General features: G+C 41.0%; 5 protein-coding genes and 2 long non-coding RNA genes across 23 annotated transcripts; 5 read left to right on the top strand and 2 right to left on the bottom strand.

Moving 5' to 3' along the window:
* The first annotated feature begins 10,058 nt into the window (after positions 1-10,058).
* Positions 10,059-20,708, top strand: MSRB2 (methionine sulfoxide reductase B2). The gene is made up of 6 exons (XM_020584653.2): positions 10,059-10,302; positions 10,395-10,559; positions 11,529-11,635; positions 12,619-12,695; positions 16,990-17,137; positions 19,646-20,708. The coding sequence occupies exons 1-6, from the start codon at positions 10,215-10,217 to the stop codon at positions 19,751-19,753; spliced, it is 693 nt and encodes a 230-aa protein (XP_020440242.2). The 5' UTR covers positions 10,059-10,214; the 3' UTR covers positions 19,754-20,708.
* Positions 20,709-42,521: 21,813 nt separating this feature from the next.
* On the bottom strand, positions 42,522-43,331 carry LOC120409744 (translation initiation factor IF-2-like). The gene has a single exon (XM_039549757.1). The coding sequence runs from the start codon at positions 43,329-43,331 to the stop codon at positions 42,522-42,524; it is 810 nt and encodes a 269-aa protein (XP_039405691.1).
* Positions 43,330-44,477, top strand: PTF1A (pancreas associated transcription factor 1a). Its single transcript, XM_039549912.1, has 2 exons — positions 43,330-43,954; positions 44,070-44,477. The coding sequence occupies exons 1-2, from the start codon at positions 43,330-43,332 to the stop codon at positions 44,270-44,272; spliced, it is 828 nt and encodes a 275-aa protein (XP_039405846.1). The 3' UTR covers positions 44,273-44,477.
* A 34,384-nt stretch (positions 44,478-78,861) lies between these two features.
* Positions 78,862-98,909, bottom strand: LOC109144461. The gene is made up of 3 exons (XR_002045256.1): positions 98,704-98,909; positions 98,085-98,178; positions 78,862-78,942 (listed from the first exon to the last, which is right to left on the bottom strand). It is a non-coding gene; the product is annotated as an uncharacterized LOC109144461 (long non-coding RNA).
* A 9,936-nt stretch (positions 98,910-108,845) lies between these two features.
* On the top strand, positions 108,846-114,927 carry OTUD1 (OTU deubiquitinase 1). The gene has a single exon (XM_019285408.3). The coding sequence runs from the start codon at positions 109,068-109,070 to the stop codon at positions 110,364-110,366; it is 1,299 nt and encodes a 432-aa protein (XP_019140953.2). The 5' UTR covers positions 108,846-109,067; the 3' UTR covers positions 110,367-114,927.
* Positions 114,928-188,745: 73,818 nt separating this feature from the next.
* On the top strand, positions 188,746-552,753 carry KIAA1217 (KIAA1217 ortholog). 17 transcript variants are annotated; one of them, XM_039548494.1, is made up of 22 exons: positions 188,746-188,826; positions 210,412-210,509; positions 381,034-381,320; positions 458,207-458,402; positions 474,557-474,755; positions 479,510-479,603; positions 502,823-503,655; positions 511,729-511,833; positions 512,257-512,309; positions 519,615-519,775; positions 526,187-526,362; positions 532,761-532,891; positions 533,130-533,277; positions 534,898-535,387; positions 536,206-536,386; positions 540,707-540,861; positions 541,471-541,617; positions 544,923-545,042; positions 547,969-548,046; positions 548,154-549,833; positions 550,290-550,412; positions 551,142-552,753. In XM_039548494.1, exons 2-22 carry the CDS (start codon positions 210,446-210,448, stop codon positions 551,634-551,636), a joined length of 5,916 nt encoding a protein of 1,971 aa, XP_039404428.1. In that variant the 5' UTR covers positions 188,746-188,826; positions 210,412-210,445; the 3' UTR covers positions 551,637-552,753. The 17 variants fall into 17 exon arrangements, with proteins under 17 accessions (XP_039404428.1, XP_019140979.1, XP_019140977.1 ...); XM_019285434.3 differs by lacking the exon at positions 188,746-188,826 and adding an exon at positions 189,043-189,130; XM_019285432.3 differs by lacking the exons at positions 188,746-188,826; positions 210,412-210,509 and adding an exon at positions 265,728-265,751.
* On the top strand, positions 270,320-276,373 carry LOC109144508. Its single transcript, XR_002045302.2, has 2 exons — positions 270,320-270,404; positions 275,503-276,373. It is a non-coding gene; the product is annotated as an uncharacterized LOC109144508 (long non-coding RNA).
* Positions 552,754-557,366: the final 4,613 nt, after the last annotated feature.

Raw genomic sequence — 557,366 nt, 5'->3', positions numbered from 1 at the left:
TGCTGATAAAAGGTCAGGTATTATTCCGACGTTTCTGATGAATGTGAGCTGGTAAAGCAGCAGACCAAGCCGATGGTGGTGTCAGTGGGATTGCAAGCTGCAGTAGAGGTTTTGGTATGAAAGAGTCTAATGCTTTGGCCCTGCATACCTCTGCTTTTGCTTGTTCTGTGTGTGCTGGGACCATTGTGGCTAAGGGAGTAATTCCAGGCTCTGCAGATGAGTTTTTGGCTGAGACCTGTTTCTGAGGGGTGCTCCTGGTAAACACCTCCCTGCAGAAGAGGACTCTTCCTCCCCCAGCAGGTGCCGAGGCAGTACAGATTGCTGGCAGCAGCACCACCAGCGCTTCCATGCCTCCCTTCTGTTGCCCTTGATCCCTGAGCAGTAGGAACACTGCGGTTAGCTTACATTTGTTTTATCTTTATGCTAGCAGAGAACAACTGCAGTATGATTTATAGGATTGGGACATTTCAAATAGTTTCTGATTACCCACCGCTAAACTAGAGCATTGATGGGACATCACTTCCTCAAACCATGCACTCCCATGCATGTAGAAATTAAAATGAGCTCTTCCTCCCGGAAATCTCTGTTGCTGATTAACTCTGGATCCTGAGAAGAATCCAGAGCTCTCAGAACAAAATAGGTATTTATTTTCAAATCCAAGAGGAACTTTTATTCTGTTACTTTTCTCACTAAACTTGTCTTCAGGGAAAAACAATTCTTTCATTAGTAAATGTGGGCTTTGAATGGTGACATTATTTTATCTACAGCTTCTTTGCATGAATCAGCACCTCTTCTACTACATGATTCATTTCTCTGTAAATCCAGCTTATTATTGACACAGAGTGTCAGAATGGAAACAGCAGAGGCAGTAGACATGTACTGGCCAGTGTGTCAACTTAGTCAAGATAGAAAAGTGCATTAAAACATTTATTATATTCATGGCCCTCTTGCTGGTTTAGACAAGAGTCTTCCTCCCAAGAACTCTTTGGCACTACCTACTTTCCTTCAAAGACTGGAAAAAAGAAAAAAAAACAAAAACAACCCATGTAATTAAAATCCCAAACACATTGCGACAAAGCATAGGAATTGACAGACAGGATCAAGCCAGGAGTCTATGAAGAAAGTAACTCATCTCCAGCAATGGTCAGTATGGGAAAGGTAAAGAGCATGGCCCAAATACATTTCTGTATTTTCAGAGTACTCTGCTAGGTTCAGCACTTCACAGCTGAGGGAATTTCTATTTGTCTAGGGATTTAATAACACATTTACGCAGAGATGAAAACACATAGCACAGATATGCCTGTACAACCACCCACTGGCACATCCAGTAACACAAACGCTCTAACTCTACAGCTGTGACACTGTACCTTCTCTCCTCCCAGGCAGCTGCACCTCTTCCCAAATGGCACAGAGGGAAACAACCAAAGGTTGTTGCTGTGGCCTTTGCAATACAGCTGTGTATACAGGACATGATTTTTTCAGTTCACCAGAACTGCTATTGCAGCAGATCTTTAAAGATAAATTAACAGCTCTTTAGCCCTCTTAATGAGCTTATTATTTTCCTTTTATACAAACAATGTCTCTGACACTAAAAGATATCAGAAATAGTGGAATAACTTTGTCTGGACTTCCTTGTCCACTATCACCCAGGCAGAATTTAGAATTCACATATAGGTAGAGTATGCACAGGCACGAGGGAAACTTAGGGTGGGAGAGACATACATACACATGCATATGTCTTTGACCTATAAAAATGTTATTTGTAGGACATGGAAGAAATTGGAGTATTGGAGACACAAGGAGCTTTTCTTTCATGAAGAGTGAGCTTATTTTCATGCTAATGAACCAGCTAGTTCTTCCAAGTCATTGATGTTTCACTGGCATGCTAAGATGCCATCTATGGGAACCTTGTACAAAGGATAATGAAGCCAGTTCTTGCCTGAGGTTGGATAGATATTGGGGGAAATACAGTAAGATGGGCAGCAGATCCTGTTGCTCGTGCAGCCCTTTGCCCAGGCTACACCCACCTATTCAAATGCTGTCCACAACCAGCTCTCCTCATGCTAGTCCTGCCTTGCATATGAGCACAGCAGAGGGTTTCTTTGACCCTGTCTTCCAGCAGACCAAATGCTTGGACTCCGCAGGATCTTTTTGCGTATTTTAGAATAAGAGACAAAAAAAGCCGTTCAGCAGGACCTGTTTGCTGCTGGTTTTCACTCCCTCATCCATGCTGCATAAAAGTAACAAAACTCTCCATAGGCTCCACAGTGTGTAACATCTTTCTTTTAGTGGTGCCAGTGTTGTGCAAGTTTGCTATAAAACATGGTGCCAAGTTCTTGTGAAGCAGAAACTGCTCCTAAGTCACCTCACCTTTTCGTTGCAAAAGAGGTTGAGGTAATCCCAACCAGAGACCTCAGTGCCTGCTGGTCCCACAGCCTGCAGTCTCACTGTTCCCCATTTCTTTGTTGCTTTCTCTTGCTGTTTCCCTAGATTGTCTCACTGTGTCTGATACTGATCTGTTGTGTTTTCTAATCTACATCCTGTCATGGTTTAACACCAGCTGTCAGCCCCACGCAGCCTTTCATGCACTCCCCCTCCTGTAAGATGGGGGACAGAATCAGAAAAGTGAGAAAAATCAGTTTAATAGGTAAAACAAAAGCTGCATATGCAAGCAAAGCAACACAAGGAATTCATTCACCACTTCCCATGGCCAGGCAGATATTCAGGCATCCCCAGGAGAGCAGGGCTCCATCGCATGTTAAAGGTGACTTGGTAAGACAAACAGAATCACAGAATCAATTAGGTTCAAAAAGACCTCTGAGATCATTGAATCCAACCTTTGACTAGGCACCACCAAGTCAATTAGACTATGGTTCTAAGTGCCATGTCCAGTCTTTTCTAAACACCTCCAGGGAGTGGACCTCCACCAACACTCCACCACCACCATAAAGGACATCACTCCGAATGTCCTCCCCCTTCCTTCTTCTGCCCCCAGTTTTATATGTGGAACACGATGCCGTATGCTATGGAATATCCTTCTGCTCACTTAGGGTCAGCGTCCTGGCTTTGTCCCCTCACAGGTTCTTGTGCAGCCCCAGCCCACTCGCAGGTGGAGTAAGGAGCAAAAAAGGCCTTGGTGCTGTATAAGAGCTGCTCAGCATTAACAAACACATCCCCATGTTATCAACACTCTTTCCAGCACAAATCCAAAACACGGCCCATACCGGCTACTGTGAAGTAAATTAACTCTATCCCATTCAAAATCAGCACACCTTTTCTACAGATCAGCAATGCTTCCTAGTAATAAGGATTTGAACAAAAACCCCCACACCATAGCATGTTTTTAATTCCTTTTTAGTATGAGCTTCTCTGAACAAGGTGCTTTTAGTGACACAGTCTGAAAGAAGATTCCTTAAAGGCCAGGTGTCAAAAAGATATTAAAGAGTCAAAAGGCTTTTCAAAATGTCAAGTCATTAGTTTTAATTGGCATTAGGGAACATATTATGAAAGACTGGAGGTCTGCTCAGTGTCTCAAGATATAACAGATGTTGGTAATGGTATCTAATTTCCAAAGTTGGAGAATTCTCTGACAAATGGGCACTCTTAAGACACAGCTTATCCATGGTAGATCATACAGAAGAATCACATGCTGTGAGTGCCAGCTTCTTTTCATTTCATACACTATTTTGCTGCAGACTTCTAATGTAAGTGGGTTTAATCCTAGATCCACCTGCTATTAATGGGAGCTGCATTACCAAAGAGAGAACTAGGTGACTAAAGGCTGGCTCCTAGGCATAAATATGTGCAAAAAAGTCAGGGACTGTAAGCCCAAACATTGGGCTATTCAGGTACTACCTTTCTTCAGGAACTCCCAATGACAAGACAGTATCAGGAATTGATGGGGACTGGGACTTGCAGCACTGGGACAAATTTAATGTTGGGTCTAAGTGTCTCACTGCAGTTTCCACAAGCTAAGAGCTGTGTGGCATGTGGTACAGGTCTGTAACAAAAATAACATGAATGAAATGCAGGGTGAACTCAGGATGCAGTGTTCCACATGCCAAGGATCACACTGATCCAATGCTCAGGGCACCTCCTTCAGAGCAAAACCTCTGGTCAGAAATCTGCAGTTATTTACGCAGGGATTAGTCTGTAGCATTTGTTAGCCTGGGGTAGAGGAGGGATGGGAGTCACAGAATCATAGAATGGTTTGAGTTGGGAGGGGTCCTAAAGATCCCCTCGTTCCAACCTCCACAGTGGGCAGGGACACCTTCCACTAGACCAAGTTGCCCCAAGCCCCATCCAACCTGACCTTGAACGCTTCCAGGCACAGGACATCCACAGCTTCTCTGGGGAACCTGTTCCAGTGTCTCATCCAGGGGCTGCCACTGATTCAGTGTGTCGTTGCCACTTGCTGTGTATTTGTTGACCACAGAAATTCAGTAGTAAAGAGCAGCACAGGTTTCAGTCAGGTCCGTGCTCAGTTTTGATACTGGAACACTGCTGAACATTAGGTATGGTGGGAAGGTATCTTTCCTTGGCACTCAGGAACTAAAGCAGTGCACTAACAAATGTGCTAGCTATACCTGACCTACCAGTATTTTTTCTTGCTAGATGAATGGCAGTATGGTAGAAATAAGAGGTCCATGTGAAACGTAGAGCCTGCTCTGATCCTTTCTACCCTCTTCCTCCATAGCAGATATGGACAAAAATATTTACCACAGCAGCACTGACTCAGTACACTCTGCCTTTTAAAAGGCTCCTCACCTAAGGTTCCCACATAAGTAGGTTGTCCCCGCAGATCTGGCCAGATTTTGTATCACATGAAGCTGGAGGAGAAAGTTTTGCTCAGCTCAGAGTTGCTCAGATAGGTCCTGGAAAGGAAACCCCAACTCCTGTTCCCTGTGGGAGCGGGGTGTGCTGGGCCAGACTGCCACCAGGCACTTCATTTTCATGAAGTGGAAAACCAGCTCATGCCTTGAGAACTGAATGCTAGTTTTTCCAACAGATAACTCCTGAGCATGCTGAAGACCAAGGATTATAACTGAATCTTGAAGTAGTGCTACAAGAATGAGTTTAAGGCAGGCAAAGCACACAGGTAGTGCAGAGCTGCACACTGTGCACCTGCACCTCCCTTAGGCAGTTTTTTGAACTAGTTTCTTATTTTTCAATTCAATCAAAATCTGGTTTTATATAACTGTGAAAATAAAACTCAAACAAAAAAGCCTCCAAAAACACAGATGTCAAATTATTTTTGAGATATTTTGTCCCCTCCACTGTCCATCTACTTTATTAACAGTCCTGCTCCTTACTCTGTAATTCTTTCCCTAGTGAAATCAAGAGGCGAGCCCAATCTCCCAGTCTGGCGACAAGGCAGGTGTCTCTTGCAAAGAGCCACAGAGTGTTTGAGAGCCCCATCAAACCCCCATGACCCAGGTCACAGCCTTTAGGGGTACTGAAAGCTCTGCCAAAGCTGCTGCAGACCCAGAGCACAGTGCTTCACACTGGTTAGAGGTGCTGGTGGCAGGAGCAAACACCACATAAAAAAACATAGGGCTAAGATGTTCTTGGCTTTTTAACTTGTTCAAATGCATCCATTTTTAGTAGAAGATTTCCAGAGGACAGATGTGCCAAGAGGTCTTACACAACACAAGTCAATCAGAACTAGAACTCCCAGCTAAAGCATTACCATCACTGGTGGCTGGGGCAGTGGCAGTACAAAAGAACGTAAGGTCATTTGTAGGAAGCGGGGAATGCACACTCAGCTCCCTGCTTTCTTTTCCTCTTTTCTAATCAAGAGCACTGCAGTGAAGGTGTTACCTGCACAAAACCTGTGGGTCACTCTACCAGATGGGCCCACATCTCAGCAAAGATGAGATGGAGAAAATGCAGTCTTTGGGGAATTTTTAAGGAGCATGATTTTGTGCTTTCCCAGATTAGAAAATACATTAAAAATAAAACTTTGGGGGCTCACTTAAGAGAGAAGGAAAGGAGATTCATAATTTCACTTACATGAGCCCCAAATTAAAAAATACATCTACGATGAATGAATGGGAATAAAACTTGTTCTTGTGAGCCCCATTCCTCAGTAATTCCCATTTGCTGGGAAAAAGGCAAACTCTGTTATCAGGGAAGTCAGTCTATTGGAGAGAGCCGTTTTCCCAATCAGAGTGTGAAACATGACACACCCTACTCCTAAATCATTTCTATTTTACTTTTTTATGATGCAATCATGAATTAGCTTTTTCTGCATTTGTAATGAGAGAATAGAACAGATGGTCAGGGCTTAGTTCAGGGTGATAAATCCATTAAGATAACCTACAGAAAGCTGCTGCTATGGCCATTGCTGCCAAATAGGTGTTCATTCAATGCTCTGTTCAGGCTTTGGTTACAGTCTGGAAGAACCATCTCAGTTCTTCACTACCTTGGGGTACAAGGGATAAGAAATCACACACAAGTTTGTAGAATGTATTATTACTGTCTATGTGACTTAAGAAATTTGGATGGTGTGGTACAGGGGATGCATAGGGCAATGCAGGGAAATAGCCTGGATTTGTTGCTTCCCAATAGCTGCCCCTGAAGATACGTGTACTCCATACCAAACTGCATGTCTGGGGCTCATTTGCAGAGTAGAGTTTTCTGTCAAGGAGTGATTGCAAACTATCCATTTAACTTTGAATTCATGCCTTAATTTGTTATGCAAGAGATTTCTCAAGGCATTTAGAATCCTAGAATAATTTATACTGGATGGGACTTGTGGAGGGCATTTGGTCTAATCCAATTCAAAGCATTTGTCACAGTGGACCAAACCGATAGGTCCCTTCCAACTGCAACTATTCTATTCCATTCTGTTCTGTCCTGTTCTGTTCAAATTCCAACCTTAGACTCCAACAGAAGGCTTCCACTTAAGCTAGTCCACAAATATGACCTATTACTTTCCAAAAACAAAGGTTAGAATAATCAGGTATCCTATAGCTTATGATTAGCAAAAAGAGGTATTAAACCATAAAGCAAACAAAGAGAGAAGTTGTGTGTTCATTATTTCTGATGATGTCTTTGACCTGAATCACATCAGGCTGCTCCATAAATTAATCTAAGCAGAATCCATAGATCAGCTTCAGGGAGTTTCAGATCTGCATTCAGTCTTTGTGTGTCTCTGGAAACCAGCAATACCCTTTTCCAAGGTACTTTGACACTTCTGCTTCTAATAAATTTTGCCCAAATCCCTTTCCATCACTGGAATCCAGCAACAGAGAATTACCACGTATCTTATGATAGTGTTTCCATGTGGAAACAGTATCTCCATATACCAAAAGCTCATAGTTTCATTGCACCCGAGTGTCTAGAGCCCGGCTGTGGAGCTGTATCAAGTCTATTAGAGGAGAGAGAAGACTCTGCTGAGGAAGGATGTGGAGTTCCTGCAGTATCTCCTACAAAAGCATTGAGGGTTTCTGTGGGGGAAGACGGAGCCCCCCACAGATACAACCTACCTCTGAAGGGCTTATGCCAGGCCCCTGTTCTTCACTCCCCAGGGGCCTCGGCGCACAGCATCACTACATATGGCACCTCCAAGACAAATTGTTGTGTGTTGTGCTCCCACATGTTTCAATGGAACCACCCCATAGGAGGGGGCATACATGAGGTATGACACAGTGAGCAGAAGAAAACCGATTGCATACAAATGCATACAAAATAAAACCACCACAATTTCAGTGTTTTTTTCCATACATAGTAATGTCGAGGGGCTTTATTAACAAACGCTGTGTGAGCAGAGGTTTGAATTTGAGCAGGGCTCATTTCACTTCTGCATCTCACTGCTTCCTGGCTGACTGCTCAGTATCTGCCAGTGTAGGCATTACATGGTGCTCTGCTCCCAAAGCTGTCAGTCAAGACAGAGCCTGAGCCAGGAAATGGTTGGAGCCCAAATAAATATTAGCAAGATAGTCTGGACTGTGACTGCTTCCTTCTTCCCTCCTGCTCTTGCCTTCACATGTGCTGCTGCTGCCTCAGCACAGAGCCACCCTATGGGAGGAGCTGAGGAGCTTCTCCCCAGCTACACGTGTCTAATGGGACACTGTGCTGTGGATGAGTGACCCTTCCCTGGATGCAGCTTGTGTACATGCTGGAGTCAGGTGACATTTTTAACAATAAATCTGCTGAATTACAACTCGGGGAGAATTTACATGAAAATTTACATAATGTAGCTAGGGGAGATTTTTAACTGCTTCCCCTTGTGTATAAGGGAGAAAAAAAATAGGACGAAAATGAAGTAACAGCTTAATTGGCTTTTAGAACAGTCTATGGGGAGAAAGGCAGGCTGGATGTCTGCCTAGCTACACGGCTTGGTGTGTGCTGTAACCATGGGAGGCAACATTACAGGCATGACAGGACAATGATTTGGTTTTTCAGCACTGAAGATCTGAAAAATGAATTACCTCCAGCTGGGAGGGGTTTGTTTTCCACTTGAGGAAAGCCTGTCATGCTGGTTTGGATGACTGCAGGTCAGGCTTCTGTTGGAGGGGAAAATGGAGGATCTGCTCCACCATGCACCACCTCAAATGTGGATCACAGCTGTTGGGATGAATGGGATCTGCCTCTTCCACCACCACCCTCATTTTAATAAAGGAGTGGCTTGCAGTGAACTGGGTAACTGAGAGGATGATGAGGCTTGGGCTGATGAGCCTGATGCCTTCTGCTCCCACTGCCCCTCAGGTGCCCACTTCCCTTGCCACAAACTAAGGAAAATGGCACAGCAGCAGACCTCTGTTGGTTCAGTTCCCACTGCCTCAAAACTGCTGCATTTTGGGATGGTACCAGTAACAGAGACCTGCAAGGAAGATACTGACAGTTCATTTTTTATTTTATTTTGTCTTTTAAAAAGGCACCAGTTAAATCTATGTCAATTACATGAAAACATGCAAGTTTAGGGACTAACCACTTTCTCTCATCCTCCTTCATTTCTCAGATAATTCAGGGAGAACTCTATTGATTACTTGACCTCCTCAGGAGCAAACACTGTCTGAGATTAAGAACAGGAATGTGAGGGAAATGCCTCTTTTCCACAATTGAGCTGGAGACAGAGGCCAGGAGTGACACCATCACCCCCTCCCACATTCCAGCCCTAAGCCAGTTGCAGAACTGGGGGAGTGTCAGATTGGGTCTTTCCTCTCCAAGGCTCCCTAACATGTTCCAACTCCCTTCTAAACCATGGCTAAATGACTGATGTAAGATGCCATAGGGGTAAGCTAGAAAATGTTTGGAAAGATCACAGGATCTCACTTCCCAAAATAGCTGAACATGGAAAAATGTTGTCCCTCTGCCTATAGCATGGGATGCTGCCTTCTGCCAGCACCAAAGTGGGCTGGCAAAGCCCTCTCCTCCCTGCCAGCAGCACTGCTCTCCCAACATCCTGAATCACAGTCCCGATTCACAGGTATCACATCTCCAGGATTTTTATCCAGGTACTCTGGCTTCACTCCACTGTGTCTTATTACACAGGACAAAGCCATAAATCAGCTGTGTGCCCCTCTCCCCCACCACTGCAGACAGTGAATGCACCATGTAGGAGCCTTGCTGATATCCAGCCTTGGGTGCAATACTCTGTGGATCTGAGCAGAGGCAGTGATTGCAGCCATGGTACTGATCAGATGCTGTGTTGGAACTACCATGCTGCCGTGGAGCTCACTGTGTTAGGCATAAGGATGGTTCAATACGTATGTGTATATACAGGACTGATCACACAAGACTATTTATAGCTTTGATTTTAGAATTAGGCTAGAAGAATTAGACTAAGGAGAAAGTAATTTTGCATTAAGCACCATTATTAGCTTTGCTATCCAATGTAATCAAAACACTTCCTTCCACATCCTTCAGAAATGATGAACTAATTCCAAATCAGAAATGTAACTATTGGAAGAAAAGCAGACAGTAGCACTAAGGCTTAACCTGGAAAACTAACTTGTGTTTAGGCCTACCTTTTAGGGACGGGCTGCCAAACTAACACACGTGTCCTGTTACAGGTATATTTATAGGCCAAGCCAAAGCAGCTGTGACTGCAAATCACTCCACGAAAACAGGAAACCCTCAGATGGCACAGCCCCTTCGCCATTCCTCGATCAATAGCACTGAGAGCAATGCCTGTAACATGCATCCAGGACAGCAAGAGAGCTTTTGCATGCAAGTACCAGACTTGTTCTCCTTAAAAACAACCTAGAATGGTTGCAAGTAAATGTCTCAACAAGATTTTGTTGTGTTTGCAGCTGCAGCGAGTGTTCATTTTTAAGCTGGTCTCTTTGCCTCTCGGTAAGAAGTGATTGAAACCTTTACCTGCAAATGCTGCATCGGCATTTAAGCGGGTGCTTTACTCATTGCCTTTGTGAGGTCTGATTCTTTAGGTGGAACGCAGAGATTACACACGGCCGGCGTCTTCCCCGGTCCCGCCCCGTCGCTATGGCGGCTCATCCGATCTGGAGGAATGCTCGGGAGCCGCCGCCTGCTCGTCCTGCTCCGCTCCCCGCTGCCGAGCGCCGGCCGCGCCCGCGCTGCGCACAGAGGCACAGGTACCCCCGGCCTGGAGCGTGGGGAGGGGGAAAGGGCATCCCTGTGCTCGCCGTCTTCTGGCCGCTCAGGAAGGGCTACGTTAGCATGCTGTAGGTTTTGGTCTTGAATTGGCAGGCTAAACTGTGGGGTTTTTGGTTAAACTATCATTTTAAAATTCATTTCTCCCTGCCCTCCCCGCCCAGTCTCACCTCTACCTTGCAAGAGATGAATGCAGGTAAGCGTTCATTCCTCAGGAGCTGATTGTTTTTCGAGGATTCCGTGCTGATGGGAGATAGGCTGGGAGGTAATTCCCCACCTCAGACTTTTTGATTTTTAAACTATTTTACTTGCTGTTTTTCAGACAGTCTATTAATTCTTTGCCAGTCCCATACCACCATAAGTGTTCTTGGTGTGTACAGACTCACGGGATGTGTTACTGGAGGTTTGCACCATGATGGGTGACTTCTGCTCTGCTGTTGTGTGTCCTTCACTTAACTATGGCCCCTCTTCTCTTGGGCTGCACGTGTTGCTTTCTTCCAGGGTTCCTTCAATGGGGCCTGTGGAAGTTGCTAGTGTTCCATAGCTGATAGATGAACATTACTTCTGGTTTCTGAGCATTTCCAAGAGGTTTGCCAAACCTTTTAGTGATACCCAGGGATGAAGAAGGAGCACCAGCAGACCAGCAGTTATCCTGAGCCAGGGCAGATACGGGCATGCACTGGGAGAGTGGATGGTATCTTGGGTCATAGGTGCCCATTTCCTTTACAAGCCTTCCCAAGCCTTCTGGTTTGCTGGAGCTGCTCTCTAGATGTAGCACACCAAACAGGAAGTAGATGCAAAGTCCTGCATTCACCCCTGCTCACTTCTCTGAACTGCCCTCTGTGCTCGGTCTGTACCCACAGAAACTTTGGGAGAACAGAGATGATAATGGAAAGCATTAATGGAATCTAAGTTATGTTACTAAATTATCTTTCTGTATCTAACTGAAGACACGGGCTCTCTCACTAAACAAGCTGAAGCAACTGTTGCTACAGACTGGAAAAAAAAATTAACTCCGGAACAATTCTATGTTACACGAGAAAAAGGAACTGAACCGGTGAGCAAAAGTGCTAATGCTGTCCAAGGGTGAGCCACCTCCTCTGCCTGCTGGGCACAGAAAAACCTGCCCTGGGGAGCTGTCACCACTCAGTTGCTTCACAGGATTTCCCCTGCCTTCCTGTGGATGAAAGTTAGACTCAACATACGGAACAGGGTGGATTTTGTTCTGACCCAGATTGTTTTGCAGATGAAAAAATATTCTGCATTCTTTTCATATTTTATTGTTTGGTTTTTTCTGGGATACTTTGCTGCCAAATCAACTGTTTGTGTGGTGGGAGTAGAGGCCCCTCCAGAGGAGGGGAAGATCATATTTTTATCCTGTAGTCTCCTTTTTTTTACCATATGTAGATTAGCCATGGAAATCTTAGACATAGCTCTCCCTTCAGGAGATGGGTTCTCCCTCATGTGCCAGATCACCCACCCACATGTCCCCACTTTTCCTCCTACTGTGGTGGAGACCATGTAGCATTGTGGGTGCAGAGCTGGTTGTCCCTAGCCCAGAGCCAGGACTCCTGCACACATGGAGCATGTGCCATGGGATTAAGTCATGTGAGCTGTGCCCAAATCCATATCTGTAAAATAAGGATCCTGGTACCGGACCATGCAGGAAGGAGGAGAGTTCCTTTGTAAAGCCACTTTAAAGTTGTGGCAGTACATAGCAGAGCCCTGGCCTTTGGGATCCTGCACATTTCACCAGTCTCTTGGAGGTCATGACTCCATCCTTGGTACCTGGATGATTTATGCATCTGACTAGTCTCAAGAGTTTGTGGGGGTAGGGGGTAGTCTTCACTACTAATCCAAAGGCATCCTCCCCGTCATTTCTTCAGGCTGCTAATGTTTGTTCTTCAAAGCCCCCCTGCGAAGCCTTCTTTTTATGGCTTTTCTCCTGTTTTGAATCTGATTCCTACATGCTTCTTCCAGATGGTGAGCTTTTAAAGACCTGCATTGTTAACTTGTCTTTTTTCCTTCCTATGTTAAAAGCCATTCAGTGGGATCTATCTGAATAACACAGAATCAGGAATATACTGCTGCGTGTGCTGCAATGCCCCACTCTTCAGGTAACGTCCTCTGGATTTCATGACATCTTTAACATGTACTAATTGTGGCAGGAGGGGCAATGTCTTTTCATGAATGGCATGGGAAGTGTTGGTCAGAAGAAAAATCCCTTGGTGCCCAAGTGCTGTGTGTAAGTCTTCCAAGATGCCTGTGGTGATACAGATACCTGGTACACCTTTTTCTTGAGCCCATGAGGATTGCCAGTGACCAGCATGCAGCTGCTGCATCAGGGTCTGCCTGTTTCTCCTGGCACACACTGTTCTTTTTGGTTAATAATAATTCTCTGTTTAAGAGGTCCTTAAGCCACAAGCTACCACAAAATATGCGTATTTATGCATGAGTATCACTGTGTGTTTGCTCTGTTCTTGTGCTCCTCCATACTCATCTTCTGCCACCCATGCTGCTTGGTCTGCCTTTGTCTACTGTTGTGATGTTCTTATTGCTGGGTCCCTCACACTGGAGCTGAGACCTTCTCTTCATCCACATTGCCTCTTCATTCCCTAAATTAAATTCCACTATTCTTGCCTTTTTGGTTACATCTACTTTTTAAAGCCTGGCTGCAAATGACTGCACAGTTAACCTCTGTGCTCTTTACAATACTATATATTTTGCAACTTCATTAATGTCTAAGTAAAAGGAAATAGAGTGCCTTGGAGTAGGATGTGCAGAGGGTGTTCTGTTCTCTGTAACTGAACCAGGAAAGACAGTTTCTCATATTTTTAGTCTAGAAAATAGCCCTTATTTATTCCCAACTGAGAATGGAATGAAATGTGGCTGATATGCCCAAGTTTACGAAGACTTAAAAGGATGAATCACAGATCAGAACTTCAAATTATACTGAAGATCAAGAGATCTGCTTAGTAAAAAAAGGACGAGAAAATGTAATGGATGTATTGAAAATAAACCGAAACCAAGCAATTTAATGATAATTGTGCACAAATAATTTTCCTTTGGCCAAGTGAAGAAAATTATTGTTATGTAAACATGCATTTGCTTAAATGTATAATTTTCTATAGAGGTTTGCTACTGAACACTACTAAATAAATTTATTTCTGATGTTAGCTCAGCATTACAAAATATTCTGAAGACTGATATAAAACCTAAAAATGCCTCTGGAAAATTCAGATAAATTAGAAAAATTGTAAATTACTAAGCTGTAGATGAGTTCCTTCAATTCCTTCAGATTTTTCTTCAATTTAGGCATCTTTTGTATTAGACAACTTATATTGACAGGCCAACATGGAGAGACAAACACTGGAGGGAATTGCTTCTGTTGTTAAACTAGTAACAAAACAGCAATATAACTGAACAGTCAGGCTGCCTTTTGCACTATCCAGCTCTCAGAGAGTATAAGCACTTTTCTTTGCAGCACAAGATAATGCTAAGCCTCACAGACAAAAAAACCCAAACTTTCAGGAAAAAAAACAAAGCCTTGTAAGAAAATTGGAAACTATTAAATGTGCAAAATGGTCTGAAAAGATCTTTTCTATGGAGGAATTATGCTGTGGAGAGCACTAGCAATGAGGGGGCGAAATGGTATTGGATGAGGGACTCATTCATCATATTTATTTCCTAGTCCATTAAAAATGTTCTTTCTTTTTCAAATGCATTAGATCATTAGCTACAGGTAAACATGAAGTATTTCTTCCTTCTTTGAAAAATGTGTGTATACATTTATACCAGAATTTATTACCTTCTGCTACCAAATATTCATTTGAATGAGTTGGAAATACATGGAACAAACCCCTAACCTTTTAAGACAGCAAATTGTGGTACTTTAATGAAATTTCAAACCTTCATCAAACCATAAACCTACAGCTGAGATTCATACAGCAGAAAGCACTTTTTAGAATTATCTGGATTCCATCCAGGACAACTGAAAGAGGGATCAAAGTAAATGACATGTGCTGGAGGAATGGCGTGTTGAAGGCTAATCTAATGCATATGTTTAGGGAAAGTCCATTTATCCATAAATTAAGTGGTGAAATACTTCAAAGGACAAATATGATCTTGAACAGCAATATTTTTGGGTACTAAAATGTTTCTATTAGGGAATCTAAGTGATATTACTGTTAATAAAACCACACAGAGAGACCATTTCTGTTGAGAGCTAGTTTAACAGCTCAAAAGATTGTTCCTTTACCAGTGGAAAACATCTACAATAAACTTAAGTATTGTGAGTGGCATGTAAGGAACAGGGTCAGAGTCAGATGCAGAATCTACACAGTGTTAAAGACCTTTTTTGGCTCTGTGGGTTTTCAAAGAGGATCTTTGTCTCTATGTGTGAATAAACATAAGGATCCCTGTGTCAAAAAATAAGGAGTTTTGATAAAAAAAGAAACAGAACAGATGTATGTAAGGGAAGCTCAGAAGTCATGCATGGATATGTGTCCCACAGGTTATTCTTGGGGACTCTGTGTCTGGTAGGCACAGTGTTCATGTGGTTTTGTGGCAGGGAAAGCAGGGAGCCCTCTTTGGCTGCAAAGAAACAGACCTGAAGCCCTAAGGACCTTGATGTACAGTGTCTGCAAACTGCATTTGCTTCAGAGCAGGCTGCTTCTGTGCTGTGTCCTATTTCTCTCCAGTTTTATGGAGAGGAGGGGAAGGAGAACTTTTCTCATGGCTGTTTGTGCATTGATGTAAAGGACTAAGCAACATCCCACACAAAAACTAGCCTTTGGTCATTCTGTGCTTGCAAATCTTTTATTTCCACAGCTGCATTACTCAATGACAGCACTGTACAGATGATTATAAAAATGCTGACTCACGCCCTGTTCTTTGGGTTGGATTTTTTATGCTTTTTTCCCAGTTTTTTTGCCTTATCTTTCTAAAAGGCACTGCAATGAAGATTTTCAGATTTTTTGCACTGTTAATAACCTACAAAAATATACATGCCATATACCACATACTTTGTTTATATTCTATCTTAACCAACGTTTTAATCCCCTTGATCAAGAGCTGTTACTGGTGTTGATGTCTCTGTCCACCACTAGATGCCGGTAAGAGCATTAGGTTTGCAAAACTGGAAAAAAACCATGGGAAATCGAGAGGAAATGGTTGTGGTGAATCTCCAGACTACTGATCTGAGAAGCATGTGAACCTATCTTCATTTCTTGTTCTGACTCACGCGAGGTCCCTCTTTGATAAGAGAAGGTTCATATTGCTGTCAAAGCTTGCACAAGTTTAAATAGGAGGGATTATCTATACCAAATCCCCAAAATATCTTCTGGTCATATTTGCCAATACACTCTAGGTTTTAATATGCAGCTAAACAGTGTTGGTCACCCTGGATGTTAACAGGAGGCACCCACAACCTGACAGTCTGTTGTGCTGTTTCTTATGGCTGCAATTATCTTGGGAAAAGCAGATCTTTGTGCTGTGAGGATTTGTCATTGGTTGATTGATGGTTTGAACAAGGCTCTGTTTGATTTTCCAAACCAGCTTGATGGCTGACTGCAAGACAAAGCCTCCATCATCATCAGGCACGAGCCTGGTCTGGTGGGCCAGCCTAGCCTTTGTCTATTCTTCATTTCTTCTTGTAAACCCTTTTTTTCTGAGATTGCTGGATTGGGCCAGGCTTCAAACTGCAACTCTGTAGGTGTAATTCAGCTGAACACTATAGCATTTTGGGGTTGTTTAGCCTGGAGAAAAGGACACTCAGAGGTGACCTTACCACTTTCTATAACTTCCTGAAAGGTGGTTGTGGTCAGGTGGGGGTAGGTCTCTTTCTCCAGGCAGCAACTGACAGAACGAGAGGACACAGGCTTAAGCTGCGCCAAGGGAAATATACGTTGGATATTAGGAAAAAGTTTTTCATGGAAAGAGTGGTGAAGTACTGGAATTGTCTGCCTGGGGAGGTGGTGGAGTCACCAACCCTGGCTGTGTTTAAAAAAAGATTTTATGTGGCACTTGATGCCGTGGTTTAGTTGAGGTGTTAGGGCATGGGTTGGACTTGATGATCTTAGAGGTCTCTTCCAACCTGGTGATTCTGTGAGCATAGTATTACTATAGCATAGTTGTCAGATAAAACCCTTTTCCAAGCTTTATAAAATACCAACCTGTCATTGAAATAGAAACAGTGAGGCAAAATCTCCTGTTGTGAGCTGATCAAGAATTCCCTTTGGAAAAGAGTTTCCAGCACAGCTTGATGCCAATGAGAAAACTTCTACCGTGCCAAATATTATTAATATTGGTACATCACAGGAATGAGGGGAAAAGCCAATGCTCTTAATAGAAGCAGACTCTTTTGTAACATCTCTGTCATTCATTAATAAGAAGATCTGGTTTCCACTATAGCTCAGAGAAGAAGTACAATTCTGGGACTGGATGGCCATCTTTTTCTGAGGCTTATGGTGCTTGTGGCAGAGATGAAAGCAATACCAATATCATGAGACGACCAGATAATTCACTGGGATCAACTAGAACTGAAGTTGTCTGCAAACAGGTATGTTTATTTTGGAGATGATACACAAAGACACAAATCTTAGCAGATAAGTTTTGTTTGTGCCCATGAATGAATCTACCTAAATACAGCAGTGAGAATTACAGTACTGCTGGAGCCATTCTGTCTCAGCCTGGGGTGAAGAAAAGTATGTGACTGGGGAAAGCAGTTGTGTATGTATAGCCAAAGGCTGGAGTTCAGACAGAAAATTTACTCAAGGTATGCTGCAAGGTGTGGCAAGAGACAGTAGAAGAGACTCTGAGGTAGGGTCCATGCATTTGGCCCATGACAGGGACAGTTCTTCCTCATTCAGTCTTGCTAAATATTTGCTGTAGATGTTCTTAAAATATGCAGAGATTGAGACACCAGCCACTGAAGCCATTTGCAGCTATTACTATCTGCCTTCCAGGGTGGTGACTGTGCCCTGCATCTCCATAGCTATTTTCTGTGGATTCTCTTGTTTCACAGAAGCCACCCTTCTATTTTTTCTAGCTATTTTGACTCCCTCAGTCATCTCCTTTCTGGACTAGAAAGGTCCAGTTCCTTCAACCATTCCTTTTTATGCAGTGCTTTTTAGTGTGCTGATCATCCTGTTGCTCTGTTTTGCATTCTTTCCGACTGACCCTTTTCCTTCTTGAAGTAGAGTGCGAGGCTGGACATAGCACTGCAGCTGGGCCCAGCATGCAGCAGGGTGTAGAGGCTGTTCAGGTGTGTTAGAAATGGTGTTCCTGTCCTTACACCTTTACGTTTCCACAGTCCATATTACACAGACACATTTATTTTGGAATCTGCTGTAACACCCAGGTTCTTTTTCTAAAGAACTGCCACCCCTAACCATTTCTTCCCAACCCTGAATCTGTTTCTTACTTTTGTTAAGGTATAAAAGTATGCAATTGAATCTAATGAACTGTATCTCAGATTTGGGGGGTTTTTTATGTCTGTGTGTGTCTGTTTTTCTAAACTGCTACGATAGTTAATGCTGTCCTTCAGTGTGCTTGCAGCAGGCTTTGGTACATCTGCAAATGTAACAAGTCCATTATCTTGGTAGTGTTCACATTTGCAGCCATATGCAGCAAGCACCTTCAAGAACTGCAGCTGAAGACCTTCCAATTTTATAATGTCACCAATAGCTGTACTGAGTCTAATTTATTCACCTCAGTAATTTGAGAGGGGAATCCTTAGTTGATCTGTGAGAATGACCTACAGTGACTTACTAATTAACTTGATATTTTCATGATATATTGAGATGTCTAGATCCTCTCATTTATTTCCTATACTTTCTGACATTAATACCTTTTGACTTGCTCTTCTGGGATCTGCTTGTTTGGGAGCAGATACTTGCCCACTGACCAGATGTGATTCCTTGTCACTCCCCAGGATGCTACCAGTCACACAACTCAACAGTAATTTAATCATAAAAGATTCTTAATTCAGGATAGATACATGAGGTAACAGCATAATATTGGTCCATAAGTGCAATGGTAATAACGCAATAACAATGGTTTCTGGTCACCAGTGCTGTTCCCCAGGGCTCGGTGCTGGGACCAATTCTGTTTAATATCTTCATCAGTGATCCAGATGGGGGGATCAAGGGCACCCTCAGTCAGTTTGCAGACACACTGAGCTGGGTGGGAGTGTTCATCTGCTGGAGGGCAGGAAGGCTCTGCACGGGGATCTGGACAGGCTGGATTGATGGGGAGAGGCCAGAGCTCTGAGGTTCAACAAGGCCAAGTGCCTGTGCCTGCCCTTGGGTCACAACAACCCCTGCAGTGCTACAGGCTGGGGACAGAGTGGATGGAAAGATGCAAGCTGGAAAAGGACCTGGGGGTGCTGGTCAACAGCAGCTGAACATGAGCCAGCGAGTGCCCAGGTGGCCGAGAGGCCAATGTCATCCTGGCCTGGATCAGCAACAGTGTGGCCAGCAGGACCAGGGCAGTGATCGTTCCCCTGTACTTGGCACTGGTGAGGCCACACCTCAAATCCTGGGTCCAGTTTTGGGCCCCTCAGTTTAGGAAGGACGTTGAGATGCTGGAGTGTATGCTGGATGCAGGAGAAGGGCAACAAAGCTGGGGAAGGGTTTGGAGCACAAGTCCAATGAGGAGCAGCTGAGGCACCTGGGGGTGTTTAGTCTGGAGAAGAGGAGGCTCAGGGGTGACCTTATCACTCTCTGTAACTGCCTGAAAGGAGGGTGCAGCCAGGTGGGGGTCAGCCTCTTCTCCCAGGCAACTGAACGAGAAGACATGGCCTCAAACTGTACTGGGGAGGTTCAGCCTGGACATCAGTGGGAATTTCTTCATGAAAAGGGTTGTTAAACATTGGAATGGACTGCCTGGGGAGGTGGTGAAGTCACCATCCCTGGAGGTGTTCAAGAAAAAACTGGACATGGCATTTAGTGCCATGGTAGTGATCAGTCAAAGACGGACTCTATGAACTGAGAGGTCTTTTCCAACCTAAATGATTCTGTCATTCTGTAACAATACAATAATAAAATAGCAATAATTTCTGTTGCAGTGTGACGCCCATCTAGGCCATGTGTTTGATGATGGACCCACACCTTCTGGGCAGAGGTTCTGTATCAACAGTGTTTCATTAAACTTCAAACCAGGTTCTGGTCAGTGAGAAGAAGCTCTCTCTGGCTTGCAGAACATTCTTTCTCTGCTCATACACGCTCATGCACGCTTGTGAAAAACTCTCATGCTTTTAATATATAACTCAAATTTTAGTATTTTTGCTGTAGTAGCTTTGTTTTCCAGCTGTTATCATTGTTGATAAAATACATATTTTTGTTTTAACTCTTTGGCAGTCTATCTTTTCATGGTTAATGTGATGTCTTGATCTGCTTATTGTATTTTTTGATTTAAAAAAAGTACCTGTGCAATAGTTCACATACACAGCTGTCATCATTAACTGTATTGAGGCTGCTGAAATGAGGTGCTCTCCTGAACCTGACTGCCTATTCTGAACAGTAGTTGTGGCCCTCAGGAACACAGATGTACATGGCTGATCATGGCAGAGCTTATACTTCTGTAAAATCATCGTATCCTTCTAAAGGGAAGCAAAAATAACATGAATCTTCAAATAAGGTCTGAGGGGGTTTTTTCCCCCTAATGTGAGAGACCTTTAGCTGAGCCAAGTGACTTTTCTATGAACCCATAAAAGCAAAGTCCTGAAGAAGGACCTAATTAAAACTATTTCAGGCAATGGAACCAGTGGAGACATGGAGTCTTTCTTCTTTTAAATCAATTATTTTCATTGTGTGTCCAATAGCAGAGCTGAAATAGGGTTTGCTCCAGAAACTTCTCTTACAGCAATTATATGATAATAATGTAATGATATGTGTCATATTTTCAGACTTCTGTTATCACTTGTGTATTTCAGAATCCAAAAATGAAAATGAAATTAACTGTATTTGGGGGAAATAAATCAGCATCAAAGACCAGGTTTGGTAAAGTGATGCTTTTGATGCCTTGTCTGTTCTTCCTTGTACAAGTTTGTAAATACTTCTGCATTCTCCCAAGCATTGTCATTATGGTTTGCCCTAACAGCAAAATAAATCCTACATCTGTTAAATTGAGCTTTCCTTCCTTCCGTATTTTTTCCAGAGAAAATAATCTGTGACTCAGAACATCAGCTTCACTAAACTGGCTGGGTTTAAATGCTTCCCTGCTGAGAGTTACTAGGCAACATCTCATTTGGCTTTACCTATAACAGCCTGTTTCCATTCTGCCCACTTTGGTTGCCTCAGCGATAAAAAGGGTGTGTTCATTTACTAGTGTAGTCTTAAAGCTGTTTAATGTCTTCAGAAAATGGACCTCTACTGCACTGAATTTACTTCTGCTCCTTCTGTCTTGCAGGTCTGTGGTTTTTCATTCTCCTGTGCTTTCTACAGGGCAACTCTACAATTCCATAACTTTTAAAAACATCATAGGGACAATGATCACTACAGCCAGCCTAAACCAGAATGGCACAAAGCGCACCAGAGGTGTGAAGCAGCATGAATGAAGCAGACACTTGGTGCTACTGATTTTATGTAGTGTCACAGCTGGTGCTAGTCCCGTTGCCATCAGAGGTGTCTGTTAACAGCACCAGCGCGCTGCTTGCTGTGCCTGTGCTGCATCATGCTCTGCCTTTCAGCATTGCCCTTGCATCACCCTCTCTATTTTCTGTCTGCTCTGACAAGGCTGTGAATGCCCAGCCTGCCCAGGTCTCTGCTTTCAAGAGCCTTCACAGAAATCACTGTCTTTGCACTATCTGAATTCATGTGCCCCCTATGCTGATACATTTTCATCCACTGTTTGTTTGTATGTTTTTTTGTTTGTCTTAAAATCTATTGCACAGCTACTGAAAAGGTTATTTGACCTTTAAAGGCATTCTTTAGTCAGGCAGCCTTCTCCATTCTCCTTGCCTTTCCCAACAGGAGAGGCTTCTCTCAGAAAGGGGGAAGGTGTTCCCGTGTGGACTCCTGTGTTCAGCCAAATGCTGGTGGGAGAAGCCAGCACCTGCCTTAGAACAGTGACTTTTGGCTGGGATACCAATGGAAATGTTCCTCATTTCTGCAAGTGGCCAAAAGGAGAACAGAACTGGCAAAATACCTAGTTTTTTTCCTGTCCCCAGAGATTCCAGGTCTCACTGACAACTTTTGCAGATGAAAGTGCCATACAAACAAAACAGACCATGAAGCTGCAAAACAAGTATCCACACAGGCCTATGTGCAAACCACGCTCATTTTAGTACCTGGGAGGGATAGACATGGTTGGTGGAGATCAATGCTTAGTAAACTGGCAAGTTAGTAGCTACTACTGATGGAGGGAGCTTGCCAGAGCAGAGAGTTCATTTATTTCACACCTACAAACATTATTGTATGCAACCAGATGTTTAGGGTGAGCAGCAGCTGGTACCTCCTCACTCATACAGCAGGATGACCTGAGGAAAGAGTCCTGGAAGGCCCCAGTTCAGCTTGTGCAGTGTTACTGATCCATAATCATATGAACAGATCTGTAGCTTTGAGAAGAGCACCTGACCTGCACTGCATTGATACATCACCAAGCAAACACAGGAAAGCCCCCAAGAAACCAGACACTGAGACAAGCAGCCTTGTTCTGCTTCATATGAAGCAGGGGGAAAGAGGAGAGTTTGACCACGCGTGTAAAATCAGGGTAATGACACATCACCTTTCAGTGGGATGTAAACTGTTGGACGTTTGGGACCTCTGACCAAAAGCTCTTTGGGGCAGTGCACTTCATTATCTTCTGCGTTTGTGGTACCAACCACACCAGGACAGATCCCAACTAAAGGCCCAAAGTGTTGTAAGATCATGAAAAATAAAGACCAATAATAATGGAAACCATTGTCAAAGGGTATCATAGGCTACAAGAATTTCCCCATGTGTTGGCAATTACTTTGTTCCACCATAGCGAATAAAGAGCAGTTGCTTTTCTGAGTGGAACATACTCTGCTAGGCAACTGTAGATTTATGTTCCATCCTTCGTATCTGAGGAGTTTTTTACCATGGTTATTTCATTAATTACATTCAATGATGATACTTTTTATCCCATTGTGTTTTTAAATAGCCTTTTTATAAATCCTAATTAAGGTTTCTACATAATTCTTAAGAGATTTTTACATCTTAAATAAACTATTTAATGACTTTCTTGGTCTTTATAGCATCTCTACAAGGCAAGCAACTATTCCCTCTTTTACTGAGGGAAGACTTGATGAGAAAAATTTAATTGACTTCCTCAAGACTTCAAATTAAATTTGTAGCCAAGCCAGAATTAGACTCTGCATGGCTCATGACAGCATCCCTATCTTCTGACCCTACTTTTTGAAAACTTGTCTTGGTATTTGATTGTTTAGGGGGGAGAGGGGTGTAAATTATCAAAAGAGAGGGGGTAAACTTAGCATACGTTTTTCCAGCTGTGGTATTAAAACCAAATCTAATCCAACACAGGCAGCTTGGCTCACAAAGAGCAATACTTGACCTCTTTCTCAGAGTAAATGTGGGAAGGGCTTGGTTAGAAATTAGAGAAAAAAAAGTGAGAAAACAGGAAAGAAGGAGCAGATTACTCCCATATTACTAGAAACTTCACTCAGAAGAAAAACAGAATGGGCAGAAATCATAATGCCCATTATTTTAGCCATGTATCCACAGAATTGTAGTGATGCTCTTTTCTGTTGCACCATGCTGCAAATAATTTGGGTTCTTTTCTGTGCTTGTGGACAGCTTAGTCTGATTTTGGTCAGAATATGAATAGAAGGTATAGGAGAAAGTTTCACGAAGGATGTCTGGACTTCAGGCGGCTCTCTTGAAAGCTGTTTATTGCATCGGCGAAGTTAGAGCATTTCAGGGAGTGGGTATCCAGAGCCAGCCCTACAGCTGCCAGCTCCAGCTGTAGGCATACCTGAAGCTTCTTTCTGTTCAAGTTACAAAGCATTAGATACTTTTCTTTGCAGAGTATCTTAATACATATCAACCAATAAGCACCATACACAATACCTTTACATTTGCCTATAGCCTATCATAGCTACTACCATCATCATATTACAGTCATTATTATCCAATCACAAGAGTAAGTAAGTTACAATTTAAGCTTACAATGGAAAATTCTCTGACCTCTCTTCTTCTTGCTACATTGACATTTCTTGTTTGCCTGCCATATCTCTCTTTTTGGTAAACACGTTTTCTACTCTTCTTGAGACTTATTTACTTGGTGAAAAACATGTCTTTGTTTGTAGTCACATACCTTTGTCCTATTCATAAAAATCTCCTTCCAACTCATCTCCAGCCTTTGCCTTCTCAGTTACTCAGTGGTCACTGTTTCAGCAAAACATCTTTTACTCTATATCAAAACTTGCTTTCATTTCTATCTCATCCTAAGTTTCTACATTCAGAGATCTTTCTGCCAAGCCTACATATCTGTGAAACTTTCTTACCAAACTTTGATCCTCTCCAACAGAAGGGACACTATTCTCAGTGCAAATACAGGATTTTTGCTGCTCCTAAACATCTCCAGCATAAGGTGGCTCAGGAGATAGTCTGCATGAGAAAGAACTGGAAAAGTCTCATCTTGCGTTTTGCTTTTTTTCTGAGTATTTAGCTAGTAATCCTAAGCACGTTTGTATTTTCTGGTCTTAAACCCTGGCCCTACTGTGTAGAAGAGGTAAGTCCTGTCACCACATGACTCCACTGCCTCCTCTTTCATTCACTTAATGACTTTTTGCACTGGGCAGTGAAGTGTTTTAAACCATACTCCTGTGCCTGCCCCACCTCCTGCCATACCCGAGTTGGTATGCTGATGGTAACACTACCCTCACAGCGTGTCCTGTACTGCTCAGCACCCAGTCACCCTCATGGATTTCACAGCTCTTCACACACAAATGATGCCTCGCCCCAGCCCTTTGAGGTAGTGGTGAGCCACACATCACAGAATTGGAAGCTGAGGGACAGCTGTGGGAAGTGACTCGCCCACAGTCCCCTGGGGCAGGGCAGGGAAATCTGATTACAGAAAGGGTTCTCAAAAGCTCTCCAAGTGTGAGTTGCTGCCAAAATTCACAAAGGCAGAGTAGTTTAAAAGCAAAGCTCTTTATTGAAGAAGTGCCCAGATTTTTTCAAGACTAAAAGAATTTGTCTCAAGGCAGGTGTGTCCATGGGGACTGGTTTTAGTAGCACTGAGGAATTTGTGTAGAAGAGATTGGCAGCTTGCCACGGGGCAGAAGAAAGAGAAATGCATGCCCATTATTGCACTCCCTTTTACTGTCTTCTCTTTTGTTGTGGTGTTATTTTTTTTCTGTTGCTCTTTGGTATCCTTCCTCGCTCCTCCTCCCTGGGCTCTGGCTTTCTTGACTGCACTCACCCTTACCTTGTGCCTGAACCCTCCTAGCTTCACACTCAGTTCACTCCCCTTGGTGCCCGAGAGACGAGCAAGCCCACGGTCCTGCAGCCACGTCCGAATCAGCAGCTCCCTGCCTGTGCCGGGCGTGACTGTGGGGATCCGGCCGGCAGGCTCTCGGGACCTTGGATCCCGGGCAGGCTCCGGGGGTTGGACACCCTGCCAGAGCAAACATCGGCTGTGCTCATCCTGCTCTCCTGCTTTGCACACACAGTTTTACAACATTTACAAAGTGACTTCCAGAAAAACTCATCGGGGCAGAGGAGTTGCCACATAAATCAGGAAAAAAACGGTAAAAAAGTCACAAGGGATTCTTGCATAACCTTCTTTGTTCAGGAAACAAAGGCTGTGCTGCCCTGCTGTATTACTGATGCATGAGATGTAGAAATGTGGACCACAGCCAGGTCATCTTTGCTCAGGTGTCATTTGTGGAAGAGCAAAAGATGGATTCAGACATCTTGTAATAGCAGGAAAAGGAACAGGAAAGAACAGCAACTGTTGCCCAATTACTAAGAAAGAGGCAAAGGCAACACAGAGGATGGTGCTGGAGTCAGGGACATCGAGAATTCATGTTTTCCTTTTCAGAGGAGTCAGCACTGAAGGATGATGACACAGCTGGTGGATGTCAGCTGAAGAACTGACTGAGCTCTCAGAAACGGGAGAGCTGAGATCAATCCTCCCTGGTGTGAAAGTCTCTTGGGGATAGTTCTGACAGAGGCATGGGATGCCTATGCATATTCTGGGATTACTGAAGGAGAGAGCCTTGTGAAGGGCTAGGATATGAGCAGTGCTAGAAGCAGGTGTTCACGCTTGGTAAATTCAGGAGATTGACCTCACTGTTAATCAGAATACCAGGTGCAAAATGAACCCGCATACGTTCACTGCCCCAGGAATGACCCTATCCCAATCCAGAAAATGTTCCCACCCTATTTCAGGCTTTACATTTTACTTTTTAGTCCTGGGCCTCTCCTGAATGCACTTGGGTATTCACGCTTGGATCCATTATGAACAAAGATCGTTAAACCTTGTAATGTACAATATGTCTCACTGGAGTTTCCTTAGGCCCCCAGAGAAGGAAAAAAGGGGCCTCCATGACACTTCTCCTCGGCAATAGCTCAAATAACCTCTGCCTCTGGGCTTAGTCTGTAAGACGGGCATTTTCCAAAACTGGATCACATGTAACTTTCTATGACCTTGTAGCCTTCACTTAAGTTTTATGAATGAATCTCTATTAAAAGCGGGGGGTAAATGTTTTTCCTTTGTCCCTCTTTCAGTTTACAAATTTGTCTTCTCCTATAGCCAGCTGTTAAAAGATTGGTTCTGCCCCTGCTTTCACCTTTCCTGTTTTATCAGCTGAGACGTCAAACTGCGGGCCTGACCACTTGGTGTTAAAGATCCATGGCTTTTTTTGTAAGGCAGTGGCCTGGCCAACTCTAGACTCTAAATGCTGCCTTGTCTTACAGTTTGGGTTAGCCTCTCACACCCTAAATCGTGAGGCATCGTTGCCTTGAGCAATGAACAGCTTCTCCATCCTAATTCAGGGGCGACAGCAGTTAAGAAATAGGTGAAAGAAAATGTGTGTTTCTGGTGTATGAGCACTGCTTGAGAGGCTTGATTCTTTTGGCTCTTGCAAATTGTTTGACACGCACAGATGAAAAGGGCTGTAGAAATGCTTATGATGGCTTATTATTTTGGTCCTGTTGCTATTTTTATTTCTATTACCCCTGTGCCAATTTATCTTTTCTGCAAGATTTCACCTTCTTGCTCTACAACTGCCTCAAGAATAGCCAGAAACAGCCAATTGATAAACATTGCCTAAATGGAGGCACCTCTCCACAGATAACTACAGCTGATTAGAGGTGTTCAGCTGTGCTTGTGATGACTTCCCAGCCTGTGGCAACCACTGCAAGGACCTATTCCTATCTGCCACCAGAACCATTCTTCTGGTTGGAGAAAGGAAACAAATCTATTTGATGGAACCATGGCAGGGTGAGAGAGGCAGTTTGTATACGCTGCAGAGATGTGATGCAGACAGGATGATGAGACTAGGCTACTCCACAGCAGGAAGACCTCACGGGGTGAGGTGTAGTAGAGGGAAGAGGTGGGAATATGAGGTGGAGGGTGTAGCATGAAGGAGGTGACATTCTGCCTGAGAAAGGTAACAGGGCAGAGTTTTGGGATCCTGCTCTATGGAGCTATGGCATATGGTTGGGTTGTTCTGGAGAGAGATGGACAATGACTACTCAGAGTCACCTCAAATCTAGTATTTCAAAGTGTTTTGATAATTTTCCCTCGAAACACATGGCGACTCAAATGACTGCTCTGCAGTGACCTCTAGGGTACGTTTGCTTTCAAACCTACTGCAACGTTCAATCACCTCGAAAAAACAGCTTCCCCTGAACATATTATATGGACCTACTTTCTCTTCTAAAAATGGCTTGTGCCATTGCCTGGCTCAAAGTCCTTCTTCACATAATGCCCTGCACAGGGCATGTACAGAGAAGACAGCCTTGTTATCTCCAGTTTGCTGGTGCATCAAAGGAAGTTGCAGATGGTCTGCATGAATCTGGTCCAATACTCTTTGAAGTCAATGAAACCCCTTCCCCTGACCCCTCATTCAGTTCTCCTCTCTCAGCTCCTTATGCAAATCATAGTCTATTTTGTGTGTCTCTCCAACAAAACCAACATGCTCCTCCCAAGCATATCCCTTTGTAGAACCTGATGGCAAACCCTTCAGAGTTCTTGGTGTTCTCTTTTTCTGATGAAGCGTGACTTGAAAGTAGATTGGTGTTGTCCAAAGCAGGGGGGAAGAAGTAAGCCCCAACCCTACAAACCTGTTTAAGTACTAATTACTGACAGCTGTTATCACTGACTGCAGCAGGACTGCTCACCTGGGTAACAGCCAGGACGAATAGGCCTCAGAGAGGAACCTGGTGAAAATCAGACACAATGCCAGTGAATGCAGGCCACTTGACACAGAAGGTTGTCAAGAAGCCAAACTGAAAAGTGCTGTCCAAGCCTCAAATGAAATTGCCTGTATTTGCTACAAACAAACAAACAAATTGATGGATGGAAGTTAACAAAGTGCATAACTCCTAGAAAACTCAGGAGGAAACTCTTGAAAAATTATGCCAAAATTCACAGTGGAAGCTAAAACCAAAAAACGAGAAGCCCTAATTGTGATGCCTCGGATACAATCCTAATGCTTTGTGCCTTATAAGATCGTTCTCATGTATTCATGTGCCAATTGCCCCCCCCTCCCCCCTTAACAATTAAAAATCCGGGATACGGATTAAAGCGATAGCAGGTGGCAATCTAATTACTATCAATCTTACATCTGAATCTCTCATTTGTCATATACGCCCAGCAACAGCTGGCTCTCAACCCTAGTTATCCTCGTGGCTGTTACAACAGGTTCAAAGAAGGTACGGAGGGATGGTCCCTCGTCTGCACGCTGCCAAGGGGCAAGGGAGGAGGGGGTGTCCAGGTGCCGTGACGAGATGGAGGGGACACCAGTAAAGCCCATTTTTCGTTCTCTTCACGGGAGTGGTTTGCAGCAGGACTCGGCACCGCTACCTGGTACCAGCCCCAGCCCTCACCCTGAATCAGTGCGGGCTGAACGGCATCCCCGTGCCTGGGCTGCGGCCGCAGACATGCACCTCCCGGGGCAGCAGCACAGCAAATGAAAGGCGCCCTTCTTAGCGACAACTACAGAGAAAGCACATTTCCAGTTTCCAGGACTGTTTCAGTCGTATCACTGTGTTCCAGGCGGCGGAGCCATCCCAGCGCCGCTCCCGGCCGGCTCCGAGCGGCGTCACGAGGTGGCGGCAGAGCCCCGAGGCTCCCGCTCCTTGCACGCTTTTCCCGTGGGGAATCTGGAGACCTGGCCTGGAAAAAGGTGGAATGAACTGTTGTGTTGTGAGTTTTGGGGATGTCTGTGTTCACACTTAACGGAAGCTTGGTCGATTTTTGCAGCCAGGTACATCGTAGTTTCCTTCTGAACAGGTCACACTCCCATCCCGGAGTGCAAGTCCAGGCACAAAATTGTTTGTGGTCTTGAAAGCTCTGTGTGGCATTTGCCTCTGGAGTTAAAAAGTGGGGGCTGGCTGTGCCATCAGTATCTTCTCTGCTGGAATTTGGTGAGAGACAGTAACATTTGAAATTGCAAATCTTGGGTAGGGAAGGAGAAGAAGGAGCAAAAGATGGTGACTCCAGGCACAGGGCAGTAGGGGGAGGGGGAGAAAGGGAATAAGGTATCCACTGAAGTGAGGTGGCATGGACAGGGGTTTCAGCAGGTAACTGGGATGAGTGAGGGGAAAGATCGGTGTCGCATCATAGAATGGTTTGGGTTGGAAGGGACCTAAAGGATCATCTAGTTCCAACCCTCCTGTCATGGGCAGGAACACCTTTCACTGCACCAGGTTGCTCTGAGTCCCATTCAACCTCGTACACTTCAAGAGATGGGGCATCCAAAATTTCTCTGGGCAATCTGTTCCAGTGTCTCACCACCATTGCAGTAAAGAATTTCTTCCTAAAGTCTAATCTAAACCTACTCTCAACTTAAAGCCATTCTCTCTTGTTCTATCATGACATGCCCTTGTAAATAGTTTCTCTCCATCTTTCTTGTAGGCTCCCATTAGGTACTGGAAAGTCACAGTTAAGTCAGCCTTCTCTTTCCCAGGCTGAGCAATCCCAATTTTCTTAGCCTTTCCTCATAGGAGAGGTGCTCCATCCCTCTAATAAACTTCATGGCCTCCTCTGGACTTGCTCCTACAGGTCAATGTCCTCCCTGCTGAAGACCCCAGAGCTGGATGCAGCACTGCAGGTGGGGTCTCAGCAGAGCAGGGACAGAATCCCCCCCTTGACCAGCTGCCCACGCTGCTTTTAGTGCAGCCCAGGACACATTTGGCTTTCTGGGCTGGGAGTGCACATGGCTGGGTCATGTCCAGCTTCTCATCCATCAGCACCCTCAAGCCCTTCTGGGCAGGGCCACTCTCACTCTGTCCATCCCCAGCCTGGATTGACACCGTGGATAACAGCATCTCTGAGGACTCATTAGAGTGTGTAACCTGGATGTGTCTTGTGGCTCAAGCTATCATTACTAGCATGACCCTTCAAGAAATGGGGATATGTTCACCAGGTAAACTCCATTTGCATCTGATAACAGCAAAGAAATGGCAAGGTTATAACCAAAAGTACAGCTGAAAATGTGTTATTGTCCCTCAGCTGCTATTCCTAAACAATTGCAGTACCCAGGGATCCAAACTAAAGGGAGGCAGCATCTCTGCCCTCTAAAGAGAGGACAATCTGGTGTGTGAAACACCAGGCAGAAGCCCTGGGAATGCAGGAGCTGAGCCGTGAAGACCTATGGAGGATTTGCAATGAATGCTGGCATGGCAAAAAGAGGGCACAGAATTCACACGCATTGCCCTAAGCCTTTGTGTGCCAGTGCACAGGGCCCGCTCTCGCTGCCCAGTCCCACAGCCGTAATTAAGGGATTCCCACTCGGCGTGAACAGGTGCAGCCCCACCCAAACAACAAGGCTGCAGACAAAAGATTATAAATATGGCCTAAATCCCTCTACTGTACATTGCAGTGGTGAGGGGGGACAGGTGGCCTAGGGTAATTCAGGTTCAGTCCCCATGTTGGGGTGGGAAATTGCAGCAGCTCATTTGGATGTGATAACTCCTTGTTGCCTCTGTTGATTGGCAAGCCAATGGCGGCATGGATTAAATCAAACAGCCTGTAAGATACTGGCAGTGGAACTTTTGCTACAGATTTCTGACAGCTTGTAAATAAAGGCACAGATGACAGAAAAGCTGCTTTCTCAAGCTATCCCTTTCTCACACATATTCTATGTCATTTATTCATTCATTCATTCAGCTATAATTGATCATAAAAATCTTGTACATCAGATGAGCCTGAGTGTATGCATGCAGGGCATTTGCAGTGTTCACACACCTTTGGGGCTTGCTATGTTCAGAAGAGCTCTTGAGAGTTTTAGTAACAAAAAAAATTGTCATCTGATGTGATATTTGCTGTTTTCCAAATTTATTGCACATGTGTATTGCACACTGTTGTGTTAGGCGTGTCTTGCCACTGCTGTCCTGTCTGTAGATTTGGAGGGAGGTCTTACCTCTGCTCATGTAAATTTACAGTTTCATAATCTGTACTACTTAATGTATCTTCCTTGGGTGCATGTGGCTCTGCTACCACAGATCAGAGTGCCCTGCAAGCTTTCTTCTGGTTATCCTCACCTGAGAGTGAGCAAAAGGCTGTTTTCTGCATTTAATAGGTAGAGCTGAGTTTTAAAACCCTGGATTCCTTTGAATCAACAAAAACACCCAAGCTAAAGTTTGAACACTGCAGGTTCTCTCAGTAATTGTTAGAGACCTATAAGCAGGTAAAGATTGTCCAGAAGTAATTTGAAGCAGTTAGCTTCCTACATGGCACATCTTCTGTAGTGCTGAAAAATCAGCCAGACTAAGCCTGGGCCAGACTGAGTGCAAGGTGCTTGAGTACTTAAAGCTCTTCTTAGGCTTTTGAATCATTTAAATGGCAGAATGCCTTGAGAAACATGTAGCTGCCTAAATATTAATACTTTAACTTGCAGGTAAATTGTTTCAGTTCCTTCTGTTGCCAGTGAACCAAGAGTGGCATCTTCAATTGCCACCAGACTCCACCTTTAAAAATTTCCCTTCTGAGGGTGGTTTGTTGTCCCCTTTTTCTCCCCCTTGACTATTGATGAGCACCTTACACTTAGGAGGGCAGTTACTTTAACATAGATGCAGATGCCCTATCCTGTTCTAGATGCTCTCAGGTGTCCCATATGGATAGCCTGCATGGAAGTTCCAGCTGAGCCTCCAGAAAGGTGCAGGTCTCCTGTTGATCCTGTGTCATATCTGCAAGCCCCAAGTGCTGCATAGTTTTGGGTACTGTGTAGTACTTAACATGGTATTAGACCATATATGTCATATTGCTCTGTGTAAGGGACTGAATCCCTCTCCTAATTAGTGTCCAACTCTTGACTGGATGAAGTTAATGAGGACTCACACCCTAAGTGACTTGCTTGAGGACATTGATGCCAGAGGCATGTGTTTACAAGCCTAAAAAAGAGCAAAGAAGAGGATCCTGGGAAGTATAAATCCATTAGCGTAACCATGATAATGAGAGTAAATTATTAATCAATTTGTAAGCACATAAGTGATAAGAAGGCAGTAAAACATATCAGCATGGATTAATCAAGAACATATCACTTCAAATTAATTCAGTGTCCTTATTTGAAGGACTAACTAGCCAAGTGTGTAAAGAGATAGATATAATATATGTCAACTTCGTTAGTGTCCAAAGCCTTTACTCTTCTTATAAACAAAACCATTTAATGAGATCTAAATAAAATAGGGATTAGAATGAGCATACAATGTTTGAATCATATAAAAGAGCTCATCCACAATTCGCTGTCAAAGCTGGGTGTGCCAACTGGAGTCCTGCAGGTGTCTGTTGCAGCCCCAATGTTTTCAACAATAAATAGGCTACTGGGAAAGAGAGTGCTTTATTCAACTCCAGAGAGCACTGCCTGGGAGAGGCTGGGAGAGTTTGATTTGGAGAACAGGATCAGGACTCACATTGATCTTCACAGATTGGAGAGCTTGCCTGAAATCAATAAGCTGCACCATAATAAGACAAATACAAAATGCAATCTTGGGAAAAAAGACAGATCAAATATGTGATTTGTGAAGAATAACTGATAAGGTAGCAGTAGTGCAGGGATGGATCAGCTGGCTGTTGTGATCTATGCACGAGGCAAAATGGGAGATGCAGAAAAACAAATGTCATTTGAGGGAACATTAACAGCAGTGTTTTGGGTAAAACACTGAGGTAATTATTCTGCTCTACTTGGCACTGGTGAGGCTTAGCCTAAGTACAGTGTCCGGTTTTGGACACTACACTTGAAATGCTACAAGGACATTAGCATCTAACAGCATCAAAATGTTAACATGTATAAAAAGTGCACACTTGAAGGGGTATGGATTTGCTTAGTCTCAGGAAGAGGTCACTGAGAGGAGACATGAAAACAATCCTCATTTTGAGAAAGTTTCTCATGGAGTGGAATGAACAATGTTTTCCCCTACTGGAAGGTGAGCCCTGGAGAAGGGCTACCAGGCTAGGTAAAACAGTACTTTTAATGTGTGGACAACTTCCAAAGGAAATGCAGCATCTCCTTGTGTAGATGTTTTTTGTGTCCCTGACTTGGTTAATAATTTGCCACAAAGATAAAAGCCTCAGGGCTAAATGGATGGAGAGATGTGGTTTTGCAATGCCTAAATTGTAGGTGCTGGGCACGCAGCCCCAAGGCTCCTGGTATAGTGAGAGGCAGGTGATAACAAAGAGTGTAGGAGAGACGAAGTGGGCTCACTAAGGAGCCAACAAATGTCTAACTCTGGGCCAGAGGAAAACATAACTGCACTTAGAAGTGGAGGTTGAGGGATCAGCAGTGGAAATCCTTTCCTGGAACTGAACAACCGTGGCAGGTCAGCTATTCTTGTTAGAAGTCATCAGGATAGTTTTACCATCATATTACAGCCAAGACTACTCAAGAAAACATCAACAATGTAGAGTATTTCCTTGTGAGAGACACTTGTGGGGCTAGATGGTAGCTGATGGGAGATTCCTGAGGAATGTGGACCCTTAAGGTGCTTTTAAGCCTTTGGTTTTTCCTGCATCTCTAAGTTTTGTCTCTTTCTGAGACAGGAATCATTGATTTTAAACTCAGCTCTACTTAATAGTACCTAATAGTTTTAATAAAATTACTCGAGTTTTAAAAGCCATTAGACAAGTTCATGGAAGGGATAGAGAGGGAAATGTATCGAGAGCTCTTAGACACATGGATCTATGCCGTGGCCCAGGATAGTAATCTCACTGCTCTTATGGACAAAACATAAAATTTTTCATGAGAATTGTAGAACAAAAGAAGGACTGAAAATAACATTTGTCAGTCATGGAACAGGAAAGGCATCCCAGCATGGAAGGGGCTTGAAAAATCATCAGAGGAAGCATAGGACTGTGAGTATCAAAGTGGCAAAGAAGGAAAGAAATCCAGTGTTAGGAGGTCACACTTTAGGGGCGTGTATTAAGAACATGTGCTATGGCTGTGTCTTGATAGTCCTTGCCAGGAAGAGGAAGAAAAAGACCTTGGGGCACTAGTTAATGACAAAGTGGTCATGAGCCACTGAAGGAACATGGCCATGAAAAAGGTAAATACAACCCTTGCAGTACAAAGTGAGGGATTTTGGCAGAAAGGCAAATGCTTACATCATTCTCCAAGGAGCTGTGAGAACTCTCCTGGACAGGTGTGTACCATTACGGTTCTGGTTATCCCAGAAGATTAACTTAAATGGAGAAAAGGGCAGGGAAAGGTGATAAAGAGGGAGTCCAATCCTGAACTTGCTTTGCTTTCCCTGGCAAAATGAGAGCTGAGAAGGAATGTGGTGACTGCATGTAGACCTAAGGGAAAACCCCATGGAGATTGAGATCTTTCATGGGAACCAACACCCACACCAGAACAGATGGGCATAGACCAGGAAGAAAGAATTCAAGGGAAGAAGATAGAAAATGAATGGAGTTTCTAACCAACAAAAAGGATCAACGTCTGGAAAGCTTCATTTCTATTTAATCTAGAGCTGGTTTCATTTATGGAAGAGACGATGTAACACGGGTTCTTAACAGAATGGAGAGGTGCCCTGTTACCCACTGGGTAGTCATTGGAAATTGTCAAGAATAAAAAATTAAAGCTAAATCGCAGCATCTCCTGCCAGCTGGTGTTAGGGAGCCTTCCTGCCCTCGTTACACCGTAAAGCAGTCACTAGCTTTCCATCAGCTGTGCCCTGCTCTGCTGTGTTTCAGCGAGCCCTTCTGCACTTGTGGGGACAGTCACAACTTGTGGAGTGTTTCAAATGAGCGACCCTGCGTCAGAGCGGTGTTGTCAGGACCTGGTCTCGAGGAACCATTTCCTCTTCCCATGAGTGTTCTTGTGTCTTGGAAGAGAAGACACTCCTTAGCAAACGTGCTTTTTACATACTGCTTTCCTCCAGTGGCCCTGTTTATACATTCCCCGGGAGGGAGCAGGAGGGACACCACGCAGCTCGTACCGCGGGATGCGGGGCAGGGGACACTGGGGAAAGTTCTGCGGCCAGGGGGCTCCGGGCAGCCCGGGGAGCCAGCCCCTGCTCCCAGGCTGCCCACGCCTTCTGGGGCTGTCACGGCCTCTTAGGAGAGCCCGTTCCGTGCGGGGACCAGTCGGGTTGGTTGCAGTCTCATTCCGCTGCGGTGCACTGAAGGAGTCACTGCTCCGTCCCCGTCCTGCAAAACCAGCACCCGCCCGACATCCCCCACCCTGCACCGTGGCTGCCTTTTCCTCCGGCCTCTCCGTGCCCGGGGCCTGGCCGGCCAGCTCCGGCTGGCCCCCGCAGGCTGGGCACGGCCGCCCCGCTCGCACCTGAACAGCTCCCGCAGGAGCAGCCGCGGCCCTGCCGCCTCCGCAGCCTGGAGCCTCGAGCCCGGCCATCTCCGTTGATGTAAATGATATTAACTTTAAGCCCTTCTATTGACGGGTCAGTTTAGAAGCTGATGAAACAGTAAATTGTTGGTGAAAACGTAGGCAGCTTTGTGCTTTGCCAAGCAGGTGCCTGGCGGTTTTAGTCAAGGACTGGTAAATTTACAAGAGCGCAGTGAACGTGCCCTTCCCGGGCTATTGTGAAATTGAGGGGCGAACAAAGGAGAACGTGAATATTCACACAGCCGCCTTTCAGCGTGTGGCATTGCTTCGCAATTTTAAAGCGCTGCGCTTTTTTTGGTTGTTGTTTTGTTTAGGAAAAAAACTACCAACAGTCCTCCCCCCAAATCAGAAAGTACCTGTTTGCGTTTTAAAAGACATGGAAATCATCCGTGAGCAACCATATAATTTGATTTGCTAAGCAATCTGCGAGGCGATTGCACATCATTTATAATGTTCATTGAGCATTTTGCTTAATTGTGTCTCTTTTTGTAAAGGAAGCACAGCCCCCTCCCGGCTGCGGCCGGCACAAGTGGCCAGATTCCCATGGACCCGCAGACAACCGCCGGCCCCGCGCGGGGTTTTTCCCAAGCGGAGCCGTCCCCCACGCACGTCTGGGGGGCGAGAAAAGGGCTCAGGTACGAGCTCGCTGTCTGAACCCCCTCTGCTCACAGCCCGCGGCTTCGGCAGGTGCTGCCCGTCCAGGCTGGCGGGTGCCCGGCTCGCGTCTCGCCAGGGCGGTGCGTCCCGCGGGCGGCGAGCGACGGGATCCACAGGTGCGGGACGGGCCCGGCAGCAGAGATGGCGGGAGGGGCTGATTCCCTTTGCCAGCCCCAGGCGCAGGAGAGGAGTTCGGAGAGACCTGAAGCCGTCACCAGAAGGGAAGGAAAGACCTCTCATGCACGACCTCGCTGCGGTCCGCTCCATCCCGTTCCCCCACACGTGCTTTGCCGTAGTCGGTCGCTCCTCCGCACGCCGGGGAACCTGCGCGCAGGCCGGAAGCGCGACCGAGAGGCCGTCGGGCCCCTCGGGCAGGGAGGTGCCGGTCGGGGAACGGCGTTTAGCGGGACCAGGGCCAGCCCCTGGCAGCCAGCGACCCCCGCCTTTCAGGCCCCTGCACGGAGCGGCAGGCGAAGCCGAGCGGGGCTCGGTGGGAGCGGAGCTGGGGCTGGCAGCCCCTCCGCTCTCCGGCGGAGGGAAGCCGGCAGCCTGCCCGCCGCCCATCCGCACCTTTTGCCGGCCGCGCCGCCCAGCCGCACCATATAATTTGATTTTCCCCCGTGCCCGCAGATCGATTGCAGCTCATTTGTTACATTCAGTGGTTCCTCGGGACGGGGAGGGGGGAGAAGGGCGGCCGGGGGAGCCGGCGGCACAAGTGTTGGGATTCCCATGGGCTGTGCCTGCTCTCCAGCTTGCCGCACTGGCACCCCGGCCCGAGCGGCCGAAGGAGGGGGGTTTGCAGACACGGTGACCTCCGCGATCTCGGTTTGAAAGACCCTGAAAGGCGGCCCGCTATGGTGCATTACCAGCCCAGCGCCCAGGTACCAGCTCGGAGGGGAGGGCGCGCAGCCGGGCCGACCCCGGCTGCAGGTGCCGCCTCCTCCGCCGGGCGGGCGAGGGCCCGGGGCCACCCCGCCGCCTTTGTGGGGCCGCCGTCCCGCCGCGCCGCGCTCGCCCCGGTAGCGGCGCCGAGGGGGGAGAGCTTTTCGCCGTCTTATTTATGGGCCTCACGTGGTGGAGGGGGAAGAGGTGGGCTCGCTGCGGGCTGCTCTGCTCCCTCCGCACCCCCCGAGCCAGTCCCTGCTCCGGGAAAGCCGCCCGGGTCCTGGGCACCTGCCTCCGGGATGCTTGGGCTACAGGGCCCGGAGGTGCTATGGGCTGGTGCGGTTCTGCTGGCCCGCGGGAAGCAAGAGAGCTCCCGCAGACGTCTCTGCAAGGTGGGTTTGGGTCTCCAGTACCTGGCAGCTCAGACCTACCTGCTGTCTGGCGTGCAGACCAGGAAAGTTGTGTAAAAGTTTATTACCATGAAACACACAATCCCCCAAGATTGCACTGAACAAAGTTTGATTTAAATTATGCTTTCAGTGGTAAAAAATTCCTAGAAGTTTCTCAATAAAGTGCCACTTTGTATCGTGAATTGCAATAGGACTTTTTTTCCCCCCCAAAACCTCTCCTGGTAAATATCATTTGCACAGATAGTGGGCAGACTCTGGTCCCGTCTTTTAAAATACTCCTGCTTCCTTTCTCCATCAAACATTGCATCTCTGAATGAGTGCAGCACGCCAAGGAGTCCCGACAGGTGAGCTGTTGAGTTTTATAATCTTGAGCAAAAAATGGTCACACTCAGAATTTGCTCCGCTGAGGATTTATGGACCCGAGACTTTTTGTTTAACCAGACACTGACAGGGTGGGTACGAAGATTTGAGAAGAATATTGCGTAGAGCCTGCATGGATGAAAGTGGAACTCTCCTGCCTTGTCTTCCCATGCCTGTGGTATGACACCCTTGAAGGGTATTGGATCAACAATAGGAGACAGGAAAATTATGCAGTTAATATAGGAATAAGAGTCGAATGGGAAGCCCAACACACCGGGGGACTTCTGGGGACCAGGATTCGTTATTCTGGAATCTCACATGCGTTTGGAGCTACTTCACAAGACTCCGGACTAAAAGGCAGGGCGCGGGCTGTGGATCTCGCCCCTCACCTGTGTCTCCCCTTCACCTCGGACCTCACTGCTGCCCTTTAACGCCACCTGTTATCCATTTTCCGTGTCCTAACTGCTGGGTGAAACATGGCAGAAAGTAGAAGCCGGGGCACCTGTGGGTTGGGGCGGCTCGGGGGCAGCGGGGGCCCGGCAGCTTCTTCCCGTCACGGGGGCTCGGGTGCGCAGTAAGGCAACGAGGACGAGCGCTGCCGCTTCTCGCCTTGCGGCTCATCCTCCGGCGGAGGGGCTGAGGAGCAACGCCCGGTCCCGTGTTCCTGCGTGGGTGTCCGAAGGGAGAAGCTCACCGCCACGCCCGCCGCTAAGACGGCCAGGCGCAGGGGTGTGCGAAGGTGTTCGTGGGGATCGGGGCAGACCCTTGGGAGGTGCAAAGCCCGCCAGGGTCCAAACCTTCGGGCACGGCCCACGTGCTCAGCGCGGCGGGCGCTGGGACAGTCAGTGAACCGGGACTGCCATCCTGTTGCGCTACGTGCAGAGCATCGCAGGGGGCCGTGCGCTTTGCAGCCCCTCCGGGGCGAGCGACTGCCCCCGCTTCCCGGGCCAGCTCCGGCCCCGAGAGACCTCGAGGGGAAACCTGTCGACGGGAAGTGATGGGTGGCGGTGGGCCAGGCGCGCTTCTTGCCTTAGAGAAGAAGAGCCTCTGTGGACCCTCAGTGGTGCAGGGGGCGGCCGGCCACGGAGGAGATCTTTATCGTCTTCTCGGGCCAGGGCCGAGCACCCCAGCAGAGTCAGGGCCGAGTGTGCTCCGGATCCCCTCCATGCAAGCTTCGCGCCCTCTCCTTATTCCCCCGGCGAGGGGCTTTGCGTGGTCCGCGGAGTGTCGGGAGTGGGTGCTGGTGGCCCAGGCTCCGTAGGCAGCCCTGCCCTGGCCCCGTGTCCCGCCCCATCTCTGGACCTCTGGTGAGTCCTGGTCCCCGTGGAGGTGGCTGCCAGCTAGACCTGTCGTGTGGTCATTGACTCTGAAGGAAGGGCAATGCCCCCCCCCCCCTTCTCCTCTCCCCTTAACACTTGTTTCTGCCCTCAGTGGATTGAAATAACGACGTGTCAAGTGCTGTTCATACATTTTCATTGCTGGAGAGTGGTGCAGGGAGGTGTCCTTCCCGAGAAAAAAAGGGGGCCAGGTGACGCATCCGTGTTGGACAAATATTGAAAAAAGGGAATTTGCGACACAGGCGGTGGTGGCCCAAGTGTGATGCCGCGGCCCAGGCTCTGCTTGTACAGGTTCCTGGTTTTTGTAGATTTTCTTTCGTAATATCTTAGGCAACCCAAGAGGAACCTTCCTGCACCTCAGGCCGTTCCTTCGGGGACGGTCGGTATTCATTTCCCAAAGGCAGATGTACAAAACTGGAATCATTCATCTTTAAAGCCATCACTGCCGCAGGGACGAGGGCTGAGTTGGGCACAGCGAGGGAATCGCTTCTGCCGGGCGTCGCATCGAGCGCTGAGGAGCTGGGGAGAGATATTTCGTTTCCTGCGCACCCCAGCGCACAGGTAGAGCGCCAGCCGTGCCCGTCGTGGAGTTCTCCCTGCATCGCTTTCCTCCCTGGGGCATTGCTCCCAAATTTTCCAACGATCTGCTAGGTCTGACCGGTTTCAATACAAGCTCCGAGTCTCCAACAGTCTGGAAACAGTGGGTTCTCACAATATCCCTCCGCTTCCCTTTGCAACTCTCTTCCTTCGCCATCGGTCCTGACGGAGCTGCCTCTCAGGGACAGACAGACCGCACAGACGGACTTCCCAGACTGCCTGCCTGAGTTCTGTGGCCTGGTGGTGTCGTGCCACCTCCACAGTGTGACATTGGCATCCTAATGCTGCAGGGCTCACCCCGGCTGCGCAGTGTTAACCGTGCGCCAGAGCTGAGCAGGCTCCGGCAGCCCTGGGAAAGGGGGAAAGACTGGCATGGTAAATGAATTGAGCTCCCCCGTCTCTCCGGGCATATGCTGTGCTTGGATCAATAGGACAGATCCTCTTCTCTTCTTTCTTACTCCCAAAGGCCTTGTTCAGGCTGTCGGGAAGATGCTTCACCACCGTGTTAACGAGAGGTGCCCTGGCGCCTTGTCACGCTCTCGAGGACAGGGACACACCGTGGTCAAAATGCTGTTCTGGGAGAAGGCTGGTGGCAGAGGTTTTGAGGGAAAGAGCCTATTTGGGGGTGTTACTCCCCCTCAGGGTCTGGCTGCACTTAGCCTGTCTGACCTGGGGGAAAGGTTGCAAAGTGGGCTATGAGTGCGTGTATGTGAGTCTGTGTGTCTCGACCGGGGGCAGTGGTGTCAGGTCGACATGGTTTGCTCATCGGCTTTCAAGTGTCCGGCTCCAGCCAGAATGCACCAGGAATAAGGACTCGCCACCCCACTCCAAGGACTCCTTGGGCATGCAAGGGAGGGAACAGAGCCAGCTCTGTGGCCAGGAAATTCCCCCGAAATCACCTCAGTGTTGCTAGGGTTTAGCTTTTTTCTTTTTCCGTGTGTTTTGCGGTAGGTGTGACGTGGATCCGAGAGGATGCATGGTATGTATTAGATTTATACTTGTACTTCTGGCTGTGGTGCTCCACCGGTAGCGATCATTCCCTGGCTTCACTCAAGCCCATTTGCTTTTGGAAAAGGAGATACTTCAACTTCAGGCACGGCCCGGCCCGCCCACGCTGCGCGGGGCCAAGGTGAGGAAGGACCAGGCTCACGTTCAGGTGTGTCCCACCAGACAAGAGAGACCGCGAGCTGAGCCCCTGTCCCTCGGGTCTGCACAGGCCTGGAGTCCGGGCTGCTGGCGGTGACACGAAACAGGGGTGCAGCACAGCTGTGGGACTGTGGATGAGCTGGCGGCTCCTGGCGGCCGTGGGGCTGCAGGGGTGGCCGTGGACTCCCCCGGACTACCCGGCCCCTCCACTCCCCACAGCAGCCTCAAGGGCTGGGCACGGCAGGTCCCTGCCGTCCCACCAGCGCATCACGCCCGGCTGCCGTGGGGTCGTCAAGCATTTATCCACCCAGCGATAGGAGCGCGAAGGAGGGACAGGGAGGCTCGCAGTGTAAGGGGGCAGCGTGGCCCCTCCGGGACCCCCGGGGCGGGGAAGGGAAAGCACCCCTGTTTTGTGCGGTGCAGAAGCTGTGTTCGCTCCCAGGTGGATCTTTCTGCTCAGCAGGACAGGGCTGCTCGGGAGGAGTGATTCGAGGGCGGGCGATGTCTCTGCCAAGCTACGGCTGAGAACGCCGAGGGGCTTCCTGGCCGCCGTGCTCAGCGCCATTCGGAGCAGTCCCGCCAGGCGCCGGTGGGCAGCGAGCTGAGCGGGAGCCAGCCGTGTGCCCCCGGCCACACGGAAAGCCGGCAGAGCTCTGAGCGGTATGAACACGGTCACCGCTCAGGAGACCGAGGGAATGGATTATTGCCCGCACTCGACGCTTGTGAGACCGCATCTAAGATGCGGGCGGTGTTGGGACAGCCAGTGCAGAAAACAGTCGTGAGGGGCGAAGGGCTGAAGAGGCAGAGGAAGCTGGAGCAGCTACCTGGGGCGGGAAGGCTCCCCTGGAGTGGGGCTGGCTCAGCCTGGGGCAGATGCAGTGTGGGGGGCACCCCGCAGCTCTGCGGGGGTGGGCGTCCAGAAGCCTGGCTCTTGACAGAGGCGCATGGTGAGTGGTTGAGGGACGGGGGGCGTGAGTGGAAACAGGAGTCCGGACACACTCATCCCAGTCTCCTCCGAGGTCCCCGGTCCCGCCCCGCGGGTGGACGTGAACGGGGAAACGCATTGCCCCTCTACGGGGACACTCTCTTAGTTTCCCCTTTCCGGGACGGTGGAAGCAGTCCCCCGGCCACGCGTGGGCGCGTTCCTGGCTTCGCGCAGAGGTCTCCGCCTTCTCGTTTTTTCGCGTGGTCCGTCTGCAGGCGGGACTTTCCAAGAAGTGGTTCTTGCAAAGCTCTTTGTTCCCTCCCGTGACTCACGCGTTTCCCTGCCGTTATCACGGCGATGTCAGCGGCTTTGAAGTCGAGTCATTTATTACCTTCCCGGAGCTGGCCCTGTCTTGCTGTGCTGATAGACCTGGGTACGTTTCCACGCGGAGTTTGATCTCTGCCCGCGCTGGTGGCACACTGGAAAGTCACTTTCGATAAACCTCGACAGACTCTGCCGGACAAACTATTGCAGCGCTAATGACAGAGATAATCCTCTCCTAATCTGGCGGGTAATCCATTTCACTCACAGTGAGAATTTTTAAGGCTTTAATCAGTGAGAGTCAGTTAGGGAATTATTAACAGAGCCTCCTCCGAGCGAGCTCGTCCGGAGAGGGGCAATGGGAGTGGGAAAAGAGAAAACGCAACGGGGCCCGATGAGGTCAAAATCGATGCACGGCCGGGCGCAAGAGCTGAAGTGATGTGTTCTGATGTTGCGATAGAATTGCCTTCAGTTCGAAAAAACCCGCGCCATCGATCCCCGCTATGTCCGCTCCGGCAGTGGCTCTGCTGGCGGCGGGGACTGGCGGTCCCGGCGGAGCGGGAAAAGCGCCGGGGGCAAGACGCGCAGGGGTGGCGCTTCCCGATAGGGAAGGCTGTGTCAAAGCCAAGAGGCGCGTTTCGGCAGCGGCTCGAGAGGCGGCCCGGGGCCCTCGCCCGGTCGCGGTGCGGGCGGCTGCAGCGGGGCCGGGCGGTGCCGGGCGGGGGCTCCGTCGGGTCCGCCCCCGGCCGCGCGCGGTGTCCCCGGCGGGCGGCCCGGCCCCCCCGGCGCGCGCTGATTGGCTGGCGGCGGCGGCCGGCGGCACGCGCCCGGGGATGTCGTTTATAAGACCCCTCGCGTGCCGGCCCCGGCCGCGCCAGCGGCTCCGGCCCTCCCCCGGAGAGCGGCGGCGCGGCCCGGCTCCCGCACACCGGGGCGGGCAGGGCGGGCGGGGGGCCGGCGGGCCCCCGCCACCGCCGGCGGGCGGCTCGGCAGGGCGGGGGGGGCAGGGCGCGGCCCCCCCCCCGGGGCGGCTCGGACAGCGGGCCGGCGACAGCAGCTGCGGGCGCGTCCCGGCGGGGGCTGCCCCCCTGCCCCGTCCGCGCCGGGAGCAGCATGGAGACGGTGCTGCTGGAGCACTTCCCCGGGGGGCTGGACTCCTTCTCCTCGCCCCCCTACTTCGACGAGGAGGACTTCTTCTCCGAGTCGCCCCCGCGGGACGTGCTGACCTCGGACGGGCTGCTGGAGCCGGACGTGGATTTCCTCAGCCGGCAGCTGCAGGAGTACTACCGCGACGGCGGCGACCCCGAGGGCAGCTACCGCTGCCCGGCGCCGCCCGCCGCCTTCCCGCCGTCTCCCGCCTCGCCCGGCTTCGCCTACGAATGCTGCGGGGCGGCGGGCGCGGCGCTGCTGTCCCCCGGGGGGCGGCTCCAGGCGCTGGGCTCGGCCAAGCGGCGGAGGCGGGTGCGCTCCGAGGCGGAGCTGCAGCAGCTCCGTCAGGCGGCCAACGTGCGGGAGCGGCGGCGGATGCAGTCCATCAACGACGCCTTCGAAGGGCTGCGCTCGCACATCCCCACTCTGCCCTACGAGAAGCGCCTCTCCAAGGTGGACACGCTGCGCCTGGCCATCGGCTACATCAACTTCCTCAGCGAACTGGTGCAGTCCGACCTGCCGCTGCGCAGCGCCAGCAGCGAGAGCCCCAGCCAGCCCAAGAAAATCATCATCTGCCACCGCGGCACAAGTAAGTGGCTGGCCGGCACGGCCCCGTACGTCCCGGCGCGGCCCGGCACCGCGCTCCGCAGGAATGCCAGCCCCAGCAATAACCCCCTGCCTTCCTTTTCCCCCCTGCCCTCCAGGATCTCCCTCCCCGAGCGACCCCGATTACGGACTCCCCCCTCTGGCCGGTCACTCGCTGTCGTGGACTGATGAAAAGCAGCTCAAGGAACAAAACATCATCCGGACAGCCAAAGTGTGGACCCCCGAGGACCCGCGGAAGGTGAACAACAAACCCTCCGTCAACGACATAGAGAATGAGCCCCCCTTCGACTACGTGGCGTGAGGCGCCGCGCGGGTGGTCCCCGCCCCCGCCCGCTCTGTACATGCTGTATGTAGAGACCTATATTGTAAATGTAATTTAAGATTCAGACTCTAAGGGCAATCAGCTTTATTTATCTATTTATTACGGCGTAGTGATAATGAGGTAGAATCGTCTGGTTTGAATATATAATTTATATAATTTATCTTGATTTTTAAAGATATGCAATAGTTTTATTCCACCAGCACCTTTTTTCTTTTTTCTTTCTTTCTTTCTTTCTTTTTTTTTTTTTAATGGGGGAAATATGACAGAACCTGTGAAAATAATTTATTGCCTTGTATTTGTTAATAATAAACCCGAATTGTACCTTGCGGAGCAGTGTATTTGTGGGAAGAGGCTGCCGAGAGCCTCACCGCATCCCGAGGAAGCCTTGCAATGAACGCCTGGACCGGTCTCCAGGAGGGGTGGGCCCCGAGACCCAGTGGCATGCTCGGCCCAGATGCTGGCCCCACTCTGCCCCGTCGCCGGCTCGGGCTGCTCTTATAGCGTCGGGGGGACGGGGACGGGCGGGGACGCGTTTTCGCCTTCTCTCCACCCCTTTTGACGTCCGCTCCTGAAGTGCTTCCAACTGATGTCTTTGTCTATCTCTAGAAGGTCCCCCTCCTTTCAGTGTCTCTGCACTGCTTGTGGTTTCCAGCTGGACGATCCGAGCCCCCAAACACAAACTTTGCGAGGGTGTGTGTCCCCCGCCTGGTACCCCCGGCCCTGACGCCATGAGAGTGGGCGCGCTATCTGGAGCCGCATAAAGCTGTTCCCTAAAGTGCCGGGGAGGGAAGGACGAGGCTGGGGGCCGAGCAAGCTTGGGGTTCTGACGGCTGCCCCTAGTCTTTCGCGGTTCTCCCACCGGCCGCGCCTGGGAAACAGCCCCCGCAGTCCTCGCCCTGGGGAGGGGGCAGGGGGATGGCAAAGCCATCGTGCAACTGGTGGTAGAATCGCTCTGGTAGCCCCAGCTCAGCGTGCCCGGCTGCGGAAGGGACGGCTGGGCTGCACCTGCCCGGGGGCGAGGGGTGGGGGCGGCAGTGGCCGGTCGGGCCGGGGGCTGCAAGTGCTCCCGGCGGGGGCGGGGGGGCCCCCGGGGCTGGGGCGGGGGGCTCGGCCCGACGCTGCAGGTGCTGATTTTCCCGTGGCACCCGCGGCTCAGCCCCGACGGCTCAGCCCCCGGCAGAGTCCCAGATGCCCAGCCCGGCCCGCGGCCGGAGCAGAGCTGTTCCCGCGCGGAGCCCAGGCGGATGGGAACGGCCCGGGTGAGCCAAGGTGTAATTATAACTCATCATATACTGTACATCTCTCCCTCTCCTTCCTTTTTTTTTTTTTTTTCCCAAATCTGCTGCAAAGTAGGAGCAATATGTTGCGTGCATGCTAATTGCATTAACCTAGTTAAACACATTTAGTTCCCTAGCGCGGATGGCATGGATCTATTCCAATAGCAATTAGAGGAGCTACTTACACACAAACACGCCGAGACTGGGCCGGGGCGGGGGTTGAGTGGGGGCGTCATTGCTTATTTATTTGCTCACTTTTCTTGCGATTCCGGGCTGCGGCGGGGCTGACCGGCCGCAAGCCTTGCCGCGTCCGGCGGCAGGCGGGCGGCACCGGTGTCATTGAACTTAAACGGGGCTCTTTGAGAGAGAAAATGAGCCGACCTATAATTCGATCTTGTCCTGTATTAGGACCTCATTAAACACAGAAAGTCGCTTTTTCACAAATGCTTTCATCAGGCATGTAATCTCATTACACTCATTAGAAAGTCAAATGTTAGTCGGACTTCAGCTTAATTATAAGTTATGGAAGTGTTGTACTGTTTCCTTCTGTGTATAGCCTCGTTCGTCTCAATTGGCTTTGGTGATGCGATCCCCCACAATTAAAACACTACAATCATTGTTATGTGGCACCTTTTCTTTGGCGTGCCACTTTTTGTGATTCAATGCTTCAACACATCCTTTAGTATGGTGCAGATGAAGCGGAAGAGCCGGCCTTCGCATGTAAAGCACCAGGGTCTCTATCTTGTCATTCTCCCGTCTTGAATTGGCAAGTCCCTTTAAACGCAATCTTCAAAGAGACTGACAGCTCCTTTTGACTGACTCATCATCCATTCACCCCAGCGTCGCGCTCCTGCAACAAAATCCGCCGCACAGGGCAGGAGGGAACCGCCTGTGCAGGTCCCCCGGCCCAGAAGGACCCGGCGGCTCCCGCAACGCCGGCTCGCAGCTTTTGCGGCAGCTTTGGGGGGTTTGCTGGTGGGGAACAAGGTTCGGAGCGGTACGGACCAGCGTGGAGAAGGCGTGACCGACAGCCACGCAACCCAGCACCCAGCCGCCTGTCCCCTCCTCCCCGCGGCCGTGAGCTGCACCTTCTAGCGCTGCCCCCGAGGCCCGTGGGCAGTGGCTCCCCGCCTCCCTGCCCCGCTCCCAGAGCCCCGCTCCCCGCCCGAAACCCCGCGCCGGCTCCCGTGGGGCCGCCCCTCCGCGCCCGCACTGCCCCGACGGCACCCCGGAGGGGCGGGGGAGGCCCGCCCGGGCGCCGGGACTGTCCCGCCTCCCTCCGCCGCTCCCCCAGCCCCGCATCCCCGCGGGAGCTGCAAAGCAGGGTAGGAGAGAACAAAAGGGGGCGGGGGGGGGGGAATCCTCAGTCCCGCTTGGGGTAGGAGGGAGTGTTAGAGGCACTTGCAGGCAGTTTGCTTCCCGCAGTCTCACAGGAGGGAGGTGCGGACTCTAGGTATGCGGGCTGATGCTGTGCTTCTGGAAGCAGCATCACTCGTGATGCCCCAGGTGTAAAGACAACTTAATTACCGAAATGGGCAATCCTCCATAAAAAACAAAACCAAACCAAAACAAAAACCCTAACCCCCAAACCCCAACAACAAAAAAGTTCCCCAACCCAAAAAACCAAAACAACAACAAAAACCAAAAACAACAAGCCCCCCACCCAAAGGACGGGAAGCATCAGACCGCTCGCCTGCACAGACAGCAAGGGGATAGGAAGGCGTGCGTGACTTCTCGGCAGAGCTGTGCGCAGGCAGAGGCTGCCGTGGGCACTGTGAACCCGTCCCGCCGCGGTTCCCAGGGCCTCTCATCTGCCGGCAGTCGGGTGAGCGCACTGCGAGGCGCGGGGCGTGAAGCCTCCCCAGCCCGGGATCTCATCCCTCTTTCATTCACGCATCTCTCGCTGGCACCGAGTACCAGCTGCGAGGTCGAACAAACACCAGTTGAGTGTCCCCTGGTAAACCTCCCGCTTTCCAAAGCATCCCGCAGCCGGTGGGAATGGTCCTAAATAACTCCACAACAAACCGTGCTGCCGAGACCTGGAAGCGTGGGCGGGAGGCGATTCCCACGACGGGGCCGGGGTCTGGCCAACAGGTGCTCGGGTTTGGCGGAGGGCGCCGGGGGAGCCCGGGGAGGCAGAGCCTCCGCTGCCAGAAAGCAGCCTGCTCCGGCGCCTCCGGCTTTACATGGCGTGGAAGCCGCAAACAATCGCAATGATATCTTTATTGCTAGGTTCATGTCCTGGGCTATAACATATCAATCCCTGTCGTGGTTCTCTCGGATGCACCTGGTATTTCAAACTTGTTCTTTTTGTGCTTCTGGGTCCTGGACTGCAGCTGCCTAAAGCGAGCAAAGAGAGAGGCCCTTACAATGTGTCCAAGACGTGTTGGCATGGTTTGCTTGTCTTTAATGTACCATTAACTATTGTCTTTACACAATATGGGAACTGTAAAGCATGACATGTGTTATAATAAAACACATTTTCAACGATACACTTGGACTCGGCGCTGGGATGCAAGCAAACAAACAGGCCCAAATCTTGTTTTGTCTCCCTCGCTAAGCCTACTGGCAATTAAACTTAAGACCACTGCTTTCCCCTGATCAGCCAATTAAATTTTATGTCTCCTAATTTTTCACATAGAAAAAAAGTCTCGGTGCCGGCCCCTAAAGACATTGATTTTCTTGCTATCACCTGGCGCTCAGACCTTAGTTCCATTTATCAAGAAGGGAAACGTCAGGCGTTACATAAAGTGACTCTGTTACCATAAGGCTCTCACCATCCTGCCCTATTGTTTTCCCTTGTTAATAACTCATTACCAGGATTTAACAAATCAACCATTACATATGTTTTGTGTCTCCATATTTTGATCCGTACGATTAAGCAGATGTTACGATTGAAAATTGAAAAGTCCAAGGCTACTCTCGTCTGAAAGAAAGAGGGCAGCCTCAAACAACGAGCTAACAATGAGATTCAGAAGATCTTCAGAAAAACATTTACGACCAATAAACAGACTCCAACCTGCTCCATTTCAACCATTGTGCGCCTTGGGGGAATAATTAAGTTGAATAGGAAGAGGTCCGCGGGGTTTTCAATGCCAAGCCCACAGGTGCGGGGTGGCACGATGAATGATCCGCCTGATTTTTGCCAGGCTCAAGGGCCCTTCTCCTGGCCGGGCGAGCAGATACGAAATATTGTCATTTCTTTTAATTCACAGCGTTACTCTCAGGGCGAACAAAGGGGCGGGGGATGAATGGCTCCGGCTGCAGGCAAGGCGCGCCCGGCCGCCGCTGGCCTCTCCGGAGACCGCCCGGCGGGGCCGAGCGCGCCGCCGCCGCCGCGCCCGGGGCCGGTCCCGCGAGCTCAGGGGGGTGCCCGTGCCCCCCGCGCCGCCGCGCGCCCCCGCGCCGCCCCCCGCGCGGCCGTCCCGGGCCCCCGCCGCCCCCGCGCCCCGCGCCGCCGCGCGCCTCGCCGCGGGCCGGACCCCGCGCGGGCGCACGTGCGCCCCGCCGCTCCCCGCCGCTCCCCGCGCCGCCGCCGCGGCCGGGAGGGGGCGGGCGGGGCGGCCCTGGGCCGGGGGCGGCTCCCAGCAGCAGCCCCCGGTGCGGACCCGCCGCCGTCGGGGCCCCGGCGAGCGGCAGCGGGCGGCGGCAGCGGGGCTCTCCCGCCCGCCGGCCTGCGTTGCGCATGGAGGTCTCCAAGAGGGGGCCCGTCTGCCGGGCGCGCCCCGCGGGCGAGGGCGGCGCCGCCCCTGTGCGGTGGCCGCGCCGGGGGGGCCCAGGAGGGGGCCCCGCGAGGAGCCGTCGCGTCGCGCCACGGGGCCACGTCTGGCGGCGGCCACGCCGGAAGGAGCGGGGCCCCCCGGACGGCCCCTGGGGCGGCGTCGCCGGCTCCGGAGGCAGCGCTCCACTCTCCGTCTGCGGGCGCAATTCCCGACCGGGCGGCCCGGAGCGGCCCCCAGGGACCCACGGGAGCGCCCGCCCCCTGCCTGCCCCGGTCCCCGCGTCCCCAGCCTCCGCCTGCCGCCCCGGATGGGCGCGGACCCCCGTTTTCCCGGTGCACCTGCTCTGCGCAACCTGGAACGCCGAGCGGCTTGGAGAAGGCAGGGGAGGCCCGGTCCCGCCGCGTCAGCCCCGCTGTGGCGCCCCGCAGGACAGCACCGGGGTGCCAAGAGGCTCTTCCCGGCCCAGCCCGGCCCCGCCCGGACGGACCACGGCTGTCCCGGGCCCTCTGATCCTCGCCGCCCCGGGATTTCCGGTTGGAACGGCGCGGCCCGAGCCTCCGGGTCCGCCTTCGGAGGGTGCCCGCTCCCCGAGGACTGGCAGCGTGGCGGGGTCGCACGGGGGGAGCATCCGCCGCTAGCGCCCCGCGCCCCGACGGGGCCTCGAGCCCTCTGCCGCCCCGGGCGCGGTGAGAGGACCGGGCGGAGGGGACTCCTCGTCGGAGGAGTTCCGCACTGCCCGGGCGGACGAAGGCGGCTTCCCGTACTGGGGAATGTCTCCGCCGAGCGCCCCGACGGCTGCACAGGTCCCCAAGTTCACCGGGGGCCGGGACAGATTCAGAGCGGCCGCTCATCGCCCCAGCCTCCCGCGCTCCGGCCCTGGGCAGAAAGATGTCTCGGGCAAGAGCCACGGCTGGGACCCGGGCAGACGGCTCCCCAGCGGATGGCGGGCAGGGACGCCCCCGGGGCGAGGTGGGCACCCCCGACGGCGCCGACCCCCACTCGGGCGAGACTACGGGGAACTGCCCCTTGCCGCTGAAGCGAGAAGTGGCCCGAGGCTCGTCGGGGCGAGTGGGGAGAGCCCCTGTGGTCTCAACTCGGCTCGGAGAGCCTCTCTGGTGCCTGATCGCCGCCGGTGGGCTCGGAAGGGTAGAGTTTTGGGAAAAGGGGGAAAACACGGTGCCTTCGGGACGTGTCTGGACCGATCGTGCCCTCCGGCGTGGGGAGCACGGAATCGGGGATGCGCGAAGCACTGTGGCCCCCCCCTCGGCGGAGCGCAGCCCGCGACACTGACCTTCCCGCGGGGGCGACCGGGACGCGCCTTTCACGGAATTAGCCGCACAGACGTCTCGCTATAACTTTTGTTCCCCGCCACCGCCCGGACACACCGCACCCGCTCCGCCGCCAGGCCGTCCCGTCCCGTCCCCGACGGCTCTCCCCGTGCCCTGCCCCGACAATGCGTGAAATGCATCACTGTCACCGGTCGCGGGTGACAGATGAGGCGAAGGCGCGGACCCCTCGCCAAGGTCAAGTTGAAGATGCCGGTGGCGGTGCGGCCGCCGCCGGTTGAAGCTGAACAAGGCCCTCGCGGGGCCCTTTCCGACGTTATATTTGCACCTCCCCCGCTTCCCCTTTGCCAGCCCTTTCTCCGGGGACCTGCGGGGCCGAGGCGCGGTCCGAGGGGCTCGGGTGCTGCTCGGTGCTGCGCGAGGGGGTGGTGGTGGCGCGGAATGCCGGAGCTCCGGGCCCTGCGGGTCCGGGTCGAGCCCAGCCGGGCCGTGCTGGACTGGGCCGGGGCGCGGAGCCCCGGTAGCCGTCACAAGCGCGGTCACCGCCTTGAAATAAACTGCAAAACGCTTCGGGGTGAGTTTTACCCCGCGTTCAGCAGAAGTTTTCCAAACGGAGTCTGGTTAAACAAACACTTCACCCTGCTCCCGGCTCCCTCTCTCCCTCGCCTTGTGATGATTGATATTTTTTATTCAGCCAACTTTTATTTACCTTGCAAAAATGTTAGGGACAAATGTGATAAATTACAGATATGCAAATTTCTTTGAATGGCGTTGTAAGTGTGTCTCGCTGGAGCTGAATAAGTCCTTGCAAGTCGGTCTGCGCGCACTCAGGACCCCAGGGAGCTGATCAAAGCACCCTTTCTCTTTCATCCCCAGTATTCTCCTCCAAACTATTTCGATACAATATGTTTCCATGATGCACTTAATGTGCTAGGGACACAGAACTCATTACAACCTAGCTAGTTCTGCCGACCCCTTTGTTCAGAGGCATAAAGTTAAAAAAAAAGGAGGGGTGGAGGGGGGGTAGCGCTGCTAGTTGCCAGCTTTCTGAAATGTTAAAGCATGCGTCATTTTTCACCAGGTCTCGTCTTGATATCCTCAAAAGACAAACTATGAAACCGGCCTCAGCCCTTTCTGGCATTAATTACGCTGCTGTCCAGCCGATCTGTTTTTCCTATTATATGCATTTCTCAGCAGGGATTTTTTTTTTTTTTTTTTTTTTTTTTTTTTTTTTTTTTGCAACACTAATGCAGCTGCAAGTCGAAGTATGAATACGTTGTATCGGTATAGAAAAAAAAATAAGTGGAAAGGCTGAAAAAGGTGTCAAAATCAATGCTGATGTTTTTCTTGCTTGCCCCACGTTTGAGACAGTGGCTTTGGAAAAGGGTTTTGAATCGCCCTGTAATGTTAACTGGTTTTGCCTCGAATTATAAGCTTCTTAGAAGGGAACAATCTCAGCCGAGGGCTGCTGAAAGCAGGTTACATGTTTACTGAATGCCGATGCGCCCAACAAATCTTTTTCGCTGGAGAAACGCTTCAAAATATTTGGGGAAATCGCTGGAAATTAGAAGCCCCGAGTTCAGGGCGATCCATTTCAAACCCATGGCGAGGTGGCGGCTGTTTGGGGAAATGACTCCAGCGGGATGACAGTAAGAAATAAACTCTATTTCAGCGGATGGCGCGTTTGTTTACGGGGTTGATTGGTTGACGGAAATGGCTGGCAGCCAGTTCTGGGAAAGATTCCAGACCTGACTCCGATTAACCCTCTCTGGTGAAACTCTGCTGGAAACCAACTCACCAGCAATTGCCATTAATCTACTTACTAATTAAGCCAATTCATTTCTAAAGGAGAAAAATTCCTTTCTTTGGCCAAACTGATGGGAGGAAATTTGAAAGAAGCGCCAAACTGTGTAACTGTAATTCAGCCAAGGACTGCTAAAACAAGGTGTTGATATATAGCTGGAGATTTAAAACAAGTTTCTAGGGCAACAATCCTTTGGAGACGGTGGTATATAGTGCATAGTAGATGAAGCTCGAATAATGGTGGACTGCAGTGTGCAATTGTACGGACATTGGTTGGAACCAGGACTGCTTTTCCCAATTAAGCCGCTCAAGGCTTTTACTCCTAATAATTTATCTGTCCCGTTCTAACGTTTCAGCCTTGGGTGACAGCTACAAAGAGCATGTGTGCCGGACCCAGAGAACATGGTCATAGAATCACAGAAAATACTGTACTGGAAGGGACCCACAAGGGTCATAGAAGTCCAGCTCCTGTCTCTGAACAGGGCAACCCCAAGAATCACACCATGTGCCTGACACCATTGTCCAAACGCTTTTTGAGCTCTGGCAGGCTTGGTGCCGTGACCACTTCCTTGGTTGCGGAACTTGACGTCCAGCGTTCGCGTGGCGTTGGCGAGGACACTCCATCTCCCCTCGTCCCAGGGTCCGGATCAGCCCAAGGAGACACAGGGACACCCTCTGCCCTCGCAGTACTCTGCGCCTGCGAGGGCCCGCCAGGGCTTCTCACGGCAACGTGGCGTCACGGCGGTGCCGCTCCGAGGCTCTCAGTGCTACTGAGGTATCACCTTTAGGCGAGCAAAGCTTAGCTCGGTCTGCGAGGGAAGAGAAGTCCCGGGGTGACTCGGCCGCTGGCCGCGGCCGCGGTGAGCTGGCTCGGGGGGCGGGGTGCTCTTTTCAGAGCAAGCCGCCAGCCCTTGCGCTGCTGGCAGCGGGGCACCTGCAAGGTGAGGGGGAGAGGTCATGAGGAGGAGCTTCACCCTTCGACTCGGCACCTGCAGGAGAAGGAGCAGCCCCCGGCTCCCTGTCCTGTTTGTCGGCCCTGCCGCCAGCATCCCTGCCCGCCCCCGCCCTCGGGGTCTGGCTCGACCACAGTCAAGGGCACCCGCCGTCCCGGGCAGACCCGGGGCCCCTTCATCCTTCGCTTTTGCCTCTCAAACAGCCGTGTCCCTCCGCTGTTCTCTCTCTTGCACCTTTCTCTGTCCCGCACCTCTCGCACAGCAGCTCCGCCACTGCCCCCCGTGTGGTCCCTTCTGTGCCCCCGGTGACGAGCAGCGCTGACATTCCCAAAGCAGTGCTGAGGGTGTGGGGCCTATGACGGGCACGCAGCGGGGAAGGGAAGGTGCCCAGCCCCAGGCCACGGCGCTCCTCCGGACCCGCGCCGCCGGCACCCCCAGCCGCCGGGCTGGGTGCATTAAGGGCGCAGCCCTCGGGGTGTATGGCGTAAGAGACGACACACTGAAGGAAGGATAGTTTAAAATCAGTGTAACCGATCCTTCCTTTTTCGTTGCTATTGTTGTTGGTTTGCTTTGGTTTTGTTTCTTTTCAGGTGCAGGTAATCGCATGAGGAACAAATTCGGCGTTCGGCGGAGCCGTCTCCGGACAAGGAGGCGGTGGCCAAAGAGCTCGGCGGGAAGTAGGAGGATGCTGAGCCCTGGACGTGAACAAACCACCCTCCCAGAAAGCAGTAGCTTCGTGTCATTGCACTAAAATGACAAGATCTCATGAAATACACGGTACCACCAAGTGATGACAGCAGAACTATGGATGCAAGCTGGAGACGAATGGGGAAACATTTCCTCCAGCAGCTGATGGCAAAACTTAGCAGGTGCTGTAGGTAGTGCGCTATGTCTTCGTATCTCAAGCAAACACTCAACTTCTTCATTTAAGTCTCTCTCTGAGATCATAAAAAATAGGATGCAATATCTTAAAAAGACTAATGACATTTCACAGGTAATGCAATTTAGAAAGAAACACTTCCATGTTTTCTTTTCCAACAATGTGCATTTTTGTAAACTGCTATAAATTGCAATTCAAAAGCCCTGATCTCGCCATCCCCAATCATTTTTTATACTGATCAAATGAATGCAGATACTCCCATTTGGGAGGGGCGACATGACATTTCACTTGGCAGTTCTAAACAGGTCACAGACCTTTCACAGACCCTAAGGCAGTGGGAGGGAGCTCTTTACGAAACCGTGTAACCAAATCAAACCAATGGTTACCCCTTTTCAATACCATTGGAATGGTTTGCACAATGCTATTCACATAGCAGCAGAGAAACTGAAAGGATGGTCATCCAATGGAAATTTCTTTTCTTTTGTTTAAACTTGTGGAGCTCCAAAAAAAAAACCAAAAAAACAAAAAAACCCCACCAAAACCCAAAACCAAACCCCAAAAACCCCCTGGAAAACAATTACTTTTTGTATGACAAAAAGCCAAACACTTCTACATACAGACGTACGTGTACACCAGGGCCTTCAGCGCGCCTGGATGTTTATACAGATATAGTCACGCATCTGTGTGTGGGGATGTACATTTATTGGAGATGTTGCTTTGTTTGAAGCCATAGGCACAAAGACACAACATGGCTGCCCTGGAGATGACCTATTGCTTTCAAGTTGCTTGAACACATCAGAATTTCTATTGTTGAGGTTGATTAATTGTAACTGATAAGTTACCATGAATAAAGATTGTTTTTCTGTTTAATGTGGTGGGCCTGATTTGGTAAATGCTTCATTCATGTAGCCTTGCAGTGCAGCATATGGGCAAGATTCATTCAGTATCGCAAACATATACAATTTATTATGCCTGTATGGTCACAACCAAAAGGCCTTTCTATTTTAATGACAAAGTTTGAATGAAAAATTCCATTTAAAGAGTCACTAACATTAAGTGCGGCTTCGTAATTTATTCCTGTTGCCGGCTGCCGGGGAATCGAGCCCTTGGAAAAGCGAAGGCGCAGCGGGCAGGGCCGGCTCCGGGGCCAAGCAGCCGCTCCTCGCAGGCCTCGGCCGCCCCACGCGTGTCCAGGCCGCTCCTCGCGTCACGCGCTGCTGATAAACTCATCGCCCCCGGCCTCCAGCGCCTCCTCTCCGGGCAAAACCGCCCACGGGCCCACGAACGCCTCTGCCTGAAGCAGGAGGTGTCAGTGCCCACCCGGCGCTGCCCACGCCGCCGGAGGAGTCTCACGCCGAGGGCCGCGGTGCCCTCCTGCGCTCGGTGTCCCGAACCACGGCACGGGCGGGCGGCCGGAGCTCACCGGGGGCTCTCCGCATCCCCGCGGAGCGCACCCCGGCCCCGTGGCGGCAGGGAGGGCGGCGGGATGCCCGTGCGTGCTGAGGGTCTCCCGCCGGGTGCCCTCCCCGGCCGTGGGTGCCACCCCGGGGGCGCTTACACGGCAAGGGCATGGGAGGAACAAAAGGCTCCGTCTCCAGTATTGGCTCACCCAGGGCCTTGTGTTGATACTCAAGTGAAGTTAAGCACCACTGTGGCGCAGGGGATCTTTGCACCCTAACCTTTCTCCTTCCCCGTCTCTTTCTGGCTAATCACTGGTCTAAAAGTTTTCAACATAGGCGACTTTCAGCATTGGCCTCGCGTCTACTTAAAAAGCCCCTGTCGTTTTCTGCATTATCTATTCCCAAGGAAACAGGTCAAAACAACAACACAGCCTCACCCAGCAGGGGAAAAAGATCAAACTTGAAATGGAGATGTGATGAAGACATGTCACATCTAGGAACTTGGGTGTGGTGCAAATCACTACATTTCAGTCTACAGGTAGGGGGTTAGGTCCTGTTCCTGTCTATTTGAGGGGATTTGTAAAACAACATTTCACAAAATCAGCATGTTTGACAGATAAAGTAGAGCTTCTGCAATATCACAAATAAACATTTAAATATGGGGGTGAAATTTACGAAAAATCCCTTGAAAGAGCCCTTTCAAGCGTTTTTTAAAAAAATATGACCTCTTAACCTCTTCCTCCTCGATTGACAGAGTAATTTGAAACAGAAACAATGTAATCTATCAAAATAAGTTGTGTTACTTCTGTAAATCAGATATTTATGTTTGAGCTTTCCCCTACTGGCAAGCTGTAAAGACCCACTGTTATTCCAAGGCTTTATCTCTGAGATTCTTGTCTTTTCTGCTCATTAAGAGTCTGTCTATAGATTACAAAGTCAATAGATGCAAACACCAGACTGTGAGAAAACTCTCCCTGGGTACATAAAAATCAACAGCACTGGATGCTATACAATGGAAAGCATAGATGTTTGTAGGTGTTCGGTTTTATCATCTTTAAACAAGAAGGAAAGTAAATATTGTGGCAAAACTTCACCTTCCAGTGTTGCACACTTCCTTCTGCCATTTCTAAAGGTGGATCTCTGCAGCATCATTTCGAACTGGCAGATGTAAGTTTAGTTGAAAGACAGTTTACAACTGTTTTGAGTTTTCTACCCCTATCTACAGTGCTAATTATGAATCCAAATAGCAGGTGGTGCACCTGGACGGGATGACTTTACAGCTACGTTTACGGATTATTCTGTAAAGGCATGACTGAACCTAGTGGAGCTCTTTCACATCATTAAAAGACTGAAGGATCCTGGGCCATGGACAGGCTCCTTCAGTTCTTTAGAGGTGCTTTGAGGTGCAGATTTTCAGTATTTCCTACAATATTGAGTCCAAGTTACTAGATGAACTTTTTTTTCTTTTTTTAATGCTGCAATGTGTGCATTCTCTATATTCTTCTGTGCTCGCATGCTAAAATGAGACTAAAGTAAAAAATATCCACAGACAAAACTCTCAGCTTCAACCCAATCCACACGAAGGGGAAATTATCTATGAGGAAGCTGATGCACACAGTCGGATGGATTTTGCCAAGGTTTTAATAATCGAGTATTACTGTCAATAACACTCTTTTAAATACCTACAAGTAGTGCTTGGGGTCACCTTTAAAAGCTGGCAAAAAAGCAAAGCGATTTCCCAAGCTTCCTGTGGGTACCAGGAGGTCTGCAGTGGGCGCTGCTGGAGAGGAGCCCGCCCGGCACTGCGGCTGCGGCACCGCCCGCGGGCGGGGGCGGCGGAGCGGGCTCCGCGGTGCTGAGCGGCCGTGCCGGGGGCGCGGGGCTGGCGGCCCGGAGTGCGGGGGCGGCGGCTGGAAGCGGGTTGGAGTGGGTCGCAGCCCACGAGTGTCTCCTTCCCCCTGCTGCCAAGGGCTCCCATGGTACCTTCACGCCAGCTCACTGTTTCGTGCTGAAAAGAGCAATTAAGTTTCAGACCTAGGCGCAATCAACATTCCCCGTTTCGCCCAGCAGCAGGGCAGACCCGGCATCTTCCCTCACGCGAAGTTAACTTTGGGATGGGAGGAAGGTAGGAAACTTTAAGTCAGTTTGTGTAACTGCCTAGGCCCGGTGCTTTACAGTTGGCACCTCATTTAATTCAGCTGAATTAACTTTTCCTGCCTACACTATTGTCATGCACTACCCACTCAGGTGCATGGTGCTTTTTCACTTCATGTGCTACACGGAGCAGTGACTGCCCAGAGCCCTGAAGGAGCCTCTTGCACAGCAGAAGCTTTACACCTGGGTACGTGTGGCCAGCAAGGCTGTGCTTACAGCTTATATTTGTAACTGCTTTACAAAAGTAGCAAAGAATTGAGAAAGGTCTATTTGAAAATAAGGAAAGTATATAGATGAGGTGGGGGCAGGTGTACAAGCTAGAACCTGTCCAAGATAAAGGGATTTAATATGTTTCCTAAGCATTTATAAAATATTTTTTTTTGCAGGATGTTAACCTAGCATAAGATTTCCTCCTTTACCTTTAAAAGGTTTAAGGTTCTACATACTACATTTTAGATAAAAATACATTTGTATGGGAATAAAGAACCTATATTGAAGCTGATAAAGTCACAATTATCTTTACTGTGAATCTATTGTATTATTAAACTTGTATGTGGAGGTAGACAAATGGGGGAAGTGATGCACCCATTGAATCCTAAATTCAGGAACTTCAGGAATAGATAAAAGAAACAGTTCACTTCCTAAGATGTACTTGATTTATATTATCATACATTCCTCAGCATCTGTTTTTTTCATGTCTTTGCTTAAGTAATTATTTATTTCATTAAACATCAGCAAACTTATTCACAGAAAAAACCTATGCATTTAAACATTATGTTATTTTCCTGTTTTAAGAATAATTTCCCAAGCTGAAAAAAATTCCAAGCAATTAACATACCTGAGATTTACTGCAATTAATTCTACCTCAGTATACAGAGTTTTCTGGATTTATCCATGGGATTTATCTGGATACAACCAAGAGATGATTTCACTGGTGCTTTGACAGGGAGCACCAAAACTGTTCTCACTTCCATACTGTTTGCAAGTATAACCAAAGTGATGCATTTCACCCTTTTAGAAAGGAAATTTCACAGTAATTGCACTAAGTGAAAATTTCTCAGTTGATGTTAATAATATTTCCATAAGCTGACAGCTTGCAATAAATCAATCATGGATATTTTAAAAAGGAATCATAAACCCGAAGCATTTCTTTATGTTTGCATCAGTTGTGAGGGCTTTGGTACCTTGAAAAGAAATTCTAGTTTGTCATTCTTGACATAAAACTGATAATTTTAAAATCAAGTATGTTTGTACCATTCCTTTCTGAAATGGGCTAGCAATGTTCTAAGTATATTTCTCTGGAAAGCTTGACCATGCCATTTTCAATTTGAAACTTTTCAGAGTTTTCTTCCCTGAGCATATGATCAGATGTTTTGAAGCAAATTCCTTCTGTTATTGGAAGAATAAATCCTTGCCTGTTTTTGGACCATCTACTGTGCTTAGTAGTTTAAAAATCTTATTTTAATAACCTCTATTTTCTGTCTGGTATTTATTTATTACTGCTGGTTTTTAGGGTAGGTTGTGTCTCTGTTACTGTAGGTACACAAACCCATGAATTCAAGACTGGAAATGCTGAGAAGCCTTTTCCTCATCCTCAGCTGACACTTATCACACACAGTTCCTGATAACTTGCTTCTTTTGGTGAGTGCTTATGTATACATTCATCTGGTGTGTGACTCCTAAACCTCCATGTCCCCAGGGAAAGCTCCTGCAGTCAATACTGAATTAAGGGCTCTGGGACTGTGTTCCCATATGCAGCATCACATGACAAGACATCAGCATTGACAGAGGTGGAAATGAGAGATTTTGCAAAGAAACCCCTTTGAGCACTTGAATTCTACCCATACATACTATTATAGCTGAATGTTCAAAATCTTCACAGAAAGCCTGTGGCAATAATCTCATGAGCGGGGAAAGGCAGAGTATTTTGCAAGTGTATCTTGTGATTAATGCTAGGTAGGTAAATACTTAAACTTGGGAAGAAGTGAGAAAGAGGGCTTTTTCTTCTTTAAAAATTGTTCATTTTCTTAGTATTTTTTGTTCATTCCATCATACATGACAAGAGGGTGTAGGGGTACAAAACAGAAAATCCATATGTCCAGATAGATTGGATGCCTTCTGATAATTTACTTGAATATGGAAGCAGGGATGAGGTTGGTTACTACAGAATATTCAAACCAGTTTATCAGCAGTTAAGAAGAGACTTTTCAGGGCAAAAGAGTTATTGAAAATATCAAGGATTCCTTCAAAATATCCCATATGCTCCTTGAGGAGAAACTGTAGGGCAGACATCAGCCAGTGGTACAGGTCTCTAACTGGAATGATGCTATATAGCACTGGTAATTAGATCAATTATTTCTGTACAGCTTCAATTATGCATGCAGACATTGTACTCTACAGCCTAATCAACTATTCATGAGAATGTTATCAATCCCTGTGCAGAAGCCAAAACATCACTATGTGTTGGTGGAGTCTTTTGCTGGGTCACAGTTTGCAATATACTCCTTCACATAGCTGAAATGATGAATTTTTTGTAGCTGCTTTTCAATAATATTAAAGTATCAAGGTTAGGCTGGCTTTAAAGGAAATTAATAATGAATTTATTTCTAAGAATTTTCTCTAGTTAGGGGAATGTTTTCCTTTCTGTTAGTGATAATGCAGTGAACACTCTTTTTTGCCTAACTAACACTTTTTTTTCTTTCCAAAGTTCTGAAAACAAGACATATTACACGTATGTACCCGACAAGCTGATCTTTCTATGGAAACAACTGCTGAAGTATTTCAGAAATAGTATTCCCACATTATTTTCCTTTGTGCTCCACATTGCCCCAGTGAAGGTAGTAAAAATTCTTTCAAATCATCAGAACAACATGACACTCTTGTTGCTGAAAGTGTAGTTTCTTTTTATTTTAACACAGTCTAACTGATAGTCTTTCAGTATCTAAAAAACGCCAAAACAAACAAAAAAAACCCCCAAACACAAAATTTTTCTTAATTCAGCCAATATTCAGTGTTCAGTAAGAGTGATAGGTATAAAGAAATAAAAGAAGTACATACAACTATTTTGTAATCTGAAATGTGCTTCTGGCTTGCTAAAAGAGAATGGAGAACATCTTCCACGCATTTTTGGTCATAGTGAAATGCAGTTGCATTTCAGTTTCTCTATGCTTTGTTTGGAGCCCTACAGCTTCTCTCTGCCCTTTGGACTTTGGTGAGCAGGACTCTGAAGAATGCTAAATGAAATTTGGCACCTAGATATGGGATGGAATCACAGATTGCACTTGGAAAACCAAGGAATCATAGGCTGTGTTATGCCTGGTTTTGTTCCATTCATCATCTGTGAAAAATTCCAGTGGAAATTACTGTAGACATGGTGGTAGAAAGAAGGCAATGGCCAGTCAAGACTCAATCCAGATCAGCCCCAAAAGATGAGCAGCTTGCTAAATGTATTAGAGGTTGATGAAGGGAGAAAAAGAAGGAAGACAGTTCAGAAATCCTTTCATATAGATGAGAGAACAAATGATACATTTGCCTCAAATTCCCAGAACCATTAGCAATTACCAAGACATGCTAGTGAAAGTGTCTTACTGGACAAGTTAGTACATAGCAGGTATTTGCAAGGCTTATGCATTTATTAGAGAGTCTTCGTAGAGTGAAGGAAACTAGTGTGAAACCTCCAGTCACTGAAGCAATCAGACTTTTGTGTATCACAAACAGAACCCACCTCATTCACAATGAGTCATAAACACTCACACATCCCAAGCATCCCTTCTTAGCTAGCCAAAATAAAATGGTCTCTGAGAGGCTACCTCCAAACCTTCTGATCCTGTGTCCTGAAGAACAGAATTTTGCCTGAGACAACTATTCTTTAACTCAAAATGTGGAATTAAAGAGCTCTTTCGCTTGCTCCCCAAAATCTCCTTTGCTTGGATTTTGGGTCAGATAAAATAGCCACTGACAGCACAAATGCCACCAGATGTAATAGATTCAAGTCCTTTTGAATGTAACCATCTCTTATCTTTTTAAAAACCACCATACCCATGCTATTTTTGCACTCCAAAATTGTATGACTGCAACATGCTAAAGTTAAAAATACTTCAACTTCAGAGTATGTTACTATGAATCAAAAATTTCAGATTGACTGTCCTCAAACACTGTCCATTTTTGTTGCACTTGGAAGTCTAAGAAATTAATCTTTGTCTTCTTTTTTTCTGCTCTTCTGTAGTCTGGATATTCTGTGGTAGACCTATGGCTAGAGGAGAAATATTTCTTTATCAAGGTTGATTAGAAATTATTGTTGGCAATAACAAAATAACAAAAAAAACCAAGTTATAGTAAAGTTTATCTGAAACTCAGGAAAAAGATGTAAAATTAAAACTGTTCTTAAAGAAAGACTAAAACACTTTAAAATACAGAAATGAGACTCACATGAACAATTCTCCTGCTTAGCTTAGTAATGTAACTAAGTAACTTAGCTGAATGCTTAAAGAAAACCTTCTGAGAAATAGTTGAACTATAAGCATGTAAGCCAAATTTAATTCTTGAGGGACTCTTCTAGGCCCTAACTCATCAAAATAAGCATAAATACTTTCACTGAGTTATGAGAACTGGAATTATTTCTTACATGCCTTTTTTCCAGGCTATAAAATGAAGAATTTAATATTTGCATTTCTGTATAAATATCTGAATCTATGTATGTAGCTATGTAACCTATATCTGTGTCTGTATCATCTATATTTATACTTACATTTATTTCTGACTGACAGCTTGTTATTACATGAATAAGGCACATTTCCATCATCTTGGTTAAGAACCCAGCTTTATCCAGTTCAATAATTTAAAGCAGGTCACTCACTCATAGATGCAGTGAATCAGACTACTGTTAGACACACCAGCGTACCATGTAGTCTGTTAATAGCCATAATTTTAAGCACTTAAGCAACTAATATTCCTTTTAAATAATTTCACTTCTCTTAAAGAATTGCTAAGATATTTTCATGTTCTCTTCTGAGAGAAGCACCTGAAAGTCAATTAATCCATTGCTATTTTGAGACTTGTTTAGAGAATTGAAAAGACACACTTCAAGATGATTTTCACTGAAAATTGTCCTTTTTTCACTTTATCTGAATTGATGGTTAAAATGGAAAGCTCATTATTTTTGTAACTTTGTAGCTTTTCTGTAATTACCTATAGCATCCTGAACAGTATCTTATTCCTCACTAGCCCTTACTTCAATGTAATTTTTTCCTACCTGAATATTTTCTGTCTCTATATTGACCCCTGGATCCCCATCACCTTCTGTCATAAATAATCATATCATAAAGGTCTTTACATTCACATTATATATCAGAATTTCAAACTCTCAGTTGAGTGACATGTATTTCTCACAAAAATTCTACCTGTGTTCACAAACTGGGTTTAGAACTTTCCATCCCCTCATGATCTACCCACTGAGATCAAGGTTTATGAGGTAGCAAGACAAATTAAATTCTCACTGGTTCGGCAACTGGTGGTATTCATAGCATTAGAAACTCACTCATTTCTCATTAAATAATTCTGGTCTTCCCATTTATTTTAGAACTGGAGGAATCAGGGTCACACTGGCCTTGCTACCCACTGAGACAATACTATTTCAGTTCATATGCAGATGGTTACAATTGCAGCCACATTTATTTAAAACAGAAGTTGGGAATTAATTGTTATTGTATACATTTGGAAAAAACCCCAAACCCTTAGAAAATCTGAATATGTTAAATATTTAAAAAATAAAAAGCAACACAAAATAACTGCAAGTAATGTTGCATATTGCAGAGAAAAGGGAAATCCCATTTATGTCCATAAACAAAAGATTTTTAAAAGGATGTAGCATTTTGTTGACTCTAATTGAATATGGGATCATCACTGTATAATCATTCTTAAATCAGGGGAATATGTTTTAACTTGACTGTTAAATTGAATTGTTTATCTTTTCCATTGAGTATGAATGTATTTGCAAGCAAATTTTAAATATTACTTTAATCAAGAAAAAAGTCAACGGCAAGTACTATTGTAATGCAACTCTGTGTTTGAACATTCACATGCTGGTGATGGTAAACTCAAAATGTTTCCAATTTGACAAGTTCCATCCTTGTTCATTTTCCCTGAAATTCTTACTATGATGTCAGAACAGCACTAAGGGGGACAAAAAACATACAACTCTGCATGAAGGACATGAAAGTAATTATTTTAAGATTGACTGTGATGCAATAAATGAATTTTAATCCATTTATACCTCCCAATTCTGTTTTGCCAAAATAATTTTCTTAAATCCCTCCAAGGCCAGTGTAGTGTATTTCTAACTGAACAGACAGGGACAATATGGATTTGTGCTGACCCATGGCCATCCAAAGGATTGACTGAAGAACCTTCTGAACTCTAGAGCATTTAAATCAAATCCCAAAGGGCTCAATCATTATGGATTCCTCTGCCCTGTTCCTGAGAGGAAACCAGACTGTGCTAATCCTGCATCTAGTTGAGAAAGTATCATCCTATATTTAACATCCCTGGAAAAAAACAGGCCCCTGATTTCAATCAGGTCTGCTGTGATGTATCCACCTGCAAAACAGAAGGACAGATGGCTTTTTAGGGGTGGCTCTCCCTGCTGTGTCAGGACTTGAAATGTGAGTAGCCAACAGAGAGTAACATGCCAAACCTCATAGTCCTGATCTCCCTACCTTCTGTCAGGTGGCTACAAGGGGCAACCTACAGTCTGAGTCTGAGTTCAGAAAGTGGCTGAAAGAGTTACCATTGTGGTTCACTGTGAAACCCCACCTGGGTGGGGTCTGGTCCTCAGCACAGGAGAACCATGGTCCTGTTAGGTTGGGTCCAGAGGAGGACTGTGAAGATGATCAGAGGGCTGGAGCTCCTCTCCTACAATGACTGGGTGAGAGAGGTGGGGTTGTTCAGCCTGGAGAGGAGAAGACTCTGGCCTTCTTCACTGCAGCCTTTCAAGTACACAGAGGGGGCTTTTAAAAAAGGGAGATTTACACAGGCAGATATAGGAAAAGGAAGGAATGGTTTTAAACTAAACCAGGGGAGATTAAATTAAATATTAGAAAGAAACTCTTTACTCAGAAAGTGGTGAGACACTGGAGCAGGTTGCCCAGAGAACCTGTGGCTGCCCTATTCCTGGAAGTGTTCAAGGCCAAGTTGGATTGGTCTTTGGGCAACCTGGGCTAGTGGAGGGTGTCCTTGCCCACGACAGGGTGGGTGGGTGGAACTAGATGATCTCTAAAGTCTGTTCCAAGACAAACCATTCTATGATTCATCCATATACTGCAGAAGGATGTCTTGTTTACACAGTCAAGGCACAATTCCTGTGCTATTTGTACACACAAATTATGTACACAATATTTCACTGCATGCAGCTGAGCATACCCAGCTTTGACAATCTGCCTTTGTTGGACTTACTGTTTTATAATTTCCACTGTCACATGGCATGAGCAGGCTTCTATGTCTTGATGTATTAGAAAGGTTTCTTTTGATAGAAATGAAGCATTAAATAAAATAAACCAGTTGCCTTGTCTTTACTTACTGTCTCACTGAGAGATGCACATTTAAGTGCTTAGTAACTGGCGTTGCAGTTTTTTTTCCAAGAAACCTGTCATCCTTAACCAATGCAGACAGAAAAGATTTTCATATTAAAGTAACCTATATAAGCTTGTTGTCATTCTTAAGATTTACAGTACATAATTAAAACCATACTGAAATAGAATTCCCAAAATATCAAAGTAACTGTAATGAAATGGACATTTGATTTTCTCTTGAGAGATCTAAATATAAGAGACTTTTAAATATAGATGGAGCATCTCAGTTCTGGGTAGCCACAACCTCTGTAATATGAGAAGTGACTCTGGTCAAAAAATTCTGCAGCTGAATTTCTCTTAGCGAAAGAAATCAGTTGGTGTATGAATTATTATCCACTGCTCTGCCCAATTAATATTTACATTCATTAAAATTTTGAAAATGAGAAACTTACCTAATTCCATCATTAATGAGTGTGAGGTTTGGCTTTTCCCCCTCCTCACTTTATTCACTAATATTTGTCTCGTCCCTGACATATTTTCTACAGACTCCTGCATATTTCCTCTGCATATAATTTCTATAGGGTATCAGGTACCAGAAGTCTTAAGTTCTGTTCATTCTACAGTGACTCTTGCCAAAGAGTTTCTTAAGAATTTATACAAAGGTTGCAGTGATAATAATGTATTATAGCAATGAACACCAGGTATGTTTGTGAATATGGTATTTCTTTTGCTATGTGAATGTACGCTACATTTCTTAGGTACAAAGTAACAGAGCAAGAATTTAAAAATACACTCAATTTTTAGTCTGGTTCCATACTACTAAAATGACTGTGATAGAAACAAAAAAAAATATTGGAAACCAGAAATTAAATGCCAGAATAAACCAGAAAAATACAAACAGATGCATTGACCGTTTGCATTTCTTGACCATAAATATAAATATACCTATGTAATAAATATATAATTGTACACAAGTACCATAAACACTGTGATACAGAAGAAGATTTAGGTATTGCAACCAATACTCTCCAGTAGAACTTTAAAACAGCCAGTTACAACAAACTGTTTTGGTCTCTTTTCAGGCCTCAGGAGAAATAACTAAGCAAATGCTATTGATCAGCAGAATTAAAACAAATAATCAGTAAACGTTCAGCAATCCACAAGACACATATACATAAAAATGACATTATTATATTGCATTAAATATTTGAATACAGTAACAGACCTTATGTAGTGGAAAAATCTGTGAGGAGTAGAACACAGAGCTTGAATTTAAAATACCATCCCTTTTCTCTCCTATAACTTTAATCACAGAGTGCTGATATTTTATCTAATCCATGAAAATTACTACCTAATTTCTCAAGGCCCAGCTCATGAATTAATTTGAACAGCTGTAAAATTTTTCCTCTTTCTTTTCAAAGAAATGCATGACACAGCAGAAACAGGTCTTTTTAATGAAAGGAAGCAAAATCCCCTCAAAAATATGAAAAATGTTGTATCAGGTGATAAGAATTTTTCTTTAAAAAGATTATGTAGTTTGGATGGTTTGGAATATTTTTTCTTGAATTCATGAGGGAAGAGTGATAAGTGGCAATGAAATAAACTCTCTTCCACCTCAGAATCACCTCAGAGCAGCTCCAGTTCAGTAATAACTAAAAGACAGCTCTGACTGATGGTCATATTTGGTCCTATATGATTGAAATAATTGATATATATAAAGACTTTAAAGTAAAAACATCTGTTACAAAACCAGAAGTTCCTGGACATTTTAGCTACAAATAGTAAATTAAGGAAAATATAAAAGAAAAATTAAATGGATTTCATTGTTATCAAAAATGAAAGAGGACTGACACTAGAAGTATTAACTAAAGAAATGTACACTTAGTGCTCTCTTGATAGTTTCCAGTAGTTACTTCACCAGGCCACATAGTTTTTGATGATTTCATAAGACACATAGAAGATATTCCGGCCACAAGAGGGCTCACATATTTTATAGATTTTTGGTGGTTTTTTTTTTTTTTTTTTTTTTTTAATGTGTATAATAAAATTATAACAATATACAAGCTAAATTCAAGGGGAATATCTGCTGCCCAGATAGTCACACTGTCAGGAAAAAAATAATTTGTCTGGTTCTTTAACAAACTATGGGAATAAAGTGAAGAAAAAATAAGGCAGTTCCTACAGGCTATTTATTAGTCTATTAATTGGCTTTTCATCAAAATTATTTTATTACATTACACGTTAGCTATGGTTAAAATGACACATTCATATTTTAATTAAACAAAAATTTTAATGGTCTGTGTTAAAAAATATCTTCCAGCACCTACCTATTCAGGTAAGTGTATACTCATTAAAGCAGACTTGGCAAGAATATTAGAACTTTATTTTTCTAAAGAGACCTGCATAGTTACTAAAAACACTGATAACATTGTCATTATATAATCAACAACATAGTGTATTCTCACCATTTTCAGATGAGAAGATAGCTTGGGGCCGATTTCAGTGAATACTGAATTTACTGAGAAACTATCCATTGATCTTAGAGATACTGGATCAAGCTAATTAAGCATGAAGTACAATACAGAGAGTTTGCTGTGCAATGGATGTGTCTTCATTGCAGTTCACCATTTGTAGAACAGGAATTGCTGCATTTCCATGCCTTTGGTTTGTGTTGTGGAAATAAAAAAATACAGGAAAGGAACTGTCTGAAAGACAGCAAAATGTGCAGTTCATGGGAAATATTGTTCAGTAAAGTTCAGTATCAGTCCAGATAAATTTGAAATGAACTTGAATTTCTGAAAAAAAGTAGTCTTGGAAAGAACAAAATGTGATGTTTACATGATTAAATAGATTTTTCAGGACTCCATAAATCTGAAGTTAATATTTGTCTGATTCATCCCTACAACAGTGGAAAAGACACCACCAAGAACATATTGAATTAACTAATTTGGTATTTACTCAGGTTCTCCTATTCTGCTATTCCCAACACCACTCACATGTAAACTACCTCTGGCTGTAAACCATACAACTTCCACATCTTGTCCCAGAGCTTTCAGACTCTAGTTCCTAAGTTCATAGTAGGGACCCTAGAAGCTCTGAGAGCCCTTGTTAGAATAGAGGCTCCTGAGCCTTTCCACCCTACTTTTGTGCTGCGGAGTTCTGTCTTAGTAAATCCTGCACATTTCACAGACAATAAAGATGCTGCATGCACTACATAAGACATACACCACTAAAATGCTTTGCTGCAGGGAGGAAATCATAGCTCTAAGATATGCCACATGACTTGTTAACCACACTGATGAGTACCAGTGACCTCCTGAGTGGACTGGTTGCATTCATACTGTGATAGGTTGGGTCCCATGGGACACACGTGTGGATTTCAGGTATTCTTAGTCTGTAGTTTCCCACCTAAGATTGCACTGGCTCAGTCATGTCCTGTGAGAGAGGTGTTTCTATAGCATGGTGCTAAACACATCCTTTGCATGTTCTGAGATGTGGCCTGATGTTACATGGGCTGTGTCTTGTCTGTTCTGACCATAGGGAGCAAACCAGCACTACGGTTTTGCCTTGAGAATCTGGCTGATCTATTCGAAAACAAAATACGAATGAAGCAATAGAGACACTCTGAGGCTGGCAGAGAACAAAGACCCAAGGATGAATGCAAGCATCCAAACCACTAAAAATTGATGGTATAGATGTAATCCTAGCCCACCTGACTGTCCAAGTGCTACTTGCCTAAGGAGTGGCATAAAGCTTTTTCAACAGGCAAGACTTACACTGGCACCAGTTTTAGACCAAGGGAATTCATGGCTGTACAAGGTTTTCAGTCTTCACAGCAAATCAGAGAGCTGTGTCCTCAGTAGTTGTGCTGGAGCTCTGTGACCTAGAAGCACTGCATTTCTCAATCAGTCTCTGCAATGATTAGAGGGAATTCCTGGGTTTTGACAACCAGCAATTTTCAGCCAAAATGTTTCACAACATAGGGAGTGAAGATTTTAGAGAGGCTGGATAGAGCAAAAGTGGTTGAGTAAAAAGTATGCAAATAGGAGAATAGTCATCACATGAAAAACAGAAGAAAGCACTGAGATTTGGGGAAAGAGAAAGTGCAGTGACAGAAAATGGTGATGTATGGAACAAGGGAGATGAAAAAGAATTCAATGAAAGAGAGCCATTAGAAGGAAAGACAAAGAGAAATAAATAAGGTAAAAAAGCATAATCAGATTAAAAGCTCATTCAAGACTGATATAAGAAAGACATAAAAAAGATGCAGTCTAACAGCACACAAAACAAGTTCTGTTTTTAAGAACTCTGAGTACTATTAGCACAGTCTACAGAATTACCCATCTGAAGTGCTTATCATTGTTAGAAGCAGTTTAACAGTATGCTATTCAGCACATTAATATTTAATTCCAATCTTTTAAAGCTAGCTATTGCATCCTCAAAAGCTAATGACTAGGTAACTGTATAATGTATATCATTACCTTAATTTTCACAAATATAATTTGTACAATCTATAGGCTTGAGGTATTTTATCAATGCAATTATGCAACAATACTAAACCTGTTCTATAAAATCTGGAATTTCTTTTTAATACTGTGTTATTTTGCTCAGATTCCTAAGATAGAAAAGTGCAAAGAGAAGAAGTTAAATCATCTCAGAGACTTCTTATATATCTTTGAAACACAGCTTAGACGTTTTGGCCACTACCTTTCTGTGGTTTGCCTTTCCTGACCTTTATGTTTCTTGAGTTTCTCTGTTTCAGCAGTCAGGCTTGTCTTACCAGCTTGCTGCTCAGGTACCATGCATGTTATCTGAAAGTAAGTAAAACACTGATTATTTTCTTTGCCAACTATGCAAAAACAAATAGGAAATTTTGTTCATATACAGTGCTATTCTTGGAAAAAGTATTCCCTTTTTGGGGTTGTTAGATTTTTCCAATATCCTGCTAAAAATTGAAAGGTTTTGTAACCTAAGTGAGTCGTTGGAAGTTGAAATTTTTTTTGTTTTTGTTTTTCTTTTCTTTTCTGTTTTGTTTTGTTTTTATGGATTTCAACAGGGAACATTTTGGCAACTATAAGAAAAACAGCGTTGTGGATAATTAAATGCAATCTTTTTACTGCTATCCATGGTAAGATTGCTATTGCTTTAAATGGATGAGAACTGAAGACCTATTGTTACAAATTCTCACTGGCAAAACCAGTACTTTGAGGAAGGTGTATGGCCATGTGAACCAAAGAAAGAAATGAACTCTTGACTCAGAGCTAACTCTGATTTTCACAATTATGTCTATACTTGGAGGCCATGAACCCTACCTAATCTTGGTTTTGTGGGGATGCTCTGACTCAGATCAGTCTCAAGTCAGAACTAGGAAAATCCAGGTCCACAGACTAGAAGGGAGCTGTGGCACATTTCCAGTCTGGGTGGTTAGATGGGCTGATGTCCACGGAACATCCTGTCATATAACTTACACACATCCTGTGTGACTTTGGATCTTCACTCTCCTTTCCTGGAAGCTGATTCCTATTTCAGAGAAATGGCATGAGGATTTCTGAAGGGTCCTGGGATAAAGCTGCTACGTAAATGACTACTACTACTTTAGCAATAAAAATGTTAAAGATGCCGTAGTTCTGTGAGATCCCTAGACTTTAGAAAGGTCCACATGTAAATGTATATAAAGTATATATCTAAACAGAATCACAGAAAGTTTGGGCTTGGAAGCAACCTCTGGAGCTACAGCAGTTTCACCTAGAACAGCTGCTCAGGATTGCATCCAGGTGGGTTTTGAATATCTCCAGTAAGGAAGACTCCACAACCTCTCTGGGAAACCTGTTCCTGTACTCTGCCACCCTCACAGTACAGCAGTTTTTCCTCACATGCAGATGGAACTTCCTGTGTTTCAATTTGTGACCACTGTCCCTTATCCTGTTGCTGGGCACCACTGAGAAAAGCCTGGCTCCATCCTCTTGGCAGCTCATCTTAGCTTGTAATAATTCGAAGATCACCTTGACAGTAAGTTTTTCCATCTATTTTTAAGGTATTTCAGTCTCACAAGGTGTTTCTTTTCCAATTTTCTTTTCTCCTTGGGCATTATAGTTTCAGTTTCACTTTGCATTGGCAAATTGGTCATTATAACTTACTTGCAGTGGTGAAAACTGACAAATAAGGCTTAATAAGCACAGAAACCTGTTTTAATTTCCTGTAGTATTTTTATTATTTGAGAAAAGAGAGGACCATTGATGAGGCACACTATCAAAAATCTTTATGCAACCAATCAATCTCAAATCTTCCATTTTCTCTCTGCAGGGTGTAATATATATTACTTTTCCAACTGAAAATTATGTTCTATACAGAACAGATAAAATCTGAAAAAAACTAAGTGAAATGCTTGTTCTGTCCTCTCCCCAGCTATCTCCTTCTTCACATCTCGCACAAACACACATTCCCTCCCCTGTTACATTTCCACAGGTCTCCACACATGAACATGGACATGAACCTGGTAAATCAAATACACCATGGACCCACCTGTTTGAACAGAACTTCCAAGTTTTCAGTCATGTTTTGTATGAAGCCCTAGTCCTATTCAGATCAGGTCCTCATTTTGTTTTTTCAGCTGTAGATGCATTCCACTTTCTCTCACATACACGTGCTGGTAGCTATGGGGCTCATTCAGAGGTGTAAACACCAGACTTAAAGAACAGATAATATTGCAGATACATTGCAGTATCAGGGCTTTTAAAATAAAAAAAGAAATCTGCAAATGAAATTCACTGTAAATATTCGTTATTACTAAATGACTGCAAAACCAATCACAGGGTCAAATTCTCCTTACAACAGAGGGATTTCATACTGATGTAGCACCCTGGATTTCAGTGTCAATATAGCTGGGTAAATGGAGAGTTTGCAAAAGCAGAATCAGGCCTATTGCAGCTGTACACAAAACGGGCTAGAATTCAAGCCACGCGATAACGGTCCAAAGCAGCTCCAAAGCCACAAGATTTGATTCCCACCTGCTTGAAATAGAAGCATAAAAGGGTTTCTGTAGCTCTTACTGGTATCCTCACTGACTGCTAAGACACAACAGAGTAGAAAAGACCATGTCTAGAGACTTTGCACAGTTTGAAGACCCGCAGCTCTTGGGATGGTTCTGTGAGGAAGCAGTGGCACTTCTGAACTCCAGCTCGCTATGACAGTCAATAGGAGTGAAGGAGAGTTGCACCTGTGCTTCGTATAATATTTATTGTGAAAAAATGGTAAAAAAGCCCACCTTTAAAACTAGTGCTAAGGACAGCTACATCAAATTTAAACATATAAATGTTTTAAATATATAATTCCCTCCACTATGTTTTTTCATTTCACTTCTTTTCCTCATTGCAAATCGTTATCATGTTTCTCATTAGATCACTTCAGTCACTCCTGCGTTTTGATATGCTTTCTACTCTGCTTTTGTTTACTCCTCTGAAGTCTCTGTCACCACATCTGTCTCTCAAAACTGTGCTTTGCCTGCCTGAAAAGAAGAGCAAATATCTTTGCAGATGTGGAAAGCAACTATAAACTGGATTAAAATTAAACTTTTGAAGACAAGTGAGACTCCTGCCCCTTTTCAAGGGTCTTCAGTGTATTCTTAATACAGAAGGAGCCTTGATCAATCTCTTGATCCAAAAACGCCTTGCTATTTAAACTGTATCCTTCAGCTTTAAAATCATAGTCAGGCCTAAATAAGATTTGATTCAAATTTATATATAAAAGTGAAAAGAAACACTAAACATCAATGTAAAAACCATTAGGGTATTCAAATTTTTTTTCAGAAGTTTGGAACGTATCATTCTAAATGTGTTTATTACTGTCACTCATTCTGCTCAGTGCAGAATGGTGAACTAAAATTTAGGCACTCCTGCAGCTGACTGAAGCTAACAAAACAGGTTTCTGCCTACTCCTGATGTATCAACAAACCTGGGTGAAGGGCTATGAAACTATTGCCTTCTTCCTTACATTTGATTTAAGCTCTGATGCCTTCGTTTTTTTTACATAATGCTGCTTAGAGTAGGACACCCCACAAGCACAAGCCTACTGAGTATTTTCCACTGTGAGCTTCAGCTCTCAGCAGCCACCCTTGGTACATGTGCATGGTCTTTGGGCTGCCTCAACACATGGCCATCTGTCAGGACTGCATGGTGCCTCCCCACAACTGGGTCGGACCCTTGCCTGAGGGCATTTGGTTCCAGACAATGCTGGTTTAGATGAACACTTTGGCTGACACTACAAGTGCCATCTGTTCTACAGGAAATCCTTTCTCTGTGTCATTAATGAAGTGTTTCCAGCACATAACTATATATTCTTCTCCTTATATAAGGTTTTATGTAGTAGGGATTATGAGAACATGTTACTTGCAAATGAATAGTTTGCAAAAATACCAAATTTCATTACATAAAGTTGCTTGATACACTCAGTACAGATGAGCCCTACCCACCTCTTTGGCAAAGGAAGCAATTGCTTAGATGGTGTTTCAGCGTGGTGACAGCACCTCAGAACCTCAGGCAATGTAAAAGAGCTGAACCTTGATCTAAACCTTGCTTCCTCAAAACCAAAATATGAATCCTGTTAGACAGATTCCAAAACTTAAGTAAGGAAGGTGAGCTCCTCTAGCATAAGTTAGGATGTTCTGTATTAGTATGATGATTATAAGAGTTATATTTCAGGGAAGATCTTTAATATATTTCAGATATATGATCAAATATGAAATTAAGTTTTGAAAAAATAAGTATGGCCAGAATCTAATAACTACAGCTTTTCATGTTCACTAAGCTTTTCATCCATTCAGATGCTGGAGCTTTAACTTTCTGGGTAGGAAAGGGCATTGGCAACCAGTCTTTTAGTAACATCTCCCCCTCCTTCCAAATTAATTTTCATCTTCAAAGGTGAAAGTTTGGAAAACAACATATGCTGCTTGACTCAGCACAAAAAGCTACTCATAGTTATGTAACAGAAATATTATTACTGCATTTCAAAAATATTAGATTTCCTTCTCAACAAGACTTCTAATTGCCTGAAGAGTTTTAAAGTGAAACCCTTTTGGCTGAAAGGCCACAAGGGCTGGAGAGGGGTGAAGATACCATGGCTTTATAGACAGGATCAGAGATAGACTTTCCCTTTACACCTAATGAAGAGGAGAGTCATAAATATCAGATGCAGTAACCTACTGGAAATCTTCAGTTTTGGGAAATTTCAGGAATATTCTTTCCTCTCTAGAGTCCTGGAAGTACAACTACTGAAAAAAAAAAAAAAAAGGAACACTTTTATAGGTCACTGTTCTCTTTTTTTGAAGTAGTTACAGTTTCTACTACTTGCAATTCAAATTCACTCATCTTAATCTACTTAAGTTCAGAAAGATTTGCAAACTTGTGCCAAACTATGAGCATCAACAGTATTATGACAAGATTTCAATAATAATAAATATTATTTTCCATTATTTATTGTATTATTATAAGGTTTTATGATGACAAAGAGAAAACCTTGAAGAATATAAATACTAAGGAAGGAAGCCATTCAGTATGTACTAAATATTAGGAGCTGAGGGTTGAATTTAAGGAAGTTAGAAAATAGAATGAAACCAAGAAATTGAACTACAAATATAACAAGTGAGCCTATGAAACAGATTTTGGGACAAATGTGGCAATTTCATTACTTGTGACACTATATCTGTTCTACTCTTACACCGTTCCCATCATTATATTGCTTGGATATGAACTGTTGCTCTAATGAAAACCCCACACTAAGAAAAGCCTTCCCTTTGATGGGACTAGCTAGAATAATCTAGTATATATTTCCATCTCTAGTCTCCTGGTTCTGTAATAAACACTATTTCTTATTGCTTATGTCTCCCTTTTTATCAACAGTACATTATGCAGTCATCAGTTACCACTGAAACAGAGGATAAACAGATATCCTATTATTTTCAAAATCTTAATCTATACCAAAATGGATTTTCCAGTGTAAATAAAATCCCTATCTAGATACATAAAAATGTATAGAGGTGAATGCAGGTGTCTCTATCTACAAAAAAAATTACACAACCAAACCTGCAACAGTACAAACACAGTGTAAAAGATCAGCTAACACTGGATGTGTACTTAATAGTAATTGAATAGTAATTGAAAAGTAGTTGCACGTTATTGAATGTGTTATTGTGTACTCCTTCAAACCCACATTCAAAAATTAAAACCCCCAAACTATAGAGCAAAACCTCACCATATCATTTAGTGTTTCACCCATTAAGAGCAGATTGTATCTTGAAAGCCCTTCAGGCCATGCCAAAGTGTACTCAGTGTCTGAGAGGCACCATCCCCCAGGACTGCAGGGCTGTGGGCAGGGAGTGGTGTATGGACACCCCCACATCCCCGTGTGATGGCCAGTCAGGAGTGGTCAGGTCTGGGCCTTTATCCTTTGCTAACAGCCTGAAGGGAATAATTATGCTTTGTACTTTTTAAAGGGTGTGTGGAGGATGAGGACTCATCTTCTCTCTTGAAGAACCACTGTTGTTGTTCAATGTCAATACAAAGCCATACAGCTTTAAAAAGAGCATCTGCAACCACAAAAATGATACCTAACAGAAAACTGGAAAAACTGTAATTCTTACTTCATCAAATTGCACTAGAATCAAAGTGGCCGTCTGAAGACCAGTCCTTAAAAAGGACTGAAAAACATTTTAGAGGTGGTGTGGGGGCTGATTTTTTGTCAAAATTTTGTGTTGTTTCTATTGAGATTGAAACATTATGTTTCTGCTGTGATTTTACTGTATGAATATAGCATTAGGGCAAGTAGAGGTCTGGGTAAGTGTCAAAGCAGTACTTAATTGATACTGAATCCATTAAATAAGAACATGAATTAATTTTTTTCAATAATGTGTATTTCACTGTGCCTATTTTGTGCCTGTTTTGAGCCACAAGTCTAAGTAACAAATAGATAATTACTAACAGTATACAAACTTTTTGTTTTAATATAATTAAGTACCACTTTCCAAGATCACACATACTTCAACTAACCTAGATGTGCTCTAGTTCAGTTTATCTCAGCATATGGCTTGTTCTCACCACATGCCATAGATTTCCAAATCTAACTGTAATTAATAGGTTATGTCAAATAACTATTGAAGGAAATCCAGCCTCAAAAAGTGAGGCTGATTAACACATTGATTGAGCAACTTCTAAGCATTGCCTTAGTTGGTTTTGTTCCTATTATTTGAAGTTTCAGGAAGATCGGGGATATTAATAACCCTTTACTCAAATAAAGGCATTGTGAAATATAAATTCAATGTAACTTTAAGGATAATACAAACAATTAAAAAACCTTTTGTTTTTATAATGGTTCACTACTTGTATTCTGATATAATAAAAATATTTTGAAACAGTTAGAAGAAGTCCACAAATATATCTATACACACACATATATGTATATATATATGTATATATACAAACACATTTCCAGGCAAATGCTTTCTAAAATGATTAAAATATAATTCATAGCAGAAGGGAGATCCAAACAGTTTCACTGTCCCCACACCTTTGGCAAATGACAGGATGTAGTAGTATGAATAGATGACAAATTATGTTTTTATTTGATTATAATCACATTGAGAAACCTCATAGTAGAGTGAGTTTTTAAATAGCTGAAATAATTAATGGAAGTCGTTATAGATCTGTCATTCTTACGAAGGGAGAAAGAGCATTTTTTAAAGGAAAACATACAAATGCTATTTAAATGGTACAAGATCTTTCCTTATTTCTTTCACATGTTCTTTACTTGAAGGATTCCAAAATTGGGAAGTGTACAGAAGGACTTATATGAGCAAGGATTTGGAAAGGGAATATGACTTATGTAAAGCAGATCACACTTTCTCTCAATAAAGCAAAGAAGTGTTTTTGATTATTCAGCATGAAAAAAAGGAAACCATAAATGGAGATTTAATCCCTAAATGTCAAGAATAACTCAAAGAGATATAATTTTATTATAAAACCCTTTAGACCACTGCTGCTGGGATTCCCTTCCATGCCATTTTAAATGAAACTAGAATGCAATACAGGACAAATGAATTTCCTAAATGAACTGCTCTGTGGGCATATTTTGAAGTGTTTCAGTGATAGATTATGATAGGCTTTTAAAAATTACACTAAACATTGCAACCACCTTAAAAACTAATTATGTATCCATGTAGACTTTACTTGCAGACTCTTCTGTATTCCAAAAACATTTCTTGCAATAATTTTGCAATAATCTTTATTTTCAAGAGAGTTCAATGATTTCTTAATATCCTGAATACTGACAGCCACAACATAGTAAGATCACTTTATATATATATATATCTGTTTGTCAGATTTCTTTCAGTTGTATATATTCATTACATATGTGTTATTGTGCCCTGAAGGCTAGAATACGTGAAGTGCAAGAGTAAGGAACCATACCTCACATCAGGTATAAAAACAGAGCAACTAGAGGACCTCCATGCAGGTATCCGTAATTCCTCAAGAACCTCCTGGCACCACTTAGGGCCCACACAGGTTTTTTTCTGGTAGTTACTCGCTCAGATGCCAGCTGTACCCAAATCCCCTAGCAGCATTTTAAATGCTGCTTCTTTCTCCATGGTCCCTACAGGATCTGTTCCTACTCAGTTAATCTCAATGAAGTAGAGGAAATATTTTTCACATGAGGACAAATATGATTCTCAGCTTAAGATTCAGAAGGAAAAAACTATTCAACACCTGGACTACTTTTTCCTAAAACTTGCTGTGTGAAGGCACTACTGCAGCTCTGTAAGCTGTTGGTCTTCTGCAATACTACGGCATTAAGGTAGGATTTGTGCTGCTTTTGGAAATACGTAGGTGTAATGGCAAACAGCAACCATCTTGGTTTTCTGTCTCTGTGATTCATGTAGTTGTGTATTTTTGGTAAAGCATTGTTTCTGGTGGAAAAGCCAGGATTTGAGGGCTGTTTAATATTTTCCAGTATTTTTAGCTATCTGTGAGGTACAGTGATAATAAAGGGATTTCTTCCATCAGACTCCTACCCTGTAAGTTGAACTGATTTCAGACAAACAACCCCAGAGTGACACTTACCCAATAACTGTAGCTGTCAAACACCATGACCATCACCAGACCACCACCCTGTGGTCTGCCATGCTCTTCTTCTCTCTAGATTGAAGAGCAAGGATCAGTGAGTACCTGTTCAAAGAGGTAGAAGGTAAGGACCTAGTTTAGTAGTGATGTTACTCAACTCCATTTGAGTTAAATGGAAAAAAAGGCTGTTTAAAAAAGCATAGTTGTAAAGAAAGCAGACTGCTTTAAAGAAAGTAGACTGCTTTTGGTGTAAGGAAAGTATTTAATTACTTACATAATACTCATACTCACATACTTACAAAACACAAACATAGGCTTAAGAGAAACTGGTGGAAAAAGAAAAACTGGACTAAGACAAATTTAAACAGAGGTATAACACAGTAACAGCACTTCACAATATTAAGTAATAAAATTTGTATTTGCCTTATGAGTTAATGGCATTCTTCTTTCTGCCACACCCAGGACACTTCACAGTTTTCTCTTGTTGTCTTCTCCTACTGCTGCTGAAAAAAAACACCAAGAAATACGAACAAGACTATGGCCAGAAATCTTTGCAAAAAATCTAATATTAACCAGTGTTATGGTTTATCTAATAATTACATTAAAATTAGTTACAAAGAAGTCATCTGTGAATAGTGTATTCAAAAGCCATAGAACTTTTTTTCAGATATAACGCTAATTGTATTAGCACTTTGATCTATGCCAGTGGAAAACTGTTTTTCAGTTCACCATCTGGGAACATAATAATAACTAGAGCAAAAATATGCATTCTTTTTCTTTGAAAATGCTGTTGAATATGAGCTGGGACTGTCAACAACATTAGAAAGTGACAGCAGCTCTAGCTTGTACTGAGTTGTAACAAAGCCAGCTATTTCTGTGTACTGCTCAGCATTGCTCATGGATTTGTACTACCCAGATGATGGGAAACCAATAATATTGTCTATAGGCAATTAAATGGAACAGAATATTGATAGAATCATTAAAGATGACAAAAGGGGAACATTTAATCAATTGATATTTTTCTCCATAAGATTTTCCCAGGATTTTACTACTGATTGAATATTCAGTACTTTGTTCCTGATTCTATTTTGTAATTGTTCATTTTTTAATGTTAGTCTAACATTGTTACATTTTCCAGGATTTAAGATAATGTCATTTAAATGACATTAGGGAATGTCATTTTCTAACATTTTTATTTGTTAAAATAAAGTAAAATATATGAAGAATTGTATAGTAATAAAGAAAACATTACATTTATGTAATAATCTTTATGAAATTTCTTTAAGAACATGTTAAAACTGAGAGCAGATCTTTTGAGAGCACAAATGCTTTATTCCAATCACACGTTTTAGGATTTATATTTCCAGATTCAGCCTTACTGACATTAATTTTTACATTCCAACTTCATCCCACACAAGCACTATGTACACTGAGAGTGTTTTTATTCTCTTTCTTGTCCATCTTTCTTTTCCACATTTGTATGCACTCAGAGTACCAATGAGAAGTCCCAGAGAGGAAAGCTTTTAAGTTCTCACTGAGTCTCCTCCTTCCTCGCTGCTTTCCAGAGGAGCAGCATTCCACGCTCAATGTTATTTCCCATCCACTGTGCACATTCCTGCTCTGAATTACTTGATTTAGCTGCATTACTGCTGTATTTCTTTTGTGCTTAATATTGACCTGTTTGATAATATGCAATGACAAGACAAGGTCCCAAAAACTTTCATGCTAAATAAGGTTAGGGGTTGCAATCAGTCAAGGTATGTTCATCACTTTTCACTACCAATTGTGAACGCTCTCCGTGTTTTGGAGACCTCAAAAGCAGACTCCAAAGTATGTCCTAGATATTTGACAACTGTGTGCTTGATTTTAGAATTAGGAGGAGAGAGAAAATTAGGAGGAGAGAAAAGAGTGAGACCAAAGCTCACTCAACAGCCTTTGCAAAGGCCGGACCCCTGCGCACTCAGACTATTGCTACACCTGTGCATGGAAAGGTTTGTCCAATTCATCCAAGAACATTCCCTTAGAAGAAGCATTTTTAGACAAAATTTTGAACTATCTCTGGATTAATAATAAACTAGAAGTATAGGTGTCTAATAATAAATATGTATTTTAAGAACCATTTTTATTCTGAGAACATATTTTTCTCCTGAGTTAATAAAAGCTTCCTAATATCTAGATTATATCAAATCTGACTGCTTAAGCTTTGATGTTAAAGGTCCCACTGTGATTTCTAGAATTATCACAACTCAATTTATGACTTAAAATTATTTTTCTAGGTGCCTCAGAGATGATCCAGAAATGTGTCTGAGCTGTTTTCATGTTACATACCACTTTCGAAACAGATGATGAAGCCAAATCAACCCTCAGTTACAGCATCTTACACCTTCCAGTGCTTTTGGTAAATATACCAGTCAGACTGTAATTTTTAGCACTAACTAGGATTCTATGTGGGCAGATTCTTATCCCAAAAGATTTTCCCTGAAAGAGCAAAGTCTATACTCTGGCCTGACTTTAGACAAAAAAAAAATTAAAATATTTTATTTATTATTTCCAATTTAATGCAGTCCTGCTTACACCTTCAAGTCAAAGAAATTTTCTTAAAATGTGATGAGAATTATAAACTAGTTTCATTTTGAAGGTGCTTACTAGAATTTATTTAATATGCAACTTATTTGGTAGGATTTTTTAACCTTCACAAATTGTTTTGAAAGACCTACTCTACATTATACTTTGGGTTTTTTCCCCCTAATTAAAAAAAAAAATGCAGTCCTACAGTACTTACCCAGACTCACTGAACTGAAAACTGAGTAAGTACTGCAGGATTGGTCCTCTATTAAAAAAGCCCAAGACACATGGTGGTGAGATTAACAAAACAAAGTAAAGCAGCTATGACTTGGCACAAAGTTTGACAAGCTGCAGAAAAGCAAATGTTTAAATAACTGAAGTGGTACTGTTTTTCTATTCACAACCTTTTCTCTTCTAAACAGTATCATATTCTTTTCCAGCACATTTAGATTGCAAGTCAAGCTGTGTTTTATTTTTTATTATAATAAACCCAGTCAGTTTACTGTAACAAAGACGTACTAGCAGTGATCAGTGTGAAAGCCAGTACGAAATCAGGCTGGGGAAAAAAAAAGTCAAATGGCAAAATAAAGGACCAGCCGTCTGGAAAGTTCCTGGATCATGTAAAAAGAAAATAAAAGGCAGTGTTCTTATGAGACTAATGCAGAATACAAAAATATTTTAAGACAAAACTCTGTATCATTCCCTATGACATTTGCAAACAGCAGCAGCAAATCTTTTCAAATAAGGTTGCATTTATTAAATATTTTCCAAGTCCTCATAAATCAAAATAGTAGTTTTTAAAAAAAAATATATTTCTAGTAACAATGTTTACCTCTGTTCCTTTCAAAATATAGTAAGAACAAAATAAAACAGTAACGTATGTTTGCTGTCTTTTTTCACATGTAAAATAACTTTCCTACTTTTAAAACAAAATTATTCAATCTATGGGCTACCAAAAGACTTTTGCATATTTTATTAGACTTGCAATAATAAATGATGGTTACAAACAACTGTGTACACACCAGTATCTCACCAGATTTTTAGCTGATGGTCTTTCATTGTCAAGTTCTGCCTTGAATTTTGATCAACTAAAATACATATCTGGGAGAAACAGAGTTGGATTTCTTACTACAAACAGGCATAAATTTCTAAAAACCCTTTCAAAGGGTCAGTCTCCCTGATAAAGAGACTACAGATACCTAGCTTCTGGCTGGGTTTAAACCTTGACACACATACATTCATTTGTGTGATAACTGCTAACAGATAGATATCTTCACTTAGAGCTACATACTTTAATGTGAAGTTTAAAACGTCACAAGAGCCACACATATAAAGCAGAGTAGAGTGTGATGTCACAGGAGGCAGGAAAAGGATGAAATCATCAGAAACAGAGACTTCAGTGACCTAAGCCCTCAGAAAAGTGGGTACTTGTGGAAACCTGTTCCAGGCAGACAGCAAGGGCAGTTTGGAACTGCAGGAGCAGTTCCACTGTTGTGTTGTACACGTGTAGAAAGATCAGCAGATGTCTGTATCATCTGCAGCAAGTTCTAACATGTCCCTGAGAGACAAACATTGTCAGGAAAATTACACATCTCTTCTCACCCAGGACAAAGGATTGTGCCAAAGGAGCAATTTAGGCAAAATTCTTTATGAATTCTTTAGAAGTTCCAGAATCAAACTCCTTTAAACAGTTACACCGCATGGCAAAGCTTCCTCAGTTCTGCTGGACTGGAGCTGTCTGTCAAAGCTACTGTCATTTGGGAGTTAAACATCTATATTTCCCAGTGTCACCAGGAGCATAGTTTGTTACTTACTGAATTTGCATTTTGAACATATTTAAAACTAGACAATGTTGAGTACAACACTGACATTCATTTTCTTTCATAAAAATGGAGAAATGCTCCCCTTCAGCATAATAACCTAGGAGCTAGAATGCTCGGCCACAAATCAGGGCAGCTGACATTGTATGCCACTGGGAGTTTTATGGGGCTTGATTACAATATCCCAAGTCATGGAAAAGTAGCCTAACTACCCCTCTATGATGAGAATAAGCCACCAGTTCTGTTCAAGCTGTGCCATTGGACACAAAGAATATGAAATTCATGAGACTAGATACAGAATACTCATGCATGAGCTTGATGACATACCAAAGCTGTGACTGCATGAGAAAGGGACAACCCTGTGTTTTGGCTTGATAGATTATTTATGCATTTTACGTTAGACTATGAATTACAAGAAGACAATATACAAAACATGCCCCCTTCCCCCACTCTGCAACCCAACCCAAGCAAAAATACTCAGCAAAAATACAAAGAAAGAAAAAACAGATCTATAGATATAAAGTCTCTTCCTCTATGCTGAGTATCCCCACCTGCATCCTAGAGATTATGGCTCTCCTGTGCTTGTTCCCCCTGTATTCAGTTTTAAGAGGCACGTGGTATAACCTAGAGTTAATTCATTGGTATATGGAGCTACAGGTTCAAAGGTCCTCAAGTTCAATGATCAGAGCCCTGGGCAAATGCTCCAGTCCTTGTGAGAAATTCAGTCCTTGCCATTTCTTATGATGCTCTTATGATGAGAGAAATAAGAGAGGCAGTGCTACCAGACAGTGCACAGCTCGGCTGCCTGGGCACAGGAGGAAGATCAAGACTCCAAGTCCCACCTACAAGAAATTTATCAGTAATTTCTAGTTAGTCCAAGTGCTTCCAACGGGTTTCATTGCCACTTATGACTGGCTGTGTCTGCTTGGATCCCATTTTTAAGTCTTATCTTTTCCTTATACTGTGTATACTGGATACTGGTGCCTGTATCAACTTTGTGAATTCCCTTTCTGGAGTAAAATATCCAACTGCTGGGTACTACAGCAGTGTGTGCCTTCATGCCCAGCTCCTCTTTTTTAAGATCAAAGCTTCATAACCAAAGAAGAATTTATGCACATTCTGGTTATCTGGAGGACATTGATCAAAGGATATGTAGTTGATCTCTAAGAATTGTGGTTTTCCTTTTAAGAATTGAAATATAATTAGATTCATTATCAGAATTATAATGAGGACTGCCCCAAAGATTTCTCACAGAACTTCACCTACCTGTCACCTGACAGACTGTGCCATGACTCTGAAGGGCCTCCCGTACAGGCAGCTGTGCTGGAGGCAATTGGGAGGAGGGTGTGTGGTCCAAATTTACACAGATATGTGCTTGCAGATCATATGAGTGGCACACAGAAAAGAGTACCTATGCTGCTGCTCAAACCCACAGACTGAGGTGACACCTATGGGAAGATACTAAATATTAGACAACACTCTCCTTTGTACGGACATGAAGGGAAGAGAAGGAAAACAGAGTAAGTTTCAGGAAAAATTTTCTGTGAGTGAAGGGGTGAAAAAATGTACTTTAAAAATACTCTTTGAACTTTACAAATGAACAAAGAAGGAACATTCAGTATAGGAACAGATGATTGGCCTTTTCTTCTGAGCATGAGTCTTCAAACCTAAGCTGGATTCCTGAGTACTGCCACAACTATAAAGAAGATAAAAGACAACAGTAGACACATCCCTCCCATAACAGACTATTGCATTAGATAGACCAATTAATACTCCAATTTTGATTTTGGATTTCATGTACAAAATCCTAATGAATTTATCCTTTCAATGCTACTGTAAAGATAAATAGGTATCACTATTATAGGAGTGGGAAATGTGGTCATAGAAGGGATATTCATCCAAAGCACAATAAAAGGCAACAAAAGGGATGATTTTAGAAATCCAGTGCCTCAATCACCACAAAAATATATCTATACTTTTAAAATATGAATTTGTATGAGAATTGAGTAATAGTGGGATTTGAATATAGAAGTACCACTATTTCCCTTATGTTTCATCACAGGGAAGTGAGTAATCTACAAAACATTTTGGAAATGTGTCACAGAAGAAATGTTTTTTATAGGAAGAAGTCCTGTGTCTATTTCTTAATTTTCAGAATGAGAACTATACACTGTAGAAAATAGTCCTTTGAGAAATATCACAAGATAGGAAGTCCACTGGGAAGATACCTAGATGTTATACCAGGAAAACACTGAGTGCTGTCAACCTTTTACTGATATCAATTGTTAATTAATAAATATTTATTAATAAATAAATAAATATTGGCATTGAAGGTTTTCTTTAAAAGTTGGCTTTTACATCTTGTTCAGATAGTGTTTTGGTCAGATATTATATAAATAATAATTCACATGTAGTAATAGATCTATTTAGGAATAGTGGAATATTTAACAAGTCAGAGGTTACAAAAACTATTAATTTTCTTTTTTGAAGTTTCTAGCTATTCACCTATACAAATCTTCTTTCCTTACCTTCAAAAACTTACTGAATGTGTTACTTTTTAAAATAAAGTGTTCAATCCTTTTACTGTAGTGTATTGAGGTTTAGAATATTCATAGTTTTTTCAAGTAATTTTCATTCAAGGAATACCAATTCATTATTACCCTACAATGAGTTACACTACCATAACCCAAAATGTAACATAACTTAAAGTCAGCTTTCTAACATTATTTGGACTGTACATTGCCTACACTCCAAGCTCGTTACTGTTCTACCAAGAGTGTAACTTACAGAAATTAAAATACTTTGAACCTTTTGAAGTGCTTGCACATCTCTTTCCATTTTTAATTGCACTGTTTGAACTTGCTTATCTGAAAACAAGAGGGGAAAGAGAAAACCCATAAATCACTTGCCTACGTTAATTTATTCAAAATGTTTGCTTCAGGTCAGTGTCCGAAGCCAGCAGAATGCACTGGGATGAGAGTCCTGGCAGAATTGTGACCTTCACCGCCGCCCTTGACATTCACAGCCTCCTCCCTGCTGTTCTGCTGGCTGGGCAGAGAGATAGGAAGAATGAAGTTCAAGTGTGACTGAGTGCCCACAGCTTTTCACTAATATTGGTTCTGGACATCCTTGCTGCTTGTCACACCCAATACAAAGTGTTTTAGCAGGTGGTTCTTTGTGTCTCATCTAAAACTACCAAAAGATAAGAGGTAAGATAGGATCAGATGATAAACAGGAATGAGGAATATTGTCTGTATCAAATAAATCTTGCCACTATTAAAGGTGATACTGGGTCTAACCTTTGTAGACGTAACAAAGCTAAACAGCCAAATTTGATTCTGTTGCCATAGTTTCTAGTCCTCCACTAAATGTTTCACTCTGGCAATATGTGAGAAGTACCCTGCAGGTAAGGACTGTACATTGCATCTGGAAAAACACCTTTTTTTAAAGAACTATAATAAAGCACAGGTATCAAAAGTAGCACCAGCTTATTTGAGAGAAAATGATTCTGTTATAAACTTTCCCAAAACCACAAAACTAATTATATGAAGAAATGTGCATTTTGCAGAAGCTCAAAAACTACTCTAGGGAGAGAGTAGATTTTAATATTTTTAAGATAAAATAGTAGGCCATTATTTAAAAACATAACTATCTACAAATGACACTTTTCTGTATCAGTAACTTCACAGTATATATCTGTCACAAAATAAGAAGTCTAGTCACATTGCTAGGCAATATTAGAAGTCTCAAAAGCCACAGCAAATATTCCTTTGTCATAAACTAAAAATATGTAAATATATGCATTAGAATTAGAATAAGTATGTATGAATTTTGCTGCAAATACATACAAAATTAGCATTTGATACCAGAAAAAGACAACAGTCCAGAAACAAGTTCTGAAGCATAAACAATTCCAACTTAATGACATTTCTTACACGTTTTTAAACTAATCATCTTGATCTGATATCAGTTTAAAGTTTTACCTAATAAATACTTTTCTTTTTCAGCATGTTCCAGAGCATTTTCGAGTTGAGAAGTCTCATTGTGCAATTTAAAAGCCTCATTCTCTTTTTCAAGCATTTTTTTTCATGGTCATCGTCTTCAAAGACAACCTGAAAGATTGTGACGCCTTGAATTTATAAGGAAGGAATCAGGGATTTAAATATGCTGCACTGGTGTAATATTATACAACACAGTATCATATAATTTCTGAATTCTATTACAGAGTCATAATATGAATAGAAAAAAGTCGAGACTCTAAATAGGTCCCTGCTAGAAGAAAGGCTGCAGTACATTATATACAAAGCCCATAACACATGGGGACATTTTATTGACAGGAATAATGCATATCATACTGTTTGTGTGCCCTCATCATTCAGGTCAATTTATTATGGAGGCTGTGTCCAGGAAGGCAGCTGGGGCCTATCCACCCACACTTCCCCCCGTGTTTATGAAGTGCTGTCCGTAACTAGGCAGGCAGGAGGGACTGTGGACAGGCAACACCAGGGGGTTGCAAAGTGCATGGCTAAGGAGGGGGGCTTGTTGCCTTTGTATCATTTCTCAGTGACAGTGCTGCCAGTGTCATGAGGAGCACATCACATGTCAAAGCGGTGAAGTTTTCAGGCTGGGAGCCGCATGGAGTCCATCAGGCCTTCTGATATCAACACAGTTGGTTTTCTACTTGGTGTCGGAGCCACCCAGAGGCAATTCATATTCTGAACATTAACATGGCTTTGCATGCCTGTCACACATAGACCGTGCAGGGGTTTAATGCTATTGAAGACTACGGTTTAAATCTCTATGCAAACAGTGATTACCTTGTAAGAAGGTTCCAGGATAACATGCAACAAAAGACTTTAAAGTTATAGTTTTAGTAAAGCAATCTCATTTACATTTTTATTATGCGTGTCCTTTGTTTAAATCTTGCCACGTCCATTATGGAAAAGACTTCTTATGCAACTGAAGCTTATTGGGACAGCTACTCTTTTTTTCTTGTTGGTTTCAAAGCTATTGAAAACATTTGAATATATTGTCTTATGGCTGTCTAGTTTTTACTGCCACATATTTCTTTTAAAATTATAGAAAAGCTTTCAGAGCTGGCACAGAACTTTATAGTAATACCAGAATATTAACTAACTCCTGAAACCATTTAAAATATTAACACAAAAGAGAAGACTCACACAACAGTTGCTTTGCTTGCTAAAAAAACCTCAGGATATTATTTGCATTGCTTGGTAAAAATATGAACTTTTTAAAAAAATTACTCCAAACAAAAAATCTTAAAGACCTTAAAAAATTAAATTTCAAGGTTTTGAAATGGCATGTAAACTTAAACTATAGTGTAATGAGTGATAAAATATAGTCCATAACGATTTGTTTTTCTTTGAAAAAGACATTTTTTGTCTCAAATTTACCAGAAGAAATTACTAACGTACATAAAGTTTTGGCTGCAAAGTTTTCATTGATTTTATAAGAAATTGTGTAAATAAAATGTCAAGTGCTTTGCACATTAATTCATATTAGTTTGTGGTTTCCCTTCCTGTACTGAAGAAACAGTAGCAGCTTACATAAAGACCACTTGTGAGTAACAAAAATGTTATTTTTAATAATGCAATATTTTAAATAAATTCTAGTGAAATATTTCATCAATATTTCATTTTAAACAGTGTTTATGCAGTATCAGATTTAAAATTATTCCTCTGAGATAACTGTGAGTGTGCATGCTTTCACTGAAAACTTTTACCAGATCTTGTAGACAGCCGAACACCCTGCAGGGAAAGCAGTAGTGTTAAGAAAACAGCACAAGAGACATTTAGGTAATTAGCTGACACTCTACTCTGGCAGTGGGCAGCTCTAAACCACCGCAAAACAACCTCAGAATTTCAAAAGACCTTTTAAGTAACTGTTACAGCTCTTAATAGGCTTAAGTATTTGTTCCTCTGCTCTGGCTGTGTTTAAGCATCAACAGCAGATGCTCGAAGAAGAACCTTCACACAAAATAAAGAAAAAAAGATTTAGATGACTCCTATGAGTAAGTCTGAAATGGCATCTCAGTGTAATCATGATCTTGTCCTGTTTTCAAAGAAAGGACACGAAAGGCTTTCCTGGCCGAGCTGCCCGCTGCTATTCCCGGACAGCCTTTAGCTCGAGCGCCACCGGCTGCCGCGGCCGAGAACTGCAGCTCATTAACTATTCCGTCTCCTGCTGCAATGAGGACACTCATTAGCAAAATGAACAAAGGGACAATTTTCTGTAGCTACAGTCATCTGTTACACTTTGAGTGGCAGGTTTTGTAGCAATGTTCTCCCTACCATCTGCCCGCAGCGGTAGCGTTTGGCTTGCTTAAACTGGGGAACTTTTAAGTTGTAAGAAAAAAGGGCTAGAGGTTGCATGGCTTATACAACATGGCTCAGACAGGAGACTTTCTAGATTTCCCACCTTTTCTGATGTACTGCCTTCATTCTAACAATTTATTACTTTAAATTAAAAAAAAATAAAAGAAAATCAGCATATTTCAGCCTTAATAATGCCACTCCATATTTGCTAAGGTTTTGTACAGTGAACTTACAATAGCTTTTCTAATAACACTAGACAGATATGCACACATAGTTGTGGAGCACAACGAGCTTCAACTAGATTCATTCACCTATACTTATAGTATTCTAGACAAACAGGTAAAGGGGAGAGAACATAGCTACTCACTATGCAATTGAGAAATATGCACTTCAGTTTTGGTGCCTGGCAGTATTTAACACACATCCAAAATAATAATTCGGCCTTTTGAATAACCGCTATGACTTTCGCACTCCTATTGCAAAGAAATGTGATGCAAATTACTGATGTTATCCTATGACATGAAAGAAGAATGTATTTGAATATATTCCAGTTAAAATTATAAACTAAAGTTGTTACTGTTGTAGATACATTGGTAATTTTCCTTGAAAACAAATCCATTCTCGAGAATCTGTCACCCAAATGATCATGCACCTCTGTTTCAAGCTCGACTTTAGGTATTTACAGGCCATGCTGTGTGCACACCAGAGGGTGCAATTGCCCAGGCTGTCATTAAAAACACTCCTTTACAAACACACCCAGTTCTGAGTTGCAAGGGAAATGATAATTTCACTATTAATTTTTATTTATTTTTATTATCCATAACATCTTACATTCCCATGATTATAATTTTAAATCTTTCACAATTTATAACTGTATATTTCAAAGAAATACAGTTTAAGGTTTAACATGGGAACGTGCAGTATGGGCATTGGTTGGATACAAGCCTTTACTTTACAGTCAGCCATCCTGTTACTAAATCCGTATCTTCAATTCAGCTAATGGATATATTTTATTAGGGCTTCCAAGGTCTTGAAGGAGATCAAAATGTCATAATTCCTTTGACAACATGCTCTAATCAGCAACCATTCTCATAGTGGTTTCATCTTGTAGCCACTGCATCCTGTCATCTATGGAGGCCTTTTAAATGAAACAAAACAGGCACTGCCCAGGGAAGGATTAACAAGTGGCTACTGGCCCAGACACCTCCATTTACCTCATCTATGGGGGCCTTTTAAATGAAACAAATCGCAGACACTGACCAGGGAGGGATTAACAAGTGGCTACTGGCCCAGATAGCTCTACTTACCTTCTAATGTCATGTCAGAGCTGGAAATACTAAAGACAGCATAGCTTGGGAGGGAAAATAGGGTTTTAGTTGCCAATTCTTTGACATAAGAAAATAGTGAACTTTTCTTGTTCCTGTTTTGTATGAGAATGCAGAATTCTCAGAGAAGCTGGTGATCACAAACGTTTGCTGTATGGATTAGCTAAAGATTCCATAGATCCTGAAGTAATCCTGACAGCTCCGCCTAAGGATGAGGAGTCGGCCATCCAATTTGACACTAAATGTTTACTGCAACCAACTGTTTTCATCCATTCAGAAGCTTGTTTGGGATGAAAATCAACTAGCAAAGTTTTGTAAACTGTTGTTAGAATACTGCATGTGACCTGGAGAGAAATTAAGCATTCTCTTAAGAGAGAGATTCCAAACACTATGCAAAGATCTCCAAGTCTTCTCTTTGGCAAGGTATTCAGATTCTGTAATCAAGTAATCTCGAACTATATGATAAACAGATTTAAGATGAGTTTTTCAACTTAGGGCACTTTCTCCAGTTTTGACTGGAGAAATGTTTTGACTTTTTCTTGTTCACTTCCCTATCTATGCAGGCTAGAACTAGTACTAGTTCTCAAAGACTTCAGAGATCTAGTACCTCTTTACACTTACCTGGCGCCTGTTCCAGTACCCAACCAGCCTTTGAGTGAAGCACATTTTTCTAATATCCAACCAAAACCTTCCCTGACACAGCTTTAGGCCATTCCCTGTCACTGGTCACTAGAGAGAAGAGATCAGTGCCTGCCACTCCACTTTCCCTCACAAGGAAGCTGCAGACTTCCCCTCAGTCTCCTCCAGGCTGAGCAGACCAAGTGACCTCAGAAGTTCCTCACACGGCTCCCCTCCAGGCCCTTCACCATTCTCGTAGCCCTCCTTTTGACATTCTCCAATAGCTTTTTGTATTTCTTATATTGTGACACCCAAAACTGCACACAGGACTCGAGGTGAAGCTGCACAGAATAGAGCAGGACAATCTCCTCCCTGGCCAGCTAGCTGTACTGTGCTTGTCCCAAGGATTTTCATTTTATTAACAATTCCACAATTTTTACTTAAGAGTAAAGCCATACAATTGCACTCATGTCCCTTGCTTCCAATAAATTGATTATTTTGTCCTTAATTGTGCCATTTATAGTTCTTTCATTGATATGTTGTCCATTTTATGGACAGGTCTTTAGTAAAAGCAGTTCTCTCCTTTAGTAAGGGCCTATGCCTTATTTGCCACATACTACTTCCTTTTTTAGGAATTTCAGCTTTTTTGTTCATATTATTGTGTTCAGATTTTAACTAGTTAGTCAGTTTTTCTCATCAATATATATCAAGCTTTGGAAATATTGCATGTATGTGCACCAAAACTCACTTGCATACATAGATGTGCTCATATATTTATGGCATAAATATATATTAGCATCTCATTCACCTTGGCCTCACCTTGAGCCCTGTGTCTGGTTCTGGGCCCCACAATTTCAGAAGGATGTGAAGATCCTTCAACATGCCCAGAGGAGGGCAACAAAGCTGGTGAAAGGGCTGGGAGGAAAGTCCTATGAAGAGCAGTGAGGACTTTGGGCTCATCTAGTTTGGAGAAAAGGAGAATGAGGGGTGACCTCATTGCTCTGTGCAGCTTCCCAAGGAGAGGAAGCGGAGAGGAAGGCGCTGATCTCTTCTCCCTGGTGTCCAGTGCTAGGACACATGGGGATGCTTCAAGGTAGTGCCAGGGAGGCTTAGACTAGATATTAGGAAGCATTTCTTTACTGAGAGTGCCATCATACACCTGAAGAGGTTTCCTAGAGAGATGGTCAATGCCCCCAGCCTGTGTCTTTACAGTGGGTTCACACGTATGACAGTGGTAATACAAGTGCCCTGGGGTTAAGAGGCAGAGTCCAAAAACGCTATCAAGATCCCTGATGATCCACTAAATAATGCAGCATTACAGCACTAAAATCTACAACTAACTGGCCTAGTACCACTAAAAGCTGTGAGGCAGTTCAGGTATTGCTGCCTAACTATTTTGAACCGTAATAGCAATGAAAGGTTTAACATCTGAATTCCAGTGAAGTTACAAACGTCTCTACAGGCTTTCTGATCCAGCTGGATGTTCTAATAGTACTCCCACCAACTCAGAACTTTTAAAAGATAGTGAGGAGATGATTTTTTACCCCTAGAATTTCACATACCGTCTACCTTAGGGGGCTGCCAGCACAGTTAGATGGCATTTTCAGATCTCGTTAGTACTACACATCTCAATGAAACATAAAGAGCAGGGATGAAAAAGCAATAGAGTTACAGGCTTAGCTGGCACTGTGGAACCTCTTTAGAGCCTGAGACTGCTTTTACCAGCCTAAAGCATATGTGAAGTTTTGAAAAAGTGTTACAGATTTGTCACATTTCAGTGAAATCCAGATGAATACAGTGAATTTGGATAGAAGGACATGTTTATGTTGCGGAAGGGATAAAAAGATGCATGGGCAAATGAGACAATCATGTCTTCCATTTGAAGACTACAGACTGAATAAGCAGGAGAGTTCTTTGCCTTTATAACTACCTATTTATGTCTGCATTTGCATGGGGGAAAAGATTAATAATTGAAAAGAGGTTCTCATATTTATGAATGGTTGTACCCAAGTAGCTGTCATACACCATGAACTCCTACTGCAGGTGTTAAGAAAACTCAAATGAGGGATTTTGTATTACATCTTTATATTTCAAATGAAGTTATATCTTCACTGTATATTTGAAATGCTGATTTAAATGATTAACAACCCAATTCTGAATGCAAAAAGAAAATACTTATTTTAGAATTCCCAGAAGCAGTGTTTCACTACCTAATTGTAAAAGGGAACATAGACTATTCTTCAAATTGTCTGTCTAGTCTACAGCTCTTTTAGATTATCTCTGCCTAAAACATTAAAAGTAATTGCTAGAAGATTCCTCAATGCTCACAAAAACCCCTATTTTAAACTCGGTTTTGGAGCAGAATTTCTTTTTTCAACTGATAGTGCTACAGACTATTACCCAGGAATGAAGAACAAAAGTAAAAAATGAACATCTTTACACTCTGTGAAGTTTTAAAAAATCTTGCAGTTTCTTTCTTTACACAAGCCACCATTTCCTTCACTGCTAAAGCCTTGGATTTGCTTTCTAATCACCCACTTTAAGCTATGCAACATTCTTGAACTGCGTATCATCTTCTGTCACTCGGCCAGTGTTTTCCGCATTCTGATTTCCTCTCACATCTTCTTAAAATTCCTCAGCCTCACAGCTCCCTGTATCTTTTCTGTGAACTTTTCTCCTTTGCTTCACATTTCTCTATCCTATTCTGTGAAACATCCACATGATTAATGCTGGCTTAAACCCATTCAGAAGTGCACCTGTTCTCCTGTCCCTGCACATGTCTAGGAGATCATTCATGCTGTAAAAACACATTCTTTTCTCCTTCCAGGATTCTCTATGATTTTTTAATATACTGTATTACACAGTAGATGCTGTTAATATACTGGACACACTTCCTGCTATATATCTCCACTTGACTGTGCTATGTACAAACAGGAGAGTAATTTTAGCTAAATATTTTACCCACTACGTATCCCAACTACCCACATAAGTGAAGTAATTTAATAATCCTTTTATTTAATACTGACTTTGTTTTGTCAAGAAGTACAACTGTGCATGCTCTGTTTGCATGCAGGGAAAGAAAGATTCCATACTTCCTAATGTGGATTCTTTTTGCTGTTCCAGTTATATGCTGAAATTAGTCACCATGAAGGTTTGTGCACAGACCCTAGAGGGCACTAGGAAGCCACCTGGAGTGCCCACGATTGGTCATCATGGGCTACTTGGGAGCCTAAGAGTTCAACTACCAAATTCATCAAAATATTTTTTTTTTTTTTTTTTTAATTGAACCAGTCTCCATTTTATATGGTTACTATGTTTCTGCCTCCTAACAGACCCAATCACAGACTGGCAATAAAGCAGGTTCCCTTCATTTGCTGTGAATTAAAGCATGCTCATCCTTCATGATTTGACTATCCTGAGCAACATGGAAAAGTAAGCACTGACTGCATATTTGGGTCTAATTCTACACTGCTTGAATATTTTGTGGTCAATCTTCACCAGTCAAGAAACTAAAATCTGCACTTTTTGCATTCTTCCACTGGTTTCTACTAACATACCTCATTCATGTTGTATTAACTATGATGTTACTCACCTAAAACTGTATTCAAGAATGCTAAACTGCCTAAGGAAAAACAATACTTGTAAAAGGAAATTTTGTGTTGATTTTTTTCTATTAAATATAGTTTAAATGCCTAGTGCTCACAAAAAAATCAAATACCTTCTCCAGGTTTTGAAGAGCAAAGTTATACTCTGTAACTAGTTTACGACACATTAATACTCAGATCAGCAGTCTACTATCACACTAATGACTAAAACCCACCTCAAAAATGGCCCTGAAAACAGCCAGTACATCACATACCTGTTGTTGATGTTTTGTTGAATTTGGACCTCTTTCTGTAATTCAATTTGTAATACATTACTGAGAATTTTGAGGTTCAGTAAAAGGACAGGAACAATTACAAAACTGAACCAACTACTTTTATTTGTTCTTCTTTTTTGTTTAAGAAAGTTAAATCCAAGATCTTCTACTTAATTAATAGGCTCATGTTCCTTTTCTGTAATTTTTTCTGCATTGGCTATTAAAATATTTTTTTATTAATGTTCGTATCAGAAACCTGAATCTGAGGCTTTATGTATATTTCTCTCTTGTAATGAGGGTTCACTGATTGCAACATGATAGCCAAGGAGTGTTAATGCTGGCATGGGCTGTGATTTACTACCTAACAGTCACTGACGGTATTTTGTCAAATAAATATGTGGGAAAAGAACTGTAAATAAATTATACACACAGAGAGTGTGGTACTTTTCTTGCCCATTAAAATACTGCTATAAAGTATTTTACCAGAAATACCACAAGAAAATTTAAGAATATTTTTCTAAATATGTCTGTTAATATGCCAAGTACATTGTAATTCATGTTCTGCTCATCGCAAATTTGCAAAAGGCACCTTACACAGTAATTTTCTAATCTATATTAGTACTATTCTTTGCTTCCTTATTTCCAGTACTTCCATGGATTATTTTTCATTAAGGAAAGTATTGTTTTATCTGCACAAAAAGGACACATGAATGAATCCCAGTATCTAGTGAAGATGAACATATAAGTAAAAAAGAATTTTTTCTTTACCCATTTATGTAAAAAGTCAATGTCTGTCAGTGGGTCATTTATGTATTTACAAAGGTTTGGAGCCTGCTCTTCAAAATTTTCTTCATATTGTGCTTGACTGATGCTTTTGCAAATGAACAAATCTGGCTAGAGGGAGCAACTGAGCTAAAAATCAAAACCTTAAAATTATTTATTTTTATATAGAAGGCAAGCTGGTCGAAAGAGAAGTATGGCTATTCCATTACTCTGTTCAAGATGCTGATGACTAGAGTCAGTCACCTAAACACATTTCTATGTCCTACTGTTCACCTGGGCAGGGTCTCTACACCTGTCAGAGCTCACAGCTTCATATGAACACTTTGGACATCTCAGGCTGCCAGCTGAAATGACATCTGCAGAACAAAAGACCTAAATTTAAGTGTCTACCTAAGAACTTGGGGAGTTTCAGCCACACGCATAAGGCAAATGAAACCTGACTCATGAACACATGGTTTAGTGTCAGAAGAAGTGAGGTATGAAAGACATCTCATGCAGGGCTGGCTGACAAGGCACAGGGCTGAAGGAAACCTCTCCCTTTCTGAAACCAAAGGCAGAGGCCAGGTAGAATATCTTTAGACATCTCCACTGAACAGAAAGATCTGCATTGACTATTTGGGAAGACGCTCTCATAAGACACCTAAATGTATGTTTCTTAATCTGTGAACTGATTCTCAACCCAAACTAACAAATTTGACTGTTAAATAAAGTATCAGGGAGCCTTCTGTAAAGAAAATAAGAAATATTGCACTGTAATGTTGTTTCATAAAATTAAAAAGTAATTACATGAAGAAAATTCTAGTTTGATTTTGCAGAATAAATTGTAAAAATGTGCCCAAATTAACATATATTGCCAAGTCAGAAGTATCAATGACACCTTTTTAACGCTTGTTGTAAGCATTGCTCCATTGCATCACTCCTGGGGATGTAAAATTTAAAACTAACACTAACATCAGGAAAACTGTAACTCATTAAATGGAAGATCTGAATATACAAAATTGAACACATATCTCATTAGTCCCATGCAAGGAAAGCACGAGACCTGACCCTCAATATAAATATACTTGGTATACTGGTGTACAAAGTGTTCTCTGTTAAACTAAAGACTCCCCCTCCAAACCTTCAGTACTGCATATTTGGAAGATACTTGGACTCACTATTTGACAGGCAGAGAATATTTATGCAGGAAGGATATTCAGCTTTCTCAAAAAATAACTAACTTAGGAACACTCAAGTATCTGCCAGATGGTAACTAGTCAGATTCTGCAAATGAGACCCACACACATGTATTAATACAGATATCAAAATGTAAGCCCAGTAAGTGGCCAAAGCTTGTTTATAAATCCTAATTCAACATCCTGCAAAGTATTTTTTTGATAAAAAGAATTGAAAAATCAGCATTTTAGCAAGTAACAGGCGAAGGGTTAAAGGAAATACATTCTGCTTGCCCCGGTTCAGATGAGCAAAATACGCTGGAGTCTTCCAGGGATTAGAGGCAGAATGAGATACTGCTTCTAAAAATAGTACCCGAAGCATTTAATTTTAGTACTTATCTCTGTATATCGAGAACTAAAAAGAAAAGCTTATTCTTTCTAAGAATTTTGTGCGCATAATTATTTTATAACCCTAAGCACCTTCCTCTGAAATTTCTTACACAGTAAAGGGACAGCTAGAAACCCCTCATTTTGGAGGAACACATCTCCCTCTGCAGGTCTCTAGAGGCAACTTCTTCCCGCACAAATTGCTAAGGCACTTATGTTAAGCAGACTGCACTGTGCCTCCTTTAGGACTGCACCCTCCCTCCCAAGTCTAAGCATTACATTCCAGTGACACACTGCTTAGGATATACGTAACTGCGCAAGACAAGAGTAGACTATATTATTTGGATCTTCTTCCCAGTTTGCTTTTGTATGTGATTTGCCAAAGCACTGCACTGTTTCATTTAATCTCCTTAGATGTGTGAGATCAGCTAAGCCAAACTTGTAACTCACACAGGGCAAGTGTCATGGGAACTGCCAGGGCCGCATTTATCTCCCTGCTCTTAGCCACTATTCTAAACTTTCAGAATTTTCACTTATCTTTTTTGTACCTAAAGCCATGTTAACCCCTGTGTAATTTTCTCTGATTCAGATAGCCGAGCCATCCAGTCTCTAATTAAGCTATTAATACTTGCATATTAATCTATTTTAAAAACAGAGATCTATATGATTTAGCTAAAATAGGTATATGAAAACAGAACAAAAGCCAAACCAGATTCCTTAAGGATTACACAATACAGAGATGACAGTGACAGAAGTATTTTTTATACCACAAGGAAAACTCTGACATTTTCCTAATTACCTTGACTAAAGCTTGCACAGCAATAGATAGCTCCTTTATTCTGGTATTTCTCTGACACCTGCTTGTGTCGCATGATGTGTCATTTTTAAGTCACCTGAAATGCAAGGGATACAAAACTTAAAAGGTTTGAAAAAAACCCACTTGCAATATTACAGTACTTGCATTATTAATCGATCCTCTGTTAGTAATGGAAAATCAGAGGCAGTGCCTGTATTTCTTGTATCATTTCACTTGAATCACTTTTTTAAGATAGACGGCGGTATTGGGTTTGCATGGCCAGGTTTCGGTAGCAGGGGGGCTGCAGGGGGACTGCTGTGGTAAATTGCCAGAGGCTTCCTCCATGTCCGACAGGGCCAATTCCAGCCAGCTCCAGGACTGACCCAACGCTGGCCAGGGCTGAGCCCATCACTAACGGTGGCAGCACCTCTCCGGTAAGAGATTTAAGAAGGAAAAAAAGTTATTGTGCAAATGTGATTGTGCTCGGACAGGAGTGAGAATATGGGAGAGCAGCAACTCTGCAGACACCAAGGTCAGTGATGAAGGAGGGGGAGGAGGTGCTCCAGCCGGAGCGGAGATTCCCCTGCAGCCCATGGAGAAATACAGGGATGTAGCGATCCACCAGCAGCCCGTGGAGGAGCCCCACGCCGGAGCAGGTGGATGCCTGACAGAAGGCTGTGACCAGAATCAGGAAAAAGAAGGCCGAGTCCCCTTAACAGCGTCACCCGTATCACGGGATGAGGGTCCGGGAGCCGCCCTCGGCCCTGGAGCTGTAGAGCCCGGCGGGACTGCCCCGGAGCGCAGCCGAACCCCGACAGTCCCGGCCCGGCAGCGCAGGAAGTGACGCGGGCCCGGTGCCGGGGCGGCGCTGGGCTCGGGCCGGGCCCGCTCCGCTCGCCCGGTGCCGCCGCTGAGGCCCCGCCCCGCCGGGCCCGCCCCGCGGCCTCCGCCGCTCCGCATGGGCCCTGCTGCCCCGGGCCGCCGAGCAGAGCCCGCCCCGTGGCTGGGCCGCCCTGCGAAGCCTTCCCGAGCGGGGAAAATCGCTGCAGCCCGACCGGCCCATCTCCCCGGAGGCGGAACGCGCTTCATGGGTTTCTCCTATTTGCTACCAGTCAGCTGTTGCTCCGCAAATACCCTCACTCCTTCTGCACGTTTTTCTCATCTGACACGTTTAAATCTCATTCCGTAGCCTCTTCCCCACCTTAAGCCAACCTCCTCGCTGTTGGAGCATCTGGTCAACTGGACACTTCCTATTTAAGCTGAAAGTGCTGTTAAGTTGTAAATATCAGTGGTTAGATCCTCACTGGAGAGCGTCTGATGAGAGTTCATGCACTCCAGGTAAACAAGGTCAAGAAACATTCTCCCCACATGATGGCATTTTTCAGACAATATTGCACATAACGTGGCACCAATGCAATGACTCCCACCACACACAGAACTTCTCACCTCTGTTTACAAACAGACTGGAGGAGGGACAGGTGAATGAAGTTTACATGGGTTTTTAAAGCTGCATAAGAAGGAGAAGAAAATGTGGAAGAAATACAGAATAGTGGCTTAGGTGTTGAAGGTAGAAGAAGAAGACGAAAAAATCTGGGCAGTTTATGGCTGCAGGCTAGAGGAAGGTGGTGTCAAACATGAGTATAAGCCATTATGAATGGCCAGTTTTCTTCCATTGTAATAACAAACGTAGACTTTGACATTCTAATTTTCATGTGGTTAGGAGACAATAGTGTGATGGCCCAGAGCTAGGCATAATTTTCTCCCTTGATAGAAGTCAGTCAGAAAGTAAGGGCTAGCTGAAAAAGCTATAAAGGTATTAATGTGAGTTTGAATACACTCTTGGATCTATAGTGCTCTTTGACCACAATAGCTATTAGCATCTGCATTAAAAATTCCTTAAACTTTCTTTGAACTCAAATTACATCTAAAGAGATATCAAATATTTAATATCAAACATCTCATTGATGCCTTAGGCATCATCATCAACATGGCACAACTATACAAATATAGAAGCAAATAATGACTTATAGATGATGCAAGGAGTTTTAAGCAGGATGATTTCTTCTAATGGAGTTGAATTTTGCAAGTTCAATGTGACACACAATCTTTATGGCTCATAACTCACCATGATCAAATGAATAAGACTATTTCAAATTCTTAAATTCCACAGAAGTGCCAGGGAATCATATGGCTTTTAGAAAAAATGTGCCTTTTTTTTTCAAGAATGAAAATAATTTTACTAATTGTACCTTTCCTGCAAGTGCCAGGCATTATCTCACATCGTCTACAGAAGAAAGATGGAAAGTGATACCAACTGCCAACATACAATTAAATGCTAGATTTTTTTCTCTGAGCTCAAGCTGAAAAAGGGATAAACAAGTGATCCCTATTGTAATAGTAAAAAAAGAGAAATTTAAGAAGTTACATATAGTACAGGAGGTAAGTCATGAGTACATTGACAAATGTTACTTAAATGAATATAAAGGAGGGAGATTTCATTATTAAGTCAGATGTGCTGAGTAATACTTTAAATTGATACTTGTAACTTAACTATTCTTCTCAGAGGTTTTCTTCCGGTTAGAAAAATAAAGATAACTGAGTGGCAGAAATTATTACTTGGCTTCAAAAGACCTTTTGTAAAGCCTGTCTTTTAGGTCACCTTTCAACACTAATAATATAGGGAAGAGTGCATTTTGATTTGGAAAAAGCCTCATGAGCCATTTGAAACAGATCAAAAATTTATTAAGAAAAAGCTGCTGAAAATTGCATCAAAGTTTTTATGACATGTAGGAATCAGGTCACAGATTAGGAAAACTTATTTCTTTATCCTATATATTGCTTTGATCCATATGAAAGGAGCAAGTTTTATCCATTAGAAGTTCTGATCAGAAAATTCACATGTATTTATGAACTGAAAAACTCAACACTTTGTTTATTATATATTTCATCCTCTGTTCGTTCTTTTCTTGTTTTTGATTACTGTTGGTCTTAACTATTCTAACTAATGTCTTTATGTTAAGTAACTCAATGCTGCACACCCTAATTACCTACTGCACTCATAATAATCTTGTTTATTTAGAAATGTCTTTGCTCTTTAGCCTGGGCAAGGACAGCTATTGATTCTCTTAGATAATAATCAAAAGCTGTTTGTTTATATTCTTCATTCTCCAAATTCCCTGAAATGAATTTTTATGATAATTTTAACCCAGTTAGAAGCTGCTGAAAATGGATTTGGAATGGTACTGATGCCAAATCTAAAAGAATAATACTTCTGGCATAATAAAACACTGCTTTTAACTTTGAAAAATGGGTTCAGTTGTAATCTTTGAAAATGAGATTCTACTTGCCTCTGGTTTGTGTCCCAGCCTGGCTAGGTATTCTGCTTTCTGTGCAGGGAACACTGTGGCACCACAAAAAAACCCAGGAAAAAAAAAGCAAACCAGGAAACAGAGAGAAATGGAACAAAGATGTGGCATAAGATTTGACTGCACATTAAGATCAAAGTCTTTACCAAGCTATAGTCTTCTGTTATAATTCAACTATAATGGTCCTCACATTCATAGGCCACCCTGGTTTCACCATGCTGCTGCAAGTATTTTGTTACCAGGATCCTTTCATAAAATTATTTGCAGTTATGTCATATCTGAAAACCAAGGCTGTGAGTCAGGACTAAATTTATTCATTGCCAGTTTGTATCCATTTCTTTTTGGCCAACATTACCTTTAACCTAAGGAGCTCTTCTTACTCCCTAGTATTTAATTTGTGATGTATTTGTAGGGATCCCTTCTCAAACTCTGTTAGGTAATGCAAGCCAAGAACAGTTGTCTCCTCTTGTTACACAGCCACCAGTGCCCTGATCATTCTAATTCCCCCTTGCTCTCCTGCCAGTCAACATCCTTAAGCAACAGTGAACAGAAATGTATACAGTATCCCAGATTAAGTTTCACAAGTCCTTTCTAAAAGAAATATTTATTTTGGATACGTACTCACCTGCTGTGTTCTAAGATACTATTTATCCTTTTGAAAGTTACATCACATCAGAAACTACAGTGATTCTGCCTCTAAATAGCATTTGTGCGTCTTCTGTCCTGATGGTTTCTCACAGCTGAGATTCTGCTAGTAACAGAAATACTGACCTGCCACCAGGTGGATGTCCTTTCATTTTGCACTGTTCAATTTCAGATAATCACATAAGAAATTCTGTCTCTAGTCTTCAGATGTTTCCCACATGACACTTAAAAAATCTTCTTTAAATGCTGCTCAGCTCTGAATCTTTAATTCAGTAGCACACCTAGTGCTGGTGTAATTAATGAAACTATTAAAGTCGGTCTCAAGATGGATCTTGGAAGAACTCCACTAGCAAGTTTCTTTCAGTATAACAGTTTCTTTAAATCATTTTCAGTTGTCTCTTCCCATCACCACCTTTTATTTCTTGTTCTAATCCTTGTCTTCATTGGGTTGGTAATGACTCATACCATGCAGTATCAGAAACTTTATGTAGATACTGCAAGATTAGGTGTACTAAATTTCCTATAGTGACTTTATATTCAGATAGACAGATATAAATTCAGATAGACATGAGCTAAACCCTCTATGTCCAGGTCTGATATAGTAATCTGACTGTATTCGGGATTCTATCTGTGAATTACTAATTGGTTAATGCTTAAGTGCTTACCTATAAATCACAACTTGAAGAATGTTTATTTTCATGTATGGATAATGTAGCTTTTACAATTAGTGCTTCTTTGTAACAATGTTAATGTTTCTGTTACACTTGAACAAATACTGAAACTCTCAAATTGCCAAAATCCTACTTTAAAGTCTTTGTAGATACTCACTGGAAGCCTCAGGAATATTAATTTATATTTCAGGCCAAATAAAGATTCCATCCTGATCGGAGTTACCAGTATAAATCTACTAACTGGAGAGTATCTGTCCCTGATTTCTTCCAGTGAAAAATATTTCAGATTCAGGCTCATTATATATGCTATATATATAGTTATAAATGCTTTTTTAAAATTGTCTCTTGTTATATTAGAACTTTTAAAATTCAGATCAGAAAAAATAATTCCATATTGTACACTTAGGTATGGTAAAGTGTGTTAAAGAAAGGTTTAATTATTTACGCAGAGTAGGACATCAGTCAGGATGAATTGATCTCATCCTCCCTCTCTAATGGCTCTACCTGTGTTATTTTGTCATGTTAAGACAGTGGAGTTAAATAGCTGTGATCCAACCTTGCCATAACAGTTAACTCTGTGCTACATAAATGGAAACAGAGCAGGTTTTTAATTGTGATGAGGTAAGCTTCTCCCTACATTTCATCAGGGATTTGACATGACTTGCTGAGCTGGTTATGTAGCACATAAGCACAGCCCTTTCCCACAGGAAGGACTTGGCAGTGGAACAACAAAGCTGGTTAATGTAATTACGTGCTACTCCGTGACTCTCAAAGCCTGAATGATGAAATGTGGTTTTCTGTGACACTCACTTCTCACTGATTCCTCCTTTTGCTGCTTATTGATGGCAGAAAGGCAGGGAAAAGTGTACGTTGCAAGGTTGTGGAGGATAGAGGGCATGACACTTGCCATGGAATCAGTCTGTTTCCAAAGTCTTTCGGTTGTGAGGCCACACATGGTAGTGCTGGCTGCTTGCTACTTCACTGGAGTATTTTTTCACTTCAAGAGTAGACAGTATTGCACCTTCTTTTCTACCACAGTTATTTTATGCTTCCAGTTTTTATCAAGATTAATCTATTAATAGTATTTCCTGTAATTGTGAGTGGTGATTTCCTGCTTCTGGTATTTCTGTATTGCCCATTTCCCCTACCTTCTTCACAGTCTGTCCTTGTCAGAACTGTGTTCTGCTCTTAGTCTTAGCCGAAGTATCTACTTTCCTTGACCCTAAATTGCCATTAACCAACATGACAGGGAGAGAAGGTGACTGACCTCCTGTAACTGACAAAAAAATAGACATTGTGAACACTTTTATATCTCATAAGGTTTATAAAAACAGAGAAGATAACCTTTCCAAACATCATACACATTATAAAGTTTGTCTATGTAACATTATTACCACATTATTATAATTTTTTTTTCAGAGGAAGCAGCATTGTAGATCTTCCGCCTTCCCCCCTTTTTTTTTTCCTGGTATCATCTTAAGGCCCTGTGCACAATGATCACTGCAAATGCCATTTACACTTCTGAGCAGAAATGTGAGGCTTGACCTGCGTCATCGCTCACATTTAGAGACTCAGTTATCGAGTGGGATACCAACTGAGCCCTTGAGACATGAGCAAATATCTATATTTATCACCAACAGCCCTTTTTCCACAAACTCTTGCCACATGATGTCATAGCACTGCATCTCTAATGCCTGGTGCATCCATACAGTGAATAAAATTTGAATATATGCAGTAGCTGAACAACAAATTGTGAGGCAAAGCTCTCTGAGACACAGTCCTTGTTTTATGCAACTTTTTCACACCTCAGTGTAAGTGTGGATACACTTTTCCTCCTTTTTATGTTAGCATTTAGGGTGATATGCAGTAGGTACACCAGTTAATACTAACACTTAGGCCATCACAAAGCAGCTGGCATCAGGAGTAGAAAAAAGAGATGGGGAATGGGAAAGAGCAGAACTGGTTCTTTTGGCAGTGCTGTTGCCTTGTGACAGCTTTATAGATTCACTGACTATACCCTGAATAAGTTACCTGTAACTGGTAATTTTATGAAAGATAAGATATGATATGATATGATATGATATGATAGATATGATCATCTGCAGGCAACAGAGGATAAAACTGATGTTTTGTCAGTATGTTCCTTCTAATTGAAGTGTATATGCATTTCTTCCCTGTATTGGAAGATCCTTGATACATTTTTCTATTTTCTATTATTTTCCACATTTTGTCCTTGGTATACTGCTTCAGATTATTAGTATAAATTCAACATTTCATTTTCCAGTTACATACAGAAAGTTATTAATTCATTAAATACATCAGTCAGAAATACCTTTGTCTGAAGGGCTGTTATTTCAGCACAAAAAAAAATCAAAACAAAAAACCAAGCAATGGAAATGCTCATTTAGTGTCATTCAATACATAATTTTAGCGAACTTCTTGTTTCTTCACTAGCAAATGTTCCTGGTGATGTAATTAATTTGTTTCTTCTATGTCAATCATGTATCTACTACATATTAAAGTTAAAAGTAGTTCTACTCTCATGCATTTTGGTTTACGTCAGTGAATACCACTGTTATTCCACAGCTGTTTTTGTGATTGTGGTTTGCCTTCCAAACAATCTAAACTATTCCTGGAATGTGCAGGGTAACCAGTGATAACAGTAATGTCAAGAGAAACTTTAACCACGGAAGATGTTTATGCTTTATTACTACAGAGCTTGTTTTGAGATCTATTTTGTAAGAGCAAAGGACTGTACATAACCCTGTAATGAGTGAACCAGAAGCTCAGGAACATTACTCTGTGGAAAACAGTGAAGGGCATATCCATGCTGTGTTGTCCTCACTTTCCAAATCCCTCTAGTGCTTGTGAGGCCACAACAGGTAGGCAAAAATGGATAGAAGTTGGAAATACAGGAGTATTCTGGAAGCAATCAATACATGCGTTGTGTTTTAGCCAGGTCATCTTAAAGAAAAATTTAGTTTTCCCTTGGAATTAACAGCAGTTCTATATGTAGCTGAAAGAAATGTTGAAGACCAATATTCTGGTAGTAAAAGGCACTAGAGGCAGAACCACATGCCCCTGGCTTTTATAGATACCATTGCATTAAAGGATTCAAATATTTCTTTGAAATTTCTATTTCACCAGAATTGTACTCATAGCATTTGATCATTCCAGGTCCTGCACCTGGTGGTGGTGGATGTCCCACCCATGGAAGTGTTCAAGGCCAGGTTGGATGGAGTTTTGTACAACCTGGTCTAGCAGAAGGTGACCAGGAGCTAGATGATTTTTAAGATTCCTGATTCCTTCCAATCCAGGCTGTTCTATGATTACTCCCTGGTGCAGGATGTTATTGTTAAAACCTGTCAGATATCTAAGAAAATTACCTTTAGGAAGTGGTGATTCCTGGTAACTCCTAGTATGATAGTTGAAAACTAAACATGAGATATCTTGTGTGGCAGAAGATCAATGGGATTTTTGTCATTGGTCATCCAAAGAGACTGGATTCCCCTCAGGCCAAGTATGTGTGACTAACTCTGGCTGCTCAGTTATGAAAAATGTTGGTTGCATTACATTGTCAGTATTTAATAACAACACAGGTAAAACACACCAAGGTGAGCTTCTCTTTCCATTTACTTCACACAGGACATAGTAAGGATATCAAAAGTAGTATACTATTAACACCAAGACAGTGGTTACAATGTTTGTTTTGTCTCTCAGTTAGCTAGCAACAGATTTTGATTATATTTTAACCTTTATTAGAGAGCTTATTATGTGCTTTTTAACTGAAAATATAGGAAAGACATTATATCTGCTTATAAGCAAAAAGAGAAAAAAAAGAACAATCTATCTGCTACCATTACAAAAACCTGCTGGCGTATTTAGCGTGTATTTCAGGATATTCACTGGATTTCTGTTCAGATAAACAAGTTTTCTTGTTGAGAATATGCTACATTAGAGCATTAGAATACTAGCACAAGGGTAATTTGGGCATACAAAAATCTGTTTCTCTCCTCAAATGAAGCACCACAAGCTTTAAGCTGTACTTCATTGTAACTAACAATCAGATATAAACAGCTGCCCATCCATTAATGTACCACTGTTCCAAATAATCTATGGTTTTGGAGAGGCAAAAAGTCATTAGCAGGAGTTTTTGTAATATCCTAGAAGAAAGAGATTTGCAGTACTGAGTATTCAAAATGCAGCACTTTCTCCTGCCAGAAGTGCTCTTATTCTGCTGCATCCATTTACTGTTCTCTAACAGAAAGAGCTGCCTCTCTCCCTCCCCTCTCTCTGTTACCAGACCTTTGAAGACTTTGAACTGCCATCCTGTACTCAGCTCTCACATTTACTAGTAGACAGAACATTCACTAAACCAAACCACAGATACCTGTGAAAAAAAGTAGCAGAAGAACTGGTGAGCTTTAAGTAACATAAGTAACATACATCTTTATAAATGACCAAAGCCACAATGAAGAGCAACTGGCATATTTTATACCCACTTGGAAGGGGAAATTTCCAGTAGTTTTACATTAAATCTCCTCTCAGTATATATATAAACATATACATGTTAACTTGGAAATAGACATCGTCAAGTTTTGACTAAGAAATAAAACTAGGCGGGAATCTTTTCTTTGCTCCAAGCAACCATTTCAAGGAGGGAAGGTTTCAATTTACTACTATTTGATCAATATATATTCCTCTCTAAGTAATGATTAGTCCAGAAATAAAGACTCACTGACTGGGCTCACAAGCTATATTTAAAACAAAGTTCTGAACATTCTGAAATACAAGAGTCACTCTGTAATTTCAGAGCAGTTGTAATATCTTACCCCCCTGTAACAGGCTGCCAGAAATTCTCCTGGATAAGGCCCTGATATCACCATTTGTTCTAAAGATATCAACTTTTTGGCTGGCTCTGGCAGGTAAGTGAGGACATTTGGGCTTTGATTCACATCTGATATACTTCTTACATTTCAGCTTCGAAGGCAAAAATTTTGGATATATGTTTAGTCTGTAAATTTTTATTGAAAGGCTCCCAATATTGCATGCAATAAACTGCTGTGTTTTATCCAGAATAAAAAAGATGGGAAAGCTTTTTCCATAAATATCCACATTACATTGTATGAAGGGTTTCAGCATTTTTTCTTAAACATGCAATTTAGTCAAGTGAATCATAGTATGTTTTCTGTGTGAAGAGAATGAAATTCCATATTGTTAATTATTCATACTGGTAGCCCTTGAATCAGCTGCAGAGACTGAAGATAGGAAGTATATCCCTAAACATGGATACAAAATACAACCAAGGCTCCAAAGAAACAATTATTTTTGACATTGCAGTATATTGCAAGTGATCCTCTTATTCTGTCTTTTTAATTAATGTAAGTGGAATGAGGAAAATAATTTCTTCAGAATATTCAAATAAAGAGTTTTCTGTTTGTTTGTCTGTTTGTTTTTAAAGTTCTGCAATCTGCTTGGGTTACTAAAACTTTCCTGAAGATATTTGAGGCTGTGGGATGGAATCCAGAATTGTTTTAAAATATCACTTTGAACTTGCCTATGTCAATACCTTTCCCCCCCATTTTTTAGGAACGACTGTCTGTGTTAATATTTGATCATAGTGTAAACTGGTGTTTCTCAGTCAGCATGCCTGTCAGAACGTAATCAAATCGAGTGTGTAGAGATCACATCGTCATCCATGGACAAAGGCTTAGGTATGACTTTATTTATACCGCACTGAGGCTAGAAGACATGGCTTAATTTCAAGGTGCTACAGGTATTAATAAACCAATTATCAATGATCTTGATGAGACCCCTATTTCAGACCGCATCTCTCCTGTTAATATGTGCTGGTTTATATCACACGTGTTTGTATGCATGCACTGCATTTCCCAGAGTGGGACTACCGATGGACACACACCAGCTTGTGCCTGCGACTGTCCAAAACCGAATGGATAAAATGATTATTATTCCTGCCCGAGCTGCAAGTTAGGAACCGTGACACCGATCACACGTAGGCAGGAGCTGGGCGGTGCTCGCTGACGTGCCGGGCAGCCCCGCCCCCCTCCCGCGCTCCCGCAGCTTCCAGAAGGGCCGGAGCCCGCGGGGGGGCAGGGCCGGTGGCGCAGTCGGAATTGCCGCGGCCGCGGGGCCCGGGCGGGGCGGGGCAGGCAGTGATGCCCTTGTTTATTTTTACCCAGGCGGTTCATCCTCCTCGGCAGCCCCAGCGCGGCCCCCGCTGCCGCTCCCCGCCCCAGCTCCGACGGCGGCGCCGCCTATAAAGCGCCGCCCGCGGGGAGCCGAGGATGCAGCTCTACAGCTCCGTGATCACCCACTACCCGGCGGGCGCGACCGCAGCAGCCGCCGCGGCCTCGCCGAGCTCCGCCGCCGTCTTCAAGGTCTCCTTGTCGCCGGGACCCTCCGCCGCGGAGGCACCGAGCGCCGCCGACGCCGCGGGCCCGAACGCGGCCGCTGAGAGCTCCGGCAAGGACAGCTTCGTTCCCGCGGGGGGCAGCAGCAGCAGCGCCGCCGCCATGCCCGCCTTCTCGTCCTGCCTGGAGGTGATGCCGAGCGGCCCCGCGGCGGGCCCGGCCGGGCGGCCGGCGGGCGGCCCGCAGTTCAGCTCCTGCGCGCAGGTCACCGTCAGCCGCCGGCGGCCGCTGGAGCGGATCGTGCCCATCCGCATCGTGCAGCGCGCCGAGGCCGCCGGAGAGCTGGTGCCGGGCTCGCCGCGCAGCCGCGCCTGGCTGGAGGGCATCCTGGAGAGCGTGCGGCAGGCCGGGGGCGACGGCGAGGTCGCCGCCGAGGAGCCCAGCAACCGTAGCCTGCGGCTCAGCGAGCACTGCCAGGCGCTGCAGGCGGCGGCCGCCGGCGCCCAGCCCGGGCTGGCCCCCGGCTGCGGCCCCGCGGAGCGGAGCGGGGGCCCCGCGCAGCCCAGCGGCCCCGCGCCCTGCGAGGAGGAGGAGGAGGCGGCGGGGCCCGACGTGCGGCGGGGGCCCGGCGGCAGAGCGGAGCGCAGCGAGAAGCTGGCGCTGTACCTGGCCGAGGTGGAGAAGCAGGACAAGTACCTGCGGCAGAAGGGCCGGTTCCGCTTCCACATCATCCCCGACGGGAACTGCCTGTACCGCGCCGTCTGCAAGGCGGTGTACGGGGACCAGCGGCTGCACGGCGAGCTCCGCGAGCAGACCGTGCACTACATCGCCGACCACCTGGACCACTTCAACCCCATCATCGAGGGCGACGTGGGAGAGTTCCTCATCGGCGCCGCCCAGGACGGGGCCTGGGCCGGCTACCCGGAGCTGCTGGCCATGGGGCAGATGCTGAACGTGAACATCCACCTCACCACGGGCGGCCGGCCCGAGAGCCCCACCGTTTCCACCATGGTTCACTACCTGGGGCCCGAGGACCCGACACGGCCCAGTATCTGGCTGAGCTGGCTTAGCAATGGGCACTACGATGCTGTGCTGGACCGCATGTGCCCCAACCCAGAGTACGAGGCGTGGTGCAGACAGACTCAGGTACAGCGCAGACGGGATGAGGAGCTGGCCAAGTCCATGGCAGTGTCCTTGTCCAAGATGTACATTGAGCAGAACGCCTGCTCGTGAGACTGCCTGGGCCGCAGGCTGGGAGCTTTGCTGCAGGGACTGACAGAGAGAAGGTGTGCTGGCTGTGATGGTGATGCCTTAATCCTTAATGAAGCAGCAGCACCACAGACTGAGAAGGACTGTAGATTGTGGGGGATAAATACAGACGTATTTGTAATATTCTGTTGTAAAAACTTAGCCTCGGGTTATTTGCAAGCAGATTTCTCTGTGTATGTTTGTGTCTTCCCCTCCCCACTGTCTATTTTCTATAAGAATGTATTTTTTGCACACTATTTTTAAACTGTTACCTCCATCTTCTACATCTTACATTAGTATCTGGCTTTCAGCTGTACAGCCAAAAACGTTTGTAAACAGTTTTTGTAAATACGGCTTATGATGTAACAGCTATTTTTTGCTGTGTTTTTTACCCATAAACCTTATATTTTTACCAAATGAGGTTGATGTCAAACTGACCCCCCTAGCTGATGAAACTGTTGTGGGTATTTTCTTGCAAAGTTAAAAGAATGGCTTTTGTAAGAGTGCAGCAAAGTAAGAACAGACTGCTTTTAGGAACAGTTGCTTTCTCTGCCTGGAGCACAGAACAGGTCCTTTGAGCCAGTTGGAGTGCAGCTTACAGCTACACATGAACAGTGCAGGGAGCAATTGACTCTTCTGTATTTAATTACTGTTTTGAGTAAACTGGCCTCTTGTTGCCTGGTTGGCTCACCCTCTGCTCCATTTTTATTATTTATCTATAATAACAGAACATTAACTTGCAATAGAATGTTGTGACTAGATAATAGTCTCCTGCTTTGGCAGTAATTGCCTGGGCTGCACCTCAGTGTTTGTGTTCGTGTTTCTGGGGTTTTGGTGTCTTTTGTATAAGCCCTGCTTCTTTTTTTGGCACTGGTGTTTCACCAACAAATCATTATCTGATCACAACATTTTATTCACTTGACTTTGTTTTCTAATCAATAAATCAGGAATGGTATTCTACATTATGGTTTAGAAGAAAAAATACTGAAATTGAGGTTTGTATGGTTTGCTGGGTCAAACATTTAAATGTTTCCAATATGAATTCTGTCTCTTCTACTTTCTGATTAACTTGTTAGATCTATTTATTAAGTAATGCAGTTTGTACTTTTTTATTTTGTAATATATTGTGATTTTGGAATTTCTACTGTATTTGTATAATAGGAATATTCACAGCTAAAATGGAATGAATAAAGAATATAATTTTACTTGTGCTCTTTTTTGCTATCCTGTGATTCCTGGTGTGGGAAAGAATTGCGAGTGGGTTCACAGGACCTTTTGTTTAGCTTCTCTGCCTTAGTCTCCCCTATTACGATGTGGGAAGAAGGGGCATAGTACTTTACAAATGTGAACCACTGATAGTTCTGGTGTCTGTCAATATGTGAAAGACAGAAATGCAAGCATATGAAGACAATTGAGTATCTGTAATTATATTCTTACTGCAAGAGATCTTAGTATATCTGTTTGCCAATGAGAAGTGATTTTTTGTATTAACATGCCTTAGAAGAGGTGTTCTCAAGCACAGTACATGAGCTGGTGACACCAGGGTTGGTGGTGAGCCAGCTCTCTGCTGGACTGTGCACATGTGGGCTTGGACATTGGTCTTTGGGAGCCTCCATTCTGCAGTTAGCCCCAAACTTGCCTGAGATTTGTTCTGTCACTGGTGATACTTTGGCACCCTCTTGTTACGTGAATAGAAGTAATGTCGTAAGGAAATACAGCTTTTTATTCCCCTCACAAGATGGAAATTCCTTGCAAGTTGCTAAAACATGTTTACAAATCAGTCCCTGATCTCAGAATAGTAGAAGGCCCCATCCTTAAACAACAGAAGGGTACTCAGTTAAAGTCAGGATTAAAAAGTAACTACGTAGTTGAAATGCATCAGTCTTAATTGAGCACATGTGATAAAGAGCTGCAGGACTGATTTTGTATGTATTTGTTACTGGTTTATGTGGTACAAAGAGCAGATTTAAATACTATGTTTTTTTCAAAATATTGGTAAATATAATATTTTTGCCCATTCTCTTTACACACAGTTATGCTTTTTCTTTGAAGTGCAAACAGTGGTGGAAAACCCCCAGTCTTTCTAGTCCGCTACTGCTTAACCACTGAATCTTTGGAAAGCTGAGTTTTGAGGTGACAGCAAGGCAAAGATGCAGTCGTGGATGTGTTCAGAAGGAACAGAGGTAGTTTGTGGGGAAAATGGCTACTCCCGTGACTCTAAACATGAAACTCTTGATACAGCATCAGTAACTACCAGTGATGTGTTGACTGATTAAAAACATTGTATCCAGGCTGCTTAGGTTTTGGGTTGGATATGATTAATTCATTCAAAATTGTGAATATCCCAAACTTTCAAAAAAACCCCAAACATACTTACTTTAGGTCTTCTAAAGTTACCATTTTCAGCTGTATCATGAATTGTGATCACAAATTTTGTTCTGTTTTGCAGCACAAACCTTAGAAATGCTCAGTAAGCTAAGTGGAAGGGATTGGTACAGCATAGTGTTCACTCTCTGTGATAAAAATGATATTAAAACATCACAAATAAATAGTGTTAAAAATGAACTGTGCAGGACCCTGGGATGGGTTCCCATGGAGTTTCTCAGCAATTTATCTACTGCATGAGTCATAGGGGCATGCAGATAACTTTAAGGAATTTGAAAAAACTGGGTTACTTGTTGAACTAGTTTGCAAAGACATTGAGGGTGTGTTGCTGAAGCGTGTAACAAGGCACTTGTTTTTTGCAGCTTGCATTATAAACCGTGTCTAAAAGGAAATTACAGAAATGGCACTTCAGATGTTTTGGGCACATTGAAAGTGATTTTTTTTTTTAATAGCTGTGGTGTTTAAAGTTCAGCTGAGACATTGGGTTCAGATGCAAGCTAGTGGTATCTTGCTTGAACAGGAGTAGAGGCAGTTTCATGGAATAATTTTATGGAAGCAGGGATCCTAATGTGGACACAGCTTTACAAAACTCCTTGTAACATTGTCACTTGCCACCAGCAAAAGCAGAGGTAGATGCAAGTTTTCCCTTACTGTCCTCTGTTCAACAATTCCATTAACAAGAGAAGGACAAATACTGTCCTGGATCGTAACTTCAGTGCCTCATTATTTTAACCTTGGCTAATCACTTGCATAACCCAGCTAATCCTTAGACCTGTCTGGGGACTTTGGTCAACAGACTTTTTATTATTGAAAATAAGTCAGAACAAGAGCTTGATTTTCACTATGCCGCTTGTATGGTTCTGTAAGTCAGGTAGAAAATGCTTTAATTCAAACCCGAGCAAATGGGAACTTTGGTCTGTGGGAGCAGAAGCTTTGTGATGCCATCTTTGCCTGTATTTTATAACACAATTGTGAATTAGTTGACATGTTGGATGCTTCATTTCAGGAGTTCCTTAGGTTGCCAAGACTATGACATTCTGTCACTAAATGTGTATGGGATATGTTAAAATTTTCACGTGTTTTGAACAGACTTTATTACACAAAGCAATGTTTGCAAGAGCTGAATTGGTTTGCAGTGAATGAATCCCAAAATAAGGGTGATGGGCAAGTAGGAGAGGGAAGATTTGTGTATCATTGTTTTCCATCTCAGTCAAGGGCTTGCTCTTCAGGAAAGGATGACACTTTGTACTTAGCAACTTTCTTAGGACACACAGAAGTTGTCTAACGCCAGCTACGGGGTTTTATCTGTCCTATTGTATTTGGCTGGTACATTACATGTGTGCAAAATAAATCTGTTGCATTAATGCCACTTGTAAATAAAGGTGTATTTCAGTACTCCTTATACATGTACAAAATCACCTGAATATAAGTACTTCTTCTGTCTGCTTTTGCTTTTATCATGTTGGAATTAGTTGATAGGATTTTTGAGGACAAAATTTCAATTTTGTTTTAGTGATTTGTCAGTGTGCTCATGCATAGATTCTAAATCCAAGCAGAAAATGATGACAAATATTTCACAACAGAGACAAGTACCTGTCATTACCTGTTTTTTGCCTATAATTTGCTTATACTCTTTCATATTTATCCAGCAGTTTATTGATATGCAATGATAAGTGTTCCTAGGATGTTGGTGCAAAATGATGTGAAATGAAAAAATTCCTGAGCCTCAGTGTTAAAAAGATTGTCCCATTCCAGAATTGCATGGTTGTGTGAAAATATGCAGCATGCAGTGAGATGGTGAGTAACTGTTTGAAAGGACATCAGCTCTGCCAAATGCAATTATGTAGTCATCAGAACTTTTTAAGAAGCAGAAAAATTTAAACTTTGAATTTTTACTAACATACAGGCCGATTTGTAACATTTATGTGTGTTTCAGTTGAAAAAAGTGTCTTTCATATTTCCTGTTCAGTTTTAATTTATAATCTGTCTTTTTTATAGCGAGTTTATAGTATTAATGGATAAAAAGATACAGCAATGCAGTAATACATTGTACTTCAGCCATTTTTTTCTGGAGTTAGTATTTAAAATCTGTTTATACAAGGAAACCCATACATGGTATTCAGACTGGAAATGAATGGAAATAAACCACTGTCAAGTTCCAGGTTTCTGTGGCATGAGTGGTTATTATTCCATCTTCTTATAAATTTGTCCTAATTACTGAGTAAGATCAGCCTTCTCTGGGGAAAAGGTGAGTGTGCATTTGTAGTAGCATGATGCATGTACATATGGATGAGTAGAACACATCTTTCTTGTGTGTTCTTAAAAAATGGCATTTCCTGCATTTTTAGTGTGCATTTTTAAACCATTATGCTTTTAATCCTTATTTTACTTCATAGGTTTCTACTGTAAGTTGTAGAAATAAAACCTACTGTGTTCTTCGTACGAGGCATGGTTAATAGTGTTTGAACCTTCAGTGCTGTAGCACAGTTAAGCTGTGTACAGAGTAGCATCTGCAGGGAAGAAGACAATTGTGGGAGGAAAGTTGGAACTGGGATCTGGTTGGGAAGGGGCCCAGGTCGCCTTCTATCCTTTCATCTCCCTTGTTCAACCACATCCCTGGCAGAGGGACCCTGACTCGCTGTGCCCTTGGGCTGGTGACAGCTTCAGGATCACTGCTGCTGCTTCTCCTTGGGGTCTAGTTATGGAGTTCTTGTACTGACAAGATTTTGGGGGCTGCGAATGAAGGAAGGGATGCAACACTCATTAAAGAATGGGAAGGATTTAATAGACAAAGACATGGCGTTTTTCTTGCCTGTGAACTTCTATTACTGAATTTCAAACACTTAAAGCATGGTTGAACATCAAAATGGTTTGGAAAGATCAATGTAATTTTAAAAATCACATAAAGCATGTTAACAGATTTTTGAGACTCAAATAATGCTGAAATATTCTGAAATACCTTTTTTTAAAAAAATTAATCCATAATTACATTAGCAAAACTATTATTTTCACAGGTACAAGGATTCATCATTTTTCCTGCAAAAAACTTCTATTTTTGCTGACAGCTAAACTTCATTTTCCAGCTGTTTAACTAACCAACATTTCTGGGCAAGAAAATAATGATTTCAGATCTCTGAGTGGGATTTGGAATTTGGTAAACTCTGTCAATTTAACCCAGTATCACTGAGTGCAATATTTCTTCCCATTGCTGATGCTGTACTCAAGTTTAGATGTCTGCTTTGAGAAATAACATGATCTTTGGAACCCCAACTGAGCTTCTTTTGACATTTTTTAGGGAGAGCCTGTGGTCAAAATGTACTCCCTTTGTAAATAAACAAACCAGTATGTTTTATGTCTAAATTGCCTGTCTTCCATATGACTTAAAGATTGAGATATGACCAAGCAATTAAGCAGCTAACTAATGTGTTTATATGATTTGTTTGCTTTCCTGACAAACTTCAGCTCCACTGGATTGGGTTACTCACAGGGACTGACCTTGCATTTTGTGGTTTAAGGTAGGAGCAATGATAAAATTATTGTCCCAATAATTACTAACACAATTCCTATTACTTCTGCAAACTCTATCTTCCATTTTAAAATTTCTTTTAATGGTAATTTTTGTTGATTGTCAATCATATGCCTATTCAGGATTAACCTTAGAAAGCAGTTATGCTGTAAACCCAAACCTAATTAAATAGAACATTTGAGTGAGTTTAGGAGTTGACAGCTGTTTTGCTGTTTTTGTATAATTGAGGGAAAGGTGGTGCCCAAAATGAAGTGGTTGTGAAAGGACTTGTTTTGCTCTGAAAGATGGTTATGTCAGCTTATAGATCAGCATTGTGACTGCTGATGTAAAAGCTTTAATGCACTTGAATTTTTTATTTCTAAATGAAGTAATAATGTTATCTTACAACAAGTTACATTTTTGCTACGCTCAGGATGGAGACACAAGAGACCAATACTGGTAGATTAAAAAGAAAATAATGTTTTTCTTTTAGAAGTAATTGCTTTTTTTTTCATTTATCTCCCACCTTTGTAATAGCCAGTGAAAGAGAGCTTTGGTTTTAGGTACAGAATGTTTGTGCATGTGGCCTGTGTTCTTCCTGAACTGATAAGTTGAATACATGTAAAATAAGTTTTTTTACTTCAGATTTATACCCATAAAAGTGGTGAATAAACAGTTGGCTAAAAAACTACCTGTTATACTGGAGAGCATTTGGCTCAGCAAAGCTGCAGTCCCACTGAGACTTGGATGGGAAGCAGCATTAAAGCAGCACATGCTTTATAGGTATTTGAAAACTTAATCTCCATTTATTTATTTTGCTTTTAGTTTTTAAATTTTTTTTCATGCACATTATCTTACGTATCAGGAAGTAAATATTCATGGATGTTTTGTCAATTAGGTAGCTGTCCTTTTGGATGTACTCATGATAATTCATGTGAACCATTCACGTGAATGTGATTCCTGGTAGATTTCCATTTTTAGTTAGTGTTTTACAGTGGTTGCCCTGAAGAGGCTATGTAACATCTGAAATTGCTAGAAATTATACCAAACAGTTAAAAAATTCAGCTATTTGATAGAATTTATGTAATCAGATTCTTTCTCTTGTCTAGCTCTGGCCAGAGAAAAACATGTTCCAAAATGGATAAATAAGACAACACTGGGCTCTGTTAGGTAAATTAAAGAGGCTTTTGCAGAGAAATAGTAACTGTGGAAAGCTTCACCAAACATTTTATTGCTAAGGGGGCTGTCGAGATACTGTAGTACATACGTTCTTCAAAACACTTTATTGTCACACTGAAATTGTGACAATTTCAAACAAACAAAACTTAAAAAAATCCAGACAAAAATGGCAAACAAAACCCCAAAAGAATGTAAACTTTTACAACCAAAACCCCAAGGGAAGCTGCTCTGAATAGGCTCTGTGTGTGAGGAGCCATCGTCACAGGGACAGGTTATATAACATGAACCTTGGCAGTGGCCTCAGCTCTAATATCTACAGGAAATCATTCTGCCAACCAGGCTTCTGCCCTGGGAGACCAAGTAGGTAATAGTAGATGCTCTACTTCAGTCAAGGGATTGAGTTAATCTCTGCTAAGACTTTTGGTGCTTCCTCAAGCCTTTGAGCTTTATCTCTGCTCTCTGGATTATACTCTTGCCAGCCTGCAGCTGTATCATTTCTCTTTGGGTCACTTGATATTGACAGACGAGGCAGACAAGAGGCAGGTGCTGTCTGTGTAGAGAAACCTGTGCTCCAGCATATCCCGTTGGTGTCTTGTATCACTCCTGCCTAGTATGAAGTGTGAGGAAAAAGAAATTGTACACCACTGGAACATGGAATCAGTTCTATCTCTTTGTTCACTCAGAAGTTCTCAAAGAAAAAAGTACAAATCTCTGCCAAGTCAGTTATACTTACTTTTAAAATTTATTTATTTTTTCTATGAACTATAAATATATCACAAGGAGTTTATAACTAGCCACTGAGGAATTTTACAGCTCTAAAAATGCTACAGACATTTGGTCACATGGAAGTTTTCAGTGGCATGCCACAGGTTTTCTACCAAATTCAGTTCTGGATTCAGATTTATCTTCTGCTTGAATATTTATTTCAGTCTGTTTACTATCACCATTATGTACTTATTCCCCTCATAAACTTTGAGTGTTTATTCCCATAGCATAGGGAGGAAATACTGGGAATTGTTTCCAGTGTTAAAGCTAGAAAGGAAAGGAGGGTAGCACCTTATGGTAGGGAATGTTCCATGACTGCTTAAAACCAAGAAAAAAACACCTGAAATCCTTGACATGGACATTTTAACTTCCTTTTTTTTTTTTTTTTTTTTTTTTTTCCTAAGGGAAACTGTGGGAACCTAGAATGCAGAGAATATTTCTCTGCCTGTTTTGAAAGGTTTTACCCCCCTGGACAGTACTGTTTTTGACCTTTGCCCATGGGAAAATTTGCCTAGCCTCTGAGAAGAATTTGAATCTACAATGGTGTGAATTAGGTGATAGAATACTATGTGATATTATCATAGGGTGAAAAATTTAGAGTTTTTAGGTCTAATTGCATGGTAAATAGATAGAAGTAGAAAACCTCAAAATGGAGGATAAGTTGTAGTTAAAATCTTCTTCTTCTTCACTAACTCCATATTTTGCAGCAACAGTGGTTTGGGATGATTGGATACAGAATTCCGCAGTTCCTGTCTACGTGATTTAGGAACTTGTTGGACATGGTAAAAAAGTGAAAATATCTTGCATTTTAAGTTTTCATTGGGTAATTTACCTTCAAAAAGGCTGTGAAATCTTGATAAGTTGTCTTCTTGCTGCATTCTCTGCTCTGTGCTGTGTCTAAGCCATGCCAGTGGCTTGTACTCCTTAGATAAGAATTAATAAACACCTATCTGGAGACTGAGAAGCATGAAGTCCCATTCGCCTCCTTTTTTCTCCTGGCAAAAGTCTACACGTCTTCCCCCATCAGGGAAGACAACAATTAATGACGTGGACAGCGTTAGGAAGCAGTCATTTAAGTCCAGGCCTTGCATATCGATTTCTTTTTGCATACAGATATCTGTAGGGATTGTGGATGAGAAAGAAAAAAATTCAATAAAATAAATAGACAAAAATGTTTGTATACACACCAAAAAGGTTAGGAATGGATTTCTGGTCTCTCACTACTAAAAGGACTAACACTTGGAAAAAATAGTTTCAGACTGAAAGCCTTCTTTAGAAAGCCTTATTCTGGTTAAGTATTTCTTGTATTGAGTACATGCTGATGCATTTGCTAAACACGCTGAAGAGAGGGCCAAGAAAAATGTGCCAGCAAAAGTGGAAGCGATGTGTCTGTCTCTGAGATGAAAGTGCAGCATGTGAGGCAGCTCTGCTTCCCATTGGCCTGACCCATGGGTTTTATATCTCAGTTACAACTTTGCCTTTGTTTCACTGGCATAAAAAATGCATTTTATATGTTTTTGCAACACATTTCCCACCTAGAGATTAAATATGAAGAGAGATCTTGTTTCTTGGGAGTCAAGTCCAAAATATATTTTAGAAATTTTCGTTTGATTGCACAACCTTTATGGTGTAATTCAAGCACAGAGCTGTGAAAAGTATGTTTGTAAAGGAGTATTAATTTCACCTTTATAGGCTTTTAAAGTAAGTGTTTATAGCTGGGTTAAGTTTGATAAATAGTAAGGGAATTCTGAATGGGAAATATGTGAGTAGGATGTTATAAAAATATGACATTTCTTGTTCTTATATGCTTTATTGTAAATTTCCAGATTTAATTTCTTTGGGGGAAAAAATAATTGAGAATGGAGCTTATTTGAGCTCTTTGCTGCTGCACTGCTGGGCAAGTTCATCCCAGCAAAACCCTGAACCTTGTCACCTTCCTGAAAGATCATCCCTTGCCTCTAGTTATTGCTGATGAGGAATTAAATGCAGAGTCTGTTTACACAGATTCCTGAAAGAAAATCTTTGAAAGGGAGAATGTAATAGCTACAGCTGTATGGAAGGTCAATCATCACCTGTAAAACGTTTGAAATACCATTTTTGACTTGTCTTCCTTCTATGCTGCCCAGTGAGATGAAGAAAGAAAATTATTGTGCTAGTCCTTTGGGGAATGTTTGCTCTGCAGAACACAGTGCTGTGCAGAGATGCTGTCGAGCTCAGCAGGGGCAGCAGCATCACAGAATGGTGCTCCTTAGGTAGAAGGAAAAGGCAGGTCTCTGAAGCAGGTGCGTAGGATCCTGAGTCCCAGAGCTGTTTTGCTCTCTCCCCGGTGCATGGACAGGGTCCTGGACACTGGCAAGGTTCATTGTCAACACTTGGGAGCATAGGTCAGTTTTTAGGGATTTAACTCTGTAGACCTGGTTTGAAGGTATTACTCTGTGCATAGCTGCCATGCAACAATCTTGCAATATCAAGCTGCAATAATTGTATGAGGAGAATGTAGCCCCGGGAAAGAGTTAAAGATACTATATTACATCTAAAACTTCCATATATAACCAAATTACTTTTTAATAGGAAGCCATGGTGACTACCAGCAGGAAAATGTTATAGCAGTTGTAAATAACATAAACCACTTCTCAGCAGTTCTGGTGGAGATGAGAGGGAATTACATAACAGCTGCTTTCCAGCCCCAAGCTAATATGACTTGCCCGCTTTGCCAGTTCTTGGAACTCAAAGATCTGAATCGTCACCTCCCACCTACACTACAACTGCTGAGCTCAGAAGGATGGTTTAAAATAATGGATGTTCTACAGTCATATTTCTGTGAAACATGCAAACTTGGTTCTGTTGAGGTGTTGGGGTTTTTTTGGGTGGTTCCCCCCCTGCCCTCCCTACCCCCCTGAAGGTTTAGGAGGAATTAGACTGTTCTCAAAGTCACGTGTAAACTCTAAGGTCAAAATGCAGCCCTAATGCACATGCAAAAATTGTTTTTTTTCTCTGGCTATTTGAAAAATGTGACTTTCACTCCCCACTGTCCCAGGCAGGCCTGTCACTGTCCCACCAGTATTCCCACCTCTCTCTGCTGCATTACCTTTAACTTTGCTCTTACTGTCTGTACTGCTTCTGGCTGGGGTAGAGTTAATTTTCTTCACAGTGACTAATATGGAGCTGTGTTTTAGGTTTGTACTGAAAAGAGTGTTGATAATAGATAGATATTTGTTACTGGAGAGCAGTGCTTGCACAGCGTCAAGGCCTTTTGTACTTCTTGTACTGCCATGCCAGGGAGGGGGCTGGGGGTGCTTGGAAAGCTGGGAGGAGACACAGCCAGGACAGGTGACCCCAACTGACCACAGGAATATCCTGTATTATAGAATGTCATGCTTAGTATATAAAGTGGGGGGAAGAAGGATGAAGGGGAGGATGTTTGGAGTGGTGGTGTTTGTTTTCCCAAGTCACCATTACATGTGATGGGGCCCTGATCTCCTGGAGATGGCTGAACACACCTGCCTGCCCATGGGAAACAGTGAATTAATTCCCTGTTTTGCTTTGCTTGCATGTATGGCTTCTGCTTTTCATATAAAACTGTCTTTATCTCAACCCACGAGTTTTCTCACTTTTACTCTTCCGATTCTCTCCCACATCCTGCTGGTGGGGGAGTGAGTGAATGGCTCTGTGGTACTTAGCTGCTGGCTGGTGCTAAACCACAACACCGTCTCAGCCCCTTCTCCCCATCCTTTTGCCAACCTGTCATTGTCCTCTGATCCCAATGCCTCTTCCCTCTCCCTTGCAGCATGCATCACTCCCAGTGGCAATTACCACTTTTCACAGCATGTGTCCCAGTAATGTTGGATCTAAAGCCCCTGAGTCACAGAGCGACTGCTGCTTTTCAAAAGGACATAGCAACACATCTTATTAACAGCAAGCCTTGTTTTTACTGGTGATATCCTAGTAGGAACTAGCGGTCATTTGGAACAAAGTTGTCTTCCTCTTGTTTTCATGAGCAGGTTAAACAAATTACAAGTTTGAATGCATACACAAACCTTCATAGCATTACAAATCCCAGTGCTGTTGGCAGAAAGGCTGTAGTGTAAGGCAGAGAGTAGGTAGATCAGAGAAGCTGCTGTGGCAGGGCTGGTTCTGCACAGGCCTGGCAAAGCTCAGCTCTGTCCTGACTCAGGGCCAAGGAGGCTTAGGCAGCAGCACAAAGGTCTGATGACTTTTTTATTATTTTAAGACCTGCTTTTTCTAAAACTCTACAGTTCTAAATTACTTTAGTTCATTGCATAGTCACTGGTAACTGCCAAAAGCTGTAACAAAGGTGATTTTAGCATCATGTTCTGCTTTGCTTGCGTTGCTAGAGAGATCAGAGCTGCAGACACTGCAGACAAATCAGCCCACCAACTATCCTGATGATCCAGAGCCTGCAGCTTGATCTGAAAGGAGGTGAGTGAGGCACCCGAGTGTATTGAGCAGTTGGTGAGCTTACTTGTGTCTTAGTTATCGCTCCCTGGAAACATGAGGTCTGACAGGCTATGATGCTTCTCCACCCTTTGGAAATGTGGCATTTTGTGAGGTGCATATTATTTTATGGTTTTGAAAAGCTGTGTTACACTGAAAATTCTTCTTCATTTGAATAATTTTGTAGACTACATGGCACCCTATAAAATTTTCATCCTTACTGGTAACTGTAACTTATGATTCCTGCAGTATCACAGCTTTATCCACAGCTTCATCAGTGGCTCATGGCTGTGACAGTCATGCAACTGCTCTTGCTCAATTAATGCGTATCAGAGAAGCAAGGAACAACTTTCTCACAGAATTAGCTTACATGAGGTGAGAACCACATGAAGTGCAACAAGGCTACATGCAAGGTACTGCACCTGGGTCAGAGCAATCCCAAGCACAAACACAGGCTGGACAAAGCAGCCCTGAGAAGGATTTGGGGATGTTGGTGGGTGAGAGGCTGGGCATAAGACAGCAATGGGCACTTGCAGCCCGGAAAGCCAAATGAGCTAAATGGGCTGTATCAAAAGGACCTGCATGGCTAGCAGTTTGGGGGAGGGGGTTCTGACCCTCTGCTCTCATGAGACCCCATCTCAGGTACTGCCTCCAGCTCTGGGGTCCTCAACATAAGAAGGATGTGGGCCTGCTGGAACGAATCTGGAAGATGGTGACAAAAGTGATCAGAGGGCTGGAATACCTCTCGTATGAGGGTGGGCTTAGAGAGTTGGGGCTGTTCAGTTTGGAGAAGAGAAGGCTCCTGGGAGATTGTATAGCAGCCTCCCAGTACCTAAAGGGGGCCCACAGGAAAGATGAAGAGCAACTTTTTACAAGGGCATGTAGTGACACGGCAAGAGGCAATGGCTTGAAACTGAAAGAGAATAGGTTTAGATTAAATATAAGGAATAAATTCTTATGAGGATGGTGAGACATGGAACAGGTTACCAAGAGAAGTTGTGGATGCCTCATCCCTGCAAAGCCAGGCTGGATGGGTCTGAGAAACCTGGTCTAGTGGAAGGTGTCCTTGCCCTTGGGGATGGGAGGTGTGGAACTAGGCGATCTTTAAGGCTCCTTCCAACCCAAATCATTCTATGAGTCTATGATTCTATGAGTTACAACTAACAGGCTTTATAAACAGCAGAAAGTACAATAGAGTTGCTGTGAGTCACGGTAGATATGATACATGCACTTTATTTTTCCTTATTTTTCTGTGCTTGTAAATTGCTAACTCATGATAGATGCGAATGAAACATTTGGCCTTTCTAGTTTTTCATTCTGTTAGGTTTCTTTTGCTGTTTTCCTTTAGGCTGTAACCCTTTTCTGTCAAACTTGCTTTGCATTTGTTTTTGAGTAGATACTTATGCATTTGTCTATTTATATACAAAAATATAGCATTCATTTTCAATAGTAACAGAGAAATATAGCATTTACTCATAGATCTTTGCAGATTAAAGAGAAAACATACAGAATAGATCCAGTTACTAACTGGATGAGGAAAAGACTTCATAAAAGCCAAAAGAAGTATATTATGTTTATATATGTAACAAATAAAATGCCTTAATGAACATAATACCACAAGAATAGTCTTGCATTTTAACAGAATGGTGTCTTTAACTCAATTTACATTAAAATTAATTCATATAATTATCATTAAACCCACATTTGTTTCAGTGAAGTTCTCAACTTTCAAAAAGACAGAGACTTGCCATCCATTTCTGGTAGGGCCAGTAATGCTGTTTGTACTTTGGCCAAGGCAGAAAAATGTGCCAGCTCTTTGATTAATAACAATAATTTGCAAAATAAATTCCCTCCTCTCAGGCTATTTCATATCACTAATTTGTTTTACTTTGCTGTATGAAAGATTCTATCTCCCAAACATTATTAGAGATAGAAACATGTTCACAAAGCTTTTTGTCCCTAAACTTGTGTTGTTTATTGTAGCATCTCTAATGCCTCTGAAAAATACAAGATTAAACCCCCTCAGTATGCTGGATTCCACTGACAGATGAGATTGAGTCTTTTTTATGTCACGTGACTGTGTAAACAATTTTGTAGGAAAACAGCAGTACCATCATATGTTGTTCTCTCAAGCAGTAGGTACATAATCTTCAACACAAATACCTTTAAAAATAGAAAGGGTGAGTTGTACTGTGTGCCTGTGACTTTTAGTTCTACCAGTACTGATATATATCAGATACTGTACTGCTGTGCTATTTCAACCCTGTGGAAAAATTGGTCCCCTGTAAATAAGTGTCACGCATAGGGCTGCATATCATTGTAATAACAATTCCTGCTTAGTTCTCTCATGTTCAGAACTTCTGTTCCTTACAGTGCTGAACCTGTAAATAAATGAATCAGACACCTAAATAATGGGAACGAGAATAATAGTTATGTTGTTCATGAACTGTCTTGTGTTTCATTACTCTTTGGAGTTCCTCACAGGTTTTCTAGTCAAGCAGAACTGCAGCTCAATCCTAACAGCTGTTGTGAGCTAAGTGTGCTTTTGGCTAATCTTTGTTACCTTCCATGTTTGTGGCCTTCAGTTAGTATGCCACAAAAGTCCACAATCTTAGACACCATCTTCATTTGTTACATATGTCACTACAAACAGATGTTTATGATAGAGGAATTCAGTAGCTTCTTAAAGTGATTAAGAGATTACATTACAGTTTGAGGGGAGCATTATTAAAGGATTAGGAACCTCTCAACAACTAAAAGCACAAGCAGTCTAAGGTGTTACATTGCTTGATTTGCAAAGCTATAGGTATATGGGTGTGCACTTTCTAACCTTATGAGTAGATGTGGTTTTGGCTGATGTGGAAAACATTATTGTTGCCAGAACTCCTAAACACACCCAGAACATGTATTATAAACACTCCGAGAGCACCTATTGTTACTGCTATAGAGGGGGAGAAACAAAGTTTGGATTTACAACACTGAAAAAAACACTGATGTGGTGGTTTTTATGTACAGTGTTAATTTCCACAAAAATTGGAATTTACATGGAAAACATTTTTGAAGTTATTTTCAATCACATGTTAATTAAAGAAGGCAATAGACTTTTCTGAACCGTGTGCTTTTAATGCCATATGTATGGTGTGGCTCTTAAAGGTCATGGATTTGCTCAAAGCTATTTGAAAGTGTGCTTTTTGTAATGTTTGTGTTGTAAAAATGACATTGTAATGTAAAACTGGTAATGTTTTTAAACTTCTTATTCATTTAGTTAAGACCAAGCAACTCCATCCTCTTGTGATGGATAAATGTGTTTGGATAATGGCAATCAATGTGGCAGTGCCTGCAAAATAGTTACTGCAACAGCAATCACTTCAAGGAAACCTAACAGGTTTGCAGGAAACAGCTGAACCCTTGGACCCAAGTGAATGGTATCTGAGCTTAACTTTTTCAATATTCAGTTCTACAATGTAAAATGTTTTATCCCAGTAACAACACTCCTTTGAAACGATTGTATTTTTCAGAGCTATGAATTCAATACCAAGCTATACCCCTAATAATTGTACATTCTTGGTAGCTTGGAATCTGTTCAGAAAGTAATTTAAGTTTTATAACCTATATCGGAAAAAAATCCATTCCAGGATTTTTTCCAGTCCTTCCAAGAATTGCCCTTTCAGCTTCAAACACCCCTGTGTCACTTAACTTGCCATTAGGAAAAAAAAGAAATATCTGCAGGGAACAGATCCAACTGTGCCTCAGCAGCAAAGAAAATAGCACAGAGGTGTGACAGTCTGGATCCTGTACTTACATTCTTCAGGGGAACGTAGAAGTAGCTTTATTGATTCAGAGGGGTCAGCAGCACCTGGTCTTCTCTTTCCTGTAGTAACTATAAGTAGACACCTGGATGGAGGACTAAGGACAGGCCAAGCATATGTGATATTCTCCCCAAAAATTTTCCCCACACATGATTACTCACAGCTAAGGGGTTTGTCTATTGGGTTGGTCTGTTTTGTAACCCTTTCTCTTGCAAGGTGTCCCAAGCAATGGGCAATCTCCCATGAGTTCCCTTGCATCTACAACTTCCTTTGGTCGTGCAGGGCACCCTTCCATGCCTTGCATCTCACCCCACACACCACATCCTCAGGGGAACTGCACAGATTAAGCAGAATCACTCCTGCACTCAGGCAGGAATTCCTGGCTGTCTGCTACCAGCATTTCTCACCATCAGCTACTGCCCCCTCAGACCTCTCAGTCCTGAGCAAGAAAACCTGTTAAAAAGATGAAGCTGAACCTTCAGGAGAACTACAACTGTCAGTGTAAATAGAGAAAAAGGTTTTCTATCAAGTTCCACAGGCAATAATGACCTGGAGTTCCTGTTTCCCTGTAGGAGATAAACATCTCACCTTCTGCCCTCATTAGCACTGTCCTGGAGACTCCAGTTACCTTTTCTCTCAGATGATTAGCATACCAGACTAAAATTGCAGGGATTTCTTCAACTTGCATTCAGCTTTGAATATCACTGCCCTGTTTGAAGAAAGGATTGACTGTCTGCAAGCTTTTTTTTCCCTTTGTACCGGGTGGTCTATCGAAGACCTTCCTCTTCCCACAAACTCTCCCTTTCTTGTGCCATTGAATGTTCATGGTGGTTACGGTTGCTTCTAAGAAAACAGCTGTTGAAGGAATGGTATTGTTTGAATTACTGCTCACTGTGTTCCATTTTCAGGTTGTATTTAGTGTCAGTAACAAAGACTTAAGATTTCCTAGCACTGGATCTTGAGGATAGCGGAAGTCAGGGCTGTGAGGTTAGGACAACTGGGTAAGTAGGCCAATAAGTAATTATGGTAAGAAGGTTAGGATAATTAGTAGCAGCAATAAGTGGCCAAAGTTATCCTGCTTGAGTTCTCTGTTCTATATTTTGTCAGTGATCATTTTATTAGGACAAATTAAGAGAAGCAGAAATACCTTGTTAAATACCGTTGCAATCATAGAAGTTAAAATTAAACTATATCAATGGGAAGGGATCACTGTTTTTTGATGTGAAAAGGATGAAGTAACTGGTGTTAGTAAAGTAGAATGTTATACAGTGAGTGATACTGATACAGTGAGTGAGCATGGAAAGCTCAAAACTGAAATTAATCAAATGGAAATATATGAAAAGCTTAAACAGCAATACATTCAAGCAATACATCCTGCAGCTGACTTGACTAAAAAGGGATTTTAAAGAAAAATTCGTAGTTAAACATGCAGTTTAGTGCATATATAATTTTTATTTGCACACAGACCATGCACAGCACTGGAGAAATTCCAGGTGAAATGTAGTTCTTGGCTTTCTTTCAATATGTTTTCATGTACTATTTCTAGGATTTATATCTCTTGTGCTTGGGCTTTTCACTCCATCTCCTCCTAGTACTGAAGTCTGGGTGACTTTGTGTCTAGGCCAGCCTATGTAGAATAGACTATCTGCTTCCAAGTAGGATGCAAGTAAGGTCATCCATAAGCTAATAATTCTCCTGAATCTTTCCTGTACTTTGTCTCAAAGTGGAAGATGTTCTTCTGTAAGTGTCCCTGTTTCCTGGTGGAGCATGTAAATGCAAAGAACCACAGACATGTGGGCTGGAAGTGTACTGACAATTACAAAAAAGGGCGCAGCTTTGCCATGAGGGGAACCATCAAAGAACACATCACAGCTGTATATTCTGCTTTCTTGCTACTGCTGATATTTTCTTTTTCTGACCACATTGTGCTAGAAATTAAAGTCAGAAGTGTCAGTAACAAAGGCTGTATCCTTGTCCCTGCGATTCCTGCTTGAAGAACTCACAGCTGGAATATTAGTCTCAGAGATGGCTGATATATGCCAGCTTTTGTGTTCATCTATGTTCATCATGTATCAACTCCTCTTCCTGCTGCCCCAATTGGATTGTGAGGGGGTTCTTTGATTTTAAATAATCAAGCTATGGAATGCTGCATGTCTACATCTGATCTTGTTAACAGCCTCTGAGGTTTCCTAGAACCATAAAAGGTGTTTGTCTTCAACCTGAAAACCAACACTGCATATGCTGGTTTGATTTCATTGGAATCTCTTCTTCTTTTTTACTCTCCTTTTCATAAACCAGAAACTGTGGGGTTCATCCAGTGCTCAAAGGGATAATATTTCCAAGTAAAAAAATATTCAAACCACTGGTCTTCCTTTTCTTTTGCAAGTGTATCTTTCTCTTTGAGAAGATAAATACAAACTCTTCAGGGTTGATCAGGACCTACAGGGTTGGTGTATGCCTAAACATGACCTCAAATAAATTAGTGGTTTACATGCCTATGCATATTATATATAGTAGTAACATACAGGAGCCCTGACAGAGATTGGTTTAAGCACTTTATAAATGGATAAACAAGTCGATTCTGTCTGTCAGAAAGCCTGAAAAAATGCAAAATAAGTTGTTGCAGATGAATAAAGTAAGCTAGATGATTTTTCCATATGCTGAGAAGATCAGTGTCGGGGTCTCCTCCCCCTGCCATGGAGCCCTGGGAGAGGGGCCCTGGGGGGAGACACGGGGTTTCCCTGCCCCTGCTCAGCCTCGTTCCCCATTGGTTGTTTTGTGTTCCCCTGCGCGGGCAGAAGGACCCTCAGGTCCCGGGATTGAGCAGTTCCTCGGCAGAGCCCCGGCCATGGGGCTGGAGAAATAAACATCTCTGAAACGTCTATCAAGAATCGGTCCATAGATATGTTTCTTTTCCACGGGCCTCGTTGTTTGATACACATGTTGCAGCTTCCCCACTGTAACAGATCAGAATTATGAATGAGTAGTTTAGTCAAAGTACCAGCTTGCTGCTTGGGGGTACACTTTATAGTTAAGGTTGTGGCATCCATCCTTTTGAAAACAAAACATTTAAAGTAATGCATACACATACACACACATATGCACAAACAGTTTATTATCATAGGTCAAAATAAGTTTGTGACAGTAATTACAGGTTCAGAAATAACATTGCATTTCTTTAACTCAGTAGAGCCATGGGCAAAATGGAGTAAAAGCTTTATATGATACTTCTTTTCAGCAGAGCTGACATTTTTCTAAAATTTCATCTTAAAAATTCTTCATGTCTGCTACTTTGTCATTAATTGAAATCTATCCTGCATGACTAGTAAGGCATGTTTCACCTGAATTTTTCATACCCTATGGAGTATAAAGGATTCAGCTTTTTTTTTTACCCAGCTAACCATTGCCTCTGAGGTTATGCAAGAGGCTGGTATGTTTCCAGCTAGGCTTGTAAGTTTGCAACATGAACTCCAAATGTGCATCAAACTGGGGTGGGCTCAGGGCTTCTGTCTCCTTTGTGCTGTCCTCGCTTCAAAAGTTGGGGTTGGGACCTTTTGCTTCTCTGCTGAAAGCTTCTCTTATGTTCTCCATTTAGAAATTTTTGAGGAAAAAAATGTTTTAAAGGAAATTTTTTCTTCCTTTAAAAGAAAACAGTATGGAAGTTAGATGTGCTAAATGCTATCACCCCTTTATGTGAAAAATAAGAATCATGGTGGTCATTCTGAACAGACTAGATGAGGTTTCCAAGAGGATTTGAGGCAGCTAGGGAGGTAAGGTAATTAATAAACCTAAGTACTGCTGGTGTCACTTGGACAGACTCTGCTTCTTACTAGGTGGCTCTGCATATCACTATGGAAATAAAGTGTTATCACAGTAGTCTTGTTTACGCTTTGGATGACTCCTCTTGCAGTGACTTGTAATCTCTAAGTAGTGCAATTCTACACTCTAACAGAAGAGAAACACACAGGGCAAGGCAGTGTGTGATTTTCTTCCACCACACAGTGAGGAAATCCAGACTCGTTTAGATTGTTGTACTTTTCTCTTGCAAAATAAAATTTTTAAATCTTCATTTCTCTGAATTGAGAAATGACACCTATCAGCTCTAATTCTTCCCTAATGTAATGTCAGCTTTATATTTTCCAAGCAGTGGGTTGCAAACAGTAACCTGTTTGTGCCTGGAACAGCTGCAGAAGTGAAACCACAGTGGCTCTGGGCAAGGCAGTAGGAAAGAGAAATGGATTCTTCAGGTCCAGTGCCCAGTGCAGTCATCCAAATCCTACTGAACACCAACCTGGGTGACTGTGGACAGTGCAAAGTGTTTGGGATGAGTAGCTGGGCATGGCATCCCCCTGTTTAGCTACCCCCTTGCATAGCAGGCAGACGGTCAATACAAGCACTGTTGCTGAGGTGAGGGAAAGGAAAGAAAGAAGAGCAGCAGCAAAGTCAGGAAAATGATGCAGCTTCTTCTCTCGTTTTGCTGCTCTCTTCTGCCTCTGTGATTGACAGTGCTCCTGGGAAATCCTTGACTGACTGAACCCATATGTTGGACATAGCAGATCAGCCACATCCAGCAGCTGGCCACTGTGCAAGGAGGATGCAATAGTAACTGATTTATGAATTAAACCTGCTTCTTTTCAAGTTTTTTCTCAATGTTGCCAGAAGGGAATGAATCATATTTACCATCCAAAAAGAGCTGGACATAAGCTATCCATAAAAAATTAATAGTTTCATTATTTTCTTTACTGTATTTACATATCAAGGGAGGCTAATCCTGATGGGATAAGTGAGTTTGTGGCATGTCTGTTCAATTTAGAGGTCTCTGAATTGAAGCCTGCACATATTTGCAGACTGAACAAGGATGAAATACTAATCTGGTAATAAAGCCTCTTATTCTAACGTGCACACAAGAGTCATAGTAAAGGTCTGATTACAGAAAGGAAAAATATTAAGGTAATGTATAATTTAAAATAAAGAAGCAGGTTGTTGTATTTAGTGGATTTTGAACAGGAAACAGAAAATACACAAAGCATATTGTATTTGAATCTTAATTTGAAAGAGAACGGTTTCAGGTTGTTCTCTTCAACATGGTCAAGTGTATTTCAGCATTTGGGCATCCCTAACTACCAAAGTTATGATTTGAAGTTTAAATTCAATAAGTATATGAGGAAATTGAAAGAGTGAGTCATAAAAGATCATATCCTTGCAAAATATTTGAATAATCAACTATATTGTGAGGGGAAATAATATGTATGACAGCTTCATGTGATTTTTGGTAACCAAATTACATTTTCAAAGTTTGCAGAATGCAGCAAGAGCTCTGCAATTGGCCTCTGCTCAGAAGGTTCCTCAACTCATTATCATCACCATTTTTTGAGTAATAGCAATAAAATATTTCTCTGCTACATACAAAGTGGTGGTGAAAATTGTTGCTACCAAGTGTATATGGAAATGAGATTCATTTGTTTTTATGTGGTTATGGGTATGAACAAAAATCTTGAACCATAAATGTCAGCATTAACCTTTAGCTTGAAGGTCCCTCTCAGCCTGGAGGCAATGCTGGATAAAGCAGAAGTAAAATTGAAATAGAATAGACATTCTTTATAAAATGTCATTTTGAATGCAATAGCATTATAATTGAAGACACTACCAAACCAACACAAATAAATTCGTATTAACATTAAAGGTCTCTCTAACTTAGCTGTTTGAACAAAAGGCCACCACAGACACACACAAGTGCTGCATAATGAGTTAGTATTAAGAAAACTAAGGTCAGTCTCAGATTCAGCTACCTGCTTTCCCCCTTTAAACAAAAACACGCATCAAGAACAAGAATCAAAATAAATCAGTAAATAGAGAGCTCAAACTGAGGAAGATATGAGGCACCTTTTTTTCCACAAAGAAACAATTCCATCTGCAAAGGAGCTAAATTGTTACATTTCCACCTTATTAGCTGTTCATCACTGCATTATCATAATTTTTAAGAATCCTGCTTCTAGAATTATTCAGATACCACAGAAACTTTATTTATGGACATTCTGAATAAGCTGAATAAATCATTAAGCACTGTATATAAAATTCACAGGACAAAAAAAGACTATTTAAGTTAATTTTTTAATGGAACATTCAAGGTCTATTAAAGTTACGAGCTTTTAAAGTAATGTAAAGAAGCTGCTGCACATTGTGACTCCTGCTTTCATCTGTAATACTTAATGGTTTTAGGTCTTGCTACCATTAGGCTAAATTGAACAAATGATTGGAAATGTTGTTAATTGGGAGAAAGGGGGGAAATGTCAATCATGAGTCATTAATCATTTTACTTTTCATATCTGCCTTTACAAAAGCATGGGCAGAATGTGCTGGGCATTAAGCATGCTTTAATTAGAACTGAGAGATAAACCCATAGCTTCACATGGAAAGAGAGGTGTTTTACCTGGTCTCTGGTGAACTTAGAGTAACAGGGCATTAAGACAATTTATTTCAGAAGGACCCTTCTAAAGCCATTATTCTTAAGGCTTCCAGATGATCAGCTGATCAATTCTCCTCCCCACTGTGTGGTACTTATTTGCCAGCTGGGTTAAACTTGCACAACATTTAAAGAAAACCTGCTTAAAACAAAGAAGGTAGCATTAAAAGCAAAAATACTACAAAGCTTAAAAACCTAAACCACTTGTCCTCCTTACAAAAAAACTGACAACAACAACAACAACAACAAAACAAACAAGCAAATAAACAAACAAAAAAACAAACAAAAGAAAAAGCAGCTGCAGTGTTTCTCCTCAACTGCTGAAATACCTGAAGCTTCCCAAGCTAATATAGTGGCGTTAGCTCATTGCAGGTGGTAGAAAACGTGGAGGTTTCAACACAGACAGTCAGGACTGTGAGAATTTGCAGCACAACCCCTGATACTTCAAGGACTGCTGTGTGTAGAATGGTATGCACACCAAAGTGTTATTGGGATCTGATTACAGGGATAAAAATCCCATCCCCAGTCCTGTCCTTTCATGTCTGTCTTTTAATGCCTCTCCCAGCAGTGGAGCTGTGCTTTGCCAACTTATGTGCAGACAATGACTGCTGTAGAAAGCAGAGCAAAGTTTTTGGTAGGAAATGAATGATGGGAAATAAATCTCTTCTTGTTCTTAATGACTGTTCTTTAGAGTGCCTTGATTTGGCAGCCTGCCTACTCATTGGTATTCCCCAAGAATGCAGTGGGCTCTTTGCGGTGGGATGGTACAGAGTGAGTTGGGATGGGGTAGGATGGGATATGGTGGGGTGAGTGGACTTTCTCATCCAGGAGTACTGGGTGCTCTTTTGCCCTGCTCTTCTGGTGGCTACTTCTTTCTACTGCTTGCCAATGTGAGAGGGCAGCTTGTGATGTCCAGTGGTATACTGTCATATTACTTGTTAGCGTAGTCATTTATTTTGCCTTGTTTAATATTTCAGTAATGAGTAAATACCAGAAAACTTGTGCAATAATCTCTGCCTGAGTATTTAGGCAGTGGTTTGAATACTGTTCCACTCTGGCAGATGGATCTGCAAATGACAAATGCTAAAATACATGTTTTTATTTGTGGCCACTTCCCTGAGAAATGTGCAGTTTGCATTTCTTTCTCAAGGAATACTGAGCCTGAGAAATCAGTTTAATGTTATTTTTAATAGAAAGGTCAGTGATGGCTGGCTGTATTTCAGAAATTCCTATGAGAAAGGACTCAGCTTGTCTCTTGACAGCGCTGCAGATGAGCAATGATCCCAGCACAAGAGAGGTCAGTTCAGCTGCCCAGGGGATCAAGATAGCTCAGATTGTAACAGGGATTTCTGAAAACTGAGCTATGGCTTTCTACAAACCAGTCAGCCAGGCCTCCTGTCTATGGAGAAAAGGAAAAAGCTTTGTTTAGAGTCTGAGATTCAGCACAGGGTTTTCTCTAATGATCATTATTCTTCAGCTACTCCTGAGCACCAGCTGCTGCAGTGGCCCTTCATCCCCACCTGTGTCTCTGCAAACATTGCTCCAGTCCAGGTCTGCTTCACCCCTTGGCCAGCAGCAAACTGAGTGCTCTCCACTTTGAGTTGGTTACAATTCACTCTGAGTTTGGTCTGATGCTGTTAATAAATTTTCTCTTCCAGGGAAACACCTTCATCTCAATCCATATTTTCAATGGTTAGGGACTTTTTTTCACTGGAATATGGAACTCTCCATGCAGTCATCTCTGATACCAGTGCTCATGGTACAAGCCGTAAAGACTGCTGCACCCATCCTTGCTGACACTGACCCTTTTTCACCAACTGAAATCAGAATCTCACTTGAGAGATGTCTCCTGTTGAAGAGTATTTTTATTCCACTTTTTTATTGCCTCCACTTAATAGAAGTATTTTCTCATCATTTCCTAGTTTTTCATTTGGGGAGCAGTCATCATATTGCCTTACCCCAGAAGGCAGGTAACAGATAGGTGGGAATCTCCTCCTGGGAGAAAGTCTTTGATTTACTGTGTTCAAATTAATCCTACCAACCTCCTACCTTCCCTGCTGTTGCAATATCCTGTTTTGGATTCTAGGCAATAAAGGAACAACATTAGTTTCAAATGTTTTATTCCCTGAAAGGTTTAAGATGAACACTAGGGCATGCAAGGTGATGACCTTTCTTGTGGTACTGACAGAAACTGATAGTTAAAGATGCCAAACTTCTGTGAGGAGAGGAGAAACCCAGTGGGTGTTTAGAGAAAAATCTTTCCAGGGGAAAATTGGTTCTTGGTGGGTAAGCAAGTGTTAATAAACTCATCTTTTTTTGTCGATTACTTTCTTTCCTCCCTTCTCAATTCCCCACCTCTAAAGAGATTTTCTTTATCTGATTCAGTGGTCATGGAATGCTGTAGGGCAATGGAGGATAAATATATTGTGCATTGAAAAGTAGCTAATACTGTATGTCAACCAAGGAGATGTTCTGTGGCATCAGTTTGTCTTATTTGATTTGACCCAGGGACACTTCAGTCAATCAAGCTGTGCATTATCATTTCAAGCTCAAGGAGAGATACACTATTAATCTAAGTGAGCTGTAGTCAGACTTGACGGGCAGGGGACAAATCCCTAATCAATCTTTTAATCACCCACCTGGGGTGATTTGAATGAAGTCAATTAAGGGATCTTTCATCAGCAAAAAAATCTGTACTCAGCTAGCTGAAGAAACATATGTAAGATCTCCTTTGTGAAGATATCTTTAGACTAAAACTCTCGAGTATCTTTCTCTTCCCTCATCCATTTAGTGGAGAGCAAGCTGGATGAGAAAGGAAAGATGTATGTAGGAGAACTGCATAAGATTTCAAAATAATATGATCACAGACATGTATTTGCAATAAATGTCCTTATTCTCCAGAAGTGTTGCAAATATTCCAGAAAATGCCAAACTGGAAAGAAACATAAATACTGAGTAATTCTTTTCATAAACCAGCTCTATAAAACATCATGATCAAATAATTGGTTGAGGTGTTAAAGGACTGCTTCTCCTACTGTAGATAGTGAAGAAACATATGGTGGAGACTTTTATAAATTCGTTTTCTTCTGTTGACTTTTCTGATACGGTTTGTGACTAATATTTTGTATTCAAAATTCTTGCCAGAGCTAGTGATGCACAGGATGGCCATAGAAAGCAAAACTTCGTTGTGATTTCTGAGGAGAGATATTTTATTTTAACTCATTGGAATATGCCTGTAACTTTTGAGAACAAGGTGGTTCTTTTCCACTGAAACTTGAATTGTGCGATTTGCTTACTGAGACTTAATATTTACAGATCTTTGAACATATGACCTGTTGTGCAATTTTATTTTATTCTGGAAAAGTTTGAGCTGAAGTGTCAAAACCTGTAGCATTTGTCATTCCTGTAAGTGACATAGATTTGGTGTTCAAAAGCAACTTAATCTTAAAACAACCTGACAATCTACCTGCAGCACGATCATGAAAATGTGACCGAAAACTAAAAGTACTTTCTCAGGGCATCTCAGATGGAGCTTCTATTTGTGGGGAATAAAATTACTGAAGGAATTTTCAGGATAAACATTAAGTAATCTGTTGTGGTTGCTAGACTTCTTATTCAGCCTTGTTTTTAAAGCTTTGTTGGGTTATTTCTGTTCTTTATCCTTGTTTGAAATGCATCCAGGTTTAAACTTCTATTGCATGTACATTGGGAGAGATCAAACCTTCAATTCTGTAATAATATTATTTTTTTCTTCCCTAATAGAGTCATATTAGTGCTGTATTAGGAACTTAAGCACTAAAGGTTGAGCTGACAAATAATCGACTTTTATTTTCCTCTCTACTTAGATCTTAAACTGAACAAAATCACCAGCTCCTGGTAATGTTGTCTCCCATTCTTATCTCTGTAGAAGACTGAGATAAATTTCAAAAGAAACAAACAAAACCTACTTGAGAGGGACCTGAGGGATGTGCAGGATTGCAGTGACATTTTCTGTAATCCTCTTTGGCACACTTTTGGTACTGCCTTGTGTGAGCAGCTGAAGCCACTTCCTTTTTGAATAGCAGGTGTTATTGCTAGCTGAAGCCCAGATTCATGGGGACTCTTGGGAATCTGAGCATACACTTGAAAATCTATTGTGTCACAGCTGATGGGGTCACACCCCTGGTTGACGTGAGCTGCCTTTACACATCTCTGAAAAAAGAAGCAAACCTCTCCTATGCAGTTGGACCTACATGCCTGCTCTTGAGGTGGTTGTTCTGGTTTCAAGGTTAATTTTGAAATAGGAGTTGAAATTCGCTGGTTGCTGCTCAAGGTCACTGGGACATTGGCTGTTGTTTCAGATTTTATTTTCCAAAGAAAGTCAGGAACCAGCACATAGGACTTCACTCTGCTTCTGTTGAAACAATAGGAGAAGACAGAGACCACCATGAAGGACAGCTCACAGAAAAACAACAACCAACAACACACAACAAAGCCCATGGGAGCCATTAGCTGCATGGAGGAAGGGTCAATTAAGGCTTATGAAGGAAAAGTCACTTTTCATTTCTTCTGGCTTATCCATTTCAGCTTTCACTGAATTCAGACAAATCACTTCATAGTTACACCAATGTGGTAAAAAAATCAGGAGAGTGGGTCATGCATGCAGAATTTATGGACCTGGCGGAACCCCAAAACCAGTGTCTCCTTACACAGGACCACTTTCAGCACAAGATCCCTGTGTGTCCTTGAGCTGCTGGGGTGACTCTGCCCTCCCTGCAGGGACAGGTACCTCATGCCTGGGGGCAGGATGGTGGATCAGATTTGGGCTCCTTTTCCTGTGTGCTGGGCAGGTGATGTTCCAGGCTGTGCTGTAGCTGTGTGACATGAAGTAGAGCAGCCCCAACCTATCTTTGATCCTGTGTTCACGTTAGGTCACAAGCATAGTACCTGAGAATGTCTTGCAGAATCTGGGACTACCTATATGCCTTAGTGTGTCCCAATGTTCCACTGAATGATGATCCAAGTGTGCACTGTCCCTCTGCAGGGTCTGAATTACTGCGGGAAGGTGATTGGGGCCTGTGGGCGAAAGGGGACCTGAGCTACAACTCACCCTCTGCCTGCTGGAGTCACCTGGGACACGAGGGCGTTGGAGTTCAGATACAGCCTCAGTCCCATGCTCCCTCCAGACTTGGGAGACGAGAATTGCCTCTTATCTTTCACAGGCATGGTTCTTAAGGTCAGAACCCCAAGAGGCAAAACTGAACAGCTCAACAGTTCACATTCTGCTGTAGGATGTTGCTACCCTCTATTTGTACAACAGCTCAGGTGGCCATTGTCTTCATGCACATTAGGAAATGAGTCACAGGAGTGAAAGGCAGGCCTCATCAAACCTTTTTTCTCTTTCAGTCCACAGCAAGCTTTTGTATGCTGAGGAGATGACAATTAATGAGCTCTTTAAATAGTTACTTGAGAGAAGCAATTCAGGTTGTGTGTAGTAGACACAACTTTCAGTAGTGTATGGAAAACAGATTTACTCTTTAGAAAGAGATTAAATTTCATTCTTAATAGTGTGTCTTTCTTTTCTATAACAATTTTTTAATTAAAATTCCTTAAGAATAAATATCCCATCAGGTTGAATAAAAAGGCTATGCCTAATTTATGCCATTTAAATTCAAATGATTATTATGGTGTTCAAATACCCAAAATCAAGTGGGAGCTAGGCAGACAATGAAGGCACAAAAGACAACATAAAATTTTTAAGGGAAAAAATGCTCAGGGCTCTGCTCCTCAAAGTCCTATCTCATGCTAGTCCATTGACTTCACTAGGATCCTCTGATAAGAGTCCATGCTGCTGGGGTCATTCCCATAAGAAGATATGTTTTCAAATTAGTGTAGCTTTTCTGTTCTTAAACAACAAAAATCTGAGATGATATGTGCAGCTGACAGGAATTTTGGAAAGCAGAACTGCAATGAATCAGTAGGATAGTACATAGGAAATCAGGGGATTAAATAAACCAGGAAAATGTGTGTGGGGACTGCTCCAGAACACCATTTTAGAAGCATGGAGTTAACGTGTACCACCTACCAGGGAAGAGTTTTTAAAGGACTGAAAGGAAAACAAAATGTTGTCATGATCAAACATCAAGGCAGTGGAAACTGCTAAATTAAATCAAAGGCATTTTTTAAAAGGTGGAAGTCTTATCTGAACAAAGAAAATGGAAAAGATCATAAACCTACCATACTGAGTGTCCCTCTTTAGTAAAGTAGGCCAGAGAAGATTTTTGAAGGGGAGCTAGTATAAAGGTGTGAAAGCTGCTATAAATCTGCATCAAAAACATCAAAGGAGAAAGTTGACCAGAAAGTCAACTGGACCAATGCATGATGAAGTGTAGAAAAAGCACCCTGTGAAGACAGGACCTTGCAGCAGAGCTAAATGATTTGTTTCTATTAGTGCTGTTTACAGGAGAGGTCAGCGAGGCTTCCGCTGGAGTCATTCTTTGCAGGAGATGAATATGAGAAACTGATTGGAATAAACCAGCAAACTGAATCTAACCTCTTCCCAGGACCAGAACAAATTAGTGCAGGAGCTTTAGGTAACTGCAATTGTCCTGTTTGAGGCACAGCTTCAAGCACTTAAAGACAAAATAATGGAAGGCTGCAAATGGGACACCAGTCTTCAAAAAAGGGATTGAAGAATAATCTGAAAGACTATGGATTAAGTCTAACATCCATAGCAAGACAGTTGGTAGAATTGAAAAGACAGTGGGAGATGGAAGGAGCAACTATCTCACTCATAAGGAGGATCTTTCCATGGATCCTTCTCTTCATCGATGGCCCAAGACAAAAACACAAGGACCTGATACCAAAGATATCCCTAAGGACAGAGACATAGGAACAGTCAGAATGAAGGGCTCCTCTCTCTTTCAAAGATGATGTGCAGCTGGCCTGGGTCAGCTTTGCCACTGTCGCCTCATGCTGCTGGTTGGAAGGGTCATGGGTGTAGTTTTAATGTGTTGGTGAGAGCTCTGGGCCCCAGCTCACCCCGCTGTGTCCCCCCGGTTTGCACCCCATGGCACCCAGGAGAAAGGAGGGTCTCAGCCTGTGAGAGGGCACATTGCAAAGGGCAGGGACACTGCACAGCGGGGAGGAGTGAGTAGGGCACAGGCTTTCGGAGGAGGACTCTGACTGAGCCTGCTTCATGTTCAGGTGTTCCATGGCTGTATGTTGGAGAAAATAGGAGGTTATTTGTGGATTATCACCTGATTTGGGCTTATGACTATGCCATTTAAGACATAAAGGATATGGTAAGAAGATTTGAAAGACGAAATGAGGGACAGCAATGCAGATGTTAAACCAGAATATTTTCTGAGAGTAGTCTGACCTGAAGTTACCTGAGCAGATTTGCAGAGATGACTGATTAATGAAATGGCACATGAAATTCAATGTCAATAATTATGAGGTAATGCATACATGAAAAAATAAGTATAAACATAGTCAGTAAGGGATTAATTCCCTAGTACCACTCAGGAAGGAGGCATAAGAGTTAATGTGGATAGTTTTCTAAAGGCATCAGTTCAATGGTTGTTCAGAGTCAAAGGCAGATTGAATCAGATATGCTTTTAGGAAAGGAACTTACAACAAACCAGAGCATATGATTATCGTCCAGAGCAAAACTGTGATGAATTGGCACTGGAGTGCTGCGGATGAGGCCCCAGGACTGACAATCCTGGTCTGCCAGACCTGGAGGAGGCTAAAGCCGAACCAGGAGGAGGGTGCCTGGCTGCGTGTAGGGAATGATTTGCAGGTTTGGTTTTAAATTTATGCCTTTGGTCTCTCTCTCTCTCTCTCTGGATATGGGGCTGGTTTCTGAATTGTTAAAATTTGTGGTGTGGATATGTGTGAGGCTCTGTCTTAGGAGAAATACTGTATGCAAAGTCCTGTGACCAGTATAACTGCAGGTGCTGTTACAGGAGGGAATACAGAGATAGTCCCCCTTCTGAATCGACAGCTCAGTTACATCCCCAAACCACAGCCAAGCCTTTGACATGCAATTGCGGCTGAGACCAAAGAAAGTGGCTTTTTGGTGAAACTTTCTCTCCTCTGTATGTGGTCTTCCGATCTCATGATAGGATGAAGTTTTTCTGATGTTTGTCTTGCCTTGGGGAGGCAAAGAAGGAGAACAAAGCAATCTGTCCATTGTATACTCACTTCCTTCTTCCATCAGGGTCAAAGTCCTGAGCTGTTTGACCTATGTCAAGAGGGATGAGCTGGGCTTCCAAATTCAAGTTAGCAATGACACTGAGGCACTTCTCTCACAGACTTCCTGCAGCAAAATTGTTTTTTCAATTTATTCTGCTGCCCAGTGCATATATCTTTCTATATTTGTTTTTATATAACTGTAACAGACTTTGCAGGGAATGTTTCTTTGGTTGCTATTGTACAGAAGATAAATTACAGTAAGTCTGTACTGTATACCCAATATAACACCAAATTTTTTAAATTTAGATATTATTTTATTATATTATTTTAGTATTTATATTATGAGACTATTAAATGATTTTTCTTTATCTAGAGGGCTGTGAGTGTGCTTAATTTTGGCATTAGAATCATGTTAACCTCTTGTAAAAGCATGATGAATTGAGAAATATTAGATTGCTAATAGTCCAAGTGGATTAACTGTGTGAGTGTAATGTAAAGTTCTTACATTAAGGTAAATCTGTATAGTATCTGATAATGTGCTGATTTACTGTTAGTGCTCTGTTGTCTGGTGCGGTGATTGGTACAGAAATAGAATACTAAGTTATGTTCTGTTAGACAAACATGTACTTTTAAAAAACGAAAAGCAAAAACTGTTACAAGTAAAGATATGGCCTGTTTTTTTCTACTAATATTGGAAAAGGCAGTTTCATCAGTTAGTTTGTCCTTTGTCCGTTCTTTAAAATTGTTGCTCATATTATGTTGCAGCAGGTTCGAATTTTGCAAGCAAGGGAGTTTTGTTGAGCCCTTCACCTTCAAAAAGTGCCCTTGAGTTGAGCTTTCAGCTAATCTCTCTTGAAACTCAGCTTTGATTACATTTTGAGAGATTAGGAGCTGTTTGTGGTGTCTTTGGGAATGACACCAGGCTGTAGCAGGGTGTAAGTGTGCTCTTCTTGAGTGTGCTGCTGTCTCTCCTTGCTGAGATAGCTGGGTTTTCTGAGCTTTGAATGTGTATAAAAGTAGAAGGGAGGCAGATCTTTGCTATCCCACCAAAGTGAGCAGATCTGCTTGGAGGATTAAGGACTGCACAGCCTGTTTTAGCAACCTTGCACAAACAAGGTTCAGTGATGCGACACTTCCATTAGACCTTTATCAATATCACCTTGCTACTAAATTATGAGCAAGAATGTATTTATTCTTCATAAAAATGTTAATAAATTCCTCTTGCATTCATTTAAGCACCAGCCAAATAGCTTTATGTTCTACAGTGACACTTAACATACCAAGGTAATTGTTTTACTGAAGTGTTTCTACACTCTTAGCAATCGGGTTTGCTTCTTACTTGCTCAGCATTTTGCTGTGCTGAATGAACAGGACGTCACTGAAAAACTTGGGAACCTCTAGAGTGTTTTAAAAGATTTTAGATGGAGAACCTTAAACTCACCTTTGTATCCTTTGGTATCTGCTTGTTCTCGTTTTATGCCTTGAAGCACCAACATTCATACTTTATTTACAGATCTCAACAGGCTTTGCCTTGTCAAATATTTTGAATTCCATAATGAGGTGTGTAATGTCTCTTATATAAGCTCTCATTTGTGCTCTCCTGGGGATGCCTTGCTTTTGTGCTGAAATGGATTTGCCTGTGTTTACTCTACTCATTTTACTTTTTACTGAGATATTAAGGGAGTAAGGTTTGGCTTATGTTCTCCCACCATGTCGTTTTTCCTCTCCTTGAAAAAAAAAACCAAAATCAAATGAAACTCAAGCAATCACCCTGCTTCAGATCATCAGTTTGGTTTAGAACTAATGTCAGTTCCAAGAAGCAAGTGGGCTGAGTTGAAGGTGGATGAATGTCTCCAGCAGGAAGTGGGTGCGCTCATTTTTCCTGGATGAGAACTTCATTAATACTGTGATGGACTGTATATACAATCTGAGCTACTTCTATTTATGGACTGGCTCTCCAATTCATGTTTTATGAGTTTCCTCCCAGGCAAAGCTGCTCTGTTTGCTTCATTAAAGTCCTGTCAGGAGAACAATCAGGAGGATATTAATCTGAAGCTCAAATACCATGTCAATTAACAGGCGAGGGTTTTGTACTGTGGAGTTCAGAATGTACTTGGCAGAATAAATGCAAATAAACCTTTTATCAATGAGAGAGCCTTAAAGCAGTAGATAGAGACATTTCAGTCCCTTTTCTAAATATGGTCTTAAAATAGTTTGTACCAGATGCCATCTATGAATGACACTTTGTTATTCTCATATTTTAGATAAAAATTTTAGAACAGAACTTCACTTTCATAGCAAATATGTGGATATTTTCATGACATATTTTGGAGACAAGCAAACAATAATCTGTTCTACTCTTTTTTATGGCACAGAGAAGCAAACAAAGAGAAAGGTCGCTCCTCTAGAAGATGATGATGGTTAGATGCACTTTTTAGGAGCCCCACCCTAAGTGTGGAACATTGGTAGTAATATACTGTGGGAAACTCCTTTTTTACTGGCAGGCAAAAAATCTTAGCTTTTTCATGTAATCATTGGTACAATCCATGTGAAGTAATTTCCTTACAACACAATGGGATAAAACATAAAATTGTGTTTGGGAAGCTGTGATGGGGACTGAAATACAGGGATTATGGACACACATTTGAGGCCATGTCCTCTGGTGCACTGACTCTCACTGTCAGGAGGAAACAACTGAGCCTTGGCAATATGTGCTGCATTTGGGTGAAGAGATTCCATTTCTAGGTTAATTTTCTAAATTATTTAAATTAAAATAAGTACTTCAGTGTTTCAGTCCATTAGAAGTTGGCTTTGATACAGTTACGTTAAGGTCTGAACTAACAGTGCCAGAAACCGTTTTCAACCGCTTATGCTGGGTAGTGTGGGCATAAAATGCTAGTAAATATAAGTCAGAGTATGTCACATTCATTTGAACATGAACACAGCTATGTTAGCTTCAAGGCAGGAGACAAGTAAGGCATGAATTTATTACCTAGAACAAACCCGCATGCATGAGGTTTGAAGTCACAGTCTCACTGGCCATGTGTGTACTGCTTTATCAGATTGCTCCAGGGGACAGACCCAGGAAGGCAGCCCAAGCTGGAGTTCACGTCCACATTTGGGGGTTTACCATACTTTCCACATGCCCCAGATGTGTCCACACAAAGCAGCACTGAGTGTCCTTGGGATCTCCTATCCTGCAGTGCTTTAGGCACTGTCAGCAGGAGAAGTGCTATCTATGTGACCTACCATCAGCTCTGCCTAACTGGCCTCTCTTGCCTCTGTTTGTGATTGCCAGTAGCAAAGACAGGTATAGAGCCTTTTTTATTTTCCTGGACCTCTGGATTCCCAGCTGGTCTCACTGCTTCCCCAGAGTTTGTCTTGAGTTGGAAGCAAACAAAGCCCTGCTGGCTGAGCCCCCAGGGGGTTCCCTGATGCCAGGACAGGTGCCTTCCCTCTTGCTCTGCTCATCTCAGGCTCATTCTCTCCCTGGGCCTTAGTTGCAGCAGTGGTCCCCAGCACCCACACTCGGCAGCATTGATCCCTTGGGAGATGCGGAAGGCGAGACCCTTCCCCTGTTCCTGCTGCAACTGGATTTTTACAGCTTCCTCATGGAACTGAGTCATGAGCTAGACTGTGCGTTGCCAAGTGACAAACACGTTGGGCAGGACTCAGCCTGGGACATTAAAATTAGTCATCCAATGTACTTGTAGATGAGATTTCTAAGCTCCCACTATTGATGGTGAAGATCCAGTCCCCAAATCTCAGGGGAGGGATATTCAGCAGAGATGGTGGGGTCTGGAGACTGAGTCTGCCCAGAGTGAGGTAGACACTGAGAAGTTCCATTTGGTTGCCCTTTTACTATCAGTGGTAAGTGGTAGCTCTGAGATGCCTGAGGCTACATTAGACATCAAGATGGGGCTTGCAGATGTGACACAGGATCTACAGGAGACATTAGGTCCACTGGAGCAGCAGCTGGAGGCCAGCCAAAAAACTCCAGGGCATCCTAATATTATCAGACACCAATGCTTTCCAGCTGAATCACGGCTGATCTCTACTGACTATAGTAGGAACTGAGATGCTCAGCTCACAATTAAAGGTTTGAGATTAGGCACTTAAATTTAGATACTTCAGTCTCTGACTGAACACCATCTTTGTTTCTGGCAAGAACCAGGAGCCATTTTTGCACTCTGAATAAATTTACATCCATAATACACACACACACGCACATATGTACACACAAAACATAAGTTCTTGAAGCCAATTACCAAACCAGCATTCCCTGGACTTCTCTGTTCTCTGTCTTTAGGAATGCCCTGGGCATGGGGCTCCAGCCTTTCCCTTTTCCAGCTTCCTTGGAAAGCTCCTGCCACCTCCTTTCTTCATAGGTGAGTGAACAACAGCTCCTTTCCACCCTCACCCTTGGTGCTTGGCTGGCGGAGTCTGACAGCCCTGGCCTCAGCCCCTCATGCCCACACAGGACTATGAGACAACATTTGTGCTGCCTCTGAGAGCCCAGGGTGTTGAAGAGGTGGCTCCTTTTATCATACCAGTGAAGACAGAGGTTCTGGCACTGGTCAGCACTGGGCACAAAACCTTCCAGTGAGGCTCTGCTACGAAGTGGGAACTTCTGCTTTACTTATGTTGTGGCCTCTTGAAGACCACATGGTCACTGTCAGCCACAGCCTTTGATGCAGACTCTGAACATGCAACATCACCTGCAATGCCTGGGGACAAGACCCTGTGAGCACAGCACAAGTGCTGACATGAACATTCCTCCTTAATGAACTTCAAAAAATTCTGTTTTCTGAGAAGATAACCACAGATCCTCTTTGTCAGTATGTGGTGCGGAGAAGAGTGTGACACCAGCTTTATATCCTGGAAATATTAATGCAGTGCTTCTTTGTCTTCAGTATAGCTATTGACTAGATATTCGCTTGTATATTCTATTTATGCATTTGTTAACAAAACAGTTGCTACAGTTGCACTGAATGGTCTGGGTATAAAATTTATTAATTCTGGAGATAAGCATGTTCAGCAAAATGTGAAGTTGCACATGACCTTGGCAGTGTATGTTTGCCCTAATTTGATAACTCCATTGTTTGATCCTCTGGCAGAAGCACCTGTATTTGTTATTACTTATGTTAGTTCTTATTATCACCGTATCCATATCCACAGGTCCATCTCTTCTATACAGCATACACTGAACCTATCACATGTCTGGGTAAAACCCCACCCTCTTAGCAATACACTGGTACCCCCCTACTCCTACTTACCCATTACCTTCTCAGCAAACAACTGACTGCTTTGTCAGTCCAGAAAGTGTTCCAATGCAAGAGACTCAATTACCACTGTTCAGAAATGTTCAGATATTATCTCCTGGATCTGAAGAGTATTGTGTTTTAACAGTATGAGCTACTGTCAAAGAGAAACACACAGAAATGCTTTTGTTTGGGCCTTCGCTAACAGAAGTAATAGAACTTCAGAAAATTAAAGAGTCTAGGTAAAATTACGACCATAAGCAAAAGAGGACTGAAGGTGGCACTGTAGGAACAGATATTCCCCTTTTTAGAAAAGAGTGAAGGTAAATGCTTGCTTTCTCTTTGAAACAAGAAAAAGAAAAAAAAAGAGAAAGGAAAAGAAAAAGAAAAAGGAAAAAAAAAGATAAGGTTGTAATCCATGACCCTTATTTTCCCATATATTTTCTCTAATTTTGCTATTCATCCCCCTTCCTCAGAGTGGGACAGCTTTGAGGAGAGCACCAGGGCATTCCTTGTCCTTTCCAGCAGAACAGACACACGTCTGCCCACAGTGGGCAGACCATCCACACCACGAGCAGGGCAGTCAGCTGGATGTGGGGAAGTCCAGCCAGTTTGATACCAGGCTGAGGAGCCATAAACTACAGCACTTTTCTTGAGAGAGAGGTCAGGCCCATGGCAGGTTATTTACTTTCAGCAGGTCTACCCCTAACACTCACTAGAAGGGCAAAGAGAGACACATCTAAACCAACCAGTCTTTACACAAAATGCTGTGGGGTTATTACTCAGCCCTGCAACTCTTAACTCCAGCCAAACCTTCAGACTATCTTTGCCTAAACTAACCGTCCATCCTTTCTTTGCCCCTTTGTTCTCCCTCTGCTGTAGGTGGTGGCCCTGCTGGCCTCCAGGCAGGAAGACTTTCCAAGAGCAGCTCCTTCATCCTATGAGAAGTAATGGTTATGTTGCAGAGAGGTTTATGGTTTCAGAAACTATGGCCTAGAGCTCCAGAGGTGTCCAGCACCTGCTTTGGGGACATACAGCAAGTACAATACCCTGAATGTCTGCACAGTCTCTATACCACTTAACTGCAGAGTAAAGGCTTAATTTTGCAAATATTATGGGCCAGATGCACACATTTCAGAAGGAACCTTGTGGGTTGCAGCCAGCATCTGCATCTACCATAGTGCTGTTTCACTGTACTCAAAAGCTTTTGAAGACAGGGATCTGCCTTCTCACTCAGCCACAAGAACCAGACCCATGTTGGGAAGCAGCAATGTGACCTGGTCTGGGAACAGCTCCAGCTGTGAGAGCACAGGGGTGGGTTTCAGATTTTGTTTGGATTTGGTGCAGTTAATGTCTATTTCTACTTTGTTTTGGACCCTGTCTGAAGGTTCAGCCTTTTCTGGTCACAACTTTGCTCCTATAGTTCAGCAAATTAGTGGGATTTATTTTCTTGTTTTGTTTTCATGAGAAGGACAAATCATTTGTCATTGTAGGCATAAGTAGGCATGGAGGCTTTGAAAATCAGAAAAGGGACCTTGAAGTGGGATCTGCATCAGGAGCAGGGTGCTGGGCAGTGCCCCAGTGTGCGGTGCATCAAAATGAGACAGATTTTCAATCAACAGCAGCTCCAGCATTGGTGAGCTGGTGGACAACAAAAAAGTACAGCAAACCTGAGTGTGTGCACATACACACATAGCACAATGAAGTTCAAGAAAACAATAGCATACAAAACAAGACCAGAATATGTTATTTGTTATCAAGATACTACTGAAGAGATGAGAGTTTTTAGATGTGTATCCTGGAAGCCAGAAAATACAGTCACTGTGTGGAGGATATATGGTTTTCCTGCATGCTGCTTTGGTGTGCAGCCCAGGACACCCCATGCCTGCCTCTATGGATCTGGGGACAGCCAGTGACATCCCCAGAACGGACCGATGGAGAGATTTCACAAACATGAGAGCTATGAAAGGCATTTAAGAGCTAGTAAAAACAAGTATCATGGGAAACTTGTTATTTCTTGTAGCAAGTTGCTACATCTTGTAGTTTATTATCTGTTGTAACAGGTTTGCACAAGGTCTGTAGTTGCCTCCTATGACGTTACTACGAGATTTGTTCCATGGAAGCTAAGCTCTGTTACATTTTGCCAGTGCTAAATTTCATTCTAAAGGAAAAATGCCAAGGAAATACTTTGGCAGGGTAAATAAAGCAATGTGGATAGCCCAGCATCTGTAAAGGATGAGTCGAGTCATTCCTACCTTCTTGTCTCTAAACTCTGCTGTGGAGCAGGGTGTCGCGTTCAGAGACATCTGGGGTATCTTTGGGCAGGGTCTTTGTTCTAGGACCCAGAGTATGTGACTGTGCTCTGTCTCTGAGCCTGGGGGATGAAGTTGGTGTGCACTGTGAGGACAACTCAGGTAGAAAGTGTGGTGTTGTCCCCAGAGGCAACTTGCAAAGCACTTGTGAAGATTTTTGAAGGTGTATCTGATTTAACAGACTGATGCCTTCAATGGAGGGCTCTGTTGTAAGGCAGGGGTGTTATTCTGTGTGTTTCCTTCATGTTGGCATTGCTGTTCTCTGAATGTCTTTCTCTGTAGGAAGGAAAAGACAAGCTCCTTCCATTATTTTAGTAGGACAGGCAGAGTTCTTTTCCTTCAAAGGCTGGAGGTGTGTTGGTGTGTGCTCCACAGAGCTTCCCTTGCCCAAGAAAACATCCAGTTGAGGTCCCGCAGCCTGATGCAGATTTTAGGGCCCTCAGCTTCATAACTGCTTCTGACACAACAGTACCCTAGGTCTGAATGTGCCTGGTCAAACAGGAAAGATGAACAAAACAAGCACATCCTGTATTTTTCTAGAGATGCCAAGGAAGACTGTGTAGGTGGGAATCTGGTATCAGCCTGGATATTGTGCCCTTGGAGACTTCTCTCTCTCAGTAGTTCTCAGTAGTTATAGCCCTGATGATCACATGTGGGTACCAAAATCTTCCTCAGTGAGCCACCACATGAAAGCATGCTTATCGTCCAAGAGTGTTTTAACTGCCCAGATTACAGCTTCAGTGAGAGTGTTTTATTTGCATGGGAAATGTTAGGATGGTTGTGAGGAGGTACTCATTGTGGCTCATACCCTGTCTTGCCTCATGTAAGAAATGGGAGATTCGTATGCAACACTAACTGTATTTGAGTTATGAGAAAATAGAAATCCTTTCTATGTCCCTCTCTCACTTTTTCTGACACCCTCCTATTTAACAAGTCCCATTATCTTCAATAGGAGGCAATTCATATGTCAGTGGTAGGATAATGGCTGGCTGTAAGGTAGCAGATAACATAATCTGCCTCTTGAAGTTCTACAGAAACTGTCCTTTCTATTTATTTTACTTGACCTGGAAAGAGCAAAGTGCTGTTAAGTGAGCAGGTTTGATTGATTGCAGATATATATCTATACCCAGGAGTCTCGCCTATCAGTAAGTTACTTTCAAGTAAGGATAGGTTTGATTTGCAAGCTTTGTCCTTAATCTAAACCAATGTGTAATGGAAAGCTAAACCTCAAGTCATAAGGTGCTGTTATAAATAAAGGCAATCACTGGGAAACAAAACAAGTTACTTGTTCAGATGATTTGTTAAAATAAATTAAAATACAGTAGTGTGATAATGCTGTTCTTTAGATGCATTTGAACATCTTCTATCACTCTCTGTCACTTGGTAACTTCATTAAATAGCAGTAGATTTTAAGAAGGAGAAAAATGCAAATTATTCTTTTGCAAGTTGCTCTCCCACACATTCACATGCAACATCTGTCTTTAAGAGCTATAACACGTCTGAGGCTATGACAGCTCTGCTCTCTCAAGTGAGTATTTATCACTAACCTGGGGAACTTGATGATTTATAGAAAATTTTGAAGCATGACAATTATGAGACAGCTTGTAGTAGTCTTTAAGTCGTGTGTGTTCATTCTGGTCATGGATTGAGCAGTGGAGTATTTTTTGCTTTCATTTTGAGCCACCTGGTGGTAATGTAAGTGAGATACGATTTCTGTGCTGAAGAGCTGTGAACCTTTCTCAGCAACTATTCCTAATTTAATGGGACTAAGCTCAGTAAAGTGAATTGAAACCTCAATATTTTCCCCTTTTGCTAAAGATCTTTTGTTTTGTTAGAAATACAGTAAAACTTTCAATGCTGTCTAACAACAAGGAGTTAAAACATTCCCTCAGATTTTTCCTGTCAATGGGCTGCTCCAGGACTCTGCTGAAGTTGTTTCAAGCCACTTTCAGCTCTGGGAGGCTTTCTGGGGACTTTCCAACTCACCAGGTGTTCAAGCGATGCTTGGCAGGTGTGGCAGAAGGGTGCATTTAGTGCCTCCCTCACCTCAGCCCATTGCCTCTTTTGCACTGGAGATAAGCTTGGGTGGAGAGTCAGGCAGCCTTGGGCCATACCACTTTCTGGCCCTTAGCCAGATCTGGTTTGAGAGGCGTCCCCAAAATATTCTTTGATTGGAGTCAGGATTATGAATGGAAATCCCTGAGCTTTGCCTTGTGTCTTCAGCACTTGCTGCTAGCTTTCATTCTCCAGAGCACTTTTATCCAATGTATCCTAATATTAAAATCTGAAATTAAAAATAGTGTTTTCCAAAATTGAGCAACCCAAATACTAACTGCATAGCTGAACTAGAATTAGCAGGGAGCATTATATATTCATATATCCATGACAGAGCTGCATTTTCTAGGCCTGTTGTCTGAATGATAATCAATCACATGTCCTTTAGCACTCAAAGAACCAAAGTTAATTACAGACCTGCTCAGTGGTCTATGAGATACACTCAGCACCTCAGATATACTGTAGCTAATTTTAGGGTTTCCTAAATGGGAACTGTAGATCACAGTACCTTTCATTTTGTCTGTGTGCTCATAAAATGGTCTCAAGAGCATCCAGATCACTAAAGCCTTATTGCTAATCTTGCAGGTTAGAAACCACAGTCACCTTTCTTTCCTGTGCTGAATTCTTGAAGCCTGTCTAGTCTTTGGCTGTTCCCTGATGCCATGTTGCATACCTTTTCCTTTTTTTCCATATATCACTCAGTTCCATAAATATGACTTCCAGATGCTCAGACTATGTAATGTTCCAGAAAACCCCTAAATATTACATCCTATATTCTCAATTGTATTACTGAAATATTCTTCCAGAGCAATCTTTAAAAAGAAATAAAATAGTTCATCCTCTGATTTTAATATACAGTCTAGAAAAACAGAGGTCTTATTAGAGAGAAGGAAAAAAATGAAATATTGTATCTTTAGTGCTTCCTAAAAGTTAACAGGCTCAAATAATCCCCCAAGCATTAGGAAAGAGAACATGCTTTGCCTTCCCCATAGGAAAGTTAAGACTTCCCCACCCATTTAGCATTTGTAATTTCTGTGTGATACCTCAAGATTCTGGTATGTCATGTTTCTGTTTAATTTCCCCCTAAATTGGGTACCAGAAGCACCAGACCTATTAAGCTGAAAGATAGTTACAGGCAGAGTATGGAGACAGGTGCTCGTTAATTATTGTTTGTTCTGAAAAAAACATGTAGAAAGGATTATAAGAATTCCTTGTAAAGTAGGAGAGGAAGGAAATGTCAGCTGGGGCAGGGAAACCACAGGAACAGCCCATATGGGAAGAGAAATTCAGCCAGATGTTTGTTATCATGCTGAATGCAGTGAAGCCAGACACCAGGTTGAGGATGAGCCTGGACAAGGAAAGGGATTTTCTCTCTTCTGCTGAAGGGCTGTGTCCAGAAAAAGATGTGTCATTTCCAGATTACTGCCTGTGTGGTCTAAAAAGAAGCTCGGCTTTTACTGTGCTGCGTGTTTTTGGGGTCAGAGCGAGACAGCTGGGCTCCAGCTGCCGGCTCCGCCAACAGGGAGCGATGGAGGCAGTGCTGGAGACCATGGCTGGCAGTGTCAGCCGCTGCCGTGGTTGCTTTCCTCGGACACTGCTCTGAGCTCTGGAGAGAGAAGCCAGGCAGCTGCCGCGGCCCCAGATGAGCAGCGCTGTGCCTGGGGCCTGTGGGTCCACAGCCCGCTCCTCTCGGTGGAGTGCTAACCCTGACCTCTGCCGCTCCTGGGAGCTTTCTGGCTTTGCAGGGAGGATGAGGGAGAGGGGGAGAGCTGGGCACGAGAATTGACACCCTGACTACTGCCCTGAAGGAGTGGTGGAGACCACTCTCTGTTCCAGTCCATGTGGAAATACTGACCGTGAAATAGCAAACCCCAAATTGCTGTCTGTTACACCCAGAGAGGAATTTAGGAATGTCGTTCAGACAAAAATCACGAGAATACACTGGCTATCTAAATGACTGAGGACAAGTTTCACTGATTTTCAGTGCTTGTAAGACAAGGACGTATGTCTTTAAAACCAGACTTTATCTCCTGCCAGGTTTGCTCAGAGGAGATGGGAATTCCTCAATAAGCCTGGAAAGGAGGTTCTGGAGTTTGCAGCCATCACAGGTCTTGAGGCACAGCAATGTCAGTGGTGGTTCCATCTGGCACAACTTTGGGGTAAACTCTGCCTTTTTCTGACCAGAGAAGGTGGGGGTGTCTGCACAGAGATGTATGCAGTGAACTTGGGCAGGCAGTTACCATTGCAGAGGGACATAGGCTGGGGGGAAAGATAATCTGTCACCTGGCCTCTCTACACACCATGGATGTCTGTGCAGGGGACCCAGTGCAAGAACCTTTGTTGGGCACTTTCTGATTTCTTTCCAGGCGTTTCCCCAGGGAAGGACAGGCAGTGGTTTTAGATAAGCCCTGCCCAAAACGACTGAAGCTTTACACCCCTTCTCCAGTCACTTCCTCCCTGCTGTCCAGATGTCCCTGGCTGCTCTGCACTGGAGGCAGCAGTGTGGTCTGGTGCCCAGGCTGGCACAGATGCCAGGAGAGCCCTGGCGTGAAAGAGGGGTGAGGAGATCCATGTAGGACCCACACTGCCACTGCCATCAGTTCCTGGAAAACTTTCCAAGCTGTCTTCCCTGCCTCTCCATGGTCACATGGAGAGCTGTATCCACAGTTTTCGTGGCACCTCACTGCAGGGCATGTTTTTGGCTCCCATTAAGCAGCTGAGAGGCATAAAAAATAAGGCTAGAAAGGAGCAATAGCTGGAATATCAGAACAGAAATTTCTAGAGCAGGTCTGCCTGCTCAAGAAAACAGTGTGGTAGCAGAAACAGTGTAGCAAAGGATGGGCTGTTTGAGATAAAACCATTGAATTGACATATTTGCTGGTCCACAGAGATCTGTGTGTTCTTTAGCTGTGTTACTCCACCACAAAGCCTGTCTTGTAGCAGAGTTATTGCTGCTGTGCCAGTCTGATGTAGGGAAGTTTCCGGACTTGTGCAGGTCACTGTAGGGCACTAGCCCTGGCTTTGCCAGCTTTGCCATTTCAGCAGTTCTTCAGACCCATATGCATGTGCAGGGCACAAAAAGGTCATTTCCACCTTGGGGGCCCATGAAATTTGTCATGCAGCAGGCAGGTATGCTCAAAACTTTTAGATGCAGCATAACTGCTGGACTGTAGCCACCAAGTAACTTCCATTTGGTCATGGAGAGAGCTGCAAAAACCCTTCAGATGTGTCTAGACAAGGAATAAAGTTTAAAGTTATTCCCGCCAAAGACTTCTACAGACTCACAGGTATGTATGTATCAATCCAAAAAAACCTTCAGGTAACAGTACATTGCATGGAGCTCATGTTCAGTTATACACAATGTTGCTTGCAGAGCAATTATTTTCCTGAGAATATTAATGAATAATATAAGCCACCATTCTTATTTTAGGTGTATAATTTTGCTTTGGCCATTTTCATAATCTATATTGTCTAGTACCACCTGCTTTATAAATTGATCCACCTCTCTCACTCTGCATTACTGACATGTCCCCATTCTTTACTACTCACCGATTTCTCTCAGCTGCAGGATAAACTTTACATTTTCTTCCCAGTCACTGATGATAGTGTATAGCAGTTTCTTGACAAGAGGGAAGGAGCTGTCATGCCAGTCTATCAGGTCCCTGTTTATTAACTGCAGCAGCCAAAAGCCCACATTGCTGTAGAGAGGCTGCCTGGCCTTCACAGCACTGTTACAGCAACAATACCCACTGTAACCCTTTTCTTCTCACCCACTTTAATTTCCCTGCAAAACATTGATAATGATGTCGTCAATTCCCAGTCACGTTCTCAGCAAAGTGATTATGCTTAAAAAAAAAAAAAGGAATTGCAATTGTTTAAGGAGGGATTGATTTCATAGAGTCCACACTTTTCTGAACTGCTTCTGAAAAACAAAGAGAAAGAAACAAAATAATGTGCAGCTAGTTAAGAAAGAGCTTTCAGACTTTATTTTGTTGGGAAATGTTTTAATGTTGCTAGTCATGGTTAGACAATAGGGGCATGACCTGAACATCCTAGAAAAATACCAGCTGCTCTGAAAGAAAAAAATTACAAACATATGGTGAAACCGGTATCACTGAAGCATTTAACTTGACAAATTTCACGTAAGTTAATTCTCGTGGTAATGTAGTTTCTTCCGGGAACATTTATTTATTTGCACACTGTTTTTCTAAGTGAGTTACATCCAGGCTTTTTCACTAAGGTTCACTGTCTCTGGGGAATGTCATTCAATTTAATGTTGCTCAGAGTGGTCTCCAAACACACTGCTCCAACTGTTTTTTGAGCAGCACAGTTGTGTCTCTTCAGCCCAGCCCTCCCTCTGCTGCTGTTAACTGCCTCACTTTCCAGACTACACCACAACCTTACTTACTTTCAGAAAGAACTTCCTCCACCCTTAAACATTTTTGTTTGTTTGTTTTACTGTTTTCTTCTCTGGGATATACTTATTTCCCTTAAATCAGCCTTCTACTTCATTCTTCAGGCAGATATCTTGAGTTGGTTTTGACATTGTCTGCCTTTCTCTCAACTCTGCCTGATGGGCTGTGAGTTGCTCTACCCAGACCTGTGCCAGCTTTTGCTCTCTTGAAATCTTTAACTATGTCCAAATCACCACATGACTTGACAATTGCAATTTTCATTTCTGGTTCTCCTAAATTTTTGCTGTCTTAGCTCTGATATTTCTGGGATGCTGCAGCCAGGCTCCTCTTGATCCTTGAACAATATCTACTTCAGGATTGTCCGTGACTGTTGGTGTATTGATTTGCCTAATGTATAAAATTAAATACATTTTTTGGGCTTTCATATTTTGTACTGCAGATTTGTGGCTATGTCTGTTGATGTAACCTGTACAAAATTAGTCACCAACTACTTACTGTATTGGAAACTAAAAGCTGGATTTATGCTGCATTGTTAGAGGTGATACTGTTCTCTCCAGGTCTGGAGAACTTTATATTGCTCCATTTCTTGTGCTCCATCTGTCCTAGCTGAACTTACTTTTATCCAACCGGATCCATCAGCACAGGCAATTCCCTTCTTCTGGAAACAAAGCCTGTCTCAGAAACCAGTTTGCTACTGTCCGTGCTTGTAAATTTCACGTGGTCACCTAGATGAGAAACTGCTTTTTAAGTTTGATACATAGTTCTCTGCATATCTGCCCAGCATAGGGGTACATTTGCCCTCCTCTGTACAGGGACGTGTTGACTACCTTTTGATTTTCCAAAGTCAGTAACTGACGTGCTGAGTCCATCTATAACTTTGGCATTTTTTTGGCTTATCTCCTTTCAAAATTTCACTTTCAATGTAAAAGGATATTTTATATTCCTTTATTGCCAAACATGTTATTAAGTTACATAGACACGAGACAGAAATTGGAGGACTGTGGGTAAGAAAGATATCATAGATCCATAATTGTGCATATATTAAAAAAATATGCCAGTATAAGAGAAAGAGCAGAAGTATAAGAGGAGATGTTTCTTCATTGCAGTTTTTTATATCGGATAGTCCAAAACTGGGGCATGGGGAGAAAACACAAGAAATGTATGAGATGAATGGGAGACTGGGTGGGAGAGGCAAAGCTGTGAGAAACAGTGGTCCAGAGAAGGCTGGATGGTGACTTTAAATGTCTTTTGGCCTGCACAACCCCTGTGAAGGTCTACATGTGATGGTGAAGAGAGGTGGCAGCCAGCCCCTGAGCTGGGGTGTGATGCTGGCACTGGGCTGTTATGGGCCTCTGCAGTTTCCAAATGAAAACAAGAAGCGTAGCCAGTGTCTACCATAAGCCTCTCTTAATCTCAAACTATTTCTTTCAGCATATGGAGTGTATTAAAAGAGTATAAAACCATTCTCAGTGGAGGTTTACTGTGTATTATACAAAAATTGAATTGTTGTAATAGCAACTGCAGTTGACTACCACCTCTAAAGATGTGGCATAAATCTGAGTTTTAGTGCCCCATGTAGTAAACACTTAGTGGGTAACGTTGCACAGTCTGCACAAATAGCGTTATGGAGCAGAGCCTCTCTGCTAAAACAAACACGTTGCCACCAATCTACATTAGAAAATAGAAAGGCCACACCAATTTAGAAAAAATATGTATCAAAGCAGATCATTATTAGACATATAAATCTAAGTTGTTGTGAGATGTTGTCTCAACTACAGCACCATCATAAAATGATCCTAATAACCTATACAGCCATTTAGCTTCATTTAAAAATACACATTCCTTTGACATGTATGGGAGTTGTATACTGGTACTGTAATTACCTTAATTAGGCAATTGCCATTAATAATTCTCCTTTTTAAGGATTTGAAGATGCTCTGAGTAGTTCCTCTACTTTGTTCTTACTATAGTGTTTTCCTAGTTGTTCAAGGCAATTATTTAGAATTTAAATGTGCCCAGTGAATCTGCTATGTAAATGCAATTTATTGTATATAAATTATTAGCTATGTCTAGAAAGAGGAGAAGCAAGAAAAATTAAGACCCAGCATATGTGGTTATACTTTTTGTAGCATCTAAGTATGTATTTTTTTATTTTTCCAAATTTCATGTCATTTTCCCATGTAAGAAGAAGTACAAGATATCCTGATTCTTCTTGTATTCAGTCATATGCTTTTAACTTGTGATTTAGGCTGGAAAAATATGAATAAAACCAGCTTCTTTGACAAAAGATATGTATAGAGAAATATTTTTCTTAACAGTCTGATGAATGAAAAGACAAAATATCACTGAACGGTAGAAAAAAATGTTGACACACCTAACAATTTTTTTTAATCCTGCAACATCTAAAAACTTCATTAATGGAATAATGACGTAAAATAAATAAAAAATGCCATGGGGAAGACCCGCTTTAATATAATGAAGAATCTTGCTGTTCCATATCTGCAATATTAGAAACACTATACATTGCATATATACGTGGTGATTCTGCAGGCTATGAAAACAGTGACTCCTCTGTTATTTATAATCCATAAACTGTAAAAATCAAGTCATTCTCATTTCACAGGTGAGAAGCAGTATTCAGTAGTTCAGTATTTCAATACCTGAAGTTGTGGCCCATTGGAAAAAAATGGAGGAACATTATGAGGGATGAGTTCATGAGGAGGTGCCTGAACGAATTAATGAATGAACAAATGAATGAATTAATTCAGAGCTCCCATGAACAAAGGAATTTTCCAAGTATAGACCTGAGTCATGGGTAGGAGGATCCAATCTACAAAGACAAAAGTGAACATCACAATTCTTTGCAATTATGACTATGATTTGAGCCAATATTAGAAATAATAGAAAGCATTATAAGAAATAATCCTTACTACTGTAAGGGTGACACCATTCTGGAGCTGTACGATACATCACTACATACTATGTTCTCACATTCCAATAACTGTAAGAAGTTTCTGAGGATACTCAATCTCAGCCAGCGTCCAGGAACTTAATTAGAGCTAGGCAAAACTGAGAAAAATTAGCCTTTGGAATTTTTTCTCTTCTAAAACATAACACACATAAAAAACACACAATAATAATAAAATCCCCACCAAGCATGAGGAATGATGAATAGGAAGTTGACTGCAGTGTTTTGTAAAAGCTGTGTCTGAACTTGTCAACTGAGTGTGCCCAGGATGGTACCTGGACCCAGAGGGCAGCTGATCCACCTCTGCTAAATTCCCTCAGGCCTTGGGGTAAGGTATCACATCTCATGGGTAGGAACCAGGCTATGCTAACTCCCAAAATGTGTTTAGGAATGGTTTGAGAGAGTAGGAGGAGGCATGGGCCAGCCTTGTATTGGAGGCAACTCTGACGGCTCCAGTGCCTGGGGATGCTCCTTTGAACTGTTTAATTTGCTAGTATTGGTACAATGAGAGAGACAGTCCTAAAATAATAGCTGAGTATGTGTGTGTGTGAGAACTGTACCACAGTCAAAGTCTTACATTTGTATTGTCTTTCTAAGTATGTATGTTTAAATCCTGAAGTCATTCCCTTGAACCACAGTCCCCAAGAACCCGGTTCTGCAGATGGGGAGAACGAATCTCTGGAGAGCTATTAAGTGAGCAAGTATTTGTGGCGAACAAAAAAGCAAGTGTCAGCAGGATTAATATTCAGGCATCTCCGCTCTGGCCCACAGCCTGCCTGCCTGGCATTGCTCCCGTGTGCCTGCCTCGGTTTACCTTGCTGCTGCTGCTCCCACCTTCCCCACAGTCCCAAGGCCTCTCTAAGCAGTGAGTTGCATCTCCCACCACCCAAGCTCTCTCTCTACTTGGCTCCTGCTCTCCTGAGCTCCCAGTTACTCCTCTTTCACCAGCTGGTCACATCCTGTTTTTGCTGCAGACTGCTTTTCCCTCTGGCTCAGGCCCCTTCCATTTGGGCAGCCAGTATCTTTTTCTCCTCCAGCATCAAGCCTCAGCTTTCCCAGGAAACTTTTCTCTTTCCAGCCTTTGAGTAATCTCTACTTCAGCAGCAAGCCCAGAACACCCATGAAAGACAAATCTGCCTTGGCTGGGTGTCCTGGAGGCTGTGAGTCATGCTGAGGGGACAGTGTCCTCCCTGTCACTGGAGCAGTTTGAGCAAGATCAGAGAAAAGTGAATTCTTGGAAACTGTGCTGTGAGAATAGAAGTCTCCACCCAACAAGAACAAACAGCATTCTTCTTCCCAGAAATTAAAAAACCCAGCAAGATCTGGTGAGATTTATCGCAGGCCTAAAAAAGCGCAGCTCAGAAGCAGGAACCATCCATTGTGTCAAAACATGGCAGCACCAGATTTGTCTCTTCTGTTATCAGAAATTTTAAGGCTGGTAAAACAACAAATTTCTCCAAGTCTTGCATCCTGAAATGATAGAAACATTTAGGCAGCAACACGCAAACCAGACAGTCCCAGTAACCAATACTGCCTGAAGCAAAAACCCAACATAGAAATATCTTAGCTGTATAGACATGCACTAGAAGAAGCCAAAAAATAGGATATATTGAACTGCCAACCCCACTTTTCATACCAAACCATGCTCATAATGTAGGTAATATGGATTACCAGAGCCAGCCCAGTTTGACACCGCGTGGCTCAACACTAACATTTGAAATGTTTATGCAAATGATGGGTACTCACATGATAAAGTTATCTTGTCTTTATTTTAGCTGATTCTCCCATATCAATACTGTCACACAGCCTAAAGCAATTGAAATGATTGACTAGCAAAATGTGCTAATAACGTTGATTGTCTTCATTTATTTGCATATAATTCTTTGCTAATTTCTCTGCAGTAATTAGGACAGTGGCACATTGCTGACATGACTTTTTAAAACAAGAATGTGTTAAGTAATATTCAAACCTGTTTTGTGATTTCCAACTGATGTTTTCAATAAAGAAAAATCACCTTCAGGAAAGATATTTCTGAAATGAATATGTATTTCTAGATTTTAAGCAATCATTAGAGGGAGATTTTGCTATCAATGCAGATGTTAGAAATCCAGAAGACATTTCTCTTGAGGCTACAGCTCAGTCAAGATAGATCACTGTTGCCAGTCAGGTAGGAGTTGTTGCCTGGGAAATATGGAAATGACCCAATGTTCTGCACTCAAAGCCCCAAACTGGTTGGAAGAAAATCCTGGCAGAAAGAAATGCACTCCTGTAGTGTCCCACGAATTATATTTCAGTTTGTCATTCCACCTGTGGCATTTAAGTAAATCTACTGAGGTTGATAAATTACTTACTAATTATGCATATTCCGTTTTGTTCAGCAACTCTTCCTACCAAATCTTTGATCCTCTTTGGGGGTTACTTACAATCATGCTACTTATAAAAGTATTTAAATACTTTTTTTCTTCCTGTCACCACTTTAAATTGCATCTATACTGTGCATTACTGGGTACTAGATACTGAAATATTTTATAGAGATAGCCTGGATGTTAGAGTCTGTTCTTCTCTCTTATTAACATCAGGTTAGCATACAATTCACAACTCGGTTTTGTGTCTGTGTCCCTGCAAGACAAAAGAATAAAAGTGAAGGACAAAAATCTGTGTCCAGAAAATCACGACTGGACAAATGTAAACTTTCCTGAGTGCTTTGCCAGACTCATAACAATTTTAAATAGAAGAAAGTGAACAGGTGAAGTCAGCATTAATGCTGCTGCCTAAACAGTTTAGCTGTCTTTGTTCCATTTCTTCCACAGCTATTGCTGACTGTGACTACAGATAAGTTGAAAAAGGATGGAGGTCACCAAAACAAGAAATGCCCTAATAATTAAGGGCTCAATACATTTCACAAATGCACCTTCTTCTATATCTGCTGCCAAACAGCTGTGTATCTGTGATATCTTGTAAAAATAAATTAAGAAGCCTGAAAGGCTCTGTTCATGATCTAAATGTGGAACTGGAGATGCAGAATGAGGATGAAACTACTAATTACTCTCTCCAGGCTCATACTTGCAATATAATCAAATCTGTCTACCGGGGCGATCAGCACTTAATCAACTGAAGTGTGATATAACCTTGCACTTCATGCTAACATGAAGCTAGAATTAAAAAAAGCCCTGTCATTGTTACAAGCATATTTTCAAGGCAGAGAATTAGCAGGCTTTGGTCTCCAAAATAAGCCTTTCAACATTTAATTACCTATAGTAGGCTGCACACGTTTGTTAATGTCTGTGCAGAGCTAACAGCTGAGCCCACTGATGCCAGCAAGCCCTTCCTCTGCTGCCCTAAGAATGGTTTGCTATAGGAATACCTTGTCCCAGCACACTTGTCTGTTGGTAAAACACTAAGTGCTCTCCTTGTTTTAATGCAAGATGACTTATCAAGTAAAGAGGTGAAGAATTTTACATTTTCCACACTGTCATATCTTATAGACTGAAGAAAATGTTAATCATGGAAAGGTTGCAGTTGTTTGGTTGTTTTTGTTTTTAATTTTATTTTTGCTTTTGTTTTGCTTTGTTTTGTTATTTTTTCCCCTTTTTAACTGAGACTATTCTTATAGCTGAAAACCTCTGTATAACATCAGTAGTCACTTAAATGCTGTGTTTGGACAGTTAGCAAAATTTTGTTGATATGTATTTAAATATCAGGGGAGCTTTTCTGCCTGTCACGTTAGTAGCTGGCAGCTCAAGAGGAAGGTTTCCCACAAAGATTCACTTGTCCTTTGATTGTGGGGAAGTGAAATAACATCTCTCTGTTTTTTTTATGACTTCTACTTCCGAATTAAACAGGGAAATACAAGGACATGATAAAGAGAAAGATCTCAGCTTTCTGAATCTGTAACACACTTTGGTTAGGCAATAGAGTGAAGATTCTGTGTCAGCTCTTGTTTATTCAGATATGCTTTTGCTGCCCTCACAACAGGTTTTCCTACTCAATGTCCCTTTCTGGGCATGGAGAGCAACACTGTGGAAAGGGACCTGGGGGTCCTGGTTCGTGGAAAGTTGAACATGAGCCAGCAGTGCCCTGACAGCCAGGAGGGCCAAGCGTGTCCTGGCACAGCATCGCCAGCCAGGCAAGGAAGGAGATTGTTCCACTCTGCTCTGCACTGGGGCAGCCTCACCTCGAGTTCTGGGTGCCACAATATAAGAAACACATTAAACCATTAAAGAGTGTCCAAAGGAGGACCATGAGCACAGTGAAGGATCTGGAAGGGAAGCTGTATGCGGAGAGGCTGAGGTGACTTGGTCTGCTCAGCCTGGAGAAGAGGAGACTGAAGGGAGATCTCATTGTGGTCTTCAACAACCTCACAAGGAGAAGACGAGGGGCAGGCACTGATCTCTTTGCTCTCGTGACCAGTGATAGGACTCAAGGGAATGTCCTGAAGTTGTGTCAGGGGAGGCTTAGGCTGGATATCAGGAAAAGGTTGGGTGGCTGGGCACTGGAACAGGCTCCCTAGGGAAGTGGTCACAGCATCTAGCCTGACAGAGTTCAAAAAAGGTTTGGACACTCTCAGGTACATGGTGTGATTCTTGGGATTGTTCTGCACAAGGCCAGGAGTTGGAAGCAATGATCCTGATAGGTCCCTTCCAACTCAGCATATTCTATGAGTCTATGGTTCTACGGTTCTATGATTCTGTGATTCTGTGATTCTATGATTCTATGTTTCTTTCCAATCAGATTTTGAGATAGTTGAAATGCTGACACAAATCATTTTGGTTTTGTCTGTTGTTCCATTTCTTTAAAACTGTTTAACTCCCAAACTTTGATTGGAAATGCTATAAAAAAGAAAAATATTTTTAATAACAATGCTCTGTTTTGAAATTTCTAAAACAAAGCTTAAGGATCTTGCTCTCCCTAAAGAGGATGATAACATGGCTGTTTTGCTTAAAGACTGAAAGAGGGATCAGTCTGGGGCTCCAGAAGATTTCCAGCAGGCCTCCTGGCCTGATGTTCACCAGTCTCCATTGCTCAAGACAACTGAGGTGTCAACAACTTGTTTCCCTCTCCTGGGTGCTTGACTTTTCTCCATTTTGTCTCCAGACCGTCCACCCTGGACATGACTCTTGTCTCGACAAACTCTGGAGAATAACTTACTTGCATGTTATTTGCATTTCATCACTCTTAAGGTTTGTTTAATACTAATTTGTATTGATTGTGTAATATGACATCTTTGGTTATACACCTTGGGTTTTGGAGACAGGAGGGAGGAGTTAGTCTGGCAGTGTCATGGTGGAGAAATGAGTGCTCTGGCAGGAGGAGCAGCTCGGATTGAGCTGGCTGTGCTGTGTGGAAGGTAAACACACTGGATAAGTTCTCATCTGCTGCCCAGGGTGGGCAGCAGCTGTGCAAAGCTGGAGCACAAGCCCCTGTTCTTATGCTGTACCTTGCTCTGCTCTGTAGGAGTGTGCATTACTGCATATACTGCAAGTGGGAGCATTTGGCCTAATCACCGTTTCTGCTGAAAACAAAATCTGTCAAGTGGTAAAGACAAAACACTGTGCTGAAAAACCTTCACATTTTCTGCTTCTGTTTATTGTGAAGTCTGCCTTGAAAAGAAAGGAATCACAGAATCACAGAATAAACTAGGTTAGAAAAGACCTTTGAGATCATCGAGTCCAGCCTGTGACCTAACATTACCTTATCAGCCAAACCATGGCCTCATTAAGTCTTTTTTTAAACACCTCCAGGGACGGTGACTCAACCACCTCCCTGGGCAGCCCATTCCAATGCTGAACCACTCTTTCTGTGAAGAATTTTTTTCTAATATCTAGCCTAAACTTCCCCTGGTACAGCTTGAAGCTGTGTCCTCTTGTCCTGCCACCGGTCACCTGGGAGAAGAGGCTGAGCCCCTTCTGGCTACAACCACCTTTCTGGTAGTCATAGAGAGTGATAAGGAAGGCCAACTTTACGCCACTACAAAAATGAACAAACTACATTTCTGCTTTCTAAGTTCAGCACAGCCTGTGCTCTCAGAAAAATATTCTCCCAGTAGGCAAAATATGAACACAAAGACATGATATCTTTGCTCATTCCTATTTTGTCCTATCACCTTCTGTTAATATCCAGAAAAGTGAAACAACCTTTGTAATTAAAAAAAACCAAAACAAACTCCAAAACAATTTCCTGTGTACTTCCTTCCATGGATCAGGAGGACATTAGAGGAGGTCAGCTGTATCCTTGATTTTCTTTTTCTTTGTCAGCAAAATAAGAACATCAGAATTATAAAAATGTCCAAACTCAGTCAAGTGTTCATTAGCATTCTGTGGAGTCACTTCAATTAAACAAAACTCTTATTTTGTCTGTATCACTAGGGAAATGCAGACTAAAATTGGAATGTAAATGCGGTTGTATTTTAGAATGATTTAATGTGACAATCTTCCTATTTGCAAATGGCCCAGCAAAGGGTCACAGTTTAACATCAATTCATAGAATAAAATGCAAGTTCAAAAACATGTCAGAACAATTTGCAGGATGTTTTTCAATTATCTGGCAAAGAACACACAGAGATTTCTTATGTTATTTCATTTTTCCTTGAGACTTTATATGCTGCCAGTTTCGAGCCACGAGTTGTTTGCGTTCTTAAATTCCTGTTTGGGAAGTTTGCTCACATTCTAGCAAGAAGCTCTAGCAAAGTTTCCCTTCATTTCCAAACCACTTCAGTGTCTTTTCCCACTGATGGGATAAATGGGCTGAGCATTTTCAGCTGCATCTCAGGTAAAACCAACCAAAATCAAGCCCTTAAGGCCCTGATTTTTGGAGTGCTTAACACTAACTGTAGCTGAAGGTAATTGGAGCTGCTAGGGCACTGTAACCCTGAAAACTTTAAACAATGCTGTCTTCGTGATGAGGATGGTCCTTGGATTGTCAGACTTGCCTGGAGATGTGAGGTAGGATGACTTTGTACATACTGCTTAAAGTAGGACTATGTTTTAAATTGTCTGCAATCTTGTTGATCACAATTTAATGAGCTGTTCCTCTCCCCTGTGCAATTAAGGTTAAGAAAGTACTCTAGATATTCTGTAAGTAGGTACAGTAAATACCCACTAAATAGGCACAGAGGTTCTGCCCAGCCTGAGGAGTTTCCCATCAGGGCATTGGGTGGTGGGGAGGTGCCCTCTGCCCCGGAGGGGAAGCAGCCTGGTTGCTGTTCCCTCCTTGCTGGGGACGTGTGTGCACACAGGAGCGTGTGCCAGACACTTGTGTGCACTGGGGTCCTGATCTTGTGGCACTGAACACTTCCCAGCCAGTCCCCACTTTTCCACTGGCATGAAGAGCAATGCCAGCTCCATCACACACTGTGCAGAAAAGCAAAGCAAACCCAGGCACATTTTGTAGCTCCTAATTTCTTTGGTGGGGGAGACATTAAGAAGTGGTATTCCCATGTGCGTCTCGGTCGTGCTTGTTGCTATGAAAGTGCTATAAAATCCCTGACCTGTTCTCAGGCTCTCTGTACCTCTGCCATTGATGTGCCCATTTACAAACCCCTTGGCTGTTCCTCCCAGCTGGGACTCCAGAAAAGAACCAGGACTCTCAGGCATCAATGCCATGAAATAGTTCCAGCTAATATTAGTGAATTCAGTAGAAGCAGAGCAAGGTTTGAACTCTGAGCTCTGTAAATGGCACTCTGTGGTTACTACAAAGTGATAAACCAAAACTTAAGCTACCCTTTTGATATCTGATGTAGTTAAAATTGTGTATTGTAGAATCACAGACTTGTTCAGGTTGGAAAAGACCTTTAGGATCATCAAGTAAATGTCACCATTAGCCCAGCACCACCACCATGTCCACCACTGAACTATGTCTTCAATGAATGATAGGAACTGCATTTGCACCTTAATCAGTATGCCAGGGTCAACACTACCGGCCATCTCCAGCAGCCATGAAGACCTGAAGACATACTACAGTTAGACCTTCTGCTGAAACAATTCTCCTGTGTCAATTTGTTCACTTACTTCTTTCACAACTGATCTTTCAGCTTTCAAGAGTGAAACTATAACGTGCGAAACTATAAAGTGCCACTGAAAAAATACCCTCACTGTCATAGTCCAGTGGGGTTCTATACTCACTGTCTGTCAGTGTGGCCCACACCAAATAGGTTTACTGTACTAGACTGAAAAATAAAAGTATTTTACTAACTGTGAGTCTTAGAAGATGGAGTGTATTGACTGAGCACATGAGTGTATTGACTGAGCACAATCCCGTACAGCCAAAATATTAATTCAATCCATTATCTTCTCTCTGATAGCAGTCATCTGTTGATGCATTGAGAGGAGTACAAAGCCAGGGAAGCCATAAACCCTTCCCCAGCATAATATCTCAACTTCTGATGACCCATAGCTCCTGGGCTACACATTTTTTCTCCATATTTAATAGAGCTGGACTGATTTTTAAAATTTTCCTCTTTTGACTCATCACTCTGGGAAGCCTGGGAAGTTCTGGAGAAAGCCTGTGGAAAGACTTTTTGCAGCTGACTGTGTGCTTTATTTCTTTTCTTTGTTTTGAGTTTGCCATCTTTTGTCTTTCTTTGATACTTTCTGATTCTTGCACTAGAAAAGCCAGTGAAAAAAGATCCTCGTTTATGTTTGCCATACACTTGTGATTTCATAGACCTTTCTTACAGCCTTGTTGTCACCTCTTTTTAGACTGAAAAAGCCTGGTCTATTTAATCACTTCAGATGCAGAAACCATTTGACACCTTTGTCATCCTAATACTCTACCTCTGACCCCCTTTCAGACCTGCTGTACACTATGGAAATGGGCAGACCAGAACTGCCCGCAGTATTCAAGGTGTGGTAGCCCCACATCTATGCAGCATGGGATGATGTTCTCTCTCTCCCTTCTCTTTTCCTTTCTTAACAATTCCTCACATTCCATTTACTTTTTTTTTTATTACTCCTCAGCATTAAGCTGACACTTTCATAGACTGTCTATTATATTTCCAAGATCTTATTCCTGAATGCTAATTTAAAGACTGTCACCATGTATATAAAGTTAGGATTGTTTTCCTTGTACATGCTCCTTTACATTTATCTACTTTGAATTTCATTTGCCACTTAATCATTCAGTCAGTTTGTTTCCTGCAGTTCTCTCTCTTTCTTTTTTTTCCTGCACGAGCTAAATTCTTATCAACAGAAAACATAGCCATCTTACTATTCACCTCCTTTTCCAGGTAATTTAGAAGTGTGTTGAACAGGGCAGACTTATCACACACCCCAGTAAGACTCTACTGGTACCTTCTCTGCATTGAGAAAATTGGTTGTTTATTCCTACTCCTCATTTCTAAACCTTAACTCTTTACCTATCCCTCAAAGGAGTTCCTTTCCTATACTGTAGTTGGAAGAGTTTTTGGTGAAGGACATTGTCAAATACTTTTCAGGAATTCCAGAGATTAAATCCCAATCAGTATGTGTAGGATAGGGTCGGAATTGCTTGTTCACTATCTCTTCTTGTACCTGAAGTGGGGGACATTGAAGGATGCTTCTATAAGGCATACTTAGGAATTTTTTTAAAAAAGGAAAATGATTCTTTGTGCAATGTGTAGTTAAGTTTCAAAGTTCATTGCCACAACAGTGTGGATAGTATTTGGTATTTGTGGATTCTGGGGACAGACTGGTCTAGTTCACAGATCACAAATCCACTGAAGGTTACTAAATGTATAGAAATAAAGGCTGCCTGAAGAGCTCATGAAGTTAAAATGATTGGAAGCCCTAGGAGAACTCATCAGGAACATCTTGTACATCTGTCCTGGTTGTCTTCTCTTTCCTAGGCATTCACTTTTGGAGACAGGATTCTTAGCAAACCCAGCACAGCCATTCCTCTGCCTTTTTGTGCCCACATTCTTAACTGGGTCTATTATTGGATGCCTTCAGAGAATTTTGTCTGGTTTGAAAGGCACGACTCCCCTCTATGAAAGCTCCTTCCCTGGGGTGCACTTTCCCAATATCCTCTGATTTAAGTCCTACCCATGCTCCTGATACAGTTGTCAAACTAGGAGGTGCTACAGCTCTTCAGGTATACATTAAAAATTTGTCATCACTTTTGCCATCCTCCATTCCTGCAGTGCAATGACAGCTCTAATGCCTTGCAAGTTCCTTTAGTAGGTCAGCTTTTAAATCACCTGGACCCGACAATTTTTTACCTTAATTTTGACAATTTCTTTTATGGATTCTTCTAATGAACTCACTCTGAAATAGTTCCTTTGACATATCCCCTCTGATGCATGAAGAAAGTTTCCAGCCCAGATATTTCCCCAAACTCCTTCAAGGCTGTAAAAAATAATTTAATTTTCCTCCTCTGCTTTATCTTCTCTGAAAGTTCCTTTTGTACTTTGATCAATTAATGGGCCTACAAACTCTTATAACTTCCTGCTCCTGATGTGTTTGAAGAAATGATTAATTATGAGGTTTTTATGCCCTCTGAAAACTGTTCTTCAAACTCTTTTTTACTGGTCTGAAACGAGGAACAAGGGAACTTTGCTGAAGGCATTAATTTTGATTTTTTTTTTTTGTATTTTTACTTCAGCAAAGAAAGGAAAATTCTTATTGATTTTCATAATCCTGAAAATATATGGATTTGCAACTGAACATACTTCTACACCAAATTTGTTACTCTTTTGGTCTTACATACATATCTACAATAACAATTATACAGCATAACCTGATTTTTTTCTGTAAAAATATTTTTACATATTCTCTGACACATTATTTTATGCTAAATAACTAGATGCCTTTTTCTTTATAAGTGTGCAAGTTGCTTCTGTAAAATGCACAAAAGTAGTATTTTAGTCTTCTCTTTCTTTAGCTAGATGAAACTACTTGGATGCCTTTCCTCTCATCTGCTTACATCTGACTTGTACCTCACCTATGCTTATGGCAGTTGGTTGCTCCACTGCTCTTCCACAGACCCCTTTACACCCCCATATTGACTTCTGGCTGATATTTGCTGTTTAACTTTTTGTACTTCTGGTTTGGTACTTGCCCAGTCCCCAGTCAGTTCGGCTACTCCTGGTCACTAGTATCTCCTTTGTTTGTTTAAGCATTTCCATGTTGGTAACTTGGCTACTCTCCTCAACTTCTGGTATAGAGGCTGTTGTGAAGTAAAATAATCTCCTGGCTCTTGTTCTGTGCCAGGGGGTGTGTTGTGGTTGGGCATGCTTCTATTCTGCCTGCTGATGGCAAAAATCCTCTGTTGTTTTGTAGCTTCATCTTTGTACATGTTCGCAGAAAGCTTCTATGTTGCTCTCTACCCTACTGGAAATGTTCATACTCCTAGAAATCTTCCCTGTTCATTCCTTTATTTCTGCTACTTTCTGGTTGTTCACAATGTAAGTAAATTTCCCAGAATTTCCTATTTGCTTTTGGATATTCACAATCATTCAAATTTTGCTGAAGTTGGTCTTGTTGAAGCACGTTATCTACCCTGTTACTCATGGCTTTGGAGGTTTATCTGTATGTGCACAGAAACTGGGAGGAGTGTTAAGTCAGTAGCAAATATGGCTCTTCATGTTTCAGAGGAGGAACTTCACATTTCAATCCCAGGAACTTCACAGTATCCCTTTTCCAGGTCTGTCTCATGGGCCTGTTCAGGGCAGCCTGAAAAGCTGAGGCAATAGCAAACAAAACTGTAATTTTTAGTCCTGTTGTGCTCCTTTTTTTACTCATGATTTTTCCTGATTGACAGCATCTGCCTTCTCACTAGAAGATTATTACTCTTCCCTAATTCTAAGTACCTTTTGAGGTCACTGTATGCCATGAAATTCTCTTTCTTAAATGAATATTACTAGAGATGATATGCACATCTAGACTGTTTAATGACATAAATTTTTGTGAAGTATAAGATTTTTCTTCTCTGAAACCTGCTTGTTCTTAGCTACTTGCCTGTGTCTGATTTCATTTGTGATAATATCACTCATTAACAGTTTCTGACACTGGCACTAATAATACTCTATTTCTCATCTTTCTAATTGCCATTCTTTTGGTAGTTTGACAGTAAAATAATCTTTAACATTAGCAGAAGTAAGGCATCTACCCTGCTGGGCAGTTCTAAAATTTTCTATAGTTTTAGCTGACTAAATGGCCTCACCTTTCTAGAATTAGTCAATTCTGTCTCCTTCTACCTTGTTTTATTTACCTCACTAGGAGAAAAAAATCGATAATTTTTTTTAAAAAAGCAAATGATTAAGTATAATTTAAATACTTAACCTTCTTTGAAACTGTGTATTTGCAATAAAAAAACCCCAAACCCCAAAGTGTATTGGAATCTGAGCTTGGATGTGAGTGTCAGAATGAGATTTATAACCCCTTCATAGCCACTGGCCATTGGGATTCTGCTGAACTTCGAGGTTCTTGAGTCAAAACGTTTCTAAAAATAAATTTGGAGAAGTTTAGAAGTGTGCTTTGAAAGGTGTGACAACAGAACACACTGAAGAAGGAATAAATATACTGCCTTTACTCCCTTTTACTACCCTCAGATGTGCTAAGCAGAGCTAGGCAGACCTGTGTTTTGATGAAATTTCAGGCAGAGATACTGCCTGTACAACATTTCAAACGTGGTTCTGTATGGTCTGAGAATCTCTGCTGATGGCCTCTTAAGGATGAGCATGTTTGCTCCTTGGCCTTTGTGGCTCCGGCTGTGGAGGCATATTTTTGCTTTGCTCAATTGGTAAACCTAGCAATGCCTATGCCTGGAAGTAAAAGAAAACCCCACAACAAACAAAATCTGTTTGAAGGAACTAGCTTTAGTACTTGTTCATTGAGTGTTGATTCAAAACCAAACCAAACTGCTATAAAACACAATCACCACCTCTGTGAGCCAGACAAGAGTTTCAAGGTTTGGTGCTTATCTGAAGCATAAGATGCACCACTGATCTCTGTCTCTCCAAGAGACACAGCCCACTTTCACCCTGCCTTGTTGTCCAGCCACTCTTTTAGTGCCCCTTTACCCTTTGGAAATACTTGGCTGGCTCCTGGAGCGCCAACTGTCAGAGTGGCTCAGTCTCGGCTGGGAGACATCTCCTCCCTCTGAGCCCTGCTCACCGTAATGTTTTCTGACAGGGGGAAGCTGGTTGTGGCTCCCTCGACCCTTGCCCACACCTCTCTGCTCAGCTGCACAGAGCATCCTGTGCAGTTATTTTCAGATGATAAAAGTTAGCTGATTCCTACAGCAGGATCACTCTTGCACTGCGGATGAGCTTTCTTTTATTGCTTTGTTCTTCAGCATGTGTGAGGTGGCCCTGGAAGGACTGGGGTCCCATTAATCTGGTATCTGTACAAATCTTTAATGAGATGCTGTTCCCTGCTACACAGCTTGCAATCTACAAATGTCTTATGACATATGATGAAACCCAATCTACAGAATAGAAGCAAAGGGATTTAATTGAATGTCATATCCGCAAAAGCCAAAAGGCAAAATCCTGGCCTCACAGAGGTCACTGGCCAAGATCCATTGGCTTTAGCGGTGCCAGGCTTTCAACAAGAGTCTTTGCAGCACAAGTATTTGTATTCTGCTCACATTGACCTACTTCAGGTCGAAATTCCCTTTAGCAGTGCTCACTAAGCCATAGGGCTTGCTGGTAAACCTTAACGTGTTTAGCCAATGCAAGCTGACAAGGGCATGACATCATTAGCCAAGTTTCACATCCCACTGACCTTGCCATCATGACTTAATCCTCTGGGGTCTGTCATCCCTAATGGTTTGGTCTGACAGTGCTGTACAGCACTTGTTGTGTACTCACCTACTACAGTCTGTCAAGAAAACATGGATATGCAGAAGCTGCTGTATGTCTCTGATGGCATATGAATTATAGCAAAGATTGACTACTTTACGTCTTTTGTTGAACTAGCATATTGACAGCTCTGTCTTGTTTTCTGATACCTGAGTTATGGATTTCCCAAGTCTGATATTATGTGAATTGTGTCACACAGAAATTACCACATTTTGAGAAAACTTGGTATTTCTACTGAGAGGGTGATTTATTATGATTTCACATCTATCATGTTTGTCTTTCAAAATTCCACACAGTTTTACAGGCATCATTACCCTGATTTATTTTAGAGAGTGAAAACCAAAGTTGCACGCTGACAGGTCTGACCAGAAACCATTGTTTCACTGATTAGGTCTCTCTGTGCTAGCAGAAGGAAGAGTGAGTGCCACATCTCCAGTAGGGAGCTGAAGTATTGCAGGACTGTTCTGCAGACCAAGCACACAAGCAACTCACCTTCTACTAGAAAAAACAGAAGCAAGTACCATAAATTCCAGAGCATCATGTGTACTCTTCTCTACGCCCCATAGAAAAAAACAAAACAACAAAACCAGAACCAAAGCAAACAAAACAACCTTTCCCCCCAAGGCCCCCCAAACAACTAGAAAAGAGAAGAATCAACACCACCATAAATGATTTGGGCAGCTGGGGGAAAAGAGGGAGATATGGACCTGTACCTCCAGGCACTCCTATTTGAAACATCTTTCCACATTCCAAGTAATTTCTAGTCTTGCCTAGCAAGCTGCATCCTGGGGAGGAGAGTGGGCATTTTAGTGCATAAAAGATGAACTAAGCTTTACAGCTCTTTTTGTGAACTCCTTACATTACTTTCATTAAAAAATTGTCTGTGTGGGGCAGTTGTTGCAGAATAAATGCAGAGGGTGAATTCAAAGTGCAACAATCAGTCCGTACTCCTTCCCAGTGTGGGTTAAACAAAACACACAGGGACAATTTCACTATGGATTAAGAACGTCCTCCTGAAGAGTTAGTATGCAATAACTATTCCAGGCTATTTCCCCAGGTAGACAAGCCTAAACATCTGATAAATAGTTCTATTCCTTTTCCTCTTAACCAATTAAGTACTTATTTTAGAAGGATAAAATGAATTATCACATAACTATTTCACTGCAATATGTCTTACTTAGTGCATTAATGTCAGAAAAAGTGAACTACTGTCCACAGATTAGAAAGAAAGGTATTAATGTTTTGCATGTACAAGCAAAGAGATGTCTCTTGACCTTATTTTATTTTGGGTAAAGATTATGATGTATTGTTGTTTTTGCAACGCTTCACATTTATTTCACAAAATAAATCACATAATGGACTGTCATAATAGCCCCAGTAGCGTGACAGGAAAAAAGAATTGGTAGAGCTACACTTCAGTGCACAGTGAAATAGCTAACAATTTGTTAAATATCCCATGAGTGGATTAAATAGGCATATGATCAGTTATGTGGCTGCCAAGCCACAGCAGGAGCCAATTAGAATTCACCAAAAATAATTTAGATGAAAACTGATGAATCTATCAAAACCTAATTAAATTTATGGAAAAAAGCAAACATCTCGTTGACAGATTACATAACCAACAAGTTTGTCTGTAAACAGTCAACAAAGGATGGTCACTGAAAGTAGACCTGCATTATTTGATCTTGCTTGAAGAGTGATGAGTTTTTTAACAAGTAATATTCTTCCTATTTCAGTTTCAGGTAAATCAGTCACATAGAAAGTGAGTCAGCTGGCTTTACATGAAGTAGCACAAAGTCATTCAGCAAATTGTAAATGTTGTTAATTATTTCATGGCTTGCCTTACGTGAGACACCTGAGTCTGTGGAGGGGGAGGGATTTGAATGAAGAAGGTGCTGTAGACAGGAGCTCTTTCAAGCTCTGATTTTATATAACAAACTAGAAAATACACTGATAAATACAACTGTTAGAGCTTGAATTCTTTAATATTGAGTTATTTTCTATGGTATAATGTTGGGGTAGAGCATGGTTTTTATTGAAATGTTGGGTATTAGGCCACCAAATGGTGAAGCAAGTCTGTGTAAGAATGAGCACTGAGATACCAGCAACAAAACCCAGAAGGCAGAAAGGCAAGACACCTCTAAATCAGAGCTTTCAGCTGCAGTAAATAGATAAGCTGTCTTTAGAACCAAAAAGACAGGGACTTGCATGGTTATTCTCACTGAAATCCTGCAAAGAATTATCCAGAAACAGGGCTGCTGATCATCTTACTCCAGCAATGTCAGAATAGGTATTTCTAAAATGTACCTTACACTCCAGTTGTTTCTCAGATATCTGCACTGTTCATTATCCCATGAAACTGTTGTACATTGTGAACTATAACCTGAGTTTTCTTTTCACAGAAATTCAGTTTTCCCAGTGCACCAATGTATTTTGTGCTGGATGTGTTTTGTATGACTAATCAATACAACAAAGACATAGCTGAGTGTTACTCAAGACAGAGATTTTTTTCCCCCCATGCTATTCAGAAATGAAGCTTTCAGCTGCCAACAGAAGAAAGGTGATATGGCCACATGGGAAAATGCTAGGCCAATGTCTGATTCATCTCTCTTGAAACTTGGGAAGTTAGCAATGACTTTCCTTTTCCCTTTTCCCCAAATTGAAGGCAAGTGAAAGATCCAATCCTTTAAACACAGTTTAAAACATTCTTCCAACTTGAAGAGTGAATATTTAGAGTAGATATCTATAAAAGTCAAAATGCAGAAGAGTATAAGTTCTGTCATCACTGCATGAATGTTAACGTTAGCCAGACCCTTGCATTACATAAAGATGTCTGAATTACCTTGTATAAAATATTCTTACAGTTTAAGGAGACATTTTAAAGTGAACGTGTGTTAATGCATAGATCCATAATAAGCAGAGGTGTTTGCTTTCTCTGGGAAAAAGAGTAGTCACACATGCCCCATTTTCTGATTTTTCTCGCTCCTAGAATTAAAGCTATCCTTTCAAATGAGGCAAAAATAGAATTGGACTGTAAAATATGAAGTAATTTAAGTTCTTGAATTAACTTTAATTAAACTAGAGATAACCTAAAATGGAGGAAAATGGGGAACCAAAGGGGAAAAAAGAAAATTGCAAATGAGAATGAGGATGACTTATTCAATCAACTGTTATACTCCCTCTAAGAGATGCCTTTCTGAGAGTTTGGGACTTTTTGGGGGGAGTGGGGCGAAGTTTTTTTGGAGGTTGGGTGTTTTTGCTTTTGGAGGCTTTTGGGGGTGGAATTTTTTTTTGGGGGTGGGAGGTGTTGGCTCATTTTGAGGGAGGAAGAGGGACAAAAGGCAGGAGACTCACCTTGCAGGGCCCTGAAAAGGGACAAAAAGATGCTGTGCTTTACTTGCTCTTGGTTGTTTCTGTGGTGCTCTGCGGGGAAGAGGAGACTTTTGGCATGTCTACCCCAGGCAGCACAGGGACTGCAAAAATGCTGTACAGAGTCATACAAATAGATGACACACTATGCAACTTCTCGCCACGCCTAAATAGCCATGAGTGAGCTTCCTGTGGAAAACACCCAGGAGACAAGCTGTGAACATGTAACATTTTCTCAGCACTTAACAAGGCATCACCTTGGAGCTAAAGAGGATAGCTACCCTTTACCTCCTTGTTCAGACCAGTCCCCAGCCATAAATAAGCCCCTTACACTGCTGCAATGTGCTGCAAGGAGCACTTTGAGGACCAAGAAAAATAAGCTTCTGCTCAGGACATAACAAAATGCAGGAGCACAATCTTTCACTAGGAATTTCCCACTGCTGTGGGTTTTTTTTAGGAGTTGGATAACCAAGTCTAACAGAAGCTTTAGACATCCTCTAAAAATGGTGCTCTGTACCTGAGACTCCAAATTCCTCTTGAACAATCACAGAGTCTGCCCTGCTCTGCTCAGACATAAAGGACAGCCTACTTCTTTGTAAGAAGGAATTAGATAAAGATTTGTTGTGATTACTTTAAGCCCCATACCAATTTGCTAAAACTTGAATTCCTTGATGTATTTTGAATTACTGAATATATTAAAGAGAAATTACAGACATTTGCATTATCACAACTGGGTCTTAACATATTTTTTTCACATAAAAGTCACATGACAGGTTGGACATTAGGAGGAATTTCTTCACAGAAAGGCTGATTAATTGTTGGAATGGACTGACCAGGGAGGTGGCAGAGTCAATGTCCCTGGAGGTGTTTAAGGAAAGACTGGACATGGCCTGGTCCAGTTGACATGGTGGTATTTGGTAAGAGGCTGGACTTGATGATTTCAGAGGTCTTTTCCAACCTGTGGATTGATTCTTTAATTCTGTAAATATGAAGTTCTATGACACTACTAGAAATATGCCCTTTCCACATCCAAGGGTTAAATTTCATGCTTTGCTCCTGAAGAATGCATTAGATTCCTTTAAAACACATATCACCTTTTCCTGCTGGGGCTGGTGCAGGCAGGCGAATAAGGGCTAAGCAGCACTGAAATATGTACATGTCTTGTGGTAGATTTCATATAAGATGGTGCCAATGTGTCTCACATTTATCGCTCACCAAAATTTTTGATAGTTCTGGAAGACCTTTCCAATGTATCCCTCCTATTTGTTGTAAGCAGAATGGGTCTCAAAACAACACCACTGCACTCTAATAATATGCATCAGTTTCTCATTAAAAGAAGCTTATAGCTTTGTTATCTGTTTGCAGAAGTAAACAGAAAGAGCTTGGTGTATGTACTAGCCTTAATGTAGAAAATTTTAGAAGTCTCCTTGATAAAGGCACTACATGGTAAGGTATAAGAATGCATTACAGAGCATCTTTAAATAAGACGGAAAGTGTTCATTTTTTAAAATCACTGGATATACTCCTGATAGGGAGCTTGATTCATACCAAATAACATCAATAAAAATGTAGTCATTGACTTCATTAGAAGGATGCTCAAACTAATTATTTGCCACTGGTTTTACATCTACAATTAATTTTGAACTTAATTTTCAGAGGTACTAAGCACACTCCCATAACCCATTGATTTCAAGTAATGTTTTGGGTGCTGAGCACTTCAAAAAATGAGGCTGCCTTATCTACAAATTCAGTCAAATTGTTAATCCACATTGGAATTAATGGACTAAGCTAACAGAATCTGCAAATAAATTGGAAGCACTGAATTAGTGCGTCTCCTGATGGTTCTGGAGAGCAGCCTTATCTTAACCAGCCTGATCCATTTTTTCACCTGCTCTGACAACAGGCTGCCAGGCGTGGGCTGCTCTGCATGGCAGCAGCTTTCTGCTAGGGCACTTTATGTCACATAAAAATATATTCAGTGCTTGAAATGAGCCTATTATTAATAAACACCAACACATCTCAGGGGTGCTATTCATCTTAGCACCATCCTCATAAAACCTTTTTTATTGTTTGTGTGATACATTCTCAAGATATTAACATTTTATGTGGCTGGAAAGAGAAGAAAATCCCCGAATTTCACTCTGTGAACTCAAATCCAAAAGTGGCCAGTGCAGAAACTGTATAAAATTGGATAATCTGTTTACAGAAAGAGCTGGATGGGTAATGGGGTTGGCAAAGAGATTCAACTTTTATATAATTGGCTCAGATTCTTTCCGAGTCAGAAGGGTCAGTAAGGCTTTACTGCCTGAAAGTTGCTTTGAAAACCTGTGAAATAAACTGCACATTTATCATGTAAGGGACATTGCCCATCATAGGAAAAATACCAACATGCATAACATTGCCTGGTATCATGGAAGAATTGCCAGGATTTAAACCAGAGGTAGCCGAACAACAAATGGGGTTTCAGGTACTTACAGGATCCTGGAAGATCTGGAGTCAAATGATGACTGGCCTCCCTACCCTCATGGAACAACCAACACTCAGACACCTGTATAAACAGCAATAATTAGCTCTTTTGTTGATCTATTTAGAAAAAAATTATATTTCAGCATTTTTAATTAACTCTGGGTTGGAATAAATAATCTTTATTTTTAACATGATAGTCTCAACTTCCATTTCCAGCATCTCCAAATATTGCTGACTATTCTCTTAAAATGAATCTTGTCTAAATAATTTCTTAAAATCTTTGAATTCCATATTTTAAAATATGCATGAACTTACTCTATAATAAACGGAAAAACTAAATGTATGCTTAACAAAGAAAGCTGAAAAGACATGAAGTTTAGAGTAAGACCATATTTATTTTTTCTGGTTGTTTTGGTATATAAAGCCATAGAAGAGAAAAAAGCTAAACCTATGCTATATTAACAGAAGTTAAACAAATAAATTGCTAAGTAAGGCTAGAGAATAAGTGAAGAAAAGGAACAAGAAATCCACAAAATACAGTAGCTTGTCTATTTGAGTTAAAATGAAAGCAAAGTGTTCACATGTGTGTAACTTCCAAAATATTCTGCGGGAAGAGAAAGAATTTGTAATTTTCTGTGCTTTTCTGCTCTTGATTTTCAGAGCTAAGTGCAGTAAAGATGTAAAAATTTTTGAGTTCTTATTGTTGTTTTGCTCCTATTGTACGGAGAAAGGAAGTAAAATCCTTTGGATATTGAATATTCCGTTACAGGTCTTCCTGCAGGCCATTTGGAATCCTTGCAGCTGTGAGGGAATTGCATGCCAGACCCAGGTAAGCCTGGCTGAAATTGAATGTTCAGCAGGGAAGGCTCAGGTGTTGGAAGCTCTCTTCTCTTTGAGTGCTTGTAAACTACTGGATCATTTTCCTCTTGCTTGTGCTGTTTCTGTCCTATACACAGGGATGGAGCAACTTCAGGCTGGATTTGTCTTAGTTGCATATCCCATAGAGTAAGGAATAGACTTCCTGGACCCACTGCTCCCAGTGGGACAAGGATGGCGAGGGCTTTAGTTTCTACCAAAATGTGTGATGACAGTAATGAAAAACCGAAGCTGTCCTATCACCTGCAGCAATTGCAGCTTTGGTATTGAAGCTTTGAGACCAGAGTTATCTTTTGGGCACAGATCATTTTGGTAAGAGTTATCACATGGATATCACCATTGCTTCCCTCCTTCTCACCTGCCTCATATCTGTAACAAAAGTTGTCGGTATGTATAAAAGTTTGTGCTGAGAAAGTCCTGCTTAGGCATGATGTGAGTAATGACTTCCAGACCTGAGTGTGGAGGGACTCTATGCTTGGAACAAGTGCTTGCCTTACTGGCATTCCTCCTCGGAATATATAGCAGATCTTTGATAGATAGATCTGTGATAGAATGCAATTAAATATATCAAGTTCCAAAGTTCAGAAGAAATTTAATACTTCCACAATTTTTAGTAGTCCCACAAGAATGTTTGGCAGAAGTTGCAATGCGTGGTACAGCAATGAGTATCAGTCTGTGTTTGGAGAGGATTTTGAACAGAAGAGTTCTACCATAGACAACAGCAAGGTGAGTTTGCTATCAAAACAGTGGGACAGTGCAGTCAATGCTACCCTTTGTAAAACACTCCAAAAGCCAACAGAACATAACCAAGTAGACAAACAGTTATGTCTCTCTCCTTTGTATTAAGCTGTGTAGTTAGTACCCCTCAGAAGGCCCTGCAGCAAAGAATGATTGATGCACGTAACAGTGAATTTCATCCTGCTCCTCGAGGACAGGAGCAATTGCTGTGCCTTTCCTCTTCATTTTATGCAGTTCACCATGCTCTTTGCTTCATGCTTTTCAAGTCCTTGAGCATAATCAAAACAGTACAGGCTGTCTGTAACCTCAAAGTAAAACAGATAATTTAGAAAATGTTTTCGCATATCCTTTCTTCCCTAATTTTTCATTTGACCTCCGATTATTTTGGTTTCTTTTTGGCATTTAATATCAAAGACTATACAGCTAAAGTCAGTACCTACAAAAGGTATATGAAAAGCAACACCATGTTCCCAGACTGAGAAGGGTGCTTGTCTGGATGGTATAATTTTAAAAAAGTCTAATTTGGCTGCAATAAAATATTAATTGAATGCTTTGCATTAGCTGTTCTTATTTCCTTGTGTGCAGCATTCTTTCATACAATTCTGGTACATTCTAAAAATGCTACCAGTCTAAGAGGAAGATCATGTCTCTAAAAACTTCTTGCTAATGGAATATTAAAATTACAAGTCAGTTGTCTTAAAACCACTGAGTAACAGCACTTTCCTGTTTACCAAAAAAACTACTCTTTTCAAATGGCTTTATCTGCCTCTTAGATTTTCCATCTTAGCCTACTGGCCTGTGGAGGAAAAAAAAAAAATTATGTGGCCAAAACCGGAATCTGCATTAGTTGCCTCTGGGAAGACTGAATAACATTTCAACAGTACTAGCACTCAGTACCTCATTGTGATTTTCAGCTGAGACCACTGGTGCTTAAAGGATACCTATCTAGGTCACAGTAGTACTTGTTTATCCATAGCAATTGCTGTATGTCCAAACAAATAAGGTGAAGCTTAAAAGGCAGAAAAAAAAAGAGCAGCTTTTGTGTCATCAGTTTGCCTTGAGAAACTTAGTCACCTATACGGTTTCATAAGAGCACATTATGTACACAGCACATCCACAAAACCAAGTGTGTGAAGGGGGCCTATCCAGATGACAAAAGTTTTTCCAGTCTTGGCAAAATGATTTGGTTTGACAGTTGATATGGGAGCCATTTCAAGGTAGCTGGGCACAGGAAACGGATGGAATTTCTCATAAGGGGGAAAGGTTTCTTCCCATTCCCTTTGCCACACGGTGATGTTGCAGCTTTCAGCTGAAGAAAATGTTTCATCTGGGTCCTGACAAAATTGTTATCATGTAGTGAGTTTTAGAGTGAACAGCTTTTGTTGCAAGTTTACAGCTGCCTTCTGATTTCAAATGGATTTCAAACACACCTGTGCAGTTCTTCAGGCATCACTGAATCCAGCATTTACTGATTTCTGTGGATCAAAAAATCTAGGAACCAGTATAAACTGCAGACCAATATAACACAGCATAGATATTAAAGTGCAAACCCTGCCTATGTGATGTTTCTCCTTTAGCTCCAGGCACAAATGCAATTTGAGAGACATTTTCTGCTCAAGAACCTTCAATGTCTTACTATTTGTTATGGATGTTGAATGTACAATTTTTAGCTTTGAATCATGTCATCACTGTCACCATTCAAAAGACAGCATGTCATTTTGGCTTAGTGTATGAATTATGGAGAAACACAGTTTTAGTACTTCACTTTCTATAGTAATCACATATGCAGTCTTGACATACTTCATCTTCTCTTTAGCCTTTTGGAAATAAAGATCCCTATGAACAAGCAGGTATTGTCTGTACTTACAATTCTGAAATGTTGATCAGTAGTTCATCATTGAGTATATAAAATGAAGCTTGTACCATTAGCCACTTTTACAAGAGCTATTTTTTGGGAGCTGGAGCTCCAAGTGTTGATATAATGATTTCCTGTTTTCATGATGGTACTGCATTTTCAAATATTTTCTACTCAGAGGACTATCTCAGTTACTCGAAATATAAAACAGAATACTCTATAAATCTAGAAATAAATGTATAAGCACATCATTTCATGCTTAATGTATTTGTCATAGGTTTCCATAAGTCAAAAAAGACCCCATTAGTTTTAGCATTTTATCATGAGTGCTTCTCTTTTGATGGGAACAGCTCAGTCATAAGCTAAGAGTAATTACATTGGATGGGAGCAAAGGTCCACATCACTCAGGACACTTTCTCTAATGGTCACCAGTGGCAGATCACTATGGGAAAGTAAGTATAAGCAAAAATAAGTATAAGCAACAAATTTATGTCAGTTTAGGGACTTCTATGCAACTATTGCATATACCCCACTGTATTCAACAGCTCTCCTTGGATGTTGGTTGTAAAAAACCTAAATGATTTTGGAAATATTTGTATTTCAGGCTGAGTCAGATATTGTCTTACTGAGACCTGTTTCTTTACTTTAAACTTGAAGTTGGATAATTTCAACTGGTGGATTATAGATCTGGAATTATGAGAGAGAGAAGATAATGATTTCTTATTTTTCATCTCGATATCATCCATGATTTTAACCTTGGTTGTATCTTCCCAGTTACATCTTTTCAAAACTGGAGATTTCAGGTTGTCTTAGTTTCTCTTTGCAAGATTGTTCTACCCCCAGTCAGAAGTTTTTCTAACAGAGGCATCATTCTCTGTGGGATTGCTGTAGGGACATTATTAACATTATTGGGCTCTAATAGTCTTCAAATTGTGCTGAGAACTATCTACAGATGTATTCAGCACCTCTTAAAGCAAACCATTACAAATAAAATAGTTAAAAGGGATTTTAGCTGCCTATCAAAAGCCACACACAGCTAAAAGTCCATGATGTCTAAAAGATATGGTTTTCCAGGAGGAAATCTGACAGTGTAAATATAGATTCAAATTGGTGTTTCAGGAACATTTTTAATCGTTATTGTACAGGTGGGGAGACAGTGAGCTTCCTTTTTTTGTATTACTCTTCGTAACTTGGTTTTATATTGAGGGTTTAGCTGCCCACCCTTCCTTGGCAACAGGCACATGAATGAAAAACATATAAACCAAACATGTACACACACACTATCCTTTCACTCTGGCATCTTTTTTACACTGCAGAGCAGTTCCTGGTCCGTTCCTGCTGCAAAACCATGACTGGCAATGCTTCAGCAGCATCTAAACTGCTGAAATCTTTATGCCAACAGTTGCTAGTGGAGGCAAGGCTACAGCATTTGTCCTCATCCTCTGACTTTCCCCAGGAAGACTGACAACTAGGAGATTTCAATATCCTACAAAAAAAAAAAAAAGAAAAAAAAAGGAAGACATTTATTGTCCAACATATTCCTCTTATTACTCTTCTCTCATCTAGAAATGAACTTCTACTGAAGCCAGCAGAATAACACCTGACTTAGCTGGGAAGAGAACCGAGAATATTTGGGTTGCCTTCCTGATAACACTGATGTCATTGTTCATTTCCATTTTATTGAAATGTTATAACTTTCATCATTTTAATGTAATTTCAGTGGGCATAGTCTAGCACAGAGTTCAGACCTAAAATTTCTTTTATCTGTGGGCTTTTATTTTCTAATATTTTCTTCAATATATTTTATTCAAAAGTGGATGATTCCAAGGTCATGTAACATCAGAAACACAGTGTCCTTCAGCAATGCATAGAAAATATGCAATTAAATTAATCTGTAAAGTGAGTGAAACTGAATTGCTAGGAATGGCAGAATATTGCCCATTCCTACTTCAGTGCCAAAATGAGGAGTCAACCAGTCCTCTTTTGGCTAAAACAGAACCAAGGGAATACTTGGGGTGAGGAAAGGCAAAAAGAAGTTTCACTTCTTTGAGGAATCCAAGAAGGCTCTTTGGCATTGAAATGAAATATTTAGTTAGGGGTTTTTTCCAAAAGAAGCAGAGAAAAATGCAGATCTGGGATTGGGTTCAGAAGGGAGAACCAGGAGTGTGGCAAACACCTGCATTAGAGATACTGATGATAATGATCCTAGAGCTGGAGATGCTCCTCTGACCCCCCAGCCTGGACTCTCCCTGTGCCCACTCAGCTTACATGTAGGGCAGACCTGGCCACCTGCCACAGACTTGACCTTGTGTTTTCCAGCAATTCCTGGAAAATGCCAGCTTTCCAGAACAACTCGTAACTCAGGGAAGAGCCACCATGGGAAAAGCTGCTGCACTGGACAGGACGTAGCTGGATCCTGCCTGAGTTGTCCTGGGTGTGGATACTAAAGCAGTTGTTTTTCATAGGAATTTAATTATTTTTGATTCCTCTCTCTTGCTTTAGAACATTGTTGAAATTGGCTGAGTGCTCTGCTATGTACTATTGCAAAACCCTGTAATGATCTTTGCTAATCATAAATGGTTTTTTGTGTATTTTCTTAGTTTTTCTAAAAATCTCTTTTCCCTCTGTTGGTTGAAGTTCAAAGGAATATTGTGTGCTCCAAAACAGGGGAGAATGTTGCCATGATGAGATTGTGTCTCGCAGAATTATTTTTTTTTTAAATGCAGAAAGTTCTGAAGGATATTTTTTTTTTCTGCAGAGCTCCCTGCTTGGAGATCTGAATTAAATCTAGGAAAATATTAATAAAGTTTAAAGATAATTCCATAAGAAAGCAATGAAAACAAGTGCATGCTCTAGCCACAGAAAATGTAAAAGACTAAATGAATTCTCCATTGAGGTGGTTGCCAGGTTGTGCTGCAAAGGGGGTGAATTTGGCTCGGAAGCCGAACTGCAAGTTCACAGCCTCCCCAGAGGTTTGGTTCTGTTGCAGTGTCTCTGCTGCTGTGAACAGTGACTTCTGGGAACTGTGCCTTCCCTCAGTAATTCTGCAGCAGTGCAATCCTATATTTAATCAATTCAGGTTCTAGAAATACTTCATTGCCCAGTGTGAAAGTCACTGCACAGACCCAGAGATCAAGAGAATGTACTTAGCCCCCATTCAGAAAAGTTAGACATTCCTTTGTAGAAAAACAGATGGTGAAATGCAAGTGAAAGAAAGAGGGAAAATACTGTGTCGGACTTTTCTGCCCTTTCAAAAGGTGATAAAACTTTGGGGAAGTTAGAGTTGGTTTGTTCAGTGGTGTTTTTCACTTTTTTAAAAAAAAATTTTTTTTTAGGGGGGTGGTGTTGGTGGTTTTTGTTGCATTTTGTTTTGTTTTAATACTCCTCATCCCTACTTGACTCTTGGAAAACAAAAGGGATTGTTTAGGCATGTTGTACTCAGGCTAATAAGTTTTAGATGTAACGGTAACTTAAAGCAACATCATGATTGTCTCAGGAAAACAATAGAGAAGTAAAATCAGTGAATGCAGAAGTTTTGTGGATATCACAGGAACAAAAATTCCCTTCATTTCTCACGGTGCAATTAACAATTAGAATTTTCTTGTAAATGGGATGGGGAATCACAACACACCTGCACAAGAACTCTATTGCAAATACCAAAGTAAATATTCATCCTAGAATAGAATATTTCCATCTGACTCAACTTCTTTCCACTCATGAATGGCTGCATTTAGATATCTTCCTGTTTGCAACCATGACAGGAGCTGTATAGAACAGCTAACAGATATCAAATAACTAACTTTACATGAGGACAATGTTGAAAATTGATTCCTTTTGAAAAATCCCACTGAATGGAGAAGATGGTACTTTTTAGCATCTCTAAGGCTCTTATTCTGCCTGCAGGAAAAGCTTGTTTACTTCAATAGGAAAACACAAAAAAATAAGTACTTGTCTGCAGATAAAAATGCAGCATTTTAATGTAAGAATTTTATTCACAAGAATTAAAAAAAAAATTCACAAGAAAAGACTAGCATATGCTCTCTAAAGATCATCTTAAGTTTATTAATAATGGGTTTGAATCAACCCCAGACAACGATTTCTTCAGTGCAGTCTCCATTGGTATATATTATTTGTGGCAATTACACGTTTAAAAGGCTTTGTGGGTTTAAAAGGCTGTGGTGGCTGATTGACCTGTGGTACAAGAGACAAGAGAGTTCTTAGTAACACAGTCTCTGGTGCCAAAGACTTCGGTTACGGTGAGGGAAAGAAGCCTCTCCCAGGATGCCGTGTTGGGTTTCGGTAATGTACCCCAGTTCAGCTTCCCCGCTTGGCTCCTGTGTTAGCCACAGCCCTGTACTTACCCTGAGCTGTCACGTGCTTGGGGTCATTTGCCTCTGGAAACCTTCACAAGTTGTAGCAATGAACTGCTTTCTGTGGAACTCTAAGCAAGGACCCTTCTCAACTCCTTGCCGTCGGTTTGATATTATTGGAGCCATCCCTGCATCTGTGTGCTCACACACGTGAGCCATGGAGCTGGCAGGGAACCCAGTAACAGGGTTCTAACCTGCTCATTAGGCCAACACACAGGGATCTTGGTTCTGTACTAAATCTGATGAACATCACTAGGATTTTCCTACAAGAGGAAGTAATTTTCCATTTACAGGTCACTGTGGGATGTTCAGTCATGCTCTTTGGCAAGGCTCAGGGACCGTCCTGTGAGACTGCAGGAGCCCTTGACTGCTGGTGTTGGTGAGAGCAGAAATCTGCAGCAGGACCTCTTCATGCAGCTCATGACAGTGTTTAGATGGGTGCTTGCAAAGCAGCATCTTCCTTCCAGTCCCTCACAGCTTCCTTCTTATGTTTCTAGAAAGAAATTATACAGATTTGGTCTCAGCTGGACTGAATAGCTTCCTTGGAAAATGCTGAGGTAGATCTTTTCAGATGTTTGGAATGAAATAATCTGAAGCACTGCTAAATGCAAAGGCATTTTTTTCTCTTTTCAGTTTATTATAATGATACTACTATGATTGTATCCATTTCAGAAGTTTCCTTTGCAGTTACCCAGTTAGAATTAATCACCACCTCTACTCTATGAACTTATGGCCCAAGAGGCATTATAAGTAATGAAAATAAACAAGTCCTTAGCATTACTTTAAGTGAAAAATTTAAAGCTGGAAAAATGTGTTTAATACTATGATAAAACATTAAGCGACCGTTACTGTATTTTACATAAGGGCATATAGAGCATAAAGGTACTTATATTTATTTCTGGTGTGTAAAGTCAAATATCATTCAAAAATGATTCCATTCATAAATATCTTCAGTGGAGGGGCAATAATTTGCACTAACGCTTGGAAAACCCAATCTGAATTCATTAATTTTGCAATTCAGCAAGAAATCAGCATATTTAGCACAAAAGAGGAGAACTCAACTGAAATAGCCTGGTTTCAGGACACCAGCACGAAATTGTATTGAATACCTTTTGCTGCTAGTGCTTAGAGCTGTTCAGAAGAAGAAGAAAACCTCAATAAATTAATGCACCATAACACCAGTCTTGCTAAAAACACAGTTTGTACATTTGATTTTCAGGACTGTGCTCAGTCCATCATGTCATCATTTAAAGAAATGCTTGGCATCACTGGAACTGTTGTATGGGCTGCTGGATCAGACACACCTCCTGCATGGTCTTGGGCAAGTTATTTCACCTTTCTTTGCTTCTGTTTACCCTGCCATCACTTGCCTGTCTTATCTGCTTAGCCTGGACTGGAAGTCTCCAAGACAGGCATGCTCTCTCTGTGCTTGGTCAGTAAAAAGCCCGAGTCTCAGTTCAGCTGCAGCCTTTGTGCACTGCTATATTACAAATACTGCCTCTTACCATAGATGTAAACACAGTGTATTGTACTTGGCAAAACCACAGTCCTGGTAATAAGATCTCTCTCTAGAGCATCTGATACTCTAAAATCTCAGAGAGATGGAGAAACCACCTTATTTATATGAGCAAGGGTGAAGTTTGTAAGGACATACATTATTGAAGTTTTGTTGCTGCTCTGTCTCATGTTTAAGTGGATTATTCAACTTCATAGCTGTTGGTTTCTGCCCAGCACACTATGCAGGCAAAGCCCCATGCCTTTTGATAAAAAGGTCAAGTTCAGGCTGTCTACCTTCCAGACGGAAGTGTCAGCTAGTTGAGAACAGGAGGTGCAGAAAGGCAGAAGCCAAAACTGCATTACTAGCTGATTCCATTTTAAATATACCTGCAAAATAAAACCATCATCCCCCATCAAAATAAACTAAAGCAAGCTTGTGACTTTATAATCAGAGTTTTAAAATGTTGCCTGTCTTGGTATTTCTTGCTCTTGCCACTTAAAATTCTCAGATAAACAAAATTTACAAGCATAGTAGTTGTTCCAGGAGGTATTGCAAGATTGCAATACCAGTGTGGGCTCCTTGCAGCATCAAGAATCATTTTTATGATGGGGGGGGGGGGGGGGGGAACACAACAAGGAAAAAGAGATTTAGTATTTTTCCTTCTTGTAAATTTCTTTCTGTTTTGAGACCCTGTTTATTTTGTTTGAAGTTTTTTTAAACATGCATGACATTGTAGAAAGTTTCCATAATTTCTCATCCTCATTTACCATCAGATTACATAGATAACTGCGTCCAAGTTTAGATTCTTTTTTCTGGGCTCCTCGTGCATTTAGATTCTTGCTCAAGATATTTTTCACAGCCCGATTAGAGTGTGAAAGCTCAGTTTGTCCGAACAGAACTGCTAGTACGATGTTCCCACAGAAGACAGTCGCGTCCCTGTTCTGATAGAAACCACTCAAGCCAGCACTCTCCTTAAAAAGCAGAGAGGAAGGTTTCAGGGGCTGGGGCACACGCTGATGCCCTTCTGGCTATCTCTCCACCTGGCTGTGGCAGGAGAGCTCTTTCCCGGTGTGGAGTCAGCCGGGCCAGTGCGTGAGCGACTTCACATTATGCCCATGTAGAACTGATTTGGGAGGTTCGAAGCACAGGAGCGACACGACTAAAATGCTCCGCTTAGCTAGATGCGGCTATTAGGACGCCTAATAAATATTTATAGCCCCTCACCGAGGAGGTGATTGACAGCACGGGGGCAATCCCTACCCTGCAGCTGCAGGCAGGCAGCCGCCTCGGGGAAAGCATCCCGGGGCGGGGGTCGCGTAGAGTAGGGTGGCGTTGCTTCCGCACTCGCGGAGGGGCTTGGGACGGCCCTCGGAGTTCCACAGTTCGTGCCTTCCTCCTCAGGGGCTGCAGGCACCGCCAGGGCAGGACCCGCCCCGGCCCGCGGAGGGACGAGCGGGCCGCTGCGCGGTGCGGCCCGGCCCGGCTCCCCCCGTGGTGCGGGAGGGCGCTGCCGCAGTGACTGCGGTCCCGCGGAAAGCTGCGGAGCCGCCCGCCCCGCCGCAGCCGGGCTGCCTGCAGGTGAAGTGAAAGTCGTCGGGGGGAGAGAGGAGGAGGAGGAGGAGGCGGCTGCGGCGGCGGCGGAGGAGGAGGAGGAGAGAGCGCGCAGCCCGTCCTGCGCGCTGCAGCCGGCGGAGGCTCCGCACCGCCCCCGGCCCTCCGCGGCGGCGGCATCCCCGCTCCGCCGAAGTGAGTGGTCCCCAAGTTCGCTTTCCCGGGGAAGGGGGTGACCTTGGGGCGATCGCCCCGCGGGCAGGTGGGGCTGAGCGGGGCAGGGGTCGGCGCTGCCCCCGCCGCCGCCTCCCGGTGCCGTCAGCGGCTCGGGAAGGCGAAGGGCGGGCGGGGAGCGGTGCTCGGGCGGCTCCCGGCGCGGGGGAGGCACCGGCAGCCTGCGCGGGAGCAGCCGGGCGGCTGAGCGCCGGGTCGGGAGCGCCGCATCCTCCGGCTGGTCTGGCTGTCCCTGTGCCTGCCTGTGCCTGCGAGTCTTCTCCTTGTGAGTAAACTTAGGAATATGTCAAACTTAGAAGTTACTTATTGATAAGCGTGGAGTACTACAGAAACTGCTTTTCCCCCGAAAAACATGATGGGGGTGTGTGTGTATTGCATGCTTTGACTGTCAGAAGCTTTCCACAACAAAATGACTGTGCTTTTTGGAGGAAAAGAATCCCAACCTAAATCCTTTAAGAATGTGCAGTTTGAGTCGGCAGTTTTTCCTTTGAGCCCTGAGGACGAAAGCGCAGCTCTCCAAGCACTCCAGGTGCGGGGTCCGCAACCCTAGACCTGCTGCTCTGCTTGCAGGGACCGTGTGAGGGTATGGAAGATACTTAGTGGGGTGTTTTGCGTGTCTTTGCCCATGTGTGTGCCCTGAGGTATGATCTGCTCTCAGCCGAGAGTCAACTTTTTCTGCTGCTTCTGAAGTTCAAGCAAAACTATTGTTAGCTTCAAGAATAGCAGGATTTGGCTTGTTTGTGTTTGGCAAAGTTCAGCCCCTGCATGCAGTACTGGGCAGTGTGATGATGTCAGCTTCTCAGAATATTTAAATGTCGTGTTTAGTGCTGCATATCTGTGCTGCTGTTTAAAATCAGTCATCCTTAATGTGCTTTTATTTCCTGTTCTTTCTCTGTCCAAATGCCTTCAAAAGCCTTGTTTGGAGTTCTGCAGATGAGCGTTGCATACTGCCCAGGGATATCACCAGCTGATCGTTTGCATGTCTCTGGCTGCTCAGGAAGGCAGCCTGGACAGTCGCTCTTGCTTATTGGGGAAGCACAGACTATTAGGCAAAGCACTGCATAATATCAATCATTAAGATGCAATCTTGTAGACTTCTAGTAAACTGACTTTCTGCTTGTTAGAGATGGATATCAAACCCATATTATTTATTTTTTCCTTCTGACCTTGTGAACTGTGTGAAGTGCAGTGAGTATGCAATGCATAGGAATCTGTATCCTCTAGTTCTCTGAGAATGACATTTTTTTACAGTGACCAAGATAGATCTCTGACTAACTATACCAACTGTATTTTTATTTCATTATCTCTGTGTTCACCAAGCCAAACCTAATCTCAGATTCTTTTGATAACACCCAAACTAATGCATGCAGGAATTCCTGGGCACACAGCTGCTCATGTTGTACGTACAGTGTCCAGGATGCAGCACTGATAGTGCACAACTCTTTCTGCAGCCAGAACCTCACTGTGATTTCATACTTTGTGTACTTGGAGTTCTGACTGATGTGCATAGGCCCAGCGACTTTATATAATGCCATAGTTCAGGCGTGGATTTTAGAGAACCTTTATCCTCACATCATTGCACAATTAGAGGAGGAAGTTTAGTATTGAGTACTTTTAATGCTCCTGTGTCTGGAACTATAAATATATTTTTTTTTCCTGTATGGCAGAAAAATTATTCTAAAACTGTTTTGACAATTTGTTGTAATTCAGATTAGCTATGTTTTCTAAAGCATTCAATGTGCAACAATAAAAATGCCATTAATAAAACTCCTGTATTTGGTTACTTTTTTCTTGCCCATAAAAGCATTGCTTTTGTATTCTTATTCATCATTGGTTTTGTCAGGGCTTTTTATTTGGTTTTGTTTTGTGCCTTTTTTTTCTTAACAGATAGATGTTCTGATTAGCTAATTTGCTGTGTACCTATTTTCAGTGCTTGACATAGCAATCTCCTGTTTATCGCTTTGTGATCAATTACTGTACTGATACTCCATGTATGTAGCTTTTGGTTTAGGCTATAGGAAGAGGTGAGAAAAGTTAGCTTACCTTGTTTTTTCCCTTACCAGTGCTCTGGTAGGGCAATTTTGTTTGTTGAGTGAATAAATTCATTTCTCTTCATTGAAGGTTAAAGCTTGGCAGCTCTTTCATGTGGAGCCTTGTATAATAGGGGCAGTGGTTTTGTTGGGGCAAAGATGACGTCTAGGCTGCTTTTGGTGACAGTTTGGATTTTGTAAGGTTGCCCTTAATTGAACAGCTCTCTTGTGTTTGACATTTGCTGTGACCTCCTGCTGTAAGCAAAAGGAGACAGTTAATGATTTTGAAGCTTGTCTTTCACTCAGAGTTGAAAATGAGGATGTTATTTCTAGTTCCTGTTCTAACTCTCAGCAATGATTGAATTTTAACTTTTTTTTCCTGATATTCTATTGCATCCCTATCACACTTGAAATTTTTACAAACATACAGAAAAATTTGTGCATGTACTGAGAAGCTAGGTATTTAAAGTTTGCTTTAAAGATATAGAAGTCTTAGAGATAAAGCTAGCCCATTTTTACAATAGTTATGTTGACTAGTCAGTTAGGGTTTGCAGACTGTTGGAAGTTAAGTTAGAAGTAGTGAAGAAAGCAATGAGGAGAAAGTAGACTGTGGGTGGTAAATATGGGACTAAGAAAAAGGGCCATGCTCTGGAGCAAGAAGCAGAGGATGCAAAGCAAGCTGAGAGGGAGGAAAACTAAAGAAATTGCTGGGAAAGTGGGGTGGAACTAATGTTAGCTGCCAGGGAAAGAGAAAGAATATGGACTTTTTCTATTTGACTGATCACTTATATCAAACTGTAATGAGTTTAAAATCTCATGGAGGACGACGTCATTTTTACTTATGCCCATTCTGTATTTGACACTGTTGTGGTGGGCAGAATCTCAAGTCTATAGAGAGGAATTTTATTGCAGACCCAGCTTTGCTGGCTTGTGGTAACCAACTAAATAATTTGTGCACTACCTCAGTCCTGGGCTCTTCTACTGAAATAGTGCGTGTGACTGGTTTGTCACGGTATTTGTGTGTGCTTGCACCTCGGCAATGGAACTGAAAATGGCAACTTGAGCATTCAAAGGGTGGTTGGTGCTAACTGCTTTGTCTCATGCATAGCCCAGCTGGAATGTAAATTGCTGACCTGGGGGTGAAGGCCCTTCCAGTCCATTGCAATTACTTGAGGTTTTGGGCCTCCTCCAAAACAGTGCGTTCCAGCTAGGCATCACTGATTCTTTAATTCTGCAAAAAATAAATTGCTTTCCCTTGAATGCGTTGGGCTGTGGTGCAAAGGGACATTCCTCTGTGATACCAAACATCTCAATCCCTCTGACTGGAGGAGGTGTGGTCCTTGGTCTTGATTCAGTGAAGACTTGAACATAACACTTGACGTGATATTTATCTGTTAGTCCTTCTAGATTTGTATCCATGGATTTGGATTCACTAAAGATGTCTCAGAACTTGTATACATAGTTTATATACATGCAAGACTGCTTCTCATTTTTTTTCTTCCTCAGCACAGTTGAGTAATAGTGTTTCTTCCATTTTTTTCTCCAGTGTAAGCTGGAATTGGCTATATTCCTGAATGCCTCAGAATTCATTAAATAATGGAATGGTAGTTTTCCAAGCCAGCATGAAACGAAATAACTTGTGTACATGTGTGCACAAAAAGAAAATGCTGAGATATTTGTTGTTAACATTAAAGTATACTTTTAGATCTTGGGATAACAACATTGTCTGTCCCAGGGTGATGGGTAATGCCAGGAGAAGAAACAGGTTTTGTGTCAGGGACAAACTGCATTGGGACAGTACAGTGGTTATTCCAAGATCATCCCTTGATCGTAAATGGTGGTGGTGGTTTGGTTTTTTTTTGGTTTTACTTTTTTTTTCCCCCCTGTTTTTGTTGTTGTTGATTTTTTTTTAATTAAGGGGATATTAGAATGATTGATTGTTATCCCTGTTGTTCCAATTTCTTTGGATGGGAGAGGGAAACAAACCCTTCTGTAGTTCCTCACTTAAAATCTCTCAGGAAACCCTGAGAGGTTGGAGTATCTCCAAATTGCTTGATACAGTGTTTGGGTTTGTGCAATGTAATGGTGAGTTTGTAAAATCTTGTGGACTATGTGTTTCTTTGAAACAGGGTAGCTTTTGTATTTGTCACCATATAGGTTCTTTCCCTGTATCTCTTCCTTCTGCCTGTAGCATTATGCAACTTTTTACTCTAGGCCCCAAATTGCCTAAAATATAAGTCATAAGTCACGTGTGTGTGTGTGAGTTTCTTTTTCTTTTCTCTTTTTTTCCTTTTTTTTTCTGTTCATGCAGTATAGACTAAATCAGTTTTTAGATCTTAGGAAATGCAGTGGAAACTGTTACTTTTCTGCATCCCTTCTTTGAGTGTGGTGACACATGAAGTGGTGCCTTTGTAGAATTTGGTAGGAGTTTGGTTGAGAGCCACAGGATGATTAAGATTGACAGGGATCTCAGGAGTCCGTCTTGTACAACCTCCCAGTTCTAGCAGGCCCGCCTAAAGATGGTTGTCCAGGCGACTTTTGAGCATCTCCAAGGATGGAGATTCCAGGGCCTCTCTGGATACCCTGTGCTCAGTCAGTATTGCTAAAAAATATGTGGACTCCTTTGAGATGGAGTTTTAGAGGAGTGTTAAAATCTTTGCGATTGGCGATGAGTATTTGATGAAAGATGCAATTTAAACCAAATTAAACCCACTACAACCAAAAACTTCTGGGGTTTACTTATTGCTAAGGTGCTTTATACAGCTTTATGCTGCTCAAACTCACAAAAGCTGGCATTTTGTTCTTCAGCTTGCCTACCTGGTGCTTCCCTTTCATTCAGTTTTCTTGTGATCTCTATCCCAAAAGAATATGAGCACAAGAAACATTTAAATCCTAATTTCCTTTACAAGAATGGAGAAAGAAGCCCTGCTTGGACTACTGACTAAAGAATCCCTTAATTCTGGAAGAATGAAACTTAATCATGTCAGATTTGGGAGTTCTGGACCACAAATATCCCCACATCCTCCTGCTCCTTTCCTGGTGCAGCTGATGCTGGTGGGTGCTCCATCTATTCTGTTCCTGAGTCTGGATATGCAGTTCAGACAGACCTTTCCCTAGCTGGAGTCACAAGTCTCAGAGAAGATCTGGAAAACAAAATACATATTTATCAATTAATTTGCCATTTGTGGTGTTCACTGTGTGGCTAATGTTACTGGCCTATTCTGTACTTTCTTTAGAATACATTGAAACTATATTGCATAAATTCAGTTTTGTTGCATTGCTCAGGTATCACGTACAGCAGAGTAGGCAAGACTACTTATAATTAAGCATTTACTAATTGTTTTAAAAACTAATTGTATATAGCTTTTTGACGTAGGAAGGTTTTTGTAAGTGAAACATAGCAATACTTTTTTTCCTCATAATTGACTCACTATATTCTGTTTAAACCAGTTTTTTTCTTGCCATATTGCATAAAATAGAGTAATAGAAGGCTCTCTACAAGCATGCCAGAGCTCAGCTTCATGTTTTTGGCCATTGGGAAGCCAATGGAGAAAAGCAACAAGGTTGTCTTGGGATCATGTAAAAGAGAACATGGACTGTCAAGATAGTTAGGACTGAATATTGCTTTAGTAATGACAAGTCCTACCTTGGAAACAGCATTCTGTCTGGCAAAAGTCTAAGTTCTGTGATTAGGAAATATATTCTATCCTTTATTGCTATGACTTGGTATGGGGATTATTTGGAAAGGTTTGCTGGAAGAAGTTTCTTAAAGTTATTTGTCTTCATGTTGAAATCCATAAGGATGGATTATACCTATTTGTTATGCAGGCATGGAGTATGTAATTAGAACTTTGGCTGAACATGTATTATGCATTTAGTGAGCAAATGCTTTCCATTGTTATGTTTGTTGAGTAAACCACATTTTAGTATGGATAATCCTCTTTTAACATAATTAGAACATGGAGCTAATACTAAAACATCTTCAGTTTAAAGACAAATGGGATAGTAATAGTATGCTACTGAAGTATCACCAAAGAAATATTGAAGGAGTCGTGCTATAAGCATGACTACAAGATTTCTGTATTTCATCCTGGCACATTTCTTTCATTTTCATGTGTGGTGCTATAGTAATTATGAAGGCTTTAATTGCCTAAGGGCTTGCCAGCTTGCGTTTGCCAACTATGCTGAAATCCTGGCCAAAATCTTCAAAATCATGCAGTAAGCTGCAGTTGGCTCAGAATGGCGGATATAAATAGATGATATGGTGCTGAATTACAATTCATTATTGAAATTCAGCTAGTATCTAACAAATAGCCATAAAAAGGCAACATTTTTTCCCTAATAAGAGCTTTTAAAAGAATGCAGTATTTTTTTTTTTTATTTAGCAAAGTTAATATTTATCACAACATCGTAAGATCTAGTTCTTAGTTTAGTGACTCTTTCCAAACAAAAATATTTTTCTGTTTTTGAAAAGAGTTGTGGTCTACTATCTAGTTGGTTTCCAGTATGAACAGTTCATTATTTTATTTTGAGGTGAGGTAAAATTTGGATGAAGACAGTGCATTTTATACATAAATTGCTTTTCAAACATCTTGCTTCAGAAGTTGCATTGAAGAACTGCAGTACCTAATTGATAGTGTTTTCAAAATGATTTGTGTTGCCTCTTCCCAGTAATAAGGAAAATTTGTGCCAGATTTGAAAATGGGAAGATACAAAGGCTTGTTCACGGAATCAATTTTAACTAGTCTGTGTGTGGCTCCCTAACAGTACCTTCCAGAGGCTAGAACAACATCAAAGTCCAGTGGCATGACATGTTATGGCAAGTATGGGAAGAACTCATGGGATAAATCAGTCTGGAAGGGACCTCATAAAGTCTCTAGAGTGGCCTCCAGCAGACAGCAGGGGCAGCTATGGTGTCTGAACAGGTTGCTTAGGGCTTGATTCAGTCTTGTCTGTGCAGGCTCCATCCGTTTTCATATCCCTCAGGACAGCCTGTGCTGCTGCTTGACTCTCCTAACAGTGAAAATGGCTTTATGGATTATGGGTTTCTCCAACCTGTATGCTTGGTGTGTGCATCTGTGTTAGATCTTGACTCAGTTTTTTGTGTTGCCTGTCATGTGGTTTTGCAGTTTGATTTTTAGAAGAAGGGGATCAGTTCCCTGATTTAAGTGTTTCACCTATGTGCTTGGGCTGTTTCCTTTGCACACAGAGAAGTTGGGTGCCTTAGAAGCCAAGCGAAAATGCACTTCTTGGGGCAGGAGGTGCAGAGTGTGAGGAAATGCTGCATGTGTTATATTTGATATCCTGTCTCCATGGAGCTTAGGCATATGAGGCCATGCCAAGTATTGGGTGTGCTAGAAGTCCAAAGTCTAGCATTTGCAAAGCATTATGTGGGGCCAAGACCAGGACCTAGTTCCTGAAGCTTTGTCTGTTTGTGTTGTGCAGCTAGAAAAGCTGTTTAATTGACTTATCTCTGCTCCTCTGAAACACGAGACCTGAGTATGAATACTTCAGGGCATTTTAGGTAATAGGCAAACAGGTTAGTTTGAAGCGCTTTCAGCAGTGTTTCAAGTTACCTTGTACATTGCTGCCTTCAAACTAGCAGTTCTTCCCTAGAAGGTTCTTCTAAGATGTACTAGGTAATTCTGTGAGTGGTAATCTGAGGAATTCAAATTACTTCAGCCCCAAGTTAGCACTTTCAGCATCACCTGGCAGGAAAGTGAGAAAAACATTCAGCAATTCCTCAGCCTAAGTAAGTCTAAACCCACTTGTCCTGTACCCCTAGCATTGTAACTTGCTGAGGTCTGTTTATGTGTCTCCTATTAAAACTCTGCATCTGGATGAACAAACCAACATCCTTCGGGGCAAGAAAGCATAAAGCTATTTCCTTTCTTTTCAAGTGATGGGAATGCTGAGAAAAATGGACCTGAGCTAGAGTTCACTGTCTGCAGATGCAGTTTCTCGGGCTTTATCTGTGTTACTGTGAAGTGTAACTGCTGGTGTATTCACTAAAGGTATTAGTGATGGATACATCAGCTGTCAGCATGCTAATAAGCATCATTAACTATCCTCAAAGCAGCTAAATGACACAGCTGTTGAAAAGGCAGGAGTTGCACTCTAGCCTCCTGTCTGAGCTCCTCTTTAGGCCCTAATGGATGGAGCTTACTGGGGGAAAACCTGAGGGCAGAAGCTTGGAGGCAGGTGAGTCTGTGTGAGAGATTCCTCCTTTTGATGTTTGCTTTAATGTTAACAGAGCACCAGCATGCACTGGAATTGTTTGACTAGAGTTACTGTTTTTGTGTCTAACGACCCATGATCATTTATTAGTTTCTGATGTTATTACTGTAATTGCAATAACATCAAAAAATTTCTAAATGATGCAGTGAGGCCACTCTGCCTTCCTTGGTTAATTGTAGGTGCAGATTTACCGGTAGCTTAACCTTTTCATTTTTTACTGTTTTCAAGGTGTGTTGTCTTGCTTATCTAAATGTTACAAATTGTCTTTGTAAATCAAGTGTCTCCATGGATAGCTATTAATATCCTATTACTGTACTTCTGTTATTTTGTAATGTGAGTCTTGTAACCAATTCTTTTACGGGATTCTCTTTATGGCCTCTGGCACAGAGCTTGGTCTCTGGATTGCTCAATAAAGACCAGGCCTCTGAATGCTTTCTATCATTCACAAAAAATCAGACCATTCACTAGCATCCAGCACAGCAATAAATGATTTTAAATTTTAAAATTTTTTTTGCCTGTGAAGGAGAAAATCCTCCTCGCGTTTGCGGGAGGACTGAGAAAAGAAACGGGGCACTCTGAGGTTAAATGGAAGGAGATCTGGGGCACAGCGAGGAGCCGTTCAGCATCGTCTGCCCCTTAAACTCGGGATTCGTGTGCTGAGGAGGGATGGGAGCAGCGGGGCGCTGCCGCAGCTCTCCGCGGCCGCGGGAGGGAGCGCGGTGGCTCCGCGCCGGCCGGCGGGGCTGCTCTGCCCGGGCCCGCTGCGCACCCTGGGCGGAGCAGGGCAGGGTTTGTCCTCGCCGGGACATCTGCGGCTCAGCCCTCCTGTTCGCCGGGGCTGGAGCATCAATGCTATTTTATGTGTCCAGTTTTAAAGGTTACGTGGGGCGTTGTGTGCAGGGCGAGAACAAGAGTCTCTTTCTTCTGCAGGCTGCCGACTTCGAGAGCTGCTGGCAACTTTTAACGAGTGATAAAGTTGTACTTTTCCCTACTCGTTTTATTTTTATGGCTGACATTTTAAAAATTCTGAACAAATATCTGCAAAGGGCACCAAATAAGCTGAAAATTATTAAGATTCAAAGATATGAAGTGCAGCGATGAAAATATTTAAACCACAATTTTGTTTATTCTTTCCTTTCTTTGGTGGATTAAGCTAGTCAGTGAAAATCTGTCTCAAGTTCTATTGCCCACCCCCTCAAAGAGAACCTCATTTTGCCATGCAGCACTACTGGACACAGTTGTTATAACAATGGCATTTCTTTGTGATTCTGTACTAAGCTGAATTTTAAGGATTCTTGGTTTTCTCCCCATCTTCGCATTCTGTCACTACAAGGATTTCATTTCTCAAATGCTCAAAGAAACCCAAACACAGTATGACCAAAGAATATCAATAATACCTATTTATCAACTGCTTTAAAACATAGCTATTGTTTTAAAATCAGAGTTCACCAGAAATACAGAGCAAATCAGGTGCTCCAGCCAGTCATGCTAGTTCCTTAGGTGCAAAGCACCCTTTGAATTCAGACACACAGAAGTCCCCCTGACCCTCAGTTTATTGATGTTCAGAACCATGTTTCTCAGCGTTTTAAGATTTGCACATATTTTTTCCTGAGTTATTTTTTCCACATCTTACATTTGCTCTAGAAGAAGAAATGCAATGGTAGTGCTAAAAAATACAGACACTTTTTCCTTTTGAGGCTATACAATGGTATTTGACACACAGAATTAAAGCATGAAGGTAACCAGACAGACTGTCACTACACTGCAGCCACTTCTCAGATTCAGTACTTTATTACAGACCTGTATGTAAAGGATATGTTTGTGAGATTTGACATGTCCAGTAACTTCTAGCGTGACATGTAGCAACTTGAGCCTAAACCCCATCTTCACACCTTCATCTCCTTACTCACTTTAGAAAGATGCAGACATTGGACATACTGTCCTTTTTGATATGAACCAACCCAAGTACATGAATAAATTAATAATGTAGGAGAAAAATAACTGAGGCATAAAACCTAAAACCTTGAGGCTAGTTATTCTGTGGATGAATATCACATGAAACATTCAAATATAGCAAAGTTAGTTATTTATTGTAACCAGGCAGAGCTGCAATACTGTGACTATACCAGTTCACCAAATGTCAGGTACTAAATCGGAACTGATTAAATGTGTAATTAATTTAGTTCATGCACTGATTGTGAAGAACTTCAAACTAATATGTGTGTACTAATAAAGTTGCATTTTTGCATTGCAGCAAGCATGAGCAGAACTTTTTATTTGTCATCCTGGTCCCCCGATTTCATTTTACACAGCTGAGTAACTGTAAAACTGAGACTTTCTGTCATGTGGAAGCAACAAGAAAAATGTTTGTAGTCTCCTAAATAGCTTTGTTTGTCCTAAAGGCAAACCATATAGTCAAACCATAATTTTCTTCCATGGTTAAATACTAAATGATGGAAATTTGCTTGTTGATTGTTGAGAATTGTTGATACAACAATTGGGGTTTGGTGATTTACTTAGTTATTGATTTATTCTCCAAAAGAACTTTTTATGTTTCCATGGTCCAAAGGATAACTGTAGCGAACCAGTGACTGATGGAACTGATGCTTTATAGCTGCTTTTAGTTTTGAATTTTTGGGATTAATACTAGCAGTTCTCAGGAATAGAATTAACACTTAGCTTCCTTCTGTAATAATACTTACCTGCTTTTTGTAGCTCAAGAAAGGTGCCATGCTGGACAAGCAATGCTGAGTGCTAAGTGAGGCATGTACTGCGCACGTCTTCCTCTTGCAGCTCTTCCAGCAGAAGAATCAGGAAGTTTTGATAGTAGCACTACAGAATGATTGGAAAACAGGAGGCTGTTGAATTCAGTAGTTTCTGTTAACTGTGAGAGTTTTCTTTTCTTGTGCATAGGGTAACATGGCCTACTAATGTGACCATTAACTTACAGGGTAGTGCAAGTTGCTTTGTGAAGTGGGGCAGGAAGGTGAAAGCAACAAGTCGGTAGCTAATTGTCAGAAATTGGAGGGTGTCACAATAGAAGTACTCTTCTAAACCTTGTTATTTCTTTTCCTGTAGTTGGCTACTATCAGAAAAAAGTGGGCTAATAAATAGTAAAGTTTGATATGTTGCAACCTGCCTTGAGTTTTACACAAAGTGGCAGTTCCAGAGCAGTTACATTGCTGACTTCTGTTGTGGTCTCCCTCCAATTCTGTTGGTGTTTTAGCTCTGTAGTACAGAAAATAATCTTTCATTCATATTTTGTCATCAGCTTAGGTTCCTCTTTGTCTCTTGACACCCATGTGCAAGAATATTTGTAGAAGGACTTGCTTAATAGTTTCAGAACCCATTTTTACAAACAACCTGCACCTTTATTTCCTTTAGGAATTCCTTCAGGTGCGGTGTTTATCATACAAGTTTACCTGTGGCTGAGTATGCACATCCTTCATTGCATATATCTTTATCTGCACTGTAAGGGAGGCTTGGTGAGCATTGGCAGTACTGCTTTTAGAAAGAACAAATGGCCTGTAGATGCAGAGCCTGAGATGGAATTGTATCACCTTGTGCTTGATGAAAGCTTATTTTGAAGAAATGCTGTCCATAAGACATGCTTCTGCTATACCGTTCAGTCTCTTACTAAAAAGGGTGTTGTTTTTTTTTTTAATATAATCCTCTTCCCCGCCTCCGTCCTGTCCCCTTCCAGTTTCCATCATGAGCATGTTCAAAGGAGTTGTTGTTGGTGCTAAATGTGACAAAAAGCTGAGCAGGAAGTCTGGGACTGGTGCCGTGCTTTGAGCTCCCTTCTGACTGTATGAAATGAGTGAAGCATCCATGCTGTCTCCCATTGCTTTATGTTTTTTTTTAACATTGATACAGTTTTATCTCTTAATCCAGGATCTTGTGATACCAGAGAGAGAAGCTGGTGTGATACAAGGGTCTTGAGCTCCATTGCTTTTATGCAACACATCTGTTTCATATATTTGATTTTATTAGCAGTGGTGTTACAGGTGTCAGGCTTTCAGCGTAGATTTCTTTTAACTGTACCATGAAGTACTGTTTGTTAAACAATACTTCATGTTTCTTTTCAAAAATTACGTTTGTTATCAAACACAGTAGTTGAGTTATAAGTAGAAACCAAAATGGTGGCATGAAACATAAACATTTCTCACCTTTGGGGATGATGAAAGAAAATACCTTTTAATAACAGTGTTTTACTAAAATGAGTAAAGGTGAAATGTGAAGATGGTTTGTGGGCTCAAGATGCTAAACATCATGCTAGGAACTACTAGAACACATCAAATCTCACAAACATAGCCTCTACATCCCAGGTCATAATAAAATACTGAACCTGAGCAGCTGCAATGTAGGGACAATCTGTCTGAATACCTCTATGCTTTAGTTCTTCATGTCAAGTATTGTGGTGTAACCTCAAAAGGAAAAAGTGCCTATATTCTTACATTGCTGCTGTTGCCTTTCTTGTTCTACAGAAAATGTAAGAGATGACAAAAATAAACTGAGGGTCAGGTGGACTTGTGTGCATCTGAATTTGAATGGTGCATTGCACTTAAGGAGCCAGCATGACTGACTGGGGCACTGCATCACCTCTCTGTTTCTGGTGTATTACAGCTGGTGAGGGGTCAGAGGCTCTGACCCAGGAAGCTGTGACCGGTCTGGAGAGATGGTCCTAAAAGGAATCGCCTTCCCGAGGCCCGGTGTCTTCCCTCAGCTGCTGGCAGGAGGGCCCTTGCAGAAGCTGTCAGCTCTTTAGTGATTGTCAGCTCGTGATTTCAGCTCAGCTCTGCAGGGCAGCCTCCAGGCCAGGCCAGACCAGAGAGAGACGAGAGGCTCGTGTGGCTGGCTCTGCACGGAAGGTAGCTTTACTGGTCCATACTCCGGCAAAGGGGAAAGCCAGGGATGAGAGCTCTCTCTCCCGCAGGGGCAGAGGGCTAGCTTTTATAGGGATACAGGGGATGGATGCCAGGGGGTAAGGGCCAATGGGTTACAAGGGATCTGCACAGGGTCTCCCAGAGGATTGTGGGTCTGTTTTTTCTCGCCGTGACTAAAGAAGTGGTTGCCTTTCCAGGGAGTCCTGCTGGCTGATTATGCAATCTCAGCAGACATCCCTCCAGGGCAGGGGCTGGGCATACCCCACACTGGTGAACTTTGATTTTGAAACCATAGCAATGTTTAAAGCAGTTGATAAATAGCTGTTATTGATGTACTTTCGTCATAATGTGTTTGGGTTTCTTTGAGCATTTGAGAAATGAAATCCTTGTAGTGACAGAATGCGAAGATGGGGAGAAAACCAAGAATCCTTAGAATTCAGTTTAGTGTAGAATCGTGAATGAAGAAATGCCATTGTTATAAATACTGTATCCAACAGTGTTGTATGGCAAAATGAAGCTGTTTGAATTTCTTAATTGAATTTTCATATCTAGCATATTTGGATTCTTTCCACACATAAGCTTAGTTCATTTTCCTGCATGCTATAAGATTAAAGCAGGGCAACATTAGGGTTTGGGATTTTTTTATTTTTAATTATTAAGGTGTTGTGAACAGATTGATTTCCACACCACCACCACTTCCTCTTTTGTGTTGTTCATGAGAGAAATATGCACCCTTAAATTCTATTCCTTATATGTGCTAAAGCCTTTAAAATACATTGTTGAAGTGTTTAACTGTTTAGCACAGTTTATTATATTCACATACGTGCAGTTCTGTCATCTCTTAGTTGCTCTGCCTTGTCCACTGTGGTATTTTAGTAGTCTTTTTTGAGTTCTTGGGTTTTTGTCTTGAGTTTACAACTGTACAGGATGGACTCTTCAGTCAGTCATTACTGGTGTGTTTCTTGAAGTGACAATTACTATGTAATGTTTTTGCTTTCTGAGAGGTGTAGATCTGGATGCAAACAAGAAACAGGATTTATACTGTCTGTCTACATTTATAAAAGTACTCTTTAGCTGTGAATGGAGATGACTGAAGCACAGCCAGGAAAACTTTATCTGATACTTGGATGATTGCCATTAATAGAATTCAGCTAACACATGCCTTTGTCTGTTGTTGAAAATCAACTTGAAAAGGATTAATTTCTCAACCCTATTCTGCTGGGAAGAATCCTGAATATTAAAAACTTTTCTGAAGGTTAGTGGAACACTGCATTAACTGGTTTTTGTTCAGCTGTGAATTGCTCTTTAATAGTAGCATTTTTGGTACTAAGAGCTGTGTTTTAAAAAATGCAAGAAACAACTTTGAGTTCTCATTTTTATTTTTAAGTACAAGAAAGAATGATATTACAGTTGTGATACAATTTTAATGATTTTCTGGTTAATAATATATTCCTGATAATCTTTAAAATAGAGGCGTCTGTCTTTCAGCAAATTCTCCTATCTTCACTAGCATACTACAGTGTGCATTTCAGTGTTGTTACATTTGCAGGTAAGATTTGGATTTTACACTGTCCAGTGCTGCATCATCAACAAGTGCTCAGATCCTCTGCTGATTCTTCAGCAGAGCTGTGCCAGCATGAAATTTTTGATCATGAAGTTTTCTAGTGCAGGTAGAAACATGGCATCTGCCTTTCACTATGTGCTCATGAATTGTCTTGATTTAGAGTTTTCTTCTTTTCTCTGAAGCCAGAGGAAACTGGAAGGAAGATTTCTGTTTGGCTGTGTAAAGCATTCCTGTACATGCTGCAGCTTCTTTGAAAACTTGCCACTGCTCCTGTAGCATCAACACAGCTCTGGTGCTGATAATAACAGGGGCACTGGAGGGAAGACTTGCTTCCAGTCTTTTACTGCTTTACCATCTGCAGCTACTCTGAGTTAGTGTGGCAAATAGAGGGAGGGTATAGCACTTTGTTTCCACTGTCCTCTCTTTAGTGGTGCTACTCAAATGAAAACATTTGATGAATATTAGGAAGGCTACCAGTTGTCTTGCTGACATACTTTGATTTGAGACCTGTGTGAAAATTAGTGGTCCAGATAGTGCTGGGAAACTTACTCTGAATATATTAATGTCAATAGGAACAGAGGGAAGCAGTCTTTGTGTATTTGTCAATTAATCACATTATTTTGATATGTATACGCAAAGACATCAAATAAAAGCATTCTTTTAGTAAGTCTTTCCTAGCAGATTGAGCACTGGGTAAGACAAATTCAATTGTGCCCTGCTGACAGCAGGGTGAGGAGTCTAGGCATTCTTCTATGACTCAGTTTCTGCATTTTCTAGGAGTAGTCAGACTGACAACTTTCTACAAAGTTTTAAGGTGTCTCCATCAAGACTCTTATATAGTGTATGGTGCCCTTTTGGTTACTTTCCCCAATGGTAGGTTTTTCTTGCTCTTTGGCTTTTGCCATGGTTAAATGGTTAAATTTCTATGGGTAAGTGGGACTTGGCAGAGTTAGGTTTATGGTTGGAGTCAATGACCACAAAGGTCTTTTCCAACCTAAATGATTCTATCGTGAAGAATTTTAAAGAGTAACAGAGACTGAAACCATATGAATTAATAATAGCTTTATGACTTATCTGATTGCTGAAAACAGTTATTTTCTTGGCTACATTACTGATTTCAAGGTACCATAGCAAAATGCAGATGTTCTTGTTCACTGTAGCTAATGTACCACTTGTGTGTGTATGTGCCTTGCTCATCTGTCTGGGCTGCATCTGAAATGATGTCAAAGGTGCAGAGGTGTGTGAGAAACACCATTTGGATGCTTTCATATATCCAAAATGGAAGCTGTTCTGCTCTATATTGAAATGACTTCCATTAGGAGGAGTTCACTTCAAGCAAAAAGTGTGTTAAGAGATACTTCTGCTTACAAAAGCGCACATCAGAGCTGAAGAGACTTGGAAGGATTTCAAATCTGCTTGTGCTTTTGCATTAAATGAATGATTTCTGGTGTTTCTATTCCTCTGCCCTTGCTCCATTGCTACTGTGTCCTTTTTTGCCATTTTCCATCATACTGCCTGTTTGTCCCAGGAAGAGACCTTGAGCCTTCCTATATGGGTGACTTAAGGTGTGCTCTGTGTTCTGTTCAGTTCTGTGTCTGCAGGCACCATCTCTGCTTGGTCCATGGTTAGGAAGTGGAAGCAGGCTCTTCCCAGTTTACGTTGAATTATGCAGTTCAATTAGCTATGTTTTAGATAGCTCACTGAAGCATAACTTTCCCCTCAGCAGAGCCCTCTTCTCACAGGGCAGCTCTCTGACCTGCCTCTTGTATATGTGGTGACAGATTTTTGTGTCATTTGTGCCTTGAGGGAATTCTTGTGCTTCATGGAAGGGGAAGCGAAGAGGGCAAACCACACTTCTACACATTTTTGGGTTTTTTTACTCTGCTTAGTGTGGTGGTGGAGAGGAATCTTCTCCACATCCCAAATATTTTTTGGGCAATAGGCCCAAATGAAAATCCTGTTCTGGTGCCAGGAAGAGCACGGCTGAGATAGGCAGAGGCTTGTTTAGCACCCCAGCCCCACACCTCTGGGGCAGGATCTGCCAGCCTCTCTGCATGGCCACCATGGTCAAACTCTTGTACCTTCCAGGGTTTTCCACGAAGGATGGTTTGTTCCCTTCTTGGAGACTTAATCTGAGTCTTGAAGATGCATGTGAACTAGTAGGGCAAGAGAGTGAAAAGCAAAATGTGAGTCTTGAAAGACTGGGGCAGCTTGGGTTTTCTGAGATGTATAAAGAAGCTTTAACATTTCTAATTTAATTTTAATTGTTAATCTCTTTATTTGCCATTAAATTAATCTTCAGCTATTCTATTTTATGTTGTTAATTTCCTTTCTTTTCTTTTTATATTTATGTCCTATGCATTAACAGTGTTATTCATTCAAAGGGTATGGCTATCAAACAAAATGAACAAATAATCAGATGGTTCAGAAACCTTTTTTTAAAATTATTATTTTTAGGAAATAGGTTAAGCAGTTAATAGCTTAAAGTAAGATGGTAAGAAAGAATTGAACAACCCATTTCTCTTTGGTTTGGTCTACATTAACTCCCTCATGTTGCTTGCTATAGCTCTCATCTGCTGCCTGCAACACCTTCCCATTCCAAAGTTAACTGTTTCTTTCTTCTTGTGAGCAGAAGAGATCATGGTGAGGCCATTTGGAGAGCAAGTCAAGATCTCTAAAGTCAGTTTGTGGAAGGCTGCTTAAGCTGCTGCCACTGGAGATTGAATGTTACTCTGTCAGTCCCATGCCTGAGAGTGAATAGGTGATGCAGTTCTTGTAATGCATAACTTCTCTGCTTGAAAGTTGAAATTGAGTCCATGTTTATACATTTGAATGATTCAAATTTAAAAATAAGAGTAATTATCTGTAGTGACACACTAAAGAAACTGCATTTTTCTCTCTTCAGAAACACTTTTCCTCTGGAGAATTCAACAGCAGCAGTATAAGGCAGTTGCTCTTTTCAGAATATGGGATTTCTTTCCTGGCCCTGAACTTTTATCTTGCTGAAACTAATATTTTACTATTAAGAAGACTTGGTCACATCTGGTACATCTTAAAGAGGGTTGCTTTTCCAGGAATAGCATGCAAACATGAAATCATAATCACAAGCAGATGTTTGCTAATATGGCCATAGATAACCTTTCGGTTTCATGTTTAATTTTTATAAATAACCATCTGTAAAGAATGCAGATTAATAGAGAACAGAGATAATTTCTGCCAGCGTTAATATGTTAACTGCGCTGTGTTGCTGATGTTGTATTTATTACTGTAAACCAGCATTATTTATTATACAAAATTGTCAGCTGCTGGTTACACAAAAAGAGACATTTTTGTCATTGCTCTTTTACAACGTGGAAATGTTTGCTTTTCTTTAAAGAACACAGGATGATCACCTGCGTCAACAAGACTGCTAATTTTGGCTTAATTCTTTCATCCATTGATAAATTACTTGTCAGAATGTTGTGGAATAGAGGGAATTTCTGGCTTTTTGTTTGCCTTTGCATTTTCAGTGAGCTTGGCATGGCTCTTGCAGTTGGGCTGGTAAAAGTGAGGTATTTGCTCCCTTGACTGCTGGCCTCAAAGAAGCATATTTTGGCCTATTAAAACAAAATCTGTTTCATAAGGCAGACCAGTAGCCTCTTATTCTCCTCTTATAATATTCTCCTTTTAACTTACTTAAATTAGTTTTGGATGGCTCAGTGTACAGATGCAGCTGAAAGGTCTCCCTGTCACTGCTGCAGCAGGAGACAAAGGCATAAGCTATGCTGCCACTGCCGCTGCCCTTCTAGAAGGGTCCTTGTCACAGTGGGACCTTAATTGGTGGCAAAATGTATTCAGATGCCATCATGGGGAAGGCATGACATAGGACAATGTCAGAAGTGTCCCTTAGCAGTAAGAGCTGGATGCTCCAAGCATGAGGCAGCTGCCATCTACTTTCTGCTGAGGTATCCAGTACGTCATGTCTTTAGGGCAGCTCTTGGTGTTGTGGGAGTTCAGGATGGGGGCGACTACTCGTGAATCTGAAAAATAATTGTTGGCAGAGTCACGTTTGGGGAGGAATGCAAGTTACCAAATCTGCTTACTCAGAGGATGAACCTTGTGAGGAAGAGGGGTGAAGTTCATTGGCGTGGTGCTGCCCAGTTTGTGCCACTTGCAGGACCCTGCAAACCCCCTCCCTCCCCTGGCTCCAGAGACTGGTGCAGGGCCAGTCAGCAATTGGGCCGGTGGAGAAGGGTGAGATGGGGTAAGTGCCAAAACAGGTTAATGTGAGTAAACAATCAACCTGTAGAAGGTGTCTGTTTGGGGCTTTTTGGGGGGTGTGTTTATTTTTTTGTTTGTTTGTTTTTAATTTTAGAAACTTTGGAACTTCTCACTTGATGATAATATTGACATTCCTCAGAAACAGAGATGCACATGAGTATAGCAAGTACATCTCAGCATCCAAATTTGCAGATGACGTAAAAGAACTGTTTGGGAAAGATAGCACAGCACTGAGAATTCATTAGAGCATTGCTTGCATTATAGTTGAAATACCTTCAAAGAGAAACTAACAATTGAAATAAGTTCAGAAGCAGAAGAGCCTTGCAGGCATTAGGGAAGGGGTGGGTAGAAGCTTATGTGCTAGCAAAATTTCTCCAGCTAGAATATTATTTTACATCCCTGTTCTGTAGTTTGCTCCCTTGGTAATTTGCAAATGGAAAATAAAATTTAGAATTATAGCTGATTAGATATTGTGAGCTCTCAACAAAGCATGTTTGTGTTCTGTATGCAATTATTACAGAGTTGCTGGGTACAACTTGGTAGATGAATCTGAGTTATCTTTTGTGTTCAAGCAATTTAGTCTCTTCTGCTGTGTATGAAGAACGAACTATGTTCTCCTCCAACTACAGCACTCTTTAAATAAAGGATATTTTGTTATTTTTTAAACCAGTAATTATTTTTCAATTTTATAGTGAAAATTAACCTAATTTAATCAAGTATAGCCTGTACAAAAGATTTTGATTTTGCCAGTAGTGATTGTATAGACTGCATTCAGGTTTAAATAAGCAGTGTTGCTGTTCTCAATTCTGAAGATATAAACCCAGCTACTCTCTCTGGCTCCTTTTCTTTCTCCTGGCTCACTTATTTGTACGTGTTCAAGTACTTTGGCCCTTTCAATCCTAGATGTGAATCTGTGATTCTTGCTAACAGATTGTCTGGGCTTGTTCTGAAAAATGCCACTTATGCATCTTGATGTGGGGACAATACCAGAGCATTTTGCCAGTGCCATGTTCTTTTGATAGGGAACTGGAGCCAGGAGAGGCAGAGGCACTGGGATTCTGCCTTTTGCTTTCTCTTAGGGTAGTTTGAAGCTCACAAATGGGGCCAACCATTTGCAGATGTGACCAATGATTCCCCACTGTTAAGCAGTGTTCTTAAAACTACCTTTGTTTTGAAATTTTGAGAGAGCATAGGCTGTGTTTATCAGACTACAAGGCTTTGTGAATATGAAATGTTGTCTTTAAGATTGGGAAATATCCGTTAAACCACATAGATGCAAATTAAAGGGTAAATTGCATAATTATATCTCAGCCTTTCAGTAGATCCACATTAAGTGTTTGCTGTACTTTTAACAACGGTCATTATTTCAGGATATTGTCACATTGAACCTAAATCACATTAATGGCATTCATAATCTTTAAACTCCTATTGTTCTTGAGTGACAGAGGTAATGTTACTGTTCTTTTTTATTTTCTTGCTTCTAGATAAATTTTTTTTATTTGAAATGACTAGAACTAACAAATGGATGAAGCTTGGAAATGGATATTGGTGAAATAAGGCTGAAATAAAATTTTACAAATGCTGGGAGCTCAGTATTTCTTTGGGCATATGTCAGCATTGCCTTGTGATGGAAGGGTAGCTGATGCTTTAAGTTGGATGATTTGTGGCAGAGTAGTAGAGAGAAGACTCAGGTGCAAGAAGTATCACACTGATTATGTAGATGATTGTGGTTAGATCTATTGCTAATACAGTATCTAAATATTGCCAGTGCAGTGTATAATATAATCAGGTCTAAAGGGTTATACCATAAGCAGGTTCAATTAGAAATGTACAGGTTTGCAGTCTTTGGCTTGCAGAGTGCACAATTACAAGGCTACAAGCCACCTCTGTGGCTACTTTTGGATTTTATTTCTGCACATGACTGGATCTTAGTGCTGTTACTCACCTGTCCAAAATGAGTGTTCCCTGTCTTCAGCCTGGATGTACCCTGCAGACATCTCTGCCTGGGGAAGGGGTGAGGGTGCAATCCACCTGGAAGCTGCCTGCAACTTTAGGGGACCAGTTGGCCCAGACTCCAGCATTTTATATCCTTTTGCAGGCCGATCTGTACCAAAGTCACAGTCATCACAGCTTCCCCACCTCTGGAATGCATTCATTATGTTGACATACAGACAGATCCTCCAGCAACTTCCACCTGGTGTTCTAATCTTAGGAAAAAATCACATTGCCAATCAGAGACAACTGCAAGGGAGTGGGTGCGTGTGTGTGGGGAATAGGACTCAAAGACCTGTCTTTCCTTGCTGTCACCCAGATGCTGCTGGGCATTTCTGCTGCGTTAAGAATACTTGGTTTTGAGATCATTGCAATATTTTTCTGAAGTGAATAGCTGTTAAATTGCTCATACTTCCAGCTTTAATTGCATTTTAACAAACAATGTTTTTGTTAGTCAGCCTCGATGATGTGTTGTTTGCAGGGTTTTCAGCTGTGGCTGTCTGTGGGAGGCCACCACTGCTGGTTTCCAAAGGGGCTTTGGCACATTCACTCATGACTCACTTTTTTCTTGTTTTAGGTTTCCTGAAGTTCCTGTGCTGTGATGCCCCGGAATGCCTCATGGCAGAGCCACCCGGCCGCCCCGCTGGAGCGTGGCACTCCCCTGTAGAGAGCTGGGTAAGTGAAACCTCATCCTCGGCATGGAAAATGCTGCCTGCTCACATCTCCTGTCTTCACAAAACTGGTGACATGGGCTGGTCTCATCAGCCCCTTCTTGTGTGTCTTATCACGCTCTCCTGGCTTCATGTGCATTGGAGGATGGTATGCTGGGCATGCATGTGTTTTTCTGACATGCTTTGAGACAGTTTCTTCTGGAGAGGTGGTTATGTGTTAGATGGATAGGGAGGATATGAAGGCAGAATTGATAAGATTTGGAGATGCTCACTAAGATGTGAGTTGTGTCTTCATTGTCTCTTCTATATATATGTACATAGAAGATAAGCCTTGGGGTGAGGAAGGTGGGTTAGAGGAGGTGCATCTGAAATGCCCTATTGCTCCCCTCTTTAAAAAAATTAATTTCTGGAAAACCTATTTTTTTCTGTCATGAACACTGTTGATTTCCTTCATGTGCGATGAGCCCCATCACATCTTCCATGTAGTGCTAACATTTGATAGGTGGGACTGCCTGTTAATGGAAAAATTACTATGTGGTACTCCAGTTGTATTATTTCCCTCTTGCAAAACTAAGGTGTGGTGGGTGGCTGGGACCTCCTCTTTGACCCTCTGAGGAAGACATTTGACTGTTTCCAGGGCCTGAATTGGGCTTGGGCCTTTCTTTATGATTTTATCAGTGTATAGATCACTATGTCTGCTAGGGAATCCTGCTGAGACACAGAAAATCCTGCTTACGATTCTCATATTTGGGAATAAATCTAGATATTTGCATGTCAATATTTGTGGTTTTATGGATGGTTGTCAGGTATTAGACAGAACTGTGGACTTCTGGATCTAGATCCTTCTAATAGCCCTGGCAAACTTATGGGTCTAAGGGGAATCTCTAGGAATTAATCCAGCTGTCCAAGAGAAAGGACAAAAAAGTACTCACTGGCATCTGATCATTTGCTTTAATTGACAGGAAGGAGAGACATACCTGAAAAGAAATATTCTCTCTTGGTTTTTCTACAACAAAGAACTGTCTTGGGCAGTCTGAAACCTGAATATGCCAAGCAGAGCTGAGAAGAAATTATCCTGTTTTATGTAGATAATGCAGTCCAGTGCTGGGACCAGTTCCTCAGACCTTTGGTTTAAGAAACTTGCAGATTACTGATGGACTGTTGCCTTTTGGATTTCATTTAGGCTCTGATAAGAATGCATTTTGAATATCTGATTTCCCCAAGGCCAAATACTTACATTTTTGGTCTACTACTGTAGTTGCTTAGGAAGTGCCAGCTCACTTATCCAGTGGTGGACATTCATTGTTAGTGTCTGAATTAATGGGTAGAGATTCTGCTGATTTTGAAAAACTGTCTGATTCCCAGGAAATGATCTTTCAAACCTTTGTTGTTAACTGATTATTTCCTGTCTTGTCCCATCATCTTGTTTGGGAGAAGATGATTGTGAGGAAGAGGCTTTTCTGTCTAGATGCCCACGGATTCAGAGAAGTCTGAGCCTGCTGCCCTGCCTTCCCCTGGGGTGGAAACTACATGGGTGAGAGATCTGTCTGCATGGTCAGGGCTAATAAGTGATTTTGTTAAACAGGACCACTTTGTGATCTTGAAAACACTGTCTGTGTGCTGTTGTTCTGGTGTCTGACAGGGGGTGCATTGGGGCAATGTCTCTGGGAGGACTTGCAGCAGTGGTGGGTGACTGCTGTTGCTGAGAAGAAATGTGAATTGTTGTGTAATCCATGTTGATGTGAAGCTGCTTGAGAAGTCATTGTCAGCAGAGCACCATCAGTACATTGGTAACAATCACTTGGACTCATGACCAGGCCCTGTTCAGGCAATAAACATGTTGAGGCCTGTGGTTGCAATCTGTGCCCCTGGAGGGATTGTACTCTTATTTGCCTCTTGGGTAGATGATGTCAGCAATCTGCTCCTCTCATCTTGAGATCTGACCAGTGGAGTTACCTTGTCATCAGGTTTTGTGATGCTGTTAGCTCAAATGTTTGAAGCTCTTTCTGTTCATCATGCTTTGCATTCATTTCTGGTTGTCTTGAGACAGGCTGAGTTTAAATTCACCTTACTGCTGTGTTTGTAGTTCTGAGGGACAGACTCTGAGTCTCTGCAAGACACCTTCTTTGAATCTGAAGCACTTTTTTTAAGTAGGTTTAGTACTTGAAAATTACCTCCTCTTTGGGATTTTGCTTCCAGCCCAAGCTAGGAGATAGCAAAGCTTTGAAGTGGGGTCTGTGAAGGTGGTGTCTCAGTCTTTCCTTCTATGTCTGGTTAGTGACACTATAACCTTTTGTATCTGCTTTACAGAAATATTTTTTCAGTTTTTTTTTTTTTTAACTCTTTCCACAGTTGATTATTCACTTCATTAATTTTATTCAAAAGAGGGCACATACAGTTCAGTAGAAATTTGCCTTATGGTTATTTTTAATTGTATGAGCACTTTCCAGTAGTAGATTTTCTGGAGATCAGTTGATTCACAACCAGCCATGACTGGCATTCACTGTGGGTTGATTCTTGTTTTTTCAAATAACTGATTTTGACCAGTTTGGTTATACCAGATGAAATAGGTTCATTTTAGGCACCCTAGTCTTCAAATGAGACTGGGTATGTGGTAGGGCAGAGCTGCAACACAGGGAAGTTTCCCAGCCTTGTCCGAACTGGTGTGGATTCTCAGCATTGAGCTGGGATTTTCCTCCAGCACAATACAGTGATTTTAGGAGCTGAAAGGAAGCTGCTGCAGTCGTTGGGCTAGCTGGAGTTGAAGGCTGTTGAGCAGCTTGAGCTGCATCAACCTGGCACCACTCCTGGGCTTGTATTTGGACAACCCTATAAAAATGAGGGGGTTAGAGGGAATCTTGCGATTCTTCATGACTATTTATTGTTACTTTCCTGCTGCAATGGATATTCACTACATGGATTTGGCTAGTTGCATTACATGCTCATCACTTACCAAACTTGCATGTTCAGAAAATGCTTTTCTTTTCACTTCTGCTTTTCAAATTATTGTTTTTCTGAGTGTGGTGGGGAGTGTGTGTGTGTGCTCCTGGTATCTTTTGCTTCAAATGTTCCTTCTGAGTCCTTATCTCTGCATATGTATTTATGGGTGTTTTTATTTTAAGTGCCCAAGTTGGAAATCTACTTTCCTTGATAGTGTGTCTAAGGCATTTGCACCCTGTCTTTCCTGTGCCTGTATGGATAAGCAAAACAGATGTACCTGATAAACAATTTTGACTTTCTCTCAGTCATTTAAATGAGTCAGAATTCTTTTTCATTACAGATTTTGCCTTTGCCAGTGTGTTGTTCTCAGGACTGTTTTCTCTCCTTGTTGTTTTGTTTGTCTCTGGGGTTGTGTGGTTTCTGCACTTCTCTTATGCTTTCACCTTTCTTTGAAAATCAAAGGAAACATTCTAGTTTATGGCACTTCTTTATCAGACCTTCCCAACTTTTTATTAATTTCCTTCCTTTCTTTCTGGGATAACTGTAAACTTTGCCCATCCTGTGGTGGGATATTTGTGTCACAGATGTTCTTGTGAGGTGCTTGAATTGTATGGGGGGAAACTGCATCCTGAACAAACACTCAATCTGCTGATCTTTTAAACTCTACCTTGTTTTTTAAAAAATTATTTTACAAAGTACACATATGTGTGAACATCTTTATCAGTCTGGATTCCTTCTCACACCTGGTAAGTCAAGAGACTTGGCACCGAGAGCATTTCTGTATTCTGCAACATTTTAGGTATATATATATATTAAGTAAATTTTGCAAAATATTCTTCTGAAGAGTGCAACATCCTGAGAGAGGCAGATGGCCTGTAAAACCAAGTACTGCAAGAGTCTTTTCACCGTCTTCTGTGCTCCAAGATGTAGTTCTTAGGAGCTCCTGGATCCTGACACGCTGAAGAGATGAAGAGGCCCCGTGTTCCTCCTTATTTTTTCACACTGGAGCAGATTAATTTACCACTCACTGTAGCCTCAGTTCTGTAGCCCTCAGCCCTAGTACATTTTTGGTGTAATCATAAAGATGTCTATTTTAATTTGAGACTTAAATTTATCTGCTCTTTGAGATGCTAGTTCCACCCTTTCCTCCCCAAGCTGTAGAAACGTTGTATCTTCACTGAAATGTCAATAAGGACACTAGCTTCCATTACAGTGACCTGAGAGGCTGGGCAGAGCATTTGCCATGGGCATGACTTGGGCAGTGTTAGCACAGTAAATGTATGATCCCTCATGGTGAGCCCCAGGGCACCATGCTTCTCCTTAGGCAATAAGGTTTTTCCCATTTTCAAGGCAGATGCATCCACATATGAAGATGGAAACAGCCCCCAGCTTGTTGCCTGAGAAGCAGTCGTCACCCAGTGGGTGTTGATTCCCACCATCAAGAGCTGAGGAGGTGTTATTTTCTTTCTTTCCCTTGTTCTATTCTTGAGGATTAACAGGACCTTCTCAGGAAGAGAAGAATGTTGTCTTTTAACAAAGACAGTCCTCCCCTGAGGTGGTATCTTGAGGAACTGCTTGATTTCTTCATCTTTGTTCCTCATAAGCTGCAAAGGTGTCTTGGACTCTGACCATCTGATTACTCCTTCCAAGAAGGATGTTTACTTTCCTCTTGAAAAGGAAACGGTGGGTCTTGGACCCTCGTGAACTTGAAGAGGGTAGGTAGCTTTGCAGTGAGAACTGTAGAAGAATGTATATTTTTAGCAGTGGGGAGTGTGATTAGGGAAACACATTGGACCCTAGTCTGAAGTGCATTCCATTAATGTAAGACTTGAGGGCTGAACATGGCAGGTATCAGGACAGAGAGGTTTCCCATTGCTTCTGTGAGGAAGTTTTATTTGCTCAACGTCCACCAGCTAATAGTGTTTGTTATTCCTGCAGAGTTGACATCGGTCTGAGTCGTTGTGATGTGCAGGGCCTTCTGCCCAAATCAGGATGAGGTCTGATAGATATCAATTGCTTGAACCTGGGACCAACCCCTCACTTCTGCATTTTCTCCTGAGGTGTTTTGTCCCTCTCTTATTGATCAGCATTTTCAGGGGAATAGGAAACATCCCAGCCTGCACTGCTAGTGCTCCTCTGCAGAATGTTTATTGTTGGAAAGGCCTTAAATTCTCCCTCAAAGCTCCCTGCCAGTTTTGTGTCAACGCACCAGTTTCTCTCTGGATTTTCTGTTTGGTTGGCTTTCTACTGCTAACCTTTCACCTAACTCTGGGGCTGAAGTATTCCTACAGCTTTTTAGTTTTCAGGAGGGTCTAGAGATGTGCTATGAACCTCCTGATATTTTTCTGATTGCTGGCCACAGCCTGGGAGAGGTCAGTAGCATCATCTATCCTCTGCTTAATGCTGGGAGTCTCCCTTCTAGTTTCTGCCATAAACTGAGCTGTTGCTGAAGTATCAAGAGATTATTTGGCCTTTGAGTGTTGAGGGAGGCAGAAATGATTTATCAGCGTTTTTCTTGAAAATGTCTGGTGACGTGCAAGGAGCAGAATGCAGGGCTGTCAGTGTCACCCAGGTTCGGGGGAATGTGTGGTGGAGCAGTGTGATGCACAAACAAACGTTGTAAAATGCAGCAGGTATCAGTCAGTAACATCTGTTACTGTGTTGTTTTAAAATTAACCTTTGGCATATCGCAGCATTTGGAAAAAAAAAATCAGTACTGGAATTTTGATGATGACACATAACATGGGGAAAATGTTACAGCAGTCAGGTTTGTCAGTGATGTTCAGATGCTTTTCTCTGTACCATTTTTATTGCTATCTTAATTTTAAATAAATTGCTCCTGTAATACATAGTCCTGACTACTTTGCGTCCAATATGACTTCAGAACAAATGTCTTCAATACAGAGATTCCTTCTGGCCTATTCTTTTTCTGTTAAAATAATCAAGATTTAAAAAGAATGCATGGAGTATGGTCATAGCTCCAGAGTGGATGTGAATGTTGAACAGTCATCATGGCACTGCTGGAAAATACTGCTGTAAATAAAATGTACTTTCTTGGGTTTAGGGTGGGGTTTCAAAAAAGACTAAAAAAACCCACCAACCAGGTAGTTCTAGAAGGCTTGGCAGCATCTAGGCTGTACTGATTTTGATGAGTAATTATATTATTTATTCTCAGAGAAGAACATGGTTAGTAGGAGCTTTGTATTGAAGATTATTTTTAACATGGTGAAAAATGTCTCATCTGTCTGTTTCTTTTCCATGTCTCTACTATTTGTGTCTTTCATTTCTTTTATTAGTAAATGAGAGGGGAAAAATGGGAATAACATCAGGAAATAGATGAAGGCACAGTAAACAGTACTATGGGAACAGTAAATAAAGCATCCGCTCTTGATTTTTCTGTGAAATCCAGAAGTAACTGGAGAAAAACACTTGTTAGATATTTTTCAACTTCTGTATCTGCTGTCACGCTTCCCCTACTTCTAAGAGTTCCTTTTTTTCTCTTTTTTTCCTCCTTTTCTCGAAACAGTTGCTTCATTGAAACCAAGACTGAAGCCTACAAAGGAGCCATAGTGAACGAATAATAAAGGACAGAGATTCCAAATGTTGTTGATCTGGGCTGGATTTTTCTGTAGCGTTTGTGCCTGGTTTGGGATCCGGATGTGACCCTTCCCGGCAGTGCATGCTTGTGAGGCTGGAGCACGGCGAGGTCGGTGCCTGCAGCTCTTCGGGCACCACTTATTTACTGCTGGGAAATTAATGTCAACACGACATGTAGTTCACCATTTTCGCAGGTGGAATGGGTCTGTGGCATAACCTAGGGATGGAAACAAGAGGATTGTTTAGCATTCTGCTTGATTATTTCTTCTTTGGTTCCCCTCCATGCCCTGTTCACACACAGATTAAGGCTCCCATTACAGCAGAGTAGCAACGTTGGGCTCTGCCTAAAGCTCTCTCTAATCCAGGCATGCATCCCATTTGGGGCTATGTGCATGCCTGTCAGGAGCTGGTGGCTAATCCCAGTCCTAGACCATAGGGCAGTGAATAAAGCAGTGCTGAGTCTGAAGGCAGCATTGTGATACTGATTTGGAGCCAGGGCACAAACCCGATACAGCTGCGGTCAGCAATGGGGCCCCCAAATCCTGCTATTCTCAGTGGCGTGCTTCCTGACACTTCCCTTCTCCTGAGGTATGTACCAGGGAGCTGGTGGCTAGTGGATATATGATTTATGGCTTGCAGATCAAGGCTTGCCAGTGGTATCCTGGAGGTTTGTTTGCTGTTCCAAGCTTGTCACTGCAAAATGGTATTAAATGGGAAATAAAAACGGAGAGGTTTTTTTAAACATGAAAGATTTTAAGCAAAACCCATATAGCTGTCTGCCAACTTTTAATGTTTTTATTCCTTTAATATTAAGGGCTAAAAGTCTATTGTTTTGGGTTTTTTGGGGAGCTTTTAAAAGTACGTGAGTCTCTTCTGCAAACATCAGACTTGAAGAACTAAGACTTTGAAAGAGCCAGATGATATTGTGAAACTCTGGAGGGAAAAATATGATGCTTATAACACTGTAGATAGCTCCTTAAAGTACTCCCTCTGCTTCCACATCCCTTTATTCTGGGACATGAAAGAGAAACCTGAGCCAATACAGGATTACAGAACTAGGTTACAAACCTGAAGCTAGGCTTCAGGTTTAAATTTATTTTATATGCTTATTTTGGTTTAAAAATTGTATGCATCTGGAAAACTGTCTCTCCCCATGAGAGTTCTTCCTTTCAAGTAATTAATGCAAGACAGTAAGCAGCAGAGACAATGAATTGTAAAATTTCATTGCTGGTTTACAACAAGAATTTGAACCTCATCCATCTGTCATCAAAAAAACCCAAAAAAGCCTTTCAAACAGCAGATGGTCTCGTAACTAAAACAGATCTGAATTCTGGCAGACAGGGTGAGAAATGTGCATTGTGAGAATAGGGGAAACACTGCACTGGGAAATGTTCATCTTGGTGGAATGCTCCTGCCGTGAATACCTTTGCTAGTTCTGCCTTGCACGATAGTGATCGTCAGAGGGCACAATCAGTAACATCCATTCCAGCACAGCTTGTACGCTGTTTTTCTGAAAGGTGCCATTTCCTAATAGGTATTTTATGAGCAACTTTGGTGCACTTTGTGCATGTTAATAACAAGGGCTTCTGCATAGGAAGGATTTAATTCTAATTGGAAATCATGGATTAGCATTGCAAGAACCTCCTTCAAAATAAAACTCTCTACTTACAGTGCACGGTTTATGCACAAGCATTTGGTCTTATGGGTGCTCTCTAGCAAGATACTTAAATTAACAACCCAATTAATAAATAATGCCAGCTCTCCATCATTTAATGGTACTTTGAACGACAGCAAAAAAAATCCCCAAACTTGCTAGAGGCTGATTTCTGCCTATTACTCTGCTTTGTGTTTTACCTAGGTGAAGTTGTAGCTGTACAAATTCATTCAGGATTCATTCTCTCTAGGAATCCTTGAGTTATTTAATCAGATTCACTGGCTGCAGTGGATAAGTAAACTCAGTGCTGCTTGCATGTGTGCCACAGATACCACTGATAATTGAAATTCCTAGGGGCTGTCTGTGCCTCTTGCATGAGGTTTGGAGTTCAGTAGCCCAGCACACTATTAAAATTGCTTTTGTGACTGTTCACTAAAAATCACATTGAGCCTTCTCTCAGGCAGCAGAAATGCTCTCTGGAGTTATTTTAGCCTCTTCATTGATATCTAGCAGTTTTTTCAATAATACATAGTGGGAAATTCTCTCAGTTGAAAAATACAGTAGTAGTACAACACATCCACATTTTAACTACTTTAGGCCTAGTCTTTAGTCCATCCTATGTTTAAAAACAGGTTAGAAATCTGAAGACAAGATTTTGATAACTACAATTGCTTGTGTCCCAAAAAGCAGGAAGATGATCATGAACAGCAAAGTCAGTAGCATCATGTGGAGTCTTTGGGTGGGAGCCTTCTTTATGCAGTGTAGTGCTGGTTTGTGCTGCTGACTGAAGCAGAAAGCTGGGGATACTCTGTACAGTCCCTTGGGATGAGTTTTATGCCAGAGAGGCAGCACTTGCCATGCAAATAGAGGAAAAGCCAAACAAAAATCTTTTGCATGATTGATGAATATGTTGTTTGGTTGAAGAGAGCCATCCTTCTTGTCCACATCTCTTCTAGTAGTACTTCCTTTTAGCGTTGTTCTGTCTCTTGCATGCATGCAACATGAGTTAAAAAAAATGGGTACAGCAAATACCTTTAAAACTATCCCAAGGAAAGGAATACAACTGCCCAACCTGATAACTCTCTCTTCTGGCTATTTAACCAAATGATCTACATCAGAAGATGTGAAAAACCTTGAAACAGTGCTGTATACTTAGGAAGGCTTCTTCCAGAGCCCATCAATATTTTTATTATACCCAGGGACCTGAGAACAGTCATAGCTCCTGCAGTCTTCATCCTCATACGTACCCAACATAATACTTATGAGAATCTGAAGGTATGTGAGCTTTTAGTCTCACTAAAATATATTAATAAAAGATGTGAATATTGGCGTGTGGGATTTTCTTGCACTGGTGATACAGTTCTGTGTCTATTATATCAATGTGCTTTAAAAATAATTCCTTATAATGCATGTCATTACATTTCAGTGACCCACAGACTGAAATGTTCTTAGCTTGATAAGTAAAATATTAGAAGGAAGAGATCCAGTTTCAAATCTAATCTCTGTCTTACAGCAGAATTTGAACTGTGACATCTCACCTTGGGAACATTTGTGAAGCTGTGGCTAGAGGGTCTCCCTCGATGCTGTACTGAAGGTACATCCTTTGGCATCAGTAACAGTTTTGTGGAGCAGTGGTACTGCTTGGTTTTGTTTGTTGTGACCTCTGGGGCACTGCCTGGAACAAGCGAACCCCTGTCCACCCCTTGTGTTTATATTCTGGTGCAGAGCCCCAAAGGTAAGGTGAAAGGGGAGTCCTGCAGCACTTGGTACTCCAGAGTATACTCCACAAGGATGGGGATATGTGCTTAGGATCCCCTAACGATGGGAAGGAATTGTATCCATGGACCAGCAACCTGCTCTAGTGGAAGATGTCCCTGCCCATGGAAGGGGGGATTGGAACGAAATGATCTTTAAGGTCCCTCCCAATCCAAGCCATTCTGTGATGTTCTGCACAGGTCTTAAGTTTGATAGTTAAAAGAACAAGATGATGCCCCATTTTTCTCCAGCTCCTCTTAGCTACAGTCTTGCACAAGTGAAATGTCACAGGACTTGCAGCCATCTGAAGCAGAGTCACCTCCTCTGGCTGGAGTGAGGTCCAGCTGTCCACTCTCTTCTGCCTGTGTTGGGACCGGATGCACAGACCTGAATTTCAGGGGCTCCATTTTCCAGCTGAAACCCACACCATTTCCTGCTGCAGCCTGTCCTACAGTGATATACCTTGTTTCGTGTCAAAGTTTAGACTTCAGGTTTTCTTTTTATTTTGGTGAAATGCCAACTTGAAGGGTTCCTGAGCTTGTGTGCACTGCTTTCTATGTGATACAGCTACCAAATAAAATCAATAAAAATTGAAGAGCTCTGGGTGTAGTGTTGAGGTACAGTGTGGCATGAGTATGTTAACGTATACTTGGTTTTCCTTATTGTCTGTTTCATTGTTTCATATTTGCTTTTAAGTATTTAACCCTATTTAAAATTAATCTTGCTCCTCTTTGAGACCTTTGTATATGTTGATCTGCTGTGATGTTTCTCATGGCAATTTCTTGGTTCTTTTTAGGTAAGCACCTGTCCAGGTTAGTCATCACTGCTGCAGCGCTTTCCTCAGATGGGTAATGCATGTTGGGTTTTGAGGACAAGATAATCAGAAAAGCTTGATTTCTGCCAGAATAGAACAGCTTCCTCCCTCTCCTTTGACTTTCTGCTAACAAATCACATCACACTGCTGTTGGCAGTGGGAGGACTGTAGGGTAGGAGGGCAGCCAAGCCCACAGCGCTGCTGTGGGATGCGGAGATGAGCCCCAGAGAGGACGTGTAGAGCTGGCACAGCCCCACGTTCCAGATGTGGACCCTGATCCTTTAGTCACATCTCTGGTATGCTGTGGCAGTGCTTATGCTGAGTGGTGAAGCTACAGAATCCAGTGCATGTGGATGTTGTGGTTTGAAAGTTTACCTCTAGTTTTCTGTCAATCCAGTGCAAACATTGCTGTAAGAAGCTGTTTATTGTCTATGCAGCTCCAGGAGTGCCTTCAGATCGCATTTCAATGTTGAATTTTTTTGTGGTCAGTCAGAACGTGCTATGTTTGTCACAACTATTTTATTCAGGTCTGCTAATGGATTCAAGAAGAAAATGAATTTTGCAATTCCATGCATGTCTCAGAATCTTGCTCAGACTTTATCAGAGCCTGAACCCAGCTCCCTGGCTGTTGTCATTCACATCTCTCAAGAGTGCATTTGTCAGGCTGCTGATGCAGTAATTTCTTGGAAATATTAGTGGAAAAATGAAGTTTGGAGGGAAGATCAGGCTTCTAGTCTTGAGATAGGAGTAGTAAAGGAACGAAGAAGTAGAAATTCATAGGCATTTTTGCTGTCATAGATTTCTGTGAAGTTCTTGAAGGAAAATGAGTTCTAGGTCACATTTAGATGTGGGTTTTTTTCTTTTAAGGACAAAATTGAAATCTTTTGAAAATCTGTTAAGGCATCATGTCTGAGGACCACAGCCCCTGAAGGACCTCATCTCTCATTTAATTTCTCCATAAGATGTTGTATTATAGACCTTATATCTATATATTAAATTTTCTTGAGATCTTATTATGCATTATTTATATATATATTTATATTTAAGATATTTCTGTGTTAAGGCATCTCTCATGCATCCAAGAGCAATTTTTAGTTACTAAGTAAGTAATATGGTGAATATTTTTCAGAATGTGGTGCTGCTTAGAAATTTTATATCTTTAGTATGTTGTGTAGGGATACCTTTGTAGTAAGTATTCATGTAAGTTAAATTGTGGATTGAGGAACAAGATCCTGCATTAGCAAGCTAAAATTCTGCAGGCTCATTCTTTGCTAAACCCCAGCCTTTCATGGAAAAGGCAATTGAAAAGGGAGAAAAAGCCCTGCAGTTATCTTACAGCAAAGGATTAAAACTAACCCACCCTGGTCTGGGAAACTGTGTGGCCATGAGGGAAAGGGTGATAAATTCAGCTGACTTTAATTTGCCAGAAGTCATCCTGTCTTCTCCTTTAATATTAGCTGTTGGAGAGCTGTGATTAAGTGTTCTTCCTCCTGATAAGGGCTCACTGAGAAGTGGCTGACAGGTAGAAACAGCAGCCAAACTGCTGCATGTTTTAGAAGGTGTTTGCTGACGGCTGGCATCTCTTGTCAGCACTGTTGATAAGCGCTAATGCAAACAGCCACCCAGAATTTGTCTGGCAGCCCAGTGAAGGGCCGGATGAATTGTGCTATGCACAATGTGCTAATTGTCACAAATTGGCTACTCTTGGTGGGGAATGACAGGGTGAGAGTGTATGGTGGGTTTTTTTATAGTCTAGTTGTTGCATACTTAGCTTGTACCAGTTTTATTCTGAGAACAGGCATTTAGAATTTTTTTGTACATTGGCACGAAAGGGAATTTTTGTTAACCTCAGAAATACTGTTGATTAACTATAGTATAAAATTCAAAGCAGTTTTATTTAAAACTAATTGAAAAGTGCAAGAAAAAGTTCTGGAATGTACTATGAAGAACTTTTTTATTGCTGAAGTGTTCTAAAAATATTTTAGGAAATATTTATTTTTCCTTTCCAAGACCTTTTAAAGTCAGAAATTCCTTCTATCCAAAAAGGACCTGGCCTCCAAAAGCTGACAGTAGAGTGTCCCCTTACATCCCCTCAGAAATAGGTGGAATATCTTCTTTCTTCTCAAAAGGCAGAGCCTGTTGTTTTTTCATTTGCTACCCTCCCACATCAACACTAAAATACTGTTAGAACAGCTCAAGCCCACAAGATGGGGGTATAAGGAATCATATACAGAAACGGGCAGGAGACTGAATGTGTGTGTGCTCTGTGTGAAAGCATTCAGGAGAATGAAGCCCTTCTGTTTAAGGGGGAGGTGAGGCACTGTTCAGCTGTGTTTGGAATAGATGGAGGGGCTGTGGCTTTCCTGATGTGGAGGTGACCCTGTGGCACCTGATGCTGTGCACCAGCCCTGCTGCATGGTGGGGGCACTGGTGTGGTACCCCCCAGCAGCTGCCACTAGGAGTGATCGTAGTGACCCATCTGACTTTGACAGCACTCAGCTTTAGGCTGCAGGGCAGACACAGCATATGTTTCTGAATATCTTTTCTTTTCATGGTCAGGAACTACAAGGCCCTTCTAACACTGTCCAGAGAGGTGGGAATGGAGACAGGAGGTTTGCTTACTGTTCCTGTTACAGCATATAAGCATCCTGGCACAGTAAGTGCTGCCTCTGCTTGTCCCAAGCTAAAGACATATAAGAAATGCAGGTTCATGCTACTATCTGCTTGTCCTTTCCCAGCCAATTTATGATTTAGATCCTAGGAGCCTGCTGGGTACACTCATTTCTCTTTGAAATACAAAGCTGTTGCCTTTCTTCTTTTGTCCAGCTGCAATTCAGGAAGAAGAATGAGGGAGGGACACAGGCACAGCACCTGTGAATCCAAATGTGAGGGCATGAATGTTTCACGGTATTATTCTTTGCTATAATATAGCAAATAATAAAGTGCTCTGTAGTAATAACACTACATGTTTGCTGTGCTGGGGAAATTGGCAAACACTGAGAGAAGGAAGAGTATTAAGAGAAAACAGTAGCTTGGCATGTTTGGTTTCTGTGCAGGAGCCCCAGGAAATGAGGAGAGTGAATAAACAGAAGCAAGAAGATCCTGTATAGTCAAATTGTGCTAAATTGCCTTGACAATTGAAAGAAGGTGAATGGAGAGGGCAGGATGTTCAGAAGGATTTGAACAGCACCTAAGGCAGGAAACAAAGAAAGATGCTTAGCAGTTGAAAGGGTATTGGGGTCTTTTTTTTGTTTCATTTTGTTGCAGTTGCTTTTTTTCTTAAATTTTTTAGTCTATTATATTCCCAGTGGTAGAATCCTGTATTGCTCTTTCATCTAGCAAAAATGATGGTTACAGTAATGGTTGCTGTAATACTGTGTGAAGCATGAGAGAAATGTGAGAACAGTTTGAAGGAAAAATAAGTTTATTCTGATTAAGAAAATCAGTGGATGGATTGCCATTCAACTTCATGAAGCAGAGCTGCATGCACTGCTTATTTACTTAGTCTTTTTTTTTCTTTTTCTTTTTTCCCCCTTTTTTAAAGGGGAGTATTAAATGTCAGGAAACAATTGTTATATAATCTTTGAAGAATCAGGCTCTTTTGAGTTGTTTAACTTTATAGATTTAATCTGGTTTAAATGACAATTAATTCTTAGGTGAGTCCATAAAAGTACTTTAGAGATAACCCTGATTTTACTATTTATTTAGTTAAGTTTTTCCTAATATAGACTTTCTTTTGTGGTTTTCTACTGGCTTTCAGCATAAACAGCACACAAATATTAGAGATGCAGTCTCTTAGAATAAACCTTTTAATCAGCATTTTTGGCTGCTTAGTTCTGAATTCACCATTTGTGGCCTTTTCTTGCAAGCACTGCTAGGCTTGCTAAGGCTCTGTGGTCTTGGTAATGACCACAGGAGCTTTCAGGAGCAGTGAGTTGCCCTGTGGGCTGTGATCTGAGCCTCTGCACATCTCCCTGTTCTCTGGTGGGCCATACAGAAAACAGAACTGCTTGTGTTTCCACAATAGTGATTATACCCTCTTAGCTCTGTGCTCAGTGTCTGTGAGCGCCATGTGCACATGGATTCGGGTGCCTAAGACAAGATTAAGTGCAACTGACCTGTTGTTGGCCAAATATATTTGGGTTGGGTTTCTGTCTGGGCTTTCTTGCCCTTCTCAGAAGCTACAGAAGTTCTCAGCAGCAGAGATGCTCTGTGGGAGAGTCAAAGCTTGGAGGTTGTACAGAGCACTCTTGTTTTTTTGTGAAGATGTGACATTTCTTACCCATGTGGTCATATGGTTTGGACTTTAGAAGGAATGTTCTCGTCTCCAAATCAGGTATGCTGGTACTCATTTGTGTGCTGGGACTCTGATCACAGGTTGTTAGTCCTCCATCATGTTACAGCATCAGTGCTCTCTTTGTAATACAGGTGTTCCACCTGTGGGACAAACATTTTCTGACATGTCTTAAAGAGCCATTGGGAATGAAGTGGGATTGAGGGAGAAATGTAATGTTTCATGCAATGCAGGAGCTGGGATTAGGTGGTTGAATAGTCCTTCCTGGCCTTACCTCTATGAAATAGATCTGTTTTGCTGAGGACTTTGAGGACTGATTTAGCACTGTGCCCTGCAGAAAGAGATGGCACAGTTTGGAGGCATTTTCCAAGCTAACTAGCAAGATGGAATAACTTCCAGTTGCACAAATCATTAGAGGTCTTCAGTGGTATTCACAGACTGCTTAAGAAGGTGGAATAAAATGGGCCTTGTCCTTTTGTTGTAGCTGCTGAAAGATTGTCAGAGGCATTCCTCAAATAAAATGTGACCCCTCCCCCCATCTTTCTCTTATGCAGTTTTAACTTGAAGATTTATGCTGTCAGAGCTGTACATCAGTTTTCATTTTTGATGAGTTTATTTGCTGCTTTTACTACATGCTTACATATTTTAAAAGATTTTGGAGCTGTACTTCAAAGTTGTACTTTGATCAGATGCCAGAAGTTATTAGCAGCCCCTCGCCTCTATTATACTATAAAACTAACACATACAGGAATTAATGACTTTTGTGTCTGAAATTTCACAATAGTTTGCTAAATTTGACATTAGTAATGAAGTGCAGGTTCATTGCAATGTCCTTCAAAGTACGGTACAGAGTAACTTGCTTCAACACAAAACCTGTATGAAGTGAGGCTGAGCGTAAGGAAGACTCTTCCCTACTCCTAATATACTAGGTGGTGATGTAGTCTGTGTTCTGAATGTCTGGTAGGCGCTCCAAACTCCTGTTCTAATAATTTCCATGTAAAAATGGAAAAAAACCCACTGTTTCCTCAGCTGGTACAAAAATTCAGGTTTAGGTTCTGTTGCCTACTGTCAAACAGAACTTAAGTTTGGTAGTTAACAGTGGTTTAAAACAGTTTTTCTCTCAATACTGTTTCAAAAAGACACAATTTTGCAATGCCATTTGCATTTTTTACTGGTTTTCTTTAAAAAGGTTATATTAATGTCTTATTATAAAAAAAAATATTCTGAACAGTGCCCTCTGTGCAGCAAAAGTTACCTCAAGCTAAACAAAAATTCCTATTTCCACATTAAAGAAAAATAACCCAGAGAAGTGCAGATCACCAGGAAGAAGAACTGAATATTCTAGGCTCAATTTATTTTGTCTGCTGAAGTTAAATAACTGCTTCAGGTGAACCCAGATTTTAGTGGAATTGAAGACTCAGTCTCAGTCTGCAGGAGTTTTGGTGGAGATTTTTGACCTCCAAATGTTCTGCACGTTGCAGTGTTTGAATGAAGACAACAACAAACTTTACAAGGCTTCTATTTTCCTGGCTTAGCTGTTTCCCTCCTTCTCCTTCTTGATGTCCTCTGCTGTTCCCGGATGCATTAGAAAGAACGTGCATCTTCCTGCTTTTCTGCTGGTCACCGTAAACTTGAGCCATGGACCCGTGGACACTTAATGCTGTGTGAAGGGGTCACAAAGTCACAAAGGAGTGTGGTGTCACCTGCAGGTGGCTACTGGCTACTGGCTGTGATAGGGATGTTGAAATGCTTTGATTGAGTTCTGGTAGCTATTGAGATTTTACCCAGTTGCTTGTGTTGCTATCTGCAGTTTCATCTCCAGGTCTTGTGATTGTGGGAGATGCAGCATTAGTTCCACAAGTGCCAATAATTTCTTGCCCTTGTCATTACTGAAAAATGCGAATATATGAAGATCAAATAAAAACCCCTCTGAATTTCCTTTACTAAACCCCACCTTTTTCTTTAGTCATGATATTTTTTCCAATGCGTAGGCTTGGGAACACTGTTTAAAATCAGTGAACAGCATAAACATGCTGGTTTTATGTGCTGATTTTGTAAGTTGGGACCTGTCTGCCTTAATTTTCAGTGAATAAAGAGCTTTATATGATGAAACTGCTTAATGGTGAACTGATTTTTCTCATTGGTGGGAAACCATTTTTGTTCATTCTCACTGTGGTTGTGACTCTGTCAGAACTGTCAGAAAGCAGTTGAGATGTGCAGGGAAATGTCCATTTTGTATTAGATTCATAACTCTGCTTTCAAATGGTCTAGTCCAGATGCCATACAATAATGTATATAGAGAAGAGAATATATATTAAGTGCATTATTATTCAAAGGATAGGCAAATCTACTCTGCCATACATCAGTTTTGTAGTCTTGCACTCTGCACATACCAAATCTGAAAGTAAATATTTTGAGATCTGGTCATAATTTTGTTCACCTTCTCAAAACCTATCTGCACTTTTAAGTTGAACTGAAATGATTTTTCCCCAAAGACATCTTCACTTACAAGCTTTCTGATTGACAAAGAAATTAGCACTCACCTAGTAAGTCTGGAGATAAACTAGATGAAGCAATTTGCTGAAAATTGTTTTGGAAAATACTACAGTGTGAATGTTGTGCAGTTCTCAGAACTTTCAATGATCCTGATCATTGATTATATTTTGATAAATTGAATCTTCTACACTAAAAAGTTTAAATTTTTTTAAATGTGTACTTTATGTGAAACTGTATCAGTCTTGTCATTACTCCTTGTTGACTAATCTTGCCTTAACTGAGGCACTATGAAGCCCAAGTACCAAGAAACATGGCTGTAAGACATGGTGAAAAGGACTCTGCTGCTGATGTGTCTACCCAAGTGAAATGGGAAAGCATTTACCAGTCTTCTCTTTTTCTACCTGTTTTTTTTTTAAATGCATTGGTGTGGGCAAACATAACATATCCTCTCTCTTTTCTGGGGCATGGTCATACTCTGGTTAGCTAAATTTCATGCTGATGTGCAGTGACAGGAGTTCACCATTAGATCTGTCAGTCTTCTTACCAAGAGCTGATCTTAACCTGATTTCTCTATGCAATCAATTAATATAAAACCAGATGCCAACAATCTCTATTAACTGTGAATTAAATTCTTATCAAAATGAATTGCCCCAATTTGGGGTGAAACAAACAGAGCATGTCATTTGTTTCAAAAAGTACACCATCTGTCTGATAGAGCTGATTATCCAGAAGTGTCACTAAAAATGTCTGCATGTCTACAGAGGGGCAAATAATTTGCCTTAGGAAGAAAAACACCCGTCTTGCTCTTACTTCTGAAAGTTATGCTGATTGATAAGGTGATTTGTTGTCCAGAATGCCTGAAGATGAGCTGTGTGTGTGGAACTGTTTATGGGGTGGGATTCCTTCTCCTGAGGGTATGAGAAGGGCTGCACTATGAACCTTGTGTGTGCACTGTACTCTTACTCCTCTTGACTTCCAGCAGCACTAACTTTTATAACCATAAAACACAATTATCCCTAAGACATGCCTGGTAATGTTGTGAGAGTAATTATGAAGCAAAATGACTATAATACAGCTGAATGAAGAGCTCAGGTGGTTTCTCTTAAAATTGCAGGGCAGGTCATGTTCAGAGAAGAATTAAATACTAAATGAGGGGTGAAAATGCACTGGAGTAGAGCCTGGATTCTGTAAGTAAGTTGTTGAGGACTATAATCTGGTTTCCTCAATGAGCATTAATCCAAATCATGTATGATATGGTGGTGAGTAATAGTAGTTAAGCTAAGGATCAGGAGTCCAATTTTCATCATGTTTCTAGGAAATATAAGACCTAGAGTTGCATAGCAACAGTTGAAGGTATAGCAATATTTGCACTTGAAAATGTTTAGTGCTTTGGGAAGCATTAGGTGGCTGATGAGGTAGGTAGTGAGGAAATGGTATTATTCTCTCTTCGGGTGCAGTTTAAATGCAGTCTTGGTTTTACTGGCTGAAGAACATTAACATCCAAATAACTAGCTAAATGTCTGCAAAATGAGTTATTGGCCTCAGTCCAGTTTTCAGAGCACCCATATTCACATTTCAAAAACTATTTCTGTAATTGGCAGTGTTGTTGGTGCACTCTGAAGGCAAATTAGATACAAACAGCCATGGAGGCAGCCACAGATCTCTCTGCTACAGAGCACTCCTGCCTGGTTGCAGGGGGCTTCCTGCTCTGGTCCTCCTGCCAAATTGAGCAGTTTCTACTCTTTCTAGCTTACAACTTTTCTCTACAGCTATGTGGTGAACTTGAGAGCACATTATTTACATTTCATAGGATCCTGGTATTTTGTGTTGTATTTTGTGTTAACTGTGTTTTGAATAAAAGATGCTGCCTAGGATATTTTTCATCTTTTGAGATCCTCCTAAAATATTTTACACTTAAGTTTTTCAGAATGAAATGTGAGTTCCCATTGAAGGTAAGAGTTTTTCAGAAATGTGTAATCTCTATCCAAACCATCTGTTTTCAGAAGGTTGGTGCTCTTCTCACCTGGCACACCTGGAAATAGGAAATCTGAAAAAAACCAGGAAACTATCAGAAGATGCAGGGAAGTAAAGCTGCTGGAATGACATGACAAGAATTTGCAGTGCTCTAAATGCAGTTTGGTACATTAGCTGTTTATTGCTCAAAAATTAGCAGCTTTTTGTCAGAAGAGCTTGTCAGATGCTCAGTAGGACCTGAGCATGTCGTAGCTAGGCTAAGGAGTGTCATAGAGTAACAATGAGCAAAAGGCATAAAAACTGGCAGCTGACAGCATGACAGCCATAGAAGTGCTTGCTACATGTTTTGTAAACATCTTATTTTACTTTTTTTACTAGTATTTAATATGCTTTAAAGGAAGTATGTGAAGTAGATCGTCTCCAGGGTAAATCCAATACAACTGAGAAGTTTGGAAAGGCTCGAAGATGTCCTTTACCACACGAAGATTTCACTCAATGCCAGTGCTGACTCTTCATTTTGTTAACTGCCTAAAGTAAGCTTGGTCATGAGCTCCATAAGAACATTTCTAACAAGAGAGAGGTTCAGATTTAAGATCTACTAATCTTTAAATAATCACCTAAAAAAGTATTCTGTCGTTGACTCCACTTCATTGGAGCCCTCAAGACATATGTAAATTAAATGAAGGACAGGTTTACAGGACGTCCCTAACTATTTTGTTCCACAAAAATACATATTTGAATCCTAAAGTAATTTTAAAATGTTGTAGCCATTTCTGGATAAAAAGATTTATGACTGTTCTGTTTATGTTGCTTTTTCTAATGGTAAGAAATTATGCCTATGTCATTTCACTGTTATGGTAGTAGCAGGGATGAGGAAAGGTGTTTATTAGTGAGATCACTCATGTTAGCAAAGTTAATAAAGGACAAAAACACCCCACTGGACTCCTGTCATGAGGCTAATTCTTGTGTAATTTGGAGTTTTGAAGGTCTTTGGTAGGAAACTATGCACCCTTCTTGAGATAACCTTTATTATCTGAACACAATGCCAGCACGTCTAGAAGTCCAGAGTTTTGTGCCTACTCATAAGAGAAGGTGAAGAGTAACATTTCATACTCAAATCTGGGAACATCGCAGCAGATTTTAAAATGCATTAATGATTGTGAACTTTGTAACATATTGTGGTGCTTGGAACCTAAACAGCTTACTGTGTATTCAAAAAAAAACTTCATTTTTTTCCAGAACTTGTATCTTCTTTTTCCTTTTGACAGCAAAACTTCTTATGATGCCTTCTTATGGTTTTAAATATGCCTTCATTTGTCTATTCACTGTGAGCCAAGGCAGTTTTCAGCTGTGATTTTTGATTAACAGAGAAGTGATGTCTAAAAAGGAATTTTATAAAATGTTGGAAATTATTTCCCATCCAAAGCATGTGCGCTTTTTCCTGTGGGTGAATTTTGTGTTTAGTCTAAGGGATTATGGAATTTCTATCACCTTAGTGAGACTCGTATCCACAATAAAACGGTCAAATGTAATCTGCTTCTAAATCTCAAGATCTTGTTCAGTTTACCTTTTTATATCAGAACCAGTCACATGAAAACTGGAAATGGAAGGGAATACACCTTATATGCACAGTTAGGGCTAACATCAGCAAGTGAATGCTGAAAGGAGTACATCTTATTTACATGTGCCTATTTTTGTTTAAATATATTAAGCTCTGCAACTTTGGCTTCAGTGGGAATTCTGCATGCCCCATATATTCAGAAAGCTAGTCATGTTCACATAGATTCTTAAATACAGTTTTGATTTAAGTGCTTCCTTTAGGCACCTTTGGGCCTGACTTCTAAGTAAACTAGATCCAAAAAGAAACTGAATAGTCTGTATTCAAGTATCATATATATGTGTAAGCAGGTAAGTTAATGCACCAAATTTTTTGTTTTGTTTTTTTACCTTGGCTGAAGAAATCTTCTAGTGCTTCTTGATGTTTGCAATAAAAATTGGTAGAAACGTATGCAGAAACTTGAAGAGATTCATAAACCACTTTTTTTTCTTGGTTGCTATTGTACTTCAGTTGTGTTTTTATAAAGTGCCCTAACTTTGAATTCATTTCTCAACGAAGCTCTTCTAAGGTAACATTTTTAGGTTTAATGTGTTTTCACCTTTTTCAATCAATTTTGTAGCAGTACTTTTGTTTGCTTAGTATCTAACAGGTCTGCTCTCGTGCCTTTATATGCAGAAATTTAACTTGCCTTTTATATACAATTTGAATTTTTATATACATAAACTTAATGCAAGTTCTGTAATTTGTGAGGAGGATTTGGTTGTGCATCAAAGTAGGCATCTTTCCTAAAGGGGACTAGTATTTAAATATATAACCCTAGGACTTTTGTTTGTTTATAGAGTGAAAGAAAGATGGTATTTTCAATGGAATAAGCTATTTGTAAAAAATGAACCAAAAATACACTGCCCCCATGCTCTTGTTAGAGCACTAAGCCTCTTTGTGACATTTAGCATAGATTTAATGTTTCTCTGGTTTTTAGTTATTTGATGCATTCTAAAAAAAACCCAGGTAAAAAGCGATGATAGCTATACCTTTTTTATTTTTCTTGAATTTTCATAATATTCTATCACAGAAAAGAAAAAAGTCTAATTTTTGTGCTTTGAAGTATGTGCTTATGCTGTTTTGAAAGAGTCTACATTAAATGTACATATTTTAGATGAAAAATACACATCTTTTTTGGTTATGTAGACTGCATATATAATTGAAATGCTATTCTCAGAACGTTCATACGATAGGATATGACGGCTTTGATGTAAAACCAAATAACAAAACCCAATAGGAATTTGTATGTAGTTTTGTTGATTTTTAGCTCATTATACAGATTATATTTCATTAAGGTCTTATTAATGAAAGATATAAAGATCTTACTAAGCTATGTCCAGTATTTGAGGGCCTGGCACTGCAAAAGCAGAAGGGAGCTTTGGAATTTTGTATTTCCATTGTGAACTAAGGAGTGTGTGGAACAGAGGGAAGCATTTTTAATTTTATGCATATGAAGGTTTCTGTACAATACACACCGATGAAGGCATTTTGACATAGTCTGAAATACTCCTGACTTGATACATCTCTTGATACTTCTTCTTAGGTGTTTTCTTGAACTATTGAAATTACTGAAGTGCAGAGCAGACAAAGGCTTTGAGTTAGAGAGATTTAGGATGCAAAATACATGCTCAGGAGCACTGAGTTTTGTTTCTCAGCAGGGGTCTACCTGTATTCTTGAGGAATTTTCTACCACCAGTTCAGTGTCTGCAGCTGTGGTGTTCGTGTGTCTGTATGTAGGTACACATGAGGCTGTTACTGGGAAGGTTTAGCTGGGGTTGTGCTAAGAACATCTTCCTCAAAGGGAGCTGGACCTTTTCAGCACTATATGCTCTGTGTGGTTTTGGTCTTGCCCTTCTCCAAGAGACAGCAGAGAGAGAGAGAAGGTAAGAAAAGAAACCTCACTTTGCAGTCCATGGGATCCTACAGTTTGTTGTGGCAGTTCCCTGGGGGTGCAAAAGCACATCAAATAGTGCGTGATGCCACTGCATAGTGATCTGGACCTGCATTGCCCTCTGACAGCTGGGCTGTGCTCTTTCTCCAGTCCTGGGAGATCAGAGATGGCATTTTGAATCTGCATGACAGAAAAACTTTCCTGTGAACCAGATCTGTTCCCAAAGTCTTGCTTGCATCTGTTCTCATCAAAGGATGGTGCCTGCAACCTGGGCTCTTGTGTCTGGTTCTGCTTTCAGGACAGGTTTTCATGAATGTAAATGGGTGCTTGGTCAAAACCTCCAAAACATATTTTGGAGTCCTTGAACAGTATAAGCAGCTTATAGAAACATGCAAGGTCTTTGAGGGCCTTTCAAGGTCCTGTCCTGTTGTGAAACCTAAAGGAAAGTCTTTCCCATGTCAGTTGATGGGGCGTCACACCAACAGTGTCTTTATCACTAGGGCTTGGCATTCTGTGGGACATAGCAGGCAATTTATAGCACACTCTAAAAGCTGAATAATCCTCAGCATAAAATCCTGAGGCAAGTGGTAGGCAGAGTGTCAGACTGCCTGCCTGAATAATGAAAGGAAGCGAGTAGGTGCTTGTTTTCAAACACCAGTGCCATATAAACAGCAACATGTGGGAGTGTCAGTCAGTGAGAGATGGAGGGCTGCAAGTGGAAAAACTAGTAGACATAGAGAAATAGATGTGCATTAAAAATATGTAGAATAAGACGTTCCTGCTCCTGGGGAGGTGCTGGGAATGGCTGGCACCAACAGGAGGAGATGATAGTAAGGAGGTGGATGGGCCATCGCTAACCCAGGTGTGCAGCAGTGCTCTGGTCTGAATATACTGACATTTACAGGCTGCACACCTCAGCTTGTGATGTTTATATTTCTTCTAATCCTGTGCTTCAGCTTGATGTTCTTCATCCATTGGCTCTGGGTTGTGCTTCTATGGGTCCCTGCTATAACTGCCCTTCTGGTTCTGGTTGGTTGCAAAGCAGTGGTTCAGTGGGATCACCTGGCTGGCAAGCCCTGCTAAACTTGCTCTGACTTCCTCTCCTTTGCTGTTCCCTGCTTGGCACAGTCCTTGCTCTATCCCCAGCTTTGATTACACAGATGCTGCTTTTGGGCAGATTTTCTGCCTAACCCTCCTGGCTTTCTAACTAGAAAAGAAAATTGAGAGAGAAAAATGGTAAGAAAATATTGTTGTAAAATTGTATCAGAGTTTTAATGTAAATTACTATTTCTGTAGACACCATCAGAGCAAGGCTGTTGCTTGAGCATAGGCAGGACTCACCCCACCCCTGAAGAAGCAGGGCAGAAGCAGTTGATGTCATGCAGAGGCCAATGGCTTTGTCATCTGACCTCTGCCAGCAGCTGCTGAATTCAAATGAGCATTGTTATTACCAGACGTTGCAAATAATTAACTGTATATTAACAACTTCTCGTGGGATTCATATGAGCATCTTCTATTTAAGAGCACTGCAAGCATAGGAGGAAATACAGGAACAGGGGAGGGAGACAGAGTGATCCAGAAACTGCTCATTGGCTCCTTACATTGATCAGAAACTTCTATCATTGTTTACCTCTGGAGTGCATGGTGAGACTTCCTTCTTTTTTACTTCAAGTTGTTTTTTGGTGGACAGCTAATCATACCATACAACCTGAGAAAATTAGAAACTTTTAGCACTCTCTTCAGATGCTTTAAAAAAGTCAATAAAAGCTCATGAAGATGCATTTTATAGAAGCATAGGTAGGCCAAACATGAGCTTTTACAGGGTGGGGAAACCTTTCCATCCCAAAGGATTTAACTTTCCAGGTGTGAAAAGAACAAGCTCGAATTTGGAAAGACACTGATCAGTTGTCATGTTTATGCTTTGATATATAGGCGATGTTTGGTTCTGTTCACAGGTAGGCTGAAAAGACTTTCTGGAGAAGGAACTTGTATTCTCTGAAGTAGACATGCCTGAACGGTTTGTGGGAAGGGTGGTCCCATGGGTGGCTTTTTCATTTCTGTTTTGCTTTTACAATGGGAGATCCATGGTGAAGGTGGAGCTCAGAGCTGTGTTTGGAGGAACTGCTGACGGTCATGGATACAGGATGCAGAGCACCAGGGCAGTCTCTGCTGGTGGCTCTGGAGCAGCTGCTCTTATTGGCTGTGTTGGGTGAATAGAACTGGTTACGTGCACATACAGCAGTGTCCTAGAAGCACAGGACTGTGACTCAGATTGGATGGCATTTCCATTGAGAAAGGCAAAGGATGAACTATCTCAAATGAGGTTTTGCACTAAATGTCTTTTAGATGTGGCAGCACAATACTGCTTAATTTGCAGATGGAAGACCAGCTACTCTCTTCAGGCTAAAACTGAGTTTCTGCAGATGCCGGCTGTCATTGTGATCACAGAACAAATTGCTTAATTTACTAACTCAGAGATGTCTGCCTGGTGCTGGAGTTTTGTCTTTTCCTGTTTCTTTAATCCTTCGTGTTTAAGGCTGTGAATAAGAGCGTAGCACATCCTACAGCTGCAGGGCCAAGGCACCACTGATAATTGTTTCCACCACTTCGCACACAAAACAATTGCTTTCCTTCAGGATGTTGTTTGCCTGTGACTTGAAAATCATCAAAACTCTCGTTTAGAAACTGATGGTCTTTCAGTTCATCCTAATACACATGCTATCTTTTTTAATGGCTTGTTTTACACCCCCTAAGCACTTTTTGATTGTTTTCCAGATTTTTTGAGTATTATTTCCTGTTCCCTTTAGAACTGTGTGTATGCTTTTGGCTTTAGCACTTGATCTTTCTTTGACATTCAGTAATTTTTACTGTGATAGGAGTTTTACTGAGTGAGTACTAAGCACTGTCATTGTGTTTCCTTATTTCAGTCAAACTAGACCGCTTCTGTCACTGTTGCAAATATGTGTGTGCTTCCTTTTTTTTGGGTGAATGCATTAGGTTAATGAACTTTGCTTTCATCAGTAGCTCATCAAGCAGTAACTAATCAAGGTCATTTTCTCTTACTTGAAACTGCTGTTCTAATAGCTGTAGATATTGTATAATAATTGTATGAAGAGTCATTGAAAACTTTACTAAATATTTGTATTTGCACTACTGAAAAGGCTTTTAACCTAATGTTCAACTTCAGTTTCTTTCAGTGAATGGGGAAACATATTAGTGACACTGTTTTTCCATGTTGTTGTGAAAATAAATCGTTACCCATCTGTCTTTCCATAGGCCCTAACCATGATTTAATTTTGTTATTCTAGGAGGGAATACAATAAATTTAAAATTACTCAAAACATTTTTTTGAGGTTTTTTTTTTCCCCTTTACCTTTGTAAGATTTCTGGGGAACTTTAAAATGTTGGCATAAACCCACTGTCACCGTGCTTTTCCAGTAAAAAGACTGGACTTTATGTGGTGGGTTGACCCTGGTTGGACACCAGGTACCCACCAAAGCCTCTCTATCACTCCCCTCCTCAGCTAGAAAGGGGAGAGAAAATAGAATGAAAGATCATGAGTTCAGATAAGGACAGGGAGATCACTCACCAGGTCATGGGTAAAACAGACCCAACTTGGGAAAATGGGTTTGATTTTATAGGTAATAGATTAGAGCAGGGTAATGTGAAATAAAAACTAAATCTTAAATACCTTCCCCCTATCCCTCCCTCCCTTCTTCCTGGGCTCAACTTCACTCCCCATTTTCTCTACCTCCTCCTCCCAGCAGCACAGGGAGATAGGGAATTGGGGCTGTGGTCAGTTCACCACACATTGTCTCTACCCTTCCTTCCTCCTCAGGGAGAGGACTCCTCCCACTCTTCCCCTGCTCCAGTGTGTGGGGGCCTCTCCCACAGGAGATAGTCTTCTATAGACTCCTCCAGTGTGAGTCTTTCCCAAGGGCCACAGCTCTTCCCAAACTGCTCCAGTATGGGTCCCTTCCATTGGTTGCAGTCCTTCAGGAACAGACTGCTCCAGCATGGGTCCCTCACAGGATAACAAATCCTGTCAGAAAACCTGCTCTAGCATGAGCTCCTCTCTCTACGGATCCTGCCAGGACTCTGCTCCAGTGTGGTCTTACCATAGAGTTGTAGCCTCCCTTGGGAATCCACGTGCTTCAGGGTGGGGTCCTACATAGGCTGCAGGTGGATCTCAGCTCCAGCACCTGGAGTACCTCCTCTCCCTCCTTCTTCACTGACCTTGGCGTCTGCAGAGTTGTTTCTCTTACATATTCTCACTCCTTTCGGGACTGCTGTTATTCCAAGCAGTTTCTTTAAATATGTTTCCCCAGGGATGCCACCAGCATCACTGATGGGCTCAGCCCTGGCCAGAGGAAGGTTCATCCTGGAGCTGGCTGGAACTGGCTCTGTTGGACATGGGGGAAGCTTCTGGTAGTTTCTCACGGAAGCCACCCCTGTAGCCCCTCTGCTACCAAAACCTCGTCATGCAATCCCAATCCATTAAAAAAAAAAAGGCAACAAACGAACAGAATCTGTCACATCTTAATTAGTAAGAGATAACAACTTCTTTTTTATCCTAGGAGAATTGGTTGGTTTGTTCTTTTTTCTATTTTAACTGACACTTGTCATTATCTGGCCTGGACTGTAGACTCCTATTTAAGCAGTTAAATCACCAGGAAACAGCAGGAGATTTGTACATGCTGATGGTAATTTTTGAAGGAGTGTAAGTTGGAAACCACTTAACTGTTACCAGCCTGAGTCTGTTGCTCATAGAGTCGCAGAGATACAAGTGCTAGGAGGGTACACGTTAGCTTGGAATTTAAAAATAAATGGTCTCTGTCAACAAAAGTGATTTTCTTTTAGCCCAGTGTAAAAGGGAGAATTTGATTATAGAGAATGATTGATATTGGTGCTTGAATGTGTTTACTAATTAAATTAAGAACTTTTTTGGTGGTACTCCTTGTTCAATATCCTTGCACAAATCCCAGCAAGAACTAGGAGGGAAAGGTCATATTGACTAAGATTCATTTCTGCATATAATATCCTGCATTTACTGAAGAAAATCCAGTAGAGGCAGCCACTCTATTTTTATGAGTATATTTTATTTATTTGTTCTTTTTTTTTTTGTAAATTTATTTACATACTCATTTTTGTAAATCAGTAACATTTTAAAATATCTGTGAAGGTAAGTTGTTGTCCATTAAATGATGATTGCTTTTTTCTATTCCATTTTTCCATGCATTGTATGCTTTTCTGCGTACACAGAAAGTACCTTTGTTCCAGGTGGTGCATTCCATCCCACTTGACAGAAGAATAACTTCTTCCAAGCACAGGTTGTAACCTTGTGCTTGTTCCCCTCCACACTTGGATGTTCTCCAAGGAAAGGTATTTTAGAATTGTCTCTCTGTGCCTTTGTTGGTGGATGTTGATGGGGCAGAGGGAGAAGCAGGGTTCTTGTACTATGGAAAAATCTTTTATACAGTCCTTCAGGATTCATAGATTAGTAAAGAATCAGCTGTTAATACTCCTTTATCAATTAGGAAAGCAATAAACAAACTAAGTGACATCCTGCCATTGTGTAATTCAGTCTGACTCCTTATAAAATTTACTGATGCACTTCTTAGCAGTTCAGATTTAGGTCTCAGTATGTGTTGGTGAGGCAGTGTAAACCTCTTAACAACAGTTAATTACTTGCAATGTTTTCTGCAACCTTATAAGATCTATGTAGTACTGTGCATTTTAGTTGTCATAATTGTGTTAAATTTCTTGACATTATCTGTCATAAGACTTTTCAGCAAACAGAGAGATAAGTAGTGTTTTTCTACTGAACTTTTGAACTTTTGCTAAGACAAGATGCATGAAAAATACTAAAAAAGTACAGACAAATTTATGAGTTGGTAGGCGCCAGCAGTCTAATACAGGAGCCTGATAGGAAAACACCCCACAATTAAGAGGACTAAATTCAAAGTTTGAATTCTAGCCAAGTGTCTGAAGGCACTCTGGGAAGGAAAAGCGTAAATGTTGCTACTTTTTTTTTCTAAAAGGTTAACTGAATAGTTGGAACATGAATAGTTGATAAATATGAAAGAAACAACATGACATGGTTGGTGAGATACCCAGATAAAAACTGAGTTGGATGCTGCTGGGAACTTGAGAATATTGTTGAAGTAATTTCTTCAGCTGTTGATCTGTGCTAGGAAGGATGATTTCGGTTTTATCTGTAATAAAGGCTGGAGTAGTGTATTCTGGGCAGCCTTAGTCTGGTGAGGAGGGAGAGGGGTGGGAAGAACCACTTACGATACGGTGCAGTGAGAAAGAGGAGACCTCCTGTAGGATTGCAGCTCTTTAGTCATCTCTGTACAGAGAATTATTTTCTCCTCTCCTTCTCTAATGCTTTAAACTCCATTTTTATTTACTTCTGTGTCATGTCCTGTTACATGACTGTGAGTGCCTGAACTCCAGAGGTGCCACTTCTCTCCATTGGCTCCACGTGGTTGGGATGCCTCCTGGGGATTGAATGATTTCTACATTGCTGAAAAGTTAAGTGTGAGGAGACCTCTTTCACTTGTAGCCGAACTTCCCAGGATGACTTGCTGGTGTTACAGGAAATCTTGAAATAGTGGACTTTCCATTTCACTTCATTCAGGCTTGCCCCTGCTGGGAGCCCATTCTGGCTCCTGAGCTGGCAGTGTGGAGAGCTGGGGCTCCCCTTAGTGTACAGCTGCTGTTGAGCAGAGTTGTTTTTCAGTGTTATGGTGACTCAGGAAAACTCAGGATCAGGAAATCCCTAACTATCATATATGAGAGATTTTTTAGACCATTTAAATGTTTTAATGTTTAACAGAATCTCTCTCTTGGTGATGTAGAAGATCATACCTAGGAGCTCAGAGATACCATTTCTTTGAGGTAACAGGAAAAGCTTGAAATGTCAGGCAGTTGAAAAGTTGTCTGCTGAAATGCTTTTTGGAGGTGAAAGAGAAATTCATTTGTAGAAACCATCTCAGGGGAGTCTATGTGTCTTGGATGTGTTTTGTGATAGTTACATGCAGTCTTACAGTTGCAGCAGTTCTGCACAGAAGCAGTTTCTTATTTTCCTGCTCTTTCAGATATGCCTTGCCTCATGCATGGCTTTTTAAATGTCTCTGTTACTGTTCTCTGCCATGCCACATTGTCTTGCTTATTATTATTGCAGCACTTTAAGTAACATGTCAGAAGTGATGGAAATACAATGATAGGGCCAGCAAACAGAAGGCTGCATAGAGGCAGGCAGTGCACATCAGGCTTCATTTTAGACAAGTCTCAGAATAAAGTTTTAGGCCAAAGCTCTCATAATTTGGGCTCCTTCTAGTGCAATTAAGTGGAGATTACTATTTTCTAAAAGCAGAACTGGAGAAAATTGATACTGTCAAGCAACTTGAACTTCTTTATTCTTATATGTAATTTTCCTTTGTCTCATAAAATATCAATAAATAATTAAAACAAAGAACAATCTTTCCCTTTCAGTTGAATGTCAGGGTAGGATTAATTCTCCACTGAAATACAGTAATGGTCACTGCAAAAGAACTGGCTGCATGAAAGCAGGCACTAAAGCAGATATATTCTCTCAGAAGCACTCCATCCTAGAGTTTCCTGGAGAACTTCAGCCATTCCCATTTGTCTGCTCAGAAACCTGATTTTCCACAGTCTGAAAGTGAACCAGTCAGCTTCAGGTGTCAAGGAGTTGAGGGAGCACCTTTGACGCTCTCTGTGGCCTCACTGACACTCTTTTGTGCTGCAGTAATCTGGGTAAATGTCTTCATTTAACTGCTGTGGTGGAAAACCAGCAGTGCCCTGGCTGATGGCAAAGTTCAGAGGTTGAAGCTCTGGTTTCAGAAAGGTAACAGGCAGCAGGTGCTCTGGTTTTTGAATATACCCCAGGGGTTTTGCCTGATTTACCAAGAATTCCAGGGTTTGAGCCTAGAGGTGACAGGGTATGCATTGCACATTCAGGAAATGCCTGGATGTCCAAGCAGTCACAATCTTCTTGTTAATGGTGGGTGGAAAGCAGAAACTCGCCACTCTTCTTGAATCATCCAGAACTGGAGAATTCAACCAGACCTTCCTATCACTGAGATAACAAAATGATAGTTACCATTTGTCATGGGGCCTTGTAGGAGGTTCAGCCAAATCCTTTGGCAGCTTCTCCAACCTTATTGAGATGTGGGTTTGGGTAAGTAATGAGGCCATTAAAACAGCTGGCTTCAGTAAATGGACTTGGATTGAGTTCTCACAAGTTAAAATGCATGGAAAGATATGTACAAACACACATGTAAGGTTTTGGGTTTGGAAAGGACAGACTGCATTAATCTGATTCCTTAGTTTATCTAAGTCTGCTGGGCTGTGGTGCTCGAATAAAAAAGTGGCTTGAACATTGAAGTAAAGTTTTTTCCCCCCTTAGGAATAGTATGTATCTGGCATGCGTATCTGAAGCCGAGGGAGACATTATGGAGAAAAGGACACTGCATTTGAGTGACATTTTAAAATATAAATGGAAAATAACATCTCTAAAAAAAAGTACTGGGGAGTAGCTTTGTAATGAGGGTGTCAAGGGCAAAAATATAAGTGCTTGTAATATGGAACTCAGCAAATAATTTAAAAGGAGCTAAATATGGTTCTGAGGAGAAAGAGGGTACTGGGCTTGATTAGTGAGTTGCTCTTTCTCCAGTTGCTATAATTGTCTTGGTGCTGTGGCACCCCCAAGGCTTGCCCAGACCTCAGTGAAGTAAATCACAATATGAAATACAGCTTTGTGTTAGCTCAGACTTGAAACTGGTCCTGTAGGTTACACCTGGGCTAGCAAGCAGGATCAGGGCATTGGTGTGAACTCCAGCAGCTGTTTAGAGCTCAGTGTGGCCTGGAACAACCAGCCCTCATTCCTGCAGCTAACCAGTTGTTCCCAGTCAGCAAGAGGTCAGCTTCTTTGGAGTATAAATGGGCCAGACCTCTGGGTGCAAAGCTTCACCAGCTTCAGAGACAACAGATGGGCACTGCCCCAGAGTGGTGCATTCAAACACTGGACTGTGTTTGAAGCTGCTGCCTTGGCCCTCAGGCTGGGTCATGTCTGCTGATGTGATGCTCCAGACTAACACTGAACAAGTCTGCTGAAATTTCCTTTCTGTACCAGCTGTATTCCTGTGGATATGGTTTTCTCCTGATTTATGCAAGAATTAATTAAGCCAATGATTTTATGTGTCCATATCTTCTCATAACGTATTGTGAGTGGTCTGCTGGTACAGGAAGAAGGAAATGTAGCATAATGTTTTGCAGTAATTAAGTCCTTTATAGAGTAACGTATAAATTTTTAAAAACCTCTTATTTTAATACTTCCGTCTAAAGCTCTATTGTCTGCTCCCTGCATTCTAGTCTCTTCTGCTTCTCCTCTCCATGTTGCATGAGGCTGTTTTACATTTCTCTTGGCTGTCCTCTGTATCAAGTAATCACTGTAATAGTCTCTTTTCCTGTTCTCAGAGTGTCCTTTAACTCCTATCTGAAAATCTATTCTCTCATGCTCTCTAATGGTGCTCATGTGTCAGTTCAGTGTTCTGGGTTAGAGGTTTCCCTCTCCTTTCACTCCAGCCATGGTGTCAGGGACTGGCCCTTGAAAATGCAATCTCCACTACATGGGAAGTTTAAAAGCTAAAATGTCATAGGCTACCCTGAGAGGTCATCTTACCTCTCTGGTTTTTTAACATGTGATTTTCTAAAGATAGAAATGCAGCTACTGTCTTGCAGACAAATCACTGTGCCTTTTTAGGAATCATTGTGATTAGCTGAAGCTAGAGGATTAGTGGTCACATAGATGGAGTTGATCCTGGAAACCTTTGTGTAGATAGAGTAGTAGGAAGTTGGCTGTAATTGATGTCCCTGTAAAGGACAGCAAGAGTCAGGGACATAGGGACAGAGGAGAAGCCCTTGAGAAGATTCTATATTGGCTTTGACAGAAGCAAAGACAGGCTAAACTTGATATATGCTATAGAATACCACACAGGAGGGTGAAAATAGTGGCTGCTGTTCCTGAATTTCCCTGTTACCACACTTTAGTACAGGAGTGGCAGCTGTAACCCACTTGTTGATGTTTTTTTAGGATGCCTTTCTCATAGCCAGTGCCTGACAGTTGCATGCCACAACCTGGCAGTAGGAAAGAGGTGGTTTTGGTGTGAGTGCATTTTATCAGCCCCTCCTGAGTCAGGTATGGATTATGTCTGCAGTCATGCAAGTCCAGTTTATTATGAAATGGCTTTTCTGGCCATTTCATTCTCACTCCCCCTTTCTTCCGCCTTCTTGGAAAATTTCTTGTAATAATTTATGAGAATACTGACCAAACTTTTCCCACAGGGTTTTTGTTGAAGTGGGATAAGCAAGTAACAGTTATTTTTTTCTCAGCTACATGTTTTATGATAGTTAATTCTAAAAGCATATAAAATCAAAAACTCCAGACAGTTTTTGACAAGAACTCCTGCTAAAGCAATTCTGTGCATCTGCTGCCAGATAGTCTGGCTCCGTAAGTATCACTGTATTGTCATGTACTTTTAAAAATAAAGCTGAATGACCTCTTCATTTGAGTCTGTAACTGGCCTGCTTGGCAATGAGTTATAAAGTAATCATGAAAGACCCTCACACATAGTTCCCAAGTAATTCTAAAATATAAAGTTGTTATGAGATTCCCAAGGAACTGCTTGCTAAGGCTGGGCACCTCTTTGATGCAAAGGAAAAAGTAACTGTGTGAGGAAGGAAAAGCCAGAACTCACAAGACACTCAAGAGTAAGGGAGTTAGGAATCTAAGGGACGTAAGAAAGGGAAGACAAAGAGCTCCACCCAAAAAGAAAAAACTGCAATGAACAGGAGCAGTAGTAGCAGAGGAAAGCTCTGAAAATTACATTCTTAACATCTCTTCTATAGAAAAAAAGAGCTGAATTAGTTTAATTGCAAGGAAGTATTTTCTAACAATCATTAAAATATTGTAAAGCACATTAAAAAAGTGGCATACTGTGTGTGCCATTCTATCAGCATTGTAAGTATACAGTAATGATATTTTCCTGTGTTTATGCAATAAAAATTGTCAAATGTTTATGTAATTTGCCCTTAATTCAGTATTGTCTCTACACTTTCAAGCTTGGAAGGGGGTGCTGTAGTTTGTTACTGCTCAGAGTTAATATAATGCATTATCTTATGTAGCAGTCTATCAATCACCCAATTTTGTTTCACATTTACAATGTGGCAAAATAGAAATATTGTCTTTGATTGTTTTAAATCTTATTCTGTTTTGTCACCCTTAAACTTTATTTAATTGAACTTCTTTTTTTTTTTTTTTTCCTTTTTTTTTCTCCTTTCTTACATTACTAACATATTTGTTTGCAGAGTGGGGAAGACAATATGTTTTTGAATGTGTCATTGTTTCAGCATTCATTTTATATTGTATGATTACTTGTGTTACACAAATACTTTGGATTTATCAGGTTTTTTATTCAGAAACTTCAGAAACTTTGAATTTTGATGTAGTATTTTTGAGATAATTATTCTTTTTTTTTTTTTTTCTTTTTGGTCCTAAATTGTAATTAATATCGTAGTTGTTAAAGGTTGGAAAGAAGTTTTAAAGTCATATATCCTTCTCACAGAACCTTTTTTTTCCGGTCCCTTTACGTGATGATTGCTGGTTATTTTATGATCAATCCTATCTTCTGGCTATCTTTTCATTCCCAGGTGGTTGCCTTTTCCTTTTCAATTTCCTTGCATCTTTAAATTTATAGCTGGAATCTAGGACCAATTAAATTATTTCCTTTCTTGAAAAGTTGATAAATTGGGGGGGTGTTTTTTTGAATGGTCAGATGCCCATGAGATTCAGGGCTAGTCTTTTAGGAGTGACTGGTTGGTATCTTCCCTTTTATTGGGGAAAAAATACTGTTGGCTGTCGGTGGGAAGGAGGGGAATTTGGAGGCAGCAAGTCATTCTAGTTAAATGGGAGCTTCCTGTAGGAGCACATTCTGGCTGGACTTTCCACATAACTGCCTGTTATTTGCAAGTTGACTGTAAGAGGTGAAACTGAATTAAACCAAAAAAATCTTCCCCAATGTATTCAAAGCTATAACTATTTTACTTTGCCCGATTGGGAGAGAAGCATTGAAGTCCTTTGGAAAGCAATACAACTGCTCTATCTGTGGGGCTCTGCCCAGTGGTGGCTTTCCATGTCACTTCTTTTCCCTGTGGCACTTTGACTTTATTCTGTTATTTCTGATTATTAGTCAGCAAGGAATGAATCCATTTCTGCTTTAGATCATGTGTGCTTGCTTACAATTTTTTCAACAGTGTATTGACTTAACATGCTATTCAGCACTGAAAATTGCCTAAAAGTATCTGTAGGATTTAATAGTTCTTTTGTCTTTATAATTTCTATTTTAATACGTGCCAAGGTTAAAGATATGTGAGGATTATGATTTTTCTCTTTTTGTTATTATTTATTCTGAATTCTGCAAATTCATTCAGTGACCCAAGAGTCAGGCTGAGTCCATTCCTTCTCACTCAATAATGCAAGTTTTCTGAAGAAATTATGTCTTATATATCAGTTGTATCATACCCGAGCCTTGTCGAGTCCTTGGTGATAACTGTGTAGATCATCTGAGACTAATTATTACAAAAGAATTAGTGTTGAAATGTGCGTAGCAGTTCTGATAACTAATTTCCTCCTCCCGTTCTCCCACTGTCACAGCTCACTGTGGAGAGGGATGGAGCACCGTGGGTGCCGTATTGTCACAGCGAAGGGCCAGAGAACTTGTTGTATCAGGTCCCTGGTAGAAGATTCCTAAGTAAGAAAGTCACATCTTCAAAGCAGAATAGCCCTTCAGGTATGGGCTGAAATAGGACTGACAAAACTTCAGGGTTTTCTGCATTCTCTTGGACTTCTTAGTGTTTTCTCTTCCTAAGGGGGTGGGGGGAAGGGGTGAAGGGGAAAGAAGAGGGATTTCTCTTCTCCAAAGAGATGAATTTGGGGTTTTTTTCTACTTGAAGTAATAAAATGGCATGCTTAATTTTTAAGGCAATTCACTGGATAATAAGATTTCAGGGTTACTGCTTTTATCCTCCTAGAAAACCAGTGTGCACACATCCTGGGTTGAATTAATGCTTTTTAAGGTATGTGTTTTGCTTTTCCTATAAACTAATTCTCTCTGTTGAAAGGCAAGGGAATTGCAATTGAAACTCGGGGAAATACTATTTACTGAAGGTGTATTTACTAATAATATGGAGAGTTACATGTCCTACATATCCCACACCATCTAGTGGAAATATTTTGCATCAGCACCATGAAGTCAAGGACCTGAAGGGATTGAGAGATTTCAGAATGAGACTTTGTGCATTTTCCCTCAGCTACCACAGAAAAAGTGCCACATGGATTAATAATGAATTTTTACTCCATCTCCTTGAAAACCACGTATGATGGCTTGTTACTCCAGAAGAGGGAACCTACTCAAGAATATTTGCCCGTGTCATTAAACAGATCCTTATTGAAACCCTGTGGACAGATGTAAACTGGAAAAATAAGGGTTGGGATAGGAGCCAGGCAAAAGGTCTTCAGAAGCCTTTGAGTTTTGGGTGGGGACTGGCCATGCTGTATCTTCTGATACGACATGCTAATTCTTACAAAATAGTCAAATAGTTTTTACAGAGATACTTTTGCTTTGCCAGGTACACCCAACTGGTGTGACAGCCTTGGTCTGGAAGGGGCACCTCCTGAGAAAGCTTTTTGCATGGTCTGTGATTCAAACATAGAGCCTCTGGCCAGCAGCAATGGTGACCCTGCACATCTGACTTCAGGAGGCCACTTCTCTCTTGAATGACCATTTGTCATCTTGGATGCAATGGTTGCAAAGTCATACAGACAGTGGGATTTAGCTGCAATTGCAAAGGTAGTAATGCTAGCTGATAGCTGAGTTTGTATGGAGAGAAAGGGAAAACCAGAGAAACTTGGACTGACTTTAAGACTGGATCTTGTAATCTAGGAATGGCTTTCTGATTTTTTAAACTTTCTTTGTTTTGCATTGAAATGTGGATTATGGTTTATCACTTAACATCACCTGAGATTTTTAACCTAAGAAATTCCCATAACTGGTATTGTTCTTAGTTAGTAATGCCTTTGGTTCTTCCTGACTTGTGGCTTAGGCTGGTAGCATTTCGTGTCAGGTCATGGGTTTGGCATAGAGTGTTTGGAGCTCATGCTGTGAGTTAAGTGTGTGTGTAGATGGATTTTGACATCCTCTTGTCTGGGCACATGTGCTGCTCAGGATGGAGTCAGTAGCTCAGGTAGTCTCTTCTGATGTTAGTGGATGGTCATGTTGGTCTCCATGCTACACAGTAGCTTTGTTGTTGAGTCTACACTTGCCTGCCATGTGTATGAAGCTCAGAGAAAGATGAATCTACCTTTATATAGCTCTATATTAGAAGGCCTATTTTCTTCTATGGCCAGCATGAAGGTGAGCCATGCAGAGAAAACCAAGAGAAGAAAACCATTATTTCAACAGTAAGGAAGTTAACTATTTCCAAACTGTGAAATCTAATTTATTGAGCAGGGATTTTATACCAGCTTTGTGTTTAACAGGCTTGGTTTTAATAAATTATGAGCTGAGAATGTGTCTGATGGCAAGGGATTGTTGGGGCCCTTCCCCTCTGCCATGTAGTCCTGGGAGAGGGGCCCTGGGGGGGAGACACAGGGTTTCCCTTCCCCTGGTCAGCCTCGTTCCCCATTGGTTGTTTTGTGTTCCCCTGCGCGGGCAGGGACCCTCGGGTCCCGGGATTGAGCAGTTCCTCGGCAGAGCCCCGGCCATGGGGCTGGAGAAATAAACATCTCACTGGAACATCTATCAAGAATCGGTCCATATATATTTCTTTTCCACGGGCCTCGTTGTTTGATACACATGTTGCAGTATCTGAACTGTAACAAATGGTGGTGAAATGCTGGAAAGACACCGATCCCTAAGGACAGAAAATTCGTGAGTAAAAACCACTCTAGATCTCTCTCTTCTCGCTTTGGTTTGGATATTCTCTCTGGACTATGGAAGAATTGTGGGAAGTGTGGCTCTCTTGAGTTACAGAAAGAAATGTATCTAGAAGTTAAAGGAATCCTTGAACAACAAAACAGGAAAGTATTTGTTCCGGGAGATCTAGAACATTTTTTTAGCTGGCTTTTCAAAAATTTCTTCTATATTTCTCAAGACTTAGTTTTTGATATTGATCCTTCTGGAACTGGTAACTGGAACTTCTGGTACAAGATCTTGGAAGAAATAATGAATCAAACAAAACATGCACTAGTGACAGAACCTCTCCATGCATCCCGTGTAATCAGTGAAGCTCTTCAGGAGCATTTGTATGGTCCCCTTACCCCTAGAGCAGAGGATGGCCGTAATCCTGTGGCTGAGACCACGCGGCGGCCATCCCAGGAGCGCGTGACTGCAGCCGTGCCAGCGGAGGTGCCTGTGCTGGATGCGCCCGGCCCCTTTGGGAGCCCACACCTTATCGTGGACCCCATCCCTGTCTTGAGGTCCCCGGCCACTCGACCGTGAGTGAGGGAGTGACGCCGCAGGTGCCGCGGGTGCTGTGGGCCATGTGCAGCAGAGAGGTGGCCCCCACGAGCAGCCAGGAACCGGGGGTCGGCGTGGAAGCCCGCTCTGAGCACACGGCTCAGAGAGCCCTGTAGAGCGAGAAGTGGCGGTTTCCACAGTGACACGAGAAGCTGCACAGCGCCGAGCCGAAACGGGGCCGCACTCAAAGCAGCGTGGAGTTGGCAGAGTGGAACTGCTCGCAGGGCATGGGGCCAGCGGCAATGGCAACGTGGGGCCGCGCAGAGCCCAGACACGCGCTAGAGCAGCGCCGCTCGGAGAGCGCGGAGCAGCCACAACGCGGGGGCCCGGCCGAGACGTCGGAGTCAGTGAGGCAGCGGCCACGTGGGACAAACAGCTACGACACAGACCCAAGCACATAATAGGAGAAGTTGTAGAAACGAAAATCACAGGAACTGTGAAATGGTACAATGTCAAAAACAACCATGGATTTATAACACGAGATGATACAGGGGAAGATTTATTCATCCACAGAACTGCCATTAAAAGGAATAACCCTAAAAATTACCTGCAAAGTGTAGGAGATGGGGAAGTTGTACAATTTGATATAGTGCAAATGTTACTGGGCCTGGAGGTATTCCAGTCAAAGGCAGCTGTTATGCACAAAATTATAAACAATATCCATCCCAGCAACTTCCCTACCCACAACCTACTTTCCTCTTTTACCCTATACCCCATATGAACCCTTTCCTAAGTTTACCCCATCCCCAGTTTATTCCTAATCCGTTTTTCACCCCATGGCTTCCCTATACAATTCCCTTTCCCTACAACTCCTCTCCGATGCCGAGGGGGGGATGAAAAGGGGAAGGGAAGAAATTAAACCCCCTCCTGCCTCAGTTTCCCCACAAAGCATGCCCAGAGAGTGCCTGTCTCCCTTCTGTCAGCCTTAACATGTTCCAGAGAATCTGTTTGGACATTTAAAGACTCAGGAGGGTGGCTTGTTTTGTTTTGAAACTGTCCTTGTTATCTCATGTTTATCCAGTTGTTTTCAATGTTAAGTTTTAAATCTCTTTTTGTTAAAAATAAACGGGTGAAATGTTGGGGCCCTCCCCCTGCCATGTAGTCCTGGGAGAGGGGCCCTGGAGGGAGACACGGGGTTTCCCTGCCCCTGGTCAGCCTCGTTCCCCATTGGTTGGTTTGTGTTCCCCTGCGCGGGCAGGGACCCTCGGGTCCCGTGATCACGGCAGTTCCTCGGCAGAGCCCCGGCCGTGCAGCTGGAGAAATAAACATCTCTGAAACGTCTTTCAGTAATCTGTCCATATATATATTCTTTCCACGGGCCTCATTGTTTGATACACGTGTTACAGTATCTGCACTGTAACAAGGGATGCTGATTTTGAGGTCTGCAGGTTAGAGCCTGCCAGCACTTATTTGAAGGTGCAACTTTCTGATATTGAGGGAGAAGACACTGGCTTGCAGCAAGGGCAATCACTGGAAAGTAATTGCTAAAATGGACATCTGTCTGAAATGGAGGTGGCTGCAAAAAAGTATAGTTTACTGGACATACTCTGATACTTTCTGGTCTTTCCAAGTGCATGACCGGTTAAGGAATAATAGTTTCCTAGACTCAAAGAATGGTTTGGGTTACAAGAGACCTTAAGGATCACCCAGTTCCAGCTCCCCTGGCATGGGCTAGGACACCTTCCCCTAGACCAGGTTGCTCAAAGCTCCATCCAACCTGGCCTTGAACACTTCCAGTGTTGTTCCAGGGACAGACCCACAAGTTCTCTGGGCAACTTGTTCCAGTGCCTCACCACCCTTCCACTTCCTAATATCTAATCTAATCCAATCCTTCCCTGTTTTAGTTTAAAGCCATTTCCCCTTTTCTTATGTCCTGTTTAGAAATCCTTGTCCAGCTTTTTTGTAGACCCCCTTTTGGTACTGGCAGGCTGCTCTAAGGTCTCCCTGAAGCCTTCTCTTCTCCAGGCTGAATAACCCAGCTCTCAGCCTGTCTTCACTGGAGATAAGCTTCAGCCCTCTGATAATCTTCATGTCTCTCCTCTGGACTTACTGCAGCACCTCAAAATCTTTTCTATTCTGGGGCTCCTGTTAGTCTCGCAGGAGTGGTAAGGATGCCCACACACTCAGACATTACAGTAATTTGTACCCATCCTCAAATCTGGATTTTGATTTGAAGAAGAGTCCTTTCTGCTCTAAACAGCTTGAGTTGAGAATGGAAGGAGAAATACAAAAAACAAATAAAGCAATGGTTGCAACTTGGTCATCCTCCAAATAACAATTGTTGTCTCTTCCTGTAGCAGTAGCAGAATTCATTTATAGAAAACAATTCCGGCTGTAACACAGAGTCTGTGTTTAGACAATAGCCTGAAGAGAAAAAAAGAGTTTTCGTTTAGGAAGAAATACCATACAGACTGGCTGCAGCAGAAAATCTACATGACACTACAATGAAAACATCTTTTTCTTTTTTCTCCTAACTAAAGCTTTTTGAGTCCAGGAGAAAGTAACCCCCTAAGTGTAGGTTTCAAATATGTTAGCTTATATCTATATAAATATAAATATAAATATATATATATATATATTTACACACACACAATTAAAAAATATATATGTATGTGTATATATATACACACATATAAAATTTACCTGGCAGCATGACTGTGGACTACTTTTTCTTTCTTCAAATACAAATTGTATTTTCAAGAGAATTTTCTGTTTTCCCATGTATTTTCTCGCAGAAGTTCCTGAAGAAAAATTAGCATTGGGAAAAATGTGCTAACCACAGGATTCAAATGCAGCAGCTTGGTGGAATTGAAACTGCCTGTACTTTGATTTCTGTACCTGAACATGTACTCTGATACAGACTTGTCACTCTCTAGAGAGGGAGGAATTTAGTGGATGAGAACATGGGGAAGGGAGGTACTTTTTCATGTCCTTCCTTTTAGAAACATAGAAACTAGTTATTAGTTTTATAGCTTAGAAAAGAACAATTGTTTTCATCCCATGTTCTAAGTGTGGCTTATTTTTTCCTCTGACAATGTTGACCAGAGACCTGCAATTTAATATTTGTAGTGGTGCGCTGTGTTCTGTTGTGTGCTACCTATTTCTTCTATTACAAAATAGAGATGAAGGTCTGCTTCTTTTTTGAAGAAGTTTATAGTATCACTATTTGGAACTTTTTTCTGATTTGCATCAAAATCTCATCAAACTGTTTTTCAGGAGATTTTACTTTGCTTCTTCCTGTCTCTCTCAAATCACCATCACATGAACCCAAATGTAAACATTTTTACATTTACAACCACTTTGTGGAATTCATGAAAAATTTTCCACCTCACACAGCCACCTCTGCTGTTCCCCACTGAGGGTTAAATTAATCTCTGCTTTGTATGCTGAAGTGTCTCAGAGTCTATCATCAGCATCTGCAGGATGGGAAAAGTCTGTCAAAACACAGAGAAGTTTAGTCTCAGAATGCTCAGAGCTTTCCCCCTCCAATGTGTTCTGGGAATGGGCTTGCCAAGGCAGGCCATGGCTGTGTCCCCTAGAACACAGGCAGCCAGGTTGCTCTGGGCTTTTAATCGGGTGTCAGAAGGTTCTTGTTTAAAAGTCACATTCTTTTAATTGGGCACCTCTTGTTAGAGATTTAAAATTAGTCAATTTCTAAAATTCCCCCTAAATTGGAAACTGAGTGGCGCTTTCATGTGGTGATGCTAATTCCTAGCAGAGGTCTGGCTGCTGTAGCCTGTGATTCTGCTGGCTGCAGTTGACTTCTGAAACATCCCAGTGGGGGTTTCCCTGCACCTTCGGGGCTGCTACTGAGTTAGGGAACTTTGAAAACTTCAGTTTGGCTGTTTCCAAACTGGCAAAACTTTTTGAGACCTGCATGTTTTAAAAGCCCCAGGTAGTGAGTTTTGTTGTTAATGTGGACATTCATGGAAGAGTTGTTTTCCTCAATGTCTACTTTTTTTTTTTTTCATCATAAATTGCATTTTAAAAGTCAGTGTTTAATGATGAAAGTGGGAGGCATTTGAAGAAGAGATTCAGAAGCATGAAGTCCTTCTGAAGGTGAGTATCTGGATGTCCCTGTTAATAGCCACATTTTAGACTGATTTCCGACTTCAGTGTATGTTACCTCGAAATGCATTATGCCTTTCTGCCACTTCAGGGAATGCACAAATAGTGAATTTCTATGTTCTGATTTATAGGGAATGAATGCCTTGCATTTGTTACACAACCTTGGTGTCTCGCTTATTCATCTACGGACAGAAAACCAATTGACTTCTCATTTCCTATGTTTCACATTCTTTTATGGAGCAGAAAGAAGCTTGTGATGAACTGTTACAACATCTTTTTTAATGCATATATAAAATCATTTAGCCCAGTAAATGTTTCAAGGATGGTTAGGTCAAGTTGTGTCAGCATCAGTCAGTAGTTCTGTGACGCACAGAAATATTTTTGACCTCAGCAATCAGCATAGGAAACTTTTGCATTGTTTTAACCTCCCGGGCGTAAGTTTTTACCAGTTCTGGAAGGGTTTGGGAGCTCATGAGTCTGTGCAGGACCACTAACAAGCAAAAGGTAACAGATGACTTTTCTGGAGAGAGCTTTCTATACATGCAGGTATGGCTGTTCTTCAGTTTACTCAGAATAGACCACTTGGTGGATAACTCTGGCTTTGTGAAACAAATTTGTGGGAGGTCAAGATGGGTGAGAGTGATTTACTGCAAGTAGGAAGTGAAGGTGATTTATGCTATCTGTTCCCTCCATGTGGCAGCTTGGGTCGTGCCTGGTGACTCCATTTTCTGTAATGTGTGGGCTGTACTTGTATTCTTTTTTAGGATGCTTTCTCCTAGTTTTGTCTTCACTTGCTTTCTCTGCAGGAGAGGCACAGAAGAAATGATTACTAAGTGAGTTAATATGTTTCATGGATGGCTGAAATTAAATCCTTTTTTGTGACACCTGTTCTGTTGTGCCTTCCTCTCATCCTGTCTTTGATACATCTAACACAAGTGCCTTGTTTATTTCTGAGTAAATACAGATTTAATTTACATTATGGCTCTAGTTATGTTCATGTATCTCTTTTTGGTGCCCATAGGCCCAAGTGTGCCACCTCCTTGTCATGAATTGAATGTCTCAGCTGCAGGACATCCTGTATTGAACTCAGTGAGGAAAATACATTTATATGAGTTGCCTGTTGAATATTTTAAATAATTAATGCACAGGAAGAGTGCTCAGAAGGGCTGTGTACAGTCGTGATTAGGGCAGGCATAGGAGAGCCCAAGAGTGCTGAAGTCACTGCACAGCCAGGGACAAGGATGGAGACAGGGCAGGTGTCACAGCGCTGCTGTGGCCTCCTGCTCTCTGCTGCTTTGGGAGCTGTAGTGCCATGGATGATCTTTACAATGCCTCCTACACTGGACTCTGCAGGGAAGGTTACAGAGCGAGTCCTCGTTTGGGGATTTCCCCAGTGCTCAGGAGAGAGCTCTGAGCAGCTGCACAGCTGGGAGGCTGACCTGGTGTTTCAGCTAAATGGCAGAGGGGCTTCACTTACTTCTCTGCTTGTCAGTAATTATCTACCTACAGCTTTCATTCCTGCCCAGTGTTATTGTTGTGCTGGAAGTCCATGTCAGTGGCTGTCCTTTCCTCGTTGGGTACTTTCCAGAAACTACTTTAGCAGTTACCGTTTGTTTTCTTTTTCTTCTTTCCATTCATATAGTAGTTCAAGATAAAATAGAAATAAATTAATGTAGTTTATAATGTTCTAGATCATTGTTAGCATTTAAGAACATCTACATGGAAGATAGACATTTATATTCCTCTATCAACAGGAAAGAAATTGATTGAGCTTCTGCTGTGAAACCAATAAATAACTGGGGAGAAAAATACTACAGTTATTAGGTCAAAGAATCCTCTTGCAATGCATTAAACTATCTATTACCTTATAAATCAAATTTAATGTTAAAAAGCTTAAGAATAGGAAATGTTTGAATCTTCTGCCAAAATGCCATTCAAATGAGTAAGACAATGTATTGTAGGTAAAAAATTAGTTTGGACAAATTCAATTTAATCTTATGAGAAGAAGTAATGCTATTGTGGTAGTTATAAGGCAAATGATTGTGGATTTCTGTCTCAAAGTAATATTTTGCTCTCTTGAAAATATCTTGGGAGCATTAATGTTTTGTTTCTAGGCTTGTGATCTCTTAATTGTATTATACAACTACATACTTACAGAATCACAGAATCACAGAATAACTTAATCAATTTTCATCGTGAATCAACTATGTGTTTTAATGAAGAAATGATTCTGTTACATAAAGAAAAATAAAACTAAATTTCATCATTAAATTTTCAAACTGTTAACTCTTAAGTGATATTAGCCACGGCTGGTTTTGTCGTGTAGTCAAGAGAAGTTGCCTGACTTAAGAAAACTAAAATGTCTAAATACAAAGTATAGAAATATCTGGTTTTTCTTACCAGGTTATTAATTATTTACCAACAATAATAATTAATTATTATTTATTATTAACCCAGCTATTAATTAATTATTAATCAACTCATCTTCTATTAATTATGATACATTATCACTAAATTTATAGGAATAGTGGGGTTTTTTCCCTACATTTTATCTCTGCTTTATTAACTGAGATATGCTAGAATTGGTCTTATGTGGGGGAAAAAAATGTAGCTGTCTAAGGCTAGAATCCATATTCAATTTTCCATTTTTATTTTTCATGGTTTTATTATTTATGTTTCTTGAAACCAGAACAGAGAATTTAAAAAGTGATTCTGTATTGTACCTGGAGAACTAATTGTTAATTCTTACTTGGTGATTTTATTGGTCTCAGTAGGTATGAAAATATGGCACAGAATGTATTTTACCTTTAAAAATCAAACATGGCCATGGAATTTTATTCATTACCATTGTATAAATCTGGAATTTATAGCTTGAAATTGCACTGATATTCTTTCTGGCTAGATGGTATCTGGGATGTTAATCTGGTTTGTGACTGACTGGAATCTTGCTCATTCTTCTGGTTTGACATGTTACAAAGTTATAGAAGCATCTTTTTAATCAAAGTTAGCAGATGAACACAGGAAACATTTCTCAAATGGGAGGTTGTTGGGTGTTTGTTGCAGCATTTGGAAAAGAATGGATATTATGAGTCATGCAGGATTTCTGTGTTTGTGGACTTCACAGCAGCACAACATTGACACCCCATAGCATGAGTTTTCTGCTCAGCTCCAACTCTGAACAGTTTTTCCAGGCCATCACCAGCCCCTGCTTGCTGAGGAGGGAACCTCCATGCCCCGCACCCAGAGGTGCGCCTGGGAGCTGGCTTCACACTGCGCCAGGACCCACTCAGAGAAATCAATGCTAACCCTTGTCTGAAGAGGCTGTTCCTGTGAGCCAGAGCAAGTGCCTCACATCAGGCTCCACACAACGCAGAATACCCTTGAGTCTATTTCTTCTGTTACCTTGATGGATCTCTGTTGGGATGGTCATCCAATTGCATATTCAGGCTTCAGATCAATAGAGGAAGTTGAAGCATTTGATGGTCATGCCTTAAAAACTTAAGGACCTGAATGTATGATCCCAGATGAGAGTGGGTGCTGCCTAATCCCGTTGACGTAACCAACAAATAGAAAGCAACACCTGTAACTGCAGATGTCTTTCAAAGCAGCATTTCTATTTCTGCCAGAATTCTAACCTCAAATTACATCTTGATTGTAATTTTCAAAAATTTGACAGATTTTAATGTTAAATGGCCAGACTCTCTCCCAGGTACTAAAAGTCTGGCCAAAAGTTGTGGCTCATCCTATAATTTTGAAATAAATACACAAAATCAATCAAAAGCAGAAGCAGGGGTCACTTTTTTTTAGTGTTCATGTACCATGTGTCAAAGACGCAATCCCCATTTTTATCAGTTTGTAAAGAAGACAAAAATGAAGACAAAATAACTCTGCTGAGCTGTTTGTACTGCAAAAATCCATCCAGTTCCCTTTCATGCCCAGATGTTCAGAGTAGTTCCGCAGTGCATTTTCAAGAAGGGGGAGGAAAAAAAAAAGTGTACAGATTTTTTGTGCTTGCAGATTTCTTCCCCTTACTGAAACAGTGAGACATGTAATGGCTGTCATTTTGAATACGATGATGGTGAATAAGAGTAAAATAAATTGAAAAAATGACTCCTGGAAACTTGAAGTACTTGTATAATTAATATGACAAAATTGACTTTTTTTTTCCGTTTCTGAAATGTTTTACAATACTCTTGTAAAATTTAGTGGAGGTAATGTTTTAGAAAGATTAAACATATAATAAGGGAGAAGAGTCTTCCTAATAGCAATTTTGGAAGTGCTCAGGGAAAAAATGTTCAGTGGAAGGTAGTGTTATGAAATTAATTATAGAAATTGTTAGAAGATATAAGAGGCAATAAAAAAACCCGCTGTTTTTCTACAAATGAAAATGGGCAATAACTTTGTTAGTTGTGGAAAATACGTGGTGGCAGAAAGATAATGCCAAATAAAAAAGTATAAAAGCACTTTCCCCCATTGATATTAAGCACCCAAATAACTAGAAAAACTCTTTAGGAGCCCCGGAGGAGCCCTGTAGATAACATTTTAAACTTTGTTAAGCCCTGTCCCTGAAGACTTGTCGAGATAATGACACAGTTTAGGAAACTGCCTCAGGACATGCTAGGAAATTACAGGCATTCAGTTGTAAACTAAGCTGTTAAAAACGATTCTAACATGTCAAATGGGAGAACATTAGGCACCCACAGCTCTGTTAAGTGTGTGTAGTGTAGGTTAGGGAAAAGAAGTGGTGCTTTAACCAGAGGCAGGGAGGTGGAAGCTGAGATGCTAATTGGTTAGGACTTGAATTAAATAAATATGTTAATATATACACCTTTTGTTTTCTGTAGGAAATATGCACAGCAGCCTCAGAATTATTGTGACGTTTTTAACACAGCAGAACAGCCCTATGATTCTGTGATTTCTTTTAAGATATTCCAGTTGGCTTTTGCGTTTCTTACAAAATTATACCTGCCAAAATTGTCAGACAATGACACTGTTTACAGTGTATTTTTGTGCAGAAAAAAACTCTTCGCTTTTCCTTCTTTGAAGCAGACACCTGGAGCAGCTGTATACAAAAGGTCCGTTTTTATGTGCTTGTCAACCATTACAGCTTTTACTGCTCTGAAAAAACAGTTGTTTTGTTGATGACTGACAGAAATCACATATAAATGGATGAATGAGAGTTTAATACATATTTAATGTAGGAATATTTCCTAACAGGGATATAATAATGAATTATCCCATTCAAAAGAAGCTGTGTGCATTTTTTGCTCTTATATTTTCATGACCAAGTGCTAAATAAAGTAGGGGGAAACACCAACCGTAGCTGTTTTGGAAGGTAGAGAAATTATATTTAAAGGATGGACGTGAGCTTGAAAGGTAGTTGGTTTTAGAAAAGCACCTAAAAGTAAATATTAGCCTGTTTCCTGCATCTGAGTCTTGCTGCCTGTTCTGAGTTTCTAATAACTTTTGTTGATGAGATAGACTTAGCTATGTTTCTTTATGTAATTTTTCTATGTAACTATTATTAGAGAGCAAAGTTTGTATAAAGTCTGATTTACTTCATAAAAAGCCAAACACAAAAAGAAAAAAAATTCCAAAAAAGGAAAACTGCATCAATTCCAGCCATCCCTGAAGTCTAACTTTTGAATATTCAAGGATATTTGATGTTATGAAGAGCTGTCACTACTTCACAGCTATGGATGCCAAATCAATTATGTTTGCAAACCTTGAGATGAGTCTGTTTTTTTTACCCTCTCACTTGGGAGCAAGGAAGCAATTTGGCTGAATATTTAGGCAATTAATGTTGAAATTAGCTCCAACTTTTGAATTTTAAGGAGTTTAGAAAACTATAATCACATATAAATGAACTTTTTGGCACTTCTTGAGGAATACCATTTTCTGAATCAGGTATTAGCTTTAAGATGTGGGTGGAGGTAGGAGCAGGGCTCTGGCAATCCTGTCCCTGCCAGAGCTGGGTGCTGGTGTGAGTCAGGAATTGATGGAAGTCCAGCCTGAATGTCTTGCTGACAGCACCCAGGACCTTGCAGCTTAGGGACAAAGTGAGCGGTGGGATCTGGGGAAGATGATTTGGGAGATGAAATTTTTTGGGATCCGTATTTACGCTGCTCCTTACTCTGTCCTCCTTTTGGAAAGAAGCTGCTCTCTCCCAGGTGATCTCTCCAATGCTGTCAGGAGCTGTTTGAGGTGAAGTTTTGTAGGAGGATTCCCTCTGTTGGTCTCCTTTATACTCCAGAAAGTGGGATCAGCTGCCAGGGCGAACTCTATCTCACTGGAGCAGAGAGGTGGCAAAGCATGACTGTGGGAAGGGATTTGTGTTCAGTTGTGCCAGATTGCTTCTAGTGTTTTCGAGAAGGCATGTGAAGGTTTGTAAGGGTTTATGTCTCCCAAAATCTAGACGGAAACATCACAACATGACAAAAGGCATACACCTAAGGTCAAGACTTTTTTATTGTTGAGTTTCAAAGCCCAGCAGAGAGGAAGGGTGTCTAAGGAAAGGTAAAATTATCTGTGTAGGAAGAATTTTAGGCAACGAAACAATGTGTGAATTACTGCTCATTCTTACTTTACTGATTGTGATGTGAATGGTGGGGTTGTGTGAGGCTGTCTTGGCCAATTCTCTGGTTATAAATTGCGTTCTCAGTTTTTTCCGTACAACAGTGAATTGGTGTCCAGGAACAATCAAAGAATAAATACTGTGACATTAAAAATGTAATTTATTTGTTAGCTTCCAAACAGTGGCAGCAAGGAGCTGTTGCATCACTACAGGAGATAAAAGAGTCACCCAAGAGACCTGAGTCACAGAATATTCTGAATTGAAAGAAACCCACAACAATCATCAAGTCCAACTCTTAAGAGAATTGCCTGTTGGAACACTGAGTTCTGAGAATTTCAGCCTTTCAGTGCTGACAGTGATCCTCAGAAGCACACTGCTTTTGACCTGAAGCCTTGGGAAAGGCTTCCCAAATTGTGCAATAACACTGAGGTTGTTGCTGTATAATTAAAGTTGTATCACTGGGTGGAATATGTAGAGATGTAGAAAATTAGGTTTATGGATATATGTAACAAAATGGAGGATTTGGGGTGTGGATTTGTTCTTCTTCTTTTCTCCTTCCTTCTTTACAAATCTGGGTGTTCTGGTATTGGGTCCAAAAAACCTGCAGTGCACATCATGAATAGTTAGTTATTGGATTATAAGTAAAACCAAATTAATTGGCATTCCATAATTGGGTGATTTGGACCTTAAAAAGCCTTGGAAGTTAGAACTCATGGCCATTTTCCACCTTGTTAACTTAGAGGCACATCATGTGCAGCTGTATTATAGATAAGATAAAATAAACATCTAAATCTGAAGATAAACTCCTGATCTCCTGCATTTTAATTCGACCTCTGAGTAAAAGAACTCACGAAACAAAGGCAAAGAAAAAAAGAAACGATAAAAGGAGAAAATTAATAATTGCCCATGCAGGGATTGAACCCATGACCCTGGTGTTATTAGCAGTCTGCTCTGACCAGCTGAGCTAATCTCAGGGAGAGTTATTGCTTTCTCAATTTTAGATTCTGTGTTTTAAAAGATGCCCCCCTCCCATGAAGGCTTTTAAGTTGGAAACACTTGAAGGCTCCATTCAACACCTGCTCACCTATCACTGGTCTTATGAATGATTGTATGGCAAGAGAAACCTTTGCTAAGCCTAGTGAGGAGTTTAATGCCAGTACAGGCTGCCTTAGGTGCTGTGTAGCAGACGGGGTGTGAGTAGGTCAAATAGGGATTGGTAGAAAACAGCTTAATTCAAGTAACATCTCTGATTTCCGCCGCAGCAGGAAGGCTGTAAGTGGGAGTAATTTGCACATATAGGAGTTGGGGAAACTAGAAGGAAGGACATTTACTGAGCTTGGGTGAATCCTCACACTCATTTTCCCCCTCTTGGAGTATCCCATGATGTAATTACCATCAGCTGAGGTGAAGAGGTTAAGATAGTCACACAGAGCAATTTATATGTCTGGCTTGAGACATATAGCCAACACCGAGTGTCCCAGGAACAGCTGTGGGGCAGGTCAGACTCCTACAGCAATACCTGTGCTGCTGGCAGGCAAAGCTTTGATCTGTCTTAGGACATCCTCTGGTGTGCCCTAAACCACCAGAGGTCTGGGAATGTGTTGGCTCCAAAACAGAAAGGGAGATTAGTCTTGATTAAAGCATAATCTTGGTACACGGGTTTAAGTTGCCTTATAACACCCTGTAAACAAGAATTCACATTTCCTTGTGTTGGCTTTTGAGATTGTAAATTATATTTTAATGTTATAGGCCTAAAGGCTTGGTAGGCTGATAAGTAGTTCGATGTTTAAAGAATTAATTGTTGTTTAGTTGCAGAACTTACTATGAAATACATGCTTTATGGTTTCGCTATTTTGGAGTTTAAATATAGATGTTGTTAAAAATCATTTTCTTAAGTCTCTATTTCTAGTAGTAATTTCTCTTTTTATCATTTAGACAGATCTGAATAACTGTAGTATTTTCACAGCAAAGGCTAATCACACTGCTTTTAGGTGTATGTAGTCCCTGAGACAAGCATGGAGGTTTTGTATTGTTTTGATATTTATTTCTTTTAATAGAACTAAACCAGTGCAGAGCCAGTCTTATTTGCTGGTGACTCCTTCAGTTCCAGAGCTCATGAAATATGGCTACAAATTGTTTGCAGATGTATGAAGATCCTTTCACATTGATGAGCAAGAAAGGAACTAATAACATCACATTTATTATCATCAATGACACCAAGAAAGATCTCAATCTGATTGTTTGGACTCAAACAAACCTTGCAGCAACCACTGCCCATTTTGATCCTCTCTCATTGCTGGTACCTAAGGACCTCAAAAAGATGGTGATGTTCATATGAGAAGCACAGAAGCTATTTCTGTTTTTCTACTCAACCGTGCAGATCCCCTACCAGGGGTCAGTGAAACATTCCAGCACAGAGAAACCATTCACAATTTTTGAGGGATGGAGGTTTATACAGTTCAGGTTTACATTGTTTTAACATACCATGCAACACTGGTGAAAGTGGAGACAAATGACCATTTATTTATTGTTCTGCTTTTTTCATTATCCTAGGGCTAAAGTAAACCACAGGCTCTTGTGGCCAATATGTTATTCCTCAGTGTTAGAACCATCCCAGAAAAGCTTTTAATATGGATTTGAAATGATCTTCTAAGATGCCCAGGTGAGTTGTTCTATTTAGTTGATGTTTTTTCCTCTTTTAATCTCATTAGAAGCATTTGGTTTGAAAGTGGGACACACAAAACTAAAATAAACCAGGCATTGATAGTAGACTTGGACTTTATAGCATTAGAGGCTGGTATTCTTGAGTCTGGAAGAGATAAGAGTAAATTTCAGATAAATTTTTATTATGGGCTTTGAAAGAAGTACTTAAAATATATATTTAAAAATTGATCCCATTTCAGAGAAAGGTGTTATTATACAGCAAATCTAAACAAAATTGTTAGATATTAATATTAAAATACAGAAAAAGCAGCCAATATTAGCAAAGAAGACATATGTCAATATTGGCAAAATAGACATATCATTGCATGTAAACTGGGATTTATTTATTCAGTATCCAATTATATTATACCTTTCTAGTGGATTATGAAAACACTTTGATTTAGATTTTTTTTTTTTCCAAATTCAAGAGAGTGAAAGTTTGACTTTTGTGGTTAAGTAGGCTCTGGTGATTAAAAGTGTGATTCCCATTTCTGCCAGACACGTTTTGCATAACCTTGACAAGGTCATTTCATCATTACGTGATGTTTAATTCCTCAGTGAATTCTTAAGGATAGTTGTGTAAAACCTGTAGCTGATACACTATTCAGTTCACGTGTAGGTTTTGCCTCTAGACACCTATATCTAAACATGAATTAATTATGGAATAGAAAATGAAAGTCCATTTTGGCAAACAGTACTTGCTGAAGAGCAACAGTCTGTGTGTATCTCACAGTTTTATAAGGTGATGTGTAGCAATAGTGACCTGACTGCATTTGTGAGGAATACTGTGGAAGGCTTTAGACCTCCTTTGTTTGATTAGAAGAATTTTTATTAGTCTTTATAACTGATGATAGAAACTGTAGAAGTTTCAAGTTTTGCATGCAAAATGTAGTCTATAATGATTTTTTATATTTAGGTTTTTGCAAAATACCTGTGATCCACCAGACTATGAGCTTATAAATACATAATTAATTACAGTCAAGGAATGAGCAGATTTTTTTTTTATATATTTGGCTTTACACAGTGACTGGGCAAACATTCCTCTGAAATCTGAGAGACTCTGATTGATGTGAAGCAACAAAGAATAAAATATTGAATACTGTTGCATCAAGAGGCATTAATACTTTATGTAAATCACTTCCTATTTTCCAAAGGCTTAATTTGCTTCCAATCTAGAAGGAAGGAAGGCACAGAGATGTACAGCGTTGGCAGAAATAAATGGTGGGTGATGCTTGCAGGACCTTGCTCTGTGTAGAACTGTACAGATAATGGATTTTGCCAGTTCTGGATTTGGGACTGATTCTGTTGCATACTACATGGTTTAGTGGTGAACGCAGTGGTCCTGGGTTAACCACTGGGCTCTATGATCTTAGAGATCTTTTCCAACCTTAACAATTCCATGAATCTATGATTTTATGGCAAAGGAACACAGGAAGTCACACACCAGGGGAGGGAGGGCTGTTAGGCCTGTCTGGTGGTGCCAATATGATTTGTATAGGTTTTTGATATTATTTGAATGTTGTTAGTCTCCCTACACATAGCAGCACAATGGGAAATTGCTGATTTACAAAGGATCTGTGATTTGTCTCTGACCACAGCGAACATAGGTCATGTCCATCACCCACCACAGCCCCACTTTGCAAAGTGCAGTACAGAGATCCCTGCAGTTGTCCTTCCTCGGGGCTGGTGGTTTCTGCTTCTCAGTATTTTCAGTTCATTTTATAGGGAAAAAAGAGCAAGCATGAGGATTTCTCTCTCAGTGCAGCTGTGGCATGAGAGGTCATGGTGACATCCTCGCCTGGTGGACAAAAAGAGTTCTTAGGAGAAGGGTTTCCACATCTTGTTGTAAGCAGTAAGGTAGGAACTCACTTTACTGCCTTAGTTTCTGGAGCTGAGTTAGTGATCCAAGAGAGAATATTATTGAACTAAAAAGTTGTCTTCACAATTGTCTCATAGTAATTAAAATCCATATATTAACTGAACGTTAATTATAAACAATTCATGAAGATCAAGAGATAGGAATTTTTTTAAGGAGTTACATGTGTGTATTCCTTGTAAAGAATTTTTTATCTCTCCATCTAAATTGCCTTTTTATTTTTCTGCTCTTAATTTAAGCTTAAATTTTCTTTTTGTGAGTGGTTTGAATATATATCATTCTAACGGGGGTTTTTTTTCCAGGAAAACTCTTGTAGAACAGCCATGCATTAACAGTGCATATTTACAGCCTTCCAGGAGGCTGAGTGCCTGGAGAGAAAGGCTTCTTAGTTCTATATTCACACTGTTTTATTTACATCTGTGTAACAAAGACTCACACAGTGTATATCTTTTGAACATATGTATTGCTGAAAATTATATGTAAGCATGTTGCCACAACAGAAGTGCATGACAAGCCTTTAATTTCCTGGCATACCCTCGAGGGCACAAACCAGTTTGGTGGAGGGCTGGGCTACAGTCACTGGAAGTTGCTACATCCCAGTGAGGCAAGAAGGAGCGTCTTTGTTTCCTCCCCTAATGTGCCTGTGCATGCTTCATCCTGTTGCTATTCTCTCCCTCCTTTGAATTCAAGCTGATAAGGGCTGTGGTGTTCTCCTTGGGTTTCCCCTGGGCTATCTATGAGGGCAACATTTGAAAAGCTACGGTAAGTTTGTGGCATGTTTGAGCATATTTATGGTTAAGGTTATTTCTATTTTCTGAAATGCTGGTGGTGATTGGTAGCAATCTGCGACAATTAGGTCCTCTTCTTGATAGACATAGGCAAAGGTGCTGGACTGAAGATGTTTACACTTTAAATTGTTGATGGGCAGCAGAACCACCCAGAACTCTTCTTATTATTTCCTGTAAGGTTCTAAGTAATAGGAATGTGCAAGGTGGGAAGCTCATATTGCCACAGTAAGGTGCAGGTTTGTACTAGCCCCCACCAGTCTGAGAAGACTTCTGGCTTAAATACAGGAGAAGCTGTATGGAGAAATCCATTTGACTGTCCTTTTAAAATCAGAAGAGATGGAGAGGTTTATCTGCAGCAGATAAGCTGTTGCTGTACAGCACAAGCACCTGAATAATAATGTTTCTGTGGTGAGAAGGAGCTGCAGTATTTCGTCATAGGTTTGCTCAGCTAGTGAAGAGGGCTTCAAACTAAGGTTGCCGAGGGAGGGGAACCACAATCTACCTGCTCTACCAGTTTGATGTCAATGCCAGCAGGAGATGCCCAGAGCCTGGTACGAGATCACAGGTCAGCAGAGAAGCACCTGAAGAACAGGACAAAGGAATTGCTGCCACTACAGTCAGTAAGTTGGCTTACTGTTAAATAAGGGGGGCCCAAGTTAAATATCTCTGTGCAAACACAGTTAGCATGGGGAATAAACAAGAGGAGTTAGAGATGTGTGAAGACTGCAGGGCTGTGACCTAGTTGTCATCAGTGGTCAGATGGTTCCTATGACCGACTGGAGTGTTGGAATGGAAGGATATGGGCTCTTTAGGAAGGACAGGCAGAGGAGGTGAGGAATGAGTGTTGTTCCCTATGATAATGACCAGCTGGAATGCACGGAGCTCCACCTGGGGATGGATGAGGAGCTGACTGAGACCTTATGGGTCATGACTAAAGGGAGGGAAGGGACAGGTGACATTACAGTGGGGGTCTGGTACAGGCCACCTGATCAGGACAACTGAGTGGATGAGGGTCTCTGTAGACAGACAGGAGCATCCTCACATTCACAAACCCTGGTCCTTATGGGGGACTTCAACCATCCCAACAGGAGGGTCAACATAGCAGGAGATAAGCAATCCAGAGGTTCCTGGAAAGTGTTGTTGATAACTTCCTTCTCCAAGTGAGAGGAGCCAGCAAGGAAAGATGCTATGTGTAACCTCGATCTCACCAACAAGGAGGGGTTGATGCAGGAGGTGAAACTCAAGGGCAGACTGGGCTGCAGTGACCATGAAATAATGGAATTCAAGATCCTTGGGGAAGCAGGGAGGAGGCACAGCAAGCTCACTACTTGGGACTTCAGGAGAGCAGGCTTTGGCTTCCTCAGGGATCTGCTTGGTAAAATACTATGGGATAAAGCCTTGGAGGGAAAAGGGACCCACAAAAGCTGATTACTATTCCAGGATCACCTCCTCCAAGCTCAGAATCAATACATCCCAATAAAAAGAAAGTTATGCAAAGATGCCTGGGGGCTTGCATGGATGAACAAGATGCTCCTGGACAAACTCAAACACAAAAAAGAAGCCTACTTCTAGAGGGTGGAAGCAAGGGCAGGTAGCCTGGGAAACATACAGAGAGATTGTCCGAGCAGCCAGTTATTTGGTTAGGAAAGCTAAAACCCTGATAAAATTAAAGTTGATCAGGAATATCAGAGGACATCAACGGCAGCAAGAAAAGCTGCTACATACATGGTGGTGAAAGAAAGATAAGGGAAAGAGTGGGCCCTCTCTGGATAGAAATGGGAGACCTTGTTACCTGGGATTTGGAGAAGGCTGAGATTCTCAATGGCATTTCTGCCTCAGTCTTCACTGACAAGTGCTCCAGCCACACTGCCTAACTTGCAGAAGGAAAAAGTGTGTACTGGGAGAATGAGGAACCGCCTGCTGTAGAAGCAGATCAGGCTTGAGACAATCTAAGGAACTTGAAGGTACACAAGTCCATGAGATCTGATGAAATGTATCTGCGATAAATGTTCTGAGAGAACTGGCAGATGAAGTGCCTAAGCCATTATCCATCGTATTTGAGAAGTCCAATTAAGTTCCCACTGACTGGAAAAGGGGAAACATAATGCCTGTTTTAAGAAGGGGTATAAAGAAGACCCAGGGAACTAGAGTCCCATCAGTTTCACTTCAGTGTCTGGCAAGATCATGGAGCAGATCCTCCTGGAAACTATGGCACATGGCACATGGAAAATTGGAAGGTGATTTGTGACAGCCAACGTGGCTGCACTAAGGGCAAATCATTCCTGACAAATTTGGTGGCCTTCTATGATGAGGTAAAGATGTTGGTGGATGAAGAAAGAGTGACTGACACCACCTACCTGAGCTTGTGCAAAGCATTTGACACTGTCCCATAGGTTTCAGCCTAGCTCAGGGCTTTGAGTGTCAGAAGTTGGGTTACTGCTCAGCCTGTCACACTGGTTTGGGATGGACTCTGCACTGTTCCTAGTGGGTGGTGAACATTTTTTAGTCTGTGGATGTTACTTTTGGCAGGACTTCTGTCTGGAGTGGTTCCGAATTTGTATTATTGTACTCTAAAAAACTCCTACATCTGAAATCCTTGAACAGAGAAACAATACTAGTCATAAACTCTTCTGAAGGAATTAGGTGGAAAGAACCACCAGACTCTCCCCTGCAAATGTATAATCATAATATTTCCAGATGGCTTCAGTAATTTTGCCCCATCTGGAAGCAGCAAGCTGGGAATGAACTAAGCAAAAGGTAGGCTGCATGCTTTGTGTTTGTTCTAACAGGTGATGTGTTGGTAGGAGACAGAGAGTTGGAGGTTCTAATAGAGCTGTCTGACAAACAGCCTGGCACACTCCTTGGCATTGCCACAGGAGTAGCTTTGAAGAAAGTGATGGTAAGGGGGTTTTTTTTGTGCTGTTCTTTTTCTCCTGGAAAATACCATTTGGTAAAAATCGTATTTCCCTGGTGGAAAAATAATATTTCAGTGATGTTTTGGATTTTTCTTTTTATTTGGTGGTAGGGGGTAGCAGTGAGGAGGGAAAGAGAAGCAGTGTCCTGCTACACTAAAAAAACCAATTGCAAGGTGGCATGAGGTTTCTAGATTTGTACTGCCATTTTTGTTTTGTGTGTATGCTCCTTGAAGCTAAAATCACCTGAACTAAAAACTTTAGCTTTATCATGCACAATACTTTAATTTACCTGAAATCCCATATAATTGTTTTATTTTTTGCCTCAGAAACCCCCACTTCTATTAATCCTGATTGGGAATATTGATGATTTAAAATAAAAATAAATGAAAAAAAAAGTGGAATTTTCCACTGAGATGAATCTCAGTTCTAGAAAATGTTTCTTCATCTCTGTATTGTTCAAGTGTTGAAATAATTAAGTGGGTGCTTGCTTTGTATCTCTAGTATTATCAGGCTAAGTGCAGACTACAATGTCATAACTTTATATTCTAATTAGGTAGTAATTATCCTGGTGTATTTGTTCTAATCTCCACCTGGGATGGGCATTGCAAAATGTCATATCTAAGACACACCCTTCTTGGATTTTTTCCTGTGAATATGTGCCAATTGATTAAACTCATTGATTTAAATGTTCTTGATCCCTGCTGAAGACCTTACAATTGTGCATCGCCCCTGTATCAACTGCACATCAGCTATTGAAAGGATTTATACTCAGAAGGCTTATCTTGTTGGTACTGCCCTTGCCCTGCCACAATAAAGCATTATTTGGTGACCTTTAATGAGTCCAGATTAGTAATGCGGAGAAAGCTGCACTCTATTCGTGACAGCAACCTGTAGTTGGTTGACCCTGGCTAGACCAGGGGCCACCAAATCTGTTCTATTACTCTCCTTCTCAGCTGGACAGAGGAGAGAAAATATGCCGAAACATCATGAGTTGAGATAAAGACAGGGAGAGATCACTCACTGATTACTGTCAAGGGCAAAACAGACCTGACCTGGAGAACTTAATTGAAGTTATTATCAATCGAAAGATCAGAGTAGGACAACAAGTAAGTAAGAATAAGTAAATTAAATCTTTAAAAAACCCTTCCCCCACCCCTTCCTCCTTCCCAGGCCTAACATTATTCCCGATTCTCTACCTGCCATCTCGCAGCAGTGCAGGGAGATGGGGAATGGGGGTTACAGTCACTTCATCACATGTTGATTCTGTTGCTACTTCCTCCTGGGGAAGAGGAGTCCTTTGCCTGCTCCAGCATGTAGTTCCTCCCCCTGGAGCCAGTGCTCCCCACACTTCTCCAATTTGAGTCCTTCCCATGGGCTACAGTTCTCTATGAACTGCTCCAGTGTGTGTCCTTTTTCATGGGGTGCAGTCCTTCAGGAACAGCCTGCTCCAGCATGGGTCCTTTTTCATGGGATGCAGTCCTTCAGGAACAGCCTGCTCCAGCGTAGGTCCCCCACGGGTCCGACCAGGAGCCTTCTCCAGCTTGGGATTTCTACATGGTCACAGCCTCCTTTGGGCACTCACCTGCTCACCTGTGTGGGGTCCCCTGTGGGCTGCAGGGGCACAGCTGCCTCACCACGGTCCTCACCGTGGGGCTGCAGGGGAATCGCAGCTCTGGTACCTGGAGCACCCCTGCCCCTCCTTCTTCACTGACCTTGGTGTCCGCAGAGTTGTTGCTCTCATATATTCTCACTCCTTCTCTGGCTGCAAATTACTTCTGCCCAATAACTTTTTCTTTTCCTTCTTAAATATCTTATCTCAGAGGCTCTACCACCATCACCGATGGGCTCGGCCTTGGCCAATGGTGGGTCTGTCCTCGAGCCAGCTGCTATTGGCTCTGTCAAGATACAGCAGAAGCTTCTGTCAGCTTCTCACAGAAGCCATCCCTGTAGGCCCCCCACTACCCAAACCTTGCCTGGAAAACTGAAAACACAGGCCCAGACAGCAGTTACTTTAGATGACTTAACTCTTTTGCAATTAATTGCCTTGTATGCAGAATTTTAGGAGTTTGGGGTTTTTTGTCTTTGGGAGGTTTCTTTGTACTGCTTTAGACCCTGGTGCAAGAGCAAGCCTTATGTCCAAATACTGCCATGTCAGGTGTGGGGTAATGATTATGGATGGGAGCTTGCTGAAACAGGGTTACTGTCTGGAGGGAAGAAAAATTGGTCCTTGGACCCTTAACCATCCCTTTCATCCTGCTGTCATTTTCTTCTGAAGAACACTGTGAAGCCCATGGGCAAGAAGTACAGCTCAGATGTGGAAGCACAAAGGACTGGAAAAGAACTGTGGAAACATAAATGGTTGGTATTACAAAAGAGGCCAGACATATCTTCTTTTTTTTTTTACTTTTTTTTGCTTTTCTTTTTTACTGGGTCTGATATAATTGCAAATTCTGCTTGAACGGAGCTTCCTGCTGAAGTGTGGAATTTAGCAATGCATTGTTGCCTTGAGAACAGCACTCTAAAAACTGAAGCACTTTGCCAGTGGATCACATGGGAATTCTGAAACTTAGATGACTAAGGTCAAAACCTGTGTATGCTAAGCACTTGACAATATCATTACTGGAAACTGAGGGTCTTCAACATCTTGTGGAAAGAGATCTGAATTTAGCCACCTCTTTTCAGAGTCAGTGTAACTCTCTCTAGAGTTTTCTTTTTTAAAACTAGAGTTCTTAGAGTCATGCTGGTAATTCAGTAGTCTGAGGTAAAATGAGTATGTTTTCAAGTGAATGTGCAAGTATAAATGAGTAGTGATAGTCTTGCCAAATAAAACTGGGACAAAACCTACCAGACCACTACTGAAGTGTAGTCTCGTTGATGGGTAGGCTGGAGTTATGGGCAGAAATTGCATTGCTGTCCATATCAGAATTTTTGCTAAAAAAGATTTTCTAAGTTTGGCTCTCTAAAAACTGGTCATAAGCTGTATTTGTACCTGGATAAATCTGGATAAACAAGTTATTTGCAGCATATCTTTGGTGCATTTGTAATGCTGTCTCTTGAAAATTGCTGGGCATATCTAGACTTCCAGCTTTGCTGTTGTTGGCTTGTGCAACCAACACTTTTTTGTGCATTTTTAGATTCTCCCTCTTCTCAACTAATTTCCGTTCTCTATTGATATTCTCCCTTTTTGTGCCTCCCTTTCTTCTCCATCATTACTTCTTTTATTTCCTCTCTATTCTTCCATTTTCATTAGCTCCACAGTACTATCCAAACCAACAAAAATCTAGTTGGTGTTGGGTTCATTTCAGCTCAGTGACAAACTTGTCTCCTTGTGGTTGCCTGTCGTTGTTGAAACCCTATTAGCAATGTAAAACCAGCCCTGGGTCCAGGCTGGCTGAAATGCTGTGCCTCTGAGCCACATCTGCAGTGTGGTGCAGTGATGGGCTGTAGAGGAGGTGCTGCCTGTGCTGATGAAGCATCCTTATCCTGTGCAGGCTCCAGTCCACTGGTTTTGCTGTCATTCCCCTAGTATTTGGCATAAGATTTTCATGCTTTTTCTATTTTATCTAACTATACTAAAACACTCATAGATAACATATTAGTGAATGTTAGTAGATTTTTTCCTCCTCTGAATATTTCTCATTTTCATTTAAAGTTGAAGATTCACAAGTAACTGAGGAGAGACCTTAGCACATCCTTAGTTAATGCAATGCACACACAGTGCTGCTGTTCTTGACTTCCACTTGGCTGCTGCTGGATCCTGTTTTCAGTCTGACCTGTGTGTATTTTTGACTTTGTGTTTATCTGTTTGTTAGTCTCTCGTGACACTGTCACTTCTAAGCAGTAATTCGCTGAGCTTGAATAACCCAAGTTTTGAACTTTCTGACCAGTATTATTAAATGGGGACAGAATAGGTCAAGGAGAAAAAAAATCCCTGTTCTTGACTAACTGTGTAATGCTATTGAATAGGCTAAAATTAGCCCTGTCATTCCTCTTCTTGCTTTTAGGCATCTCAGGGTAATTATAATGGGAAAAGCCAGCCAAGCTATAACTCAAATAAGCTTAGGTTTTAAGGCAATCTTTTTAATGATTTGCCTTTCCCTCTAAGTAAAATACAGATTATAAAGATTAAGTTAGCGGTTGCTTTTTCTTGCAGAGAGCATCTCAGGTAAAAAAATGAACCAGTTGTAAATTAAAGGCAGATACTCAAGCAGAATAAAATAATAATCAAAAAGTGGACCAGACAGCAAGTGCAGCTGATGCTCAGGAGGGTTGGGTCAAGTCCCATTTCTGATGTTTTGGTTAGTTAAAAGCTGTGATTATGTTCCACATGAACTGCAACTTCGTGTATGCATTTTGCATTTATTAACTATCTTATGAAGATGATACAGACAGAGACTAAACTGTTATGGAGGATTTGGGATGGAACGAGCATGCTAATGAGCCTATGCAAAAATGCATCTATTAGCCAGATGGTGAGTTACACAGACATCAGTTTCTGTTTACCATCTGTAAACCAATCCTCAGAAAGAGGCAGGAAAGGAGCTAGAAATGGTGTAGAGGAACAGCAAACAGTAACAGTGTAGTAACCTTCACGATATGTCCTGAATGTCGCTTTTCTTGAACAGATCAGTGAAATACCCCTTTCTTGTCTCTGGCAGCAGATACTAAATTACTGCAAATTCTCTACATTTTTCCAATGCTTCATTCTCCACTGCATCCCCCTTTCCCAATATTCAAAAAAGACAAGTAGTTCCTCACCATGAGCAAAACACTTATCATGGTTCAAAGCAAGTTACAATTAAAAAAATATTTTAAACTACTAAATAATGTGTACCACGGAGAGGAAAAAAAAGGTCCTGAATGTAGAGAGAAAAAGACCTTAAGGTCAACTAGTCCTATCACCTCCTCAACAAAAATGTGTTTTTACATGCAGTTTGCAGTTTTACACTTCTCGACTTATGGAGTGACAGAGTCAGGAAAAATAATTGCCAGAAGTGCTGTTGAAAGAGGTCTCTATTTTAGTCCAAAAATGGAAAACTGAATTGAGTAATGATTCAGTTTAGATTCAATTCACTGTAAGATTCAAAGGTGCTTAGAGCTTATTTTTCCTTGTTCACTAGAGGGTAGCAGAGAGAATAGTGAGAGCGTTTCAGCACAGCCTGTGCTCAGTAGCAATGAGTTCACTTGCAAGCTTCTGTATTCTTAGACTAATCTGGTGCCCTTCAGGCTTCTTGGTAGAGCAGAAAGGTTACATTTGATAATATAAATGTAAACCAACAGCTTAAAACTTAAGAGCATTCTTAATGTGATTTGATAAAATTAAAAATCATTCTTGGTTTTAGCACTGTTAATAACTGTTTTGGTTTTTTTCAGATAGTAAACATAAGCATTTTTAACATGCACATCTCTAAGGAAGCATGTTTTTCGTAGCATTATATTGTGCATAGGAGACACTGTCATATTTACGTAGGCAGAAAATTTTAAAATAATACCATGACTGTAGAAGGTTACTTCTCTTCTAGTCTGTATTTGTGGATATTCCACTGAAATAAATGCCTGCAGTCCAAAATTTCCTTCTGCCACCACATTAAATACCTGACAAAACAAGCCATCATGCTATATACCAATAACGGAGACCTTGTGGCACGTCTGCTTCTACTGCATTAAAATTCAACAGATTTCAGTATGAGTTACCTGTACCCTTTCTGGGCTGCAGATGTCCAAAGGAATATCAAGAGTAGAGTTTCAAAAGCTGTGTTGAAGAGCAGCCTTCTACTCTTATGGTATTAATAGACAAGCCAAAAATGTTGCCTTATAGCAATATCTCCCACCATCAATATTTATTGCTGTGTCTGCTCTCTGGCATTTAGAATTTTAAAGTTATGCAGTTTCATGAGGTGGTTGTTAAAGGTAATGTTACCTAACTGAGGATGATGTTGTTACTATGTTAAAAATCACCCTTTTTACCCAAAATAATTCACATTGTGGGTTGCCTTTATTTGTCTGTGATGTAGAAAATTGAATCAAAAAAAAACCTGCTTAAAAATGTTTGCCCATCCCTGTTTTATATGGTCACTTGAGCACAAGGTAATAAAAAGGGACCTTTCATTAAGTACTGGGGAACCACTTGAAATAGTGCTCATATCCCAAATAGCACTTCAGGTCCAAAGAAAACACCCTTTTGCAATCTCTCTGCATCGTGCTTGTAACAGAAGAGTATGGACTGAAAAATCTGTGTTGCTGTCCTCCCCTCCCCCTTCCTGTCCCCATACACATGCAAAGATGTGCCCACAGGCCCTCACAACCTTTGAAGCTTTTGTGTGTGCTTGTGTGCCAGCCCTGCATTGCAAATAGAGAGGTAGGGGGACTTCTTTGGTGTTACCCAACTCCATGTTACACCCATCAACTGATTTCTGTAGGGCAAATAAATATTTGGGCAATCTTTGAATGACTCACCCCTTTGCATTAAAACCTTTCTCAATTCCTACCTCACTTCTGGTCTGAATTCCACAAAGAGACTGAAATCCACAGAGGGGATTCATAAATGTGCTCCTTACTAAATACAGCAAACAAAAAGAAAACATGTTGGTGTAGAGGACCATCCTCCTTGTTTTGCTGATTCAGATGTTGTATGATTAAACATTTATAAACCAAAACTGAAATATAAGCTCACTTTGTATGCTATATAAGAAATTTAATATGGTCCTTTTCATCAAATTGAATTGCCACATCAGTCTTCAAAGACTTTGGAGGCTTTGGAAGCTTCGTGTTGCAGCATAGCATACAGATGTCCTGCCTAGGGTTGAAGCTTTATTGTGTTTCACTTGTGAGATGGATCATGTCTGTGCTCTGTTCTTTTATCTCTGTTATAGAAAACCTTTTGGACTTTGATTCATACTCAGGAGTGTAAATAATGCAATTGGTTCTGATGTGCTCCAGTGAGAGGGAGCCATAAGACAAGGAAAAACCAGCTAATATCTCATCTTCCTGAAATCTAGATTGAAATTAGCTGTAAAACAAGTTACATTGCCCATTTTCAATTAGTTTCTTATGTCTTTTTAATGACTTCTTTTAAGACAAGTTTAAAGAACAAATTTCTACGAAATTATGACATTCATTTTTAAAGATGTAATACTAGATATTTATCTTTACTGTAAAGCTGCTCAGGAAACTGAAATTTGCATAGCAGTTCTGAAACTGCCTCTGCACCGTGGTAGTAATTAGTGCAGTCTTAAGCAACTTCTTACTACCAGGATCCTGTTAGTGGCTGTGTAATATGTATTTGTAGAAATCCCCTCTACACCATGCCCCAAAACAACATGAGCACCAGTCTCTCCCGGTCCAGAACTTTGATATCAGCCTCTTTGGTGTTTGGGTCTGTAGGATTTGGGGTATCTGTGTGAAGTACTGCCTCCTGACTCTGGTTTTATGTTCGTTTTTTTTTCTGTCCCATCAGCCTGTGGTTTTTTGCACAGAATTTGCTAAAATAAAAGCACCAAGCTTCTGTGTTTTGAGTCCTGTCATCTGAGTTCCTAAACCCTTCAATTAGGCTGAAGCATTCTCCATTTCTTCGACTTCTCCAGAAGCTTTCCTCACAGAAATATGTTTTTATTGTTTAAGGACAACTCTTCACCAGAAAAGGCTGAAGAATACTTTGCCAGTGTCGTGCATGCCAGGATAATATCACTCACCTAGATTGTGTTGGTACCCCTGGACACTGACACTTTAAGCTGCACTGCTCCAGTGCTTTGGGGTCTTGCTTTCCCTAGTGTTATCTGTCTGGTGGGTCTGACAGGTTATATCCAGATGTTTCCAACAGATGTTGTCTCAGTATGGGGGACAAAAGGGTCTCACCTTCATAATCAAAGAACAGCTCATGGAGATACATGGACCAGTCTACTCTATATGCTAACAGAATATGCAGTATCAAAGTACTTAACAGTGATGAATGGAATGATTTCTCATTATCCCTGCTTATTTATGTCATCTGTTTTTTCATTCTGTTATCTTCTTTTTATTGACCAATGTGCAAATTTTTTTTTTAACGTAAGTTTGTCTATTTATGTTTATAAAATGCCAATCATTCTGCTGATACTATCAAATAATAAGTAATAGTAGCATGAGTCAATGTACATTGAATATACAAACCAATACTTCAGAACTTCATGAATTTTCTTACACTGTGTTTATGAGCTCCCTGAGTATTTTATGTGCATTCAGGCCACTTCAGTTCCTGTGCTTGATGTAATTAAACCAGACTGTTGAATTTTTTTTAACTAACCAACCTTGATGGCCTCTCGTTAATAAACAACTTGTTAAATGACAAATTTCTGCAAGCATGGATTTATTATTCAAGAAGCTAGTGAAAATAATAGTTTGGAAGGCAAAAAACCATCTACAAATTTATGGTTTATGTAAGGATAGCCTAGACTATGGAAAAGTTTCAGTAAAGACTGAAATGTTTTGAAAGTAGGACAATCATGCAAAGTCATGCAGGGATATATATGGCAAGTGTGCAAATATGCAGAGTATTTTCATAAGCCATTCAACTAATTTTTGTTCAGTGTCAAACCTGTCATCACTGTTATCTCCACCTCCCGTTCTTGATGCTGCAAATGTGTGTTAACCAGTTACGGCTTTCTTGGTCTTTAGAAATATCTTTGCCTTCCCCTCTCCCCACTGTGCTGGTGATGTAAACATGACACCTCTCCCAATGCTGATGGCATTTGCTAAATATTTTGGTGCCTGCTCCTGTGATTATCCTCTGGACACGACCATGCACTTCAGCAGGGGAGGATGGGGGGGGTGGTACAGCCAATATTAATCCTGTCATAAGGATGTCTGTCCTCTGCTGCTGACTGTGCCAGTGTGAGGCATTAGCTGCATAATGGTGTCCTTCTCTCCCTCAGCCTTTCTGTTCCCCTTTGAAATTGCCTTCTGTAAGCTTCCTCCACAGCAAGGCACAATTGGTTACGTTGGTTAGCAAGGAAGAGGAAAAGAGAATTGTAGTTGGACAAATCTCTTTACCTTTCTTAGCCTTATCCACTGAAAACTAAAGTTTTTTTAGATGATATTATATATTTATGTTGCATGGGTAGTATCTTGTGTAAATTAGGTTTAATACACAGACGTGTGGCCATGTGTGTACAGTCTCATGCCTCAAGTGTGTGTCCCTGTTCGAGCTTGGTGCAAGTCCCCTTTATTTCCATAGCTTGTTACAGTGCAGCTGAGTAATAGCATTAAAAATTGTTCAAAGCTCTGCACTTTAAAATAGTCATATTGCATTGCTTTAGGTGAATATAGATATCCCCTGAACATAGACATCCTAGGGAAACCAGGACAGTGTACTCTGTGAGTGTGCGCTTCCATGTAGCATCTAGCAACTGAGTTTGGATACTTAATTGGTGTCAATAGTGTAACTGGTTATTTCAGTTCTTGATCCTTGAACATTTTAATAATAAAAACTGCATTTATTGTGAGCTGTGAGTGCCTTTATCATTTACTAGTAAGAACTTTTTGTGTCTCTACTCCACTTACATTTTTGGTTAAGAAGAAATGTGGGTTTTAAATCTCGTAAGTGGGTGATTTCAAACAGTCTATATAAATGAGAGTTATGAAAGCACAGTGTGTTTAGCGAGGGAAGGCCCATGCTGACCTTTCCTCCCTGAGGACAGAGAGCATTCTGGATGCCATTCCATAATATTTCATTTTTATTGGATGTTTGAAATATTTTCATTGAGAAGTTACTGGCCTTCGTTACAGATTTTAAGTGTATGACCTATGATGTATGGAGGCACATGGATTGTCTGCAGGGTGCCTGGAGGTTTTAGTAATTTAAAGTGTTTAATGTACCCTAGCTGTCTGGAATGTCCAGGGAAGGGAGTGCAGGGGAAGTCACTCTTACCAGCAGTGCTTTCTAGACAGCACTGGAAGATCTTATCCAATGGAGATGAGACAATATTTTGACCATTTCAGGTTTTTTAATCTCCCTTGTACTTACGCATGGGGGAAGTTTATTTGGCACATTGTAAGCACTGATTTTCTCAGAAAGAAAAACAAGACGGCATCAAATGAAGCTGCACAGCGGACTCCAATCCCTGGGGTTAGAAAGGAAAGACCTCTTTATATCTATAGGGAAGGGGGGTATTTAGGTGCAGCCTCGCCTGCTTTGTCTGGGTCAGGCATGCAAAACTGTGGGATTAGCAGATGCAGTTTAAGTGGCCTCATGCTCTAAGTGGCACAATAGTTGGCTGGTGCATAACTTGTGTCTGTTGACCTGGTCGCTGTTGCCTCTGAGCTAATGCCCAGACAGAGGAGTCAGCAGTCACTTTCACTGTGTCTGCTTTGTAAGAACAGTCAGGGGAATAAAGCAAATGCCCAGTGGAGATTAAATCTATACACACTAAGTCTTCATTCACAAAGTTCTAATGGTGGTGGTAGAAACAGGAGGGGGAACAACAAGGTTTTACAGTTACTCATCCTCTTTTGCTGAGGAAAAAGACAAAATGCAGTCTCAGGAACTTTGCATCTCACTGTATGGTTTCTCGTTCTCATACGAATCTGGTTGATTAAGAGGTGATGTGGGCAGGGACAGCTTTCTGGTGCATCTTCTGCCTGCCAAAGCCCTGACATGTAAGTACACAATATGCAGAGCTTCTGCATTCTACTGCTGAATTTCAGCAGTAATTTGTTTCCAGTATCTCAAGGTAGAGTTCAATATCGTAATGATTTTATTTTTTCCAGAATATTTCTGAATTGGTCCTCATTTATCATAATGATTTGTCTAATCTCCAGTAAGTTTTTGAGTAACTGTAGGTTACCTCAAGAGAAGTAAGGCAGTTAACTTCATTGAAACTTTGTGGAGTTCGAACACATGAGTTATTTATGCTCTTTTGAAAGTCTAATTGGTGGGACTACTTGTTATTTTTTCTGCTTTCAAAAGCGCAAGGAAGCACTGGTAAGTTTTATGTATTTGCATGCCTCTGTGTGTGTGTGCGTGTGGGCGTACAGGATATGTATTGCCTGCGTCTCTTGGGGCCTGTTTGTGTTGCTGCTCTGACTGCTGTGCTGCAACCAAGAAACTGCTTAATAATGTTAACTCAGTGTTTGGATCGGAAATATTTTTTTTGTTTCCAAAGAAGAATGAGGTCCTTCCTGTGTTTCCTTGTAGTCCTCTTATAGCATTACGGGCTCCTTTGTTCTCTTCTGCTCTCGCTAGGGAGCTACCCCAGTTTCAGCAGCAAGGCAGATGCTTGCCAAGCCACCTCCTCTTGAGCTGAGCTCCAGAACTACAGACCAACTTTGAGTGGGAGATTAGGGAGCTGCTGTACAACAGCAGGCAAAGGCAGAACAAGCAGCAGGGGCAAAAATGAACTTTTTAAGGCTGTGTTTAAAAAACTGCTATTTGAATGTGACAGCAGATAGGATGCATCCAGAGAAAAAGCAAATTTTTTTTTTTCATAATTATTTACACTGATTTTGGCTTTAGCAGAAGATTGTCCTCAGCTTTCAGAGGTTATCTGATGACAATATTGTTGACTTTTATGAATAAGTACAATGAGACTAGGGAAAATGCAGTAGTGATATCTTAAACATGCATTATTTTTCAGCTTTTTGTGTTATAGCAGTGGATCCTCTCCTCTCACATCAACTTTCCTGCTGCCTTTTCAGTGCTTCAGAGGCACCCGTAGTCATTGCTGTCAGCAGCAGCAGCCAAGAGAGCAATGACTCCTGCCTGCTAAGGGATGCAGCAGGGTCTTTGATCACACTCTGGAAGGCATAAGGAAAACATTGAGGAAAAGTGTCTAAACAACCACTTAAAAAAGGATCCTGGCAATGAAAGGGAGATGGGTAGAGGAACTGGAAGGATATTCAGAAAAAGAGTGAAGCTCAGCCAACTCTGAGTCTGTCTGCTTAACCTGGCTGCAATGAACTTCTCATCTGCAGGTTTTCCTTCTGGTAACAAGAATGAGATTTGAAAGCAATCACTGAGTGAATGTGCATGTAGGGGTTTTTATTTGAGGGTGAAATACAAAGGGTTCCAACCTATGCTGTTTTTCCTTCCATGGGGTTTTCTTTGTTCAGACATTTAGGGGAACAATAAAAAACACTGTAGGCGTTTTTCACTACCATTGTACTCCGTGTCTTCAATAAACCCTCAGGTAATTCAGCAAGTGTAATCCACTCCTTTTTAGGCTTTATACATTCTCACATTTTTGTTCTTAAGAACTGGCCTTTCTTATTGAAAAAAATATTGTTCATAATTATTTACATGCACTTTTGTATCTAATTGAAAAGGTTAAAACTTGCATGTAAATAAAGTGATATTGTTTTACTTTTTTTCCTATAATTTGTGCTAGGTTTATGGGAGGCAAATATTTGTATCTGACGTATATACAAGAAACAGCTCAAAAAATTCAGGTGATGATGGACAGCAATTATTCCACCTCTCAAAGATAAAAGCCTCTTATTAGTTGATATCTCAGAATAAGACATTGAAGAACGCACAAGATTCAAAGCTAAAACAAAGTGCTTCTTACTTCTCTGGAAGTGTGTGACCAGATTTAGTAATCTCGTGTGATGACTTCTTGGATGGCTGGGGCTATCTCTGTCTATATCTGTAACCCTATCTGTGGTTATGTTATTTATATATTTTTAAAAATATTATTAATATCACTACATCAGAATTCAGTAAAAATTACTGATGCAATTGTTAGAGATATGTTTACATAGTATGTAGAGAGACATAATCTAAAAAAATTTCATGGTCTTTCTCTAGCTGCTCTTGAGGTACTCTCAAATTTCAGGAAGTATTTCATGACTGGATTGGTATCTAGTTCATGTTATTAATGACTTAATTAGAATACAGGTATCAGCTATTCATGTTTACATGTTTCTGATTTGGTGTAGTGAAAAATGTCCCTTAAAAAAAGGCAGGGGGAGGGGCTGGTGAGAATAGCAGTGTCAACTCAATTGTGTGCATCAGTTGTAACAATTTACTCTAGTCTATGCCAACAGCCCCCCTCCACATCAGCAGCTGCTTATCTCATCTCCTGGAAAAGGAAAAATGGATTAAATGGATGAAAATGATGGCATGAGCTTTCATTCTTACCATAAATCTTGTAAAAAGGCTCCCTAGCAATGGCATAGCTTTTTCAGTTGCACTTCTGAAATATTCTGAGTGGGTCACCAGTTGTCCGTATTTGAGCCCAGTTAAAGGCTGTAGTTTGAGATCTCAGTCATTCATTCACTGGTGGTAATAACAGTTCTGATAGTAGAGGCAGTAAATTTTATCAGGTCAGTCTGATTTAACAAGTGTTTAAGAACATAAATTTTAATCTCTTCCAAAACCACTTCTATATAAAGCTAAAGGGCCACTTTTAAACAACTCACTGAATTAGGATTTTGGATGTTTTACTTTCCAACTGTTTAGTAATCTCATATACCAAATGTTATCTATTTCTATGACTCACAAGGACTTGCAATTATGCTGCTATTTTCTCAGAGAAAGTATTATGAAAATATATTAAACAATGCAAAAATAATACCAAAGAAGATTTACACTTTATTGTGTCTTATCTGATGCTACCCTGCCAGCAGGCTAAGCATGTAGCAAAAATCAGGTTTTATGAAGTGTTCGCTTATGTGAAGTAAATGCATATTTAAATCAAAAACATTTTAAAAGTGTCAGGGTCTAAGTGTTTGAAACCTCTCCAAATTTGAATTCTCAAGACCTCTCTGAATTAAGTTCTCATCATGAATCCCTGGGGATGGTAAGAGTTTTATTATTAATGATTTTTAGGGATTTTTGGCACATTTGTTGCCCTGTGATAAAGCTCCTTGATGCTGAGCATCTCAGGACGGCAGAGTTGCAACTGCTTCTTGGAAGATGCCCCAACGTGATCTGTATTGATAACAGGATTCACTCTGCTGTCACAAGAAAGGAGAAATTTTTACGCTTTTAAGTTTGGATTATAACAAAAAACCCCACGTTTGAGAACACTGGGAGGTGAGTGCCAGTTACTGAATAAAATTACACCTTGCATCTGTGTGTTCAAATATCCTACACATTTCTATTTTCTGAGTGAAATTGCCTGGGCCAGACTCTGGGTCTGACAGGTGACATAAATGGAGCCGAGCCATCCTTTTGAGCATCTTTTGGTCATTTATATTTGTCTGTCTTTAACACAGAGCTGTGGCTCACTGAAGTGCATAAGTGGTATTTTGCATTGTTCTATCAGTGTATTTTAATTACTGAAACTTTGTGCCTGCATTCTCCAGTACTGGAGTTCTTATTTGTTGTGTTTAACCATGCGTTTGTTAGAAGGATACAAATACTTTTAATTTATTAAGCTTCAAATTTGAAAATAATTTGTAAATAAATGTAAGTAGACATAAAAGATTGCAGTATAAAATTAATAAAGCAGAAGTAAAATATATTAACATTCTGCAGTGCGCTTATGCCTCATCACTGCAATTCCTGAGGCTCAGTGAACCTGCAGTGACTTTTCACTTGCATTAGGTATAGAAAGTCTACCAGCAAAGTAAAGGAGATGAAGCTAGTACTCATTTCTTTTGTATCAATATTTTTTAGTAAAAGCCTGGTTTTAGTTGTGATTTGGATAAAACTTACCTTTCCTTCCCCATGATTTGCTTTCAATAGACAGATATTGCAGATAATGTAACTCAATCTATGCCACTGCATGGGGAAAATTCTTGCTGGATTTTTTTTTGTCCTTCAGCCATCATTCACATTCTCAATTCATGCAAATTTAACAGGACTATTCATTTACAGATTTGTGGGTTGAGGAGTTTTTAAGGTATTTTATAAAACAAATATTAGGAGAAATTGAAAGCAAGGCCTCTTTCTCCTTGGGTGCTTACAAACCTAAGCATGTGAAAAAAGGTGAAAAACGAACATTTTGGAAAGTATGTTCTCATCTTTCCTGCTTATTTAGGTAGTGGTTTTTTGATTGTTTAAGAACAATATCTATTCATTGACATTGACTCATATTCAACACAAAAACTGAAATGCAGATATGAAGGCAAGAACTGTTATTTTGATGCGACTGCCTTGCCTCATTAGTCCTCTTACAGGTTATGTCTACTAGTAAAAACAAGGGATTTTTTTTGGCGGCGTGATAGGGATATGAAAATTTAAACTATTTTCCTTTCCTCTTTTCCCTGCATTTGGTAACTGTATATCTCAATCTCAGTAGAAACTGAAAAATCTTTGTTCAATTAACTAATTCAGTGCTTTTGCTCTGAAAACTCAGTCCAAAATTTGCATTGAAAAAAAAACCCCAATGTTTTATGTTTATTGGATTCCTAATTAATATTCTTAGTGACCTAGAAAAGAATGCAAGCAGTCAGTTTCTGTGGCTAAAGTAGTTCAGAGATTCTCAGCTTTATTCCATGTTTAATAATAAATATCAAAAAAGCTGATTCCCCCTCAAGAGCATTATGATATAGCACACATTAATTTTGAGTGAGCAGGAATAAGTAACACTAACATCTGTTCCAGATGTTAAAATAACGAAAGCTTAAGATTTGGCTGGTGCACCGCCGTTGTCACTTGGCTCTCCTGGGACTGCGTGGGCGCCCGTTCATTGGGATGGCCTCTAGACTTTTGTTTAGGTGTCTCATCTGGGCACTCCCCCACCAAAATCTTAGATGGCTTTTCCAGTAGGGTGGTCCTCTCCCATCCAGCCCAGCATAACTACCTGCACTGCCTGGGCAGCTTTTGGAGACCTACATCTCTAGAGACATGGAATGGAAAATCCTGCCTGCTTGCCTTGGTATGTCAATGTATAAGGAGCACAAATACCTCACAGGAGAGATCCAGACATGAATGTCAGCCTGCCACGTTTTTGTGTATCTCAGCTGAGGGAGAGTGAAGTTGTAAGCAGTGTCCACTCTTTGAGTTGGAGTTACTCTGCAGCCAAGAACTCAACAGTCATGGAACAAATAAAGGTGTTCCAGGCTTGAAGGTTGGGATTGGAGTGTTTATCTGCCCAGCCCCTGTTTCCAAGACAGTTCTTGCTTTTAAAAAATGCTTATCTAGTAGATGAAAGTGTAAAATGCGTACATGTGCTTCCACATTGCTGCCATTACTGCGGCATTGGCCACATCTTGGTTTTCAGTGTTTTTGACAGATCTCAGCTGTTTGCTGGAGCCTACATGTCTTGGGGCACAGCTGATCAGCAGATGCCTGTCCACTATAAGCATATGTGTGGGTAATTAAGGTTAATGCACAGGGAACTTCTCCTGGAAACATGAAGTAAGGAGCCACCTGTTGAGTTTTAGTACCTAGGAGATTAGGTAGTTAGAGTGAATTAGTTGGTTGTACACCTTCACTAAGTTTTAAATTTCACCTTCATATTTTATTTTCTTGGCACTTTTTCTTTCTGCTACATCTGAGCTCTCAGGAGAGCTCTTGGCACGTGATGACTTTGTGGCTTCCCGTGTCTCATCAGCAAGTTATTGGTCATCACTCACACGTTATCCAAAGCTGAAACAACTGTGTGCTTCAACTGGTTCTATCTAGAAGTTTTCTTAAACAGGATCACAGAATCAATTAGGTTGGGAAAAATCCTCTGAGATCACTAAGTCCAACCTATGACCGAACAGCACCATGTCAGCTAGACTGTGGCACTAAGTGCCACCTCCAGTCTTTCCTTAAACTCCAGATTTTCCTTAAACATTTCCTTTGTTAAGTCACTGGCTTAATCTACTAAATCCCATGTGATGGTGCCAGCCGCTGTCGCCTTTAAGGCCGCAGGGTCCCCTTGCTTTCCTCTCCAGGATCTCCTGGCTTCAATGCCTGCAGGCATCTTTCCTACTTTCCTAAATTGTTTTTTATTTAGGAGATAGTCAAGTGAGGCACATCTTGGCCACATTTCTGAGCTGATATTCCTGGTTTCTCTGATGTTTGTCAAGGAAGTGGTTGGTTATGTCTTTTGTCGTGGCCTTGGGAGTATTATCATATGTATGTGTGGGAAGGAAGGGAAAGAGGAAGATGGCAGATGGGAAAAAGGGATTTTCAGTGGAGTGAATACCAGCACCGGTGAATTGACATAAATTGAATTGCACCCAGCCTGTTTTGTCTTGTGTCCTCTGTTCTCACCTGTGTACACTGAGAGTGTCCAGGAAAATGATTTGCACTTTCCCATTATTAACTATTTTGCTGCCATGGGAGGGCAGTCGTACTCGGCCTTCCTTGCCCAGGTCCTGACAAGTAAAGGAGTGAGTGGTGCTGGCACATTTCGTTTAAACTGGAAGAAGTCAAGAAGAAAAGTGGCAGTGCATATTGGGTGTTCCTGCTCTGCAGATGCTTCTCATTTTCCTGCACTGATGCCCACAGACACTAAAACCAACATCAAAGAGAAACAAATGAAATGTGTGTGCCTCCATGCTTGTCCAACAGCCAGCAATGAGTGTAGTAGAATCAGTTATTTTGTGATTCACTGAAATAATTTGTTAGTTGAGTGTAAGATTACTTGCTATAACATTTCTCTTTCAATCATGAGACCTTTGCCATGTAGGTAGATATACCTATCACCAAAGGAAATAGTTTGAGACATTAAATTTTGAAATGATACTTAGATATTGTGCTCATCTGGACTGATATTATATTAGTTGAAATAGTTGACCCTGATGTACGAATCACACTCAGGGTATGTATTTTTTCCCTTAAGATCTGTGAACAAAATGATGATTTTGCTGATTTCACAAAGTCTCAGCAAAAAATATTTCATTATCATTAACCAAGAATTGCAAAAATTATGTTCCTGTTAGGTTTTGTTTTATCAGTTGTATGTGCTTACTTTTTATAAATAATACTAACTTTAAAAAAAGTATCATGTAAATATATTTTATTGGGAAGTAATGTATGAGCAAAGCTAGAATCTGTTTCTCAAATAGTTTGTTAGCTAGATAATGTGTCAGAATATCACTCTGACAAAAAGAGAAGTAGGAAGAATTAGATTTAGTTTGTAGAGATGTGGTTTGAAAGACTTTTGTCCATCTCCAAACAAAGAGAGGCCAGATCAGAGATCAGTGATCAAGTTTTGTTCAATTAATTTACTATCATTTTTGTCATAGTAGCATGGGTCTAAAAGGCTTAGGAGAGGAATGTATTTCTAGAAAACCATTTAATTTCAGTTGAAGTGAGAAATTACTACACAAGAATTGTGATAGAGAGGGAAAAAGGGAAAAAGGATTAAAAGTGGCAGAGGAAGAATAGGGGAGTGTTTTCAAATAATAATAATAAAGGAATAAAAAAGTTAGGCACACAAAAAATAGGCAATTTGAAGCACAATGATACCTAAATTATTATAGAAGGTGACTCGGACGAAGGTGTAAACTTGCCTCTGTTTTTTATACCTTAGTTAAGGAAAATAAAAATCGTAAATACCCAGTAGCATTATTGCCTCTTTAAAACTCACTTAATATATGCAGTAAAAACCAAATGTATAGATGGATTTCCTTACACTGGCCCTCCAGATAAAATTTATGGTGCAAACACAATTGGAGGGAATTGTCAGAGAAAACCAGGTTTGCCCTGTGCTATCTTCTGAGTGAGAGTATGGAGTGTACAATGATGCAATGAAGGTTGTGATTTCTTAGGTGTTATCCTAGCCTCCTTTGGATATTGTTGGACTAGTGATCAGACACTTGTGTCAGAAGAACCTTTCAAGGATGATGTAAGTAGGATAAATTACTGGCAGAACAGCATACAAATGAATTGTGTTTAACAAATATTTTAGTATTTCAAGATATAAAAACATAGTAAACCAGAGAATAAAAAAGTCCACTCCACAAACTGTACAACAGAGTTCAGTAAACAAGACTTTTAAGTTAATATTCTGAATTTCTATCTTGACGCTTTCAAAAATAGCATCTAGTGAGTCACCCTTTGGACAGACTTGTGGTACTAAAGGTTGCTTATTAAGAGTAAACCTCCTGCTTCTGCAGGATTCTGAAAGTCAAAGAATTAAGTTATTTGTTTTACGACAGGGATATTTTTAACTTCACAGGCCAGGAATTCCTAGCTTTGTTGACAAGCTACAAAAGATGCCCCAGCAGTATCAGAGCACCATATCTGTGGATGGAGAGATGGTTCCTGTCCCAGCAGTGCAGCAATAGCATGGGAGCATCCTGCTTTGCTGGTCCTGATGCAGACTTTTTTCTTCAGGTATCCTAAATTATATCCACCATTATTTATTCTTCAAATCTATCAGATTATTTAAATTCAAATTATGAAGGGAATTCCTCAGCAAATAATGTCCTCCAGTTCAGAACGACATTGAAAATAGTAAAATGTAAAAACAACCTCAGAAAAAATACCAGCTGTATGGGAATAGAGAATCAGTTGAATTTATTTCCCCAAACACAGCATACTTTGTGGATATTTCTTCTGAGTACAACCAACTTGAAAGGAAGAGAAACTTTATTCATGGGAATGTAGGTCAGTCAGGAGTACAAACTCCTTTTTTTCCCTCCTCAAAGGCCCCATATTTGACAGTCTATATATAATAAATAAGTAATGATTGTATGTGGACAAATCAGGCTAAACAAGTTAGGAAAATTGGAGGAAGACCATCTAAATAGTGTAGATTCAGTTGGTGCTTCTGATCCACTTTAAGGTGGCCTCCAGAGCCTCTGCTGCAAAAAATAGCTACCAGTAGCACACTTACAGCATCTTCCCTCCCCTCCCAGGCCTGCAACCAGCCATCTCCCATGGCCCAGCTGTGTTTGGCCTTGGCTCAGGGTGGGAGCATTTCCCCACCAAGTCAACTGCTGAGGGGAGAGCCCAGGGACAGCCACCTACCAAGGCTGGGAGATAGGGCTGGCGTGCTCATCTCTGATTTCCCCCTTGTGCCTCTGTCTCTGGGAAGTAACAACTTTCTCTTAGTAAGCATAATGAAGCAAGTCAAAGTATTTGAAGATCACAGTGGTGTGACCCAAGAAATGGGAGAAGATGAGCTGCCACACATTTCTTGATGAGTTGTTTCCATAGTGAGGGAGTGAGGAGGGCTGGGAGGATGAAGGCTGCAATAACATGGAGCAAGGTGTGAATAAAGTGTGCATGAAAAAGGACTATTAGGTTGTGTTAGTATCATAACACAGCTGGCTAAACAGTGTTTCTTCCAAAGTGTTTCTTCTTTGCCACATTGTGCTCTTTCATGTTCTCCATTATAGGTAATTCCAGCCCATTTAATATCATTCAAATGAGCTCTTCCAAGGAATCTCTGCTGTTTCTGAAAAATGCTACACCCAAAAGGGCAATGTTTCCAAAAGAACATTATTTTCCCTGTAAAAATACCCTTCTCTTGTCCTGTTTGCATGTCATTGCATTCAAATCCAACAATCAACAACAACGAACAGATATTACTACTCTGTGAAGTGTGTTTTGAAAAAGGCACTACATAAACAGACATATATACACACACATACTATACTGTAAACTTGAACTCACTCTGGAGTAACTTCTGTACTTAATTCTGTACTTAATCTAGCTGGACAAAAGCTACTGTTAATGGTAGCTATGCCATTTGCTATGCCTTTTGTGACAGGATATGTAAGTGATGAACAAAGATACACCTCTAGAACTGCTCTGCTTCCTCATAGCAGGTCATGGCAATGTCTGTGAGCTGGTGGACAGCAAGCAAATGAGAAAATGTATTAAACTCTCATGGATCTGTACAGTGACAGCTATGGCCTTGCTATGCCATCTCCTACACAATTCCCTCTTTCTTCTGATGAATCATGACAATATAAAAGACAGGTTTTTAGATTAGAAGGATATTAACGTGTTGATATCTTCTACTGAGAGCTTTGGTGATAAAATTCTAACATATCTTTACCCAGCACACTCCCAGTTGCAGGTGTGTCATGGCTGGGTTATTCCCCACTCTTTCATTCTTTCTTTTTTTACCCTGCAAATTATGTATAAACATAAAAAAACCCACCTGTATTATGGCCCTAGTCTGCAGTCATGTGTATAGTAGTGGATCTGTTCTACTTGAGATGAGAGATGTAAGTTTCCAAATCAGAATAGGATGATGAAGGAAAAAAAGACCTTTATTTATTTACATTTCAGTAAAGCTTCTGAAAAACCCCTAAGTACATTTGTAAATGCAGTTTTTGTGATACCCAAGTGTTATTTTTGGCAATGTCTAACATTTAAGGAAACACTTACTAGAAATTCACTTTTTTAGCATGTGCAACTATAATCATAGATTACAACTGATGCCTTGAGAGGCCTCCTAGAAACAGAGACTACACAGGAGTAAAGGATTAAAAGAGGTATTTATTTGAAAGGCCTTCAAAGGTACACCCTGGGGAGCCAGAGGCTATTCTCAAAAATGGACCCCAGGTCATGAGTTCTTCACTCTTTTATAGGTTTTGTTCATTTGCATATCAGGGTTAATTCTTCAATTAAAGCTTCAGTTTTCCCCTCAGCTTGCCCACCCCATAGCAGCTCTTCGGTTTACACTTTTGGCCTAGGACAGTCTTGGTGTCCTTGGAAAGCAGGCCCAGAGAGGCTTTGTTATGTCTACCTAGCATGAGAGAGCAGAGATTAACAGGCTACAAGAAACCTCAGAGTCACACACCAAGCAGTACAGAATTTGAAAAATATAAAGGTTAAAACCCAAGGCATCACAATCTATGATCGTAAGTATGCTAAAACCCATTAAAATTTATGGCATTAATTATAACAACTCTGGTATTAGCCCATCTAAAATGTTTGGTGCAAGTTGCGGATCAGACTAAAGAAATGAAAGAAATGGCTGAGTTCTTCTTTCTATCACTGAATGTATGTGAAACAATTGCTGTGTTCCCTTGCATGCCAGACAAGGCCTTACAAGTTCTTGTAGACCATAAATAAATGGATATGTGGCTGAGATGGTGCCTTGGGGCTAAATGCTCATGAAATGATAAATCTGAACAAGTAACAAAGCAACCTGTCAAATACAGGGCACATTGTTAGATGTGGATGCTTGAAAGCTGGGAGGGATGGGTTGCCTGAGGAATGATAAAAATTATGATGTTTACAAGAAGACATGTTAAGTTCTGCAAAATGACTGCATATTTCAAAGCAGGAAATTGTACTAATGCAATTTTAAGGTTATACTGTTAAAAATCATAACAATTCAAGGAATACTGAAGTTAAGTGTCCCATGGCAAAATTGGTTCGGGTTCCCCGTGTGCCTGTTTTATGGTCCTATGTTGCATTCAGTAGTACAAACACCAGCCTAACCTACCCTGCAGCAGGCAATGTGCAAGAGGCAAAGCAGAGGTGTAAAATTACCCAAGAGCTCAGCAGAGATAACCCTGCTTTAGCAACCTTCTTTTATGTTTTTTGGCACCGCAGTTAAACCATAAATGTTCTGCAGCTACATTAGCTTAGCTTTAACTTGTCTAATATCCTATCACGCCTGTTCTAAAGCAAAAGAAAGGAATTGCATCTTTCAGGAGGAAGACAATTTTTTCTAAATAACAAGTGGTTATCTCTGGACAGGGCTGAGCCTTTACTGTTCCACAGTTACTGGTAGTACTGTTCTGCCCATTCCATTGGAGAGGTTCCACTCCAAATTCATCTGATGATCAATTCCCTTGACATGCGCACTATAACTGAAGGGCAGCTCCTCATTTTAGGTTTCTAGACTTGTATCATTTTGCAATTGCCTCCCTTTTTGTGATGACAGGTTGAAGTAGACCTCGTGTTTGCCTCTGGCTTTGCTTTCCAGGCTTGGGAAGAGCAGTGCAGGCCAAACCCTGGGTTTCCCTCACAGCTCGCCAGCGTGGAGGCATAGCAGTGTTTGACTTCTGTCACTGAAGCTTTCATAGAGCAGAAGCCAGGCTTTAACTGAGTCATATATTCAAGAGCTTCCAAACTGGAGGAGAATCTGTTCTGGTCTTTGAAGTGTCTGGAAAAGTTACTCTCCTGCTGACTCTGTGTAGAATTCTCTACCATAGCTTATACTTCTATCTCCCTCTGTCTCTTGCATACACCTGCCAGCTGCTGCACGTTCATTTATTTTGTGCCCCAAAGCCACCATTTCTCCCTCTGAAATGTTTCTTTGTTGTTTATTTGGAAATCATCTGATCATTTAAATCAGGTATTTCAAGTCCTACTAGGAGCTCTAGAAAACTTTGTGTTTCTGCACTTTGGATGATGGAGTTAAGAGCCTCTGGGAAGCTTATGCTGCATGGATGAAGTACAGATTGTAGGCAATAGCACAAGTAATTTTCTCTGTACTTTCTAGGCCAACAAACACTTCCAGCTTCTATGAAGTTTCCCTCAAAATTCTTTGTATTGATAAGACATCTATCTTTCTTGAGTTGTATAAACTGTGTTTGAACTATGTATTAAAAAACAAAACCAGTTTGGTTCTAATTCTTGGAACAGGTGTTGGTGGTTGTTTGCTGTGCTGAGAGGTGGAGGTATTTTTGCTTCTGTCTGAAGTTTTTCAGAAGTAGTCCATAAATGTTTCATTTTCTACTCAGGTGTTCTACCTCTAACATAAATAATGAGTGTCTGTAAAGGTAAGCGTTAAGGGTGAGGGTGAGGGGTGGGGGTGTGAGGATTGCTTTTGGCAAGACGAGGAATGAGGGTTAAATGCCAGAAAGATGTGTGCTGAGATAAAACATTGGGTGGGTAGGTATGTTAAAACCAATTTTGCATCTTTGATTAAAGAACAGTTGTTTTGGACCAGACAGGTCTAAGCAAACACTCTTGGATGATGAGAGAGGCAATCCTGCACTGACCCCTTTTTTTTGCCTGTAAAACGTTGATCCTAGACACTGACCACATCCCCAGTCAGCCACACAGGCAAGGAGGACAGCATGGGGACAAGTGGCTGGCAGCAAGGGATAATTGGATGGCTTCTTTCTGGGGACAAACATGTGTCTTTACTTAGTTTTGATGATTAGTTTTACCTGTGTGGTGCAAAATTGTAGATACACTAATTCAGATAGCTGGGTAAAATTGAAGGTTTAATTTTCATCCAGTGGAACAAAAAGAAGGTAATGTTTAATTTCTCTAGAGATTCAATTTTTCGAAAATTACATACAATATTATTTTGTGAGAAGAAAATTTTTCTACAGTATGCTCATTTTCTGATAATGTACACAGGTCTATAGCATGCCTTGGAATTAAGAACTAATTTAATCAGTCATTCTTTGTGGCCTGTGGCTGAGATGTAGTTTAATATGACAAACTTCAAACTTCTATTTTATCCAAGGCATCTTCAACTAAGGAGCATTCAGTGAATATGAGGAGAAGAAATAGGGGTGCTTGTCTTCATCTCATTGGTTAATAGATTACTCTGTAATGTTGATGGATATAAGACAACTTTTCCCTGGGTTCTGTTTGGAAAGAGACAAAGTGTGGAAGGTATCTTTTCAGCTTTATACCGGCTAGTGTTTATATTTCAATGCCTTAGAAAGCCTCGAGCAGCCTTGAGAGGTAGCAAGGGCGATCTAGCACTTTAGCAGCTCTAAAATCGGTACCTGTATCAGCTGCAAAGCAAATACCATAGCAGAAGCAAAGAGGGAGAAATATAGCTCTCTGCTCGCTCAATTCCCTGCAGTTAGAAGCTTTCAAATGAGACAGACAACCAGAGATGTTCACAGAAAAGTAGGTGAGCTGAGAGAGGGGAGCCTCCCCTCGACCATCTTTTATTCGGAGAAGGGGAAAGGGGAGGACTGGGGACATACCCGGGGTGAGCGGCCAATCAGACACTGCTGAAGAGTCTGAGTTACATTTGGTTTTGCCCCCGCTTGGAACAAAGGAGCTCGGAGCACATGGGCAGGAGCACGTGTCTTTGGGAGGGGGAGGGGAAGCTTAGAACAGGCAGCAACAACAAAGTGCTGTGGTTGATGACAGAAAGCTCTGCAGATTGTCATACCTGTCTGTTACGTGTCTTTATTCAGGTTTTTATGCCTGACTGCTTAGGAAATAAGTCTTGTCTCACATGAAAAGATGTATGCGGGATCTTGGGGGGTTCGGATGGTCGGGACGGACGGAGACGAGAGATCTCTGAAGTCAGATCTTGGAACATGCGGTTTATTGCAAAGGGCGTGGGTATAGGGGCATTGCTTAGAGCTGCCAGCTGCAGCTCGGAGCAGGCCCAGGAGAGCAAGAGAGTAAGAGTAAGAACAAGTAAGTAGAGTGGAGTGAGAGATAAGTAAGAGAGGAATGAGAGTGTGAGTAGAATGAGAATGGAATGGTGAAGTCCTGGTTGCAATACAAATAAATCATCTTTTGTACTGAATATTCTAATTGTCACTAACCAATCTAATACAAGATACAAATCCTATAGCATTTACATACAGCCTATAAGAGTTCTTATATTACCATAGAGTGTTACATCTTAACTTCTAAAAACTACTCTTTGGACCCCTTCTGCTGAGCTAGTAGGGTCTGCTCTGACCCTTGGACCTGCCTGCAAGCAGAGGGTATTGTTCAATCAAGAGGGGATTACCTTCAGTTGGCCATACCATTGTTTTCCAGTTGTTCAGTAACTAGGACTTGGTAATTCAAAGGTGGCTTTCATTTCGATGTCGCTTATAGTTTTCATATTTCCAAAATCTTTTGTCAGGCAATCATATTTATAAGGCTTTCCTGTTTCATCTTCCCCAACAGATGTATTTCCCCACTTAAGACAGTTCTGGCCTTTAATATAAAAACTTTCCCTCTTATACTAATATTTATTTAGTGCCATTTGTTTTTCCTGGTCTTTGTGTTGTGAATCTGGGTTCTGCTTGACCACATACGTAACAGAGTCTCATGAAAAGTAGAAGAGTAAGATTTGGAACTTGCTCTGATTCCTTGCCTTTTGACACAATGCACAGTTGAGGTTTTTTACTTACAAAATGCACGAAGTCCAAACGTAGTATTTTGCCAGAATCAGTGAGGATTGTTGACCTACTGTCTGTGATTGCCGTGGAGAAACCCTTCTCTGGAGTTTTTCTCCCTAAGTGTTATGCAGTTGCGGTTCCAAACAAAAGTGAAGTTTGTACCTGAGTAACTGTGAGTGATGAGAGCTCCCTGATCTACTCAAAGACTGCAGTTTTCCTCCAATTTGTGGTTCTGCTGACACACTGGGTTGGTAAGAAAACTACTGCTTTTCAATGAGTAGCATGGTACTCTCCATCCAGTGAACTCACTGACTGCTCCCTCTTGCTTGATCCTCTTAGGAGAAGCATTAATTGACTCTAATTATAGTAGCAGGAGGTGATAACCTCTTTCTTGTCATGTTTGATTTCACAAAGCTCTGGGGCGTGCTGCTGTTCAGTGCCACGCAATGACCAGAGATGCTCTGAAGGTCTGGCAAGAAGTAACTGATAGTTGTGGGGTTGTCTTTCCTAAGAAGAAGATACTGCTCAGCCTTGAAGGAACTCTTGCATTCAGAGTTAGACCTTACAAGATGACAAGCTGCAAGGGAAGCTCATTAATAAACCTGATGAGTTGAAAAGTGAGTGCAAGGTTTCTGGAAGCCCTCTCTCTGTGCAATTGTCTTCCTAGCTAACATTTGGAGCAAATATAACATGGAGATGTCATCACTATTGGCCACCCACCCAACTTCTCTCCCCTGAAAGTCCAGAAAGATGAATCATCACAACAGGAGTTACCTAAAATTGGTATCCAGATGTTCTGGGTGCAAACGGCAGATGCGGCTGTTGAAATGCAGGGAAGCCTGCAGGGGGGACGCCAGAAATTAGGATAGCTGATGATGAGACCATCATCTGGCACTAATGTCCAGGTTTTGCTATCTAATAGGGGAATGCAGAGGAGGGTGATTTATCTTAAATGTCAGTTCATGAACACAGTGATTAAAGTGCTTACACTGGAAGTGAGATTTTGGTAAAATGCTTTTCTTTTCCACAGAGTTTCAACTCTACTCTAAATTAAGTGTTTCAGGAGTTAAGTGATTAGAGTGCCTAGAAATCAGTGGAAGAGTCTTTCTGTGCCATTCTCTTCTATATTTTAAATGTAAGTAATTATGAGAGTACAAGTCCATTCCTTTGTCTCACTCCAGCCTGTAGAATCCAGACAAGACACAACGTGAGAGGTTTTAAAAATAAGCTAGAAATGTTCATGCACACTATCCATCTAGACATTAATGCTATTCATATTCCTATTGTATTGGTGGTTCTGACACATATGAGTGTTTCTCACAGCTGTGCTGCTCCATTTCGTCTGAGAAATAATGAAGGTAAGCACGAGAGTGATGCTGTCCTTAGTGGGCAGGTTTGGAACCCATAGAAATGATGAGCTGTCCTTGGGGCTAGTGAGAGCACATTTGATTGCTTGCAGGCATAGGGCCTCCCAGCCTGGGCAGCACTTCCAGGATTTATCCCTAAGAGGCAGATGAGCTCGGTTAGGAGAAGCACTAAGTTTTGAGAGACCTTGCAGATGAGTATAAAAGGATTTTGATATTTTATGGGCCTAGGTTAGCAGATGGCAGATGCAGTGCAGTACACATTCATGTAGAATAAATAATGAATCTTAGAGAAAAGAATAAGAGGAAACATCTGCTGAATTGAAACAGGATGTATCATATTGACCGAGAGAATAAGAGCAAGTTACCATGGAGAAATTCTCAAAATGGGCAATACAGAGAGCAAAAATGCTGTTACTGCATATTATTTTAATTTTTTTTTTTTTTGTTAGAACACAGTGTGTTCATTTAGGAGTGTATGATTGCTGTGCAGGAATATATATTAGTCTACTGGCATAAAGAGCTTCCCCCCACTTGAACACTGAGTTGTAGGGCACCTAGAGCCATACCTTATCCATTGCCCACCAAGGGTGAATTTTTCTGAGAAATGTGCCAGTAATTCAGCAGAGTGAAACAACTCCACCCATCTGCATTAATGTACCAAAAGTGTGATGGTGCAGAAACTTAAATACAAAGCTTCATGTTCAGGGTCAGGATCTAATTGCTCATTCTGTTGAATTCATGTGGCTGAACCCATAAATGAGCCAATTTCTGGCAATGCTGCCTCATGATAACCGGTGAGGTGTTTGCTTTAAACAACCAAATTGTTTGAGTTTTTGAGTTGGTGAAAATGTTACTTTTTAGGGAAACAATCTTGTGGTTCATTCCAGCATTATTGCTGTATATGTGTTAGTGAATTTAATTATTTCTTGGTGTTTCCTGTTACAGAATGTGAAATAAGGTGGCACTGATATTGTTGACAGGTTCAATCTCTGTCTCCTTCCTAGTACTGAATTTAAATATCATTGCTGTAACTGACCCTATGTAAGATAGTTAAAAAAGGGTCAATTCCTATTTTGAAAATCCTATGAACTAATAGTAGAGATACTGGTAAAACAGTTTCAATTTTTGACTTTTAATTTGTTTTGGCTTTGTTTTATGAATGTTCAATCAAAGAACTTTAATACAATGTTAGTTAGCATTAAGCTTGCATATTAGCCAGGAGAAGTTCCATATAATATCATAAATGTTGCACAACTGTATATTGTTACACAAATTTCAGTGGTTATGTAATATTTAAAGAATGTTATTCTGTCACAGTCAGTATTTTTAAACCTTGTATCCAGATACTGTGCTTATTCATATTTTCAGAATAAATAATCCAGCAATCAGTGAGACAGCAATATACTTGTTGTGTATTTTATAAAAATAGACTGACAGGTATTCCGAAATTCCTATCTCAGTTTTCCCATGATCAAAAAGAAAAAAATTAATAATGTGACCTTTACATTAGTATACCACTAATTATTGTAGTTCAAATATTTGGATGCTGACGGACAAGTACCAGAGGATGGAAGGGAGATTTCCTGGACTACTAGGTACAGTGTGTTGCAGTGCAGGAGAGCAGCAACCCTGTGGAAGGGTCTGCACAGATTTCACTTTGAGATACATTGCCTTGATGACAGGATCAAGTACCTACAGAACTGAGTGGTGTTAAGATGACCTCGATAAGTCAAATGAAAATGTGAAGTAGTCTGGAGAACTAAAGGTGCCAAATTCTTCTTAAGACAGAGCTGGTGTCAGCAGCAGCCTTTAAAAGTGCTTGGTTTAGTGGTTCTTTCCTGTCTGTGGCTTAAAATAAAATCAGGAGTTTTTCTTCAAAGAAATAAAAATATCTCAACACCACCACAATAGTGAGAGAAATTTGTATCTCTCTAGTTTGTTACCCTGGGACAGGACAATGAGCATACATAGTTGTTCTGCTTATCCTTTTTTACCTGTGTTTTTTTCCTGCTATCAGGTTTGTTTCTGCCTGGTTCTGTTCTGAGACAGAAGGTCGGATGTTGCAACACCTATCTCTCTTCTTTCTTGAAAGCTTAATGTGAATTAATTTCTTCATTTGGTCTCCTAATGACAGAAGTACCTTTAGCTGCAAAGCCATTCACTGTTATCTCGGTAATTTTATGGGCCACTTGCAATAGTTGTATCTAATTCAACACGTTTCAAAAAACAGGAACCTGGTACACATAAAAAAAAAAAGAATATTATTTAAAAAAATTTGAAACGAGTGAAAATTACTGGAAAACTTGCTGAATTGGCATGTCATGTTTGCTTGTCTATAAAGTGTCCACTTAAATAAAGACCAGCAAACAGGGAAACAAATGTCTGGGATGTCATTCATAATAAACATAAATGAGCATTTGATTTAACATTCTAGGAAAGCAGGCGCTTTATGATGTTGGGACAAGAAAAAAATTACTAGAACTGGAGAAACATAATGATTGGACAGAGCCAAACTACATGGAGAGGAATATTGAGAATTAAAAATAGTAAGCTTCTCTGTATTATGAATATTATCATGATTAATAAATATTCTGACAAATACTAGGAGGCAGTAAAGATTCTGCTGAGAGTTGTGAAGTTTTCCTTGGAGAACAGGATTTGAAACTCTGCAATATGCTAAAAAGGGTCACTACAGACCCAAGAAATGAGTTTCCACCAAATGTTATTCTATTTTGAACTGTTAATATTTGTGAATTATTGGCAGCTGTGATCTAACAATTATGCCATCTTTCCTTATTTACATTTCCTGTCTGATGTAAAATCTCAGCAGTTACTGTATATCATTTGGCCTTCTTCAGTGCTTTATATTTTTCCATATTTATCCAAGTCAATGAGAAAAATGTTTAAATTGGTATTACAGAATATTCCTGTAAAACAAAAATATTTGGTAATTGAATGTAGAGAAGAGTGACCAAGATGAGACAGTTGTGTTAAAATATCCCTCCTAATGCACAAAACATGCACTTTCCATTTTTTAAACATGATTTTACTTGGGAGATTCTGTTTGAGATGTGGCTGCGAATAAGTTAGTTGAAGACTGAGTTGCCTTTGACAAGATCTGCATGTGTATGTGTACAAAGTGTATTTTATAAATGTATGTGTACATGGCAGAAATGAGATAAATAGCACAAGAGATATATATGTGTGTTTATATGGTTTTGGCAACTTAAGTTGCAATGTTTAGGCCACTGGTGTCATTTTCCACATTCCAGATCTCAGAAAGGCTTCAAAGAGCTGCTAATCATAAAACAAGCCAAACCTCTGCTTGCTTTGGTAGGTATTTGAGAAATGTCTATGCACACTTTTTCCAGTGGAGAAACCCTGTAAGTTCAAGTGTCTGAGCTGACAGAGCAGCTTGGCAGAAACCCAGGAATGGGGGCTTGGGCTGCCCCAGCCTCTGGTGCCTGGGGCTGTGCTGCCACGCTGGGCACGGGCTGCGCGCACAACCCTCCACAGGCATCAGATGCACTGCAGCCAGGAGGATTATTTGTTCTGGCAGCAGCTGTTTACTCCCAGTCACTGTCTTTTTCCGGGGATTCTCCCTTGCCCCGTCATCTGTAGTAAATCCAAAAATTTCATTTATGCAGTGGAAGGAATGCCATGGCTGCCTCAATAGGTTGTGCTGTCCCTGTAACTGAAAAAACCCCAGGTTGAATTCAATAAATCATATCAAAGTATTTCCATATAGACATTTTTATCATCTTTGTTTAGAGGCTCCAAACCATTTGTTAAAATGCAGATAGTCTAACTGAATCTGAATAAGGAGCTGGAGAATAGCTATCAAAACACATGACTTAGTCATAAGGTACCTAACTTATTTTATTGATACATTGCTTAAGTCTACTGAATTAATGTTTGTTTTAAGTTAGAAAAGCGAAATATTTGGCTATAGGTGAAAAAGGTGTAGGGTTTTTTGTTCTCCTAGTGATTTCATTTCCATGATGAACTTAAACAAGCTTACACTGGTGGGTTTTGTCTTACACCACATGGAGCTCCATGTCTCACAAGATCAGGTTGTTATTACACAAACTTTTACTGAATTTGCTCCCTGGAATTTGAAAAGGGGAGAAAATTGGAGGAACATTAGGTAGAACCAAGAAGAGTATTTTTTAGTGGCTGAAAAACATTACACATAAGTGATTTTATTATTTTTCATGTGCAATATGACATCTTGCCTATTCAACCACTGAAAGACATATTATATGAAAACTCAGTGAATGTGTGCAAAAATATTTGCAGTTATAGGGTACTCATAACAATCACATATTCAAATAGTAGGTGTTTTAATGGATCAAGCTTTGGGCAGGGGCTAAGGATACATGATCTGCTTTCCTACCACTACTGACCTTCTGTAAATCTTGACAGGTCCATTCTCCTGTTCTTTTTCTCATAATTTACAGTCGAATACAAAGGAAAACGTCTCTGGAACAAATAGTCAATCTTCAGCATTCAGAGCATGTCCAGTATAAACCCCACCCTAATCTTGACTAGAACTTCACCACCATGTGAAAACACATATCGTTACTAACCCTGTAGTAGGTCCTGAAGCTGGTTTCAGGTTCAAGAGAGAAAATGCCTGCGTAAAACTTGCTCTAGGACGTTAAAGGACTGTTGTAGGAAAGTTTTAAAGCCTGCAGTGCCTGGCAGCACAATCACTCACGTGTCAAATAATTAATTAATGTTCCTCTTTATTGCATTCTGTGCCCATATATAGAAACAACCCATACCACAGCCCAGGGGTTTTAATGATGTTGCAATAGAAGTGTCCTTGACCGTTTTATTCAGGGGTTCCTTCTTGGAGCTTGCCAGGGCTGGTAGAGCCTCTTGCTGCTTCAGTACAAGGCCACACATGGCTTCAAAAAGGCCACAAGAACTCCTCAGAAACTGAGGAACAGCTGGATTGGGAATTTCCCTTCCTCCTTTGCTTGTTCCCTACCTTTGTTTTCCTAGCACTGAACATAAACCAAATGCTACTGTCCGAGCCTGCCTTGTGCTGGTGCCTGGTGTGTGCTTAACCTGGGAGTCAAGCACTGCCTGTGCAGACATGTGGTAAGTGACAGTCCCACCTTCCAGAGCTCATGATCAAAAGATATTCAATGCCTATTTAGGATTTTGGTATCTTCAGTCTGGTGCCTGAAATTTCTCAGCACAAAGCAAAACTAAATAAAAGAGTATTAAACATCGTGTTGCTGTGAAGCCAGCAGTCCGTGTGCTACTGCATATGGTGATACCTGCACAGGCATTATATAGTCATGTGGGTGCAACCTGTACTTGAGATTTTAATGGTACTACAGTAAAGGAAGTCCATCATTTAAAAGATGCTTAAAATATATTTGGAGAGGATAAATTGTGGTTTACTGTGCTGTGAGTCAAATGAGAAATGGTCCTCAAATTAGCCAGGCCACATGGCTGGGGTTTTGTTCAGCATGGATAATCAAAAATGTTGAATTCTCATCACAGTGACAAGCTGGAAGTACAGCACTTTTTGATCTTCTGTTTTGATTTTGCATTCTCTGCAGAGCAGCAGCCCATGCATCTGTAGGCACCCAGCTCAGGAGGGCCAGCTCCTGTCCCCTCCTGCTTAAGGCACAGAGGTGAATCCCTGTGGTCGTGTTTTCCTGTTAAAACACACAGCAGGTCATTTCGTCCTATCAAATCCACTGGTTTGCTATCATTTACTCAGAAAGATGGCAGGAGTGTTTGCTTTCTTGTTAGAGCTATAGTAATTTTCATTGACTCCAAGATATTACTGAATTGTTTTGTAAGACCAAATATTTACTCTGATAACTACTTCTTTCACTATATTAGTTTTGGAGGTGTTTGAAAGTGTGTTCATTTTTGACTGCAAAAGATGGTGGGTCATAGTTATTTCCCTGTGTTACCTACTTAATTTCAGAATCCCCAGTGGGTTTCTGTCCTGCAGGATATCAGGATATTTATTCCTTCAGTTGCCCTCTAAAATTCCTCTCTGACATTGCTGGAAAGTCTTTGGGTTCGTTTCCTTCAGGATTTGAGGTAACACACATTCAGTGTTCTTTTCAGTGCTGCTGGTAGAAACATTCACCTGGTAGAGGTTAGAAACTTATTTTTAGAGACACAGGCCTGACCTAAAGGCAAAATATAGAAATCAGTGGAGCTCAAAATTGACTTTGCTGCTTTTGTGAGCTGTCTGCATGTGCCACAATCCCTGTGTTACAGTGGTCTGCCGGGGGTCAGAGCACAGGTCTGACTGGTGGGCTCATCATCACTGCCCTGTGAGAGGCTGCCTGCGAGGACAGGACGGGGTCACGGGGAGCAGCGCAGAAGGACAGCATGGGGTGCGAATCTGCTCGAGAGCACGGAGCCCACACCTTGAATCTGTGAGTTGGCTTCTTGCCTGTCTGGTAACTTAGGCCAGGATGGGATCTTTGGAGGCATGTGGACTGCCTTCGGATTTTGGGGACCTGCTGGCACCACCCCAGGACCAGCAGCTGCCCCGTTTTGCTTATGCTCCCAGGGAGAGGTGGTGGGACAGACTGACATGGGCCCTGAGCTGCCCGATGCTGATGTAAGCTTTTAGCAGCACAGCACTCTCTAGCCTGAAGGCGATTACATTTCTGGCAGAATCAGGATATTTAAGATTAATTCAGAACTCAAATGATTATTAGTAATGTTGCAGTGAGATAGTGTTTATGGGGAAAAGAGGTACTTTTCAAAGTTATCAGAGCACTAAATGGAGGAAGAATTCCTGGCTTCACTGAGCATCTCCTAGACTTCAGCCTTTTTTTTTTTGCTTTTTTTTTTTTAGATTGGTTGTGAACATCCTAAGTAGGTCAGTGTATATTTCAAACATTTCACAAAATGCTAGAGCTTTTAAAGCCTGATTAGGAGAGGTTACTAAATGCTTGCTTTTGGTGTTTGCTCCTTTGTTCAATGCATCGGGTTTTAGTTCGTGTTCTTTGTATCTTTGTTAGCTTTGTGTCTTTGTAGCTTTTTTACTTGTGGAACAGATTGCAAATTATTTTTGCCAATATTTTTTAAAAAGTCTAAATGGCTTGGAATTTTTTTTTGCTTTGGTTTTTTTGATGCAATGGCTTTTACTACTTGGCAACATTATATTATAGAGTGAAGCTTTCTGTTGTTTCTCATTTCTGTTTCATAATACTTCAATACTTTTTAAAATGTCCATTAAGTATAATGATTTTGCTTTACTTACTCCCTACACTGGAATGATGAGACTCATATAATCTTTTCTTTCCCACTCAGGAGTTCTGTTTTCCTTTAGAAGGAAATTCTTATTTAGAAGAATATTTTTCATGTCTGATAGCCTTCTTTGCTCTCTCCCTCATACTGCCTTTTGGAGATGGAGAACTAAGGAGACTTATTAGTCTGATTTTGGGTTTGGGGGTTGGTTTTATTTTTATTCTCTTGCTGTGCTTTTAATCAGGCCTTTCTCATATGATATCTTCATGAAGTAGCCTGACACAAGCACATATTTTAGTGCTTTAATCACTCAGGCTTTCTTTTAGCTAACTTCCGTGTTCTTATGTAATTCCTCTCTTTAACAAGTAAAACAGGGATGGACTCTGTACATGGGGCCAGGCATTTTCTTCAGTATTGTGTTGAACAGCAACTATTGGAGGTGGAGAGGAAGACCTGGGCTTGTCAAGGGAAGTGGGAATGCACTTTTCAAAGGGGAGGGGGATCAGAGGGAGAAGCAAGTGGCAGTAGAAAATACCAGGTTCAGGTTACTTTGAAAAATACAGGATAATTTAGTCCTTGTGGGAAAGAAGAGAGAGACAGAAAGAAGAGAAACCAAAGGGGATGAGAAGAAGAGAAGTTGATAAAGACACTATATCCATTACAAAGTGGATGGACACTATATGGGAGCAATAGGAAAAAGATTCAGTCATCCCTATTAACACCGAAGCGCTCATAAGACTTTGATGCCAAGGGTAGGACTCCCCCACAGTGGTAGTCCCTCATCAAAGCTTTACATAATATGTCTGCTTACAACCTTATTTATATTTGTCATGAATGGAGGTGCAAAACTATTTAGTAATAGATCCCTTAGTAAAGAGTTACTTAAACTTGAGTTCGCATCCCTGAGTGAAATGCTGTTGATCTGACTCTAGAGCTGAAGGAACTCAGAGTCCTCTGGTGGTCTGAAAGTCTGTATAAGAAAAAAAAATATGAGTAACATATATACTTTCATAATATTTATACAGCTGTAAGAGTTTTACTTTACTTAAAAATTTCAGCAACTTCATGTTATCCAGAAATATTTCCATCAGCCTTTTGAACAACGAACCTAAGATGATGTGAATCTTAGCCCAAAGCCCATGCACATAACACATGTTGTATTGTGAGTTGATAGATCTGAACACCCGTTCCTTATTATTGCCTTTATTTTTTCTTTCTGAAGAATATTTTCTTTGCTGCCTTAAAACTGATGCGATAATCAGATCAATTGCATTAATCTGTGTTCCTGAAAGATAGGACAGACATGTATTGTAGCTGCAGATGTTATGAAAGTTTGACGAAAAATGTCTCATAACTTCTGTAGTGTTCAAGGTCATAGAAAAAAAATTCTCACATAGAGCAGGAACTTGGTTTTAGCCTGTGAGTCATAAAATAGAAGCTGTAAAACAAGTCTGTGAAATATAGTAGAAGAATATTAGTTGTTTTCAACTGACAATTCATTTTGTAGGTACTGAAGTAGACACAACTCTGTAGCACCAGTCATTCCTTCAGAGAGAGAAAGTGTATGGTCAGCATAGACTAATGTCTTTTTGTGTGGAAAGGTTTTTATTCCATTAGTAGAGTAGCTTGTTGAAATAATAAAATATGTACTCTTCACCTCTTATTTTCATTTCCTGATGTATGATTGCTTGAACTGCTGTTGAGTAAAATTTGCAGCAAATGTTCTTTCTTGTTCTCATTTGATATAGTTCACACTCCATTAACATCCTGATAGAGAGAAGGACGTTACTGCATAACTTTTTATTTTCTTGTACCTCTGAGGTGACTTTGGGATACCATACTGTGACTGCAGAATATCACACAGATTTTAGATAGTGTCAGTGCCGGGGGATGAATTCTTCAGTGATACTCAGACTTGAAATAAATTTAATAATCATATTTCAAATTAATTGCTTTGTTTAATTTTTTAATCGTGAGATTACAGCTGAATTTATCCTATTGTGCACATGTCTACTTGAGCACTCACACTGTGAATGCCACTCTGGTTCTGGCAAATACTTTGCCTGAGTGTATCTGCAGCCCCTTGTTTAAAGGAAACTATTTCACATTGGAAATAAAAAATCACTTGTTCATGACATTGGAAGAGAAAGGTGATTTTCGTAAAAGCAGAATTTACTTTTTCTATTTCCAGTTGATTAATACAGTTAAATATTATTTATTTTTCAGATGAAGCATTCTTTTGCATGTGTCTGTAGTCATTTCTTCAGCACAGATTATATAAAAGTGATGTTTGATTTGAAAAATTGTCTCTTATACAGGTAGGAAACAACTAGACTCTGTAAGTCATGTGATGGAAGGGAGATACTGAATACAAGATTAGTTTGAATACAAACAATGGTTAAAGAGGTAAAGATCTAAAGACAGATACCAAAGGACCTGTCTGGATGGAAAAGATAAGGTGACATAGATCACTTTAATGAGCGTTTCAGCTGAAATTCAGAATTAAAGTGCCTAAAATTGGCACCAAGAAATGCTGAATGCTTTTCATTCTTTTTAACTGAAATGAAAATAGAACTTCTTTTGTCATCTGACAGGGATGTGTTTATCAATCTGAATACATGGCCTGTCAGAAGCAATAAGCATTTGCAGATTCCTTTGAGGTCACTTGGAGTTGAGGGATAAGCAACCTTTTAAATCTACTCTGAGTGTCTGTGACAGAGTGCATGAGCCTTGGGGCAGGTGGCGTAAGGAAAGGGTTAATTAAACAAACCTCTGCAAAGGGGCCAGCAGCTTATTCTTATCTGAGGATCTGCAGGGCTATTGGGGTGGATCCATGGTGTCTGTGACTCTCTCCAGTCTCTGTCAAGTGAAACAGAGGAAAGGGATTAAAATGAGGCTTGAAGAAGCCTGGCTATTAATGGGAAGACTGAGATCAAGCAAACTCAGGGACAGGGGTGCCCACGTATGGAAGATCTTATTTAAGTCGTCTGTAAGTTGGCATCACTCTGTTACAATAAGAAGGGGGTTGGTAACAGCAGAAAGGTGTTCCACGGCGTCACATTGGCCATCAGACTATACTTCCTTTGATTCCTTTGTGATTTGGGTGCTCTAGACCAGCTGCATGTGCTCAGAGGAGACTTGAACTGATGCTGCTCTGATCTACTACCCTTGTCCTGCTTTTTTAACTGACTTTGTCACAGAGGCTGCAGACCAGAGCCAAGCTCTCTCCTTATCACCTGTTTGATTCCAAGGCAATATGTAAAAAGTGTTTTTTATCTGCAAAACAAACCACAGAATAAGGCAAACCCCTTGGTGACATACCTGTGCTATTTTAATGTTTGAGTGTGGGTAATGTAAGCAGGTTTCACCGCACACTGTGACTTCTGCAATACCTCAGCAGTAAACAGTATTGGTAAGAACTGCTGGCTTCCAAGAAGATCAAGAAAGGGAAAAATAAGGACGCTGAAGTAATATTTTACTTTGTTAATAAATGTTTTCATTTCAGTTTTTCTTAAAACAATCCTTTCTAGGATTTGTATTTTGGATTCCTAATGTCATTGTACAACAAGCAACTCTTAATTAGATTTGAGAGTCCTGAAAATCAGATACCAGTCTTTTTGGTAGACAAAACATGAGGTATTTTTTGCCTGTGATTTAGCTGGATTTGAAGTTGATATATTTGAAGACTGACCTGAGTCAACTCTAGTGGGAATAAATCAGAAGGTTCTGTTATGGGCTTTGTGTCAGATGGTGCTCAAGATCTAATTGTGTAAATCAGAAGCCTTATAAGTCTCAGTTCATGCTAGCAGCCATGTGAAGAATTGCTGAGACTTTCTCAGCACCTCATGGGGCACTGCAGCCTTTGACTAACTGTTTTCTTGGCACCTCTCTGAATCTGCCCAGCATGAAGTACTGTCTAGGGAGGAGAATTCCTGCATCTGTGTTCTTGATTGTGTTTTGATTCCTGTTTGGTTAGTTCAGAAAACCAAGATTTTGCCAACTTACTGTGTCTTGACTTTTATCAGTTTTTCATCCTAATTTCTTAGAAAACAGCCAAACATACTGCAGAAGTATGGCAGCCCCTTACTCATGTGAGAGGAAAACAAAGACTTGTCACTGCACACAGCATGCCTGAGCTGTGATGGAGGAGCGCGTCCCAAGCTGTGTGCCATGAACACATGACTCTCGGGGCAAGCACTCTCAACATACTCATTAAGTCCCTTGAAAGGCTGGGGAGATTGGGAAGAAAGCCTTTATTTGACTTCAGGGTTGTGACTGAGCTGTTAGATGAGAATTTGGTTTCATCTTGGACTATGGGTAAGCTGCAATTTTTGTTAATAAACAGACATTGTGTGAAACTTCTGAAGAAGATAATGGGTCATCCAGACACCTTTAACTGATTTAGGGCTTCTTTGTCATTATCTTGGATTTCTGTGCACTTCATAGGATTACGTAAGAAATAGCAGGTGATGTCCTGATTTTTTAAAAGAAACTTTCTGAAAGATCAGGAGATGTGGCAGACCACCAATTTGAGCTGATTGCATCAAGTAAGACCTCAGTACTCATTATGGCAAATTTCATTCCATATATACAATACTACACTTCCTTTCGTATCTCTGGAAATTTTACTTTTTCATATGTACCCTTGAGGAAAAATAAGTTATTGTGCTCTTTGACAGCCTCCTGTAGTTTTAACACTTGCAGCTAACTTACAGTTCATGTTTTCTTCATGATTTGAAGTGTTTCCTTATTACTTCTGCTTCCTCACTCTCCTTTTTGTTTTGCTTGTCTGCTGTAGGAAAAATTCTTCCAGTTTTATCTGGTGTGATCTTTTAGGAAGCTTCAGTCTCTTAGTAAACAAAAAGCATTGAATTCTATTTGGATGAAAATTCTTTTTACTCTAATTTTTGTGTAATGCATGCATTGCATTTTGACTCCTAGAATTTCTAAAATACGACTAATATGATACTGTCTAGAAATGACCGGTATTAAGCAAGCAGCCTTAAAGTAAATGGTGCATTTGCTGTGTGACTGCAAGTTTTGAGTCCCTCCTAATAAAATAGTCCTGGGGAGTCATTAAATTCCATGAGAGCCTTTACTTTTTCTATCTTTCAGAACACCTCAAAAAGTTTGTTCTTCTTGCTGTACCTGCTCAAGTAACTTCCACTTGCTAGCAAATCCTTGCCTGGAAGTTGACAACCCCTTAATTGCCTGTATCTGACTGTATTTTTAGGAGTGACTCTGTGTCGTAACTCACCCATCTGCACCAGACCGCCATGTGAGCAGTGTCATCAGTTTCCATCAGAGCACTGGAGTCAAAGTAGGACTAGTTTGGCTCAAACTGAACATCAGCTGTTTCCCTAGGCTTCCGAGATGGCATTTATTGTTTAAATAAATGAAAAGAGTTAAAATGACCATCTATGTAAGATGTTGCTGAGTAGCCACGTGGATTATGTCAAGCCACTAGGAAAATGACCATTTTTCATAAGATTAATAATGCTGGAAAAGGAAGTGCAGGCTTTGTGATTGAAGGCAGCTGTTTAGTGGCAGAACATAATCCTGGGGACAGCTCATAGGAGCTGAGCCTTGCTCTGGTTTGTCAGCATGGCCTCTATGTCAGTTCACTGTGGAAAGGAGGTGATGTTCTTGCCAGGTCATGGTGCTAAGCTTGCACAGTGTTTCTATTAACGATGTTATTCCTAGTGGCCTGGTAAAATAGGAGAGGGTGTGCATGAAGTAACATGAAATAGTTGGACACACCAGATGTTTCTGGTCTGCTGCTGCACTGGTGGCTCAGAAAGCAATCTGCAAAGTTGTGGTAGGGGCTTTGTGCCCTTCTGTCTGTCCTGAACTTGGGAAAAGCCCTTTTTTCAGGGAAAGTAAAAAATGAAGGTGCCTCATGTCAGAGGAAAACACGTACTTCAGCTCCGTACTCCAAAATACTGGGTCTGGCTCATAGATTTACTTGCAATTACAACACAGAGTATTTTACTGAGGTGACTTGTAAATAAGTATTTCAGGCAAAGATCCAGCAGCTCACTTTTATCTATTATTTACTGATGTCTGAAGAACAGAATAAAAATCCCACAGGCACTTAGGTTTTGTGCAACATTCTCTGTATAATCCCACAAACTATATCCAAATCCTGTTTCACTGTATTTTTGTGCAAATGTGCATGTTTCGTAAGAATAAATGAGTGATAGTGTTCATAATAATATTTTTCTGTTACCTTTTTTAATATCTTACTTATAGTCTTGGACAATTTTCAATTTGCTGCGGAATTTAACAGTCTGGAGAAAAACTGGTGTCTGTGTAGAATGGAATAGACTATTTTCAGTTGGGAGGGACCTACAATGATCATCCAGTTTCAACTGCCTGACCAATTCAGGGCTCACCAAAAGTTAAAACCTTGTCCAAATGCCTCCTAAACACTGACAGGCTTGGGCCATCTAATGTTTTGTGGCTTGCTTTGAAGGTCAGCTGTGAGGTCTGGGTCTGACTTGGAGGAAGGAGAAAAGCAGATCTTGCTTTTAAGCAGTCAGCAATTACCCTGTGAAGTATGGGTAATGTAGAACTTGACACTTACAAAGGCAACAATATGCTCACTTATATATTGGTTTGTTGTTCAAATGTTACCCTCTGAGTGAGAGAACTATAATGCTCCTCCTTACAGCCTCAATCAGCCTTGGCTCTTGCATGCAGCTTTTAAGTCACATCTGTTTGTTGTGGTCGATTCCAAGGTAGGAAATTTTACAATATATGTCATGCTTGCAGTTTAAATTAAGAAATACGTAAATAATTTCCATTTGTTCTTGATTATTTTTCTTTTTTATTTTGTTTGTTTGTTTTGTTTGTTAGTGTTTTTTTTGTTTAAGTTTTAACTTTAAAGTTTTAAATTTTAACTTCATGATATGGTAATCATATCCACCACATTTTTACTAATGTCAGATACATACCTATATATGTATGCTTTGAAACCTTCTTATACTGCATAGTTCAGCAAGGCATTTGTAAAACTTGCACAGTCTAACCACTGAACATACAAAGGTTCAGAGCACTTGTGCTTCCATGCTGCTGGCAAAATAAGAAAAGCTCTTGAATAAATTCTATAGAGAACTACTGTTTTAAGAAAGAGATTCTTGTGGTTCTGTGAAAAAAATATTCCACATAGTACAGAAGCTGTAGCTAAGTTAATATGTTTCAATTCCATTTTAACCTTTTCAAAAATCTACGCATTTTATGAGTTCTGGGTGATAGCTATTTCCTTCTCAATAGCAATTTTTGTCTCACACTCAAAAACAAGTGCATAAAACAAGAAAGTTGGAACAGACCAAATCATACCATCAGCTTAAAAACCTGCCTCATCCACCAGTAAAGCTAAAGCCACAAACACGCAAAACTGTTTGTCATCTGGTATCTAAATCCAGGAGAAGATGTGTAATAGGAGACTAATAGTAAAGGTCTGCTTTTAAAATCTTTTTGAAATTACCCTAATATGCAATGGAAAATCTGATTTTAGAAAAGATAGAAATACTGTCATGAAAAATTAGTTTATGTACAGTTTTATTGTATATGTAGTTTATAAAATGTTGAAGTTCTTTTTTTAAACTCTGATTCATTCAATTAGACTATGCATAAGACTCTCATCTAACACCATTATATCAGGTGCTGGACCAAAGAAGGAAAGCAGTAATCTCAAATCAATGTCCCTAATATGGATACCAAATAGTTTGTTCTCTTAATAAGAGGATTTATCCTTTTTTCTTAGTGCATAAAATTCACTTCCTCTTTGTTCGCATGTTTAAGTTTTACACTCTAGCCTTGAAATACCTCTGAAAACACTGTACAAAGAGCTGGTTCTGGGCAGTGCTCAGTTGCTCACCCTCTCTCTACGTCTCTCCTACAGCTTTCGTGCTGATTATTATGCTATCTCCATTAAATGCTTATTCCTTGTGTCACCTTTAGCTGAAATGAAAAAAATCATAATCATAACTGAGTCAAATGTCCAAATGAAAAAGTGGTTTGTCTGTATGCAAGGACAGCAGTGTCCTAGATCCCATGGACATGGCCAAGAGGTTGAGAGGAGGAATCAATGCCCCCTGCTTAGCACTCATTAAACCTCACCTGTACATTGCCCAGTTTGGTGCCCTCCAGTGCAGGCGCACACCACAAACCAGAGGGCCCAAAGGCGCTGGGGCCGGAGCAGCTGCCCTGAAGGGAAAGCTGCAGTAGCAGGGCTGGCTCAGATGGGGTCAGAGGCACCTTGGGGCACCTTGCAGCCCTTTAGGTCACCTTGCAGCCCTTTAGGTCACAGCGAGGACGTGACTGCTGCTTGCTACAGTATATGGTGAGCGGCCAGAGACAACAGACAGAAATTGGAATGAGGGAGATTCAGAGTGGAATTGAGGAAAACCTTTTCCACCCTGAGGAGGGTGAAGCAGCAGCACAGGTTGCCCTGGGAGGTTGTGCAGACTTCATCCATGGAGGCTTTCAAGGCCTGAGCAGCTTGGTCTGACCGTGCATCTGCCCCAGTGTCAGCAGGAGGTTTTCCTAGGGGAAGGATTTCCCACATCTTTAGTCTTGGTGCTCTGTTCCTTGGTGGGGATTCAAGTTAATTTCTTCTCCTCTGTGCCTTTAGCATCCCAGTTTCTTGCAAGGTCTCCTGCACCACTGCTACTCTGATCCCAAAACCTTTTGCAACTGTGCTGGTGAGAGGCTGGCTGCACTTTTGCAGTGCAGGCATTCCTGAATAATCTCCACAAATCTTTCATGATTCACTGTCACTTTTTTTAAGAGTCCAAGTCCAAGTTACGTATTATTGTAGAAGTTGCTTCAAAGCTTTAAAATGGACATAGAGTGAAGTTAAATGAAGAAACATGGGATATTTTCTTACAATTTCTTGATGTGTTGCTGTGATAAAGCAATGACATAACTGGCTAAACACAAGTAACTTCCACAAAACAAAGAACATCTCTGGCATCTAACATGGGGTCCTGCCAACACTGGTACCATCAAAGAATTCTATTGCTTTTTACTGAGCTTGAAGTTAATGAAAATTTAATGATTTGTAATTAAGGACTGAAGGAATTGAAGATTCTTTATCAAAGTTTCCAAATTCTGCTTGGTGAATAACAGTAATTGGCAAATGCAAACATATTGATTGATCCTTTATCCTAATTGCTGTTCTGTAAGTGGAATGAGCATTTCCCCCCCAAATTAACAAAAGATCACTTTTGATGGTTTAATTAACTGTTCTTCAAATTCTTAATTAATCTAAAATTAACCTTCTGTGACAATTATGCACCTTTAAAAAAAAATTCCTTCTAACATAAGCTATAGAGGTGTACACTGACTTGGCAACCTACCATTAGCTTGCAAAAGAGAAGATTTATGGCTGGAAAACGCCAGCTGCACCTGTTGTTTTTGCTGAACAAATCACCCTGAAATACACCATCACTCCAGCCTGCCACTACATCATTTGTATTGCTAGGAAAGTGTTTTTTTCTGCATCAATAGTATACATTTTTTAGAAATGAGTAAAACCACACAGTTCCCCAAAGTCTAACTGGCATGTTTGTGATTTTACTAGAGTCTTATGAATCACTGGTAAAATAACACACTTCGATTAATGAGTAATATTAGCTATAAAGTGTCTTCAATAAGATCACAGGATGTGGTGTTTTTAACCTCTCATAGAGCAAATCTGAGATCTGTGCTTTGCAGATTGCATGTCTCCATGAGCACCCTGTTGAAATTTGACTTTGTATTCTTCATAGTCACCAAAATAAAAAGACTAGCCAATTATAAACTTTCTGGAAATAATGGATGGTTATCACAACTGTGGTCAGAGAGGCTTCAGGGGATCACATTGGTGTGCCACCTGAGCATAGATTTAAGGGAATTTTGTGCTGGCTCCCTCTGGTCCCGAGGCTTGCTCAGGGATGAAGGGGTCTCTTCCCTAATGTTCTGCCGGGGATTTGGATAGGGCAGTCAAAGCTGCTCCACAAAGGAAGTCCTCAGGGCAGCTGCTCGCAATCATGACAGCAGGCAGATGGACATACCTCTTGCATTCCCCACAGCCCATTTTTGTAGCAACTTAGTATCATATATTCTCACCTACTTGAAAATATGCCTAATGTGGTACAGCCATGATAGCTGGGAGAATTTCTCCCTTTTTTTATCCTAATGTCTTTCCCCTCTTCTTTGACCCAAATTGCCTCTGTCTCCAGCAGGTTCCCTCACCATCACATGTCCAGTGCACCTGGTGGGGGATATCAGGCTGCAAACTGCAAGGCTTTCTTTTTTGACAGGCTTTGTAGTGTATTTAGAACAGTAAAACTTGATGCTCAGTCAAATAAATGGAGACAACAACCAAAGAAGCAACTCTAACTGCAGAGTCTGGTGGCTGAGATAGAGGTGGAACCAAGGCTGATGTAGACTGTAACAGCTGCTGTAAAATAAGCCATAGTTCACTTAAAAAGTATAGGATTAAATCCTGAATCTGGACCAGACTCATGTTACGTGGTTAGGTTCCACCAAATTAAAATTACCTGTGCAATTACCTTTGAGTGTAGAACCCTAAATAGGTGGCTTTAATAACTAGAAAAATTGTTGTTATTAAGGGATACGTGATCTTATTAGTGACAAAATAGACCAAAATAGAGGTAGTCACTGCTTGTGGAAGAAGATGGCTAATTTGTTTGTGCTGTAGAAAACTGTGGAGAGCTTGGAAGGAAAGGTTTAGGATAAAAATGTCCAGAGCATCATTAATCAAAGAAATATTTTTCCTTTTTTTTCTGTTGTCATGTAATAGTGCTCTTCAAAAGTATTAAGGTGTGTGTCATACTTCTTGGCAGTTGACTGGCAATGGGGATTATTTTATTCAGTGGAAGACATTGCTTTATGTGAAATAAACACTAAGGTCTCATCTTGAGACCTGAAAGTGTTACTTGCTTAAAGCTACCTTTATGGTCACTGCCTCCATTTTCCCTATGTTTTATGGCTGTTAGCTTTGCAGAGTTGTTATATTTAAAGGAGAAGGCAGTAGTTTTCTTTAGGTTTAGGCATTATCCGGGACTTACTTGAATTCCCAATTGCAAAACTTCATTTTGACATGGGAGTAAATAATTTACAAACTTGTCTTTAAAGTCCAGCAAAGATTTAAAAGATCCTTTTAATTCTAATGTTAAACATGGAAGTTGCCCAGATCCTATTTTCCCCATTCAAGGAGTCTTTATTGAGGTAAGAAACCTGATTTTTTTGATCCAAGTGTTTCCAGTCTTTCCCCCTACAGACCTTTTTTCTGAAAGACATTTTAAGGACTATTAAAATGAGGGACATCATGAAGGCTTGCTCTCAGAATTTGTAACATTAATTTTTAATAGCTTCTGAATTATTCTGTTTATTTTATGGTTCATATAATAACATGGTAGATATGGTGGTTGCATTTCAGTGGAAGGAATTCAGGTCAAACTTGCTGAAATCTCCCTGATAGCAGACTGGTGCCCATTAAAAGCACTGGAGGTCTTATCAGAGGGGAGTTGCTGTTGTTCTACTTCTTTTCACCTATTTTCTTTCTGTCTCTCTTTGCATGTGTTTTTAAGTGCATGTCTGTTCTTTATGTAGCAATCCCTATAACATCAATTTTATTTTAACCCTTTGGGATCAAACAGGAACATATTGAAGTTAAAGTTTTACTTTATTTGATTAATGCATTAGTACAAATGAAACAACTTTGAACTAAGACTCTATGTTTTTTACATCTTTTAGTCATTACAGCAAACCAATATAGCATCAAGAACAGTCAGATCAGAGAACACTATTTGGTAGAGCATAGTAAATAATGTGGTCCTTGGGAAACAAAATATGCATTCAAAACATCGTTTTACCAATTTCCTTCATGGTTCTAGGCAGAAATGCTGGTCATGCAGTGTTCTCTTTATTTTAACTTGTGCTAACCTACTTTAAAATGGCCATTGACCTTTTTTAAAGGTATAATTTTTATATTGTACTTGGCATGGTCATCAGTTTAGTTTTCCATTCAGAAAATAGGTTGGGGGTTTTAATAACATACTTCATAGGCCCTTATTTTTTATTGATAAGGTTATTAGTTCTTTTCAAGATTTTTCTTGGTTGGAAAGACTACTATTTCAGTTTTCTTTGCTTCATTGCCATCTGTTATTGTCTGCTGTTTGACCACTGTATTAGATTTTCCCTTCATGTTCCTGGTGAACAATGTCTAATGATGGAGGTTGGAAGAACCATCAGGGTTACCTGGATACCACCCCAAATATCTGCCATAAATAAAGAAAACAACAGTTGCTGCATTCCTAAAGCATGCTATGTGCTGCAAGCCCCTCACTCTTAAGTGCTAGTAACTGGGAGCATTTGTTGTCATTTATGTAAATAAGGTAATAAATCATCAAATATGCAAAGCAGGACATTAAGTTATCTGCATAAAATCTCCAGATTTCAGAACATTTAGTCTCTACAAATATGGGCAGATTGTAACCAAGAAATATCTTTCCAGATGGCTTGAGCAGGTGAGGATGCAATGCCTGTGCTTTTCAGAGGAGTAGTGGTAAACTCAGACTACCTGAACTATTATCTATAGCTATAGAAACATAATAAATGGAGTTGCAGATTTTTTATTGTTGTTTAACAAACATGTTCATCTCTCCAGAGCTGCTCAGACAGCAAGGGATCAAGCATCTGACTGTTTATAGACAGTTTACACAAACTCATGCAGTCAGCATTATAGGGCACTTACTGTGCTGTAAGGACAGTATAAGGGACCGAAAGGATCAAATTCAACACCAGTCACTTGAAATTTTGACACAGAAAAGAACCTTATGCATCATATATGTTGTACTGCATAAGTAAAACTGTGCAAAATGTAAAGCTTGCTCCACTCTTATGATGCACATTTTAAGTGGAACTTAGGAGAAAAAGTATTTTTTCTTCTCTGTCATGGCCAAAACCACACAAAAATCACAGATAGCTGATCAGATTAGCTTCTTGAAATATTCATTAATGGGTGTCTGAAAAATATTGCATCTCACAAGTAGAAAAATAACATTTTATATTCTGCAGTCCACTAAGTCATCACTCCCAGGACTACACCTGAGAAAAGGACACTGGATTGGTGGAACACACTCTGTGCCTGTCTGCAGTTTAGACAGCGTCTATAATTATTTTGCTTTTTAAAAAAGCCCCCAAATAAATGTCATTGTAATACCTGACTATAAAGGGTTCTATATCTGCTTACTTGCTTTCTGCTTTCCTTAGACCTGTGGAGATTTTTCTTTACATCCAAGGTCTCTGGTGGAAAAAGACTGTGGTAGTCCAGCCAAGAGTGCCAGAGCTACGGGTACCCTACAGAGCTATTCCTTCTCACCACCGTCTTCAGAGGACGACCCTTGCCTTCCCAGTGTTCTCTTTTCTCTGTAGTTTGCTCCTCCTTATGAGACTATCCACTGCAGCACCCATACCCGGGTGCTATTAATGGAGCCTTGGTGGCTGAGGAGTAGTTAAAATACTTCATGTGGGATATGAGTGAATTGCCTTCATGCCTGAAGTTTGTCTTCCTTTCATTCATTTTGTGCTTACTTTTCTTACCTATTTTTTTCCCCTGTGTGGATGATGCAGAACTTCATGATGAAAGAGGAGTATTGAAAGAATGAAAAGGACTTATCTGTGCCTTGACCATATGCACAGGATTCTGTCAGTTATGGACTGTGTTTGTGTCTCCTGGCATATCCAATCTGCTCTTGCTTCCTACCTATTTCCTCTTCATTCCAGGATTTCATTCAAACCATCATAAAGGGCTGAATTTCTGTAAGGGATATTTTCTCTTTCATAAAGCTTTAAGCTCTCTGTATTTTTGATGTGTTAGAGCACTTCTAAAGGTTATTCTTTTATTAAGAGGTGGTCATTTGAAAATGATGATTGAAAAAGCTAGAGAAGGCTGCAGTTATGCTAAAACAAATTAGCAACTAACATTTGAAACTAACATTTTCTTCAGAGTAAAATGTCAGTGTAGTGTTATAAATTGTTTCTCTCCCTCCCCTTTTTATAGTGGCAATAAAGACTAAGCCAGTCATAGTTTCACTAACTTAATTTCAGGAGAGATTTTAAAATTTGGACACTTTTCTCTTTTATCAAAAAAACTACTAATGCTATGAATTTCACAAAAGATAATTTTGTGCACATTTTAAAATGCATTAAGAACCTCATATGAAATAACTGCAAATGTGGAAAGCAGTATTCACATTACTTAACAATGAAGTAATAATAGCAATGATCTGCTGTGATTTATAGCTAATGGATATTCTTTTAGGAACATATTGAGCCTAAATTCTTATTTGATTTGATTAAAAGATCAGAACAAAAGCGAAAAAAAGCTTTGAACCAAGATTGTGTGAATTTTAGCTCTTTTAGTCATTACAGCCAACTTGTGCAGCACCAAGAACAGCCAAATCACAGAACACTTTGCTAGAGTTTAGCAATAATTTAAATGTGGCATAAATATATAAATTTTTTATTCTTCTGTGAATAGCTAATAAATAGATAAAGGTAACATTCTGCAAAAAAAAAGTATTTGTCATGCGTTGCATGGGCAGCTGTTCACAGTTGATTGTTCTGTCTGGAATTGCTTAGTGATTAACATATCTCATCAGGATAAAGTACCCAGGCCTGCCATCACAGTTGGCACCAATTGGAAATCTTAGCAACAATCTTGGCAAACATTTCAAACATTAAAGGCTGTGTTTACACACCAGTGCCCCCCCTCGTTGCTTTGTTCTTCTGAAGGTGCACCCTTTGGTCTGCGTAGTTACCTAAGTGTGCCTGGGCTCCTATAACCCTTCAGGCAGGGAAGGGAACCAAGTGTAGTTGTCAAAAGGCATCCTGAGGACAGAACAACACCAGGTAAGGGATAGTGATGATGTACCTACACTGGTTTAGAAAAACCATAACCTTCATATAGTTCAATGTTTACATACACTGTAATAGTAGGCCACAGACCTGTGTACTCAGGCAGACCAGGACTTTGAAGGTCTTCTAACCAAAGCCAAATATGAGACGTATAAATGATAAAATAATAAAGAAAATTAACTTTGCCCTTACTTACAGTATTTCTGGGTTTGTGGCAGAATAAGGTATTTAGATTCTACATCTGTATATGCTTTTATCTTTAAGAAAGTCTTTGCTATGGTTTAATTTTTGAAATTTTGACAAAAAGGAAATAAAATAGACCTGAAGGGTTTTTTTCTGACTTAGGCTTTTTTCTAAAGACTTGGAACTGAGATTAAATTTTTATGGCTGAGTAGTAAATCTCTGGAACAGGATTTCCTGATATAAATGACAGCTCTACTTTAATTATAGCATCTTCCGGGCAGGTATTATATTACAGCAGGACCCTTAACAGACTCTCCTTTTTAAGACCATATTCAAAAGTAACAGGACTTGCCATAATTACAGACTACTTTCTGTTGGAGGGATTCACTTGTCTTTGAATGAATGACTAGGTACCTTTTGTATGGTTTATTTTCCCAGCAAGAATGTCTTCAGATCTGTGTGAAATGTTTTAAAATGGGTCTCAATATATTGAATGTGAAGCTTCTTCTGTACTATGCAACTATTTCAGAAATCATATATGGAGAAATAAAGCACTGGTACATTCTTCTAAGAAAGCTTTAACATCTGCAAAATTAACTTGTCACTAATTTTGCATGCTTCAGTTACTAGAAAATGTAGCTCTCTGAAGCACCAAGCTTTTTATTTTTTATTATTACATTACATACCTATCTGTGACTTGCATCTGAAATTGTTTTCATCACTGATCTTGTTCTTTTGGTGCCTATACATTTATTTCACATTTCATGCTGAAAATGTTATGCCATCTGGTTACTTGCGTAATTTTGTAAAGAGAAAACTTCATTAATTTGCAGTTTTAACTTCTGCACCTGCAACTTCCATTTACTGGTGTTGCAGTTGTTGCCTGTCAGTAGTTTAGAAAGAGTCTGCTGAAGTAGAAATATTTCTGTATACATGCCTTTCTCTCTTTAGATAATTTCAGGCCAAAGTTTGGGAGAGGATTTGGTGAGGCTGAGAAAACATCACATCCTGAACTGTACAGCATCAACTCCCAATTTTTCCTGGTTCACATATGAGGGATCCTCTCCCCTCCCTGGTTCTTTATGTGCAAATGTAAACTAGAACTCCATGGTTGCCCAAAAAAGGAAATTTCAAGCTTTGCAAATGCTTTGTTTGGATTAATAACATCTATAGTCACGTTTCTTTTATCCCGGAGGGCACAAACATTGCTGAAGTTAATAGTGGTATCATAACCTATTTAATATGCTATGGTAAAAATGCCTTCTGTTAGCTAACTCTTAACAAATTCTTGTTGTCATATTTCAGCAGTAATTTATTTTCTAGGCAGGAAAGAGGAGAGGTTAGTTTTGAACCTAAAAGGACAGTGTTTTAAGCAGGGTATGGAAAGTGTATGGTTTTCTAAAAATACTACTTGTTTACATATATGTGATTATTCAAAATCATAGACTGCACTGTTGGTCCCTTAATATTAATTTCCTCTGCATGAGGCTGTGACAGTTTATTCATTGACCCAAAGCACTAGAAGACTTCCTACAGCATTTTATGAAAACCTGACAAACTGAACTGCTTTTTGCTTAATGGTGTGTTACATCAATATGATGTCTCTACCTAGCTGAAGTTGGCTATCTGAAATCTAAGGGAAAAGGGGCTGGGCTTGTTTTAGACTTTGTGTTTGGTTTTTTTTTGTTTTTTTTTTTTTTTTTTTTTTTTTTTGTTTGTTTGTTTGTTTATTTTTGGTTTTGTGGGTTTGTTTTGGGTTTTTTTAAAGTAGTTCAAAAGAGTAACTTGGGGTTTCAAAAAGCCTGAGAGCTGATGAAAGACTTGCTCCCTGGGGAGCTTCATTAAGAACCTGTGATGGAGAGGGAGGGATTGGCAGGAAGAGACCTGCCCCACAGTCGGGAGGAGCCCAGGCCTCCAGGGCAGCGGGGCTGGGGAGAGAGGAGCTGTGCAGTTGGGATGTGGGTGATGGGGAGCTGGCAGCAACCCTGGGCTGCACGCTCATGGCTGTTCCAGCCTAGAGTGCACTGCTTTACTGTGTCTACATCCAGCCTGAAACAGTCAGCTAAGCAACCTCAGCTTATGTTCTGGAATGGTTTATTTCAGGGTTTGGGGGGATTTTGGGGTGGTTTTTTTGGTGTTTTGGTTTTTGGGGGATTGGTGGCTTTTATTAAGGGTTTGATGCTCATAGCTGGAATCACCAGCTTCACATCTCAGAGCCTTTAAAACAAACAAACAAACTGGACTTTTTTTTTTGGGAACACTCTGCCAGTCTGCAGGAAGCTAAAACAGACAAATTACCAGAGAGGAAGCAAATGCTCCCAGAAATGGAAGTCAGGCATGGGAAAATTTAATTGCTGGGTCTTTGGAGAAAGGTTGTACATCTACCATTGGACAGATTTAAAGATATTTAAGCTTCCAGATTATAAATAGCCACTGAATAAATTTAATAATACAGAATGACAAAACTCTGGGGGGTGGGAAGGCACTTCTGGAAACTGTCTAGTCCACCCCCAGGTCAGGCAGACTCAGCTGCAGCAGGCAGGTCAGGGCTGTGCCTGGTTGGGTGCTGCTTATCTCCAAGGATGGAGACTTCATTACCTCCCCGGCCAGCTTGTGCCAGTGTCTGACCACCTTCACTCTATAAAAGGCCTAAAGTTCGTTCTTTCCCCTGGTTTCAATTTGCACTCATTGTCTCTGGTCCTTCGCTGGGCAGCACTGAGAACAGCCCACTCCCTCCCTTTATCGCCACATCAGATGTTCATGCACATGTAAGATGCCTCCTGCAGGCTGAGCAGGCACAGCTCTCTCAGCCTCTCCACATGTGACACCATGCCATCAGGCACTGAGATATTACTGAAAATGGTCATCTTTGACTGGAGTATTCCAGGAATTTCCCATGTTTGAGGAACATATTTGACTCACCCCATTTCTGCAGGGCTGTATCTCTGCTGTGAGACAAAGAGCTTCTTTCTTGTCAAAACCAGGATGTTGCTGCTGTCTTTCAGTGGAGAAGTGTCACCTTGGCATCCAAATGGCCAACTTAGGGCCTTTCCTGTCAAAAGCTGATGGATAGAGCTCCCTTTCCCCATCTTTTTTGCTATGTTGCTCGAGAGAGCCTTAGGAAAATCTTGAATTCACTATGTCCTTGCTTTGCTTAGAAATTAAATTATTTTAAGTTTACAGGTAACATGACCATCTAGTTAGATTCTCCTTCACAGATGAGGCCATTCTTTCTATGAGCAACCTGTGATAAGGGTGCTTAGTTTGGGTGAATGTGTAATGTATAGAAATCTCAGTTGGATTTTGCTTTAGCAGTAGTGATTCAAAAACTGAAATACTATTTTTGTAGTCACTCAGGACTGGATTTTATTTCACAATTGTTCTGTGTTTGGCAGAATTAAAATACGTCTTTGTAGTGTCAGAGGCATTATTGTCACTGCTCAAAAACTCTTCTTAAGCATACAGCACTTGTGTCTGCTTACACAATGAGAAATCACAATGGAAGATATTAAAAACTACTATTGGTCAAACAGTCCAAGATCTTGAGAGGGAATGACAGTACTTCTTAGGCTCAGTACAACTGACCTCTCACATACATACTGGCTTTCAGATTTTCTCTTCCTTCTTCACTCATTCTTTACTCCAGTTACATGATTAACTCTCCATTCATCATCTTGTTTCACCCCTGTTTGTGTTCTTCATTGTCTTCTGCATGACCTGCTGTGCCTGAGCACTGCTAATGAGCTGAGTTACACTCATGCCTGTCAGGTTCCTCCTTGTGAGTAGAAATCTTCCCACTCAGAGTTCCTTCTGTATTGACAAGATAATATGCAGAATAATATCACAGCAAGGCTTACTGTATTGAACGTAATCTGGCCCATTCTTGATGGGACAACAAAGCAATAGACACCATGCTTTATAGAGAAGGCATAAACAATTATCTATCTATTTAATGTGGGATTCTTGGAAAAAAAATGGAAATAATTTGCAAAAATGTTTTACTGCATTGTACAGTTGCCATCTCTGAAAACAAGGAATGGCTGTAATAATTTAGTCACGTTTTGCTTTCTTTTTGCTTGTTAAGCATTTCTCCTAAATATCTATTAGTACTTTAGCTTATGTAATATTGATTTGCTTATGTTCATTCTAGTTTTGAAATAAAGTGGACCCTCATAATCTGTTAGAGATGCAGCATTCTGTTTGCTTAGGATATTGAGAAATACATTTTAAAATTCAGCATGAAGATTTTACTGTAACTGTAGCTGTGATGTTTTCTTTTGTTTGCCCTGTGTTGTTTTTCTTTAGAAGTTCTTTCCAAAATTATGGTGAATGGAATTTTCTTTTCATGTGACCAAATGCTCTTTGTCTTGGCAGCATTCACAAGCACAGAGCTGGCAGAGAAAGTTAGGCAGGATTTGCCTGGGCATTTTCAAAGAAGAGCACCCAGGAACTGAGATTTGAAATAATGTAGCCTGAGGTCAGGAACTTTTTCTTTAGAGAGTCGGTAAAGAACATGATTGTCTGTAGTGTGCAAGAAGCCAGGGATTTTCTAGATATATATATATAGCAGTGAAATAGGAAAGTATAATGGGCTGTATTCTGTGCAGTGTTGCTTCCTAAACAACGCCAGTTAATAATAAGGGATTTGGACCATTTTTCAAAGAGAGATGATATTTGCTGTCAATCCTTCCTTTCTTTTGGTGAGTCAGATAATACAGTGCTAGGAGAATATGCATCATTTAATCCAATTTAAGCTTGCACCGTGCTTAACTCAAAGACAAATGTGTTCTTGACATCAGGCATTTACCATATAGCACTGAAACAGTGTGATTTTGGCGCACTGTGAAGAAATCTGCTGAAACAAGAAAGTGTTTGTTTGAGAGAGAGGGTTGGGAGAGGAATGCGGGAGGGTCCCACATGCAGAGGTAAACCCTGCGCCTGGGTGGTTTTTCACGTTATACCTGCATAGGTGGAGCATTCCCCTCATGCCAGGGTGCTCTCAGTGCACACCAGGAGCTCAGGACAGTCCCTGGAAGAGCATCTGCTCCCCACAGCGTGGTTGGGACTCAGCACTGGGACAGAGTCATCTGTTTTACCCCAGCACACATTTGCATTCCACAGGTCTGGGAAACTGCGTGACCACCCAACGCTTGGTGTTTAAAACTGATCGGGCTGGCAGCACAGCACTTCACATCCAGCTGCGCTGCACACACAGACTCCCCAGCCTCTGTGCTGGAAAGTGAGCTGCGAAGGATTTTTTAGGAATTGCTTTCGGAGCAGGTACATTCCTGCACAGGCAGGATGTCCAAACCCTCTCGGTTGGCTCGACCTGTGTCGGCTAGTACAGCTCCTAAATCGCCTTTGTCCAGGAAAGAAGATTTTAACAGCCGATCACGAAAAATTAGGCTAGGTGAAAAGATTTTGAGAGCTGGCAGCGAAGGAAACCTGGTTAAACAGCATCAGCAAGAGCAGGTGGAAATCACAGAAGGGCTTGTGCCACGGAGGGCTCCTTTCCTGAAAGGTAACTGGTTATTTCATGCTGCAAAAAAAAAAAAAAAAAAAAAAGCATTTGCAATCTTTGTGCTTTTAATAAACCCCAAACATCAATTATGGTATAATAGGGGTATATGTGTGTATGTGTGTGTGTACTGTTTCTAAATGACAGATTCTTGTACATAAAGCATTTGTTTTGAAAATAAAAGGGCTCAAAACATTTTTGTTGTTCAGTTTTGGCTGGGTGCTGTATACAAGCTAAAAATGTTTAGCTGTCAAAGTGGTAAATCACAATCTTTTACAGTCTAAATGTGCCACTGTATTGTGAAGCTTTATTTGAAATAATGATTTGAAATTATTAGCAAGTGTGAGAAAGATTAAATAGAGAAAAATAAAGAGAAAATAGACATCAGTGCAGGCACAGAATCTTTCAACCCTGCAAGTAAAACTCTTCTTCATGGGTCCTAACAAGGCAGCTGTGACTATTTCTTGCATAAAAACTAAACAGATCAAGTGTATTTGGAAAGGCTTATATGCTTTCAGAATGCAAACAAATGTGGAGGATAATATAAGATTACAATCTACTTTCACTGATCTGTTGAGCAATGGGCTGCAGAAACATTGCCTCTTTTTAACTTAGTTTTTGTGACAGTACTCCTTAGAACTGAATTTAAAAGTAGCCATTTAATCCGCATGGTGTAAAATGAGAGTAAGTTGTCATTCTATCAGGAAATAAAAGTAGTAGTATTCTAATTGTACTCTTCATGAAGTTTATATTTAAATATGAACAAGAAGCAGAATCCTTTCAATACAGAATAGAAATGTCCCTCCATCCTAAATCCACAGGAAAAAGAAGTGTAGATTATAGACCTTTGTAACTTGAAACTGTACTTTCATTTCACACACATGGTATCCAAGGTCACAGTTTTTATTCCCACCTGAATAAGGTTTAAAAGAATTTTTTTTTCCTGCAGTATGACTTTTATTATTTCACAAAGAAGGAAAAAGTGATGACACCTAGTCTTACTCAGGGAGATGGATGATCTGTTTGTTTCTACAAAGGAAACTGGGTTTGAAGCACTTTATTAATGGCAGAAGAGAGCAAATAGAAAAGCTGGAGGTGGGACGGCTTAAATTTCTGGTCTCACTCACAGAACATCTTGCTTATTTAGCAATGTAATGTGAAAACTCATTTTTGATCTTGAGATGTATTGCAAGAAAGTTTATTCCAAAAAAACCAGATGTACAATTCTTTTTGCCCTGGTAACCAATATTTATTGATTTTATAGTAAATGATGTTTCATAGTCAAGTTTTTAAAATTTGAAAACTTTCACAGAAAATTCTGCAACAGTATGTTTTTCACCAAGCTAAAGTTTTTTAAATGGCAGTTTGTGTTCTCTCATTTATTGAGAAAAGGAAATCATGTGGGATATACAGAACAGAAAGTGTGTCCTTTTAAGGGATGTGATTTTTATGGCACTCTCAATTCCTTTATCACCTTACTCAATTTTTCAAGGTGTTCTTGGGCTATGTAATGCTTTGCAACTTAAAGCAAGGGTTGCAGTCACTCCTTAGAGTTTTGGGTGAAATTTCTCTAAAACAGAAATCTAGTGTCTATCAGTAGTGCTGCAACATGGCATGTGCTTTTAGTATTTATAGCTTACACTTACTGTCTTTTTGAGCATGAGTTAAACCCTGTTGAGTACTGGCTTTCTGCACTGGGATGGTTGTTTTACTTTAGGCAAGATGTTACTGTGAGTTGTTTTTGTAAGAGATGTTGAAGAACAAATATTGATATTTCTGAAGGGAGCATACTATAAGGGTGATGGAAATGCAGAGTGTGGTTTTTTCCCTCTGGAAATGGGACTGACCGGATGACCCCCAATAAAGTCCAAACATTGGCCAAAGTGATTTGAAAGATGTTTTGTGAGAAGCTGGTACAGACGTGGATGGTGGAAGGGCACCAGATATGGCAGAAGCCAAAAGAAGCACTGAAGGGTGTAGAGGCCACAAGGCAGTGCCCTGGGGCAAGGCTGAGTAATACAAGAGAGCATGAGCAGCAGCCAAGGGTGTTTCTGTGGTCTTGAAGTGGTAAAGAGGAAAAGTGGAAGAGGTGGCAGAGGGCAGGGATAGCCTGAATGAGATGGCTGAAGTAGGAAGATGAAGTGAGGGGAGGCAGAAAGTTCCTGTGGGAAGAAGACTGGGGCTTGGAGGAGAAAAAGAAGGCAAAGGAGGATTGGCTTTTAGGTGGGTCAGAGGGGCAGGAATGGAGAAGTGGGAGAAGGAGGCTCTGTTAGGTGGGGAGTGGGGTCCTGAACAACCTCACATGGAAGAGGGATTTGACCAAATTTCATTCTTTGTTGTGTAATGTCAGTGAAACCCCATGGCTGTGTGTGTGCGCTATACCTTAAAATCCTGGTCTGTGCACAGAAGATCAAGCTGGGTTATCTGGATTATTTTGTACTGGTGAACTTCACATGTCTTCACGTGAAGCAACATTACACTATTTCTGGTTTCTTTGAAAGTTTTAAATTAATAACAAAGAGATAACATGCTTGAGTGGTGCTAACAGACTACAATCCAGCAAAGCTCAGTGCTTAACAGATAGGAAATACAAAATTTTGGCTATAATTTTAATAGGACTGTAAAGCATGATGACTCATTTTAATTACATTATATGTTGGGGGGGCGGGGGGGTTCTACAGAATTCTTGCCCTGTTTTGTGCAAGACGAGTTGTGCTTAACTGAGAAGTTGGGTTCAATTAGCAGGGGGGCAGCTCATGGCAGAGACAACAGTAGTCCTTGTAGGTACTGCCATTAAAGGTCAGAGTGGAACTCTGCCTCTGCCACTGAGGTCTGTGTGGCGTAGACAGACATACTGCTTCAACTTTCACTAGGGAATGCTGGCTGTATGGATTGGTTTTTTTTGGTTTAGTTGTTGGATGTGCAAATCTGAGACTATGGGTTCTGATTTGCAGAACTGAAACCACGTAACAGTAACTGAAGTCAGTGTCAGCTGCAATTTTATTGCATGAAATACTGTCTAATGCAAAGGACTCAAGAAGGTCATCTCGTACTTACCTGTTACTCTTCATCTGAATTTAATGGACAACTTTGACCATAATTTCTCTAGATGCCAGGTTCATCTTGCTAAAAGAAGAAGGAAGTAGAAGAATAAGATTCTTATTTTATAATTAGGAATACTTTGACCCAGGCTACAAAATTTGTTGCTTGGTCTTCAGATCAAGACCTGACAAGTGTGCAGTACATGAACCCCAAGTCCACATCCAGAATAGCCAAGATGAATAATTTGCTTCCATGCGTATGAAATGAGTCCTGTTGATTTTGTGAGGAGAACAAGGCGATGGCCATATGAAGGATGGGATGGGGTTGTGAGTAAGGAAAGTCTGTAATGCAATGCATGTGCACAGGGAGTGGGAAACAGGGTTGCAGAGACAGTCTGAGTTTTCTCACTTCCCATCTGGAAATTTCTTTGTAAACTGAACATCATTTTAGGATTTGCTGGTTTAAAGAAAAAAATGAAGATAGGTAAACCTTTCTTTTTTAATTTTCACTTTCGTGACTGAATCAATTAAAATAGGAATTTTTCTCCTCTGGGATGTGTTACTGATTGGAGAAATTTATGAATTTCTGTTACCCATACTTTCCTCCAAGAAAAGCAGAGAATATACTAATGTCTGCCTTTTCAGTTTCCTTTCTCTGTGCCCTTTTATTGAGTTTTGATATTTGCTTTAATATTTGCCTTCACATCGTTTCACTTTGCTTTATTTTTCACTCCATTTTCTCCATTACAGTTTCCTCCCTGGTTTCTCCTCTGCACTTTACTTTGCAGTTCATGGTGCTTGGAATGAAAGGCCAATACTTTTAGACTAAACCTTTTGGTGTCTCATATTCAGTTGGATCCAAAACTAGACAAAACCTGTTTGTTCCATCTCTGGTTATTAAATGGGGGCCAGAGGACTTTGGGGATATAGTGGGATTCATATTTACAGCCTCTTCATGCAAAGCAAGCAATAATAGCACCATAGAAAGTGGAAGTAATTACATTTTCCCTATTTTGTTTTTATGACAAACTCCAAAGACTATACAACCCATATGTGTATTATTAATTACCTCCAAGAACATTATGGTTTTCAAATAGATATAGAATAATGGCCAAAGTTTGGAAATTATTCTTTCTGACGTTCGAGTAATATCTATGGAATGTTTAAGGCCAAGAACTTTATTTGTCAGGAACTTCCATCTCACAGCATTTCCTGACAGGGATGTACCTACAAATACAGAACACATGTCAGAGTAGGGGTTTGCCGTCCAAGGAAGTTCATTATTAAAAGAATAGCAAAGCAAAGAATGTTTGTATTTAGCCTACAGGATTTTTGTTCCTCTGCAACTGTTTTAGATTCATCAGGGCAGAGAACACAGATCCTGTAAATACAGTACTTGTATATACAAATGTTCATTATCTCACAAATTTAATGCTAGCTCTCTTCTTAACTACCAGTACATTTTTTTTTCAATTTGAAATGCAGCATTTTTACTGTGATCTTAAAAAAAAAAAATCAGAAATTTTATTGTCTTTTAGAGTAGTCTGAAAAACTATAGTGAAACTAGGGTTGGTATCAGATGTACAACATAATACAGTTAGTGGCTCAGAATTTTGAGCTTGAGACACATAGCTTTGGTGACCTAAAGGGACTCTATTATTTCATTTTACTATATTAATATTGGAAATAGAGAAATAACATGGGCTGTTAGATTACAAAATAATTCTAGATTAGATATCCAAGCTGGAGAAGAATATTATTAAGATAACTCTTGGAATTATATAGTTGCAGTGTAGAAACAGAGATCAGGTATGAGACAGTAGACATTCTTTCAATTGCCTACATGAACATTTATTTCTATAGCTGCTGAAGTATGACTTCACCTGGAGGGTTAACAAGGCAGCTGAACATGCCTCCTTCCAGTTAAGATTATGCAGTATAAAAACTGGAGTTATGGTTATTGAAAACTGAATGTCTGGACATTTGTTTAGGTAATGAATGATTGGCCTACCTATGTTCTTATTTGCCCTGAGATCATGACTCAAGCATAAAGTATACTTTAGCTACTTTTTAAAGCATGATTTCTTACAAAAATTGGTCATGTCAGAAATACCTGGCAGGCTTTCTTTCATTGGTAACCTTTTACCCATTACCTGAATTTGTGCAATTATGATGGAGAGGTAAGGGTCTCAAAAATACTGCATTTCTGTGATATACTGTATACACTGTAGCTTTGTAGGATACTCTGTTCTGTACCTGACAATTTGCTGGCTGGGTGGAGAAGGAAGACCTGATTGATAACTGTGTTCAGCGAAAAGCTGCAGTGTGTGCTCAACTCTTCTTGCACATCAGAGAGTTCACGTGTGGGTGACACCTCATAAAAACCATACCCCAGGGACAAGCTCAGGCTGGAGCTCACAGCTCCCATAATTCACTAGAGAAGAAAATTCAGACTGTGGATGAGATTGCATGAATTCTGATGGAAACATTTTGAAATTGAATGTATACTGCAGCCTAAGTATAATTCAGTTTACCAAGTCAGTAGTCAATCCCAAATAAAAAATAATAGAAGAAAAAGCTGCTTTGGAAACCAAGTTACAGTAGTTGCATGGCTTACAGAACTATTTTTCAATTGCAAAAAGTATTTTTTTAATTTTAAAAAGGCACTTTAAAATTTTTCCTCTGGGACCTGGCAGGAAAAGAAGGAGAGCTCTATACATCCCCTTGGGAAGCTCAGAATCTTCTGTTTGTTTTACTATAAGGGCATAAGGGAAGAACAAAAACTTCACCAATTCTCTCCACAGCTCTAAAAAAGCTTAAACAATATAGATAAGGGAATTTTGGAGAGGTTACAATTTTGGGGGAAAATAAGTATAATTTTTTGAAGGTTAATTTTTCCTTAAATGGTCTTTCTGAAATCTGTCAGAAGTTTTAAAGTTTAGATTAAATTAAGCAAATGAATAGATGGCATGGATTGTGGGTATTTTTATGTTCCTCATTAGGTTCTTGTTCCATAAAGCAATTTATCAATATCACTTTGACATGTTTAGGACGTAGGTATATATTTCATACTGAGAATATAACTTCTCATGTATATACAAAATTTACAGCAGTGTAAGAATGTCACCTAAGTGGCATGACTTAATTGGAACCATAGTACTTCAGTATTAGACATTTCAGTACGTGTCAGTCAAACAGTAACATGCAAATCTGTACTAATTTTGCAAAATTTGAATGAGAAGGCTCAGAAATGTTAGTCCTACTGTCAAAATCCCCTCAAGCCTGGCTGTTACTGTGAAAAAGGATTTTTTTCTATCCAGAATTGACCCTATTAATATAGGATGCATAATTTTTGAGTGTCCCCTTTTATCAAAACCAGAGCTAGTGTTTTGAATTGAAAGCATGACTTTCAGATTTATCCATTTATTTAATGCTGTGGATATTCTAGTAGATTAAAAAGTTACTTGTGAGTTCTGTTTTAGTTTATTTGTATGATGTCAAGACAGGAGCTGGTCTACAGTTGAGAGGTTTTTGACTGAAAGTGGAAAGAACATCGCTGAAATATGATAAAAAGAAATTCCAATGATCATGTATTTAACATTCTTTGTACTTGATAAGCTTGTGTATCTTTTCTTTTTTGGTGGATGGACTCTAGTATCCTTCTAGGCTGAAATTCAACTCCTTTCTCTACCTGTTGTTATTCTTATCTGCTAATTAAGTGATGAGACGGATCGAACTTTCTTTAATTTTCAAGTCAGCTCACATCATCCTCTGCAATGGGATTTTTCAAAGCTGGACATGGTGCTCCAATCACTGAGTACAGTGGAAGGATTATGTTACAATTATTGCAGATAAATGTTTATAAATCCTAGTGCAAGTACAGTTTTTCTTGCACAATGGCATGGTAATGTTTTAAGCTTCTGATTAACTCTAGAGCCATTTTTGCTGTTAATCATCTTTTAACTTTAGGCATTGAGGGTTTCCCCCTGACCCAGAAAGACAATCATTCTAGCTGAACTTAATTCCTAAATCCTTTCTAGTATTATAAGTCTAGACACAACATCAGCTCTTTCCAAATATTCTGGTATTTCACCCATCCTGAGTGAATTCAGGTAACTATTAAGAACACAGAAATTTTTGTCTGTTAGTTCTTGTAGTGCCCCAGAATGGAATTCGTAAGATCCCAGCACACTGTCTGGTTTCATTCCTTTTCTTTTTAGATTTTCTTGCTGGTATTAATTACGGAAGACATGTGGTCACAGCTGACCCTCTTCTTGAAGTCTGATATGAGAAAGGCATTCAAAATTATGCTTTCCCCACCCCATTTGTTAAAAACTGTCTTTTCCGATTGAGTAATGGATCCATCTTTTCTTTGCCCTTCCTCTGACTAGTAAGGCATTTATGCAGTAAGTAGTCACCCAGGCCTGCTGTTCATTTTAAGGAAAGGGAAAACATTCAGGACTTAGTCATGAGCCAGTTATGCTGCTTAAAAAAAAAAAGGCAAACTGCAAATACAAGAAAAATGAAAATATCTGGAATGCACAACTCGCTGGCTGAACATATCCAGGGTATTAGTATCCAGACATTTAAGAACAGGCAAAGTTGTACTATTTTTGGGAAATACATTTTATGATGGCCATCTCCTGATGACATAGGATGAGGTTGGGTCCTGGCCTAGAGAAAATTTATCTTGAGCCTCTTACTTTGAGTTTGTGAGCATGCTAAGGTCCTTGCTGCAGCTTCAACATATGAGTAGCTCCCTGAGCAGTGAAAAATTTGGAGACATCTCCTCAGCCTTCTATCTTCCAATACTCAGATTCGTCTGCAGCATCTAGATGTGAAATAGATAGACTTCTTGTCTAGACTAATTGTTTGAAATTAAACTTTTTAAGGACCTCTTGTTAGAACACGGGAAAAGAGGTTTAGGCAGAGAAGGTGTAAGTGCAGCCCTGCTGTCTGAGGTGCAGGCACTGCCTGGCTAACAAGCAAGCTTCAGAGGCAACCGTGCCTGGCTGCATCTTGGCTGTCACCTTGCAAGAGCCTGAGCTGGCAGTCAGGACCTGGAATGTGTATTCCTTCTTTTGAGGCTGCAGATTTATCTTCTGGCAATGATATTCTGCCTGTCTGAAGATGGTCCCTCTCTCCCCATACCCATATGGTTGCCAGTGCCAGGTGATTATGACCTCTTTCTCTCTCAAATATCAATTTCATTAGGGCAGAGGATAAATACTAAGCATAATCACTAGTGAGGGTGATGAGATAGCACCTAAAGGGGTTAAAATTAATCCAGCAGTTTGAGGCCAAAGTCTAGCTTCCTTTAAACACATTTTATGCTGACCTATAAGTTATTGTTTTGTGGCACAGATTTCTCAATGAAGCCTTGAGTGCATGATAAATGACCTCATTCACATGCTGGACATTCCAGTCAGTGTTAAAATCATGCACTCAGTTCATGAACTAGCCATGTCAACTCACGTCACACTTGGCCATTTTCCAGCCTGCACATCTCACTGTGCAGTTTGCTTCTCCTACTGAGCTTGTGCACACTGTAATTATCTGAGGCTCATCCACCACCTTTCTGTGTTTCCCATTGTTATATAGTGCATGCACTTACAGGATTCAGTTTATCTTCGTGCTGAATTACGTCTCATATTACCATTTGATTGCAGTTCAGGTAAACTATGTTTCCTATTCTTCATGCTTGAATAACTGAAGTATCACTTTGAATGCCTTCTTGACCTCAGTGGAACTAACTGACCTCTTCCTTTGCAGGGCTCTATAGCTCAGAGTGTTCTGCAATGGTTTGCATGCTCCACGGCTGGGCAAGAGCCTTTGTGTGGGGCAAAGCTGCAGCTTTTGGGCCAGACTACTAACATGAAAAGCTATCTCTACACAGCCTCAGAAGTCCTTCAGGATCAAGCAAACGGTTTAAATTGTACTTTAAGTTGTAAACCTTTAACGACAGTTAAAATAGGTCATCCTGGAACCAGAGCATCGTTTGTAATGCTTATGCAAGTGTGCGTGTGTACCTCTACACGAGTCATCCACCTGCAGCTCACAGGGAAGCTGCTGGGAGACACAGTGGTGGTAGTTATTGCTGAGTAAATATCAGACTGAAGTTAGCTGCTGAGGAGATAGTTTTAAGTAGGAAAGAAGTGTAGCTAGAATTTACTTGCTGACAACTAACTGTTGGTTTATAGTGCATTGTTTAGTTGGGTTTTTTTAATATCATCAAGCTGATGTGTATCATTGCATGTAAAGTAAATAGAGGTGCAAACAATACTTGTGCCAAGAAACCTAATTCTGTATTTTTAGAGGAGTTAAGAGGCTTATCAACCATACAATATTTCTCCATGAAAGATACCTCTGTTCAAATGCCGCTATGTCCTAATATAATTAAAAGCAGAGCAAAGAGTAGCTTAACTTACATAAATATTTTGTTTGTTTGTTTTCCACATTCTTACAAACTAGTCTTTGCTAGAAAATTGTGATGCAGTTCTAGAGACTCATTGTAATTAACCCACTGCAATGTTTGTCTTCATAACTGGTGAAATTAGGGAACAGTGATATTTAGCATCAGGGGAGCTGCTGCTAGTTAGCTGGATGGTTTGTAGCAGAGAAAACAATTCCTTCCTGCTTGACTGGCAAGTTATTTTAACAGAATGTAAATTAAAGATTTCAGTGGTGTTCCTAGTTGCATGAAATCCCCTTGGGTGCCTTACTGCCATGACCTCCTTGGACATTAATGCTGCTGTTATTGCTTGTTCTGGGGGTGTTAGGAGTTGCTGTCTCATCCAGGATGCCATGGAGCTCCTCCCTGAGATCATCTAGGAGCTTCATTTAGCAATATCCTCCTGTTTCAAGGACTGAATACCAGTGGCAATAGCCTTGATCTCTCCTTTTACTTATGTGCTAAATCTAAACTATGCATCCAGAGATAAAAATGGTGGCCTGTAGTCATCTTCTGTATTTAGTAATTCCTGTTCAGCCTTGAATGAAAACTGTAATTTTTCAAGTCAAAAATGGACTGCCGTTTAATTTCTTTTTTAGTCAGCTAATCACTGCAAATGCAGAAAATCATGTTATGTCAAAAGAAGGAAATTTCCACCAGTACAAAGCCAAAAGCTTTAGGAGGAAAATGTGTGAGGCTCCAGGCTGCTTCCCTGGTGCATGGTACAGAACATTGCTCCATCACAGCTGACCCATAAAAATCCACAGAGGTGATCTACAGTAGCTGTTTAATAATAATTTCTCTGTTTTCCTCTCAATAGTAACACAGGAGTTAAATTTTGAATGGCAAGTTACAACTAAAAGCACTGATTTTTCTTTAGTGTCTTTTTGGTCTGTAAGCACAAGTCTTATTGCAGATGACAGGATAGAGATTTTTCCAAACCCTCTGTGAAAATATTGGTAGAAAACAGCAGGTGCAGCCTTAATTTTCACTCTTCATCACGGCATGTTTAAGCTCACAGTCCTAGCACCAGTTGGTTTTTATCTTCCTCAAAAAGTTCTGTAAAGCTTATCAGTACATTGACTCAAGCCACGTTCCTGACAGTTGGAGTTGTTCTGCACCACTCAATAGCATGCAACAGCTCATATCTTTATATCCTGTAGAACATGTATCTATTTATTACCTATAATAATTCTGATAAAACGTCATCTCTCAAGCAGAAGTCTTGTCATGTTAAATGTTTGAAAGCCAAATCCATTATTTACTGACCATTTTCAAATGATGCTGATAGGATGTGTGGCTGATGAGCTCAGGCATTCAGTAGTTTGTCAGACACTGTTCTGGAGAGATACGAGAGGAAGTTTGCCCAAGTGTCCTTATCTCTCCAGGAGGCACATTGTATTCTGTAGCAGTAAGGAAATGCAGCCAGCTGATGGTACTAGATATTCTCCCATCATTAAAAAAGCTAACATATGAGATGAAAGATCCTGTAGATTGTGACAGAACTATTTCTAAAGAGAGTTGCATAACCCTCTAAAAAGGTTCTAAGTAAATTTGTTTATGATTTTCATCTGTATGTTTGCTTAAAGGACATTAAGAGCAGGTATTGGTCCATTTACAGTTTGAATAATTTTCTATTAATATGTTTGCTGTAGCTGCCATGAAGAGACGTGATGAAGTAGCCACTGCCTGACCTGTGGGCAGTGTCAGTGTGGAAGGGGAGTCTGCTCATTGCCAGGACTGAGGATCCCTGATCCTCAAAAAAGATTTTTTTTAAAAAAATATGTGCTTTGGTACATGGAAATACAGACCAACCAGTGTGGATGGAACAGTCAGACTCCCTTACCTCAGCCATGCCACGGGGTGCCTTTTGGGGCAGGGGTTGCTTGGTGGATTAAAAGTGCTGTAAAGGAAGGGGATGAGGTGTGTATTAGGAGTTACTTTAGAAGCTGAATTCTGAACAAGTCAGAATTCATGGCAAAATCTGTGTCTTCACCATAATGATATATGGTTAAAATACGTGAATCCCTTGTAAAGGATTCTGTATGTTTTAAATGAAAGATGATATACATACAGACAACATTACTGATATTTTCAATGGAGAAACTGAATAAACATCTGATAACACTTGTGTTGAGGACAATAAAATACTGTATCTCTTTTAAATTACCACAAAATCACTTCTACAGGAGTTGATGTAAGTACTGTTTTAGTCTTCAGTGATTTTCAAAAGAATACATTCAGTAACTTCAAAACACAAGTATTTCAGCTTTAATTTTCTGATTAGATGCTTCCAAGGATTGAAAGAAGTAGGTTTGAGCTCTGAGCTTTTCTGTTTTACTTTCTTAGTTCAATGAAACTGGACTTATATAGACTTGGGGTAACCAAAGCAAGCACGCTTGCCACTTATTATATTATGTGATCTTTGCACAGCCAAGCCTTGTAAAATCATCAGCATGTTTAAGTCTCTTGGTAGCTACACAAGATATTTATACACTTTCTCAGAAGGGAAGTGCTGTGAAACTGTCAGAGGTCTTCTGAATTTCCAAAAGAGTAAAAAACCCCAAACAACCAAAGAAAATAGTGGGTTTGGATGATGCAATCAATATGAATTGCATCCTATCTGCATTGGTACTAAACATTGCCATAAATATTTTTAATTATCACATGATTTTGCTCAATTAAAGTGATGTGTATTCAGCAGTTCTGTTGAGTAGTCACAGTCAATACATGGATTTCAGTACTTTGATGTGTCTTGATATGTGAGACAACCAGCTATAAGGAGGGGAAGAAGAGTGACTTGCACTAGCAAATTTAACTGGTCACTCATCTATTCACTCAGTATGCAGGCTACAGAATTCTTAGGCTTTGTTTGATAGCAAACAAGATTTATGGTTTCTCCTAGCCTTAAGAAAATTCTTGTACAGTAGGAGTAATGCAATTCCTTATTTATCTGTCTAGTTTTGCTCTCACCTTCAGCTATCTATAAGAGCTGGGGCACCCTTCATCTGTCATTAGCAGGCAGCCTGAGCACCCTGCTGCTGTGTGTAATTAGCCCTGTTGCAGCCCTCTGGACAGGTTAGGAGCTGGGGAGCACATTTCCTCAGCCAGGTACCTTCTGATGGCTGCACACTCCCGTTTCACCAGCCAAGGGATGCAAGGATGTGTCCCTGTCTGTGTCCTGTGGGCAGCAGGGAGTTATATGTGCAGCCTGTCCAGCTTGCCACAGTCTCATCTGAGGAGCTGATGATCTGCATGGCTGAGCTATGATGAGGACACTAATGCTTTATGGGATGTGGCTGCCGAGCAGGTGTGTATGTAATGATAGTAAATAACATTGACCAGCAACATATCAGCATGCTCAAAGTGTCACAATAATATAACACACTCTGGCTTAGCATGTATTTACTGTCTCTAACATCAGGTTTAAAATTTGTAGTTAGGTTGATCTAATAGTATGGTTGTATATTATGAAAGACTTCATCTTAATATAGTAATGTAAGCATTACCTTTAAAATGTTCTGTTATTTCTTCCACCTTCTTTCCAGTACTTTTGACTCCAAAGAAAGCCTTTTTAACTGTTTTTGCAGTTTATAAAGAAATGTGTCCACTTATTAAATCCAGATATGCCATTTGTTAAAGGAATTGCATCCTGTGAGACACCCTGGAGAATGTTCCTTTCATCTTTTAAAAACTGCTTCAGCTAAATCAAATGGGTATTCAGCCTCCCTGAGTTCACTTTAGTGAATGTTGTAATGCTGACTTTAAAATAAATGGGTATTTGGAAGAAGCATGTTTCTCCTGCTGTGCCGAAGTTCTGGTATTTTCAGTATGGTACAAGCTGCCTTATAAATGTTTTATCTGGACAATTGAGCATAATGCATCTAAAGACAACTCTTCTGGTGTAATGATAGTCTTCTCATTATAAATTATGGGGGAAAGGAGATAGGTGAAAGCTTTGGGATCATACAGCTAATTCCATCTGGTAAAGTCTAGACTGCATTGAAGGGGTAGTTTGAGATCTGGGTTACTTTATGACAATACTGATAGATGACTGTAATTGGACTGAGAGACACTAAAATGAGAACAAGAAGTAAAGAGGTTAAGAATTTTTGTCTGGGCTGTGAATCTGTCTGGTGGTATTCTTAATGCATTAAAATAGTATGTATTGTATATTAATAGACCATTGTTTTAAAATTATTCAGTGTTGTTCTCTCCTGTCGTCGGCATTTTAGGTGCATTAAATTACAAAAGGAAATTGAAAAAAAACCCTGTGAGCACAGGAATCCAAGTGAGTTCCTGCATGTCAGACGGATATCTAATAAAAATTAAAGCACATGTTGAGTTTAGATTGTGATCATTATTGATTAACTGCAGAGACCAGATGGGGACACCAAAGGGGATCTGGAGAGTAAAAAGTTTGCTGCATGTGAGGGCATGAGACACTTGAACCTGAAAAGAAACAGGAGAGGAATGAGGAAAGTTCTTACTAACCCTGTTTTGAGTGAAGAATGACTGTGAGACTCTTGTTGGAGTGGATCAACAAGGACCGCAGAAAGATGGAGAATGACACAGGTGACAGCTGAGATGATCTCTGGTAGATCTGTTCAGTAGATTATCCCTAGAGAAGATTTGGAAAGGAAGAAAGTTTTAGGCAGTTTCATTATTGTATGTCAGTAACAAAATAAGGTCATTGTCAGTGGGTGGACAATATGCAGCTTCCTCATTTTGTGGGATTGATGAGAATAGTTTTAAACTGATGAAATGGGATACAGGAGAAAGTGCAAGAGAGACCCATGTGATGCCTGTACAAGCCTTGAGGGCACAGAGAAATTAAAATTGGACAAATGAGACTACAAAAGTGGAAAAGGAACAATATTATGAGGTGATAGCTAGCAAGAGAAAACTAGTTCCGTTGTTGGTAAAAATTTTGACATGAAGATTTAGTTATGGAATAATCCCATCTCATCTGGCTGCGAGTTTGGGTGAGGTCAGAGTGAATCATGGAAGTGTTGTTGCATCAGTGTAAGGATCCAGGCAGGTGCATGGAAGCCTATCTATGCCAAAGGGAGAAGAGGTGTTATCCAAAAAATGGCAATGTGTCCAGGAAGGCTTGTATTGGCAAGTGGAATCAGTTCGGTGTCTGTGCACATTAAGGGCATAAAACTTTGAGATAGGGAAGATGGGATTAAAATAGAACCTCCATAAATAAAGAAAAAAAAAAAAAGGAAGAAAAACTAAGAGAAGAGTTCTACTGAGGTAGTGTTGCAGTAATCCAAAGGTGGGTGGGAACAAGGACAGGGAGAGAATGACTCAGAAACTGACATAGGTCTGTAAGGTTTCCAGTGGACAAATATTTGAGAAGTTGCAGGAGGCAGTTAATGAATCTGGAATAGAAAGTGCAGGGACTACTATATAAGGCAGGCATGAATGTCATCCTTAGCCCAAGGTTCAAAAAAACTGCTAGAACTAATAAAAATATATAATTGAGATACATTGTAAAACAGTTTCCCATATTTCATTGTATAAATAATCATCCTAAAAATAGTATTAAGCATAAGCAAGGAATCTGAAAGTAATGGAAAGAGGATTGGCCTATGCAGAGAACTGTACCATAAAATCAGAAAACATGAGAATGAATTGTAAATGTCTAAGAATCCACTTAACAGAGATGAAACTATTTTTCTAAAAATAAAAATTGCAAAAAGCAAAGAAGACTGGAAATGCAGTCAGTGAAAAAATAAAAGAGAATTTTGACATTAGTGGTGATATAGGTGGATGAGTTTTAGATGTAATAGGTAGCATTCTTCGTATTTTAATGATTCTATCGAAGACAGAACAAATGCAGGACATCTAATAGGCATGATTATGCAGAAATGGAAATTCTTACCTCCAGGGGGAAGCAAAACTTAAATTATGTAATTGTTTCAATCAGAAGAGACCATATAATCCACATCCAAGAACTTGCATAATATTTCAATTCCAAAAGCAAGTAATTTTAATAAATATATCACATCAGTTGGTATTACTTGGGGAAATAAATGAAAAATAGTACTTAAATTGGAAAAAAAATTACTCCATTAAAGAGCATTATTGTAATCTCAATAGTATGTAAAATCTTCTTAAAAAAAAAAAAAAAGGAAAGAATAAGCAAATGACACACAACATAAGTGAGTGAAGACAGTGTAGGATCTCTACAAGGAGGTCATGCCTGATTAAGCTGATACCTCTAGCTGAAAAAATATCTAAGCTAATTCTCTAAACAAAAGAAGTAATGATATATCCACATGGGCTTCAGTAAAATACTGTATTTGTCATCTGCTGTGTAGATATTTGTTAACATAGGAATTATGAATGAGTTGTAGGAGAGAAAAGAGAATGAAAACATTAACTAGAAGCAAAATTGGAGCTGGAGGATGGGTTGGAGGTCACCAACGGGTTTCCCAAGGACCTGACTATGGGATCAGTCTTAGGAAATGTTTCTGTTACCAGTTGTACCACAAAAGCAATGAGAGGGGGAAAAAAGTCTTGGTGACACACGCTACCAGAAGGATTATGCTGAAGGCTGGAGTTTAATTTTGAAGAAATGGGATGAGCAAATGAGTTGGAAAACAATGCAAGGGAGATGAAAGACTGCTGTCAGAATTGGAGGGTCGTGCACTTGGGAGCTTGTATGAGGGAGAGACTGGACAGGCATGGGAGTGCTAATCACAAGATAACTGAGGCCTCAAAATGAGACTTTTGTGGAAAGTGGACAGATTTGGTTCTAGCATGGATCATCTGACATCTAGCAGTACAAGGAAGTATGTTTCCCATGCAAGGAAGCCTTAGTGCTGCTTGGTATAAGGTACGTGTAAAGTATAACACACAAAAATCTGTGCCAGTGTGATCATTTACTTTAAGGAAAGTAAATTCAAACTGTTATAGGAGCCTAGGCAGGTTTTTAAAATGCCTTGGGGAAGGGAGAGACGATTTTATGAGGGGAGATTAAAATCCTTGATTTGTCTGAGTCTGTAAAAAAGAAAATTGAGAGGAAATACAATTGCTGTCTTGCACGTAGGAGGATTTGTACATAAAAAATAGCTCTAGCACAAAAAGAAATAATTACACACTGATCTTGAGAATCTGTGGGGTGGAAATTTAGGCAGCTTTCAAATATGAAGCACAGTGGGACAAGGCGCCTAACTAATTTTTAGATGAAAATGTGTTGATTCATGAAAAAAAAGTATGTAATGTAGTGCCATGTGGTGCCTACAGGGAAGGGATTTGGTGGTTAAATGGATTTCTCTTCCTAATGAAAGGAGACACTGGAAGGATGGGAAAGGAAGACTGTTTAAAATAATATTGGTAAAGGTAGCATGGTGATATAATCGTAAATTATGAAACTCGTGGTTTTGATTCAGAAGGGAGGAAACCCCTGTATAATACTCATATCTCCAAAAACTACACACCCCAATAGCTTTTTAAACTGAATTTTCCTTGTCTGGGGAGACTTAGACTAATTTGGCCCCTTTTTATTGTGTGGATAGGTTTGTTAAATGAAAGCCTAACTGTATTTCTAAACATTTTTTATTTTAAACATTTTTTTCTACTTTCTTTTAGTAAAAATGATTTTTACACTGTACATCAGAGAAAAAAAAAGGGAAAAGCATACTGCAGCTGCCATTTTGCTAAGCTTTTCACATAAAACCTTGATATATGCCAAGTGTGACTGTATTTTTCTGTATATTTATAACAGTAATTATTTTTGATGTTACCTTTCTGCAGTAAAACACAATTTCTTGCAACTTATGGGAAGCATAAACTTTATGACTCTCATATTTAGCATAGAGAAGAAAATCTCACAGCAAAAGAGCAGTTAGTGTCTTGTATTAATATTTCTATGATTAGTGTGAGAAGTTGAGTTGATTATTTTAATAGCCCGATTAAAGAAGTAGAATTGTATAAATGGGCTTAGTGCAGTGCTGTGTAATGTAATCCTCCTCACGGCAGCAAAGAAGGAAAGGTTTCTGCTGGAAATGGCATTTGGTGTAGCTCAGTAATGCAGTCTTTCCTACAATGGCACAGAAAGATATTGGGAGCCTCAGACTATGTTTCTTATAATGTCACTTTAGTTATTCTGGTTTTTTTGGGTTTCCTTTTTTAGCTTGAAGGAATTAAGTCCCATTGAGATGGGAAAGATCCATATCTGAAATAATGTAAATTGTTTGTTGATTTTGTGAAATGTGTAAGTCATAATGTGAGCAAAAACAAATCTCTAACTTTGATGGCATGCTGTGAACTTTCTCCCTCTGCCAAAATGTTTGTCCTTGGAGGTGATGCATGGTGGAAGATTTCTAAGGGCAAAGATAACAACACAGTGATGTGTTCCTGGAACTAGAGCATTGGGTTAAGTGTTCTGCTTGTTTGTTTTTTTTTCCAATTCGTTTCAAGTAAATGATGATCATTTACACAGACTTGGAGAGTTCGATGAATAAATGAATCCCAGGAAAATATTAGGCGGTTGCCTGCAGGGTTGTTTAGAAGAGACAGTGTTTTCAGAGAGGCGGGAGCATTCCTGCGGGAGGGTGGCATTTGTGACAGCTGCCACAGGGCAGGAGCCAGCCATGAGCTTTGCTGTGCTGCTGTTATCCTGGAATTTCCTCTGCAAATGGGTAGTCCTGCTTCACACACAACGGCTTTTTGAATTTTGGCTCCATCAATGCAATTGCATTGCTTCCAGCTCAGCTATGATGGTGTAGCTAAGATGGCAATCTGGTGTGGGGTCCTGGGGCAGGGAGGATGCCCCTGTGCCTGCCAGCTTGGCCCTGCTGCCCATGAGCAGTGGCATCCCTGCTGAGCCAGGCACCACCAGGCAGGGGAGGAGTGACCTGTGCAAGGCAAGTGCTTGAGCCCTGCAGAGATGCAGAACTGGATCTGGCGTTGTCCTTGATTTGCACTAATCCCAGTCTTTCAGCAAGGTCACCAGTGGTGTGAGTATGGGGAGGGATTTCTCTGCCAGACAATGATGAGTCACCAGCAGGACCCGCCACAGATGGGAGAGGGCCTATTTCAAGAATTACAAACAATACACTGGTTAAGGAATGTAGGTGGAATAGGGATGGCCCCAATATGAAGTGAGCCAAGCTGCAATTTTGTGATTTCTCAGTGAATCTTTTCCCTCAATATTATTGTTTTGAATGTTCAGAACAAATCTGCATTTCATAATGAAATATATTGGTTGTTTTTGTGTTATTTCCTGCTTAGACATAACTAGGGCATGTGGGGGATCTTGGAGGAGATCTAAGATAGCTATCATCTGAGATTTCTATCCTCAATTTTCAGACCATGCTGTGTAACAAAATCTGAATATTCATTTTGAACTATTGGGGTTTGCTTATCCAAACTATTTGAAATTCGCCAATCATTATCAAAGCTAAAATCTTCTTCTCTTTGCTTCAGTTACTGAGAGAGGTTGCAAATTCTTACTTGGGAGAGTAGTCAGTGTGGGGAGATGGACTACATAGCTCCAACTTTGAAAGTGGGACAAGTTTAATGTTTTATTTTCTGTTTAAAAAGCCCCCTAAAGCAATGGAGAAAGGACATCTAAAAACTTACATTTCCTTTTTGAAATTTATTAATAGAGGTGATTCTCCCTTAGCAAGCTGTTTATTTGAGCAATGATGAAGTTACATAACTTTTCTTTAGGTAATACATTCATCAACATAAGCAAAGTCAGTTCTTGTCTTTTATACCTGGATATACAGTTTTCCCACTTTGCCTTCTTCCTATATGTGAATTACATAGTCTTGGCCCCTTGAAAACTGAGCTTCAAGAATAGAATATGGTGTCAGCAGAGTGTCCAGCTCACCAGCCTCCATGAAAATAGGTTTCTCTAATGTAATTTGTGGTTGCATGTGTGACACAGACTGTCAAAATCTTGTATTCAACATTAAAAAATATTATTTCTCTTCACTATTGTCATGTTTTTCTTTCCCTTAGCTTTATTCCATCTTACTCTCTTACCTTTCCTTTGCCCTCCCTCAGCCTTCTCACCTCTTATTCTTCCCATTGTAACAAGCTTTTATTTCCCTTTGCTGCCTCTGTCCAGCTTTAGTTTATGCTGTTTCTCCTCTTCTCTATGCATATTTTTCCTTGTATTAATTTTGTAATTGGACCACTGTCTGTGGTTGGATGAAGTGAGAGTGAATGAATGTGGTCCTGAGAACAAAAATTTAAAGCTGCTTTGATGGCCAAGCCCACATCTGTAGAAATAACAGTCAGGTTGAGTGCTGTGAAGGCCAGAAGACCACCTCTTTCTTAAAATAAGGGATGGGAAGGTTTGCCCATTTTCCCCTGCCATTGTATAATATAAAGCTGGTTGCTCTTCAAAGTGATCCAAGTGGCCAAATGGATTTTGTTCATGCCCCTGGACTGGGCAATCAAGAAGCAGAGGAGTCCGGCCAATGGTAGGGAAGAAACCTTTGAAAAACTCAGAGGGGAAGGGATTTATCTGACTCCTCAAAGGGAAAATTACTGATTCTTGCACTCATAGGATGCTTCTGTTGGGATAGTGTGAAATAAGCACCTTCAGGACTCGGAGCTGCTTTGGAAGGGTTTCCATTGCACTCCACCACAAAATCAAAGGCAGGCAAGGAGAGGATTTTCATCCTGGTTTGTTTAACTGCATTTGAAGGACAAGCCTTTGCATGTAATTTCAACTCCATGGAAAACGTGCTTTTAAAAATGAGTCAAAATGAGTGGTAGAAGCTTCCTTTATTTTCAAATGGCCAGGTTGGTATTGCAAAAATTAGGGAATAGAAAAAAACCTCCGTCAGCATATCACAATGCCTGCAGAAGGCCTTTTTTGGGATATCTTTCCTTTTTTTTTTTTTTTTTCTTTAAGAGAAATTGCTTTGTTTATTTTCTGATATTTCAGCTGCATCAATATGACTGACCATGTTACTTTGGTGATTAGAATTATTCCTGCGCTGGGCTGTGTGCAGTTTTCCTTTTGTACGCAAGAGGAATGCTTCTGCCAGAGCAGGCAGTGCCCCTTCTGTCTGCAAAGTGGAACATGTTGTCTACAGAAGCAGAAACATATTTGTGATGAGAGGGAAAAAAATATTAATCCTTTCAAGAATTAATTTTCCAGACTATGCTTTTGCAAGGTACTGAGTGTGTAAACTGAAGCTGCTCATCTTAGATAAGCATAGAGGGGAAGGACAGATGTCTGCGGACAGGAAAGAGAAACTGCTAAGCGCAGACTCTAGATGCACCACAGGTAGCTTTATGTGTTTCTATAAACTGAAATGTGATTGGAAAAATGACAAATTTCTGAATGTGAAAAATTAGAAGGTAGAAAATGATCCTTTGCCATTGAGGATGAGCATTGCCTGGGACTGGGGATGGCCTGGCGAGGCAGCGAGCACATCCCTCCATTGCTGGGTGTGCATCCCTCCCTTGTGCTCTGGGTGCCTGCAAATGGACAGCCTGAGCAAGTCAGTGCCTCACCCCTGTAATCTGTGCCTCAGTAGGGACCCTGCAGCAGGAAATCCTTTAGCACACACAACTTTAGAGCTCCTTTCCTTTTCCTTCAGATGTCCTCACACTGCTGTGACATATGTGAGTGAAGTGCCGATTAATGTCATGGGCAGTACAAGAGACCTGTTCAAAGGCTCAGGGTGATTCTGCTGCCTGAAATTTTTATCCATTAGAAAGATACATATTTTTAATAAAAGGATATTTTTAAGCTAGAATGGGGTATGATGAGAAATGCAGAAGAATGAAAAAGTTCAAAAGATATCACTAATCCCCTAAGGAAAACAATCTCACAAAATCACTCTCAGGTGCTTTGTATTTGTTTGCTAACTGGAAACTCTGGATTATTTTAACAAGAAAATTATGAGTAAGTACTTTTTCTTTGGACTTCTGCTACTGTAAATAAAATGTGAAATACTTTCCCTGTACAGGAAAGGATTATTTTACTGATTCATAGTTTACTTTAGTCTTTATATTGAAATTTATTTTCACCTTTCTCATGATGAAAATGGATAAATTACTTCAATCTGTCTATATACGTGTAGTTTGGGGGTTTTTTAGTAACTTTTATGGTATGGGCTGTAAGCAGGTATCTGAATCAAAATATTTCATCCTGAAGTTCTCTTCCACTCATTCATGAGTAATTTATTTCCACAATTTGTTTAAGTAGGTGATTAGAGTAATAGGTACATACAGGTAGTTTTTAAATTATTTTCACTTACACAAAAATAAAATTCCATTTAAGAGAATATGTTTAATGTGACATTGAATGAGAGTATAACTCTCTCAAGATAATTGTCTAACTTTTACTTGCAGTTGTGTCCATCAAATACAAAGGCAACACGAAAAATTAGAGTAATAGAAGAGTAGATACTTTGCTTTAGTGAGAGACTATGAGCTGCCCTGGTGAACATTAAGAAAAAATTACCTTCCTAAAACTATTAATTTTAGTATGGTGTGTTAGCAAGCATCAGACATATCTTAAATAAGAGATGATTGGGGAAGGATTTTTTTTTTAATTACTCTCTTATTAACTTATTTAGTTATGACTGTGAACCCATAAATGTATAGTTTGAAGTAAGCAGCCTTTGACATTGATATAAAAAAAGTCTCATGTCTTTTTCCAGCTTTAGATTTTCTTGGTGCTCCAGCTCCTGGAATCCTAAATGTAAATTTAAACCTCTGATTCCAGGAAAAGAAAAAAGAATCTCAGTATTAGAGTTACAAAATGAAATTGGTGGAAATATTACCTGCCTGTAACTTAAATGCTCAAAATCCACAAAGCAAATGAAGAGTCCAAAATTTATTTTGGATTTTGGTGGGGATGATTTTAGCGGGGATGATTTTAGCATAGCAGGGCTGTGCTAAACCCAAGGACATCTTAGCTCTTTAGGTTCAAAATGCCACAGAGCTTCTACTCTGTCTCCTTCTCACATCTTCCAAGCAGGATATAGATTTTTAATAAAAGCTCTGTGAAAGGAAAAATAGGTGTTCTGAGCAGCTTTAATCCTGTTCTTTGAATTTATACAAAGAAGCCGGCTATTTGTCATTTCATTTCTCATGCTGTATTTCTACCTTCACTAAGTACACGATTGAGCAGCTACACACCAGATTTAAATGAGAGGAAAACCATAGCCTTTCTAAGAGAAAGTCTCGGTTGTGGCTGGGAGGGTCTGGGCGGGGAAAGGAAGAATGCATTCTGTTAACTCAGTTTGCCTTCGTAGCTTCTCTTTGAGTCGTCATCGCCTTTGCTCCCACCTTTCGTCTGACACCTGGGGAGGAAGGAGATGCCATCCCCTTCTCAAGTCATCATGAGATTCTCCTGGGTCCCTGTCAGGTGTAGCACAGTAAAGGTGGGAGGGCCTGCAGTGCAGTGGGGCTGTGCTCTGCAGGGATAAATGCAGTTTCAGCCCGACCCCAAGGAGTCTCCCGAGTCCAGCCGAGCCCGTTCCTTCAGCGAGGCAGCACAGTGCCACCACTCCTGACAGTGGGGATTTGCAAACTATGGGGGTTTTTGCCCAAGTAAGCATTTTCTTCATACAATATGAACAATTATTTAGTTTAAGTGCTCCCAAATTTAGACACAATTTCTTGTAGGTAAAACAAAAGGATACTGAGGTAAGATTTCTGTAAGAAGGAGCTTTTAAGAGTGAAGTTTTTCTTCTTGTTATGCCTGGTGGGACCAGTGACCATAGCCAACAATTTTTGGTGCTGCTAAGGGGAGAAAGAACGAGATCACTTCTCACCTCCTTCCTTGGCCACCTCCTGGCTCTGTGCTGGTCAGATGGGACAAGAGCTGTCCCTGTCCTTTGCCAGGACCCAGACCTCCAGGGCAGAGTGGGAGCTGCAGAGGTGCTGGGAATGTGGTCACTAGCTTGGCTTTCGGCCCCATCTGGTGAGCTGCCATCGCCAAGGATAAACAATGTAAGGATGTGCTGGTAAGAAAAAGGGCAGGAAAAAAGTGATTCCCAGTGTGCTGCAGGAGGAATAAACTCTAATGTGATCATCCCTGTCACAGATGGAATATTTTACAAAGTATTCTGTCTATAATATAAGAAATATGCTAAACATCACTATTATGCTGCATTTGAAACATAGAAATAAAGACAGAAGTTGAAAGGTAGAGCTATTGCCTCTGCTGGGTTTATAGCCTGCTGTCAGTGGAAGATGTTAACCCTAAAACCTCCTGGGAGCAGCTCGTTCACTGTGGGGGAATAGCCTTAAGGGTTAATAAAATGTAGCAAATTGAATTTTTTACCACTATAGCTGGCCGTTGTTTTTTAAGTTCTGGAATAAATGATTGAGCACAGAATGGTAACACAAACTGTTGCAAAAATCAATCTCCGTGTTAAATCCCACTTTTGTTTTGATTGAGGTGGAGTCAGTTATTAACTGCATGATCAGAGCACAGACGCTGAGTACTATTCTTTCCTTAATTGAGAATTGCTGTTACAGATACTTGACAGTGGTTCATAGTGGCAATAATCCCTTTTGAAAATGGTTGTTATTCTAGTCATAAGTAGCTTGCCAGGGCACTAGCCCCAGCTTCACCTCTGATGGTTAGGAAAAGAATCTGTTTGGTAACTGATGATGTTTAGTGATTTCCTGCTAGATAACTGCTGAACTAGCAAAGTAAGAAAACATAACTTTTAAAATATTTTACCTTTGTTTGGAAGGAAGGTGTGGGCTGTGAAAAATACTGTAACTCTCATTGTTCAAAATGAAAATTCGCTGCTTACTGAGAGTGCTGACTTAAAATTCCTGCACGTCTTTTGTTGATCTTGCAGGCTGATGCACACGACCTGCTAATGCGATGCTTGGCTTTCCATACAGAGCCATTCATCCATGTTATATGTGAATGAAGCTTCCTGGTTTGTACATGTGCTGTGTCACATTCCTCTGGTTTTCTAACAAAGCTTTTAATTGGTATGCTGTGACTAATGAGCATGAAGTCCCAGAGGAAATGGAGCAGAATTTCCCTTTATCCACCAAGAAGCTTCAAGCACATAGATTATCAGGGCTTGAACTCCAGGATAAACCAGGGTCAAAGGCTCCAAGTATAATGAAACTTCATAGCTTAATATTTTGCTTCCATAACATTAAATTAATAGTTTCTCAGCAAAACTGGATTGTCTGTCTGATGGTGCGGTGCAAACTGTAACTGGCATTTCACTTGGACATCAGATCAAATCCCTGACCCTTCAGTGTTAAAGTTCCCATAACACTTGAATACTGAGGTCCTGCCTTTGTTCCGGTTTGGGTAATGATGTGCGGCATACTTTTGTGGGATAAATCTCTCTTCAGTTTCAAGCAGAGAACTTGCTCTTCATTCTTCTTCTGAAAAACTATTATACAGTGTTGCTGACCCAGGATTGCTGCCATATGGTGCCCAAGAAGTGGTTGCATTTTGGCAGGGGGTGGGGGGTGTTAAGAGCTCTGACTCAGACTTGAACATGTTCAGGACCACTTTGCTTTCAAGATTAGATGAGATTGGATGTAGTGAGGTAGCATATAGGCTACCTCTGCCAAGTAGAGGAAAGTAATTATCTTCTATGCCTTATGTTCAGCACACCTACTAAGTGTCCCCAATAGGCACAGTACCAAAGAAAATTTAAATTAACTTAGAAGCATAGAAAGGTATTCAGAATGTTACTGGAATTGGTGGAGGAAATTGTGGTTAGCTTTCCAATAAAGTATATGGCATAATATTTTTACCAATTCACTCTTTTAGCATTTAGCCCAGTATACAATTAATCTTTTCCTCCTTTCTCATAGAGTCTCAGCATGACTTATGCTTTGCAGTGAAGCCACCAACCCAGAGAAAGAAAAAAAGAGGTTTTTTTTTTAAGGTTAGTTTCAGCAGGGTCAGTTCCCTGAGATGTCATGGTTCAGTGTGTGGCTGTGCAGAGGTCTGTGGGGACAGGGACTGGAAGTGAGCAACTGAGGGAAGAAGGGATGTCTTCTTGCAGCAACATTACCACCTCGTAACAGGTTAAAGCTCATGAAGCTATGGCTTATGTCTTGGGAGCCCAGAATTAAAATCAAATAAACCTGATTTCTTTTACATGTTCAAACTCCTCTATTGCAGGAAAACATTATGGTACTTGTGGGAGCTGTGTGGGGTAGGTTGGTCCTTCTGGTGCAGGTGGATCCTTGCCTTCCCAGCAGCTGTGGCTGCAAGAAAGCCACCTTTCATCTGCTCCTCTCTTATGCATTTGGTTTGCTTCATTTCCTAGCTGGTGAGCTCTTGTAGACCCTCTCTGTTCTCATTCTGGGAGGGAGTTGCCAGAGGTGCTCTCGTGCTTGTTGCATGAGTGCCCAGTGTCTCTGGGGGGTGTAAGTGTGTGTGTGTGTTTGCAGTGAGGAGAACACAAGGAGTTCTGTGGTTCTGTGCATCTTTTTGAGAAACAATAAGGGAATTGATGCTCCAGAAGTATCTTGGACAGTTGTTTCACAATACAGAATTGGTTTCTTTTGTTTGCATATCGAAGAAATTCTGTATTAGCACTGTCTTATAGAATATTAAGGTTGTATTACAAGATTCAAAGGTTACCAGGTGCAAACACTAAGAGCAATAAGTACATTGTGTATTCAGATTGTGATATATTGTCTTTTTATCCTGCGAGGTAGGGGTTTATGCTTCCTCTGCCATCAGGATTTCTGCATGCACTATTAACCATGGATAGCTGTAAATACTTGCCTGTCCTTTTCTACTGTCACATATACCAAGGGGACAAACTAACGGTGGTACCAGAACACGGTACCTATTACTGCTTTAAAGCCCACAGAGAGGGGAAAGGGGAGTGGAGTTTAAAGGTTTTGGTTACATTCTAAATGCAGGTAAGAGAGCACAGCTGATGTACTCCAGGGTGGCATGGAGTATATCCATTTACTCATCCATGTTGCTGTATTTAAAGTACAAAAAACCAAGGGAGTTGAGGTGAAGGTCAGTACTGCCTTTCATTTTCATTTGACAGATCCTGTAAAACCCAGAGTGTGGATGTCTGCTAACCACTGTTACACTGCAGGTTGTATTCGGTGACCCAGCAGTATTGCAAAATATGCTGGAGCTTCATCTGTGGAACACCTCCCGGCTTTCCAGAGAGCAGAATGCCTCACAGCCCCTGAGCTGGGACACAGGTGCAGCCCTTCTGGGCTAGCAGGGAGAGAGGGTGCCAGGGGCTGCTGGAGCTCTCCAGACCACATGCCTGGACTTAGTACTGCTCTGACCTTCTGGCATCTTGCTTTTGTTTGGGAGCCCACAAGTGGAAGGAGAATTCCTCTGTCCAGTCCAACCCCCTTGTCCCAAAGGGCAGTGGTGTTGAATCACACTCACAGATTTGCTGGTTTCCAACTCAAAAACCACTTTGGTTTTCATACTAACTGTGCATTTTGGAAAGCTGTTTGGTCCATGATTCCTTTCCCTTTCCAGAATTGTAGCATGTCTGCTGTGCAAAGAACAAAGACCTTTACCACTCAGAACATCTCCTGTACTGAAAGGGTGGAACTGTAATAGCCAGCCTGTTTCTTTGTGTAGGCAAATGTTTGGGAAAGTCCTCCCACAATCCCCCTCTGGTTTTTTTAACCCCCTGTGCTGCCATGAAAATCTAGAGAAGTCACTTACCTGTTCTTATTTTCATGCAGGTGAGAGGGAGGTGATTATAATTACGCTTTGGAAGCCGTGCCTTGTGTGAAAAGTGTTCTCCAGCAGAACCTCCAACCTTGTGCCTTTGAAAATCAAACATGTTTTCCTACCAATTTCAACAGGTACCCAAAGGCACAAAAACCTTAAAGAATTTTCAGGCTACAGCAAGAACCTCAAAAATTGCTCTTCCCAGATCCCACCACTATATTCCCCAGAATAATTACACTTTTTGACAAATGGGATTTTGGCAGCTGTACAGAAATAACCTCTTTTTAGTCAGTAGTTCAACTGCTCAGAGAAGTGTGTATTGAGTGATATTACTTCTTAAATAAAATAAATGCTAATATGTGCTAATGTCTAATAATGTCACGTTTATATTTTGGTTTTATGCTTTTTGTTAAAAGCCTTAAAACTTTCTTCTGAATTTTATACTTACATTTTAGGAAACAATAAAGCTATAACCTTTAAGATCATTACTGCTTTATAAAATGAGGGTAAAGGTGTTTGCTTTTTTAGTGCTTTGGGAGATATTCATATTCTAGTAAAATATACCACACTAGTTAATCTAGATCTTCACTAAGCAAATGTGAAAGTCAAACTTTTTAAAAGAGTGAGAAATACTTGATTTTCAACATTTCTCTGAAATAAGATGCCATGTCCTACTTTTTAGTGCTTGGTTTGTTGAAAAAATCAGAAGTACAGCCCTTATTGACTTAGTCCTGTGCTGAGTGTAAATTCACACAAAGAGGAGCAATTTAACATGTGACTGACCTTTTTCAGTGCAAGATGAAGAAATGTGCTGTTAAGGTTACCGGAGTGTGGCAGGATGTTTAATCAGCTTCTTTGCTTTAAAGAACAGTAGGAAGGAGATGATGTATTAAAGACGATAGCTTCTTGTAGATTTTAACTCGTAATGCCAGGATCTGAGTACAATAGCAGATTAAATCTCTGTAGGGAAACTTCCTACTGGACTTTCTATTTTTAGATGTTTGTGGCTGCTTCTTCCTTCACTTCTCACTAGTTGGCTTTTGCTCCCTTGAAGAGTTGAGTTGCTTTCTCTGAGATTAACTTCCAAATTCTGACAACATATTTCTTCTAAGAGCAATTTTTTTTTTCTCAGTTTTGTAGGAAAGGCAAAAGAAGACAGTATATGTGAAGCCATGCACCTCCCTGTTGTATTTCAGTGCATGCATGAGGTAAATTCATGGCTTTGAGCACTAAATGTTTGCAACACTCTTAGTGTGTGTGTAACAGCACAGCAAACTTCCATGTAATAAAGCAAATCAACCCAGATTTGTGCAGCTGGGTAAGGAGGGCAGTCTGGTGTTCTGTGCGTTCAATTTGTCCCTCATGTTTGAAAATGGCCCAGAGCTATGTGTGTCTCCTCTGAGTCATGCACATATCCGTAAGTCAGATGGTTTCACCTGGCTGCCTTTTCTCTCTAACCAACATGAATTGGTTCCAGAATAGCTCTTTATTTTAGGAACAGCACCTTTTTCCTCTACTGCCCCCCATGCCCTCTCTTGAGAGATTAATTTACAATAGGAATCCTGATTCTAATCTATCTCAGAGCTGGCACAGCTGAGGTTATGATATTAATTTTAATTACAATGAGGCCTTCTTCCTCTTCTCCACTGTTCATCCTCAGGATGTTGCAGTTCTGTGCATCAAAACCCACCACTCTCTGCCCCTACTATGATCTTTTCAGAGGTTCACATATCTTGCATTTCACTGTCTTTCAAATTCCATTTTTGTGTCCATTCTGCTCTTGGGGTTAGACCAGATGATCTTTAAGGGTCCCTTCCAACCCAAACCATTCTATGATTCTGAATTTCTATTCTAATTCAGGCAATGCATGTGTATTTTTTGGAAGTTTCAATAACCACTTCATTATTTGTAATTTGCATTTTTGGCTCATATATTTACTATTAATTTTCACCTTTTGCCAGTCAATGATCCTTATTTTTAATAAGGTATATTAACACAGTGAAACTATTATAATATTACAGAAATATTCTCCTGTTAGTCTTGTATGTTTAGATGAATGCTCTTTTCACTGTAACAAATTTTCATTTTATTCTTTTTTAATGAAGCAGTGTGGTGGGTTGATCCTGGCTAAATGCCAGGAGCCCACCAAAGCTGTTCTATCACTTCCCTCCTCAGCTGGGCAGGGGAGAGAAAATGCAATGAAATTCTCATGCGTTGAGACAGGGACCAGGAGAGATCACTCACCAGGTACCAGCCCAGAGAAAACAGACTCTGTGTGGGGAAATTAGTCTAATTTATTACCAGACAAATCAGAGTAGGATAGCGAGAAGTTAAATCTTAAAACACAACCCTCCCTTCTTCCCAGGCTTATCTTTATTCCTGATTCTCTACCCCCCACCTCCAGCAGCACAGGGAGATTGGGAATGGGGGTTACAGTCAGTTCATCACACGTTTCTGCTGCTGCTTCCTCTTCAGGGGGAGGACTCCTCACACTCTTCCTCTGCTCCAGTGTGGGCTCCCTCTGAGGAGAGACAGTCCTCCACCAAGCTGACATAAATCCTTCCCACAGACTGCAGTTCTTCACCAGCTGCTCCAGTGTGGGTCCCCCACAGGGTCACAAGTCCTGCCAGCAAACCTGCTCCAGCACGGGCTCCTCCCTCCATGGGTCCACAGGTCCTGCCAGGAGCCTGCTCCAGCATAGCCTTCTCGGGGGTAACAGCTGCCTTCTGTCACCACAGAGCTAGCCTAAGTTCACACATATTTGTCAGCAGTCTCTCCTTGGACTGGGCTGTTTTGTCCATGGCTTCCTTGTGCCAGGGTGGTGCTCTGGATGCTGGATTTCAGGCTGATAGAGATGGGAAAACCTCAGCTGTGAGGGCAGAGGATGGAGCTCCAAGAAGCAAAGAGGTGTGAGGAGAAGCGGCAGGATTGCTGCATGTTGGATACGGAAAAGTCTCTTCCCTCCCCTAACTTCTAGGTATCTCTTGACTCCCCCTTGGATCTGGCTCAGCTTGTCTGGAGGGTGGAATTAAATCTGTATACAATTTTTGCTCTCTGTGTCATAAGGGTTGTCAAAACCAGAATTACAAGCATTAGTTTATTAGTTTTAAGAATGGTATAGCTGAGATAAAAGCATTAGCTGCATCACTGAAACAAATCTCCCCAATGATACTGACACACTACCCTGCAGAGGACACTTACGAAATGTGTTACAGTGGGTTATTTAAGGGGCTGTTCTTGAGGAGTGCAAAGATACACCTTCAAAGGATACTTCTGTAGCAGCAAAACACACATGCACAGCAATAGCAAGCTGTCACAGGTTACACCCCTACTTCCCGGAATTAAGGCAAAACAGGGACACACCAAGTTTTTGGAAGAACTGGAATGAAAGTTCTGAGTCTCTGTTTGAGCTGTGGTGTATGAGCCTGGCAGCAGCTGCTTCTCCCCGCCTACGCCTTGGCTGTGTCCAGGGTGACTGTGACAGAGGAGGCTACAGTCAGTAATGGTTTTCATTAAAAAAAAAGTATTAACAGCAGCATAAACCTTCTGTGGGTTCTTCATGATCACTGATAACATGATGAGTAAAATAAGGATATGGTAAAGACCATTACAAAAACTTCATTTGCTGCTAAACAGCAATTTTATGCAAAATAGCTGCAGCCTCTTATTGGGTCCTGCTACTACCCTCCTGTTTCTCTTCCAAGAAGAGGCAAAGTTCATGGGTGTAGGAAGGGTAGCTGCAATTTATTTCCTTTATTCCCCAAAGATGCTTTTTGGGCACTGTAAAATGAGATTTCAGTTTTGCAGAGCCCTGCAACAGGCCCTACATAGCTTGGGACCCTGCTTTGGGAACCATTGTCTTGGACTTTAAATGTGAAATCAAGACAGCATCTGTTTGCATTTAGTCTGCTATTTAAATGGACATGGATTTTGGTATGGCAACCTAATTAGTTTGAGACGGCATTCCTTTTCCTCATATGAAACAAAAATCATCAACCGAATAAATCTGTAACAAATTTTATTGACATTTTGGGAGGTGAAAGCATTGCTAGTGTCAATTCAAAGTATTGTCACATGCTTTCCCAGGACAGACTTTCAGTATATCAGTCCATTTTCATACCTGCTGCCTCTATGGTAGCACTGCTAATCAGATGGCAGGTAGCCACGAGCCATCAAACACGTCTCTCTGCGTTTCTCCCAGGAGCATTTTTATTTCCCTGCTTCCTAATGAAGGATTTCTTTGCCAGAAAACTTGTGGAAATATTTTTCCTGTATTTCTTCAGACTTTTCCCAGTAGAGAGTATCTTTCAATTTCAGCTCTTTTCCTCTGTCACGTTGACCCCACCACTGTTCTTTCTGGATTTCCTGCACGTTTTGTTTTTCCAAGTTTCCGTTTGCAGTTTGTGATGATTCTTTTGCACTGATGGAGCATCTGCCCATAATTTGCAATTTTCTATTGTGAAAAACCATTTTGTTACAGTGAGGCTTTGATTCAGTGATGAATTCTAGTTCAGTCTGTTATTCTCAAAGATGACTGACTTCTAGTAATTTAATTTCAACCCCTAAATGAGCAGCCTGGGCTCCTGATACAGCAAATAAAACCTCCATAGAGGAGTCTAGAGCACTCTCATCTTCCTGATCATTGATCAGATTGTCTTAAATTGATCAGGGGTGGAGGAAGATATGTCCTTAGGAAGGACTTTCTTTGTCTCTTGCTTTTTATGGAAGGTGATAATCCTGTTGAGCTGTTACAGTTCTTCCACCTCACATGTTAGTATTAAAAGTTAGATCATGGTTTCTCTGTTTTCCAAGTCTGCAGCAAGGTCAGAAAAAGATATGAGCGAGGGATTGGTAAATCCAGGAGTGGCATGCTGTGCTGAAGAAGCCTGTGATTACCAATCCAATGCTACATAAAAATCTCGTGGAGAATGCTTTTTGTCAACACAGTTTCCACAGAAGAGTCCTGGGAAGGTTGTGAAGGCTGAAGTGCTCAAGATTTTATATCAGATCTCAGGGTGAAGGCATGGACTAAAACAGGGACAACTCTGGCCTTCCACCTTTCTTAAGATGCTGGGGCTGCAATGTCAGTCTCTCTGCCAAAATCCCTTAATGATACAGAAGGATCTCTGAGAGGGAGTTTCACAAGCTATTGTGCAAAGCCCCTTTCTTTGGCCTATAAGAGAGGAGGGGAAGTGTTCCAGGCTGAAAAAATGAAGAAGAGACAGAGAACACTATCTTTTAAAAACCCCAACTACTCCAAACAAACCCAGGAACCAAAGGACCCTCTATCTTCTCAGCTGCTGAATTCAGCTAACACCCACTTTTCATCATTGCCGTACCAAGGCTGATCTCAGAGTCTAGCATATGGTTTAGCTATTGACTTGGCTTCCACTTAATTAAAGTCTTTGAAATGAGATTGTTCCATGCTGTGTAATGCACATTTATGCAGCCACTCGCTAAATATTTTGCCTTTTCCTTGCCTATTAATGACAGTAAAGTTGTCAGGAGGCTGTTGCCACCTGAACCTTTTTGTTGTTGTCTGTCTTCTGACTGTTGACCCTGCCATATGGGGTGAATTCCCAGATCTTGCAAGGCTGTGTGGGGCTGATGTAGAAATTTTCATTTAACATTCATGGCAAAGGCACTCTGTCCTCTATCGGCATCCATAAACTATCACTGGTTTGTTTACAAGACTGGCTTGTAAAAATACACCCAGAGAGTGAGTGAAAACTTGTTTCCTTACTACAAGTGATCTTAACAAAGAGCTTTCCGGACTTGAAAGGCAAGACAAGCAAGCATTATGCTAAGATTTAGGTTTCTGCAGTAGGAAGTCTTTTAAAACAGCTCATAGAGATCTCCTTTCAGAAATGTCTGTGCTGACATTTAATAATGTGGTTGTCAAAATTTTGGGATGGAGATTGTTTGGTTGGGGTTTTTTTAGTTCATGAGGTTGTTCCTGCCTGTAGATTGAGAGTTGCTTCCTTTCCTGGGGTTGGAAAGGAAGACTTACTGCAATCTATTTCAAGAATAGTCTGAGGAGGAGGAAATTCCCTTCTTGTTCCTAATAACACTCTGCTGGAGGAGGAGAATTGTTCAGTAAGTTAAAACATTTAAATGAAGTTTTGATTTTATACATCTTGTTAATATCTAGAAATTTGATTGTATTTTAAACAGAGTATGTTTTATCTTCTTTGTTAAGGGGGAGGGACCGTGGGTATCGTGTAATGTCTTTGAACTCAGTAGATACTAATTTGGTGAATTAGCAAGGGTGAAATGTTCAGTAAGAAAAGAAAACAATAGCAGATCCGCTACTGCTTGTTATTACAAAGTGCCAGTCTAAGCTGCTGGGTACCTCTGAGAGATATCAGCAGTGCATTTCATTGTCCAGGATCTTGGATTCAGAGACAGAGGTAATTTTGCCCATCCACACATCTGTAATGTTCTTATCTTTTCAGATGTTTCAGATATCTTTAGGGTACTTCCACCAACAGTTTAGAATCAAGGGTTCTGTTTAATTATCAATAGTAGAGCAATCCAAACCTCCTTCAAGGCAGAGTTAGATACCCTAGGTGAGCAGAGTAGAATGAGAGTGTTTGTCTAGATGTATTTCTCTTTTGCTTTAATCAAAAATGGAGTGGTGTTCAAGGCATATCTAATGCTGTACTTCATCCAGAAGCGTGTGCTGTCATGCTGGGAGCAGTGGCCATGTGGACCTAGGTATGGAGGCACTATGGAAGCATTTGTGCCCTCCATTACACAAGGAAGGTGCTCCTGGTACAGTGGGGTGTGTGCTGAAGCACAGTGGGAGCCCCAAAGTCCCCTTACCCTCTGCTCTTTCCCCACAGGGCTGACTTAGGGAGGCAGCTTGGGTGCAGTAAGACAAAGCCCAGGATCTGTCTGTGCCTCCTTGCCTGCTCCTTGGCTGTCAGTAGAAAATTTGTCTTCATCCCAGTGGCTGTGATTCCACCGCTGTTTTTGGGCTCGTTGTAGGAGCTGTTACACAAATGCCAAAGAGGCTCTGCACCCCAGAAGTCTTAAACTGCTGAAAATTCACATTTGTTCTCCTTTTGCCACCCCTAGGAACTGAGGTTTGGTAAGCAAATTCTTGAATTTTTATGCAGCAAAACTCAAAGAAAATAATTAATTTTTTAAAAATGAGAATAAGCTGGAGATGGAAGAAACATCTTCTGCCAGATAATTTATCAAGTGTTCTCTGCAACCCTTTTCAAGCCAAGAACATTGCTGCAGGTCTGAATTTGCTCATGAAGCTGCTTGTATACCCAGGTGAGCCACCCTCACACACTGTCCCCACCATGTACATGCTAGCCTTTCAGAAGAGACACATTCCAGCACTGAGTGTCTCATCCTATCCCATGATCTGTTTTGGGACTTGGCCAGGTGGGACTTTTATCTTCTGCAGACAGTATAACCTGCTTTGAATTTCTTAAAGATCTCTGTCAGACATGTGTGCCAGTATGTGAAACTATTAATGTTCATTTCAGTCCTGCGTCTGTTTCAGAAGATGATTGCTACATTTAAGTGAAAATCAAGTATTTAACTGAGAGAGAATTTCTGCAATGCATTTTAAAGTATCACTTATTATATTACGAGTAATAGCCTGAAACTCTTAGCAGAATTCATTGGACCATTATATCACATGCTGTGCAGGAAATTCTTGTGTGTCTTGATAGAGTTTATAATTTAATTGATGATGAGCAATTTAGAGAGGGAGGGATATGCTGTGAAACAGAAGTGTAGAATTATGTGTCTGTGAATACAGGTGTGTATACATGGAATAGTTCAAAATTTAATAACTTAAGAATGTCTGTCTTCCAGTCTATACAAATTTATAAAATTTTGAGTAGAGTCAAATAACTAAAGGTTGTGGCATTCTCTTATTTCATTTTTCTTAAATCACTTTATTTTCCTGTAACTTTGTGCCTTTGTATTTCTTGCACGTGAAAGCCCAGATTTCAACTTTTAAACTATATGTTAGACAAATTTCAGGAATTCAAGTGCTCTACTTTCATTTTTATTCTGCCATTGAAAATACAGGGAAAAAAATGATAATTTGCCTGAAAAACATGTTGGGTGCTTTTAGTGTGTTTCAGGTATTCAGAAATTTTAGAACTATCTATTCCTTTAAGTAGAACTCAGTGCATTGTCATGTCCAGTGCATGTGGCACTGTAAGGCAATTCTTTTTGTACTTGTAAATAAGCTTCCATATGCAAGTACTTTGAAAGTGTTTTTTAAATCTGCTGCATCTGTGTCTGATGTTAAAAGCATGAAAAAACAGCCAAAAAACAAGCCCTCCTAATGACCTGAAACTGCAGAATGAGTATACACATTCAAAACTGCCTATCTTTAATTTAAAATAGCAAACATAAAAATTAAATGCCTTCCTAAGCTTCCTCCATGAGCTTTACTGTTTTATAGACCTTCTCTGCCAAAAATTCCTTGTTCTTGCTCGCAGTTTTCTCATCTGGGCAGAGATAGTCATTCCCTTCTGTGCTCTGACCAGAGCTGTTTTGATGTCACCTCATCTGCAGGGTGACACAGCAAAACACTCGAGCCTCTTTCTGCAAAACCTGGAGCACCCAGTGCCCCCTGCCTTGGCACCCTCTTCAGTGGCCCCGGCCAGGCGTGGCACAGGCAGGGCTGTGGAGGAGCTGTGGCACTGCAGAGAGAACCAGGGCAGCCAAAGCCTCCTGACTGTGGGGCAAACACCACCGGGTTGAATTTAGAGTTGTAGAAGCAGCTCAGATGGGGAGAGCTGCTGCTGTGGTCTGTGAGCAGGGTCTGACAAACGCCTTTGGAGAGTGGGCTGATCCCATTTCCACCAGGAGGCTTAGCAGCAGAAACCACAGCCTGGCACCCAGACTGAGTGGTGGTAGGTTTGTGCAAGGTATGTGACACTGTGAATGGACTGGCACTGAATTTGTGTCAGGGTGGCAGAAGCAGTTATGGTCCAGCAGTTGAGTATTGGTAAATTAAGCCAATGACAGGCATAGAAAGACTAGGTCAGCAGAGCCATACTGGTTTAAAATTAAATAAGTGAATAAGGTCCATTAAAAGATAAACCTAATAAGCCAGTTACATTTTAATTTTTCACCTAGTAATGTTTAGCAGTATTATATTATGTGTAAGGAAATTGTGGTATCTTTTTAGGAGACAGTAAGGCTTCTTATGTATTTAAAATAGAAGTTAAAACACATTAATGAAGTTACGTATATGTGAGAACCACCTTGTGCAGATATTATGAAGCTACATTAAATTTTGCCTTGGCAGTTTAGCTTTCCCCTAAAAAACTTAAAGTAGTGGGTTTTAAGGGGTTGTAAGTCAACAGAATTTTTATGTCATAATTTTGCAGCAAGTTGTGATTTTTATAGATTGGTGAGGTTCAGCATGGTAAGTGGAAATTTATCTATCACTGGAAACTATGTGAAAATGAGTTTTACTTATTGTTTGGATTAAAATTTATTATCTTCTTACTTCTGTACTTATTGATTAATTTAAAGTATAGGAAAAAAAATTTACTAGGTTATGTAACAATGGGTAAATCTTGACAGTAGTTTTGTAGGAAACGGACCATGTAAATGCAACATCAGAATGGTGTGTTTTCCTAAAGCAGTACCATATGTTAGTTGATTAACAAGTTGTAGGGTTATTAGAAGATCTTGGCTGCTGGTAAGAAGGAGCATCTGTTTTCTAAGTCTTTTATCTAATATGTGTAAAGACTTTGCCAAGTCAAGTTTAAGTGTTGGGTTTTTTGGTTTTTTTTTAGGGGGTGTATATCAGCTATATATTCCTTGGGTATTTTTCTTTCCATAGGTGACACTAATGCATTGTTGGGATTTAAATCTAACCCCATTCCTGTGAAGAGCATGCAGTAACATTAAGAAGTAATGCTCAGTATCCCACGTGCAGGTATTTTATAAGATCAGTTCAAAATTCTGCCAGCACCACAGCTTGTATTTAGTCTAAAACTTTATGTTTTGTTTTGTTTTTATCTTCAACCAGACATCAACTCCAGTAACTAAATAGCAATTATGGAACTTTAGTTTTCCTTCAGAACTTAGCAGCTTACACTGATGGTATTGGAGTGCGTCCAAAGTGCCAAGTGTGCGTGCCTGCATCACTGTGTAACTCCAAAAACAAGTGTCATGAGTTTTACAGAGTAAAATATACCTCCACTTATGACTTATTCTGAGATGTTACATGGAGTTTTAAGTGGTTAATCAATCTTATGACACTGGCTTGGAGCAGAATCTCTTGTGGTCTAGCCAGTTTTGAGGCCGTAGGGAGAGCCAACAGCCTGAGGCTTCACCCTGAAAACAAATGAGGTTTTAGAGAAAGACTGAAGATTTTAAGATCTTTCAGGACTCTCAAAGAGAACTTTTACTCTTCTGTGTTCAAAATCAGTATGTGGTTTCCAAAGCAGCATCTAAGAATAGCTTTAAGGTTTCTTATCCAGGCCTGATGAAGTTTCTGGACTTTCATATGGGGATCTTGCCAGCCACAGGGAGCCCGTGGGACATGCTTCTGCATGTTCTTCTTTTGGGACTCCTTGTGTTTCATTAAGGATGAGAGACAAATGGAAGTTTTAAAAAGAGCTTTTTTTTAAAAAAAACCCCGTGGTTTGCATATCATTAGTGTCTCTATTGTCAAAGTCTGATTTCTCTGTTCATCTGATTTCCCCATACTTTCATTAGAAGGCTGTAATTTGAGGCTGTGAAGGAAGTTTTGACACAGACAATGGGTGGAGATCAACCTATTTTCTCTAAACTCTGGGACTTTCCATGGTAGGAAACTGTTTAGTTTTGCAAAAGCTGCCTGTATTTCATTGGCAGGACATTGAGCACAGTCGGGTCATGACCACAAAGTGAAAAGCTAGGACAAGTCTTGAGATGAAGTAGCTTGATGGGAAGTGAATTCCCTCTCCTGCTGCCGGGCTGTATATTTTAGGGGACAGCAGCTTCAACACCTGCAGGAGGTGGGTGCTCGCTTTCTCACAGCCTTCAGCAGCTGTAACCCCGCAGGCCAGCTCTCAGCCTCTCACTAGCCCAACTATCCACTCTATCCAGCTACTGACAGCTTTAAAAATGCAGTCTTTTAACTATGCCTTTGTCTCTAAATAGCTTTTCTTCCCGTGTTTCTTGGGGGGGTGCTAGGTGAGGCAAAGTAAGATATGTTGTCAGCAAAATACACTGAAGACGACGAGCCAAGAGGTGAGAGAAGCAGCAGCTGAGCAGGCAGTGGCAGGATGCACACGTGTGTTTGTGTGAGAGAAGTGTTACCTCTCCGTGTGGTGCCATATGCTGCACAGCTCTAGATCCCCACATGGTGCAGCAGAGCCCGGTGTGGATGCTGCAGTGTGTCTACATGGATTGGGGTCAAAGTGTAGAAGGAAGCGCTGTTTGCAACCCTTCTGGCACAGCCACAGCAACCACTCATGAAGTGTTACAGACAGAAGTTTTAAGAGCAGGCTTCATGCTTCGGTTTTCAAAGTCTGGGCAGGAATCAGGCAACAGCTCCATCTGGTATGAGATTGCAAACAGAAATGTAGTGCAAGGGAAAGACAGACCATCCTCAGCCTTGTAAAATAGCATTTTATGGTAGTGAGAGTCTCCTCAGAATATGATCTGGGTTAGATTGTTCTGTTTCAAGAGAAAAGTCTTTTAGAAACTGATTGTCTAGTCTGCTGGCAGCAAAACAGTATGACAAAAAGTGTTGGGCAAAAATAGAAATAGGAAAGTCTTCATACAGAGAATCTGGAACATGAGTCTAAAATTTAGAATTAAACATATGCTTGGCTCTTGAGGAAAACAGTCTACGTGGGAATCATTCACTGTCTAAAACATTGTGGAAATGTTAGAAAGAGTATAGGAGATATTTCCATGTATAGAGAGTACATATTTTTCCAAATAAAAAATTACTTTTATTTTATTCTCAGAGCTATTTAAGGAAGTGTCATGCCATCCAAAAAACCACATGTACAGATGTTTTCAAGTGATCACCACTACCTCCATTGGAGAGCAGCCCACTGAACAATAAGTGCTCTACTCTGCTGCGTCCAAGAGTCAGCTCCTGTAACATTGGTCCTGTACGTGCTGGGCATTTAGTCTAATGCATATGCTACTGTACAGTCATGGAGAGGTGTCTCAGGAGACTAATTCATCTCATCCTAAAACAGGTGTCTAGAGTCAGTGCAATGAATTACCTTCAGCAGGTTCCTCTTTAACTTCTGTGGTTGCTAAGTGGATACTAGGTGGGCATTTGCTTGTACTTTTGATGGCTGGGACTAAGTGAGGTCTGGCAGGTTGGCTTCTGTGCAGAAGAAGGAAGGTCTGGGATGCTTTGGTGGTATCTAAGGAGAAGTCCCATCAGCTAGAAAAGAGCACTCTTATTTTCTCTCATTTGTAGGGCCAATATTGCAGATGAGTGTAAAATATCTGTAGAACAACCAGTGCATCTGCCAGCCTGCAGCCACCTTTGCAGGTCCATGTGCAGAACCCTGGTCTCCAGTAGAGGACAGATTTGGCTGCTCTACACAAACCACAGTATCCAAAGGTTGCTTATGCAAGGTGTTACAAACTGTGTGTGCCCACACCCATGAAACTTTAGTGATTTTTTTTTTTAACTACTTCAGATTTTCTGGGTGAGGAGTTACTAAGATATATCACTATATATCGTGTCAGATGTACACCACTTGAGAAACAGTATTTAATCATGCAAATAAAATGTTTACAAAGAGTCTGCTGCAACAGAATCCCAGACTCCAAGAGCTCCCTGTTACAGCAATAGCTCCAAGTGCACGACACTCCTAACTACTCTGATGTGTTTCTGCAGTTAACACACAAGTACATAATCTCAGATATGAAACTGCCATTGCTTTACTGCTTTCTAAAGTACTTGAAAATCTAATGAGATTCTGGATAGGTCTCTTTCAAGTCAGCCAGTCATAACATTCCTTGGGAAATGGCTAGTAAAAAGTTTCTTACTGTGCATCACTGCTTAATAAAAGGTGTATTATTCTTTGCCCTTGAAAAATGTCTCCTGACTAAAAAAAAAAACAACAACAAAAAAACTCTCTTGTTTCCTTGGACTGAGAAAGCATAAAGATGGTTACACATCTCAAATAGGAAATAGTCAAAGCAAATCTCCAAGGAACTACAGGAACAAAGCATATGATGCCTTCATAGCAAGGTTTTGTGCAGCAGTGTGAGCAGATATTCAGATTTTGTGCTTCTAAATGAGCAAATTACCAATGACCTACCAGATCCTAGTGCTGCCTTGTGGAGTTCTGTGCACTGATCTGCACAGCCTTGCCTGCTGTACACTAGGTCCCATATCCCAGAGAAATGGGGAAGGGCAGGGGAGGCTTGGTGCCGTGCTGTGCTTCAGTCTAAGTCAGGGCACCTAAAGTCCTCCAGAGTGGCTTCTGAGTAGCAGGGAATTGATGCAGGAGAAAAGATGATCTCAGCCCCGCCAAGCTGTACAGATCCCTTGTTCAAAAGGTTTAACAGTGTTCTGACACTTGATGGTATCCAGAGCCCTGGATGCTGATGCTAAGATTTACCCTGCATTGTCTGTCACCTCTGTGGAACAGCTGAAGCACCGCAAATTCGTTCTCTAGCTTCCACTGCACTAACTTTCCTGCATAGACTATTTTCTACAACAGATGAGACATGACTTAATATATTGTATGCTATTCATTTTCTCCCATATCCTCTCTTCAGGAGGAGATTTCCATGTGATTCTCAAGAGAGAACACAGTGTTTTGGTTAGGTCTAGGGTTGCTGTTTTTCTGTTGTAATGTGCTTCTATTTCTTTATGTTTAGCACATATTACAAAGTGTTGCTATCAGTATTAGGGCTTCTTGTACTTTGTCAAGTGTAAGAGCAGTTGTAGCAGGCCCAACAACGTGTCTTGAATGGTGATTGTTACCTAAGGAAGAATGTGGGATCAAGGAAAGTATGTAGTGATACGTCTGGAATATCCTCCCAGCTCCCAAAAATATGCAATTAAAAGATTACTTGAGAGAAACCAAGGATTATGTCCTTTTTATTAACAGTGCTCAATGGATTTTTTTTTTCCATTAGTTTGTTTTTTATTTTTTTTAACTCCTCTTAACTCAGTAACTGCAATGTCTTACAGCAGGAAGTTAGCCAGCTTCACTTCCATATTGCTCTGGGAAATTAATATTCACATCTATGTAGTTTGGAATCATTAGCTTACTTCTTTCATTTGATGACCCTACAGTCTGTATTGAGAGAGACAACGAACAGCCTTTTTCCATTCAACTTCTGTCACTCATGTTTATAGACCTCAAGCAGATGTTTGAGTCATCTGTTTTCGTAATGGAGAGTTCTACATAATTCAGTTGTTCCTTGTACAGAAACTTCTATAACTTTGATCATCCATGCTGCCTTTTTCTAAACATTTCTATTATATCTTTTTTGACCAGGAGTAAATTAAAATTGCATGCAATATCCAAAATGTGAGTAGACTGTGGATTTGTACAGTAGCACAATGATATTATCTTCCTTTTTTGCTAGTCTTTTCCTAGCACTTTCTAACATTTATTTGGTTTTTTAATCACTAATGAGCACTGAGCTGAAATTTTCAAAAATGATTATAACCTCAAACTCTCTTTTTGAGCGATAATAGTTTGTTCAATGTCAATGTGCATCACTTTACATTTGTCTACATGGGATTTCATCTGTGAATTTACAGCCTAGTCAGTGAATCTTGTGGTCTCTTCCTTGTAACCAATCCTTGTCTTCCCTGAATATCAGAATGTACTCAGTAAACTCTGCCACCTTGCTTAAACCCCTTTTTCAGCTCACTAATGTTGAGAGCTGCCTGAACCAGTCCACTCTGTGTGATTGGTAATCTACATCTCCAGGGAAATTTGGCTTTTGTTCCTACAGGGTTTTTCCTATTTTTATTCAGATTTTATCAATGGAAGATCTCCTCTCTTTGTTTCTTTACTGAGGGATGTTGCTACATGCCCTCTGGAAATCCAAGGGAGCTATGTCTGCTGGCTGTCACATGTCAGTTCTCTCACTGGGCTGGGAAATGGCAGCAGTTCTTGCTTCTGCTTTCCTTGACCCATATGATCTTGTGTTTCAGTTCTCTCTGCAATATTAAATTGCTAATTTCACACTACCACATTTGGCGGTTGCTACCTGCCTAACACATTGTCCACATGGAACCTGTCAAGAGCCCTATTGGAGAGGGACATATGCTGCTTTCTGAAGTTGGGGGAAGTGTTAATGGTTCTTATTTTAGCTCCATCAGCAAAAGAAAATTACAAGCGATAGTGCCTCTGTGGCTAAATTTGTGGTTTATTGAAACTGTGGCAGAGCCCACAAGATGAGGAGAGAAAATAATGTCTGATTTTAAATTTCAGCTGTTGGCTGCAGCTGCAGCTTTCAGAAAGCTTTTCAGCCTGGTTCCTGTCCCATTTTCTCCTAGCTTCCTTTTACTGCAAAGGGAAGCTGAATTGCAACATTGAGCACTCCATGACTTAGGTTTTTCTGTACACAAACAACTTTGACTTTAACTGGCATGGTTCTTAGCATAGGTATTATCAGACGTACATTGTTTAAGTAGAGGATGAGGAAACAAAAATTTTTAATTGATTTTTTAAAGTCTGAATGTGTAGCAATCCAATTGATGTTTTTAAATAAATAGGAGAATTGTTTGAATTTTCTGCAAGGTGCTGAGTTTTTATGTTACTGTTCAATTGGGATGTCACTTCCTCAATGAAATAATAGCATCAGAATTCACAGTTACTTACATACTGAATAAAACTGTTGTATTCTTGCAACTGGTGACAACTACTGCAAGATGAAGGGGAATTAGTCTCTAACCTGATAAAAAAAATCTCTGTGGCATGGCAGTCCCATACTGATAAGGACAGCTGAGGAACTGGAAATATGTTACCTTTCAACAAGCAAGGCATTATTTGTTTCTTGGAAAGACTCATGAGATTTACACAGCACTATGAAGAAAAGGTATTTAGTGATGATTTGCAAAACATTGCCACAGTCTTAATGTCTGTGGCTAAAATCAAATACAGTGTAAGACCATGTTGAAAAAGGACCTCATGCTGCCCAGGAGGCCTGGGGTAGCCTTGCCCTTGAGAGGAATATTTCTCAGACTCTAAAGTCAGAAGACCACCCAGTCTTTTCCTTGCTGGGTGGAGAAAACAAACAAATTACTTTCTTTGATGGTTGGGAAAAGAAAGTGATTGATAATTACTGCCTGCAGCATTTTACCCCTAACTGTGGTATTCAGCCTGTGTTTTCTGGCTGAGTTTAGGCACTTCCTTTAGAAGACTCTGCATAAGAGCAGACTAAAAGCATTACGTTAATACTACTCATGGATTGCAAACTCATCCTTCACTTACTTCTTCACCCTCTTCCAAGGGCACTCCTGTGTTACTCTCTGCTGTGAGAGGGGACTTACAGGAGTTTATAAGAGTGAAATGGAGGCATGTAAGTAATACTGTATCTCATCTCAAAGAGATCTTGTACTTCTTTCCTTCTAGCACTTTGCCCAGAATTTCCTCCAGCTGCTGAAAGGATTTAAATATCGTTCCACCTGTGGTCTTGAAGTATTATCTTTTAATCACAGTTCTAGAGCAAAAAAAGCAAAAGAGGGGTGAAACCAGGAATTTATTACTGGACCTTATTATATTAATGATTAAATATTACAGTATTAGTATGAAAATCATAAATAAAATTGAACAAATTACAGAGTTACATTTTGCAAATGAGTCTTGGAAATCAGAGTATTGGAGTATATACATACGCAGTAAAGGCTGTCTGTGTTGCCAATTAATATTTAATAGCCTTTTCTTCTGGACTGAGGAAAATCTGTCATTGTCAGTACTTACTGCCTGCTCCCTACCCTGCACTGTGCTGCATGTAAAGGCATATGCCATGTTATGAAACATATTTATATATCTCAGCACAGACTTGCAGTTTTTAAAGGGGCATACATAATACAATGTCACTTTATGTTGTCAGTGGAATGTTCACCTGTGAGTCATCCCATGGTTTGAAAAGTTTTTGTAAGAAATACAGAACAGTTGGAATTAAATTGTCTTGGGTTATGTATTTATTCATGAGAGAGACAGACACTCTACCTCTGAAAAAGCTTAAACCTTGTATGACACCTTCCTATGCTGATGTTGCTTATTCTTGTCTTCACCCCAGGCAGTTCTGTATGCTTCTTGTGGCCTGATAAGACAGAGCTTTGTTACTTTTTCTCTGTGTTTATCTTCTTGCACAGGAGCAGCAGACTTCCCCTTGTAGGAGGAATAGGATATGACGTGAGTCATGACACTGCATCTCACTTGGTGTTTGGACATTTTACCCTTGTAAAACCTGAAACATTCTTTCCCTTTTTGGGAGGAGGTTGCTGCGGCCACAGGCTCCCTGTCCTGGCTGGGCAGAGTGCCCCAGCCTCAGCCCCCTTTCCCTGGGGGCTCTGTGTTGTCATGCAGCATCCAGCTGCACCGGTGTTTTCAGAGGTAAATTTAGGTCATGTACCCTTTTGTTACTGTTAGTATATTTAGTTCAGAAGAATGGGCTCTGACAATCCCACTATCTGTACTGCAAGGAGAAGATGGGAATACTGGAAAGAAAGTGAAAAGAGGCAAAGACTTGTTTTCCAAGGAGAAAACCAAGACAAAAGGATAACGCAAGTCCGATGGAGCTCAGGATGTGAGTGAGTGAGTGAGTAGTCTGTGAGGTGGCTTTCTTACCTAGCACACATTCTACAGTACTGCTGGGTCTGGCTGACAAAGGGGAATAAATCTGATCCTTGGAAACTGCAGTTAAGGCAACTTTGCCATGAAGAAATAGGAGGCTATTTCTTAGCACTGAGGGTAATTAAACATGAGTCAGTTAACTGTAACATAGTCTGTGAAATGAGAACAGTTATCTTTGCAAAGCCATTTGAGCCCAGGCAGCAAGAAAACCTGTATTTACTGGGTGGTTGTGGCAGGGTGGAGGGTTGTAGCAGTCCTGCTGCTGCTGGATGTGGTATGCCCAAGTCAGCAGCTCTATCAGCCGTGTCTGTGGGCCTGCCTGCTGAAGCACCCTCCAATAACAGCACTGGCAGCTCTGTATTAAAGGCAGTGATTAAAATCAACTGTCATGCTTGCACCTTTCAGCAGGTAATGGGCATTGCTCAGCAGGATTCATTCCCTTCCATGTACATCAGGATAGGTATGTTTTGAGGTGTTTTTCCTTTCAGGTTTTTTTCTCATACATAAAAGATGGCCAGTGCTGGAGACAGTGACTGGATGTGTGTATCACTGCTTTGGTTAGGATGGTTTGGAGGTTTTTAAGGTGAATTTCTCATGTGGGAAATTAAAGGCAGAGGAGAGAACTTTGCTCAGTGTTATGTTTCCTCAGATGGGAGCTTGATGTCCTTCACTTTCTTATGCTGATCCTCCAGGTAGATCTCATTGCATGTGTGGTGGAGTTTTAAACAAATGCTAGGGCAGATGCAGCATTGGTGTCCTGAGATCAGTAATGTCTTCTTCATCTCATTTAAGCTTTTGGCCTTTGTGGGAGGTTCCCGCATCAAATTTAATGGCTTGTGATAGAATGGGAAATCAGACAAGATAATCAAATGGTCTTGTTGCCCTAAAGCTATGAAACCCTAAATACTGAAGAGTGAATTATTAAGTGTGCATCCCAGCAGAACAGACTGGGCAGGCCTGAAAAAGAACAGCAGTGCCTCTACTGTCAACTCCAATTGCTTTCTTACTAATCAGCTGTCTTAATAATAGCATGAGCATGGTCTGGGGAGGTCAGAGAGGCACTTTGAAGGAGGGAGATGTCCATACTATTGGAGAGGTCATTCAACATTACAAGTTGAAAGGTCTACACCAGACCTCTGCTCTTACATCTGCCTTCAGAGGCTGGTGCCCTACAAAGGGTAGATAGAAAAGCTTTACATACCACAACCTGTGACCATCCCTGCTGGGTTAAAAATCAGATCTGCATAGAAAAAAAGCTGTAAGGATTTATTCTGCTTGTCTTTATGTCTTTTCAGACATTCAGATAGTCATTTGTTTTATAGTACTGCCTTTGTAGTAGGGGACAGGGAGAAACTGTGGCAAAAATGATTTAAAATGTCCAACTCATTAAATCATTAATGGTGCTGACTTCTCACTTGATTTTAGTCTGAGTCTTAGAAAAAAATCTAGTTCTTTCCAGTGACATTGTTGAGAAAAGTCAAATACGTGTTTGGGTACAGTCCAGAGATGAATAAAATGAATAGTGTTCCCAAAAATGTTACTTTTCACGAAAGACCGTCATCATGAATTGTGTGAATGCTGTGGGTTGGCAACACTGGTGCCATTGTGTTATATTTCTAATCATTATTTACCAATTTTTTTATTGAAACAATTTTTTGTGGTAGAATATTTATCAGAAATGCTGTTTGATAAGTAAGTTGTTATGGTAATCACAGCATAACTTGAACTATTACTTTATTTCTGAACTCAGGCTCCATTGAAATACACTATGTATTTCCTGTTAATTCAAGCAGTCACCTGACAATCTTATAAACTTGATGTATACATGGTAAAAGCTAAAATAAAGGATCTCTCGTATTATTTCAAAGTATAATTGTACTTTGTGTAGAGCAGCTCTTGATACTTTTGATCACTTAAGCATGTCACCTCACAAATGTACAACCAGATCCTGCAGACATCCATGAAATCGTCAGTGTTTCAGGCAGTAAGTCTATTCTTCTGGCACTGCTAAAAAGTTGGATCAATTTGAATTGAGACTCTCCACCAGAGCTCTTTTTGAGTCAGTTTATCCAAAGTGAACTTACCAAAACCAAAGTGCTTTACACTGGGGAGAAATAGAATTTGAATGTAGAGCAGATTGACTTTAAAGTGACCTTCCCCCCTCCCTTTAATCCACCTCCTTCAGGAACAATCCCCTACACTGTTCTTTCCCACCCACATATTGCTTTTTATACCATTAAACTCTAGTGATTAAAATTTCTGCAATGTAAGGCATATTTTGCTTTCACAGAGTAATTTGTTTGGTACCTTACAAAAACATGATCATATTTTCTGTTTCTGAGTTTGCAGGCTGATTTCTTTCCTTACCTTCCTGTATGAAAATGTGGTGTGTGAAGGGCTGGCGGGTGTGAGGAGGAGCTGAGGCATGTCAGGGTTGCCAGCTCAAAGCTGGCTGTTCTGGTGGCAGTGTAGTCATATTAATGTTAGTTTGGTATGGTGGGATGACAACAGGCGGGTACAAAGGCTGAAATAAGGTGTTGCATTGAACGAGTCAGAAACATGGATCCTGTAATTATGCTCATTTAGCTCTGTTCCATCTTCCCTTGGGCAACAGAAAGGGAAGTCATGGTAAAATGTATCTACTGTTGGCTTTGTTGGGATTGTCCCAAACTAGAGAGGGAGACAAAGTTATTGATGAAAGAAAAGAATCACCTCTTTTTTTTTTTTTCTCCTCACTTGAATGTTGGCACTTCTTTGTGATGACCACAGTTCTTCTTCTCAGTTTGATTTAGGGCATGCAAAAGTGTTTACTGCCCTCAGGCCTTTTAACTTATTTATAAAATTGGAGGGAGAGGAAGGAAACAAAAATAAAACTTCGAAAACAGAAAAATCTAACCTATTTAACATGATCTATGTCCAGGTGTGAGAGTTGTGAACTTGAACAAAATGTCTTTCGGAGTGCATGAAGGTTGCTCTGTTACTGAGATGAGCATTTGAGACCTTGGCAATGCCAAGTGACAGGTGATTATAGCCACTTCCCAGAGCTATATTTGAAATGGAATTGGAAAGATGAATATATCTTCTGCCTAAATATTTTATGTTCAACTTCTTAGTCACTCTTTTCTACAGTTTTAGTGATTAAGTCTGGCTCTTAGCACCACTGTTAGTCTCTGAACTTTTCTGAAGAGCTGAAACCTGGTCTGACAAGACGCAATGAAATTCTGTTGTGGAGATGTGCAAACTCATACTTTTTTGCTTCAGCTGAGTGTTACCATTTCACTCCTTGGGCTAATTTTGCCTCACAAGTAGGAGACTTCTTAACTGAACTGGAATATACAGAGTATAAATATTGAAACTCTCCACAGATTTTTAACAGGGAAGGTAATTTCATTATAAATAATCCCAGTAGTTGTTTTAGATTGTCATTGTAAATTTTAAAATCAATTTCAGATGTTTTCCTTTAATTTAAGCACTGAATATTTTAGCCACTATGCTTGCATTAATAATAGGACCCACTTCATTGAGATCTTTTACTAAGCAGATGAGACCAAATGATCATAAAGCCCCCCTCCACATCTTAAAAATCTTGAATTCTTTGTACAATACCAAATCAATAGACAATTAATTTAGAAAGTAATCCTCTTTGCCCCCAGATGTATTTACATGGATTCATATTGATAGACCTCAGAATTTTTTTCATTTTGGCTGTATATGTTAGTGGCTGCTATTATATCTTCTTTGATAATATGCTGTTTGAACATAGTCCTTTTCTTTTTGAAGTGAGTCTGTTTTAGTTTAAGCATTGAGAGACCACCACCCAGCCTGGCAGTGAAGACACTGAGGATGAACAAGAATGAAGATGTGCTCAAACAAGCTACAGCCCTGAAGCTGGTCTCTGCTGTCCAAGGGGGAAATCAGAGCTTTGTCATGTGAACTCGTTGCTCTTCTTCTGAAGTTAGTTACTCTCTCCATTTCAAATCTGACTAGTTCACAGAGAATGGCCACCCACGATTCCCTGGCGTACAGAGGGGAGGTTTCCTGACACACTGGAGCCATCCTCATGATGCTCCCCTCCTGCAAAGCAGCCCCAGGGCAGTCCCAAGCCATCTCGGGCCATATAAAGGCTTGGAAAGGTGCTGCAGTGTGACCCACTTGGGTGCTCATAATTCCCCTCAGGCTTCTGCCTCACCACTCCAGGTCTAGTATTTTTTTTCTGGACTACAATAGGCTGAACAGTGTCAGGCTGGCTCCTGCGGAGAGCATTCATGATGTTTTTCGCAGTGGCTGCATGATTTCACATGGACATTGAGAAAAGTCTTTTAATTATGGGACACTTATGATTTAACTATTAATAATTAGATTCCCAGAGATTTAGTTCTGAATAATTGCTAGAGCCATGGAGTCATTGTTGTATATTATAAGTTGGACTAATTGAGTGCAGCCAGTATTTGTTAATTGTTCCTCTTACGCATATGCTAAATCCAGAAGAGTTGAAGTCGCTCTGGGACATTAATTTTAAACACAATTAAAACATCCTAACCTGTTGGCAATTATTCTCTGTGCATTGTTTTGATATTGATGGATCCAGATCTGAGCACAGTAATTAAAAGGAACCACTGTTATTGTTGATCCCACAGATAAACAAACGCTGATTGCATGCTGTGAACTGGTTAATCAAGTTTATTTAACTTGTCGTTAGTGATTCATCCCAGTGACTCTACTGGGGTGCTCTTTATTTGAGCTTAATAATATAAAGGTTCTGGCTGTCTCCAGCTGCTAAAGGAGTTTCTCTAATTCTTCTAAATTAACTCTGGTAACATCTTGAGGAATAGCATTGTTAGATACACAGATTAAATCCAGCTTGAGACCAAGGAATTTTTCCTTAAAATGAGACATTCTTTGAGACCTTGCTGTTGAGACCCAACTGCTCCCTGTCCTGAGCTGCAGTAGAGATGATTGTGTTTCCTGGGTGGTGATTATGTTTTATGTGCAGGCTCTTCTGTTTTGTTTGATTTTGATGATACTAAAGTGTGCCATGTTTAGTCTCTTCCTTTGCCAATGCTTTTTAATCCTGTTTGAGAAACTACTTCTGCAGCTGCAGAAGTTCTCATAAGGTGACACCCAGTTTTCAAGTCACAGGTCCACAAACAAAAAACCAATCTCTCCTAGACCATCTCTATATTCTGGGTGTCCAGTTTGCTCAGGCCCCTTAGCAGCACTATCAGTACCATTTCCTGTCAGTCTCAGAAGTAGAAGCATCTTGCTGTGGCCATGAAAGCAGCAGTTCCAGACCAGCTTGGCGCTTTCCCGAGGGGCACCCGGCTGCTCTCTGGGACTGGGAAAGTCAACAGAACAACTCTTTCTTGTGCTCTTGGCTGAGAAAACTAAAGGTGCTGGCTCAAAGTAGATAGTTTAATTTTATTATTATTGTTGTTGTTACTGCCATCATTATTTTAGTCTTAGACTAATTTTCTAGGTATTTTTCCCCACCATGGATTGAGGGAAGGCCTCCTAAGGAGCTAGAGTGCACTGATTCTGTTCTTATTAACGTTCTTGGTACAAACACTACTGACCTTCACAGCTAACCCTGGTTTTGTACAAGGCTGAAAAAGTTCCTTCCTTTCATTTAACGCAAGTATGTTTTGTGCTTTCTTTTGTGTTATTTTAGGATGAGGTCTTTTTAAATGCCCTTAGTTTCTGAACTCTCAGTTTCTGGGCCCTGTGTACAGGTAATGTCTTAGTACAGCTTTCATGGTGCTGCTCCAGGCAACCACAGTGGCTTTCTTTTTCCATCAGAGGTTTCTGAGTTCCTTTACATTTCTTGAAGTTGCTGGTGTTCAGTGTTCACTATTCCTGCAAGAACCCTCTTATCCTTCCAGCTGGCTGTGAATGTAAATTGCAAGAGGCTCATCACGATTGTCCAGACTCTGGAAACCATTGGTTAAAGGTACATTCCTTCATATCACACACATCAGATAAGTGGGATGGCTGGTCATCACTTCTCCTCCTAAAATAGTCCACAATCAGAATGAGCAGGAGGAACCCAGGGCCAGTAAAAACACTATTCTAAATAAAATCACACTGTTTTCTTTATAATTGCAGGGTAACTATACTATAGTATTCTGCTGGGAGCACTGTACTGCAGACCTTAAATAGCAGTGCTAATGTTCAAATCGTATTTTCATCTTTTCTATGTTTTCCATGCCAGATTTCTGGGACTTTTGCCAGGTTCCAAGACCATATAGAATTAATTGTTAAAAAGGAAAAGAAATATTTCTGAAGTGCTAGAGAATACGTATGTCTGATCTAATGAACAATAATTTCGTTCATTATCAATTGTTCCTTGTAATTTACTCAAATGCCTTTTTTTTTTTTTTTTTTTTTTTGTCTGGAAGCGGGAGAATAGGAGCATGAGGAGAGTGATCCTCCTTGAGCTTCTGTACTGAATTTATATACATGCAAAACATTCCTGCATTCAATAATCTAAGTAGACAGGATGACATTTCTGCCAGATAGAGATGTAGAAGGAAACGTAGGGGAATTTTCCTAGCCTGTCTGGACTGGGTGGTTGAGAGGTCATTGCAAACAATTTGGCTGATGTTATATTGAAGTCAGAGTTGAAGAAAACTTGGAAGACCATATTATGCTAGGTCTGTTTAAAAAGACATCCAAGATACTGTTACCTGGTGTTGGAGTATCCATTTAAGTGAGAAATTGCCTATTTTTATTAATATCTCAGTTATGCTTTGTTCTTAACCTAATTCAGAAGTTGTCTGTGGATAAACTTTCTGGTCTTCATGCTGTAACTCAACACTAAGTTTGTTCCACCAAGTCTGACTCAGTGTTATGATTTGGATAGACTAAATCCGTCTGATATTCTCTATTAAATCAACACATGTAGCATCTGCTGGAATCTGTGGGATTTGATCTCATCCTTCTCAGCCACATTATTTTTTGCTTTGCAGCCTGGTAGATCTATCGATTTTCATGCAGGCTGCTGACCTGTGATCTGCCAAGAGAATTAGTTACATGTTTCTATATGTTTTGCTACTGAGGCTTCGGAATCCCTCTTAACCCAAGTCCCTGCTTACATATTGCTACCATTCGTTTTTATTGGCTTCGCTAAAGTTGGATTCCTGTATCTCGATTTTTCCCCGATCCATTCTTTGAGCGGCTTGAAAGAATCCAACTGAAAACAAAACCTCAAAGAGTTTATATAATGAATTACTTTTAAACTAGACGCTAAAAAAGACAGAGGAGCATTTACCAGGAATGTTTGTGGGCTTGGTGGTTACGAGCTTAAAAAAAAAATACCGTGTGGAAAGGCTTTTGTCCCATGACAGAGATTTAAAAGGCTGCGGGTTCGGATTCCAGCGGAGGCTCAGGCCTGTAATCGCGTTTGAAATGCTGCCTTTCACACGGCCGCCCGGCTGCCGCGGGGCGCGGGCCGGGTAGGGGCGGCTGCGGAGCCGTCACCTGTTGGGGCCGGGCTCGGGGCGCGCCGGTGCCGCCGCGGGACCGCGTCCGGCCGCGGGGCTGCTGGGGGCTCCGCGGGGCTGCTGGGGGCTCCGCGGGGCTGCTGGGGGGCTCCGCGGGGCTGCTGGGGGCTCCGCAGGGCTGCTGGGGGGCTCCGCAGGGCTGCTGGGGGCTCCGCGGGGCTGCTGGGGGCTCCGCGGGGCTGCTGGGGGGCTCCGCGGGGCTGCTGGGGGCTCCGCGGGGCTGCTGGGGGGCTCCGCGGGGCTGCTGGGGGCTCCGCGCCGCCGGCGCAGCGCGTCCTTTCTCCTCCCCGAGCCCGGCGCGGACGGTCCGGGAGCTGCGGCTCCAAGTTGGAGAGCTTGTGCGGTAGGCAGGGACAATGGAGGAAAATGAAAGCCAGAAACTTGAGCTGTGCCTGGCTTGCCCAACAGACAGCAGGCAGACGAGGGGTAAGTAAGCGGCGATACAAGTAAGGCAAAGATGGAGTTATGTTGAAGCATGTCCCTCGTTGCTGCTTTTTTAAGTGGAGGCAGAATGCATGAAAAAAAAAAAAGGCATTTTTTTCTTGAGCTAATGACTCTGGTGTGCACATTTCCCTAATATTGGAACTTTATGAGTTTAACTTTCTCTTCTGAGAGATTTCTCTGTGCCCTCTGAAGCCGGGAGCACGCTGCATGGCTGTCACGGATGCGGGATCCTGCCGGTGCGGAGGCAGGAGGTGGGGAAAGCACGTCCCCTTCCCTTTAAATGCTCTGCCAGCCTCAGCTATGGCAGAGAAATAGCTCTTCCTTCGTAAAAGTGGGTTTGAGCTCATCTTTACCTCGGGGTGTCTGTTAAAAGGGGGACCTTCACGGCAGATTGTGACAGGGTTAGTTTACTTTGAGTGAAACCACTGGGGTTTGTTTTGGAGCGAAGCCAGGACTGTCTAAGCGGGGTTTCCACGGCGCTGTGCATTCATACGTTCACTGCTGCACTATCTATTTCCTATAAAGCGAACGAAAACTATTTCCTGGCGAATTCTACGTGGGCTATTCCACGTGGAACAGAGCATTCAGGTAGCATGACAAACACCTAATCTAATCTATATCTATTACAGTATCTGTGGGGCACCTGTGGACATTCCCATTTCCTGCATGTTATATTCCTCAAAGGCACTTCAGGAAAAGTTGTATTACTGTGCTTCTGTGAAACAAATAGTGCATGTGGTTTAAAAAAAATCACACAAGTTTATGAGCATGCAATACCAACAAATAGTGCATTGGCAACTTAGAAGGAAAAAAAATGCTCTTTTTTTTTTTTTTAATTTGGGTCTTCATTAATTGATTGATGCTCTTTTGAATTGCTTTTTAAGTAAAATTACTGAGCATTGTGAGTAACCTTTGTCTGTGTATGTTTAGTGGGATGGAAATCTTCACTTTGTGTTTGACTAGGGGAAAAAAAAGCCTTCAGTAACACATTTCTTCTGTAGGGCTTGTATGAAACTGCGTCAGATGTGTGTGGAGCTAGGAAAACAGAGGGCTGACCAGACTGATTCTGTGGTTCCAAAAATGTTGAGTGCTGAAAGCTCATAACCAAATGTAGTAGTTTTGGCCCATATCCAAAATTTACATTGGAAAGAGAGCTAATTGTAAAGACAGTGAAGTAAATTAGAACAATTCCAAATAATATCACATTTACTGCTAACATAAATGTAACAGAGATTGGTTTGACTCATGCTGTTAAATCCGTATTCTTTTTTAAAATTTTAGTATTGAATGGGGTTTGCTTCAAGGCTCAGTTTCACAGTTTCAGTATGGGTCAGGTCCACACTTGTTCCTTTCTGAAATTATTCTGAAAATGTTCTGTTCTCATGTCACCTAGGTTGCAAAACAGGACTATTTAAAATCTTCATAGCATTTAAAGTAATGAAGCAAAGTGACTTTCCTAACCTTTGTAGATTTCATGGAGGGTGTGACTTAGAAGAGTTACATGCCAGGACATGTCAAAGGACTTTTCTATTTTTCTATTTTTTTTCTCCTAGCTCATAGCCATTAATCTGTCATGATAATCTTGCTGCTGATCCTAGATATACTGCTTCTATGCTGCAGACCTGGGCCTTTACTGTAGTCATGGGTGACGTTGGTGATGTTAAGAAATCTTGAAACTTGTTTTCAGATCCAAGAAGCAAATCAAGTATAAGAGTTACTCACACCTTTGGATAACCAAATTCCTCCCTGTCAATCACCAAGACTTGCTTTTAGTTGCCCTCTAGACTTGCTGCTTTATTGAACAGAAGAACCTTCAGCTTTTAGCTTCAGAATATGAGGGAGGGAGAGAGGGAGACAAGCTTATCTCACACCTCTGAGTTTTCTATTGCCTTCTCTTTGCTCTTTTCCCAAGGAGGGTACTTGCATAATTTATCCTTTTCCATCTCTACTCTTAGCACTCATCTGGGAACCAACACATGATGTTTCACACGTTTCACAGTTATCTGTGGAGACTGATTTGCTAGGCCTATTATCTTCACTTGGAAGATATGGAAGGTTTACCCACGATGTTATTGAGCAACTCCAGAATCCAGAAAACCTCTCTCAGTTTTTCCTCCCTGTAGCACTCTGGCATACACAGCATCTGTAGAACTGATGTGTCTCAAGATCCACAGGGGGGTTTCAGCAGCCCAGTGCTCAGTCTCACCATTGAAGTCACTTCTCCTGTCCAGGAAGTGATCCACAACATTTTTTTTCAGCAATTAGTAGGGAAAAGACCCATACTGAAACACAACAGATTTTGGTTTGCAAAGAAAGTCACGTGCTGCTGAGTGCTGTAATGGTGCAGGATCAGGATCCTGCTGGATGCCCAAGTCAGCTCTCTGGCAAGATGAGAAATTAAGTTTGCATAGTTTACATTCCTTTCTTTTCACTGGTATTTATGCAGTATTTTCCAAATATATGAAAGAAAAATAAGAGAATTTGTTGATCTTTCTAATACAGTATAAGAAAAATATGTTATTTTTGATTCCTTTTCAAGGTTTCACCTAATAACAAACAGTGGTAAAACACTTTACTTGATATGTCTTTTTATGTGCCAAAAATTACTCTTTCTTAAGCTATTGAAATTACTGAAGTGCAGAGTAGGGAAAGACTTTGCATGAGAGAGATTTAGGACCCAAAGTACAGACACTTGAGTTCTGGGTTGTGCTTGTCAGCATAGGTTTACCTGCCTTCTTGAGGAAGTGCCTGCCATCACTGCAGTGATTGAAACTGCTGCTGTGACCATACTCTGAGGGTTTATACCGAATTGCTGTACTCAGTCACCCATGCTCATGCTGACTCCCTCCAGCTCCAAGAAAATCCCTTATTTTATGTCTGTGCCTTTGTTCCAGGAGCCTCAGGGATATAACCTCTAGGCTGTTGGTGCAACAAATTAAAGCTGGTAAATTCCATCCAGCCCCAGCCCACTTCTCCCTCCCATGTAAAATCCGTTGGAATGACTGTGCAGCTTTCAGAAACCATTTTCACTGGGTGTATCTAGAGTAGCCATGCTGGCTTCTTGCAAGCAAAACTCTCCTGTTTGCCATTTTTCTCAAACAAGCTCAGTGTACCTGGTGGCTCATGCTCTGACTTTTCAATAAGCAGAGGGTTTGGATGTTTCTTAATTGAGTTGTGCTTGAAAGGTTGAGTGCATGCATGTTTGTACACAAAGGTGAGGCTGCTGCTCTGAAGGTTTAACTAGGATTGTGCTGCTGAGAAGGTCTTAGAAGGTGCTGTGAAGATCACAGATGACATTTTGAATCTTTGTGAGAGTAAGACTTCCCTGTGAACCAAACCTGCTCACAAAGCTGTGTCCAGATCTGTGCTCACCAAAGCATGGTGTCACCTGCAGCCTGAGCCCCCGTGCCTGCATCTGCTTTCAGGATAGGTTTCCATGAATGCAAACAAGAGGGTGTTGTTGGACATTTTGGAGCCCTTGAAGAGTATAGGCAGCTTACAGAAACATGCAAAGTCTTTGAAGACTGTCCAGGGCCAAGTTTTGTTATGGAACCCAAGGAAACTGATTCCCTACGTGAATTGGTGGGACACCACACCAGCAGCGGCTCCACCGATAGAGGATTTGCTTTATTACCAGGGCTTGGTGTTCCATGGCATGTGGCGGGCAATTGACAATGCACACCAGAAAGCTGAGAAATCCTCAGCATAAAATCCTGAGGCAAGTGGTAGGCATGGTGTCAGAATGACTGACTGAGCCATAAAAAGAAGCAAGTAGGTGCCTGTTTCCAAACAGCGGTCCTATATAATGGCAACATGCAGGGGAAACATCAGGGGGAAGATAAGGGGCTCTGAGGAAAAAAGTGTCAGACAGAGAGAAATAAAGATTTATTTAAAACAGGTAGAAGAAGGAGCTCCCTGTTCCTGGGGAGGTGCTGGGAAGGGTTAACACTCACAGGGGTGTCCGAGTCTGAGTCTGCCTGGAAAAGATGAGGAAGGCCACATAAGACTTGGAGAGGCCTTTTCAGTGCTTCAAGTTTTTGTTAGGTTTTTTTTTTCTTTGCTGACAAAGGAGTGAGAGATTTTTTCAAAGGTATTAGGTAACAAGGCTCCGGTCTACAATTTTTTGAGCACCAGAGGATTCATGTTACAGAGTTACCTGAAGATAAGCCAGCACTTACCCACAGTGTCTGCCTATCTCTTTACCAATGTCGTCGTGGTCTTTGGTCTTAAAGTAGATTTTAAAGTAGTAACATTTATCTGAGGGGTTTTTTCTTTTCCTTTTTTATATCACACAAAACTTGCTTTTATACTATTTCTTAAGAAATGGTTTATGAAAAAATGATGTAGAATTTTCCAGCCCGCTGTCCTGAGACATATAAAATGCAAGGGAGATCTGTGAAATTTAAAACCAGACCACAGTCACAAATCAGGAAAAAAGAGACTCCCAAACCCTGTTATTATTTCCTAGGTGTTTCAGAACCTGTTGAAAACCCACTGGAAAAAAAAAGATTAAGGATTACAAATCTGCTCTGTCAAAAGAATTTTATCAGTTCGTATCCTTAAGGATACTAGTTATGGGGCCATTAAGTGTACTGGACCCTATGGAAGAAATCTGTTTCTTCTTGTAGAAAGCATCCTGTAGATCTTAAAGGTCAGGGCATAAGAGCCCTGTCAGATCTTCTTTTCAAGTCACATAGGTAAAGTTGATACAAAAGGAACATCTACTTCAATGACGCTCGCTTTTCTGTGAGGCAATACTGCAGTTGTGTGATAAAAGTATGTAAGTATGTGCAGAGCTTATATAAGGGATTATTTCCGGGGCACTTACTATGATGTATATATGCCTAATGATGCAGAACATGCCGCTGCACACTGCCAGACTTTTTAAAGTACCTAGCTTTTACATCAATCTATTTTTCCATTTTGCTGCTAATGCGAATGTTGCTATTAAGTTTTTATAATATGAACTATGTTTGGTTTTGGTTTTTGTTTCTTTTCAGACCAGGCAAAACCCAGTTTGCATGTAACATCACTAGACGATGCAGAATGTCTCCGATCTAAAGAGCTCCTTTCGACCCCGAGCAGTCACGCTTCTTCTCACTCAAAGTCCACCCGCAACATCCCTCGAAGACATACAGTAGGTGGCCCTCGCAGTTCCAAAGAAATACTGGGAATGCAAACCTCAGAAATGGACAGGAAGAGAGAGGCTTTTCTTGAGCATCTGAAACAGAAATATCCCCACCATGCCACAGCAATAATGGGACACCAGGAGAGACTGAGAGATCAGGTAAGGAAGTCAAATTTGTATCATGTTTTTTGTTTAACAGTCCTTATAACTCCTACAAAATTGAGTGTTGCATCATTACAAAAGGGGGGAATTAACAAAGTATGAAACAAATTTTTTGGATGTGGCCTGCGATTCAGATGTTGCCTTAAAATTCAAAGAAACAATGATTAAAATTAATCTATTCAATATTACCTTGGAATTGTTTGTTGAAATTGACATTTCTGAAGAGCTTTTCATTTTTTTTAGTGCATACACAGAGAAAGGAGTGAAGGTGAGACTCTTGATCTTCGTATATGAGTCTCAATCTACTTTTCACAGCTGAAGGGAAAACATGGAACAGCTGTTAATTTCTGTTACACTTTCAGTATTGGCACCACTGCCTGGGAGAAAAGAAAATACCTGCAGAGTGTGTCTGTATGCTTTAGCTGGCTCTGTTACACTTTCATTTGCTTTCTTTTCTATTTTTGAGTTTTGTAATGCAAACAGAACAGACTTACCCATAACTATCTACCTCCTCCAAGCAGCTTTGACACCCACATTCGTCTGTCAGCAGCGTACCTGAGGGTGGTGTGCCTCTCTGCCTGCAGTTGCTTTCCAGCAGCGAGCAGTAGTTGTAGGGTCAGAGGAGAGGTGACATGCTGATGTATTTCTCAGAGCAGGTGGAGGCTGTGACACACCAACTTTCTGAATTCAGGGAATGCCATGCAAGGATCTGTTCCTAACTCTGGACTCTGGTTTTGGGTGCAATGATAGAGTTTAATCTCTTCAGGCAATCTACTGTCTATTCAATAATTAATTTTTTTTCCAAACAAGCATCAGAATTTGGAGTTTGGTCTACAAAATCTTGTGCTCATTATTCTCGGTTTAACAGCAAACCTTTTTGTAAAAGTTTTTTTCCCTTGGTGGTTTATAGGTGTTTCAGCACTAATAGCAAATTAATTGTAAATAAGCAATAAAAATAAGTTGGAAAAATATTGCACACTGTTGTGGAAGCTCTTAGTGAATTCCAGCTTCTTTGAAGCTTTGCAAACTTGAAAGGCTTTGAAGATCAGACTGCTACAGGTTTGGAAAGATTGTAATTTGTTAACTCAGCCCTAGAACTTCTCTTTTACAGGGTCTCTAGAGATCCCAGGTGCTATCACTGTTAGAATCCATCTGTATTCAGCTAAAATTGCTGCAAGACTTCAGCTCTAATGAGGATGATCTATTCCTTATTTTTAAACAGCTTTACTCCTTTCTTTTTAGAGTCTTGACTTTTTTCCTCCCCACTTATCTCTTCCATGGACTTTAGTGACTGTGTGGAATGTGCTGGGTGGTGGATAAAGATAGCATACAAATTAAATAAAAGGGGTGGGAGGGGGGTGAAATCCAGAGATTAGATCTTTTGGAGTCATGTAAATATTTAGTTCCAGTGTTGCAGACACTGCAAACCTCGTTTGAACAGCCTACAGCATTACGCCCTACACATTTTGTAATTTGAGACTTTTCTGAAGGCAATAAATTACAGAAGGAATGCAGTAACTGCTCTTGATATTTGTTTAAAATGTGTCTTCCTTGCTAATTTATTGAGGGTAAAATTCATTCTCCTGCTTCTATTTTTTAGTGATTAGACATATGTATTATATGTGTTGTGTGTAATGAGTTTTTTAACAACTTTATAACAAAATAACTTTAAAACTACTATTAAAGCATCAAAATGTATTTCTTGGAAGTGGGAAATACTGAAGACTCCATCCATTCAGCATTACTTAAAGAAGTATAGTCTGAACCAAAACCACATTAAAACATACAGAAATAAATAATACAGGTTGATTATAAGAAAGTTGCTTAGTTGGCATGTGATGTATCAACTGTCTGGCTCATCAGATGCAGTAAGACTATGATGATCATAGCATTACAATTCAGAGGGGGATTTTCTTACCAACTGTGTCTCTGTGTGCACACCCACATACCAGTATTTCTTGTGTGTGTGTGTTTGCATGTGTTTATATGTAACTGTATATAGATACACATAGGTATGTGTGTGTGTATATATATATATACACACAGAGCTCTGTGTGTGTGTATGCTTGTATGAGTATGCATACTGCCTGCTTTCTTAGCCACTCCATGAGTAAGACTATAGTATACTTTTGCCTTTGAGGGTGTATATGTGTGTTTAGCATCCATGCTTCTTTTTTCCACCCATATATATGGAAGTGTGTAGCAGTGGTATGGAAGACAAACTACATGCACATGTAGTAGGTATGCATGTGTAACATATACAAAGATGTATGGGAAAACACGATTTAAAATGTCACATTCTAAATTAAAATGTTGCAATTTATTTTCCAAGTTCCTTTCCAGGTTCCTTTTCTCCCTTCTTACTTCTGCAGCTGCTCCAATATCTGGAAAGTGGCAACATTGTCCATGGTGGGAATTTCCCCACTGTAGGATACCTATCAAGGATAGTAGCTAATGCAACACCATTTTGTAATCTCTCTGTCAAATGGTGCAGCTGAAACATGAAACACCCCAGTTTTTATGGTCAGGAGGTAGCCCTTGGTATATCTCATAATTTCTCTTCCAGATTGCTCTAAACTCCGTAAGGTCCACAACCAGCAGAAAATCAAGATTGGTAATTGTCTGGTTTTTTCCTATGTGGACTTTCTTCTCTTGTCCATTTTAGCCATCAGTGTCTGAGTATGGCAGACTGACTCCTTGTTTGCAGAAAATAAACATCAGGGAAAAATTATTTGATGCTGTCACATCCTACTGTATCACTTCTACCAGCAAGGGCAGCTCTGAATGTTGTCTGCATCTTCCACTATGCACTAATAGTTTCCTCCAGGCTTCATTTATTCAGATAAATCCCTCCCTGGATGTGCCTCCTGAGGACCCATTTCTACTCTTGATAATCTGCCACAATCAGAAGTACAATCATGGCCAGGTAAAATGCCTGCAGGGATTACTGATGGTGAGCTAACGTGGTGACCTGAAACCTCCCAGCTGTGCACACAGATAATTTCTCCTCTGAAGGTTTGTTGCCTTGTTTGTGATATCCTGTTCTGGAAAGGAAAGCTCACAGAGGCAGGGGCCATCTTTATTTGCACAAAGGGGCTTGGGATACTGCAGCAAGGCAAACAGCCCGCAGCTAAGCTGGTCTGTGGTAAACTGGAGCATGACTTTGCAGCAGCCTGGGGATGCAGACGTGCAGTGCCTTGTGCACCCCAGCACAGGGGAATGCAGCACCCAATGGCCACAGCTCTGCGACCCACAGCCTGGCAGCTCATCCTCACATTTGCAGGTTTTTCCCCTTCTAAGATAAGTCCACAGCTGGGCATCAGAGCTCCCTCCACCTGGAAGCCTGTAAAAGTGAGGAACAAAATTTTTTTTTAGGTAATGCAAGTTTCTGCAGGAGCTTTAAATGTCTTACCTCTGCTAAGGCTGTCTCATCTGTGGTAATGAAAGGAAGGTGCTAATGTAATCCCCAGGAAAGTTAGAAAAAAAAAAAAAAAGAGAAAGCAAGAAGGAAACAGTCTGGGATGTTTTCAGTTTCAGACTGTGAATCATCTGCTGTGGAGCTCATGGTAGGACACGGTCACCCACTTAGGTGAGGTCGACTCTGGTCAGCAGAGAAGGAAAGAGCAGGAACAAGTGTAAAAGCTGGGTCTGTAGCTGCAAGGATGAAAAGCAGTTAGCAATTAAGAGGTTAAAATGCTAACCTGGCAATGGGAGGGGGTAATCCCTGCTGTGAACCTGTTTTACAAGTCACCTCTAAAAAAACCTTTCTGAGGGGCAGAGAACAAAAATGACTGTGTGGAAGTTTGTCAGAGCAGGAGTTTTTGAGCCTGGGGTAAGAAAGTGAGCTGGAAGAAGTTTGCCACAGCTTTCTTCAGTTGTTGTTTGACTAGGAAATAGGCTGGGAGGTGTGGAAGAGTCAGGAGCAGCTCTAGTGCTTCAGGCAGTGCTCCGTGAAGAAGAAATTTTCTTGGCAAATGAAATTAGATTTCAATCAATTAAAAACAAACCCCAAATCTTTCCGGTGCCTTTGGAGGGCCGATTGCCTAGAAAATGGTGGTTGAGGAGTTTTTGTTACATTCATTAGGTCTGAACATGACAGGTAACTCTGGCATCTGGGCAGGTGTGGCTAAGGTTACCATGGAGATCCATGATGTCATGCTTGATAGAGCATGTCAAGACAGCTAATCTAACATGTAGATGTTCAAAAAGTCCCATAGGCTAGGACTAAGCTTTATGCAAATAACAAAGTTACTCTGCAGGAGGGCAAAAGAAAACACGGCTGAGATATGGCGTGCATTGTACCTGGCAGCCTGAAAGGATTATTACAGACTTCATCATAAATTAAAACTTTTGGAACTAAAAGAAGAGGATTTCAGACCATCTCTGGCCTCACCTGTGGAATCTCACATTTCGGTAAATAAGCCTCTTTCTGTTTCTGCCCTTGCTGTAAAAAAATGCTTTTGAAATCGTGGAGTTTGCTTCACCACGTTGATCCTGCTGGCAGCAGGGCTGAGTCAATAAAGCAAGTTTTCTGGCAGGGCATGTTCCCTTTTCTCTTTCAAAAATGAGTTCTTTATTGAATGAACTAAGAATTCAGAATTATTTGAAAGGCATTGTAACTTATCATGTTGATTATATGAATCATGCTGCAAAAATTTCCTAGGTAGTGTTTTGGAGGAGAAACTAAGAATGGAGACACTGTATTTATTTGTAGATTATTGCCAGATGTCTCTCCTTTAACTGTTAAAATAGAACCCTAAAATTACAACAGCGTTTATTCCAGGATTTGATATCTGTTAAAATATTAAAGCTTTTTGGTTTTTACTTGAATAACAGTATCAGTTGGTTAAGCTGACTTTGATTGTGTGTTTTGGTATCATAGGTAACGTTTGAACACTTCTTAATTGGTTTTTTTCTTGGGTAAAAGTACATTAGTGGAGGGTAAACACATTTGGAGGTGAAAGTCTAGCAACAGAAAGGCTATTGGGACTTTGGGATTTGAGGTATAAACAAAAGGGGATAGTTTCAGTCCCTCTGGAGAGACAGTACACGCCTTGTGTTCTTAGTTGCAACCACTTTTGTGCTCACATCAGTCAGGACAGATCAGTAAACACCAGTAGGTAAGGGATGGCCCCCCGCTGGCACGGCAGGATATGATATCGGGAAGCAGGGTTAGGGCTACAGAGTTCACTTGGTTCAAATCGCTCAGTGTGGAATGGGAAGGGGTAGGTCTGGGTGGGAAAGGGTGGGGACAGTGCCCGAGCTTAAAAATGTGAAAAGAGAAAAATCTTAATGTTCTGCCTAAGACAGCTGAGAGATAGAAACTTGAGAGGAACTTCAGTTCACTGTAGATCCTCAGCAGGATTTAGGGAATGAGGGGGCTGCAGAATGTGGTAATCACTTTGTCTAATTCCAGGTGAAAAAATAAAGGTTTTCTGATGTTCTGCATTGCTTGATCAGGCAAGGTTAAATAAACTTTTTTTTGAATGTGTAGTGACTTTTAAAGTAAAAGCATTGAAAGTACTAAAAGTGAAGAAATCACCAACTGATTTTTTTTTTCGTCACAATTCTTTGGCTTTTACACCCAGTTATATCTTGAAACTGAATTATTCATGGAAAGTTTTTAGAAAATATTTCAATTTAACCCTTCTCCCAAAGTCTGAGTGTTAGTTATTTAGTACTTGTGTATGAACAAATAACAGTGTGTCAAATGAACTAATATATTTTGCATTCATTACGCTGTTGCTGGTTGATGCCATGGCATCAGGTAGGGAGAAATTGATTTAGTGTTAGTACTGCACGAACAATCTTTTGGTCTGTGCAAGTTAAAAAACAGAGTTTAAAAAATTACATTTAGGTTTAAAATGCAAAGAATGTGATTCTAATCTGGATATATATTGCTGCAGATTTTTCTAGTTGGGAACATCCATTTCATTGAATTACTACTTGGTTCACAAACTGCTGTATTTACCGTGTCACCAAAAAATGCCTATTTGTATCTGAGAAGTCAGCATCATACAGCCAGAACTTGCTGTTGTGTCGGCATAGGCTGTAGGTATTTCTTCAGGAGAAAAGTAAAGTTTCAGAAGTTGTCTGAGGAGATTTCTCTGAGTTCCTGCCTCCTCTCCATCAATGGGCACTATCTCCCTGCCCGAATGGGACAGCGGTTCCCCCTCGTCCTGGGGCAGTCCATGTAACCCAGCAGAGCACACTGCACACTGAGGAAGGGAGGCTCTCCCCAGTGTCCACACGTGTCCCCTGTCTCACATACATCTGGTGCAACAATTTATTGCTTTCCAAGGCTGCTCTAAGTTAAGGGCAACTGCTCATGTTTTATGCTGTTACAAGAACCTAAGAAAAGCTATGAAAATGAACATACGCAACATGATTACACGGTTAAATGTCTGCTGGATTCCAAGCCCTTAGCTTTTGTTTATGGAAGGACATGAGATGACATGTCCATTTGTTTTGAGCTGAAACATGCTCTTTAGCCCCTAGATAATGCTGTGATTGCAAGATATTTATAAATAGCTTGATTGATAGATAAATGAACAAAGAGCTGGTTCATTAGCAAAGTAAAGTGGATTTACTTTGTATTTACTCAAAGTGAAAATGCTGAGGAAGAAGAATATTCCTAATAGAATGTCTCAGTGGAAAGTCTTTCAATTTTACCCTCTAGTTTATAAAAGTAAGGCAACCTATTAAGGTACATATTAAACTACTAGCCCTAAGGTATCTCTGGGAGTAAATGAAGTTTAACTAGATCGTTAATACTTGCTTTGATAAATGTAAGTTTCTCCATTTATATCTATCAGTTAAAACTAATTTGAAAAGCTGGGGTTTTTTGAAAAAGCAAACAAAACAAAGCTGCAAAAAGGCTAATAAAGCAATTCCTTTTCTTTTTCCTTCCCTCCCCCATGCAAACCACACACCAGTGCAGTTACTTTGCCCCAACAGGATTAGTAACTTTTTTTCTGTGGCAACGCCTCTGCATTTTAAATAGTATGTATTGTTTGTAACTCAGAAGTCCCAGGTAGTTGTTTGTACTCACCTTTGTTCATGTGAATTTTGTACATATATTTTTCTAATCTAATTTTACGACAAGCAAAAGTATTTTTAGAATGCTTTGTATTCAGCTGACTGAATTAATGCCTGCACTAATCTTGTTCCAGTACCTATTGTTAAATCCAGTAAAGAATCTAGGACTTTGATATCCCTTAAAGCGTATTTCAGGCAGCTGCCTTCAAGAGTGTTGCCCATGGAAACCTCTCCCAGTTATTGTAGACACCTGAGATTACTTAGGTTTCAGAAACTTAAGCTTTTCTGGCCCAAAATGTCCTGAGGCATTTATAGGTGTGTTTTTGCACATACTTGGTTTAGCCCTCTTTATTTCTGGGTTGCCTCTGTCGACAACTGCCAAAAGCTGCACCAAAACAGCCAGCAGGGCCCTGCTTGGGGGATGGGTTCAATGCAGCACTGGCTCCTTCAGCAGTGATGGGGAGGAGCATCGGCACAAAGGGTGCTATTGCCAGTGCTTTTCCTTCCAACTCTGCTTTTAAACCAAAGCACCTCCAGTTGCTTCCTGCCTGGCTCAGGGGTGAACAGCATGGGAGGCATCCTCAGGAGACCATTCTACATGGGGCTTGTCAGTGGTCCCTAAATCCCCAAATTAATTTCAAGCCCCTTATCAACTTATGGGAGCACAGTAAGTTTGACAGAAGTGATAATAAAGCTCTGGTCTACAAACGCTTTTGGCCATGCTGGTTTTGAGGAGGCGTTCTCACTTGGCCATAGCTCTGGAGGTCTCCTGCAGAAGGTGTGAGGAGCACTGCCTGGCAGATGATCACAAACAGAGCTGTTGGGTGAGGGCAGCAGGTTGTGCTGGTGGTAGTGCTGAGGTGACAGCATGACTTCCCTGGCCATGGGTCAATGCTCCCTTCTGTAACCTGTGATTAGCCTCAGTACTGGTGAATATTTGCTGTTTCCAAAAACCATTTCCCTGCAAATGGTTGTGAATATACTTGGGTTGTTCTTGTTGCTGCTGAATAGTCCTGTTACCTTCTCACTGGCAGCACTTCTGTGCTCTTTGCACAGTCACTTGGGATGGGAGCACGTATTTGTGTCTGTCATCAGCAAAGTAAATGCACCTCTGGACTATTGCTGCTGCTTTACAGCATTTTTCAGTTGATTTTCTAACAAAGGCAGATTGCACTGAAGCCACCTGATTAACTGGTTTGGTTTAACCATAATCACTGGGATTTAAATGTCTTTTCTGGGCTCAAATAGGAGAACAGGAGTAAATAAGACAAGCAAATTGCTTATGAACATATATTCCAATTTCCTTTCTCTTCAAATGAGTTGAGTACACCAGGAAAAACAGTGCTATTGTTAAAACTGTGGCCAACACCTGTGACTCTGACAGCTGTCCCTGAAATGTGTCTTTTTAACATTCACCCAGTCATGGTCATTGTGCCAGTTCAGTAAATTCAGAATCTGTGGTATTAAGTCTTGCATTTTGACATAGCAAGTTAATGCAGGGACTTTTGGTTGGTCAAGAATCTTTTGAAGGGTCCTCTTTTGGTCTTGTGGATTTTCTGTCCTAATTAGGACCTTTTGTGCTACTGCATTTTGTGTGGTCTCTTGTGCAGTGGATTGTAGCGATTCCAGTCAGTCACTAGGAGATTGCTGCCTTAGTAAGCACTGATCAGTGTTGTTTGTTGAAGTTTAGGAAAGATTTTCATTGGCTGATCAATACATGCCATGAGTGCAATTCACTTTAAAAAAAAAAGTCTAAAATTCAAAATTAGTTATGAAGGAAAGAAAGAGAGAAGCTATTCTCTTAGGTTATCTTTGGTTATCTTTGGATTATGAAATCCAAAAGACCAATAATATGTTTTTCACCGTGAGTTCTGCCTCTTGAGGGCAGTTTCTTAACACCTGTCACGTGGTAGATGTGGGATAATCAGCCATCATGTATGTTCTGATCTTTAGCAGTTACAGATTATTTTGTCCCACATCTTGAGATTTATCTTCCAAAATTATCTTCTTGCTAGTTGTTCGACTGGATCTTCCTGATAACTACATGAGTGTCCAGTTCTGTTTTGTATTGCTGAATTCTTATGTTAATGTCTCATGACTGAAAATTCCAGAGCTCAATTAAGTTTTAAGACTATTTCATATTCTAAGGGGTTTACATTTCTTACACATACCTTTAATAAACTATCTTCATGCTCTTGAAATTATTTCATTCAAAAGAGAAAAACTAGTTGTACTTAAATTTCAGTTGAAGCTAAGTATTTCTTCAGTCTGGAAGGAGATACCTATCTTTCAAGAAAGGAGGAAGGCAGCAAAAGGAAAATGTGAAGAGTGGAAAACAGAGTTAAAAGGGTTTTTTTTTTTATTTGAAAGAAGTTGATTCTGATTTTAAATCCTACATGATATATCCATTTCAGATACACTTCCTGCCAGATGAACAAGCAGAGACTTTTCCAATTTGCACCTATGTTGTGGGTATGTGGGTGTCTAAAGTCTGGAAACAGACCTGCTGTCAGTGTTTATGTATGAGCTTTGGGCTTTCTTCCACTGTGCTTTGAAAGCATAATTTTAGCTGTATTTATTAATTTGTAGCCCTATTTTTAGTAACACAAAATACTATACATCAGAGTGTTGTAATTAGTAACAGACTACCCACAGAAGGAACAAATACTTGACTTTGATTAGAATAAGTAAAAAGAAATGTCAGTTATTTCTCATTGGCTGAACAAATAAACCATTGCATGACATTGGTTGGTTGATTTAAATGAGAGTAAATATTGTTTGGAAGGAAGAATTATTTTTTAGAATAATGTAAAAAAATAATTAAAAACTACACATATAACATAAATGCTTCAATTTAAAATGTGTACCCAAAAAATTAGAACACTTATAAAATTTCTTGTGGATCTAAACAAACTGTTTATTTTTTCTTTTTTTTTTTTTACAGAGAAATAGTAATTTGAGTAAATTCTTGATCTACTTGTATTTCTATTATATATTTCCCTAAAAGTCTTTAAAGAAAAACTCACTCCAAAACCTCACAGATATTGTGTGCCAATTTCACTCTTTCATTATGGATATCACATGTTCTTTACTTTTTTAAAAATGTTATTTCATACTAAAATTGTTTAATAGCTTTGCATTAAACAGACAACATTATGTCAATGTCTACTACCCAGTGATGTGGGAGAGCCTCTGTATTCTTCTGTTCTTAGAATGGGATCACCACAGTAATGCAAGTACCGTGACCTGTCAGTAACTACTGCAGTTTTTTGGGTTTTTTTTAGAGGATCTCTATTGTTCTGATTTTTTTTCAGCTACTAATCCAAGATGCCATCTTTTTGGCTAATACTAAGTCCAGCACTGGGAATACAGGCAGGATGGTGCCTTCTGCCGGCCTCTTCCATGCTCCTTTGTGGGTGAGTGGAGGGTTTCTGCACTACACAGACCAGAGACTCCCTGTTTTGCCAGAGACATTTAGTGTGGTGTCTGTCACTGGGGAATTTTAAATGAAAGCATGTGATAGAAACAGCATCAAACCTTTTTGGAAGTCATTGGAGAACCTCTCCCTTCAGAACATTGCAGAAGGGTGGGATGGGGTGGAGCAAGGAGGCGCAGATCACAAAAATGTTTTTCTTGGCCCTCGTGGTGCTGGTATTGATGTCAAAAAATTCCTACTGACCGGGGTACAGTTGGCTCAAACCCCCAGCGGATTGTCTGACCGACGTGCTCTTCCTCTGATATCAGATGCAAGATGCAAGCATTTAATTTCTGGCTCATGTGTACTTCCCTTCTAATTTATTTTTACCAAGTGTTTTCCACAGCGGACGTTGCAGCCGGCGACTTCCCGCGCAGGCACCTGCTGCTGCCGCCGCTCCCTCGCACCCGGCAGCTGCCGGGCGCTGCTGCTTGGGCTCCCGGCCACAGCGTCCTAATCTCGGCCTGAGCAACTGGGTTAATCCCATTCTGAGCCTGGAACCCTACAGCAAGTGGAGTCAGGTTTCTTCCTGAGGCCACAGAATAGCTTTCAGTAATGCAGGACCACTGTAGAGGTCACATATGATACTTGGTTGTTACTGTAGCTTAGTTCAAGGTATTTCACCACAGCATTAACTATTTGTATTACTTTGCTTTTTTACGTCTTCTTACTGTGCATGTTTTGCCCTCTTCCTTCATTACTAACTTGTGACTTCCTTGGTCTTGGCTATTAATCTTGACACAAAAGGGTAGTTTCCAGCCCATGTGCAAATGTATTTGCTCAATCCCCACCCGTGTGCGAGCATGCAACCATGAGAAACCAGTATTTTTTATATCTGACTCATTCACACACCCGGATGTGTAATGAAGTTGCACATCAGATGAGGCTCTGCTGCATGTGCACACCTATGGAAAAGCTGCACCAGGAGGAAGAAGGACCTGTGCTGCTCCTGCTTCTGCCCTTCCATGCTGGTGACAGTGTGCTCCTTAGGGGATGGCTTTTGGGGAGAAGGCAACCCCTTGTGCTCCTGTGGCACAACCGAGAAGAAAAAGGAACCTCTCAGCTCTTTGCTGCTCCTCTGGTGATTCTCCTGCAAGCCAGGTACAGCTGTGATAAAGAGTCAGGGCTTTCTTCTGTGTAAGAGAGAGTGGAAGATTTTGGATAGGCTGTTATATTCAAAACATTGCTCCCTGTAAGAAGGATTGTCTTTAAGGGTTCCTTATTATTATCCTATTGTCCATACATGTTTCTAGGTTGATTTTGAGAGGTGCAAAAAACTTTATGTTACTGCAGTAGTTATCAGATGTTTTTAAGAGGGAGACTGACAGTCTAGAGAAGAAGGGTTCCTCTTGAACCATGTTAAAATATAATTTGATTTTATCTCACGGTTTCAAAATTTGTCATATGCGGTTCAAAACCCAAAATGCTTTCTTCTCTAATTATAGAGAATGCAAGGTTTAATCATTTTATTGGAAGTCTTCCAGGACTCTGGACTTTGTGGGCTGTGGGAGTGTGTTTTGCTTTGGTTCAGTCTTCTAAATTGAAGGGTTAGAAAACAGACTTCTACTCTGAAGATACTTGAATAGTGAAGATGCGTGAGCTACTTTTTTTCTCATGTCTTCTGTAGCTTCTACTGTAATATTTTGGGTTTGACATATCTTTTTTCCTCTTGCTGTGACAGCAGGTATTGGTTCGTTTTAAAGAAACCATGAACTCACAAGTTCAGTCTTGTTTCTGCATGACCTAAACCTGTCTCAGAGACATTATTTTGCTAAGAATAGTTCCACGTATAATATGTTAGACAGATTTCTTTGTTACTGCGGTATGTAGGCAAAGCCAGCTTGGAATTAAGGAAACTTTTCATAGTTTGTAAAAGGAGAACTAAGGAAATGAAGGGGGAAAAAAAAGGCTCACAATTACTCAAACAGGTCCTTGTGAGATGCTTCTCATAGAGGGTTGGGGGGTTTTTGATGTACTTTTGCAGATTTCTCACAATACCTGTTAGTGATGTATTGTCAGAGAAAGGGCTGAGGTTTTTTGTGATGTGTCACAGCAGTGTGATTTTGGATGTAGGAACTGGGGCAAATAATTCTGAACTGATACCAAAGAGATTTTTTTTTTTTTTTTTAAGGTGATCACACTCTGTGTGGTCTGTAAGGAGATGCATAAACTTCTAGATTAGATTGAGTTGCTGTGTAGCCTTTTAAACACACCAGACTAAAACTAATGTGGGGTAAAACCTACAGATCTATTGAGTCACCTGGCAAAACAAGGGCAGTTTAGATACCATTCTTTAGCTTACTGTGGTAAGATAAACATGGAATTCTAGGTATTTTCCACAATAAAAGAACTTATGTGGTCTTTTGATCTGTGCTTTCTGCTGCCACTTGTCAAACTTCCCTGGATACTGCTAAAATGTCTGTGCTTTTGTTATTGTCCTTCTCTCTCTCTCTCTCTCTTTTTTTAATTTTAGGAACACACTATTAGGTTTTGAGAGCAGAATAGTTTCCCTAACTCTTAATTTCTTCTGCAAAAGCAGTCAGACAGAAGTTATCAAGCCTTTCAAATGAGGTTTGTCTAGCCACTACTTCTTTGTTTTTCAGCTTATCTTCCCTGTGGTTTGAAAACTTTTTTATATGTCTGGGTTCTGTGATCTTTCAGAAGTCTTTTAAAATGCAGTCATAATTTCAAAATGTTCATTCTGCCTTCAGATACTTTCAGTGGAGACAAGGGTGATGATCTGGTTTTACTTACTTCAATATATGGCAGGGAGCTATGTTTGGAAGCCTAATCTCACATACTGTTTGACTGCTCATTTAACCAGAACAGCCAGCCTGATTTCACATTGCTGTCTCTGCCAACCCACAAAATCACCTACATTTGTTCACCCAAATTCAGCAAAGAATCTGAGTCTGGCAGCGTTCTGTTGCAACAGTCAGATTTAAGCAATTTTATCTGAAATCCAGGAGGGAGGGAAAGTTGAATAAGAATTATAAGGGAAAGAAAAGTCTGGATGGGCCAAGGAGAATGTTTTGCTTTGAGTGCATTCTAGGTGTGTTGGGTGTTGCACTGAAGAGCAAAACCATTAAAATCCTTTTGAAAACTAATGACTGGCACCAACTGCAAGGTTAACAGCATATTGTGGTATCATGCTCAATAAAAGCACATAGTTTATCTTTTACATGACTAGACTGCCTTGGTTCACAAAGGGAGAATTTCCAGTTTCCTTGTTCGTAACAGGTAAGCAGTCATAACCATAGCTCTGCTATTTGATCACTTGGAAGTCCTGGCACCAAGATGCATTGTAAAGAACAAATTTGCCCAGACTCATAGCCCACGCGATCCCTCTTATCTCTCCTGTCACTTTGCTCTCGTCTAAGAAGAAGATCAACCAGTTGTTTCTCATTTAAGCTCCTGCTTCAGACAACATTAGGCATGATGCTCAAATATTCCCCATGGAAGTAAAGCTGGTTGTCAGCAATGTAAAAAGGCACTGTTTTTCCCCATTGCCTTTCCTAAAAGCTCCATGTAAATATACAGGCAGTTGGTTTTTAATAACCAAGCTCTTCCTGTTGGAAAGTCTCAGTAAGTAGGAATATACAAACATCAAACTGACTTCGCTGTCCCAGGCGGGTGTTTGAGTTAACTGCTGCTCATTGAAGATGATTTCAAAAGCATCTGATTAAAATGTTAATACAAGTGCTGTATTTCAACGTTTTTTGGTTTGGTTTTTTTTTTACTGATAATATGATTGCAATTTGCTTCTGTAAGTCCAAAGTGTACTGATCAAAAGAAAAGTGATGCTGAGATCTGGAGACATTGTGGGAGTTGTACTTCTTTTCCTTAGCCTAATCCAAAAAGACACAACCAAAACAAGTTAATAATTCATCATATTGGAAAATTTCTTAAGTAAATACTGCACTATGAGCTCTGTTTGACTTGAGGGAGAACAGCTACTATACTTCCACTTAAAAGAGAGGGGGATATTCCTTCTTATCAGCAGAGCTATTTCTTTCCTGACAGTTTGTGCTGGTCAGAAAGGATAAGGGATAAGATCACAGGCCACATAACAAGGCCTCTTGCCCCCTTTTTCATGATTGGTAGGCTGAGAGTCAACAGGACAAAATCTTTATTTATTTCTCTGACACACTGCCTTGCTACTTCACATGAAAGCAGTGCAGTCTTAATCTAAGGGGTTTTGTACAATTTGAGTTAATCCAACCATTAAGAAGCACATTGTTTAAAGATTTGCAGATACTATTTCACAGGTCAAAAAGCTTCTGAGAGATTGTTCAGCCACTGCATTAGATAAACAAAATTAGAACAAACCATGATGCAGTTGTTTTGCTCTTTTTTCTTTGCAGGGTATTTTTTTTTTGTCTTCCCTCTTATATTACAGGTTGCCACAAATCATTTGTAGAGTACAGTGACCTTTAAGAAAGACTAGTAGTGATAAGTGCTTAGGGATCATCGTCTTGATAGCTGGTAAGAGAAGATTATTGTAGCAGGAAGTTATCTGAATGATGAAAGATCAAAAAAATACAGATTCCTCCCAGCCTCAACCCCTGGTAGAGTAGCCAGAGGTTTATTAGCCTCCAGGAGGGCTAGACTACTGGAATGGGTCATCTGGCATGGTTTTAGGCCTGGTCATTGATACCAGCATAGTTTGTACACCTCCTCCTTGAAAACTGAAATCAGGAATATGATTTACTGCAGACACAGCCAGGGGGAGGTTCATAATCTGGATTTTTCCCTGCAGAAATTTCAAGGAAAATGATCAGGGTGCCTTGAGAATTGCTGGCCCTTGGGACTAGCACAGAGAGAAGTAGGTGACATTTAACATTTGAAGAAATCCATGGATTGCTTCAAAGTTTGGTAATAAAGTGCTCTCACCTGGGTTTGCCAACTTGAGTTTGGTACTCAATCTTATTTTATATTCTTTGTAAATTTGTGGTGAAATGAGTTCATTTGGGAGGAGGTAAAAATAGCTAGAAGTTAAGATTTTTCATATAGAAGAATGTTAAATGTCATCTCTTGAAAGAGTTTTTGGTAATACATTGACAGGCAGCTTTTACAGAAATGTTTCTTTTTACTGGGGTCTGGACTTTGGCAAAGAAATCCATTCTGCTTAAGCTGCCAGCAGTTGCAATACAATTTTTTGCCATAGGAGTATGACATATTGTCCTGGTAGGTACACAGTATCTTGTTACAAAACCAGAGTGTATCTCAGCCTCAGAGAGCATATTTTAATATGACGTTATCTTCTGTTTCCTCAATACTTCATCATTAAAATAGACAGGGAAGTTTGGCAAGCAGTCCTGTAAAGATGTGAAGAGTGACAAGTGAGAGAATGGTGATTTTACAAAGAAAATTACAAATAAAACAGATGAGGAGAGACTTTATTCAGATGTGTAAACATATCCTTTGGGCCAAGAGATAAAGCCAGAGGTAATGAACTGTCAGACCCAAGTAACCACCTTAGGAAATGTGAGAGTGTTTGTGCACAGACAAATGTGTGCTCTGCTCACAGTTCCTGCTGTGAGTCTGCTGTGATGATGCAGAAACCTGCAGTAGTCTGCAGAGTGACTTTTTAGGGCTAAAGAGTAGAGCCAGTTGATGATTATGAGCATGGTGTAAATACGTGATATATGTACGTGTTTAATATACCACAATCCTACATGGGTAAAACTTTTCACAGGTGAAGACTTTAAGAGAAGATACTGGGTTGGTATTGAAAGAATCAGCAGTGGCATTACAAGATCAGATGACTTTGTAAAGTTTTGCCTTAGCTTTTGAAAACTGCAATGGAGAGTGGAGCAACTGCATTTGAGCAAATGTGTGATTGTGTGTCATAGAAATGCCTAAGCTGAAAAGGGCCTCTGGGTAGCATCTGAACTGCTGTGGAAAGCAGAGGTTTAGATTAGGTTATCTACACCCATCAAGCTGAGCTTTGAATATTGCCAGTGAAGGAGTTTCCACCACTTGTCCAGGTGGAATTTCCAGGAACAAGGTAAACTGTACCCTGGAAAATGGTAAGTCTGGAAGGGATGTTAGGAGCTTTTTATCTTTCTGATTTCACAAGAGTTCCTAGTGTGATGCTATCATAAAAGGATGAGTTATTTTCCAGGAAGACAGTGATTATATCCTTACCTCTGGATGTGCATTGTGACAGGAATGCCTGCTGTAGTTTCAGAGGCAATACTGTTGAAGGGAGTTGAACCATGGGAGCATTGCAGAAGGACATCCAAAAGCTTTGAGATCTCATCACATTACTTCTCTCAGAGAACCATGATTTTTTACCCATTGACTCAATCAAAATAGAGATCCTCCTTGATTAAGAAATGTAATTCTCTGGAAGCAGGAGAAAATATACTGAGTTTATATTGGCTTTTTAGAACAGCAATAAAAATCATAACAGAAACTAATGGTTATAGCTGGAGAGCTGGGCAGATTCAAATCAGGAGTAATGCACAATATTTTTCATATAGAAATGATTCATTATTCTGACAAATTATCAAGGGAAGCAAGAGGTTCTTCATCTCTCTAAATCTTTGAACTATGACAGGTTGCTTTTCTAGCTGATATACTTTAGTCAGACAAAATTTACTGATGAATAGGGGTGATTGGCAGAGACTTATTGGGTGCTCCTTGGCCTTGGTTATGCAACTGAGGCTCTTGGCTATTCATGCAATTTTAATGTTTCAAGGGCTGTTCACATGGAACTGAGTTTGACCCAGCTGCTTTTGAATATAGGACTGCAATAAGAATGATCTATTTTAGAAAAAAAAAAAAGCTTTATTATTTGAAAAATTAGGTTGATGGAAAATCTAAGATTAAAAATAAGAGTGGTACACAAAATATTATAAGAAAAAGAGAGTGAATAAAATTAAGGTAAAGGTAGGATAAATAGTATTTGCCATTTACAATTAGAATATTAATATATATATTATTGTAATCCTAGGCAGGATACCAATATACAGCTATCATAAACAAGCACAAGAAAGGCTCGTGTGGTCGCCACCACAAAAATTTCCCAGCCTTAAATGCCCTTAATTCTGAGGAGTTTTTTTTACCAAAACTTTGAATTTCACCTCAGTTATTCCTTGGGAAAATTCTTGCTTACAGCAAAAAACAGTAAAATTTTTGGTAATGTTAGAGATCTCAGGATTGGTCCATCCTGAAGTTGATACTTTGTAAGGTACCACCAAAGTTCCCCATTGCTTCTTCATGTGCTGTCACAAGTAATAGATCTGGCTACAGTAAATTGTTCTGAACAAGGACAAGACTACAGCAGTCAAGAAGTAACCCACAACCTAATTATTTTGGGGCATGGTAGGGTAAGGAGGAGACAAAAAAACCTCCCTTCACTAGAGCAAGGTTCCACAATGGATAGAAATGTACCTGAAATTGGGACTTTGCACCATTTGACAATTACTTGTGGGCACAGCAGAATGAGGAATGGGACTCTGTCTGAGGGAAGGTGGTGACAGAAATCAGAATGAGTTTTCCAAGAGAGAACAAGAACAAAGTGAACAGAACAGAATGAGAAATTTCTGTTAGGACTCATGTCAGAAACAAAGAAAGGACAAGTGCCATGTTAAAGCAATATAGGAAATCTCTAATCAGAAAGTAATTCTTGATATGTTCTTGTAATCATAGCAGTATGTAAAAAAATGAGGGAAAGAAATGTAATGCACATGTGGTGTAATAGGCCAGAGGCATAACATGGATCTGTCAGAAAGGCACACACAGCTTTAGAAGGGGTTAAGTGGATGGCTGTGCACCAAAGCTGGTTGCAGCAGGAGGGGAGCATTTTGAACCCAGGGACTGAGGTCAGTGAGTGCTGCACAAAGCTGCTGGTGCTGAGCAGTTTTGTAGCTGGGAAGGCTTTCCTAAATGATGTACAAGAGGTCTGTATGTCTGTGCCTGGGAATTCAGGCTGCAGTTTGGTTGTGTGTAGCCCGGCTGAAGGTAGGTGGGGGGTTCTGAGAGGGAACCTCATTATTGTCTGTAAGGATCTGAAGGGAGGATGCCAAGGACGTGGATCCAGTCTCTCCTCAGTGGTGCCAAACAACAGGCAACAGGCAGAAACTGATGGACAGGAAGCTCCGCCTGAATATGAGGAAGAAATTCCTTACTGTGTGGGAGACCAAGCACGGGAACAGATTGCCCAGAGACGCTGTGGAGTCTCCTTTACTGGAGATATTCCAGAACTGCCTGAACACAATCCTGTGCCATGTGCTCTAGGATGACCTGCTTGAGCAGGGAGGTTGGACCAGATGACCCACTGTGGCCCCTTCCAACCTGACCTATTCAGTGATCTTTCCACTGTGTGGGTAGATGGGGTTTGGCCTAATGGTCCAGAGACCATCTGAACTGTATCTTCTTTAAAATACATGTACACAAGAATATATAATTTCTTTATTGAACCCATCAGCAAAAATTAAAGTTTTAGTGATTTACAATTTCCAACCAAGTGAGGGGTAAATTTGTTGTACTGTCAGTCGTAAAGGAGCTAATCTAGCTCTGCTTTCTTTCTTTAGTGCCTCTTTCCTTCCTTCTTCGCAGATCTTGCTTCTGTTTTGAGAAAACCAGATTTGTAATAAAAATTGATAACGGCCTAAGTTTAAAAAGAAAAAGCTGCCTCTATCCAGTTTATACTTTGTATAGTCTAGACAGTCTGCATTCATAAATATCCTGCTATGGCATTAAGCTGTAGCAAGCTTGACAGTAATAAAGAGAACTAATTTTTCCCCATGCTGCAGTGGTGGGCCTTCCAGGTTTGTGTGGGTGACCCCCAGAGGTTTGCAATATCACTGTCAGCTGCCCTGGCTCAGCAAAATAAGCAGAAAAATTCATCTCCGGGGTCTCTTGGAGTTTAAATGCAGAGGAGGGGAATTTGTAAAAAAGAAATGCATTGCCAAGAATTCAGAACAACATTTTCCTGTTTTTTTTCCTGAAATTTCAATCTGAATAAAGCAAATCAATCTCAATTTTGTCCCAGTCTCAGCAGGTACCTTTTAAAACTTTAATTTGCTTTATTTATTTATTTGTTTTTTAAAAAAAGCTCTTAATTTTAGTGGTATTCCCTAATTTTGGAAGTAGAATTTCTGAAATGCTGTGGAGAAATTTTGTCTCGGCCAACAGGAGGAATACTGAAATGCTTTGAATGTTCGTATTTTAATGACGAGTACCTACTTTAGTATATAGACTGTTAAAATTTGGATCAGTTTCAGATGAAAAGTTGGCCACATTTCTGCAGATGAGTCAAGAACTAAGTCTGTGAGCGTGGGAGTTCATTCATTAACATGGTACTTTGTTAAACTGAGTCTCTTAAGCTCTGCTCCCAAAACATTATTCCTTAAGCACCTATAAAAAGAAGCACCTTTGAACTGAAATTTTCACAAGCATGAAAGTTATATTTTGTTTCCCAGATAATTGTGACCTAAAACATTTCTTTGTACCAAGAGTATATTAAACTCCCTATAACATTCATTTCAACCAGTAGTTCCTCTCTTTTAAAAGAAATGAATGTTATATAAAATAGAAGTCTAGTGTCCATGTCACTTTCAATTCTCCATCTGTCATGAAATAAGTAATTTAAAGGAAAACAAAGCATCCAGAGTATGTGCTAATGAGTCAAGTGTACAGTTGCTTTTATTAGAGTTCTTGGTGGGGCTGAGTATTATTTTGCACAGGCTTTTCGAGCTTTGCTGACAGCTACAACACACCTGTAGGGTGTGGGTGGTGGAGTCCCAGGAAAACAATACCAAAATGCACCCTTGACGTATGTTATGCAGTACTGGGTTTCTGTCTGTACTTTCCTGAGTTTGGGTCACATTCTCTGCAAAGTCTCCAGGCTCTGTACAGAGGTTTGTGGCTGATGAGAAATGTGCTTCCAGTATTTCTTGCTGCTTGACCTGGGTTGTGATCATTTCTGCCTGTAGTTCTCAAGGCGTGGATTGCTAGTGCCTTATAGGCACTGGGAATAACACTATGCTTATGGAAGACCTTTAAAATTACATGTTAACCAGCAAGAGAGAGAGGGACTCAGTTTGTAAATCTCCTTGAAAAGCACACTGGAGTGTGAAAGTGTTTTTCCTCCATCCCCTTGACTGTACTGCTGCTGTAAACCCAGCACAATGTTCACTAATCTTCCTCTCTACAAATATCCACCCTAAGCTTTGTTCCAAAACTTGGTGAAGCCTCGGTTTTGTCATCTCTGGAGGCTTCTGACCATTTCTTCACAGTCTGAAGGGATCAACATTGTCTGTGGTGTACCCTTTCCTTCCAGGACTTGTGCTTGGCTTGCATGGCTCCCTCCTGCCAGAGAGCACTGAAGTGAGGCCAGCTACCAAATATGTGTCTGAAATGTGTGCATATTGTATATTTAAATTAACAGACTCTCATATTTGTATATAAATGGTACTTTTAAGCTATTTCCTTCATAGAATACCAAAAGATTCCTTCCTCCTCTTAACTGTGGTGAGGCTGGGGAGCCTGTAGAGGGGAGGGACATCTGTGAAAGCACGAATGAGTCTGGGGAAATGTCAGGGACAGCCTGTGGACCTGTGCCATCAGCCAAGTGTGTCCGGGCAGCAGTGACCTTCAGCGTCCCTCAGCCATCTCATGCCAGTGGCCAGGGTCAGTGGAATCACCACATGACCTTTCCCATGGGAAAGCTTTCTCCCACAGCATATTTGTGGAAGGCTCTTGTATTCAGGCTTGGAGAGGGGGGAGTTGGCCTCTGTTTACGCTAAGGAGCAGATTGGCGATTGCTGCCAGTGAAGCATTTTGCTCAGCACAAAGCTGTTTGGATAATAAGATGCTAAGATGAGGATATAAGAGTTCATACCACTTTAAAAGTCCATGTAATTATTTTAAATACTGGAAATATTACTTGAAGAAATGTCTCTGTGCTGTTGTGTCGCAAGAGTGAAACAATAGCACATTTTACTTGAGACCTTGAAAATATTTTCGTCTTTCTAGTAAGATTGATACAACTTTCCCACCACTTGCATTGAAAGTTGGCAAGATGCTGAGGAGCAGTTAGAGTTTTACTATTTAGGTTAACTTTGCAACCATGTTTGTACCTGGATGGAGAGACATGATTTACTCAACTGTGCATAAGGAAATTTCAGCTGCGGGAAACAAGTCTTAGAATGTGTTTACTTTTAATTCTTTTCTTTGCTGAAAGTTGAGGAAACTCATACTCCTAATTTAAATGAACATCAAAATTTCACTCAATGTCTTAAAAAAAAAAAAAAAAAAAAAAGACATGTTCTACCACACCTACAACTGGTAGAGAATTTGAGAGAGATTGGTATTATGATACATGATACCGGTTTATAATGAAGGCAGATATTGTTTTAAGAAAACAAATCCAAAAAGTCCACTTTCTGCCTTATCCAAAATTTAAGGCTTTAAGTTGTATGAATCACAGAGAATTTGACACTGGCACACAAGGATTTTAAAAGCATTTTATATCCCTTAAAGTGGTGACCAGCTTTCTATTCAGTTTTAATACGTAGGGAGAGTAGCATTACAAATACTATTTTAAGTTCTGTGATGTTAACTAGAATTCATTCAGCTGATGAGCCAGGGCATGAAGGCTTTCTCTGAAAAATAAAAGGAGAAATAGAACAAAATCTTATCCAGATAGAACTGAGCCAAAGGGGGCTATTCAGAGCTGTGAGTACAACTGGGATGCATTTAGGTAGGAAAAAGGATGTCCACCTGCTAGCTTCAAACACTTCCTGGCCCCAGGAAAGACAAGCTTTAGTCTTAGCTCTTCATCCAAGATCAGTAGGTAACTGAAAGTGTGTGCAGCAGTGTTTGTGCAGTGAGAGTTAAGGGGCAGTGGCCAAGGAGCCTTCCCAGCATTCCAAAGCATTGCAGATGGGCTTTCGACTCATTCCTCTGACCGTGCAGATGGGCCATAAGCTCTGACGAGACAGCAGGAATTTCTCCAGTGAAAGGAAATTGCCAGGTGGTTTAAAGCCAATATGTCCAACTCTACCCAATTTCCTTGTGCCAGTACTGTAGGATGAGGCAGAGGGGTCATGGGGACACTGGTGCTGTCACTGTCTGGTGGTCTGTGGCTGCTGGCAGCTTCTGGGGACAGCAGGGGCTTGGAAAGGCCATGGTCTATTCACAAATGTACCAGAGAGGTCAAGAGTTTATTACAGGAGCACCCCCTCACCTGGCTCCCTACATTCAGCTAGATTTGTGATATGTGTAAAATTAGTCAGGATAATTTTAATAATATCTGAAAAGCTCAGATACTAGTTCATTAAGGCAGAGTAGTTAAATCTGATAGGTGACCAAATAACATGGGATGAGAACAGTGTAAAAACCTTGAAATTACAAGTCTAAAAATATCCTTCAGGATTTCTACTGAAAGCAGAGAAAAAAGAAAAAGAACAGGGTGATTTTGCTTTTTTATTAAAAAACAGCAAACAAAACAGATGGAAGACATCTCCGACTTGTGTCTGCCTAATGTGAAGCACCAAAGGGTATTTTTTCTGTTTTTCATTTTGAACATGGGGGTGGAGATAGATTAATGGGTTTTGGTTTAGCCTCCAGTTCTTAAATGTCTTGCACTTGAAAACAGTGTTTTTCTCCTCCTTTATACCAGATGTTACACTCTGGAGAATAATTTCTTACTGTTTTCCAAGTCCAGTGAACTGCCTTGTATTTTAATGATGTTGGTTAGGAAATGTACCAGTTCATAACCAATGATGTACCTAAGGCTGTTTATAGACTTCAGTATAGGATTCATCACAACTGAAATGGCTTAGGAACATGAAACTTGATCCTTTTGGACAGCTGTGTACTTACACTGAGGAGAGACAATCAGACAAGGAAGGATGACACTGGTTTTTTTACATGATGAGATGTTTGGGATTTTGCAGTTATTTAAACAATACTTCAGGATTTACAGGATCAGAATGATTCCCCCAGGTAGCAGGGCAGCTCACAGTAAGTTCAGATCATTGATGACATGCGTAAGCTGTGTATGTTAAGGTAATTTAGATAATATTTGTGAGCATATTTTTTTGCTTTTATAGGGATGGCTTAGTGAAATATGAACAATTTCCTGGTGGATTTCTTTTGTTTTCTCTTTGCGGACAGGGTGTAGTGCAAGGCATTTCTCTGAAGTTCTCAGTTCTATTGCCAAGTCTCATTTCCAGCAAACTAATTGTGAGAGTTCATTTAATATTGCTCACTCCATTACACTTTTTCCTTTGTTTTGCAGCATGTTTCTCTGCTTGCTTCTTTTGCTTTCTTTTATGTACCGTTTAAGCCCTGAACGAGCTGCTTGAATAAGTCTGTTCCTTGAGATTTTCTGCCTTTAAATCCCTCTTGCTGACTGACACATTCCTCTGTGAGATCTGTGCCTACCATGACATCTTAGTGGACTAACATGGTGCAGCTGCATGGCTGCTTAGCACAAGCAATCTTGCTAATTAATAGAGGCTCCCCTTAGGGAGTGGAATCTCAGTTCAGTGCTCACCCTGAAGGAGCTGCCTAAAATGGATCAGATGACATGTGTCTTAAAAATGCCCACTGATTTTTAAAGGTGATAAGCTCACACTTAAAACACACCCTGTGGGAATCCACAGTGTAGGTGTCCTGCATTAGGGAAGATCAGTGTTTGAATAGTTTTGTCTTCTAAAAAATTGTGATTAGTGCATTGCCATCTTTTACTTTTTTTTCCTTGAAGTTCAAGCTCTGTGAAGAAGGAGCTATCTAACTTCTTGTTTGCACAGTGCTTAATAAATAGTGAATGTTGTCATGATGTTAGTTCATTAAAGGCATTGCAATTTTTAGAGCTTAGGGTCAAGGCTGAGAAAACCACATGTTGTGGGGCCACACAGAGCATGCAAAACTCAGTTCAAAATTCAGAATTCTTACTGCAGATCTTGCTCTGTTTAATGAATAATATTGAGATACCTAAGGATTTTTAGATAATTTTTTAAAAACAGCTTTGTCAACCAGGTTACAAAGAGAAAGCATAAAGGACTTTATGGTGCATTTCCATTACATAGTGACACCATTGTGGGAGCAGTGCAGAAACCAGCAGAAGGAAGAAACAAAATACAGTTGGTATAGTTCAAATACAAGGATAGGAGGATATATAAAATATCACATAGGGCATAGAATCAAATATTAGCTGGGAAGAATGCCAGAAAGACTTATGTTTTGAGTTCAGAAGTGCTTTTAGTTACATGTCTCCTTTTCTTTTTTTAATTGAAGTACTGTTTTTTTCTCCTATGGCCTTTTCCTTCAAAGGCTTCTCATGTAGATGTTTATTAGTAAACAGTTGCTTGCAATGAAAGACCATTACTTTAAAGCCATTGTGGTTTCTAATGTTGAGATTGGGGGCTGTTTGTGCTTCTGTTTGTCCTAATGTAAACCAGATAAGAATATGTAAGTATTCTTAAACTGGGCAGTTAACTCATATAAAAGCTACATAGATCAGATAACAACCGTGCTTATTCATAGAACTTTTGACCCTTTAAAATCCTTGAAGTAAAATAAATCATTAAAGTGTACCTAAAGCGCACCCTCATGTGAAAGCTTTTATTATATATAATTACTGTCTATACATTATCTACCTATATATGTATGTGTGTATGTGTATGTGTGTGTGTATGTGTGTGTCTGTGTGAAAACAATGGTTATTACAAACATGTTTATTCTATTTAGTTACTGTATTTAGCTCTCCAATGAGGTAGGTACTTGAGAACACTGTGAAGATGCTTGATATTTAGGTATTAGAATTGCTGGTGTTGTCAGCTGGTGTCTTGTTTGTTCAAAGTATTTGAAAGATGGGATGTATTGGAGATTGGAGTCTGTAAGATTGAATTCCTTAAAAAATCTATATATAAAAATACAGTTCAAATCTATAAGATACAATTTCCTTAAGTTGCAGTTACATAGTAACCACTGTCTTGTCAAAAATTTGAGGCTAGCTACTTGTGGTTGAGTACCTGATGTAAGTTGGTCTTTAAAATGGGATGGTTTTGTCCAGTGCAGAGTTGAAAGAGGCTTGGCCTCTGGGAGCTTAACATTTTCTACAGTCTTGAAGCTTGCTAAATGGTTAAAAGATGCTAAAGCTACAACAGTACTTATGTTGGTGATCTGAGAGTATTCTCACAGCTTTGAATAATCAGGAAAATATTATCTCTAGGATGTGAGAGACACAAACTTAACACAAATATGTCACTATAGTGTCACTTGATTTGCTTTACTGAGGAACAAGGGGACAGTGGCTATAATAATCCTGAGCTTCTTATAATAAGACTGAGCTTCTGTGAACACCAGAATTAGACTGTAGATTATTTATTTTGGAAATGTTTTGGTATTTTGAGGTGAAAAAAAAAAGTGTTTTTTTTCCTTATGCTCACAGAAGTTGAGTAGTCATGGGTGTCTCCAACAACAAAATGGTGTAACAGAACAGGGGACAAGGTTTGTAAGAGAGCAATGATCTAAGTTAGGGAGTGGCTCCAGGGATAAGTCAGCACAGTAAGAGGTTAGATGACTGAATGAGATGTGATGGAGGGAAGGAAGAACAGGAAATTACAGAGCTGCAGATTTCTAGGGACTGGGAGAGAGTTCTGGAGCAGCATCCCTGTTTGCATCACTGTTCTTAACCAATTTCCTGAGCACCTACTTCAAGCTGGTGGTGTAAACAGGCTACTGCAGTAGCTGGACACTTGGTCGAGTCCTTCTTATTCCTGAAATAATCTCTAGGCCATAGTAACCCCTGGCTGACAAGGATGAAGTACAGCTTAACACCAGGAGAAGAACCAGGTTTGGGGAAAAAAAGTGACAACTTTGCCATTTGAGTCCCCTGCCTTAAGCACTGAGCCCAGAAAGTCTCTAGCTCTCCAAACTTCACCAGGCTGCCTTTCTCCAATTGCTCCCCAATATCCTGCTTCAAATAGTTTTCCTTCTTCCCAGAAAATTGTTTTCTTGTCAGTAATTTCTCCTTCACCATGCTACTGTTTGAACTGTTTCCTGAGGGTGCTTCGGCCTTCTCCTTCCCTGACCTGGATATGTAGTTCTCCAGGCTTTTTCAGTAGCTGGTCTGCAGTACAAATAAAGGCCTGTTTGCATACAGCCTCCTTGCTTTGTTCCAGGTATGGAAGCCTGAAGATTGGGAGGCAGGAGTGTAGTGTTGAAAATTTTCCATCCACATCCATCCTTGTGTCGTACTAAGTTAAACTTGTCACCTACTTAGTGACATGCAGTTTATATCATCTTACATATGACCTTTGACCTTGTCCTGCTAAATTGAGTTTGAACTTGTGAAACTTTAATGTCAGAAGGCTAGAGCAGGTCTATGGGGAATTATAAGAGAGAACTGAGCTCTGAGCTGTAAAACCTGCCTGCAGAGGCACATGGCAGCACAGAGAAGCTTGTCTCCACCGGGCCCTGGGGGAGGAGGTGTCACACTGCAGACCCCATACGAAGTGTGTTGCTGATGTGGCAACACGGGATAGGTCACGCCATATAAGGAGATCCTGTGCCTTAGAAAAGTGTATAAAACCAGCTCATTCCTTTGAATAAACAGTTCAGAGTCCCTGGCAGTCTGGGTGTGAGATTCAGTCGCTGACGCAGGTCAGAACAGCACAAGAACATAAGTTACAGTTCACCATACTATTAAATTTGAGCTTTACTAAACATAGTACAAATTGCCTTTAAAGAAACACTATTGACTTAGAATTTGCACTTTGTCTTGGAAAAGTTGTGTGTGTGATATATGAAGTCATTGGACAGAACATACAGGGAAAATTTTCCTTTGTATTTCATCTTATTTGTCCTTTTGCTCACATGTTGTACCTTTGGTCCATACTTTGTCTTTTTGGTTGGTTGGTTGATTTGGATTGTTTTCTGCTTTTTTCAGAAGAAAACATAACTGTAAATCCACAGCAATAATAGGTAACCCAATAGTCATAAACCACTTTTCCTTAGCTTCTCTCTTGAAAGAGAAGGTGTCTTGATACCGATTTATAAAGGGGGCTGAATTTGTTATAAATTGAATTCAGAGTAAGTTAACATTACTTAAAAGGATATTTTTAATACTAGTAGGATTTGATGGTCTGACTTCTATTTCTTCCCTAAGAATGCATATATATGCAGTAGAAAATATTTTGTAATATGTTTATGTAAGTATTCTTGACTGTTCAGTAAGATTGCTATCCAAGGTATTCGGATACTTATTTATGGGGGTAAAGATCTTCATTCTAGGACATACTATTTGTGTCTCTTTGCTGGTTTTTAGCACTTGTCACTGTGTATTGTTTTGAGTACAAAACATCATCAAAACCCAAATTAACTGGGTAAAGAATTTACTTGTGATCTATGATCTCTTTCTTTCTATAGACTTACTCAGAACTAAATCTATCAGTGGTTGATAAGGGTAGCATGAGGACTTTAAAGCCTTGGAATTTATTTTAGCTGAAGAGCAGAAAGAATAAATTTGTGTTTCATAGCCTGCTTACTCATGAATAACTTTGACTGAGATATATTTGTAAGCCTGGAGAACAAGGCAGAGGAGTGTGTCTGAGCTGCTCTTGAGGTTTTGTGGCTAGGTGCCTTTGGGGTTCCCTTTCCTGGAGGTTTTGTGACCAGTGGGGAGTAACTAGGGGTAGTGGCTCATAGTGAATAAGAATATTGTGTCAAACCTTTAAAAAGATGAAAATACGTGGAATTGACAATAGTCCAGTATATAGCTTTTTTTTTTTTTTTGTCATGTAATTATATCCAGAAGTGGACAGTTTTCACCTGTGTTTAAGGTACATGCAAAGTTGATTTTTGGTGTGAGCCTCACTTGGTTTCTTCTAATTCCAACTTGAAAACAGACTTGCTGCATTTTTTTGCCACCATGAGGCTCCTTTAATTAATACTTTCTAACTCCAGAGTTTCTTTTTTCTTGAGATTGCCTCAGAAGGAATGTCAACCAAAGAAGATTGGCAAGATTTATAGATGAGGTGCAGTAAGATGTGAGGGAGAAAGAAAAGCACTCGTTAGTTTACAAAATTAAAAAGAATCGGTTGCAATTGCAGGTCTTGGAACTCTTGTTGAAGCTCTTGTGAATGTCACCGTTTAAGTGCACTGTTTGTGCCTGCATACGTCATCTTATTTCCAGCACTCTTTGATCATCTAAAGCTCCAATCTCACCCCCGGGACAAGCAGCGTCCTTCTGCCTAGCTTTTATTAGATTAACAGAAGGAAGACTTACTACTCATGTCCCCAGAGAGCCAGAGGTATTTCCCATTTCTAGAAGAACAGAATGAAGGAAGCACATTCCTCTACTTTTTGCAAGACCTTCCGGGGCCTTGTGGACCTGAAGCTTTCTCCTTGGACAGCAGTGGCTGCAGCCTTTACCTGTGTGGCCTGGGGCTGGCTGACCATCACATCAACACACCCCTTCCATGACATAAACTACAAAGCTTTAGCACAGAAGGAAGGGCTAAGCTAGATAAAGTTTTACAAATTCAGTGGCATGGAGTAAGGAGTGTTTTGGACAGAAAGGTAGGCTCAGAGAGAAGGAATGGAAAAAGATCCAGGTTTAAAACTGCTTTCTTCCTCCTGTGTGAGAAGAAGGGTGTTCTGCTGTTTGTGGCTCAGTCATCCTGAGGAGTTTCTGTGAGAGAAGGAAAGGACAGGGACAGGTGGCCTTGCTTGACTACTTAGTGCTCGGTAAGGGAGTAAAGCTCCAACCAGTCCCTCAGGCATGTAATACTGTTGGGGGAGCAGGTCTCTGGGGAACAAGTCTTGGGGAAAAAAAAGCATAAGAAAGAAATGTAGTAAATGATACATTAAATTGTATAGAGAGGGGGTTATAAACATTTTTTACCTACTTTTTAACATACTTTATTCATGAAGAAGTCTTTGTAACAGAGAAAATAGGTAGAGGATGCAGCTTAGACTGGAATACTTCACTGCAAAAAGGGAAATTCCTCCTTTGTGTAGTAGGAAACGCCATAAATGCACATTCCCTATGAGTTGTAACCATTGTATACAGCAGATACAAACTCAGACTTTTTCAGGAAAACATGAGCCTTCAAATAGAAACTGGGGTTAAAACAAATTAAATTTAATCCTTTTCCTGGCTGCATGGTGTGGGTCATTGGCTAGTTCCTCACGCAGCTCCCAAAGGCATTTTGGCTGTCCTTGTGCCTCTGAGCATTTGCAGGGTGAAATTGTACCATGTCAAAAGCTTTGCTGTCTTTTCAGTTTGCAAGGGATAAATATGGAGTCAGATGATTTGGAGTCAGATGATTTGATCAAAAAAAAGAGGCTTGGACATAATTCTGTGTATTGCCGTGATCCGGGGTGAAGCGAGTAAACCTCTCTTACCTGCTGCTGTTGGAAACAGAAAGCCAATAACTGCAGAGTGGGTATAAAAGGCAAGTCAGAAACTGAGTTATGCATCTGTATTGTCTCACTGGCTGCCTTTGGTAGAGTGCTGAGCTGTGGTTATGAAACTGTGCCCTGCATTTACTCATGTCACATTTGATTTGCAAACCTGCATGCTAGAGTGGCAGGTCAGTGCCTCTTGCTCTGGCTGGGAACACCCTCATTCCCTCTTCTCTGCAGCTGTTGAGAACCTTGCCAGAGCATGCCTTTGTCTGAGAAAGGATGCAGACACTGAAGTGACAATATGTGGAGCAGAAGCACAAATGGGGACAATTTAATACAGAGGGCAGGCAAGCTCTGTCACTCAGCCCTGTGACAGGGAGCTCTGCATTTCCCTTTTTTCAAGAAATTTAATCTGGTGGAAGTGCCTGTACATGACATTTCTGAACTTGCTGGTCCTGTTCTCCTGTGTCTGCATATCTCAATCTGGCATAGATATTCTTTGATATTTCTCTTTTAAAGAGAAAATTTGGTGTCTCTTCTAAGTGTTTGTAAAGAAAAATAGCATTGTTGAGTGAGAATCAAGCATCTTGTCACTTTCATAGAAATGCTCCAGTGCTAATGCAGACCTGAGGGAAGATGCTTTCACTTGCCACAAAGGTGCCTGGAAGGATTTGGAACTTGATCTCTCTCACACACACAGATAGACAGAATGTTCAAGATATGCTCTCCTGCCTCTGGTGTTTAGATTTTAAGGTCTACTCTTCTTCTGGAGCCATGTTTGAGATAGTTGATCTGTGTAGCAGTTAAGTGCACTATGTCCCTGAGATACCGACGGGAAGTTTGGAAGGATGCTAGGCAGAGAAAACAAGGTTGCTTCCTCCTCTTTTGGAGTTCTTGCTCACTAAAAGATCACAGGATTGTCTCAAATTTGTTTTAATCATCAGAGACCATGCGGAAAGGAAGAGGAATACCAGAACATTGACAGTGTTAGATAGAGAGAAGTAGAAGGTTCTTATTCATGGTGTTCTTCAGAAATTAAAGTGCAATATAAATTTTAACACCTTTGCTTAAGTCTAACAAATAAATCTTTATTAAGAGAATAAAAACATGCCATCACTTACCAATGATCTTGGAAGCAGGTAGAATGAAAGAGGGGATTCTGCATTCAAGCCAGGAAGTCCTCAAACATATTAGCATCTGATGGCCACTCAGAAGCTTGCCCACTGTGACTTACATTACTCCACACTAGTTAAAAATACACCTCACCTTTGTGCCCTGGGGCCATTTCATTCAGATCTTTCCAGTGTCCTCTTCAACCAGATTTTGAAGCTGACTCCCAAGAAGCTGAATCCCAAGTGGCCTGTAATCCACTCTTAAAAACTGCAGAGTCAAAGACCAAGCAGTTTGTGGAGTTCCTGAGGGAGCAGAGCAGCAATAAAGGCAGGACCTGGGGCTGCTCCACAACCCAGGGCAGCACTGCAGTGTCACAGAGGTGGCTCCATAGCACCATCACCTCAAGGGGCACAGAGAGTCCTTTCCATCTTCTTATCCTGTATCTGTCTCATTGCAGGGACCACACTGTGTGGGAGTGAGACCCAGAGTAAACCTGGGTTTTCTGACCAGGGCCAGTGCTTTGGCAAGGAAGAGGCCATCTGGTCAGCCCTGTCATGGCCCTTTCAGATCTTACAAAAAGGCTTGTAATTACATTTGGGTTGGATTTAAATAACATATGAAAAGCCAAATCTACCATAATGCACTTAAATACAGCAACTACTCTGCTTTTCTGGTTTAGTGAGGATTGTGTGAATCAAAAATACCTTACTCATCTACAAAAAGGCTTAGTCCCAGTAAATTATGACTTTAATTACAGGAAATAATCATAAACTACTTTATATGCAATTAAAGACACTTTCTTTTGGAGATATTTTTGTAATTTGTATTTTTTCCTAAAACCAATTATCTAAAATATTATACTTTTTCATGCCTGCAGTGCAACTTTGTCTTGCATATAAATTGACTTTCAAAAATTAAGCTTTCTTTATGTGTAATTGAAACTTGAGACTATTTTACCTTTATATAGTTAATTGATTAATAGGTCAGATAACACCTGCTGGTTGGCAGTAGCAGCTAACAGTTTTGTGCTACAGTTTGCTTGTTTAAATAATTGTATTAATTTAGAATGGAAATTGGCACAATTACAATGGTATTTTTGAAAATGTCAATTTTATGGGGTTTTTTTAATGTTAATGTCTAATCAGCCTATGATCAAATGCTGAAGCTGTTTAAAACAGAAAATACTTCTCACACTGAAATTTAATGTAATGCTGGTCCAGAGCTCATTCATTTCATGGGAAGCCAAGTGTTGGATTTGGACTATGGTCATAATTTTATCCATCTATTGAAACAGAATGACAATATTCAAATTCAGACCGAACAGTGGTGTGGCCCAGATCTTTCACAAACAGCTGCAGACAATCAGTGGAGAATTTCATGGCAGTGGTAGGCTTGAAGGCCGGGGAAAATGTCCTGAAGGATATGTACCCCTGTAGTAATTGCAACCCATGATGTGGGAAGAAGAGAAAGGTAGATATTTTGTCTTCTTGTGCTCAAAGTGACAGTTCAGGGAAGATCCTTAACCTGTAATGAATATCTATGAGTCAGGAACAGAAACACGATAATCCAGCAAAAGTAGTTCTGCCTGTGTGCTCTCATGGCCTTTCCAGGTGAGCTGTCCTGGTGCCATCCTCCTTAGTAAATACGTGAATGGTTGATTGGGAGGATAGGGCTGGATGATGGGAAAACCATCAGTGTTCTAGAGGCTGCCTTGTCAGCCTCCTGCCTCAAAACCCAGTCTGCCTGTGACGTGACTTTCACAGGACCATGTTGCCCTACCAGCTGGTGACACCCCCCAGGTGCTGGTGTGAACACACAGCAGGGCAGGAGTTCACACACCTCCAGGAGTACTGCACATTGTTTTCATTAGTCCCGATCTGAAATGTGATCTGGGGAATTTGCAGAATTAAGCTGTCAAAACTATGCAAAATTAATTATAGGCTGGATTTGGCATAAAAGCTTAGATACAGTGTTTTCCCTCAGCATTTGTATTTGCTGTTGGAAATGCTTCAGCCCATACATTGTGCAGATAATGCCAATGGGGGAAATCACTAATGAAACATAGTTTTACAGGTGGGTTTCTCTTTCTCAGCCTTAGGCCAGCCATTTATCCATTAAGTATAAATAGGTAATTTCCATTAATTTTTACAGCAGCAAGGATAATTTAGTGTAAAGTTACATGTTATGTCTGTATTGATCTAACAATCCAGTATCCTTTTTTTCCTTTTTCCCCACACACTAGTTAAGGACTCACAGAAACAGGACAAAATTAACATGGTGTTCGGAAATGAGAAGACAAATCGTTTCACCTTATGCATAGGGAGGAAGATGGGGATATGAGGTGGGGAAGGGGTCAGGAAATTTGAGGATTTTGCCCCCCCTTCCAGCTATGTTGAACTGTTAGACCAGCTGAGCCATAAATAATGTATCTTCAGCCTTAGATTAGTTCAGGATGTAATCTTTCATTTTTGCCCTTCCCAAGGAATCACTGCTGAAGCCCTTTCACTAATAGCAAAAATATTTATTCAGACACGAGATAACCATTTATCCCAAGGAACCACTTGTTCCTCCAGAGACACACGAGTATATCCCATTTAAGTAAATGAGTGTTCTGCAGATCTAATTAGAGACAGAGTAAAGTCCATGGTCCTGTGCCAAAATGCTACATCATGAACTAAAATTCATGGAAACTTAATACAGAGTCACCATTTATTTGCTATATTTAAGTCAGACTTTACACATTAAATGAAAGCCAATACGCCCAATAAAAGCTTGTAATCCAGACTGTAATAATAAATCCCATGCTGGTATCCTAGTACAGAAGAGGGTGAAATTGTAACTCCATTGACATTAATGTCATGGTATGTCTTGACTTCAGTAGATCCAGGATTTTTTTGGTAAGGTTTTTAAGGGTCTTAATTTACTAGCAAAGTAAGTAATCTAGGATTTCCTGTCCCTCCCCCCCCCCCCCAGTCCCTGGTGTTGTGATCAGCTTCTGGGACAGTACTAACATGTACTCAGCTGGATTTCTCTGCAGCATCAGCTGTCTCCTTTTTTTCATCTGCCCCCCAGAGCCACTTCTCTGTTTTCACTGCCTTGCCTGCAGCCCACGGGCTTGGCAGGTGCACTGGTGTGTTTGGCTTTTAGACTCCTTTCCTAGGAGGAGAAAGCTCACATGACTGAGTATGCATCTTTTTGTCTGCAAAATGGTCTTCAGTGATTTTATTTGAGTTTGAAAGGAGAATAGCTATCCTAAAGGTCACTGGGCAGAGGAGGTAATCCCAACTGGAGCACCTTACACTGCCCCAAGCTGCCTTGGGAGGGGAGCAGAGGCAGCACTGCCGGCAGCTGAATGCCTGTGGCACAGACATTGCTGCAGCGGGGGCTGTCCTTCCTCAGCAGCATGGTGGAGGGAGCACAGGTGGGTCTCACTCTGTCGTGCTGTGTGGATGAGGAGGGGTCAGGGACAAAGGACATGAATGAAAGGCAGAACAAGTTTCAGAGTTGTGTCCATTGCAGAACTCTTTTTTTTCCCTCTGAACAGTTTGGTTTCATGTGACTTGAACCCCTTCCACTGAATGGTGGCAACACAATGATCTTTGCCAAAGTGTCTGATTACGATTATTTAAGACACATCTAGTGGTAGAAAATCAGTAACAAAAATAGATTTGCAGCTTTTTCTGTGCTTTGCAAAAGGCATGCAAGTTTCGCTTGCACTAGTTGGAAGCAAGTGAAAATAGTTATTAAGTTAAGAAATATTTCATAGTGTACAGTGATAAACTTATTTCTTGAAGAAAATTAATTTATATTATTACATATGACATTACCATACATAAATGGGAATTAATTTTATGTCTTTGGAGATATAAAACAACATGGAAACCCGCATAAATACTTCTGTCCTCAGTTATGGTCATTAAATTGATGTGTAATGTCTAGTGTTGTGTTGATTTAGCTGTAGCTTACAGCTGGGGCTTATGAGCTGGGAAAAGGTAAGGTGTTTGCTCTGTCTGTACCTTTTATTCCATGTGTATCCATATTTTCATTGCCTTCAAAAATATTTGTGTATACGCAAGAGGCACAAGATTGGTTACTAATGTGCTGGCTACTTCCTTTTATTGTTTTGAAGGGTTTAGCAACTCCTTTATACAGAATTTTTCATTAATTCTACATTTTCTTCCTGGCCTTACCTAAAGATTTCATTTTGCAGGCTCCTGTACGTGAGTTTATCTTTAAAGGTACCAGTATTATAGTACTACAAATGTTAGGCAGGTTTCTTGAAGTTAAGCACATGGGAGTTTCTGCAAAGTTAAGGTGAGACAGGGAGACATTGAGCTGCCATCTGAATAAAAAATACCTTCATTTTCAGTAGATGTGAGAAATGAAATGTTCCTTAGAAGGTTGCAGACAGGTTTCATGCACTGGGGACTGATCTATGAGCATTTCTTCTCTGCTAGATTAGAGCATAAATATGTTTATTCTTATAAGTCACAGTACAAGGGCAGTGCAGTGGCAAGCAGACACCTGACTGACCAGCAGGTTAAAGGAATAAGGAGGAAATTCATAGTTGTTCTGTTTTCTTGTAAACTATGCTTATGATTCTAGTGTGTCTGAAATTAAGGTAGAAAAGAAGGATATACTGGGAGTATTCAGAAATTAGATTACAGTAGTATGTTACCAGTGAAGAGAAGAATCCAGTTATAAAGTTTACTCCCTTATTATTTATTTTCTTTTCTATAAGGGAGTCTTTTATTTCTGTTTGGTGGGTAGGATTCATCCATAGCTCAGTTTGCTTACACTATCCCACCTGTCCAATCTGTGTGTGTCAGGAGAAGGGTCCTGTGTGCAATTGCTCCCCAGAGAAGGCTTTGTTGCCTGCAAACAGCAGTTGAGAGAGTCCTTTAGTGCTTATATGGTGACTCCTCTAGAGAAGTTCGTTATTTAATACCTATTTTATTTTAGGACCAAAAAAATCCGTAAGAGAAATGGGCACTGTTCACATCAACTGTTTCTGCCCTGCAGATATGAGGGGAATAGTTTCCTTTGCACAGGAAGAATTGCCAGGAGCCTTTTAGCCAATTACCACAGCAGTTTGTGGACCACAGCAATAGAGGGATTACTTTACCTTCCGTAGTGAACATTAACCACTGCTGTGCTAAACAAATGAGCCTTTCATATTTTATCTACTTTGATATTTTAAGGAAATGACAAGTCTTGAAATGACAAAACCCTGGTAATAATGAGGTGAGTTATCACCACATGGCTATTATCAAGAGAATTTACTTTTTATACTAGTGTGTGTTAAAGAAGAGGCATGCTCCTTGTTTGCCTTGGAAGTAAAAATCATTCAAGTTTACTCTTGTCAGGTTTCTAAGAAGAATAAAACATTGTTACTGTTTGCGAAAGAGAAATGCCCTGGTGGAGCCTGGCCCACAAGTTGTCTTCCTGGAAGCTGCAAGCAGTCACGGCTCTTGTCTTGCTGAGGTTTCTCTGATTCCACCTTCATCTGTTGTCAGGTTCAGCTGCTGGCAGTCAGTTCTGCATTCATTATCTCCAGTAAAGTTACCTTATTTGCAGTTAATCAAACAGGGTAAAAAAAAAGTTGGACTTGGGTGTTTTTTGACCAGCATAGACATTACCTGTAAGGTAAGAATTCTTTTGGCGGTGAACCGCAGCACTTCTGTAGAAGCTGGTAAGCCTGGAAGTGTAGCATCCACTACATCCCTGAGGTAAGGCTGTTTCAAATGTGTCCCTGTTCATGTCCTGATGTCCTTCATGCTGTATTGGGAGTAGACTGACGATAAAGGGAAGCTCATGTAAATACAGGTAACCAAAAATATACCATATACTTAAATTTTATATTGTAACATTAAATTAGTAAACCACTATTCACTGTGACTTGTGCATTAATCTTGTTTTCACGTAAAACCCTGTAATCATGTTTTGTGTGTCAGTCAGTCAGTGTTCACTGGAAACAGCCAGATGCACAAGGACCTTTGCTGTAGTGCTGTGCTTGGAGTCACTAGGACAAGCACAAAGCCATCTGTTTGAAGACTTTTGCTACTTCTTTCTCGAGCTTCAAGCATGAAACTATATTTCTGAGCAGTGCAACTGTGGAGCAAACCAAGAAGAGCCCAGGTTACACTGCTGTGTACACCTAAAGTGTAGAGTTACAGTACTACTTTGTGGTGTCAGCATACTGCAGAAATAATCAGTGTATAAATTAAAATATGAGCTTTCCAGAATTGCATGTGGTGAGCTTTAAACGTAGTTAACAACATGGCAAAACCTATTTAAATGTTTATGTACATTTGTCTACTTTTAATGTAGGTGCTCTCAGATGGTTGTGGATGCCATGTATAAAGCTTTTGTGTAGTACAGAACTTGTATGAGCACATCAGTATGCCCAGCAGCCTTTACAACTAGCAAGAAGAACCTAACTGAACGTAAGAAACTTCATCTCTGATAAGGGATTGTTTGAAAAGTTTTTCAGAGAAAAGAAAGACAATTTTGTAAGAAGCTTTTGCCACTTCAAAGCCTAGAAAAGTAACACATTTGGATTCTAAAGCTAATTGGAAAGATGATTTTAGTAATTGTATGAGCATCAAGAACAAAGACACTTAAAAATTCACAAAAAAAGAAGTGCAAATAACTTCATAAAGCTACAAAAGCTTTATAAAAGTAGACCGGATATTACATAGCTGGATATTCTACCATAATGGATCTGAAAGAAGTACAGAAGTAGAAACTCTGAAATTCTCCCAGACATGTGAAGTAATGCCTTGCATTATTTTGTGGGCAAGGCTGTTTTTCTTGGCCATCATTTAGAAAAGCTTTCCTGTGTTATCATCAATGAATTAGAACTTGAATAACAAATCTTGGATATAATCATCATAATCTGTTCCTGTTGGGGAGAGACAGAAGGGGGAAAAAAAGCTTATTGTAAAATAGTTTGAACATACTTGATGAAAAAATATGGGTAACTCATTTGCTTAGAATAGCTTATCATTTAGGTGGACTTTTTTTGTTGGGTGGTTCATAATCATAGAGCCTGCTTTAAGAGTTCCTAACTCAATCACACTGCAAAAGCAAGCTCTGTGTATGGTACTGGTTAGGATCTTGTGGCTGCTTTGAGTTCCATTCTGAAATGGAGTAACTGAACATGTCAGCCTGTCCCATAAAACAAAAATGAGTGAAGTAAAATTGGTTGCAATGTGTTCTCCATATTGCATACCTGCCTTAAGAAATTACTCTTAATAGGCCTTTGGAAGACACTGTAACTGTGTGACATATGCTTATATGTATATATACATATATGTATATATCCTTATGTCCATTCATAAATTATTTTTACACATGTCAGTAGGTATCAGAACTTGACTTTGTCTTGCCCTGTGGTTGTGAGTGTTCTTTGAAGGTGTGTATGTGAGAATGTCAAGTAATAACACCTTGTTGAAACTGCAGGCAGTCATGTTAGGTGGTGATCGTTAGTTTAGGAGTCTGAAAAGAGGAGCATCTTTATATAGGGAAGTGGATAAGATGGAGATTTTGCAGAACACAACTTTTGCCTTGTCTGGGTATACAGAGAAGAAGGTAGATTTCTACTGTGTGGGGATAAAAGAAATGAAACTTTCTGTGCAGAAGGGATGTGAGAGGTGCATGTATTCTTGGATGCAATATATGAAATATCAGACATAACAGTCGTTACTTCTGTTTCCTTTGTTTTTTCTGTCTTTTTTTTTATGAAGGAAAAAAGCATCATTTAAGTGAAAACCATTACATGAACTAGAAGCTTTTAATTTCTTTCATAACCCATATGTCCCTCTGCCCAAACAGACTCAAATTCTTCAGTTTTCCAATAGCTTGCAGTTTCTTACTGATATATCTCAATTGTGTCCATTTTTTCCTAGTTGCACCTAAACATAAAATCTGCATTCTGATTCAGTGGTCTTTCCAATAACTAAAAAAAAAAAAAATGTTAATACATTTGTTTGGAGCAATGAAGTGGCTTGTTGAAACTTCTTGTAGTGACTGGCAGTATAACACAGTCATTAGAAAGACATTTAGTGAATTTGTCTTTAGATGAACTTTGTACTGCAGGAAGATTTTGGGGGGCCAATGGTGTGGGGTCGTTCCAAAATTACCTTATTTTAGTGGGTTTTGGTCCACTGTGTTTCAGGTTCAGAAGCATTTACTTTGTTCTACTGTGAGTGATAGTGCTTCATTATGACATTTGCACTGACAGTTCTGGGAGAGGTGCTGAAAGGCCCTAGGCTACATCATAATTTTCGAACTCCCACATGCTTCTCCCCATTTTTATTAGGATCTCCTCAAAGGCAGTTACACACCCTCTTTCAAAGTGTTGTTTGTAACTCAGGTCTGTCAGGTTGCCTGTACAGCACTCATGAGTGACTGGGCAACCGGAATGCTAATTGCTACCTTACTGAACCAACCATAATGGCATGTCATTTTCTTTTTGCAGCCTTTTTGTGTATTAACGTTTTGTCCTTGACCATACATTTTAATTATTGTGGCTTTGGAGTGGATTTTGCTGCCCGCTTCAAGCTTTTCAATGCCTGTGTACAGCACTGTGTACAATGAGACCTAATCCTCAGCTGGGGACCATCTCTAACAATGCAGTACAAATACATTGTATTTCAACATTTTTTTGTTTGATTTTTGCCTCATTCAAAAGGGTTTTTGTTGTTATTTCTCAATTCCTATTTGACATATTAATTTTACAGTGATTTTCTGGCTATTTAAAGCAGATTTGGGGGACACACTTTCGGTGTTTTGCAAATCATCCACTGCACAACATAAGAAACAAATCCCTGTATATATGGACTGGGGGTTCATTTTTAGCATGTCTCTACACGCAGTACCTGCTAATGTACTTGAAAGGTAAAATGTGTGACTTTCTACAAATCTTTAGCTTTGCAAATCACAGGACTGAAGAGCTGGAGTCTGCTTGTTTGCTTTCTCATGCTGAAGTGGTACCTGTCATTACTGTGTGTTACCTTTTTAAAAAAGCAGGGAGGAGAACATTTTTGCTACTGTGTATGCCTCACAGAGCAGGAAAAGTAAGACATCATTTAAAGTGGCTATTGTGCTGGAGGTTTCTGGAATGTTTGGCATTGCATGTTCAACTTTGGCATTTTGTCATTAAAAACTGGAACAGAGCACAGGCTCTCAAATATGCAGTCAGGCCTCTTGAGCTCCTGTAAAAATAAGCTGGCAAACAAACCCCTCTAATAAAATGCTGATGCTGGAAAAGATATACGGTCATCATTTCGTTATGCTACTTTTCTCAGCATGTCTCATCTATTTCCGAAAGTAACAGAGAGAGATGATTACCAGAAAAGCAAAAGTCATGATGAGGTGAAATCCTGGCCCTGCAGAGACAGAGAACAGCTATATCACTGGGCCAGCCTTCGAGCCATGAAATATCCCAGTGCCCTGGCCAGGTCACTGGTTTTGATGGCCATTAACTTGCCTCTTAGTCAAAGCAGTTGTTTCTTCCCCCCTACTGCTCTTATGATGTTCATTGTTTAGCAGTGTGAGTGGGGCTTATGATTGTTAGTTTGGGCTTTAATGACATTGTAGCCATTTAAAATGGCCCCCTGGAGCCTCCCAGGGGTTGAGTGTACTGGGGAGGCAAGAGGAGGCTTCTGGCACTGGGAGCATTTGGGTTTTGGGCTGCTGTTGATGACCTGGGAGGTGAGGGTGGGGACCGTGCTGTAGTCCTGCTTTCTGGGCTTCTTCTGCTTACTGGTACTGTTATTTTTCCTAGCAATTTTTCTCAGGATGGGAATTTGTAATTATAAATTTTTAACTCATGTATTTTTTCATTCAAAATCTGTATATGTACTTGCAACATTCCCTTAATTATCCTGTGCTCTTTCCTTCAAAAGGAAAATACATGTGCTTAATATGTACTGTGTGGGGCGCTTGTGTAGGATAGTTGAAGGAGTAATTACAGGAGTAATGACAGCCTAGAAAAGTATAGTATCAGAATATTTGGTCATTTAATTTATAAATTACAGTTCTAGTTAAAAAAAATGTATTTTCAGGTTAGACTCTTCAAAGTCTATGTGTCATCTCCTAATAATGACAGTAGAACTTTCCCGAATACAAATAAAAGGTGAGGATAAAGAAACTTGTTTTAAAACAAACATTTTGGCAGTGCTGAAAATGGTAACTAATGATGTTACAGAAATTGCACCATCTTTCCTGTCATACCACACTGGCACATGGGAGGCTTAAATAAGAAAAATACTGACATGACAATCAAAATAATTTGGTAGAGAGGGAGTCCTTGAAGAGACCATGCGTGCCAGAGCAGAGCTACTTTCCAAATACTCTTGAGTGTGACAGTGATCAAGTAGGTTCCGAAGAAAACAAGTTTGTATGAGACTACATAATCTGTTTTCTGTTTCCGAATGAAACACTCTTGTACTGCCCTCTCAGTTCTCTGGCCAGCTCTACTGGGCACCTGTTGCTGCCTTGGAAGGAGCCCATGGGTGCCTGGAAGACTAATTGTGTTGAATGAAGGCAGGACCTGAAAAATAGTCTTCTTTCCTCATTCAGAGAGTAATACTTGTTAAACTGCCCAGCTTTAAATATGGAGGAAACAGTACTTCTGATCATCTGTAGTGTCAGTCAATCAGTCTTATCTTTTTCTTTGTGCTGCTTGATTACTGGGGAAATATTTAACTATGAGCAGCTTAAATGTTTCTGAAACAACTCTCTGATCACATATTGTTTTGCCTCTTCAGTTTTGGAAAATCTAAAAGGAAAATACTATTATTTGGTCTCTAACCAGTAGTGTGTTTTAATAGAGTGGAGATGAACGGCGTTGCTTATTTGTGGCTTCTTTCTTGCTTAATTCAGTAGCTCTTGTGTCCCACTGCACTGAACAGCACAGTTTGTATGTGGTCTCTACTACTCATATAAGCAGCTCCAGGAACTTTTTTTAAACTTCTATCTTTGAGAAGGTCCTTGAGCCTGGCTATCTATAGCTCACCAGAGAACAGCATGTCCTGTGTGCTGCACTCTGTTCATCACGTCTTGGAATTGTTCTGGGCATGCATCAGCCACTCATCTGGGTGAGATGAAACACAGACGTTTCTAACATTTTGACTCCCTTTATCCTCTCTGTAGGAGCTCAGCAGGCAGGATGTACAGTGATTTGGAAATTTCTGCATTGAATTCCTAAAACAGCTGAGTCAGCTCCAAGGTTTCTCATGGCTATGTTTTTAGTTGTCTGTTTCATAGATGGTGATAGGACTGTGGACTGCCAGTGATGATAAAAACAAATATATATTTGTGGCAATTAGACATTGATGTATCTGGAGCTAAGCTGTACTGTTGTTGGCAGGATTACAAGAGCTGGGTTGTTTGGAGATTTAATGTTCTCATTGTGGCTATTGTAGGGCAAAACTGAAAGCTCATAAAACTGAAGGCAGGTCATATCAACAGACCAATTAAAGACAGTGTGTATCATGGATACAAATGTTTGTGAGCTATATTGCTTACACAGTAATCATTATTTTTGACCTTTCAGCATGAGCTCTGTTGATTCCTCATCACTTTTTCATGCAGGATAGTCTTTCAGAGAAAATACTATGAGACATGACTTCATACAGTCCCTGACTGCAGTCCTGATTAAAACTAACTTGGTTTTACTGGAGTGATGTAGGGGACAGGACAAGCCAGCTTTTCCTTTCTGTGGTTTTCACAGTGCAGGTCATCTGAAAAGATGAAAATGGTTTTCCCAAAAAAGAATACTTTTTCCCATAGGTTTCATTACTAAATTGGAACTTGAGTGAATGATTATTGTGTGCAGTTGAGTGGCATTCGCTTTAATTGTGCGTTTGCAGGTGGCACTGTCTTCTCTGTCAGGAGGTAGGAGAAGGTCTGAGGACTTTATCTGTTAGTGACACAGCCACTGGAACAGCAGCAAGATAGCCTGGTTTGCAACCACAACACTGTTAAAACACAGATAACTTTAAACAACTATATTCAAAGCAAACTTCTGTCTCATCAATGCCCAACTGATTTCTAATAAAACCAAGCTTTAGCTCTTCTTTTGATCTGTTTGCATTGAGGCTTGTTTGCATGATGCAGATGCAAAGGAAATACCTGCTTTGCTTCCGTCTGACATTTCCATTAAGATTACTCTTAGTATAATCTTGCTTCACAAAAACAGATTCCAACCTATTTAAGGGTAAGATAAGGGCCTTATCTTGTGGCAGAAAGCTGCTGAGCCCAACTGGTGAGGATTCTTAGTTGCTGTGAATTGAAGAGAAAATGCATAGACTCGGAGCTTTTGTTACATACTTTTTTGATGTGTCACTAGTTCTCACTGAAACTAAATTCAGGCAGAAGGTTGGTGCCCTGATACCAGGGAAGCTATGAGAAGGTTGATATGGGCCTACACGTAAGTCATAATCACAGTGAAACCCAAATACTGGATGCTGGCCCAGCATCCTTCTTTATGGTATTTTTTCTATGTTCAGTGGAATATGCAACTCTTACGTTGCTGTTAGCTACCTTTAAACAGCATTAAACAGTGTTCTTGAAAAACACAAATAATGTATGGACTTTCATCCATTGCTTGCTAAGCACCTTAGATAAACTGTTGCAAGCCCCTATATCCTGTACCTTTTCCATTATGGTTCTCTTTTTTTTTAATACCGTGGTAACTAGAACTAGTAATATGTAACAAAATGAAATACGATGAGCAAATTTCAGCTCTTAAAGCTCACTTCAATGATATGAAAGTTAATCTTGTGCTTCTGAGTTTTGTCCTGATAAAGTCCCAACTCTTTCCATCAACTAAAATCGGGGTTTCACCTCTGGAAATATACCTTAATATTAGAAAATGCACATCTCTATGTTTTAGGACGAAACTGATTGCTATAATAACTTTTTTTTCCTGTCTCACATACCTTTTCTTCTGAATTGAAGTGTACTCTTTTATCAGAAATTTCTCATAGGTACCCATATTACATGATCAAGTATCTTTTTCATATTCTTTTGAGCAAAGCCTGAAGGGAGAACTTCTCTGGCATCATCCATAATTCAGAATTTTATAGCTCTTTTCTGAATGTGCTGAAGTTTTTCAACATTACTTTTGAAATACACACACACCAGAACTAAGCTCGCGTTATTTTATGGTCCTGTCAGAGTCACATAGAGGAGTAATGCTGCTTCCCTACTGTTACTTTGAATTCCCTTCATATATTGTACTCACTGGCTGCAGCATAGCTTTGGGAGTTCATGGTCTCTTGTTGCTTCATGTTTTTTAAAACCTTTTTAAACCATTACCTTAAAGATTGTCATTTTTTGGTGGCAGAACCAGCAAAGGTCTCACAAATTTCCTTGATTATACAAGGTGGAAAAAATTCCACTTAGTCTAAGCAAAACTCTGTAACTGATGGCAAGGCATATCGATAATCACATGATAAGTAATGTAATTTATTATATTCTTAAGGTTTTTGACAGTTGTCACATCCAATAAATAATTGCAGTTTTACAATATCCCTATAGACTGGAAAGTAAGTTTTATTTTGAAGTTTGGAAACTGAGGCACAAATTTTTCACTTGCCGGAGTGTTGCTATACCTGTACTGAACCTGTTTTTACTGAGTCCACAACCTATTCATTCCCATCATGATGTTATTCTGAAAGTGCTTCCTTACATGTGGACATCATACCTGTTTTTAGGACAGTCCTGTGCAGGTTAGTGGTCTCTTACCAGTGCATGAAATGCACCATGGCAGCATGAATTTAGTTGCTCAGCAAGTCTGCATTCCTTGGCACAGGGATCAGGATAATACTGCTGGTGTCCAGACTTACTGTTTTCATAGTGCTGCATTTCCTCAGTAATGGCTTATGAGGCAAATACTTAAATGCTTATTGTTACATATTCTCCTTTCATCTCATTATTTATAGAGCAATTGTTAGGATTGTGAAACTATAATTTTTTTCCTTTTTTAAAAAATAAGTTCAAGCAGCAGAAGTTGAAGACTTTCAAGTGTGCACTTAGGAGTTCACAGTGACTGTTTTGTCTCCTGTGGTTCACTCCTGGCACTCCTTCAACTTAGCAGCCCTCGATCAGCAGAGCCTGCTGTGCTCCAGCGCCTGAGCTCCTGCAACACCTCTGTGTCCTCACTGGAACGAATTTGAGAGTTGTCAGACCCTGGCAGATAGATGATCTTCCACCCTTAGAAGTCCTGTCAAATCTACTAAAGTATCTTTTATGGTGGAGAACAGACACGAAGTGCTTCAAAGGACTTGCTCAATCTTGCATCGTTTTTTCTCTGCTGTTAAAAATGTGGGGCTCAGGTCAAGTTCAGCATGGGACTTTTTTGCATCATGGAAACTTTTGTACTGGAAGGAGAAGTTCACCTATTAGTTAAACTAAAAGAATAACTATTTTAGGAACTTTGGGTACTTTCGTTGGGCCAGATACTGTGCATCTCCTGGGGAGCAGGTTGTCCTCTTCGCAGTGTATGTGTTTTACTCCTTTTTGTACCTGCAGAGAGTTTTTGCTTCAGTGTACTTCATACTTTTACCTTGCCCTGATCACCCAGTATTGCTGTAGAAAAGGACTCTTTGGGATGTACCTTTTTCTGCTCAGGAGACCAGTTTTTTCCTCTGATCACAGCTGTTTTCTTGGAGCTCATCTCAGAGTGGAAGCCCTTGTCTCATCTGAAAGATGATTGCTCCTCTCTCCCCTTCCCTGTCCCATGATGACAGCCAGATGTACCTCGCAGCCTGGATTGGTTCTTCCATGCCTGCACTGTCTGGAAGTAAAGGCAGGAGCTGTTCAGGCAGCTGGAGCTGGAAGGATGCTGGTGCCAATCCAGGAGAAGCTGAAGGGATCCTGGTCTGAGATGTTTTCCTCTGAGCTGTAGTTTCAGCCCCTCTGCTTTCCCTGCTGATGCTTTGGGAGCACAACGCAGAATGAGGGGCTGCCCTGCTGCCTGCCCCCCACTTCATGGCATGGCTTGCTGCTTCCCAGGGGCAGAGCCATGGACTTTCTGTGGATCAGGGAAGTGTGGAAGAATCCAACACACCTTTCCAAGCCTGGTTGTCTGCCTTACCTTTGCTGCCCATGCCAGCCTGTCACTCCAGGGCAAGCCTTGCCGTCTCATGAACCCCAAGGCTGAATTGTCCAACGTCCCACTTGCTAAGAGAATGGAAGAGGTTTTTTTAATTATTACTTCTTTTTTCTTTCTTCGGAGCATGCAACAATCTCTAGAGGTCTAGAAAACAGGATGCTGTTGAAAATTACTGCCCTAACCGAGCCTACGTCCTTGCCCAGTGATCAGGCCCTTGGCTCAGCAGGTGTGGTGTTAGATGCAGCCCCTGGAGGAGCCAGGTCAGGATCCTATCTTCTGCCACCTAGAGAGCCAGGGATCCACCACTGCTAGAAACAATCAAAGAAGATAGTCCCTAGCACTTTGGTTAGGGAGTGTTTGTTTACTCTGCCCTCCTGACATACATCCATGATCATAAGGTCCTTAAATTTTTTTAGCTTTTAAGTGTAATTATCAGAGACGTTCTAAGTCATCTTCTATTTATCCAGTGCCTGAGCACTTGCAGAGGGGAGTGCCACTTGCTGTGTGGCCCTTTCATACTTGTAGTCACTGCCACACTGCAGGGTCATTACCCAGTGTTTGTTTTAAATGTCTGAAGTCCAGATCTTTGTTGGTATGTTAACCCACCACTTCTGTGTAGTCTGGAAATGTTAAAACCATAAATTATTATAAACAAAGTGCCTTTGGGGGAGCTTATATATTGTGGTTATTTAAGTAGTTCTAGAGATTTCTGCCTTAGAAATCTCTTATGCTTTCTTCTGCTCATAGAATGTATACACTATCAGAGAAATATTCCACAGTTCACTGAAGAACAAAGGTATATTTAACAGAAGATGTATTTCTACCGACTATATGCTTTTTTAATTAGGATTTTAGCTTAAAAAAATAATTTCAGGTTGCTTCATCTGCTTTCCATATGTAACTGTTTCAGCTAAAATACATAGCTAAAGGTTTAATTGAATCAGTGCCATTGTGTAAATACAGAATTTCTGTATATGTACATTTCTCATTCTGATAGCTTCCAAAAGATAGCTAAGTGACCATTAGAATAGTTTAACAAGAAAAGATTTTTGTTTTATGAGATGTAAGTTCTCCTACATAAAATACAACATGCTGGAACTAATTTTCATTGCCTGGTTATGGTTAATGGGTAAAAATTTTCAGTCTGTGCAGAACCATTTCCATACCACTGACTCATCTGTTTTAAAGAGACCTTGTCTTGAATAATACATGATATTTGGTCTTTGAGGAGGAACTCCCATGGTCCAGTGTATACTCAGTACACCCTTGAAATTTAGTCCTTGGTTTTGAAAGGTTCAATATTTCAGTGTCTGGCCATCTTTAACCCTCAATGAATATTTTTTCATAATAGATAAAGTTCCAAGTAAACTGCTATAGTTTTCAACCACATCCAGGAGGAACAAAGTGAGTTAAGGCTGGAGCCTAAAACTTCTAGGCAGAACTAATAAAGCTTCTCTTTGTTGAGGTTTTAGATGTTGCTTTGTTCTCATATGCCCTGGTGAAAAAAATGTTTCTTTAAAAAAAATATTTTACAGACACTTAATCTTGGTTGTGTCTAATGCCTTTCAGTATTTTTAAAAGAAATTCCAAGTGGATGAGTTATTTATGTGTTTAGCTTTTATTTTCCATTATGTCTTTTAATAGATTCCAGATCTTATCCATATTGTAATGGCTTCTGTATTACGGAGCAACAAAATTTACTGGGTTAAATATCCATTTTTCTTGCCTCTCTGACATGAAAGTGCCATAGACCTATACAATAAATTGCTAACACATTTTTGAGCTTGAAAGCCCACGCTGTCACCCTGACTGTCTGCACACGGGCTTCACCAGACATGAGGAGGCCCTGGTGCACTTCAGCACACCTGGAAGCACCGTGTTATTCCTAGCACTCAGGTGAACATGCTTGGTAGACATGATGATTAAAGGCTGTAAATGGAGAAGTGTTCAGGCTTGAATTCTTTGTAAATCACTTCCCTCAACCAACATGTTGAAGCATATGTAGAGCATAATTTTATAGACTTGTCTGAGACTTGGGGTATGCAGATGGAATATGTAACATGATGTCAAAAAGAAGAGATAACTCAAACTGCTGTCTGCTTTCCCCCTCACCATCCTGTCTTCCCCACGCACACATTTCTTTTCTTTTTTGTTTTTCTTCTGGCTATATTTACTTTAATTTCTGGGAAAAGCAGGTGTTTAGGGGCCAGAACAGTACAAGGAGTGAGGCTGAGCTTTTAGCATCTTGGAATTGCCACCATGAATCCCTGATTTATTTTTTTCTGATTTTTGAGACTATAAGCTCCAGGAATTGAAATATAACATTCTGCACTCAAGAATTATTCCATACAAAATTGAGGGAGCCTGTAATTAAACACTTGTGCACAGATAGCAGTATTGGAAGAATAAATTTGGTGCCAGTCTCTCCAGAAGTGGTTGAAAACCGTAAATCATGAAGCGAATAGATAATCACAGATATGACAAACTGTAGCTGCATCTGCTGATTATTTTCTCCTCAACCTCTTGTGTACAATTAAGAATTCAGATTTAACAGCTGGGAATGATTTTCAAAAGTTGATCTGAAGCAGAAAGTTCTATTCAGAAACTTTCAGCAGTTCTTTTATCTTCCCCATTCATTATTTTTTTCTGGAATAGGTTAAAAAAGATAGTACTTGACCTGCTCTGCATTGAGATAGAAAAGAGATCATTATAAACTCAGATATGGATTTATGCTTAATGATCCACCTTCTAGTGTGACTGAGTTCAACAGCAAACAGACTGAATATCTGTCAACAGGCTAAACTTTCTTTGGTTAAGAAACTTCATCTGTTAATATTTTATTTTCCTAGTTCAGCAGAGAAACATCTTTCAAAGGTTTCTTGTTGATAGTTGTGGCAAAGAAACTAAGATAAAAAGCTCACAGTGAGTGCCTGTTAGAGACAAAACAGAAGGGAAAACTGTTAAAAACTGAAGGTAGTTACTAATGTAATCATACATCATTATATACACTGGTTAGCATAGAGTTCTATATGTAAATATACCAATACACTGAATGGACAGATCTGTGTAGACCACATCTACATATAAAATTCCTACAGAAAGATGTCCTGTCTGTCACTGTGCTACATGTGAATCTGAGTTCAAAGCATTTGGCATTTAGGGTGACAAAATCAGCTCTTCAAGCATCAGGACACAGTGTTTATATGTTTATGTTCTCCAATTTTTTTGTATTCTGCCAGTAAAACCTCTGTTTTTAATGATCCAACAAGCCCATACAGGAGTTTTATCTGAATATGTATGCACATGGATTTACATGCTTCCTTTATGACAGCAGGTATTCAGACATCTTTCCCATGTCCAGTAAAGTGAACTGTGCATCTTTTCCAGTGTGGTAAAGGATTATTGTGATTAATCTGGTTAATTAATTAGTCCCTCTAGAAATGGATAAAAGAAGAATTGCATTTTTGGTAAGGGTACATCCTGACGGGAGGCACTAAGGGCAAGTTTATTTTTTCTCATTTGACACCAACAGTTGTGGTGTACATTTTAACTTCAAATATTTTCTCCTCTGTTCTTTTCATTTGGGCATTTCCGGTTGCTTTGCAGTGAAACAACATATTTTTATTTTTCATCAAATTTTTTCAAGTCTTAACCTTATTGTTTGCAGATCACCTCCAGGAAACCTGTCTGAAGTCCGATCACCCTACACAAATGTGTCCAATTTTGGATTTTTGAAAGATAACCTGCATTATCAGCCAAAGTATTCTTTAGAGCCAGTATTCTACTGCTTATCTTTATTTTTAATTTGCTTAGTTGTGTTGGGGTTTTTTAATTTTATTTTATTTCATAACAGCAGTATACCCATACCTAAGCTTTTCATTTTTTGCTTCTTTTGTTCCATTTTAAAGGTGCAGAATTATGCTCCCTTCTCTAACTTGGTCTTGTTCTCCTGTTACCTGGTCTGCTGTTATATTGTCTGCTGCTCAGGTTAAGAAGCTTTCTTCCTACAGCCTTTGTAATTTGATGTGTTTTTAAGGATAGAAAGAAAGTAATTTTTACATCATTTTACAAGCTGAACATCGAGAATAAATGTTGTTTTAGACTATTTCAATATTAATTTAAACAACCAGTTTTCCAGAAAATTTGCTTAGAATGGAGGAGCCGTGATCCAACTTCACTTTTTTTTTTAGGCTGGTCACACTAATTTTCAGTGTATCCAGTGATTATGGAAAATTTTGCTCATGGTAGACTGTGGTGTTTCCTGGGGTTTCAGCTGGAAGAAAACAGTAATATCAGGTGGTGGGATAAGTTAGCAGATGGTACAAGATAGGGAAATAGTGAACAATTTTCTTAGTACAAAATGATCTGCATCCACCGATTAACTCAAAGCGATAAAGCAGTTTCCAGTGCAGCCGGATGTCAAGACATATGTGCAGGAGCAAAGAACATGGGCCATGTAAGATCCTGAGGACATGGGCATGTGAAGCACTGGCTTCAGAAAAACTTGAGAGCTGTCGCTGCATATTCAACCAATCCTGACCTCTCAAGATGACTTGGAGTGGGAGGGCCTTCATGGCCTTGGAGTTGAGCAGGGAATTCTTAAGTAATGCTAGGAAGATGACACCTCTTACCAAACTGAAATTGAAGGAATTACCCCTAAACTCTTTTTTCTAGTTCTGCTTTCCCCAGTTTGAAAAGAATGTTGAATTATAAAGACCCAGACAAGCCGTCTAGTTAATAGCCTGAGATTATTCATCAGAGTAAGCAGAATTTCCCAACTTCAGTCAAGTTCCAAACAGCTCAAAATCAAGACAAGATGCACATTCTTTGGAATCCACGTTTTTGCATGAGAAAAACTATCCACTTGAATAGATGTTGGTTAGGGGTTTTTTTATTTTGGTTTGATCTGTTGCTTTTGTTGTTGTTGCTGTTTTGTTGGTTTGGTTTTTTGTTTATTTTTTTTTTTAATATGTGCTTTATTCTAACAAGAATGAATTTGGATTAGCCCCATTGCCTGTGTTCAGACTAGTGGCTTGCTCTTAAGTGAATCTTGGTTTGTGTGTTTTAATTTTCAACAGGAATGTGAGCATTCCTAATTTTCACCACTTTAAAAACTCAGAAAATTTTTAACAGGTTGTGGAATACTAGCTTTTCTGCTTCTCTGTCACACTTGGAGATGAAATCTTTCCAATAATAGGGTAGCAGACTGGAGAAACAGTCATATGAACAAAGAACTGTTGAAACCCTTTGAATTAAAATAAAAGCAGTGCTACTCTACACCTTAATCAATGGAAAGGGCTGTTTGAGCCATAGGGGTTTTATATTTCTTTTTTGTTTACGGATTTACAAAGAGAATTTTCAAAAGTTGTCTTCAGGTCTTCCTTCAGAGAGCAGTTGCAATGTAATTACAAGATATATATTGAGGAAGAGGGAGCATCTTCAAAGATGTTAAAAAAAAAAGCAGTGATGATGGTTTTCAAACAATATATTTTATACAGCAGGAAGAAGGTGATTACTAAAAGGTTAGCCCAGATTATTATTCATGAGTTTTCTGAGCTTTTAAACAAATGTTCATAACCTCATCATTTTCTCCCTCTCAAAAGGTGTTCAGATGTCCACATGTGCAACAGATCAAGTGTACTTCAAAAAATAGGCATGTTGTTTGTGCTTGCAATTCCAGATGATCTTGTTATGACAATGGAGCTTCTGCGAGGAGTTATCTGGGGGCTGTGTGGATCCTTTCTCACTTCAGTTCCTCTTACAGCTGGGAGCTGCTACTGTACTGCAGAAAAATCCTCTCCTTTTTGGGCACTGTGCTTTGGTTTCAAAGCCAAATGCAATTAAGTCACCCCGATTAGATCATTAGAGCCTTCAGTGAAATCTGCTCAGTAACATGTCTGAACTTTTGCTGTGGTTCCAAATGAATAATTTTTTGGTATTTGACTTTGCTTTGAAATGTGGAGTGCTCCTTGCCTGAAGGGGTATCTGGTATTGTATAAACATGGAAGGTTTCAGACCATTTGAGGGACACAGTGCAGAATAATTCAGCCATGCTGAAGATCTGAAGTATTTCAGCAGTATTATTGACACTGTGCTCTGTATCTGCTTCATCTTGCTGAAAATTTTACAAATTAGTGGGCCTCCTCACAAACACTTCTGGAAGAGCTCACTGGGCAGAACTAGCTGAGCTCTCTCCCTCCTGTGTAACTCCTGTACATGACCCTGTGCATTCAGCACCAGGCATAAAGTCCTTAAGGGCATCTCCCTCCCCAGACACTTTGCTCCCATGGTACACCATGTGCCTCCTGAATGGTAACGGAGTGTTGCAAAGTGTGGAACACTGGATATTGAATATTCTCAGTGTCAAGGCTGGCATGAGGGCATTATTTACCAGCAAAGGTGAATCCATAGGGAGAGTAGCAATTTGCTTTGAAAATCAGGGTCACTTTCACACACTATGTGCCACTGAGCTACATTCTGTGGCAAGCCTCACCCCTGGTCACAGTGGTCTGTGGGAATGCACAAGTCACCAGATGCATGTGACATCTTCACTTTACATGTCCTCACAGTATTGTAGGGGTAAGACATGGCCATAAGAATCACCAGTTGAAGAAAACAAGAGGAAAGAATATGAAGGTAACAGTGAGCAATGAAAATACAGATATAAAACTGGGAAGACAAAATATACAGAAGAAATCCCCTAAACATCTGACACCACCAGCTGTGCCTCCACCTACTTAAAAGTAGTTGGAGGTTTCTTGTGAGCACTCTGGCTCTGGTTTTGTTTGTTTGTTTTCAATGCTAGATTCACAGAGATTTACTGTAGGATTAATCACTGTTCAGCATGACTTAGGCTAGCAGAATTTGACTGCTTGACTAGTGTGAGAACTCTTCATCAGAAACAAAACCACTAAAAATTCTAAGCAAAGCCTGAGAATAGAGCACATTATTTTTTTATTCTCCATGGCATCAAAAAAGTAATTAATAGTTAGTACCATTTTGGTGACTCTTTGTTTTAGAAGTCAGACTGTTAAAGCTACTTATTTTCAGAGTTCCAACCTTTTGTTTGTAGTTTATAGAAATACAACATTAGTGCTTTAGACTTCTCATCAGCTCTGTGCCAATGAATTTGACTATATGAATAGCTGAATTCTTCCTTCCAGCAAAGTATGTTCTTCACAGTAAGCATTTTTGTGTGCTCCTCTGCACCACTCCAGTTAACATAAGAAAATCAAGAAAAGGAATGATAGCCTGAAACATAGTTGGCAAAAGTTTTATACTTTCATACTGAAATGTGTTTCTTTTGCCAGTAAGTTTACTAAAATTCAATTTTTTTGGAAAATACAGTGCCTTAGGAAAGCTGTAGTACTTGCTAGGGAGATCATATTTATTAACCCGAAAATAATAATTGGAAAAGAGATGAAGCATGGTCTGTTGCTTTAGAAGTTATTCTTTGAATTGGCCAATTTTCAACTATGAGGAAGTCTAGAAGGACTCTATCCCATTTCTGCCTCCTAGATTTTTTTTCCCCAATACAACACTGATAAAAGATTGCATGTGAGGCTTCTATTTTTCCAATAGACAATGGAAATATAAATTATCTCTGGGGTTTTTCCTAGTTCTAATGAGTTAAGCCTAGTCTGGAAAGAATATACACAGAATGGAGAGATGCAATTTGGACACATGTTTTGCTGTTAATACAGGATATTGTGAAATAGCAGATTCAGGCATTAGGAATGCAGCACTCTGAGGTGGTAGGTTGTGACTACTTGCAGCAATTTGCATAGCATTTTCTGCGGGTCTTTATCAGTTTACTTTTATTGCTATTTCACTTCCCGTGTGAAGAAGTGGAAGACCCCCTTCTGCCAAAGAAACCTTTGCAAATTACGCTGACCAAAGGAGGAGTTGCCCTTCCTGATCCCACTATTCCATACCCACCATGAAGATTTTTCAGTTTACACAGTTACTGGCTTTCCCTTCTTCGTGGTCTCATCAGTTTTGACTGTGGAAGAGATGTGCTTTATCTTACCCCAAAAGATCGGATACTTAGAAGAATTTGTCAAGTGCTTTAATATCCTGTGATGCCTTTTTAAAATACTGCTTTATTATTACTTTTAGGCAAAAAGGCAAATACTAAAAACGCTTGGAAAAGACCAGATAACTCATAGACATACGCGAAGGCTAGGTATGGTCAATCAGATATTCCTAGCTATGTCCCATTGCTGGTTTGTGGCAGTCTAAAGAGAGACCTGGCTCTTCACATGTGACTGACTTTCTTCTCCTTGCATGTGAATCAAATGAAGCTTAGTCTATCCCATATACTGTCATACAGCTTTTTCACCTATAAGCCTTCCCAACATTTGGTGCAGCAATGCACACAAGTGCAACTGAGGTGCCATCACAGGGGCCATGACTGGAAGAGCTGCTGTTCTCTGGGCCAGAGGTTCTTGTTTTGCTTGGTGATCTTTCCTGCACCAACATGAATCAAGTAGATTGAGAACTAGCAGAAGTTGCTGCTTGGGGATTTGCCCACGGATTTGGGCATAGGCAGCTCTACAGGAGACAGAGGGCAGGTGAAGGGTGTACGGCTGGAGCTCACTCTCCCATTGCTTGCTGCTCCTTCAGACTGCCCAGTGTGAGGCAATTCAGGAGAGCTCTGTAGCCAGCTTATCTGAGTTATAACATGGCTTTTACGGCCTCTGCTTCAAGGAGCCAAAGATGTTCAAAGTGGCTGATAGCTGCTCATCTTTATCATCCCTGCAGCTGAAATCAGGCACTTCCCACCTATTAATGTGTGGTCTGGAGTTTGAGAGCTCATCTGAAAATCGGTTTGTTCACCTCGTGAAGGTTAACATTTGGTAGGGTTTTTTTTGTTTGTTTGCTTGCTTACTTGGAGCATACATTTGACAAAGTACCAGGAGTTTGCAAACTGTTTTACCTGTTCCTTGGGCCAAGTTAACACACCTTTCTCAGTCCTTGCACAAAAAATGCTGCAGCTGGAGTTGCAGACTTTAATAAGCTGGTATCTGTTGTAGTTCCTCAGAAGAAAGGTCTCAAAGGGTGAGTACGGTTTTATTCCTTCTTCCCCTCTCCCCATGTTAAATGCTATCTAATAAGGATTGCTTCTAGACCATATGTTATTATTTGTCTAGTATTTACTAAGCCATAAAAAGGGAGGTGTACAGTTTCACAATAGTTTTTGTTCCAAATTTCCTTTAAGTATTTCATGCATACAAGACATGCAGGTTCTGTTAACTAGATTGAAAGGATTAATGATGGGAGAGTATCTTTCCAAATTAAAATTGTCTACAGAATGCTTTTAAAGACATCTGGGGGGTTTTTTTGTACTCTTAGGCCACACAAACATACTTTTTACATTTTCATTTGCATTTCAGGCAAGAAAATATAAGAATATCTAGTTAATTTAGAAACATACTTTTCTGGATGTTCTTATGGGTTTTTTCTTCCTATTTTTCTACTGTCTGCCTTTCTCTCGTTCCTCTCTTAGGAGAACAATTTCTGTTTTCCTTCAGCACAGGAGCTATCTTTGTAAAGATCAGCATGAGCAATACTGTTGGGGAGCTCTATCCACCATTATTAGTCAAACCTCTACTACAGAAGGGTCTATCTTTTCAATTAAAAAAACATTTTTTATAGATTTCTAGACCATTAATTTATAAATAATTTAATCTGATACTGAATTATCTCTATGTCCTATAAGCAGCCCCATGCATTTAAACTTCAGACCTCTGAGTTCTGAAATTCAGCAGACGCTATCCTAACAATCATTACCTTTTAGTACCTAAAATTCCACTTAGAGAAATTTCTTAAAAGTTTTCAGTTTTCCAGACAGGGAGCTTTAAATGAAATTTATAAGAAAAAGTAACAGATATTGGGAAAGAATCTAAGCCATCACTAATAAAATCAACAAGTAGTCCCTCAGTTCACATCGCAGAGGGGTCTGTGGAATTGTCAATTTCTTGAATTACACCAGAGAATCAGAAGAGACATCTAGGTATTGCTGCTACTGGGTTCTTTTGTTATGCCCTACTTTCTTCTGTTAAAGCTCTGACAGAAAGATATATGACATAAAGTTATTTATTAATAGCTCTGAAATAATCAAATTATTATTTCTTTTTAGAATTCAGTGTTCCTTCAGAAAAATGAAATATAATCTTACTTCTTCCAGCATTGTTGTACAACTTGCACCCTTGCCTTATTGGACACTATTGAAATTACTGGCCACTTATGCAGTTCCTGAGATAAACAGAACTGAAAGCTCAGTCAATGCATGTCAGGGCAGATATGATCATCCACTAGATTTTTTTTCCACTTGGCTTTCTTAAACTACCTAACCTTCAGTGAACTCCCTGCAACATCTGCTTTCACAGAATTCTCCTTAATCCACCTTCATTGTCAGACTGGGTTTTCTGTTCGATTTTTAGAAATAGAGAAATAATCCTACTTCTGGTAATTTCAGTAACTAGAGAAAAATGACTGAGGATGGGAACTGATTTAAGAGCGTTAAAGGGATAATAGGGTAACACAGTCAATGTGAATAGAAGTCTTGAATATGTTCATGTCTTCATAAGAACTTAGTATTTCCTTTTGGGTTCATCAAATCAGAGTATTTCTTCAGTTTTGAATTACTTTAGCCCAGAACCTTCAGGTTAAAAAAACCAAAAAAACCAGCAAAAGTTTCTCAGTCTCTCTTCTGCAGCAACCAAATAGATCCTATAGTATGAAATATTTGTCATACAACTATTATCTCTCACATAAACCATCTTTGCATCTCCTTTCTGAGTGGAATAGAATAAGAACTGTGTTTTCTAGCTAGTCAACCTGGGTATTATTCCTGGGAACAACGATGCCTGTCATCAGTTTATGTTGTGAACAGCATGCTGTTGTGAATAGCACTGCTGAGTGTATCTCAGGGTCTTGATTTCTCTCCATCAGAATTGATACAAGTGGAAGCAAGAAGATAATCTCTTGAGGACACTGAAGGGAAAATATGCACCTCTGCAGTGCACATTTAGGTGCTGTAACCCACCATCACAGAGTTTTCCTTGCTAACAACTGCATCAAAGAATAGAAGGCCTTGATGTTTGTAAAAAGACAATATACATTTCACTGCCATTTGGAGAAAAAAGTTCCTATCCAAAAAAATTGGCAAATGAGGGATTAGGAACAGAGACCAAAAAAAAGTAAGTATTGCTTCATGGCCAAAATAGAAATTATTTTCTAGTTTCCAAGATAACAGCAAGACAGAGAGCAAACACCAGACAGGAGCAAAGCTACAACAGAATATCTGCAGAGTCTATGAACATATTTATTTTCACAAGACTAGGTACCAGTATGTCCCTCAGGAACCATGTTCACCCATGTTCAGACACATCTAAAAAGACCACTGCCAGTATGTTTTGCTTTATAAGTCCTGCAGGATCACCTGTTGGAAAGTGAATTATTCTCAGAAAATTCTTGCAAGAACAATACATTAGAGTCCATTCTTTCTTCACTTTGAACCTTTCAAATCTGTTTTTGAGGCTTAAAGACTCTTAAAGAGGGTAACTTGTAGGGATGCCTGTAGTAAAACACATTCTCTGAGCTTCTGTGGAGTCAGGATTCCTTTTGTGTGCATACCTGTAACTCGTGAGATGTGCTCTCAACAGTATCAGTAACCAGGCAAATGGATAATCTCAAGTACAAACCTACATTATGTGCTGGGTGCACTATTTATTGGCTGTTGGAGGCTGTGTTATGTAATTAGAAGAAACTGAGACAGTTTTTTCAAATATTTGTGTATACCTTTCTTTGTTTGAACAGATAACATTTTCTTTTGCAGTATTTAGGAGAGGGAAGGCACTGAAGAATGTGAGGTCATTGAATATTCACAAAAGAGCAGAAGAAGCTATGTACTGCTCATCTGGTTTTGTCTACTAAAGCTTAGTTAAAGTTTCAAGATTTGATTTGGTAAATTTTCAGCAGTTCTGAGGACGCTGTGTTCTAAAACATGCATATGTTCTAAAAGAACACTAAATCATGAAAGAGAAAACTCAAATGTACATACTCCTGTTACTGCACCTCCCTCTGATATGCAGAAAAGATAACTGTTGGCTCATAGTAATCACAGAATGGTTTGGGTTGGAAGGGACCTTAAAGATCATCTAGTTCCAACCCCCTGCCATGGGTAGGGATACATTCCACTAGAGCAGGTTGCTCAGAACTCCATCCAGCCTGTCCTTGAAGACACTTGGGGATGTTAGGCTTGCTTTCTCCTAACTTTTGATACTTTGTCATTTAAGAGTGATGCTAGCACTGTAGCTAGAAAGGTTTTTGGTGAACAAAGATGTTCTTTGAACATCTTTGTTCACCGAAAGAAAAGATCCCAACTTGTGAAATGTTTAAGCATCTGAAGAGAAGACATGCAAAATACAAGTAAATGAGATTTTAGAAAGACACCTCTCTTTGTAGCACATAAGAATAGAGAATTGCACATTCCTTTCTGCATGGATGTGTTATATCCCTCCCCTCTTGTCCTTAGGAAAAAACCCTATACTCTATTGCAAATTATTATCCACTGGCGATGGGCCTGGCCTCTTACAAGTTGGAAACCATTTTATATGCTGTAGATTCTTTCCAGTTTTAAAGCCCTGTGTTGGCTTGTGAACAATGATGACATCAACTCCTGAAATCCAACTCCAGCTTTGTTCCCTGTTCCGTACGGTTTATAAAGCCAGTAGCATTTGTTTTTGTTCCCAAATAGGATATATTTAAACTGACATATCTGATTAATGGGCTGAAGTTATGGTTTGTTTATTATTGGCTTTACATTGTATCCCTTAAGTGTGAGAAGATAATTTTAAGAAGAAAGTTTTGCAGTACATAATAAAACATATTGCAATAAAGACTTCTGAACAATATATAGTATTTGACTATCTATACATAAATCTGAAAATGAAATTAATATGTAAATATCCTTATCAATGAAAACTTAAAGTGTTGCTTTGCAATAGTGATGTTACAATAATTTTCCACAGCCTAAAGTTGGCTGGAGTCAATTAGCCCCTGGCATTATAACAGTGATACCTGATTGTATCAAAACCAGGAATCATTTGGGACCGTGCAGAATCTCACTGTTTGTGTATAATATTATATGTACTTAATATTTATCTATCTCACTTACATGAGATACCTGATATTATGAGATAATAAGACTGACTTATTCTCCTGGATTCTACTCTAATTATAACTATTCAAGTGTAAGCCGCTGTATGCTGCAAAAAGGCATTTCTGAGCTCATAGTTCTCTTGTAATTGTGTAGATGACAAGTATGTGTTTAAGTAAGGGGGGAAGGTAATAAAATCCAGTTAATCATAAAACAGCTTTTTATGTTTGATGTTGTAGTTCAAAGTTTTAGGTGTTCTAAGGGAAAATGCAGGAGACTGCTTTGCAAAACCTCCCTACTGTGCTAAGACAGTGATCCTTACAAGAGGTTAAGAGCAAACTTAATGTGGTGTATAAATGTAATACTTTTCTGTAGCAGTTTTCCCTGCAGTGTGATGGAAACTGTTCATGAGTTAATTATTGCAGAAACCATGTAAGGTAAAAAGGCGCTGTGAGTTCTGTTGCATATGGTGGGCCAAGGATAGGAAAAGTGGTTTTGTGACTGGAATGCGAACCAAAGCTTGTTAACTCTCAGACCACGGAAAGCTATGACTGGACCAAAGTTATTCACCCACTTCTCTGTCGTCAAGGAATTCTGATTAAGTTTTCTAATAATGCTTTAATATATTGAGAAATACTTGGTTAAGAGAGCACTCACCAAAGAAAGAGGTTGTCACTGCAGTTCTCCATTGATTTTTCTTACCCAGGTTACCCTCAATGAGTATTCTCTAAATTGTTTCTGCTCCACTATTTATTTTCTTAACAGAAATTAGGAGCTTTGAAGCATATAAATGAAGTAGGTTTTACTTTTTGTAAAAGCTGAGCAGAAAAGCAGGCTGCTGGATGCAGTCCCAGGCATCCTGACATAGGCAGGTACTCACTCTATTGCATGAACCCTTTCCTAAAGTTGTCTAGGGCAGTAGTTAAAAATGGTGGTTCTTGGCTGAGACCTGCAGTTGCCATCATTTGAAGTTGTGGGCTTTAAGTTATTAGAAAACCTGTACATTGAAGTTGTTTTGTCTTCTGGAGGTACACAGCAGAAAGGTGGAACAAAATGTGTGTACACGTTTTTGTTTATACTGTCTTCTGAGTAAACACAATATAATTCTTTTTTTCTTTTGGGGTGGGGGAGCAATTCCTGTCACCTTTTCATTCTGAATAGGAAGTAATCCAAATTTTTATCACTTCGAGTAGTTTTTATAAGGTTTAAATGGATGAGCAGATCACAGACTGAAAAACTAGGTAAATTTAATCAATATTGAAGGCCAAAATGCAATCCTAAAACAAGAACTTCTAAACGAAACATTACAATTAAATCTGAGCAATGAAAGATGACAAGTCTGTGCATTTTTCTGCATTTCAGAGATGTTGTTCTCAATAGACCATCAGTTGTCATTGCATACACCATACTGTGCTTTTCAGTGATGGTTGTTGTATGAATAACCAGGTCAGCCAGTTGTTTAAATAAAGTTGGGAGAAAAATATCACAGAAAAATGAGAGAGCAACAACTATGCTCTTTAAACATCACATTTTCTCTATTATTCTTACTTTTCAAAATACTGGAAACAGCACATGAAATCTTTTGCTTCTTAGATCATCGTTTCTTTATTCCTTTATAAAGATTTATAATATTTTTTTTTGTTGTTTATCTTCAGCAATTTATTGTGATTCCAAGAAGAGGTGATAACAATAGGAGGAAGGGAGTGAATAATATTGGAAATAAAGATACTGCATTTGTCTAATTGTCCCAATTTCTAACAGTGGAACAAATTCAGAAAAATGGTAAACAATATACTTGACACTTACTTAGTAAAGTTTAGTCTCTGAATCCATACTTAAATTATTGGATGTGTCAGATACTACATGTCAGTGGCTGAAAACCGCCAATTGAACCAATAACTGAAAATTGGTCTGTTTCATGCTAATCTTACCAGAATTAGTAGGAGGCACAGGGAGGTACCTCTTTGTAAACTCATAAGTCTCATTAGGCAACCACATTTGAGATCTTCAGTCAATGTTTTTTTCAGTTTCCATGTCTGTACAATGGAGGCTTTTCACCTACAGAATTTTGCATCACAAAGGAGTGATTCAAGTTCAGGTTCATGGATTCGAATCAGGTTCAGATTACCTTAGAGAAATTAGGACCAATCATCATATTTTCTTCAGCCTGCACCAACCAGTCTGGGTTTGCATGTTGCACTGACAGAATTTAAGTGATACTTAAATTCTGTAGTGGGGAAGAGACAGATCATAAACACAGGAATAATTTCTTTTATGTGTTGTCTTGTTTACTTTTATGTGAAATGTGGAAAGAGGAGAGTCTGATAAGCGCCCACCCCTGTAGGTGCTAGAGCCCAAGAAAAACCAAACAATCTGTTCATGCCTAACGTCTTTAATGAAAATAGTCTCATGGACTTCTTATATGATTATTCCTAATTACGTGCTTAATTATATACTTTATGCATAAAGCCAAGACTGAAATATACAATACCCTGCAGGTTCTTTCTTAAAATCCCCTAGACTTAAAAGTCATCTAAGGTGAACAAGAAGTTATATTTTCCTTTGTTATTGCATGTGGAGTACAGATACAATACTGCCTTTATGTAGAGACAATGCAAAAATAAGGTGCTTCAACACAGCATCTCCACATGGGTGGAGAGACAAGAAAAGGGGGTAGGCTATTGTGACCTTGGAGAAATTCTGAACCTCTTAAATGCCAGACTATTTTTTACTTTAAAGGTGTAAATAATTTGTATCTCTTTAAAAGTATAATTTGGACTGTGATCTGAATTCCCTTGAAAAATTTTTTGGTCTAGTTCTGGGTGTTTGCTTTTAACATTTACTATATATATGAAGTTATATAAGATAAAAGATAAGATAGATTAAACACAAGGTTTTAGCTATTTTTTTTTACAAGAACTGTGAGGGAGATGAAATCAACAATGTAGAGAAGACCCTTCTTTTTTGTTGTTGTTTGGAAATCAAACCCAAAATAGTTTGCCTGGTTAACATATGTCATTTTTAGCTGTAATGTTCAATGAGTTTGAGCCAAAGAGCATATGCAGTTTGAAGGATATGTAGATGAAGAGTGTGCTGGAAAATGTAAATCTTGAAACATAAGAAGTCCTAATGTTTTGTGCAGACCTCTTCCTTTGCTATCTTTTTGAGTGCATTCCTGGTTTGAATTTCGCTGGTCTTTTTGTTTCCATGCTTCCTTTAGAACATTTGTCATTGGCCATCACCACGTGTGTCATCCCCCACCCCCACAGTTGTTTAAGTGCTGTCTGTAGATCGCCTGCAGTTGATCCTGTACATGGTGTTTTCATGTGATAAAAGACTTCACCCTTTCCCTTCTTCAGCAGATACTGGTATGCTTAGCATTTCTGTTGGAAGAACCTCTTTGGCCTGATCCCAGCTGAGTTACTATCCTGACGTTTTCCCATCCCAGAATTGTTGAGAAATACCATTTTCTCGCATCCTTCCCACAAAACCATTGCGCACAGGATATAGGCAGTTGATCCTCATTTCCTTCCTTCAGTTTCAAGCTGTTTAAGAGGACTTATGAGTCAGCATCTCATTTAGTTGTATATTATCATCTACATACTCATCTCAAGCCCTTTGTGTTCTCATTATCATTTCCCTACAGCTTCAGCTGATTGCATGTCTCTGCAGGATTTCACCCAGTGACTGTAAACCTAAGGAACGTTAATTGTCATCCTAATGTCCTGGGGTCCTGGCACAACCCCCCTTTGCTTCATTCTGTACTCCTGCATTTCTCTGATTTTAGCTGCTTTTTTTCTGAACAACAGTGTCATCTTCCTGGGTGACCCATGATAAATGTAATGCATTTAATGTATTCTGCTTTTGTAAGGACTTCCCTTTTGAAATCCACCAGAAGCATAAATCAAGGGCATATTACACAGACTGAAAAAAAGGGGAAAACTTAATATGCTCCTCTTTTGCAGCACTGCCAGTGAAAAGGCACTTTGGCTTGTATGTCACTGCTGGCCAGAACCAGCAGTGCTGCATTCCTGCGGAGGGAGCACATTGTGCTCCTAACACCCTTCTGTGACATTATTTCAGACTGACTCAGGGGGACAGATGTCTCCTACTAAATCATCAACACAAATGTCCCAAGCATCTGCGTCTTCCTCTGGATACTCAGAATTTCAGTGTTCAACAGGCCTGATCCTGCTTAAAATGGTGAATACATTCCTTTGATCTGCTTAGCAAGCAGATCCCACAAGGCAGATTTGCAGTTCATTCACCCTTGTTTTGAGGGCCCTGGAATAATGACTAATACAGTCAGTCAGCCCCAAGGTATTAATCTTTGTCCTCCCTAAGCTGCTGTGTACTCCTTTGGGCACTACCTTACAAGTGGTATTCACCAGACTTATTCTTACGTCTTTGTTTGACAACATTCAGCACATTCCTGGCAACTTTGCTTTCCTCCTATGACTCTTAGCTTTCTACACCTTTTTCCAGGGCCACCACTTGCTCATTTAGGTTTAAAGTTCAAAAGCAACATGTTTTGCAGCTGTTTCCTTTGTCTCTGGTACTTTTCTCATTACAATGATGTCTGGCTCCCAACATTTTCTCAAATGTAATGCCCCTTCCTCCTCATACCTGCCAGTAGTGACACTCTGCAACCGTTCCTTAGCTGTGTGTTGTGTCCCAGCCCCAGCTTCCATTCTCCTTGGCCTCTAGTATTTTCCACCTTTTTCCAGAAGAAACTACTTATGCTCTTTTGTTGACTTTTTTATGTATTACTTTTATATATCCACCTGCCTGTATTAATGTTTCTTTGCGTGTCAGTCCAACATATACAAGCGTTGGTGCCTCTTGTATTCTATTTGCTTCCACAACTCATAAGAATATAACACTGGTTTCAACAGGAGCCTCTGTGCTCTGAAGCTATTTGGTAACAGAAAGTGGAAATCTCTGTCATTTTTCCATCTCACCGTGATGTGACAGGCCCACCTTTCACAGGTTTTCCTTGTGCTGTTTGAGCTGGTCAAGTAATGTTCATTCAAGCCAGCTAAGGATATGCACTCATAGATGAGAATGAAATCACAGGCTCTGTACAACTCCATTTAGGAGAAGGCATGGGATCCTATCTGCTGGCCAGCAGAGGTTGCTCAGAGCACGTTATTTGAGTGTTCTGCACTCTACAGTTCTTTATTTCTTAGTAAGTCAGGTCCAGGGGTTTTTAATCTTCTGTGGGATTTGCTCCAACATCCTGTTTCTCCCCTCATGCTGGGTATTTGTTTGGATGCCTCATCTCTCTGGAACAATGACAGAGTTGGTGAGAGAAGCAGAAGACAGGGGATTGTCCCAGGAACCTGTCACTGGGCTGGGAGAGATCACAGCCCTTACTGCATTTGGAAATTGCAAAGATCTCCTTGGATTCATTTCCCATCCTTGTGGACTATATATATCCATATGCATGCCAACAGATGGAAGAAAAATCATACTCCTCTACAATCTTGAAGTAAAGGAAAAAATAGATTATTATTGTTTTCCATCTTCAAATACTCCTGAGGTTAGTGAGTGCTGATGAAGGCATCAGTGTGGTGTTGAGTTTGGATAGAAATGCAGACAGTTAAGAAATATTTTGGAAAGTTCCAAAGGAAGCCATGCTTCAGGTTTGGGTTCAGACCCAAAAGTCTTCAAATTTCATTCATAATAAGGTCTTTACGTGGGCTGCAGTAATGGTCTTAATTATATTTCTCCCATACTGGCATGTCTGGATTTTCTTTAGGAGATCTGAAGATTGCCACATAACACTGTGGATGCCTTGTTTGTGTCCTTGTGCTACCTCATGCAGGAGCTGAAGAAGCCTCCTGCTGCACTGCTGTTGTGGTTCTGGATTTGTGTGGGCTTCATTTTTTTTCCTGCAAGACTGTTTATTCAGAGAACTCTAGCTCTGAATCTGGCAGCATATTCGTATGATTTCAAATCAATTCCTGCAGGAGGAGGGAGAGACTTCTGGCTCTAAGGTGGACTAATTTTATGTATTTTAACTGCAAATCTTCATTTATCTACTTGCTTTAAAATAAATACCATGTTGTGATGAGAGGGGGAGAGAGTTAGGGATACAGGCAACATTTTCTCTGGATTGAGGGTGGGAAGTGTTGCAGGTTTCTTCAAGCATCCTCATTTCCTTACCCACCCTTAAGTCAGAATTAATGTTTCACTTCCTTTGGGACTAGGAAAGTGGAGAGAAAAGTGAGGCAGTTGTAATTCTCCATGAGGTGACAAGGTTTGAGGAAAACTAAGTAGCTCAAGTTGCTCCTATGCAATGGCTTTAGGCAGGGTGACTGTTGCACGCTTTTAATGCTGCTGTTTGGCACAGTAATGTCCCTCCTGAAGTGTGGTCTTCACGTGTAATGATGCCTGAATGTCAAGCAAACATGCAGCATGATTTTTTTCCCTTGGAAGTCTTGTTTAACATTGAGAAGGGACTTGGTCATTACAAAATTATTTTCTTCTTTTTTCTTTTCTTTTCTTTATTAAACAGACTAGTTTAATAAAAACCAAGGCGGATTTCTCAGGTTTGCATATGTGGGGTGGTAACATTATAAAAACATGAAAAACCCCAATACAGTTTCAGTATTACCGAGACATTAGCAACAGACTGTTTTGTCTTTGTGGTTTGGAACTGGAATTTTTCCAGTTGTTGCCGGAAGGCTACATTTAATTTCTACTGTGTTTGCATAAATAGCTTATTTGTAAAAATCACATTTTACTTGAACAATTCTAAATGATGCCGTTATCATAGGGAGAAAAATGATCTATTGTTCTCTTTATAATAAAATGGTACTGCCCTTCCAAAGTATCCAATGACAAAAGCATGAAAAATCATAGCATACTTGTAAGTTGCTTATCTCCTCCCCAGAATCAGCTCTCACATGCTCATATCCTCTGGGTTTGTAAAATTCAAAAGATTTTTTGAATTACTCTCTTAATTGTGCTGTTTGCATTATAATTACTCGCTAAATAAGATTCTTTAACAATGACGTCCTTGTTGTCAAAGCAGTTGCATTTCTTTGCCTGGTATGAATAGCTGCATGTTCTGAACTGGGAAGCAGCAGTTGTTATGGGATCCTGACGCTGTTGAAGGAGGAATTGATTGCTTAGAGAAGAATTTTTAGAGCACTCTACAGAAATCTCTCTTACCTCCACCCACAGGCAAATGAAGATTAAGGAAAATACCGGAGCTCCACCTCTGTGAACTCAAACAGCAGTAGGCAATTTCCCCTCCAATTAGTATCTCGTTCATGTGTTGGAGGGAAAAAATGGTTGGGTTTTTTTGGCCTTTAAACCCCTTTTCACAAATTCTCACATTCTATGGGGTTTAAGATCAGAGGTAGAATAGTAAAGAGAGATGTGATTGGAGAAGACTTTTTAATCATACCATAGTTTCTCTTATTCTTTTTAAAGTTGTGGTTAATCATGAGTTACACAGTATTTCTAAGTTCTGCTTGAAGGATTCCATGTCTCTGTAGTAAGTGTGAAACAAACACAAAAGTATAATGACTGCTGCTAACTCCAGCCAAGAGTTGTATCATTTCTCAGGAAGAATGTTTTGTTATTTGTCAGTTATGGTTTTTATATATATATGAATCTCTATGGCTCAGCTTTCAGCCATTAACTCTTATATTAAAACATTCTTTGTTTCTTTGACATACAACCATGTGTAGCACATCTGAACTGAGTCCAGCAAGAGTTCTAAGAATATTGCATATTAAGTATTGATAGACCATTTTGTTCTTTGCTACGTGTGTTTCCTTCATTATTTTTCAGTGCTTCTCTTCTCTTCTTTCAGTATACTTTCAGTATGTACAAGTTATTCTTTTTTAATTTATATTGTTCTCCTTTTTCTTTTCCTGTTAACAATTATCTCTCCCCCTCCCCTTCTTTCCTCTCTTTGATCCACAGGTTTTGCAGTGCATGTTGGTCTCCCTTCATTCAGAACTTGACATTCAAAGGTACATGATGAAAATTGAATCCTCTCAGAGAGTTAGTACTGTACTTTCTTTTTTCTGCACTCTGCTGTGAATTGATTTTGTGACCCTTTAATTGTGTGTCTTGCTTCACAACTAAAGTTCTCAAATAAATATGAATCTGCATGCTTTGCGTCTCTGTATTTCACAGCAATGAAGAATTACGCATACAGATTAATTGCATATGGAAGTGTGATGCATGTGCATCCTTTGACAATTTTTTTAATTCCGACTGTTCCTTTAATGGCATGATTGACATGAAGCTCTTGTATTAGATGCTCTGAAATCCACCAAAATTCAATAGGAGATCCTAGATAAGTAAGTGATTCCTAAACACTGTCCCAAATCTAGTCTTATATTTCTATTTATACATACATGTATAAATATATATAATAAGGCTTAGGTGGTAAAAGTCTTGCTGCAAATTGAAGGACAGCTCTGTGGGCAGAGCAGTATTTTTGTATTGAACATGCAAAAAAAATCTTAGTTCTGCAACTTGCGGCATTATACGCACACTGTGCACCTCTGAAGTCACCTGTGTCTCACCTTTCATCCCGTTGAGCTTCTCTTCCATTTTAGATGGCTTGTAACGCCATACAGGATGGATGTCTACAACAGCTACCTTTTTTTCCCCCAGGGAGGCAGTGAATGTGTCGTGCCTTGTAGATCCACACGTAAAAGGTGCCTCTGCATGGTTTCTACCGCAGCCAACAGCGCAATGATAAAAGCACCAAGATAACGCGTGCTGGGAGCAAGGAGGGATGCCTCGGAGCAGGCAGAGTGGCAGCGGCTCATTTGCACCTCATTTGTGTTTCCACTCTCGGGATTTAAGCAGGCCAATAAACATGCCGACCACAGGGAAGGGTGGGAGAGGCAGAGGTGTGGAGAGCTGTAAGGCGTCTTCCTCCCTCACCACGGAGATGGCCTCGAGGGAGGGAAAAAGAAGCAGAAGAGCAAGGTGACAAGTTGGGAGAGAGGAGCAGCAGAAGCTTCCATAACTTCTCTCCTATAGCAGCCCCCTAACTCTCCCAGGTGCCAGAGCAACAAGCTCTAGTAAGTGCTTTATCACATGTTTACTTCTACGAGTAGAGGCTAAAAATAAGTCCCCGGCGTGGGTGTGCTGCCGCCGGAGGCAGCGCTGCCTCTCCCGGGCGATTGTTCTTGCTGGGGGCGGGCAGCTGCACCCTGCCCGCAGACCTCGCTCCCACTCACCGGCCCTCATGTCGATTGGTCTTTTTTTCGGGTATTTTTTAAATAGCATGTTAATTCAGAGCGCCTTCTTAGCTTGTAGAAACACAGAAAAACAGGTTTTTCCAGGATCGCTGCATTGTGTTCCTTCGCTTTGGGAAACTGACACCACAGAAACAGGCCCTCCTCCTGTTTTCCTTAGGGACATATGTGGGAGAACAGGGGTGGGTAAATAATCTTCTTGAATCAGAACTCACTATCCTCTAGGTACATTTAGGCATCTGGTATATATTCTCCCCCCCCCCCCCCCACCCCTCGCCTCTTAGTTTTTGCATGTGGTTTTAAGCATGTAAAGATCTTTCCCCTTTAATCAGCATAATGACAGTTTTTGTTTAAATCATCCCTTTTAATCTTCACAGTTCTCATGGCGATTGTGTAGGTAGGAGTTACCTCACCCGCTGCTGATGAAATGCAGCCATCTCCTGGATGGAACAAAGGGTCGTGCTGGGTTGTGAATACTTCACAGTAGAGTTTTTCAGGAGGGAAAAGAAAAATAGCTTCCAACTGAAATTGCCATAAGGTTTTAATTAAGACAAATGCTGATATCCAGGCTGGAATTTATGGATAACTTATTTAAACAAAGTAATAATAAACTGAAGCTGTGATGCAAGAATATGACAGAGACGGTGAAAGACGAAATTTTGCTCTGAGCAAAATTGATGGACCCATAGAAGCCTTTGTGGGGAAAAATAGTGAGGTGATCAGGGACTTTCTAAATTTGACTCTCACGTATGAATAAAGTCTTCACATGGAAAAGGATGAGAATAAAGCAGAGAGATAAATGATTTTATTTTAAAGATTTCTTTCATTAAGTATGACTTTTACTTTTTATTAGTGGGTGACTAGTAGTTTTCTCTATTGTTTTACTTCAATTTTTACCCTAAAATTTCAGGCAGGCATTTGTAGAAAGAGAAAACCTTGGATTTGGACAGAAACATACTGTGAAATATTTTTACACTTTAATGTGGATGGCTTAGGGTTTTCTGATAATACACGTATTTCAAAGAGATGCCACAGCATGTTGCATATTTCAGTCTGGACTTGTCTGGACCAATTAAGCTGCTCTTAGACGGGCTGTTGAGTTCCTTAGGGCAGCATTTTCAAATGCAAGTTCCTGCAATTAAACATCTGAATAAGAGGTCTGGCAGCATAAGGGCTGAGCACCTACAGCTTTATTGCTCCTAATGAATATCTTTACTATAAACAAACAGATTTCCTGAAAAACAGGTTTCCATTTATCTAGGTGCTTACAGTTAAAAAAGAAAAGTTTGAAAATGTTGCTTTATGTTAGTCATTTATAACAGAGTTTCATGAACTAACTCTGGGGATCAACCAGCTGAAGAGCCAGCCATGGTCTTGCCAAGGGGGAGCAGCCTGTGGATGTCCTGCTTGGTGATTCACAGCACTCAGGATTAAAAGAAATGGGTTTTGGCAGCTTGCCACAGCAGGGAGCATGCAGCTGGCCACCAACAGGAGCTAGCAAGGCTCGTGAGAAAATGTGCAGATTTTTAGGATGATTTGAATATCATTACTACCTAAAAATATGGCAGATAAGCTCTGTCACATCATTAGACGTGGTTTTTTTCCTCTAGGTGGAAGAAATTGGGGTCAGCATCGGTGAATACAGAGTGGTGATAAAGATCCTGTCAAAAGCAGAGAGGAGTTTTGCCTTCAAATAAATTCACTAAATTGAGTAAAATGGCTACTTGTTGGAGCATCCTGACCCTGTCACAGTGACGGGTAGCGCGTGGCTGTGACTGAGCATTGCTGACGCTGATGACTGAGTTATCTTTCCCTCCTTCTCATTCACCATGGGAGGGAGGAGGAATGCTTTCTTTTACCTTACTTGGAGAAGTTCTTCTGGGTCTGTTTCCTCCCTTTCTCAGAGCATAAGATCTGCACTGGGGCAGTACCTCAGGTTCACGGTACACTGAATTCATTGCTTTGCTCAATGACCGCACGGCAGGTGGCCGGCGGGGGGGGGGGGCTCTGTGACTTGTGCTCTGCTGGCTGGCATCCCTCCGGTGTGAGTATGGCGAGCTCAGCTTCCCTCAGGACCGCCGGCGGCAGGAGAAGGCCGGTAGTGCTGCCGACAAGGGCGAGCTCGGGCAGCATCCAGCGCAGAACATGCCTCCAAGCCAAGGAGGCTCCAGGCAAGTGGGGTACCTTGGTTCAGTGCTAGGGGTGGTGGGCAACCATGGCTTAGGCATAGTCTTTCTCCTTATCAAAGAGGAAAGAATTCTTGCCATTCATACCATAGAAATCAATATTGCCACCAAACGGAGGTGCTTGTGAGAAAGAACTGGCTTTGTAACTTGTCCTTGATTCAACAGAAAGTAGGGAAAAGTTTGAGTATGAAATAGAGAAATGAAAGCAGACATAGAGACATGCTAGTCCATGAGTAGGCACCAGGGAGGAGTATAACCAACACCTACAGGATCTGCGTGTGGGCAAGTGGGAAGTTGCCGTCTCTCTCTCTTCAGCTCTAGAGAACACAGATGCTGGCATGTGCCTGCTCCTGGCGTGGTACCATTTCCAGCTGATGGCATCTGAAAGAAAGATGCCATAGATTTTTACATCTTGTAATGGTGAAAAAGCACACAGAGAGTAGTTAGCTTGTCACGAGAGATGGTTTAATGTTGGATTCAGCTGCTGAGTCATCTCCCCACCCTTAACTCCCCCAGTGAGACACAGTATCCAAATACATCAATTGCACAGATGTACTATGAACTTGAGTTTATACAGTCACGTATAAGCATTTAACTTGTCTGAGAAAGTGCTGTGGAAAAATATGGAAAATGCTTAAGAACAAGATAACATGGGTAGTATTCGCTCTCTCTTCAACAGTAATGTGTCACTAATAGCATGTCCAGACAAGTAAAACCCCGTTGCTGCGTTAATATGGAAACCCAAAGACTCTGTATCTGTGGAAAAAGCAGATCCATCCTTCAGACAGTGATAATTTAGATCTGACACAAATGTGATGAAGTATTATTGTTGCAGTAGTAATAATTCATGTGCTGTGGCAATACTTTGGAGTTAATAAACTCATCATACATTAAACACAGCCTGTTTATATGCCTATTTGCAGTCTGTCACATATCCTGTATCCATCTTTGGCACAAGTCACAGGACAAATAGTTTACTTGAAGGTCAAGAAGAGTAGGCTTCCATTTTTCTACTAATTTTTCCTCTCTATTTGAAATGTCAAGAAGACTCTTAAATGTGGGGGGAGGAGGGGTTGCCTATGCTTTGTTCTTTAGAGTACGTGATTGGAAAAATATATTTTACTAGCTCTGTATTATTTTTTGATATCTTTGTTTACCATTTGTACACTGCCAGGAGTGCTAGCAACTTCCAAGATATGTAGGATTCTTCTCCTGAATAGATAAGTTTCTGTTTAGATAAGGGCTAAGGAAGTTCCTGGAGACAAGAAACAAGAAGTGTGAATTGATCAAGAGATGAAATTAAATCTTCAGGTTATATGATTTTTTTTTCTTAGTTCTGTTTTGTCTGTGGAAATGTGTGAATCAAATTTGCAGGAGAAAGGAAAAGAGGGAAAAAAGATTTCTGTTATATAGATTAGTATGAAAAATAACTGGAAACAAGCATAAAAGAACACTATGAAGAGCAGAAATATAAAACCGGCTAGAACAAAAGTGTGAGAGAATTAGTGTGGACAAATGTGAGCAGAGGGCCAGAGGCAGAGACATACAGAGAACTTGATGAAAATCTCTGGTGCTCCATGACTGCCCATTAGATTGGTATCTCTGCAGTATTTCACTTTTCCTTATTCAGGTACTTTCAGACTTCATTCCTAATTATTTGCTATTTTACTGCATTTAAAGAACCTTACACTTTTTTCTTTATTTTTTCTGAGTCAGTGAAAGGACTAAAGCAGATGTATTGAAAATGCATTCTTTTAACAAGCTGTAGCAGACAGATACCAGTCATGAGGCATAATTAACTACAGTTTTAATTCTTCATCAAATCCCAAGAGTAATTGAAAGATACTGGATCTTATGTAATTGCTAGCCCCATGTGCTATATTTAAATATATACCCTGAAAAAGTTACAAGGACCTATATCCTTGTAAATAAAATAGTATATCCCAAGTAAAAGAGACATCTCAATGCACTGTGTAATTACATGTAAGTTTGCACCAGAATTGTCTGTCCTTATTTTGGCCTTTCCTTTCTGATGATCTTCTAACCCAGAACTAGCACAGACAACATCTTTTGTCAGAGAAGTCCTTAAGGAGGGTCAGCTCTACTCAGCTGGCTGAAAGATGAACCCTATTGCACAAAGAAATACATGGGGGTGCCTCCCAACATGCAGCTTGGGGGGAAGACCATGGCTGACTGAGGAAATGTAACCTACCTGGTCTTGGCAGAGGGGGCAGAGAGACCTGCCGCCTAGTTCTGAACCTCCTTCTGTTCTCTGGCATTTTTCACCAAAGTGGCTTGGAAAGTGCCGATGTTCCTTTGGGTTAGTCTGCCTCTGTGGAATATCTATTTACATTACATTACGTTTAAATTTTGGATAATGCTGTTCCTTAGTGAGCACATCTTGAGTTTTCTTCTCTGTTAGGCATTATGGGTTTTGTTGCTACAGTACCATTCTGACTCACATAGCAGCAGTCTAGACTATGACTCTAATGCCTATAATAACAGTATATGCCTACTGTTGGGTCCTGAAACATGGACTATTGGGGTCAACATTTATTTTGTGAATGCTTGTACTGTGTGCTAGTTCCTGAAAAGTCCTTACAATGACACTTGCTGGGGTCTTATTTTAAGCATTTTAATATTAGTGAACATTCAGTGCAAAAAAAAAATGTGGCATTACTTGTTAAGTATTTATTTGCCATTTGTCTTATTTATCTTATTTGATATTAGAATCAACATCCTGAATAATTATTACAAGGGTCAGATAATGCTGAAAGTTTCTGCACTGCTTTCTTCAACAATCTTTTCAAGTCCTTGTAGTTATAGCTACATAAATGCTGCTGGTTCCCTCCCCACTGCATGGGTTGGTTTTCCTAAGAAGTGATACCTAGCAATCCACTTGATTATTAAGTAGCCTCAAGCCTAGTGCTCATTGCCAATGATAAAAATGCTTTGCTATCAAATGTGCACTCATATCTCTCAGTTACTTGAATAACCACTGTTGTTGCTGAGTTTGAGAATTTTGTTAGCATCTCTTTAAAATTCAGAATCCTGAAATGTAATGTTTATAGGAGCTGAGCATGACAAATAGCTTGAGGCCTTTCATAAACCCTATATGTATATTTGGGGGATCTCACTTATAGCTTGTGTTGGCTTTATGTTTGTGCCACTCCACTTACTAGAGTGGAACTCCTATGGATTTGAACTGGTGGGTTAAGAGGAAGACTGGGCTTTGTGTCTGAGCAGAATCCATGATGTGCCTCTGGCTTGCTTCAGAAAGTGCAGTATTGATGGTGAAGAATGAGGGCTGCCAAAAAGGGGTCTTTTTTAGTGTGGTGGGTTGATCCTGGCTGAACACCAGCTGCCCATCAAGCCACTCTCTTCTCCCTCCTCTGCTGCAGTGCAGGAGAGAAAACAAGATGGAAAAGTGTCATGGGTTCAAATAAATGCAGTTTAATAAAGAAAAAGCAAAGGCCACATGTGGAAGCAAAAGTAAACAAAGTATTCTCTATTCACCATCGGCTGGTGATGTCCAGCCACTTCCCAGGAAGTAAGGTTTTAGGCTCCAGCACGCATAGCAGTTGCTCCATAGGACAAATGCAGTAACAAATGGTCCCTTTCCTCCTCCTTTTTCTTAACTTTTATTGCTGGGTAGTCATCAAATGATATGGAATATTCCTCTGGGTCAGCCCTTCTGATTATGTCCTTTACCAAGATCTTGCCCACCCACAGCCTCCTGTGTGAGTGGGGGGCATATTGGAGAGAGCCTTTATGCTGTGCATGCCCTGCTCAACAGTAGCAGAAATACTGGTGTGTTATCAACACCTTTCTAGCCACCAGTACAAAGTACAGCACTGTGAGGGTTGCTATGGAGAAATTTATCTCAGCTAGACCCAATAGATTTAGCTACAGTAATGATGTCATGTCATCTGTGGGGATCTGGGATGCCATATCTTAGGTCCTACAGCATTTCCCCAGGGACAGCCAGCCAAAGAAACAGAGCATGTTGGCTCCATCTGTACATTGACAGAACACGCTGGGCAACTGCTCAGCTAAATCTGTGTCTGTTGATTTTGGTAATGAGGTGTCCCCTTACTTCTCAAATATACATCTGTTCATATGTGTCAATGAACAATACACATGCAACTGCATGTCTGAAATGACACTTGGGGATTATTATGTTATAAATTAAAGAGAAAAAAATAAGCAAAAGCAAAGCAAAATAAGCTTGACCCATATTTTCACATTATCAGTATATATTTTCTTAAAGAAACAAAAGCAATCTCCTTTCTAACAAACTCTGAAACTAAGGACTTCTTTCAGGTTGATTTTGTTGCCTTTTTTTTTTTTCTTGTTTTATTTTTAGTCATGGTTTTCTAGAAAGGGAGAATTATATGCCTTCTAGCTCCCCATTAATGGATATGTACAGATAAGTTTTTAATCAGTACAAGGAACTATAGAACTGTAATGTCTTGGCTTGGTAGTACTTCCGTAATATTGCCCATGTAAACAAAATACGTTAGCAGTGGTGGTTCACAAGCCGTTTTGGAAAGTTGAATGAAGAAGTACTGACTTACCAGATTCTTTTCTGCATTTGCAGGTCACTTGTCACCTCTAACTTTTCTGGCAGAGTCCCTGTATTTACAACCTGCAGGCTAGTGGTGACCATGTCAGAGGCACTTCAAAGCATATTTTAGAACAAATGTTGTTAGCTTTAAGTTCTGCATAAAATTCTATGCTCTTGAACAATTTCATTGCAGGACATTGGATAGTACCTACTATTTTAATATTAGCATTTTAAAAGTGAGGAGTTCTGGAGGATTTACTTTCTTGTGAGGTATATCTAATCATTGTAGTTTGAGAGCAACTGCACAGCTTGGCAACAACAGCCCTCTATAGCCAGCTAATGAAAATGTAGTAAAAATTGAAGTTCTTCATACATTCAAAGTCACATAAGGAATATTATGTGATGCATGCTTTTGCTGAAATGAGCTCTCTTCATTTCACTTGAGAAACCACTGAAAGAAACAGATGTCAGCAAGATTTGTTAGCTTAGCTATCCAGAAAGAAGCACAATCTTTTTTGGATCTTGACAGCATCTTCAAACCTAGAGTTGAAGTTGATTTTGATACAGGGGATTTTTAACGTAATAGCATCTGACCTTAAATGATAGGGGAGAGAAAAACATGTAAGTTTAATGACATCTTGTGCCTGGTGCTGATTATAGATGTCTGTAAAGTTCATATTTACATGCTGGATTTGGAATCGAGTAAGCTTGCTTTGCTTTGAATTTCTGCCTGTATGTTCCCATTTGTTGTGATATGGTTTGATGGAGAAAGACCAGGAAATTATTCTTCCTAAGTAATAGTACATGTGGTTGTGAGGGGGTTTCACTACACATTATTGAGAATGCTTCTTAAAGCAACCCCTTTTTGTAGAAACGGCTTATAGTGTCACGTGCAGTTGGAAAAAATGTTCAGGACATTTTATTTCCTGTTGAGTGTGTTTTTATTAGGCAGATCCTATGGTGAAGAGTTGGTAGAAGTGCATAAATGAAACCATATCTCTCCCCTGCTGGAAGAGTTGGGTTTTTTCCCAGCAACTGTATTTAGCAATTTACTAGTATGATTTCCCAGTAAAAGCCATAGTTAATTTGGTCAGTTAATGAATACAGTTCAGATTTATGCTGGTGTAACAAAAACGAAAGTAATTGTGATTTCAGCTAGAAATGTCGGATGGCTATCTTGGTTTTGCTGCATGACCTGGACCTTGCATAGATGGCACAGCAGAAGATACTGAAGTTGATAGCTTTACAACTCCATTACAGTATTGCTTTTCAGACAATTCTTCTTAGCAGACTTGTTAACATTAGAGAGAGAGTGCGTGTGTGTGTGTGGACAAAGAGAATGGCATTACTGTACATCTCCTCAGCACATGTCTTATCCTCAGGGCCTTGTTAGCAACAAAATTTGCAGTGTGGATATACAACCATAAAAACTGGAGCAGAATATCCAAGGACACTCTTTTCCTAAATAATCTACACAGAAGTGACCTTCAGCATACCAGTATTTGAAGAAGTTTGGATTCCTCCCTTCTTCTCTTTGATTTTTTTTTCCTCCCACACTCTGGTTTCAGTAGACTAATAAGGAAATACTCTGTGTTGCAGACAAGAAGCCCAAAGCCGTCCCAGAGCCCACAGCCCAATTTGGGTGACCACACAGAACACCTCTCTGAAGCATCTGCTGATTCCTTAGAGGCCATGTCTGAGGGTGATTCTCCAACCCCCTTTTCGAGGGGCAGCCGCACACGGGCAAGTCTTCCTGTTGTGCGGTCAGCAAACCAAACGAAGGAACGATCACTGGGTAAGAACCTGCTTCAGTCCTTCTCCATTCTGTGCTTAGTCTGTGTTTTCTATGTGTGGATTTGAAACAGTCTTTAAATAGTTTGGGGTTAAAAAAGTAAAGACTTCAGTAGCACATTATTTTTCATGTCAGGTTGTTCCTTGGAAATGAACTAGGTATGGGATACTGAGTAACTTGGGGGAATGGTGAAATTCTTTTCAAAGATCTGAAAGTGTGATGGGAGCATAGTAGACGTGCAAGAAGAGCGATGCAGGCCCTGACATGAAATGCTGAGTAATGGTTAAAACCCACTATTACAAACACTTTCTGCCAAGCCTGCAAAATATGTGGCAATGAACTTAATACAAGATTGTACCCTCATTTTCAGACAGGAGACACAGGCTTTTTCACTTTGCCATCTCTTCAGAGCCAGACTTAGTTGAAAGAAACCTAGAGATATTTTTGCCTTAGTAATCCATGTTACTGAAAAGGTTTGTATGTGCATGGTGGTAGCTTTCCAGGCAGAGGATTTGAATGGATATGCTGATGGAGATGCCCTTTACTTTGGGGCAGTGCCCTTCTGTCTGCACAGTGACAAGAGTGATGTGTCAGCATAGGTGGACAGCTCTGGTTCCTGTGTTCTGCCCGTATCTCAGGGTTGAATTCAGCCCAGCTGTGAACCAGACCTCCTTTTATGATGGCGAATTTTGTCTCAGAGACTGTGCTCAGCTGATGGATGGTAGGAGTAAAGGCTGTTCTTTTGAGGGAAGACACCAGAGGGCAGTTAAAGCGTTGTGGGAAGGTGCATAACTCATGTGCAGATTGCTGAGGAAGGCAGGTTTTGCTCACAGGTAATAAAGTGAAATGCTGCTTTCCTGTGGGCTCATCTCCCAATACAGAGAGTGACACAAATCGAAGACTGGACTGTAAATCATACCATGCTTGTAAGCTTGTCACGGTGGTTTACTCGTCCCTCAATAATCTAAGACAGTTTCTGTCAAGAGTAGTACGATATCTGACAAACACAACAAACGTGAAGAAAACAGGGCTGGAAGGGGTCCCTGCCTCTCCCAGAACTGGCAAGTGAAGAGCAGGGGGGCTGGAAATAAGGGGCTGATCCCTGTCTGTGCCAGCTCACAAAGCGGCTGCCCTCCCACAGCCTCCTGGGCCACCAATATGTTGAGCTTTTGGGGGAGAAATTTGTAAGACTTCAACCTGGACAAGACTTTCTGGTTTTGAGGTGTTTTTAAGAGCACATGTATGTTTACTGTACATGCAGAGGGTTCATCTCTGCCTGTAAGTCACTGCTGGCTACGGCATCCTCAGTATGGCTTACTTCACCCCAGGAAAACTTGTATTTGCTTCAATGTGATGTTAAGTGGTTGAGCCTTGGCAACTCACGGTCCAGCCCCACTGTGTGGGCTGAGGACCCCAGAGCTGGATGCAGCACTGCAGGTGGGGTCTCAGCAGAGCAGGGACAGAATCCCCCCCTTGACCAGCTGCCCACGCTGCTTTTGGTGCAGCCCAGGACATGTTTGGCTTTCTGGGCTGGGAGTGCACCTGGCCGGGTCATGTCCAGCTTCTCATCCACCAGCACCCTCAAGCCCTTCTGGGCAGGGCTGCTCTTGCTCTGTCCATCCCCCAGCCTGTGTTGATACCGGGGGGGTGCCCTAACTCGGGGCACCTTGCACTTGGTCTTGTTAAACCACATAAGATTCCCATATGCCCACTTCTTGAGCATCCCTCTGGATGGCATCCCACTCCTCAGGCATGTCAACAGCGTCACGCAGCTTGATGTCATCTGCAAATTTGCTGAGGGTGCACTCAATCCCTTCATCTATGTCATTGATATAGCATATTAAATAACACTGGTCCCAATAGAGACCCTGAGGGACACCACATGTCGCTGATGTCCATTGAGACTCTGAGCCATTGACTACTACTCTCTTGATGCAACCATCCAACCACTTAATTATCCATCCAGCAGTCCACTCATCAAATCCATCTCTTTAATTTAGAGAGGAGGATGTTGTGGGGACCATGTCAAAGGCTTTACAGAAGTGAATATATATTCCCTTGTCCACTGCTGTAGAAGCCCATCATAGAAGGCCACTGGGTTGGTCAGACAGGACTTGCCCTTGGTGAAGCTGTGCTGGCTGTCCTAAATCAACTCCCTGTCCTCCATGTGCCACACACACATGTGTGTATGTATGATCCTTTCCCCAAGTGTTCTCAGCCTCAAGGTATCTTCAGCTTAGAGATTTCCTGGTTATGATTTCTGCCTGTATAATAACCATCAAGATATGTCTCCTCCAGGTATTGTTCTGGCCACCTTTGATCCCATGTAAATTTTTCACATCTGCAGCAGTGCATCTGTGACTTTGGCAGCAAGTTTCTGTTGGTTTACTGCCCAACCATTGCTTTCCTGTTGCTTTGTTTTGTACGTGTTTATCAGCTCTAAGTTATGCTCCCAAGTTCTTGTGTTGGAAGTGACAGAAAACATCAGATTGCTATCTGCTTCCCCCAGGCCATATCTGGTTTCTTTGGCCTGTCATTTCCCTCAGGTCATCTCTTCTCCAGACTGAGAAGTGCTGCTATAACCACTTGATCCTCATTTGATAGTCATTGTTGCCCTGAACTTTTTGCAGTTCAATAATGTCTTTGTGAAGATGAGAGAACCATAAGTTCACTGTTAAGTAGTTCATTCTTAAACCCTTTTTTCTGCATCTCTTGCATGTACTGAAGTGTGTTGTCCAGGCTCTAATGGAGGACAGCCACATGAAGGTGTACTATTTTATTTCATGGCTAGGATTTCAGACCCTGCAAGACACCCTGTCTTTCATGTACCACAGACAAGGCCCCATCTTATCCCATCATGAACAGGCCAAAATCAGGAGGAAGAAAAAAATAAGCAAACAACAGGGAAGCAATGTAATATGAAGCATTTCAGTTGAGAGTTTTTAAATTTGAAATGAACAAAATAAGTCTTTTCTCTCTGTATTGCAGGAGGGGTCACAGATATGTGTGTGGCTTAAGGGATCATCAAATTAGCCAAATAGGAGGTAATATATTGTCATCATCCCACAATCTGTCTTTCAAGTTGCTCCAGGAACTAAGTAATAACAAATAGCTTGTTTTAAAAGGTAGTCTAAAAATTATTCCAAAATAGTTCCCTTTTTTTTTTTTGTTATGTGCACTTCTTTTATAATAATGTCCTTTTCAATTTCTTCTGCCACTGTGTTCTAACAACACCATCAGCAATGTTCTGAAATTTTACTTTTGAGATGCTTTGCACGCTGTGGTCCTGTTTAGTTCCAGCTGTAAAAGGGGACTGTTTATTTTAAAAAAAACAGGAAACTGTTCATAACTTCAGATTTTAAAGTGTCATGAAAGTACTTCTATTCACATGATTTTAAATAATCTGTGTATAATCACCTCCCTTTCCATATCTATTAACTTTTTAATTTAATATATTTTAAATACAAGTTATGTTTTGATCCTCAACCAACATGATTTCAGTGAGGAAAATAATGAACTTTTGTAAATTTTTATTAATTTTACATTGTGTATCTCAATGCCATCTTAAAAAACTGATATTTTCTTTTCGAAATTTAATTGTTCTGTGGGTTCCTATTTTACTAGCTGTGTATGAGTCAGTCAGTTTCCAAATTGTGGTCTGAATTAACATGGAGCCTGAGAAAGAATAACAGAAATGCATTTTGGCTACCTCACTACCATGGGTTTGTCAGTCAGGACTAATCTAATAGGACATGGTATTCACATGGAGTTGACCTAGAAAACAGGATTCCAATTGTGGGCCCATTTAAAATTTCAGCCACAGCTTTTGAAATTAAGGTCTTTCTTGGCTAAGAGGTCCACCAGAAATCAACACTTGCTTCATCATTGTGCAGCCTGGAGACAAAACAAGATATTAAAATAAATGAATTCACTGTGCAAGAGAAAACTAAATGCATTTTAAAATATCTATTTGAAAGCTGGGAGCTTTTCCAGTGCGATAACTGTGGGGAAAAAAATTATCTTGCAAAACTGTCAGTGAGAATCAGCTGAAACCTGGAAAGTGCTCAAAAGTTTTCAGCAAACTTCACTTGCAATTTGCCTGGAGGAAGCAGAACCTGACAAGCATCCAGTGAGGTTGCACCAGCAGCCGCCTGTGGCCACTCTGCAGCTCGCTGCTGTCCCTGCTCCGGTACCTCCTCGTGAAATGAAAGCTGACAAATGTGTTCACTTGTAGTCTCTCGTGTGGTACATCTGTCCCGACAATGGGCAGCATCCTTTGTAAGGGCAGGCGCTGGCATCCTGTGTGGTGATGGAGTGGCCAGGGCAGTTGATGCAATGGGTCACAGCCCTGAAGGGCGGGGCGTGATCACGACCTCCCATTGCGGCAGCTGTTGGTGCTCCTGCAGGATCGGGCTGTACAGGCAGGGTTGGATGAAGGAAGAATGTGGTACAGGGGGGGATTTCCATAAATGCACAAAAATTTGGGTTTGAGAAGTGACTGAGGAGGATGGAGCTTTATGGCTCAAGGGTTGCAATCATCCTTTCTGGGTGCCCCAGCTGGAGTGCCTCGCCACTCCAGTCTAGATGAGTAAAGAGCAAAGGATGACCAGGCTCCCTGCTGGTAAACCCATGCCTAAAGTTAGGTGTGTGGAAAGGCCTCTTCAGAAATGTCTGAGCCTGCCAACATTTGCATTTTATTTGCATTTGGAGGGATTACAGAAAGGAGTAAAATTATACAAATGCTCAAGGATTGGCATGGGGAGGGTCTTAAGCAATCATGGAGTATTCTGATTATTATTTATTAGCCCCCAAACCCGAGTTTTGGCAGGCACAGGTTTTAATGTCTGATTACTTCGTTTTCTGCCACCTTATATGGAAATGCCATTACTAATTATAATCATAACACCTCAATCTTTTGTAGCATTTCTTACAGATGTCTCTCAAAGCCTGGTAAAAAAGAAAGTCAGGGCCACAGTGACAATTTCACACATAGCAAAGCCTTTGCAGAGAGACAGATCATTGCTTTTCAGCTGGTGGTAGAAATAACTCCCTATTCGTGTGTATGCAAGATACTGTAAGACACACAGAGAAAAATATAAATGGTAAAGGTAGACAGACATATATTATATTGGAGCTAATTGATTGTTACTTACTATTTATGAGCTAGAAATTAAAATAGGCATGTAAAATCAGACAGAAGACGTGTGAATGGCCATGGACTTTATATGAGAAGCCTGTGATTTGCTAGCAGTGGCACTGCCCTCTCTGATTCCTTAGGGCATGATTTAAGCCTAATGAAGTCAGCAAGAACTTCAGTTTAGTTCATGGGAAAAGAACTCCCTGGGAAGTGCATTTCAAGTTAAGGCTAAGTATAACTTTAATGTATTCAGTCACCTTAAAGAATTTTCCCTATCTTGACTTTTATAGTGTATGTAAAGCAGCCGACATGCAAAAAAGTCATGTAAGTATTTGCTGTCATGGTCAGATAGCTTAACAGCAACTGACAGGTCTGTAGGAAAACCAGCCTGAAACAACTAGTTCCAATTAATGAATTGAAACACAGACCTTAGGAAATACAATACTCTAATGTATCTCAAGTTTTCCTTCCAGCTTTTCTAGACTTTATTTTCTTTCCTATTTCTTCAAATTATAATAGCTAAAGGTTTTGGACTTGGAAAGAAGAAAACACACACCTCTTACCTGAAATCTTTTGTAACAAAAGAAGGTAAACAATGATATTGACATATCAGAGTTTTTTCTCTTCCATTTATTATCTCTACAGGATATGTGAAAGGCAGGTATATAAAAGAGTGAAATATGTGACTTCCCAGGCCTGCACTTATGCCCACAATTACTGTTTACTTAAGAGTTTCTTTCTCCTATGATAAAATATGTTGTGAGTACCTGAAAAAATGCTTCCAAGGAGCAAGATCCTATTTAGTACATACTGTCTCAACAGTGGCATATTCTGTCTGCCACCAATAAGCTGATATGCAGGATATTTCGGATGCTGTGTCACACTGGAGCTGAATTTTGTTGCAACAATTTTTGTATCAGCATGGATCTAATGGGTTCATTGCAGTGATACTGGAGTAGAAGATGTACAGTGTGCTAAACAAACCCATTAGTTTATGTTTATGTTAGTTAGTCTGTGTCTGTCACTGCTATATCTGTTGATTGACTTTTGAATGCAACCTTTATTAGTCATGTGCACTAAAGTAATACTAAAGGACCTTGGGTAAAAATGATGCCTCACTGTGTTGGGTAGTATGTGGTAACAAAATACTCCTATTTCAGAACCTTGCAACATGAATAAATCAGAATGAAAAGTGGTGAAGATAGTAGGAGAGGTAGAGTAATGAGTGTACAACCTGGATGAACTGAATAAAGCTATGTCAGGGTGGCAGTGGCTTTTCTCTTTACCCCAAATCATGCCCTCACTGAAGGTGTAATGTCTTTATCCAGCTCTAGTATCACTTCATATGCTGATTTAGCAGCAGGAATTTGAGCCTTCAGCATTTGGTGTCTGCTGGAAGATGGATTTGGCAGATGGAGTAGCTTGTACAAGCCTTCTTCCTTCAGAGGAAAGGTAGGAGGCCAGATGGAGCTGTCCCATGGGTTGTATCTAGCACAGGAGCTATCACTTGGATAAATCTGATCTAATTTTTGTGTCAGATAAAATTTTTAAGTCTACCTCTAATACAGTAAGTCACACAAACACCAGAGCCTTTCATTTGACGTGGGCATGCACAGGAAAAAAGTGCATTGCAATTGCATGCATTGTAAGAAGTGTAAGGCTTTGGCCAAACAGAAAAGCAGAGCCTGTCCCTCAGCTCATTGAATTTAGGATTTGCTGCCAGGGCTGACAGCAAGTCCCTGAATGAGGACAGCTCTTGGATTTAATCATTGCTCCCCACACTGTTTATATATTTGGTAGCAACTCTAATGCATAATTACTATGCTGGGCCTAAGTTCAGATTGCTGTTCCCAGAGGGAAATAATGTCATCTCTGTGGTATCTCTTGTATTTGTTCTTGTTCTGTATCTCTTTTCTGCATTTCTGGCTACAGAGTACCCAATTCAAACAGGATAAGAGGATAATCACTGCATCAGAAGCTTGTTGATAGCCCACTGATTAGGGTGCTCTCTTGGGACAATAGGGGCAATGGTCTGAGCAACTCTAAAGATGGGAGCCCTTCTGGATAATTTTTCAGCTACTCAGCTGTTTCATAGGAGACAGGTGCTTGTACCATTGCTTTGCCCAATTACCTTCTGTGATGAATTGACCATCTGTGGGTATGAGGGCAGAGCGGTGGATGTTATTTATCTTGGCTTTAACAAGGCCTTTCACATCTATCATAGCCTCCTTGTAGCCACATGGGGGAGGTAGGGGTGGCCTTCAGGGTCTGTAACTGGCGGCTGGGTTTAGCTGTGTTCCTCAGGGCTGGACTCTGGGGCCAGTGATTTTTAACATCAGAAATGGTTGTTGGGATGGAATGAACCACCAGTAGGGTCAAGTCTGACACTACATTTGAGAGAGCATTTAGTGTGCTGAAAGGTCAGATGGCCACTTCACTGGGACCCAGTGAGCCAGAGAAATGGACTAGCAGGAACTTCATGAAACTCCAGAGAGGCAAATGCAGCCTTTCACCAGGGACAGAACAGCCCTGCAGCAACACTGGCAAGGACAGGTTGGCTTGGTAGCAGCTTTGCAGAAAGGACTTGGAGTATGACAACAAGGTGACTGTGTGCTAGCAGCATGTCCTTGCAGCAAGGGAAAACTGCATAGCTGGCTATAGGAAAAATTCAGCCAGCAGGTCAAGGGGAATGATTATTTCCCTCTTCTCACCATTTGTGAGGTGGCACTGTGTCCAGTTTTGGTTCCCCAATAGATGAAAGATAATGACAAACTGGAGTGAGTCTAGGAAATGGCCTATTGGCATTCTTCTTAATCATGCACCCTAAAGTCTTGGGTCCAAGATCCTGTCTAAAGTAGCTTGTGAGGACTTCACACAAAGTCAAGCTGTTTGTTAGAGCCCACAGAGGTGAATTTTTGGTGTGGTGACATAACCAGCTGTGCTCTTAAATGCTGATGGCTCAACCCCTAAATTTGCTACTGACAGTAGTGAACTTTTTAGAAATGAAATAACTTCAGAAGTATTGAAGATAATTCCTGCTGTACATACAGAACATGTGGTAAATGGAGCAGAACTACAAAGGCATGCATGGCCTACATGACTTTAATGCTTCACGTCTATGGATTATTCAAATGGTCACATTCTGCCCTTGAACACATCAATTGTACCTTATTTAGTACTAAAAAACAGGGTTTATAAAAATAGTCATTACTCAAAAATTAGTTTGATACAGCTGATTTATACAGAAGGGAAATGTAATTGGGTAGAATTTATCTTTCTTCATGTTTGTTGAAGAGGAAGAATGAGTAGTCCAAGAAATTTAATTGATATTTTCTTGCTTTTTTTGCTTTTGCCCATTTAAAATTTACTAACAATAATGCCCCTATGTAAAGTACTTGACTACAGTGGCCTTAAATGCTTCACATATCTGCATAGTCTTTGGCATACACATCCTTGGAAACTGTACTAGTCAGCCTGGCAGCTTTGGCTGGGAGCCAGCCATGGCTTACTGGCTTCTTCGGAGGTCAGGGGCTCAGCCTCTGGTGGACTAAAGCAGAGCCTGCTTGGACATATCCCGTGCCTCTGTGTGTGGAGTTCTCTGATTTTACTATGCTGAACTGGAGTAGGTGCAGCATGGCAGAGCCTGTGTGCCCTCTGAAAAATAGCTCTGGTACACACTCTGGTTCTCGTTCATCTCACTGAGTTGTTCAGTTGTCATTTTTAAAGTATTTTTTCATTAAGTATCATAGGGATTTTGTGTTCTTCCAAGTTTGCTGGCATTGTTTTGTCAGTTCAGGGTATGAAAAAGTCACCTTGATGGTCAGTTGGGCTATTCTGTGGAACAGAATGCAACTATTGTCCAAAAGTCATCCTGCCAGAACATTGATTTCCACCTGGGGAACTGGGTTAAACTGAAATGTTGTCTCAGAATCTCTAGATGATAGAAGTAACTGTTTACAGTAGATGGACTTGCTGATATAGGTATATAGACAAAGTTGCCTTTTGGCAATAGGGTTTTTCACAGGTTTTATCAGGAATCAGATGGGGAAAACACTGGGTTTTCTTTAGGTAAAAAAAGTTGTCCATTTTCTTTTTGGTTTTTACTTATTCTTCTTAGCCAGCTAAATGTACTTGTCTGTAGAAAAGTGCTAGTATTTTAGTGGCAGTTAAAAACTTTTATTTTTCTTAACACTTTGGTGGGAAATTTATGTGACTACTGAGTTTTCCATCTGTCTTTTTCATTAAGGAACAAAATATTGCAAGTCACTGTAAATAGCAGAGAAGAATGAAATAGCAGTAAAAAGAGGTACTGGACTAAATTAAACAGTTCCTTTTTTTTTTTTAAATAGTTATCAAACAGCTTAATACCTTGAACAAATCTCTTCAGACTATTCTGCAGAAAAAATAAAATAAGTAATTGCTTTTATTCATTAGAAGATCTACTTTTTTATTCTCTTAGTACTTGAAGACAACTAAGTATATTTATAGAAATTTTCTGAATGTGGAGGACAGATTTTCAGGAGGGAGTACTAATAGAAGTTATTATGAGAGCTTCAGGCTAGAAATACCACAAGGATCATAGCAATGACCTCAGACTAGTTGAAACTGTGTGTGGTGAAATAGGAGAGTTAAGTCTTGAGGGTATGGAAAGTAAGAACTTCATCTTGAGGAATTTCTTCCATGCTGCAAGAGTTGTTACTGTAATAAACTTGTGTCTGCATAACTTTGGCAGAATTTGGTGATACGCGTTTGCTCTGTTTATTAGATAGTTGGGGGGAAGGAGGGACAGGGAGCAGAGAACAATATGGGCCTATGCCATCCTTACAGTCTTACGTATGACAATTTTGTCAAATAAAAAGCAAAGAAAAATCTGAAGTATCTTGGAATTTTAGTAAAAAAGTTTAAAATTGTAAACTATTCTTTTGAGGAAGGGCCTGGCAGCGTTTATTGTGACCCCCTGTGGATTGTCCTGAGGTGTCCCAACAAAAACAGTTATCATTGAGACTTCAAAGGCTATCCTTAGTTTTTGAAACTCATGCAAGTCTCAGGTAATAATTTGACATTAATATAAGTAAGAAACAAGGATGCTTTTTCTCACTTTTGCTTGTTACCATTGCTGCTGATTTCAGCACGAGGGAATGTCCAGACAGAGACGGTGACTCAATGGACTTATGATGGAAGATCAAGCTAAACCAGCATGAAAAGACAAAGATTGCCTGTCTTCTCAAAAAGATACGGTTAACTGATGGTTATGGGTAAAGAGCGAAACTAATCTAATGGCATTTCCCCCATTTTAGTTATACCTTGCTTTGCACCTTGGATTTCAAGAAGGTCCAAAGGTCCCAATGCATCCAGTTTTTGATTGCTGTAGCCTAACCAGCTTTACTATTACTAGAAATTTTCAAACTGCTCACAGAATTTCCAGAGGATACATACAATAGCTGTGTTGGAAGAGAGTAGGAGGGCCTTGTTCATGCCAGTGGTTTTTGGTTCTGTGGGAAGGTTTCAATGCTTCAGCGCCCAAGCATCCTACACCAACCAAATACAGATTTTATCATCAGTTAATACCTCTCTTCAGCTGGATTAAGGTATTGCCAAATGCCAGTAAGATATTTCAGGGCAGAAATTTGCAAGACATCTTGCCTACACAGAGGGAATCCTGTTGCTTCACAGAAAAGAAACTCATGAACCCAAATGTAAGCTTTAACTGTATTTTATTTCATAACACTGAGGAGTTATTAACTCTTCCACCTCAGTTTTCTCTTCTTCATTATAAGAGAATTATGTGAGAAATTGTATTTTCCATTTAAAACCCATCGTTTGAGAGAATTAACAGATTACTTGTGAAGGTCACAGAAGAGGACACAATCTTGTTTGTTTACTTATTCTTGATTTATCAGGTATTTAAATTTCCTTTCTTAAATAATGAATTTCCGAAGATAATTTTTGTTCTTTAAACAAAAGCAAGTTGTGATTAGAGTTCCCCTAAGTATGTAAGCTGTCCTGCACTGAGATCATTGTTAGCAATATAACCATGATAACACGGCGCTTAGTCAGGATTAGGTCAGCACCATGTACGCAATGGAGGTGCTGAGAGATGTGAGCTGGGTGGTTTCCTGACGCCTGCATGACATTAGCTCTTGCCATAAGGAGTAAACCTTTACCAGCTCAGGGGTTACGGTCTTACCAGTTTAGGTGCTGTGCCAACTCTGTTGTGGTCATGCAGCTCCTTGCACTAAAAGCCAGCCTAGAAGCCCATGAGCTCAGGTGAGGTTCACCATCACACTGTGAGGGCATGCCATCAGCTCCAAAGTGGGTTTTGCAGCCCAGCAGCACTACGTGAGCTCAATGCCCTCCATGAACGTGGTGTGTGTGCCTGAGCTCAGAGCTGCGCTCGACTAAAGGCACAGGATGGCTGCGCTGGGCACCCCGACCCAGTGCTGATGGGCTCAGCCGCCCGAGTCAGGTTAACTGTGCACCTAACACACTGTGTTGTGTTTCATGTAGATCATCCCTGAGAGAAATGATGAAATCTTCTGCACATCCTGCCACTGACCCTCAGTACAGAGGCAGCAAAAAATACTGTGTTTTGAAAGAGCTCTGTATGTAGGGAAGGAAAGGGCAGTCATGTGGTGTGTTCACAGGATCATCATCAGATCTGGGTTTGATGCCTGTAAACCTTTCTTTGAACATGTTCTTTCACCTCTCGGGTGTTTAATTTCCCCTTCTATAAAGCATACCTCTTTGTTGACAGGAATGTTGTGAAGCAATTTGTTACAAGGCTTATGTTACTAAGGCCTAGTGTAAATGTTTTCTGCTGTGGCCTGTGTTTAAGTCTGTGGTCTGTTGCTTGTCGGGTGAAGAACGATCAGAAATTCCAGAGGTATTTCTGCAGCTAAGTTATACTACATGACAAAGGGGATGGCTTAACATTATGGTTTGTGTTGCAGCTGTAGGACAGTGCACGGCTGGCAGTACCTCCAAGCTCACAGATGTAGGAACCACAGATTGCCTGACATGCACTTTCAAAACTGTTGGATGGTGTTGTTACTTCGTCATCTTCATACATGTTGTCCTAGAGTAGCAGGGAATTTTGTAGTCCTCTTTGGTTTGTGTTCTATGAAACTGGGCACAATCTTCATGTTTCAGGTAAATCTTTTGTAGCAGAAGCGTAAGTGAAAGAGGGACTTGAGGGTGCATGGAGACAGGAACATCCCTTGTGTTTAATTGTATTTTCAGCAACTTTGCTGACACATGTCCTGTGCCCTAAGTAAAACCACACCTAAGTTATATTCTATTTCTTCTTGCTTTAAGCTCCATGGGAGTGATTTTTTTAGCTGAAGGTAAAACATACCTGAGAGCAGCTTCCATGAAGTAGAACCTGTGGGTATTGCCGGTGTTCAGAATTCCACCTGGGCAATGTGTGGAAGAAAAATAATGTGAATGATTTTAACTAATGGATTTTGAATCTCTTTATTTTGTCATGCTCAAAAGGGATTTTTAGAAGTGAGCAGTTAGTTCTGTCAAATAGGAACTGCTCTGAAGCATTGCTGTATCATGATATGGATCAGACAACTCAAGAGGAAAAGCAGTTGGTTTTGTAAGGGCATGTGATTTAAAAGAGAATAAAGAAAAAAAGAATTTATTGTGTCTTTGAAAATATCTTTTCTCTGTCAAGTGAGATTGGGGCCAAAACATTTCTCCAAGTTGTATGTTTAAGCTATTTTATGGCATAACATGCATATTTGCATTGAAAATTCAAGACTCAAGGACAACTGTGATTTTGCTTTTATGGGAGCATTGAAGCACAGGCAGAATCGAGACTGTTCTGCAATGATTTAGACTTGTGTATAAGGAAGTTTTTTCAACTCTGGCACTTACTCTGTGTTAATGGTTTCAGTAGCTCAGTATTGAGTGTGGTTTTAATGGTCTGAAATGCAAAACTAGCATTTTTAAATTCTGCACTAGCTTCTAAACTGGGCAGAAAAGAGAGTCGCACTCAACTGCAAAGCTGATATGCAAAGCCTGTCTTTTTAGCCAAAAAAATCTCCTTTTTTTGCCACTAAATCCAAGAAAGTTTAACTGCCAAAACACAGAAGGTTCCTTATGTTCTTCATAAGAACTGAAAGCTATCATCAAAAATGAATGTCTTTGCATATCTTGAAAGAGTGAAATAAATGCAATCATTAACTTGCTTAATTTTTTTTTTTACAAATATAGTTAGTTTCTGAATCCTAAAGACTGTTTAGCTGCATAGAATATTTGAGCATTAAAAAGACAATTTTACCTAGAAGAACATAAAGAAATAAATGGTGTCTCAAATTATAATAAAAAAGAGAAAAACAGTTTAATAGCTCATTAAATATTTGCATTATAAATAAAAGTTGTAGGAAGACTCGTCTCAATCTTTGAAAGAAAACTAGTCAAGCTTCAGTCTGAAAAAGTTCTTACAGACAATGGAAAATGGAAATTTGTAGTAGAATTCATATGGGGTTTGATTGCAATATTAATGAACAAAGAAGTATCAGCTCTTGATAATAATACAAAGATTAAGTTAACAGCTCTATTTTATAAAAGCAGCCTAATATTAAATAATGGTTAGGTAATGCTGAGTAGTCTATTTAGTATTCAGGAAAGTTAACATCTTCCATCTCTAAGTGCAAGCACAATTATCTACCCACTGATTGTAGGAACATCTGACTGTTTGTGCCTTCCTCTATAGCAATTATGGGCAACACAGGGACAAAAATACTTAAGACTAAGGGGAGAGAGAGCACTCAGTTTGAAATGTCTTCTCTTCTTTTCATTAATTGCCTTTGTATTCTAGGACCTCAGCTTTTCCCACTGCTTTTGCTCATTTTGTATCTCAGCGCCATAAACTACCCATCCATCCTGTTGCTGATGACTTTCAAGTGTGAATCACTGACTTGCCATCTAAATTTTGTGATTTGCTGAGATTTGCTGATGTCTGATGGTAACTGCACTGAGGCCTTGTGTTCCCAACCCTCCTGATTACATTGGTCATGGGAGAACAACATTACAGTGCATCTACACTGCAAGAGCTGTGGTGAATTCAGGTTGTGTGAAATGCTCTGCCAGGCTTTAGCCCATTTGTGTTAGTTACTAGTTGATGCAAAGGCCTGGCAGCACAGAATCTTCCCAAGATTGGAGAGAATCCAATAGAGGGTCACAAGGATTATTAATTTGGTTGGAGCCTCTTTGCTCTGACAGGTTGAGAGAGCTGGGACTGTTCAGCCTGGAGAAGAGAAGGCTCAAGGGCAGCGATGTCATCAATGTACAAAAGAACCTGAAGGGGGGGGGCAAAGAAGAGCCAGGTTCTTTTTATTCATGCCCAGTGAGAAGACCAGAGACATTAGTCATCAAATGAAACATCTGAGATTCCCTCCTAATATCAGGAAACCCTTCTTCACTGTGAGATTGACCAAGCACTAACACAAATTTCCCAAAAAGGCTGCAGAGTCTCTGTCCTAGAAGGTATACAAAAACTGTCTGGACATGGTCCTGTGCAAGTGGCTGTAGCTGTCCCTGTTTGACTGGGATGGGGGGTGGACCAGATGACCTCCAGAGGTGCCTTTCAACCTCAGCCATTCTGTGATTCTGTGATCTGCCATCTTTTTACACCACTGCAGAAGCTATACTTGCTCCATCTCGTACAGACAGCAAGACAGTAAAGGTGTTTCCTCCTGGGACAATGCAGTGTTGTACAGAGACACCTGGGATGGCTCAGGAAGAACACAGTGCACTAAGCTGGGCTCACCAGTTCCCATTTCCTTGTATCCAAAGTAGTTCAGCTGAGCACTTGCTTCTGAATCTACTCCCTAGTGCTGTACATCCCAGGAAATTGCTTAGTTTAGTTGCAGTCCTGTGGTTTCCTGCTGGGTCCTAATAAACCTCCCCACATTGGAGATGCTCATGAGAAGACCTTTTGGTTTTCTTTAGGAGCCAAACCCAGCATGGTTAGAACTCATCAACACCATCAAGTCCAGACTGATTTATTCTGTTGATTGAGATGGCTCTTTCTGAGTGCTTTAGTCCTTGGAGGGCTTTGGAGGTGGCAGTGGCATGGGAGTAGGCTGTAGCAATGCTCATGAGCAACGCTCATGCAGTACTGGCCAGTGGAATACAGGCACCTGCTGGTTATACAGGAGTCAGCAGAGGCCTGGCAGGGCCTACACAGGCATCACAGAAGAGGTACTTCGTATGCCTTCATTCAGTCCCTGGTCTGTATTATTCATGTTTCTTTCCATTATTGAGTATATCACAGCCTCTCTTTCCCTGAAAATAGCTATATCAGAAAGGTGTTCTGTCTTGAGTGAATAAGAATATCCATATTTTGCAATTTGGCATCTAAGATTACTCATGTTCCTCCCTGAGTACCAAGCATGATTATTAACAGTACTGTGAAACTGAAAGATTCTAAAATTCCTCTTGTTTTTGTGGGGCACCTCAGTTTTACTCCTGGCAGGAGTTTCACCTGAGGCTTTATGCGATATAATGCCAGCAAACTGAACTGTGAATATAAAATTCCTTGTGCTAAAATAAAAATATTGGGTTTATTGATAAGTGTGAGGTTAAAGTGCAAAATTTATGTATAAGGAAAGCTGTGTGCTATAAAAGGATAATAATTTCTTCTTCAGCTGCTGTTTTAAAAAAATACCTTGTGACTTACCAACAACTTCCAATATGCAAACTTGGTGTGTTTGAGATTTTCCATTAGGATTCCTATGGTAAACTTCTGATTTACCTAACTGAAGTACAGTAAGAGGCTTCTCAGTACTGGGACTAGCACATTTGTCAAGGTAGAAACATATCATTGTTCTATGCTCTATTCCAATAGACTGTTGAAAAGGAAAATTACATATGTGCTTTATTTTCTAAAGAGTGTGAGTTCATTTTTCTCTTCTTATTATGAATGTGGCCTGTGTTCCACATAGATTTTGAAACCAGATCATTACTGTGCACTTAAGAATATGTAACTTCCTATTACATTTGCTTGTAGGTGTATTATATCTTCAGTATGGAGATGAAACAAAGCAGTTGAGGATGCCGAATGAAATCACAAGCACAGACACAATTCGTGCCCTTTTTGTAAGTGCCTTCCCCCAGCAGCTGACAATGAAAATGCTGGAATCGCCCAGTGTCGCCATTTACATCAAGGATGAGAGCAGAAACATATACTATGAATTGTGTGATGTGAGGTAAGACATGGAATTAGAGCTATGGGTTTGGAGATTTTTTGTGGGTTTTGTTCTGTTGTGCAGTTATAGAATAGAAAGGAGTGGGGTTGATAAGTATCTGACAGAGAATGGCCTGACATATGAGGGCATGTTCAGTGGTATCTGAGTAATCCAGGAGGTCTGGTCTGACAATGCCTTCAGCTGTAGGTGCAATATCCATTGCACAAGCCACTGATAAATGGCATGCCTTGCTGAAATATTTGTATAATACACAAAGCTTCACATATTTAATATGTTTATTGAGTTTTAAATGAGACACAATCACTTAAAATACAGAATACAGAATAAATATTTACAGAAAAACGGAGTTGTTTCTTTGCTGGGAGTGCAAAGCTGGATTTCGTGAGACTGAAGGAACATGAATGTCACTGATGTCCTTACAACAATGCCAGCTAACACAGCCAAAGCTCTGCGGCACTGGTGACCACTGCTGCAGCCCCATCGCCTTCCTGTTATAAGTCAGGATGCAGCAACTGATGCAGTTACTTCCCTTCACTAATTCAGAGCTGGGTCAATAAATAGTTCACCATTCTATCCTTTATTTTGTGGGAGTGCAGCTTCTTAATTAACCATGTTTCTTCAACAGAAATTCCAGGGTCTCAGGTCCCTATAAAGTCCCAAGTCATGCATAAATAAAGCTCTCAGGTACACCTCAGACATGTTACACTTTGTAAAATGGATAAAATGGACAGAGGAGTGTAAGAAGATGAAGGAGAAAGCAGAAAAGCTGTTTGCTCTCTGCTAGTCTGCCACTAATGCAGGAAAATTACGTGGTGCAAGAGAAGTGTACTGTCCACTGCTGCCTTGTTTCTTCTGGAGATCCTATGGCTAAGGTGTTTCTCCATATCATGTTGTAGTTAAAAGAGCAAGTTGGAGCTTTTCTAGCCCTTCCCCATCCAATTCCCCCATTCCGGTTCTTAATCTTTGGACAGCACCACACTCCATTTTCTCACCTGTGTCTTGCTCTCCCCAGGCTGTCTATCCAGTGTCTTGTCATTAGCCAGTCTCTTGGATTTCAGTTTATTTTAATCTTAGTTGCTTTGCAGACTCCCACACCCCTGTTTGGCCACTGTAATGCCTATGTGAAGACCCATCTGATTTTTTTCATCAACATCATCATCTTTCAACAGTTTCTATACATCAAACAGTTTATTCACAAGATCAGACCAACTGATTGAATCATGATAGGGGTTACCACATCTCTGTTGCCAAGTGCATTATTGCCAACCATCATCTAGCGCATTGGCTCCTTTTCTCTCCCTTTATCCCTCCATCTTCCCTTGAGTTTCAGACTACCACTTTATGACTTCATCTCCTCCCTGCCCCTGAGAATGCAGTTGTTGATTATCTTAATGCCACTCTGCCTTTTTTTTCCCTTGCTCCCATTGCAGGCGTCACTCTGCCAGCCTCAGGCCTGGCTCAATCCCAACATCTGCTTCCTCTGTTCCTATGCCTGTATTGTAGAGCATTTCTAGGGGAAATCCCACAGCCCAGCTGACTTCCTCCGTAACAAAATTCCTCCATAACAAAATTCCCTCCTTCAGTTCTGCCACCCTTCTTTCTTAGGAAACCTCAGCAATTCCAGGTTAATGGAGTCCATAACATGCACTACCAGCTGCATTTTCACCACCTTTGAATAATTTCCACAACCATTTCTCCATTTCTGTTCCTTACTCTTCACAAGATCTTGCCAGTGTCTACCCTCAGAGAAGAGATGAAATGAAGCATCCTTTTTCTCTCCTTTGCTTGCCATGTCTTCCTTCAATCCTCTTCTTCCTTTCCCTTAAACACAGGGGTGTCAGTCAGCTCTTTAAGCTCTCCATCTCCCTCAGAAGCTGCTCCATGTTCTTCTGTGCCTTGCATTAGGCCATCATACTTCTTCCCCTTTCTTTTTCTCTTTTTTCTCTTTTTTCTCTTTTTTTCTCTTTTTTCCTCTTTTTTCTCTTTTTTCTCTTTTTTTCTCTTTTTTCTCTTTTTTCACTTTTTTTCACTTTTTTCACTTTGTTCACTTTTCTCTTTTTTCTCGTTTTTCTCATTTTTTCTCTTTTTTCTTTTTTCTATTTTTCTTTTTTCTTTTTTTTCTATTTTTCTCTCTTTTTTTCTCTTTCTCTTTTTCTTTTTCTTTTTTTTCTTTTTTTTTTTTTTCTTTTTCATTTTTCCCTTCTTTTCCTTTAAATTTTTTTTTGTCACTCGGGACAAAGCCCTCTCTTTCTACTTAAGTAGAAAGTTTTTCCTTAAAACGGTTCAGAACTCTGCGTCCAGTGTAGACTTCACATTTTTGCTCCAGAACATCCCTATTGTACAGTCTTTCCTCTCCCATCACATGGAGAAAAAACACTCATGTAATCATTCAATTTTTTTAATAGCAGCTGCTGTAATCGTCTTTTCTTGGCAGTTGACACAGGTAATAGGTAATCTTGCTTACTCTTACCCATTCAAATGAAGCAACAAAGATCATTCTCCTATTTTGACAAGCAGATTGTTCCTCATGCATTTATTTTTCACTTGTGCTCTGACTGTATCTTCTCCGTCTTTTTAATCCACTTGTCTTCATTATGAGGGCTCTTCCAAGCCCACTTCAATGCTACTTTTCATTTCTTGTTAAGTACCAAGTGCCATCTGCTTCCACTTGGTGAATAATGCCAGCTTGAATTCTATGTCTTTAATTTTCAAACAAGTGCTTTCCTGCTCCCTCAGGCAGCCCCTCTAACATGCTTGGAAGGTGTCCTCCACAGACATCTGCAAAGCCACTGCGTTAGTCTCCTTCCCACTCTCTCTGTTGCACTGCCTACTCAGATCATGCCCATGGTTCCAGCATTTGTTTGTCACTCCTCTGTCTGGAGAGACTATGATCTGAGTTCTTTTTGTTTCCTTATCTTCCTGCAGCTATTGTCTTTTGTGACTCCTATTCACCTTGTAAGCTGGTGAAGAGGTTGTCTTCCTGGGATGTTTACACAGCACACACAGATCAGTGAGGCCTTTGAACATACCAAGGGGCATCTGGGAGCTACAGTAATGCAAATTAGAGTAATAATAAAAGTACAGTAATACATACCTGTTATCAGTAATGTTTATCTTAGAATAGCAACATGAGGTGAAATACATTCATACCAGAGATCAAATGCCTAGTATTTTGGTGCTTTGCCTTGCAGCAATGTTTTACTTTAAAGTGTCATGTTTCTACAAGAAATATTTATGGAAAATGCTTTTATAAAAAAACTCCAGTTGTTTGAGGTCCCATCTCGTAGCCATCAGACAGAAAAGACAGCAGATAAAACGTATTTAAATGAATAATACGCCATTTGTTGAACAGGAGATGAGAGAGCTTGCTTTGTATTGAGAAGAACATAGTCCCACATCCGAGGCAGATGGTGGTAACTGAGGCTCCCAGTGCAGGTCTCAAAGCAAAAGGGTCACATTTGCAAGATGGAAAACACTTCATGTTACCATAAATAATTGAGAACTTGAACTTGCCACAAGGTAGCTATTTTCCTATGCAGTCTACAAGTAAACACTCAAAAATACTAAACTTCTCATCAACCCTCTAGTTCTTAAACACAAGACACTGATCTGTCTCTTAAGCTTCAGGGTTTCTTTAATAACTACTTGACATCTACAACAGCAACACAAGTTCTGACTAGCTACCCATTCAAAGCAATCACTGATTGTAATATGACATTGTAAGAAAGAAATTGGACCTGCCCAACAATCCTTCCCTTCATTTTTAAATTATAATTCAAGTGATTAAGATCAGTTCACTAGACTTGTAGCTGCACCTGGAGGAAAGGAATTCAGTCACATGTGTAAGTAAATTCTCTAGAGATCACTACAGGGAAATGAACGGAATCGCAGATTTGAAAGGATGTAAGTGAGCATAGATTGGAGGCTTTGCTACTGATTAAATGTGAACCAGAATTCAGCAGAGCTCAGGGCAAGTGTCAAAGCCATTAAATTATTGGAAGGTAGGTCTTGAAACAAAGTAGAAAACTCTCCTCTCTTTCCTAAATGTAGTAGTTAAAAAATGAACTAGTCAATGACAAAGTATAGAGTCCTAATAAAACAAAAGCATTCTCGTAGGGCTTTTCATCTAAACCACTTCTGTGTAAGCTTTCATCAAAACTTTTGCTAATTTGTTTCTATAAAACTTACTTTTTCCCTTTAAAAACTGTCTTTATTATAGATAAAGTTTAGAGGAAGAATTTATCTACTACTGAATTTTTAGCTTTTGTGGATTTTTTCAGTTTTGTGAACAAGCTGATAATTAAAATTTCATCAAGAATAATTACAGTTAGAAAGACTGCTTTTCTTTTGATACTCTTGCTTCTTAGAACAGCAAAAATTTATGTGGGCTGAGTGCACAATAAAACATGTAAATATTAACTAAATCCCTTTTGAGTGCTGTGCAAATGTTGAAGTTCTATTGTCTTCAAAGTGTTTTCACTCTATGGCAGGATCTTGAAAGAAACTTAACACTATCTAATTTTTATGGGTGTGGAGTTCTAGTGAAAGAATGATACTTCCCATGGGAAAGAAAATCAAAGTAGGCTTTTGTTTGTTTGTGTGTGTCTTAGTTATGGCATTTACGTTTTCCTTATAGATCAGCTGCAGACCTACTATATTTGTCTGTTGCAAAATTCATCTGTCTGAAAATTTCAGACAACAGAGTAAATAAAACTTCTTTCATCTGTTGTCATTGCTGATTCTTTTAATTCCAGGAATATTCAAGACCGATCTTTCCTTAAAGTTTACAACAAAGATCCTGCACACGCATTTAATCACACTTCCAGAGCTGTAAATGGAGATATAAGGGTAAGTACTAGTGCTGCATTTATACTCTTTTCCTCCAGGTTTTATGCTAGATGTTTGAATTCTGAAATGTAATAAGTACACAGCAATTCATAAAATCAGGGGTATATGTATGACGCATACACAGAAGAGGGAATAAATAATGCTTGTTGTAATGTGTTTTAACTGCTTTTCTTTTTCCAGTTATTTGGCATGGGCATTAACTGGTTTCTTGATCTTGTTTAAATGCAATAAAGCATGTGAAGCAAAACACAGCCTTTAATTATGTATTTTGTGACACAGACAATACTCAGAGTTTTTTACAGCTTCCTCTCTGTGTTTCCAAACCCTTTACACTGAAGTATGGCATGGTGTTAGTACACTCCAGCAAAGTTTCAGCAGGGATTGGTTTCCAGTGACTGAGCAGATGTACCTCACTTGAAGGCTGCTGAAACTCTTTGTAAATGACAGTTTTGGATAGGAAATTCTGATAAACATTGTGGTGTAAATGGTTTTGTCTTTTTCTAAAATTTTCTACCTGTGCTGAAAAAGGATGAGTATATTTGCATTTTCAGGTGAACGTTTTGTATTAGGAAACTACAGAGAATGCATTTGAAACATTTGATTTGTCTCTCTCGCTGTGTCTACCTTTTGCTGCACTGTCACCTCCCGCCCTGATGCCAAGAGGGCAGGAGATGCAGCTGTGGGGCACCTCTTCCACCATGTTGCCTGCAGCTGGTGTTGCAGGAGAGGGTGGTGGTGAGATTACACAGCCTCATCTCCTCCCCACCCATCCTAGGTCTGTCCACAGGAAACAGTACAACCAAACTAACTCAATGGGGCCAGAAGAGAATGCCGCTACTGTCCTACCTGCTTGTGCCTTCCAAAGCTGATTCAACTGTGCAGAAAATTTCCTGTGATTTCCTTAATTGTACATTTGCTACTTGGTTTCATTATCAATTCTGAGCATGTCTCACTGCTTTATTACTAATATTTTGTATAAGTGCTTCTTGTGTTTCAACAGTTAAGGGCTACAATATTTTAGAAAGATTGAAATAGTTTATTTACAGGCAGTATTCTCAACCACCTCTCATTTATGCACTTCAGTTATTAAATGGTCCTTTGGATAGGTCAGAAATCTAATTACTTGATTTTTCACACTGCTGCACACACAACATGAGAAAGGAAATGGATGTGCTTCAAAGGGAAGATGTGATAATTTTTTGTGTATTCTGTAACATACTGAAATTCTTCAGTTCTAGTTATATTCTGTGGCAGTAAGTGGATGTATCTGATACATCTCATTCATATCCAAAGGCATGACATACTGTCATGGTGCATTAGGACATTAATGCTTATAACTGTGGCTTTATGAAGTTATGTTATACTCTTCTTGTTCCATGTACAGTAGATGCTGAAGGTATATACTGTGGCTTTATTTGTGTGTTCTAGGCCTGTTTGAAGGTACTATTGTAGTTAACTACATATATTTGAAAGTAAAAACTACTTCTTTGGCCCTCTTTCAGGCATTTGCTGCCTAGCAGAATTGTTTTGAACACAGGTGCTGCCTCTGTGCAAAAACTGCAATTATTTGAATTGTTTATTTTAAAATCCTATGTTGTACAACAGATACGCACACTCAACATCTCCTGGTTATGCCTGAGTCAGCACCTGTTGGTCATAACTAAAAAATAATGGTGATGCAGTGATGACCTTTGCAGAGGTGGTGTTTTCATGGCAGAATGTTGTATTTTACTTTACAGAAATGCAAAGACGCCATTTTGAAATTCTGTGCACCAGCAAAAGAGCTATTTTCTCATCTGGCTTTTGCTTTGCATTGGCAGATTTCTTGTCTTTCTGGTCTGAGAGGTGAAGTCAGAGCCAGGATGTTCATAGAGGCTTTGTGGAGAAACATGCAAAAAGTCTTCCCTTTGATCTATGTGAACTTCTGCACTTCAAAGTTATGAGCATGGAAACAAGCGATTTCTTGAGCTCCAGAAATACTGAAACCTGTTTTTCTAAGGATGTGTGTCTTTTGGTTGGGTTCTTCCTTATGCAGCAACACTCAGGTCCTAAGTGAGGCTTTTGCCAAAGCTGTAACACTCTCCATCCTCTAGAATCTAAAAAGCTGAAGCCCACACTGCAACTGTTCCTCTTTGGCAGAAGTACAGTAGGATCTTCTGTCAAATCTCTAATTTGGCAAAATTTATAGGGATGTAGTAGTCTTATGGTTTCTACTCATTGGTTAAATCTGGTCGAAATTTGCCTGGGGATTCACAGGTTATTAGTTCAGCAGAAAAAAGCCACCAATAACCAGATGGATTATTTATCCCTCTTCCCTTAGCAAGGAGGTGGAAATGTGAGGGTTATAAGTGAAAAACACGTACGTTTTATGTACTGGTATCGCAGAGTACCCATAAGATTGCACAAAAACCTTTCCTTCCTATCTCTCCTTTTATGTTTGCATATCTTTGCATTAGGCAAATTGTTATATCATACAATATATGAGTGCTAAATTCACTACAGTGGGAAGGAGGGAGTTTGTGCTTGGCATCATGTTTAACTGTTTCAAAATACCTACAGAAAAGCAGCTGACTGTCAGACTGTTGAAAAGCAGAATTTAGAATATAATGAATTAGTCATTTTAAGTATATTTTTCCATGGTGATACTCTGAGTGTGGTTGTATCTCCTGTCATCTGTGAGTTAAAACTTTATTTTCTTGATGTTTGGGAAAGTTTTGCCTTTACAGATTTTTCTACTCTTTGTCTTCTTGTCCCTTTGGAATGTTCATCCCTGGGTTTGATGAAGTTCAGGGTTCTATTCATGTGCTTTATAATAATTTCCATGTAACTGGCCCAAAATAATCTAAGAAAATAGTATTAGCTGCCAGCTTGAACACCTGTTTTAACTACCAAACAGATGTGAGACCCGTATAGGAATTGGCAGTAACACTTGAAGTATTAAGTATTATCCATATGGACAAGAAGATTCAGAATGTGCAAGAAGAATGTGGGATCTGTAACCTTCAGATCTTCCATTGAACCATTCAGCTTTCATGTTCATTAATCCTAATTTTCCTGCTCTTCTTTGTTTCATGCATTTTTCTGAGTGGGTTGTGTTTGAGAAAAGAGAATTGGCTGAGGGTCCAAGCAACCTCTAAAGGAAAGATTTTATTGAAATCCTTCTGAGTGCCTCACTTGCTTACTGGTATTGGCCACTTAACATCTCAAAGAGTGTGGTCTGCTTGACAGGTCTGCTATGTTGAATGCTGCTAAGCAAGAAGTAGCCACATAGTACAGTCTCACTGAGTATTTGTGCTTGTGCTCTTCCTTTTTTATTTTTCCTTTCCCAAAATGTATGCTGTAAATATACAACAGCTGGGGGTTTTTTTTTTAAATGTATCTTCCCATTGCTGTCTTTCATTCATTTATTTCTTCACTTGAGCTTGTATCATTTATGAGCACTTTCTAGCTCTCTGTGCAACAATACTTTCTTCTGACAAAATACTATCTTATGAACAATTGTTTAGATGGTCTATTTCTTCCCCCTGGCATTGTTCTGAATTCCAGTGTAAATGCATGTACACAGCCATGCAGCTCTGTGCCCTTAGAATTACTGTTCGTGATTTGCATAGGTTGGAAGAAGGGCCCAGGTTAGCAATGGTGTAGACTGAATGCCAGGACATGGCACTAAAGAACTAACAGTGGGGCTTTAAATGTTGCTGAGTGAATTGAGTTTCTTTGCAAGTGTCACACAGCTCCTTTCATCCTGGGCTGTTGAGCTGAAGTGATTCCCCCACTGAATGTGCACAGCATATTTTCTATCCTCTTTCCCTACACCCTCCTTCCCTCCTTTTCTGGAGTGGCTAAAGGCTAAAGAAATTTAAATTATAATCTCCCCCTACTGTTATAGAAACTAGTCAGTGTTTCTGGTGGCACAGCTGGATGCTAATAACGTTGGCTTATGCAGTGGTTTGTTTTGGGCTTCACTTACCAGCCAATTCTGAGAACTGGGAGGGAGTTTTTGCTTCATAAGAAAGCAGTGGCTATTTTGCTTGGCACTCTTTTTCTTCCCATCCACCTGCCCTAAAGTCTGTGGGGTACACTTTATTTTGAAATGTCCTAGACCTACCATTGTTTCGCTTAATTCTCTGACTTGCATAAGATCTCTGCTGGGTGAGGTCAGAATATCCTAAGAATGCTTGTTGTGGCTGTTGTTGTATTGAAGTATGCTTTGAGGTGTTTTGCGTTTTTTTTAGAGACTGTTTCTCTAAGAAAGAACAATTAGGGCAAGTTGAGTCAGAGCTCAGCTGGAGCCGTGCAGGGTATCTGGAAACTCCACATTTTATGGGAGTCAGAGTGGCAAAAAGATGATGATGTTCCTGACAGCAGTGGGGCTGCCAGGGTGAGAGGAGAGGAGTTAAAATGAGTTGTATAGGAAAATGAGACAGACATTTGGTAAGTTGGGTAAACTTGTGCTAAATAGCTTTTATTATTGAAATTGCACACCACCAACTTTTCAGTTTTCCCTTGAAAGCAACTGGTTAGCAGGCTGCTAACATAGCTCTCTAGACCCAGATGCAATTTGTGAACTTGAAAATACCCTACAAGTGCTAAAAACCCTCAAACAACTGCCCAAGAATTTAAGGCTTCCCAGGAGGCTGAAATTCAGTGCTGCTTTGCAGAAAAGACAGAGAAATAATAAAAGCAGAAGAATTTTTCTGTGTTCTTAAGGTACCTGTAAATATACATCCAGCTTCTTTAATTTCTTTTCATTGGATAGCTTATGATCTTAACATCAATAAACATAAAAGTTGCAAATGCTGCCACAGTTATATCTTTACATTGCATACTACAGCTAAAAAAAAAAAGAGCTCCTTGCACTACATAGAGGTATTTAGAACAAAAGTATTTACTGGAAAATAATTCAAGCAATAAATTGAGTGAATGCATTTTAGTGCTAGGATGCCTGCAGGAGAGCATCTATGTAAGTTGCTATGTGTTTACCTTACTGATTCTATTACTTTAAAACTTTGTTTCCTTTTGGGAAGAAAAAAAAAAAAAAAAAAAGAAAAGGCAAATGCTAATACCTCTATTATCTGATAGAGACCTTCCAAATGATACAAATCTCATCTCTCCTGCTGTTTTGCTGTCTGCTTTTTCTAGTGCTCTTTTTGTCATTGAGAGGTTATGACAACATAAGCCATATTGTATTTATAAACATCACGTGTTTCCTTGATATGACTTGCGGTGTCTGCCAAACAGAACACATGGAAGAAACATTTCTCATTAGCTCAGCATTGGTTTTGGTTATACTGATTTCCGGGACAGGAAAAATGCCTTCCTTACTCAGATTTAACTTTCATACAGTAGAAAGAAAGCCTCTGAGTGTCCATGAAATCTCTTGAGCAGAGACGCTGCAGCTCTTTCAGGCCACATACTTTGTCTGACAAAAAGAGAAAAAGCAGTTTATTTTAAAGAGCAGATGTAATGGCATGTATTGCTGAAACTAATTCTGAATTAAAATACCTGCCAAAGTCATCTAGAAACAGAACTCACCAGGAGCTGTAAGGTAAGATGATGCTTATAAATAATGAAGGATATGTAATTTTTTTTTTACTATTATTTTCCAAATGAAAATATATTTTCAGATTAACTGGGAATTTAAATCAGAACAATGAAAACTGTTTCTTCTTCCTTCAGCTGTTGAAAAAATATTTAATTGCTCTTTAAACCACCAAACTCTACTCTTAGATTTTATGTCTAGTTTCAAACTTACATATTGAACATGAACAGTTATTTTCCAACTTGCTGTTACAAATCTTGCTGAGATCTGACCAAAATATATAAAAGAAGTCTCTGATATTCTGGATTTTCTTTTTACTGATACGGATTTTACTACTTTTGCTTTGAGTGGGTTTTCAGTAGTTACCAATTATTTATGCATGTACAGACCTGCAGATATCAAGGAGTACCTGCATCAAATTAGTCTGTGATGAAAGACTGTAAATGTACCTGTTCTCTTTCATTCATGTGTCCTTTGATATACAATACCTACTGCTGTGCAAAGCCTAAATTAGTGAGAAAAAGGATAGAATTAAAAAGAAAAAAAATTATTTTTATTTTAGCTACACATAAAACAATATATTAATCTCAAATGTTTTCTAGCTCAAAGCTGCTTTGTTTAAAGATACAGATCCTGCATTACAATTGGATGGACACTGCACTGTTTCTTTTTTAATATGATGGCTTTGTGCTTTGGTGTATTTTATTTATTTCACAAACATTAGAAATAGTATTATATGTATGTATAGGGAATATATGTATGCATAAGGAATATAACCTTGTATTACCATACCAAGATTTTAAAAGATACTTCTGGGTTTTTTTTAAATTTTCAAATAATGAGTATGGATTTTAAGTTGCTATGAAGCTGCCGTTGAAAGAAAGTGCCATGTTCTTGATATGAAACCTCGCAAAGAACACGAGCTTGCCACACCCATGCAATCATCTCCCAGTTAGTCTGAGTGTCATATGGTAGATATCACAAACCAGTAACCTGGAAACTCCCAGAGAGTGGAATTTTTAGGGGGTGGGTTCTTTATTTCCCACTAACAGGCCTGTATTCAAGCTGGTCTGCCTTTCATGTTGAGGTTTGCTGAGAGCTTACTCTGCAGCTGATGAAGTTACTTAAAGACAACATATTACCTGTTTTGGGTGAAGGTCTTTCCAGCCTGTCATTAAAACTGGAAATCTTATCTCTCATGTATGTCTGAGGTTCTTAGGCAAAGATTTTGCTGCCTTCAGTGACAGCTTGCCCTGAATAAAAACATAAGGATTGGATTTGAGTCCATTTTTTATTGTCTACTAGTTTCTGCTTTTATTCTTACTCCGCCTCTTTTTACATAATGTTTCCTTGTGCCAATTCTTTCGAAGTTTTGCTCTTTCTTTTTTTTCCCCCCTGCTTTCCTTGCTTTTAGTACAACAGTTTGCACTAATTTGACTGCTTGAAATTCCTAAATAGATGACAGTCAGCTGTTCCCAGAGCTCCCTAAACACATTGATAGATGATAAAAATGCTCATGGCTGTGACCTCCCTTACCAGGAGGGGAGGTCCTCCTTTACCTGCTTTGTAAACCAGGTAGCTTATCTGAATTGCAGGAGTCACGCAAGTCAAAGTCCAGTCAAGTTTTATGACTTCCAGGTAGCTTTCCAAATGAGCTGTTACTCAAAGAGGGGTTAAAAATCACTTTTTGAAGGTGGGCGTTTTGCTACCAGGGTTCCCAGAACCAAGTGAAGTTAGCAACAATGTTTTTTCTTCTTCAAACAACCCATTCTTCTTGTCATCCACGACCTTAGCTTTTTCAGTAAGTTTTTCACAAATCCAAAATACGTTAGTTTATGTGATCGTGTCCCAGATTCTCTGCTTTTATTAGTCATTAGCCTTATGAATACTAAAGAGAATTAATTCTGTCCCTATCTTCCTTTTAACAAAGAGGAGTAAACCATTACCTGGTGTTTAAGGGAACACAGTTACACATCTGAGAATCTTGATTCTTCTCCATGTTGGATTGCACTTTTTCTAATAAGGGCTCTGGAAAACTAATCAGTCTTCTGAAAATATGAGCAGTAAAAATATCTTTCCTTGGATACAGGTTAAGATCTGGGGTTAAAAAAAGCCTCAGCTGGCAAAAGCAAGACAGTTGCAAATATCAGCACTCAGTAGGACTCCATGAGAAATGATGTGATGCTGAAATTATTTTTTGTCTGAATAGATGCCTTTCTTACATCATTGCAAATTTGAACTCCATGTGACTAAGTGAAAAGACTGAGCGGGTGTGTTGGGTAAAGGGCTAGTCCCTGTATCACTTGATATTTACTATAGATAGCTTGACCTTTGGCTAAACTAGATTGTTTACTTCAGCCATGCTGACCAATTTGTATATTTTTGGGATAGAAGGAAGTAAAATGAAAAGAAAAGGTAGGATTCAAACAGTATAGGAAGAAGTTTGTGATCTAAGAAGACTCTTAGTTGGTGCACTGATAGCACTTCTAACACTTCAAAAGACATACAACTGCAAATGCTGTTTGACCTTATAGCAATGAGCTGTGGTGTGGCTTGGACACTTGCATTGCAAAATTCGGTTGAATTAAAGACTTTCCATGACCATTTCTCCTGCCAATAGTGCTGACTCCAGAACTCAGCACAGCAACTTACTTCTTCTGACTTTCTGTGTCCTTATATTGGAAGAAACAGGTGTAAACATGCTGCTTATGTCTTTTGACTATCAGCTCTGTTTTATAGTATTTTTATATTATTTACATTCTAACCCATTTCATATATCTGTAGTAGGAATTTTATTTTGACTCGTTTGTTTGGTAATGTAAGATGAGAGCAAGGGTTACGCTTTCTTTATGTTCATTTAACTATATTAAGTTGTTCAGTTTTATTTGTCTTCAGTACAATGAGAAGAGATACAAATATGGAACAAAAATAAGAGCTGAGTCGTTAGTACAGGGAGTCAGAAAGCCATGCATTTATTTTGATTTATGAGTGCAGTTACTAAAAGTATTTTTCTTTTAAATAGCAGGAATCTGATATACAGTATATTTAAACCAAATAAAAATGCTGATCTGTACCAGAACTGTATATCTTTGAAACTATTCCTTTTTTGGAAAAAAAAGAGATGACCCCATCAGCTCTGTGGTGCCCTGAGGAAGTGCTGAAATTGAGGCTGGTCTGAAGGGTTTGGCTCCCTGCATTGGTGGTGGTTGTCTCTGTTATGTACATGGTGTCCTTCATCTCTTCAAAGAGAACAGGGAGGGGGGAGGAAATGCTTTATGCATTTTCATGAATTACATGACTCTGTTCTCAGAAAATTCTACCATAAAAAGCATCAGTGGAAAATCAAAAGAAGGGAACTGTTGGTTTGAAAGCAAAAGCAACAATTGGTTTGAATGCAGCACTATTTATGAGGGTTGCCATAATGTTAACTTTAGAAAAATAGATCAGTAACAGCTTTTTTATATTCAATCCAAACAATCTAATAGCTTATGGAATGGGTGGGCCATGCTATACTGATGAGATAAATGTGGATATTGGCAAACCAATGATGTAATTATGTGAATTCGACCTTTTTAGGACTGAAATGTGTTATGTTTTAGTGTGTTTATATTTTTGTCATTTGTGATAAAACCCTGAAAAATCTTGGCTGAAATGCCAGGAGGTTTCTTAGTGCACTCACCATTCTGTCTGCATAGTACACAAAGGAAGCATAGGAAAATAAAGCATGAGAAATTTATTAACTTCTCTCTACTTAATTGGATAATCTAAACTTTTTTTTAACTCTCACATTTCATTTGTTCATAGGAAATTAAATACATAAATAGGCAGAAATGAGTGCCTGTTAACTGATCTGGGTGTTTGTCTTACCAATCAGGAGTAAAGACTGGTAGCAGGGAGATAGCTGAAATGATGAAATGCTGCTGGGGAAATAAAGTTCCACACAGAGGCACTGTGATTTCAGACAGGCCAATCAATGCAAAATGTGCTGCATCTCATCCATCTTTTTGCTCACTTCGCCTAAAGCCTAAAGTGTGGCTAGACTGGAAGCTCTCATGGGGCGGATCTGGGTCAGCCTCCGAGTGGCCTTGTGCTCCCTTCCCTTCCAAGTACAGTTCAGCCAGTGTGTTGTCAAAGTTGTCTGACTGACAGCTAATCTGTGACAGCAGGTTCAGTACAGGTATAACCAGGCTAGTCCAAATACAGAACCCATTCCTGTAGCTATGTTTAAGAGGATGCATGTTGTAAGCTCACCGTTTTATGGGAAGAACAGCGATACTGCTTTCCTCTTATTTTTTTGTTTGCTTCTTGTTTTACACCTGAAAAAAAGGTGACCTCCGTGTAGGAATGGGAAGGGCCATCGAACATTATGATGGCCAAAGAGCTCTTGATGTGCAGGTGTTTTCTTGTGGTCGTAAGTCTGTGTGGTCAGGGGATTGATAACATGATGGAATTGATAAGGGGAAAATTCTTCTGAGAAGTAAAGGCTGCATGTACATGCGCATGTACACGCGCATGTACACACACATGACATCTCTCATCACTTGCCAGAGCTTGGTGATGATTTCATCAAACCAGAGTTTCTGTTGTCCCCCTCTAACAACCAGACACGTACAGAGGGCAGCAGCCACCTCAGCGTTCTCTCTCAGCACGCAGTCCCACTGCACGGGGCCTCTCAGAGGTGCTGCACTAAGGCCTCACTTGTAGGAAGCTGTTATTTCTCACAGTGTCTGAGGGAGATGAAGCTGTTTGGAACCTTACATCTTCAGTGGTAATGGCTGAACTAGTTTTTGAAACCTAATGCTGGGTTTCAAAAGCCATTTATAGCTTTAAAGTGCATCTCAAATATCTTTGTTTTGAATATGAGAGTGGATTGCAAAGGCAAGTGATGGTCTTATCTTCTTTTCCCATGTTCTCAAGCATTCATGGGTCACTCCAGCTGGCATTTACCTGAAGTGCTCTGCTCACTTCTTTCCTAAAAAACACCCTCATGTTCTGACCACACCTGCCAAAAACCCCACAAAGCCTCAGACTATTAAACAAAACTAAATAAGTTTATCTTGGATGTTCTTCTTCCTAGTCCTTCTTCTCCTTCCTTCCTTGTCCTCTCCCTCCCATGCCTGCTGTGCTAGGCTACAGCATTGTAATAACAAAAAGTAATGCAAGATCTTCCAGCACGGAAGAAAATTTGCATTAGTTCATGTTTTTCCACTTCATTCTGTTTTTTTCTTTCTTTCATTGAATTTTTTGTTGACTTTTCCTTCATACACTACAGTCTCTTTAACTCCTCTTTTTCTCATCAGCTCCTATCTACTCAGCTTAAGTAAGTCTCTTATTTTTCTTTTTTTATTTATTATGCCTTTCTTGTTTCGCTATTAATTTCTCAGCATTCCATCTCCAATATTACTTTCATCTTTCACAAACCCCTATTTAATATCCTTCACACTGTCTCATTCCCTTTTTGTTTTGTCTTTTTTCCTTCCTTCTGTAGTTCTACACTAAGAATTCCCTATTACCTTTCCACATAATTCTTCTTTACGTCCTGTCTATCTTCCCAGTTTCAGGGAATCACAGTCATTTAGGTTGGAAAAGATCTTTAAGGTCATCAGTCCAAGTCATGAGTTAAGTCTTAGTTAAATGTCTGCAATATGTGACTTGCTTCTTTTTATTAATATTTCTGCATTACCTATGAACTAAGAAGGAAAGATTTCATGCCACAAACTCAGTTCTCTGCATTTAAAAAGTTAGAAAGTTTAGGCATAAACAAGTGTGCTAATGGTAGGACAGAGGAAGAGGAAAATGAATGTACTTCTGTGTTGCTCTGCTGCTAAATAATGTTTATTGCCAGCTTCAGGAGAGAGATGCTTAATTCTTAGTTCAATAAAACAGGAACCACAGGTCAGGTTGGATTCTCCACAATGGATCACAGCAATGTCCATTGCGTGGATCAGCAAGCAGCAGATGGAATGAAGCTGTCATTGTACTTTGTAGTTATAGGATCTCAGCTTCCCTATAAAGAAGGGGGAGAAAAAGGAAAAAGGTAGGATGAGAAGCAGAGCAGAAAGTGAGCTAAATGAAAAGACATATGGGCAGGCTCACTATAAAGAATTTTTTAAAAATCTAATCCTTGTAAGCTCAGTGTAGAAATTGCCGCCCACTGCAGTCAGTGGTGAGAGGTTGGGAATGCAGAAGGGCAGTTCGTCCCACCCAGCTCTAGGGGAATGAGCTGACTCTGGAGGATGTCTGGCTGACTTTCTTTTAATGCAACATTAGGTGAGAAAAATCCTCAATCTGGAGCAATTAATATTGCTTCTTGACTTTTTGAGAGGTGCTTAATGCATATATGTCTGTGATACATGCTGTGATACTTCCCTATAGCTAGGCAAATGCCCTTGCTTAAATTAGTACAGAAACAAGGGGGAAGCATGAGGTTTGAATTACAGGGTAGAGAGACAGACTGCAGACCTGATGTAATAGTTCAGTTTTGCAGAACCTTCTTTATGCAACTCCAGTGAGAGCTGGCTCTATTTGCTCTAGTAAACGCAAAAAAAAATTTTGAGAGGCTTATAGAGTTTCCAGCAGAGGAGTTCCTACTTTTACTTGTTTGCCTTTAACTTTTTTAATCCCTAAAAATCAAAAATTTTGGATTATACAGATCTGTCACCACAAAAGGACAGGCCAAAAATTTACTGCTACTATGCAAAACATATATGTTTGTATATGTACATAATGTTAATACACAGGTTACAAGACAACACCGTTCTCTTGGGAGTGTGGGCTGGTTCAAAGGCTTTGTACACAGGTTGCTCCTCACTGCAAACTGCAGCTGTTCTAGTGAGAGTGCTGCTTTGCCAGCAGTGACGCTGTAGAGCTGCCTGTCCTCTTTACAGTGATGCATTCTAGCCAGTAGTAATGTGCTCTGTGGTGAGAGAGGGCTTTTTGTTTGTTTGTTTGCATTTATGTTGTAAGAACTAGGGAGCTTGGAATAAGAGAATTTTATGGTACTTGTGTTTACCCCAAGGCATATCTGTTCACTGCATGCCTTTGGAATCAGTAAACAGAGGGAATACAAACAATATGCATGTTTAGAAGATAGTGTGGTCTGCACATAATCTCAAATCCAGTATGTGTTAGGCAGCCAGAACTGTTCTGTTCCCTCCCTGTTTGTTTAGCTTGGCGTCTCAAATTCAAAGAGCTTCTGTAGGATTTTCAGTCTTCAAGGAAACGCCACACACTTCCTTGTAGGTATAAACATGGGCAGTGGGCTGAAGAGCTGATGTGAAAAAGTCAAGGCTGATTTGAGTTTTTCAGGGTCATGGAGAGCAGTGTGGAGTGCAGAGTGGCAGGAGCACAGCCTGGCTGGATGCCAGGGTGTGCTACCTCGGCGACTTTGTGAAGGACAGCAGTCTGGGGGGCTGTGTTCTGCTCCCTCATTTTTGCCATGGGGAAGCAACTGACACTGAGATCAGGATGAGGTAAGAACACTTTTTTCTTCTCTGCTGAGTATTTTGGAGGCAAAGCTAAGGGTGGATCACTCTCCTTTCATAGAAGAAATTGAATATCATATCATGGTGCCACCCTAAGCAGAGAGAAGAAAGATGCTGGTGGCAGTTCCCCAGCTGCCTTCATGAGTCTTGTGTATCAGAGCCAGCAGATTTAGGAGATCCTGCAGACAACTCCACAGATGGGTCTTTGTCATCTCAAACTGCTGGTTTCTTGGATCAAAAATTAGAAGCTGGGTGGGCAATAAGACTGGTGAGGTGGTAGAAACTTCCTTGGCAGAAAAAACCCCAAACCTCAAAACCCAAATCCACACCCAAAATCCTAACCCCAAACCCCCAAACACAGGAGAAAATATGCTTTCTTTGTAATTCAGCTCTAAAAGCTGTCATCAGCAAACTGTCTTTCCATTTGGATTCTGCTGGACTGAACTAACTTGTTGAATTTAAGCAAAACCCTATTGACTCCACCACAAGCTTTGTTCTGGACTGCTGAGAACAAAACCAAGTAATGAGTTAGTGACCAGCAATCACTGTAAGTGCTTCCCTGTTTTCTGTCAAGGAAAGAGTTGTTTACAGCACTATAAGGCATTAACTACTTAATTATTTCCATCCATGAAAGTATTATTAAAGGCATAGGAACCAAAAGAGCAGTTAGCAGGAGCAGAAAGAACTTTGATCAGCAGTCAAGCAATAAGTTATGTCTATGTCACACGTATATACCCCACAGTAGACTTCAAAATATTCTCTGGCTTTATAATTGTGTGTTCTACTGATGTTTAGTCTCTAACATTTTTTCTGCTTCAAAATGAGGGACACAAGCAGAAAATAAATTGATGTGATGAGCAAATTGATGGAAAGGTCCAACAGACCAACATTGTTAATGATGTAGAAGAAAGGAGGGTGACTGGCATTACAGGTCTGTGGTAACTTGAGCCTGTCATTAGTTTTGGTTAACATCGGTTTTAAAGTCCTAAATTAACCTAAACTTCCAGGCTTGGTCTCAGTGAAGCATAGGGTGTTGTGCCTCTTAGGGGCATACCCTTGGTTTACACAGGGGCTTGAACTGAAAAGGAGCTCTTGTTCTGTACAGTACTTTATAAATAAATATATGGCATGTAATTATACACGGGATAATAGATAATAGATGGCAAGCTAGATAATGCTTGAGGGCTCTGATAAAGTAATTGAGATGGAAAGTGATGCTTGAATTGTTTGTATGCACTGTTAGAACCTACAAATTAAGTTACAGCCTTGGTAATGATGTAACTGTGCCCGATGTATTTTAAAACTAAAAGCAGATTAATTCATCTAATTAAAAGCTTTTTGTATGCATCAGACATACATGAAGACTCTTGCATATCATGTCATATGTATTGAGAACTAGTTATATCCCAGTCTGATGTTCTGGGATATACTTTGTCATGCTGGAGTCCAATTACTGAAAATGTGCAGCCTACCAGCTTGCAAGTCATTGCATGGAAACTTAGCAAAATACAGTAATCTTTATTATCCTGCATGTTAGCATAATAATGTTATTTCTCACTTCAGGTTTGTTAGCCTGTAAGGAAGAGCATGGATAGAAGAATATTCTCTGCAACTGCTGAAAAGCACATGTAGCATTAAAGTGTTCTAGGAGAATTTGCTTGTATTTTTTACTCTTGATGTTTCTGAGTCGGGTTGGTCCGCCAACCTAAGCAGCTTTTTAACTAGGTCAAGTATATACATTCATTCATTAAAAGGGGATGCTTGACTGGTTGGTTAAACCTGCCAAATATAAACCAGATTCTTCAATGGTAAATACTGCTTTACCCCTACACTGCAAGAAACAAGCCTTGACTGATTAAATTTGAAATAAACATAAATAGGTTTAACATTGTTTCTGTGCCATAATAATACTTTATTATAGTGCTACTGCAAATATTTAATAAAAATAATTTTAATATATTTATGGGGAAACTGAAAAGTAAGCATTTATGACAAAATTTTTTTTCTTACATTTATGAAAAAACTGTTACTATTACACTTCATATAAGGTTCTAGTAAAGGTCTAGTCAAGATCAATAATAGCTTACAAATTTACAGCTTACATTACAAATCTGAATTCACAGCAGCTGTCTAGAAATCTGGAAGATTTCTCTGATGCTGGGCTGGGGGTAGTAAGGGGTGGAACACCTGGATTTTTAATTTTGGCTACCAGATCTGCTCTGATCTTTCTCCTGTTACTTAAATGCTTAGTGTCAAATTGCTGTTTCATACCAGAAATGAATGATGCCTCCTTCACTAGTGGCTGAGAGCAGTATTGTGAAACAGAAATGCTACTCCTGTAAGGTCCCATTAGAACTGATTCTGCACAGCAATATTAGCTGATGATCATATGCTTAAATTGTATTTTTATTCCTTTGAATGCCATTTATGATGATATAGGCAATTTTTTATTTGCACAAAAGCAAAATCAGACAAAATCCAAACCAAGAGCAAAAGAACCAACCCCCCAAAGCAGAAGATAACTGCAGGACGGGGAAGGGTTTGTGTCATGAGATTTTTCCCTTATGATATTAAAGTGTCATCTCTTTTAGGCTGTAAATGCTGTCTTTTTAAGGAGACAATTTCCATATTCTATGGTCTTTTTGTGTGAGGAGATACAAGGGAGTGAAGCATCCTTTCTGTTCTAATTTTGGAAAATGTATTTACCTTCTCTATTGTTTCCCCTTAAAAAAACCCAATAAAACAAACAAAAAAACCCCTAACAACCAATCATAATGCCTTATGTGGTGTGCTGCAGAGATAACAATGAGATTGATTTATGGGGATCCCGAAGTTCAGATTCGCCAAGTGGCTCAGGTGCCTGGTTAATGAGTAGACAGCTCCTCAATGGGAGGAGTTTGCTCTTCCTTCTGCAGTGTCACTGCCAATCTGAGGAGGTGAAAATCTTCTAAGGTTTATAACTACTGAAATTTTTTTCTTAAAATTCTGTCTACTGGGCTTGCTAAATAGTTGGAGGTCTTCACCTGTTGTTGAATATGTATATGTCTCATAGTGTTGCCTTTGAAATGCACTGTGTTACTGAAACAGAGGTTACTCACTATTTTATTTATGCCTTTTCCCCTTTGTGAGTCTCTTTTGTGGTTCACTCCATAATGTTAGTCTCTTTCTGTGCATCTTATAGGCACACATTAAAAAGTGATTGAGCAGTTGAATCACATAGTGTTGCACAGTTTGTGACTGGGTGACATGCCAAGGAGGTTATTTAGTGACTAATTTCGAAGAGGAGGAGAAATCGCAGGCTTGTCACGTGGAAAAGTACTTCAGTCTATTGAAACAGCATTGCTTAGATGACCGGATAAAGCAAGATGGCCTGTTGTGAGCAGAGGGAACAAGGAACATTTTCCCTGTTTCGAAACCTTTTCACAGAAGACATGGCTATGCAAAATATTATACCATAGACCAAGGATTGGGATTCAAGACTGAAAACAAAAAGTGCTTTATTAGATGACATGGAACCAAATGTTCATCTCACTGCTGTAGCCATTTGAGTGATTTCCTTAAGAAACAGTAAGTGACTTTAATTATTTTAGAGCAAAGATCTTATCAAAGATTGTTTTATTGGTCCGTAGGCAACAATGTTGTCTAAGTGTGTAGTAAGAGTGCTAATGTTTTAAACAGTGAAAACAAATACTCAGGGTAGCACCAGGATAGCTGAAGAAATTATGCCCAAAGAGCAGACTGTGTAGGATTTGGTCTGAAAACTCTCCTCTCTGCTTGTTTGCATGATCCATCTTCAGCATGCACATTGACTTACAGGCAAGGTGAAGCCTTGAATCAAACATTATTTTTGATATTACCATTACATTTGTTTTGTGGTTAGCTTAGAATTTTATGGATCTGTTTTACATTCAGTAAAAAGTGAACTAGATATTCTTTGTTTTCCCCATGGGAGCTTTAGGATATGGTATGAATTAAACTTATATGTAGTCAGGGATATAAAAGGACATACTGAGACATGTAAAATACCTTGAGGTAAAACATTTGGATCACTGTAGGGACTGGATTCATACACAAGTGTGCATTAAACATATATGTACAAAATAAGGGAGAATAATGTTAAGAATGTGTTTGATGCTCTATGGCATGGCAAGGGAAATGATGCTGTGTCTGAGCTTCAGGTCAGTGTATTGGTAACCACAGTATGGTGTCCTAAAAATTCTGCTTTTGAGGATCAAATAGTGCTTTTGCCATAACCTCTGTGCACACCTGCACAACTGGGAGAAAGATGTGGGGACTGGATGTCACAGTGATATTGAGTAGTGTGGTGACAACACCTGATTATGATTCACTCAGGATGCCTCCTTTCTGGAGGGTCATGTTTATGTTCTCTAAATTCCACCTCCTAAGATAGGGAGCATCATCTTCTGGTTCTCCTATTTTCTTCATGTCAACTTCTAGCTAGCTGAGCCTGGACAAAATAAACAGTAATCTATGAACACAGAAGCTGGAGGACTGGATGATTTCACCATCACTAACCATCACAGGCTCATCCTAACAAACATCTTATATTGACTGACTGTGTTGTTGTTTGTCAAGGAAAAGAAAAAAACATGGAATTAAGAGCATAAATGGAAGAAGAAAAACCCAATGATTCCCTTGACAAATCCACCATATTTGTAATCAGTCCCTAGAAAAAGAAAGGTTCTCTTTCCTAGATGGTCTGAGTTTTTATCTCAATTCTCCTTTCACCATAATACAGAGATTTTTACAGCTGGGCACATACCGAAACTATACAAAAGGACCTAAAAAACTGAAACCTAGGTGCATGCTAATACTGGGAAATTAATTATAAGTGTTGAGATTTCTTAGGGAGCTCTGCAACTCCTTTTCTGGAAAATTATCCAGGAAAAAAGAATGGAAATATGTGGAAACATGGAAAAATATAGAAAAATGTTAAGAGCAGCAAGCTGGGTCTTGGACTTCCCCATTCATTGGAAGTTTGAACATTTGAAATCAGCTTCATTTTACCAGCATGTGGTCCCCATAGTGAAAACCAATTGTGAACCCTGGCAGCTCCTAGAACCATGAACTGTGGGGTCAGATTCAGCTGAGACCAGGTTCCAGCTTAGGCAAGGTCAGTGGTTTTGTGATCTGAAACCTTTTTTTTGGGCATCAGAGGGCCCATTCTTAGCCAAAATTGCCAAGTAAGCTTCTAGTCTGGAAGCATTGCTGAGGAGTGATGGCTGTTGAAACCCCGGCATGTCTCACTGCTCGGTAACCCCAAACTACCGAGCACCCACCCTGCTGAAGAGACCATGGAAGAACTGGGGTCCCTATCCCAGATCAGACTCTAACAAAATTGACCCACGTCTACAAATCTGGAAAGCCAAAGCTCTAGAGCACTCAAGGGATGTCTGGTAAGAAATAACACCACTGTTGACTGAAATCTGCTGGGTGCTTTTTTCCCAGCTTTTGTCTTTACTGAAGTTTTTATGAAACGTTTCAGCTCTCTTGGATTAGAGTTGTCTGCTGAAAGTACGTGTCATTGGAAAGTTTCTGACCAGAAACAGCTAAAAGTTATGCTAATGTGTTTGAAGTTTTCAAATATGGCGTCAAGCAGCTGGAGGAACCCACAACTGCAACCAGCATGATTTTTTTTTCTGTAATGACCCAACAGAATGGGGAAATTTATAGGAACTAGAAGGCATTCTATGAGAAAGCAAGAACAGACAAGTGTGACAGCCTCTCAGTGATGTGTGATTTGGCTTCAGACAGATAGTTTTTATACAGATACTTAAAATTTTCATTTAACTGTTTACCAATTCTGTAATTTTCAAGTGCACTTTTTTGTATTGTAAATTATCTTATTTTAGAAATACTAAAACTGTATAAAAGTGTTTGGGTTTTTTCAAAAGTGGATTTGTGCTTTCAGCTCTCCAAATTCAACTGGAATGAAAGATCAGTCATGACAGAAGTGTTATCATATAGTGCAACTAATGGTGAAGCTGAGCGGTTTGGACAACTAGTACAGTAAAGCTGTCAATTTATTTTTATGAAAAAGAACAAACTTGTGGATTCTATTGTTGTTGGATTGAGGGTTCTTTAATTAAGTCTTTCCTCATTAGAAAAGTGAAGGATTGCCTTACTTTTTAGAGGATTTTTTTTCTGTTGAGCAATTTTCATAAAAGATCTCTTTACAAACAGTTTAATTTATCAGTTTTGTATCAGTACTTAGTGTTTCTGTAGCTTTTTCATCATAGACTCCAAGGTCTCAATATAATTCTTTGCAGGTGTCCTGTGTTTACTGTTGGGTGAGCCAGCTTGAGGAGCATAGGTGCACTTTCCTCAGGGAAATGCAGGGTGTCAAAGGGAGAGTAAGAAAAATAATAGCTTCACATGGCTGAGAGGTGATTAATGGAGTCTGTTGGGAACTCCCCAGTGTCTCCAAGAGGGTGCACGGGTAACCTCCATCTCAGGAACATGGTCTGTGTAGGTATTTTGGCAGTCTGAAAAACTTGGGGCAAAGCCAATTGCTGTGTTGTCTGGTGATGTAGAGGAGGCCTAGGAGAGCAGTGGGAAGGGCTGCCAGGTCAGAAACTCTGGCCTACTTTTCCCTTTGCCCGAGTTTCACTCTGACATCTTAGCAGATAATGGCTTGAGTCAGGCTGTATGTCTGGTATCCAGCTGCACGGTGAGCTGAAGGGTTGGAGTGGTGCTCATGAGTCAGCGGCAGGCTTGGTGCCGGGTGCTGGCTGGCATTGCCCTGGTGCGTGCGCAGGCACAGCTCCGCGTGCCCTGTCTGCTGGATGCAGAGGGACTGGCTCTGCTTGTCCTCTCTGTGAGCCACCAGGAGCAAGACTCCTTGTACCCACTCGGGTGGATGGATAACTGGTTTGCTGACTTTGTGCAACAGATATTTTCAAAATCTAGCAAGTTACTCAGTGTGCCAATAAGCTTTGAAATAAAGAACATAGCTGGTTTTATATAATGTTGACTCTTTAGTATATAGAGATCCTGTTTAAAAAATTATCAAAATCTGTATCTTACAGTCTTAAGTCTTGTTAGACTGACCAAAAACCTCCACAGGAGATGTTTAAACATAGTGTAATCTTTTTTGCTATAGAAAGTGAGAGATTCTCAATGATGTGATTTTCCCTCAAATGTTTTATACGGAAATGGTTGCTAGCTGTTTGCCATATTTTAACCAAAGGATTGATAAGACAAGTTTCCATTTCAAGGGTGTAAGTTCTGTAGGCAGTAAGAACAAGGAAGAGAGCTATGTGCTAAAGAAAACCACACCCTTAGGCAAACATATTACATGGCTGCAGTCGAAAAGCACATGATCCTGTCCTTTCTCTAAAAAATCTTCCTCTTGCCCTCAAAGCAATTGTTTGTGACAGCACTCGTTATTTAGAGGCTCAGATAAACCCAATATCCTCTTTCTCTGTCCCTGAGTCATGCCAAGTGGCTCAAGATAGCCTATGTAGAAGAATATGGGGTTTAATGAGCAACATGGGGGTTTTGTGGTGAAGGATGGAAGACGAAAAACAGCGCAGAAAGTGAGATATATATGAGAGAGAGTAGTGTGCCTAGGCTGTCACACCAAAGGGGTACAGATGAGAAGCAAGAAAAGACCATCCTTCACATTTTTAAACTTACCATTAGCAAAGAATCTGGAGAGGAAATACCAACCATGTGGCAGAAGACACTGTAATCCACCGGGTGAAGCTGCCTGGCTCCTGGGAACCAGCTCAGATCCCTGCCCAGCCCACATGCCCTGGTGAATCTTTCCTGGGCACCCTGGACTCTCTGGCTCCAAAAGTCTCCCCTTTGGTACACTCCACCCAGGGCCTGAGTCCTGGCTTAAAACAGCAGGTGAACTTTTCAGAAAGGGGTTGGGTGCCCAGGTGTTTGTGCCCTGCCCAGCCCAAGGGAGCCTTTATTGAGGCTGTGTACACCAAGTGCTATATTAAAGCAAAAGTAAATAATGTTATATACATCAGTACTCAGACACAAGATTTTGAGCAATAGTCCCATATTCAAATTCTTTTCTGTCTTAAAGTATTCCATCTAAATGATGTTAAGGTGGAAAATAGTAATTTTTCTTATGACAGATTGCTTTGACTTATGAGAAATTAATGAGCATATACAGGAATATGAAGTCCAGAAGTAAGGGGAAGTTAAACCTTTCAAATCTTCCCACGGAGGTTTTCTCCTCTCTGCAAGGTAACATTGGAATTTTCCTCTCACTGCAACCCAGCATATCCTAGTGGCTGTGGTTTCTTTGACAGATACTATTCCATCTGTTGTAGCTTTATCTGAAGCGACTAAACAGGGCATGGTGTAGCTTGTACAGTAGAAATCTAGGAGCATTTTCTTTCTCTGTGTTCTTCTCTTGGTATAAAACATCTGCATTTGCCTGTCCCTGAAGACATGATCCTAAAGCTGCTCAAGTCAGTAGGAGTTGTTTTGTTCTGCTGGCCCAGAGCCAGAGGCAGTACACACAATATGGCTTAGTACGTTGCAGTGTTTCTTCAAGCCAATAGAAAATATGTTGAATTCCCTCTTACAAAGCGATTAATACTGTTTAGTTATATTTTAATTATGTCTTATTTTAAATTCCAGACTAGATTAAGTCTCTGTGCAAATGAAAAAATTATGCCATGTTCTTGTTTGGCTTCATAATTTTTGTCTGGCTCATAAAAGGCCTATCCCAGTGCACACCTTTGTTCTGTTCCACTTATTTATTATTGCTGTGGCCACAATCAGGTTATCTCCTTTCTTCTTTCTGATACCTCATTCTCCAGACTGTTGATCTCCAGCCCTGGGGAACGTCATTTCTAATTCCTGAGTGCAGAACCTGCTGTGATAAGAACAGCTATTGTTTATATACTAACACTGCAATTCCCTTACCAGTGGAAAAACCTGTGGTGGGGCAGGAATAATCTCTTGCTTCATCTGCCATGGATCACTGTAACTTCAATGAATCCAGTCACATTATCAAAGCAAGGAGTGAGAGGGGAGAAAAATTGTGTAGATTTCAGATCAGCAACATCCAATGTACATTATTTTGTGTTTTGTAACTTTAGGAATGTGGAGTCAGGCTTGGTGATACACAGTTTTCTACAATCCCTTGGAGGTAATGGAGAGGGAGGCTGAAACTGTCAGCATGAATTTTAGAAACTATACATTTTTTTCCTATGTAGTTGGTCCTTAGCTGAATTTTTCATTTCCCTCTTCATCCGCCTTAGCCCAAGGGCACCAGAGCAGGCACATGATGCTTTCTAGAGGGAGAATTTCTCCTGTCTGTCATTGATAGTGTTCAGCCATCTAGAGAGGTCATGGTTGTCAGAGTGAGATTCTACACTCTCAAAAGCACAGGTATCCATTGCAGATTTTTGCCAAGGCCTCTCTTAACAAAGCACTAATACATTTGGACTGGCAGTTTCTCATTTCTTTTCCTTGCTTGCTCGTTCCTTACTGCTGCTTACAAAACTATGATAAAATGTTCAATGACTTTCTGAGCGTGTGCTCCACAAACCCTCTGAATCACTCTTATCTTTGCAATGGCACATGTTATATAGGGTCAAACTGTTTTCATATAACTTGACTATGTTGTAGTCAATTAATGTGTGGGTTTTTCTTCTATGCTTTGTGTATCCTTTGTGTAATAAAGACCATATCAAGTCATTAAAAACTTAAATCCTGCACTGAAGAAAATCACCAGTTAGTTGTAATATTTATTTTTCTTGTCTAAGGACTTCAGGTATGTTTGTGATGCCAGAGCATCAGCATTTTTATCCTGCTTTGGAAGCAGGGAACTCTAGCCTGTGTGTCTGATCAATAAACTGTTTAAGTCTGTCACTGGCTACATGTACTTGAAACACGTGGCACCGCAACCTCTGATTTCAGCTTCAGTAGCTGTGAATATCAGATTAGGGTGAGAAGGTATTTGCATAAGTAAAAGCATTTTTAAGCCGCTCATATTCCTGTAACATACAGCCCATTTTATTGCTGTTTATAGTTGTTATTTTCATTAGGCACTGAGGTCCCAAAGTGTTTTATTTATGCAGATGTAAAATTATTTTGTCTTGAGGGTTTGTTTTTATTTCCTAATTTTCCATAGACAACCCACATCATGTTTTGCTCATTCAGTAATTTTATATCTTCTGTGTTTTTCCTTTTCTTTCCAGATGCAGAGGGAAATTGCTTATACGGGACGAGATGGCCCAAGTGGTTCCCGCCCTGGATCTGCCACACACCCTCTGCATGTGATGCCCAGCTCTCCACCCTCCACCCCAGTGCCCCACTCCATGCCTCCCTCTCCGTCCAGGATTCCCTATGGTGGGGGCCGGCCCATGGGTGTGCCAGGCAATGCCACCATCCCCAGGGACCGGCTTTCCAGCGTGCCAGCCTCGCGCTCTATATCACCCAGCCCAAGCGCCATTTTGGAGAGACGGGATGTGAAGCCAGATGAGGACATGAGTAACAAAAACCTTACCCTGGTCCGAAATGAAAGTCTGTACGGCGACCCTTACTTGTTTCACGAGGGGAGGATGAGTGTGGCTGCACCACTCCCTGGACACCCCCTTGATGTCCCCGATCACATCGTAGCCTACCATCGCAGTGCCATGAGGTCATCGAGCACTTACTGCAACCCCTCTATGCAGCCTGAAATGCTGGAGCAGTCCTTGTACAGACAAAAGTCACGAAAGTACCCGGAGAGCCATTTGCCCACTCTTGGCTCTAAAACACCTCCAGCCTCACCCCACAGGGTGGCTGACATGAGAATGATCGATATTCATCCTCACCATGGCCCTCACATTCCTGCCCACACCCTCCAGCCTGACAGGTCTTCCCCCAGCCGCCAGTCCTTCAAAAAGGAGCCAGGACCGCCCATGTTTGCAGATGCAAAAGCACGGAGTGCTGTCGGCCTCTCGGGCATGGCCGAAGCAATGCCCTCTCCCGCGGACAAGCAGGCCTTTGGCTATGGGTCACCCACGATGCCCAAGGATAAGGAGACAAGGTAAGGCAGAGCTGGGGCTTAATTTATGCAAATGAGAAACGTTCCTAATCTGCACATCCTTTGTCGTTTAAGACTCAGGGGACAATGTAATGTGTAGGAGGCTGCTGCACCCGGCTGCAGTGTTTATTAGCTGCCTGTCAAGGTAGTTAGTAATTTAGAGGAGATGTGACACCATTCATTATTAATTTGAAAGTGTTGCCAACCCATGATGAATCCCTAGTTATTTTCATTTGTGTAAATTTCAGTCATTGGAAAAAATATAATAAAATAAAATGATTAACTGGGATTTTTCTTTCCAGACAGCCAGATCATGTTACAAGAACAAATGATGTTCTGTTCCTGCTAATAAGGGAATATATTTCACCCCCATTAAGAATGACACTCTGATATTACAATTTTGGTTCTTTATGAAGTGAAGTTTTTCTCATCTAGTGTTAGGAAATGGGAAGAATTTATCATTACTGTCTTATCTCCAGTAGAACATGAATTTGCATAAAAATAGGACAGTTGTTTACAATAATGTTCCGTGAGGGGAAACTGCTGAGAAAAGCAAGTCTGTTCCAGGGAAGAAATTGAAACACGAATGCTGTTCCCAATGATTTTTCCAGCATCACAAGTAGTTGGTGACCTGACTGTTGTTAACTTCTGTGCAATGGCAATGATGACAATGATCTCTCCTGTCTTTTTAAGGACCAGATTTACACAAAGGTCTGTGAAAGCTTTTCCTGCCATAGACCCTGCCCTGGGAGAGAAAAATCATTACATGGCCAGGCGGTTGCTTTGTATTTATATGAGCTGTGTTAATCTCTAGCGTATTGTTTGTGCTGTTAACTTTTATAGAGCTCTTTAGGGAAGTGAAGATGAATAGCTGGAAAATGCTGAGCTCACAGAGGCCAAAGGTAACTGCTGACTGCCTTAACCACTGGGAAGATATGGAGCTTCATATAGACCCCAGGCTTCCCCTCTATCTGAGCAACTTGCTCAATAATTAGTCACCTCTTACCATGCTTGGCCAGAAAAAAAAGTGGGTCGTGAGGTCCACTGGTGGGGAAAAACTGGAAGAAAATAAAGAAAATCAGCCACCCACAAAAATTACAGGCTTATAGCTTGGTAGACACAAGAGTACAAGTTAGGGCATATTACAATCTAAGATTAGTGAGATCTGATTTTTATGTATCTGTTTCCAAGAGAAAGTTGCAGGTATCTGAAATTTCATTTCAAGCTACCATTATTAAAGCTAGGAAATTATTTGAAGGAAATTTGCCAATTTTAATCCATTTACAGATTGAAAGTTTTACAAAGTTCATGATAGGGATTAAAAATAAGGAAGGACACCAAAAACTTTTTTTTTTATGGGCAATTTTCTGTCTTCCCACTGGGTATCTCAGCTGTTCACTCAGCTACACAGATATGCACAAGGCTGTGTTTGTGAATGGATAGAGAGCAACTACACAGATAGTTCTACAGCTCCTTAAAAGGGAGTTTTGCACCAGGAGTTTTAATCCCGGTCCCAGAATATATCAACAGTGAAGAAAACAGTATTTGCATAATTGCACTTCCATATAAATACAGGACCCTAAAATTCAGCATGGTGTGTATTAGTCACATGGCACTGAAAGAATAATTTTGAAAGCTGTCTTTATGTGTTGTGGTTTTTTTCAACCTTGAGGAAGTGTGACTTTCTAAAAAGTAATTGTAAATACCAAAAGCAATTTGTGCAAATTGGTGTGTTTTCTAACAAATCTGCAATATTAAGAATTGGGTTTGATTTCTACAAACACAAAATGCTCTAAGCTGTAATTTTGCTTTGTAGTGATTTTGTAAACTTTGAAAGCAAACAGTGTTTAAACCGTACTAAACCAAACAAGGGGTTATCCATGTTGAGGTGCTCTTTTCCTGCTTCAGCAGGGGCTGAATTGTTACCAGGTTGTTACGGATACCTGAAGGGTGATGTGTATAATGGCAGACAGGTATCCCCTGCCTTGTTGTGTAGGACTTAGAGTTTACACCCCTAAACAGTATGGGCTTGCTTCTGTGAGTAAGAACATTTTTGGGATTGGAGAAATAGGGCTGAATTCATTCTCTTCCAGGCATGGTAAAATGAGGTGTCTGCCGCTTGCTTGTATATGTTACTACTTGCTGAGGCCAAGAGCCTAAAAGCCAGGCCACAGAGAGCACATAGTAGTGTGTTCAGTCAGCCTGCATGCAGAGGTGTCAGCTGTGGGCAGACAGAGCAGCTCTTAGCCTTGGAGGTGCTGAGGAGAGAGGTCTTACGCATCTGTGCACTGTGGCAAGACAGACTCCCCTGATTCATTCAGGAGCAGGTTGAGGACCCTGCAGGCAACAAACGCATCATCTCAGCACTGTTGTTGCTTTAGTCCCTAGTGGACTGTGCTGAGAGCAAAGAAAACATCTCTTGTGTCATATCTTTGTGGAAATTACCTTCAAGTAGTGCTGTCACAACCTCAGGACAATGCAAGTTTAAATATAAGTCAGAGGAAGATTGAAATGGATAGTGACAATGTCAGAAGTAAAACTGAATCTCTCTTCCCATCGCAGTTCTCCTTCAATTTTTACAGTCCAAGGCTGAACTGGGATATCTCTGTACTTTATCAGAATATGTTGGGTACTTACACCAGACAAGACCTCTCATTGACTGGATCCTGGTTTTGTTGAAGAAAATAGTTCCATTACCTTTGGAACATTAACTGCAGCAGATTTGGATCTATGAGAGATGAAAACTGGTATTTCTGAGCTCTCCTTTTGGAGTTTCCCATTTTAGTTTGACACTGCAGAAGCCAGTTTCATCAAGCCTGTTACTTAAGGCAGAGTTGAGGGGGATTTAATTGCTTCATGTAGGGCTTTCTTGTAACTGCTTTACCTCGGTTATTTCCAAGATAGCTACTTCTGTGGTATAAAGCATTGAATAAATTCTCACAGTTAATTCATTTACCAGAAGAGTTCCTCCTAAAGCTTTACTTTACAACAGTAAATAAAATAAGATAGTGTTCATGTGCAGAAAAATATTAGAAGTTATAACAGTTTGCAGGATTTCACCTTCAAAGGTGAAAAAATGCTAAAATCTCTTAAATCTGAAGTCTACTGGAAGAATGAGTAAATTTTTGTGAGTGAGCATGAGTTGTTTAAACAGTGATTTGCTGTCATGTTTTTGGATGGCTCATTTTTGTAGCTTGTGGGACATTTCTGGAAGTTACTATGGGCCAAGCAGATGTTTAAATGTTGATAAATTGGAAAAGAAGCTGTTTATCCAAAAGTGCATAAAATTAAATGCTGTTTAACTTTAAATCTTTGGATTTATAACACATGTTGCAAAATTCTAGGTTATTTGATAGTGCTAAATATGTATATAATAAATGCTGCTACTCCTTAAACAGCAAGATAACTCTAGAATATTTTTCCTCCAAAAGCATTTTAGGGGTGTACTGTGGTTCTCTTCTGCCTGAACACAACTTTTGTCGTCTACTTTTTATGCCATACTAGTGAGAGAAGATGATAGTTGGACTGAGCAAAAAATGTGATCACATTTTTGGCTCACGGCTTGCAGTTCAAGACTAAAGTGTAATGGCCATGTGTAGATTATTAGATACTGTTCCCTCCACAAAACCACTTTATTGTTTGATATGTTGAAGTATGGATGGACTCTATGCTTTGGGAAGAATGACCTTACTTTGTAAAGGCATGGACAGTGAGAGACTCCGTCAGCAATGCACTGAGAAGTGTGTAAGGGAGGCTTTGCACATACACCCTCTCAGACACTTTCCACAGGGTCAAAACTGCATATTCCTCGGTGAAAGGTGTTGAATAACCAGGCAGAAAAAGATGAAGTCCAATGACCAATACGGGATGGAAGAAAGGTAAACTCTATTTTGTCTTCCTTCTGTTAGAGGAAGATGAGATGCAGGCTCTGGGATAAGAGTTGTCAAATAGTGTAACAGCTGGTGTGCTTCAGAGCTTCTTTTTTAGCTTCAAGATGTAGAAGGTTTGAGTTTAATCTTCTCCTTAGAAGACTGAAATATTCACCTGTGTGAATCCTTCTGTGGGAAGAAAGCAGAATACAGAAGAGTTCTGCTGATCTTGGGTTCCCACCCTTCCAGGACACCCACTCATCTGTTTGGGGGGAATTTGGGATAAAGTCTGACTAAGACACCTTCACTTGATTCTAGGAAATCCATTGGGAAAGCCAACCTACTCCTGTTTCCTTTCTTTTTCCAGTGAGATTAAAAAAAAAAATTATAATGAAATGTTTCTATCATAGGGTAATATAGAAAGAAATGTGTATTTCTCTGTTTCTGACCCCCTTTTCATGGCTTCATTTGGAGTTTAACTATAAAATATGAAGTCACTGAAAATGTTTTCTCCAGGAAGGTGTGCCAGTCAGTTCATGGTGCAGATTTGGTGTTTTGAGTACATCTGTTGTGGGTGATGTGCTGCACAGCCTGGGGTTGGACAGGAACATGAATGAACAGTTGCACAGACCAGTTCTATTCTGTGTCTGTATGAAGTATCTTCTCAGTGATGTGAATATTAAAGATGTCCCCAGGAAAGGGAGCTAACATGCAAGTAACGTCATGCTTAAATAGCATTGCTGTGACAAGTGGATACCAATTCAGCAATATGCTGTACCCCTTCTTGGAATTACTTCCAGTTAACTGGAGTAGAAGGAATAATGTGAAACATCAGTGAAGCTGTAAGGAAGAAATCTGGTGATGAAATCTGATGTATCCATGCACAGTCCCCAGAAGAGCAAGGGCTTGCATTGGTTCTGCTGAATTTGGTGAACGAGATACTAAGGCCAGGCCCCAGTTCCTGGACATGCCCAGAGCCAGAGCTGTGGGTCAGGCTGCTGGGGAGAAGAGGGCTGGTAAGTGGCCTGTCCCTGCCTTCCTGGCCAAGCTCTGTGAGAAGCCAAAGCCAAGTCTGACAGAGTTCTGCTGGGCGTCGCTTCTGACCTTGTTGCCTCCTTTCCTCCCCCACCATGGTGCCACCTCTGACTCTCCCAGCATTCACAGGAAAACAATGTGAAACAATGCCTTTCTGTGCTCGGGTTGATAAAATAGCCATTTCTTTCCCAGCTGCTGTAAAAGGGACCCTCCCTGCTCTTCCTGGGTGGTGGACAGATGCAGCTTTATCTGGGAAATTAATCTCTGAGCAGAGAGCGTTGGCTCTTCTCAGGCTACCACCCTTCTCGTAGCAGCAAGCAGAGGCATCGCTTTGTTGTGTTCTGCCTGACCCTCTGTCCTAGTGCTCCACATCCTGGCCTGCCCTACGTCACTGGGGTGCCAGCCTGTCCTGTGCCCTGGGAACCTTGGTCTTTCCTATGTCACTGGAGTGGCAGCCTGTCCCATGCCTGGGAACCCTGGCCTGCCCCATCCATTGGACTCTGGCCAGCCCCGTGCAGGCAGAGCTGCTGGGACAGGCTGTTCCCACCTTCCCTCTCCCAGTAGTGAGCACAGCCAGGGGTAGAAAACATGCTGAGAACCAAAAATGTACAATTTTTTTCATGGCAGTGCTGGCATCCCCGATAGACCCTGGCCTGGCACAGCCTGAGGAGAGCATCTTTTCTCTCCTGCAGCAGAGGCTGCTCTAGCCCTTCACAAGGAAGTTGGAGGCAAAGGGGTCGACCGCAGATCCTGCCCCTGCTCTTCTGGGGCCTTGTGGTGACAGAACTGGGCCACCAGCCCTCCAAGCACATCAGCCCAGGTTGTGGCCCCACCACCAGGCCATCCACATCCTTCCCTGTGCATGCTGGAATGCACTGCCTCCCACCACCTTCAGTCCGACCGCCTCTGAAAATCAGGTTGTTTTATTTAATGCCTAAAAGGCACCTCCTTTCAGACACCTGTTTTTGAAATGTTTAGTGCTAATGGCCATAACAAGTCTGGGTATCAGAGTGAAATGATTACAGGAAAAATCTGCCTTGTTTCTAACAGAGTAACTCCAGAGCACACGTAAATTCTTCACATTCTTAATGCTTTTACCATATGAAAAATAATGTGTTCTGTGCAATTGATTCCAGTATTTCATTCATTTTTCATCATCTCCTATCTTGGAACATCCCTCTCCCTCTTAACAACATACTTTCCTAGATTTCATGGCAAAGGACATGATCAGCTCCGTGTTGCCATAATATCCTTTGAAGCAGAAAATTGTTTCCAGATTATCTAATGTGGGATGAAAAAAACATCATATTTATGGATTGGTAAAACAGATAGACTTCCAGTTGAGTTTAGTTCCAGGAAGGTTTTGTGATGATTATCTGGGAAAAAAAATGTTTTCATTATTAAGTGTCAAAAATGCTTCATTAAAGTTTTTTAGACTATATTTATCCCTGGGTTTTCGTACTTGTTTTTGTTCCAAATGTTACTGTAGCCTGCACCAGTTTCTTATTTTAAAACTTGTAATAGTGGAAATTCCGTAACGTAGTTCTTGGTTTGAAATTAATTAAGTCAGATTCACTAGTCTTCTCATCATCCTTCAAAATACCTTTCAACATGCAGACAGAAAAGTAAGAAGCGTGCACTGCATTAAATTGCAGTAAGAACACGTCTGCTGGCTGGGGACTGACTGAGCACTCTCTTCTTCCCTGCTTTTGTCTGTTAGCATCTCATTACTTGTTTTGCTGCCCTGTTTTCTCGACCTCTGGGTGTCTCTGAGTCTCTCCTGGCTATGATATCTGTGTGCTATCCCAGGAAACCTCATACATTCCCCGAGTGTGAATGAAATAATTAGCCAGGATAATCCATCTGGCTGCAAGCAGGGCTGGTTACTTGCTTTGTATTGTGTCAGCTTGCTTTTGGGTGCTGTTGGTACCTATGTTTGAGTTTATATGACTATTATTGATGGATGCTATTGCTTTGGCCACCAAACAGCAGCTGCAGCTGGGGTGGCCAGTCTGGCTGCTCCCATGTGCACGGGATGCTGCAGTGGCGATGGATGGGCTGTGCAGCACTCTGAGTCTGTGTCTGAGTTTGTCTGTCCCATCTTCTCTCATCAGTCACTGCTGCTGGTCTTAACCACTTGCTTTTTGAGAAGTTTTGTTACCAGTCATCTTCCAAAACCACAGGCTGCTGTTAGAATTTCCTTCTGCATGTCTCCCCACACACTTAACTGCTGTAATAGAGGGATGCCTTTTCAGAAGGTCCCATACTGATGTGTGTCTGTGTTGTGCTGTGTCATTGACGTACTGGCACATGTAAGTAGGCACCTGCGTGAGCAAAAGGCTGGTTTGGAGATGACTGAGGAAGTCCCCTGCTACCTGACTAATATATGCATTTATGCAAACAGACAAACACACAAATGTTAGCCTTCACATCCAAAAAAAAGTTATTGTTCTTGTTTAGTGACCTTTGGTTCCTATGGAAAACACTGAATATACTTACTGTAGTTCTCCATCTGTTTTCTTCTGCTTTTTGGGAATTTCTTGGGATATCTGCATGAAAGAAAATCTGTTTTATTATCATGTTGGCGTACAGTCTGCATTTCATGTCCTGTGCCTCTCTGTCACATTTCTGTCCTTTTCACAGCAGACAGTTGAGACGTCAGGTACAAAGGATTTGGACTGGAAAGTAGTCAGTTTGGACAGATTAAATGCTTCGCAGAAAAAAATCCTGGGTTTCAGGAAAGTAAAAATAGTAACAAGAAGAAGTGTACAGTCTTTAATCCTTTAACCTTAAGTACAGACAAAACGATTGGCCCAGTGTAGGTAAAAGAGAAAATGCATGTAATGCTGAAAATTTTTTTTCACTAGTTCCAAGAGGCCTTAACAAATTGTTTTAGGTGCCTGTCTTGTGAGATCATTAGAAGTTTATTATTTGGTTGTTTGTTTTGTTCTTTTTAGCTAAGCAGATTTTTTAAAATTGTCTGTTACCGTGCAAAAGCTGTCCAAACCAAGATGTGGTAAGCTGCTGCAATAAGGTATATGCAAACTGGTACCCAAGGGCCTTTGCACAAGCTCTGTAGTGTCTTTCCAATCCTGTGGTAATCATTCACCTAGAAAAACAAGTCTGAAAGCAAATATATCTGGCTTTAACAAACGGTTCTCTTGTCTTACAGAGAGAGGATACAAGCCATGGAGAAACAGATTGCCAGTTTAACTGGTCTTGTTCAGTCTGCGCTTTTTAAAGGGCCAAATACAAGTAATAGCAAAGATGCTTCTAGGTAAAAACAGAATTCATCTGTAACGATTTTAGTAATCAATCAACAAAAATATATTTGAATGTAATAGTAAAAAATAAATCCTGAATGCTCAATCATTTTTAAATTTCTTTATCATCTCCATGAGAATGCTAGGCAGAGAGGAAGAATATGCCAAATGATAGATGGAGATTAACTGCATTACTCTTCTTTGTGATAAAAAGAATTAATGTAGCTACATCTCTGTGCTTTCTACTGCTTATACTCCATTCCTTGCTTAACTTATACTAAAAGGTGATTAAAAAAAAAAAACAACTGACAAATTACTGGTGATTTAAATTAAAAATATGTGTGTTAGACAAGGCCATTTAATTTGTTGAATATAAACTTCACTACAGTTTTAATAGCTAGTAAACTAAAATTACAATTTTTCTTATTATTACTTAGTGAGAAGATGATGTTGAAAATTGTGTCCAGCAAGAGCAGCGTTGACACTGCAGGTAAGCTAATTCACTTTTAATTTACAACTTACTCAGCTATAAGAATAGCTCTAACATTACAAACATCCCAGCTTATGGAAATGTCAAATTTACTTAAATTGCCATAGCTGTACTGTCAGAACTAAAGTTCTAAGTGCAGGATATGGGAGTTGATCACATGTTTAAGAAGGAATTTCTGACAGGTTGAGATGGTATTTGGAATGAATTTCACATCTGTGCTGAATGGTTTAAATGAGATGCAGAGCCTCTGTATCTGGTGAATTTCCCAGTGACTCATCCTGTCTATAGGGTATATATACATGCATATATATATAGCTGTCATTAACCCTAGATTTGTCCAGATTGCTATAGAAGACTAAATATTTAACTCCTTTTCTTGTCACCTGAACTTTTTTTAAAGTCCCTCTGTCACTAGGATACTATAGATGTAATGACACCGAGAAATTTAGCAGTCAGCAAGACAGCACTTTCCCTAATTAAGCCACGTTGATGTGTTACTAATTATTAGCATGCACCTAAACTGCTCTGAGCAAGCAGCAATTATGAAGCCAGTAGGAGCCTGTCTCGTTTTAGCATCCCACTTGGAGAGCTGTTAAGTGTGTAAAAGATTGAGTTAAGGCCTGTTGTGAAAGAAGATCTCTGTGTGGTTGAAGCTCTTTGTGTATGGGCTGCTGCTGGAGAAGTCCGCAGGGTATGCGTGTGCTTATATGCCTCCTCTTCACCTTTGTCATGTACTGAATGCAAATAAAGGCAGTTCCCTCCTTCCTGGTAGTGCTGTTCCCACAGGGAGGTCTGTGCTCCGGCAGGTAGTAAACCACACACATTTATTAGCAAACCTATTATGCTCCTAACTAGCCTGTCTGTTGGGGCTGTTAGCTCACGTTCAGGATTCCTGTTTGTCTGGAATTGCAGTGTGTCCTCCTAATAGACAGAAACCAAACTAGACCTGGAAGCGATCAACCACATGGAAGAGAGAAAAAGCTAAAGTCTTGGTACTGAAGCTTTGCTCCCAAGTCACTCTCTGGTGCTGTTCCAACTCTTCCCTTCCTGCTGGCCTCTGGATGGGGAGAGGAATACTTAAAGCTTTGAAGAAATAAGTTGTAATTTTTCAGTTGCAGACAATATGATGAAAAGTCTGTCGTTATTCAAAACAGCTGCAAAATGGTCTTAAGATTTTTCCCTATTGCAGTGTCATTACAGACTGAGAATTTATGGCATTTCCCACTTGCACAGGCTTCACCTCATATAAAGCACTTATGAAACCCTCACAACCAGCACATACATTGCCTTGTGTTCCTCTTTGTAGTGCATTGCAAACAGCAGCCTCTCTGCTTTCCCTGTGATGGTACCAGTTCAGACAAATACTTGGTGGGGGGCACTGAGTTGGAGGACCTGATCTAAGTGGGCCCTACTTTGAGGGGGAGTTTGGACTTCCAGAGGTCCCTTAAAACCTAAATTATGTAGTGATTTGTGTGTGCACGTGTGAATGTGCTCTCACTTAAATGAGAAGTGGAATAACATTCTTTGGGAAAACAACCTTACGTAAAGCAAAGGCGGGGCTTCCCTGGGAAGTCATGCCCAGCCCACCAGAATAGCATGGTTCATCTGACCAGCAGCCATTTCCTGACACTGTTGTTCCCAAGTACTCCTTGCTCACATTATCATATGACTGACACATCCCTGAAATTACAACATTACATCTAACAGCTGCGTGTGCAAGCATGGTGGGAGAGATGGAGGGTGGGGAGTGTAATTTGCTGTCGAAGGCCAGATCATCATCTGTCGCTTACTGACAGAGAGATTGGCTTTGTCACATGGCCATGTGCCTGTCCAGCATATGAGTAAGGATTCCAGCATTCAGCTTGTGCTATAAAAGCCTTTCTCATCACTTGGGAGAAGGGGATAGGACAGTTGGAACAGCCATGCAGCCAGCAGCTGCAAGGATCCCTATCAGTGCTATAAAGTATAGTTGTAACTCCAGCACCTGCATCCCTATATCCTGTCCTTCCAACATGACTCAGCCACAAAATTAAATTGTAGCAGGTAAGGAAAACAAGGTGTGATGACCCCAGTATACTACAGTATTGTAACCCACAACAGCTATTATTGAAGACTGCCGTATAAAAGAATAGTCTTTTATAATGGAATATTTTGCTTTTGCACCTAGAATTGCTCAGGACATGGTCCAGTAAGTCAATGCAGTCCAGCTTACTTGAAAATTAGGCGATCTGCCAGAATATGCTACAGAATGTTCCTCCTTTTTTGTGAATCTGCTCGGGTTCAAACATGCTGGCAGGAGCTGGACACTTCTGCTGACCACTGTTTTGTTCTTCAGTTCACCCCAATCTTTATTGAGTATAGCCATTTAGGCAGTCGACTCTCTTACTTTACAATTCCATTTGACAACTGTGCACTGAGATACCAGTTTTAGCAATTTCAAAGACTATTTGAAAGAAAAAGTGGTATAAAATGTTGATTGAACAGTCCTTTCTAGAGCTCTGATAAGCAAAAATGCGAATTGCTTCCCATTTTAAAAAATAAAACAGCTGTGCAAGATAATACTGCCTCATCAATGTTGAACCAACATTGTATTATATAGTATGTGTTCCAATGATAGGACACTTTCATGCAGAAAATAGAGAACTACATCCCTTGGGATGGGAAAGAACCCAAAATTTCTAAACCCTAGATAGCTCTATATAGCTGGATTGTGAATATTCTGGTATGTCATATGAACCAAATTGTTGTTTTTAACATGCTTTTGCTTTGCCAGGCTGTAGAAAGCAGTGGCTTCTTTAGCCCCAAATGTTAAGAACCCTGAAAAAACCCAGCTTTTTCACTGAGGAAAATGAGTCTGTAATGACAATGCTTGTCTGCATCTTTTATTGCTTTAGGCTCAGTTCTTTCATGGGGGATGGGTTCAAAGAGCAGTAACCCTCCACAGACTGGCTATATCTCTTCTGCTAATGTTAGGAGAAATGCCATGACTGAACCCTTATAAAGATCTTCAGTTCCTGAAATGCAAATGGCATCAAGGAACTCTTCACTTAGAAACAATATGTAATTCTAAAACCAAACCATACTAGTAAGAGTCCCCGTGAGATTGCTAACAAATATTCTGAGAAATACTCACATACTCTCTTTTCTGTCATATTTTTGTCCATCATCTGGAGATTCATTGATAGACTAAATCCTGGATTAATTTATTAAATTGGGATCAGTTGTTTCATGGATTAGCGGAAAAAGCAGTAACTTTTTCCTAGTTGTTGCCTTGTTAGAAGAGGAAGGAGGACATTTCAGTATTCCCTGAGAAGGGGATCAGGGAGTACAACTTTCTGTGCTAACACCACCAATGCAAAACAAGAGGAAGATGGCAGCAGGGAGAAGTATTACAAACATAGGGCTCAGATTTGACTCCTTGCTCTTTGTGAACTTGTCTGTGCATATCTGTGTGCCTTTTTCACATGCATGACTCTTGCTGTGATGACCTGTGAATTAAATCACTGTCCATATCTGCTTGCTTATCTCAGATTCAAGGACAGATCATGCTAATCTTAGAACTCTGTCATCATTTGCAGATAAAATATGATCCTGAATTCATTCTGGATCAATGAGGTGAAGTGGCACCCTAATGTATATATAGAATATTTTACTCTCTTAAGAGTGATTTAGTAGCATCTATTTACTGTCACGTCTTCCCAAATAATGCTTGAAAATATTGTGGCTCTTTAATAAGATTAGTAATTGTGAAGAAACATTGCTAGTTGTCTTCTGATGGCCTTTTGTCCCAACCTGCTTCAAAATAAAATCTTAGCATTTTAGGAAAAAAAAAAAAACCAACTGGAAAATAGAAGGAGAGCAGTGTCTTTACAAGCATAGCAAAAGTCAAGTGTCAGGGAGTAGAAGTCATGTTCCTTACCCCCTGAGCACACAGCAAACCTTTCCTCTTTCTGCACATCAGTTCTCTCTGTGCTCTAAAATGGCAGCTTAGTTCATTAGCCTTTGTAAAAAAAGTTAACTTTTTTTTGTTTGTCCAGAGTATTAGGAAATTATGGTGGAAGGTTGAATTTCCCTTACCTAGCTCAAGAAGGGGTTTATTTAAAAACCCAAGAGCCAATGCTGTTTCTTTCCCTTTAATCCATCTGGCCTCACATCTAATCGCAAAGCTATAGCCTGGGACTATTTCCAAAAGTGAGCTACACTCCCTAGATGAAACAGCCCCTCATTCAGCTGCCTTTTTATTCTTTCTTGATGAAAATATGTATATCTGAGAAATCAGCTGCTGATCATTATTGCTCACTCGGTGTCTTGTGTTTCACACCCCCTGGAGTTAGCAGTCCCAGTGCATGTTTCACAGGCTCTGAGCACACCCTGCAGCAGGGACACTGTGGCAGCCAAGAACACCTAATGGCGAAAAGAGGTGGCTGAGGCAGCAGTGGAGGAGGAAAGCTGCTTTGTAGGGAGTTGGAGACATTTATTGCTTACAGAAGCAGATCACAGGCAATCTACACTAAAAGGAAAGCAGGCACCCCTTCCTGAGAAAATATGTGAATTGACTGGGGTCCAGCATGGGGGGAGGGACTGGTGGGGTCTGATTCATGCCTTGGCTGCCTCTTCACAGGGTCGGGGGCTGAGGTTTTGGAGCTTTTGCTAGAGGCAAAGAACAGCAGAAAGGTAGATGTGCTTTCAAAAATAGTCCAGATTTGTGGCTAGGGATCAGAACTCTTGGAGGCTTATCCACATTTTTCAGACTCTCTGGTGGTTTCTGTCTGTAAGGTTTATGAACTAAATACCATTTTCTTAAAAAAAAAAAAAGGCAAAAAATAGTGCATGTGGGAGGGAAATAGATGCTTGACTGTAGGAGAAACTGCAGTGTACATATAGACAGATAAGTATTAGCCTATATTAGACTGAAGCATGGAGTGTGTACGTAACGGCAGAAAACAAGGACTGTTTATTTCTTGAGTGTTGCTTTCTGTTAAGGAGCTCTTTGAAAGTCAAGAGAGCATTGAATCATACTGGAGTATAGCAAAGATGTGCAGCAGCTTGCTCTGCAGTGTAATGACAAGTGCTGTTGTTTGAAGCACCAAGCAGATCTAGCTGGAGTACGTTTAGGGAGGGTATAGCATTACAACAGCCTGTACCAAGCTAGAAGAGCATGTCTCCAGAAGCCCATGGCATGGCACACTGTATGTAGCATGGATCCAGCCAGAGGGGCCTGGATTGCAAATGAAGGTGAAGTAACAAACATGATTCTTAAAAACCTTTTTTTAAAATAAGAATAGGCCAGTGTAATTTCCATCCTTTCAGAATGCTTCCCCCAGATGAATTTTGTAAAAGCTGTGTTTGAGGTATCCACACCTGTTGGAAAAGGAATAACAGTGTGTTGTTATGCTGAGCTGTACTTACTCAGGCACGTTTGGAGGAATGGTTGAAAAGACTACGAGGGATGAGAGCATGGGGAGAGAACTTCCTAGTCTTGGAGTCATACTCATTCCAGTCAGAAGATGTGTAATGCACTTTAGTGCACTGAAAATTTGACTTCAGCAGGCAAAGCTCACAACACTGGTTTTTGTTTGATTTCATTAAACTTGATAGAATGTGTGCCTGTGGTAACAAATGATGACCAAAATCCCTGTGCAGATCCATTGATGAGCTATTTTCTGTTTCCTCAGTTTGTTTTTTTTTAATCATAGAGAAGAAAGACATTGAAGTAGGGAATGACCTAATCATAGAATAGAATCATGGAATTATTTAGTTTGGAAAAGACCTTCCAGATCAACCAGTCCAACCATTAACCTAACACTGCCAAGCCCACAACGAAGCCAGGTCCCTAAGCGCCACATCTACACATCTTTTAAATACCTTCAGGGATGGTGACTCAACCACTTCCCTGGGCAGCCTCTTCCAATGCTTGACAACCCTTTTGGTGAAGAAATTTTTCCTAATATTAAATCTCCCTGGGTGTAACTTCAGGCCATTTCCTTTTGTCCTGTCATTTATTACCTGGGAGAAGAGACCAATTCCCTTCCAACCTCCTACCAACTGCCTTTCAGGCAGCTGTAGAGAGCAATAAGGACCTTGAAACTCCTTTTTTTCCAGACTGAACACCTCGAGATCCCTCAGCTGCTCCTCATCAGGCTTGTGCTCCAGACCCTTCACCAGCTTTGCTGCCCTTCTCTGGACATGCTCCAGCACCTCAATGTCTTCCTCGTAGTGAGGGGCTGTTAACTCAATAGTTCAGGGAGCAGCAGCCATCTGAGCCATTTGAGATCAAGGCATAAGGTGGATTTGGCAGTGTGATGAGAAGAGTTTGCAGGACTACCTAGTACTGGACTTAAAAAATGAAATTTGTTGCACTGACAGTCTGTCATTTTGTCTGCTGGGGGAATAAGGGGGGAAGGGACACATTAGAAAAAAAATTGAAGAATATGGGTGTGCAAGAGCAAATTGCGATAAGGAGCTGACATTTCTATTAGCTGATGAGCTGGAATTTGCTTGTTTTCTCTAAACACAGCTTCTTCCCAGGTACTTGGGACTGGAAAGAACAAGCTTGGCATTGTTGCTGTGTAGAGGAAAAGCATTCTTTAACAAAGAAAGTTTTGTGAGGACAATGATCATTATTTTCAGTGTGGTTTGGCTCGTTTCCTTTTGTTATGCTGTATTCCTTTCTGGCAGACTAAAAGGGAGTGGGGTCAATGCAACATGGCTGGAGAGCCTCTGCCACACCATCATTCCATTTCTGTGGTTTTATATGGTTGCTGCTGGAGATAACCTGCTAGAAATAATGCAGTTGTCCTTTAAGCAGTGAAGCAAGATTCTCTATAGAAATCTTTTCTCCATATTTGGCAGCTTGGCTGAATCCCTCTCCTGTGATGATTAGTCAACGAATGTGCAGTTCAGGAGTCCTATGAATGAATTTGCATCAACTTGGTCTCAGACATCTCCTGGGAGGACAGTCCTGAAGTTACTTTCAGAACCAATTTGATTTGCTGCTGTTTTGTGTAATCAGCAGTTATAACTTATTATCCCATCTCCACTACATGTGGTAGAAAGCAGTCCTGGGGTAATGCAGGGCTCTGATAGAACTGAGGTTCCAGCACAAATACACTGATACTGTGCAGGCTTCCCTCAAAATATATTGGATAAGGAGGTGCCAGTCCCTTGATAAGTCTGAGCATTGGCATCTGTCATTTTGTTTTCTCATCCATCTAGGTGAAATACGTGTAGATTCAGTGGGCAGAGGAAGGATCATGTGTGCACCTTCTCTGCTGTGAGCTCAACCTGTACTGCTGCTTATTGCAGGTGCTGCCAGCATATCTGGGGGGAAGAATGCACTGGCAACTGTGGAGTCAGCTGTGATCCACCATCCTGCTGGAGCCCCAGCAATGCAAGTCAGCCTGCATGATATGAAACGCAACGTGTCGGATCTGCGGCTGCAGCTGCATCAGATGAAGCAGCTACAGGTATGATTATCTGGATGATGCTGGGAAAAAAGGTGGGTTGTCAGCAAATGCCTCCTTACTCCCTCCCTCTCTCTCATTTTCTCTCTTTTAGCTTTTGTACAAGTGAGTCTCAGTAGCAGAGTTCTAGCAAAGGGCAGACCCGAGTACTACGGATACAAAAGCTTGCATAGTCCTCGAGGCGTGAGAATTAGCTCAGTTAAACTACTGCTGCTCAGATATTGAGAAAAAAATTCATTTCTAGCTTTTTTTGGATGACTCTAGACATTACAGCACTATTTCTATTATAATAATACCAAGTCTGTGATTACAGTTTGGACCCTGCTATGCTATGTGCTGTATAAACATGTCAAAAGAACCATGTTCCTGCTCCATACTGTTTACAGTTGAGACAGATTTTAAGTCCCTGAATAAACAACTTTGATGTCAGGAAACCCAAATGTAGCTGAGGATCAGTAGATATGCATCCTGTCCTGTATTTACGGAATCTAGACAAATAGCCAGCTTGAACAGTAAGAAAAAAAGGTGTTTCAAATGTTGCTGCAAAGGTTTGTTGTGGCCTACTTACATTCACATTTTAGCCATACCTTCCTAATGCACATCAACACCTCAAAACCTTCAAGAAACAATACAACGAATGAAGAGTTAACAAAAACAGCATGTTGGCACATACAGTCATGCTGCAAATATAAATATATGCTGTTCATCTCAGACACTGTGAAAATAAGCATATGCAGCTGTACAGGTCTTCAGCCCTTCACTTAATTGGAAACTGAAGAGCACTGTGTATCATCTCAGAAGATGGAAAAGAAGGCAGAGCACTTTCTTGTAAGACAAAGTGGGCAGCAGGGGAAGTTTCAATACTCTGCCAGTCCTCCTTGCCCAGAAAGTGACATCACATGTTTGGTATCTTACAGCTGCAGCTACTGCTTTTATAGCCAGGGTGATTTTGAATGGTACTATGTCAATCACATTTGATTTGCTGATGAATTTTAGAACAAAATAATGATAATACAAATCAGAATTCAGAGCATGTTTTACCTTCACCTCCTTATCTAAAGGAAATTGAAAGATGAGCCAGTCGTAGAGCAAATGAGCAGAAGGGTGAGGTAAACATCAGTATAGGAAAATGTGTCTGACTGAAGGTCCTGTGACCTGTGAAGGTCCTGTGCCCTGTTTGCTGGGAGTGAAGAGATGGCAGAATGTGTTTGATGCAAAGAGTTGGGTCAGGTGACTTGTGTCTGTGATACAGCTCCCAAGTATTTAAATTTTCAGTTTAGGATGAGTATGTTCCAAATGTCCCTTTCAAAAGCTGTTCTCAGCAGTGCTGCTTACATGCCAGCCATCGTGTTCCCCATCTAATTTCAAGGCACTGGCATGGGATCTCTGCCCTGGCACATTGTGTATAAGCGCATATTCTTCCACATTTGTGGTGCAAACCACTGCAGCCCTTCTGTCCTTCTCAACGCCATCTGCCAAATGCAGCTCTTGGCAAATGCCTGCGGTCTGGCTCCCAGCTGCGCTCAGCATGTGGCCTTGGAAAGCGGGAATGGAGGCCGCAGTGCTGCTTGGAGGCAGGGAGTGCATCCTTCTCACAGGGCTGCTCACCAAGGGGGTGGCATTTCCCCAGCTGCGCTTTGTCTCCACGGCCCTGCCCAGGGCAGAAGCCTTGCTTTTGATCAGACGTAACATTGTCACGCAGGAGCGAAGAAATTTCTACCATCTGCACAAATCAATGCTGCCAGGGAAGTCTTGAGAAGGAAAAAGGACATATCCCGAGTGTGCTCATTAACTCTGGCTGGCTTCCCTTAATTCAGAAATTATAGCAAACTTGGTGCATTGAGCTAATAGGAAGTTGAGAAATTTTGATAGTTGGAAGAACCTGTAGCTCAAGGGAAACTTTGGTATGTTACACATAAATTCCATTCATGACAGTTTCTGTCATGGCATTCCTGAATTATTTTGAAAAAAAGCTCACAGTTTGTAGGACAGCAGGTGAAACAGGCAGTGTTTTAAACTGAAGAGTGTTGAAATATCACATTTTTAATGAAATATTCTGTGCTGTGTTTTTTCAAAAATAATTATGGGTAAAAGAGAAAAAGTATTTTTCTGGTTTCCCAGATTGTTTTCATTTTATATTTGACAGTGCTTCATATTTTTCAATTTCACTGTTTTTCCTGGGCTGGCAGTCAGTTTGTTCCTGTTTGTGTGAATTTTTTGTACACTGACAGACTGGAAGAAATACTTCAAAAAAATGAAAAAAAAAATTGCACAGGCACAAAATTTGGAAGGATAACTAAGAAACAGGAACAGGACATAAAACTGTGTGTAATAATGTCTATTGTTTAATTTTCAATTGATGTTACCACCGTAAGTTCGTACTAATTTTCTTACTAGAATCGGAGAAATACATGATATCCATTCATTCATGTATCCATTGTTTGTGCTGGCAAAATCTTCTTTTTCAACCATATCCAGCAGCAGTGGATCCAGATGTATTGATTCATACACCAGATAAACATATGTTACAAGATGCCACCAAAAAGTCGAGACTCAGTCTGTGGTTGGGTTTTGAACAGAGATTCTTAGCACACAAACATTTCCCTCATGGCTGTTGCTAGGGACTGTATACACTTCTTGCTACTACACTTGCATGTTCTAAGTGCTCTGATTTTCAGAGACATTCAGGACAGACTAGTTTCATGGTGCTGTGGAGTTTTCCTCATTGCCAGAGATAGGCTGTAACCCAACCTTTGTCCTGGATGGATGTGCTACTGATAAGAATTGAGCCCATGAGTTTAGTTGTTCATTCTGTGCTCCCAGATAATGAGAACTCTTAGTAGCAGGTTTGAACCAAGCCTTAGAGTACATGTACATGGTATATATCATTAGCCATTATATGTACATTGGATTTTTTGGTCTTTTCCTTCTTTTCTTTAATTGAACTCATTTTAAGGGAACACAGAGATGATAAATGTTCACCATTAGGAACGTGTATGCATGCATGCTTTTCCTTCACTCAGTGCACCGTTTGCAGGGAAATGAGTGCTGCAGAAAGGACAGAAAATGTAATAACAACACTGTCATAAGTGGTATATGATACTCAGTCTCGCAAGTGTAACTTTGAATTAGAAATTCTAACACATTTTGAGCTGCATTATAGAACTGGAGACACTACCTTTAATCAGTGTATGGTAACTTCAGGAACTAGGTACTTAGATTCTACAGAGGTCTTGAGCTGCCGGGAGCTAGGTCCTGTTTGTGGCTGGGCTCTGTAGTTCATGGGGAGGTGGGTGGCCCAGAAGCCTCTCCTAGAAGGGCCTGGGAGGCTCCCACTGGGCAGGTCATGCTTCTCTCCTAATGAGGAACAGGGTTGTGAACTAATACTTGGTTTTTTAGTTACCTGTCTCATAGGTAATAATTGGTTCAAAGTGAACTAGCTAGTTATCAGATTATTCTTGAAGTGGGTGCCAGAGGCAGAGCTGGGGTACTTGTGTGAGAGCAGTGATGAATAATGGCTGGAACACTAGATGAAGAAGAGGGACAAGGAAGGTATCTGGAGAGATTAGTGACGCTGGAAGTGAGACCCAAGGGTAAAGAATGTATGAGAGGATGCTGGAATTCTAAAAAAGCATGTTAAATTTGTTTCTGTTTGATTACTGCTTGCAGTTACAAGTTAAGTTAACTCTAATTAGCAAGAAATTGCCATTTGGTGGTGACAGGAAAGCCTGCATTGCTTTTCCTTACTTTTGGGCGCTTGCCTTTGGAACTTCAGTACTGTTTTAAGAAAGTTTCTTTTCAAGTATGAATGTCTAAGATTGTTCATTTGGCTTGTTTTCAAGTAAGCTTATAGTACAAAAGGTTCTACTGTGTGGAACCAGAATAACTGTGGCAGATCCATAAAACATCTTCTGCTTGAGGTGGTGGAGTAACCAACAGAGGTGGTCAGAGGGGCAAGTGGAGTGTGCACTTAGCCAGGGAATCTCATATCTGATACTGCTGGCAGAAGAAAGGTAAGAATCAAGTTCAGTTCCAGAACATGGAGGTGAATGTAGTGGCCAGAGACTGCCTTCTCCTTCTCAGCCACAGCTCTTCTCCTGTGCTCCTGCTCTGTCTCATGCTGTCGTTTGTCTTCTGACTGCCACAATTGCTCCTCTCCCACAGTTTTCTTTTGTCTCTCTGAACCCATATGTACATCTTCCTTCTCACCTTGTGCCCCTATTCCCCAAGCATGAACAAACCCAGGTTTTCCATAACTAGCCGAGTATTGCATGAATTTTCATAGAAATACCAAAACCATTTCTTTGATACCAACATGAGTCATTTCCCAGATTTCAAGAGCTCACTCCAAACACTGAGGTTTGGGAGTCCTCAACATACAAGCTTTTTTTGAAATCTTGCTGTGTTACATTTTTATTCCCTATTCTCATTATCAGAAATAGATGAACTTTTATGACTGAAACTTCCTGGTATTGTTCAAGCACTTCATAAATGGAGGTGACAAGCACCTTCGCTGTACACATCACCACAACAAATACAGATCCCCTACATACCTCCATAATAGGAAAAAACCTGTGCCTGCCATTTCACAACCACACACACTCACACATACTCAGTTTTGCTATTAGTGGAAGTCCCTGTTACCAGCTGAGGAACATCAAGGACTTAAATTCTGGACACCTAAAGACTTACGTCTAACTCTGTTACTGACCTTCTCACTGACCTCGGATCAGTTGTTCAACATATCCTAACTCACTTCCATGTGTTAAATTTCCCCACGTTTTAAAGAGCTGTGAATAAGTTGTATGACTGAAGTGTTACATGCTCATTCACTCATTTATTCATTCATTTAGGTTTTCCTACTTGAAAATATGACATGATGAAAGAGGTGTGTATCTCAGATAGTTGTGCTGGCCTTGCAGTAAGAGATTTTAACTTATCAAATCTGAACATTAATTCCATAATGGTGAAAAATACACATATGCACTGTCTTCAAAATAATCCAGATATTATTTATATATTTCTGTGATGTTGAAATGTTTTTCAGCTTCATTTTTTCACTAGCTCCTAACACTTCTCTTCAGCTGAGTTTTGAGCTAACTCTTCCTGCTTGTCACAGCTTTTCACAGACACACACACACACACACACACACATTTGCAGTGAGGTGTTACCCTCCCTCTCATTGCAGTTGTGTAGCTGGAGAAGAGAGTCAGGCACAGGGACTGAAGAGTCAGGAGTGGGGAGCTGAGTTTGTTTCTCTCATGCCCATACTGGTTGGAAAGAATTGTCTCAGCAAAGAATTTTTTTGTTGTTGATTCTCATGAATTTTCATAAATCAATTTTAAAGACATCTTGCTACAGTATACTGTCTTGTAGGTAACCCATTTTTGTGATTCTTCCTATTAGGTCATGGGTTTATTTTGTGTTTTAAATGTGGTTTGGCTGTTAAGCCTGGATGTTAAGACAGATGACAGTTCAAGTGCTAGTTTTAAGATGGGAATTTTGTCCCCCAATTAACACAGGTGCTTATTAAAATTTTACCGTATGAGATAGCTTCTGGTCTAACAGAGTAGTGTTTATGTTGCCTGTATGCTAAAACTGTGACTAGGTGGAGTCCTGCTTACCACTTTGAATCTTGTGATTTACGTAACAGACTTAAACAGGTTTGGTTTGTGTGAGCGTGGGTCTGCTCCAGGGCTACCCACAGAAGAGTACAGCCTGGTTTGCCTTCTTACCTGTGTTTTGCTCTGTGAGCTTAGTATCAGCAACACAATTAATGCTTTAGTTACTTAACATCAAGTTAAGACAAGAAAGAAGGTGTGACTTGCAGCTCTCAGAAAACTACCATATTATAAAGGGGGGAGTTTCTGGTGGGTAGAAGGAGGTTTTATGTATTGCAGATGAGCTGTATGCCTCTACCAAATTACACCACATGTTACAGTCCTTCCTCTGCCACTTGAGAGACTGAAAATTTCCATTCTGAAAACAGCAGTGCATTCCAGCCATGACATTAATGTGTGGGATTATCCACTAGGCACGTATGGGCAGTGAGATGCATAAGCTTGCACGATACATGCAAAGTGGAAGTCAAGCATCCGGCATTCTCATAAGGCGTAATTAATTCTTGATTCAAGTTGAACCAAGCAGAAAAAAGGAGCCACAATCCTCGCAGAAGTTATGCATTGAAGGTGATGTACTGATCCCAACATCTTTGGCTTATCAGTTTGAAACTGGAAGCTGTATATATACATGGAATAATGTTTATAGGTACAGCTAAAGAGGGAAAGAAGGTAAAAACACTCACTCACTGTAGGGTGGTATTTATCCCAACCTTCTGAGCTCTGCAATGTATTCTGTTGCCAGGGATGTCAGTCAGGCAGGAAAAATTGAAGTTGATTTCTTTTGTGCAACAGCTGCAGAACCAGGAGATGCTGAGGGCAATGGTGAAGAAAGCAGAGCTAGAAATCAATGGCAAAGTGATTGAAACAGTGAAGAGGCTTGAAGATCCTGTGCAGCGACAGCGCAACCTGGTGGAACAAGAAAGGCAGAAGTACCTCAACGAGGAAGAAAAGATTGTAAAGAAGTTATGGTGGGTTGAGAAACCTCTTCAAATTTATTGCTTTTGCCTGTCTTTTTCTTCCATGAAGTAGACACTTCTACCACTGTCTTCAGGTGAACTGCATCTGTATATGCTGTATTAGCTATGCTTCCTTGATGTGTATCACACTGGCTATAAACCTGTATCTTTTAGTATTCAACTCACTGGTCCTGGCTGGGAGTCCTTCTCCACACTGGGTAAGTCCCACCAGTACCAAGAGTTTCAACCTCTTCAGAAGTCCCCTGTAAAGGGACAGATGACTGTAAGGACTGTGCCCACCCCTGTATTCTGGAAGCCTCCCCCTACCCTAGTTCTCCCCTTCAGCCTTATGTATTTTGCTTTAGGGAGGGAGGGAGGAATTTCCTCGAGAACAAAGGGATGCAAAGGAAGGTAATGAGTTTGGCTTTAAGTACGAAAATCAGGTTTCAATAGTAAATGCTTTGGCTAGTGCATGGGAGAGGTAGGGGAAGCTCTAATAGAGCACTGGACTTTAATGACAGTCAGTAATGCCAATCCTTGTCTAAAATGTACTCACTGAGATTTCCAGCCACTTAACTGTACTTTTTGTTGTTGTTGTTGTGTAAAGGCCTTTTGGAAGATTCTGGGGTTTTTTCCCCAGAACTTTGGCCCACCAGGACTGGTGGGATCAAGTTGTTTGGTTTAGTCTGTGTTTAGTCAGGAGGAGGCAAGATAAAGCTGAAATTAATAAACTATTTAACTAATTCTAACACTCGCATTTGTAAGATGTTATATAACTAATTATTTTTCATCACTGCCTTTCTTTCACACCTGAAGAGTTGCTCCATAATGGAGAAAAAATTTCTAGTCAGCTTGTTGTTGGAAACTGTGATTGAAGAGGCATAGAGTACAGTTATTGACAGCTGAAGAGAGTAAATCCTTCCTGCTGATCAATATGTTGTCAGATTAAAACTTTTTGTAATTAAAAAGGTGCATCTGTAATGGCAAGGTTGGATGTTACTAGGGGAGAGTACTGTGAAGAAAGGGTGAACGTGCAGTAACAGTCCATGCTAGTGTAGGTAATCCTCTCAGCTGGTTTGTAATCCTAAGCAATGACCTTCCTGTTCCTCACTTTACTCCTGTGTACCTCATTGCCAAGTTCCTAGGTTGTCTGTTCTCTGTGGAAAGAACAATTTGTGTGATGGCTGTTTATGGCATTGCCTCATTAAATGGATACAGAGTGAGGTCAAGTGCCAGTGGCATTTGCTGTTACAGCTGCTCATTAAGGATATGACTCGGATTGCAATATGGTTCTGTTTTATCAGGTTTTGGAATTTTTCCTTTCACAGAGTTTCTGCTACTTCTGTGCTACTGCATTTGTTAAAGCTATAGGAAAATGTAAATCATTCAAATGTTAGGTTACCCCTTTTAGAGACATACTGGAAACAAACATTTATTTTTCATCAGTTGTGTCCAATGAGATTCCTTTGTCGTGTATTTGCTCATTTGCAGGGTCAGAGCCTGAAAGAAAAGCACATCTGACAACAATAATTTCAGCAGCTGATGGCTGTTAATAGTAGAGAGCATACAGCACAAAATTACACATCAAATGTCACTGTATTGAGAAAAAGGTTAATATTCTGTATAGGCATTTACAACTAAACTGATCCCACTGCAGATGTACAAATGAATGCAAAGCCACCGGGCACAAAAATTGCCATTTTTTAGGATTTCAACTGTCACACTCTTGATCTTTCCTAAATCAGTAGACTGTCTTCATGTGAGACAATGGAGCCTAAGGATTACTGCAATACTTACAAAAGTGCATTTACTACTCTGAGGTGGTAAATGTTATCTTAAAAAGTCCTTTCTGCAACTGAAGATTATTGCTTGAACATGGAGGTTGGACCAGATGACCCACTGTGGTGCCTTCCAACCTTACCCATTCTGTGATTCTGTGAAATAAGGAAATAAGCATATTGGGAGTTCCATGTTGTAAACAACAGAAATGTTGGTGTACATTTCAGAGTAAGCTTTCTGTTTAGCAGAAAGCTTGCTCAACAGATTCATAATGGTGCCTACAGAAGTGTACCCATGTGTGTCACAACTGTAGCAGGATTACAGTTCAGAGATACCTAATGAAATCTGTTAAACATAGTGTTTATGTACTCTTTTAACAGTGAAATACACACTCAGAATTGAATGTGTAGGTTTTTTCTATCTAGTCTTTTGACTCAACAATAGAGATGTTATATATAGCACTTGTAGATACTAGATTTAAGATTTACCAGGCCAAGGACAAATTACAATGCTATGACACATTGACTAATGAAGTAATTGTGTCATAACAAGCATCTTAGAGGTGTGACCACTCTATGTTGTAGATTTTAAGCACTTTAATAGAAGGGGTTTATAAGCACAGTATATAAATTATAGCCACATCCAATCTGTTTAATTGGATGCGATCCACAGTAAGTTACAATTTATACTTTGTTAGAAAAAGTAGCAGATTTTTCATAATAATAAACATGCTCCATGAAAACAAAACTGCACTTAGCAATCTTGGAGAACTACTAGTAGCAGATACTTGGGAAAGGATATCAGAAGACTCTTGGTTTTGTATCTTTCATCTGTCAATCAATCCCCAAACTCATAAATGATGCACAGCAGAATATTCACCCTCACCATGCTAGTCATTACGTTACAGACACTCCCCCACTCCCTTTCTACTCCCTTTTCCCCCACTCATGCCTTTTCCAGCCTGAGAAGTCTTAGTCTGCTTAGTTAACCTTCTTCTAGAAGCCTTTCCATACATTTCATCATCCTGTTGCCTTTCTCTATGCCCTTTCTAACTCTGGTGTACAACTGTGAGAGGGGGATGAGGAGATATAGGAGAGCCCTACAACAGCTTTGTTGGATGCAGGCACACTGTGACCTCATGCATGGTGTGACCTCCCTGTCCTCATGTTCCACAGGAGCTTTACATTAAAAATCCAACATCTCACTCACAATGGATGATTATCAGATCATCACTGTGTATAAAACCTTAGGGTTTTGGGAGGTTATTGGTTTTAGGTAGGGTTGATTTTGGTTTTATTTCTCCTCATGAGCACACCTTACATATATTAGGAGTTAATTTAATCTTTGGTGTTTTCCTGGTCAGTTAGTATCAGATGGTCCATCTGCAGTCCTCTGCAGCCACCTTTCATTTGCATTTCCCTGAATAATATGATAGCCTTTTGAGATTTGTTTTTTTTTGTTGTATTATTCATCCTCTTTTCAAATTATTTATAGTATGTTGAAAAGCCCTAGCAGTGATCCCTGTGGAAACCACCAGGAAAGTACATTCATTGAGTTAGCTGTTCATTGATCCCTTATCTTTACTTCAGTGCTTTATCCATGAGAGAATTTCCTCTCTCGTCCCATGGCAACTTTGCATTCTTGAAAGCTTTTCCTCAAACACCTTGCTGAAAGCCTTTTGGGCTATACTTTGTCCCCAAACTTCCATTGTTTCTTCGTGGATTTGTGAGACCTTCATTTTACACAAACCATGTTAATTCCTACCTAACACAGCATATTTATCTGTTGTTCATTGATTCTTTATTGTTTATTCTTTATTTTGATATCTGTCCATTACCAATCTAAGTGTCAGTCTCACCAGAGTACAGTTCCCTGGATATCCCCATACCATTTAAAAAATGTATTTGTATCATTTATGACACTTTCCACTGATCTGGTGCCAAAGCAATTTTAATCAAGAAGTTTGATGCTTAGCGTTAGTAGTTCAGCTGTTTCAGCCTCAAGTTGCTATAGAACTCCAGGGCAAATACCATCTGGTCTAGGTGATTTGTTACCATTAATTTTGTCAGTTTGTTTTGTAACCTGTTCTACTGATACAGCAGTCTGAGGCAGATCCTCTGAGGGTTTTTTTGCCTAAAGAAAGATCTTAGCATAGGAGTTGCCTCGGCTTCCCCATGTAGAACATAGATGCAGAAAAATCATTTACGTTATATTAGCCTTCTGAAACGGCATTAATGTCCATGTCTTGCTAATTTGCTCAGGCCAATCTATAAAGCCAAGTGTTTTCCCCAGTGAGAGAAAAGAAATTCTGGAGACCAATGAATCTGTTTCAGGCTTTGGGTCCTAAGGGATGAAGTTTCTTTTCCCTTGCAGTTAGCCACATGAAGCAGTGTAATATGGTATCCCCTGGGTAATTTCAGGATCAGTTGTCTTGTTTGATAATATGTGGAATCAAAGGGGTTTGTGATGACCCTTCAATTTCTGCTTAAAGGGGAAAGTGGGCCACAGTCAGCTACCTGCAAGTCCTTCTTTCATCCCTACATTTCAAACAAGCATAAACCTACCAAAATGTTGTAATCTCGTTCTGTTTTCCTTTCTCTTCTTTCCACACATGAACAAATTTAAGTGTCTTTCTTTATATTTTTTGTTGCCTGGTAGATGCCAATATCTGAGAAGCCGCTTTTTCAGTGCAGACCTACAAAAGGGAGGAGGGATACCCTGTGATCCCCGAAGCAGCACTGCCTAGCCTCAGTGCCAATAGCAGGGCATAAAGACTAGGGAGGATGCATGACTGCAGAGCCCCGTGCTGTAGAGCAGGAGCCTTTGTGTTATAATGAGTGACAGAAGGCCAGATTCTTTTTCCAGGTCCTTGCTAGAGTGTGTCTGTGCCCTTTATTGCAAAGGCAGCCAGAGACAGTAGGTATTTACATTATAGCGGCCTTTTGCACTGGAAAAATACCCTTAGAAATGTTCCCTTGCTGCCATCGTGTGGTCCAATGGATTGTTTCCTGCAAGTCTGCTTGTGCTAGTGGGAACTGGGACTCCCCCGGCTTTCTGAAGGCAGAGCCTTTGGGAGAAGTGTTCTTAAAGTGGGACCGGGATCATTTACCTCCACTTGTTTGTGATCGGTTCAGGCACAAATTGTGATTCTCAATTCAAAATAATGTTTTAGTTTCTAAACTTCTTGGTCTTTGGATTGAAATGAACTCTTTGCTGTGCATGCTTAATGTTCAGATGCTGATCCTGTTTCTGTTTCTCTGTGTATGAGAAATACCATTGCATTGCCATGGATTGTTCTGTGGGACTGTGCTTCTGATCTAAACTGACCTACATGTACAGTAGTGCTGAAAGGAATTTCCTTTAGTTTTATCCCATTACTGGCCACCTGCTTTTTTTCCGCATGTCACTGGGATGGGTCTGGGAAATGGCTGGCTTTGCGTGGCAGTGCCAGGGAAATACGTGGAAATGCAAGACTTGCAGATGGTGCAGATGGCAGGCTTCTCCCACCCCTTTCATGGCAATCATCTTGTACCTTGGTTCTCTTACAGCAGTTGCAAAACTGATCCCTGATGGATGCAAGAAATGAGGCCTAAGATTAGGTTCAAACAAGTAACTGATTTGTCAGTTCAGAGTTTCCATTGTTTTCTGTCTGCAATTAAACTGCTTCCTAGAATATTCCTGTGAGTAAATTTGATATCTTAATAGAAGTGAATTTCTCTTAGATATTCAGGAGATGATCTTTCTAACGTATTTGCATGGGTGTTTGTATAGTTGCACATAAGGCATCTCAGGGTTGGGGTTTTTTTGAGAAAATTTTATGTATCTGTATGGAAACCTCAGCTAAAGCAATGTTGTCTCAAGTTTTAATAGAAAGAAGTGGCTCCTCCCCAAATGAAAACAGTTTATGTGTCTGAAGTATTGAAAAATTTTCCATGAAGTACAGAAAGATTGGAAAAAATATTGGGAAAGGTGAGAAGGAAGCACCAGATGAAGCTGGAGGAAGCACAGAATGGCAGTGGTTGGAAAAACATCCAAAGTGATTCATTCTTGCGTCCAAGCACTGAGCAGGAGCTGCACACAGTGCACACTTGCTGTTTCAGTCTGGCTATTCATGGAAACAGGATCCTGTATCCTGCCTAGCAGTGCCCAATAGATAAACAAGATTGTGTCAAAGGGCCTTTGGTGCCAGTTTTTGGGTTGTTCTTAACTGTTGGGCATGTCATCAGCAATGAGAAAACACAAGGTGTAAACCAGTACTGGATATAGTGGCACAGTGTTTCTGTACCCTTGGAGCATTTGCATCCCCAGAGGGCTGCTGGCTGTTCCGTGTGTTTTACCACCCCACCTGCCCTTTGTAGCACAGCTGCCCGGAGGTCAAGACGCTCTACACATCTGCAGCCTGTCACAGAAAGCAATGACTTGAGCAAGTTACAAGCCTGTTCTTATGCTGTGAGTGTCCAGCATTTTCACCTCCCCTCTTGGTATCCTGTGGTTTGTTCAGCCTGTGGTGTCAGATTTAAAGGTGCCCCACTTGACGTTTATGGTTTAGTTTACTCCGTTCATTTACATATATTTGCTTGCAATGTGAAAGTCCTGCTTAAATTTTCTGTCCATGTTATTTCTTTTGCCAGTGAGCTGGAGACATTTGTTGAAGACCTGAAGAAGGACTCTGCTGCTTCCAGCAAGACAGTTACACTGAAAGATGTTGAAGATGGAGCCTTTCTTTTGCGTCAGGTGGGAGAAGCTGTTGCTACCCTGAAAGGTATGTACTTTCCTTTTTACTTTTGTTTCTTTTCTTTTAACCACAGAGAACAGTTTTGCCTTTGATCTGGAGGCATTAACGTCTACTTCCAAAAAGATGTAAAGCTGGGATTAGGGAATTCACTGCATGACCCCTGGAGACAGATAGACATTCAAGTAATTGACATTCCCCCAATTGTCTGTTACTGCCCAGGGCTTTTATAATTTCCTCTTCAGCTTCACAATTGTTTTCTTTGCAGGAGAGTTCCCAACCCTGCAAAATAAAATGCGTGCTATCCTGCGGATTGAGGTAGAAGCTGTGAGGTTCCTAAAGGAAGAACCACACAAGCTGGACAGCCTGCTGAAACGTGTGCGCAGCATGACCGATGTCCTTACCATGCTCAGGAGGTGACTTTTTTTCCTTTTTTCTTCAAGCTTAAAGGATTTCCTCAAGCAGGGCTGGAACAGCTTTTGGGTTTGTTTTCTCCTCCTCGCCCCTGGCAAGTCTGAGAAATTCAGCTTGTTTATAGGTTATTCCTGGAGCCCTCTCAAGGGAAATCAGATTAGCCTTTCCAGTGCTCTGTGCAGTGAGTCCATTCTGACCAACAGCCTCAGTCACTGAGATCTTACAATTGAGACTAGGTGCCTCTCAAGCTAGCACTTCCATATTTGGGAAGTACCTGGATGAGAAAACTTACAGTGGCAACAGTCTGAGCTAATTAACTTTAGGTATTTACAGCAATTTAAGCTAACAGAAACATTCTCTGACACTGAAAGTTTCATCTCTTATAATGTAACAGTAAGAAAAAAATAGGGAAAGAGTCTAAGTGGATAAAGGTATCCTAAACTTTCCTGAAAGAATACACTTCTGAATTAATGCCAATTCTTTTTCTCTTCTTTGCAAGGAAGATGCATTAGAGAAAGGTGAAATATTAGATAAAACTTATGTCCACTAAGTGCCAGTGTTTAGCTATGTCAGAATATATTGTCAGAATATACGAGCAGCAAATTATTGCTGATTTATATAACTCAGTGGGCATTGGATTTAATTCCTGGTCAAAACTGTCAGTGGTGGTGGTCTCAATTTTAGTTCAATTACAAGAAAATGTAAATCATGACCTATTGTCACTACCATTATTCTAAGGAATGTAGGGCGGCTAGTGTTTCAATATATCCTGGATCATATGTAAAATGGATTTGGCAGTACTGGCAGATGGATAAAATGGTTTATGTAACAGGTTTTCTAAGAGCCATCACTTATTTTTCCATGCAGACAAACATCTATATCCTTTCACATTAGTTCCTTCTCTTAAAAATTACTACAGTTATTTCCTGTCATGCAAAGAAAAATAGAACAATAAGCTATGCATACCAGAGTTTTACCAAAAGTCATTTTTTGCAGCAAAATTGCATATTGAGCCTCATAAAGTCTGTTTCAATAATGGGAAAACTGATGGCATTTGATGGCTTGCGACACTCAGAAGCTCAGACATTTCACAGCTAGCTGCCAGAAATAGTTGCTTCTTTACATCCTCAGCTCATCCTAGCCCACACTCTTGACAGAAAAGATCTTTGTGAAGTATCATTTGAGACAGAACCTTCATTTGAAGGCTCTGTTTTGACAATGTGCCAGACTGCTACCTCTCATTATATGTAGCTTCACTTTTCTGTGCTTATAGTCCAGGAATATCTTGTTTAGCTAGATACATTGTATACAGTTTAATCAACTGATTTCCATTCTTGCTCTTAAATCAACCCACTGTAACTCGTGGTTTGGTCAGAAACTGCCAGCACATCACTGAAGGTTTGTAAACACTTTAGAAATTAAAGTAGCGTCTTTAAAATTCTGAGCCCCTGACTGAGAGAAAGCTATAAAATCATACAGCTGAGAGCATCATGAAATAAGAACCCACCATTTTGATTGTTTTGATGTAGGTGCTTTTTCTTTGCAAGAGTTTATTGTTATGTATTGCTCACGACTGGCCTGTGTGCTAACCATGTGCTGTTGTGTTCAATTTGACTGGGCAGGCATGTTACAGAAGGTCTGCTGAGGGGTGTGGATCCATCCCAAGCCGTGCAATACTCTGCTACAGAAAAGTCCACTGCAGCTGACACTCTGAAAAACCAAGAGGAGCGCAAGCCCACCCAGGGACATGCACAGCAAAACCTCACAGCAATCCCATCCGAGTCCCAGGTGTCATCAGTCAAGTCAGAAGTCATCCCCTTCTCCACAATGACTGTCCATCACGTGCAGAGCTCGCCTGTTGTCATCCATCAGTCTCAGCACTCCTCAGCCCTGGTCAACCATGCCCAGGGCTCACCCACTGCAGGCAGTCACAGCGAAGGTGTGCCGGCAGCTGGTCACCCCACAGCCACCCCACCAGAGCCCACAGCAGGATCCCAGTCCACACAGGCCACACCAGCACCACAGGTCTCTATCAATGGCACCACCATGCAAAGCCTTTTCATTGAGGAAATTCACAGTGCAAGTACCAGAAATCGAGCTGTATCAATTGAGGTACGGTGTATTCTACTCAACCAGCTGTCCTCTCTTTGGGTCTGAGCTCCCAGCCTCACTCTTGAGGCTGCAGGTGGGACTTTCCAAATGCATTATGGGGATTTATGTGCTTAACCCCTAATTACACTGTACTTCTGAAGATACCCTCTGATTTTGTCCCTGCTCATTGCAGAAGGGTTGGATTAGATGACCTCTAAAGGTCCCTTACAACCCAAACTATTCTATGATTTTAAATGCAATGGAAAAATTACACGTAACCAAAATTAGTAACTGTGCTTTTAAAATTATCTTTATTGAAAAAAAAATCAGAATTCTATTTTAGAAATTTTAAAATATCTTATTTTTGACCAACAGCATATAATTCTCTGGCAACACTTGCATCAGTGGATTTCATTCACTTTTTAAATCTCCATATCCCTTATTATGGAGAAGTAAAAGTGAAAGAGTGTGAAGCTCCAGTGGTTTCACACAGAGATATTGAGAAAACCCACAGGTGAACTGCTGTGTCCTATTACAGACAGGCACTTTAATCACCAATGTGATATAGTACTAAGGCAGAGACCCAGATTTAAATTTTGCCTTTGTTCCTTTAGTGAGCAGTGGCCACTGTCAGTCTGCCATGTGTTTGTGCCAAATCTAGCACAATACAAGTCAGAACAGTGTGCAGTTACTGTTCAGGTATTTCCTTTAGCTGCTGACTAGAACTGAAAGAATCTATCCATACTGACCTATAATGTTTACAGATGGATTTTATTTCTAAGCGAGTGATCACAATGGAAATCAGAAAAATAAATAGATGCTTTACTGGTTTTGTCTAGAAAGCTGAAAAGAAGTGGGAAGAGAAAAGACAAAACCTTGATCACTATAATGGAAAGGAATTTGAAAAGCTCTTGGAAGAGGCCCAGGCCAATATAATGAAGTCAATTCCTAACCTGGAGATGCCTCCCCAGCCAGCAGTCCTGCCTAAAGGGGATGCAGCAGAAAAACTAGAAGTCTCAGGTAAGGTTTGCGAGAGTAAATGGTGCTAAAGAATTGCATGTCTGGAAAGGAGAGGTTATTTTTCCTAATTTCTAGAATGTTTTCAGTTTATAGATTTCTATGATCATGAGGAAGGACAAAACAATCTCTGAATACACAAAAATCTGCTTTAAAAAGCAAGAATAACTTGCTGTGTGTGGATAGAACAGCAGTAAAAGCTGGCAATTGCAAGCAGTAAGATCCAGGTTAGGCATTAGGAAAAAACCTCAGAAAGATAAGGAAAGTGAAGCACTGAAGCTACATGAGGCAATGAGGAGGATGCAACCATCCCCATTACTGGACAGAATGGCTTAGACTAGCACTAACCGGGAATTACATAGGTAGAGCTACTTTGTGGTAGCAAGATGGCAAGATGTCCTTCCAGTCCTATTTCTTTCACAATTTAACATACAAATCCATGTCTGAATTTATGCAAAATTCAAGGAGCAAAGAAGATGACTCAGCCAAACCTTGGATTTATCCCATTAGCCAAACATGAATCAGCTGTAGGATTCTTGCCCAGCTACATAGGCAGGAGTCCATCTGGTTCAGTCTCTGGCAGGCAATTGGAGACCCTGTGTGTGGGGAGCACAGAACCTGGCTGCCTCCTGCAGTCTGCTGGTAGTCTTCCAGCCCCCCCCCCCATGATTTTAAAGGGAATATCCCGATCTCCTTTCCGTATCCATTATGGAACTTTTATCCAGTATTTCCTCTTTACTTGGCTTATACAATCTGCATCCCCTTGCTGTGGCAGCAAGCTCCCATCTTGTGAAGGACCTTTCCTTCATCTCTTTTAAACTGATACCATACCAGCTTCACTGAGTTCCCCATAGTTCTAATATTCTGCCATTTGGCAAACAGCTCTTCATTTCCTTTATAAAATCATGAAGGCAGCAGATAAACCTTTATAATATCCTGGAGCTCTCAGCCTGCCCCACAGACTTCAAACTGTGAACTTGCAGCCTTTCTGGTCCCTTCATGCAGGCCAGCTGCTCCGTCCCCAGGCTAGATTCAGTTACCCTTGTTTAACTCCACTGTGTCCTTCTGGAGCTGTGGAGGTCAGAGCTGCATGCTGCACTCAAGGTGTTGGCATGCCAACGTGGTAAAAAGCTGAAAAATAATGCCCTAGGGGTTGTGTAGACAAATTCATATAAAAATTGGGAGGAATGTTTTCAGATCCAGCATTTTGTTCTGGGTGTACCTTTGACACTGCCAAGTTTTGCCTTCTTGGATGTTTTGCAACATACATGTTGAAAATAAATTCTGTTGAACCTCATAAAATAATTTTAGAATTCTGGCACCGTTCAGTGAGATTACTGGCTATCAACACAATTAGCTTGTATAATGTGTGGCATAAATAGCAGAAGCCAGTGAAAATAAGTACCATATGGGTGCAGTGAGCTGTGACATCTTAAAAAGTGCACAGAACAGTAACTGAGAAGTTTTGTAAGTCGCCTAGTTAACTAATCCACTTCTAGAATACAATTTTGCACAGTGTGCAACCAGCAGATTTAAGAATAAATTTGATGAGATTGAGACATTTGCCTTCTGTTGTGCATAATGAATCCTGCAATAGTAACATAAATACAGGAACAGCAGAACTTTTCCTCAATATCTAATTAAATATCTCACGTACCACTCAGCTCTTTTATGACTGAGGATGAAAAGTTCAGTACCAGTCTGCTGTAGACTTGAAAATTGAGCAACATAAGAAAAGACAGACCACCTATCTACCAATAGATTCATTTAAAAATTTGGCCATAAATTAGCAGAGCCCTCTGTTGGCTCATCTGCAGTCCCCAGATAGGCCATGTTGCCAGATTGTGTTGTCTCATCCATTCTCCACAAAGAACCTCTCCCAGTGAAGAAACTATTTTTATTTCTCTGCAAACCACAAAGCAAAATAAAATTACACACTTTATACTGTCTTTCAGATGACTCTGTAAATATTTCTTCAATGTTTTGACTCTAACTCATATTTGTATCAAGATTGTTCAGTGAAAAATTTGGGGATTGTTTCTAGCATGTACTTTAGAAATTGGTCTCCTTCATCTCTCTTTGTGCCTTCATATGTGAGAATGCCCTGATTTTTGCAAGTGATGAGTGATCAGTAGCTTCCATTAAAAAGAGTTTATCTGACTGCAGAGACTGCCTCAAGGCAGGCATTCTAATTTTGAAACCTTTTGGATTTATTTTGGTACAAGTAGAAGTCTGTATGGTGGGAGCAATTAATTCCAGTCCACCTGCCTGTTGAAAAATGCTGCAGTTTAGTCAAACAGCTGGTGACAAACAACTCACATTTTGTTCACAGAAGTGCTGAGCCCTTTGGCACCAAAGAAGGTTCCATAATGTGTAGGGTTTGTTCATGGGAAGTCTCAGGCTTAGTGAGTTAAACTTGCTTATTTACTCCTCCCTCTCTAAATATGCCAGAAGGAAAAAAATAATAGATTAAGATCTTCCCCACATTTTTTTTCTTCCAAAGTTTTTTTTTCCTTCCCATTTATATTGGGAAAATATAATTGTTTAGTAAATAAAATAGAAATCCAGCTTTGAAGTTTTATGACTAGCCTAAAGTCACTGCACTGACCATGAGCAAGCTCCATCACAACCTCTCCTTAATGACTCCAGCTAAGGAATGCCAGAGGGATTAGCCTTCGATAACCAGTGCACCTTGCACACTCAGTGACAATATTTCTTGCCTGTGTTCCTCCTTTTTATCTCCCATTTTGAAGATGGAGATGGATGAATATCTCAGAGATGTGAATGAGATGGTAGGAATCATGTTTTCTTTGTGCCTTCCATGTCTCTCATTCAACCTTGCTCTCATTAAGTGGGAGAAAAACTTGGAATTCTTGTAGTCAGAGTCAGAGTCACCAGTTTGAGGGTAATAGGTTGTGCCTATTAAAAGGAGTAGGGATTTACAAAGGCCCTACATCATAGTCTGCTAAACACCATCTTGGAGAATTACTCTGATTTTACAGCAGAAGTACATCTGATGTAATTAAAAACTGAGTGGTGTGTATTGACCAAAGAAGAGGTCTAATGTCAAGTGCATCTGGAAATTCACTCTTCTTGCAGTCCTGCAAATGAGTGCCAGATAACCAGGGAGGGAGATAATACAAGTGAATATTTCTTTAAGCTTAAGCAGTTTCAAAGAACATTTGAGCTAAGAAGGAAACAAGGATGAGCCCGGGTTAGACAAGGGCTCCATCCAGTGCCCAGGGCCAGCTGGAGCATTGGAGGAGCCTGACAGAGCCCCAGGAGTGGGCAGTTATGCAGTAATTTTCCCAGAGGGAACACTTAGCCCTAAACAGCTGAGTAATCCCAAAAGCAGAATGTTTTATCTTTCTGGATTATATTTATTCCAGCTGTTTATGTAACAGTGAGTAGCTGCAGAAAGGTCGTTCTTTTGCTCTTGAAAACAAACACTGTAAACAGCAGTGTGAAAATAGTGGCTGTTGCCATATTTATGATGCTTAGCCTTTAACCAGAAACACACAGGGCCAGGTCATGAGCAGGGCAATGCTACTTCCAGAAGTAATGCTGTCCAGGGACAATGGGGAGGAGGAAGTGGCAGCTGGTGGGAAAGCATCCTTGGGGCAATGCCAGTTTGAGAAACTGGTCTTCTCTAGGAAGACTCTCCTCAGAAAGCAAGGGCTGATTCTGGTCAGCCTTTGCATTTGGTATTTGAATCTTCTTGAGTTAGTGAAATATAGGGCTCTTATATGATAATTCAAAGGCAAAACTGTGTATTCCTGGAATGTTAGCTAGTTGTGTTCAGCTGTGAGATGGACAGAACTCCAGCTCCTTGCACCTTGCCAGCAGCACCTCCCAGGCAGAGCAGAAACGTGTGCTGGTTGCTTCAGAATTGCTGAGAACAGTGAGAAGCCTCCAGGATGGTGTCTCACTTGCATCCGTGTCAGTGGCCTTGCTTTCAAAGGAGCCTGAGGGGCACTGTTTGTAGCTGGGTACCCAGAATTTGCATCTTACCTGCTTCTTTACACATGTGTGCTCTGCTATCCCATTCGTACACCTGATGGCTGAGACTCAGCTACAGTGGCCTGGAGGACAGGAGTTTTGCTGAAAATTTCTGGGTGAAGTGACCTGGTTTCTCTGTGCAAGTGCAGTGCTATTTGCTTTCGTTAGAGGTAGTTACACTTGAGTACCAAATGTGTTTCTGTTCATATATTCAGCAACAGGACCTTTTAAGACATTTTTTTCCTTTCCAGTTGAGGCAGGTGTGCAAACACTGTTTTCCTCTCCTTACCTATGCTTACTTTGTGCTGCTCTATTTACCTGCAGAAGAAGCTCCTGATGCAGAACAGGATAATGACAAGCTGACCAAGTCTCCACCTCCTCCACCTCCACGGCGCAGTTACCTGCCAGGGTCAGGACTGACCACAACGAGATCAGGAGAGGTCATCTATACAGCCAGAAAAGAGGCTGCTGCTGTCAAGGTTCGATGATTCATACTCTAGGCACTCAGACTCCTGATGAGAGGTTGGCAAAGAGACAAGACACAGGCTTGGGTCTATAAACCACAAAATAAGTTGAGGCAGAGCTATGTGTTGGAAAGCTACTGAAACTGCTTACCAGGATGCACTTCTGTTAGGCCAAATGAACAAGTCAGATTTGTTCAGTTCTGTTTACAGGAGTCTTGCTGCTCTTATCTCCTAGCAATGCAACAGGCAAGCCACAGTCTGCTTTCATTTAGAGTGTTAAGAAGATTAAAAATCAAAAAAAAAGAGGAGCATGCCTTAAACAGATGGGGAAGATCAGGTCAGATTTGAGGGTGTTTTTACAGAAATGTTGCAAATTAGTTTCTTTGGGCTTGTTTTCCCCATCTGTTCTGGGGAAGGAAGTGGAGGGAAGTCCAGTTTAGGAAGCTTTTTAATCTGTGAACATATAATCACATTAGCAATATTGGTTGCCTTTTGAACTGATGAAGTAGCAGGAAGAGGGACCTTGCGAGAGGGGAGTTGCAGTAGTGTTGAATTTTTGGTGTTTACTTTGCATCAGGAGGGTTCAATTGTGTTATCTGTCTGTGCTTTCTCGTCCCCTTGTAGGAATGCAGTGAAGATGCTGGGCAAATAGCACAATCCAAAGCCCCTAAAGAGGATCAGGCATTGTCTCGGAGCACAGGGCACGCTGTAGCACCAGCTGCAAAAGATGAAGAGGAAGAGGAAGGAGATAAAATAATGGCAGAATTACAGGTATGCCTTTAGGGTTGCACATGAGGACACCTATGCCCAGCATCACTTCTATGGCCTCAGTGCAATTTCCAGCTCAGAACATGAAGGAAAGTAGGTCTGCTAGCCTCACCTGGTACCACTGTGTTGCACTGAGTGGTACGCTTTTTGGAAGTACTCCCAAATTTTGTTCTGAGAGGTCTGGAGCTGAGTGGTCAAGAACACAGTAGCTGCCACTGGAGAAGCCTGCACAAGCAGATGGGACAAGTTAAATGTTGGTGTGCATTCAATGTGTTTGTCCCTGGCTTAGTGTTGCTCACCTAGTACCAGACTGGCAAGGTGCTGAGAGCCCATCATCTGTGCTAACTTTGGTGGGAGCAGAGAGTAACTGGGTCTGCTCCTGGTGCGCTGTGCTATGGTCCAAAGTTTCCCACGGTGTTTGAACATCAGCACATTACCTGATCCCTGTGGTGCAACTGGTACCTCACTCTGCCGGTGGCACAGAAAAGGGCTCTCTTGCTGGTCCTTCACTTGACATCACATAGGACAGTTCACTTTGGTGATGAAAATGCTGCAGTAAATGCCAACTATTCTAGCTACCATCAGTGAGTTCCAGCTTCCCAGGGGCACCGTCTGTCCTCTTCCATGCCCACATGAGGAAAGGAGGTGTGGATCAGCCTTACTGGCTGTAACTTCTGGTGTTTTGGAGCACTGTTGCAACACGAGATGATCCCTGCTGTCCACCTGCCAGCAGGTGGGCTTGGTGCTGCACAGGGAGCATTTGGAGCATGGGAAACATGGGCACTGAGCAGTAACTGTTCTGTCTGATATGGGTGCACCCTGCCCCTTCCCTCAGCTCTCACCCACCAGTGCTGGTTTGCAGGAGAGAGCAGCAGTTTACCCTTATCCCCCCTCCGTGTGCTGATGACCAGCGGGACAGGAGAGCTGGGGACATGGAAGCTGTCATGACATCTCTGTCTCTAGGAAAGCAACCCTCTGCCTTGCAGCTGGTGACAGTGAAGTGGAGGTGAAGATACGGAAAGGGAGGCTGAGAGAAGCTAAGGAGGAGAAATAGGCATGGTTACTCAACAGGGAATGGGTGTTAAAATGCTAGTTTTGGGGGCTAGCAGTACTAATTTTAAACCAATACCAAATACCAGGTATATTTTAGAAGTTTAACAGAGTACCATGTTTTAGAAAGGGCAAATTGCCTCATCTAAGAACTACAGGCTCATTAGTTTGATATCAGTCATAGGAAGAAAGATGGAAAATGAGATATGAGATTCAGTCATTGAATAACTAAAGGACAGACATAAACAGTTATGCCAGTGAGCACCATGTGATGGAACAGAGAGCTATCAAAGCAAACAACACTCTTTGATCAAGTAATAGGTTTGACTGCTTGAAATGAACTGTATACCTATAGACATTCTAGAAAGGCATTTGATCAAACATCACACAACATTCTCATAAAAATCTGGCACCTCCAAGTATACCAAAAGACCCCCTATCACAGCATAATTGAGAGCTGTCTGATTTTGAAATCACTGACCTTGACGCAGGTGTTTATAGACAGGTCTCATAGGGAGCAGCAGCAGGCCCAGTGTCTCTCTGTATTTTCATCAAGAACCTGGAAATATGTTTAAAATCCTTACTGTGTAAATCATCTTAATTCAGATCAGTGGAGTATGAAAGCAGAGACATGATAGCAGTCACTTAATGGTCATAAAGCTTTGCTGAACTAAAAAGTCCCCATGAAGAACAACAACATATAGGCCAGGCCACAACTGCATGTCTTGGAAAGAAACAGGAGTTGCAGTAACAAGTTGACAGGAGCTCCCAGGTCAGTGCTGTTGCCACAAAATTGTGTCTGTTTTGGGTGTATATGTGTGAATGTGGCGTGTTTTTATCTCTGTGTACAGGATCAGTGAGATCCACACTGTGCTGCTGCATCCATGACTAAGTATCCATGTGTCTCCCATTTGAAAAGGCTGTTAAGAATATGAAGCTTTTCAGAAGAAACTTGAGTACAATGTGAAGATTTTTAATGCAGCAGAAAAAGGCATCATAATAATCAGTGGCTGTAGCACAAACTATTTGGAGACTGTTACAGATATTTCAGAGCACGGGTGATAAAAAAAATAAGAAAGGGAAATAGCTTTTTTGACACTTAAGCCTGAAGGACTTTGAGGATGCTTAACTCAAATCCACATCACTGGTCTCACAAATGGGTACGTTGGGGAAAAATCCCTATCCTGTATTGTGAGGAGCAAGACTATTTTTTCTATTAGTTTCATGTCATCTTAGGTATTCTGGTCTATTAGCACATACAAATATGATGTAATGGAAAACCAGAAGAAACTCTGATTTTCTGCACTGGTTTTTTTTTTGTTACTCTTACTTTTCTGATTTTGCATAAACATGCAGTACATATGAAGAATACAGCATTTAAAGGGCAGGCCTGATTCTAATCTGCAATCAGGGCTAATAATTTCATGACTTACCAGGAGTCAAATAATTTCCCTAACACATGGTATAAAAATATAATCTTACTGCATGTCAGGGTGTGTCTGACTCCTGTGAGCACTCCCCCCTTTTTGCTGTGTCCTCCCTGTACATCTCACTGTAGGCAGGCCATGTGCCAGTAGAGGCGTATGGAAATTCTGGTGAGGTACATTCGCTGCCTGCACTGCACAGTGATAGTGGCAGGGATAGTTTTCTCCTCTGGATCTGGGAGCCAGTTGGATAGAGAAACTCAAAGGAAATAAAAGGAGGATAGCAAAAGAAATGGCTGAAAAGTCTGGGCCATGCCCTGGGGGACACATGGTGCAACGTCAGTGTCCACAAACCCATAGGTTGAGACAGCCAACTTATGGCTCATTATCATAGACTGTGACAAAGGCACATCTCCAGGTTCAAAGTTTTAATAACAGTTTGTGTGGGAGAAGTGGAGTTATGTAACTCTTGCATGATTATCAGCCACAAGGAAATAGGTGCTGTCACAAGCCCTAAGCTCATCATGTGCTTTCTACTTGAGTTTGAATAGTCTGTAGCACCTCTGTGTGCCTTCATCATCTGCAAATTCAGAAACCAAGCTTGTCCTCTTTACAGGGAGCACTGAGGTCAGCATGATGTTAGTCTTGACAGGCTGAAGGGGATGCCCTGGTTCTCTTAATCTCATAGTCTAAAATCTCTATCTCACAAGCTTGTAGATAACATTGTTGAGCTGTGACTGTTAAAAACAAGTGCTCTCTTTGTAGTTGGTCATCTCCAGATATTTCTGTGCAAAAGTCTTGGTCTCCTGATAACCTGCAGTATTTATTTCCTAGGCTTTCCAGAAGTGCTCTTTTATGGATGTAAACTCAAACAGTCATGCTGAACAATCCAGAAATGACACACATGTAAAAGACATAAGGCCTGGGACTTTAATGCATCACAAGGAAAAGAAGGTAACAAGTGGCAATTGTAGACAAGCCACCCTGTCTTGGCATAACCTTCTTTCCTTCAAAACTAATCTTTTATATCTTGCATCCTGTTCTTTTTAACCCCCACCCAGCACTGCCCAGCGGTTTCCTTCCTTTCATCTCCGTATGGCCCAGAAACACTCATATGGAACTCTGTATTAAACTATATTATGTGTCTCGTTAGCAATTACACAATGGTTGCATGAAGTTCTAGGATTCTGTGAAATCCAAACAGGATCCATCAGTTTCTGTCAGAGATGCTCATACTACTTGGAACATCCTTTCCCTGCTGTTCTGGTGATGGATGGTGAAGCATCTCTCCTAAGCTTGAGGGGAATTAATGGTTCCTCTCAGTCTCTAGAGCCAATTTAGAGAATATGTGCTTTATTTTGTTTCATTTGTGGGTCCCAGAAATAGTTCGATATTCAGAAATCCCATTCAGTGTATTGGATGACAAAGTGGACAGGGGAATTTTCCCTTATGCTGAAAGTTAATGCCCAAAATTCAGTTGTGGGACTGAGAAGAGGTGCTGTGTGTCTGGGGCTGTAGCCGGGCTGGGGTAAATTTCACAGCTGCACATGGACTGGAGTTGCCAATGGAGTTGATTGGACTTAGCAGGCAGCCAACGTGCAGGACAAGAAAAGGATAAGTATTTCTACCCTTGCAGACCTCTATTTTACGTTTAAGAATAATGAGTTGCATCAGTGCTGGGGTTAGGGTGTTGAGTGAGCATGACAACTTGACAGCCAAATGCCAGTTTGCAATGAAGGTGGGTATGGTGGGGAAGGAAACACAGCTCTTCAGCAGAGCAGTTCAACCTTCTCATGCATTTTGTGTGTGTATGCAAATGCTGCCAGCTCAGGGCATTGCACTCAAGGACTTGTGTTGGAGCTGCCCAAACAGAGGTTCTGGTCTAAGGCTTCAAACAGCTGCCTGGGTGAGGGTACAGGCCCATGGGAATGAGGGAAAAAGGAAAAACTGTTTTGTTGTGGAATGTATGACAGTGTTACAGAGGAAAAAAAAGTGTGAATTCATCCTCATTACTACTGTTGTCAGAATGAGAAGATCATATTGTTATATAAAATCCTGGGTCATCACTCAGGACACTGCACATCCTGTAGCACAAACATTTCTTTGAAAGGTCCTGCCAAGTAATTGCCATAAACTGGTATTTATTTGAATAGCACAGAGTCCAGGAAATTAAGGTTAATGAGATCTGTTTTTGTAATCTGACATGACAGTGTTTATTGGCTTTAAATATGGAACATTATGGTCATGATAAAATCGTTGAGGAAATGAGTTTTGTTGTGGTTTTATTTTTTTAGTAGAAAAGCAGCAGTTCCTAAAATGAGATATATTGTACAAGGACACCATGAAGTGTTGCACTGGTGCTTGGAACTAGAAGTGGAACTCGCTAGGAAAAGATATGCAGTCAGCATATCCAGAGGCAACGAGTGCCATTAAGTGGCTTGGCCTAATTTTGGGGAGTCTGATATGTCATGGGACTGGGAGGCACTGAGCACTGGGCAAGTCGGGGCCTGGGGGGATCACAAGCCCTGGTGTTTGGTTCCCACAGTGCCCCTCAGCACCAGGTGCAGACAGTGTCAGCCTGCCCACCAAGGCCTTGCTGCTCTGCTGGTTTGCATGACAGCTCTTCCTCATTTAGAAATATGAGGGATGTCAGGGTATCCACAGAGCAGCTGCTCAGCCTTGTGACTGCTGAAAAAGCCTTTGTGGAGGTGAACTGTGATTCTGGTGTGTGAGTGACTTTGATTGTGAGTAAAGTTCTTCTGTGTAAAATCCTCCAACTGTACATAAGAAAACATCACATAAGGTGTAGAAACTGTACCTGGTGATCTGTATGTATGGGTGTGCATGCACAGCCAACCTGGGGATTTCTGCACCGTCACTCATCCATCTCAGGTGGGAGAGCAATGCTCCTGAATGTTCTGCACATCTTGATGCTCACATAAGTATAATCTGTCCTTCTGGTGTATTAGGAGTCAGCTTCTAGTTTCAAGCAAGCAATGTCAGTATTACTGCTTTTGGTTCACTGCCTTTGGGCACTCGAGGCCAAATTACTTTCCTTCTTGGTGAGCTGTTTTTTGACTGTAGATTTCTCTCTTACTCATTCATAGTCATGGTGTCTCCTCAGATCAGTCCTTCACCCTGATGATTGGTGTTTCTCCTAAGTTGTCACAAGAACTTAAACCAAGCCCCAGAGAAAAGCGTGGTGTTATGAAACAGCATTTCCACGGGTTCTCACTTGCAAATAAAGAAAAAAGTCCCCCTAAAGCTTTGTTGCTGGGAATATACATACTCTTTTGAGCCAGTGGATGACTTTTCTGTTTGGTGTTTGGCATTTCTGCTATAAGTGAATGTAGCTCAGTGTTTCATTCTGCACTTCCACAGGCACCACAGAGTGCCACTGGTAATTCTGATGGAATACTTCTAAGCCGAAGCAACGATTTAGAAGTGCTCAGACTGTAATGATACTAATTGTCATGGAGCAGCACTGCTCAGGTGTGAGCAACATTAGAAGAAGCAAAATGTAACTTGAAAATCAGCTTTTACTGATATAAAACTTCCTTTGAAGGCGAGCCAGGCTCTCGCGTTTGGCTCTCTGGGGAGCCAGCAAGCCGCAGTGCCCTGCTGTCAGCCCTTCCACGTCAGCCTCCCTCTGATGTGTCCCAGCAGAATGTGACCAGATAGTGTGACACTTTCAACTTCAATCTTATAAAAACATGGGGGGTTTTTTAGCTGGAAGGTGAACAGGTCAAGGAGCACTGTGTTGGAAATAAGGTAATTAATGTGCTTTTGCATATTCTGGAGGCCTTGTTAAAGCAAGGTAACATCCCATCCTGACCTAATGCATAGCACAAAGCAGTAACATCATGCACTGTTCTGCCAGAATTTGGAATTTTGCCCCGAAGAAAGACAGGAATCAGATGACAACTTGAGACATGTCTCTGCAGCAGTAAATGGAGTGGTGAGTTCATGAGGTCTGCACTTCCCCTGAGATTAATCTTGGGGGAAAAAAAAGTCCTGTAAAGGTAAAAGCCCTGAATAACTAAGTAATCCAACTTTCCCCCTTAGGTGTATGGGGCTACAACAGGATCTCCCACAGATAGTGACCATCCTAAAGAGAAGAGGGAAGGGAGAACTGAAGAAGAATTGGGTTCTGATTCATCCAGTACATCTGACAGTAAAATTGGCTTTTCAATGAATGACAGTCCTACATTTAGCAAGGGTTTGTTTGTAGACAGTACAGACTATTCTAACAAAAACCTTCAGAATATGAGCACAAACCTGTCTGGTGTCAGTTTGCCAGAGGAGGACAAACGAAGAGGGGCTCAAGATATCTTAGGATCACATTTTCCAGCTGTTGAGACTGGAAAACAAAAGCCAAACTACAGACTGTCAAGAGATGCTCACCAGGACGTTCTGCAGGGTGAAGCCTTGCAGAGCACGGGCAAGCACATCCCCATCAGCAGCGTTGCCCCTGTCCTGAGGCACACGCAGGAGGCTGCAGGGCCTCAACCTTCCTTGCAGGAGCAAGAAGTCTCTGCAGTCAACTACAATCAGGTTGTGCTGAGACCCAAAGTGTCCAGAGCAAACAGTGTGAGCAGCATTGAAGACACAGACTCTCCAGCCAGCTCTCCAAGTGAAGATAACCTACCCACAGAAAACATTGCCTTCATGATTACTAAAACAGCTGTCCAGGTGCTCTCAAGTGGGGAAGTTCATGACATAGTCAGCCAGAAGGGAGGAGATGTGCAAACAGTCAACATTGACGCGAGGAAGGATGGGGCATCAGAGAAGGGCATCCCTGAGAACACAGACAGCGAAGAGCCAGTGGTGTGTCTGGACAAAAAACCTGTCATCATCATTTTTGATGAACCGATGGATATTAGGTCAGCGTACAAACGGCTTTCTACAATTTTTGAGGAATGTGATGAGGAGTTGGAAAAAATGATGACAGATGAAAAGATAGAAGAAGAGGAGGAGGACGAACATGAAGCACATGAAGTCTCTGAGAGGCAGAAGGAAGAGTCCCCAGTAGCTAATGACAGAAAAGCAACCACAGAGCATTCAGCAGCTCATGGTCCCCAGAGGCCATACCTATTTAGCCTTCAGTCTGACTCTGTAGAAAGCAGACCTCCTGCAGAGGAGGAAAGCACAAAGACAAATTTTAACAAATACCGTCAGATCTATGGGCTGAACACAGAAGCAAACTCAGACTCTGCTGATCAGTTGGGAAGCAGGCAGGATTCTAAGAAAAAATTTAAGTTTAAATTCCCTAAAAAGCAGTTGGCTGCTCTGACACAGGCGATACGGACAGGAACCAAGACTGGGAAGAAGACTTTGCAGGTTGTGGTCTATGAAGAAGAGGAGGAAGATGGGACCCTGAAGCAGCACAAGGAAGCAAAGAGATTTGAAATCACTAGGTCTCAGCCTGAGGAGAGTGATAAAAGTCCTTCTGGGAAGCAAGACGGACCCTCTGGAGCTGCAGTGTCCCTGTCTAGGACTGATGAAATTCGACAAAGTACATACAGAACGCTAGACAGCCTTGAGCAGACTATAAAGCAGCTGGAAAACACCATCAGTGAAATGAGTCCAAAACCTATCCCTGAAAACACATACACCTCTGAGGGAAGCACTGTCCCCTTCTCTGCCCAGATAGTACCAGAGACCCCATCCCGAGAGCATGTAGTGCTGGATGAGAGCCTTGCTGGTGTAGAGCCCCCTGCATCACTCCCAGCCACTTCACGTAAGGTACCTTAGTCCAAGAAATCCAACCTCCAGCTGCTTTCTAAAATCTGCAATAATCACCATTAAACAAGAGGGTCTTGTGATTTGTTTGCTTCCTTTCAGGTGGCTTGTTTGGGCTCCCCACAAGGTGTCTAACAGCTAATAGACCATTGGTTTTTGGGTTTTTTTTTAATCTTTGCTGCTGATTGGTGATGGGCAAATGCAGGGGAGCTGGGTAGAATAATCTGCTGTGTGAAATGACAAGCGTCACTGACATGAAATCCAGGCTGATCAGTAGCTGAGCAGTTTTCTCCATTTGATTCTGGAAATTAACACCTGCAGTGTGAAGCTCCTGAACTTTCCCTGCATGTAGTACTGTGGCTTTTTTTTGGCGCATGGTGTGCAGTCCTCTCTTCAAGCACTCCAGCACTGACCACGCCTTCTTGTCTCCCCTCCCTGCCCCTCCACTCGTTTCCACAGGGCTCCAGCGCTGCCTCCCAGACAAGCCGGATGCCAGTCCCCATGGCTTCAAAAACTAGACAAGGAAGCATGGAGAAATCAGGCAAACAGCACAAGCTGCAGGATCCACGCCAATACAGACAGGTAGTTTTACCCTAAACCCGGTGTTTGGATGGACATTTCATGTTGTTTGTTTATTTAAAAACTCCAGTAACTGACTGAGATTATACCAAATATTGGATGCCTGAGGTCTAACTGGACGTCCTGGATCCTGGGGGCATGACAGTACTGATCTTTTCACCATGCTTGTGCATGCATGTCTGCAATAAAACACCTGCTGCTTTTTTTGTTTGGTTGGTTTTTGGGTTGGTTTTTTTAATTTGTTTGTTTATTGGGTTTGGCCTTTTTTTTTTTTTTTTTTTAACTGTGGTATTCAGCTGTAATTTTAAGATGTCAACTACCTGTTTACTTTCCATTTGGTAAATGTGGTGGTTCCTTAGGAGAACTGGGAATGCTTCAGTTCAGAGTCTTTACAGGAAGCCCTGGACACTAACCTGTTGGTGTAGGTGGCAGTGGGTGCACATTAACCTCGGCAGGACGTTTCTCACACGTTAATAACGCGCAGCATGGCCGACGTAGTGCCTGGTCTATAACTCGTAGGTCGCCTTCTCACAAAGCTCTCTTGGCTCTTTCTCTATGCACTCTCCGTTGGGCACTTTGGGTTTTCTACCAGGTCCAGTTCATGGCTGCAGGACTTAGCTCAGGCCTCGAACTGTTAGTTCTGATTCTCTGTAGGGCTGATTTCCCAGGTCCTGTTGGTTTATCATGTTACTGGCTTTCTGACAAACTGTCTCCTGACATCTTTATTTGCAGGCTAATGGAAGTGCTAAGAAAGCTGGTGGGGACTATAAGGCTACTTCTCCTACCCTACCTGCTTCTAAGATCCCAGCCTTTTCTCCCACTTCTGGGAAAAGCAGCTCAGCACCTGCTTCTAGCGGTGACAGCTCTAACCCTCTTAATCCACCTACTAAAACCTCCATTCCTTCCTCCTCCCTTCTCGGTCCTCAGACAGGTCGCATAACTTACTCTACCTCCCTCATCCCCTCTGTCTCTAACGGCTCCTCCAAGTTGCAGAGCCCCACTTACCCAGGGAAAGGTCACCACCTCTCGTTCTCACTACAGACTCAGAACGGCCGACCACCCCCTCCTTCCTCCTCTACCTCTCCCCCCTCCTCTCTCTCCCCTCCTTCCCTGAACCAAGGTATGAAGAGCATCAGGACAATCCACACCCCTAGTTTCAACAGCTACAAGGCACAGAACGGGAATGCCGGCAAGTCCACCCCATCCACGGTCAAGGAGCCATCCTAAAGGCTAAGCACAGCACATCTGCCAGGTCACCAAGGCTTTTTGTTCACTTTTCAAAGAATCCGCAGCCAATATTTTAACCAGGGAATGTAACCATTTTGCTGTATTGCTGGAGGCTTAATACTAATCACGTGCTAAATACTGAATTACTACACTAGATTAGAGTGAAGCTTTTTGGAAAACTGTTGCTGTTGCAATGATAAAAGAGCATTTTCTTTCTATAGGCAGCACCTCTTACAAAAAGTGTGAAGGTGTGTGAGTGAACTTGATTGTGTGTGCACAGTGGTGTACTGAGCATGGGGAATTGTATGGTTAAAAATTTACTAAGTTGTTTTGTATAAAGCTATTTTTCATTATGGGGTCTAGAAGTGAACAGAGATATACTAAAGTGTGATTATATTCAACTGTAAAACTGAAACTAAAATATTTTTCTTTTATTTTGGTGTTATTTAGCTTTGTTACAGATTTCTATTTTTGTCAACAAATGTCATGGTTCCTTTCGAGATCTTTTTGCCAAAACATTTTGATACTATTGTAATGTACATTTGAAAGTAGTATGCTGGACAGTAAACCTCTGCACAAGAAACAGAACAAGACTGGTCTTATGTGTGTATGAGGCAACTCAACTTATTGCACTGCCATTCAGATTATATTTAAGAATTTGCCAGCCAAGGAAAAAATAAATTGTTTTACACATATAGATAGTTGCTGATTACTTTTTTCCTTAGCTAAATCCACCCTTTTTCCTTCAGTTTTATTTTACTGAGACCTGGTAGCCCATTAATGTATTGCATTGTGGATTTTAAAATGTACACTTCAGTACTGTTCTGTATACTGGCAAACTTTTGTACATATCTATAAATATCTATAAATAAATAAATACTGTATGTGGCTGGGCACATAGAGTAGTTTTACCACACCAAAGTTAATTTTTATGCATGCTTAAAAATATATATGGGGAAGGGTTGAAAAAGATGGGTATCAGTTAAATAGGAGAAGAGCAAGAAACTTGCATAGCTAATGGTTTTGTAAATAAATCTATTTGTATAACACCATAATGTAATATACAGAACTATGATAAGCAAAGATCTTTACAAAAATAAAGGGCTGCATGCTTATATATTTGTATTTTGTCACTAGTAACTTTTCGGATGGTCTCAACTGGCTCTTCAGCTGGTTTGCCTGAAGGTGTTAAGCCATTAGGAGAAAACCTAACTTAATTTTCCCCAGGTTAAGGTTATACATAGTTATTAATTTCAAAATGGTGTCTTTCAAATTTATGTCGATAAAAACTTACTGCTGGAACTCCAAGTTAGAAAACCAGCAAGCCAAAAAAAAAAAAACCAACCTTTGAGTGATTGAATGAGGTATCATCCCTTCCATCTTGCAGTACTCCTTGTTTTATTTCCCCTTGTGAAAGGGGAAGTTTCCTGGAAGCATCATTCCAAGGCGCTGCCCTTGGATGGTGCATCACATGCAGCTGGAGAATGTAAACATTGAGCCATACCTCAGGAACACAACACACATTCTGCCTCCAGCGGGGTCAGGCCGAGTGCCATCCCCTCTGCTGGCACGGCAGCCAAGGCGCCTGCAGAGCACAGGAGCTTCAGTGCCAGGCTGAGCTGGGCCAGGACAGGCTGGGGTGCTCCAAGCCAAAGCAAAGGTGTGGCCAGAGCACCCACACAGACCCACTGGAGTGAAGGCAGTTCCTTTCTAGCCAGGGCAGAGCAGCAGGGACTGGTGGCTCCAGTGCCTGCTCTGTTCTCTGCTTTCTCATGCATGGAGTACACGACTGCCTGGCTCTAAAGGGAACCTGCCTGATCCAATGCTGTAGCTTGTTACCAACTCCAGACAGCACACACAGAGCACCAGCTGGCTGGGTACCTGCTCCTCCTTCACACAGCCAAAATGTAACCTCAAGCTAAATGATGGACAGAGCAGGATTTGTTCCAAACTGTTTGTCTGACATACCCCAAGGATCAGACACTTACTGAAGAACAGACTTACTAATAACTGATGCTCTGTAATGGCACGTGAGGTGTCTCCCATGAGCCATGGCACAGGCAGGCAGGGTCCCCAATGGCTCTGGCACTGCTCCCATGGCTCCTTCTCACAGCCTCTTCAGGTGCTAAAGCAGCACATTCTCTGTATCTGGCTGAATTTAGACATGGACAACGCTTGTATAATTAACCAACGACCCTGCACAGTCACTGGTGTGCGTGGGCAGTGAGGCAGTGCTGCACTCACTGCTTGTGGTGGTGAGTGTGAAAATTGCCGTCAGGCAGTGAACACTACACCCACCTGAGGCCTTAGTGCATTGTGACCTGCACTTTTGGTGCACCTGCTCAGTGCTGGGGTGCAGCACCCGCCAGGAAACAGCATCAGGCTCAGCCAGCTCATAACGCACTGCACAGGCAGAACTGCCAGGACTGTCTCAAGGCAGGCAATGTTTATTCCCTCTCCATCCTGCTTGTTCAGCAATGACCAGACTTTCACACACACGGGTAAGAGCTGTACACAGGTTGTAGCTCAGCACAAGGAAGCCATCAAGTCTGTAAACAAATTCCTTGCACACAGAAGAAATCAGAATTGGACAGTAGTGAAAAAGACAGGTTTCCCACTGGAAAGCAGTTATAAAGAGCAGTTTTGGTGGAGCTGGCTGCTGAAGTTTGGTACAAGCCATGGGACAAGGTACCACTGCAATGGCAGCTCTGCACTGGCAGAGCAGCCCCAGCCTCACTGCTCTGAAATCCAGCAGTGAAGCAGCTCACTAAAGGAGCTGGCAGGTGAGCAAGACCTTCCTGCTGCCTGCTGTAGTCACAGCCAGCCAAGGACTTCATAGCAGAGTAAGCACCATCCCTGTGTCCGCCAGTTCCTCCTACAGGGAGGGACTGCAGCAAAACCACTGCAGCAGAACCAAAGTGACACAGCACAGAGCCCCCACACTGGGCAGCACACGGAGGTGGGAAGGCAGAGCCAAAGAGGCTGCATATAGCAGGAAAAGGGAGGGATGTGCAGGACATCTGAACTGCACAGGGCCAAAATCCATCTGATCCCCACTGAGACGCAGCCCTTCCTGCAGGCTTATAAGCTCATGGATTCTATAGCAGATGGTTAAGGCAGACTTTTACAGTCTCATGACCAGGAGCCACAGGTACATGCACCACTTCAAGGATTGCAGGCCTACTTTAAGCCACTCCCCCTCCAGGCCACACATCAGCCCACACCCTTTCCAAAGGCTGGCACAATTAATTGGTTGATTACTATCTAAATGTGAACGGTGTTATGGGAACAAAACCACAACTTTTTGTATTAAATGAGGCCACATTTCAAACTCTTTCGTCCTGTCTGAACGAAGTGGAGAGGTTCTCAGAGGCTACACAGGAACCTGAGGTCCTTAATGTGCAGCTCAGCAAACAATTTTCCTTCAGCTCTGCAGCAGCACTACAGAAGTTATGAAAATGTCTGGCCTGTGGCCATGTTTTAATTCCACATCAACAGTGCTGTGAGTGATACTAATGGGGACCACCATAACAAGCCCTTAAAGTCTTACAAAGGGGTCACACAGCACCTTCCAGCTACCACACTCCAGAAAAGGCAGTTCAAACTAAAGCACTGATCACCACTGAAGCAGGAATTGCTGTTAGGAACCATTTAAAAAATCCAAACACTACCATTGCTACCAACACAGTTCATACTTCTATTATTTCTCCATCAGATCTCAGCTTACCCTGTCCCTAGCAGCTCTAAACAGTCCTCAGACCAGAACTACTTTCCAAGCCAGTCTGAATCCTAATGAAATACAGAAACAAAAAAGGGACACAAATAGCAAAGTTAAGAAATTCTGTTTAAACATAAAAAACCACCTCTTTTTATTCTATGACCAAAGACTGGCACAGGTTGCCCAAGGAGGTCGTGCAGCTTTCAGCTGTGGAAATCTTCAAAATCCAGCCATAGCTGCAGCCCAGAGCAACCTGCCCTGGCTGCATATGGCTCAGCTGGGGGTGAGCTCAGTGATCCCTGCCCACCTCACCTGCTCTGCAACCCTGTGGAGCTGCCCATCCCCCTGAACCCAGCTTCCAGAGGGAACACTGGCAGTAAGAGTATCCACCTCAGGACAGTCTGCTGTATGCACGCACTTCCCTTCTTGAGTCAATCAATCAGACTGTCACCCTTCTCTTCCACAGGAGGGGGAAAACAGCAAGAAAAAAAAAAGAAAAAAAATCCCCAACACAGTAAAAATGCACTACAGATAAGGGTCTGAGATAGCTCCTGTTAAGATCAGGGCATAGTAATGACTCCTAAAAATGTCTATTTTCTCAGCTGCCACACTGGCTGCAATTTAAGGTGACCCAAAATCTTGGCAGTCTTCAAGAAGCAGAAAACAGCATCAGTGATTTTCCAGCCTCAGATATGCAGTCACGCACTACTTTTTTCACGGGGAGCTCAGCAGCCTCCTCTCCCTGATGCCCCTGGCAGATGCTCCGTCAAGTGGAGCAGATCTCCCCACTCAAATCATGGGTTTCCCTTGCATGTTCAACGCTACCAGTGCAGCAGCAGAGAATACCATGGAAGCTGATGAGGTTAAATAAATTTGTACCTGCAGCACTCTCAGTCAATACAAGTCATGTTTTGCATGTTTGTTTTCTAAGTTCCTAATTTTTCAGATCTCATGTTCTTCTTCATTTAATACAATAAAAGTTCTATGTTCTCAAACACAAAAGTTGACAGCCATGTGTCTGGGTTCAGAAGTAAAATTATCAGTTATCTAGAACACAACAAAGTGGAAATTAACCCATTACAATGGCTGTCAAAGCAGAGTAACCTGGAGACCCCCAGCCCCCCCTGTGCACCTCCCTAAGTACACTGCTTCACTGAGAAGACCTCTGGGACTTCCTGTGGATGCTCAGCACACGCTGACGAGCTTCTGAGACTAATGATGGGACAAAATGCAGCTCCAGTAGAAGACAATGGGTACTCGCTGCTGAACAGCATTAGAGGCATCACAACACTGTATTTTGACAGCCCTTGCTGAGATACACTTTACTGTTACGACTGAAACAAAACCCATCCTCAGTTACTCGGCCCTTCACAAAACACACCCGTTCTTCCCGACACTGCACACAGGAACACTGCTAATGCACCCACCTCTGTCTGCTCCGGCAGGAAAAGACATTTTAGTTTGCACAGACACCACAAGAACATGGCTCATTTTTATGGGACCTGGTATTAGATGCACCCAATTACATGGTGAGAACTTTCAGAGGTCAGCTGTCATATCTGGGACTTTTCTTCACAGCCGATTTTTATAATGATTTCTCCCAAGGATCAAAACCACAGAAGATCAAAGCACAGGACTGTTACAGTCACTCTGGAAAGAAATGAGGTCTGCCTTTAAAAGCACGTCAGCCAACACATCCTAGTACCACAATTCCTTCTCCTCGGAGTAACTGGACACACTGAGAAAGTTTTAATCCTCTGCCAAGCAGGAAACAGTGTAAGACACAGGGACACCCAAAGTGATGAACAGCTGCTTTGTTTTCAAGTAGGTATGCAAGAACATAGAATAAAAAAATATAGCTGATATAGTTCGCACACAGATGACTTTTTAGGGTAGAAACACTTTTTTTAGTTAAAATTATAAAAGTCCAAGACCCAAACTACAGTATTGTTCTGACTGGCAGATACTGATGTTCATTCTGACGTCACAAAACCTGCGCATTAAACCCACAA

This window comes from Corvus cornix, chromosome 2, assembly GCF_000738735.6.
Source record: "Corvus cornix cornix isolate S_Up_H32 chromosome 2, ASM73873v5, whole genome shotgun sequence".
Taxonomy (NCBI): domain Eukaryota; kingdom Metazoa; phylum Chordata; class Aves; order Passeriformes; family Corvidae; genus Corvus; species Corvus cornix.
The sequence above is the reverse complement of the archived record's forward strand: the minus strand, read 5'-3'. Positions and strand labels throughout refer to the sequence as shown.

Coding starts and splice junctions, on each gene's coding strand:
- MSRB2 (XM_020584653.2), top strand. CDS start 10,215: ATGGTTGCAAGTAAATGTCTCAACAAGATTTTGTTGTGTTTGCAGCTG. Junction 10,560..11,528: donor CGCTGCGCACAGAGGCACAG/GTACCCCCGGCC, acceptor ATCTAACTGAAG/ACACGGGCTCTCTCACTAAA. Junction 12,696..16,989: donor TGCAATGCCCCACTCTTCAG/GTAACGTCCTCT, acceptor TTTCCACTATAG/CTCAGAGAAGAAGTACAATT.
- PTF1A (XM_039549912.1), top strand. CDS start 43,330: ATGGAGACGGTGCTGCTGGAGCACTTCCCCGGGGGGCTGGACTCCTTC. Junction 43,955..44,069: donor CATCTGCCACCGCGGCACAA/GTAAGTGGCTGG, acceptor CCTGCCCTCCAG/GATCTCCCTCCCCGAGCGAC.
- LOC120409744 (XM_039549757.1), bottom strand. CDS start 43,331: ATGCTGCTCCCGGCGCGGACGGGGCAGGGGGGCAGCCCCCGCCGGGAC.
- OTUD1 (XM_019285408.3), top strand. CDS start 109,068: ATGCAGCTCTACAGCTCCGTGATCACCCACTACCCGGCGGGCGCGACC.
- KIAA1217 (XM_010399271.4), top strand. CDS start 322,943: ATGTCCAAACCCTCTCGGTTGGCTCGACCTGTGTCGGCTAGTACAGCT. Junction 533,278..534,897: donor GTCCTTACCATGCTCAGGAG/GTGACTTTTTTT, acceptor TTGACTGGGCAG/GCATGTTACAGAAGGTCTGC. Junction 541,618..544,922: donor AAATAATGGCAGAATTACAG/GTATGCCTTTAG, acceptor TTTATTTCCTAG/GCTTTCCAGAAGTGCTCTTT.